Source organism: Didymosphaeria variabile, assembly GCF_027946475.1.
Source record: "Didymosphaeria variabile strain IMI 356815 chromosome Unknown scaffold_3, whole genome shotgun sequence".
Lineage (NCBI taxonomy): Eukaryota > Fungi > Ascomycota > Dothideomycetes > Pleosporales > Didymosphaeriaceae > Didymosphaeria > Didymosphaeria variabile.
In genome coordinates this window covers 4,277,566-4,767,059 of record NW_026611622.1, presented here as the reverse complement: position 1 = coordinate 4,767,059, position 489,494 = coordinate 4,277,566, and the positions used below count along the sequence as shown (strand labels likewise).

Sequence of the window (489,494 nt, the reverse complement as noted above, 5' to 3'; positions counted from 1 at the left end):
CTAACCTACCCTAACGTCTGCTGCACTCTCAAACGGGTTCCCTAACCTACCCTTAACTGGTTTCTTACGGGTTCCCGCCTACCTGTGCTGTCCTAGCGTTTCCCCCTCTTCTACCTTGGTGTTTCTCTTGACCCTCTCACTTTCCTAGACCCTCTTACTTTCCTAGACCCTCTTACTTTCCTAGACCCTTTTTAGTTGCTCTCGCTCTAGTAACACCTAAAGGGCCTACTACCTACCCTTTTCTTCTTCTTCTTGTCTTGTTTCTTTTGTTTCTTCTGTTTTTTTTTTAACACCTAAAGGGCCTACCGCCCACCCCTTTTTCTACTTCTTAGGGTTAGGGATACTGGCGTAACCCTAAGGGTTAGGGGTATAGAGTTACTATAGGTATAGAGTAGGGGCAATAAGACCCTAAGACTTAAATAGATGTATATTACTTATCTATGTTTTAACTATTTAACTAAGCTTATAGGGTACTGTTATTCACTTCTACCTTTTCTATGTGTATATATGGGTATAAGTGGATCCTACAAACGCTAGTATATATTACAAAATAGAAATATTTCTTCTTTTCTATTTCCTTACTTTTACTACACTAATCTCTACCTACTTATTCTAACTTCTATCCCAACTCTAATTAACATGGCATTCGCATACACTGACTTTAATAACATTGGCTGGTACTAGGTTAATAATAAGGATACAGAGCATAATTCACTACTAGGCGAACTTTCTACATAGGAATAAGAAGCCCTAGACACTATTACTAATTATAATAACTATATCTTCTCTAAATTTATTAGGCCTCCTCTATCTCTAAGGATCTGGGGATTCTATAATGTCTATAGTACTGTAGATATGCTCTATCTTAATTATAAGCTTAATAACCTTATTGGTTACGACGACGACAACCTAGACCTACCTATGTATTAGTAGGGGGGTAAAACAAATACTAGTATATCTACTAAATATGTGTCTTTGCATACTCTGCTAACATATAGAGACTAACTATATTATAGTTATTCTAGAGTAGATATTATATATATATGGTTTAAGGGATAATGCTTAAGGCATAAGGATATGGTAGCAAAGCCTTATACTAAGGGGAGTAGGTAAAGACCTACTAGGAAGTTAATAGTGCTTTAGTTAAAGTAATGCACTATATACCTTAATAAAACCTAATTAAAAGAGTGCAAAGGAGTAATAATAAATAAAGGGGTCTTATTCCCCTAACTAACATTTATTCAGCGCTAGTGTTTTTGTATTTAAGTAAATTAATTACTAGAACACAGGACACAGGTTAAGCAAGAAGTAAGAGGGTAAGAAAGTAATGGCCTAGTAATAAGGTGGGGGCAATAAGACCCCGGCCATATTAAGGGTTACTAAGGGTCTTGCTACCCCTTTACTAGCCTATAATGTAACTAGTATTATTACACAATTTACATGGTTATAATGAATAGTTATTGGACGCAAGCAAATATTATTTATGTATAGAGTTAACTAGGAAGCTACCTATTAATACTATTAGGAAATAGGCTATAGAGATACACTACTATAGTAAGAAAATTAGATTAAGTCTCTACAAGAGCTCTTTAAGAAGCGGCTTAGAGCATATTATTAGAACTTTTAGGATGAAAAAGGTAAAGAAAATAATTAGTACTAGAATAAATAGAGAACTCGATCTTATAGAGCAAAAATATATAAAAGTAATCCTAATTTAATATAGGTATGGAAATAGCACCTAAGGGCAACCTCTAATAGGTTAGATAATAACTATAGAACCATTACTCTTCCATAGGAGGGCAGGGAATATTAGTGTAATAATGGCAACGGTTAGCTTACTCCTACTTAACTTTCCCACTAGTTATCTAGTAGAAGTAAGCCTTAAGTAAGCTAATAGTAGTCTTCTTTACCTTAGTCTACTAGCCCTTCTTAGAAGGCATCTTCTTTATTTTATTAAAGCCTAGGGGCAGATATTGCCAAATCTCCTACTTAGTAGGATAAAGATAGGTCTTCTCTTTATTAGCAGCAGCGCTCTCTAATCTAGATTCGGCTAGGGCCTTACAAGTGCGGGTCTTGGTTAGTATAGTTAATATATTATTTATAGCCTGAGTCGCAGTAGGATTAAATAAGGTAGTAGGAGTTTCTATTAATAACTTCTTTAGGGTGGGGGCAACTATATCACTCCTACTATAAAGCGATTTTCTAATATAGGTGGTAGTGCCTCCTTCTATAGTCTTATTAATATATATGTTAATTAGATCGGTGCCACTAAATATATAAAGAAGCGCTTTGTTAGCAGTTAGCGGGGTCTTCTTATAATATTCTTCTAGTAGATTAGGGTTATTAATGCTCTAGAGGGTGCCTTAATAATAGATATAGGAATAATCTAGTTTACTTAGCAGCATACTAAGTCTATTAATTAGGTATTTGTTAGAGATTTACGCGGTAAATGTACTAAGGTAGTTCCGCATTAAGTACTTTACTATTTAAGTGTTAAAAGTGCCATCCATATAGATTTGGATAATAAGGTAGGGTTTAGTCTAACTAAAACGAATAATACGCCTAATGGCCTAGAACTAGACACTCTGTAATATTAGCAGAGAGAAAGTGATAAGGGTGCTATAGTGCTTTTAGAGATTTAAACCTAAGTTTATATTATAAGATAAGACAAGGATATTAACTTCTCTAATAGCGGTGGGATCTTAAGTAGCCTTATAGGGACGGTCTATATACTAATATAAAGGTGGAGAGTTAAAGGCATTAATAATGGCCTTATAATAATTACTCTTATTAGTGGACATTAGGGCGACATAGTGTAGGCTAAGAATATATAAGGTAATAGTAACTATTATCTACTTAAATGGTAAGAGATAGAAAATAACAACCTTCTCGCCCTAAGTAATAACTTTGTTAGTAATTAGGCTAAATAGGGCATAGAAACGCGGCGACTCTATAGTAAGAAAGTAAAGATAGCTACTAGCCTCTATATAAGTCATAAGGTCTTTAGGGTTATTGGATATTACCTTTAGTAGACGCTTACGCCTACCATTATTAAAATAGGCCTTTATTATAGTAGCCTACTCCTCCACATCCTTATAGGCCTAGAACTTATAAGCGATGCTATCCTTAATATCTATAAAAAACTTTTAGAGGAATAAGTGGTCCTAACGCTTTAAGAACTAATTGGCATACTAGCGAAGATTAGGATTCGTAAACTTGGCCTTATTCTTTTAATGGGTTTCTGTGTAACTTATTAGTAAGGAATAGAGGTAAAGGTAGGGGTAGTAAGACCCTAATAATATCTAGGGTCTTACTACCCCTTATTAGTACTATAAGAATAGTACTTATGTTTATGCTACTACTCTTACTCTAAGAGCTTCTTCTTCCTCTCTTTACTAAACTTAGTAGGATAGGTAGATGGGCGTAGCTTTGGCTCTGGCTTTATAGGCTTAGTCTTCCTGGCTGGCTTTTTCTTCTACTATAAGGCAGCTGGTTTTACTTACTTCCTAGGTTATTAGCTTTCTAGTGGCGGATCTGTGGCTTTATACTTAAGAGCTAGAGTATTAGTAAGCACCTTATCTTTACTAGAACTAACGTTATCTATATCTTTATTAATATTATTATTCTTATCTAACTCTATTTCATCTTTGCTACTATTATTATTATTAACTATGCCTTCTAGCTAATCTTATGTAAGGTTAATATTGTGAATATTTTTAGTGTAGAAGATAAGATAGAGGGTTGTTAGTAACTATATAATATAGAGAATACGGCTGTTAAGTAGGACCTCTTTATTACTATTAGAGCAATTAATAGTGGTTAGTTTAGGGGTATATTTCTCTAATGCGATATTATACAACTATTAATAAATAGAGTTATAAGAGGTCATAATGCGGACCTAGTGGGCTAAAGGTATTATAGATAAGAGCGTGTAAGCCCTTAAGCCATTAATAGGATAATAGAGCACCTTATAGGAGGAGTAGTAGTTGCAGCGAATAGTAACTATATAGTAGATCTAGCGTTGGGTAAGGCCTATAGTAGCCTTATCCGTAAATAATAGAGGGAATGTAGTTATGTATGTCTTAGTAGTAAGATAATACTTCTTATAATCTTTGGGATAGGAATCTAGGTATAAGGCTTAATATTATTCTAGAGTAAAGGCACCGGCTTTATAGTTATGGGTCTGGTTTTAGATAATATTAAGCTAACCAGCTAGATTAGTGTGAGCCTAAGGCGTAGGTGTTATAGTTATAAGTACTATAAACTAGGCACTAGTAGCTATAAAGTAAAAGGTATTATAAATCGTATTGCTAATGGTCTTAATAACGTGTGACTCGTTACTAATAAGAAAATTAATATAGCTAAATAGGTTCTTAGGATATTGCGGAATTGGCTTCTCTAGGTCCTATAAAGTAATATAAGATAGTATACTACGTTTAATCTCCTTATTTAACCATAGTTACTAACCTTTCGCACTATGGCAAACGGCGGCTAACTAATATAACATAACTATAAGGGTGTAAGCAGTTAATTTATTATTAGGGTTAAGGAACTAGTGCTCTATTATTAAATCTTTAATTAGAATTATATGCTTTGCACTAAGGGTACTATAGCTATAGTTTACTTCCTTTTTATAGGACTAACATTTAATAACGTAGAGGAGTCTACTAGCAGCTTCTTAGGTAGTATAGGCGGTTTAGTGCATAAGGTGTGGTAGGGAAAGAATAACGTTAATATAGGGCTTAGGAAAAGCGCATATAGTAGTAATATCTTTTTTATTAATAATTTCCTATATTTTTATCTTGCGCTTATTTAGGTCCTAAAGGATGTTAGACGTGGTTATAGGTATAAAGAGGGAGTAAGGGCAGTAAGACCCTAATAATAAGGAGAATAAAGGCTTAGTAAGGGGTAGTAAGACCCTAGGGTCTTAATGCCCCTACTCTAGAGCTAAGATATAGACTATATGTATTTACTTATAATAATCTTCTAGAGAATAATAAGAAATATCTTACTAGTACTAGTGCTATTAAGTACTAGGTAACTATTATTAGTAGAAAGTAAGGGCTTATCTCTAATACATCTATTCTTCTTCTATTATGCTCTAGCCTTCTTAAGGAGGAGCTTAACCTAGTTAATACAGTTAACATCCTTAGATAGCTTAATAGCGCTAGTTACCTATAGCTAGATAGGTGGCTTCTCTAGGTTCTAGCTAGGCGGCGCTGGGATAGTGTAAGAGTAAGCCTTAAGATATGCTAGACTATCTTAATATCTACTAGGGTGTAGATTTATATATTAATTATTTATTAGGGTATCTATCTTTGCACGCTCTAACTCTATATAGGTAAGTTTTTCAGGGTCCTAGGACTCCTATAGGCAGTATTATATAGGTACACTATTATCTTTATCTTTAGGTACATTAAAGCGTGTAATTAGGTCCTCCTTATTAGTAACATCTTAAGTAACTATAGAGGAAATGTTAAGCAGTCCTATATCTGGATTATCCTAAAAAACGCGTGGTAAGGTAGTAATAAACTTCCTAGTCTTGTCTTTAATAGTAGCGTTTCTAAGTATTAAGAGGTTCTACTATTAAATATTTATTCTATTAATACATTCTTCTAATGCCTTACCTTCTAAATAAGGGGCATTATTGTGGGTTTAGAGGGGGTTAATCTTATTACTAGTAGCACTACTAGGGTTTATAATTAGGTCTGGCTTTAGAACGCCATAAGCATCTCTATCTACCTAGGCCTTAGGTAAATAAGGGAGATCTTTATCTATTAGAGTCTAGTCTATTACCCTATTAAGATGCTTACTACTAATAGGTCGCTCTCGTCCTTTATTATTAATATAAGTCTAGGTCTAATAAGGATTCTATTCTTAGTCCTTAGTAGGTTTGTTAAGTATAGTCTTTTTAGGAAATCGAACTCACAGGTTAAAGACTATAGGGGTAAATACATAAGATTTCTTTAGCTTACCCTTCTTAAACTCCTCCTGGTAGGCTAGCAGCTCATTCTTACTAATTTTGTCCTTATTAATTTCTTTAACTAGATCCTTAGGTGGCGGATTAGCAGTAGGACTAGATGTATTACCTAATAGGGCTTTTAATAAGGTCTTCTTAGTAATATTCTTCTTCTTCTTTACTTACTTCTAGGCGAAAATGCGCTCTTTGGCCTTACTATTAGTGTAGGCATCCTTATGCTCTAGATTAGTCTTCTCTATTTCTACTATAAAATTCTTAAAGAAAGTATCTAAGGCAGTATTATCCTCTAGGTTAATAGTATCTAATAGTTTGGCCTAACGCTCTATATACTATATTATGTGTTCTTTAACTAGCTTAGTGGCCTCTTCTGGCTAAGCCTTAATACCTACTATAGATACTAGTGCCTACCACTATTTATGTTCTTTTACTTTAAGGGTAGTATTAATCTATTAATAACGAATCTTACGTAAGACTAAATAGTTATAATTAGAGTCCTTTATAGTGAGCGTTAGGTTATTAATAATCTGGTTATTATGTGGGTAATCTTCTAGATAATAATAGATAGCTATATAAGCCTCTCTTATATATATGGGTAGCTGTTTATTGGCCTTTAGGCTCAAAATGGTTTGGACACGCTTAGCTTACTTCCTAAAATAGTGATTAAGATGCTTGTATAGAAGGATAGCACAATTAGAGAAGAATTGCAGATAGAGATCCTTATTATAAGTAATAGATCCTAGATTAGCAATGAAAACCTTATAGATGCGAAAGATGGTGTAAAGGGCTAATTTATCCTTAGATAGATTCCGCTAATTACGATTATAAAGGTATTTAGGCTTATTAGATAGTGCTACTCGCTCAAACGTAGAGAGTAATTTATTAATAGGTAGTAAATAAGTTTTATTGCTGGCCTAGGTACCACCTAGGAGAGATTACTTATATACAAATTAAAATAGTTCTTATAACTTAGCATCAGCCTTAAGCTTTAAAATAGTAATAGACAAGATACCTATAAGAGTCTAGATATTACCATCTATAAGCTTACTATTCTTATGAGCTTTTACTATCTTCTTATAGTACTTAGTCTAAAGAAACGGTTGCTCTATAATAGTAATAGGAGTATTAATAGGAGGATTAATAAAAGTGGTATCTTTATAGCGTGGCTTAAGGGCCATGTCTAGGAATTTATTAGTTAGGGCATTATTAATTATTACAGGCTTAGGCTTACCTTTTAGTTTTAGAGGAGATGCGTCTTTAGGGGGAGGTAGAACTTTCTCCTTAATATACTTTATAAGATTATTAATAGAGACTAGGGATGAATTACCACTAGAATTAAATTAGTAATAGATAAAAGGCTCTTAGGGGCAATAAGACCCTAATAGGGTAAAGAGGTTAGGGAAGGGGTAGTAAGACCCTAGGGTCTTAGTGCCCCTCCCTTAGGCTACTATAGAGAACTTACCTATTAGCTTTAGCGCCTATGGCACGTTATCCTACCATCTTAATGCTTATGTGAAAGTTAAAGGAAAAACAAAGGAAATAAAGAAAAACCTATAAGTTATAAGTAGAGTTCTATGCACATAGTTTCTCCTAGGCCTAATATATTAAAAATGCTTCTATCTTTTTTATACTTAAGAAATAAGATTATTAATAGACAGGCTTAAGCTTCTAAAGTAAAGGATTACTAGGGGTAGTAAGACCCTACAGCTAAAAAAGGAATGTAAAAGTGTAAAGTCGAATATAAGTAGGAGTGGTAGGGTAGTAGAAGGAGTATTAGAGTAGGGGTAGTAAGACCCTAACCCTTTAAATCTACTAAAGTTAGCGCTGTTAGTTTAGTGAGAGGCAGCAGCTATAGTAGGCGGCGTTATAGAGGGCGCATAGTGGCCTATATAAATAATTTTACCTATAAATTATAGCTATAGGCTTCCTAATTAATATACTATTAACTGCGATTAGAGGCGCGTTGTAGTTATAGAGATATAAAAGCTAAATAAATTATCTCTAGAGAAAGTTATTATTTAACTTTAAGTTACCTATTACTAGGCGGGGCAGCCTTAGGCGCTAGCTTCGGCACTAGCGCCACTAGTGCTATGGGGTCTTGTTGCCCCTAACGCGCCTATAGGCCTTATGTATACTGTAGTGTACGTAAACCTGGTTCTACTATAATATTTATCTTTATCTATTATTTAGAGTCTTTAGGCTAAATAAGAGGGTCTTACTACCCTAATATAAACTACGTCTACCTAGCTTAGCGTAGTTATATATATTTATATTAACCCTACTATGTAGTTATCTACCTCTTCTAGTTACTCTAACTCTTCCTCTCTCTTCCTCTTATACTATATTTTATTACATTCTTATCTCTTTATTCTTATTAGCGGCCTTCCTATTTCCTATATTTAGCCTTGCAGAGTTTTGTCTTTTCGTTTTCTAATATAGCTAGTAGCCAAGTTTGCGGGATAGGTATTATTATAAGTCTAGTATAATTAGTTTATATTAGTGCGCTATAGTAGAAAGCTTACTTATATATATATTTAACCTTAGTCCGCATTCTATCCTTAATATTAATATTTAAACGGCTATTTACTAGGAGCTTCCCACTCTACAGTGCATTAGCCTGCCAGATCTTCGCATAGGGTTGTTTTTTAGACCTATATATTATATATAGTATTAGGAGTTCCTATACCTCTTCTTTTATCTATAGAACTCTTACTTTTCCCTTTTATTTACTTAGCTTCTCCTGCTCCTTTATTACATATTTAAATATATATTACTCCCTTACTCTATTATCCTTACGCACTACTATATACTCTTTAAGCCATACTATAGTAGTATTAAGGTCTATAGGTAATATAATAATAGAAGGGCGATTTGCCTAGCTATAACTTATTATTATAGGTATTGGTATATGTCCCTCTACTACAGCTAGTAGTTATCACCTAAGGTTAGCTTCTTATTCTATTCTCTCTTACTATAACTTAAGACCTAGTAAGTTCTCGCTTATGTCTGCGATATGGCGGTTACTATTAATACTATATTTATTACTTAATAAATAATAGTGCCTTCTTTACAGCTTTAAATCCCTTCTTCGTCGTATTATATCTGGTTGGTATACATTAGATGAGATATACGGTTTATTATTATCTAGTTACTATAGTTTAGAACGCTAGGATGGTTATTTTGTAGGATAGGTTAGACTAGGCGCTACGCTAGATTTATAGCTATTATTATATCTATTACGCCTGTTTGGGAGGCTCGCATTAAATAATATATTACGTTATAACCCTTACTTTGGGATGCCACTAGTACTATTTAGTTTTACAATATTATGGACATGTTATGGGTATATACTTACTTATTAATACTATCTTCTTCGTATTCTAGGTCCTTATTCCATTGTATCTATTATGCATTTGGATGCTGTTTAAATATACCTAATTTTTCTTATAGTTCTGTGTGGCTTCTTATTAACTATCTATTTGGTAAGAATAATGGTTCTCCCCTATTATTTATTAGCGTTATTAGTAACTAGGGGTTACTTTATAGTTTCTTACTAGTGCCTTTTAGTCTCCCTCGCGTGCGTCTAATAATGCCGTGGTCTAATTCTATTATTATGTTATGCAATATCGTGATATTATGTGTATTGGAAGCTGGTAGTAGTGGGTTTATTATTTTAAATTACCTACTTCTCCTAAGTTAGTCTATGCGCTATGTGGCTATTTATAGATTAGCGCGGTTTATAACCACTATCTAATATAACATATTAGCACTATAATATATATATATTATATAGTTTACTCTTTTTATAGGGAAGAGTTAGGAATACACTTTATAGATATGGTATCTATGTGTAAAGAACTTAGTTCTAAGATAGAATATAATTTTTTAATCTATTTAATGCTTTATATTTATTTGGATAATATATAATCTCATAATAGTTATAAACTCTAGGTACATACATGCAACCTAGACCTATATTTATGCTAATCTACACTAATATCTACTAGACTATTATCTTAGGATATATTACTTACCTCTTTACTTTCTAATACTATAAATTAATTACCATGTCCTTATCTTAGTGGGTCTGGCTAGTTACTATCTTCTTCTTTATTATTACTAAGGTTCTCCTACTATTATTCTAACTCGGTTTAGAACTGCCTAATTAAATTCTTTAGTGTAGGTAATAATCTAAGTTCTTTAGAATCTATTAGAAGAAACGGGTATATAAGAATAGACCCTTTATCTTTATAACTAAATGTGCAATAGCGTTAGAGTAATTTACGTAGTTTAGAAGTAGATAGTTCCTTCTCTTTTTTTATAACCTACTAGAAGGTCTTTTAGTCTAATGTAGTAATTTGTGGAAATATCTACTTAGTTTATTATAAGTTGCTCTACCCTTTTCTATACTCTTAAGTGCTTTGTGAGTTTATATTCTTATTAATAGAAATAAGTTCTAATGCTCTAGATCTAGAATAGTGTAGGATTCCCTAGATGTAGACACTAGTAAAATAACTAAGGAAAACCTAATACTCCTTTAACACTACTAAGAGTATGTCCCCCTTAAGTATAGTCTAAATAGCTTTAAAATGTAATAGAACCTCTTACATCTATAGAGTATTCTTTAACTAGTTTAGGTTGTCCTCCTATAGTGTAAATAGTGGTGCGACTTACCCTTCCTATGTGTAGTGTGCAAATATTTTAAAGAAAGGGGCCTTTTTACTCTTCTATTACTTTAAAACCTCTAACTATTGTATATTTAGATAACCTCTTATTATATCTAATACACTAAAGAATGTGAGCATATTTAGACTACGATTTAATAGATCTTTTATTTAAATTTTACTATAGAAGGGTTCAAGGTTCCTATAATTTATAGCCTAGATATGGGCAAGCTATCTTTGGCCAATAATCTCCCATATATGAAGATTATATGCATGGATTACTTATATAGTAAGGATAAAGAAGAGTTTTTACTAGATTACTTATCTACCCTTATCCTTATACTGTGTTAGGGTGCATTTAACCAAGTAATAGATAAACTTAAACTTATATACTTTATTAGTTCGAATAGTATGTAGGAAGAGGCGTTACTTTGAGTTTTATAGTATATGGTAGTATACATCTAGATGTGGGTATTTATTTAGTTAAAACTTTAGGATAATCTCATTCCATATACTAAGGTGGAAGGGGAGCCATATAATACTAAACTATTTAATTAAGTTTGCAAATTTAAGACCTTAATATTATTATGGTTTAGGAGTGCCTTTCTATATAGGAATAGTAGTGGCCCCTATACCCTTTAGTTTAAATCTATAAGGTATGCGGTATTGTTTACCTACACTAAGTAATAGAAGAGAAGTGAGGTCTTTATAGTTAAGTATAAAGTATAAAGTACGAGTAAAGGTAGTAGAAGTAATATAATTTATTTCTTATTCTTTTATAGTTAGGTTAGAATAATATACAATACTTATAATAGACTCTAAAGCCGTAAGCCACTAATTATATTTAGCTGCACGGAATTAATTTAGATCTTAAGTTAGTAGAATCTAAAATGGATAATATATAGTATCCAGGTCTAAGTAAGGAATATAACTTTTATTATTAATACTAAAAGGTGCTGATGCCTTACATAATTAGCTAAGCCGGATATAAAGCTCTTAGCGATTAAAATATAATCCCTTATAGGCTTCTTTAGATATTATAATGTAAATACGTTCTTTATATAGCTTAATTTAATTAAGAAGTTATTTAATTTAAATAGTGGTACTCTCCTAGCAGCCTAAATTACTAAACTTAAGTATGTTTAGGAGCTTCTAGGTGGCACTAATAACTTTATAAAGTATATTAGTAAAGAGACCATATCTATAAATTAGCGTATAGATAAGCTCTTTTATTATATTATATACCTTTACATGCATAATACCGCTTTAGTAGAAGAGATTAGATAAAGTAATTTTAAGCTTAGTAGAGCTAGCATTAGTACTAGTAAAGGTATAAAATCAGGGCTTATTACGGCGACTAGTATAACTATAATTAAAGAAGGATATCTAGTCCTTAAGGTAATATATCTTACGTAATATTATACTACTAGGAATATTAGATCTAGTTTAAATACTAATGTCCTAGTAGAAGTGCAAAGGATCTAGAAAGTTATTAACCTAGTGTACACTAATAAAGTCCTCTAGTACCTATTAGCATTGCTTAAAGGTTGAAAATCCACTAAGTTTAGAGAGTTTTAGGTTATAGTAAGAGATAATAAGGACAGGGTTACTAAATATATTTAAAGGGATATTAGTACTAGGAATATTAACGTCCTAGGCATATGTGGTAATAGCCTCCTAGAATACACTAAGGGTATAAGGTGTAATATTATAGCGCGTTATAACTCTACTATCTATAGTATAGGACCTAGCAGTTTCTCTTTTTACATAAGAGTGGGCCTTAATTTAAGTAAAGCTAATAGGGTAGTAACTAGAACTTATAGGGTTACAAATACTATGTAATATAGGTAGAATAATAGAATTAATCTAGGCTAAGAGGGTAATATTAGGTAAGTGCTAGGACTTTGTAGTAATTATAGAGCTGGCTGATGTGTTATATTATAAGGGGAAGTTAGGCCAGAATATATAGTAATAGAAGCTATGGTAAGTCCTAAGGAAAATGTTCTAGTGATAAGATAGCTAGACAGAAGGGAATGCTATATAGTAATTACTAGTGAAGCCTTTAGTATATATAGGTAAAAACAATAGAGAGAAGCTGTGCTTAAACATAGTAAGGTTTAAGGGAGAGAACACAATACTATTATAGTTAAATTATTATATAAGTTTATGTCCCCTAGGAGTAAGAGTAAGGAAGCTAGCTTTAGTATAGTTAAGGCTAAGGGATAGAACCACATATAACTTAGAATTACTTATACCTATAAGAGGTTTAGCCTATACATAGAAATTACGCATTTTAGTTTAGGGATACTAAGCCAGCGCTTTTAGTAGTATTAGGGGTTATAGGTGGGCAGTAACGCTAGGAATAAACGTAGGCATCTGCCTATTTAACTATTATATTACCGCGCTTAAATAAGAACCTATTACATATAGTTAAGATGTATAAGTACAGCTTACGTTAATGTAGTAGTAAAGTGCATAGGAAATAGACTGTTACTCTATAGAAGTTATATCTAGAGTTAGGGCTATTATACTATTATTAGTAGGATAGTTAAAACATAAGGGTAGGGTAATAAGACCTAGAGATAAATAGGGTTATAAGGCGTAAGGGTCTTATAGCCCCTAGCTTATATTATAGTAAAGTGTAGATTTGCTTATATTATAAATATATCTTATCAGGCATGGCTTTATTAGAATAGATATAATTATGTGTTATCTATTTATTAGCTTAAGAACCTAGACTATTAATAAGGCTATGCTTATTACTTCCTATAGGTGTACCTACAACCTCTAGGAATTTAGTTAGATCTAAAAATATCTATGGTGTAAAGTTAAAGGATGCTATTCTAGACCGTATTAGAGAATCCTCTAATGCAGCTATAATAGTAGGCGATTTTAGGGAAGACCCTCTAGATATAGCTTTATTAGCAGAATCTATATGTAATACTAGTGTATTATCGCTAATCTATAGGCTATCTAATGTAATTTTATTAGTCCATCCTTCGGTTTGCTGTGGTAATAACGATATAGTGCAATAGTTTAGTAATAACCTTATTAGTAGGGGTTTAATATATATATATGGGTATAGTTATAGGGTGTTTAGTAGTGTAGGTGTATGTGGTTACTTCTTAGTAGTAGATAAAGGGGTTATAGGCTATAGATAATACGCTTTACGTTATAGTAACTATTATATATAGTAGCTTTATTGGCTTTAGTCTAGTGTCTGCGTATAAGGAGCAGTTAATGTTACTAATAATAGGGGAATAGTTAGTATAGGTGGAATAACGGTTAAAGGTAGGAGTATAATTTAGGGTTATAGTTAGATCTCTGGTAAATCGCCTCTATATGCGCTGCTGCGCTGTAAGCTTTCACTATAAAGATAATTAGCTTAGAATACTAAAGATTAAGTAGATAATAGAAACAATTTAGGTTTTACCTTTAAGTTAATAGAGTTAGATTCTTTATAAACCTCCTTCTTTTAAGTGTAGCCTTCTAGTTTACCTCCTTCTTATGGGTAGCCTTCTCCTTAATGCTCTAGTTAAGCTTTAGAGGCATATTCGGTATATAATGTATTAAATGTTATAGTAGAGGCTATAGTAGAGAAAGTTTTGTTAATATATAATAGGGAGCAGAGGCTAAGTTTAAACCTTGCTTAGTAGGCATATAGCTCTATTAGCCTATAGCTTCTATTAGCGCACCTACGCATGGCTCTATTAGCCTATAGCTTCTATTAGCGCACCTACGTATGGCTCTATTAGCCTATAGCTCTAATTGGCGCACCTATATATGGCTCTATTAGCCTATAGCTTCTATTAGCGCACCTACGCACGGCTCTATTAGCCTATAGCTCTAATTAGCGCACCTGCGCACAGCCCCGTTAGCCTATAGCTTCTATTAGTTATTGCTTGGCCTAGTGGGGGTAGTAAGACCCCCATTTTCTCTATATTAAATAGAAGTTTGTACCTAGACCTAGAGTAAAGGTGGTATTAGTTTGCCTAAGGTTTAACTCTAGGAGCTGCGCAGCCACTAGCAGTAATATATTAATTATTTTTTAACACGTAATAGCTTAAATCCGTACCTGGCTTTAAGAGTTGCCTCTAACAAATAGAATATCTATTGTGGTTATGGCGTGCTAGTTGACAAAAGTTCTGGCCAAAGTTTAAACGTTAGTGTTTTGGCTAAGGTCTCTAGCTAGGCAGGCAGTTGCACTTAAAGCTAGTAAGCGCTAAGGCACTAAGGAAATAGGGATCTACCCTCTCTTCTAGGGTATAAGTGTTTATATATAGGTATTATTTTATTGCTTTAGATTAGGGTAGTAGTTATATATTTACTTATCTAACTATATAGAGATATAGGGATTCTCCCCCTCCTTATAGGATTATATCTTCTCTAGTGTTATGCTCTACCTCTTATACTCTATATTTATCCTTTTTTATATATACTTATCTATATCTCCTATTTTAAGACTATCTTTAGTTAATCTCTTTCCTTCCTATTTCTTATAGCCTACCTCTCATAATTCTACCTTTATTTTTAGACCTAGTATTTATGTAAAGAATAGGTCTAGTAGAGCTATTACTATCCTATAACTATTAGTATTAAATCTTATTTAACTATTACTATATTATACCTATATATATATCTAATAACATTTCGCATCTTATCTTTTAGATTTATAGGGGAATATATCCTATTCTACTATAGATATTAGTCCTTTATATCTACTTATATTATCCTATGCCACTATAGACTATATACTAAGTAGTATACTATAAGTTATAACTTTTTATTACTTATCCACGCTTATTTTTTTATAGGTATATCCCTATATTTGTATTAGTGTCTCTCTTTACCATATTCTCGTGTTACGCTGTATTAAGCTATATTATTATAGATTACGCCTAGGTTAATTAGATTAATAAGTATCCTCTCTCTTAATATATACTAAGAATATTAGAGAGTCTAGATTTCTATATTAGTAGCTTAAAGTTAGTCTCTTATTTACTTTAGTAACTAATGGGCTGTTTGCCCTAGGGTAGGTAGGCTTAACCTTAGTTTACTAGTTTCCTATTAATCTTATTTAGGCCTTAGAGGAAGCTTATAATTACTATTATTAATTAGACTTAGAGTTTAATAAGGTAATATACTTATAACACTTAGTATTTAGGTATATTAGATCTATAGTTAACTCTATATAATATTATTATATAGGACTATATGTGTATTACCTACCTTATATAGGTGTTTAGTTATTTCTTCTAAGCTTAACTACTTATTACTAGATAATAATTTATCTAGATACTTTAGTACTAATATAGTAGTATATATCTTTTATTTTTTTATATTATATTTTACCTTATATCTTCTCTTTAGGTATCTTATATGCGTTGCGTTTATAGCATTAAATGTAGGTATAGTAGGGCTATTAGAAGGTCTATAGGCTAGCTCTAGCCTTAGTAGGCTAGTACTATTAGTTATAAACCCTAGACCTAGATTTATATACACTTACCTTAGTAAATTACTTAGTAGACTACTTAATCTATTATTCTAATATACTTTTATAGCTCTAGGTTAACGTGCAAAGAAGCTATAGGGTTAATAGTTTAGTATTAAAGATATAAGGGCCTCCTCTTTACTATTAATAGGTGTCCGTAGTATACTAGCTAGGTGCCTCTAGTTATATAATTATACGTTATTTAATAAAGATATATTACATAGGTATAGATAGATATAGGGTGATATACTTCTTTAGTAGTAGTATATATTTTATAATAGTATTTACTATGTGTCTTACATCTAAGCGCGCCTTATAGGATTAGATTTTATATTTTCTAGGTTATGTAACTGCTTACTTCTACCTATAATAATATAGTTTAGTCCTTATCCGGGCAGCTATTAAGCTAGTATATATATTAGTTAATGTCTTTAGTTTAGTGTATATATTAGTAAAGTTATAAGTTAATTCTTATATATTTAGAATAGAAATAATTTTTTAAATATGTTTATATAAAGATAGCTGTAAGAAAAATAGTAAGTTAATAGAAAGTAGAGATAAGATAAGGTTACTATAAACTATATATACTATCTTCTTCTATTATATTACTTACCTCTTTACTCTCCTTATTACTAGTATGCTCTCTTAGCTTTGCCTAAGGGCTAGTACTCTTATATTTATTATTAACCTAAAGGTCTTTCTAGTGTTTAAACCCCTTATAGAATCTATTAATAGCTTTTAGAGTTAATAGTATTTTACCTATTTCTAATATATCTATTATAAGAAGAGGGTATTCCTCTACTAGTCTAGTATTATTTATAGTAAATACCTTATATCTTCTAAGAATCTATAATATCTCTTTTACTATAAGCCTATTATTACTATCCTTCTCTTTTATAGCTATATGGCATTAGTAAAAGTCCTTCTAGCTAATTCTTAGGAATATCCATTTAGTTCGTTCTAGCTCACTCTAGTGTACTCTACTTATTCTTATTATTTAAGAGTTCTCTTTAGTATTTACACTAGTAAGCTTAGATGCTTATATTTTTAAATAGTATAAGATTTCTTAGATATATTAAGCTATATAGTAGTAGAGTATTTCCTAGTACTATTAGTAGACTTCTAATAGTACCTTACCTAATAGTATAGTCTTAAATATATTAAACTATCTAGCTATATATTTTATATGTAGAAGTTTCTAAAGCTATAGTAGATTATCCTTATCTAGAGTAAAAAGAGGGGTAACTTACCCTTTCTATATTCTATCTACCTATTGCCTAAAGTATACTTCTTATTTACTATTATATTACTTAGCATAGTATATTATCTTAACACTAAGATTAATAAGGAGGTACTTTTTAATAGTAGAGAAGTATATAACCTCTAATCTATTAGAGTATACTTTTATTATACCTATATATTTATAGAATATATCTATATTACTATATATAATATTAGTATACTTTAGCTATTAGTTTCTAATAGTTTGCTATATCTACTAGTTATGTGCCTATATTGCTAGGAGGGCTAGATAGAAGTAGAGGTTTTACTAGGGTTTAGAATTAGTAGATAGGTTTTACTTAAGTGTATCTATAATAATCTATTATATATATTTCTCTAGGTATTGCTAAGTTGTGCGTTAGTGCGCTAGAAACTATTATCTTGTAGTATTATAAAGGATATAGTAGTGGATATTAAGGTATAGATATTTATAGACCTAGAATAATAGAATTACTTTATTCTATATACTAAGTTTATGTGGAATCTAGATAATCCTATAATCTTAGATTAATTAAATATACTCTAGACCCTATTATTTCTCTTGTTTATATTTATGCTAGTGGTTATTAGCTATATACTTAAAGATATAAGCTTAATATATCTCTCTACCTCTACCTAAAGAGGGTAGCTTACTAATATTATAATATTCTAGAATAAGATTTAGTATTTAAACTAGGGCTATAGTTATAATATAGTTTATCTCTTAAGTAAGTTTATTAGAGGAACCTTTATATACGTTAACTATAATAGCCTCTAGGGTAGTAAGCTAGCAGTTACTTTCTACTATATAGAACTAGTTAATATTAGCTATAGGTAGGATCTAAAAGCTCTAATAGGTGGAATTACTAGTCTCTTAGATAGAATAAGTATTACTATTAACTAATATTAAGATTATAACCTTTCTTACGTAGTGTAGTAATATTCTAAGCTCTTGTCTATTAGTAAATGTTATTAAGCAGGTAGCTAGGGATAGTAGAACTTAGAGCTATTCTTTATGGTATTTAATCTAGCAAAAGAGGTGTTATTATAAGATAGTAGTGTTTTTATAATAGCTAGTCTGGCTAAATTTCTACTTATTAAGTGTTTTTTTATGTAAAGCTAAGTAGTTTAAGGTATAGGTTTATAAAGATGCCTTTACCTTAAATAAGAGGGTATAGTAATTCTTTATTAGTGTTATATACCTTAGTATATATTAAGCCACTCTCGTAAAAGCAGTTCTTATTGCTAAGCTTAATAGCGGCTAAACTAGTATTAGTACTAGTAAATAAGAAGAATATTAGTATAGTATACTAACTACTACCATAGTAAAAGAAATTACTCTAGTTATTATTACACTATGCTTTACGTAGGGTAGTTATACTAGTAGTTATTAACCCTATTTAGATGCCTAGGTCCTAGTAGAACTAACGCTTATTAATAAAGTCTATATTCTAGTAGTAGGAGATATAGCTTTTAAGCTATAAGAAATATATATTATATATTAGATGTCCCCTAAGCTAACTAGTTTTAAGATTATAGTATAATACAATAAGATAGGGGTCCTAGAATATATTATCTAGTATATTAGTCCCTAGAATATGCATAGAAGATGCTAGTAAGGTGATTTTATCCTATAGTAGGCTAAGTATTAACTAACTAATAGAACGGCGCATATTAACCTAATTAGAGTTTATGCTTAATATTTTAGACCTACTCTATTTAATATAAGAGTTGGATTTCACGTGTTAGAAGCTAGTGGGATAATAGCCTTAAGTTATAATATTACTAACTAAATATAGTGTAGAAATAATTACGTAGTTAATCTAAGATCCTAGGGCTATATTATTAATGTGTTAGGACTATATAGTTATGGTAAGGCCTTATGCGTTTACGTATTAGTTAGGGAAATTTAGCTAGAAGATATGGCATTAATAAGGTCTAGTAAGATAGAATAGAATATTCTAGTAATATAAGAGGTTAATAGGGGGAGAATAATATATACTAGTTACTATTAAATCCTTCTATAAACCTAGGTAGAAAGAAGAGCGAAATGTCTTCTCTAAAAACTATAAGGCTTATAGGTGCAAAGATAATGCTATTATAATTAAAATATTATAATAGAGTCTAGGGTCTAGTTTCCTAAAGGTAGGCCTATTCTAATAGATCTAAGCTAAGACATAGATAATTAAGGTTAGAGTTATTAGAAACCCTAGTAAGAGTAGGTGCCTATAATTATAATAGAGAGTAATTAGTAGCTTTATAGTATATAAGAGCTTTAGGAAGTATAAGGGGTTAAGAATTAAGATTAACTAAAGGGATTAAAGGTGGAATAGTATAGTTTAGCTATATTATTATCTCCTTAAGTATATAGCCATATTCCTATAGGGATGCACTATAGCAGCATAAAACTAAGATATAGTTAGATATGGCACTTAAAAGTGTTTAGTTATATAGTGGATTATCTTCTCTTAGAGGAATATTAGGTGATATAGTTAATATATAAAATTTAGGATAGTGTAGTATATATATTTTAGTATTATATAGTTTATTATTCGGTGGAGTAGCTAGTAGGCAGGACTAGGTACTAAGTAGTAGTAAATATATATATATAGATATAATATTATTAGTAGGGCCTATAGCCTATAAGTATATATCTATAATATAGATAGCCACTATAAGGGAAGGGGGAAAGTCCCTAGTATTACTAGTAATAAGTAGTAAGTAGAGCTTACACTCTACTAAAAATAGAGACTAGCCCCTTCCCTATACTATATCTACTAAGATAGATAGTATAGGGAAAAGTACTTACTAAAGTTAGGTAAACTATTTAGGGTAAACCTTAGTAATACTTATAGTATATCTATATTTAACTAATCTTCTAGATATATTTTAGGGCTAACTAGTAATGGCACTAGGTCGTCTCTATTATTAGTAATAGATAGGTTAAGCATCCTAAATAACTTAGAGTAATCTAGGGAGTTATTATTTAGTATATTATTAGGAGAATTTATAAGGGTTTTAGTAGTACTAGCTACTATAGGCTTAGCTACTATAGGTGCTGTTTTAATCCCTTAAGTAAGCCATATGTAATTAAGGGGTATAGGTTATTATTATAAGGAAGCTAGTGCAGATGGTTATAGTATATTTAGATATAGTTATTATATATTTAATTAGATAATGCGTTGGTATGTAGGTAGTAGTATCTAATATGTTGGTTAGATTAGTATAGGCCGTTATAACGTATATAGCTGTGTAGATATATATATAGAGGGGATGTATAGAGTAAGTAGTTAAAAGGTATTTACCTATATTATTAAAGGGGTAGTATTCTATATTATAGTAATTAGTTTAATAGGTAGTGCATACTATAGTAAGGGTATTAGCTTAGGAACTAGTTCCTGTAAAGCGTTATTAACTAGTTAAGTATAAATATTAAAGAATAGGTATTTTTACGTATTTAGGGTGTATATAGTATAAGATAGTATAAGCTTTAGATCTATAGTCCTCTATAGGTTTTATATATTAGGCTATTATAGAGAGGCTATATATTATAGAGAGGCTATATAGAACTAGCGTCTTTAGGCCTATACCTTTTAATTAAACTCCTACTTTACCTACTTTCTCTCTTCTTCGCTTTATTCTATGGCAGGTAATAGGTTTTAATAGAGTCTAGAGTGTTATATATATAGCTTTTTAATATAGCTACTTAGGAATAGAAGCTGTTAGCTATATATTCTATATTATAAAGCTACTTAGTATAGCTTAGTTAGCCGTTATAGGCCCTATTAGATAGAGAGGGTATAGTTTAGTTAGCTAATAGGCCCTATTAGATAGAGAGGGCATAGTTTAGTTAGCTAATAGGCCCTATTAGATAGAGAGGGTATGGTTTAGTTAGCTAATAGGCCCTATTAGATAGAGAGGGCACGGTTTAGTTAGCTAATAGGCCCTATTAGATAGACTTTTTATTAGTCTTAGCACTAGTCCTTTCTAGTAGTAGGGCATAAGGGCGAGTCCCTATTTAAAGAGAATTTTAACTATATTAGATACCTAGAGCTAGATAATAGGCTCTACTACTATACTCTTTAGCTATTACTACGTCTCTTATAGTAGTATTTATAGCCTAGCTATACTCCTCTTAACTAGCTTCTCTACTAGGTTACTAGTATGCTTTAGCTTTAGCTTATCTAGGCTAGTAAGCCTTACTATATAGGCTAGATACTTTAGGTTTTACCTACCTAGATACTCTAGCTATCTAGTTTAATTAAACTAACCTATTTTATTAGTCTTTACTACCTCTACTTCTAGAACCTATACTTTCTCTTTATATAGCTATAGGTCTCCTTTTTATTTATTAAGTAGTGCCTTAATCTTATTTCTATAGTTTATAGTAGCTAGGCTACTTAGTTAGCTACTATAATTTATAATAAAGTAGCGCTATAGTCTAGGCGTCTTAAAGAAGGTCTACACTTTAATTTTTATATATAGTTAAGTAGTATTACCCTTCTATAACTTCTTATATTTCTTCTTATAGTACTTTCTTAGTCTATCTATATTAATAGTAATAAAGTTATATTCTTTTATATTATAGTAGAATATATTTATTAGCTCTCTAAGCACCTTAATTAGCCTTTCTAGTAGCTATAGGAGACTAACTATCTTTAGATCCTTAATATAAAAGTATTATATTATAAACTAGATAATAGTAGGGAAGTTTAGGTACTTATAAAGGTAGAAGATATAATAACTAGGATTATAATAAGATAAGGACGCGCTAAGTTACTTAGATAGTAGTTATATAACTTACTTAGCTACTTAGGGTTTCTAAATAACTAAGTAGCTAAGAGTTATTATATAACCTACTTAGTTATTTAGGGCTCCTAAGTAACTAAGTAAGATCTCTATATAGGAATATAAGAATAAACCTTTATACTTATATTTAATCTAAGTTTTAATCTATTATTTAGATTTACTTAGGCCTCCCTTATTAACTTATTACACTTTATAAAATACTTCTATATTAATAAGAATCCCTTCTTTCTTTTCTTAGTAAGTCTTACCTAAGAACTAACCTTAACCTAATTAGGACTAGCTACCCTTTTTAGATTTAATATTTTAAACACCCTTAATATAACTATAAGGACTCCTACTTCTTTTATGGCTTTAGATAATAATACTATTACTCTAATACGTAACTCTAAAAGTAAAGTATATAAACCTAATTTATATTATAGTAATAGAAAGTATACTAATATCTAGCTTCTTTAGTTAGACCTCTACTTCTTTAAACTTAATAAATAACCTAAAGATAAATAAAAGGTTATTTTTATAGCTACGTATATATAAGGTAATACTAGAGAATAGATTTAACCCTATATAACTAAGTATCTAGAAATAGACTATAATAATAAAGATAAGAAATATATAGATAACTATATAGACGTGGTTAATATTATTAAAGACTATACTAACTTTAAGAAATATCTTAAGTAGATATTTAGAATTACTAATAAGGTACCTATTATAGTATAAAATATTTAAACTATAATGTAATAATAATTAGTAGCTAAGTATATAGTAGAATTCTATAAAAACGCTATATAACTTAACTAGAATAATAAGTTACTAATAATAATATATAAATAAGGTCTTAAGAAACCTCTATAAAAAGAACTTCTACGTAGTAGAGGAATTATTAAAACCCTTAATAAATTATATAATAAATTAATTAGGATTAATAGAGAATAGTTTATACTATAATAGGAATTTTAATATAACCTAAGAAATATTAGTTTTAGATAACTAGTACTTATAGTCTATAGGGTACTACTAAAAGGACCTTAATGTATATTATAAGACTCCTATAGATACTAGCTAATAGAAGATATCTAGTTTAACTACTTAGGTAAAGGAAAAGAAAAAGGACTAGACTTTTATAAGCCTAATACGTATATCTTAGATAGAATCTAATATTAGGGGACTAAGACTTATATATATTTTATATATAGTAAACTAGGCCATATTACTAGGAACTATAGATCTAAGAATAAGGTTATTAGGTAGTTAAATATACTTACCGTCCTAACTAAGAAAATTAAAGACGAAGAATAGACTATTATAAATACTATTAATAACCTTATACTTAATAATAAATCTAAATTAGAGTTATTAACTAATTTACAACTCTATAAGGATATAGAAGAGAAATAATCTAAAATAGTAGATAAGAAAGTTAAGTAAATACTAATACCTTATCTATAGTTTAAAGATAAAGAAGTAATCTTTACTAATAGAGTAAATATATAGGAATACTTAGATAAACTACTAATCTAACTATAAGATAGAGATATATTATTATTACCTATAATAATCTTACTATTATTCTCTATACTACTAGAAGCTTATAATAAACGCCAACTAGAAATTATTATAAAGAAAGATAGATAATAGGTAGATTATAGATATATATAATAAGACTTTAGTAAACACTTCTATAATAAGAACCTAGACTATTTATAAAAGTACTACCTAGACTACTAAAACCTATGGCACTTAAATATCTAATAGATTAAATATAAATATAACTAGTGCCTAACCTACTATAGAGCTAAGGAGCTATATAGAGGTAATTAACCACTAAATAAATAATAATACTATTAGGAATAGTATAATTACCTAATTAATAAATATAATAAATATTTATAGAATAAGTAAGAAAGATTATACTTTCTAAGTATAAATAATATATAAAATATAGTAACTAGTATACTCTATAATAGAATATATACTTAAGATAGATAGTAAACTTACTTAAATATTAATTATAGTAGATACTAGGATAATAAGTATATCTATAGATTTAGTAAGAACCCTAACTAACTAAGAATAGTTATTAATATTTATATAGAAATAAGTATAGTGTAGAAAGGTAAAGCTTCTAAAGAGAAACTATAGTAGAAGAATAACTATAGTAGAAGAAGAGGAGGGTAGAAGTAAAAGAAATAATAAAAAGGGAATATAGACTACCTAGCTTCTAAGAATAGTTTTTTTTTAGACTAGAACCTAGCCCCTAAGGCCTAAGAAACCCTTAAAGACTTATAGATAGGTAAGGAGACACTATTAGAGAGTTAAATACTATTAATAGTAAGGTATTAATTAAGCTACTAGCTTAGCTTAATAAAATATAGATTAAGGTATTATTAGATTTAGGTATATTAGAAAACTTTATATTCTAAGAAGTAGTACTATAAGTAGAACTCTAGCTAATACTTAAGAATAAAGCTTATCCCATCTATATTATAAATAGAAGTTAAATGCCAAATATACTATATATTACTTATAAAGTTACTACTATACTTTAGATCTATAGATATAGGGAGATAATTATACTTAATATACTAGATAGATCTAGGCATAATATTATATTAGAATTACCCTAGTTAGGGAAGTATAACCTATATATTAATTAGGGTTTAAGAATACTATCCTTAGAACGCTATAAATATATATTATAAGCTAAGCCTACGTAATAATAGAAATTAATAGTAGATAAGAGTGTTATTAATAATATAGACTTATAATAGAAAGTTAAAAAATAGAAATTACTCTTAGTAGACGCTAGTAGGAACTACTAGGTTATAAAGTATAAAAAGAAGAAAGAAAGTATACCCTTAGAAGTACTAAGAGAGTATAAAGTATAGATATATATATTTATAGAAAAGGAAGGAAAAGTAAACCTACTAGAATATTAACCCTAGAATTATATAATTAACCTAGAAGAAGGGAAGACGCCACCCTTTAGACTACTATATAGTAAAATAGGAGAAGAACTCTAAAAAGAATATAAATTTATTAAGATAAACCTAGTAAAAGGATATATTAGACTATTAAAGTTACTAGTAGTAAGCCCTTTTATATTTATTAAAAAGAAGGATAGATTAGATAGACTATATATTAACTACTAAGTAATTAATAATATAATAATTAAGAATAGATATCTATTACCTAATATCTTAGAGCTTAGAGATAGACTCTTATAAGTAAAAGTCTTTATAATAATAGACTTAAGAGATAGATACTACCTAATTAAAATAAAAAAAGGTAAAAAATAGAAGATAGTATTTTAATTATACTATAGACTCTTTAAGTACCTAGTAATGCCTTTTAGACTTACTAATGTACTAGTAACCTTTTAGGCACTTATTAATAATATACTCTATAAATATTTAGATATATTTATTATTATATATATAGATAATATTCTTATCTTCTCTAAGAATAAATCTAACTATACTAAGTATATATAGATAGTACTAAAAGTACTAGATAAGGTATACTTAAGGATTAAACTTAAGAAATACTAATTTAATATTAAATAACTTAAATTTCTTAGATACGTTATTACTACTAAAGGAATTAAGATGGCACTAAGTAAGATAGAGAGTATTAGAAATTAGCCTATACTAAAAACTATAAAAATATCTAAGAATTCTTAGAATTCTATAGATTTAATTAATAGTTTATTAAAGATTACGTAAAAGTTATAATACTATTAATAAACCTTACTAGAAAGGACATGCCTTTTAAATAGATAAATAAGTGTGGAATATTATTCTAACTCCTTAAAATAGTATATATTATAGAACTAGTTCTTGTTTATTTTAGGAGCGACGAACCACTATAATTTAAAACTAATGTAAGCAATCTTATACTAGGAGTATACGCGAAATAAGAATAAAATAGTAAATAGCACCTAATAGCCTACTACTTATGCAAATTTAATAACGTAGAAACACGATATAATGTATATAATAAAGAACTCTACACTATTATTAAAGCCTTAAAATACTAGAGAATATATACTCTTAGCTATTTAACGCTAGAAATCTACACTAATTATAAGAACCTACTAAGGTTCATAATAATAAAAGAACTAATACTATAATAATAAAGATAGTTATAGACTACTAAATAATATAAATTTAAGATTATCTATATAGTAGGAAAAGAAAACAGATAAGTAGACGTACTTAGTAAATAAAGTAATCTAGTAGGAGAAAAGGTTAAGACCTACTTAGTAATTCTTTATAAAAATAAAAACGGATCTTTTAAACTAATAGTAGAACTTAATTAACTTCTAGTTATAAACTAAGAAGTACCGAAATAACTATAAACTAAAATTATTAAATAATACTATAATAACCCTATATACGTACATCTAGGCATTATAAAAATAATAGAACTTATATAATAAAATTATATATTTAAAGGGATAAAAGAAGCTATAACTAGTTATATCTAAAAATATATAGAATACTAGAGGAATAAATATAGTATATACCTTAAGTATAGAGAAATATAACTAATTAGGATACTAATAGTACTTTTTAAAGACATTACTATAGACTTTATTATAGGAATACTAGACTTAATTAACCTAGCTATAAAAACCTCGTATAATAGCATTTTAGTAATTATATATTAATTTATAAGCTACGTCGAATTAATTCTATATCTAAAGAATATAATAGCTAAAGAGCTGGCTTACCTTTTTAAGATAAGTAGGTTAGATACTATAGTATTCTAAAAATAATTATTAGCGATAGAGATAAGCTCTTTATATTAAACTTTTAAATAATATTTATAGTACTTATTAGAATAAAATAGAAACTATCTATAGTATATTATCTATAGATAGATAGAAAAATAGAGAGAATAAACTAAACTATAGAAATATATCTATAAATATACTATAATAAATAGAAAAATAATTAGGTTTTACTATTACCTATAGCATAATTAGTATATAATAATAAGGTATTAATAGTAATAAGGTAAACACCTTACTATACTATGTATAGAAAATATCTAAATCTCTTTAACTAATAACTACTAACGAATATTAACGCAAAGGAAGCCATAGATATAGTAGATAATATAAAAAAATATATAATAAACTCTAAGAAAACCTTAAGAAAGCTTAATAGTAAAGTATTTTATATATAAACTAGAAACGAAAAATGGTACCTTAGCTAAAGAAGGGGATAAAGTATATCTACTTATAAAAATCTTTAAACTTAGAAGGAAAAACATAAAAAACTAGACTATATTAAAGTTAGACTATTTTATGTTTCTAAATAAATATTACTAGTAAACTATAGATTAGAATTACCACTAGATATAAAAATACACCTAGTATTCTATATATTACTATTAGAACTAGTAGACCCTAAGACACTAGTTAAAACTACCTTCTATTATAGAGCTAAAAAAGAAACTAAATTTAAAGTTAAAAGTATTATATATATAAGAACCTATAAAGGAATCTAATAGTACCTTATTAAGTAGAAAGGATACCCTAATAGTAAAAATACTTAGAAACTAAGAAGTAATCTAGATAACTATTAATAAAAGGTTAAAGAATATAAGTAAAACCTTTAGAACTCTATTATATAATAAAAGGGTAAGGACGTACCTAGCTACTAGATATAGAAGGAATATTTTCCTAGAAATTAGAAGGAAGATTATCTATTACTAACTAGATAGAGGGACAAAGCTCTATAGGACTAATAGGCTAAATAGGCTAAATAGGATCTTTATCTAACTTTACTAATACTATACTTTCTACTATAATAACTTTACTAGTATATTTCTTATTCTATAATAACTACTTCTTTAACTAATCCTCTTTTGCTTAAGCTATATATATAGCTTTAAAAGTAGTATTCTACTCCTTTTATACTTTATCTAATTACGCTTCTAACTTCTTCTTCTTAGTAACTAACTATAAGAACTTATTCTAAGTAATAGTAATATTATATTTTAAACCTTACTTCTAATACTTACTACACTTTCCTAAACTAATATAGACCTTATAAACATAGGTATATAACTAATAGAACGAATATTTTAATACTATAATAATGCTATAGTTTTTAATAGTAAAAATAAGGTTGTAATAACGCTTTATAGAATAATAGTTAGTAGGTATAATTCTTTAGGGCAAAGAATAAGAAGGGAAGGGATAATATTATAAACTAGATAATAGTAGGGAAGTTTAGGCGCTTATAAAGGTAGAAGATATAATAACTAGAATTATAATAAGATAAGGATACGCTAAGTTACTTAGATAGTAGTTATATAACTTACTTAGCTACTTAAGGTTTCTAAATAACTAAGTAGCTAAGAGTTATTATATAACCTACTTAGTTATTTAGGGCTCCTAAGTAACTAAGCGAGATCTCTATATAGAAATATAAGGATAAACCTTTATACTTATATTTAACCTAAGTTTTAATCTATTATTTAGATTTACTTAGGCCTCCCTTATTAACTTATTACACTTTGCAAGATACTTCTATATTAATAAGAACCCCTTCTTCCTTCCCTTAGTAAGTCTTGCCCGAGAACTAACCTTAACCTAATTAGGACTAGCTACCCTTTTCGGATTTAATAGTAACTAACTATAAAAACTTATTCTAAGTAATAGTAATATTATATTTTAAACCTTACTTCTAATACTTACTATACTTTCCTAAACTAATATAGACCTTATAAATATAGGCATATAACTAATAGAATAAATATTTTAATACTATAATAATACTATAGTTTTTAATAGTAAAAATAAGGTTATAATAACGCTTTATAGAATAATAGTTAGTAGGTATAATTCTTTAGGGTAAAGAATAAGAAGGAAAGGGATAATATTATAAACTAGATAATAGTAGGGAAGTTTAGGCGCTTATAAAGGTAGAAGATATAATAACTAGGGTTATAATAAGATAAAGACATACTAAGTTACTTAGATAGTAGTTATATAACTTACTTAGCTACTTAGGGTTCCTAAATAACTAAGTAGCTAAGAGTTATTACGTAACCTACTTAGTTATTTAGGGCTCCTAAATAACTAAGTAAGATCCCTATATAGAAATATAAGAATAAACCTTTATACTTATATTTAACCTAAGTTTTAATCTATTATTTAGATTTACTTAGGCCTCCTTATTAACTTATTATACTTTATAAGATACTTCTATATTAATAAGAACCCCTTCTTCCTCCCCTTAGTAAGACTTACCTAAGAACTAACCCTAACCTATTTAGGACTAGCTACCCTCTCTAGATTTAATATATCCCTAATTTTATATACTAAGGTATTATTATAGAGCCTATTATTATCTCTAGAGCCCTTATTAAGGCTACTATTACTCTATTACTTATTTATTAGTTACGTTATAGTAGTAATAGGTAGTAAACTTAGCTATAGGTTATCTATATTATAGAGTAGACTTTAGTTAAAAAGTTCCTTATTAAATATATTAAGGTCTATTATAGAATTAGTAGAGATAACTAATATTATAAGAAGAGAGTATAAAGTAGTTACCTATAGGATTTAATAGTAGAATCTTATAGTATCTACTTACCCCTAGGGGTAAGGTATAGTAGAAATTAACTATAGATATACTACTATATTATATAATACCTATTCTATATATACGCTAGCGCTAACTATAATAATTTTTAGCTAGGTACTAGCCTTTAGCGTTATAGCTTCTATAGTAGGTTTTAACTTTATTTATAGTTATTATCTCCTATGTTTTACTAATACTAGTTACCTCTAATATCCTAAACTAGTAAAAGCTTATAAAGAAAGAGATTTTAATAAATCTATAGGCTAATAAGAGTCTATAGCTAGAGAAGTATAGTATACTAAAGCTCTCTACTATCTAGCTATACTCTTATAGTAATACTATTTATAAATATTATTTAGCCTATTCCTAATAATATTAATTAGTTCTTAGCTTAGCTCCTCTATCTATATTAATATTCCTACGCCTAATAGCACTTTTAACCTATACTTTAGTAATTAGATAATAGCTAGCTCCTTAATAGATCTATATATATTTAATCCTTCTAAAACCTAGGGGAGAAGGGTACACTTCTATATTACTACTAATACCTACCCTTAAATTAAGGTATCGCCACTTAATACCTAAAATAATAGCTATTTATTTTTACTATAATAATCTAGTATATTATTATATTACTTAGAGATCTACTAAGTAATTACTAGCTATATTATAGAGAGTAGCTATTTACCTACGCTTTTTAACTAAAGCGCTAGATTATTTATAACTTCTAGGATTTAATAGATAAGATTAAGCATAGTCTAGGTAATTATAGGTAGACTAATCTTATAATTTACCTCTAGAATAAGGCTAGCTATATACTTATACTATAGAGTTAGCCCTATAAAGTTAGTAATAATAGATAGTAACTTTCTCTATATTTTATACTTAAATTATATACTATAAGTATTATAGTTTCTACTTAAAAACTTATAGAGATAGTGCTCTAGTATAATACTAGTAAACTCTTTTATATTTTTATATATATAGTTAAGAACTCTCTACTAGAGGACTTAAAACTTATCTTTAGCCTTATTACTATACTTTACCTATAGCGTAGGTACTAGGTTCTAATATAGTGTAGGCTTATTATTATTATAATCTAAGACCTTTTTAGGTTCTTTATTTAGCTACTATCCTATATAAGATATTATAGTACTTATTAGCTTTCCTTTCTACTTTATAGTCTTTAAAAGTACCTAAATATTAATAAAGCGGCGTCCTAGCTTATAAAGTATAGATTAGTATAGGTTAAAGTATATATTATTACCTATATTAGAGAAGAAGTCTTATTAGTAAGTATCTAATAGATAAGATTCTACGCTAGGTTTAATACTAGAATAAAATAAGCTCTATACTTTATCTATACTTTATACTTATAGTAAACTAGCTAGCTAGTTCTAGTTAGCTAGTTAAATATCTAGTCTATATAGGTTTTAGATCTCTAAGGTAACTTTTATAACCTTATTAAATATAGAGAACTAGTACTAAGGCGTTAGTTAGCTTAGATAAGTAGTATATATATAGATATAGATTATACTTATATTATTTATTCTATAGCTTACTATCTACTTAAATATAAAGATATTAAAAGTTACCTATCTAATTAAGGTATAGTACTACTAGGTAATTATTAGCCTCTAGCTAAGATTTCTCTATAGCGTAGCTAACTATTATACTAGAAATTTTACTTAATTACTAAGTCTAAGCTTCTCTAGCATCTTCTACTTAACTAACTAATTTAAACCTTAAAATAGCTAGCTATTATTAGATACTAAGGTTACTAGCTTAATCTATATCTAGCTATAGTTATCTAGAAGGATAATATCTTCTTAATTAGTATAAAGCTAGATCTATAAGTATAGTAGAAGTATATCTATTTTCTAGGTTAGTTTATTACCTTAGCTAGTATATATAGGGGCTAAAACCTTTATTATAGATACTATATACCTACTACTATTCTTTCTCTAGTAACTAATAAAGCTATAGATACTCTTTAAAGGCTTCTACCTAATAGTAGTTTATAATTAGCTCTACCTTCTCCCTAATAACACCCTTCTAACCTTTAAATAATAGCTACTTTAAATTACCCCCCTTAGTACTCTTAGCTATAGTAATTTAGTTACCCTTTTTTAGATAGTTTAGTATCTACTATACTTACGCCTTAGAGTAAGTAATCTATAGCTAGTAACTTATATTTTACTAAAGAATACCTACCTTATTAAAAATCTAGTAGAGGTAATACTTATAGACTTAGTTAATAGGTCTATTTATACTAATACTCTATTCTATAGTAAGTATATTAATTAGGAATCTAGCTATTACTAGTAGGTATAGCGTAACTTAGTTATAAATAGAGTCTATATCCCTAATTTCTTTAAGGGCTATATATTACCTTTTCTCTATTTAAGTAGAGATATTTATGCCTTTATACTTTATTATAGTTTTACTTTTATTAGGGTTAGAGTATTTAGGTTAAATAGTATCTTTAAAAATAAGAGGTTATTTATATATAGGTTAAGACTTTATATATTAGTATTTCTAGTATAGACCCTTTACCTCTAGGGGTAAGTAATACCTAAGCTTATTAGCCCCTACTAGGTATTCCTAGTAGGCCTTCTATTCTTTACCCCTAGGGGTAGCTTTCTACCTTCTTTACCCCTAGGGGTAGCTACTATTTTTGCCCCTAGGGGTAACCTAACCCTACCTTAGTAGTATGGTTTAGGGATATAGTATAGGAGTATAAGTATAAAGACCTTATACTTATATTTAACCTAAGTTTTAATCTATTATTTAGATTTACTTAGGCCTCCCTTATTAACTTATTATACTTTATAAGATACTTCTATATTAATAAGAACCCCTTCTCCTCCCCTCTATAAGTCTTACCTAAGAACTAACCTTAACCTATTTAGGATTAGCTACCCTTCTTAGACTTAATAATAACGCGTTATGTAATTAAGACATTATATATTAATAGTGGGTCTCATAGTTATGGTATAAGTGGTCGCCCTAATGGTGCTTTAGCTTATCCAATTATATATGTATATTTAGGAGCCGCGAACTACATATGGAAGTATAATCTTTCCACCTAGCCTAATCCTATTCGTGCCGCGAAATAGCTCCTGGGATCTATCAGGCCCATTATGCCTCATGGGAGGAATGATCTCCTCCTCGTCGGTCGCCTGTAACGCGACCGCAAACCTGCATCCTTTAGGAACGAGGATAGAGGTACATGGCATTGGTATTTTCACGTTGTACCATTCGTCTTCCTCAACTGGCGCGGGCTTTAGCTGTTCCAGCATGGGTCTATCCAGCCTTGAATCCTTCGAGAGCGTCCGATGGGATAGTCGTAGCCAGCCGCGAAGGAGAGAGACAGCCGGCTCGTCGTGGTTGCCCCGGACCTCAACCTTCGTACCGCTCGGGTCGATGATGTAGAAATATACAAAGATATCCATATCTCTGGCGTCGGTAGAAACGGTCAGGTCAAGGTGGGGATACCCCAATATCTCAAAGTCTGCATTCAAGACGTCCGTTTGGAAGAGGTCGCTCCCGCCCGTAAGGCCAGCGTACTCAATCGCCTTGTCCTGGGTTGAAGAAGTGTACGGCTCGAAAGACAGACAGCCCATAGGTGCCAGGTAGAGCGGGGTAAAAACAGCATCTTGCGGCGGCCATGACTTCTCAGACCGATAGAAGTTCTCAGCCCCGCGACGAATGAGTAATTCAACCCGCGGGGAAGATTCGAGGCCGTTATCAAGTTTTCCTTTCAGAAAATAGTCCAAGAATTGAATCTGCCTCGCGATCTGAGCCGCGTCGTAGTATGCGGCAAGGTGGTTGCCTGTGTGCATTTCTAAAAACTTCCATGTTGACGAAGCTTGCTCGAACGACCTTGCATTACCAGGAAGGTGAACTTCGGAGTCCATCCAATTGCCTGCGGTCAGGATCGGGACTTTGATCTTTGCCAACTGCCTCTCCCGATCGAGTACAGGCCAAGGCCCCTCACTGCGCCACAGCCACTTCGTTTGCAGAGCTTCATAGTCAAAGCGCTGCTTCATAAGCTGAGCGTCATTGAGACCTTCATTTCTGCCGTACTGTTGTGGAACGATAGTGTTGTTAAACCAGTGTTTTTGAAATCCAGTGTGCCACACTCCGCCTTGACGGACTGTGTCACCGTACATGTCGGTCAAGGCCTCGTACGGGACTATGGCCGTAAGATGAGGGGGCTGCTGCATGGCTGCCCAGTAGCAAGCCATGCCAAAGTAGCTTATGCCGCACATGGCGACCTTGCCGGATGACCAATCTTGGGTACCAGCCCATTCCACGACATCGTAGGCGTCTGTAGATGCTCAGTCAGCCAAATATGAGGATCGGGTAACAGATGATTGACCCTGCCCTTCTGAGTCTTCGTTAATAAGCGCGGTACGACCCAGACCAAACACGTCAAGAACGCCTGGACTAGCGCCAGACCCGCGCACGTCGCATCTCACATGAGCATAGCCATGTTTTCTGACCTGAAATCCGTCAATGAAACGACCCCCCAGCGGGGACCACGATGTTCACCCAGACGATTGGATCGGGGCATTCGAAGCAGGCATCGGGTCCGAGGGGATCGATGGCCTGTGCCATGTTCGAATACATATCTGTGTGCGGTTTTCCAAAGTCTCCAAAGAAGATGTCCTTGCCATACGGGCCTAAGGTGAGGAGAACAGGAAACTTTTCAGCCTTTGCGCGAATAGGAAGGTACACATTAGCACAGATCTCGCTTCCATCGCGAAGCGGAATATAAACGTCTTTGATACGCTTGTATCCGTCACGAATGGTTTCCTCTGTTACTCGATGAGGGACAGTTTGAAATATCTCTGGGTGCGGAAAAGACATTACACGTGATAGAAATGTCAAACAAGACAATACGGAATTAGTGAAAGCAGATGAACGTCCGGCCCCGTCGACTTTTATGTGCTCCAGTCTAGTGTCCTACAATAGATAAGGCCAGGGCATGTGCTTGGTGCCGAGGCACTTTTACAATTCCACAAGATAGTCTCTCATTCGTTTTCATGTAGGTGCAGTATCAAGCCGGAACGACCCGTAATCCCAGTCACGGTAAGTAGTATCGGCAAATTCATCACGCGATTCTACAAGATTTGGACTACGTTCCCCGCAATATAGCTTTGGTTAGCTTCCGTCGCTTCCTAGTTGCCATCTCGGACCTTCAAACCACCCGTGGCCCGATTAAAGATGCAGTTTACCACGAGTAAGTAATTAGCAAACCCCACTACCTTAGTTAGCTTCCACAGCGCTCATGTTTGTTTCAATTCCATTCTTCTCTGCTTTATAAAGATTCTCTAAATGTGAACACACACTCTCTCTGAACTCTTTATTACTTTCTTAATAAGAGAGAAATTACTTGTGTAATCACTGCCAACTTGAAGTAATGTAAACTTGTGGTGTTGCTGAGGTAGATCGCTGTTAAGGCGCGAAAAGTTAGTGGGGTGCGAAGTTCGTTGACCGGGTACGTTAATCGGTCGAATTTCTTAGCTGAGCAATGACTGTTCGTTCTCATATACGTGTTGTGAATGGACAGCGTGGCTAATAACCATTTTTTGAAAAGCCTCGCAGCAGGGATCTCCCCGATCTGAATTTGAAAACGCGCGGCCCCACACATATACGCGTTTCGGAATTTTCGAGGGTCGGTTGCTCCGTTCCAATTGACATCTGATCGCTCCCACCATTTCCTGTCAGGCAATCGAGACAACATTTCCGCGTACAAAGCAGCGAAAGCAGCGCTTGGAGCGTCATAACACCTTATCTTCCCTCGTCTTCAGAAGAAGTCAAAGTGCGTTTCAGCATCCAATCGACATGGCCTCGAACAACAAATGCATCTGGGTAGACGCGAATGGTAAGCTGTCCATCCGGCCCGTTATCGAAGAGTACGAACCCTCTGGCGGCCAGGCACTGGTTAAAGTCGCGTATTCTGCGATCAACCCAGCCGACCTTGCACACGCACGAGCCTTGGGCTTCAACAACAGCGTATGTGGCTACGAATTCTGTGGCACTGTCGTTGCAACCGGTCAGACGTCCCGGTACGCCGTAGGAGACGTCGTGTTTGGGTCCAATGAGCCTGGCCCCAGGAGACCACCCTTCTATGGCGCCCACCAAGACTTTCTGATCACCGAATCGAATTCACTGTCCATGCGGCTGGACAACAAGGATGTGTCTCACCCCGACGCGGCGGCAATGTCCATTATGGTCCGCACAGCAGCGGACGCTCTGCTCAATCATTTCGGCCTTCGCCTTCCCGCTGGCGAGCAGAATCCGAACCTCGGACATCCGGGCGCTCTGGTCATCTGGGGCGGCGCCAGTGCAGTCGGAACCGCCGCGATTCAACTGGCTCGGGCATTGAATATCGACTCGATATTTGTTACCGCGTCGCCTCGGAATTTCGAAGCACTACAGAGGATCGGCGCGTCTCTGTGCTTCGACTACCGTGACGAGCACGTGGTTGCTAATATCCAGACCGCTCTTGAACAATCCGCCGTTCCATTGACCATGGTCTTCGACACAGTGTGCAAGGGGGGTCGAATCAACACCATCAAGCAATGCGAATCTCTCTCTACTTCAGCGAACATCCAATTCGCGTGTACACTTCCTCAACCCGGGAATCCGAGATGGAATATGGTCTTGGCATCGCGGGCAAACGACTTCCCCTTTCCGCCGCCGCTGCCGCCGAGGAAAGCATCCCCCAAATGTGAAGCGCGCCTCGAGGAGGCAGTGAGCTGGGCTGTTCACAATTATGGAGCCGGGTTTGTCGTCCCGAAAGTGACTGTTGTGGAAGGCGGGCATGCAGGCCTTGCTGCGATCCATGATGTATTCGAGGGCCGGAACAGTTTTCAGAAAGTAGTCATCAAAACTCCAATCTAGCATGAGCTTGCCGTCATTAATGGAAGCTTTTGATATGGATTTGCATGCGTTATCTCACTTGGAACAGCCTCGACTGGGGGCGCCTCTCGCGTTATACAACGATTTCGACTACGATAGCTAATACAAGAATCTACAAAACTGGCGCATCTAGCCTTGGACTAACTCATGCCATATGAACTGTACCCTTTAATAGGTTCTTGGGGTGATGCGAGTATGACAGTCTTTTCGTTAACCCTTACACATGGACAACAGTTGACTTCCCCATAAAACCTGTTTTGCGACGTGGAGCGGTTTTGAATCCTTGGGGTGGGAAAAGACATGATAGTTGATCTCTAGGACATACGGGTACGATATAGGATTGTTGAAAAGTACAACAATGTCTTGTCCATGCGTGAGTGACATGCCGATATAACTACCCGTCTCCTCAGCTGCGGGTTAGACCACCTCATTTCGCGCAGATCGTTTTCGCCGGTAACCGCTTTCAGAACACTGTTTGGCTCCGAGAGCGACCGATTGGCCACACCCCTTCAATCTAGTCTAGCTTCATTGTCAGTACATCCGACTAGACGCAAGTCTGAAGCTCAGAACAACGGGCAACTTCGTATGCCCCGATATATGTGCCGATCGTTGATCGGAATCAGGCTGCCCGAATGCGCATAAAATAAACAAAGTTCTCCGCAATAAAAATCTGAAGTATCATTATAGTGCGCACTTCATAGACATTACGCCATGTCCTCTCACAAAACTTCTCACCTAAAGCAAATTGCATGCTTGCGCCGCAAGGCTAATCTTACGCGCAAAGAGTTCTTCGATCACCACTTCCAAATACACGGTGCTATATCGGACAAGCCGAATTCGCCTAACGAGAAACCTCAGTGGGTTGTCCTTTTCTTTTCTCTTTTTCTTTGTTATACTCTTCCTCTTCTAGTTCACACAGCACAAACACAACGTATGTCTAGCCTACAAAATCACACGTAATTAATAGGTGCGTAGCAAATACATCCAAGTGCACTTTTTCGACACCGCTTTCGGCGAACGACCTGGTGGCGTCCTAGGCACCAGCAACCACCCTTGGACTGGCCGCGATGACATGACAGAACTATACTTCCGAAATTGGGACCACATAAAGGCTTGTTTCGGCTCTGATCACGTCCACCATGTCGTCGGACCAGATGGCCTGAACTTTAATGATCTCGAAACGGCGATTCCATTGATGGCGGAGGAGAAGCCTTTGAAATTCAACGGTAGCCTATCCGGTGCTTCTGTGAAAGCGGAGGGAAGCAGGACCGTTGCGGTGCTCTACCTTGCAGTGCCAGTCTCCGCCCAAGACAGGGAGGAGCGGCTCGAGAGGATTTTCTCGCCAGCCTTGACCAAGGCGCTCCTGACCCATGCCTCTAACGAAGTTTACGGCCTCCTGGCTAACATCAGCATCCCTTCCGAGCAATTCGACATTCGAGCTTACTTTGGTGGAAAGAACATGCCCGAGTACCCGGTAACATACAAGATCTTCATCAAGGATGCTGGATCTGTGAGCGCGGTGCGGAAGGCGCAAAAAGCGTTTATAGAGAGCGTAGGAGAAAAGGTCGACGACAGTAATACGTTCATTGCTTTTGGGGTGGAGGGAATGGTTTTGGATGTTGGGAATGGCGTGAAGGTGAGTAGCCGATGGAGAGTAAAGACTGGAAGATGATTAACGTAGTGGTAGTTTGATAAGAACCGACAGCCCCAACTGCCTACACTATAACCAATGGTCGATTTCACCCTTCTGAAGATAGCCACCGGGTCCTAAGGAATTGGGATATTAGCGAGGAGAACATCAAATGAATAAACCGGCCCCTGAGGCGGACGAGGGTCTCGCTTAGCACAGTGACGTACTCGATAGTTGCACCACATTCGCGATGATGGTTGTAGGATCGTTGCTTGTAATGAGAAGCGTCACAAGTCGCAAGTGAACAATGTCAAACTTGCGAAAGGTGTGAGTTCGAGCTGTTTCGCGAATTTAGGCAAGAATAGGACATGACTAAAGGCATATTTGAGCGCGATCCTCAAAAGAGATGTATTGGGGTTAGATACGTAGCAGCCCCAAGTAGATACGCTCTGTTAGACGGAATCGATATAAATTCTTCCGTAAACTAGTTATACTAATATAGAGTCTTTGCGGGGCACGCGGGGTAGCTACAGCGCTAGCAAATCGTAGGATCCTTCCGATGAAAAGGACGGAGAAACATCGTCTGTTAGCTGGAAAAGCATTAGCTAATTATGCGAGTCAGAAAAACTCGGCGATCGTATATATCGAGGTGCGCACCCGTTTTCCCAACAAGTACAATCTGCCTAACAATGGCGCGATGTATAGCAGCAATTGCAATTGCAGCACAAGCTGTCTCAGCTGCTCTGAACACTGCAAGCCTCGCGACTCAATACTTCGGCAACGACGCAGCCTGGTACAAGAACCGAATTCCTTTCTTTGAGATTTCTGACGCTCAAATTCAATCTGTATACTACTACAGGTGGAAGATCTTCCGAGCTCATCAGCGAGACCTTGGTTCAAGGGGATATGTGTCCACAGGCAAGCAAACTCAAATGCACTAGCTGGCAGGCTGACTTTACTAATGAATCTCTGCAGAATTCCTAGATGATGTTGGCTGGCAACTTGAGCCTTGGGCCACTCTCAACGATGCGACTGGGTTTCATATTGGTGAAGGTCGTTGGCTGCGCGATCGCCGCTTTACGGAAGACTATATTCGCCACATGTATGAGGGTGGTGCGAATGATCGGCACTTTACTGATTATATGGCCGACTCCGTATATGGGCGGTATCTTGTCGACGGCGATCAATCCTTCTTGACTGCCCAGCTGAACTATATGACGAACCTCTATGGCCAGTGGGACGACTCTTACAACACGACCAGAGGTCTTTACTGGCGGGAGCCGCTGACGGATGCGACTGAATACACTATATCATCGATCGACGCCAGCGGGGGTCAAGATGGATTTACCGGAGGCTTCGCGTATCGCCCATCAATCAACTCGTACATGTGGGCCAACGCTATCGCAATTGCCAATGTTGCCGATCTGGCTGGCCAATCTAGCGTTGCCACGACCTACAGACAGAAAGCTGCGACCTTAAAAAGTACGTTCCAGGCACAAATATGGAACACCACGCTTCAGCACTTTATCGATCGTCAGCAGCGAAGTACTAGTTATGTCACGTAAGTCTAACTAAACGCAATTGCTAGTACTTGTATGCTGAGACAATTGCTGATTTCTATCTTTCTCCTAGTGAATGGCAGCCAATCCGAGGCCGGGAGCTGGTAGGCCTCGTCCCTTGGATGTTCGGGATGCCCGACAATGTAGACAAGTACAATCAAGCTTGGAAGCACCTGATTGACACCTCGAAACTACGTGGATCTAACGGTATGCGCACAAATGAGCCTAGCTACCAATACTATATGCGGCAGTATCGCTACGAAGGGTCGAACCGCGAGTGTCAGTGGAATGGCCCAGTGTGGCCATACCAGACTACTCAAGTATTGCTTGGCATGGCGAATCTACTAAACTCGTATACGCAGAGCATAATTAGCAAGACGGACTACTTGTACGAAATCAGGAGCTACACTCGACTGCATTACAATGGCGTTGTATTGAATCTTCAGGAGGACTATGAACCCGATAAGACGGGCGCTATTGTTGGTCTAGCCCGCTCACCCCACTATTTCCACTCTGGATACAACGATCTTATAATTTCTGGTCTGGTCGGTATTCGCCCTCGCGCAGATAACACCTTAGAGGTCAATCCACTAGTCCCCACCGGCTCCGACATCTCCTATTTCCGTCTGCAAGATATCAGCTACCACGGACATTCCATCGCCGTGGAGTGGGACAGCACCGGTTCCCGTTATAGCCGTGGTGTGGGACTTAAAGTAGAAGTTGACGGTGTAGTCGTTGCTTCCGCCGCGACGATCCAGCGCCTCACGGCCACCATCAGTAAGGGGACCCCACCTGCGATCATCCGCACCAACATTACGAAGTCCACTCAATTATATCGTGACCAATACCCAAAGGGCTCTGCCTCTTCCGGAACGGCTGCCGAGAACCTCCACGATGCCATCGATGGCCGTGTCTGGTTCTTTCCTGAGTTGCCCAACGGCTGGAACTCTGATGCCCAGAGCGCAGACAGCACGCAATGGTACACTATTGATTTCGGAACATCCACCTCTCTCAGCGGCTGCACACTTGCATTCTACGACGACGGAGCTACCTTCATTGCTCCTCCGACCTACGACATCCTTCAACTCGTCAACGGAGCGTGGGTCAAGATCAACGGGTATGGAGAAACATTGCTGGCCAATGGTATAACAAATGTTCAATGGAGTGCTGTAAGTACGAATCAACTAAGAGTATCGTTTCCTCAGAAAGCCGGAAAGAGGGTGAGATTGGTAGAGTTTAAGGCCTTTTAATTGGGCGCGAAATGCGTAAGGGATCTCACGATGCTTAAGTAACCCTCGCTAAGAAAAAACCAATTTCTCTACTTGGCTCTGGCTTATGCACATGTTTAAATCTTAGTAAGGTTAATCTATATTATGGAGCGTTCGCTCGAAGGCGGGTACAAGCATTCACTGTCGAAATGATGAACAACTTGATTGGCCAAACCGAGGGATATCTGCATGTTTGCGGCACAGGATGTACAGCGTGTATGTAACTCGCCCAACGCGCATATCACAAATCGAGCGCGATAAGCATACTCGAGGCTCGGAGAAATGAGCCGCCAGCCACTATCGCATCTATAGAGCGGCAGATTGGCGGATTATGGTGTGATACCCATCCACGGCTGCATAATCACCGGCAGGTGGCACAATGTCTACCAAGATCGACTATCATAGCGAAGAGCAGACAGATACGCAACGTCTATTCTGCAGCCTGCTCCAATAGCACACATGGTGGACTGCGTCGCCTGATCAGCTCTTGGTTTACGACCTGCACCCTCCGCACCCCTCTTAACTGTGTGCACAAATATCAAATGACCCTTCCTACTACTCGGCCTTGTGTCCTTTGCACATGATTCTCTACTAATTATTCTCCCCCAAGGATCATCATCGTTGTTGCTTTTGCGAACACGACGACTAGCGATGGCTCAAGCCGAGGATCACGCAGGATCGCGTATCAGCGGCGGGTCAACGCGATGCGACTTCTGAAGTCATTATACACCTGATGGCTGTCTCAGTTTGACCAAAGCCTTTATCAGCGACGAGGAGGTCCCTCCGTATGCAATCCTCTCGCATACGTGGCGGGATGGGCATGAGGTGACCTTTGACGACCTATCGACTGGCAACGGAAAGGAAAAGGCTGGCTACAGCAAGATTCTGTTCTGCGCACGATTAGCTCAGCGCGACGGTCTGCACAGGTCAGTTTAAGAAGCATCGATTCTGTCATTAAGGCATCTTCAAGGCTACTGTGACGAATTTACCATCCCAGCATACAAAAACCCCACAACCGGTTTCCTCACCTCTCCATCGCTAAAAGAGCAATGGCCCGCCTCATTTCGCGAGTCCTCCTTTGTTACCCCCCATTTTAGCGGCCTAGCTACGATCTCCTCTCTCGCATCATCCTCCTTCTGCGCACCATCAGCATCCCACACATGGCAAGCCGCACTAATAAGAGCACTATTTGTGCCACCAAGCGGCATCCCTCCGGCAGGATATCTCGCAATAGCCGCGACAAGAAAGCACACGATCACGACCGCCGATCCCACAGCAATGCTAGTAAGAATTGCAGGTGCAGAATATACCAGCGCAGTATGTAAGTCATCCGCTGTATATACCTCACCAGCTATAACATGCTTATAAAGCTGCTCAATGCTGTGCAAAGTCCCATTGTTGTCCAGATTCCACTGGTGAACCGGGAGACCATCGATGCGAGCGAGGAAGACGGATTGAGAGACTAGCCAGTGCAGCGTGGCGAAAGCGAGCTGCAGCGGTATGCTGAAAGTGTAGGGTAGTGAAAGGAAGTAAGTTGAGCGCTGGCTCGGGGTTGGATTGGTGACGCGGAGTGGGGCCCGCTTGACAGAGTACTGTGTCCATTCGCGATTAGCTAGCATGACTGTAAATATGCCATTGTAGGTGAGGTATAGGAAGGCTATTATGGCTTGGGGTAAATTAGCGAGGAGAACAGTGGTGGTGATGGAGTTGTTATTGAGGATGTCGAGGTTTATGGTGAAGTCTGCAGTTGAGGTTTAGTTCAATGTGTATGTGGTAGGGAATGTAGCAGGAAACAGACTCACTCATGTCAAAGTGACCGAACCCATTAGTACTACAGTGGCCGTCCCTGTCACAGTATGGTTTCGTCCGTGTGTATAGTCCTATCGCTATACTTATTGTTGTGATGTACCTACGCCTCGACCATTAGCCGCTGTACTCAGTGGCATGTTGCGTTGCTACAACGTTAAGCGGTCCGCATCTTACAGAAGGAGTGCGATAAACCAGCGTCTGCAGCTCACCGTTGTGAACCAAGGAACTCTCTTTGGCTTCTGAAATGCGACGCCATGTAGATTCTCTCGTGGGGTATTCCATCTCTTAGCTATGTCCTGTTTTGGCAGTAGACAGCAGCCTTTGGTGGTAGTGTCTGGTGCTCGAACGAAAGATTGCACAGCGTCGCCAACGGTGACGATGGTGTTGTGGTCCAATTTCTTGAGCATCGCAATCATGGCTGCGACTTTACCGATATTGCATGCGATAACGAGGTAAAGAATCGTTTGACTGAACTGGAGTCTGCAGGGTTGTTTGGGCATTTTCTGACTCAAACAATCTGCAAATCGTTAGAACCATAGGATATAGCTTTGTCGGCCGTGAGAGTACTCACACTCGTAAGTGATAGTGTCACCGTCAGAATCGGTTTTAAGACCATTCGTTTTCCAGTAATTGTAGAGTTGCCAAGATGAAGAAGGGGTAGCATTCAGGCCATGAGTACCGTAGCGCGGGAGGGGGGAAATTGAACATGCTGAGGATAGCGAGAGTGAATTGAGCAGCTTTCTAAAAGCTGTTACAAAGGTAATAGTTGCCTAATAGGTCGCAACTTTACTATAGTGTTATTATATAATAGTTGCTCTTTAAGGGGTAGATGTTACCTCTATTAGCAGATATTACCTTTATTAGTATAATATTATGCTAAGGGCTTGTTAACATACTAAAATCTATTATAGAGACCTTTATTAGGTGTTCTTAGGTCTTAGCAGTCTTTAGATAACGCCTTATAGGGTGAATGTTCCCTAAAGAGCGCTATACGCCTTACTATAAGGTACGCCACTTTAAGTTATACTAGAAGGCATGTCTCTGTAGTACTTAGGAAAGGATAGTAGGTTTCTAATAGCCTATAGATATAGTATAGTGTAGGTATCCTGTAAGGTAGGAGGCACTTATAGGCTCCTTCCTAATATATATATATACTAATATGCTAGAATAAGTGTCTGATAGATGTTAAGTAGATAACACCTGTTAGATTTTCTCTACTTAAGATAAACCTATGAGCATAACAATGTTACTTTCTACTTACAGGTTGTGCCTATAAAACAGGGTGACGGCGCTCTGTATACAACGTGCTCAAAAACCCTAATCACACGCTACGGTATTCCGATACTCCAGCGTCGGGACGCCGAACCCATCTCCGGCATCCAAAATAGTGGGTGCACTGTAACGCGAGATACACTCGTCGCTGGTAAGATTCTCCCATAGCGAAGTATTCAGGTATTGATCGTTGAGGACATGTCTTTGCCACACCGAGATCACGAAACCGTCCGATGAGGCTTTCTGGGTGAAGAAAGTGGGATCTACAAGAGCGAAATCCACTATGAATTCTCCTTGAGTTTCGAAGAGCACAGAGTTGAAACTGGGTTAAGCAGCAGTATATCCTCTAAGAAAGGAGTAAAATCGGGTTCCAAATTACACGAAATGCAAAGGCACGCTGCTAATGCCAAGAAGGAACCATAACCCCAACCGCAGCGCGCTAATAGACGCCAGATTTCGCAATCCGGGTATCCCAATATCTAGCCACTTCTTCCGCGCATGCGCAGCATCGATTTCCTGTCGCGTACGCGCAATTAGGCGTTGCATACAGTAGTTTGAGGCGCCCAAGAGGAGCGTGCTTGGAAGATTAACAACAAAATGTAACCCTTGGTTCAAGCGCGATACGAATTTGCAGTCACCAGTATATGCGGTCGCAATTTCCTCATCTGGTTTCCAAGACACACCCGCAACGATGGCAATGGTAATGTTGAGTAGGAGGACGAGCATCGCACCGGCAGTCCACCGTGCAAGGCCTCCCCGCCAGCCAGAAAATGGGCTGCGCCACCAAGACCTTGCTCGCTTTCGCCATGCTGACTTTGCTTGTTGGGACTCGGTCTCGCCTGCTTCGCGTGAGGTGGAGGTGTCGCGTAGAGCTGAGGTAAGCGGGCTATATTCCATGTCGGTACGCTCGAACGTCTCAACCGGTTTGGCACCTAAGGCAACGTGTTAGCAAAAGTACCTCTTTCTTCACTTTGAGAAGCGCGCATACTCATGGCGAAAGCTCATCCTCTATCATCTGCACATCCAGGGTCGTCTGTCATATTTGTATGAGCATTCGTATTCATCAATGCGCATTGACGTCACGCTGGGGGCTGGGCCACCCGACTATATCAAGACAGCTTAGGGATCAGAAGCTTCACAGCCCTGTTGAGATTGGGCAGATGATCGCTTCTGCCACGCATTGTGCGAGGCTTGTCAATAATTGTTGGCTGTGCCCCTGTCGGCCGTTTGAGCCTGGAGGAATGATTGCCTCATACTCTCATCCCGAATGTGTTACCTCTGCTCATTGATACCAAAACCTACGTAAGGCTTGTATGTATACATACGCAGGCCGGAAGTGGAACAACACTTCGCTGAATGAAACTCAAGTAATATCAAGCACATCTCGCTTGTATTAGGGAGACGTAGTTGGGAAATCTCCGACGGCATGATCAAGGTAGTTACCTCACTCCGCGTCTTACATCTGTTCCTTGCTTCAGTGGTCGGGCTGCGATATGCGATGCTTTTGGGGTCCAATATTTGGCGCGTTGATCCGTCAAGCAACAGGAAACATGGCACCCGGAGGTTTTGAGCAGGACCTCCACAGCCTGAAACTTGTACCACTTGCCTTTATCAGTTGTTGCGAACCATTGGATGGAGGCTTGGACTCCGCAGAAGGTGGGGTGGTCCTTTTAGCCGTTCTTACCACATTGGTCCACCGAAAGATGGGGAGGCACAGTTCGAATGTTGTGGAACGTAAGCGCCTACTGCACCACACATGTAGTTGAGCAGCCGCGAAGCTTGGTGAAAATGTTCGGATTCCGAGAAGCTAATGGTATTTTGCATGTATATGCAGGCAATCTATTGAATTAGCGCTCTATGCTCGCGCATTATTGCGACCCGTCGGTCGGTGCGCATATGTGCGGCAATTTTAAGGGCCTTTCCATGAAAGCCATCGGCCGTCTCACCGAATCTATCACGTACTCCACAGCCCGAAAAACAGAACTGTTTCTTCCTATAGCGCATTACGCAACGATCATATTCTACACCACCAAGCCGTTTCACCAGCTCACCCCTCCACCGCTGCAGATAAACAACACGTATAGGTATGATTCGGAGGCTATTGCCATCATTGTCGTCGGCATCGTGGCGTCTCTTACCGTTTTCGCTCGGCCAGGTTAAAGGTTCCCTTCGAGAAGTGCGGCAGCCGATGACTATTCCATCATCCCGGCTGTGCTAAGGTGTTACCCCTCAACACGTGGACTTTGTCCTAAAATGCTCTAGCTACTCTACATCGGTTGGACGGCGATGGCGGCATACTTCAACTTCTACTCCGGGATCGGTAAACCCATTGGTGACATAACACACGGCGAGTTCATCGTCTTCTTCAAGGGAGTGTTCGTCGCTTCATCGATTTATCCGGCGATGTTGGCATCGATCAGAGTATCTGTTCTGTTGTTCTACCGTCGACTCTTCGCAAAGGCTGACAACAAGTACAGGCCGACCATCTGGGCACTCGTGATAATCCAGGGCGTCAACGTTTTCATCTTCGAGATTCTTCCCAGCTTTTCATCTCGTCCGATTCAGGATAGATGGGGCCCGCTGAAGCGATATACCTCTTGTACAATGCTTAACATCAACGCCACGGAGGCTCTGTACAGTGTTAGGGTGGCTTTCGACGTCATATTGCTTGAGATTCCAATGGTCATCGTATGAGTCTTCGTCTTCCTGTGGAAGGGACGTATCCCCGCAAGCGTTATCGTCATACTGGGAGCTTGGTTGGTACCCTGGACGCGAACCGGTTTCGTTGACGAGTGTCACTAGCGCACCAATTGCCGCAACCTAAGAACTCTCTGTCCTTTATCAACAGTCCAAGAATAGGTTAAGTACCTGGGTATAACGAGGCTCCTGCGTCGCGTCCCTCAACCAACACGCCTCAGGGTTTGACTATCAAGCCTCGTGATACAACCCGCCGCAGTACTGCAGCAACGCGTTCAATGAACCGGTGGACATTCATTTGCACTACCTCAGGACAATCCATCTCGCTGGTACCGCTCCAGGTTCAATCGGCTTCTGATTCGATCCGCCGCATGGCGTGAACCGTAAGCGAATTTATTGGGCTCGAGCAGCTACGCCCCCAAGGCACAGCGGGGGGTAGCAGGCAGCAGCTTCTTGCGTGCATCTGCCATGTTTCAGTCGTAGTGACACTACCTTTGGAGCACGGCTCCCGAGGTCACTTTTCAGTCCCATGACCCAGCTCAAGTGCTGCAGTCAATGATTAGTCCCCTTCGGTGACGCAGGTTCACGTGGCAAAAAGGCGATTCGTGCCCTAGAAGGTATCCCACAGCTTATAGGTAGCAAACCGCCGATCCTCTGGCACCCAGCATCGACCTCGCAACTTTCCTTCGCCTGCCCTGTACGCCTGTTCGACTGCAGTCATGGTCGAACTCTCCGAAATCCGCAGGAGCAATGCACGCTACGCGGCGCAAGACCATTCCGGCCTTGTGTGCGTGTTTGCTGGGGCTACTGCTGGTATCGGTGCTGCAACCCTGAGAGAGATGGTCAGCCTGTTGCGCGCATCGACATTCTACGTCATAGGACGCGATCCCCATCGTTACCAAGAAGAGCTCGAAGAGCTGAAGAGAGTCGGCCCTACAAACAACACATTGTCTTTGTTGAGGCACAGATTTCCCTAATCTCGGGAGTCGACAACGCCTGCACATTCATTCGCGGAGCCGCTGAGAAAGTGGACATGATTTGCGTGAGCCCTGGTGGAATGCCATTCCAAGGCGCCGTCTGTAAGTGTCATCAACTGCCCTTATCTCTACTGCACGGCTCATAGAGGGAATAGACACGGAAGAGGGCCTCGAGTCTTGCTTCGCCGTCTCACATTACTCTCGTCTGCGGCTCGTCTCGAATTTGTTGCCTCTCCTTCATAGATCTTCTCAGCCGCGTGTTCTGTCTATCCTTAATGGTACCAAAGAAAAGAAGATAGACGAAGAAGACATTGGGCTTGAGACGCATTGGGGCATTGCTGCAGTCGTCAATCATACTACTATATGCACGAGCCTGGCCTTTGATCATCTCGCCTCCAGCGACAGTCAGAAGCACATCACCTTCCTGCATGTTACCCCGGGATTCGTATCCACGGATACCCCTCGCACTGCTTACCCCTCGAAATCCGATGGATTGGCCTGGTGGGCTTTCATCTCCTTCTTTCAGGTTGTGTCAGGGTGGATCATAAAGTATTTTGGTATGGCAGCAAAGGAATCTGGCGAGAGGCATGCATACGAGCTGACGAGCGAAATATTCATCCCTGGATCTTGGCGCGTCAACCACCTCAACGGGGTTGTGGCCGACAATCGGGTGCTTGTTCAATACCAAGAAGGTGGATGGGGTGACAAGATCTGGGAGTTCACAATCGGTGTATGGGAGAAGGCCCTAGCTAAGGGTGTTGGATCATGAATGGCTCCGCGATGCGACATGAGCTTTGTCTTTGGCTCGACTACTGTTCTAGAAGATCTCCATGAGATTAAATGGATCCCGAATTGAGTTGTTGAATATAACTTCTTTATACTCTGCTCGAGGCAATCGATGCCCTTATTTTGTTTAATGGTGCAAGCTATACTAAGGCGGTAAATGTAACACTTAGTGATTACGTTGCAGTCTGATTAGCATGGTACTTCAGACGGGTGGGTGCACAGACTGGCTAAATTCTTATCTGCAAATCTCTACGCTATTTAAGGCACCCTCACTGGCCAAATCTGAAGCACAGGACACACAAAAAGCCTTCTATTCACGATGGGCAGCCAGCCTTCCGCTGCTAAGCCTGGCACCGAATTCCAAATTATTGGCGCCGGACTTTCGCGCACCGGCACGGCATCATTCAGCGAGGCGCTTCGTATTCTCCTCGATGGTGGACCTGTATATCATGGAGGCACCCAAACAACACTAGGAAAGAGTGTGGAGATGCGATCGTGGATAAAACTGCTGTCACACTGGCCTCCAGCCAAGGAAGCCGACAAGAAGATCGGTTCGTCTCTATGACGGAAAACCTTATAAGCGCTGACGAAGGCACAGTGTTTGATATCTTTAAAGAACGTTTTGATGGCTATGCCGCAGCTACAGATGCACCCACCTCAGGTCTGGTAGAAGAGCTGATCGAGCTCTATCCTAATGCCAAAGTCATTTGCACAGTCCGCGACCCAGACGGCTGGGTGAAGAGCATGTCGGGTGTATCTAGGGCTTCGACTATGTGGTTCCTACGGGGCGTCCTCTTCCCTCTTCCAGGAATGCGCCACTTCGTGGACTACATAGGAGTGCTGCGCAAACAGTGGGTGTATCTGTACGGAGAGCGTGATCCCCCGACAAGACAGACGTACGATCGGCATGTGGCGTGGCTGAAGGACATTGTGCCAGAGGAGCGACTTCTGTTTTTCGACGTCAAAGAAGGATGGGGCCCACTATGTAAAGCACTTGATAAGCCCGAACCCGAGGGTATTCCGTTTCCCAGGATCAATGACGGCGAGGCCATAGACAAGTTCGCTAAGAAGATAGTCAAGCGCGGACTGTGGCGGTGGCTGTTGGTGTTTGTGACGCTCGGCCTCGCCCTTATCTCGTTTGTCTACGTGTAGATATTGGAATCTAGCTGCGATGTTGCTTATACGTTTGTAGATGATCATGGAATTGGTTGTGAGGCGTTCCTTAATACCCCATAATCTTCCACGAAGATGCGAGTTCATACCTTCACAATGCCATTTGCGTAGGCGGCAATGAGGGTCACACTTGATTGAGGGCTATGGGCATGATACGTCGGAGCATACTGATTTACAAATGTTTTGGCACTGCTGAAGGCTCCCTGGCGGATATCCACTTGTGTGCTGACACAGTATCACGTATTCTGCTACGTCAAAGTCAAAGCCTAGAATGACCTCAGAAGATATCGAAGTGTGTGAAGTGCGGAGGACGCTGTCGCGAGGCGGGAGAGGGTCGAGAGCGGGCTTGCGGGCGGAGCTGACCTCCTCACATACACGAAGTATTGAGCACTAAGCTAGCGCTGTTGGATGAATGCATGCAGGCACAAGGTCTAATGCAGGACTTGCGGCAGAGATATTTGTGTAAGAGGGGACATCACTCAAAAGGTTTTCCAAACGATTAATCCGCCGAAAAAGTCTGCTTCCTAATACTCTCTACCAGACCAGACCCTTGGTATCGCCTCCTATGTCACATAAGCTCGCACAGAAGACATCCTCCTCCTGGGTCTTGTTATTCGCCGGCATTCTGCGCGCTGGAGCAATATCTACACCACTCTTCCTCTCGAGGGCCCGATGATCTGTTAAAATATCCTTAACCAACGACTGGAAGTGCAGCACGCCCTTCTCGTTATGTGGGTGAAGTGGACCAGAAACATATCCTCCAGCGATCAGGTTCTTCTGCGCGTTCGTGCACAAGAACTTATCTTCGCCCTCTATTTGCTTGAAAAAATTGTCAATGTCATTGAAGGCTTCGTCGGTAGCATTCTTGTGGCGGTAGACTTCGTATTGCATTGACACGCTGACGGAGGTTGTAGGCACGACTCGCATGAGGTAGAAGTAATCATCACTGTATATGGCGTCAGGTCCATATCCCCATGTTACCGTGCAACCGACTTACGTCATAGTAACAGAGGCATTTGGAAAGAAGAAAGTCGGTGCGACGTTGCCAGAATTGTCGTCCTCATTTATCTTGCTTTCGGCGTAGTGCTCAATATAACCGGTGCTGTTTGGAGTTTTCTCATGATATGTGTTCAAGTTTGTTGTTTTGGCGATACCTGGATGCGCAACGCCACAATGGTAACACTGTTTCGCAATATTAACCGCGAGTCTTCTACAGGGTCTCATACATTATGTACCTCGTTGTAGTTATCGACCAGGGTCTTCCAGTTGTACTGACCATCCATATTCCACGCGTGGTCAAATTTATAGTCGTCCATGTTGAAGGCCTGAAGGCGGGCTTGCTTATCCACACTTTCGAAGTACTTCTCCCAGGTACTTCGGGCTCCTCTGCGGCGTCGAAGTTGACCCACACGAATCGTCTGTTGTCAATCTTGAGGTGTAGTTTGTAGAGCGAGTAGGCCGCGTTGTCAAATCCAGGCACGGAGTCAAATTTAGGTGCTTTGGCAAGCTTTCCATTAAGCCCATATGACCATCCTAGGTGCTTATTAGCCTAATCGTCCTTCCATAGTCGATGGCTTGGTTCGAGAGAGGTCCATCGATCATGATGGAATAGAAGAGCGCGGTACTACTGACCGTGGTATTTGCATGAGAGTATTCTAGACGTTCCTTCGTTCAGCTGAACTACCGGGAAGGCGTGATGCCGGCAAACGTTCAAGAAGGCATTCAGGGAACCCTCCTTGTCCTTAATGATAAAAAAAGGATAGCCAGCAACAGTGAAGCTAGCATAGCTTCCAGTCGACACGAAGCGACATTCGTGAATAATGAGTAACCAGTGCTTAGCAAAGATGGCTCTTCGTTCGAGCTCATACAAATCCTGGCTGGTGTACCAAGAGGCTGGAAGAGTAAGAGTCTCCGGGGTTGCCTTCACCATGGTGTCAACCTTTCGCTGGGGATACAGCACGACCCTAGGTTCTCGGTGACTGGTGACGTGCAATAAAAGGTCAGGAAAACGAAAAGCCCTGTTGCATTTCTGTTCGAGCACTTGTGTTCGAGTACTTGAATGCTGGTCAACATTCGCATCACCACCTACACAGGCGACCCGGAGCCCGAGGACTACATGCTTCCCCCTCGTTATCAGAATATCAATGCGTGTATTGTCCTCTATCATCTGCATATGGTTAATCTGTGAGTGGAGGGCAAATTTGCCATTGCAAAAGCTGGCGCAATCTGCGGTTCCGGTCTCCATCGGCATACATCCGATTGGTGCGGCATACACTATCCTTACGCAACCACATCCACGGATGACATACTCCGTAAGTATCGGTTTACAGCTAGAGAAATAGAGGATATGAAGAGAAGTGGGTGGCGAACCGAGGCCCTCAGATTGGGCGTGAGGTGCAAACAATTGATCAAAGCCGTTTTTGGTGTACAAGTGCGATTGGTGCTTGGTCAGAAGGAGTCACATAACCCTTATTGAGTACGAACCCCTCTGTGCGGGGCACAGCGAGCAGCGGAACAGATGTCCACGGGGCACCGTGATACACGGATCGCGTTCAAAGGACCTGTTCACACCTATCTTTGCAGTCGTTGATCATCTGAAATGCAAGGACCAAGTAAGGAAAGCACGAGGTGACGACCGCTTCTGGATGAACGGGAATTATGCGATAGACGTGCAATTTCGAAAGCAAACAGATTGACGTATGTCAACTTAAAATCATTGCGACCGTAGTGAATGTATGGTGCTAAGAGGTGCAGTAAACAAGATACCGGAAGGCGCTGTTGCCGAGTTGCGAAGTAACGGAAGCGCATTGGTTTTAAGCAAAAGGTGAAGTCGTTCACAAAGATTGCTATTTGATGGAGAAATGCACTGCTTGCTTCTTGTCCCTTGTATAAACAAACACACGCTGCTTACACTCCAGATACGCCAGTGACTGTTCTTCCGAGAATGACATCAGTATCAAAGATAGGCCCTGAATAATGCTTTCGACCCTTGATGAGCCAAAAGGCGAGGCTGAAGATCAGAACCGCGCCAAGAATGACGCATGCATAATTCTTGTTTAGTGCCGTGACAGGATAGTATGGAGGGGAACAACAGAACTAGGCAAGTAAAAACGGTGTATGAGATGCTGACCACATTGGCGATAGTTCCAAAAGCTCCAAGTCGAAATGGGCCGAACTGCATCTGTTGTGGTGCCGTCATCCGCCGATACAAGATTGCCAGAACTGCAAGTAGGTATGATGAGTACAGCCCGACCACAGATAGGGAAACAATGGCGTTGAATGCGGTCGTCGACGCAATGTTGAGGAGACCAAGGAGGGCGAGGAAAAAGGTCGTCGCAAACACCGCCCGCGTCGGAATCCCCCCTCTTTTCGTCAATATGTGAGAGAACCAAAGTGAATGGGAAAGCCTGATCTCGAGACAAAGCCCATAACGTGCGTGCAGCAGACAAGACGAGTGGGATCGTGGCCAGCGAGGCCATCAGAATAATGGCTGCGGTCATTGCGGAGGTCGCGCGCATATTGCCGCTCGTGGCGTGATAGAACACCTGGATGATGGGGAAACCTGTTTGTGAAGTCAAGTCTTCTTCAAGATTGCCCATGCTGAAGAGAATGGCAATCAGGAACGCAAAGCCCATCACTCCATTGATCACGACTGAACCGATCATGGCGCGAGGAACACCGGTAGCGGGATTATCCATCTCTTCACTTAAATGCGTTGCACCGTCGTACCCTTTGAAAAAGTCAGCTTTTGTTGGATCTTCCGGGAGTAAGGGGATGCGGAGCCTACCGACTAAAACGTAGGCGGAACTGAGCATCCCAATGCACCATGCAAGGCCACTGCTCTCCCAGCCCGTCTCGTTGACGAACTCTGCGAACACGAACGACGCAGAGTTCTTTTCGGGTGATGCAACGACGATACCAATGAGGAGAACAAAGAAGATAACAACATGAAGACCCATGGTTGCCTGTTCGATGATGGGGAGACTTCGGCTCAGTAGCGTGTTCGCGATCAGCGCAATCACAAGAATTGCCCAGTAAATCATGGTGCCGTGCCAGCGTTGTGGGTTGTAATCGGGATAGTTGAAACTGATGAGGCTCTCAATCATGGTCCCTGCTAGAAATGGCGCACTGGCTGCTACGGCTTGCCATCCGAACATTGTGATCCAGCCAGCGGCCCAGCTGGCACCGCGGGCGAAGCGCTCAGGCGCAAGAGCTGCAACAAAGTGGTATTGCCCACCAGCGGTTGGGTACCTAATGATCATGCGTCAGCCTTCATGCGCTCAATCAACAAAGCCCTGTTCAGCCATATTGTACCCACATTGAAGCTGCCTCAGCCAAAGAAAGAGCAGTGGCCAATGTTCCTGCCAACGCAACTACTGGTGTCAAAAAAAGCTGCCTATGCATAGCACAAGAAGTGCACTCACTGATGTACCCATAGATGAGTGAAACCGGCCCGCCACTGACAAGGCCAGTTATCATGGTGCTACAAAAGGCTTCCCACGTCGACATCAAGGACACGCAGGTTGCCAACATGGAGGACCAAGTGAACGATTTCCGTGGGTAGGCATTTTGCATTGGGGAGTGAGTTTCTAAATCATTGTTCATCGGGTTGTAGTATGCGTGCCTACTTGCGCCGTCCTTGGCGGCATTCTTCTCTTCCATCATAGGTACATTCCCTTCCTGCGTTTGAGACATTAGGGGACTTGAAAACAGATTATCAGAGGATTATGGAAGGAGTAGTTGACACAGAAGGACTACACGTAGCAGATTACATTTATGTCTGGTGAACTTCTCAAGATAGTGGGGGAAAGCAAGTGGTTTCTGAAAGGAGTTGATCACAAATCTGTGACCAATCGCACCTTCTGCCCATTTCAAAGCACTTATCGCAAACTAGCACGACCCGCGAACGCGCCACGCGACTCTTGGGTTTACCACCGCACCGATGCAAGCCATAGCATAAGTCGCTAGAGCAAGCTAATCGGGATATGAGTTTAAGGGCGCAAGATAAGCTTGCAACGGCGGCCAGTCCTCAGGAAGCAAAACAATTCGGTTCCCGTCAAGAGAAGACGGTGTAAGATGACATCAACGACAGGTGTTGGATAATTGAGGAGATTCGCTAATGATGAGGAACTAACGAAGAAATACGCCTCGAGCCATTAGAAACTAAAAGTTCGAAATAAGTACTACAGTCAAACCCGCATGTGGGGTGCATTTCTACAGTTTCGCAGTCGACGTGTTCTCTAGCGATCGCACAATCTCTGTGGCCGCCAACATTCCCCTTTCAATCGCACCATCTACGAAGCCCCTCCACCCATCGGCCCAATCCGCATTCGCGAATTGAATCCTCCTCTCCGGCTTCTGCAGCTCAGCCAAATATTTAGTCATAGACTTAGGGCCCCAGCAATGCCACACGCCCTTCGCATACTCGTCGTTCATCCAGTCATGTGTTGCATACAGCTTAACGTCAGCGTAGGGATTGAGAGTCCGTTTGAATTCCGAAATGATGCGTTGGCTGGCAGTCTTATCGTTAAGCTGTCCGTTGTAGCCGAACCCAATGCACCAGGTTCCGTCAGGACCTGTGGCTTGTGTGCCATTATGGTCTGAAAAGCCGAAAACAAAGGGAGACGTGCGAGGGGTGCTGCAGGTTGTAAACCAGCCTTGCTGCGTTGCAGCAAGCTTGAAGTGGATCTTAGCCCCTGTGTTGATGTGACCTACACGAATAGCCTCTTGACGCAAAGGGCTTAATGGTGGGTCAAAGGAGACGTCACCGAGGCAATTACTGTGCCAATCTCTGTTAGCAGTTGCTTTCCAGTGGGTCGACATGCGGAACCTACAGTGGAATCGTCGAGATCAGGTATTTGGCCTTGATTTGCTTTCCAGCTCTTGTGGTGATGGCGACAACGTTGGGATCCTGGCTAATTTGGCTAATCGGTGTTTTCAATGATAGATCGCCTTTGTAGTCCCTTAGGATAGATAAGGCAAAATTGGTCATGCCTCCTGTCCCAATCTTGTAGGTACCAGCTAATTCGAAAGTCTGGGCCATTGTATGGCCTCCCAAGGCGTACCAGCGAAGTACTTCCACGAGCCCAGTATCTTCTGGTGGAGCACTTCCGAATGAATTCACTAAACTTGCGAAGACTGCTTTCTCGTGCTTCGATACATCTTTCATCTGATCGAGTCGGTCCTGCACGCTAAGGTGATCATACTTCTTCCAAGGCGCTGGGTCGCGTAGTGGATCGTGTGGAAAAGGCATAAGCTCGCGGCTGCTTAGTCCATCAATCTGGAAAAGCTTCGCACAAACTCTCTCGGATATCTCGCCAAACTCTTCAGGCGATACTTCTTCTATCACAGCGTCACCTCCTTTGTAGTATTGGTTCACGGCTTCGGATGTGCCGGCAGATGCCTTGAGGTTGCGGTGTAGGCCATAGCGTACGAGCTCGGCGTAAAGGTGCGGTTGATTCCAGTGGACCCAGGTGCCGCCCATTTCGATTTCTTCGCCAGCGACGATGGCGGTCCAAGTTCGCCCTCCGATTCTGTCTCTGGCATCCAGTAAGAGCACACGAGCGCGTGTTTGTTGCGTGATGTTTCGTGCAGCGACCAGACCAGCAAATCCAGCGCCAATAACCACGACATCGTAGCAATCGCTACGAATCGAAGGAGTAGCTATCGATGCCTTAGTCTCGAGACCATCGGTCGGACCTTTCGGGGTCCAGAGGTACCCCTCGGAAGATCTCGACGCAGACGAGACCATATTCAGTTGTAGTGATTGATATAGAGAGAATTAGACGTGAACGACACCACGAATCTACAATAGAAGTAGAGGTAGCGATGAGTGAGGTCAGAGAGCTTGAATCAATAGAAAGTGCTACGAAGTAGGACACAGTGAGGCCGCGTTATCTGAAATAACGTTTGGCTGTTGGCTGTGGTAACCTGGGTAGAACGCACTACTTCTCCCCATCGGGATGGGCGGGAGGATTCCGCGCCCACAGCCCCGACAAGTGCCACAGCGCAACACTTGGAATAAATCTTCAAGGGTAACTTAAGGTCGAGACCTCGCCGTTCCCCAGCATTTGCTCAATCTTCGTTCTCCTAAACAATCATGGTATTCCAAATTCGAAGCAAAACCGAGAAGTTCAAAATCGAGAACTTGGGAGATGCAGGATCTCATGTCTTTTTTAGTGCGTCGCCTTTCCTACGGTGATCCAGATTCTGTGCTAGACTTCCTCTGACATGCGTCTAGCCGACCTCCTTGGGAGTACGACCACTTCCCAGCCCATATCAGGATCATGGTTCCGCATAGAAAGAGGCCCGGCAGCCACGCCTCCTGAATACACTTACGACGAGGTGGGCATAGTTATCGAGGGTGAGCTCTCTGCAATGTCAATGCTTAGTTTGGTTGGATTAGTGGCTGACGTTGCGAGGTCAATCTGTTAGATGCAGAATTCGGAGAAAGCTTGGCGCGCATCGCGAAAATTTCCCCCAACATTCAACAAACCTCTCTATTTTGGCAGCCACATAGTCAAAAAGCCTATAAATTCCTAAGAAGGTAGCTTTTTATATAGCAAATCTAGATTCTATTAAATTTTAATATAATAATTCTATGCTGTTAAGAAATTAATAGGAATGTAAATATTTTAAAAATGCTAAGCTTTCTTTGAATTCTGCATATGAGGTGGCCTAAGCTTTTAGCTTCTTTTTAATAATAAGCGATATTTCATCAACCCATATCTTTACAACGCTAAGAGATAGCATAAAAATTCAAAAAAGATCTAGATTTACTATATAAAATGCTATCTTTCTAGGAATTTATAAGCGTTTTAATTGCGTGGCTGTGAAACAGAGGAGTGTTTTAGCAGAAGATGGGGGGGAAAACACGCGTTGTGTGCCAAGCTTTCTCCGAATTCTGCATCTAACAGATGGACCTGGAGGATGAGTCCGGGCAAAAAGCGCACCTCGAGCCCGGCGACACATTTTTTGTCCAACGCGGCACCACTGCTTCATTCAGTTCCATCGACTACGGAATTGCTTGGAAGTGCGGTGGCCGATTGCCAGCGAAGTTGTGAGCGCGTGCGGTGGCTGCGGGGAAAGGTGTGGAGGGAATCAGGGGGGCGGACCAATCGCACTCGCGGGCTCAATCGGGTTAGTATGGTGGGCCAAGTCTCGGGACACCTATGCAATGGCTGAATCCATCCACTTTGAATTGTTGTCGTTATCATGTAGCAAAACGCGGGACGCGCGAATGGCATTAGCGTGGCGCGCGCCGGTCTCCTTCGGAACATGAAGGTTTGCGTTAGCCGTATCTAATGATGATTAGATTCGAGGAATCCAAAATCCTCTCCGCAGCGCAAGCCTCCTCAGCTCATATCACCATGGACACCATCAAGGCTCGGACTCCGCAGGAAAGACGCGTCAAATCTCGTTCTGGATGTAAAGCGTGCAAGGCCCGACGCGTAAGTGATACGCTGCCGCCGCCAACTGGTAGGAATTCACATGACGTAGATAAAATGCGATGAGACCAATCCAAGCTGTCTTCAGTGCACGCGCCGGAAGGTACAATGCCCAGGGTATTCGAAAAGCTTTACATGGTCATACAAGCATCAGGTTTTTGACCTGAGCAAGGACCCTCCAGTATCCCGATCTGAGAAGAGTGCCATCGCTCCAGCTGTGACCACCGATGTAATACACGCTGATAGTGCCTCTACTACCGAATCTAGGGTGCCCCAAATCCAGTCCCCGCATCTTTCGACAAACCCTGCTGTAGTTGAATTCCCTGCGACTAGTGGCAATCAGCGAGGCCTGCGAACGGATGTCCTCACATACGAGTTCGATGAGCCGTTTTTCTCCTTCAACGACCAAGACTGGTTCTGCGATAAAGGTGCGGGTGCTTTTACACCGAAATTATGGCCTCCGATGCTATCCGACAGCGACAACGCTCTGAGAAATAACACATCCACGGACATGGCTTGGGATGATTGGTCCGTTGTCGACGACTCTTCCCCATCGCCAACATGCGACCTCTTATTGTGTAGTCCTGCACTCGCACTCAACTACTTCGCAGAAACGATATGCGAGCGTCTTTATGCTTGCGAATCCCTACATAATCCAATACGCAGCATCAGCATTTTTAGGGCGCGCCACTCTCCGTTGTTCAACTCGTTGCTCAGATATTTGACCGCAACGTACCTGAGCAAAAGCACGATCCTCGACCAAACACGGTGTCTACTTTCAACAGTTCAAAAAGAAACGTTGCATCACATAGGCAATGAGGTCGATCTGGCGAAAAGAGGAGACCAGTTCGGGCTGCATATCGGAATAAAAGCCAGGAAGGCGGCAGAGGAGGCGCTGCTTGCTCTCATTATGTTCGGCCTAGCCAGCTCCTGGGATGGCTCGAACAACACAGGGATCGCGCACTACCGCACTGCTGTTTCTCTATATACCGAGACATGCGCCAGCATGGCGTTTGTCAGCCGGAGATTTTACGCTGAAACACTGATATACTGGTGGGCGGGGCTGTCATTCGTGACAAATGTCGAGATCGAACCGTTGCCTGATCCTCCCCCTTGCCAAGATATTGAAGACGGGCCAAATACATACACAGACGAATACCGACTGTTTTATCCTCATCCTCTGACAGGCATCTCGCCTCGAGCCCATCTTCTCCTAGGCAAGGTTGCCAGTCTTGTTTATTCGCAACGGATTCGCGCCATGAGACCATCGTTTCTATCCAGTGAGAGATTAAAGCAAGACGAGAGTATTCTCCAAACGTCCTATCAACTGGAGGAAGACCTCCTTTCTCTTCACATCCCACAGCCAACGGATCTGCCTGAGGTGAATGACACGAACACATCTATCAATGATCTACGGAACATGGCTGAAGCATATCGACTCTCAGGCCTTCTAATGCTGTACCGCTGTTTCCCTGATCTGTTGCGCAATCGGAGAGGAGATCTGAGAAACCAAGATGCGTCAGAACAATGGCTATGTGCACTTGCTCTTCACACCCTCGGTATCCTCGAGCGCAACAGCCCGAATTCGAGAACGAGAAGTATCGAGCAGATTGTTCTTGTCATCATCGCCGGTGAAATTTGTCATCCTCTTCATCACGGTATCGCGTCCTCTGTCGAACGTAACACGTATTCCCAATTCTTACAGTCCTTGTGCGACTCATGGTCAGCTGCAGGTTCATTGTGCTCAGCTGAGGACGTGCCACGGCCTTTTCTTGAGGGTGCTGGCTTGCTGTCAGATGAGGGGTTCTTGGACTTGCCTCCAATCTTGCCAGTGGCTGAAGGAGAAAATGAGATGGGTGCCGAGGATGTTGCAAATATCATACAGCGAGCTAGACACAAGGTCAGCCATCGATTGACTACAGTGAGGGAGATACTGCCTTACCGCAGTGTTGAGCAAGGGGAAGAGCTGATCCACGATATCTGGGAAAGAGATCGTACTCACCAGGGAGCCTTCTGGATGGATGTTATGATCAAAAATGGGTGGACATTCATACTCGTCTAACGAGACAACTCAAAATCCTGAACAGTAATAGGAGTTAATATTGTACACTTTCTCTATTAAATCTTGAATATCTAGCTTGAGCGGCAAGTGAATGGGCTATGTGCGGTTCCCGTGCTCGTAAGATTGATGATATCCGCAATGGTCGCATAACTTCCCGCGCCGAGCGTGACAATACCAATCACAAACGCCAACAGGCATGCTGCACTCGTGGCCAGATTCTCCTTGGCGTACCAGCTGCCCTGCTTCAGTAGGCAGAACCACATGACAGCCGGGATCCAGAACGAGAATCCTGACACAAAGAGCGCAGACGCAAGGGACAGTAGATCAGAAAAAATGGGAATGGCTTCGGCAATAACCCATGCGATGATGGTGAAGATGATAACAAGAACGATCCAGGAGGTCCATCCAGCGAAAGTGTTGATATAGCGCAGGACGGAGTTCTTGAACATGCGACTGTGGATGTACCGAAGTGCGACAGTGGTATTAATAGATCCCGAGATGAAGATGACGGGCAAAGCAAAGCCAAAGGCGATTTTGGAGATAAGCGGGCCAGCAGAAAGCAGAGCAGGAGACTGCACATCTTTTCCGATGAAGGCGTAGCACAGGGCACCGGTCAAGGTGTAGATGGTGATCTGGATCGTACCAGATGCCCAGATACTTTTCATGTATTCCTCCGGAGTGTGCATCTCATCCATGAAGGAGAATTGACCAATCGCGAAGCTGAATGCGAAGATGATATTGCTGACAGCAACAAATGCTTCTGAAAATGACAAATCCTCCTTGGGCCAGGCCGACCAGTCAACAGAGGACATGCCGCCAGCAGAATCGCTAGCTTGAATACCCGTTGCTATGATCGTGATGCCGATAGCGATGACAATGGATGCGAAATCGATATAACCCAGGATTGCCACTTCCGAGAAAGATGGTGGAATGGCGAGGATCAGTAGTATGATGGCGGAGATCGCGGAGAAGACGATTGAGCAGACGTGTCCACCGTTGAGATCGATCAATGCGATGCTTCCGGTCAGTGCGTGCGAACCGACGACCATGACCAATTCTAGGACAAGCGCAGCACCAAAGATTTCATAGCCAACACGACCGAGTAAAAGCCGTCCTGCGTCCGCGTATGACGCCACTTCAGGGTACTTCAGCTTGACCTGGCCGACGAGGTAACTGGTAAAAATTGAAACGCAGCCGAGAGTGATTGTGAGGAAGACTCCGGGAAACATGCCGAGCGTTGCATATGCTTGAGGCAAGCTGAGCGCACCGAGAGCGATCGCTTCGACGATAGTGACGACCGCGAGACGTTTCCATCCAAGGCGGTGAAAATGAGCATCTCCAGCAGCTGCGATCTGCTTGATGCGCTGCGAATCGGTCACTTCGCCAAAGATGGTGTTATCGGCCATTTCATCCGAATTCGCGTAGTTGCCTTTGCGGTCCTTGTGTTGCTGGGCGCCGGTATTGATTTCTTCTGCCATCGTGACGAATGGCTCGGGGAATGATCGAATTGAGTGTGTGTCGACTGTGATCGAGGGCCGGTAGCGGGAACAGATCCACCCAACGAGTTTTGAAGGAAACCGAACGGTAAGATTCTGTCAACCTTCCGGCAGATCCTTTGAGGTGCCCCGTGGGTACATACTATGATGCAGGAACATTTTCCCGCAAGCTGCCCGGAGTAATGGAATTGACACAAATCATCTTCCTATCTCTGCATGTGGAGGAGATTGCCTAGACCGAGTCTGAGCGTCTTTGCAGTCGGTCTCACTTCGTGGTCACGATGCATGCGATGCTGTAACAAGAAGGCTTCGAGAAGCTTTGGTGCCGACTAAGCATGCAAACCCCTGGAATATATCGCGGCAGCCTTTCCGTATGGAGGTTTGTGCTAGCTGGACGCGGTTGGCGCGACCCGCTTAACGGTGACGCTATCAGTTAGCGTGTGTAGACGAAAACTCTTAGCAAACTCATCTCTGCCATGTGGATATCGTGTGTCGTTGGAATCCTTATTTAATTATTGCCTTAACCTCAAGAAGCATAGTCATGGCCGCTCTTGTCCGCAGAGTTGCACTTTAAAGTTGTCGTTACGTACCTTTCTCCGAATTGCAACCTTAGATCATGCTCGACTATCCGAACGGCTGGATGGTGTGGTCGAGGCGGCTCATCTTTCGGTTGAACCTGCGTAAACTGACGAATAAGGCCTCGGCAATGGCGGCTTACTGCGGTCGTTAACTTCACAGGGCGAAACTTGCGCGCCCTATGGTCAAACTCTGACTTCAGCCAGAGAACAGCAGGTTGCGAAACTACCGTAGGCAATTGAGAGCCAGATAGTCAGATTGCGAACAACGGAAGACTGGAAGCAGAGCATGGCGTAGTGCATGACTTGAAGAGGCATGTCTAACTTCACCGCGTCGATACATGTAGAAGAAGCTTGCGAGATTCGCGAGGATGGAATTGGCAGTTTAAGGATTCTCCGAAGCTTCAACATCATGTTCATTTCAAGAGAGACTCGTCGAGTTCGTCGGCAGTACTTTCATCACTGTGTTTGGTTATGGGCGCCAGCAGCCGTGGACATGAATGTACTCGGTAACATCTCTTCGAATGTTACTCGCTAACGCTTATACATAGCTAGCTCGCGGAAGGCGCTGCTTACACAGTACCAAATGCTCCTTCCATGTCAACAATTGCCCTCGAAGCGCAATGTCTAGCTACAGGCTATTGGTGGTGGATTTTAGAATCCTGTGAAATGTGCCTAAGCACACTGCGCAAAAGGAAAGGAAGTATCGCATTTCAGCAATAAGCGCGACAAGAAGGACAATCAGGAAATGAATATGTCACGTGTCCCCTGTCTTCAAAAGCTAGCTGTAATAAGTAAGTGCCTTGGGATTTCTGCGAATCGCACCGCTCGTTTTGTCGCGGTTCGGTTCCTGTTCGGACTTCCTTGCCCCTGCTACCATGCTTCTCCCTACGTACAGAAGGATTACACATGCTTGCGATTTTTCGTCGTCGACATGCACTAAAGTGCAACAACGACCCGTTCTACCAGCTGCATCGCATACGGTCATCAATGTACTCGAAGCCGACGACCAAAGAAGCAATGGAACAATGCTCGTTCTTCGAGTCAGCAAGCTTATTCGGTTCTCAACACTAGCAATGAAAGGTAAAGTGTGGTTTCTCACCGGTCGAACAATCGACGCACCGTCAGTGCATCACTCGATGTCTACCATAGGTATCTAGATAGATCCACCAAATGTATATAATTACCACGTCCCCATGACCTCTGACCAACATAGCGCAGCTTTCCACGAGCCTGTGAGAAGGAGCTCTTGGTCGGCTACAGAGATCGCACCTTTTTGAACGATGGTTCCGTTTACACAACCTTATGTGCGTGTGAGCTTACAACGTTCAACACGTCCGGAAGCGCGCCCTGTTCACGGACGACACGGCGATCCCTGGAAGCGAGAATAACCAAAGCGAGTATCTTGATGAAGCCGTTGAGCGTGGTACCTTCCAACTTGCGAAGACCTTGACTTGAACGTTATTCACAGACCAGCAACAATGCTATACTACACCAAATTTCGCTGTATATTACGGTGCGAGTACGCGATTTAACTTTCATGATTAGTCATAGTAGCCAAAAGGACTTTCTAGATAGGAAAGAGAGCGGCGTAGCCTATGCTGGGCTATGTACCGCCTCGAGGTCCACACCGCATGCGTTCTGCGGATGGTGCGCATGCCCAGGCGCAGACTTGTCTCGGATACTCAGAAAATATTCACCATCTACCTTCGATTGCGCAAAGAGACGGTGAGTTCAAGGATTGGTGCCCCGGCTATGACACCACGACCGACCTTTACAGGATCATCCAGCACCTTCTTTCGGACTTTCTCCGCACTCATAGACGTCGTCAGTCGACCCTGGGAGTCCAAAGGGGTGCATTTAGAAGACATAATGCGAAGACTTGCCCGACTCTAGTCGCACATATTACCTCAGTTTTGCAACTGTATCGTAAAGGTCCGGCGCTAGTGGCAGAAATCGAGGCGGCTTTCGAGGTTTCAGTATGCGCTGTACTAATTATCTAGTGCGACTGCACAGCTGCATCTCTGAGGGGATCGGAATCCTGCACTGCACTTGGAATGGTCGAAATTATGCACGGTGTGCCATGTACACGTCACTAATTCACTACTTGTGCAATAGCTTGCTGTGGTAAGCCACATGTTCCTGACTACGAGGAGTAAGCAGTAGCAGACTCGAGCAGATTGCCTTCCCATAGTGACGCAGTGCAAGCGGTGTCTGCCTTGCTTGACTCGTTCACCCAACACGGGAAGGTCGGCGGTTCAAATCGGCAGCGACTGCCAATGCGACTCGTGAAAATGATACAATCTATCGGGATATTCAACTTCGAAGTTGACTACAATTACTTGAACGAGACTTTGCAATCCACTATTCTGAATATTGGACAAGAACCCTGGTCACACGTGTTTCCTACATAGTTCCTTACGAACTTCACATGGGACAGTTCCGTACCATGGTTAGCCTGAAACGTCTATTTGCTCAGCGTGTTGGCTTCCTTCTATTTATTCGTTCGCTATTAGTGATACTCTCCTGTGACACTACCAGCGATGCTCATCCAAACATTGGGAGAGTATACATAGATCCGGAGATTACCGGATATATCGATGAGATTTTCTCCGCTCACGCATGTTGGGATAGGCTATAACAGCTTGTATCGATCGAGCCCGCAGAAATAAGGGGCCCAGTACCTCTCGCCTTCGGCGTTCCTTCACAATACGGTGCAGCATGGATACCAATCTGCAATGGTTACCACTAGCGTCACAGGTATGGGTTTATCCAATCGCCATCGTTTCCCGGCACCTCTAACTCACCTTCGGGGCCTTGCATGACTATTACAAAGCATTCACCGTGGGTGTGAGCACCATTCCCATTCGCCAACTGTATATCTTCCAGGTAGTGCAGCATCCGCATGCTAGCTTCCAATTCCCGTACGCAGTCATCGAAAGCGTCCTCCAGCATATCAAGTGCTCGCGCGCGAAGATCTGGGCCAGGCGGCGCGATAACTAGAGAAACCTGACGTGTTGCGAAGACAAGCTTTCTGCGACTCCGGGAAGCCCATGTAGCTAGATGCTTACTGATGCCTGGTTCTGTCGACTACGTGTGGATCATCTGCAACGCTGTAGGTCCAATTAATTGCTGCGCGCAGCTCTGGTATGTGACTGTCAGCGCTACATACAAATTAATCGGAGATGGCTGCATCAACCCCCCTCACATCGCATAGCCTTGCATGCTCTCTTTGCTCATGTATTACGAAACCGCCCCCAACGTATGTGATCCAGATTAAAACAACAAGCTGCATGGCTACTATAATATGCGACCCTTGCTGACGTTCCTAAAGGGGAAGAAGCTGTCATTCAAGCTCAGTGGATGGATACTAGGGTTAGGCGTCCAAGGTATAATATATCGGATCGTCATTGGTGCTACTAGTGGCGCTACTCCACATCTGTGTGAGAGTTGTCATCCTTGAACAACAATCCGTTTTCGGCAAGCTTGCATATATGAGATGACACAGCGCAGCCTCACCATACACTTCGAAAATTAAGGTCGGCGAGGAAGGTTTCGTGTTCAGCCATGCTCCTCACACCTGCTTCGGGAAATCGTCATCAAGATCTCACAGAGGCTCTAATTAGGGTTCTGACAGCGAATCGGGAGGGAATGGATGCTGCTCGCCTGATGGGCAACCTCGCGACTTCGTGAATGTATGAAAGAACACCTAAATGATGATGGTAGCCTGAAACTCTTACGCCGAATCAAGAGTGTGCAGTGACCATTGATCTGATTCAGAGCCTCGTAGTCTCCAAAAGTGCATGTAGCGGAGTTGAGGAGAAGGGGGGCCAAGACTCGAATATAAAAGGATATTCAAATCGCACTCAATGCCTCCCTATCCAACAGCAAGCTCATATCATTCTCATAACCATTCACACCAGAAAAAAAGCAGCTCTCAACAATCAATATGCTCGCCACATACATCATCTCCACCTTCTTCGCCGCCTTGGCTTTTGCCAACCCGACCGCCGAGAACAACCTTCCTCATGTGAAGATGTCTATGCGCGATCTTGGCATCGATCTCATGCCCCGTGAGGTCCAAGGCTGCGGCAACAACCCGAACATTCAGTGCGGGCACGGCTACCATGCTGTAAGTTTTGGTTGAGAATGGTACATAATGAGACTCATATCTAACCATCATTGGAATTACAGGTCTGCATCGCATGCTAAATGCTCAAAAAGGTAGTAGGAGCCATCAGGTAGGATTGCTTGATCCTGCATACATACTCCATTTCACTGACTAGTTCAACAAGATATTTCCAAGCTACACGAGGTAGTTTAGTACGGTGGTGGTTGGGAGGAATATGTACGGGCCGTCCTTTCTCGTCAAGTTCCTTGATCGGCCAATTGTCACTCATTTACACTATCTACAATAGTCCTTAGGGCTGAACCAAAATGACATCCTGTGGTGTTCAAAGAAGTTCACGGATGATACCATTGTCAGTGACTAATCCGTTCTGGCGACAGCTGCATCTCTCACAAGGGCATTTGGCCCTGGCGGAGGAGAATACATGCGGAATATTCTAATCACTCAGTCTTACTCCCTTAGGCGGGCCTACACCCGGACCTAGTGACATCCTTCGACATTCGATCTACTAGATTACAGTTCACCGCCCCTCGCTCAGCATCAGCGTACCTCAAGCGCCGCCTTCCGGAGCGGGATTTTCTTCCATACACCCTCGGACTCCTCTATGTTGAAATAATACTGCAATATCAAGCCCAATACGCAACTTCGAGAAAGCAGAGAACGACTTTAACTAAGCAACCAATTGTTTCCGGTCTGGGCGGCGGCACAAACGCGCATGTGTATACGTCCTTATTATCTGATCTGTTGTCGCAATGCTATGCCGTCATGAACCGATATTGAGAGTCGAGCTCCATAAATGCCTCCAAGACTTTGCTCAGTGTCGTGTGATTGGTCTGTTTAGCCATCTCGCCTAAGACACTCACAGCCTCGATTTTCAGACGCCGATCTTGGTCTTCCATGCTGTCTCTGTTATCAAAGTTGATGATCGAGTTGGCCGAGAGGCACACAAGTCCTGATGCGTAGGGGCATATGTTCATCCTAGACGGCTCAGCGTTATCCATACGAGAAGAGTGAAGGAAGGAAGTCTAACCAGATAAATGCAGGGCCTTTGTCTTGGATGCTCATGAACAACGGCATGAACTCTCGAAATTCGTTTACCAGAGCATTCCACCCTTGTGGCTGAGGCGGTGGGAGGCAAGACCCGCCTAGGCCAATAGTTATACTGCGTCCATAAAGACGAAGCTGATCTAACCAACGAAAATCCATCGAGTTGACCTGACAGAGTTGTCCAAGGCATGTAACAACCGTACCGTACAGCGTACAGAGGAACCTCGGGATACATGTAAGATAACTCTGTGTCTGGATCAGAGCCTCTGCACGGAGAGTCGCCGGTATGCGACCTTTCCAGTCTTTCAACAACAGGCGAATTGCATGGCAACTGGCTGCCCTTTCGCCGGGACTCAGCTGCAGTGAGCGCACTGAGAGAAGAGCGTCGTAAACATAGCCTTGGATCTGAGAAAGCTCGACATGCGCACGAAACAAATTGAAGCCATGTTGGTACATTACAGGCGTACTGACGAATCCTACACCGTCTTCATCTGGCTTCTTCGGCGGGAGTTCGATATTGATATCTGTATCTTGTTGGATAGGCGCTTGCCGGATACGCATAGCAATATTTCGGTCAAGGCTATATGCTATCCAAAAGACTCGCCTCACTTGTAGAGCTTGGCGAGGGGTGGTATTGCGGTAGAAGTCGCTGTCGCTGCGATGGATGCCCAGTACCTGACAGAGCCTCAGCGCGGTAGAGACCAGAAAAACGGCGGGCCTGATATCCGATGTACCCTGAAAGACGATGACTAGTCCCAATATTACCTGCAGATTAGCAAGTTCCACATCTCCCATAAGGATTTCTGTCAGGGCAGACTGTGCTTTGGCGAGACAGTCTGGGACACTGCCAACGGAAAATTCGGCATGGCCAGAACCAAAAGTGCAGTATTGCGCGATGGCCATCACCACGTTGATCACCGCCCAAGATATACGAGACCGTTGTGTTCGACTGTTGTACCACAGGTCGACCGTTTGGGTCAACTGCTGAGGATCGAACAGTGGTAAGATACAATTAATGTTCACTAGGTACGTGTCAATCAGTTGTCGCACAAGATCTTCCGCAGGCAATTCCATCTGCTTTGGCGTTGCGGAGTCGTGGTTTCTATGGTCAGTGTCCCAGGAAACACCAGAGCTACTCGAGAAAAGTGCATCTGAGCTCGAATTGTTATTGGATGCTGAGTGTTGCATGAAATCTTCGAAGGGCAATTCCAGCTCCTTATTTAGAGTAAGCGTTGGGGGGTCGTGGCGTAAATCGTCCTTGTCCCCAAGATGACTATTAAATCCACTTGGGTAAAGTGCGTCGTCTGAGTTCGTGCTATTAATGGATGTCGTTGGCTTCGATGACCGGACCAGATGAACTTTGGGGGGTTTCTTTCGCCGGCTAGTAGCCCTATGGGTGCACGGGCAATCATATATCTGGCAGTGTGAACAACGGGGCGTCTGGCCATCACACCTAATGCGTTTGCGATAACACAAGTCGCAAGCCTGCAGCCTTTGTATCAGCTAGTGTCATCGCCACCGAGTAATACGCCGAGTCTCAGCAAACCTTTCGTATCTTGGGCCTGTAAGGCTCCGTCATGGTGTTTCGTACTATACGACTCTAATGCTGGTGATATATGGAAAGGACCCTTGGTGTTGTTCGAGCAATGCACATAGGGAAACCATCCGAGCTTAGGGTTGCGTAGATTGGTTCCGCGGAACCAAAGTCTTGGCAAAGCTTACCAATGTCTTGCGCAATAGCATACTTCAAAATCACAGAAATACTGGGATGAGAAATTTCGGAACAGATCCGCTTCATAATCCTATGAATTAGAATTGTTCCCATGCCAAGGGCCCTAGAGGCATTCTCGGACCTTCCGTTCGACACTCCGCTTCATGCTGTTTTCACCAGCCAAATTATTGCGTGCAGGCCCTTCGGTACACGTTTGACAAAGCAACGATTAGAAATAATTTTGTTAGTCTCAGGCCTATCCGTTACTCATGGGGGGTATGAGTGCTAATTCCATGAGTATGACAGCCGCTGTGGTTTACCGCATCACGGAACCACATATATGTATACTCCGCTCCTCCTGGGATAATATAGTTCCGCGGAATTATGCCTAACCGTTGTGAGCAGAACGAGAGACAATGAGATATACATTAAGTTGTGCGACCAAAATTACTATATATGGTCGTGAGTTTCCATCATGTTTGCAATTAAAGAAACAGATCAGATATATAATACATTCGTACTGAAACATCGCATACAGCATTCCAGATTCCAGATTCCAGATTCAGATTCCACCACTAAAAGTAACGAATTCACCGGGACAGAAGACAGCAGCTCATCATGGGTATCAAGACCGACATCACGCTTTACACCGAGGGCACACCCAACGGCCTCAAGGCCTCCATCGTCTTGGAAGAGCTTGGTCTCGAGTACAAGGTATGGGGAAAACGATTAAACGGCTTATTCCCATTACTAACAACATCCCATTGAGGTCGTAACGCTTGACTTCAGTGCGCACGAACAGAAAGAACCCTGGTTCCTCGAAATCAATCCTAATGGTCGCATCCCTGCCCTCACTGATAAGGACACGAGCGGCCGCGAGATCAAGATCTTCGAAAGTGGTGCTATTCTCTTGTATCTCATCGCCACTTACGATAAGGATAACAAGATCTCTTTTCCTTACGGTACGAAGGAGCACTGGGAGGTTATAAGCTGGGTACGTCTTGCCATTCTGTCTTGCACTGCGTCAGCCTAAAGCGCTCTCGTATTTTTGGAGATCCTATACTTACTCAACGGCAGCTTATGTGGCAGATGGGAGGCATTGGTCCCATCCAGGGTCAGGCCAACCACTTCACTCGTAAGTTCAAATCTCTAAGAGCATCTTTTATAAAACGTAATCAGTTAATTGGTTTTCCCAACTAGGCTATGCCCCTGAGAAGCTCAAGTATCCAATTGACCGTTACGTCAATGAGAGCCATCGTCTCTATCGTACCCTGGATCGCCAGCTGGCCAAGAACGGAACCGGCTATATCGTGGGTGACCGCGTTACTGCCGCGGATATCGCAATCTGGCCATGGGTTGCGGGGCATAGTAAGTCAACAATGACTTGAAGCACGATCAGTCTAACATGGATCCGCAGACTTCTCTGGCATTACCTCTATCGCTCGTTACACTGAAATCGTGAAATGGTTCGAAAATCTGCTCCAGAGGCCTGGCTTCGAGGCCGGCCGTAATGTCCCACGTCCTCATCTCCACATCACGCTTAACAATCTGCCCGAGGAAGATCTCGACAGATACGCCGAACCAGGCAAGAAGTGGCAGGCAGAGGCCCGAGAGAGAGAAGCTGCTTTGTAAAGGAACAATTGCGCACGATAAAGTCGAATTGTATCCGCTTCACGTCACGTTTCTGAAGCCCGTTTTCAGGAACATCCTCTCGCTACATACGTATATAGTACCTAAATAAGTTTGCTTAGCTTCATCTAGTCACTTCTTTTCACAAGAAGTGAAATACAGTCGTCAAGTATCTTACATGTCACAGCCGTATCGTCTTCTTTCTCCAGTCAGTCAATACCATTAATCTTACAGCACCACAAACTCATATTGCATATATTAAGCAAAAAAAGAAAGTACCTTATTAGCAAATTTGACATAACTTGACTGCGGGTCCTTTGGTGGAAATACACTGCATCATACCTGGACCGAAGAAACATGGTGATTCTCGTTCCTCCCTTAGAGAAAGGCGCTGTGGTAGTAAGACCTCGGTGATCGTACTTTGCTTCGGATAATGCTAATGCCGCGAGTATGAGCGAGGATCTTCGACTTCTGGAATTCGTAGCCTACACCATCAAATAATTGAAAGTCTGCTACTTAAGCACATACACTAAAGGATACTTAATGGTGGTCTTTCTATGTTTTTTAGGTTACTCACGTCATTTTTGAGGTCCCCTATAATAAGAACGCACACATACCTTGACTTCTGAATCACGTTGAGTACTCATATGATCAAGATAGGAAGGTAATTGGTATGGCGGAACTACAGGGACGTCCCTCTAACGGCTCATGTCTTTCTCTTCCAACCATTTGTAAATGACTTTTGGGTCTTTGTCTGCGAATTGTTCCTTACTTACGACCTGTCCGTAGACCTCCAACACGGCGAGACCCAGTACCATCTTGGCTGCCCACATTATCCGCATACTTCACAGCCAATTCTAGCACACTGGGACCTAGCTCCAACAAGGAACCTCCATTACCTAAACGAACTTTGCATACTGTACCTCTTTATAAAGCCTAGAGTAGTAGCGACCAGGTCTTACCCACCGTTAGAGTAAGTTAAAAGAATTTCACTACAGAAACATATTACAAACATTAGAATGAATGAAAGACACCTCGAAAGCCGCATAGTTCACATTCTCATTGTATTCTGTGCATTGAACAACCGCTTAATCGATGATAGAAATTATTATCTTGTCGACTCAGAACCATTCAACACTTTTCAACAGCACCATCCGACTACCTACAGCTCTAATCCAACGGTCCATATCGCAACGGAGGCACAAATTCCGAATGCGTCAAATGCTTGATATAATCCGGCGCAGGAGGCATGGTGTCACCGCCCTCGACAAGCACGATCTGTTGACCACCCTGACGAGAATATCAGCAGGTAGCTCTTAGATTCTCCATTTTTAAGAGTCACTTACCGCAAAATGCGCAATACGATGGCAGTGCAGCATGCTCATGGCTGGGAACGTGATAGTATACCGAATCACGGTCCACGATCCGGGACCAGCAGATAACCGCGCTCCATCACGTAGAGGTGGATCAATCATGTTGAAGTTCTCCGGCGCCTTCTTTAACGCGGTGGCAACATCTGGCCATATGAAGTAGCCTTCGCCGCGCCCGATGATGAACGCCTTGTGGTTGTGCTGCGTGCATGAGAATTGCTCACTCATAGATAGAAGGAGAGCTTACCTTATGGAATGGATGCATAGCGTAAGCCCCATTCTCATATATGATGTCCACAACAGACCCATTTTTCAGCCCAGAGAACGTCGTTGGGCCCCTCGACTCTTCATTCCAGAGAATCGGCGGCATCTGCTGCCGGAACCCCTGATGCGGCTCGGACGCTAGCACCCACGTACTTGGGCTCGTCTGGTTTGCCATGAATCGTAGCGTCGTGTCTGACGTGGCTGGCGGCTGGCGGGCCGGAAACGGCGACAGGTCGGTCAGCTCGTCCATTGCGATACTGTTCGAAATCATGTCGCCAACGAGATTGATGTGAGATGTGCTGGTGGGTGCGAGCATGACGCCATGTTTATCTCGAGCATCAGGTTGGTTGGGATAGCGTAAGATGCTGAGACCTTGGATGACTTGTTCTGTGGACAAGGACGCCAGACGAATGGCATAGTCCCCTACCTTCTTGTCGAGCGGGACGAGCACGCTGATGCGGTCGCCCATATTGAGATTGAAGGCTTGGACTTTCTTCGGCTTGACGAAATCGCCGTCTGCGGCCACGAGCCACATGTCGTGCTCATCGATGGAGATACGCAGCTCGTGGTGAGCGCCTGGGTGGATGAAGTTTAGGAAGAGGTATTCCTGGCCGTCTTTGGCTTGGACGACCTCGAAGTCTGTGTTGGATTCTTTGCAAGTCCTCTTATTCGTAAATTCAGCACCATGCCTGGGAACGAGGCAGCCCATATCGTTGCGCGGACCGTGTTTGCTATACTGCTTGATGACCTCTGGATCTAGGCACGTTATGCGTCCTTTGCCGTTAGTGACAAGCGAAGCTGCACAGTCCGGTGTGACTCCCGCGTCGCGGAACATGACTGTGAGGATTTCCATTCCGTCGTAATTCCAGTCACTCACCATTAGGTGGTGGGGCTGGGATTCAGCGTCAAGCATTGCTTTGATATCTGAGTCTTTTGATGATATCAAGCTGTACGGTCGTGGTCGTGAAGCCTTGGGACGAATCCAAAGTGGACCTCGCTGGCCCTATTATGAAGCCTGATTCAGTTACTGGTTCTTATTTCCGAAGATGATATACTCACGTCAGCGAAAGCAGGTCCGAAATGGCCGTGATAGAAGTAAATTCCAGTCTGGTTGGTGAGTGTGAATTCGTACGTGTAACTGTTCCTCGGCTCGATTGGCCATTGTGTGACACCAGGAACCTGATTGTATCAACATACGCTCACTATGTGGACTGATAGCGCTTCTCACGCCGTCGTTCCAGTACTTGTCGACCTGGAAAACTCCATGACTGGAAATGGTCAGGAACTTAGATGTCAGGTTTAGAGAATGAATTAACTCACTAATGCATTGTTGCCTCGATGAACATCTTGTTTGTTACTGTGATTCGTAGAGTATCGCCCTCTTCTCCTTCGATAACTGGTCCTGGAGTTTGACCATTCACAGTGAGTACTGGGCGGGCATTCCCATCTATAGCATCACATGATTACTCCAAACTCTGCCCGACTCAAAGATCAGGCTCTTACCTAGAGAAAGCCATTTGGGTTCCAAGGTCAGGTTGTATTCTCTAATCTCGCCTACAGCCACTGACTGAAGCAACGGGATGAGCAGGAAAGCGTACTTGAACACCATGATGCGACGACGAGGAATCAGAGTCTTGCCGAGGAATTCGTGAGTCTACCTACCTGCTCTTCGGATTCTTGAATTGATCTGGAAGAGCACCGAATGATATCACAGCAGAAGTGCCGAATAGATAGAGCGGGAAGAAGTCATGAAACTGGGTGGTGATCCTCAATAGGAGTGAGTATTTCGGGCCGATTGGCCTCGTAGTTCTTGCTCTTAATATTGAAACTCGACCTTGGCGGGTCGACATGACTTTCACGATCTCTAGGCCTGTAAACATGTGCGTATAACCCCTGGGCAGCGTCTAGGCGATCGGGCCAAAGAAACAACACCGGGACGATTCCCGCCAAACTTCAAATGGCGCTACTACAAGCAATCCCTTTATTTGTAGGCCTCCGTGCCAAATTGGGAGATTCAATTTCTTGTTTCATAGGAAATGATCTGTATTTGTCATGTGTCTGTTGTGGGTCAACTTGATCTACAGGATGCACGGACGGTCTAAACGGCTGGTCTAACGGCTGATCCTCGGACCGTTTGATCAGCGCGCATACCACAGTGCGAGCCGCCCCCTGAAATTGTCACCGTGCATTCTGAGGTCCTGGATGGTGGTTCCGCTACGCACCATTGGCTGCTTTGTGGTGCCGTCGTAAAGCTTCAGAATCATGCGGTCGGTTAGCCAGATCAAATGATTACTATTAGGAAGTATCGCATTGAGTCCTTGCAGATGGGATACAGTAACTTCTGATACCACCCTGTTCTCTCATCTGACTACGGCAAGACTTCCCGCACATAGTGAGGTGAACTCAATCCGCAGCTTTGCTTCGCGTTGCCAGACATCGAAAGATCCTAAATGAAGTCTTTACCTCCAACCATGGGCCAAAAACCAGAGTCTGTCAGCTTCGACAGTGATACGATGGGATGCAGATACAAATGGTCATACCCAAAGTCAATAGTTCTAGTACCTATTGGGCTCTTACTTTGGATTTCTGCACACTTCGCTCGAGCGTGGTTTGGAAAGCTTCCATCCCCAATCTACGACATCACTGACTACACCAACTTCACAAAGGAGTCGGGAAGGAGGGTTCCCACAACAGTGGAGTACAATCTGACCGTCAGCCAGGCTTGGCGCAACCCAGGTAAGGAATACTAGATGCGCGATGACTTCGAAACTTGACCTGACTTTAGCACAGATGGAGGTCACTGGCGCCCTATATTTGTTGGAAATTCCGAAACGCCATTTCCGACAATTGACGTCAATGAGGGCGACATGCTTCGTATTCATATTCATAATGACCTGGGTCTTCCGCTGTCTTTGCACTGGTATATGCCTTCTATCTATTCCTAGCGACAACACGCTCATACTCATAGGGTTGGAATGCACCACAGTAACAGCATGGTGTGGAATGATGGAAGTTCGGGAGTCACTAGTATCCCCATTCTTGCGCGTGCAAACTTCACAGCAGTCCTCAATACTACAGATCAATGGGGCTTGAAGTGGTATCTCGATCACACATCTACGCCTTCCGTCGATGGGAATTACGGGACGATTTGGATTCGCCCCAGTGCTGAAAGGAAGCGACCTTATCATCTTGTGTCAAATGACGAATACGATATCCAACAGATGACCGATGCTGAAGAAGCACCCGAGCATGTTGTAATGTACAACTACCAGCACCGAGAAATGCCGGGGTTGCTCTATCAGCTGCAGGCTGAGGGTTACGATCCTTATTGCTTCCAGTCTGTTCTTATCAATGGTGAGGCCAAAAAGAGACGGAAGTATGCCTAGAGTATCTGCTAAGCTTATGTACAGGAAAGGGCCGGGTTCACTGTAAGCCTGAAGACTTAGTGGAGATCAAGGGAAGTAAGGTCAATTCCCATGGATGCGTCGAACAACCTTCAGGCGCTGTTGGTTATGGCGAGTGCATACCCTCAGATGCGGACTACGAAGTAAGCGGCAGTGCCCTGCTTATGCAGACTTTTGACTAAATCCAGCAGATAATCACGACCAACAACCGAAGATGGATCATGATGAATTTTGTTAACCCCGGATTAGAGCATTTCTGGAGAGTCTCCATTGACAATCACGACATGTGGATTGTAGCCAATGATGGAGGCTTCATCAAGCCTCAAAAGGTCAATGTAAGCTGTCTCATTGGTTCTTGTAACACACAAAACTTATTGGTACGGTAGGTCCTCACAGTCATGAATGCGGAGCGTGTTACCGTTATGGTAAAACTGAACCAGAATCCCAAAGACTATGCCATTCGTTTCCATGCTCTGAGCGATCTCCAATCTCTTCAAGGGTATGCTATCTTGCGCTATCCTCATCGAAGAACTGGCCAAACTTTGGGCGCTCCAATGCCGCGACCCGATCAGGATCTCTCTTCCATGCTGCTAGACGGCACTCCTAAGGCTGACGCGATTCTTGAGGATAAGATGGTCGCGCACCCATATCCAGAGCAACCGCCCCATCGCAAGGCAGACATCACACTACGATTCAAAGCTACGGGTGCACCAGATCCTTACAACCCTCACATCACCAATTGTTCTCTGAATGGAGTTTCCTGGCAGATCTTTCGAGCCCTTCAGGATCCACTCATTCTTGATCCGAATGAACAATTCGACCGGCCCAATCCAACCGTCAACAATCTTCCCCTGGGAAGTGTCGTTGATATCATTGTCGAAAATGACCTCCCGGTCCCATTACCGATGTACAAGCACAATGACCCCACCTTTTTCCTGGGGAAAGGAGACACCAAGTTCAAGTGGAAAGACGTTGCCGAAGCAAAAGAGCAGAATCCAAAGGCTATTAATTTGGAGAATCCCCCTCTTGGATACCTCCATGAACTGCCGGCAAGTGGATGGATGGCAGTACGATGGAAAATAACGCAGCCAGCCATGACTATGTTCCACGTTTTTCGCGTGCGTTACTTCGTTCTCGGCATGCAAGTGCCTCTTTACGAAGGCGACGATGCTTGGCCTGAAATTCCCGACTGGGTTGGGAAGCGCCCGCACGTTGACTTTGAGACTCCCGAACATGGTGGGATTTTTGATTGAGCATCTTGGAGCAGTGGAGGGAGCATGCATTATTGAGGTCTTATTATGCACTGATTGAGGCTTTTTGATAGAGACATTGAAATTGTTACAGGTGCCATGCACTAGAGGTGTTGGATGGGTTGATGACTCTCTTGTCCTGGCGCCTCGCCTATCATGTACGTTATAAGAAGTTGGACTGTTGGTTGCAACTATGTCCCACAACAGTTCTGTGTGCTACGTACATCAAAGAAACTTGATCTAATCACTGTACAACGTGACGCACGAACTGGGAACCATCAATCGGCCGCATGAATCGCCTGCATTCTTCCCAGACCCCTTGTGGGTCACTATGCGTTTCGGGTCAGCGGCTACAGTCCGTCCCCGGTTCGAAGGCTCGGTGCGGGTCTTTGGCAGTGGCCAACAGTCATATAGATCTCATCCTTGCAGACCCTTCAATCCTTCCGCCTTGGTCCGAAGCTAGTCGTTAGAGCTCGTACGGGGAACTGTAAAGGCTCCCAAGAAAACCTGCTTTGGTGCCATCGGCCCACCACCGGCGACCTCCACGAACACGGACTAGGGTGCGGAGGAAGGCGTTAAGGGACGTAGGCAGATTCATTCGTAGAGAAGGGCCGATGTTGGGCTACAAGCGGCTCGATCGTGTTCCCCATTAGAGATAATTGAGATGCGCGTTTCCGGGAAGCTCGTGCGCCACCACCGAGTATGACCGAGTCCAGGAAAGTCGAGTCAAGTTATGGTGTTTTTCGGGAACTCCGATTATCTTCTTGTCAGCGAGCGTGAGAACACGGGCCATAGGATACTTGGATAACATCTATCACAAGTGTCGCTATATACTTTACAGAACAATAAGCCGAAGCATACGGCGGGCTGTCATGTACAACATGCGGTATGAACGAAATTCAGCAGTCAAAGAAGCAGCAGCTATTGCAGCTCGGTATCCCGTCTTACAATCCACGGGATGTACGGCACAATTCTGCGAGGGGGGTCGTATGATCCGCTCGACGGAGCCTCGCGTAGGGCGGAATAGATCGATTTTCGATGTGCGAGAAGAAGCCATTGATTTCTTGAGCCAATTACGTCGAGATAGAGTCATACCATCTGATGGAGCGCTGCAGAGAAGAATGGTAGAGGTGTTGAGAGAGATAGACATGAACTCGACTGAAGCCTCCGTTAAGCTTCCAGGACAAAGTCGGAAGACCTGCCGTGTTGGAGGACCATGGACACAAACTCGAGACGAACTTGAACATGGGCTTCGATTAGCTTGGAAACATTCTCGACGCTGTATCATGCGGTCTCAGTATGAAGATCTCAGGTACGTTTACAGGCCAGTTTGGTCTACCTATTCTGACCTGAAGAGACTCTGCGACTTGCGCCATGTTTCCACAAGCACTGGAATGGGTAGCGCAATCCTTGAAGCGCTGCAAAAGTCATTCAACAAAGGAGACATCCTACCTACTGGTTAGTTATCAGCCAGAATGTGGTCATTCCTTTTGCTGATTCAGGTAGTCTTCGTTTTTCCACCCAGAGATATTGGGAGATCTGGGCCTATGATATGGAATTCCCAGTTGCTTTCCTTTGCAGGTGTAAGACATCCATCTTCAAGTCCTATCCGATCTAACGTAAACAGTATGAGCAGAAAAACGGCACAGTTTTAGGTGATCCCATGAATGTTGAACTCACAAAAGCCATTATACAACTAGGGTGGACACCGCCCTCATTGAGGACCAAGTGGGACCTCCTTCCGCTTGTAACCATGGCCGAAGGAGAATATCCTATCATTACTGAAATACCCAAAGATCTTTTCCCACTCGTTGATATCACCCATCCGAATCACGGGCTTGCTTTCGACAAATTGGCCCTTCGATGGGTTCCTGCTCCAGCTCTCAGCCGGGTAGGTTTTGATATTGGAGGTGTCCAATATACAGCAAGTCCATTTATAGGGTGGTTTATGGACGCTGAAATCGGTGTTCGTGATCTTGCAGACCGAGAACGATACAATATTCTGCCCCAAGTCGTTGAATCTCTGGGCTGGATAGATTCAATCGAAAAGATTGAGGAACTTCACGAAGCAGAAAAGCTTCGTCTCTTAGTAAGAACAGCCCGGCAAGAAACATTTGTTTCCCATGACTGACCCAAGGTCTAGTCGAACGCGCAGTCGGAGCTAAACTACGCTGTATATCATTCTTTCCAGCAGGCAAATATTAGAATGTCAGATACCCTAACTGCATCCGCCATGTATTGCAATTTCGACGATGAGCACTTGCGTAAGTATGGATTCCGGCTACCAGCGGACCCATACTGGCTTGCTCCTCCGCAAGGCTCGATCATTCCAATATGGCATCGAGGCGGGTCACCAAACTACCAACCAAAACCTGTAATTGCTCGCCACGTACAGGATCCAATCAGATCCTGGAAACGGAGAGTCTTCTCCGAAGAAGATTTGAAACAGACATTATGTCCACACTCTACACTCGATCCTATTCCTCCACAAGAAAACGTCCGAGAAATACGCATCCATTACTGCAGTGCTGGGACGACAGCGAGAAAGCTTGCACGTAGGACTGAAAGCCGTCTCGGACGTTTACTAGAGGGATCTCGGCGGTATATCGTCGCACCAGCAGAACCACTCAACTCTCTGTCCATACGGAGTCTTGAGAGCGCCAACATAATTCTAGTCATTGCTAGCTCCTCTGGACATGGGGAGGTACCTGCGAATGGTCAGGAATTTGCTCTCACAATCGGAAGCCAAGCGCACTTTGGAACTGAATGGGCTATTTTTGGAAACGGGAATTCTACATACTCAAACTCCTATAATGGGGCTGCAAAAAGGATACAAACGCTACTCACACAAGGAAAAGCAAAGTTCCTCCTACCAAACTACTTCCACGGAGACACTGCGATAGAAGATCCTCCTTGGGCCCAGCTAGAGCAATGGCTACAGGATGTTTCTATTCAGCTTGGCGGATCTTCTACTCAAGAGCCCACCGGGCACTACCAATCACCTTCAGGTAGAATTGCCAGCTACCCTTTCAACACGTCTACGCCAGCGACCATTACATCATGTACACTGCTGTCATCGAATATCCGTCGCCTTGTTTTGAATGTTGAAAAGGCCAAGCGCGGAGACTTCGTTCATGCTGAAATGCTCGTCCCAAATCGGTGTACAGACGTTAAGAAAGTTCTTAAAGCCTTTGGGCTGTCAGGAAGAGAGGTTGTAGGCCCAGGGTCATCTCCACTAACTACGCAGGAAGTAATGACCCATTTCGTCGATCTAAAAAGGCCGTTCACACATACTCGTTGGTCTAAGGCAGACAAGCTTAACTATCAAGATGAAAAGGCATTGTTGAGCTGGCCGATACTCAAGACAAGCGAGCTCTTCCACGGACGCTGGCAATGCAAAATCGATCCTACGGCATTGTGCGGAGCTTTACCACTCAGTAGACCCCGCCACTTCTCGATTGCGTCCTCGAAATTCGACAAGACGGGTGAATTTCTTGAGTTCCTTGTCAAATGCCAGAGAAACGGTAGATTCAGCTCTGAATTCTTGTCCACGGCAACTACGGGAACATCTCTGCGAATTCGATTCGCCGGAACCTCATCGCTCTCTATGATCGAAGACTATTCGAAGCCAATAATTGCTTTCGCAACTGGATCTGGAATATCTTCTGTCAAGTATATACTACAGCAACGGTTCCGTCAGTCACTCAACCATGCTACATCACAGGAAGAGCCCATTCTGAAGCCATCTACGACTAGCCTTTTCGTAGGATTCCGATCCGAGGACGCCCACATGGTCTCGGACGCTCTCCATAATGCGATCCGCTCCAACATGGTCGACATCTTATCATTGACGCCCAGCAATCCAGAAAAATCGCGTGCCCAAGACAAGGTATTCGACATTAAGTTTCGAAACATCATCTCGGCTAAGATCAGGGATGAATCATGCTATGTCTTTGTGTGTGCGTCGCCGCAAGCTGCCAAAGGGTTTTCGTCAAACTTGAGCGCTCTAATCGGTAGGAATGTTCGCGATGCTCTGGGAGAAAGATACATCGAAGAAGTGTTCGAAGCGGCATAGCATGCGCTAAACTATGTAGATGCTTATGTGTTTCAATTCGCTATTCTGCTTTGCCGTATCACCGGTACCCATGGCAACTTGGGGAGTGACGTCACCTACCCGGTGACAGGCCAATAGAGAGGCGGACCCTACAGCCCTTGTCCCGTTTTCCTACTGTTTAGTCTTTTTCTGGGGGCGGAACCTCAACTTTTCCTCACGCACCTTTGATGACGTTTTACATATGAACCGATACGCTTGTAAAACCCCGATCTCATAGGCCATGTTACACCTAATACATTTATTCTACAGATCGAACTACATCCGCCTTGGTATCTGTCATTTTCTCTTGGGCGCACGTAGGATATCGTCGGTAGGCGTGGCTACCTACGGGCCGAGCTCTCGATAAGGAAGGAGGGTTACCGGACCCACATCTCCCAAAGTATTATGCATGCAATGACAATCCGGACCCCAGACTGTGTCATGACATTTATTGCAGGCTAGCATGTCGGGCAGCAAAGCAACGTGGGTTAAGCATTTGATTTGAAGGGTGGAATATTAGGATCGCGTAAGAAAGGACATCATATTTTGGCCAATCGAGTCTCACCGGAGGGGTCCGCCGATATCAAAAGGCCGGCATCTGTCCGTCGGGAATTGTGCCCTGAAATGGCAACGACTTCTGGTCTCAAAGTGGGAAAGATGGGCCATCCCCCCTGTCAACAACTGCCGTGCGGCGAAGATTCAGGGTCCCTCTAAGATCTGCAACGGCTGAACGGGATGATCCGATTCACTCCTGCTGAACGCGCTCAGGGGTCTTGCCGTTGGTGACAAAGCAAGCGCACTGACTCATCTGCCGTCGCCAAGCTTTGCACCTGCAATGTATGAAAGCTCATGCAATTGAGTGTGAGCTTCCGGATTCCGTGAAGATCTTGAGGAAAAGCAAGCCTTCGAAGATTTGCCTCTCCCAAGCTCTACTACTTGTACCTGATAGCGCTGTGTGGTGGCTACTCCCATATCCACCTTTTCTTCTATCACGATCCAACTCGGCACGACAAACTTTATCCATGTCAGACAAAATCGAAGTAAATAGTCTAAATCACTCTCATCGTCCAGATGCTATTGAGAAGAACGAACAGCCGCCTAACGTCCCTCCACGTAACGTTCACGGGTTGAAATGGATCCTGGTGGTACTGAGTTTGATCTCCGTCACATTCCTTTGGGGCTTGGATGGAACCATCGTCGCCGATATGCAAGCCACTTTTGTTCGCGAGTTTCAGTCCATTGAGAAGCTATCATACAACTCGGTGGCATTCTTCTTGGGGGCTGCAGCTACTGTATTATCATGGTTCGCCAGTACACCCATATCACTTCACAGAGTTGGCGTACTAAAATTTTGAAACTAGGGGCCAAGTCTACAGCCAATTCGATGCCAAATGGGTTTTCATCACCTGCATTATCATTTTCCAAGCCGGATCAGCGCTCTGTGGAGCCGCACCCAACATTGCATCACTCATCGCTGGACGCACAATCTGTGGCATTGGTGGTAGTGGCATGTATACTGGTGTGCTCACACTGCTTTCGCTACTCACAACCGAGCAAGAACGGGCTCTTTATATGAGCATTCCCGGCATCACTTGGGGTGTAGGTACTGTGCTCGGTCCAGTCATTGGCGGCGCCTTCGTCCAGTCTCGCGCAACATGGAGATTCGGCTTCTACATCAATCTTTTCATCGGCGCCTTGTTTGCGCCTATCTACTTGGTCCTCATTCCATCCAAGAATCCTCGACCCGGTGCTACTGCCTCCGCTCGGTTGCAAAATATCGATTTTACTGGCTTCGCTCTGCTTGCCGGCACCACAACTGCGCTCATCCTGGGCATGAACTTCGGTGGGCTCACATACACATGGAATTCCCCCCAAATCATCGCACTTTTTGTAGTCTTTGGAGTGTTGCTCCTTGCTTTCGTGGCACAGCAGGTCACGAAGTTTTCGACACGACAGCAAATGTTTCCGCTAGCGATGATGAGAAATTGGAACGTTTTGATTATCTTCTTCAACGAAACTTGCTCGGCCACGGCTTGCTTCCTTCCATGCTACTTCATCCCTTTGTAGTAAGCCAGTCCAAATCCAGCGATATCTGAACATTAGACTGACAGCTTCATAGCTTCCAGTACGTCCGTGATGAGTCTGCTCTCATGGCCGGTGTCCACCTCCTCCCGTTCATTGTCTTCATGGTTTCCACCGTCATGGTCTGCGGGACTATTGTCAGCTCTAATGGTCACTGGATGCCATGGTTCTTCTATGGTGGTGCCCTTGTCTTAGCTGGAGGAGCGCTCATGTTTACGGTCGATGAGCATACGTCTACCGCAAAGATATATGGATACAGCATCCTGATTGGAACCGGCACCGGCGCTTACATCCAGATGCCTTTCAATGCTGCACAAGAATTTGTGAGCTCAGCAGAGATACCTGCTGCAGTTGGCCTTATCACATGGGCACAGCTTGCGGCCCCAGCAATCACTTTGAGCATCGCGAATGCTGTTTTCCTCAACCGAGCAAAGGTCGCATTGGCTTCTATCCTGCCTCCTGACGCACCTCTTCTGAGCATTGTCTCGGGTGTTGGAAAGGACTATATCCTCGATCTGGACCAGCGAACAAAAGAACAAGTCGTGCATACCATTTTGCATAGCATGGCTAAGATTTATATTCTCATCGTTGCGGCTGGTGGTTTGACCCTCATCGTGACAGCAATCTTGTTGGTTACAGGTAGGAGAACGACGGTGTGAAGTAATTGGTCTACTTATGCATTCGAAAACAGCAGTTCGATCTGACGATGTAAGATCTTGGATACATCAGGACTTAACGGTAGGCCTTAGTAATTTTGGGTTTCCTCCTCGGTTCTATAGCTTTGCGGCTAGATGTAATGTTCGCGAGGGATCCGTTACAAACGATTCGCCAGAATACCACGTAATGATTTCCGATTCGATCTTCCGCCTCATTCATCTGTGTCTGTGTATAGTAATGCTCTGTCGCTCTCGCCCATTATGCATTGCCTTTAAGTCCGGTCAAAATGTCAACATCCTCCAACTATTTCTCACTTCCACCCACATCAATATGCCTTGCAAGATGCTAGGGGCCCTTTTGGTATTATTTCCGTCATAGGGCGGCCCACCCACGAAGTCTACGCCTCGTCGGACTGCAGCAAATTTGCTTCGATAACGCTGAACGTCAAACCTTGGAACCCATGAAGTCACATGCGTTAGCTTGAATAACCACGTCTCTCACGATGTTGCGCTGTGGGATCAGATGATAACTAGTTCAAGTGCATCTTCAATCATCGATACATATCAGGGCTGGAATCGTCATTAAGATTTGGGCCAGTGGTTCATTTATACAAATATGGCTTGTTCTAACGCTTCATGGTAGGTGAAGGTGTCTTGGCCACTACAGAACCATTTGTGAGGGTCTTCTCGGGTACTTTAAGCAAAACAAAGCTTATGATACCACTGTGTACCCCGGCTCGTTTCATCTACATTCGCTTGATGAAGCGACATCGATTTAAGGTTAGCAATTCAGGATCACCACAGCGTTCAAGCTCTTGCATGTTGAGCAAGTGGTTTATTAGTTTGTAACGAGCGGTTCGTGCACGATCCTTACGGAGGAGCGAGAGCATGGATTCAACGGAAACCACAAACTCGAAGGGTGCTTAGAGCGTGGAAACACTGCTAAGCGACTAGCACAGTCGTCAGTGACATCGCTACCTTCGCTGGGTAAATTTAGATTATGCTGCGATGCATAGCATTGACGGTTGGGGCGCTTCCATGGAGCGCTGGGGGCCAAATTTCGGTATGCGAGTTAGCGAAGCCAATCGTAAAGCAGTAGACTTTAGATTAACCGACGATGTACTCTAGTATCCTAAAATACTTTGCGGCACAGAACGCGTTGCCGCACAGCACCGACGATAGAAAAAGTCCGAACCCATTCCTTAAAATCAAGGCTATACGTCTCTTTACGACCTGTTGCCCACTTTACTCGCCCTCTTGACTGTCACTCGTGCTATCGTATGTTATTTACCTACCCAATGGCTGATACTACGCTAGGTCGATTACCAGTCGAGCTACTACGCAAGATTTTCGCACATCTGCCCTCCAGTGCAGCATTCGCATTCATACGTACCAGCCGTTACATTTACGCTACATGTGATGACTGGACTGCATGGCGGGATCTAGCAGCGACACAACATGTACTGGGAGATCTCCATGTCGCTATCTCCTGGAATGTTCCAAAGCAGGACATATGGAAACGATACGTGTTAGCCGACGCTTTGGCTGGTCACGAAAAAACCCTGGACTACAAGGATGTAGAGGAATGGCTACCGCAAATGGTGGCAGTGCATTGTAAGCTATACACATACCTACGCAAAAACCTATCGCCTGCTAAGACATTTCCTCCTGCCGACAGCACCCGGAGCATTTAGTAGAGGTGCTTCCCTCCTAAGTTAACTTTGCGATCGCATTTGCAAGGTCCCGATAGAATCGGATAACAATGCTGGTACACCGGAGCAGATCGAGTCTCCCTTATCTACTAGCGAAAATCTTCCATGGGACCTTCGCACTTGGCATCTTGTACAAGCTACTGGCTTTTGTCTCTCCGCCCGGTCGCTGGCCAACACCATCACTTCCGAGACTGATAGACCTCCTCGGCAATTGCGGTCTGTCCAGTGGCTCCGCCTCACCAATCATCTCGGCCACATCATCCAGGCTAGGAACACCGCGCAGCACATAGCAATGCTCCATGCTTTGGCTAACCGGGCGATCGGATTTTTCTATCAGGAACTATGCTGGGCGCTCGCGAACAATTCCACGTGTAGCCGAAGCATTATCGGGCTCATGCAACCACCGGAAATCAATTACCTTCCTGTTCGTACCCTACAGCCACCTGTGCCTTTCACTGTGCAGGGACTTGAATCTTTCAGCACGTATCACCTCTCTTCGATGACAGAACCTACATTCTATGTTGGTGGTGATTGGACAGGTTACGGCTGCGTGAGTTCTGAAAACATGTGCTTTGATGGAATAGGGGGCGACAATGTCGACGTCGAAATGAATCGCCTAGACGAACTGCCGAACAGCGAGTTTCCCTTCCGCGTAGAACGAACAATACGATTTCAACTCTTGCCGCAAAGCGCAACTAGTGACCAGTTCGTATTGCAATCGAACTGCTTCCAGTACCAGAGTACTCTCGATATGCTCAGGATCACAGTAAACAGAACAAGTGGACATCTTATAATCGCCCACAAACATCCACTTCTCACGCACAAGCCTTGGTTGGCGGTGGATGCCGTCATAACTCCATTTGGTATAGTTGAGGGGGTTCATGTTCATGTATGTTGGAGGTGGTATTGGAAGTGTGAGTGGTCCAAAGGAAGGATGTAAGACCATTGCAGTGCTCACTTCCATTGTATTCATGCTATCTGCGCCACTTCATCCCTATCAGAATTTCCGTGCAAAAGAAAAGCTGAGCTCATAACTTCCATGTTGTGCTCCTCTCGCGTCAATTCCATACATGTCTTGCCAAAGACAAGTCAGTGATAATTACCTGTGACTTGAGCGATCCAGGAAGTTTCAGCCCAAACTTTAGTCTCCAATTTGACCGAATCAATGCCCGTAACACGTGTTGAACATTCAGCGGAACACGGCATAAGCGCGTTGAGCATTATGAGAAACGTTGTTGTCGTCGTGCAGCGAATCGCAGCGACAAGGTTGTCTTCATCCCAATCTCGGACCCTGCTCCGGTCCGACCAGATTTTGGAGCGAACGTGATTGACTCAACAGCAATGTGGTATCGGAATGTCTTGATAGTGACTTTGAGAGAAAATTCTTGTACCTTTTCTTATAATCACGTGTATGCTTGGGAATTTGGCGTTCTACACACTCGTTACTACGCTCTTTAAAGATTCATATATATAGCAACATATCTGCTATATGAACTTCATTTGGTTTCTCTATATTGTTGATGTAGCTACCCAGGGTGAGACTGCTACTGGTTGACGAGGCTCTGCCTCGGATGAACCATCAACCTACAATGATCTCTTGTTGTCTTAGTTTTCGCTGCGTGCATGAAATTCTTGGCAAACAGTGTAGGCGCACGGATAGCCTTCACCTATCTTTCAGTGAAGACCCCCTGCTTCGCAAAAGCTCGACCCGTTGTATGAAGCTTCCTAGTCTCGACCATGTTCATTCTGGCATTACGATTGCTTTAGTTCTCGTGAAGATCGTGGCTCTACGTCTTTTTCGTCATAAGTTAACGCTCATCTGCTCCTTGCATTGACCCTCATATCTAGTTATCTATGCATCGGAGGTGCATGGAGCTATGCCACATATGTTGGTAGTGATGATCGAACACTTGTTCATTCGAGTTCATCAGGAGCCAAAATCAGTGCCCTGATTCACTTTGCAAGAACGTTAAACTTACTCTCGAGGATTCCTCGAGGTCATTTAGATCAATTTGTATGTAGTCCCAGACAGTGTCGCGTCCATGAGCTCCCCTTGCATCGCTCCACAAATGTGTGCTGGCCCAATTATTCTGTACGCATCTGGGGTGGTCTTCCGTATTACCAGGGGTGCCTTGACCCCGTGAAAGATAACCACCTCATCTTGTGCTCTGGTGTCTTCGGGGACGTAGCCCAAGCGTCTACTGTTCAAGGAAGCGGGTCGCATTCCCCAAGCAGAGCGAAACAGCGACTCGGCAAATTGTATGGCCATACTTTCTTCGATGCCACTGCGCTCTGACTCTATGCCGAGGAGTATCACCCAACGCTGATAATCGATTAGAGCCAGGATACCTGTCTTGGTTCCGAAATGCATCATGTTCTCCGTGCGGTTTAGCACTCCAGGATCTTCACGAAAGAGCAACTCCGCAACGTTGATGCCTGGTAGCCTCTTGTCAGGTTGCTGGGCCTCCGTGTCGTTCATCAAGTTGACCAGGGATGCGATCCAATGTACCCACCAACACCAGAACGACGCGAATGGCAGCGTGCGATAGCTGAGAAGCGTTTCGATATCTGCATCTGCAACAATAATACCAAGTTGCCGGTATGCACTGGTTATGTTGCGCACCAGGGTATCCTTCTTTTCCGGTGAAAGTTCTTCGGACACAGCACGAATGCTGCCTTCACCGACAGTTCCTTTGTGTAACCCTGCAGCGAGCACAGTAGCAGAGAACATCTTGTTCGCAACTTGGACGGTTCCAATGTTAATGCCGGTCATGGTAAGCACGTGCTTGAATCTGGCGTCGCGATAGGACGCAATGGAAACCTTTTGAGACGTGTCCCGGGACGCAGTGTATTTGTCGAAGGAATTGAAAGCTTTCTTGGACCAATCGTATGCCCACGACGGAAAGCTCTCATCAATTATTCCTCTCTGAAATCTATACGGTCTGAACGTGACCAGAATCTCCAGGAAGCCCTCGGAAAGTAGGAAACGAGAGGCAGCGGTGTACACTTCGGCAACGCTCAGCCCGTATTCGACAGTGATTCCGTGTGGATTCTCGGCCAGGCCTAGACGCGCATAGATGAGATCTTTCGGATCAGATGCTTCCTGGAGTGGAGGTGGACTAAAATATGCTGAGGCCAGTACATCTCGGAGAGACCGTTTCTGCATGCATGTGGTGCGAGCTGATAAGCAGCCCAAGAAACGAGTATCAAAGCGAGAAGATTTATTTCCAGTTTCAGGGGAGCCTTTGGGCTCTCGCAGAGAGTTCGCTAGACTCAGAGCCAGCAGAACAGGTCGATGGGGCATGTCTTTCAGACCGAAATGGAAGGTTAATCTCCGTGCCCGGCCAGTCTCTTGCAAGATCCACATTCTGGCGAAGTAAGTGTTCTGCGAGAGTGTTCTGACGCACGCTAGCTCATTCTGTATCGAGTGGTCGGACGTTGCGGCGCGACGTAGAGCTATCGCGAAATCGGCCCATTTGCGGTGCGTTTGATCATATGATTGATGCGCATCGGCCACTGTGAAGCAAGCTTCAAGCCAGTCTTCCTCCGATAGAAGACTTATTGAATCTATGATTTGCGCTGCTAAAGTCCAAACTGCGTTCGCCAATTCAATAGCAGCTTTCATGTTACGAATGGCGGCTACATCCTCATTGTGCAGAGGACCCAGCCATGCGTGCACCTCTTGAGCCTGGGAATAGATAGCCTTCATGAGGGGGACCTGCCAGTCTTTCTCTTTACCGTCGCCTTGGTTGATGCAGAGAGCATCTGTCCAGATGGTAAGTCTCCCATACTTCTGTCGCAGGTGTCTGAGGGCCCTGGCCAGGTTGCTGCCAATGCTATGAACGTACGTTGGTGCAGCCGACTTGCCGCGTAACTTGGAAGCGAGGTACTCGCGAGCGCTTCTTTCGTACCTAATCGCGATGTTGGATCGATCATTGACTGTATCTCCCCAGACGTACGAGAGAGCGGAGAAGTGCGCGTCCTGTAGTTCAGCATGGCGGAGTATTGCGCGGAGAGGGTCATCAAGTTGGTTTGCTGGTTCCACATCCAACAACCTGATCTCCTCACGCTTTTGCTTCAAGGGTCGATACACGATACCCATTGCCGCGAGAATTTTCGTGTCATTCGGGGGAGGCGTGCATCAACCTTTTATCCTGGCTGTATGATGGTTCGCGGCCGTGCACAGGCTTCACGCTCTGTCAATGAGCCCTGGCTGGGGCCATGTTTGAACCTTCAGCAACAGCGCATTCCTATTCAGATCTTAGGCAAAACGCGGACCCCTGTCGTTGATTTGTTTATAGTGGTCTGGACGGCGCTGGGTGCCCAGCAAGTAGTCTCGCTTATAATCTTATGCTAAGGCAGCCTTGTGTGGCTGAGCGCACGAACAATGGTCTGGGGGCCAAAATTGGATCTCGACCAATCAGCGTCAATAGCAACCAATTTCGTTAGACTCAGGCCGCCGAACATTGCACACAGCCCGTGAGGCGGAACGACACAACCTATCATCGATGGCGTGGCCAATCTATATAACCTTCTTGCCAGGACTACCGCAAAACTTCTTTGTCACTTCTCGCTCTTCAACATGATTTTCCCATTCTCCTGGTCCTTGCAGATGCTTTTATGCACTCTTGTACTGTACGTAGCACTTGCGAACGCGATCGGAATTTTTCCCATCCCAAAGCCGGTTCCAATTGTGCCAAAGCCCGTCCCAGTCATTCCCAAGCCAGTGCCCGTCTTTCCGAAGCCCATCGCACCTAAGGCAGTAGTCCCACCCGCGCGACCTAAGCCACCACCAAGCAAACCTCCAAATCACAACAGTGGGAACAAAGGCGGGAATGGAATTAACAAAGTCGGTGGATCTAAAAATGGGGAACAAACACTGCCTAAACTAGTCGAGCTGCCGCGGCCACAAGATGAAATGATATTCGAAGATGATGAATCGGTATTTTCTCTGGGCTCCTATAAAGAGGACGACCGGGAGCAGGCACTATTCGAAAGTACGTTATCAATGCGCCGCACGAGTACGATGCACTAATCCAGATGTAGACTTCGACGGACCCGAGCTTCCCTTCTACTCCAAGATGTACGGCTTTTTCGCAGCAGAGGAGAGTTATCTACCGACTGATAACCCATATGCTGGGGCCACCGGCAAGGAAAATCCATTCCCTAGCGGCTATCGCGATCGTCCGCAAGGCAAAAGCATGACCGTCACGGCGAAAGCGACGTCGCCTTCCGATCACACGGTCACCCAAACATTCACACCCACTGAAGCGAAAGATGCCTGCAGCGTTTGGTCAAGTCTGAGGTCTTACTGTGGAAATGCGGGCCAAGATTGCGCTTGTAAATCAGGCTCATATTGGGTACCGGATCAATGGAACTCTCTAGCCAAAGGGTGTGCAAGTGTTACAACCAGGTGTTCGGGTGGGAACTTGGACGACGACGTCTGGTGTCAGTTGGGACAGACGGCAGGAGACTACAGCACGTACTGTGCAGATGAGCCGACCATGGGGGCTGCGGTGACTGCGAAGTTTGCGGAGGTTGCCGCAGATGCCACGCCTACATCAGATTCAGATCCTGAACCCACATCCGATGATCCGAATCCTACATCTGATGACCTGGAGACAACTTCTGAAGAGGCAGGCGCGACACCGACAATATTCTCCAGTAACACGCCGATCTTTGCACATACTACATCGGAACCAACAACAAGCTTTTACATTGCATCTACCCAAACAACAACATTTGCCCCTGCTGGATCCTGGTCTTCACGTTCCCTGAATCCTGTTATCGCCAGTACGTTCGCTTGGGTAAGCCTACTCATTGCTATGATACTTCTTTGAGGTATTCTTCAACCCCGCTCCCGAAGCATCTACGAGGACTTAGAAGGATAAGCATGCCGATAGCGATGCAGCTCCTCCACACAAATACCCACCACACCAGAGGGTACATTCTTGACGGATCTCTCACCGCAGGAATGTGCTGGTGAACATCCCTCACATGAAATGTGGAAAATTTGAAGGGACAAACAGGAGAGTTAGGCCCTAGCAAGAGAGAATGAAGGCGGATTGAAGAAGAGCACAACTTCGGACGAGGAGTCGTAATTGTAAGACAAGAGTTTTAGAAGCATAGAATAGATAGACTAGCGCTTATAATACCCATTCGTACTTTTTCATGCTGGTAACTGACTGTAAGCCAGTAATGCTTCTGTAACAGGTGACGGGAATCTGGGGATGTGTGAGTTACCTGCTTGCCTACCAATGACTACCATGACATCCTATTGATGTCCGTACTCGTGCTTGTAACTGTCAAAGATCAGGTTCCACGATGCATGCTTTCCCCGGGCCCACGTGATTATCACCCATACTGCCGTCCTTCACACCTTCTAATGCCACAACAATATTGGGATTCTTCCAGCAATTCCGTCACATCGCCTAGCTTATTAGTACTCATAGCAATCCAGATAAGCTCTAGCCCTTCGTACCCTTGGCTTACTCTCAGAGATGCCTTCCTTAAACGACGTTTCCATCAATGCCTTATTAGCCTCATTCAAGACTGACTGCAGATTACGCGAATCTTTATTGACAGAATATAGAGAATACGGGAAAATATTCTGACCCAGCCGCTCAACTCTTCAATGTCCATAGCCGACAGCATGGAAGGGTGTTGATGGGAAGGTGCACGGCCGCAAACGTCCGCTCCATCATTGCTGGCGTGTGATAGCAGGAGTTGCGTATTGTGAACTCAAACTCAGGGACTCTGAACAAGGGTATTTTTCTCCTTGCGATACTGCCCAAACCAGCACAGAGACGTTTTTCCGAGAACGAGGGTCCTAATCATCGCTGCTACATCATACATGATCAATATCTAGGCAAGTCCAGGAAGAGCTGGTTGGATACCAGAGATAGTCACCCAGGAATGCTCCTGAAGGAAGCTGAAGACGGACCGCGTCAGTACGAAGACCAATTCTTACCAATCGTTGCGCTGCGCTGAGGTGCTTTAGGCTACAGCCCCGTCCGCTTACAACGGTTTTGTGCCTAGCGTCTCAGACCGGTCAATGACTGTGAACAATTCTCCGGCTCTCACTAGCCTCCAACTCTCCTGTTATCTAGTGAATCTCAGAATGAACAATAACAGGTATGTTGGTGCCTAAGCTAACTCGTTGGACCCCCGCACTGTGCAACCAGTCTCCAGGCTGCAACACGTGACTTTGTGGTCCGTGTGCTGGCTTCGAACTCCAGATATAAAAAAAACCAACTTCAAGGTCTTTGCAAGTACAACTGCTGCTATAATCTGCAACATGAAAATATTGCCATATTCAGTGGTAGCAGAGATGGCTCCAACCAACCGTAGTTTCCACGATTCGATATCTGAAGAGCTGGGCGCCTTCATCGCGAGCAAGTCCTCCACCTTTGCCTGTGGCGGTTTTGTGCCCATTGTATGACGTCCCTTATATTGAATCACTTGTTACGCACTACTGATGTATAGTGTAGTCAAATGCTGGAGCAAAAGAGACGACCAATGCCTCTTCGACGTCCCCATTTGCTCTCCGCTGGGATTCTCCGGGAGCTTCGTCGGGTATTTCGAAGCTCATCTTTCCGATCGATGGGTCCAACGAGGATCAGAATGCGTCTCTTCTCAAACTGGTCGAGGACTGTCAACCAGCGAGCTTTGGCTACAAAGGCGAGGATGTCATTGACGAATCGTACCGCAAGGCGACAAAGCTTGATCGTACGGGTTTCTCGACCGACTTCTGTCCATACGAGCTTGGTATTGTAGATACCATTGCTCAAGTGTTGCTTCCGAACGCTGTATCTGACCTGGGTACGAACGGCGTCAAGGCGGAGCTATACAAGCTGAATGTAGGTTTCTCTTTATCAATTGCAAGGGCACGCCTTGCATAGAACGTCTTTTGTTGATCCCTTTGCTAGATATACGGCGCACCCTCCGGGTTTTTCAAGACCCACGTGGACACCCCTCGTTCTGATACCCAGTTTGGCTCGCTTGTTGTCTGTCTCCCATGTGACCATGAGGGCGGCCAACTCATTGTGCGTCATGGTGATCACTCCACAACCTTCGATTGGGGTGCTTCTGGCTCCAAGGGAAACATCAAGACAGCTATTCAGTGGGCTGCTTTCTACAGTGACTGCGAACATGAAGTCTTGGAGGTCACCGAGGGCCATCGTATCACCTTGACCTACAATCTCTACTGTACTCCAGGCGTTGGCGACTTGGCTGGCAACAGCCCTGCCATGGATATTGCGCAACACCCGCTGTTCAACAAAATCAAGGCTGCGCTTGACGATCCAGACTTCATGGCTACAGGTGAGCATCTTCGTAAGAATATGTGTCAGTGACTAACATTGTAGGGGGCAATCTCGGCATCTTCTGTCAACATGCCTATGCGCATTCGACGGAGGAGGGTGCCAAAGCTCTCCCAGGTATTCTTAAAGGTGCGGACATGGCCGTCTACTCTGTTTTCCAAGCACTTGGCCTAGACATCTCCGTGCGTCCCATCTACGATCTCAAGCACAATCACATGTTCGACGACTACGATCCGGATAAACCTGATAGCTGGAGTGACGATGGCGAGGTTGAGACGGAGGACGAGGACGAGGATAACGTCGAGAAGAGCTTTGTGGGCAACTCCTGTGGGGAAATCATATTCACACCGGTCGGCTACGACGCATTGCGTCAAGAGATCCTCGATGAGGCTGACGCGCATTGGCTTAAGATTAAGTGGCTGACGAAGCCAGCGTCCAGGGATATCAGTTTCGTGCATGTAACCGTAAGTACGAGCTGCCCTCCAAGCGGTCTACTGGTAGCTAACGCCCGATTCAGTATGGAAATGACGCTGGCATTAATGCGTTGTACACGCATGCCGCTCTAGTCGTCACAGTGCCTGAGGCTTCTGCGCGCTAGGGTCTTAGTCACATCGAAGCTACCGGATGAGCTGGCATTCTTTAGCTTGACACGTTATGGAGGAACGCAGCTGCACTACACGTAGACGGACTACTAGACGGACGTTATCCACGCAACTCTGTAAGTGTCAACGTGTGCAAGTTGTAGGGGAGTAAAGTACGTAAGGATAGCTTCGGAGAATAAATTGAAATAGAAGGGAATACATTGCACAATATTGAGGCTATTACAAATATAACTAGATAGAGTAGCGCTTTTGATACATGTCTATGCTTTTTCTATGCTAATAATTGACTATTGGTGCCATCAGATAATTTGGTTCCAGCACCTGCTCAACGGCTTTGCGTCGCCCGCATTTATTGGTATCGCGTAATGGTTGATGCTTTCCCCCTGCCGTGGCTGCGCCGCCGTGCCGCGGCTCGTATCTGCAAGTATGTAGCCGATGGCGTGGCTCCAGCCCTATTGATGTCTGTCAGGTGCTCGAAGCAACGAAAACCCAATTTAGAATCCCGGGCCAGGTAGTTATATTTGCGGCACAGGCTGGATTCCTCTTTGTCTTTGTCTAAGACAAACCCACTATTAACTAGCAACTTGACCCTCAACTGTATTCAGTCGACAAACTTGTCATTCCGAAGACCTCAGCGATTTTTAAATCCAGATTCATACGCCGTACTCACGACGATGCCTCCGATGAGATGGCTTATCACAGGGTCCTCTTCCGGAATCGGCGAGGCCTTGGTGCGTAGCATCATTGCGCGAGGTGACAAAGTTGTTGCAACCGCACGGGGGGATTTGTCTCGTCTGTCTCCACTCAAAAAAGCGGGTGCAGAGATATTCAGCCTTGACGTTACTGCCTCGCTATCCGACATCAGGATTGTGGTAGCGAAGATACTTGAAAGTGGGCCAATCGACGTTCTCGTAAACAATGCCGGCTACATTGAGGCCGGGCTTGCTGAGGAAGCTACGTATGTATTTATCAGACACAATTTTGAGAGCAACTTGCTTACCCGCTCGTTGTTATGATCACTATTTGGCCCAGTTCGAGACCAACTTCTTTGGTGTCATCAAAACCACGCAGGCAATCCTTCCGCACCTGCGCGAAAAGAAATCAGGATTTGTTGTGTTCATAGGGTCATCTGGCGGGATTGCTGGCGAACCTGGTGCTGGTCCGGTCAGTAGAATGGCGGAGCTACATGCGTAGTGTCAAACTGACATTCACATAGTACTGTGGTACCAAATTCGCCCTAGAAGGCTGGTACGAATGTCTGAAGCAAGAAACTGATCATCTGGGTATCAAGAGCGTGATATTTGAACTCGGGTTCTTTCGCACCAAGATCATGGACCCAGCGAACGTTAAACTTCGCTCGGAACCTATTGATGATTATAAACCTATCCGCGACGGCGTCGCACAATTTGTCCAGAGCATCAATGGTCATCAGCCCGGAGATCCGGAGAAGGCTGTGAGAATCATTATTGACGTTGTGAAGGAGGAAGGCGTGGCACAAGGCAAACCTCTGCCGGAAAGGCTGCCCCTGGGCCCAGACTGTCTGACGACTTTGAGGAAGAAAGCTGTCAGTAATTTGACTATCTGTAACGAGTGGGAGGACGTGATACGGAGCACGAACTTTGATTAGAGGTTGACTTCTGTGACCTTCTTGGGTCGTCTTGAGTGCAAACATATACTAGCCTTGCCATAACGGTCATCATGTCGCTATATGCGAGATTTTTTCTTGGGCAATTTGCTCGTCCAACGCTGAAAGCGGCATACGCAGAGTACGCGAGATGAACCTCTTCGGCACTAGCTCCGCCCTTATGTTGTGATACGCTGAGCCATCGGGTCGGACGGAAGACAAAAGGATCATGGAAGTATTCTTTGTGTTGAATCGCATAGTTTGCCACTCCGAAATCATGCCAGTTCTTGGAGGCTGCGATTCACGATCCACATCTCAGCAAAGGTTGGGGACACACCCCTGAACAGGTGCATGGCATTCAAATAGTGGTCGGGTGACATGCGTTCGGGTGCGGCGCAGTTCTTTCCGGGTTAGAGGTAACCAATATATTGGGTGCGGCGCAGTTGATTCCGGTCTAGAGGTAATCAATAGGCAATGTATGCGGATGCGAGGCAAACAAGGCTGTGGAAGTGGCATACATCTGGACACTTGGCATATTATATTTTGCAAGGGAGTGACGAAGAAGGCGGAGGTGATGCTGTTGGAGCTTGGTAGTTAGAAGCTTCCGAACGCCTTCCGGGTCGCGAAAGTAACGGTTAATATATACCTATAGTCATGCATAAGGGACTCCTCCATATCTAACACACCTGTCCGCGAGTAGCTTTTAGTACACGTAACTGAAATTCGGGACTTTGGCATACTATCGCTTTAACTTGCCAGGTTCAATATGGGGTACTGCCTGTATTTTCCTAGCTCTCAGGACCTATCTTTCATCGCGCGAAGCGTCTTCATAACCTCGACCGGCTCCTTCTGGCCGACAAGCTGCTGGATATTCGGATCATTGACACGCATGAAGACGTTGTGTTGCTATGATCAGTCAGCATTTCCCTGGCGCAATTCTTGTACAATTACACGACTAGACTGACCTTCTCGTCGCCAATGGTGAACTTCCCCTGGGTCTCCTTGTTCGCTTGAGAGAACTCGTCGAGCTTCTGAATGGCCTCATTGTCCAAGACCTTTTTAGCGAAGCGTACGTTGCCCTTTGTGTATTCATGGCCTGGGTAGACTTTGGTATCATCCGGAAGAGAAGCAAGAATCTCGTTGAGTGCTTTGTGCATTTCGGTAGCATTGCCCTCGAAGAAGCGACCGCAACCACCAATGAAGAGGGTATCTCCCGTGAAGACAGCACGGTCCGAGCCATCTTCGAAGTAATAGCAGATGCTGTCCTGCGTGTGGCATGGCGTGTGAAGTGCGGTCATTTTGATGCTCTCACCGATCTTGAACTGCGACTTGTGTGCTGGGGTATCAGTGACCTGTGTGCAATCTTTTCCGCCCACGATGGGGAGCTTGTAGTGCTTGAGCTGTTTTGGTCAGACACATTCGCCCCATACTTAAAGTTTGGAGTGGGCTCACAATCTCGGTGTTGCCGCCAGCGTGGTCATGGTGGCTATTGATGTTTAGTGCACGCAGCACCAAAACTGCGTCTTTACATACTGGTGGGTGTTTATTATCTTTGAGAGCTTGATTGCGCTACTTTCGGTCTTCTCTTTCAATACAGGTAGAACCCTGTGGGAAATGGTCAATATATGAGCCGTTCAATACGAGGAGGTAGAGCTACTCGGGCGGGTTCGCAGGGTCAATGATGACCGATTCCTTGGACTTGTCATCCGTTACGAGGTAGGCATAATTGTTGCCCGTACCCTCCCCTGTTGCATGCGTTAGTAAATGGCACCATGTTCCATCATGGTGCTCATACACATGGGAATTGATTGGATGTGCATGGCGCGGGATGCGGCAGGCTTGATGACGTTAGTTCATTCACAACTTAGGTAACGGTGCAGCTTACTCTGGCAATTGATCGGACAGAAAATCTGGTAGTAGATTGCCGGATGGTGTAGGCTAGCAAACTCATAAGGAAGCAGCGGAAAAGTAGTTGCGTTGGTGTTAAAGACATGTCATTTGTAACCAACCAGAAGAATGACGTTTGTGTACTATCGATAAGGTCACGTGCTGACTGTACCTCGGCATTTACGCTAACTCCGCCATTCCACATCTTTTCCGAAGTATCCTCCCACCCAACATCTTACTTGTAATTCCTCATCTCAGTTGACTGCCGTGAACCTTGGTATTTCTGTCTATTCTTCACAGACAATCGCGTCGGTCCCAAATAATAGCATCCAAAAAGGCGCACCTCTTCGAGGTACTGGTGTCGTACTAGCAGTAGCTGATTGCCCAGGGGTACAACACCATTGAACATCAGTTCAAGATGTTCCGGACGAAATCTAAAGTGAGAACGAGAGATAAAAAACGGTACTTCTGAAAAGAGGGTTTACGGTCTCGCAGGAGCCTTCCCGCGAACCAGAAGCGACCTTCGTAGTCACATGACTCACATTCGTCGAATCTTACTCATACTGTCTCGCAAACTATTGCAGCTTCTGCGCGGCTTGCCATAGAGCGTCTGTGACTGTCTGCTACCAAAATTTCTCTGATGAGCTCATTAGTATAAGGTCTGGCATGCAAGTGCACACAGTCGAGAATTCGTCCTTGTTCACGGAAAATGTGGACTTTGCGCAGCTTTCGACGTCCATATTGTATTCATAAGCCCACACTCTCGAGAGGGAGTAACGAGGACTAAGCCTAAAGCATGGTAAGTTACATGTGTATACGAGGTGCCCACAAGCGATTATTTAACCCCGCTTGACGCGTGCCTAAACTTCCAACAGCAACATTCGGCCATAACAATTTGCAGGCTAGTAAACAATATCGCAACAGCAGCTAACTACAACAGTCATGGCATCTTTTCGATTTCTTGACCTCCCTCGGGAAATTCGCGACAAGATATACGGGATTCTGTTATGCACATTCCCGCCTCCTACTAGCATGGGGAACGTTCTGTTGGTCCCGAAGCGAAGCCTCAATCCTGGGATCTTGCGCGTTAACAAACAGATATATGCGGAAAGCTACGAAGTCATGGTCAAAACCAACCGCTTTGTTCACGTGTGTTGCACGGGCGGTGTTCATTTCGTCTACATGTGCGTGGAGCACCGCGTGCCGATGATAGTGTTTGAATCAGATGCCGACGAGAAAAGAGAAGAAACCAACAGTAGTCAGGAGGCTGGAGGGGTCACACAGCGGTTCCGAGGCTATGCTCTACGCGTGACGATTGGGAACAGTCGCCAAGACTGGAGGGAGCTGCTGCCACGCTCAGTCTTCCTGGAACCGGCCAATATCATCATGCTCTTCGAAGACGTCGATAAGTTGTGCCGAGCAATTTTGCGGGGCGACCATCGTCTAGACGACTACAGGATGCCGCTGTCGTTAGACATTGAGGTCGGCCCGGTTGTAACACGTCCGCCGTTCCAGTTGCAGCCGCTGACCGAGTACTTCTCCTCGACCAAGACACAGGAATATCTTCTCGCGCCCTTCCGAGCGAGGATTCGCGGTATGCCGCAGACCACCATCAGCGGAAGTGTAGATCGCATGATTGCTGAAGCGGTCGAAGAAGAAGCCTCACGGGAGAGATACGTTGATTCGGTCGCGCTTCTCGAGTCGTGGGCCGCAGGGCAGAAATACGGTTGGCAACGTTTAGTAGCTGGAGACACAGAAGGGGCCCTGGCATACTGGTGCGATGTCACCTATCAGATTGAGGAAGCACATAGGGGATCGTCCTGGGAAAGGCTCATTCAGAAAGGAGGCCCTTCGTTCGTGGCACGCGTAGCTGAGCTCTACTTCGCTTTGAACCTTGACGTTACCGATGTGGGTTTAGCGTGGATGGAGAAAGGCAAATTCGATGTCCTTCCTGGCACCAAGGCGGCTGTGACGTCGTTGAAGTCTAGCATGGAAGAAGGATTCTGGGGAATGGAACTTGACTGGGAACCCTCACAAGCTCAGAAAGTCAAGTGGTGGTCTAATTTTGCGAAGCTCATGAGATTGGAGGGCCTTGGAGCCACGATTCCGTTCGCGGTTGCTGCGATTAATGCGGCGTTGAGTCTAAGTCCAGAGGACGCTGCCGTGTTGAGTGAGAAGCAGAACATAGAAGATTGGGTAACGAACTTCGGTTTATGAAATGGCCATTATCCTACGTATTTCAACGATACTTATACATCATCAGTACAGTCATCCAGATATATGTTGTCTCATCAACATTCCACCTATTGGGCACGAGAAAACTATACCAATTCGCTACTGTCACGATGTAGCGTTGCCTCTGTGATCTTTTTGATGAAGAACAACTCTCAAAGCTGCTACATTTTGAAATTTTCAAAACCACATGGCTGAACAGTCTCAGAAAATCACGGCTGCTAGTCGCTGTAAAGAGTCTGCAGATATACGAACCTTAGTTGAAAAATCCAACGCAGTGGCGGACTAAGGTCAAATAGAGTTGAGACCAATGGATGTTCGAAGAAAGAGCCTCCACCCCATCCACAAAGCTCGCAAATCCGGTCACAACATGCACTTCTCAACACAATCTAACCTCACCACGTGGTACATAAGTTCCTAACGAATCATTGTGTTGAATGGCGACTCCAGTACCCCGACCGAAGTCCGTGGCAGCGCCAGTAATCATCGTCCACCCAGAATGAGTACCGAGCAACATCGTACGCGTATACTCAGTGTAACTGTCTTGCGCTAAGCATGCGAAGCCGGTCGTCACTTCCCTGACAGCTAACGTGAACGTAACCACTTACACTGTAATCTTAGCCTCGACCAAGAGTCCTTCTGCACGACCACTTCGCCATTACTGGACACACATCCTCACAAGGCGTGGATTGAAACACACTGCGACAGTCAGCTCTGACGAGAAGTCTTCGTGCGTGACCATTTGTGTATCATTGCTGCCTATTGTACATGGTATCACGTACCGAAATGCTGGTCCTGCGCCGCTTTGCACTGCCATGTTAGACCCAATGGAGAGGCTTATTGAGTAGAAAATCCTCTGTGGTGTGAGTCTTTTCGTCCACAGTGTGACGGCGAAGCTATATCAAACATAAGTGCGCTGCAATCCTTAGCCTCGACGAGGAGGCAGGAGGTAAGGTCGTCTGAAGACCTACCACGCATAGAGCCCACATTTTCCTAGCGACATGAAGTACATGTAGAAAGGCGGAGTTGTTATCTCATAGTCAGCAGAGTCTGATTCCTATTTCCTGCTCGGATGCTCTCTTCGTGACAGTATGCGTTGTCAGGCATGAGAACGCAATATAGCAGATTCAGTTATCACTACGGTTTTGGCTTTATTTGCAAATTAAGAAGCAGAGCAGTGGGCTCGGAGAAACGTACCACTTTGCATACACTTTGATATCTCTCCTAACGAGGACTCTGCTGGACCACTTAGCTGTACCTGCCAGAGATCAGACGAAAACACTGCAATCTTAGCCTCGACGAGCAGAGAGTCTGATGTGGCGACCAAATCAACTGACTCTTGCCGCACCGTGTAGGACTCGACTAGACCAAGAGATGAGATGAAAACACTGCAATCTTAGCCTCAATGACCCGTCTGAAGTGGCGAACAAATCAACTGAACCCCACTGGACTCCAATTAGCTGCCGCTTCAGAGATCAGACGAAAACACTGCAATCTTAGCCTCAACGACCCGTCTGATGTGGCGAATGCACCACCCGATGCTGAACACAGTATCACCCTCAGCTAAACCAACCAGCTACCGCTTCAGACATGAGATGAAAGCACTGCAATCTCTAGCCTCGACGAGGAGGCCTTTCGCGCAGTGGAACGTGGCAGTGATAAGGTAGTGTAGCACTCAGCCGAATACCATGCACAGTAACCCGGTGTACTCTCACCCACGATACACAGTGCACTGCAATCTCTAGCCCAGACGAGGAGGTGTCTTGCATACCGGTACACATGGACACGGGGACGTCGTGAACAGTCCACCGCATATGTGGCCAGGACACTGCGTCGACACTGCAATGTTTAGCCCGGACGAGGGGTACCTGCGACACATTGTTCTAGCCTGGTAGAACAAGTGTAGCGTACGATCAATCTAGCAGGATCGAAGGTCACGCATAGCACGAGTTCACAAAGTTGGCAACGACATCTTCATTTCACTTATCTTCTCTCTTCTACTAATACACCCTCCAGCTCAATGCAGCAAGCACAGCACAGCACACACTACCCAATAAAGCCAATAAAGCTAACCATCCCTCCTTTTCGCACCAGCCACGCCAAACGCCCGGTCGAGGAAGATGCAAAGCAACAATGTAATGTATAAAAGTAAAGGTAAGGAAAAAGGAAGCAGTTCCCGCTGCCTTTTGAAAGAAGAGAACGTTTTTCTCTTGAAAGAAATGACACAGCCGGCCGCCCAGTCTTTAAAAGAATTACAGAGAAGGAAGGCAGCAAGAGAAGGAGAATGAATGAGGCAGCGCACGATCGAGAGAGCAGACACGCGCTTGGCCGTGAATTCGTACGAGTTCGTCGATAAAGATCGTCGTTCGGATATCGTGTTCGACATCGTGTTCGTATCGTATCCAGATGGGAGACAAGACAAGACAAAGAACATCATCCAGGAGGTGGAGCGTCAGACGTGACAAGATCGTTACGAAGTGGGTCGGAGATACGAAGAGGATGTGCGTGTTCGTCACCAGGTCCAGTATCTTCGAGGTCCGGGGTACTTCCAGATGGGGTACGATTCTCCTAGAACGCGTCGCCATCGTCGGTCCATCCGCACTCGCTGCCCGATATCGCGCGGACCAACTGCCCGCCTTGTTCCACCATGTAGTCGCCCTCTACCGGACGAATGGCTCGTATCTTCTTGCCATTCACACCACGGGGCGACGAAGCGTGTCCACCATCGGGAGTGAAGCGCTTGTTGCGGGCCATCTGCTGGCGGTGGTAGTAGAGGTCAACGTCGCGCTCAGGCGGGTCGTCCGATTGTTCACTGAATGTCTCCCAATTTTCGGAGCCAGACTGCATGGTAGCACCGGTCCCTGTTGACGAAGTCTGGGATATTTGCCTGCCTTGCGGAGGGATGTACTGCGGCGTGTAGTTGGAGCGAATCGTTTGCGATAGGTAGCTACGGTCATCGTAGGGATCCTCAGGTGGAACATGGCGTACGACGCTCTCGCTCCGCTCACCGCGGTTGAAGTCGAAACGGTTCATGGGTGTTGCTACTGGATCCGGAGGCACGAACAAGTCCTTCATGCGTGGCGGGGGTGCCATCGGTGGCGGCATCTTTCGCATCGTTGACTCCCTGAGGTCTTCGCGGGACGGCGGGGCCATCCTTCGTTCCGGTGAATTACCACCATGTTGCATTGTCTTCAACGGAGCACGAGCGGGGATCTTGGAAGGGCTCTTCTGTGCTGAGGCTGTCGACATAGTCGAGCTTGCGAACGGGTTGCGTCCCATGGTGCTTGAACTGAAACTCGATGCAGGTGTCTTCGATCTGCTAGGAGGCGGACCACGGACAGTCGCCGGCCGACTAACCGAGCTAACCGACTGGGACTTTGCGTGCCCTTTCACAGGCATGGGAGCTGCAGAGGGAGTCTTTGATCGTGGTGGCGGAGCTTTCTGAGCGCAGGCGTACAGCTCGTCGAGATAGCGCTCGCCCAGGACCAAGAAGGGCCGGCCATACTCGTCCTCCCATTGCTCAAGCGTCTGCTTCAGCTCGGCTTCAATCTTGGGCAGCTCCTTTGAGATTCGCTTGCGCATCTTCTCTTCTCGAAGCAATTTACCTGGATCGCGCCTCTCTCCCTTCTGTCCCTTGGCCATCAGGCGAGACGCATCCTGACTTGATTGCGCAAGGTCTTCGCGCTCTTTGATAAGCTCGCGATGCCTGTCAATCTTCCGGAGAATCGGCAGTCGCTGTTCCTTAAGTACTTCTAGGCGGGAAATTTCGGCTTCATGCGATGAGAGAAGGGCGTCGGTGCAGACATCGGAGAACGCAGGCGTAAAGTCAAGCATCTCTTCCTCAGAGAAGTATAACGCGTCCCAGAGCTCTTGCAACTTCACTCGCGCTTCCTCGACAAAGATGTGCAGGTTCTGGCGCTTCAGCTCATTCAATCGCGCAAGCTCGTCCTCGAACTCATTGATCGCTCGCAGGCCACAGCCGCGGTTACCAGCCAAGAACTGCTTGCGCTCCGCCTGGTCGACGTTCAGCCGATCCCACAGGTCTTCAATCGTGGAGCGCAATTGTCCCAATCGTCGCTCGCGCCCGCGCTTCTCCTCGACCAAGCGCTCCTTCTTCGCCTTGAGCTCAGCGATGTCCTCGCTGTGCAGGCCAAGCTGCTCCGGAGCCTCGCGGTGGTACTTGACGACCGAAGTGTCTGTCTGTGCCTGCGGCGTGCCTAGCTCCGCCCATAGTTGGATCATCTCCTGGCATAGCACCTGGACGGTGTTCAAGCGGCGGTTGTACTCTTCGTATACGCGAGAGAACTCGTGGTCGAGAGAAGCGACGTAAGATGGCGAAATGTCGAAAGCTGGTGAGATGGCAGCGTTCGGCGCGGTGGGAGGGAGCTTGATCTGCACGAAGTCTCTATCTAGATGTGATGCGTAGGATTCGAGGGCTTCGGCAAGTTCTGCGGCGCGTTAGTACAAAAAAAAACATACGAAGCAGAGGAGGTGACATACTGCGCACTTGCTCAAAGCGCTCGCGGTGCAGTTTGCTGACGGTGCTGTACTTCTCCTTCAGCTCCTTGAGGCAGCGCGTCAATGGGTAGGTGACGTCGAGGCCATCATCAATCTCGTAGTTGGGGTTGGGCTTGTTGTCGTCAAGCGAGGCCTCCATCTGGCGGATTGTCCGAATAAGGCGTTCCGCCTCCTCAGTCATTTCATGCTTCTCGTTTGTCGTCTGCTTAAGCTGACTGTGGAGGGTTTCTGAGAGCGCCGAGAAGAGCTGCAGCGCGTTAGTACTCAATTTGTATCTATCGTTGAGTGTGCGCTCACCTCGGCCTCGCGCGAGTCGCGCTCATGGCTGGCGACACCGATCTCGTCGAAAAGACCGTGCAGCTGGCCGATGATGGTGGTGACTTGCTGGGCCAGGTAGCTCGTGTCCATTGCGACTGGTGAGCCTCCCGGCTAGTATCGTCGACTGTCAAGGCGCATGCACGAATGATCTGCGTGCAGGTGGGGGGAGCTGCAGAACCGAGGAATGTGTATGCGTGTTGTCGTGGCAGGCGCGATCCTTCGACCTAAGCAAGTGAGCGGGGCCGCGCAACAAGAGTCGCGTGAAATGAAGAAGTTCAGATTGAGTGTTTGTGCGGAAGCGGAGTGTGATGCAATGTTGGAGATGGCTTGGGGTGGTGATAGCGAGCGGCCCAGTATCAGCCGTTTATTTTGGGAAGTCGCGTTGCCACGGTGACAGCCGCACAACACCAACGCCGGATCACGAGTACGCTTGTTTCACACATTATCGACCGATCCCCCAACAGCCTATCAAATCGCTCAGAACGCACATAGAGCAAGGGAAACCGTTGCGCAACCCGCGTAAAGGCGGCAGTCTGCTCGCGGCTCCCCATACGTGCATATGCAAGGCATCAATTGCGTCTGAAGCGTCTCAACAACACCAGAACGCACTCAAAGCACAAATTTCCAGGTCGGCAGAGCCGGACGCGACGCGCGTAGCGCATTATGAACGCGAATCAATCTGAGTATGAAAACCCTGATCGACTTCACCGCGATCTCGTAGTCTGGAAATGCATGCCCGCAGTGGAGTAAATTTTCTACTACTGCCTGCTCCACTTTGGAGAACCTGTTTGGAGAACGCCATCGCCTCCACTGTTTGGACCGGAGGCTGCACGGTCCGAGTAGCTGCCTTAGCTCTTGCGTAAATGCGAACGTCAGCGACCCGTGTGCAGTGAGATTTTTGAACACTTATAGTAGCCCGTGCTACTATAGGATCACTAATGAGGTCCGACCTCAATCGCGCCTGAAGCTACATCCGGACATACCGCCCGTTCCTCACGACACTATTTGCCTGATTGTATGTGGAGTACTCAAGATCTGACATCGAAATGAAAACAATCAATGAGCATGCCTCTCGATGATATTTATTTCATGGTCTTGGAAGCACCTCTCTTGTGCATACTGTATGCGACAGTATGATCATACATCTCCAGTCGGCATCACTCACGCACGGCATAACCACATCAAAGCTTCTATAGCTCTACAGGTACGATGCCCCTCTATGTGCCTACCCGACCAGGATGCATCAATCTCCACAGGTGCCTACTTCCTCCTCCCACACTTAGCAATCAAACTCCTACTCTCCCCACACAGCCAAACATGCGGCCCAGCCTCCCCATCTTTCAGTCCCACGTCATTTATGAACCTCTCAATCTGCTTCGCCCTTGCGCGATTGCTGCTCAGCGTCGTCAGTCCCTCCGCCCACCCGTAGAAGAAGATCGCCGTGTTCAACGGCCCCAGCTCAGACGCCATTTTCTTCGCAGCCGCAGGAAGCGTGTCAACGCGGGAAGGTATGGCGGCAGGGGCGACGATAATAGGGAGCTGGAAGTTTGGTGGGGAGGCGTGGTCTGATAATTCCTGCCACTCTTTCAAAAGGTCGGCGGAGGAGAAGCCGACGCGATCTCGTTGCGCTAGCAGAAGATTTGCGCGGCGTTTCTCGGCGTCAGTGGCGAGCGTGTCGACGATGAGGTTCATTTGGTCGGCGGCTTCTTGGGTGGTTACCATGGGGTGGGAGGCGATGGCTGGGTAGAGGTGCGTTGGGAGGAGCTTCTCTTTTCGCTCTTCGAGGATTTGAGCGCGCACTTCGCCGGGATACCAGTCTAGTATCTCGCATTCACCGTGTGAGATGTCTGATATCAGTGCCAGGAGGATAGTGCAGTCGATGTTGAGTGTGTTTGAAAGCGTCCTTGATCTATCAACCAGCAGGTTTGGAAGTGCTTCTTCGACCGATGGTGTCTCTGGTATATCGTTCGCGCATTGGACTGTCATGCCGACCGCTCTCATTTTATCCAAGATCATGTCCACCTCTTTCAGCTTTCCAGATGCTAGTCGCGTCAGTACATACCGCACTTTTGGTGCGTGGCCACGCATCGGATTTGCTCGGGCCGCGCGAGCAAGTTCGCGAGCGCTCTTGACAATCTCGACTTGGTCTTCATCGTCTTCGTCTTCCCAGTTGGTCGGAGCGTCGTCCTCCATCTCGGAATCGGAGTCGTTCTGCCAACCTAGCTTGGCAAGATCGAATAATAGTCGCTTCTCCGAAGTGGTAGACACTCGTATCCATTCCATGCCATCAGCAGCCACAATATCGACCAGCGCAGAAGTTTTCCCCTTGACCCCGCTGCCTTTGGAGAAGCTTATTCCATTCTTTGCTTGTCCTCTTTGTCGATTCCAGTAAAAGTATTTCCGGAATGCAAGTAAACCTGATGATCGTTTTGCCGCTGCCCAGAGCGCCTCATAGTACAGCAAATTGGAGGATACGGCGTAATGCCGAGCCTTTTCTGGGGGATGATTTGCGCTCTTCAGTTTTTGTAAAAAGCCAAGTTCGTTTTTGAAGTCGCTCCGCAGGGTGCGGTACTCCACTTGGTAGGGTATTTTGGCTTGTTTTTGGCTGACATCAACCGCTGTGACGTACTGTTCTACTTCTTCATGCAGGGTCTTGCATCGTTCGATAAGCGTGTCGACATCAGGCACATCCAGATCCATGGCTTGGACACTGGAAGCTAGCGAGTCAGCCATGTTGCTCAGAGCGTTCTGTACAACCTCAGGATTGTAATAGAAATGACGCAGTAATCGAGAAGGTTTCTCAAGTGCTCCGCTGTCGAGAAGCCGCCCATATAAAATGGGTAGTACTTTTGAATCTTGATTGTTACGATATTCGGGACCCTGAGTCAGAACAAGGGACGTTCGAGGGGCGCTCGCGTGTCGATTTCTGTACCCGGGTTGTTGGAAAAATGTGCTTCAGGTGGTACCAACTAGCCACACAAACCGTTACAGTGATCAGAAAATCTTAGGGCCAAACAATACTCCTATAGTAGCAAATTGCTATTCTGGTCGAATATTCGATTGTTCGAGATGACTGGGAAAGGGCTGCTGTAGGGCGGGATGCTTTACCTGACGGTCCAATGTTTCTCCGAGCGCCGAACCCCGCCAAAAGTTACTCCACATCGTTCCAACAACCACCGCAAGCAACATTGAGTGAGGTACCCCAGCTTCAGGTCCAAGATGCCATACCTCGAGACAAGCTCGGAATGGTACGAGCAGTCATCCTTACTGCTCAAAGCCCGGCCCACCACAGTACGGTTCAATTCCAACATTGTTCCTATCCCTCCGCTAAACCGTCGCAGACACACATAACCTCCAAATACACCGTCCTGAAACCGAACGCGCGGAAGATCAAAAAGCACCAGAAGTACCTCGAGAAGCGCGCCGCGCGACCTGCCGACCCTTCACGACCCGCATCAGACGCGCCCGCCGCGGACAGCGCATTGGAACCGAAAGCAACATTCGTACTCAAGACCTACGATCCCGCCTCGGGGACTTGCTTGCAGTACCAGACAACGAAGGCGGCGGAGGTCGGTAGACTGATTGGTAGCCTCGGACGGTTAGGGAGACACCAGGCTGCGCTTCCGGAGACGATGGAAGATTTGAGTGCGCCAACCGATGGGGCGGGCATTTCCACGCCGAAGGTGGAAGAGGATGTGAAGATGGGTGGGGTGCCGGTGGAACCGAAAGCGGGAGCTGGCGGTAAGAAGAAAAAGAAGGGGAAGAAATGAACGATGTGAGACAACAGGGGTACAGGAACATAAGCAAGGGCGGTCACGTTGGAGACTTAGCCGTGACGTGGAGTAGGTCTTGGGAACCACAGAAGCGGATAACTCTGCCATGTGGCACCGTTATAGGACTCTGTGCGAGTGCAGCAGCAGCTCTCACGGTTTCTACAAGGACAGAAGATGTGGATCTACGACAACGTCATAGGATCAATGGGTGATATTGATAGAAGACCACACGCCCATATGTCAATCAGACATTTGTGGAGACAGACATGTCTAAAGATGAACAACCACCAGACCTATTCAATGCCATAAACCATCTCCCCCACCCGCAACCCGCTGACTTACCTGCTAGACAACCTCAATCACCTCACCCTCATCTTCAGACTCGCTGTCCCAATGCCTAACACGCCTCCGACGCCGAGAAACGCCTGGCTCAGGATCTAACCTCCGTCAGCGTGCGCATACATTAGCAGAGAATCGCCACTTACCATGACCCTTATCCTTGTGCTCATCCTCGCCTCCAGTCCCTAGCAGCACGTTGTGCTCCCGCTGCCACCTCAACCTCAATTGATCCTTCCGCATGTCGTCCCTCACATGATCCCCATCCACCTCCTCCCACTCGTCAATATTCTCCTCGCACTCTTCCTTCGCTTCCTCCGTAGTCTGACTCGTTGCTGGCTTCTCTACCTTCTTGCGCCGCCCAACGACTGCCTTAGCAGCATGTTTGAGCCCTTCAAAGAGTGTCGATAGGAGCGCTTTGGGAGCGGCGGCAACGGATTGTGCGGGGACAGTGAAGATTGTGGTTGCTGAGCGGGGAAGGAGGGTTGGTATTGGGTTGATAAAGATGGCTGTTGCGGACTTGGGGAGCGTAGGTGTGGTATCATCGTCCGAATTGTCAGGGACCGTTATGTCGGAGGGCATGTCGTTGGAACTGGTGGTCGCGCTCTTGCTTCCAGTGTGGTGGGCTGGAATGGCGGGAATGAGCGCAGATGCAAAGGGAGAGAGTTGTGTCGAGTCGATTGGTGAAGTGATCCGTGGAAACAGATCTGCGTGGTGATAATTCAAAAGTTGATCGCGCGGTCTTCCAAGAGGCGAAATTCATTGAGACTCGAGCTTGTTTCGGAGAGGTAGCCTGTCAGTGAAACATGGGATATGCTTTCAATTAAAATCTTGGAGGACATGATGAATGGTCCCGCGACCACGGTAAGTGTGAAAATTAAAACCTTTCATTAAGACGTTTATTGAGCTTAGTCGCTAACGTATGTAAGTAGACGTTCGAGACGAAAGTACGAGGTGATATAGCTACGAACACGCCCGAGCTGTTGGGCAAACATGCCACTCAAGTACCTTTCAGAGCGAACGTTCAAGTTACGCTCGGAAAGGGCCAAGGACGAAGTCAATCTATGAGACTCTTGAGAATCCCTCACAGAGGCTCAATGGGACCAAATCCTTTCATGCAAAAGACTTCCAAATTTGAACATGTGGTTCCTAGGAGTTTGCTGCGGCTCGTAGAAGGGGGGCAATCACCCCTTGCGAATTTCGCCTGCGCTTCCTCAGCCGCCTCATTCGCGCCTTCCTCTCCCCCAGGAATAAGACCTCCTCACTCCCCGCTCATTTTTTGAGCCCTTTCGCACCTCCTTCGCCCAATCACAACCCGCCTACGACCATCCTTGGCAAACTCAGCCTTACGTCAACGCACCGACTTTTTGCCCTCGTCTAGCTGCCTGCAGTTGCCCTCTCGAAGCCTGCAAGATGGACCAATCACGTTCTCTCACAGCTCAGCTCGGATACGACGAGAACGAATGGATCGACCAGTCCTGCCAGCTGTACCCGATTGGAGCCAAGGCATCAGAAACAGACGCCGATCAGGTCGCACGCGACGACCGGTGAGTAAAAAAAAAGACAGGGGCTAACGAAGGGCAAATATCAGATATGATAGTGAAGCGCAGAAATTCTGCGCTCCGGGGCGCAGAACTTGTGGCTACCGAAGACTCCGTCACAGCACACTGGACGATTCACGTACTCCGTGTCTGAATCATGCACCGGCACCGGAGGTTGATCCGCTCCCCGGAGCTAGTATCGACGCCGAACTTGGTGTCCCTACCATGTCTGTCATTATCGATGCAACACCACCACCCATAGTGGCAGATTACTCGCCACACTCAAACCTCAATTCTTCTTCGTGCTTTGGGTTCAAAAGTGAAGCGGTGGTACTCGAGGACAATTCCATTGTCGCGAATAAGCGAAAGTACAGAATCCATTCTCAAGGCTCTAACGATATGCTGATCCCATCAGGACTTCGAAACCAGATACTGGCATCAAGTGTGACCACCCGAGTTGTACCTATCGTGGCAGTTTCAACCGGAAGTATGATCTCCAGCGTCACAAGGCTAAGCATCAGAACGTCCCAAAGGGAAATTGCCCTCTGGACTCCTGTGATCGCTTATTTCTCCGATACGATAAGCTACTACTTCATCTAAGGACTGCCCACATAGATAAAGAGCAAGCCATCTGTCCGGTCACGCAGTGCAGTATGCGTATACCTTTCATGCTTCTCGGACACCATGTGTTTCTGCACATCTTTACTGCGGAATGGGACGATATTGTTGTGAAAGCTTGTCGCAATATGAAAACCCACTTTCGAAGCTGTCCGATCTCTTCATGCCAACACAGCGAGGAAAAGCTCTCGGTATATGATATGCAGCGGCACCCGGAAAAACATGATCTGAATGAGCGCAACAGCAATCAGGATGCCATCATATTCGCGGGGTATCACCCCGTTAGCTTGAGCATTATCTGTCCGGTGTGCGATGCGTGGTTACAGAACCTTACGACCTTCGTCGATCATGTTCAAGACGAGCACATATTCTACGACCGAAATGGAATTCGAGAATTGACGAACCATACTCCCCGTCACGTGTGGAGAAGACAGCCGCTGGATCATGAGTACTCAAGAAATTACGGGGTAGAGCGTGATGCCCACATTTCGCTTCTGCGTCCCTATAGCGAGTACGCTTCACACAGGCTAGCTATCCTTAGCCTATGGCCAGGATTTCATTGGCACCCATTGTTCGACGATTATGAACCCAGGTCATAGTCTCGCATCTGCCAAAACTCTTCTCTAAGAATGACGGTAAGTGATCCTTGAAAGAACATTGCAATCATGCTTATACTTACTAGACGGCCCATCACATTCATTCATAGAACACACTCACCGAATACGAGTAGCCCCCACCGACACTCTAGTCAATCCTCCTGTCGCTGTACACTTCACAGGAGCTTCGACGATTCCACCTGGTATTGGGGTGTTACGATTTTAATCGCGGTCTTTACAGTATAAAAGGTCTCGCTCTGTTGACCAAATTGTTTTCCCTTTATTTTCTGGAGGTTGGATCTGCTTTGCTGTTATGTAATTCTGTCTTTACCGTGTGATCTTGTCATCTATATGCAACGCTCGTTTAGCAATAAAATTCTTTGACGTCTATGCACAACGATCCGCTTTCGGTGATGATTCGTGGACGCGATGATAATCATGACCAATGCATATAAAATGCTGCGCTAGTAGCTATCTATCTAAGGTAGGTAAAGCCGGGCAATGTCTTTCTAATGTCCCGTAATCGTCCCATCAGTGCCCAAATTTAAGCACCAAAGTACCGACGCTGTGCATGGCAAAATCTCATATTTGGACAACAAGCCCGAATTCCGCACATCGACCCTCATTTAGTACAGCGACGCGGCTACACATGTACTAGATGCGGCCAAGTTCTGGTCCACCTTCATGCTTCGTCCGCTTTTCGACCTGTACAGTCCATGACCATGAAGGGGAGAGTCGATATGTTCAATGACCAGTCAAGGTATGTTAACCTATTGCGCTAGCAGTCACCGCATTATCTTTCGGCACTTTCATTGCGTGCTGTGGTAGTCACTGCGTTTGTTGCTGAAGTGTCTTGGAATCTGATTGCATCACGATATTTGAGACTTTTTCTTTCAGTAGGTGCTCGCATATAGACGAGCGCGGCGACATCTGCGTCTGGGTGTAATATGGTTATCATAGCGCTCGCCTTCGAAATTCGTTTCCCTCCCATTATTGTGAGTTGTCCTTGCCCAAGACTAACGCCAAGAGTTACTCTACTTATTGTCTTCTTTTAGCATTTTAATTACATGCTGTTGGGTAAAAGTTATAGAGATAGCTGTAGTATAGTTTGTTAGTATTTTGTGGGGTAGTAATACTTAGATTAGAACTATAGCATATAATATAGCTATTCAATAATACTAAAGTATAATTGAACTTTATCTTACTTACTTTACATTAATTATCTCTCCTAAGCATACAAATCCAGTACTGTCTTTAATGGTAGCTCATTCTCTATCACACGCATCATCTGATCCTTCGTTCGTAACTCAATCGTAAAGGGCCATTGTTGTCGCTGGAAAAGAAGATCTTCCGGCATCCACGTTAGGTACACGGTGAATCTAGGCACATCGATTGTCCCGAACAGTTCAAAGAGATCGTTGTGCCTCTGCTCGACCATCTGATTCCCCTTGTCCTCTCTCCAAGGCCGTCGCTCTAACTCGGGCTCTTGAACATGGCGGTGTCCTAAGTACAATACCAGCTCTTGCAAGCACCTCATGGACTTCAGTCCATGGAGCGCATTTATCCATTCGTCTAGCGAGCCGTTGGGGTGTTTTGCATCGGAATAAAAGAATGGGCCACTGCCGGGCCAGTCGATCTGTCCTAGTGCAATAACCAAGCTCCTTACACTCGAAAGGCCTTCTGGAGAGACACACAACTGGAAATCGTAGAGATCGAGCGGGAATTCGAATACGAAAGTTGTTGAGTAGAGTAGCGATAGTCCTTCGGAATACCTCGAACGAGCATTAGCATCAGCTCAAGGATCTCGGCGTGTAGCTTGCAGGTCCACATACAACTGACGACAGCATAGCAGCAGGCTCAGTGGCTTCTCTGTTTTCTCTGCGCCGGCCGTGGTTATCCGGTACGGAAAGCAGTCCGTGTCCAAGACTTCCAATTCACGAAATATCGAATAGGAAAGGGGTCGCCAGCGCTCTATTCTTGTCTGGGAAGGCCGGAGGACGTGTTCCCATATGAGAAGCCGACAGTCTAACGGTAGAACTTTCAGCAACGAGCTTTGCTGCCGGGTGAAAGGGACAGCGTAAGGTAACGCGCGGCTGTTGGGATGATGTGCAGCTTGCCGTGGCTGCTCTTTAGCGGCAACAGCTTTAGCTGTCGTCATTGATTCCGCAACGCAAACAAACATTGAGCACGACATTTGGATGTAGGTCTAAGGATGTCCTCAGGATGACTCTGCAGGTATGGGAAGTTAGTCGCCACGTGTTGCTTAGTGCTTACCTTTTCCCTATTGAAACAAGACTAGCTCGATCAGGCAGTTTGGCCCCAGAGCAGAGTATCACTTGGCATAAACCACTAATTATGGCAGATAGAATGAGTTTTTGAGGTCCAATACGAGGCTCTGAGGCTTAGTGGGGCGAAGCTAGTACATAATACAAACGGTAGAAAGTAATAGCCAGACTATTATGGGTACCAACGAAAAGAAAGAGAAATTATAGATAAACAGATTCATGAATAATCTATAGATACTTTTTAGTACATAGCACAACCAGTCAAATCTACCAGACGTCGAACCCAACCTTGGAAGTTGAATCACCGCCTAGATACCTCGGCACCTCGGCACCTTTCCTCACTTCTCCTCCCGCAGTCAGTGTCACCATGATTTCTTGGAGATTCTGTACAACTGTGATATCAGCCCAATTCCATACCATGAGCGCCCCTACGCGTCACGATGTGAGTCAACGATGACGGGCAAGCGACACTTCGCGAATAACTGCGTCATTCAGAGAACTATGCCGCGCTGCAATACCTTCAACGATTCGGGTCTATCAAGGAGCCTTGTCTAGATGAATGCCCAACGCGCGAGGAAACATACCGGGTCGCCGTGTCTCACTAATGAAAAAGGGAAGAGGCAAGAGGCGTTCGTAAGTTGCGGCTAGGGACCGTAGTCACTCCCACAACCACTGTAAATCATCAGTGGCAAGCCATGGTCGATACCTCTCATTGAACCCACAGTTTTTGATCGACATTCGCGTTTATACATGTATGCACATTCTTGCGAGTATCACTCCAGGTGGTTTCGACAACGCTGTCAATCATGTGCGCTCACAAACATGGGATCTACGCAGCAACACTGACTGTAGCGGTATCGCTAAAGCGTAGATATTTACTAACATGCTCTCTTAAAGGTTACTTGTGACTACAACATCTCGTCAAGATTTGACTCATGCGCAGCAAAGACCGCTTCGCGAGATGACTGACTCCTTGGGCATGATACAAAGGAGGGTCGTCAACATTGCGACTCATTGTCGCGCATGTATAAATGTGTCCCTGCTATTGAGTTTCCGCTCCATATTCCTACACAGCTACAAACCTTTCTACAAATCTGACATTGGCAACAGATTCAAAAACAGAATACGAATCTCTACCAGGTATGTCTACGCCGGTAACGTTTACAGAGGCCATTTAGATTGACCGATCAAGCCTTCAGACTTGCGATCATTTCAGAGTCGATTCACTGTACATCCAACTGCATAGTTCACACTTGCGCCTCGACAACCGTCCACCGTTATGGCTAGCTCAGCCCCACCGGAACGAAGCATAAAAGAAGAGTTGGGACTTTTGGGCCAAGCGACACTTGCGCAGGGAATAAAGGATTGTCTCGAGCAGATGACAACGAGGTCACCACATCCCATTCAGAATCTCCCGAGCGATTGGGAGGATGAATTTGGCCCGAGACGGTGGGCGCCTTTTACCACTCGAATTATGCCAGGCTTAGGTTCTCTTCTCTTGTCGATGAGATGGTCCGAGTACTATCATGTATGTCCGACTTCGTTCACCTTGAGTGACTTACTCGACGACTCAGACAGCCAAGCTCGGACCTTCCTGGACTCAGTCAAAAATTAAGCCGGTCTAACCTTAACGGAAACTGGCAGTTGGAGGAACGAGCAGATACTTGTGGTTTCTGGGTTGAAGATGGATTTCAAAATTGAATTTATTATGGCTCCTCGGCTCGAGCCTGAAAACAAGTAGTAGTCGAGATAGGCGTAAGCTACCCTTCCTTCTTACGTCTGTCATCGGATGACCCGGAGTACTTCTTGGTTGCCTTTACCTGAATAGGCGTGCTAGGAACCACCTTGAAATCGGGCTGTACGAGTAGATTGGAAATGGTAATGAGGTTTTCTTACTTTGTCCATCATCATGTGTTTTGGTGTGTTTCGGCTTACTCTCATGATGATTGCTTTGTTTGTGTTAGTATCTGTTTCTCATGACTATTAGACTTAGTTACTCTTCTCGTTATATACACATGTGGGCCTGTTCAGTCACGTATCGACACGATGCGTGTGAGTAATATATTCCTAAACAGTCAGCTGCCGGATCGCTGCTAGATCGCTGCCGAAAGACTGTCCTTGAGTAATGGGTGCTCAACATTCCACCCCGTCGGGTACCTTTCTATGTATATTAGTACTACCTCAAGTCGAACAGTAAAGGTTATGAGTGGCTGGTAAGCGACTAAGACTCCGAGCACGAGGACCTATGGGAACTCGAGAGCGCAGCCCGGGTCTATGGGAACGAGGCTGATCACAACCTGGACAAGTGAACGAGGTCACGTGACAAAAATCGTGGATTCGCGAATTCGTGCTTCACGAATCCGCGAATCCAACGAACCCGCCAAGAAACCTCGAGAGTATAGTCAGGCCGAACTCCATAGATTGGTACTCATCGTTAATCCACGGTACAGTTCTCTGCATCTAGTTTCCTCACGAAAGATTGCCTTATCCTTAGAGTCTTTGGCAACACATTATCATCGTAGTGATTGATTGACATTCACACCAACGCGACTATACAACAACTGTAGCTATCATCTCCCCACATACCCCCCTTCGAGGTTAGCTCAGCTCACTCCAAGCCTACCCCGTTACAACTCCTCCCTATGATGTAAAAAGCAAGGACCCGCTCAAACTGACGTTAGATGCCTATGCTGATGGCGATATGGGCTATCCACAAGCACGAGATTTCCTCGCGACTCTGTTAGAGCTCCAGCGATGTTCTCACGAACATACCATTTGCTACGTACGATCAGTACCACAACCATGGGAAGTGCGTCAAATACGTAGATTGGCCACTCGTTCTCCAAGAGATATCCATCCTCTAATATATCATTAGTACTGGTAAAAGAGTGGCTAAGGGAGGGTATTCATACTGCCCATTGCGTACTCAATAACGCGGAAGATGTTCCGGAATGTGATTGTAATACTGACCACATATAGCTGGTTCAAATATACCTCCCAATTAAAAGTCGTTGCTATCGTCTTCATACCAGGTCGTTTGTTCATTCTTAGATGGAATACGGCTCCCACGACCATAAACACACCAAGTATGATAAGCTGTACAGATAATCCCACAAGGATGATAGCTTTGCCAAGATTGGACCTGTCCTTTGTATCTGCACTGGCTAGGATGACCACACCAACAGCTTGTATAAGGAAGCAAAAAACGTCGCCCCCAACAAAGATCTTGGTAAGCCAATTCGGGCGTATCATAGAGAGTGTATGATGGCCTGTCGCGTGGGTGATACGACCTAGGAACATGTATGCGGACGCGACAAAGAGGATAGGAGCGAGGAGTATAAGCACTGCTTGAAGGATGTAGGCGATTTGGCTGTCTGGATTTTTGCTACCATACGCCCGACATCCGTAGCCGACCACCTCGACTGGAACATATAGTAAGCGATATGAAAAGGGCAGACTAGAGTAAAAGGCTTACAGATTGCGCCAATAACAAAGGGCATGCAGAACCATGTTCGTGTTTTAAAAAAGCCGAAAGACGTGGTATGCAAATAAAATCCCGAAAATAACTACACTAGCGAAAGCTGCGGGCTTTGACGGGGTGTACGCGTAGTATGACATTGAGGGTGAATTGCGTGGATGATCGTGCCGTAGTGAGGGTACAGGCGTAAGCTTTTATTGGTCGTGTGATCGATAATCTCGATTGTCAAGTTGTAAAAACGTGCTGATCGTTCCCAAAAAGAAGTTGGCAATGAACCCTACTTAAATACGTATTCGAGTAGATTGTAGACGTGTGCCTCGCAATCGTAGGGTGCGTAACTATATGGCAGTGTTTGCTGAATTGCCAGATTTAGTATAGTGTGGGGCTCCAAACCTCTCCAGCGCTTATTTCAGTGCAATCGGCCCATCCCTTGCCAAGTTAATCTCGTACTCGCGTTCGTCGTCGCTATTTAAACCTTGCATCCGCCGAACTCCCCGCCAGCAACATACGTAGAGAAGATGCCCCCGAGACGCTTGGGGTTCAAAAAATCCCGCAAAGGCTGCGTCCAATGCAAAGCTCGTCGGGTAACGGTATGTTATTCACACGAAGCATCCCCGCCCTGATAAGCTTATTCCGATTGCAGTGTGATGAACGCCGGCCATGTACCAACTGTAATCGACATGAAGTAATTTGCAGTCTGATGACAGTCTCCGCGACGTCCACGGATGAACTAAGCCACGACAACAGCACCCCCATAGTTGAACGAACACATTTCGGTACGTTGCGGCAGCGGAGCTTAAATTTGTGGCTGAGAAAAGAATTAACTCTCAGACCTGCGTCCAGAGACCTGCAAACCTAGACAAAGTACTGCCATTGGAATTTTGCAGGGCTTCGACATTGGGGCTGAGCACGCACCAGCGCTAGCACCAGCTATCACAGACAGCTGTTCCGTCCTAGCGGCTTGTCGGGCCAAAGATCAAACCGACTGGATGCAGGATCTAAGTCTACTACATCATTACTCATCCTCCGCGTAAATGACGCTTGCTTGGGGTCCCGAAACGCTTGAGATCTGGAAAGATATTGTGATGCGGCTGGCTCTTTCTCACGTGAGAAACTACGAGTTCTATTCTGCTCCTTTGTCTCTCCGCTCATGCATTCGATACAGGAATACCTCATGCATGCATTGCTTGCATTATCTGGCCTTCATTACGGACACACACATTTAGATCAAAAAAAGTCCTCAACCCTTGCATCTATTCATCATCAAAACGTGGCTTTGAGACGGTTTGCCTATGGGATACCAAAAATTAACTCAGAAAATTGCCACGCCTCTGTTCTTTTTGCTTCATTTACTTTCATCACGAGTATGTTCTCAATTGCGACTTACGACGGCGATGACATTCTGCCTGGCATTGCGCATTGTTTTCTCCTTGGGCAAGGCGAGCAAGATGCACCCATGTAATAGCAAACATGTTGATCCGAGCCCAGGAGTCTACAGGAACTTCGTCACCCCATCTATATGGCCCATAATTAAAGCCGGACCCATTGGACCCCTTCTCTCTGAGCCGGGCCGAAGCGGACCCGCGGCAGGAATGTTCACACGACACCTGGACGAGCTTATTGCGTTTGTTAGGACGATGAGAGTCCCAGCGGGTACGAGCCCTGTAGATGAACTAAGACTTCGCTCTTCATGGTTCCTCGCGCTAGGTGAACTTCGAGTTACATACGCGGGGATGTTGGCAGAGACGGGGAAAGCATGCCGTATCTGGGGATGGCCTCTTAATCTGTCGAGAGACTTTCTAGGCCTGATAAGGATAGGAGACCCCATGGCATTGATAGTGTTGGTTTATTACGCGGTGCTGGTATCCTGCTACGAACCCGACTACTGGTACTTGCAAGGATGGAGTGGCAATGTTTGCAATACTGTCGAAGCAGTACTGGTGGAGAGAGAGTGGAGGAGATGGATAGCTTGGCCAGTGAAGTGTGTGAGGGATAGAGTGGATGTTAGGATCTTCGGGGGTGGTCAGGTAGAAACTATAGCGACGCGCGATAAAAGCCGAGGCCAAACATTCTAAATAATAGCTAAATGCATCGGTGTCAGTCGGATATACAGCATAGAGGCGATCAGACGAGAGGCGCCAAATAAAATACAATAATTTAGTCATTAAGAAGCCTTCTATTTACAATATTGAAGGAGAGCTTATATCGTTACAGCGATACCTACCGCCGTGGCGGCCAAAATAACGAGTAATCCGACGACGAATCCGACGACGAGTCCGACGACGAATGCCAAGTCAACAGACCGTTCTAAGGCTTTCACACCCAACAGCTCAACCATGAAGCGACTATGTACTACATGCAATAGTCTCCGACGGTGCAGGCCAGTGCACTCAGATCATTTATGCGCACCTTTTCGCTGCTCGCTCTGCTAGCTTTTCTTACCTGTTTAGCTATATTATGCAAGAACTATAGTTAGATAGGTAATAAAAATAACGTCCTTTGCCATGCATAAATGATCTCAGCGCACTGACATGCACTGACCTGCACCGTCGGAGACTATTGGGTGTAGTATTGTCCACAATCATTTTTCATAGATCGACGGTATAACGTCAAATCTCGGGTCTCGGGCTCTTGGTCTAGGAGGCAGTGTCCGGAGCGCCAGAGGAAAAGGAACTTGAGAATAGGAGAAGAGGAAGTATAAAGCAGGCCGGGACATGGGCAACAGAAAGCACCAACCAAAATTGAATCTCAAATCGATACACACTTCTAATCACCACCTTCGTTCAGCAATGAATATGTGCAGTCTCAACGCGGTCGTTCGGTACGCTGCCGCATGCCTCATGGTGATACATGTGGTAAGAGAATCCATCTATTTCTCGATTCCTCCTGCTTATTCTTCAGGCTTCGAAGCCCTCGTCGCAAGCGGCTTCATCCCAATCCCAGAACGACAGAATTCCAGACTCTCAGAATGTCTCCGCTCCTTCTTTCGTTGGAAACCCTTATACAGGCAGCAGTCTACCAGAGCGTCCAATCTTCGTTCCTGATGCCCATGGTGCTCATATTGATGGAGGCAACACTCGCACCGACGATTGGGTCGGTCCGCTTGGAAATAATCCCCAAGTCTTTGGATCTAGCACTCTTTCTGCCTATATGTTCTGGGAGGAGGCCACTAAAGACTCTCATGTCTTGGTTTCCTTGGCCTGCAGCAGTGATCCTGTTTACTTCTGCCTTGCTGCTCTTGATTCAGAGACGCTCAAACCCATTGCACAGTGGTCCGCTCCCAACCACCATGCCGTCTCTATCTACTGGCAGGTCGTCGACGGCCGTGTCACGATCCCCACGCAGGAGGGCTTTATCGTTGACCTCGAATTCGTCAAGGGTACCGACGGAACCGGTTCTTTCAATCTGGTCCGCGAGATCGACCTCTCTAACATCATGACTCAGAATTCAATCATCGCCATCGTCGGCTACACTGGCGACGGAAACCTGTGGTTCTCTACCACCCCCGTACCGCTCCTTGGCCTCGATGGTCCTAATACCACGACTGTCGGCTACGTCCAGACGGACAACACAGTGCACACTATCCTCCTCCAAGATGAAATCGTCGAGAACGGTATGGCTATCAACAATAACGCCGTATACCTTGTCACTGGTCCTGCTGGCAAGAAGAATCATGCTGATGCGTCCGGTGGATTTTATGCCTTCCTCGCCGGTACCGACGGCATCACCACCGCCTACAACGAGACTTACTCCGCCGGCAGCGGCATGAAAGCCGGCGGTCTATCCCGCGGCTCGGGCTCCACCGTCTCCCTGATTGGCCAAAAGTACGTCGCCATCACCGATAACGCCGACACTCAGATCAACCTCGTCGTATATCATCAGGTGGAAGAGCTTCCCGAGGGAAAACCCGCTCAGGTCTGCTCACACCCTCTCTTCGAGCCGAATGCCAGCGCAAACGAGGCGTGCCTGACCACCTACTCTGACGACAACAAGTACACCGCTGTGATCCCGAACGGCTACAACTCGCCCTGGAGTTTCGGCGGCGAGAGCGAGATCAACGGTCCGCAGAACAACCTAAGCGTTATGGCCCCGGGTGCTACCCGCATTGATATATCTGACGACGGCACCTGCAGCTTCGTCTGGGATCTCCCAGTGCGTGTGACCATGTCGACGCTGTCTACCGGCTCTGGGTTATTCTACATATATACGCAGGACTATGAGCTTGCTAATCAAGGTGAATATGTGTGGTATGTTGTGGCGTACGAGTTCCAGAGTGGGGAAGAGGTATGGCGCGCGAAAATGGGTTCTGGTGGCGTTTACAACACTGGTATCTCGGCTATTCAGTTGGGTCCGAATGGTAGAATCTACGAGGGTATCGACGGGGGTGTTGCTTGGATGCAGGATTCTGCATAGATTTATGAACAATTTGCAGATTTGAGGAAAAGCTAGGTGTCTACCCTTTTTCTAGGGATGCTGGCACAAGTTGGCAAGCTCAGTAGTAGATCTATCAGATCAGATGCTTGTAAGCGATAAAAAATGTTGATGGGTGATGATTCTGTAATCATTGATTATGAAATCTGTCTTGTGTCTGTCATACCATGCTAAAATCGAGGAGAAACGCCGTCGCTATGCACCCTCAAACAAGGTTCTATACACGAGTCTCACATTTCAAAAGCAGCAGTCATCATAACAACAAATGCCGCCGCGGCCACGCTCCCATCCTCCCGCACTGTCTTCGCCAATCTCCGCATCGAGTCACTCCAAACGCACACAGTAGTATTTCCATCTCCACAAATGATCGTAAAAAGATGCATAAAATCGCTATGCTAGTAGCTATGCTATCTATGACAAGGGGCGGAAAAATTGCCATGCCACACATTCAATCGTCCCATCCCATATTCCCATGCAAAATGCCAAACGCCATCGCTATGCAAACGCTAAAAACAATCTCACCCCTCCTTTTTTTTCTCACATGCCAAAAGCAACAGCAACCACAACCGCCACCACCACCGCCAACAAACTCGCGTCTCTCCGCCCCGCCGCACCCGTATCCCCACTCGCATCCTCGTCCGGCTGCGCAGTAGAAACGCTTTTTCTTCCTGTAGCACCAGACACGCCGTTCGCTTCATCCACACTACTTATCGCCGGCCCCACATTGAAGAAATCAACGAGGACAAAAGTTGGCGCCTGACTATACACGCTCGTGCAATTATCCAGCCTCGTACCCAGAGAGCCGAGACCGGTTTCCGCGTTTGTGGTGTTAACGTATGTATCGTTAGGCTGCTGTATGCCAAAAAGCTGCGTGGAGTACAGGAAGTGATTCATGAGGAACATCCTTCCGCCGGTGGTAGATGTAGTGAGACCAGTGGGCCGGTCAGGCGTGCATGTAATTCGTAGGCGATTCATTCTCGAAGTCGTTTTCGAAGACGTAGGTAAATTCGTCCATCAAATACGGATACTGGGTGCTCGTCTCTTTTAAGCTTGCTACGAACGTCATCAACCGCGTGCCGTTGCTGATGAGGGATTCCAAGGTAGGCCAGGTTTTGGGCACGGAGGTCGAGGCGGGGGTGTAGGCGTAGTCGTCTATGCCTGAGGAGGCGAATTGGGCGCCGAGATCTGAGGCTGTGGCGTCGTCTGAGTTTACGATGAGGACGGTTACGACTTCGTTTTTGTTGGCGTCCGCGTCCATCCAGGTTTTTATTTCTTTGAGCCACGACGTGAGGGATCCCATGTCGAGGAGGTCGCAAGTGCTGTGGCAGAGGTGCCATTCGTCTTCCCCGGTGGCGGAGCTGTTCTTGTGGACTTGGGCGGAGAGGAGGCGGACGCCGGCGTCGAGCTGGACGGTTGAGTTGTAGTATTGGTTGCCGGAGGTGGAGAAGGATGTGGATTTGTCGCGGACGAAGGGCGAGTCGTGGGCGCCGAGGTGGGTGATGTTGTTGTAGGCGCGGCTACATAATGAGGGCGAGTTGTTGCATGCTGTTGTGGTTTGTGCTGATGTGGAGATGAAGGGGAGGAGGGCTGATGCCTGGAGGAGACTTCTGATGAACATGATGAGGAGGTGTGTAGTCTATTCGATCCAACCCAATCCAGTTCAGATGCAACGAGGTTGATGTAGCGAGGGTATCGTCGTCTCAAACAACGTAGCACTAGAGCGACAGTTACACGACTCGGAGGCGTTATCACAGAACAAACAAAGCTCGAAAATGGCCCAAACCAAACAGCAGCACGGCACAGTCTTAAAGCTTACCCATCCGTCAGCGGCAAACACCATGTGGCTGGCCTCTTTTCTGCTGTGGAGCCGCAGGCTGGCAGGTGCATGCGAGACACCTCTGCACCGCCCCCCAGACACTTAGCCAGTCTCAGGCGTCGTCAGCTCTGGCAGCCGGCCGCACCCAGCCACCGCTGAAACTCGAAGCGGTCGCGCATCGATGCTCTAAGAATAGGCGGCCGTGACGTTGCCTCGCCATTGGGGCAATGTTTCGCTGGAAACTGTGGAGCGAGACGCGTTGTGTGCGGGATTGTGTGATGTCAGGCGCTGCGATGAGGGACCCTTGCCAAGACCGCGCTCGGCGCTGCGGGCTGCCGGGCGATCCCTCAGCCTTATGCACCTTTCGTGTGGCCGGTTGCCAACCTCCGCGACGTGTTGTTATTGTCGCCATCTCAAAGCAGAAAGGATAAACTATTGTTGATCTCCTTGAAAATTTTATCGCCATGATGTTTTTATAACCTCAATCCGCTCACCAGCAGCTCGCTCAGCCATCCCAGCCACCGCCCACATCGCGCACTCAGCTCCGGTCACTGCATACACGTACGCGACCGCGCTACACCACATACACTACCTCTACGCCCCACAGCAAACATGGTCACCCTGCGCGTGCCCTCCAGTCTCCCCACGACCGAGCCCTCCCCCTCCATCGCGCCGCCATCCCTGCAATGGCTCTCCGGCCCGTGGAACGTAACGCACTCCACGCTGCCCATGTGGAAGAAGAACAAGAACGTCGTGATAACATACACACCCATCACGTCGAGTTCTCCCCCACGAATCGATGACCTAGTCACCTACCAGCCCATCTCCTCCTCCTCCACGAAGACCGTGCACGGCGTGGACAAGCCCTTCTCAGTGCCGAATACCGCAGACAGCGGGGAAGAAGGGAAAGCGAGTCTGGCATACAATTGGCGCGGCAAGGGCTGGCTCATGATTGCGAGCTCCAAGTGGGAGATACTGGCGCACGGGGACGAAGAAGGCACCGGGAATGCTTACGTTGTAACCTTCTTTGCGAAGACGTTGTTTACGCCTGCGGGCGTGGATGTATACTCACGCAAGGGCATATTGAAACCGGAGACGGTGGAGGCCATCAAGGCAGGCTTGGCGGGTTTGGGCGGCCAGGTCGCGAACATGACAAAGGAACTTTTTGAGATTGCTATGGACGAGGAGAGAAAGTGAGGGTGAGGGTGTGGGGGGAAGATTGTGCTTTCCGTGGTTTGAATGATACCCCTTCGTTGCCGCATATATGTTGGACGTAATGCTCCCCAAGTACACATGGGTATAATTATAATGTAATCTGGAAATATGTATGAAAGCATTTTGATCTGGTCGATCTCACCTGTATATAAGTTGGACGGGATACCTCCCAAGTACACCTGGGTATTAATATAATGTAATTCAGGTATCCGTATGGAAATGTTCTAATACAGTCTATCTCCCCTTTAGTCCAATCCAACCCCTAGTGCTTACGTTCTGTGTGCATGCCCCCAAGTATCATGATCCATCGTACAAGGCATCGATCGTACTACCAAAAACATTGTCTCCGATAAAGAAATCCATCGATCCCCGTATTTTGAGCCTGGACAGCAATCGACACTTTTTCCCAATCTTACATGTACAGAGCCATCGGGACAGGCTACCCAGCATCTGTGGGTCAGCATTCCAATGGAAATCCTAAGAGTGTCGTTATATCATAGGCTTCGCCATAGCCACTTTCAACGCCCCTAAATTCGGTGGAATGGCAAAGGTCTCCACCGTATCCACGAGGTAATGACGCATACATATCTTGTACATGGCCCCCACCATCCAACCCCAGCACCACGTCGTCCACACCATTCTATTATCATCTCGCAGCAACCCACAACCTCGCAACATCCCGTCCCACACTGTACAAACTCCCCATCACGCTAAATCGTCCCAACCCACCACCGTGCCACCTTCTCACAACCTCTCCCTCCCATGCCCCGGATAGCTCCTCCCCTACCCCCGCTCACCCTCCTCATCACCCCCTCTCAACCGGCCTCTTAAGCACCCACCTCCCCTCGGCCTCCCCCACCAACCCCGCCTCCAACCCCTCCCAATTATGATACATACTCCTATCCGCCTCGACATGCGGCCTTAGACTCTTTGGACACGTGTCCCCGTCGCCGGCTAGCTGGTGCACCCAGTATCTTAGGTTAGCCACGTCGTCGACGGCAAGGTCAGACACGTCGGCCCAGTCGTCGGGTTGCGTGGAGGAAAGGTGCTCGGAGAGAGGCGTGAGGTCGAAGGCGTGGCCTCGCCAGCGGCCGTCGTGGAAGGCGAAGGGGAGTTCGTGGTGGGAGGGGAGGTCAGAGTGGGCTGTTAGGACGAGCAATATTTGCGCGAATGACAATGGACTTGTGTCGAAGACTTCGTCTGGGTGGGGGCCGAGTGTTGCGGCGGGCTTCTCTTTCGCGCTCTTTTTCTCCGAGGTGAATGGTTTGAGCATCTTTGTGAACGTGGAGGGCCGGGAGGGAAGTTTCGGCCGGGTGTTGTCTGAGGATTTGCGCGGCGAGGGCTGGAGTTTGTCTGAGCGGATGAATTCTGAGGTTGTGAGGTTGCGGAGGAGCCAGGTGTGGGATTGGGGGTAGTGGTGGAAGAAGAGGTCGTGCGAGATGTTTTTCCAGTCTGCGGAGCTCAGGTGCCTCCAGCCGTCTTCCTTGGTTTGGGAAAAGGATCTAGCAGTGTCGACAACTTCCATCCAGCGCTGGGCAGCCGTGGTGGTGACATCGGATAAACGGCGTTCATCGACGTTGTATGTTTCCAGAAAGTCCGGGGCGCCTGTCACTGCTGGTCGGCGGTCCCATACTGATCGGCATTGGAAGACGTCGTCGTCTGATGTAGGGATGTAGCCGTAGAAACCCACCTCTTTCCCAGTGAACATACCCACAAACGGCTCATTTTGGGTATGAATAAGACGTAGTACATACGACCATATTACGTTTGAAGAAAGACCCCAGGCTAGTACATCCCTCTCGTTATCCTGGACGTAGTTCAGGATTTGATCAAGCAATTCATTCGGAAGCCGTTCAATAGGTGCCAGAGTCTTGCTCCGTCTCGGAAGATAAGACTGTTCGAACTCCGTATCTTCCACTGGTCGCGCAAACGATGTCCAAAGCCATGGCGCAGAACCTATCCAGCTAGGCGGAGTTTCCTTTGGAAACATCTGAAGTAGGCCCGCATTGCTCGGAGTGGGGCACTGGAATTCGTCGGCTTCATGACTAAGGAGGAAGAAGCTCCCCGGAAAATTCAATCCACGCGTTGGAGGAGTATGCGACACCATCTTGGCGTTACCGAACGTTGGACGTTGCTCAAAGTATAATAAAGTTCTGGCGAGATAATAAGGGCCGGAAAAGGTTCACCGCCTCGGAAGAAGTTGGAGGAGTAGCGCATGTGCGCGGTGGCCTCTCGTCCAATAGATCTTAGCGTCTTGGCGAAACTACATTGCGACTACAATGTATTGACAGTGAAGGCAGTGCTCAGGGATTAGCCACTACGCAGTGCATAGAACGCAGTGCGGTGTAAAAATTCAATTTTTACTCTGAATGTGTGTTCATGAATGTTCTTCAATCATATTTCAACGCTCCCATGCCCAAACGCCACGCTGAAAAACATAGGGTATACCAGCAGATGCGCGCTATGCTAAAACGCCTACCCATATCCATCGCACTGCGAACTTCTGTAGTCGTTGCAACTGTGTTCCGGTAAACAGCATACTCCGCTTACTCGTCGTCATCATAGCCTTCTTGCGTAACAGCCCAGCCACACTGCCACCTTTTGCCCTCCGCCTCTCCGTTCAGCCTCAGCTCCCTAGCCCTAGAGCCTTCCTTCCACCTTCTTATGCGGAAGTCATCTCCGACGCTGATCAGCGAGCCGCTATTCGTCCAAGACACGCTCGTCACCTCTGCATCGTGGCCTCGGATCAAGGGAGTGCCATGTTCGTAAATGGGTATCGTGTCCGCAAGCATGCTGGGGAATTTGCTCCCGGTAGGCACATTGCGAAAAAATGAAGGGCGGGTCGATCTTCGTAATTGGGGCAACTCGGGGAACTCTTCCGTCCGGTTGTTCTCGCGCTTGAGGAAGTTCTCATCGGTAGGAAACAGCACCGGGCAGCCGTCAGTGCTCCCAACTGCCAGCAGTTCTGGTCTATCGCCTGCAGCTTTTCGAAGCGATGCCTTGACGTAGAACGAACCGGCGTGGAAGTTGCGGTGTCGGAAACCATAGATCGGACCTAGACCATCTTGCTGGACCCGCTGATGCTTCGATGAGGTTGAGGAGAGTTCTGGTGCAACGCCTAGGATCAGATGATTTGTCGAGTACGCATATACTGTGTTGTCCTTGCTCAGGGCGTACAGGCGAGCGGCATCGCCGCTCAGCGTGAGCGAGTTGATCGCAAAGTGACGGTGGCGAGTGTGCGATTCGGGGTGCCTAGTTGTGGAGATGGGCACGGCAGGGCCGCGCAAAGAGTATCGACCTCTTATATCCCATAGCTTGACACTGGTCGATGCGTCAGAAGCCGTCAGTAACAGGTGTTCACGGCCTGTAGGCAGGAACGAGAGGGCAGTGACGGATGTTTCGTTACGTCGACTGAATGCTTCGCTCTTTCGACTACCTGTAGCCTTGGTGTTGGCCATGGCATTGTTGATTGGTCCGATATCTGCGTGTGCAGAAGAAAGTGATTTGATGGTGCTAGCGTATGGTGCGTCTTCGCCCCAACCAGGGTGAATGTGAACCTCACCACCTTTACACCTCAGATCCCAAATCTGCACAGCGCCGTCACGACTCGATGTAGCCACTATGTTATCGTCCCCTGGCTGGAATCGTATCTGCTTTACAGATGACTTGTGTTTGGCCAGAACATGGACGGTTTGTTGAGTTCGAGCATCGATGATTTGGCCTGTCTGATCTCCTGATCCGGTAGCGATCCACGCATCATCGGAAGAGAATTGCACGTCCATGATAGCATTGCCATGGGCTCTCCAAGACACGTGAGCTTTTGAGAAACTAGAAGGTGCATCGTCTTCTGCATCGAGCAGGTGTACCCAACCATCCTCATCGCCAACGGCGACCAGTGAGTTGGCATTGCACGCAGCTGTGCAGAACGGTGGCGCACCCGGAGGAAGCTCATAGTGATCCTCTGCTGAACTGTAGAAATCGGCAGTGTAGTCCTGCCATGATGCACAGTGATCCTGTCGTAGACCGCGGCCAACACCCAGTAGCCCACCGAATGATCGAGTCAGCTTCCGCGAAGTTCCTCCTAAGCTCTTGAGTCGACAAATTGGCTCCTGGAAGACGGGTACAGGTGGTTCATCGAATATGGGTGCATCCTCGAGAATGGTGAATGGCGGCGGGGTCGCGTACTTGTGGCGTTTTGTGGGCGATGACTGAGCAGGAGAGCTCTCTGGCGACAGATACGGCGTCTTACGCTTGCGCGAGTTGAGCTGAGGGGTCTGCACGCCCTTTTCAATCTCGATATCGGCAAAGTTCACGGTCTTGCGGGGCGTGGTCCTGTGGGTGGCATTGCCGCGATTAATGGCAGCCCGCGTGATATCCTGCAATTGGCGACCGGAGCTGGAGACCCTCGAAGAACCATGTGTCGATGTGCGCGGCGTGAAAAACTTCTGGAAGCGTTTCGGGGTGATGGGCGGCGGTTTCTTGAGCTTGCGGCTGCCCGCGTTCGCGACGTGTGGTGGTGGCGAGCTGGGCAGCTCCGACATGCGGGAAGCACATGGCGAAGAGGACATAATTTCTAACTATATCAGCACATGTGAGATATAGAAGCAATTGACGCGAAGACGAGCTGGACTGCGAAGTAGAGACTGACAGTCCAGCAGTGGAGGATGAGACGAATATAACGGTGCTGAGGGGAGAGGCTGGATCCGGCGCACGGCCTTGCCCACACGCGTAGGGTCGCGACTGCCCAGGTTTGGCGCGTTAAGTGGCCGCTCCTGCCGTGTCGGCACCCGGAAAATCTTAGCTCGCCGCCCCGCTCTTTTTTCAGAGACGAAAGTTCGACCCGGCAAAAAGTTCGAGGTGCCTCTATACACACGCGACCACCCGCAATGGGCGCGATAAAACGAAAAGCAGACCAGGGGAGCACCCCCGCGAAGAAGGAGAGGAGCGCCCCGCAAGACCGATCTGTGAAGCGCCAGCGCAAATCCGACGCCGCAGAGAACCCGCCGCCCGCCAAAGCGAAGCCTGAAATCTCAACGCAGAAAAGCATTTTCAAGGACGAAGAAAAGTCGTTCCCGCGAGGAGGAGCTAGCGTTCTGACGCCTCTGGAGCACAAGCAAATTCAGATCAGGGCGAACCAGGATGTTCTTTTCGAGCAAGCCGGAACTAAGAAGCGTGGCGGAGACGATGGTTTGAGTGACGAGGGCTCCGACATGGGCGGGGGTGAGGACGCGCCGACAAAATCCAAGAAGCGGAAATCGAAGAAGAACAAGACTGCGCTTGGCGAGGAGGAGCAAGTTCAGAAGATCAAGGCTGAGGGCTTGACCTTCAAGGTGCGCCCTAATGGAGCAGTCGCATGATGGTTGCTAATGAGTGCAGAATCTTGCAATTGGAACACTTGTGCTAGGACAGATCATTGATGTTACCGCACAAGACATCGCGCTCGCCCTTCCCAACGGCCTCGTGGGATACGTACCCATCACTGCAATATCCGACAAGCTCAATGAGAGAATAGAAAAGCTGCTCAAAGAGAACGAGGAACTAGAGGACGTGGAAGACGACGAGGATGACTTTGAAGATGTCGACCTGAGGACTATGTTCACTGTTGGACAGTACCTGCGAGCATGCGTGACTTCACTTTCCGAAGACGCGGCCCCTGGCGAGTTTACCGGGAAGCGCAAGCTAGAGCTGTCCATTCATCCCAAGGCTGTGAACCGAGGCCTTGTCAAGTCGAACGTGGTGGAGAACCTCATGCTTCAAGTCTCTGTCATCAGCAATGAAGACCATGGGCTGGTCATGGACTTGGGTCTAGACGAACAGAATCTGAAGGGTTTCTTGGGAAAGAAAGAGTTGGGTGCGTCTATCGATCATGCGAAGGTCCAGGAAGGTGCCGTGTTCCTGTGCCTGGTCTCTGGCGTCAACCCCGATGGCAGGATCGTAAAGCTCCTAGCAGATCAAAATCAAGCAGGAAACCTGAAGAAGGGGCATACGCTGACGGATGCGCCCACCATCGATGTTTTCCTTCCCGGAACCGCCGTCGAGCTACTCATCACTGAGCTATCGCCAAACACCATCATTGGCAAGGTGCTGGGGCTTGTTGAAGCAACCGCGGATACCATCCACTCTGGCGCCGCAGAGAAAGCGACGGATCTTACCGAGAAGTACAACGCTGGAATGAAGGTCAAAGCCAGGATCATCTCCGTGACGGAAGAGGATGACGTGAAGAAACTTGGAGTTTCGCTCGTAGATCATGTCTTGGCTCTGTCAACTCGTATGTCCGGAAAAGCAAAAGAAAGGAAGAGCCCTCTGGATGTCGTCCCGCTATCGTCCATTGTTGAGGAAGCAAAGGTCACGAAGGTTGTGCCGATGCTTGGAGTTTTCTTCAACATTGGTCCCCGTGATGTTGCTGGTTTCGCCCCTCTGAACAGACTTGCAGATGAAAGAGTCGAGATGCCAATGGAGGGCTCCGGTCCTTTTCAATTGGCATCTACGCACAAGGCTCGTGTCATCGGCTTCAGCGCTTTTGATGGTATGTACCGACTGTCTCTCGAAGAGAAAGTGATTTCACAGCCTTTCCTTCGCATTGACGAGATCAAGGTTGGGCAGGTGGTCAAGGGCAAGGTCCAGAAGCTGTTCGCGGACAGAGACGGATCCACTGCCCTCCTTGTGCACCTAGCAGAAGGTATTAATGCAGCCGTTTCGGAGATTCACTTGGCCGACACCCACCTTCAACATCCTGAGCGGAAGTTCCGCGAGAATGCGCCAATCACCGCGAGAGTGTTGTACGTGGATGTGCAGAAGCATCAGGTGCGGTTGACGCTGAAGAAGTCTCTTGTCAATTCCGATGTGAAGCCATGGTCAGACTACTCCCAGCTTTCTGTTGGTGCTACCGGTCCTGGAACATTAGTCAATGTCAAACCTGCCGGGGCGCTGGTCCATTTTTACGGTAGCCTGAGAGCCTGGCTTCCTGCGGCTGAGATGAGCGAGGCCTACATCCAAGATGCGACGCGACATTTCACCAGGGGACAGGTGGTCAACGTTCGCGTCATATCCATCAAGCCAGAAGAGAACCGAATATTAGTTTCATGCAAGGATCCTGCAGCTGTGAACGCGGACAAAGAAACGAAGTTCAACGAGCTGGCAATTGGCGACATTGTCAAGGGCACAGTGGAAGAGAAGGGAGCAGACTCCATTATCGTTGACCTTGAAGGCGGCGTCAAAGGCACGCTCAGGATCGGTCATCTCACGGATGGCTCTGAGAAGAAAGACCAAGCGACGATGGCACGCGTTCGTGTTGGAGGACCACTCGACGATCTGATTGTCCTCCAAAAGCACCGCAAGTCGAGGACTGTTATTCTGTCCAACAAGCCAAGCCTCCGCAAAGATGCGCAAGCACAGAAACTTATCACCAAGATTGAAGATATCAAAGCTGGCGCTACCGTGCATGGCTTTGTTCGTGCCATTGACCCTGATAAAGTGTTCGTGGAATTTGCCAATGGTGTCAGCGGTCCTATCTTTAAGTCATCACTTTTGGAAGACATGCTCTCGAAACCAATTTTCGGTCTGCGAAAGGACCAGTCCATCACAGCCCGTGTCAGTCACGTTGATATGGACAAGAAGCGGCTCTGGCTCTCTTTAAAGCCAGCAGAATCAGTTGAACCGAAGAAACAGCTGGCTTCGTCGGCTATAGTTGCGGTCAATCCTGTGGATGAGAACATCAAGTCGACTGCTGACATCGAGTTTGGCACCAAGCTTGCTGTACGTGTTCGCTCGCCGAAGCCGACTCAGATCAATGTCAGGATTGCCGATAATGTTGATGGCCGCATACATATTTCGGAGCTCTTCAGCAGCTGGGATGAAATTATTGACAAAAAACACCCTCATCTGCAATTCCAGACTGGACAAACCCTTCAAGTCACCACGGTCGGTATGCACGACGCAAAGAACTACCGCTTCCTTCCCATCAGTCATCGTCAAGGCAAGAACAGCATTTACGAGCTCACGACGAAGAACGACATCAAAGGCGAGGATGACTTGTTAACGCTCGAGAAGATCCAAAAGGGAGATTCCTTTGTCGCGTTTGTGAACAACCACAATGATCGATCCGTCTGGGTCAATGTTTCCGCTACTATCCGTGGACGCATTGATTTCTTTGAGCTCACAGAAGATCTCAATTTGCTGGGAGATGTCGAGGAGAACTTCCCCGTTGGTTCAGCGCTTCGAGTGCGGGTCAAGGATATTGACGTCGGCAAGAACCGCTTGGACTTCACCGCTGTGTCCAGTGACTCTGTTAAGTCACTTACATTAAAAGACTTGAAGGCTGGGTTGATACTACCTGCTCGTGTGACGAAGCTTCACGAATCACATATCGTCGTCCAGATCAACGAGAACGTCGCCGGACCAATCTTCCTGGAGCAACTAGCCGACGACTACGACCAGGCTAAGCCTTCCGAGTTCAAAGTAGGTGACGTTATTCGTGTCTGCGTCACCCATGTGGATCCTGCAAACAAGAAGATTAGCCTATCTGCGCGACCATCGAAGGTCCTCAGTTCCTCGTTGCCTGTCAAAGACCCGGAAATTAAGTCCAGGAATGATCTCAATGTCGGCCAAATCGTTCGAGGCTTCATTAAGAGAGTCGACGAGAAGGCCATCTACGTTCGCCTGGGTCCCAATGTTGACGCTATGGTCTCGGTAGGACATCTCAGTGACCAGTATGTCAAGAATTGGCGAGAAAAGTTCCAAGTGGATCAAATGGTCAGAGGAAAGATCACGGCAAACGACGACCAGCAAAGGAATCCGCTCATGAGCTTGAAGAAGTCGGTCATCGAGGGCGACTATGTTGCACCTCTCAACTTCCAGGACATCAAGAAAGGCCAAATCGTCACTGCAACCGTACGACATGTTGCAGACTACGGTGTTTTCCTCGTTATCGACAAGTCGCGGAACGTCAGTGGGCTGTGCCACGTCTCCAAGATGGCTGATAAGGGTATAGAGAAGGGCAAAGTCAAGGATCTTTACAAGGAGGGCGACGCCGTGAAAGCCAAGGTCTTGACGGTCAACCCTACACAGAGAAAGGTCACATTCAGTTTGAAATACTCTGATGTTGCGGGCAAGAGGGACAATGAGGACGAGGATATGGAAGATGCCTCCGATGTTTCTGCTGAGGAACTTGGGTCAGCGGATGAAGAGGATGATGATGACGAGGACGAGGATATGCGAAGTGTCAAGAGCGTTGAGGAGGATGAGGTGGATGATGTTGATATGGAAGCCGATTCCGATGACGATGATGAATATACCATAGCCAAGCCTGCTACAGGCTTGAGCACCACTGGCTTCGACTGGACCGGCGCCACGCTTGATCTCGACGACCAAAAGGCAGCTTCTGACGATGAGTCCGAAGACGGCGCATCAAAGAAGAAGAGGAGGCACAAGAAAGCAACCATCAAAGAGGACCGCACTGGCGACCTCGACGCTTTTGGGCCCCAATCCGTAGCCGACTACGAGCGTCTCCTCCTCGGACAGCCCAACAACGCGGAACTCTGGGTCCGTTACATGGTCTTCCAACGCGAGCTCAATGAGATCGAAAAGGCACGGCAGATCGCTCGTCGCGCCCTCGCCACCATGAACCAACGCGAAGAAAAAGAGAGACTGGACGTATGGACCGCACTTCTCCATCTCGAGAACGACTTCAGCAGCGACGACCTCATCGACGAGACGTTCAAGGAGGCTTGCCAGAACAACGACTCGCGCGAAGTCCACGAGCGCATGATCAAGATCTACATCTCATCCGGAAAACTCGACGTAAGTCTCATCCACTCCATCCATTCTTTTGGTAATTCCCATACTAACGAACGAACAGAAAGCAGACAACCTCTACCAGTCTATGATGAAGAACAAGTCCTTCACGCCCGACCCCGCCTTTTGGCTCTCCTACGCTACCTTCCTCTTCTCAACACTCAAACCCTCATCTCCGACCCGGGCACGCGCTCTCCTCTCTCGCGCCACCCAGAGCGTCCCCTCTTCCCAGCACCGCTACCTTACGCAGAAGTTCGCAGCGCTGGAATTCAAGCATGGTGACCCCGAGCGCGGTCGCACTATCTTCGAGGGCCTCGTCACCACGTGGCCGAAGAAGTGGGATATCTGGGATGTGTATGCCGCGCTAGAACTTAGCCACGGTGGCGAGGAGAATGTCAGGGATATTTTCGAGCGCATGAGCAAGGCGGATATGAAGAAGAGGCGCGCGGATACGGTTTTCAAGCGATGGAGGGAGTGGGAGGTCTCAAAGGGTGGGGATGCTAAGAGGGTAGATAAGGCGGAGAGGGAGTGGATTGAGAAGAAGGCGGAGAAGGATGAGAAGGATGAGGAGTAGATACCTAGTGCATGTGTGCATGCTGTGCAGTAGCATTTATGGGCGTTAGTGTAGGAAAATATCGATGAACATTTTTGACTCGCAATCGCATTGTCTGCTTGGTGATGCTATTCGTAATGAATGTCACGTTTAACCATCCAACAGATGATACGGCTTCGGGTTATTTGCTCTCGGCAGTGGTGCATTCGCACGTGCCTGGCCTTGCTCTTATGAAGCAGGTATAATTATGGGCGTGATGCAGGTTTCTACCTTGAGCTCTTCATGGGGGCTAAGATTGCAGTGCAATATGTAATGTAATTCTTTGTGCATGAATTGGCAAGGCTACGTACTTGGCTCGTTGATGTGATAGGCAAGTTGCTGATAGAGGCCTCACGCTTGCCTTCGTAGGCTAAGCTTGCGATGCATCGAGGCGGCACAGTTGAAGTCACCCATTTCGTGTGCACAAGGTAGCAATAAGTACGACACCTGGCTTTGATCGCAAGAGATGCGTAGTTACGATAATGACGTGATGACCTCAGCTTAGCATTCTTTCGAAGAAGAAGCTTTACATAGGATGGAAAGCCTTTGAACCCGTTTCCCGTCATGTGGATGTTTCGATCATGCATGTCGTGGGACAAAGAAAAGGCATATCCCGGACCCACTTAACACACCGTTGTGTAACACAACATCGGAGAACCCCTGCTCATGAAGAACAAAAGCAAACATATACATTCTCCTTATCTATGGCGCTTGGTCGACACTCTCCAGCCGTGAACAGCCTTGCTCATGCTCAAAATCTAATCCACCGATGGCCACCACGCACTCTCCTCGACCCATCGCCCTCATCACCGGCGCAAACCGCGGCATCGGCCTCGAGCTCGCCCGCACCCTCGCCCGCGACCACAACTTCCACGTCATCCTCGGCTCTCGCACGCTCTCCTCCGGCGCCTCAGCCGTCTCGCAGCTCCAATCCGAAGGTCTCTCCGTCGAAGGCATACCCATCGATCTATCCTCGGACAAATCCATCATCTCAGCCTCGCAAGCTCTATCTAGAACGCACGATAGGCTAGACGTCCTCGTCAACAATGCCGGTATTTACGAAGCGCTCTCTGGCTTTCCGGAGCTGGGAGATCTAAGGGAGAAGTATCATTCTACGTTCGAAACGAACGTGTTTGGAAGCGCAGTCGTGACGGAAGCTTTTCTCCCGCTTCTTGAGAAAGCGCCAGTGCCACGTATTGTCTTTGTCTCGTCCGTCCTGGGGTCTATATCCGACCGGTTGAATCCCGAAGCGAAATTTGCAGCATGGGAGGGCTATGTGTATTGCGCGAGTAAGGCTGCGCTGAACATGGTGGCTGCGACGTATGTCAAAAGGTTTGGAGCGAAGGGGTGGAAGATCAACGTTGCGTGTCCGGGGAGCGTGAGTACGGGGCTGAATGGGTATCAGGGGGCGAAGTCAACGGTGGAGGCGGTGCCTAATCTGGTGAGGCTATGTTTGCTGGGAGAGGAAGGGTGGACGGGGACGTTTACAGATGAGGAAGGGGGTATTGGGTGGTGAGCGGAGGGTTGAGATCAGTGGGATGCATGCAATAGATGCAGGATTTAATCGATTAGATCGTCTCAGCGCAATGTTATGAGTGTAAATTATCCGAACGCCCCAAAATTATTCTTTATCTAATATGTACGAAGGAGTTAGCGCCTACAGCGAAACAAAATGAGCATTGCGGACTGTCAAAAATATCGCAAAAAAGCCATTTCACCCGCAGGCCCCGGCTCAAAGTGTTTTGATTCGGCCTCGAACCGGTGCACTGTCAACGAGTACTGACGTAGTGGTTTCACCCAACTACGCCAGGCTCTCTATGTGTCGGTCGAAGGTGAAAATACCTCGACTTGACACGTATATATAGGTAATTAGATATAAAGGAAAGATACCTGCAGATTATATACTTATTGGAGAGTGGAGGTTTGGCCGCCAAAAACAGATGTGTGGTGAACGAGCGAACGAGTGAAGGCAGCTCGTTGCCTGACAACAGTGAAGGTGAGGCAGGAGCTACTTAGCAATTTTGAACCTATCGCCCTCACCACAGGCGCGAACCGCGGCATCGGCCTTGAGCTCGCCCGTACCCTCACCCGCGACCACGAATTCCATATCTAATTTCCGTTAAAGAAGGCTCATCCCGAGATCTGGATTATCGCAAACACGATGGACTATTGCTGCGAATATACAACGGTCAGGTCTCCACTTTACAACATTTATACTGATCTCATCAAATACTGGGCAATCTACTCCTCACGCGTGATTATAAGATTCAAATCCCTCGAGTGCATCAGTACTTAATGGTAGGAATCTAAAAGTGTGGCGATATTCCCCGCAAATGGCTTCAAGCTTTCTTCTTCAACCTGCGTCTTTGTACAAAGGGTCATGGCAACGTTAAGAACTATGCTCTGGTTCGCCGGTCTGACGTCAAATCAGAGCATTCTTGGGCGTCCTTGTTCTGCAGATGTCGCTATGCACATTCTAGATTCTTCGTTATAGGGTGTTCTTCTATGTTAAGGTTTATGGGTGACTGTTGCTTTGTTTTTTTTCTTTTCCAAACATATACTGAGGCTTCGAAAACGCATTTGTCGCTAAGCGAAGCTCGCTCAGGGTGGCTGTACATAGGGCTTTGAACCGGTCCAGGTCCAAGGGTCAGAAGACGCATGTCATATCCTACAAGGGCAGGATAGGTCTATCCATTTCGACTTCCATTCTGGCGACCAGAAACTGTCGGATCGTCACAAGCTGTCCTTGGGCACGGTATAACAGAGAGAAAGACATGTATTGAAGCTGAAGCATTGCAAGCCTAACTAGGTATTACCAGTAGCGCGGCTGGGCTTGCCGTAACACGATAAGCCTGTGATTGGCTACCAATGAAACGAAGTCAATGCCAGGGTGACCAAGTAATGTTGGAATGTGGGACAGCTGAGAACTTGTCTGGATCAGCCCCGACGGGTCTGGGTCCGGAGACAAAAAGTATAAGAATGTGGCGTAATGTGGGCCCGATGCGAGCAGCGCGCGCGAAAAATGTCCCATTCCAGACGATTGATGCTGATAATGATAAGGTGGACGGAGGTGGCCCCTATGTGAACTGCCAAACTCTCCCAGCCCGTTGCCTAATAATCACACAGCTGGCAGTTGGTAGAAGCAAGTTATTTCTTCCATGTGATGCCAGCAGATCTTGACTTGTAACGCAGAGGTCTGTCTGTAGGGTCGTGTCCCTGACACCATGTTCTCGCAAACGCCGTGAAGTGTCAGCCATGACCCGGGGGATCGAGTGACTAATAACGGATACCATAATGCCTAACAGCCTTGCTTGAGATGAATCGGGAAGAACTTTACTTGGCGACATTCATGTTGAGAAAAGCCCAGTTTCTAGTCAGCGCTTTGTCTTGTGCTCCCTCAACTGCAAGTATCCGATCGATATGGTACTAGGTACTAACGTGGCGCGTTAGTATGTCTATGTAGCCCTGCAGATGTCTGGAAGCTTTGTACAGGCTTCATATTATTGAAGCTGCTCGATATCATTCTAGTCTTTGTGAGTTTATCTGCCGGGAGGCCTTGACAGTAATAACATGCGCAACAGGACTTCAAGATCAAGAACACAATAAATTGTTAGTGGTTCGATTCATGGCTTCGAGGGTCTGTACACACATTCTCCTGCGAAGCTCCTAGGTTCGATCGAGGCGCAGTGAATGAAAAGGTTCAAGGCTGTTCAGTAATAGCAAAGGCACAAAGCAATTGTGAGTTCAGGTATCTCGTCGCCTGGTCTGCTGGGCTGCAAAAACATCCACACAGGTCCAGACGAAAGGTTATGACATTACTTCTACGTATAATTGGACGTTGTAAGTGGTCACTTCTGTCCGGCCAGGCTGACGAACTAGGGTACCGTTAGGGTAAAAACTGGAAAGATAATGAGAAACCCGGGGTAAAAGACAGATTGTCATGCGATAGACTAGGTGAAGATACACAAGGCAATCTGACGTTAAAGCGGAGCAGAACTGGATTATATCTCCGACCTGCTATCAGCAGGAAGACCCATCGACGGTACATGGTGGGAGAGGGGGATCAAGAGGTAGAGCGTTGGGCATATTGTCCACCGATGCAAAAACTATGCCAGATGGTGTCGAGGCGGGTGGTGTTGAGGCTTCTGGTGCTGAGGCGAGTAGTGTTGAGGTGAGTAGTGTTGAGGCGAGTGGTGTTGAGGAGAGTGGTGTTGAGGAGAGTGGTGTTGAGGCAATCGGTGCTGAGGCAATCGGTGCTGAGGCAATCGGTGCTGATGCGAGTGGTGTTGAGGAGAGTGGTGTTAAGGCAGGTGGTGTTGTGGCGAGTGGTAACCAGGCGAGGGGTGACCAGCCAAGTGGTGACCAACCAAGTGGTGACCAACCAAGTGGTGACCAACACCAAATAACAGGAAAACTGCCTTCACATTTGCTCGGTATAAATAAATCTCCTACATTGAAAGTGTTAGCAGTGATAAGTATGATAATTATCTATTCTTGTTCCAGAAAGCCCACACTTTGACATGCTGCGGCATCGATAGCAGTGGATGTTCAGTAGTTGTAGACCAAAAATATTACGTCCAGTGATGCTGGCGAGTATTTACCCGACACTGCATTGAAAGAAGTTTCAAAGGACTTCCTCTGCAATATCGTTCACATATCAACCTTGAAAGAAACGCGACTTGTCAAGTGAAGCTCTAACACATACCAGTCGATGCAGTAAAAGTAGATGGAGAGCCTGTAGTGATGTGCAGGAGGCTGAAGAACAGTGCTGGGGCAGAAAAGGTTGTGAAGAACATTTTCGGTTCAGGTGTGTGCAGATGGAATGATTGATTTAGTCAGAGCTGAGAGTCCGCCTACAGATAGATATATGCTTTTGTATGCCTTGATGCCGTGACGCCCTGGCACCTCATCTGAATCATGTGGACACTTGTAAAGCTAGACTGCTGACAGAATGTTACCTAGACACAAGTGGGGTGTCACAAGGCAAATAACCCCATTCTGGTCTTTTTATCGTTCCTTGGCATACAGGGTGGAATGAGATCCTACCGGTGAGCTATGATGTATATATATAACATAGCTGAAGTGAATCCGGAATGTTATTCTAACACGCTTCGGGAATTGCCGAACGCAAATTTATATATACTGATTTCTCTTGGCCCCGGGGAGGAATGAAATCAGCCACGAGCCGCAATAGAAGAACGTCCCACGATTTCACTATCCAGAAAGCACGAATGACGAGATCTGTAAAGGTCTTTCTCTTATCATCCGACTTTTTTCGATCTGATATTTACGCTCATCACTTAATCAAATTATTCGGGAAGCATGTCTGCTTTACGACCTCTCGTCTTTTCGCCTGCCGAGCGTTTTGATGGTAACGATGGAAACTGGAGCACATTCATCATACGCGTCGGCACTCCGGAACAATACTTTCGTGTCCTCCCATCTCCCAGAATTGGAGAAATGATGATTCCAAATTGGGAAGGATGTGAACAAAGAAAAGGTAATCGGGAGAATTGTGCTGACCTGCGTGGTGTTATCAATTCGAGTTATAGTTCCGGATTTCAATCCAACGCATCCAGAACGTGGAATCCAGTGGGAAGATACGGAACCTTCATAGGATCTAGGTGGGGTTATCATACTGGCGTAGGCTATGGCCGCGAAACTGTTGGTCTGATGGTCCAAAATTCGGGAGGTCCGACACTAGACGACCAGGTTGTCGGCCTCGTGGACAAGTATCCATACTTTACTGGTTTCTTTGGGCTGAGGCGAGAAGCGTTCAATTTTACGGACTACTCTACTCCGCATCCTTCTTACATCACAGCGCTCAAAACCAGTGGTCAAATACCGAGCCTCTCTTTTGGCTACACGGCTGGAGCATTCTACAGTGAGTCACTTGTTGATTACATGAGTCTTCTTATTAACCGCCCAAGAAAATGCATTTGCTAGCCTCACGTTGGGTGGCTATGACGAAAGTCGGTTTCAGCCCACTGACAAAATCACTTGTCCCTTCGGTGGTGATGAAGAGCAACCGATGAGCCTTTACTTGCAGAGTATCATGGTGAATAATGCATTGAATGGCACAACTAGCATTCTCCGAGACGAAATCTACGTAAGCCTTGATTTTACGCTACCATATCTCTGGCTTCCAATTGAGGCGTGCGATCGCATTGCAGCACTCTTCCAGCTTCGATACGACGACACAAGTCGCTTCTATCTAGCAGAGGAGGGTTTTGATAACGAGCTTATGGAGAAGAACGCTGAATTCACATTCGAACTTGGCTGTTCTTCAGACTCAGCAGAAGCCGTATCCATCGTTATCCCGTATATAGCTTTCAACCATGCTCTTTCATGGCCTCTTTATAACGGTACAACGAACAGCACGACGAACAGCACGACGAGATACTTTCCAATGAGACGAGCAAATGATACGCAATATACATTAGGAAGAGCTTTCATGCAAGAAGCCTACGTAATTGTTGATTACGAACGATACAACTTCTCTATACACCAAGCATCACATTCGAACCCGCACGAGCAGAAGCTGGTTGTAATCCGGGCCACGGACGACCAAAGAAAGGCCAAAAGCCATGGCATCGGTCGAGCCACAATTGTGACAGTCACTGTAGGAAGCATACTCGGCTTAGCCATCTTACTTGTGCTGGTTGTCCTTTTTTGTCGACGGAGACGCCGATCACATGAAAGAAGTTGCTTTAACACCGGAAAAACACACACAGCGATTGAGCTTTCGGGAAAAGCCGATGTTCACTCCCAGCTTATGAGCGCTGAGATTTCGGAGATTCGAGGATTACCTATACAAGAGTTGCTTCACATTAGTCGCGTAGAGGAGCTCTCGGATAATGCTTTCGAGCTTCCTGACATCAGACCTGTCTCGGATGGCCATAGAGCAAAGAATGGTGATGAGGAATTTGGAGAGAAGATGGTGGCAACCACCGAAAAATGATAGTGTGGTAGCAAGGACAGGGCTGCTTTCACCAGCGGTCAGATGACTACCATCCTGATAGGAAGGAGGAGCCCCGGGTGACCAAGAATTGTTCGAGGATGTTTCAACCCGAGCTCCGCCAGAGCTCCCTATGTGTCGCTCGAAGGTGCGAAAATTTAGACTTGACATGTATGTATGTATAGGTTAAAAAGTTCAGAAGGGAAAAGAGACACTGTTGTTTGTGTAATTTCTCGAGATTGGGGGTGCTCTTTGGCCAAGGTGACGCAGTGTGGCGTAGATCAAAATTGCGTAGCGAAAGAAGTGTGTGCGTGAGTTATTTGACGAGTGAAGGCAGCTCGTTCCATGGCAACAGTGAAGGTGAGGCAGGAGCTACTTAGCAAGTTGACAAACTTCTCACAAAGCCAGGATCCTCCCATAGCGAGATGTTTCGGTAGTTCACTCGGCGGGTGACACTAGGAACTGGTACAGCACCAGGAAACGTTTCAAGCCCGAGAGCTCGTCAGCAGCTTCGATCTTCACTAACAGCTTGACGCTCACAACAAGTATCCCCTTCCAGCACGCCACAATGCACGAATTGAAAAAGGCCAACAGCTCCAGGCGTACGGGTGGGTGAAAGTATACGTAGGCGTGCTCATTCGGAGCGAGAAGTTTGCATGCTATGCCTTTCCGAGCGAGCCAGAAAGCTGTGATGCTCCTTTCCTAACAGATCGAAGCCAGAAAAACAAGTTATGCACCGCAGCGAGAAAGGATCGCAGAACAGTGTATGCTCCACAAGACGTAGTTACACTATCTCTCCCGAACCACGGTAAGGAGTCCCAACACATTCAACACTCACATATAGGTTCGCAACCCTGAAAGAACATGTTCCCACTTCCTCTTCCTCATATGATACGCTCGCTACAATGTCTCTCTCTTTCGGGGATCACCTTTCCACCTACCTCTCCACCGCACTGCTCGCTATGGCCGCTGTCGTCTCGCGCTTCGAAGCCGAGACGCTACACATCCCACCTCCCCTGCGCTTCTTCACGGAAGGAGCCGAACCCAACGAACTACAGCTGCAGGCTTTTCTAATTGTTGCAGCGCTGTGGAACTCGTTTTTGGCTTCCCCCTTTCTTAATGGGATACTGGACCGCGATACGCCGTATGCGAGGCCGCAGACATGGCGCGGATTCTGGATGCGATATGGACGGCTGTTTCTGCAATCCTTGGTTGTTTTCTGGGCATGGGAAATCTTCGTAAGAGCCATGGGCGGCAAGAGAGAGGGGAAAAACTGACTTGATGGCAGAGCCGGAATTACCTTCGCCATTGCTATGCGTCACCCTTCCTCGCTCAAGCGATGTCGTCCGGCAGCGGTAGCAATAATAAAAACCGCTCGATGCCCGCCTCCTCTCTTCGCCTTCACCTTGATGAACAGGAAGCTTTCGACAACATGTTACTCAATCTCGTTTTCTATCTTTTCTTCCTGATGACGGTGCAGCTGTCCCCACAAGTTTCACGATTGGCTCACTTCCTTCTGGGGTACCCCCTAGTAGGGCGCAGGACATTGCACTACCGTCTGCGTTTTGTGGTCTCCTATTCGCTCATCTGGTATGTTATCGTCTCGCCCGCGATCTTTCTGCATGAGTTGTCCATTGGCCGAACCCTTCTTTCTTGAAGGTTCAGGGAGCATCCCCTGGCAGCAGCATACTTTTTGGAACACGCTTCACGCTTAGCTGAGAGGCTGAGGCACTCACGATGGCTCAGTGGCTGGGTACAGTTAGCTGATGTCTAACGGTTGACCGATCTTTAGCACTGGCTCAAATCGTATTGCATTACCTCGGGTTGAGCCGCTTTTTCTTCTTCATTGCTTCATCGCCCGAGTGGTGTTGGGCGAGGAAGAAGTCCGGAGCTGTTGGTGGTTCTTGGACAACGGAGCATCATCGACGGTACGGTCTCCAATGCCCAAGATCTCTCCATCCCTCTCTCTCCTGTCTTTCTCACTCGCCACTCTCTCACCCCTCACCCTCTTCCCTGTCACCTTCTCTCAGTTCACCAAACGCGCCATACGCTCAAGCATACCCATCCTCCCGAATACGCTTGCGCACTCGCGCCCGCGGAACGCCGCAAAAGGCGAGATGTTTACGGCGTAGGCGGAGTGGTAGCAGTCCAAGGTCAGGCTGAAAGAGGTGACATTCAAGGTATACAGCGGTGTATGCGAGGGCGGATATACCTAGATACACACTGCGTTTCCTCATAGAGTCCAAGGACCAGGTAATCCTTTACATAACGGCGATGTCGGCGTGTACGGTAGATGCTTGCAACCTCCTAATCTGTTGTCCTCGTGGTGGACTTGAAGTCCTGGGGAGACGATGTTGAATGGTGCTAACGTATATATTAAGTGGGTGGCTTGGGTAAGCGAGTGGTTTACAATGTATAATACTAACATTCGCTCTCAAGGACAGTATCACCGGCGATTACACGAGGTCAGCCCCTCTCAGAATCTCATCCGCCGCCCGCTCGCCAGAGCGTATCGCTCCGTTCATATAGCCAGGCCAATAATCCGAAGCCTCCGTTCCCGCCCAATGAATCCCTCCATCAGCCTTCTTCAGAGCCGTACCATAGCGCTGGAAGGTCCCCACTCCAGCCAGCGCAGTAGGGCCACCGCCCGAGTATTTCTCTTTATCCCATCGGAAGATGGCCCACTCCTCAACATCGGCAGCCTGCTGCCCGAAGTAATGCATGTAGTCTTTCCCGACCAGCTCTTGAATTTCGGCCTCGGTGGCGTTGTCTAGAGCTTTCATCCGATCAGCTTGTATGAAGCCTAATATTGCGCCGTATGAGGCTGCATCGTCAGAATCATCGTAAGTAGCCCGAACTGCGCCTACTGTGTCGATGACCTGGCCCGTGAATCCAGTCTCACGCCAGAATGGAGATGTGTAGATTGCGTTCGCCTTCCCGATAGAGCCCATGAACATGCGCCGCATGAGCTGGGCGCGTTTTGCAGACACAGGAGGCGAGTATGTGATGCGTCCAGCAAGTGGCGGTGACATGGCTACGATGACTTGGCTGGCTGTAACTGACTTTCTGGAACCCTTGATCAAGTATTTGCCTGAAGCCTGCCTTGAGATTGATTGGACTGTATTGTTGAAGAGGATCCCGTCCCTGCCAAGTTTGTCCGCAAGACCATTGGGAAGGAGGCCAGTACCACCCTCGATGCGGCTTTCTTGCCCACCTCCGTTGACTGATATGAGTCTTTCGAAAGTACCGAGGGTAGTCTCGTTGCCGGCTCCAGCAATGTAGGCCAATGCATACAAATAGGAGAGTTGGTCGGATTCTGCTGACCATATTGTCTCGACGGCTAAGTCGAACACGTCTCTTCCATCATTGGTTGTAACGATGCTGTGAGCCGCATCTCTGAGGGTCACCGAGTCCAAGCGAGTAGCGTTTGGGTGATTCCAGGGATGCTCAACATCGATCGTTGCAGCAAGCGAATCGAGCTCAAAGATAAGCGTACCAATCTCGGTAGTAGTCACCTCATCCAAAGGAGGAACAGTGCTTGCACTGGGAAATTCTACTCTTCGATCACCGAAGTACGCAAGGTTGGTTCCAGAATTGTATTCTTTGAATATTGCGAGGCCCAGTTCTGATGCCAGGGCAAGCACGTTATCTTGGGTAGGACCAACGAAAGCAGCGCCTAGCTCCGTCACGCCTCCATTCTTGAGCTTTCGGTTTAAGACACGGCCTCCGACGCGGTCTCTGGCTTCGAAAATGGTGACGGTCTTTCCGGCGTCAAGTAGTTTTCTTGCAGCGGAAAGGCCGGATAGACCCGCCCCTACCACTGCAACGTCGACTTCCAGTGGATTAGGGTTGCCGAGTGACAGCTGTAAGAAGAGGATGTGGACCAGGAACTGACTTACGTGTGGCATGCTGATGATTTGCAGATGGGTCTTTACTGGGAGGTTTTGGAAGAACCATCAGGGCGTAAAGAACGGCCGTGAACTTGTTATGCATCTCTCACAGATCGGAACAGTGCATCTTGCCTGCAGGGGTAGATGATTACTCAACAGTCTTCAGACTCTTAGCGTGTTGCTGTGGTGTAAGATTGGGCTTTCCAAATACCAATCAGATCTGGCTTAGTCATGATCGGTCGTGAATGGTCTGTTGGCGTATTGGTCCGTTGCTGAGCGAAAAAGACTTTAGTGGGCATTTTTTGTAGGAGCTGGACAAGAATTAATATATCGTGCAGCTCCAGAAGAAAAGAACGGCACCCAAAGGCCTGCAAGCTTGGCCAATCCCACGTCTGCGTGGCGGGAAGCGTAATCAGCCAAGGCCGAAAACGATGCTAGGCACATACATGGCGTTCACGATGTTCGTGTTTGTGTGGTCGCACACGGGTGCAGCCTGCGTTGAACATGAGGTGAATTCTCATATTCGTCTGATGCTCGTGCGTTCTTGTTTTTGCGCTCTGTTATCCATGCTGTATTACTTTGAGAATTTAATTCAGCCGTTCTTAGAAGTAGATTGATAAGATCGTTCGTTTTGACTAAGATACCGAGACCTTCTGTGTTGGCTACAAGTTTATGTATCATGTATACATCAGGCCGGCTTACCGGCAAACATTTCCAACGGCACGTCGAGTCAGTTGGAAGTCGGCATGGCAGAAACAAGCGGCATCTCGATGTGTATTCCTCATCAAGCTTGACACTAAAAATCCGATGTCAATGACGTAAGCCCGGTCCCTCGTCGAAAATAGCACTTGCAGTGTCAGAAAGCTTGCGCTACAAACCTAGAACATATCTATCCTACGTCGAGTGTGTCAATGATGGGCATTGTGCAACAGCGCTGCGGCTCAGCCTTTGACGACCTTCTCGCCCGCGCTAGGAAATGCAGTGTAGAACTGCTACTACTGGTCTACGCGTATGGGAAAAGATGGAAGATGTATGAAAATGCAAGTAAGGTCGGCGATGCAGGGGTTAACTGCGCTCCCAGTGCTATTGAGCAGCTACATTGCCTACCCCAGTTCTATCCTACCTAGATAGGCATCACCACTCAAGAGAACACCAACAAGTCTCATCAAAACAATTCCCATGACCTTTCCCTAACAGCAATTCATCAAAGTGCCGAAAGAGAAATACTGGCTTGCCATAGTAAACATTGAAGTTTTTCCAAGCACTTTGAGTATTGGCGAATCAGGTTGCAAGTCCTGCTTAGCGAATCACGGCTCGTCATCACGTCATCACACACCGCAAAGACGATAAGATGCACATATTCTAACATGACAGCGAATCCCAAGCAAGGTGTGTGCGAGCGTATGTGTCTTCTGGCGACGTATACACGTAGCTCATTCTTGTGAGAGACAGATCTGTACCCAAGCACGAGAAACGCAAACGCTGAGGCTCGTCAGATTCGGTCCGCTAGTCTCCTCAGGATGAGCATCATCGCCGGATAGAGATGATACTATACCAAGCAAAATTGCTGGTGGGGGCTGGATGAGTGGAACACTGACTTTTCACTGCAATCTTTAGCCCGAACGAGTAGGTGCCTTGCGCGAGCTTGTCAGCACTGGTATCAACAAACACCGTTACGCATCGCATCCACACTACTAAGAAAAGATATATGGACGAATTATGTCAGCTAGCAGCTCGGCATAGCAAGATTTCTTCGTGTTTACACGTAGCCTCCTAAAGCACACCAGACATATTCATCTCATCTCTACACAAGCATCCATATTAGGAAGGCTGACGGCAAGGCTGCCATATACCACCCCAGCTAGCCTCGACCTCCCCGTCCGCGCTAAAGATTGCAGTGAAATTTTCAAGAGATCAGATGCGCGGTTGAAGCACCATCGCAAACACCACCCACAGTTGAAATATTAATAACTTGACTCAGAAGTACCATGCAAACACCACCCACAGTTGAAATACCAAAACTTTTACCTCATGACCTCAAGATCTCAAAATCCAAGTACCCTCTACTCCTGTAACGTGACTAAGATGCATTAGCTATGGTCGATTGACCAAGAAGCGGATGCTTGGTACGGTATATATGACAGGACTATCAGCCACATGAACGTACAGGTGAGTTGAACATGAATCCAGTTTCTTGGAACATCGTATACTCCAGTCATTCCGTGGTATCGCCGTAGAAGTAGGCGTGGACACGGACGTAGTACACATTGTGAAAGCATCTCACATACATACGACATGGTAACCTGCAAAACGCTCGCTACAAAGTCTTGCGTCCTGGTTGTGCAGCCTCAAAGCACTACTGGCTATTCTTGTCTTACTATGAGTAGGCGTCTTGACAGGGCTGAGGGGGTAGGTAGGCTGTTGTGTAGTACCATGCTAGCCAACTACAACCAAGTGACGACCTCCTTGTCCGGGCTACAGATTGCAGTGTAGCAGAGACTCGCATAATGTACGTGATGATAGGGCCATGAATTAACCTCGCTTCATTGTGATGTGAAGTGGCTGAAAGCACGCTGGATGGCGGGAAGCCAAAGCCGCTCTCAAGCGACGCGACAGAGGCGGAAAAGAGAAGGTCGACGCGCCGCTATTTACGCTCTAAGCAGGTCCTTACGCTATGCTTCGGCAAACAATACACGAAATTGCTGAATGCGACCGCTCTCAGGTCACCACTGAAAGTTGCTAGCAAGCGTTGCCTGGAGATGAGATGAGGCTCTACTGTGATGGCAATTGTGACGTGCGAATTGTCGGTTGTACACAGCATCCTACATAATCTATGTATGTACACTAGTGAATACCGCCGCGGCAGAATACCCAAGATAGGTCGCCCAAGATAAAGGGGCGCTAGGCACCCTTCAAGCAGGTAATCTCATGTACATAGACTATACACTTTGCGAAGAATAGTCACCCCTCGAGCGGTGAGTCAAGACGGAAAATTTTCTCGCAAGCGAAATGAAATGTGTGGGAGAAAGTGCGTGGCTGCTGCTGTGCGATGTGCCAGTGTCGGTGTAGGCGTGCATATCTCTGGCGAAGAGTGTGCGGACACGTGGTGACGTCGTTCGGGTGGGACGGCCAGTGGGGAGCGCGTCCGAGGCCTCTCAGATGCGCGCTTTTGTGTACTTCCAGTAATGAAGTGGCTATGAGTGCATATTATTTTTTTTTCCACTTTTGTGCCCTCGGCTAGGGGCGGTTGCACGCACAGATGGGACAATTACACAATGGCATCCAGCAGCCCGAAGGGTGCAAGCGCACTGCGGGGTAATGCAGGACAGGCGCGAGATTGCGGTGGTGGTGGTGTGGAGCTGCACGAAAGCGGTGCATGCATCGAGTGCGATAAGCTTCTTCGATCTCGTAGGTGGGACTTTGACCCACGATGCAGCGACATGTGGTCATGATTAGAGCGTTCCGTGGCAGTCCGAGAAGTGTAGGCTATCGATTCTTGGGGTCGCTGTTGGCCGCCAAAAGAAAGCTCGCGAGGATTCGGTTACTAACGGACGATAGCGGATTAGTTGGCCGTGGGGGAGTGACTTGTTCAGCCCTGCACGCTGAATCGCGACGGCCGGCGGGTAGCCAATCGGCACAGACGCCAGATCGCGGCCGTTTGGGTCAGACGGGGGTTTCCGTGAATAGCAGGCGGCCAAGGGGGCAGCGCAACGTGGACGTTTCGCAGCCAGGAGGCCCCCGAAACTCGCGCTTCAGCTGGTGGCCGAGCCTCAGCTGCCGTGTCACGGCGCACACTCAGGTTGGTCGTGTGTCTTGGCCGGCCGGCCACGCGACTGTGCTTTTGCTCGCATCCTTTATCAGCGGAACACTCCCGAGCTGCCCTGAAGTCATCGCCCTTATCGCCGCCTCCCCCGGAACTCACCTACACCCCGACATCCCCAGCTTTGCCATCTCAGCCTCACCCATGCTTCCTCTTCACCTTCGCTGCTGAAATTTTCTGTATATTCAAGCAACATTGCTCAGGCACGGCGGGTCTCGGCAAGCGTGCACCTGCAGCTCCATGTTAACGCGACACTGTCCCTTAGGCTCGTCGTCCAATCCCGCCCTAGCAATAACGTAACAGGTTCGGCCTGGTAATCCACAAACGTCACGCCGCCCTCCTGGGCCCGACCCTGGCCAGCCCGATCGACTGTCCGTCAAAAAGGCATCCAACCTGCGCCATGATGGTGCCAAGGTCCTACCCTTTTCTCCTCCAGTCGCCGCCGACACCGCAACGACAAAGGGAGAAGATGGGAGCGCGATCACCGCCCACAAGATCCACATACTCTAGATCTATGCGCGTCAAAATGGTAGAAATGAAGGAGGAGCGCACACATAGTCCGGAACCACCTCGAGTGCCCTCTCAAGCACCCATGCATTCGAAGCCGGTCGTGATCCCGCCTCGCACGCCCGCAAGAACGGGCACTGCGACCGCGACCCAGTCCGTGAAAGTCAGAGGCCACAACGGAGGGAGGCCACAGCACGCGTCCAAGAGACACAACCCCGATGCTATTCCACCAGCCGTTGCAGCGCTGCTGGCTGTTACGGCAATCCCCAAGATGCCCCCGCGCCGCCGCAAAGGGTCCGCCATGGACAGGAGGATATCCATGGACCAGCTCATCCAGGAGTGGAAGCAAGACGAGTCGGAGCTTCCGGCTTCAATAGTGGGTTCACCGTTGGATCTGCTCCTGGGACGCGTCGATGAGTCGGAGGAGGAATATGGCAGCCTGGCGAGCGAGGAGCAAGAGAAGGACTTTGCACAGTCGGTAACAGATCGATCCATTTCAAGCGACTCTCTATACACAATACCACCGTCTCTGGATACCAACGCGCCGTCTTTTACTTCACATTGGGATGAGCTGAGCACCCCGGATTCATATCAGAGATCACTGCCGGACCGCCGCGGGAAGGTCGTGTCCTCACCACCAACCGAGGACTGCGTCCTGGATCATCCACTGCTACATTTCACATCTGAGGATTGTGAAGATATTGCGAACTACGACCTCCCAGATGTGGTCACCCCGTCGCCTCCCTCCTCGGAGAGGTTCAGGTCGTTCAAGTCCAATCTCACTGCGTCACTGCAAGCACTCAAGTCCGCGGCCAAGTCATTTTCCAACTTCACAGCACCAAGCGTTCCGCCAGACGATCTACTTACAAGATCATTACTATCACCAAAATTCACCAGCGAGATGCGCCCGAAACACATCCAAGGACTACCCTCTCCAGAACTACGTCGCTATCTCAACCCGCCATCTGCACCCGTCTCGCCCACCGAATTATCAATGCAGCTCTACGACGCCCTCGCCATGAACGTAGACGAAGACCCCTCCGCGCCCATGATCCAAATGCAAACGTACGAACGACGTAACCGCTCACGCGGCCGGCGAAAAACCTCCGACCCCTTCACCGAAGCCGGCCGCGCGCAGTCCGAACCCCCGGCCGTCCGCCAGCGCGAACCCAGAGAAAACAGCGACTTCCTCCGCGTCATCGTCCTCGAGATGAACATGCGGCGCGTCGGCAAGCTCGACGCAAAAGCCGTGGGCAAGGCGCGCATCTGGCTGCCGCCTAGGAAATCTGGCGCTAGACAAGCACCTTCCGTTCAGAGCGCCGCGAGCCGTGTGCCGGATAGATGGAACGCGGTTCTTGCGGAGGAGGTGTAGGCAGGGTGCGGTTGGGCACACATGCAGATGCAGGTTCGACGCGCCGAAGCGAGAGCAGGAATTCCGCGAAGATGTCACAGTGCATTCCCTGCACGTTGGAACGTGGGAAAGCGTCAACGTCACCTAGCGTGCTGTCCTGTCCCTGAGGGCGATCACGCGTCGCATGGGATTACCGGACAAGGTTTCTGGCACAGCTGGCACAGCTGGCACGGCGAATCACAGGCGCGCTGTTAAAATTCTCCCTATTTGGATTAGGTCATGTCGGCCGGGATGATGATCGGCCACGCACACTGCAGCTTCTGGAGATGCGAGGCCTTCGGCGGGCGAGCGGCGACATCGCAACGACGACCTTCGCGCACACCGGTGCCAGCCACCGCCGCAGCGATGATAGACCTCAGCCACGCGAGAGATGCGCATTCCGATCAGCCCAGCCACACCGTCGAAAAATATCGCATGCCGAACGCGCCTCGTTCCTGCATCGCGCAGGCCGGTGCGACGGGTAGCCCCGGCGGCGTTCTTCGTTCGCTTCGGCCGACCGACCGACCGCGTACCCACAAGGCGACACGCAATCGCATCGAGTAAACGCGCGCGCCGCGCCGGCGGGGATTAACTTCCTGACGCGACGTCCAATCGCTCGGGTGGGGTTCCGATCGGAAATTACGCAGTACGCAGGGTTCTAGAAGGTGGATCAGATGGGTAGGGAGGGGAGGTGAAAAGAAGGAAGGTGGATACGAGGGAATTTTGGGCTGAAAGAGAGGGAGTGTGGGCTGGCTTCGTGGGCGAGGCTGGACTGGACTGGACGGGAACCGGTCAAGAGGGACCCGGTCGGTGAAGAGGGGGTTTTCATCGGCGAGAGAGTGTCGGTCAAGCGCTGATCGGTGTTTTGCGTCGCGCACGATCGATGATTTTTTCTTTCTTTCGTTTGTTTGTTTGTTTTGCTTTGCTTTGCTTTGTCGATTTAGAGCGCGCTGCATGGGAGGAGTCATACATGCATACCCATACCGTACCATACACATTGGCGCATTCTACCCTTTTTAACGTTTTAGCGAGCAAGCGCCGCACAGCATGTTAGATTTTGGGATACGCATTTCTGGAGTCGGTCGGTGTCTGGACACTGGAGGCATATATGGTACGCGCATAGGAGTACCGCTTTTACTTGATTGAAGGAGATGGTAGGAGGTATGCGCTCAACGCGCGGGTATGTACACGGAATCGTGTAGCTGGTCTAATTACGTTGCTACTTGCTTGTGCGTGCCGTCTTCATTTTTCCATTAAGTTGAGCATACGCGTGAATATTCGGCCGCGCGTGGTGTGCAATGGTGAGTTGTTGGTTGGAACATTAGCTTTACGTTTGATGTCTTAGGGGGGTGACGGTGTGGGGTGGAGAGGGGAGACTTGTGCTGTGGTGGTGGTGGGTTGGTTATCCTAATGGAGTTTGCTCATTGGAGTCCTGACATAAGGTAAGTTAAGGACCTCCTCGTCCGGGCTAAAGAAAGCAGTGAAGGGTAGTTGCTGCAGTAGTTCCATCAGCACGACAACAGGTGGCTGTGGCCGTAGCCAATAAACAGCATGATCACGTTGCCCTGCGAAGTCGCACCAGTGCTGCCTGGCGGAGTGTATTTCCGTGCCCTACTGGCTTCTTTACCTGCCTCCTGTTCAGTGTATGCACCTTATTTTGTCGGCTCAGTCTCGTGGTTAGATGTCTCGTAGCAGATAGTGAGTCTCTACACGCGGCAGAAGTGCGATACCATGATTCTTACTTCGGACGAGGGACACGCTTCCTTGACATAGATGCTCACAGCTATAACACGCAGCTGGATGGTACAGCACGCGTCCCATATGTAACTTCAACAGGCCGACCGTATTCTTCACGTTACGAACTCACAATATACTAGAACACTGTCTCCACGCCCAAAGGGAGTATGCACATGGCAAGAGCAGTGGCATGGAGTTCGCACTCCACCAAGCCTTGCTGCGCTTCCCGGTGTAGCTAGCGCACCTGCACCATTGTTGTCCACAGCCTGAGGCTCATCCGCGCATACTTTGATACCGCACACTGAAAATCGAGCGTGAACACACCATGTCCCAGTAGCGGTCAATTTTTTTGAATAGTTTAGAGGGAAGGGCACATTAAGTGATGCTTAGATGTTGATGGATCTTTGAAGACGCGTGTGTACATAACCTATACAGATTCTATGATTTTGACACTGCTTTCTTTAGCGCGGACGAGGAGGTCATGCGTAAGCAATCAGTAGCCTGACACGTGCCTAGCTGCGCTTTCCCACTGTAGTCACCACACGGGTAAAATAACCCGCGCATAGGTACTTTGGCATCACGCACCAAAAACGTTGACCGTGAACACGCTATGTTCCTGTAGCGATTACATCTTTTTAATGTCTTAGAAGGAAGAGTACATTAAGTGATGCCTAGATGTTAATAGATCTTTGAAGACGCGTGTGGAAATAATAATCATAGATTTTGTGATTTTGACACTGCTTTCTTTAGCGCGGACGAGCAGGTCGGCTGCCTGGCCGTCAGCCTCGTGTAGGACTTGTGTCTGTGGAGGGATGGGATGAGATGACAACGGTAACTGTGCTTTACAAAGCTATACGTAGACCTGGCGATTGTAGCAAACGGTTCGATTTGTATAGACTATGACATTATCTGTCTACCATATGAGTTACTGCTGCGCTTGCTAATGTGATTGCCACCCTTGTGCTGCACCTCTCTAGATCTGTCTAGTCTGCATGTACTTCAACGACGATAGCGCGAAATGACTGCCATGCTCTACTCATACCTGTGCTTCTATTTAAATAATGTTCTAGGCGCGCCTTTGAACCAACGCTGATTATTAGTCGCATTGTTGGTAAAAGGTGCCAACACAGTAGTATACTCCACTCGGATCATGAATATGAGATGAAGAAGTTTCTGGATGGTGTTTGCGATAATGTTTCAAGCGAACATTTCACTGCAATCTTTGGCGCGGACGGGGAGGTCGGAGTCGTTGGTAGTGGCTTGGCTGGGATGGGAATGATTGGATATGGGTGATCCATCAATTTTCTTCACTGCAATCTTTAGCCCAGGCGAAGAGGTCTCGGACGAGGAGGTGGGGGTGGTGGCTTGGTTGTGATTGGATGCTTGAAAAAGTACGTACTGAGGGGGAGGCGCAGTCCTGCACTGTGGTTCTTACCCTGGACGTCGGGAAGAGGCTTGTCTGGCCTGGGATATATACGTGATGAGACTACAAGGCTGGATCATGCCCCGCAGAGCGACTGAAACGTGTGTTAAGAGTGAGATTCTGTGGTCTGCTTATTGAGGGCATATTGCGCGTCGTGCTGTTCTCGAACCTTAGGATATCGATGCTGTGTAAGATTTTCCTGCACACCTGCACGTAGTAGGAAAATCATCTAGTCTCGAATTTTGACCGAAAGTAAGTCGAAATTTCAAGCTTCAACAAAGGTCTGCTAGGTGCTGATGTATAGGATTTGTTTCCATACGTAGACTAAGGACGAGGTAGAAGGGTGATCAAGGTATCAATCTTCTCGCTGAGCCTCAATTGTACTCTCTAGTGCGGACGAGGAGATCAAAGTCTATGGCTTGGCTTGGCTGTGGTGGTATCACTTCCACAAGAACAGTTTCCCGCAACTAGAATAGTAGCAACCATACATAATTAATGTGGTATCATCGTCAACATCGTTGAGGGACAGATCAGTTTCCTGAGGAGAGACTCAAGTGATACTGACGAACTTTGAAACGAACTCATGATCAGTTGCGGGCAGAACGGCGATGAAGTTTTCTAATAAACAATTACTCCTGCCTTGTTAACAGAACGTCACGGGGCTAAGATTTGAAGAACACACGAGCTACACTTGGGCGCATGCCATATCTGGCGAGCATTCTGTGTGTTTCCCCCCCCCTTATTATGGTGTCACGCGAGCGACGCAGGACAAACAAGGCTTTGGTATATAGGAACGCATTGCACATCATCTTGCTCAGCCATTCAGTTGACAGAGGTCGAATCGTGCTTAGCGCGCCTTCCGTACTATGGCAGACAGGGTGCTGCAGAGGTGAAACCGGAAGGCTCCTGCAAAATTCGATTCACCTTCACCTTCACCTGTACATCTCGAAATCTATATAAATATGAATACCGACCAAGAAATTCCTGCCAACACACACACCACACCACCAAGGTACCACAACAAAGTCAACCTCGACGTGATGGCATCACCCAACGAGCCCCTGCGTGCGTACATCCACAGCATGCTCCTAGGTATTGACCACGAGCAACCCCACAAACAGAACCGCCAATTTCCCGTCCTCGCTGGTAAGATTCCCCACGCTCCCATGTACCACAGCTGTTCACCGTGCTATATGCATACTAACTCATTGCTCGCAGGAAACATCACCTCGCTCGTGCGTACCATTCACGGCCCAGACGCGGAGCCAAAGCACGTCACCATTCGCGTTGCCAACGTCCGTGCAAATAACGGCTACGGCCCCACCACCGCGCAGAAAGCCCAGATCGTTGTCCATAGCAATGTTCTGAATGGGGACAAGCTGCTCGCGGAGGTAGTGGCTCGCCCGGATACGAACATCGTGATGGCTCTGGCGGAAGAGGTGGAGCGGACCACGCTCAGGGCTATGGAGTCGCTCAAGGCGAGGGAAGAGATGGATGAGCCTGCTCTTTTAGCAGCGATTGAGGCGGAGCAATTCTGATCAAGGCGACCAGCTTTGAGCTTCATGAGATGGTGTCTGAAAGCAGGACGCTAAGGAGGCATGTCGGTGTCGTGTATTGATTTGTGATAGACATGCTTGAAGAGACTAGCAACTTATATAGACTGAGGTCGGTCTCGGGATATGGAGGATATAAATCAGTACAGATGCAGATGTAGATATGCAAACTTGAAGATGCTCAAACAAGAAGAACATAAACTCAACGATACTGATCCCTCACCCTCAGGTTGTATCATCCACCCTGTCCGCATCACAAGGTCCATCCACCGTATCCTCATCGCTAAGTGCAAAACTAACGCTCTTCTGCAGAACAAGCCTCTTGCAGCTACAATAGCAACGACCATACATAATCAACATAGTATCATCGTCATCTTCCCTCGTCAGAAACTCCCGGCGAAGACTCAGCAGCCTTTCAGCTGACATTTCATGATCCGCCCAACTCAGGGCCGCAGCATCGTAAATCTCGTTCTGCAGGTACGCCAATTCGAGTTCCTCCGCGCCGCCTCGCAAGTACGGGTTCGACGGACCGGGATCCGGTTCCCAGGAGTCTTCATACTAGGTCTTTTCGTCGCTAGTACGGCCTTCTGGTGATGTCTACCTCGAACCGTCAGCACATCTCCTCATCGTCGAATTCCCACTTCTCCCAGCTCACCTTTGCGAACGGGAGATTGCAGAATGCGCAGCGCTCACGGTTGGGATCGAGATTGGAGGAAGGTATCCAGGATTCGCAGCCGGAGTTTTTGTGGTGGCGCCACATGCACCAGCCTTCCTCCGCAGGAGACCTGCTTCCGAATGCTCTGTTCTCTCTTGTAGCCGTACTTTGTGTGTCTGTGTCAGGGTTTGTGAAAAGGCGCTCCAGCGATAGAGGATTACGCCGCAAGCCAATGCTATTGTCACAACCCTTCGCATAGTTAACATTTGCTGAGCACTCATCTTCGCCATTGCGCCCATGTTCTGCCTCTTTAGATGAAGTTTGGTCCAGCCGCCACGCTCTCACGCCAGTCGTACCTACCGGACGGGGGTCTAAGTGCTCTTTAGAAGCGAAGTCAGATCCAGTGGGAAACATGGGACCCAGTTTAGTAGGAGGTAAAGGAAGAGACAGAGCGTAGCCTCGCTTCTCACCCAGACTGTCCGCACGCTTCTTGGACGTCGGTACCTCCTTGCAAAGCTCCGCGAGCTTCTGTGCGGATCGCACTCTCGATAGCTCAGCCTCGTGCTCGATTGTGTCGACGAGGTCGCCAGCGTTGTAGTATTCGTCCTCGTCAGGACTTCCTGACGGAGAAACCTTGTTCACCAGGACCCCGGCGTTGAATATCTCCTCATAGACACAGACTTTTGGAGACAAGAGCGCTTGGTCATCCGTAGTCGGTGGCTTCAGACTCTCGATGCTATCCTTGAGCATATGCTCGTACTGGTACTCCACCGGGCCAAACGTTCGGTTCCAGTGCTTGTATCCCGCTTTTCCACTCGCCACACTAGCATCGTCCCTGATGTCGGGGGCGCTGATGAGGACCTGTCGGCCATTGGTTGTATCCGGGAGAATGATGTGTGCTTCACCTCTGGTGTCGAGGATCTCGCGGACCTGTCTGAGGTGCGGATCGGTCTCTCTGCCCTCGGTGTGAAGGGTTTGAAGCATTTGGTGGACTCGTGCGAGGGATGTGTGTTTGGGGAATTGGAAGTGGTGGAGGGGGTTGGTGAGGAGTACGACCATGGAGACGCTGGGGAACCAGTAGAAAGAACTTGCCTCTACTGCTTCTACTTTTGGCGTGTGTGCTTCTTTCTGCGCATCTGCAAGAGCATGCTCAGAAGATGAGCCACATAGCTCATGAGGCGATTCCTCTCCTCCACGCATTTCAGCGGCCTGTGGTGACTCGCACGCGAAGAGACCCGGATAGTGTTCAAGGATTCGCCGCTCACTCTCGTCAAGCTCGGCGCAAAATTGAGTGACCTGGTCATGGATCTGCTGTAGCTGTTTTTGCAATACTCTGGTCTCGGCTCTCGCAAAGTCTGTTCTCCGCCCTGCAGCGAACGTCTCTTCCTTCCTTTTCCGCACCTTCCGCTCTAGATCGCTGATGCGACGATGTGCACACGCGAGCTCCTCGTCCTGCCACTCGACCGTTGCTTCGACGTCTTCGATAATTTGCTGTAAGTGATCGATCATGCGGGTGTGAGAGGCGTTCTGCAACTGGAGGATCCATGCTCGGTCGATCCAAGCCTGCTCCTGCTCGAGAGCATAGTCTTCTTGTAATGGCCTAAACGGATTGCCCTCACCATACTCATCAAATCTATACCGACTACAGTCGCCACAGGATTCGTCGAATGGCAGACCGCTTGGTAGACCCGAGAACGTCGAAAAAGCGCCTCCCCTCAGTTGCGGTACATCCCTTTGATCTTCTCCCTCACGTCTCTCATCTTCGACTTTGAGGTCGTACTTCCTCCTAGACTCATCCTTCGAGACGTGCTGGGCAGGGTCATTTTCAGAAGCTGAGGCTTCGCCCGTTATTTCATACCCACAATGCCCACATCGCCCTCCTCCTTCGCCTTCATGACCAAGGGAGCGGGAATCCTGAAAATGCACATCCCTCTTACTAACAACATACGTATCGCCCCGTCCCTCACCCGGCCAGTCATCCCCCACAACATCTTTCCACTCCTCTTCCGAAGTGATCCTGCGAATAGCGTTTTTCAGCTCCCACTCCAGCTCGTGCGTCCTGATGTGTATGATGTTGATATCATCACTGGAGTTGAAACTCTCATCGTTGGTGGCGCTGTCATATACCCTGCGCAGAACGCGAAGCAGCTGGTCTCTTGTAGCGCCCTCGGGGAAGTGGAATACATCCGGTGGACTTGGGAAGGTTAGGGAAGGAAGCTGCAGGTTGCGCTGGGGGGATGGTGAAGTTAGCTGGAAGGGGGACGTAAATGTAGAATGGGTCAGAATGGATGGATCTGGATGATGGGGGCGCTTGAGCGATTGTGGGGGGCGGACCGGGTCTCTTCAAGAGGTATTCGCGGTCCTTACTTTCTTGGATCCAGAGTGTGTTTTCTACTTCTGAGAGCATGCTTGTTCGACGCTCATCGGCTTGGATGGCTTCTTCGTTTGGTGGGCCTAGTGGAGGGGGATAGGATGCTGCGGGATCGATAAGGGTATCGCCCATTTCGGTGATGGTGGAAGAGCTGCGCCATCTTTGTGGTTCTTTAGATCCTTGAGCGGTGTGACACTCTGCGTCGCCCCGTCTACTGCCAAAGGCTCGGACTACCTGGTCGTCTTTGCTGATGAATGATAGCGTTCCTGTGCGTTTCGGTGGTGGAGCGCTGGCGACCGATTCCTGGGCCCCCTGGCGTTGATCCAGTTGACCAACAAGCGGCTCCAGTCTCTCAAGCACCTTCGAAAGTTGCTGAGCCAGTTCATCCTCCTCTCTCAACCTGCGGATCTCCTGCCTCATCTCCTCGAGCTCCTCATTTTTGACCTTCCTCTCTTCGTAGTACTCAATCATCCGCCGCTGGTGGCTCTCTTCCTGTCTCATAACCACATACCACCCCCCTTGCACCAATGCCTTCTAAAGCAGCAAGCAAGTGCAGAAGTTCCGCAACATCTAGTCGTACATCCTCCGTGCAAGCTTGCCGCATACGCGCAAGGGAGGCGGCAACTGGTGTGATGCGGCTGGTTTCCCAGTTGGGGAGGTAATGGCCTGTGTCGTCGTTCATTTCAAGGAGTGCATTCCAGGTCGTGGGTGCGTCGGCATAGAAGTCGGTATCAATGAACAAGTGAGGATTCATAGGATCGTAAGGGACCTCGGGATGATAGGATGTCGTTGTTGTGCTAGTATTGATGTATTGATTGAACGAAGCAAATCAGTATGCGGTTCTTGCAATTACTTTCGTACTTTGTTAGGTGTCTTGCTGATGGAGGGTGTATCAGGATTTGAAGAGACTATAGAATCGAGCAACCTGCACCTTACTTGTACACTTGGTCGCGTGCTTTCGATTGCGCCAACTGTGAAGCTTTGCTCAAGGAAGAATTTGAAGTAAGGTATTTAAGGGGCGTGATATCAGCATTGATGACGGAGCGTGACACATGCCTCCCCTACCACCAGAGCAAGCTGTGGAGAGAACGAAATGTGAGACTTTGTGACGCTGCTGTGACGAGGACATGGAAGGCACAAACCGAAAGCGCGAACAACGCACATATGCACAACAATGGGAAGATGGAAGAACCATAGAATTGATGTCGCGCGATTAAAGCCTAATAATCTAACAGAGTGCGCTTGTCATACATGATGTTGACTGGGTATACCGTTTACTTTTGTGCTTGCCCCATGGTCGTGACGCCTGATAGTAGTAACAATGTCCGAGAGAAAAGAAATGCAAGGAAACGCCTGCCGATAGCCCGTCTACCAGATCGTGAAAAAGAAATGCTCGCTGTGCTGTGAATGATGTATAGTGACATATGTTAAGTGTGCCACGTGAGGAGCGCGTGATGTTCGCGGGTCGCGATTGCTCTGCCAACGTCGGTCACAGGTGTTGTCGCGTGCGTCATCCTCCAACACACAACACCAACGCCGCCGCCGCAGCACGGCTACCGCCTTTAAACCTTGGTCGTTTCGATGGAGCGATTTGAGCGCTCTTTGGCAGCCTGCGACATGGCCAGCTCCCTCAGCGCAGGGTTCGCCTCGTCGAGCAGGATACGGGGACTCCGCTGACCGCGTGTAAAGCTATTACGACGCGAGTTGACTCGGCTGCCGGCCTTTGAGTTGGGGTCCGATGGAGTGAAGTTCCTGATGCTGTTGGCGCGCGAGGACGGCACGCTAGGTCCATCGTAAGTGCTTCCGGGACCCGGACGATACTGCGTGCTACGCGAATCCTGGCTGTTGCGACGAGAGCTGGCTTCGTGCTCGAAGGAGTTGGCCCGGGAAGCCGTGCGAGAACTGGACTGCGAGCGCTGGTACTCCGGGTCATCGGCTCGCAGCATGTGGCGGAAGCGATCGTTGCGCTTGTCGAGGCACCATAGCTTGTATGGTCCTGGAATGAATTCGCCATCTTCGTCCCAGCAGTTGACCCACGAGACACCGTCATCAAGCTGGAAGAAGCCCGCCTGGACCATGCGACCTTTGTAGTTCTCGATTGTACCGTACTTCTTTCGAACCTCGTAATCTGGGTTCAAGAGATACTTCTTGAGAACTTTGGAGTAACGGACTGGAACGGGGGAAGAAACCGGGACGGTCTCCTTGGGCTTCTCTTCAACCGCCCCTCCTACCGGACCTCCCTCCTTGGACACGATCTCGGTAGTATCAGGTTCGCCATGCACTTTGTACGTTGCAACAAGATACCATCCACGACCGGGGACATACTCGTACACTCCAGGGACAGGCGACTCCCAATGCTCAGTTCTCCTCTGGGGCCTGTCGTTCTTCTTGAACCATTTTCGCGGCTGGAAGACTTTCTGAGTCGCGACGAACAAATTAGGCGTCATGCTCGCGATGCTTCGATGTTACACTCTCAATTAACTCTTTCTTGGGATCTAGGAGCTGGACAAGTTGCTCAGCTGCGGCAAAGTCTTCAATGAGGCGACGTTGAAATTTTCGTGGGCTGACAGCCGAATTTGTAAGGGTCCCCAACGGCTTTTCACCTTGGAAGAGAGGCGAAGCACGTGAAGTTGAGCACACGTATCCTGGATTCTTCGTACAGCACCGCCGCGCCAAGATTCGGTATTCCTAAGACAGATGCGCTGCGCGATGATGAATTGGATCACACGACGAGATTTGTTGACGATCCTCTATGCAAAGCGACAAGCGAACGCGTATCGCGCTCTCGTGCAAGACGCACGACACAGGGCCGAACGAGTCGACACCGAAAGAAAGTGTCCGAGATCAATGAACCGATGAGCTGTGAGGAGAAAATCTGTGCCAGGGGCGGATTGCGAGTCTTTTTACAGTAGCGGTGGGGACGGGAACTAAAGTAGCGACAAAAGCTCTCGCGACCACCAGGCGGGCTCGACCGTTGCGGTGAGAAAAAATAGCAAATTATCTGGCAAGATTACGGTGCGCGCCCGACACGGTACCTGCACCGTGAGCACATCGATTGGCGCAGGAGCACAGCATTGCGTCCATTGATAATGCGACCTGGGGAACGTGGGTTGCGCCGCTGAGGCAGAGGGAAAGAAGGGAAGGGGTGCCGTGGTGCTCTGGCAGGATACATGCCCCTGCGCAGCCCACAACAATAGATCCACCGACATGGGCGTCGGCAACGGGCCTGCAGCCTTCCATCCATCGCATCCTGGGGGCCATCTCCTTTCCAAGAACCAAGGCAAGAAAGACGCGCTGCTCCGTCGTCATCCTGTTATCGCCGCACCATGTCCCCAGCGACACTCGGTTCCCGGTTCTTCCCTCATCCCGGCTCCTCCCTCGACTCGTCCTCCACTCACCACAGCATCGACTACCTGTGTTGCGACACGCACACAGCGCTGCCTCGTTCCTGCCTCTTCTCTTTATCATCCAGATTACCCTCCCGGCCAATGAGTGCCTCAGCAGTCCCCGCGTGCTATCGGGAACTCGGTATGCAAGATAATGCGGCTGATGTGCAACAGCGGCGGGTTGTGCACTCCCACGGCACCGTTGCAATTGCCCTGGCGACGTGCAGACCAGGAAGCGATGTCGGTGTAGGCGTTTCTCTGACATGTGCTATGCTAGGGGATGCGGCTGCGCTAGAAACCGGGACGAGGCACCGCGTTCTCGCCCGTAAGCAGCCGCCAAAGCTGGCCTGTTTCACCCAGAGAGCGGTGTACACGGGCTGGTTTGTGGTGTTGAGCTCAATCTGCGGGCAGTTTGATATGTGTGCATGCGCCACAACCGAGTAAAACGAAAGTTTGGGCCGAAAAAGCTCCATCAGGACGGCCATTCATGCTGTCTCTGCTGCTCAGTCAGGCCGCCGTCAGGATCCACCAGGAGCTGCCAGGTGTGCTGAGAATGAGAGAAGCCAAGATGCTGATGTTTTGCCTACCGCCTGAAGCCGTACACACATGCACCGCGTCCCGCAACATCGCACACGTCCCATTAACCTGCAGCGCCTTTCATCACCGTACATCTACATTTACAACGCGTAAAGCGCTGCGAAAATAGCCATCGCGTGCGCCATGTTCACATGCAGACGATGAGCATATTCAATATCCTAATCAGATGCCGCCTACAGCCACACCCACACGGGGCCACACCCACCTCACCTTCGCCAATCTCATCTCCCTCGCCGACGGCTCCTGCACGCACCCCGGCCTGTCGTCACACGCATCCGCAGACGTCTTGCATCATACACGCTCAATTGCCGTTTGGCGAGGTGCAGCCGGCGGCGTGTATGCGGGTTGTTCTGCTTAAGGGACGGGGCGGGTGAATGCGCTCCGAGGCGCGGTCTTAGAAAAACATCCGTGTGAGACTTCTCCGCGTAGTTGGGGGGGTTGCAGAGTGGTGTGCTGCGGGATCCGCTGATGAGCGTATATGGGAGTGTGTAAGGAAGGTGTGGCGTCATGTTGCTTGTTTGAAGGCTACCTTTGCGGGCGATGCCGATTTGGCGCCTCTGCGGCTAGTTAGCGAGGGGCTTGGGCAGCCGCTGAGCAGAAACGTAGTGTGACCTCCGGAGGTATCAACTCTCGCCAAGATAAACTGTATCATTATGCCAATTACGCAAGCTTAATTGATGGGCTCCGTTGTGCTAACGCGGAAGCACGCAGGCCCGCACCCGCCGACTGACATGGTCTGGGCGACACAAACACCAAGACTTGGAAGGTGAAACGCGGAGACATGTGCTGAGCACGCTGCGGGGGCTGACTCATAGCGATGCTCAACCGTAGAACTTCCGTCGTTCAGAAATGCTTCGTTCACAAATCAGACACTTACTGTTAGTGAACCCTCAACACGATGACGTCTGGTAGCAACCCGGCTAAGAAATCATACCACAGAGAAGAGGACTTGATGGACACTTGAATGTACTGTCGCCGTACCTTCAGAATGTCCTTGAGGCACCCACGGAAATCAAGTGTCCTACTCGCGGCAACTGGCCGAACTGGCTGGACGGCACGTCCATGAGGTGAACAAAGCAAAACTACTGTACCTCTAGGCGTGCCGGTGAACACAAATTTGATGCAGTAGACCTTGAGCCCTCTGGGTCAATTAGTATAAGCGGCCGACAAGGAGGTTATCATACGGCATCGCAAGTTCTTGATACATAACTACCGTATATTGCCCCTTATATCAGATTCACAAAGCAGTCTTGATCAGAGCGTTGTACTTTCCCATCCATCAAGCCTCGAACATAACATTCTCCGCGAAGAATGTGCCCTCCGAGGCCTTGGTGTATAACAAAGGGGGTTGTGAGCCCATGTATCAAGTAAATGGAGTCTCCCGGCCCCATTTCAGCACTACCCAAACCTAATCGCCCAGCTTCTGTGATGAAAAAAAATCGATAAACGCAGAATTCCTGCGTAGTATAGATGTACCAGAACTCATGGGCTTCCATGGTTCCTATTAGGGCTTTGTCGAGCATCATCTCGACATTCGCATCGATCGAAAGGCTTTTCGCTAGGGCTAGCCATTCTTCGCGACGATTGTAGATAAGCTCATCAAGGCTTGGTGACCCGCATATTTTGATCTTGTCAATCTCACGAGCGCGCACCTGAAGCGTGTTATCCTTGCACTCGAACTCGTGCTTCAAATCCGTGGCGAAGATTCTAGATGCATCTTCGGAATCCGCTAAAAACGGCAATGGTCTTGACAGCACTCGCCAGTCAGGTATCCATGATGGAAGATCTTTTGCCGCTAGCTGGTCTGCGGTTTGGGGATTAGTGTGAGCAGCAGTATATCCATAACCAGCAAAGTGTAAGATACTCAAGCCCTTAGTCGTACGTATATGTTCCTTGGCAAATTCGCTGTACAGTTCGGAACTGGACATCCTGTAGCTAGGCGTAAACCACGCTTGTGTGTCTAGGAACGCCAATCCCAAGAGGGCGATCAGTCGATCGTGGTTTCTCCCACAGTTCCATGCGCTCAGTGTATGTGCTAGGTGAGGAAAAGAGTGCCTCTGTCTAGCAGAAACTTGTGCTCTTAGCTGCCCAAGTTTCAAAGTACTTCGATAAAAGGTTCGTAGGAAGGTTGAGTAGCCGCCGAAATGAGAACAAAATGATTGGACAGCATTGAAGAATACATCTCCTGGGATCGAGGAGGAACCACAACGAAGTTCAAGAATAGTAGCAAGAGTAATCTCTTGTACGATCCAGAGTCTGTTGAAGAAGGGTCTCTGGACCAAGCAAGCAGCCGCTTCGACTAGCTTCGCGTTTGGACTTATTAGGTCCTCGAAGCTACGCACATGCCCCGGTTCCATGAGGGAGTCGATAGCGCGTAGAAATTCCGGATCAATTTGTGGATCGTTCGTGATGTGTCCCTGCCCTAGCACCCTGAGCAGTTCGACCGCAAGGTGGCTATCTTTGTCGTGACGTCCCAGCCAGCCTATGACCCGCCGAGCATGTCGATATATCTTTGACATTAGCTGCACTTGTTGTTCCTTTTCAATTTCGTCGTCCTGATTGATGCAGATCTGATCTACCCACAATCTGATGCTATCGGTATGAGCCATCAACTCTTCCAAGGCTTGCCATAGGGACGCTCCTATGTGTAATGGTTGACCGTCTACGATAGAGTCGGATCATTGCAGGAGCGGTCTCCCCAAACGTATGACAGTGCAACATAGTCTTGTCCTTCAATTGGTCTTGTAGATGTCAAGCGTCCAACGAATGGGCTCCTCCCTTGGTCGACGCGGTTTAATTCTAGCAGGCGAATGCTATCGTGTGTTTCGAGCTGTGAATATATGCCCGGTGAGCTTGTTACGCTCATAGTACCGTATTCGCGAGATTTCTAGAACCGCTATACGTGCTCTAGAACCTTGGGAAACTAGTAGCGCGTTAGCATAAGAGCATCACAGGGAAACGAAGTAGTCCGGGACAGACCAGAACACTGCCAGGTTCGCAGCAAATGTGCACGGAGAAGATTCGAGCAGGTTTTAAGTCTGGTGGCGGCGGGGTAGAGATTCCAGGCAGCATCGACTTCAGCCTCGCGCACAGCGACTGCCCTGCAGAGCCCCCTTTTCCCTTCCGCAACGATCGCAAATCCGCCGCCGACGGCGCGACCCCAAATTTCAGAGTCTCAGCAGTGAAAACTTATAGGGCCCTCCTGTGGCACCATCGCCCACCCTACACAGCTGGCACACACAAGCTTATACATACTACATACTTGTACATATGCACCTCGCAGTAATCCCAGCTTAGAAGAGTGGTAAACAGTAAAGTAACGTATTCAACTCACTTCCGTGGCATATCCAACCCCAAACAAAGCCCGACGCTCTTTCCTTATAAACTATATAGCGTTGGCTTAGACGCCTCCATATATGGAGGACTTTCCATCCAAAAATAGAGGCCTCCAAGCCAGCGACACTAGCATAACGGGAAATGTTAGATTAGATTCGTAGCTAGTGCTGTAATGCTCTTTCCATGCTGTAATAAAGCATCAAAGTACCGTATAGTTTTGCAGATAGCGATTTATTTAGCCATGAGCGATCCAACCAGACAGTCCATCGGAGCGTAGAAGCGGGTCTGAAACACGATCTACGTTTGGTGATTGGTGTCAAAGTAAATCGCTATCTGCAAAACTCTACGGTAGCCATTTTTCTAGTTCACGGGACTTTATCGTCACGCGAGGTGACGAAGTGGATCCTGCTCCACAATAACGCTCTTCCTCTCGCTTCAATCGCCTCGCCTCCTGCCTCATGATTCATCTCGTACGCTCTTCCGTTTTTATGAGATTGGGATAGAAAAAGGAAGGCGGTCCTCCGCATCTGCATATAGCGCGCACTCCCTCCAAATCCTTCCAACGCTTCTAATGCACAACCTCTTCACAGTCGTGCCCGAAACCATCCACTTTTTATTGCAGATTGCCTTCTCGTTTATCGCCGTCCTCGTTATTCGTCTCTTCTCCACTTCCATCACTGCGCCTCCAGCCTCCACCCCTTTCTCATCGACCATGCACGTAAGGACCACTGTGGACCTCAGCTAGTGCCCAATATCCCCAGGTATGACTCTTCTTCCGTAACGAAAGAAAGAATCTAACCCAAGAGTCTAGGCAATATCATCACCGGTCTCGTTTGATCCATACTCCTTCCTTCTCAGAACGTCCCATCCACAAGGCAGATAGCGTCCCAAATACTCAAACCACGGCCTGTCCCCTTATCGGCGACCAAGGCTGTGGTTCGACTATCAGAGTTGCGGTATGCCTGGTATAAGGGATGTCCTGAGCAAGGTAGGTAGGGACCCCCGCTCAACCCCGGTGAAGAAGATAGTCATCCTTCCGACAGTAGTCCCTCACAAGAGGGATACCATTATGAAGATATATGTGCATAGAGGGGCACTGATGGGGGGTCGGGTCTTTTATAGTTCTTCTTCCGCACCCTGCTCAATCTTTGGATTGCTGGGACATAGCTTGGTGGGCAAAACTACTAGTACCACGGTTGGAAGCTGGGATGGGCCTCATACTCTTATAGACGTCATCTTGTATCGTGCACCCACCCCAACTTCCATACAGAACTTAACAATACCAAGACCCGTCCGAAATAAGAACGACGACTCTATGCGGTCTAACCAGTTGCGTATGTTTGTATGTGGTTCCTCGTCCATCTCATCCTCCTCCTTCTTGCCACCATCCTCATCCCATTCCTCCTACAGCTTAATACCCTCCCGTCCCCTTCCCATCTCACTACCACGCCCCACTCCTCTCCTCTTCCCCTCCCCCAACCTCGCAACCTTCCTCACCCATACACTCGCGACACAACTAAATCTAATAAAGCCCAAGGGCGCACGCATATCCCGCCCTTCTCTCGCCCCTCTCCATACCTTAATACAACACTAAGGTTCAGTTTGAAGACTATATCTACTCCGCAATGTAAACCCATCCCGTCCCATCTCATCGCATCTCATCTCGTCTCGTCCTCGTGCTCGTTTCGTCTGGCAGCTATGAATAGTAGACTCGATAAGGGTATGGCGCGTGACTAGGTCGAGCGTTAATGTGCTGCTCAGACGTGTTCACGTTCACGGTTCGAGTTTCAAACTTGTGTAGTAAAGTTCATTGGTCGAATCTTTGGACTCGGTGTTAGCAAAAGGTGCGTGAGCGGTGGGATTTTTCTACCGATAGCATGGCGAAGGGAGGAGGGGTGGTGTGGTCTGGAGAAGTCTGACGATGTGAAATGGAGGGGAAGCGAGAAAGGTATTAGGGTTATTTGGGCGGGGCAACCCAAGGAATAGTGTGTGAGGGTGTATATCTCCAGGACCGTCCGGGACCGTCATGATGAGATGGATGCACAGGCCTTCCCGCGAAATCGAGAAGGCACGGGACATCAATCCTTGGACAGCTAGCAAAAGCAGGAATCTTATTCCTCATTGCCTTGCCCATCACCCATTTTCACTCACGTACGAACCTCTTCCCCACCATCAGCACGCGCTCGTCGGAAAACGTGAATGATGAATTTTTGTTTCGATCATGTTTCATACATGCCCTGCCTTCATTGCGGGCTACGCCGACGGAAAAGCCGGTCCACAACCCCACACATGTCTGTCGTTTGCCGTGCCTGAAGTCAGAGAGACGCCGTGTATGCCCCCGCCCGTACTCAAAGAATCATCTCCGCATCCCCTCTACGACTCGGTCTTGACGCGAGCCTTGCTGTTCGTCACCTTCACGCCCAACTGCTTTGCCTTGGCGATGATGTCGATGCGCTTTCGTGCGGAGACGGAGTGCGAGATCCTGTGGTTTGTTAGTCGTTTGTGGTGAAAGAGAGGAGCGGGAGGCGTACTCTGCGGCGAAGGACTGGTTGTGCATGAGGAGGAGGTCGACGTCGCGGGCTGCGATAAATTAGTTACATATTTCGCATCAATTCAATCATTGGAGCGTACCGTTGTTGACGACGAAAGCCTTGTGGCCGCTAGGCATGAGGTGGCGGGTCTTCTTGTTGGATCCGTAACCGATCTGCATCGCATCCGTCAGCCCAGATTCCAGTAAAACAGCAACATCGCGCCAGAGGATGTTTTTCAATGCGATAAATTCGCTCCCGTGGCGCGCATTGCAGTGGGCAATCGTACCTTGGGCATGGCAGCCTGGCCCTTGAACCGCCTTCGGACGCGGTTGTCAATACCCTTGGGCTTCCTCCATGACGGGTCGACGCCTGTTCCTAGTCAGATCCCCATCCCTCTCGCTCTTCGACACGGTATCTCACATTTGAAGCGGTCGGACTGGTGGCGGTTGAAGCGCTTGGTGTCTACGGGTTGTCAGTCGCAAATTTCGAGGGCTGCGGCGGTGGGCAGGTAGGCGTACGCTTCTTGACGATCGGAACGTGCTTCTTAGCGGCAACCATCTTGAGGTATTGTTAGCAATTGCAGGCGTCGGGGTGCCTGGTTTGCACGTACTTTGTCGATGTGTCGTGGCGGTCGTCTTCGGGTTGTGAAGTTCTCACACAAGTCGAAAAGACCGATGTGTGGGCCAAGGCGCTAAGCGAAGCGAAAAAGGAAAGCGCGCACGGGTCGCTGCGACCTTCTCACAAGCACGACCATCATCATCATCAACAACGACTTGAGTTTACGGCATTGAGTTATTCCACGAGAACCTGTGCTATTAGCTCTCTGAAAGTTCATACTGTGCTTTCATCTTTATATACTTCGCCTACTAAGTGATGGCAAACTTACTTTGCACTGCAATCTTAGCGCAGCCGAGGATTTTTCCGCATCATGACTGGCTGGGATTTGTATGGCGGGTAGGCTCAATGAAGATTTGGGCTCGATGGGCGTGCAACAAGATGGCGACGAGAACAGCATTCGACATGCACATCAATCATACCATCCAAACACACGAAATAAATCATACAGCGACCTCTCGCCACAATTCCAATGCCGAGCTAAGCTATCTGCAGAAAATGCTCCTTGTACGAAAATGTTCCGTCCAACTGGATGGAGGGTATGTAATGCCGCCGTGAAAGTAATTTATGCGCCCTGAACCCATCGCTTGCAAAAGCCAGTCAGCCCAGCTCGATACCCGGATCAATGTCGTGAAGATGCCCATGAAGCCAAGCCCAAGCCCGTCGCGTGCTGTGAATCCATTATGCCGAAGCGTCAGCGTCACCAATCTACTCTTCCATCTCGTCGACGTTTTCCTGGCTCGGCCTTTTCTCCTTCTTGACCCACTCCACGAAGTCGTCGATGACCGACGGCCACGAGGAGGATTCGTCCCAAAAGCTAAGCGCCTCGTCCTCCAGTGTGAGCTTGGCAAACTTGAGCGTCTCGTTCCACATGTCCTTGTTGACGCTCTTCTTCCACTCAGCATTGAGGAACTCAGTCCACCACTCGAACCACGGAGAGTTCGGGCTGGTCCATCGCACTGCAGACAGCGGTGACGTGAAGAGCAGCTCCCAGAATGCGATGGCAGAGTCGAGAGGAACGGCCTTGGCGCCTGCGTTCTTACCAAGAAGGAATGTGTACTTGTAGACCTTCTCGAAAGCGGCCTTATCGGATGGTAACCGCTGCTTCAAAGACTTCAGGTGCTCCTTCTGCTTGTCGAGTGTGTCCGCGCTGCTCGAACGTAAGTTTGAGTACGCCTATAGCGAGATGGAAACTCACTTGAGTGATGACCAGCCTTCTACAAAACCTTCACGACCAATCTCTCCCATCGTAGGTGCTTGTATGACCTCCATAACAGCCAAAGCGTCCATGCCCTCGAGGTCCACACCCAGCTTCTCGAAATAACCCATCGAGCCGTCAGGTCCTATACTGTCCGGTGAGTTCGCAGCGTCGTCTCGGTAACTGTCGAAGAGCTTGTTGAGGTTGGTTTTGTTAGCGGAGGAAGCCCCTGAACCGCCGCCACCGCTGAAGTATCTGTATACAATTGTCAATAATCTTAGAACAGAAATATTACGCAGAAAATAAGACACTGTCAGTACGTTGTAAGAGCATTAGGTTCATAAGCGCCGTCTCCCGTCTTGCTCCAATTCGGCCCGTCGTATCGCCTCCCCATGTCAGGAGCGCTGCTTGACTTTGGTAGAGGACCACGAGTCTGGGAACCGTCGGCGTAATGGTATGTAGTGTAAGCGTCGTAGCGGGTTTCGATGGCCTCTAGGGCATGGTGGAGCATCATAGCCGGTACACCGTATGGTTTATAAAACTGAACCCGTGCGGTGGGACCAGCTTGCTCGATGGCAGCGGCTCTATACCGGATGATGTGAATGAAGTGCTCCTTTTGTTGCTCTGAAAGCTTTCGAAACCAGTTACGCCTGAGTGTGGCCGACAAGGAGTCACTGGAAAGCTTTTAGTCACTTCACAGCTTGCCTGTGGCTCTTGTCCTGGGCCAGCGCACCTCAGCGGACCCCACGGATCCCCTTTGAAATATTTCTCAAATTCCGTCATGACGTGGACAGGGACATTGTTGATGAAAGCAGCGAATCCTGGATTGTTGTGAGGTGTCATTGGCTCATGCCAAAGAGGACAGGTTTTGGTCCGAATTATCCAATCTTGCCATTGAAAGTATCCTTGTCCGGGTACTGTAAGGTCCCATACGAGCGGACGTGCAGGTACGGATGAAGCGGATGGATGCGGTGTAGCACTCGGCACAACTGGGGGTCTAATAGGTCGAGCCAACTGCACCGAAGGTAAGTTCAGCCATTATGCCAGGTATCCTACGTAACGTACAAGTACAAGGCGCGTGGTGGAGGGCGTTGTTGATGGGGGGTCCGATGACATCTCATTATCCGGATTCTGGGAGTGGGTGGACGCGTTGATTCCACTAACGTCAGGTGGACGAGAATCACCGAGCTTGTTGGGGAAATTCGATACCGATGCTAAGTGGCTCGATGCCCTCATTGGCGATGGCGAAGATACCATGCGACGCGGGGAAGGATACGAAACCGAAGAATGGCCATTGGCGAACCGATTCGGCGAATTCAATGCAAGGTTGGGTACCGAAGAGTTCCCGTAGAGAACGGTGCTCATGTGCTCAGACTGGTACCGCTCCTGTGCGAACAATACTCGTAGTCGAGCTGTGAACTGATCCGCTGATTCATGTAGGGCGGATGCGATTGGAAAATGCGTGGAAAGATCTTTGAACAGGCTGGACATGTCGTGCATCGTAGCATTTGCATTGAGAAGATTGCTGTTGTGTTGGAGATGCTCGGGGAGGCTGAGAAGGGGCTGCGTTGGTAGCGTATTAGGAGGCAGCGGGAAATTGTCTGTATCGGGCGAGGTAATTCGACTGACTAGTCGAGAGTGCTGACTGTTGTGACGCATAGCACGGGTCACAGGTGCGCATTCTCTAGACGAAAGTCTCAGTACACTCGGGACTCGCATGCGAATCCTGTGTCAATGAACGTACCCAAGTGTCTGCTCAAGTACAGGATACATCGGCTGAGGCTGAGTTGGTGATTGTGTCGACGAGTTGACTGAGCGGCTGCTCAGATACGAACTGCTTGAGGTTTTGCGGTCTCTGCGATGGCGTCCTGCAAGCTGTCTGGCTCTATCCTGGGATGACCCAAACATCTCTGGCAGTGGGTGTATCAAGGATGCAGTCGGAGAGCTGGAGGCCAATGTAGGAGGTGGCGTGATGATGTGCGACGTCGAGGGAAGAAGTCGAGCTGTTTGTTGCAACTGGGTACTCTTATGCCTGGCCTAGCAGGAGCTGCGAGTGTGTTCGCATTTGCCATGGAAGTAGCTGCGAGCAGGCATCTGCTATGGGCGTTCACTGCCGTTCACTGCCTTGGAGATTTCCAACTGCAAAGCAGCACCTGCCGTCTAGACTGGTAGCCATGTCCCGTTTTCACTTTTCCTTTATTGCCATGTGCCCAACACGCCATATGCCTCGTGCCTTCGTTCCCAATTCCGTACCAGTCCATCCAGATTTCCTTCGGTGATAGCGGGAGCCAGATCGATTTCGGGCCGGGTTGCGTTCCTCTTCGCAAGGGAAGCAAGACGGGAGACATGCGCATACGAATTTCCTAATTAATAACCAAACAAAAGCATCACTTACGCGTTCACAGCAGCGGAAGGATCCCATCCCGTGCTCTTGAGGTGCTGCGATGCATTAGTTCCTTAACTTCTTGAGCAAGCACCCAAGAACTCACCTTGACCGCCGTCTTCTGGTCCGTCGAGGCAAAGCTCATGAACTGGCTGATAGCAGCCTTCTGCTGCGAATTGTAACCTGGAGGCATGGTGAATTAGATGGCTTTCTCCCACAAATTATGGGCGTCGCAATGCGGGGAGCTCGAGGCGGGGTATTGAAATTGCAAGCGCAATAAAACTCGAAGGTGAAGGGGGAAGGCGCGACGAATGGGCTCCAGCTGAGGTCCAAGAAGTTGTGAGCCTTGGAAGCGGATTGCAGCAGTGGTGGTACTGACGCAGTGACCTTGGTTGGCGTAGGCTCCCGCGGTGGTCGAGTCGCGAATCAACCCCACCATCGGTGTGCCTGAGCTATCAGGCCGCGACCTCACCTCGGAGGCCCAAGCTCCCGCCACAGCATAAGCTACCGTGACACCTGCGGTCAAAAGATAAATGGGGAACTTACCATCGTCCTCGTTCTTCTTCGGCCGAGAGGGAATATTTGTCCTGTTAGCTTTGGTAGCCTTCGTCTTCTTCGGAGCAGGCGCGGTCGTCGTTTCCTCGTCATCAGGCAGAGCCCGCTTCTTCCTGGGAGGCATGGTCGCTGCGTTGAAAGTTGAGGTCAAGCAGCGCAAGGGTGAGGCGAGGATTCTCCTAAGCATACAGCATGTGGCCTCTGCCTTTTAAGTGTTGCTGCCTGGTATGTCTGCGGGTTGCGAAAAGCTGTGAAGGGGAGTTCTGCCAAGTTTGCTGCTGTGAAGTGAGTGATTTGCTGGCAGGTGTGGGTAGCTGCGTCGCGTGGGCAGGTGCGAGCGCGCACTGTCTAAGCAAGGCTCCGGGTGGGAAAGTGGCCGAAGCTTCACGTCGATGTCTCAGAGGTTGAATCTGTTGTGCTCTGTGCTGAGAGGCTCGTGTTGCAGCACATCGAGCACACTGAATCAACGTGTACTATGGTTTAGCGTGGGTGAATGTCTAGCCATATCATGAAAGTATGCAATCTCATCATTATTGTAGCTGCATTGATACACGTATTTCGTTCAGGCTTGGTAACTTCCAGTAGTTCTAAGGTACGAATTGGAAAAGTCAAATGCGTGAATCTATCGTTGGACATTTAGGTATCTGGGGCCCACGTACTCACCGCTTGTAGTCACCTTTCTCAGCCACACAATAATAGGATCTATCTCTAGCTGACTAAAACATAACTTGAAGTTGACGGCCTGGGCTTTCTCATGATTTCAAATAGCAGGCCAACTAATTAAGACCATGATGATTTTTCCATCGATTTCAAGTTGAGGATATAGCGCAAAATATTTGTCACGTACTTTTGTAATACCTGACAGATGTTGAACGATGACAAACCCCCATAATCGCACACAGCATTCAATAGCCATACGTGTATTATTCCAAAGAGAAAACCCGATGTTCCCCTCCTAGCTTGCCCGTGTCCTAATCATCTAGACGTGACCCAGTCGGATGCTCCCCCCCCATCACCCCAGACAAATTCAACCCAATGCGCAAAAGCAAACATTCATTGCGTAAAACAGAGCTCAGCTCGCTCAAATTATATACCGCTCACCTAGGGATATCCCAACCAATGTACAAGTTTCACCTGATCATGCGAAATAAGACAACATTACGTCCTGCTCCATGCATATGCGCGTATGCTGCGTTGTCGTCGTGTCAACACGCCTACTACACTCACTCGCCCTCTTACGAGACTACTCGCCGGTAGGCATACCCTCGACCTCCTCGCTCAATGTCCTCCAATTCTCGGCCTGAAGCTCAGCGTACTTTACACGCTCCTGACTCCAATCCTGATGCAGCCGGCTGATGTGGTACTGGCTCTGCTGGAAGTACAAAAGCTCGTCGCGGACGCACTCTTTGATGAAAACACCGCGCGCGTGTTGTTGGACGATGCTTTCCTTATCCTGAACATCGAAGTCAGCATGGAAACATATGTTTGAGAGATAGAACCAACGTACCCTGAAGATCGCATCCTCCACCTTCTCCGCCTCGCCCGGCTTGATCAGCTCCGGGGCTTTACTCCTGATACCCTGCAGCTTCTGCTCGTTGTTCGATATCCGCTTCTCCAGGTACGGGATGTTGTCTTTTGCGTACTTGTCTCTTCGGTCGAAGAGGTCGCGCATGCTTACTAGCGTGTCGCGCTGGCGCTTCAGGTCCTCTAGCACGCCTTCTTCCCAGCCCTTGGCCTCGTCTTCTAATAGACTCCGCGACTGTTCCAGATGCCTTGCGGTGGAATATAAGCCTTCATTCAGCATGGGAATCTCGTTAGTGTCGACGGCATATGTGTCTGTGGAAGCTTCGGTGACTTGTTGCAGAGCGGTTGCAAAGCGGAGGTGTTCTGCGGCCATGCCTTCATTACGCTTGGCCAGACGCTCCATCATGTTGCACAGGTTGATATAGCTTTCTGCTGATCTACGAACGCCGGCTCGGACAGTGTCGAAGAGATCAGGGAGCGATTTTGGAAGAGAATCCTCGAGATCCGGTGGTAGGGTCTTTCCGGTAAATTCTTCCTGGACAGATAAATTCGCCTGTTTGCGCCATACGGCGAGCTCCTGTAGTAGTGGTCAGCAAGGGTATTATACTGCGATGATCGGGCTATCTCACCGTCGGCACAGTCAAAAACATAATGACAAGCTGCTCCTGCCCCAACACAGGATGCCGAACGAGCGCATTCGTGAATCTCGCTAAACCTCTTCTCCTCTTCTCAATGAAGCTCGAGTCCGTAGCTATATAATTGCCATTGACTGTAAATCCTCAATTAACGTCACACAAAACTTCACGGGACGGATACTCACTCGCAACTCTCTTCGGAGGTAGTAACGGCAGCTGCCGGAACGGATACCGCTTATGCAGACAGTCCAATAACCAAACAAAGTCGCTGTATCGGCGAACAACCTTGCTGTTCCGACGCGCACTGGTGACTTCGTAGTTGCGATGCTGGAACATGAAGACACCCTCTTTCTCGGCGAGCGTGGTGACGGTTATGACTTCCTCGGGCCCGCTGCCTGCAATGCGCCCTCCGCCGAGGGATCTTCCAAGGTTGGCTGGCGCATTGGCTCCGCCCTCTCCACTTGAAGGCTGCCCGAAGACCCCAGCTTCAGCCCCAAGAGATGGGTTGGAGAAGTTCTGGTCTGCGTTTGGATTGAAGCCTCCCCAGCCGCCTTCGCTGCCGTACGAGCTTGGACGCTGTGGTGTCGGCTCGACGATCGGAGTCGTGGTCGAAGACGCCGTATTGGTGGTGAACTGGCTTGTCGTTCGCGTCACAGCCGGCACGTTCATGCCGTTGGTCTGTGTAGGCACTGCAGTATAGCTCGAATGGTTGTGTCCTCTGTGCAGGTCAGGCGACCCCCAAGGATCCGCTTCAGGATCGCTAAAGGACTGCTTGCGCATTGGGGCACGCGACCGGTTGGGTGTCGTTTCCGGCTGTGGCGCAGATTGCTGTTGGGGCGGGGTAGGCGGTCGTTGTGTTTGAGCTGGGGCTGGAGGTTCGCTCGCTTTCGGTTCTGGTTGCGGCGGCTGCGGGAGCGAGACAGAGGGCACCGGGAGGTCTGACAAACACATGCCGTCAGTACAATCTTCAGATGGAAAGAGGCAGCAACTTACTCCTCTTCCTCTCATCCACGCTGTCCAGCGACAGCTCCGATGCGTCATAACCCTCCTGCGCGAGCCCAATGAGCGCATACAGCACGTTGAACTCGTTCCTTCCCACGCCCGTGCTTTCCTGCTCTGGCTGCGACACAATCCCCAGGATCTTGGCGTCCTTATCGCTCGGCAACCCACTGCTTCCCAGAAGTTTCTTGATCTCCGCTACACTGATGCCACTGCCCTCGCGCTCGCCAGACTCAAGCACCCTGTCGAACGCATCGATGTACGAGTCGGGCACGTCCGAGGCGGGCAGCAGCGACTTCAGCAGAGAGCCTTTCTGTTTCTTTGGCGTGGGATTGAAGCCCCACGGCGAGTCGTCGCCTTGAAAGTCGTCTGCGAACAAGCTGTTGCCTGCGGGTTTCGGATCGTCGTCAAAGAGCGATGACGACGATTGCTGCGCCTTTGGTCGCGAGGGCAGGTCGTCGTCGTCGCCGAAGAGAGACATGTCTACTGAAATTCAATAATTACCAATGTCTGTTCTACTCTTCCCACGCATACAAGCTATGCGGGTATGTCTTGCAGCTCCGGAAGAGGCGTTGAGATGTCGATAACACGACGAGGCGTCACCTCGCGGCGCGAGCTTGGTTGGCCCAAGCTTCGAGTTTATGTGGGCCCTGCCGCCCTGCCTTGGCTATCCCGCTTTGCACCCTTGGGTGCAGATCATACCGCGGCAAACGGAGCAGTACCGTTCGAGTTGACAAGCGACCAATATATGTGGGACAGAGTCTGATTATAACATACCAGGTGAACACGCTTGCACAAGAACCGTGAATAAAGTTTAGATCTCTTCGTTCAACAATGGGAATCTAGCTAAGCCGCACATAAAAGCGTGTACCGCTCCCTTCATAGATACATGGTCCTGCATGCGCCTTTTTGTCCAGCCCAAAACAACCTCAAATCATCCCAAACGTAGCTGAACGTCATAAATCAGCGGGTATCCATGATTGCAGTGCAACCCTATCGAAACAGATTCCTTCCCAAGATGCTTCATTCGCCATGCCATGCAGATAAACAGTGCCAAAGCACCTGTACTTCAAAAGCTCCGTTGCTACTCCGATGCACCGTATCGAGCCCGTCGAATGAATAAGTAATAAATTGAGAAAGGGAAACGGTAGGAACTCATCGTCATCTGTCGTGGTTTGTCGGTTGTGAGGGGGTGGGCGTGTGGTTACTCTGCGATCGTTGCTCCTGCTCTTGTGACAGAGTCGTCTCTCCACTGTTTTCGGAGACCTCGGTGCCCAGAGCGACAGACGGCGATGAGGATTGGGTGCGTTCCCTTTGCGCCTGTGGCCGAGCGGTAAATGGTAAGAATGTTTCCGGTGTAAATCGTATGGTGGATGCGCGTCCTGGGCTGCCAGGACCGTCGGTACCAGTTGGAAGTGGTGATGGGGTGCTAGTGATATGTGTTGCTGATGGTGTGGTATGCGAAGCTTCAGTCGAATTCTGAACGCCACTTCCTTCCGAGGCTTGCAACTGCTGCAGCAATATCTCTGGTGACCACGTTCGTCCACGCGGCTGGGCAGGGATGATGGTCACTGGTAGGCTTGCGTTGTCTTGTGGAGCAGAGCCTTTCCTGCTTCGGAACCGTTCGCCCTGCTGGGCGGCAAATGTTCCTAACCGATCCTTCAACGCCAGTCCAGTATAGTTCCTCTGGGGAATATTTAAAGGAACGTCTTCGACGACTAGAGGTTCAATGACGCGGCCCCTTTGAATCTCCGGCGGTGGTGATCGACCTCTTCTTCGGAAAGGGTTCATGCTAGCAATAGTTTGCCAGTTCCATTGACTCCGACCGCGGGCGTCACCCGCGTCTTCGGTCAGTACACCCTTTTCTAGGTCTTCGACTGATGTTTGAGAGCTATGCTGCGGTGCGGTTTGCGCAGCACCCGCAGTGCCGCCTTCCTCAATTGCGGTTTCAAGGCGTGGCGCAGGTGGTGTATCACTGATGGGATGATACCGCACCGTATACACCGTACTGTCCGCACTTGCAGTATCGGTTCTGCTTACGGGTGACGCGATGTTTGGCGGCGGAGCTGTTGGGCTCTGCAACGGGACGTAAGTGTTCCGCTTGCTACGTTGGCCTCCACCTGATCGCCTAGCAGCAGGTGGTGGTGCGGGTATGTGAATGGTCCGCTTCTTGTTATGTTCTGGTTTTGGTGATGGTTTCCTGACGCGGTTCAGCCGATGAGCGAGGTTGGTCAGACGGTCACGGTGGCCAGACGTAAAAGCCGCACCGTTCCCGCCGTCACCTGACTTTTTCGAGTCATCAGATGCAGAGCTCTGACGCTTGGATCCGTGCCAGTTCATTTCGTGCGATGGCGTGGTATTCAGCATTTCGTCCCCGTCGTAGATCTCTCTTCCTAGGATTCCATCTTTTCTCTCTTCTCTTTCCAATGCTTCAATGCGTTCTACCCACTCCCAAACAATAACACTGGCGGCAGCAGCACCCACCCATCTGAAATAGTCTCCCCATCCAGCAATGGTGTAGTTAGAAATGTCGGTAATGAAAAAGACGACAGGTGTAAGAATGGCGACAATAGATAGTAGAGCGACGAGCGACATATTCCACATCATCGGGTGGTAGAAAGCGTATCGTCGTTTGGTAATGGCGTAGTATATGACCCAAGCAGCATAAAGCATGCTAAGGGAAAGTTGGAAGAGGTAGCTCAATGCAGGTATGGCGGTTTCGAAGTGTCGTGGGCTGTGACCCTTGTTGTACGGACCGAAGCTGTTAATAGAGTTGAAGACGATATCCAGCAGGATCAAAGCAAATCCGATCCATTTGATCATGACTTTCTCTTTGTGGCGCGGAAACAGGCGTATGAGGGTCTGGACCTGGGCAAGCCAGAGGAAGATGTCGGAGATGATACGCGACACCTTGATCTCTGTGCCGGCCACGACCTCATTCCGCAACTTCATCGCGTCCATGAAGCCTTCGTTGTACTGTCGCTCCGCGATCTCGAACGTGTCGGCCGTGGCGAGGGTTAATGAGACGGCGACGGTCAGAGCAGCGACCTTCTGCAGCCAGGGACGCGTTCCTACTCCTATGACTGACCCTCCTCCTCCCGCTCCACTGATCATACCGCGTCGTCCCATCAGCCCTGAGCGACCCGACGCGCCGCCGACGAAAAAGGTTCGCGGCGTGATGATCAACATGATGACGAGCATCCAGGCGAGGACGGTCGCGGCGCCTGTCGCGTAGGCTTGGGGCGTGATGGAGGCATGGAAAGGGTCGCGCAGGTCGGTAACGCTCATCACGTCGCTGTCATTCCCAGTCCCACTCCCTTCGTTCACCTGGGACTGCTCGGTCGGGGGGCATTGCGGCGTGAAGACGGCGTCGGCTTCGAGTGTGATGGTGTGGTCGGGCGAGATCTGGATGGTGCCCAGCGAGGGCAGCTTGAAGGGCGCACAGTGCTGTCGCGGGCCGTTAGCATGCAGTCAGGCGGGTGCGGTCGCGATACGTACGCGAAAGGCTTCGTTGTTGGTCGGCTGCGCCCTTTTCCACCACGCCCCGAGGTCGTGCATCCTCGGCGACTATACTGGTCCAGCAGCAGTTGTGCAAGCGTCGAGTGCTCCCATAGCATGTCAGACTGGCGTCATGGCGCGCGCGTGGGGTATGGAGGGCGGCGATAGGGTCGAGGTATGGTGTTCACTGAGACGGCAAGACACAGGCGGGAAGGCTTGAGTGAACTTGGCGTCTCTTGGGGGGGCCTGCGGTGAGGGGCGCGCTTGGAACACCATCTGCGTCGGCTGGCTGGATCGTGCTGATCCGGGGGCTCGATGCAGGCTAGCATCGCGACTCTCCCGTTGGATTGGCCACTCGCTCCGCAGGCCTGAACCACCGCCAGCAACCATGTCGCAGGTCGCGAGGACCCTGACAGCGTCGACCACGAGGCCTGCCGTTGTCTGCCCAGTCCAGAGGAGGAGAGACGTTGGCTGTGCGCAGTCAGCGTCGGAAGCGGCACCGCGAGAGCTGGACAGATGCCCTGGCGATACCCGACACAGCGCCTGCGCATGAGGCATGGGTCCGAGACCGACGGCTCCAGCTCCAGCTGTGGCGCGCGCTGTCCCCATCCGAAACTGGACTTGATGCATTGTCCCATCCGTTCGCCGGCACTTGACAAACGCAATGATGATGCTACCCTGAGGTAGGCCATCGCGCTCAGTCTGCGGTCGCCGAGCCATCACTGCCATTCCTCCACAAATTACCCCCGAACAAAAGGCTTTCATCCAAGTCACGCCAGTGCACGACGATGAGGCCATCGAAGCCAGACGCAGAGTGCGACAAAACAGGTTGCCGGTTGTTTCGAGGCGTCTGGACCACCAGTAAAGTTTCTGCCCATCACGCCAGTCCAGCCCCCGGGTGGCTCCCCGGATTGGCTGCCTTGGGCTCTTGGTCCAAAGCTTGAGCTGACTCACCCGAGCCCCCGGACCGGCACCACACGTGAGTCCGCAAGGCTGTATTATCGAGACTCGAATTATTCTTGAGCGCTTATTATCGTTCTCAGATGAATTTGTAGACTTTCCTAATCCAAGGAAAAGAAAAATGGAAAAGTAGGCCTCTGTATGATTTGGAAACGAGGTAGTAAGCTCCTGAATGTTAGTAAATAGGCTCGTATTACTACTGATGATGGAAATCCACTCACATATATGCTGTTGCCTTTGGGCGATTTTATCAAGTGCTGTAAGGCAAAATTCACTAAACATAACATAACCCCGGTTTCCCACTTTATGTTCCTTCCCCAAGCGCTGTGTACAGTTTCTTCTGGGAGAGACTGATGTCGGTTCTCTTTCAGACCCCATATGTGCTGTTAGGCAACGTTTGTGGGAATAGGTCTAAATTTTTGGTGTTGTCAAGTAGTAACAATTAGCATAGAACTGTAGTACGCGAAGTAGCTGCATATAGTACTGAGAGCGCAATCAATCTCTGCATCGCCCACCTCACTTCCACCCTTATATGCTACACTCTTGCTCGCATACAAACTGATCATGCTTCTGCACTGATATTGGTGCTTTCTACAGGCATGCGGCTGCTATCTCATAGAAAGATACGTGAAGAAGCAATGATAACTTCTTGTTAGAGTAAGATGACTTGGTTACTGGACTTAAAAGGAATCGTGGTGGAAGGAACCCATTAGCTTTCAATTAATCAATCACATACAGGCTAATAGCTTTCATCTTTCTACGAACGCTGCTTTTCTACATGTTCTTCTGTGGGCCGGAGGCCGCAATACTTGTGGAAACGATAGTAATAACACCGATTGCAGAGATTTTCCAGCGTATCTAACAGTGGAAGGCTTGAGATTTGATGGACATTTAGACTGCTTCGTAGCGGTGAACGCAAGGCACAGACGTGATCCGAGGCTATCTCAATTGAATGATACATACTTGGCAAGATTCTGTTTTCTGTCTTGACTGATATACATGTATAGCGAAATCGATGACGAACCGAAAGAGAGAATCAATATCCCCTATCAACTCCGTTGTTGCCTGCAGCTGGCACATGCCATGAGATTTGCGGGTATGTATGCAGCTCCGAAATCGTTGTGTAGTAACGTTTAACCTGGCGGTCAGTGCGGCTAATTATATCAACGATTGAACCAAAGCAGATGTTGATGCAGTATAACCAAAGCGTGGTCTATGGATTGGACGTACCTGTTGTGGAATTCCCTAAGTCCGTACTTGCAAGTCAAGCAAGACTGGAAATATTTGGGCCTTGCCAGTTTCGGCTCCCCATGTCGCTCCAAAGTCTCTAGATCCATCGACTCGACGATAGCATCGATCGACTCGCAATCTTCCAACCCATACCTCTCTTGCTTCCACTGTTGAACCGCCTTGGCCAATACCCGATGACCATGCACCCAGGCTCGATAGACGGTCTTCCTGTAGTTCATGTTCATTCGGCCTTGAACCTCTGCCCCAGCTTCCAACAGGAAGTGAACCGTCTCTAACCGACCATATTCTGCGGCTCCCTCAAGTGCAGAACGTCCTTCCCAGGAACATGGTGGTGCATCAATTGCTGCACCGGCCCTGATCAGTATGTTTAGTAGTTCAAAGTTGCCTAGGATAGCAGCAAATTGGAGAGCTGTAGCACCTCGTATTTCAACTGGCGTGTCATTGGTATGAGCGCCCTTCGCTATCAGCAGCCTGACTAGGCTGACGTTACCGTCTTTGACAGCACATTGCAAAGGCGAGTGGAATGCCCGTGGGCTATACTGAGGTTCTCTGGGGATATTTGGATCCGCGTCTCGGGCAAGGAGCCAGTTTACTGCATCGTACTGTTTGAACGCAACCGCAAGCTGAATCGACGAATGGAATTCGAACAGTTTAGTGTTTCCTAAAGCAGGAACAGGGCCGACGTACTCGATTTCGCTAATATTGTCCTCACTTGTCAGCAATTCAGCAGTCTCCGTATCGCCATATCGGATCGCTTCTCCGTAAGCGCGTGAAAAGTGGTGTGAGCAGTCAGATGTGCGTAGTCCAAATGTTATGTTCCTATAGTGATTGCGGAAGATGTTTGTCATCATGCAGTCTTCCATGCTCAATGCATGACCCAGGGGACTGCGGTAGAATGGTATACCTTCATTAGCTGAGAACACCTTCCCGATGAGTAGCTCAACCTTGCTGTCAGGACAGCATCCGGACGCGAGGAAGGACTCTACTAGCTTGGTGTGACCAAGTTCCGCCGCGCGAAGAAATCCGCGTTGCAGGGTAGCATGTGGCAGGTTCCCACTCTTGATCAAAAGGTCCACCAAACGCTCGTCAGCCTTTCCAATGGCCTTCATCAGGAAGGCTTCGTGATGAATGACGCATGTAGGGAAATTGTTACTATTGATGTGTCGAGTAACGAATTCCCATTCGAATAATGTCAGAGCATACTGAAAGCATTTGCTTGTCATCCACCGCGCTTTTTGATCCGGTGACAGTATTGCAAGCACCATGGAGAAATGGTCTTCGCCTCCTTCGTATAGTATCTGATATAGAGGATTCCACCACGTCTCATCACTGTAGGGACACTGTTCGTTGCCCGGATCGTGATTTACTGTATCCGAACTGATAGCTCTAGTCCCAGATGGATCTTGGCTAAAATCGAACATCTGATCTCGGTCAAGCCAGCTCGAGTCAGAATCGCCGTCCAAAACCCCTTGGTGGGAATTGTAGCGCGTGAAAGCACTGCGTTTGCGATGGAAAGCACGCTCAGATTCGCCCACCGATGAAGTTACTACCAAGGAATTGGCCTCACAAGTGCAGTATTCCATGGCGTATGATGAATGAGGAAGTTGGGCACCCGCTCTATGCAAGGTGTCGAAGACCTCTACCCCTGCATTTATCAAAGCCATATGCAGTGCATTCGGAACGGCGATGCGTAGGTTCCAGTCTATGTCTGAAACAGTATTCGACCACCAGATATCGACCTTTCTTGTGGCTGCGAGGTTCGGCTCCGCTCCGCTTTTGAGAAGTGTTGTAATAAGCCGGGCATCTTCCCCACTCGCAAAAGAAGCTATCTGTATAGGCAAGACAGCACCAGATCGGTTCGGATTTGCGCCATGACGTAGCATAAGCTGAGTCACTTCTACTTTGGTCTCGTTGGAACACATAGCCGCGGCATGTATGGGTGCTAGTTCCGCAGCATGATTGTATGCCAAGCTTGCCAGCCCCCCTTCATCGTCCCAGAATGCAAGGTCATTGTTCATTCGCGGGATTCGGGAACTCACCGAGCTACGGAAACGTAACGAGATATCCACTTGTGCTTTAGGATCAGCCTCAATCACCAGTTGTACCCAGTCTCCGTTCGCGAAACTCTCTAACTTAGCTCCATTTTCAAGCAGATATTGTGACAATTTGATACGTCCGCACAAGGCCGCGTAGAAAAGTGGACTGCCTCTTCCAGAATCATCCACACTACCGATGTCGAAGCTGTTGAGACGAAGATAATCCATGATGGCGATCGCGTTGGATTCTAATAATTCATTTTCGCTGGCGTCCGGAATTTCGACGTCGATGAAATTCGAGTCTTGCGCGTCGCTAGTGTCTGAATCTCGGACATCACTGACTATTGAGCCCTCGACGTCATTGTCGATCGTATTGCCAATGTCAGTGGCATATGTATCTCCGATGTCGCCGTCGTTGGAATCTTCCACATCGCTGACATCTGAGTTTTCCGAGTCGCTAGTATCTGGAACCTCGTGGTCGTCAGTATCTGGGTCTTCACCGGCGCTTTCGCTTGATCCTGCATCCGAGACGTCATTTGCATGATGTATTTGGCGGGCGTCCGTCCCAAAGGCGGCTGCCTCAAATAGTAGCCATGAATTCAGTCTCAACTCCTTCAATGGTTCCGGCAGTAAAGTGGCGAGATATGTCAAAGTCTCCAATTTGCCCTTCCAAGCTGCGTTAACGAAGGCACTGGTCGCAACATTTGGCGAGTACCCTGGCGACATTAGGGCAGATTGAATCAGTCGTTCTGCTATGTCGTACCCGTGGTCTTCAATCAATGTTACGAATGATGGTACTTTCGTTCCGAAATGAGCTCCGTGATCCAACAGTTTCGAGATAACTGCGCCGCTACACCGGGATGTTGCATGGTATAGAGGGGTTCCCTGAGCTTCATGGTGGAGATCAACGTCAGCTCCGTGGTCAAGAAACAATATGACCAGAGCACCATTCCCGGCTTGACACGCATGCCATAGTGGAGATCGACCATGCTGATCTTGGAAGTTGATATCCGCTCCCGCGTCCAGAAGCAGTCTCCAGATTGCTTTGTCCCTAAAATAATGGGACAATATCAGATCCATATAGCTGTTATCAGGCACGTATCTCAGAAGTAGCTCGACTAGAGCATAGTTTCTTGTGACACATGCTGTCAAAAGGGAGGATCCACCAAGCGCATTCCGATGATTTACATCTGCTCCGGCATCAAGGAGCATCTTGCAGACTGCGTAATTTGTGTCGCGGTGTGAAACAACTGATGCATAATTCAGCAAAGATGATCCAAAAGAATCGACGTAATTGGCGTCAGCGCCAGCGTCCAGAAGAACTTTTACTAGAGCTGGGTTCCCACCGCTTCGGCTTCGAATCGACCAGCTTAGTAGTTTCTCAGCAACAGCATTGGTAGAAGCCAAGTTCAGGGCGAGTACACGCTTGAGAAATTCAAGATTTTGTGGGTTGTCAAGGAAACCCATGATCATCCACGTAAGATCCCCAACATTGCAGTTATTGGAAACCAATCCTATAACGAGTTTGAACATTTCCAACTGAGTTGTCTTGATAGTAACATCTGACTTGGTTTCGTTGGCGGTAGGTCCGCGCCCTATCCGTAATAACTGTAGGTGCTCTTTCAATTTTGCCAATGCGGTAGCCGAATTCTCTCTGCTCACGTCATTGGAAGGATTAGAGAAGTTGTCCCCGACAGTGATCCGGGTTTGTGAGAAGAGACTGAAGAGAATTTTGGTCCTTTTCGCGTTGCGTGGTGCTGAACGCGGCGAGCTGACCGGTGGCACTGTCGGGTGGGTTCCACGGTAAATGTGAAGCATGTCATCAATTCTGTCAGCAACATGCCACCATGGAAGCTGTTGCATGCAGCGGAAGAGGTTCAAAACTCTCCGTCGAGTCAATTCGGGAGCAGGTGACCGTTCACGAGGTGTGTGAACTTCGACCTCGGCCATAGCCTTGACCTGAAGATCTATTCACTTGTTGGCCGATGTGCACGTAAGGTTGCGATACGACCACTTACCAGGTGCGAAACGTTCTAGCGCAGTTTGGTAAGCGTGCATCTTGCCTTGCTTGGCAAGCCGTGTCTGTGGTACCTGGAAGCCGCGCACTACCACCACCGATGCTTTACCCTCGGACTTGCGGTGTTGCAACTGCTGCACGATAAATTTCCACTCAGCCTTGGTTACGTTCTTCCGGGCGCCGCTCTGCCAACCATTTAAGCGCCGTTCGTATTGAGCCTTACTATGTGCGTGTCAGAATCGAGTTATAGCCGTCACAAACAGGTCTTGGAGTAATTACGTTCTCTTAAATCCTTTGGTGTCCATGATACGCATCACCTTTAGGAGCGGGTGTTGAGCGTAAAGCTCAAGGATCTCATCCTTGAACAGCTCCCATTCGTCATCTTCAGCCTTACGCTTCCCCATGCTCCCGTCTCGATTCGTTTTAGAAAAGGCTGAGTACAAGAAGGCTCTCTGTCGCAACGCTTGCGTAATAAAGTTTGTTGGGTCTATCGATGCACGTATGAGTAAAATCAGAGAGTAGCAAAAGCGAACGAAGCGGGCGAGGGAGGTCGGCTGGCTCATGCATCTCTGTGGTAAGGCCAAGCTGAGCCTCTAAACGGTGATTGGTTATGGCCAAAATCGGTGTTTCACGGAACACGTGTATTGCCGCGTTGGGAGGTTGAGCCCCATGCCGGTGATGCACATTACAACGTACGTGATTGGTCGATGCCAGAACCTGCATCAGAACCAGTCACGCTGCCATTGGCCTGATCTGAAGTCTGCATGTGTAGGGTTTACATGATTGATTGATGCCAAAGTCCGTATCTACATTCGAATATGTCGCTAGAGCGTGCGTCGACATAGGTTATACTGCCATATATTCGATTTGACGTCTGCCATTGCGACATGTACTTGATAGGCCAATGCTAGAATCTGCGTCCACATGAGGATGTCATACCATGGCCTTTTAATCCCATTCGCCTCTGCCGAAACATGAATTCGGTGGTGTCACAGAGTGAGGCAGTTGTCGCTGAGGTACTTCCACAAGTCAATACTTCTACGAATGCTTAAAAGTGAGGTCTTGAGCATATTCAAACCACATTTATCTTCAGCACATCCACGACATTCCTCACTGTCTCTACGCGCCGCTGTACACATCAACCGACACCCGAATACCCTTCTCAAGCTCCAATCATTACGTCCTAATTCGTCTCGCCAAGATGTCGCTCCCTCCCGCAGTTATTGTCGGAGTCGTAGCTCTTGTTGTCGGACTCCCACCGACGGTATGGGCGCTGTACCAACTTCATCAACGTCGCCGCGAATGCCGTCCACGAAGTATGTTGACCTTGCGAAGGACTTGAGCAATGCTGACGTCGCTACCAGGCATCTTGCCTATTTGCACTCCCGATGGATACTACCTAGGTACCCTAAGTCTCGAGCATGACGCCGCTAGATTCGATCGTGGTCGACGCGCATGACCTTCCAGCGTACATCTATCAGCCCTAGCAACCCTATATCTGCAGTCAAATGGATGGTATACAAGTTTGGTCGGGAGCCACTACAATGCTATGCTGTCCCCAGCGAGACTAGGCATTGTTCGAGGACGAATGCACGGTTGAGCATTGTGTCGCTGGCAAGTACAGAGGTATGCAAAGAGACTAGTACTGGTTATAGATTCGTCTGTCGTATCTAGCATAGCTGTACTTTATCGCGTGAACCTTCATGTCGCTGAAATGCGCGCATCTTCCGTCCGATATGCTCAAACAATCCTCAGGCCGTGTCACATGACCTGTCTCCTTGCTTTGACCCAATTATCCCAAGGCCGCCATGACACACACTGACGTCGAAGGAAGTACTTGCAACATAACCCTCTACCTCCACACGCACCAGAATCATAATGGTGGAAGAGTTCTTCGGCTCCAACAACGTCAGCATAGATGGCCGATTCCTCCGCCATGCAGGATGGAGCACTGAACTGTAGACAACAACGTCGTGGTTCCATGCACCGAAAGTGTATTTAGCTTCCTCGGACTGCTCAGCAATCTCATCTTGTGACTCTTTTTCGACTTTTAGGAAAGCGAACGTGGTTCAAAGCATGATGTATAGGTCACATGTATCCTTCAATGAGGGCCAGATGGTCGGTGCCCAGCGACCAAGGAACGCACTGCAGTCCACGAATTTAAGACCATCGTATGCTCCCGCGTCAAGACCGCAGATATCCTTGATTGCCTCTTCATCTGAGAAAGCATACAATGCCGCATGCGCGACAGGTACATCAATATCGTTAAGGTCGCTGAATACGACTTCAGTACGGCGGAGTGGTGCTGGCTGCGTGGTTTCCTCCCTCACGACCTAATAGACGTCAAAACAGGGCATCAAGCTGTTAAAAAGATAAGTAGGCTAGTGTTCAGCCTCCTGTAATATATATGTAAGCTAAAATTTGTACCCAGAGCTATGATAATGTGGGGAAGGAACTTAGTGAGCGACAGTCTGTAGAATCTTGGCTCCAGCTGACCCCGCGCCTCCTTTGTACTACTCTGAATATGTTAGGTCCTACGTCTAGAGCCGGTCAGCCTGCTATGAGCTCTGCCATGAGCTAGGCTCGAAGCAGAAATTCCTGATTTACGTGATAGGTCGGTTCAGTCTGAACCCTGGCTTCAACCCAATTCTGAGGCCAAGGAAGAATAAAGGATCCGAGCTGTGAGGTTGCCTCGTTCTCTTTTCTTCCTCAGCCATAGCTGTTTCACCATGCATATTCTGCTGCCCGGTAGTATGCCCGATGCGCGACAGCTGATATTGTGTGTCTTCCATCATTTGAACTCCTGCTGTCTTTTAAATACAAAGTCTCGGGATCAGGACGAATACACAATCGCTTTCGTTACTGTCATCACCTTCCTTAGTACATTCGCCTATCCGACAGATCTTCTAAGTGCCTTACCGCTTATCAATTGCACGTCTAATCTTCTTGCTGCTAGCATGTCCCTGAATCCAGAAAGCATTATCGGCCTTATCGCCCTTTTCATTGCAATCCCACCAACGGCATGGGCGCTGTACCGGATTCATCAACATCACCGAGAGCAACGCCAACCAAGTACGTTTATCGGTTAATATCAGAGATAGCTTTGAAACATGCTGAAACATCTGCAAGATATCTTGCCCCTCTGTACACCAGACGGATACTACTTGGGCACTCTGAGCCTGCAACCGAACATCACCAGGTTCGAGCGTGGCCGACGCGCATGATCACCAAGGGGAAACGTCCACGAGTAATCCGTTCCACTGAGCTCATGTTGTACCTGAGCACTCGTTACACAAGGCGGATCGGATGGCGTTTCTCACTCCATGCCGTACTGCGCGAGTCTGACGCTATGTTCGGGGGACAAATAACATTGGCTTAGCACTTAGTATGGGGACAAGCATAACGATGTATTTATATTGAGGAAGGCTGAAGAGGGTATGATGGAGTGGGAGATGGAGCGATCTGAGCAAAGTAGTTGGTCCTAGCATAGTTCGCGACTTGCGCTATTCCCGATGAATAGGTCTTTGACTACTGCTTGAAGATCTGCGTGCCGTCTATCTCTACACTCGAATTCATCTACATCAGCAGGCTCGATTACGCCTGCTGCTGTTCGGATACAGACTTCCAACCTATTCTATCAATCCTGTCACTGTACGTCGGTACTTACGGCATATTCACCACGCGTATAGCGCTCTGTGCGCTTGATATTGAGGAAACCAGGAATTACGAATCTTCGGATGAAGGGTTCTGATGGTGTTTACGATAGCAAGAAAATGAGCGCCATCTTTGGTAGGCTCATTCCAGATGTCGTCCGTCTGTGGCGTAGGCTCCCTTCAAATCAAGCTTGTCTTGAACGGTCTTGTGCACGGGCTTACACTTGCTGTTGATTTTGGCTCTAAGTTGTCATCTTCTGCGAGAGTGATTTGCACTTTGGAGAGTGGAGCTTCTAGCAGTTTGGCTTGTTAGTGCTGTCGTTTTCGGGGTAAATTGCAGCATCGGCCCTTCAGCCTTGCTGACCCATTACGACATCTTGCAGCCCACGACAAGGCTCTATCGCTACATGTGTGAGGCAAAGAGGGACCGTGGTCTTTCAAGCGCATACATGATCGTGTGAAGTTATGTCATGCCCTTTGCATGTAGCACCGACTGGCAAACGGCAAACACTTATCCAATTATATAAGTACCTGCCGTGTTAACCTCTCTAATCTAATCTAATCGACGAAACATTATTGTTTTATACGCCCGGGGGCAATGATGTTATGACGTGGTGTACAAGCTTCTTTCCCATTCACCTCGGCTTTCGCATCTTACACTGACCAGCCTTCACGGCGAATCTCTTTTATGGGTATCTATATAAAGGAGCCGCACTCCCGCCATTGAATGACAGACAGAGCCTTACAGCACTAAACGTTCACGATATTCTTTTTTCTACATACCAATACCCACCGATTCCACAAACATATTCAGCCGCCGAACATGGACGATGACCTCTTCGCCAATGAGATCAACTTCGATGACCCCAAGCCCAAGATCAACATCCCGGATAATGACTTGACCATTCCTGCCGCTTCTGCTGGCACCATCTTTTACCTGACAATCTCGACCCCGCACACTGATGCCTTCGAGTGGCATGGTCCCTTTCCTCAATTCTCCAACATCTTGTCGACCGTACGCGCACATTCGCCATCCGCAGACAAGAAGCTCGAGAAGGCTGGCAAACACGGGTTCACCAAGCTCGTAGTGGTAGAAGACGAGGAGCAAGGGGAATTCACCGTGTTCGAGGTGGTCACCGAAGTCAACCAGGATGTCCGCTCTATGCTCCCAAAATCTGTCTTCACCGTCACTTCAGCCGGGCCCATACTACACGACGTATGTTCCTTCACTGGCAAGTTGGAAGCTGAGGGCGCGAAAGGATGGGTAAGTTGAACCCGTCCCTACTTCTACCTCGGAATTTTTATCAAGTCCAACTAGTCTTCGACCAGCAAGATCGTCGGCACGTACACCGACCGCAAGGAAGCGCGCGATGCTGCTGAGCAGACCATGCGTGACTTGCTTGCTAACGAAGATGACCCTCCTAAGCCAACGTCTTCGTTCCCCGCTATGAGCGCTGGCGGAGGCCTTAGCATGGTAAGTCTATTCTGCAAGATGAGATGAATTACAAGCTAACCTACTATTAAAGGCCATCAGCCCTCGTGCGAAGTGGGAAGTCCGGGTATTCTTCGAGACTGATGGTCTTCAAGGCGCGTTGACGCGTTTCGATGAGGACGAGAAGAACGCCGACAGGGGTCTCAAGTCGTCGTGGAGGCTCAAGCATACCTGAGCGTGACGTTGAGCGCGGGCTTCGACGTATCAGTTGAGGACTACAACTCGAAAGAGTAGGACTAAATGTGACATTTGTGGAGTGTAGCTCTACGCACATCAATCCTGCCTCGGGTGCGTACAGATTATCTTTGGACTACGTCAGCACTGTATTAGTGATGGAGCCCGGACACCGTTAAGGATGCAGAAGATATAATGGATAATTGCTAAATGTTCTCATCGATACTGAAGCGTGATTGCACTTGGGTACCTACGCCAGTAGCACGTTGTTCAATGATCGTTGAGCATGCGTGTACTTGGACAATAGCTAGCTGGGGAGGCACGCTTGTTAATATCTGGCCATATTGACAAAGGGACTGATCTGGAAATCTTTTGAAATGGTGATGACAGATGTTGCTGAATGGTATCCTTCCCACTATGCTGATGAATCGGCACAACGTACCTCACTTTTGCCCTTCATCATCCTACATAAACGCCCAAGCGCCGATACATGCTATAATAACTGCGTGGATCCTCTCCTCTCTACCTGCTCTTCATCCTTCGACCCTTACCCGGCCTCTTCGCTGCACCGCCCGCCTTGCCCTTCATCTTCTTATGTGAGAAGCCCCGGCCGTCTGCGCTCGACTGTGCGTCGTTGCTCTTTGCGTGCCGCTTCTTACCGCCGAAACCGAACTTCTCGTTCTTCTTCTGGCGCTTGAAGTTGCCGCCTCCTTCGCGGTCGCGACGGTCGGGCTTATCAGACTTGTCAAGCTCGACGTCGAAGAGGTCTTCTTCATTGGTGTTGGTAACTTCGGCACCAGATCGTTCTGCAGTACTATTAACACATCACTTTTCGATAAGCCTACGGTATACGTACTTCGCTTGAGCTGGTTGATCTTGTCCATGGTGTCGCGCTTCTCCTTTGCCCTCTCCTGCAACTTCGCAACCTGCACCTGCTTTCCAAACTTCTTCAGATCGCGCTGTTTCCTGGCTTCGGCCGATGCCTTCTTGCCGGCGGCTTCGTCCATCAGCTTCTGCTTGATCTTGCCCATGTGCTCGTCGTCCTTCACCATCTCGGCGAAGTAGTCTGCTGGTCGCGAGAACGGCGCGCCCTCCTTCTTTAGCAGATTGCGTGCGTCCTTAACTGCGGACAGGGATTGCTTGTAGAATGCCAATTCGCGGTTGAGATCGTCGTCCACGTCTTCAATCTCGACATCCTCATCAGTCGTCAGCGACATGTATTCCGAGAAGGCGAGCTTCGAGTAGGGCAGCTTGATGCGGTTCAGAGCTGCGGTGAGGGCAGCGGTGTTGTTGATGGTGAGGCGCTGATGCGGTATGATATCGGCTTTGTCTTCATCGGCGAGCGATTCGATATCCGAGAGCGCAATACCATCTTCGTCGTCTTCCGCCTCTTCGTCCTCATCCTCATCGTCATCTCCCGCACCCAATGTCTCCGCCACCTCCTCATCCTCTTCGTCGTCCCCACTCACGTCGCTTTCGCTGTCTTCAAGGCGTGAGAGATCGAATGGAACCTCCTCATCATCGTCGCTGGCTTCCTCGTCTTCGCTGTCCGTCTCCCATTCAGCCTCTTCTGTCGGCGCCGCAGCCTTCACACCGTTGGCCTTTCCCTTCTTCGCCTTTCCATCACTCTTCGAGGAGACCTTCACTTCCTGCTCTAGAGCTACACCTCCCTCCGCTTCCGAGTCATCGTCCTCTGCCGGCTTGTTTTGCTCCTTGCGCTTGCGCGCATCTTTTTCCTGCTTGCGCTGCTTCTCGAGCTTGATATTGCGGCCCTTCTCGTTGTCGAGTGCTGATTTAAGTTTGCTGCGCGCCATGTCGCAATCGTAGAATTATATCGGAGCTGGGAGATGTGAGACGGTAAAGTATGGAAAAAGTGTTGCTAGACGGTGGTGGTGGGAAATTCAAGCTCGAACTCTTGGCGCAAAGAAAGTTCTGCCAGCGCTAGCGGAAGGCGGTGTGTAGCGTAGGAAGCTGCGCGGGCCGGGGCGTATCACGTGGCTGGTGCGGACCTCGAGCATTCACCTTCCGTTGTCGTGAGATTGTACGCCCTGCCGTTGCTGCATATCGACCGACCGACTGCTGCATACACAATCAGAATAGACCGAAGACTTCAAAAGATCGTTACTCGCAGAATTATCCTTCACACACCAAACCCACCATGTCAACACGTCCATCAACAGACCGCACCACAAGCGATGCCTCAGTGCGCCTACCCTCAAACCCCTCAACCTCTCTCATACTAATAACAATCTACCAGGCCCTAAACTCCAGCACGGACAGCTCAGCCGAGCTTCAACAGGTCGTCGACGATCTCCTTACCCAGCTTCAGCACAAGTTTTCCAACGTTAGTAGCGAGTTGCTTGCAAAGAGTAAGTTGATTATCTAGAGGCGTGGGGGAAAGGCTAATCATGTTGTAGTGGAGGACATGTCGCAACGGCTGGACAATCTTGAGGCTACGATCCAGACTGGGGACGGGAGCAAGGCGAGTGGTCCGAGCAAGTAGCGCACCAAGGGGTACGAGTCGAGTGTGATTCTCGATGCGGGTCGTCGTGCGGTTGTTTTCGAGCTACTGCCGAGCGACGGCTTGCGGCTGTCTTTACATTGTCTAGGCGTCGGAGGAAAGGGTTGGGTATGGGGGAACATGATCACGAATTAGAGCACGCATCAACGGTAACACGGGCATTGAATGATTCGATACGTTATACATTCCTTCGTAACACTTCGCAATCTATCAAGTAAGAAGGCATTTTGGAGTCCCGGACCAAGACCCGCATTCTATCAACATGCCTAGTCCGAGCAACCGCTATAGCTCAGGGTGTACTCCAATTGTTGAGTATGGCAAACCACGCCGGTTGCTTGCGCTTTGCACCCCAGTGACCGTGACGTCTCCTCCGTTGTCCCATGTATCTCTCTTCAGAGTCAGCGAAACGTGGGGACACATCATTTTTGTGTTAAACTACAACTCGCTCTTCTCGTCCTCGTCACCAGTAGGAAGGAACCTCTTCAAGATGTTGCTCCTGCTGATCAAGTCGTCAAGCTTCTCAGCGGCGAGATTACCCTTTCCAATAAGACCTTGCAGACGCTTGTACTCCTTGTCGGCGTAACCCTCGTTCTTGCTGCTCTTCTCAAAGACCTTGACGTAGTACTGCGCGTACTTGTCCTTAAGACCCTCCGCAGCCTTCTTGGCCTCTTCAAGGCCGTCGGCATAGACGCCCTTGGACTTTGTGACGATGGCGTCGAGGGCCTCGATGGTGCCACCAAGAGCGTTGAGACCACCGCCAACAGCACGGTGGGTGCCAGCATTGGTGTTGAGGAAGTCAACAAAGTCGGTTTCGGCTCGGGCGCCCTCATAGGGGAGAGGCTCGGTGGTGCCCTTCTTGAAGTATTTGATAGTGGGGTATGACGAGACGCCCTGCTCTTTGGCGAGGGCCTTGCTATTCTCGGCTTCGGCGTCGACCTGAGCAATGGTGACACCCTGCTCGTTGGCGAAGGTGTTGGCGAGCTGTTCCCAGACCGGCTTGAGGCTCTTGCAATCTGCGTCCATTGTTAGCATCCTCCGCCCCCGTATGCTTGATCATCCAACTTACGTCCGCACCACGGTGCCGTGAAAGCAATGAGCACATCCTGATCCTTTCCAACCTTCTCTTTAAAGCTCTTGTCGTCGAGAATAACGACCTGGCTAGGAAGCTTCGCCTTGACCTTCGACCTTACACCGCTCTTCTCCTGCACGAACTTCGCCAGACTGTCAAGATCCCGTCCGCTGTCATACTCCTTAGGCGTATCGCTTTTGCCATCGAACCACTTCAATGTAGGGAAGCCCTGTACGCCGAACCTCTTCCCAAGATCCTTGTGTGCATCCGCATCGACCTTCGCAATAGTGACCTTGTCCTTCGCGTGGAGCAGATTTGTGGCGAGTTCTTCGTATACGGGAGCGAGGTTCTTGCAGTGTCCGCACCACGGGGCGAAGAACTCTACGAGGGCGGGCTTGCCGGACTTCAGCACGACATCGTCGAAGTTCTTAGGTGTAAGATCGAGGACGTTCTCCGCAGAGATGAGGGCCGGCAGCAGCGCGATGGCCGCGGGCAGTAAGCGGTTGAGAAGCATTGTGCAGTGTTGCGAAGCTCCAAGAATGGTTGGGGCCTCAGATGGGTGTGGATTTATGCAGTGGGAGCTTGAGCTGGAGCTTTGTGGCAGGTCGTGCGGGCAAGTGGCGGAGGTCTTGGCGTGGACACCTTGCTGCAAGCGTAGGATTGATAATCGGCAATCGATACGAAATGTGAGACAAACACGCTTTGAATGGGATTCGATGCGTCTCTGAACGATGGCAGGCCAGTCAACAGACAATTACACATAAGCTGGTGGCGATTGGGTAGGTATGTGCGGCGCTTGTTCAGTGCCAGAGCAGTTGCACAAGGCGTACTTGCAGGCGTCGCAGCGAATAGATTCATATTGCAGAGATTCCCTTCATGTCTTCGAACGGTTTGAATTAATCATTGTCTTTGAAAGACATCGTATGTTCATTCTTCCCGTGGGTATCAACGATTTCCTCAAGGTCCTTGATCGAGCACTTGCAGTGCCACATCCATTCTAGCTCGACGACACCTTCCACCCATTCCACCCATCATGCTATAACTCCACTAAGAGTCGTCCTCAAAGTCAAGCTGCTCCTCCTCCATTTTCTCATCCGCTTTTTCCTGCGACCCCTCACTCTTCACATCGACCGCAATCTTCTCCACGTTTCTCTTCAGCGCCGGCGCATTCGCACTCCTGACCTCCTCGATCTGCTTACCATCCTTAAAGATCAAGAAAGTCGGTATTGCCGAGATCTGGAACTGCGCTGCAAGTTTGGGCTGATCATCGACGTTGATTTTGACGAAGGCAACCTTGCTGGGTACCGAATGGGCTTTGGAGAGCTGCTCGTAGAGGGGGGCGATGGCTTTGCAGGGCGGACACCAGGTCGCGAAGAAGTCGGCGATGAGGTAGGTGTGCTCGTTGAGAAGAGCCTGGAAGTCTGAGGACGCGCTGATCTCAGTCACCATGGTTGAGCAGGTTTGCTGTGAGCGACTCTGGTTGAAGAGTAACTGTCTGTTTGTTTGCAAGAAGATGGAGAGCTCAGATTGCTCTAAATACTGCCTGGTTCTTTTTCGTCTGTGATGTTGATTTGATGCAACATCATGAAAGCCGCCTCGTCTATTTTACACGCGTGGTCCGATGGCGTCATCGCGTAGAAGCTTCTGTCGTACTGTGCTTTTGCTGGGGAACGAGGAAGTTGGTGGTGAGTGTTCAAATCTGGGCTAAGTCCCATTTGTCATCCCGCTATTGTTATGTACTATGTAGAATTCAGCTGCGGTACTCGACTGATTCGTACGCATTGCTTAGAATCAAACATGTCGAGAAGCTCCTTGTGATGAATCTACATGTATGCAGATAGGTCAGAACGTGACATGGTGGTACTGTGTACGCTTTAGATCTCTTTGAACTATGATAGATAAGAAACACACATATGAAGTAGAAGTTGTTCCTAGTTGAGTGTCAGCGTAACTCCCGAAAGCAACACGCCACCCCATTCGGCCCAATCTAGCTAGCCGCTAGCGTCTATGCGCATTCTCGGGACAATTCCGCACTGCAGCGCACGCTCAAACTTGGCACCCTCTTAGACATTACACATCATTGTCACTTGCCACCTTGTCTTATACCTGCATGCCAGCGTTCCAGAGTAACGATCAAGCAACGTGTTGGTGCTCTGCACAAGGAAGCGTGGCCGAGAAACACTATTGGTGACACAACCCTGATCGAACATCATGCCTTACGGACCAGGCGACATAACCTGCATCTCTGATGCGAGCGATATCACATCGCATCTTACAAATCGAACCGATATGTTGTTTAGCTTTCCTCATCGGACGCATGTGTTACCCAAGTTTGGCTTCCGCGACAATCTCCCCGAACGCACTGCCTTATACAGACCACTAGTATCAGCGTCCCCCACATTCCGGTGGGATGATCTTCTGCCGAGCCCCACTGCGGATAGAAGTCTGAGCTTCGGGGCTCCAGCCTTGATACATACGACAACCGTGAAGGTGGCCCCGGACCAGCATTGAGAGTGAGCAGCACAACGCGGCAATTATACAAACTCTTCTTGGTTCCACCCCCTCACGAACGATCTCAATCGGAGAATTATCTATCTAGCATATTGGACATCGGAATGTGTCGAAGCCCAATCGTTTTCTAGAAAAGTAAACCAGGCCAGGCTTGCTTCCATGAAACGCGTGCCGTGTTGAGATCCATATAAAGTCTTGGCATCCCGGCAACTCCCAAGCATGTACAGCATGTCACGGTAGTTGAGCCCTGTCAATCTGTCAAAGCGCGCACTGAAACCTTGTTGCTTCTCGTTGATCACCAGCTCCCGGCGTAGCGCGTTCTCATTGATGTTTCGAGCCAGTGGGACGCGCATCACTGCCTGGATGCCATATTTGATATGACCCTCCAGAGGTCGCAACAACACCAAGAGCTGGCCTCGATTTCTGTTTACGAGTCTCTCCTTTGCCATACACTTCTTCACTCCTTCATTCGTTATTTTTCGATTAGTCCGGCTGCTGGCAGTCCTTTCTTGGTTTTATTTTACTTTCTCGTGCGTTGTAGATAATTCATCATGGGTCTAGGCGTGTTAAATGATCCCCATATGGCTTCGCCGCCAGGGACTTACACCATCGGCGCGAAAGAGGGTATGAACCAACACTTCAAAATAATGCCCATTACTAACATTCGCACGCAGACAATCAAGCGAACGATAGCACACTGAAGCGCCATGGCGACATTATCCTTCAGCCACAGCCGTCTGATGACCCGAATGATCCCCTCAACTGGTAAGACCTTATGCTCACGTATCTGCATCTCAACTGACATAAAGCAGGTCTCGCGCTTGGAAAGGTACCACATACCCACAAGAAGACGAAAGCCAGCTGCTAATGTACTTCTAGAGTCTATCATAGTCCTACTCGCCTTTGCTTCTGGCGTGACTACTGCGTAAGTGATTCAAACAGTCACATTATCAGCTTGAATACTGATTTTGACAGGCTTGGCCCTATGGGTACGTCAAACCTTGAGTCACGTCCTCTGCGCTTCCGTTAGAGATTGTGATCACGGAAAAGATCACGCAATTCGTCTGATAAGGAAACTTATCGCTGTTGGAATTGGAAGATGACGAAACCTCTCATGCTCATGTTCATTATACTGACACGTCCTGCATGCAGTGACACCTGGTCTTCAAGTCATCGTAGCAACATACGGCGTTTCTATTGACCTGGCGTCGAGTTTGATTATTGGTTTCTTTGCTTTCTGGATTGGCGCTACTACATTCTGTATGTTGGGATCTCCGCCCCTTAATCTTGCCTTGAAGAAACGTTAATGAGCGCAGTCACTGCATCCGGAGCCAACATCTGGGGCAAACGGCCTTTCCTGTTCATCTCATCTGTTATCCTTTTCCTGACATGTATATGGGGTCAAATGATTGGCTCAGTCCATGTAAGCTCCCTTGCAAAATCGCCGACTCATTCTGACTAGATCAGTCTTTTCCGCAACTTGCTGCCATGAGGGTCATCCAAGGTATGGCATCCGCACCGCTCGAGACTCTTGTTACGTCGACTGTGTCCGATCTTTTCTTCGTCCACCAACGAGGCACTCGCCTGTCCATCTGGGGGATGATGCTTTCTTCCGGCGTCTTGCTCGGCCAAACGATCTCCGGGGCTATCATCCAGAACCTCAGCTTCGAGTCGACCTTCGGTATCTCGGCGATCATATATGTTCCTATCATGGTCGGTCTCTACTTCGTTGTTGTCGAGACCACCTACAATGGTCCTCGCACTGGAGGACCAAAGATTCAGATCGAAGAGAAGGGCTCGTTCTTCGAGATTGACACTTCCGAGAAAGAAACATATCGCGACAAATTGCGCCTATTCCACGGCCGCCTTTCACCCGAGTCGTTCTGGAGAGGCGTCTGGAAGCCCGTCCCACTCATCGCCTACCCTGCCGTCCTCTTCTCGACCGTCGTCTACGGAACATACTTCACCTTTCTCCTGACTATCTCGGTCCTCGCGGTCACTGCCCTGTCACTGCCCCCCTACAACCTCAACCCCGCTCAAATCGGTCTTACGAACGTTCCCCTCCTCCTTGTCGGCTTCATTGGCTCGCCGCTCTCAGGCTGGATGGCCGATTGGGCTGCTAAGTTTATGGCCCGCCGCAACAACGGTGTCTTCGAGCCCGAATTCCGCCTCGTCCTCATGCTCGTCGCCGTCCCCTTCGCCACCGTCGGCTTCATCGGCTTCGGCTACTCGCTCCATAACGCTGCCTCCATCTACCAGGTCATGGCCTTCTTCTCCATCTACTCGTTCTCCGTGCCCTTCGCTTCGCAGGCTTCGCTCACATATGTTATCGATTGCCATCCTACCGATGCGAACCAGGCCTTTGTCACTATCAACTTCACAAAGGCGATATTCACGTTCCTGGCGACTACGTATGCGAATGGGTGGATGATGCAGGTTGGGCCGAAGACGGTGTTTGTGGCGCTGGCATGCATCAACCTCGCAGTGTGCTCCTTGACCATCCCAGCCTATGTTTTCGGAAAGAGGTTCAGAAGCATAATCGCGCGGAGTAAGTTTGGGCAGAAGATGGCTGCGTAAGCATGATCAGTCTTCAAGCCATTGAACTTGTAGAATAGACCGATGCAGCCTTCGTTGGGTTTCATAGCGTTCGGCAATATACGACAAGTAATGGATATGACAATTGAACGACCCTCTCACCCTATATAGTTTCTAGAATGCGAAATTCACAATAATGCTTAATGTGTAATGTACGATTCGTACCCTGCGGAAAATCTCGAAGCGTAGGAACAGTTGTGGATAATAAGATTATATAGACTAACCACGTTCAGCTAGAGCGCTGTAACACCTCTGCTCGATTTAGACTGAGAGGATGACTTATTTCTTTGTTGAACATCTGGCCATGCTTCGGGCAAAAGCTATTTGTTTGTGACAGTAGTCCGTATTAAACTATATATGGTAGTTCAAACACCAAATTCAGCGATCTCAGCTCCAGCCACGGTCCGCATCTCAGCCAGCCGTTTCCTGCCGTCCTCGACCCGTTTCTTGAGCTCCCTTTCTGTCCTCAGCACTTCACGTTTAGCGCGCTCTTCTTTCGCTATCTCTGCGCGATCTGCAGCGCTCGTGGTTTTGTACCATTGCCGCCTACACCCCGTTAGATCGGTTCCTCGTACAGGGTAATGACCAAGCCACCGCATTGCGTGATCTGGTATGGGCACTCACATTTGTTCCCTGCAAGTCGTAAGGTACAATGTAAGTGCGCCGTCTTACCTAGCTCCTCTCTTTGCAAGCTTGTCTGCTGCCTCGTTGCCCACATCACCGACATGGCCCCGAATCCACACATATGTCGTCGTAGCCCCAGCTGCTCTCCGTCGCCCAACAACATCGTTTATATTCTTGACGACGTCTTCATTCTCTATGACATAGCCTTTAGGCTGCTTGAAAGAACGCAGCCTCCACTGCTTATACCGACCCTCGAGACATTTCTTGGAAGTTTCCGAGTCGGTACGAATTACGACATCTCGGTGGACGGGCGTTCGTTTGAGCGCCTCATACATGGCCATGAGCTCCGCGCGGTTGTTAGTTTTAGGCCCTTTGCCCAGGGGGAGGCCGAAGTTTCTATCGAGCTGTTAGTGTCGCGAATGCGTGGCCGATGCTCATCTTTTCTGAGCAGTGGAGAGGTACAGGAATGCGGCTTCACAGACAACTTGTTTCTTGGGCCGAAATAACCGCCGTACCCGGCAACCGCATTTCGCTTGCCGTTGCGGAGGGTGCTACCATCCGTACTAATCACTACAGGGTCATTTTGCGGTGGCATGGACACGAGGAGATGATGTTATGCACTCAATGATAGCGTTCTGGCAATGGGAACGCGGCGCATGGGTAGCGGCTGTGGGAGTATTAGGGGTGAAACACGAAGGGGCCTGAGCGTTTCCGCGCATCTATGGCCGAGGTTCGGTACCAGGGGACCGAGATTGTACTGTCCGTGCGGTTCATGATTGCTAGGGATTAAGCAACAACATTACAACATGATTATACTCGTACATCCTTTATTGATGAATGTGACGATTCACCCGTGTATGTGTTGATAAAGCCATGAGCCACAGATCTCAGGAATGGCGGCCGTACCGTAAATAGATAATCATTCATGAGGGAACAGATCGAAATCAAACTCCATATCTGCATTCGTTGCACAACCGCGCATTTGTGTTATAATGGTAAATGTGTTTTTATGGTATGTCGTGAAGATAGTCTGTACCTAAGATGACTGAGATGATTTCGCCGATACCCCCATTGTGAGGATATCACATACAGAGGTCTTGAACCCCGTTTACCAGTCGAAAATGGCTATAAGCCGGATCGTGAGTTAGTGCGCCTACTATGAAGCCATACGAATACGTACATATGGGATGAAGTTCGTGCCAAGAAGCCAATGGAGCTTCGGTATCGAACTTTTGCTCCAAGTGTGCCAACTCGTTCTGCGCCCATTCATGACCGGTCCAACTTAGGCGCCCACTTACTAAGCATTCGGGGTCAAATGCTGCACCCAGGTCAAAGTTACAGTCGATAAAGGAAGCGTAGTCCCCATTCTGCAAACTCGTTATCGCTTGGTGAAGGCCTTCCCATTGATAACCCAGCCGGCCGCGGCGATGGAACCAATCCGGACAGGACCGTATATTTCGCGCATAGCATAAGTCGCGTGCAGCTTGACGGGCCGCATCATGCTTTACTGCTTCGAAAACCTGAGATGCTTTCTCCGGGAGTGGACTCCCATCGAGAATGAGTCTGAAAGAATCATCTGGCATCCCACGCTTCCGCAACTCTAGGGCCTCGAAAATCCAGGAACCAAATGATCTGGTGATTATGGATAACCGTAATGGAAGCTCAGCGAAATCGTCAGGAGATATACCAGCCCTCCAGAGGTCCACCACACGCTCGATCTGTATTTTCGTATTCTGGCGGCAAAACCGAATCGGTCAACAGTCATTCGTACACACTGTCCAGATACCTCAAGAGTTTCTTGGAGAGTGATGAAAAGCGGGTATCCCTGCTTAATCGCAAGGTCCCTAAAGATAGGCGCGACCCCGCCGTGCCACCTGGAGTTATTATCACATGGCAGATGTCGTTCGATCTGATACGCGAGACTGACCCGAAAGCTGCAGACTTGCTTTCGTTGATGGCAATGTTTGATAATCAAGAGATTCCGGGTCTGCTAGTGCATGAGGGGCAAAGCTATGACGAGTTTTGGGTGGTGGCATCGCCCTTGACCAACTTCTCACTCATCAAGGTTCAAGACACTGATCAACCAAACCCGGAGGTTGATGAAATGCTCTTTGACATGCACGGCCTGGTGCAGCTAGCTACAAGAGACTGGTTGAGGATTGAGGGGAAGCTGAAAGAATGGGAGGGCAAATCGATACATACCATGTTCACTAGGTTTCCTTACGCTAAGGTCAACGATCGCAAAAGCTGGAAAACCTGTGAGATTCTACTTCCGCACGCGCAGAAAACGCTTGCATACATTCCAGAGGATAAGAGCGTGACTTTCGAGCGAATGAAAGTTGCTTGGGAGGTTGGATTGTACCTCCGGGTTATTGGCGATTACTCGGAGGCTGAACAGATCAGCAGCGAAGTCTATTTGGAGGCGTACAACTTGCTTGGGCCCAAAAGCCTGGATACGATTTCAAGCAGTGAGTTATTGGCGGATGTGTATATTTACCAGGGCAAGTACAACAAAGCGCAAGCCTTGCAAGAAAAAGCGCTCGAAGTACTTCAAGAAGAGTTTCCCCAGGGCCATATCCACACTTTTAACGTGTACGCGAGACTTGGAACTATCTATATCTACCAAAGCAAATATGCAAAGGCAGAGACGCATCTACGAAAAGCCTTGGAAGGATATTCGCTGTTGGCAGATCCAGACATAGTGCAGACATATTGGACGCAGGGCGAGCTCGCCGTGTCATTAGACAAGCAAGGAAAGCTCCAGGAGGCTGAGGACATGCATCTTCAAGTCATCGAGCGCATGAAACAGAGTGCAGGGCCTGAGGCTACGGACACCATCACCTGCATGTTTAATCTTGCTCAGCTTTTCAGCCAGCAAAAACAATTCACGAAGGCCATACAATGGCATCGACAGTGTGCCAAGGCTTACAAGGCAATATTGGGAGCGGAACACCCTCTCACACTTCTTGCCGATGGTCAGGTCGGCTTGAATCTGTGGTACGACGGCCAGACCCCCGAGGCTGCAGAGATTCTGCGGCACAATCTTGAGATGACGGAACAAAGGTTGGGTGCAGAACACAAGAGCACTTTCACAAGAGCAAACAACCTCGCACTTGTCCTTGCCGATCAGATGAACTACACGGAGGCAGAGACACTGTTCATACGCGCAATTAAAGGGATGGCGGGGATACACAGGATGGACCATCCTCACCTCAATACTTCCATGCTCAACTATTCTGACTTTTTGGTAAAGCAGGGTCTACACCAGGAAGCTGCGAAACTGAAAAGCGCGCTCAAAGATCCGAACATGCTTAGCAACGTGGATGAATTCTGCTCGCTCCTCGATCGGTTGCATTTAGACGGAGATTCGAGAGATAGCGATGGAACCAGATAAGCGCATATCTAGAGCTGAGCATTCGTATAAATACGACACGCGTGGATCGACTAAACATGCTGGCGGAGAGAGATCTTTTCTACTTTTCTACACATTCGCCCTTAGACCGTGGGCCATGTCTTCGTGGAGCGTACCGATACTGTAGGAAATACAGTCGGCGCGGCAGAGTTCACGCCACACAATCTGAATCATCGAGTTGGGCCTATGGGTGCGCAAGTCAAGTCCTCAGTGGCTACAATCGTTGCTGCAAGAATATCTGTTGCTTGGGTCAACCACTGTCTCGTATCCGCCCGCACCTTGACGCAGCCTAGATCAGTTCCTTATTGGCTATTCAAGGACCCGCTATACAACAAGGGACTGTGTGGAGAATACTACCAAGTACATAATCTGTCATGTGCTTGGAGATCTTTTCATGGTGCCATCATGGGCATCAGTACAAAAACTGTAGCTGCTCTGAAACCCATCGGATTTAGGGTACGAGCATGTCCTGAGCCTCCGCGGTGGCACACGGGTTTGCCGACAGCTAAATCCCACCACCGTCACAACAACATTGTTGCAAGGCACTTCGAAAACGTCCGAGAGGTCGTCAAACTGCAAGCTGCAGCGGAGGATAAATGGCAGGGGAATGTTATACCTTCTTATGCAGATGCACCCTGTGTTTCTTTCCCAAGGTATTTCGGATAACACAAAGCATGCTTCTACCGATTATTGTCCGGAGATAATGTTTTCAGCCTCATGTGCTTAAATCCCTAACCTCATTACACTAGTCCAGACCGAGAAGGATCTCGCTTCCGAATGTAGCCTAGAAGGATCACAAATGATCGCATGCATGTAAGATCCTGTGTCGCAACAAACGCTCAGAACCAGAACCATTGGAGGGGCTGACTCGGCGTGCAAGCGTGAGGAGGTCGCCAGCGCTTAAATCCCCTTCTCAAACGACAAGTGGAGTCATCCAGGCACATACAGGGGGCTGCAAGGCTGAGTGGGGGCTATGTCCTATGCGTGCATGAGTAATGAGAAGGAGGCTGTGCACAATAAACTCACTGAGCCTCCGCCGTCCGTCTTCTCGGGATTGCCCTTGAACATACACTGATATTTCAGCGGGGTCAAGAACATCATCGCTAGGTATCGTACGATTATCCACTGTCATATAGAGGTGCAGGTAGCTTTCTTGAGGCCTGCGACAGACTCACAATTACGATGGCCACCGGAAGTTCGAAGTATCCTGGCTATAATGTAACCTTTAACGTGGAATACGACGACTCTTCCAGTCTCTACGATACCGATGATGAGTATACCTCCACAGAATCAGAACTAGATAGCGAAGACTACACGAGCTCGGAGGAGGATAGCTACTACACGAGCTCGGACGACGATGACTACTCTACGGACTCAGAGGAAGATTACTACAGCGACAACGGCACAGATAAAGCAACCTATGGAGGCTTCAGCACTGGGGAACACAAGCACCAATTGAGGTTACCCAGCGACGGCGGCATCCGGTATATCAACTCCCCTAGACCCAGCAAAAAAACTGTCAGCTTCAAACCCGTCGAAGTCCAACCCTTCAGGCACACGAGGCTGAAACGCCCAGAAAAGGAATTGCGACTCATCAAAGTCGAGAGCTGGAAAGGCACCGGCCCTATACGATGTTCGATGAAAGCTTTCAACCGTAAGGTCGCGAGTAAACGAACTTTTCGCGCACTGTCGTACCACTGGGGCTCACCCTCGCCATCATTCACCATCCATATCAACGATCGCTCGTTCTCCATCGGCAAGAACTTGTATGAATTCCTGGAGCACGCCGCAAAGATGAAGGCAGCCCGTGTTTCAGGATGGGCGACAGGGACATACTGGATAGACGCATTATGCATCGATCAACAGCACGAAGTAGAGAAAGCCACGCAGCTTGCATACATGCGGCATGTATACAGACGAGCTTCCGAGACGATCATATGGTTGGGTCCCGGGGGCGCTGGCGTAGCACAAGCCATGCAGTACATCAAGTCACAATCGCACGCTGTGAAGAAGGCACTCTCCCAGGACAACATGAGTGTACTTCTTACCGGTAGCCGCGACGATTTGCTGGATGACAGGAACCTCGTAAAAGCTATAGGAGTGCTTCTGAGCAGTCCTTATTGGGATCGGGTATGGATCTTACAGGAGATTGCAGTATCCGACAAGGTGCGGCAGACGACAGGTTCGACGCGGGAACGAGTTCGTATGGTTTGTGGCGAGGGCGAAGTTGCCTGGTCGAAGTTTCTTCAATACGCGATTTGCATACCGCTGCTGGACTTCCGCCATGACGAAGAGTACAAGGTTGCTGCGGTGCAGAGACGGTTGAAGAAGAAACAAGCTGTGTGGCTGATATCCTACCTCCACGGGGCTCACAATAACACAGTCCCTGGATTGGAGGTGATCGACAAAGCGCAAGTGACTTTGGGTCTTCTGATCTATCTTTCGGAGCGTTCGCAGTCATCACGAAGTCAAGATTATATATACTCATTGTTGGGTCTGGTCAAGCACGGTCCCGGCAAAGACTTGACACCCTCAAGCAATCGATCCGGGTGCCAGGTCATCTGTCAAGCGATAAGACGGCTGATGGATCAAGGAAGAATCTTCGACGGGGAACAAAGTCACTATGGTAGGGCTGAGTATTACCAGGCTCGACTGAGGAAGCTGGCGGCGAAGGCAAAACACCAACCCCTAGTAATAGGCTCCAAGATCGATGCAAAACGAAAACGTTGCTCGGGTCCCTACTACCATGGTTGCGAAGATTCTTGCGATGCACTGGACGTGTGTCGCCAAATGGCCGGAGCACTGTATGCAGGTAGGACATTACTGATTGTCCGATTTGCGGGACAGTCACTTGAGATCGGGCGCGATAAGACCGATCGCAGACCTTTGAGCAAAAATCAGCTATACAAAAATCAGCTATGAGCGTGGTCTAACGTTGGTCACGCAAAATGAGATGCGACCCAGATCAGGGTACCCGAAGATACGAGTGCGATATGGTGTGCGAGCACTCATACTGGTCTTGAATTAGTGTGAGGAGCGATGCACCGAAAGTCTTACTCGTCCCATAACACTTTGCCCTTGGTATCGATAGAACGAAGTAGCTGCGACGTGAATAAGCCAGGTACTATTCTCGACAGCAAAGTACCATGATAGCCATTCTTAACACGTGATCTTTCTTAAGGATACTCCCCAGAAGCATCTCATAAAGCACCCAACCTTGCCATCAGAAATGCGTGCAGAACTTGATAACCCAGCGAAGCAGAGTGCACTCCATCAAAACTCTATCCTACCACACCCTCTAGTACACTCAAACTTCATCCCGTCCATCCCCCATTCACCTCTCCACAATCGACAAATCATCATTCGACAGCTCCTCCTCCCTCTTTGTCTTCCCCTTCTCCTTCTTCCCCCAAATCAACAACACTCCCTCTCCCCACCCTCAAAAAGACATCTTAGCCCACTATCCTTTTCCTTCCTTCACACGTCAGCTTGCGCATCCATCAATCAATTTATCCACTCTTTGCTCTTCGCATCTCTCACAACAGTCTTGCACCCTTTTAATCACAAATTTCCCCCTTATACAGCCTTCTACCTCCCTTCTCTCCCCAGCACCTTCTCTTGGTAGGAGGAGGTTGGGAGCTAGCGCTCCACACGCCCCATACCCAACCACCATCCCCTCGTCCACCCCTTCTCACTAACGAAAGCGTAGCTTACCGCTCGCGCGAGGATCTTAGCGCCGGATTTGCCGCCGCTGTGCCAGGGCTTATCGCGGGTGTATTCGCCGCGGGAATTCTGGCGCATAGGCATGGGCGGGATGGCGGGGTGGTTTGGTCGGCGGGGAGATAGAGGATTTGGGGAGCGGTGGAAGAGGCGGGTGAAGAGGCGAGGGAGGCAGGGCATTTTGTTTCTATAGCCTTACTTTGGCGCCAAGAGTGTTCGATTTACACCGAAGAGAATCGGAAGGATGGATGGGAACAGCGAGGGCCGGAATCTGGTTTAGTTGAATAAAATATGGAGCAGGACGGCGGGGCACGCGTCGAAACGAAGAGTGGGGAATGTTACTCTTGTATAGGACGAGGTGGTTCCACAACACCAGGAATGTGGCGATGTGTCACAGCCGATGCTCCATCTTTCCTCATCGGGGAAGCGCCGGACGATGTCACATCGATGCAACCCTTGACCGCGTCTCCAGATCCCACGGCCCGTCTCGTACGCCTTCGACGTGTTGTAGACGTCCAACGTTCACGCAGTAGCGTCGTTCCCCTCTTCATCCACAGCGGCGGTAAAGGTGCAGTTGGTACCGCATGTTCTCCAGCTCGATCGGGTAGCGGAGCGTATCAGGAAGGCGGAACCACTTGCTTTCTTCTTCTTTGATCTTCTCCCATTTTGGGGAGTCTTGCGCTTTGGATCCTGTGTCGAGCAATGTGTGGTCTAGGAGCCACTGCATAGGATATTTCTTTTCTGTGCCATTCAAGCTCACAGTCGAGTAGCTCCCCGGACTGTCTACGACAAGTAGTAGTGCTCCTGCTGACAAACTTGTTGTTAGGCTGAGTAAGAATTTCTGCGTGAGGGAGAGCGAGGTGGTGTACAGTTCGTTAAGCGTGAACAAGAGCGTGACTAGATCTGCTTTCCCCACCAATTTCGAAAGGATATCCAGCGGCGTGTTTAGGATATCGTGTTGGTGAAAGGCGACGCTGAAGCAGGCGGGATCTGTCAATGCCTTGTTCGCTTCTTGTGCGGCCGCAGATGCATATTTCGATAGCAGAGGCTTATTCACAACGCCGTCTCTTAATCTCGTTACTACGTTCGACCAGTCTGCGATATCGATTGCAGTGATATTCGCCTCAGCGCCGTGCTCTTCATTCACCGGTTCGAGAAGTTTCATCAGTCCGCCCAGAGTCACGATTTCGGCGCCCGCACCTCCTCCCAGGCATACAACGTCCCACTCCGCATCCTCTGTCTCTTCAGATACGCTGTGGAAAGGATTCAATTCGTCTTTCAGATCTTCGAAGATCTGCAGATAGCATAGCGCGCGACTAGGTGACCAACGCAGTGCGTACGCCTCCAGGTACTCTTCCTTGCCGAATGCGGTTGCAAAGTCGCGGTTATAAAGATGACCCTTCACTTCTTGGAGGAGCGGCTTAATATCTGAAGATAATCTGTCTGGAAAAGAGTTCTTGAAGACATTGAGCAGAAGTTGCAGCAGGTCGATTGGTAGAGTTGAAGATGGTGCAATTTCGGCCGCAGCCACGGGCGCTTTTGCTTTGGGTGGTTTGGAAGGTCCCTTTGACGGTGCCTTTTTGGTGGTTCTGTGCAAATTCCTGGATATTGGTGGCCCCATCGTGGTTGCACTGAAGGCTGTGAAGGTGCTGTTGCGTGGAAAGGTGGGGAGCAGGTGAGTTTTGATATTGATACGGAGCATTTGCAGGTTCTGATTAAGCGAGGCTGACGGAAATGTTTCCGAGAACTCCGACTTGAGAGGCCAGTCGCCTTTCTAAATGTCGAACAATGATTCGAACAATGATTAACTCACATGAATCAGGGGTAAATATTTACGATCATCGACCGATATATTACAAAGACTAAAACTGCAAAACAAATGCTATCGTGCTCATAATTCCTGTGTACCATCTTCCCATCCCTAATATACAAACCACGCTGTTTTCCTATTTATACAACACGAACAGGTAGCGTGCCCCTTTTCCATTTCCTATCTTTTTCCTTTCCGCTGACTCTTACCCCTACTCCACGACCTTGTTACACTTCGTACAAACCGCCACCTTCTCCTCATGCCCCACCGTCCCCTTCCACCTCATCCTAAACTCCGTGCCCCCACAACTCGCACACTTCTCCTCCTCAGCACTAATCTCGCTACTCAACTGGCTGACTACACTATTCCTGCCCCTGAGCTCCGGTCGCTCGTTGCCTTGCGGCGCAAGAAACCCGTTGCGCTCCGCTTGTGCGACCTTGCTCTTAGTGTTCCAAAACGCCCAGCTCTGCCCGTTGTACACCGAGAGCGGGTTCGAGAGGGTCGGCATGAGCTGCTTGTCGTGGGACTTGATCGGGTCAAAGTTGGAAATTTGACGGGTTTGTTGGGGTGGGCTTTTGACCTCAGGAGAGCGTGCTGGCTTTGATGGTGTCGAAGAGTCGGAGGCGGGGTTGCTGTGGTTCGTGGAAGAGCGGTCGATGGAGAAGGATGTTTTGGGTGTGCCGCTGGGGCCGGAGAGCGTGGTGCTGAGGGTGGGCATGGGGCCAAGAGCTGGCGAGTCGGAAGGCCGTGTGGAGGTTATGCTCGTGCGGCTCTTGTTTTTTCGGGGGGAGATGCTGCGGCCGATGCTGCGGCGGGAGGACTCGAAGCCGCCGTGGGCGAGGTCTTGCCGCCAGGTCATGATGCGTTCGTCTGCAGGTTGCGTAGATGTGCTGTCGCGTCTATTGCGACCAGTCCGAGTCGAAATGATACTGCTTGGTCGTCCGAGTCGCATGGAGCCTGTGCGGCGCGATATCCGGGAGGCAGCGTCCCAGTTGTCGGTCGCGCGGAGGCGCTTGTGATATGCGCAGTCTTGACGATAGACTTTGATTGCGCCAGTGTAGTCTGCTGTTACTATGATGTGGCCGTCCGTGTGCTAGGAAACGTCAGTGATGCTCCAAGAAATACACGGCATATAAGCTGATCAAACTACATACCGCTGATCGCGCGAGATACGCCGGGCTCTCCGCAACCTTTCTGAAGTTCGCCTCCGTCGGCGTAGGCTGCGCAGATCCCGCTTCTGTAGGCGGTTTCGAACCACCCAATGAGTCCTCGCGCGAAATCAGAGTAACCGGCGGCGGATTGCAAAGATCAAATATCGGATCTTCCGAAGCACTGAGGAGCTGCCTCGTCTTAAGCGGCGCAATCGTAGCACATGTCGTGATCGAGCCATGAGCTTCGAACATTTCCATAGGCCTTTGGTTTCTCTTCTCGCCCTCAAAGCCATTCGTAGACCAAATGTACGCTTTTCGGTCCTCGCTTCCGCATATGATGTGTTCTGTGTCCTCGGCAAATGTAGCTCTTATCTGGCTGCAATTGTTTTCATGTCCGCGAAACTTCATTTCCAAGTTCTTCTCCCGGAAGCCGTAGATTCTAACTCTGGAGTCGTTGCTCGTTATGAGTAATTTCACTTCGCCAGTACCGCTTCCTGGCGGCCAGCAGACGGCTTGTATGCCTGTGATCTTGCTACCTTTGGCATTTTGTCCTCTTGTAGACTTCACATGAATTTGACTCTGCCACTTGAGCCCTTCCGTATCGTAAAACATGCAGAGACCACCCAGAGTACCAGCTATGCAGGTCTTTCCATCTGGAGTAAAAGCAACCGAGGTGATCATGTCTGGTAATGAAACCGTATACGCTACTGACTTGTCTGGTATGCTCCAAAGACGCAATTTGGTGTCCAAGGAGCCAGCGAGGAAAAATCGGTCATCTCGAGGATGAAACTGAATCGACGGAACAAAGTCGTTGTGCTTGAAGGTGCACAAGGTTTCATTTCGGCTAATATGCCATAGCTTCACCGTTTTGTCCATCGATGAAGAAAGGAGGAAGTTGTTCTTGCTCCAACTCAGGTCGAGGATCGTCGATGTATGCCCCTGGTACTCCCTGATCGGCTTCTGGTGGAACACTGGCGCACTGAGTCTTGTCGAATGCCCCGACGCATTCGGATTGTGTTCCTCACTTTCGTGTGCTCTTCGATCGTCTGCCGTTCCGAGGACGGCCCAGACCCGCACGACCTTATCTTGCCCGCCTGCGGCCAAATACCTCCCATCCTTACTGAATTCTGTCGCCCAGATCGGATTCTGTACCCCCGCCGCTCCAGATGGTGTCGTGGAACTTGTCGTACCAATGCTCAACCTCTTCTTCCCCGCCCTCGTTCTTAACTCCTGCGCCAGGAATACGCGATCAAACTCCTTCTCCTTCTTGTACTTGCTTCGCATCTTAATGTACGCTGGCGGTGGAGGGTGCTTGGGGCTGAACCCCAAGTTGTCAACGGTATGGCTGAAGAGCTGTGCATCCATTCCCTCCGGTCGCGGGTCCCAGTCTCCCGCCTGTGAGCCATTATCGTCGGCATCGTCGAGGGTACCTTTTTTCTTGGTGCCTATGAAACGAGACAAGAAGGAGACGCCTTTCCTATTACTGACGTTAGCGAGTTAGCCTCGGTGTTGTGCTGCGTATGCTCCGCCCCATTACGAATACGCTCAGCATATACGAACGACGACCGATTGGGCGATGCTTGCGACTCTACACACTACCGCTTTTGGGAATGCAGTGCGGAACTACTCGCGGAGCCGCGTCTAAGGAGCGTACTCGTATAGGAATGTCTGCTCACTTCTTGTCTGCCTTGGCTCCTGCGCTGGCGTTCTCCCGCGTTGGCGTTTCGCTCGCTAACTTCGTATCCGCCCTTCCATCCTGTGGGCTCGTAGGCGACTGCCCACCGCCCGTTTCAGCATTTTGCGCGCGGAGCTTTTGAATCGTGAGTGAGGTATTTGTTCGTTGTAAGATTTGCTGAAACCTCAATTAGCCTCAAATGCCTCGCAGCCGGCCTAAACAGTACATACTTGCGAGAGCGGATCTATAGACTGCTGCGCTCTGTCCTCGGTATTCGCATCTTTTCCCGGTTTCGACTCGCCGTTCGATTGCGCGCTCGCCGTGGACGCCGGGTTTCGCAGTTTGGCAGCGAGCTTGCCTCCGTTCGTGAGGGAGCCTTTGGTGGGCAAGATTAGCATTATGGTACATAAGGTCGCGACTGGGATGGGACGCAACGTACCGTCACCCTTCACCGAGAACTTTCCCGTGTCCTGGCGCTCTAGGGGACTCGCATCTTTTGTTTGTGGGTCTGAAGCCCTAATCTTGGGCAGTACGTCGGCCATTGGCGTTGGCGATGCGTTTCAAGCTTCATCCCAGGAAGACCATGTGCGTTTCCTTCGTTGCCATGCACTGTCCCTGCAGCAAAGGTCGCTGGTCACCCAATAAACTCAGACTCTCTCGTCCAGAGCCGCCAATTGTGTCTTGTTGATCGCGCATACAGCGCAGCAAGCGTATCGTACGGTCTTGAGTCGTAGACGGTGTTATTGGAGCTGTTGTCGAGCTCTCACAGTGTTGTGATGCCCGCGGAAGTGAGCGGAGCAGTCACAGGCTTACCGATAGTCTTTGTAATTTGTACCGCGGCACCGTCGTGTTTTGATCGTTTTGACTTGCGGATCTAAGTGTCTAGTGGAGTTTACGGTAGCCCTGGCGGAAGTGACGGTTGAGATTCCCGGTGCCTCGCTCTCGGTAATGTGAACTGTTGTTCGCCCGACAGGTTCGGCCATGATGTCATGCATCCGTCTCCGAGGCGACCACGGTGCCAAACCACAGTACATGCGGAAACGTATATTAGTGGCGAACTTCAACATCGTGGTGTCGCTCCCTCAACCTCACGTGAAGCGTGATTAAAGATGCTGAGGTTGAGCTTGGGTTGACTTGGGCCATGCTTGTCAAGGCTTGGACCCCCGGTCACGGTTTTCGGGCTTGCAGCCCTGTTCCACCGTACACAGGCCGCCTCGCCAAGTCAGTGCCACGACCATCACTCATTGAAGCATGCAATTGTTTTTGAAAGTTCAGAAGATCGTTATTCAAATCGCGAGTGTCTTATCCTATCCTACTCAGCCCCGGCTGCCATGATAGTCATTCGCGTCCTCGCGTGCCCGTCCCAATCCAAATACCCGCTGTGAACGCCGTATAATCAAAGCGCATGAAACCAGGTATCAAAAGCAGCCGCTATGGCGGCGATATACTCGCTGTACCGTGTCTGACTCCGGCAATGCAGAGAGGTGAAGGTATGCAAAAGGGTAACCCAGCACCCATGCCCCAAGTCTGAAGGGGAATACATCTAGGAAAGGGTAGAAATAAGAGTAAAAGTGGAAGAGACATGTCTAGAAGTCCTCGTCGAAAGCGAAGTCGCCAGTCAAGTTCTTGCTTTCCTCTCCGGGTGATGATGCACCGTTCTGCTCGTGCTTCTTGGTGCTGGCCATGACACCGGCTTTCTGGTAGTCACCGACACGCTTCTCAAAGAAGTTGGTCTTGCCAGCAAGCGAGATGTTCTCCATGAAGTCGAAGGGGTTGGTGGCATTGTAGACCTTGGAGTTGCCGAGAGACAACAGCAGGCGGTCAGCGACGAACTCGATGTACTGGCACATGAGGGTGGCGTTCATGCCGAGCAGAGCGCAAGGAAGAGCGTCAGTGAGGAACTCCTTCTCGATGACGACAGCCTGGGTAATGATGTCCTCGACAAGAGACTTGTTGGGGCGGGACTTGAGGAGGGAGAAGAGCAGGCACGCGAAATCAGTGTGCATGCCCTCGTCGCGCGAGATGAGCTCGTTGGAGAAGGTGAGTCCAGGCATCAGGCCACGCTTCTTGAGCCAGAAGATTGACGCGAAGGAACCGCTGAAGAAGATACCCTCAACAGCAGCAAAAGCGACGAGACGCGTCGCAAAGGTAGAGTTCTTGTCTGAGATCCATCGCAAAGCCCAATCGGCCTTCTTGCGGATGCAGGGAACTGTGGCACGCGTTAGGTACGCATCGTGCAGTGTGAGTGCGGGGCAACTTACTGTTGTCGATGGCGTTGAAAAGGTATGAGCGCTGCTTGGGCTCGCTAATGTATGTGTCGATCAACAGAGAGTAGGTCTCGGAGTGGACGTTCTCCATCATGATCTGGAAGCCGTAGAAGCATCGTGCCTCAGGTATTTGTACTTCGCCGCTGAATCGCTCGACCAGGTTCTCATTGACGATGCCGTCCGATGCGGCGAAGAAAGCGAGGACGTGTGAGATGAAGAAGCGCTCGTCGTCGTTGAGGCGCTTGTTCCAGTCGTGGAGATCCTTGGAGAGATCGATCTCCTCAGCGGTCCAGAAAGAAGCTTCGGCCTTCTTATACATGTGCCAGACCTGGGAGAGAAGATGTTAACTACCATGTACCTAAGACGCGATATGACGCGTGTGGAAGAGCATTGACGCGTCGACTTACATCGTGGTACTTAATTGGGAACAGCACAAAGCGGTTGGGGTTCTCTTGTAGCAAAGGCTCGTGTGCCTCTTCCTCCTTGATCGTGGGTGCGGTGGTGAGCTTCGTGGGCGCGTCATCCTCTTCGGAGAGATCTGGTATGCCGACAATGGGCTTGTACACATTCTCCTTGTCCGCCGAAGACTCGAAGTTGAGCTTCTTTGCGGGTGAGTCGGACATCTTCAATGAATCCACTGCTTGAGCAGCCTGTACAAGAGTGAGCAAGACGCGTCTACATGTTGAGGAATGGGTGGCTAACCTGCTTCGACGGGGTTAAAGTGACGGCAGACATTGTGGATGAAAGATTTGTGTGTAGTCGTAGCTAGTCCTTCAGTGGAGCGGACGTAGAAGTAAAGAAGTATCAATCGAGGCAAGAGTAGTGAGATGCGTTGTGGTGGAAGTGGAAGAAGACAAAGGCGCGTCTTAAAGCTTGAAGAACGGATCACGTGAAGACGTGCTAGCGTGGAAACTTTGAAGGCTGGTACGCCAAGATCATCGAGTCCGAGCTATGACCTCACGTCTTCGATCGCATTTGCCATTGAATTGTGCTGCAGCCTAACCGCCGGATCCCAATCATGATTCGATTAAAACAGGTAACAGCGATGCGCTTTCGAATGATACCAATGTCTGCGTTCCTTTCCATTGACTGCTACAGAAAATCGACTCTTCAAGTTCCTCTGTCGCGTCGCGTAGCCACAAAAACAGTCCAAGCTTCGACGCGTTCTCGCGCGCTGATTCGGGGCCCGCACGCACAGAAACAGGCCAGCATCCCGCGCCCTGTCCGAGGCGGCTGAATTGGAGCCCCGCTATGCTTGTTGTCCGAGACGCGCCCATCGCATACGCGCATGTGGCTGCAGAGCTCACATTGTGCTGCTTGACCAATTGATGTTCTATTCCGGGATGTACACCCTTCAGGACTCCTCCGTATAAACCAATCTTACATTTGTACGCCTTTGAGAGATGAGGATTGCACTTCCGAAATCCAATTGAGGGCCCAAGTTGCGACAATTACGCACGCGCATGCAGCTCGGATCAGATAAGGCCCCCTCTGAATCAGACCTCCACCAGATCCGCGACGCGTTACGAGTTGCTTACCAGATCCTTACGAGAGGCCTCCACAGCAATGGCTATGCTTGTCAAGGTTCCTAGCAAGATGCAGCGCCAACGTGTTGACTCAATTCACATCTTGTAACAGTACTTCCATACTATCCGCGATCTTCAAGACGCACCAAAGCAACGACCAGACATTAAACCCAGGCACACGCACGCGCGCCTGAGAAGTTATGCATGCAGCATGCACGCGTCTGCTCGGCCCAGCTCGGAACACAGATCATCAGATTAGATTTTCATCTGATAATGGTGCTACGCCCAGCGCCCCACGAGGCTGGGGATCTGCATCCGGTCCTCCTTGGGCTCGTGCTCGTTGCCCCGATGAACGCGACGCGAAACGCGTTGTGCTACTCAATGGATTTCTCAGCCTGATCACCATGGGCGACCATAGAAATTGGATGATCCTTACCAGCCTCTGCATAATTCCAGGTTGTGCAAAGTAGACATCGGTTTGCTATGTATTGGACTTTGCTGGGAGTTTAGCGGAGCAGTTCCGCGACGCGTCTCGCTTTTCTTTCGTTACCTGTGGTTAGATGCTACTGATCTCACGACTGCTCCCGCTTTTCATACTCGAAATCAGCCGTACACTTGTTTACTTGCCAACTCTGTTGCGCAAAAGTAAGCGCTCGCTTGTAGTCACACTCATCTCCCAACATAGCCATCACGCTTCAATCGGGTACTTTCATCAACAAAGCCACTCCCCTCATGCAATCTGGGTCTGCTCATTAGATCCAACCTCATTCTTATCCCATGCACTCCGTTCCTGTTCATCTTCGTTCCACTCATTCGCCAAGCTTCTCTACTATGAAGATACAACCGCACCCGGGTACGCGTCAAGCGGGCGTATAATATCAAATGCAAAGATTAGACACGCTTCATAAACCGATACACCCCAGGACACGATCCAGGATCCGACATCTGAAGGTTTCGAAAATGGTATGATGTCAAGCAAGCTTTCCAGTGCCCGTCATGTATATTGACACAGGTCATACCCAAAGCGCACCTTGATGCTAAACGCCCTTAATGCTCGTCTCGGAACCACCATCCCTACGCCATGTCTACCCCCGTCCTCCCCTACCCAAGCAACGCCCCCAATCCGGCGTACACACAAACTTCTCCTTAATCCTTCCATAACTATACACCTCCCCGCATCCTCCGGCACCACCCGCCTCCCCTCCTCAACCACTTCCAAACTAACCACCTCCTGCAGAAAAGACGAGGGATTCCCCGGCCCAATCAAGTAGCTCGTGCCCCCAGTCGAGCGTCGTGCGCCCGGACGCGTGCACGCGCATCTTGCCCACGCGGCCGGAGGCGAAGCGTGCGCCGGTGGAGGTGTCTGCGCGGGGTCGGAGAAGTCGTCTGTTGGTTCTTTTTGACGGTGGGCTGGCCGGGTGGGGAGGTGCTGCTGCGGGTGCGGGTTGCGCGTCGGAGGGCTCTTGTTTGATTTTCAGATGTTGTTGGCCGGGGAGGAGGAGTTCTGGCATGATAGGGGGGAGTTGGAAGAGGTAGGTGTGGTCGTCGCGGACGGAGGGCTTGCTTGCGTTTGCGACGGCGTCGAGCATGGGGACGTCGCCGGATGGATCGGGCTGTTGTTCGTCCTCTGGGGGGCCGAGTTCCTTGCGCATGCCGATGAGGTTGTACTGGATGCGCTCCCATTCCTGGCGCTCTTCGTCGGTCTGGAAAGAGGGGATTGCGGTGCTGTGGACTTTTGGTTTGCGTTCGCGCTCGGGCGAGTGTTCGGTTTTGATCGGGGCGGCGATGCCTACTTGTTCTCTGGAAGCGCCTTCGTCGTCGCTGGATATGGGCTCAGGTTTCACTTTGGCCTCGCCGTCTGTTCCGTCTGAATCTTGCCATACGCCCTTGTATGATTTGCTCTCGCCTGTGATTTCCACCTCTTTCGCTTTCCCCTTCCCTTTGTGAGAACCCTCCGTGGCTGGCCCACTCGATGCCTGCGCTTGTTGCGGCGCGTTGGCTTCTGTGCTAGCATCTGTATTGATGCCAAAGGTCTTCTCTTTGTGTGGTTTTCTCCCAATGCGAATCGGCAAATGCCCATGTGATCTCGGCGCTGGTTCTTCTTCGTTCTCGTCTGACGATAACTCGATGAAGTCAATGTTCTTCCTCGGGAACTCTGCGTTCTGTTCGTCATCGTCGTCTGATGACATGTAGCCTCCACCTCCTCCTCCCTCCGGCGCCGCCGCCACCTCCACCACCACCACCTCCCCCTCCACTCCTGCCTCCCGGTCCTGCATCGTCGTCCTCGTTCTTAACGCGTGTTTCCCGTGAGCCTGAACCACCACCGCCATATCCGCTCGCGCTGGCTCGATTCTTGTCTGTGAACTCTTAGAACGATTCCAATATATACCGTTCTGCGCAGACTTACCTGGTTTGTGGCCTCCAAAAAACGACGAAACACCAGTGTGACCACCTCTCCCTCTCCCCTCATTCCTCATCTTCTCGCGCCTCTCCGCAGCCTCAACCGCCTTCTGCTTCTTTTCCGCCAACTTATCACGCTCTTTATTCCGCTCTCTTTCCCGCTGTAAATCTGCGGCATTTCGCGCCTCGCGTTCCTCCTTGCTTCTCCGACCAGCGTTCGTAGGTAGGAGCATGGATTTTTTGCCTCGGACCGATGCGCCGCGCCGCACGGCGGGTGATGCGGAGCGTGATGCTGGTCCGGCACTCTTTACACTAGCTAGCCGTGTACTTGGAGCCGCGGAAGATTCTGGCGCTGGTGTAGACGTGGAAGATACTGATCTGGCACAGAGTCAGCGATATGGTCAAAGGCTTTGCTTCGAGTGGACGTACAATGGATCGGTCGAAGAACCCTCCACCGTCGCAGCAACAGCTGCATCCGCATTCGCGCCATCCTCAATCTTGGGCAGCGCTGCTGGGTCTGGTACAACTGCTGGCTCTGTCGGTGCGGCGGGGGCAGCTTGAGGATCGGCTTGCGGGGCGGGAGTTTCAGTCGCGGCTCGAGCTGATGCGCCTCCTCGGGTCGTTCCTCCTCGACCGCGCGGTCTCCCTCTCCCTCTCCCTCTTGGTGGTGCAGCCTTCGGAGGCATTGTGTGTGCGTTTGGAGGCTGCGCGATTGGAATGATTCGAGGTTTGTCTGTCTCTAGAAAATGTGAGCTCTTATCGATATCGGCTCGCTTAAAGTTACCTCGAGGGCAACGTCACTCGAGGGGTAGTGCATGAGCTCCTAAACTTCTCTCATGTGCTGGGTGACCAGAACCTTTTGTTAATCAATCTGGACTATCCATATCGAATTGGTTTTTTGTCTTCAACGTACGGTTTGAGGTGCCGAGCATGCTAAGATGTAGCAACACCATTTTAGATCGAACATTCACACAGTAAATAAAACGCCAAGTCCGACCTGTCGTCCAAAGCCTCAAAGGCTGCATAAATCATTCATATTCTACCTTGCCCAGCAGCCGACCAACAGGTGCGGAGCGCTTCTAAGGCGTCATCCCGACTAACAATTACAATCTTCGCATGACAAAAATGTCCCCTACCGGACAGAATACAATGAGACCTTGGTATGCCGAAAACAATAAAGAGACTAAGCTCCGCCCATGCTCGCTACGATTGTTGATAATTCGCTCCGAAAACGCCGCGAATCCAAGCACCATGCGTGAGCACGGAGACAACAGAGAGAAACCGCATTAGCAAAACGTTAAATGAGAGTCAGAAATGGGGATATCGATATGGGTATAATAAGCGATTCAAGGTTTAGCCCTCCATGAGGGTTTTCGGTGTCTTGCCCAGGATTTCGAGACAACGGCGTGCGAGGCTGACAACCTCGCCTTCGCCGTCTTCGTTGTCCTCCTCGTCTGACTCGATGTTGCGCTCGGAGATGTCTGTAACCATGCGGACAATCTCGGTCGACTTGGCGATGAGTTCAAGTAACCGGTCGTCCTCGGATTCAAGTAGTTGGAGAAGAGTCCAGATAGCGATGTGCTGGAACGTCGGGTCCCCACTTGCAAGGAAGCGGCGGAGGTACCCGTGAATACCGCCTTCAGGTTGCGTCCAGTTCTGGATGAATATGGTATAATCGCCCACTGTTCGTATTAGCACAAGGCTTAAGGAATACTATCCGGAATCTTACCTTTAGACGATAGATTTCCCAACGCTGCAGCACTGTTTCCCTGGACCTCGATACTATCGGATTCCGTAAGGGGTATCAGTACATCAAAAACACCAAGACTCAATAGATGAGGCTTCAGTTCTTCGCTTAGCGCGAGGACGGCAATAGCTGCCGTCATTTCCGACTGAACCGAGAGGCGGACGTTCAGTACCAATTGTTTGCATTTTTGGACAGCCCCGGCTTCAAGGACCAGTTGCTTGTTCTTGTCCGAACTAGCGGCAAGATTGCGAAGCGTGGAGATGGCGTGACACTGGATCTCGTCGTTGTCCGTTGAACCGAGCAGGTCAACAAGCGGTCGAAGGAAGCCAGCATCGATGATGGGAGATTCGTTTGCGGGATGGATGGAAATGTTTCGTATGCATGCAACGGCGGAGAGAATAAGAGGGAGATAGGATGATTGCAATAGTCGTAAAAGAGACGGCAGGCCCCGAGCGCGCACAATATCGAGCTGGTAGCGTTCGTCTGATGCAAGATTTCGCAGTGCCAATGCAGCCTGGCACTGAACTTTCGGAGATGAAGATTCCATAAGATGGACCAGAGATTGGACAAGGCGTCCTTCAGTCTGGGCGAGTTTTGCGCGGTTGCTGCCGTCGACGGCAATGTTACTAAGAGCTGTTGTACAGTAGTATTGAACATCGACATCGGTGGAGTTGAGGAGCTGGACCAGTACCGGAATGGCACCTGCGTTGACAAGCTGCTGTCTGTTGTCGTCTGCACTATTATCAGCATATGTCGTATCGCAATGTCTCGGGAATCGTACCTGAGTGCGTCATGTTGAGCAATGCACCCGTTGCATTCCGTTGCACCCGCATATCCTTGGATTTTGCAAGTCTGGTCAAGGGCTGCAGAGCGCCAGATCGTGCTATCTTAGATTTGTTGTCCTCGTGCGTTGCTAGGTTCGTAATGCATCCGACAGCATTGCACTGCACCTCTACGTTGGGCGAGTTCATCTGCTTGATCAAAGGCGCCAGCCCTCCCAGCGCCACAATGGCGACCTTGTTCTCCGCTGGGTTCTGTCAGCAGGTGGTGGAGGAGCCTTGTCCTGTAACGTACTGTTGACGGCGAGGTTGCCCAGCGCAGCGCTTGCGGCACGCTGTACCTCAATGTCTGGGTTCTGGAGCAAGAATAGGATGGGCTCGAGGGTATCGCGGTCGACTTCCCTGACATCTGCCATGCAGCTGTTAGCGCCATTCGTGGGGCAGCGAACGCGGAGAGGTACCTCTTTCTGTTATTTCGGCAAAGGTCAAACTTGCCGATCTTTGCAAATCGATGTTGTCTGAGTATACAAGAGTACTTAATGCGCGGAGGGGTTCTCCGGAGAAAAAATCGGTTTCGGCTCGCTGCAGCGGGTCAGTACAGGCTCGAGGGTGCAGCAGCTCGCAGACTGACGTTTTCCAAGAAGCCCAGCAGGTCGGCGACAGCTTCCCGCTCGCTGTCTGCTAGCACTGGATCATATATGCTGTCTTTCGAGCGTCCTTGAGTGACCTATTAGCGATGATGGACGACGCGAGGGTGCTGGTAGGCGGGGAGCGTACCACCGCAGCAGGTCGCGAAGAGCTTCGAAGCAAAGTTGGACAGCCCCATGGCGGGCAACGTCGCAGCCGGGCGGTCCGTCCTCTTGGGGCGGGCGATGGAACGGCGACGGAGAGCTCGAGGCGGGTGCAGTGACGCCGAGGTCTACTGCGAGCTCTGGCTGTGGATGATGAGATGAGGGTCTGGTTGCTGCGATACGGTCGTTCAGCGAGACAACAGACCAGGTGGGTCTATGCCGCTTCGGGCATCTAGCGGGTAGCAGGCGCGCCCGTGCCGTGCACATGGGCAGCCTCGCCGCCTCGCCTGGTCTCAACAGCGCCTTGGTGATGCTCCAGCGACGCCTCGAGGAGCTGCCTGCGCTGCGAAACTGGCCCTCTGCTGCGCTTCAACGTCCCTGACGCTAGAGAACCGTCGACCAAGCAGTTCCAAGCCCGTCCGCATGACGAGAAGGCTGCGGCTGCAACAACGGGCGACGTCATGTCAACCCGCTTACTCGGGCGCTCTTCGCCCGCCGGGCTTCTTCCAAGGTGCTTCTTCATTTGCTGGCGGCGCAGACATCGTGTTTCGTCGCTACTCGCTCCACTGCCTAGCGGGTGGGCAGGCGAGATCCGTTTACCCTGCATATCGTCGCAGCCAACTCGACGCTCCCCACTGTCACATGCATGAGCATCCCGCGGGCAGTCTCTGCGTCACAATCGAATGTGTTGAGTGGCGTGGCACCGAATCCACTGCGCCGAGTTACTTACTGCCTATCTCTGCGCCATCTGCTCTCGGTCTATGATCTGCTCGCGCCCCAGAATATCATGTACCACGATATCGCCGCCGCCCGCACTCCTCTCTCGTACTCGAGCTTACCAATGGCTGCCTACGATAGGCACTGTGCTAACTGTGAAGAAACGAATCATGGCGGTCCATGGCTCACGTGTCTCATTAGAGTTTCCTTCACGCCCTCCCCGGCGCAAGCCGGCGTGGGGTCGCTTGGCCGTCGCTTGCAGGTAGCAAAAACGTCCTGCGCCCGGGCCCCAGACAAAGAACCTTAACCTTCTGCCTCCAACGCTCGCGAGCTACATCTAATTGCTATTCTCTTTGCTTCACCGCATCCACGCTTCACCTGTCACTTGAAGCCCGTGTCGCCGAGCGCATCGCCGCTCGTCGCGGCGACACTTGTACCGCTTGCAGCTCCGCTAGTCGCACAGGTCGACACATTCTATTACCCTCGCACATTACCTCCCACCCACCAACCTCACCCCACGGGTGCCGCATATTAATACACGGCGCACACCTGAGGTCTGCACCCACAGTGACTCTGTCTGCCGGTTACATGGCCCCAATGACGGGATCCTCACATAGTTTCCAGAAGCTCAGAATCGATACCTCGACCCCCAAGCCCGCTCCCTCTACCTTCGCGTCCATCAGGCGTGACACTCCCCAGAATGGCGCTGCTGAATCGCAACTGTCGGCGGAATTTGCAGAGGCCGACGGCCACGAACACGCTCATGCCATTCCCATAGACCGCGATGGTCACGGCACGAACGGCCACAGACCCTACGCACACCAAGACGCAGCCGTTGCTGTGACTAGCAGCAGCAGCAGCGAAGAAGACATCGAACAGCAATTTCGACGACGAGCCAAGTCCATCACCTTCAACAAAGAAGTTACTCTCGACAGCGGTAACCGTCATGCGATCGAAGTACCCTTGCCCAAGTCGAAAACGGTGCCACGCAGTTTCGAGAGTGATGGGTCGAACGAGCAGGACTACTTCGAGATGCAGATGCGTCAGCAAAGGCTTCCCCAGCAGCCGAAGAACGCGTCAAGGTATCCTCTCCTCCAGACCACTGTCGATGAACTTGCTGCAGGTCAAGAGTACAATGACAACGTTGCATCTTTGACTTCAGAGACGACGGCATCGCCGTTGGAAGAAGTGCACACGCCTCGAGATGAGCCGTCCGAGTATATGCTCTCTCCTTTGCACACCAGTTCCCCAATTGGGTTTCCGCAGATGGACGAGAAGAAAAGGCGCAATCCGCCAGGGCGCTCGAAGAGCTATCAGGTGGGTGAAGGCGACAGTATTCTGCGACGAGGAAGCCGCCGCGCTTCAGCCCGTACTGGCCGCTCATTGTCATCCATGTCACCAGCTGCATCGTTCTTGGCCAGCTACAAGACCCACGGCCCACTTAAGCCTCCGCAGCCCGACGACGAAGGCCAAGGGATCGGCTACGACGGCGAGTACATCATAGGAAAGCAAATTGGTTGGGGTGGATTCAGCGTCGTCAAGGAGGTCATGAGCTTTGAAAATGGCAAAAGAGTTACCAATGCGGTCAAGATTGTTCGAAAGCAGGTTGACGACAAAGACGAGCTAGAGAACGACCAAATCCAAACCCAGTTCGATCATGAGGTGGAAATTTGGCGGTTCTTACGGCACGCTTATATTCTTCCTCTCATGCGAGTATACACGACCGACTTTGCGACCTTCTGTATCACCAAGTTGAACAAGGGCGGTACGCTCTACGACCTGGTACGCGAAATGCACAAGAACAAGAAGAACGGTCTCGCAGCCAAGCTGGCGAAGCGCTATGTCTATCAATTGGCATCGGCAGTACGGTACCTGCACAACGACGTACAAGTTGTGCACCGAGACATCAAGTTGGAGAACTGCCTGCTAGACATGACCGGGCCCCGGGCTGATGTCGAAGGTGGCGATGTCCTGCTGTGTGACTTTGGCATGGCGGATTTCATCGTCAGCGACCAACGTGACAGCCCCGAACCGCAGTCTGTCGGTCAAAACCACAATATCGGCCCTTCTGGCACCAGCACCTGCATTGTCGGCAGCCTGCCGTACGCGGCGCCTGAGCTGTTCACTAGCAATGTTCCCATTTTCTCTCCGGCTGCGGACGTGTGGGCCTTCGGGGTGGTCGTGTACGCGCTGCTGACGGGCTACCTGCCTTTCAACGAAGGCTTGAATGCCAGAACAGCCATCAAGATTCAGAACGCCGAGTATGATCTTGACCTTCTTCGAAACTCGGAAGCTCTTCAAGAGCGTGACGCCGCAGAGGCACTTGCCCTGGTGACGGGGTGTCTGACCATCGACCCCGAAAAGCGCTGGAATATCCACGATATCCTCGAGTGCCCCTGGTTGGCTGGCTGTTCGCAACTGTATGAAGAAGTGGACCGGCCATGGCTTGCAGGCTCCTGAACCTTGCGGAAACGTTCGAATCCTCATGGTGGATTGTGCCACCCAGATACACTACGCTTCGGCGAACTTTTCAGTAGGAAGGTACGCACATGACGACATGGCGGTCGTTTAATCAGTATCAGATACCCATTTCGCTGCGGGCTGGATGTCTTTTCCTTTATTTCGTTTTGTTTTGCATTGCTCTGCTCAGTCTTTCTGTCATTTTCTGGTTTATGGATACCCCGCTCCCGTCTCTCTCTGCAGCTGGTCTATACGATACTTGTCTCCAAGCATGGCGCATCTTCCGTTGCTCGTACGATGTTTGTTCATGGCGTTGAGTATCGGCATCGGTTTGTGCACAGGCTGGTCTATGGGCTTATTATCTTGCAATTAATTCCGGTTCGTCGCTCGTGCATGGCGGTTTGTTGCGTTATTCGCTGTATCATTGTCTCAAGCAAGCTTCGTGCGATGTATATGCAAGTAATATGATCACGATTATGGATGCTGGCGTTGCTTTTTGTCCTGTGGTCGGTGCGAAGTGCAGTACAACTAGAACTGTGCGACGCCATGCACGTGGCGGTGCTGTCCATTGGATGTTTCTCAGTCCAGTGCGTCCTTCGCTCGCGTGCTCGTTTATCGTTCGATGAGATTTGTCCTCGGAACACTGCCTCTTCCTAGATCTCACCAGCCCAGGTCGGTCGATGCGTGCCGAGCACAGCCCGCCGAAATGCGGACCGTGGTATGTCACTGCCCATACCTCATGACACACTCTCAGGCGTCAAAAGCTTGGATGTGGAAGAAGATTTTTGAAAAGGAAGGCGCGTTCAGAGCGATGTTACTCCAGAAATCAATATATCACTAGTCTACCTTATATGCAGCTCACGAGATGCGTGCATATGCAGGTTGACGTCTCTATCGGGCGTAGGATCTGCTGCAGGGGTAGGGCCATGCAGGCGTCTGACCTCGGTGTGAATGCACTGTAGTTGAACTTCCCCGGACGCCCCCATCTGCGCTCTACCCCGCGCTTCCGCAATGCAACATGGACCGGTTGCGTCTTCACTTGCAGGCGTTTCCACCACTAGAAACGGGTGGACGAAGTCGTCGCGCTTTGTACAGCTCCTTCTCTTTGCAGTTGGTCTCTAAGATGCTATGAGAGCGGCGGTAGACGAACCTGCATAACGAACGGCAAAGGGAGGAACCCAGCTTCATCTCATAGCTAACCAGCTGAGCTCAAATTCTAAGGCTACACGACCCAATGCTCAACACCCAGCGTCGCACAGCTCTCACACCCAGCTTGCTCGTTCGTGTCCAGCAGCACAACCCACACACCTGGTGAGCTAGCCAAATAAACCGTCATGTGCACTACCACTCTCCTCACCGTAACTTCTCAACACCATCACGGGGATCGTGAAGCTCAGCGCCGAGCATTGTGAAGAGATCGGCATCCGCCAACCGTAGCTGCAGCTTCGGCCCCCGCACATCACCTGCTGATCCTTCGCCACTAGCAGGAGGATATGCTGCGGTTTCTGGGAATACAGCAGTCGCCTCGCGCTGCTCCGAAGTTGATTACGAGAGCAGCCCGAAGCGCAGTACTTTCCGAGCATACTTTCCGAGCAGCGAGAGCATACGAGGCTGTGTCAAAGGAGGTCCTGAATTTTGATCTGCCTGGGACCTTGCACTAGCCTTGCTAGACTAGGCGCTGCAGATCGAGCGGCTATGTACCGCCGTTTGGCCCCCAGCAGGAGTTTCCGAGATTTGCTTGTTTCAAAGCATGACTCTTGTACGGTATCCTGACGTCTTCTGCTAATTATGGGACTGCGTGTTGCGAGTATCTACGCGATTTTGGAGGTTAAGGTGAGGTCGACGTGCTGCTCATGTGGCGCTCACGATCCCGAAGTGCTGCATACTGCATGCACGAATAAGGCATGTCATCGAACTTTGCACCCCGGTTTCGTGCTTAAAAGCCGTTGGCGTGCAGCATACCTGTTTCCTAATGCCGGTAGCGCTTATACCAGGACCCTCGATGTTAGGTTAAAGGTTCACGCCATGCCGCCACCATAGGCAGGTACTGCTATACCGCTCTACGCCATAGTGCTACAGCCTTGGTGAAAGGCTGCATTGCTCTTGGAGGCAGTCGATCCGACGGTTAAGAATCGTTCACACTGTTGTACCCTGGGTCGCAAGCGTCTCTACGCGTTCTGAATGCCACTGCAGCTTGCGACTAGTCCAATTTCACCGTCACGTCCATAATCGTCACTCTTTCCAAGAATAAGTCAGGTGGGTCCACCTACTACCTTCCTTCCGCAAACCCTAGTCAGTTAGGCAAGCAGTCTCCACGCGCTATACTGCCCTCTATATAATTAATCTCTCCCGGTCTGTGGAGGAGACGTCCATCCGCTTTTCAACACCTGCTCCGGGGTTGTAGTCCATCTTTAGGGAGTATGCATTTCGCATTGTTCAGCATCTTCGGCGCGCTCGCCAGCCTCGCCGCCGGCCAGTCAACCTTTACCCCGGCGCGCCCTCCGTCTCTTCCTTTGGCTGTCAAGAGTCCCTACCTCAGCACTTGGTTTCCTGCCGGAAAGAACGGTGGTAACGGGGGGTTATCTTCCCGGTCAATGGCCAACTTTCTACACGTACGTTGATCGCGCCTCCTGCTGTTGAGCGTCAATCTAATACCTGTGTAGTGGTCAGGTTGTAGCATGGACTGGAATGATCCGCGTTGATGGCAAAACATTCACCTGGCTTGGAGCGCCAGACCTTAATACTACCGAGCTTGCAAACCAGACCGCCTACGAGTACACCAGCTCCAAGAGCATCTTCACCATCGACGTCGACGCCAAGGTGACAATCAAGGCAAGCTTCGTCTCGCCACTCACTCCGAAGGATTTCCAGCGCCAGTCTTTGATCGCCTCGTATTTGAACGTCGAAGTCGCGACCAAGGACGGCTCTGATCATGATGTGCAGCTGTACACTGACATCTCAGCTGGTATGTGGTCACCGCAAAGTAATCCGACTACCAGGTTTCGTACAGTAGGCTACTATAGGACGCGCCACGCGCCGCCGACTGTCCGGGACTTGGTGGTCGGTGTAGGACTGTGTTCAAAACATGTACTAATTAGGAGTAGAGTGGATCTCGGGGTGACCTCAACGCTGTAGCACAGTGGGACTACAACACGACGGACGATCTCTCATACCACAAACTCTGGAAGCAGGATCAGCAGCCTTTCAACGAGGTCAATGATCGGGCTGAATGGGGCAACACAGTAAGTAGATTAAGCCAGAGCCGGGTATTCGCGAGCTAAAAGTCCGCAGTACTACACCACTGATACCAAGGATGGCTTGACCTACCAGTCCGGCTCGGACAAGACCGTGCGAGGTGCTTTCGCTTCGAACGGAAAGCTCGCCAACACCAAGGACACCAACTACCGCGCGATTAACTCAGACTGGCCCGTATTCGGGTACGCCAGCGACCTTGGTACGGTAGGTGGCGCGCAAGCAACCTCTACCCTGTTCTCGATCGGTCTTTACCAGGAGGAAGCGATCCAGTTCCTCGGCAAGGACGGCGACGAGATCCTACCGTCCCTCTGGAAGAGCTACTTCAGCGATGATGTCGCTGCCATGTCGTTCTTCCACACGGACTTCGACCAATCGAATGAGCTCACCTCTTCATTCGACGACCAGGTTGACAAGGACTCCAAGGCCGCTGCGGGTGACGACTACGCCATTCTCACAACGCTTGCTGCGCGTCAAACTCTGGGAGCTACTCAACTGGTCGGTACCGAGGAGAGGCATTTCCTGTTTCTCAAGGAGATCTCCTCCAACGGCAACACTCAGACGATCGATGTGATCTACCCGGCTACGCCCTTCCTGTACTACGCCAACCCCGACCTTGTCAAGCTGTTGCTCGACCCGCATTTCGAGAACCAGGAGAGCGGCCATTACCCGAACAAGTGGGCTATCCACGACCTTGGCACCCACTACCCCAATGCGACAGGCCACGCGGATGGTGGCGACGAGCATATGCCCGTTGAAGAGTGCGGTAACAACATCATCATGGGTGAGCACTCATACCCAGTAATCAGTGATTTGACTAGTATGCTAACCATCGAAACAGTGTTGAAATACGCTCAAACCGCTTCCGACAACGACTACCTAAAGCAACACTACCCCATCCTCAAGCAATGGGTTGAATACCTCGTCGAAGACAGCCTCTACCCCTCGGAGCAACTCTCCACCGACGACTTCGCCGGCCACCTCGCCAACCAAACCAACCTCGGCCTCAAAGGCATCATCGGCATCGCTGCCTTTGCCGAAATCGCAAACCTCACCGGCGAGTCCGCCGACGCCGAAAACTACACCTCCATCGCAAAAGACTACATCGCGAAATGGGAAACCCTCGGCGTAAACAGCAACGCCACCCTGCCTCACTCTATCCTCACCTACAACAATGTCTCTACCCACGGCCTCCTGTATAATCTGTACAACGACAAGTTGGTCGGTACGAACCTCGTCCCGCAGCACATCTACGACGATCAATCAGCCTTCTACCTCACCATCGCAAATACCTACGGCGTGGATCTCGACACGCGCAACGAGGGCTGGACGAAAGGCGACTGGGAGATTTTCTGCGCGGCGATCGCGTCGGACGAGACGAGGGACATGTTCATTTCTAAGTATGCGCGGTGGGTCAACGAGACGCCTAGTCCGAACCCGTTTAGCGATTTGTATATGACGGGTAGTGGGGAGCAGGTTCCTGGGATTAACTTTAGGGCGAGGCCCGTTGTGGGCGGGGGTTTTTGCGCTGTTGGTTTTGTAGGGTTGAGAAGGGGATGAAATAAATAAGGGGGTGTAAGAGAGAGAGAGAGAAAGTGATGACTTACGGCCCTATTAAATAATGATACCAGTTATTTTTTCTCTCTGCATAAGTGTCTTTGATGGGGGTTGGTGGTGGTGACGTGTGCTCTGAGAGGGTTCGCTGCGTGGATGCATGTGGCTTATGGAGCAGGTGTAGACCTATGCCGCGGCTAACGATGAGCCTGGTACCTTTGCAAAGGGACGCGCAGCTTAGACTCTCACAAATGTGCTATCGGTGCTCTCCGCAAAACAAAGACATGTCCCACGGCCTTAGACCATAGTGGTATTCTAATATCCTCATTATCAGCACCATATAACCTCCATACACCGGACCCCATTTCCAAACATTCCCTACATATATTAAACGCACCTCTTCCCCCTGCCCCCTAGTAACACCTCCGCCTCCGCCTCCAAATCCAACCTCCAAATCCAACCTCCGCCCCCCAAATTCAAATCCTCCCACTGCACGTACCGGACTAAAAACCTAACCATCATCATCGCCATATCATTCCTTCCATAACGCTACATAACCTTCCATGTAAAACCGAAAACGAAGTTCAAAAACACTAAAACGCACCCACTACCTACAAACAAACCCGTCGTCCAACCACCGGCATACCCCACGATAGCAAGCACATCTCTATCCCAGAGAACCCCAAAGACACCTCTTGTTCTTGGAGTTAAGTTGCGTTGCCCCTGGACATGGGCCTGGACCAACTCTACATCACACTTACAAAGTAAGGGGGAAATATTCAGACAGACAGACAGACTGACCGACCGACGCAGATCGTCAGATTCAAAGGAGGGTTGTATATCACGTCCTCGTTACCGTCCTCGTTCCCGTTCCCGTCCTCGTTGCCTCCCTCGCCGTCCTCATACCCACCACATACTCACCAAACAGCCCCAGCCCCAGCCCTCAGACAGCCCTCCTTCCCAGCAAATGTCCAACACGACAACCCCATCGCCACCTCCTCACCACTCCTCAGCTTCGCCCCTAGACATTATCACCCTTTGCGCAAACAATGCGCGTGCCACCTCCCACGCCGCTGCAATAAGAGATTAATATTCAACTACGTTCCAACCCACATATGTACTATACGCAGTAGGGTAGGGTATTAGTTAGATATTATATTATTAAATTCGTCTTTTAGGGCAGGGTAGAGCCTACAATAGGGTATGTAGTAAACTGTTGAAATGGGTGTACTAGATTAGATAGACTGACTGTTGCTTCACTCCCTATGGTAACTACATTAGTTGGGTGTTCTTATTCTCTTGTTCCAGCGCGGTGGGAGGTGGCGTGTTCTTTGCGCAAAGCACCGATGAGGCGCCTGGAAGCACTCACGAAGAGTGGCGCGTCGAGTCGAAGGGGGGTATTTTCTAGATATTGCTATTGCGGGCGAAGTGGTATGAAAGCCTAGCCCTTGCAGTTGCCATTGCGTGCAGAACGAGTATCTGCGTAGGTCTCGTGCTATGGTGGCGGAGGGTGGTATTGAATAGACTACGACGAGTGCGTCAGTCAGAAACTTAACAGACAGATCATGAGTACGTCAAAGTGTAGCCTTTATGAGTGAAGCATGACATTCACAATGGATTCGCATGTCAAGCGGCTATCGTTTGGTCATCATAATCTGGGTATTCGATTCGCGTGGACACCGGGTGTCAAGCGACTATATTCATATATTCATATCTGCATATCCATGATATCTCCATTCGATATGCATGCTCAGTAGAAAATTAAATCACGCTAGCCATGCCTTTCACCAGCCTTTACAAAGTGTGACTCGACGCTTCACTCAGACTAATCGGCCCGTCGAAGCTCTTGCTCGCGGCGCTCTCCTCCGTCTGATACCCACCGCCGGTCGAGTTGGCGTTGGCACCGAGAACCGTAACACTCTTGATTACAAGATCGGTCTTGTACCCAAATGTGCCCTCAACGCTCAACTTCCCGTTGTCATAGCTGAAATTAATCATGCTAGTTTCCGGCTGCTCAACCGCATCACCCTCATCCAGGTAGAGCGCGCCGCTTGCCTGGTTCGTGGCGTTCACCGCGACAAGCAGAACGAAGTCCTTCTTCCTCACCTCAGTCGTCGTATTCGCCGACTCCGCGCGCAGAGGAATAATCGACCCACCGCGGATGTGCAGCGGCATCGTCGTAAACGCGACACCCGTCAAGTTGACAAACGACCCCGCACCCTCAACCTTCTCGTGCGTGAAGAAGTCGTAGAAGGTATCTTTAGGGAGATAGATGGACACGTCTGTGCTGTTTTCCTCGGTGACGGGGCTGACGAGGAGGTCGTCGCCGAAGAAGAATTGCAGGTCGATGGGGGCGGTATTGAGGTCCTCTGGGTAATGGAAGAAGAGGGGGTTGAGGAGCGGAAGGCCGGTCTCGGATTGCTTGTGGAGAGCTGTGTAGATGTAGTCGATGAGGCGGTAGCGAGTGTCGATTGCGTTCTTGCTTGCCTCGATCACTTCCGGCCATAGGTAGAACTCTTGGGCGATGGAGTCAAAGCCATTGTGGTTTCTGTTGTGATTGATAAGCGTTGGACAAGACCCAAAAGCCTAGTCTTTTAGGGAGACGATAACAGGTACATACCGGAAGAAGGGGTAGAAAGCACCCAGCCAGGCCCAGCGGGAGCACAGGGTCGCGGTGGTGTTGTCACCGAAGCCACAGACGTCAGCACCGACCATGGGAACCTGGAAGATGGACGCAAATTGGAGAATACCACTGATGGAGTTCTTGTAGTGGTGCCATGTGGAGAGGTTGTCTCCGAGCCACTTGCCCACGTGTGAGCCAGCGCCAGCGTACTGCGAAAAGTTAGATAGATGTTGCAACTTAGATAGATCTATGACTTACTGTGGAGCGGGTGATGACAAGCGGGCGTCGTTCGGGCCTACGAGCAAGCAGAGCTTGACGCGACGCGATTGACATCATGCTGCCGTAGAGATTGTGGGTGTCGTATTGGTGAGTGCCGTCGTAGTTCAAGATATCTGCCGGCGCTGTCAAGTTACTGATGGAGCCTGCAGCGTTCTGAATCTTGTACTCGGGGTTGATGAGATCGCGTCCGGGAAGACCAAGCCAGTTGTCGGTTCCGTTCTCCTGGCGTACCAGCAAACGCTGTGAAGTTGGCGGGGGTTGGAAGTCCCCAGGAAAGCCTGGGATCGGGCGACCAGAGTTGTTCCGCACTGGTGGTGGTTTAGGAGGGTTTCCTGATTTGTTTGCAAATGCTGTATCAACAATTAGTGCGCGGCGTATGAGACGATGGTACACGTAGCTTACCATCAGGGTCGGCGCAAGGGTACGGGCAGAAGTTCGCTGCCTCGTTCATATCAATCCAGAGCGCATCGATGTCGACACCAGTATCAGCGTCAAAGAACTTCAGGAACTGGTCGTCCCAGTATCCTTGAGTTGAGGGATGGAACCAGTCAGGGAAAACCGTAGGTCCAGGCCATACCTGTCAGTCATGTCAGTGCATTCCAGCCAATTGGAACGATTGTACATACCGCGCCAACGTAGATTGTGCCATTGGGTAGCTTAGAGAATATATCACGGCTGACGCCCTCGTTGTACGCCTCATAATCACCTCGCCAAGTCGCAGGATCCACCATGACGACATAATGCTGCTGGTGTTCGTGCAAGTAGTTGACGAGTTCCCGGACCTTTTCGAGAGGGAATCTTTCCGGGTCCAGGGTAAAGACGCGACGAAGCTCCATGTAGTCGATATCAGTCCACATAGTCTGCAATAGTCAGCTCCATATTTTCATACACTCCAGGAAAAGCATACCTCAAGTGGAATGCCTGCTGCCGAGTAGTTTGCAACAACCTCAGCCACAGCATACACATCCTGGTACCCATACCTGCACTGATGGAAGCCGAAACCCCAGTACGGCTGCATGGCGGGCTTTCCGACGATCTCAGAGTACTGTACGGCCACGTCCTTGGGTGTCGGGCCAGCGATGAAGTAGAAGTCCAGAACACCACCAAGGGTATTGTATTCGAGGAACTGGCCGTCAGTGTTGTCGATCTTGATATCCATGCCGTTCGAGCTCAGAAGGAAGACGCCGTGGGTGCCAGAAGAGCCACGGTGGTCGAAGTAGATCGGATGGTGTCCATATAGGTTGGTACCTCCGGGAACGCCGTATGCGTCACGGTTCCACATCTGCGCGGGTTAGATATTGGAGCAGGCAGCCCAGCGTAGGACTCACGGTTCTAGTGTAGTTGGTAGTGTTCAGCTGGAAAGGATCCGTATGTTCCCCCAAGCCATACAGGTGAGGCGCGTCTGGTAGACTCGTCCTAAGCCGCAGATACTGACTCTCGAAAACCAGGCTGGCTGCCGAAGTATCGAAAAGCGTTTCATTGGTGCTCTTTCTCACCACCCTGAACGAGAACGGCTTCTCCATCCACTGGAAAGCCAACGCCGACTCTTCAGCCTCGCAATCGTCGCTGCCAGGTCGCGGGAACACGCTCTCAGGCACCTGGTACACCTGCTCATCTGCATCGTAGATCTTGACGTGCAAGCGGTTCTCTATACATCTGTTAGCGACATCAATTGGGAGCGCAAAGTGCCTCACCAGTCTGGTACTCGACCTCCAACTTCAGGCTCGTCAGATCCTCGCCGTACGCATTGCAGGCTTCTCCAGCAAGGCTCAGATCCGCCGTAAGCTTCGCTCCTTCATCCTTCACATTGCTCGCCTCATACCCGGGGCAGCTCTGCAAAGAGCCCGCCTGCCGTCTCGCAAGGGCACTCGCGCAGGCGGGACCAGCTAGTCCCAAAAGGACCGGCACTGTAGAGAACCTCATGTTGGCGTCTCGATTGTCGGAGGAGGCGTACAGCTGTACATGAAATGTTGTACCTTTAGCCGCTCTTTATACTATTACCCTGCGCCGAGGGCGACTGCTGTAAGTGGTTGGTGCATGATGCAATTGCTCGTCTAGCATGCAGCAGGCGCGAGCGCCATTTGCGGTAGGGAATTGCACCTGCCGGAGAGGTACGTTTTCCCCGCAAATTGGCAAGGAAACAACGACCAGAGCCCTGTCGATCGCTTGCGAGGCTACTGTTGACGCGGAGAAACGGTGCGGGTTCTACATCCTTCGTAGACGGGAGTGGTGCGATGTCGGGCCGAGCAACTGTAGGATGAGATGCCAAGACGCGAACATCCACTCTCCGGGGTGACATCCGCGGGAGCATCGTGAACTTTTCGGAGAGCCGCGCTTTGTAGCTAGAAAACATGTTCATGTGTGTCATATCCTCGTCCTTCGTATAGTTCAATCCTAGCAGCTCAGCCCCATGTGATGCGAATTGGTTCGCGTGTTTCTCGGAACTATCTATGATACGCTCTTGAAAGAAGACGTCAACATTCTCAATCGAAGGCGTGAGAGAGCAGCTTGACAGATAAATGTCAACAAAACTAGTAGGCTACTGCCCTGTAAGTAGGCCAGGTTTTGGTCCCATACCCGGGTTCCTGGGAGGTCTTTTTTACCTAGGTAGCATGATATAGCAGTGGTGTGGTACTGATACATGTGTACATGGATCAACAATTGATTCATTGGTGTAAATTAATGTCTGGTATATTCCGTCCTCCCGTGCCTATACGATGAACACACCAATTTTCGCAAGTGTCCATGTTTCTGTCGGCCCGAGATACACTACACACTTGTGGCGTGGATGTATTGTTCACGTGTGATATATCTCGCCTACCGGTTGCTTTATTCAATCCGGCTTCTAGACTTTCGGCGATGTAATAAGAATAGCGCTCCGTGCAGTGTTGCGGCACGCCTGCATATCTCGTTGACTCCCAGCTTCCTGGAATGACTGCTTGCTCCGCGCCTCCCAACACCCCGCCATCGCGTTTCTGCGTCTTTCTCACAGCCTGCAAGCATATCCTCCGCTCTCCTTCCATCTGAGCACTTCCCTTTTCGCCTACTGCTTCTTCTTCCCCGCATCCGCCCTCATAATCCTCCTCCTCTGCTTCAGCATATACGTGAAGAGCGTATAGAAGCCAGGAATATACGTCGCCAAAACAGCCCACAAACCCCATCCGAACTTCTCATCGATTTTGCTCGCCGGCGGAATAGCCTTATAGACCAACCAAGTTTCGCTTGCGACACCGATCGGGTACAGGACGAGGAAAGTATTATACCTATATCATCTATCAGCATTTTTCTGATGTGTGAGGGAAAGAGCAAACTTACCGAAGCCAAGTCCATAATTTGGGTACGGAATCAGTGAGCGCGAAGACAAAGTACGAGTACCTTATCACCTCCGTAACACTCCACGCAACTAGCATAGAGCTATATGCGGGGCTGTACTTCGTCGTTTGCGGGAACTGGTGCCCAATTCCCCAAACCAGCAGCAGGCGACTTGCAACCTGCATCGCCGTCGTGAAGAGCGGTGCCCTTACTATACCTATACCCCAATTCATTAGCCCTTTTTCCAATGAAACAAACGGAGAGTGCAGATCAACCCAGACTGTTCGAGCAGCATCTACTACTGAACAGCCCGATTTCCATGCCCCCCCACCTCCTACAAGCTCAATCGACGTACCAAGAAGCGAATGCGCAACCTCCAAACACGCCCCAGTCTGCACCAATCTCGTATACCTCTCCAACTCCTCATACACCTTCCCATTCTCCACGCCCTCAGCTGCCGCATGCATAACCACCCGCGCTAGCACGCCGAACCACAGCGTCGCGCTGATAGCATTGTAACTGATCAAATATTGTCTCTTCATTTGGGCCCCCGCGGACGGCTCGGTGTTCGATTTCGGCGGCATTTTGCTTCCTGCTCAAGCGATTGGAGAAAGGAATGGAGGGAGGGAAGGTGTGCAAAGCTGCCGTGTTGACACTGAGATGCCTCGGCGTGAGATTTTCGGAGCAGGGGTTGGCCTTGGCGTGGCGTTAGTCCTCAGTCTAAGATTAAGTCCGGGAGGTGAGGTCATGGTGCTTGCGTCAAAGAAAGGCTGGAACGGCATTTCTGCTGGTTGCCTCAGTTTTAGGGCTTTGAGATGGAAAAGTGATGAGACGAGGACGCAAGGTGGAAGCGAAGAAGGCACAACCGTTGGGGTATGACAAGAGTGAAACAGAGGTCGGGTATATGTATAGATAGATATGTATATGATCATGCGTCCTGTCTACCTTCAATTAGTCGTGAAACCCGAGTATTACTTCCGTCATGCTTCGTGCTTGTGCCGTTGCCGTGCCTGAGAGTGAAGCGCCCTGAACGGGAAGGCAGCTAAGCTGTCCTCGTGGTGTCAACACCACACACGTCCCATAACATAGATCTGAAAGTACGCCTGGAACAAAGAAAGAACCACCCCAAAATGTGATGCATGCATAATTTGGGTATCGCTGAGAAATGCAACCCAACCAAAACAGCGCCCGCCCGGAGGATATAGAGAGGTACCAAAATGTCGGATATAAAAGTCGTGCGAGTCATGGCTGGCAGAACCAGAACCTCACAGGAAAACCTGGATCACAGCATTCTTGGGCGACACCTTCTTCTGACAGCCCTCCACCACACATTCCTTAAACGGCTTCGTGCGGGCTGGTGCTTGCTTCTCCTTGCCTTTTGCGCTCTTCTTGATGTGGCGATTCATCATGCACTCGCCGCAGTAGACCTGTGACCGTCAGTATGCTCTGTTAATTCAAGGCATATTACTCTACTTACGTGACCGCAGCCCTTGACAAGCCAAACCTGGCGTTTCTGATCCGAGTCCCCAGCGCACAACTCATCCTCACAGTTCGGGCACAACAGGACGTCCTCCTCTTGCGGACTCCGTGTGAAACCTTCTGGAGCCAACGCGGGCGCATTGTATGTAGGGGGAGGCGGTGGCGGCGCCTGAGCAGGTCCGCCTTCAAATCCCATGTCGAATCCAACCGCCCCAAAGTTCAAGGCCGGCGCAATGAATCCAACATGAATGTGTCTGGCAGGCGTGTTCCTCTGTCCAGCTTCCAACCGCACTTGCGCCGGGTGCACACGGACACCCCTAAGTGGATGGGGAGTCCTCTGACGTCGAGCCGCGGCGAACATCCGTTCCACCCTGGCTATCTGCACATCCCGGGCCCTCCTGCGATCGCCTGCCATCTGCTGCACTCGTTCTCGTAAGTGTTCGACCCGGGGCCGATAAGCCGGGTCATCAAGCAGGTATGCAACCTCGTCGGTCATGCTCCTTCGCATATCTGAATCTGGTAACGGGTTCTCGCTCACAAATTCCACCTCGTCTTCGTCGTCATCGTCTAGTTCGAAGGGTGTGCGCTGTTGTGCAGGCTCGATTCGGCGTGCTAAGACAAATTGTATTTCCGGGGAGTCTGGGCCATCCGCAGCCCCGCTTGAGGCCTCCTCTTCTACGTCGATAATCTCCCGTCCAAAGCGTGGTGGGCGTGCTGTCCGAAAGCTCGGCTGCTGCGATTGACTTGGCGTCGTTGACGGCCCCACATCCTCATCTGTGAGGTCAATGACATTGTTAGAGGAGACCACCGGCCTGCGATAGTCAAAGCCGTCGCCTTGAAACCGCCTAGGCGCTTCGGCAGGCATGTTGTCTGTACGAGGGAGGTGGAGGATGGTGCGTGGCGCGCTGGCGTCTCGAGGAGCGGATAAACGGTCGATTTGGCTCCAGGTAGGGGAGGCGGAACCGTCCAGGTCCATTTGGGCCGACCAACGCTGTGGCACTCCGTCAGCTACCTCCCGCAAGTGCAAAGAGTCCTTGCGCTTCTTTCGGGCGTCTACAGACCTTGTCTCGACGAGCGTAACCGAACGGCAGCTCGTTGTCCATGCCTTGTTTTGGCGCAATACGAGTGTCGTGGAGTGGCAAGAGGTGAGGTGGAGAGGAAAAGAATGGAGGAGAAGGGACGTTGGTGTCTGGGAGCGAGGTTCCGCCGCCCTGCTCGGCGGCGCTTGAGTTGCAGTGGCCAGGATCAGAACCGCAAACCGATTCTCGGAACTAGCAACGTCTAGGTCCGGCGCGCACAACTGACGTGCTTCCTAGACGTGTGTACTCCACCTGCTGCTGCGTGCACCGCGTACTGACCTCTTCTACTTCCTTTGGCTCAAACAGCTTTCTCCAAATGCGTGACAGGAAGTAATGCCAAGACTCGCTTTCACTGCACGCAAAAGCAACGTGATGGCGCCGGAGAAAATCTTGGTTACACAGTACATGGAAAGGGTGATCTATATTACATTTTGCATCCCGCATGGCCGCCCCATTGAGTAATAGGCAGCTGGCCTTCAAAATCCGCCAATTCCATATCCAGGTCACTCTGATCTTCGCGTGACCGTGATCTTCAGATACACAAGTGGCGTTGTTAGCCTGCCATTCCGCGAACCTGAATATCGCCCCTCGACCTTCCCCGCACACTCACTCCGTTCTGGTAGAAGTTCTGGCTCTTTTCTTAGGCTGGCCTTCTCATGATGCGCTCAAAACACTCAAACCGCCCTCCGGAGTAAGAGCAATAAGCGAGGTGGCGCTTGCTCCCCATGCAATGTCCCTCGCCTGCACCGCTTTCCGCACTGGCTCTGACCAACTCTTCGAAGATTTTGTGTATTGTTGCACAGACACGCTTCCTGATCCAGCTGTCGCCAAGAACTGACCCGTGTAGTCGAAGCGGACACTGTCGATCGGGCTTCCGACGTCAATCATCTTGATGGGCGACTGCTTCCGGATGTCCCAAACGGAAGCACTGTTCGAGCCCTTGACCGCCACGGCGAACCAAGTTCCGTTCTCTGAGAACGAAAGCGCACTGACTGGGCCACCCGCCTCCATTACGGCCATAGGTGATCCATTCTTAACATCGTAAATGCGAATGTTGCCGTCCGCGCCGCCGGTGAAGAAGAGAAGACCGTCCACGTGGAAGTCGCTAACAGTAATTTCGGCCTCGGTGTATACTTCCGAAACAGGCTTGAAAGTCGACAGATCGTGGAAAATGAAGCGCTTGTCGACACCGGCGGTAGCCAAGATCGCGCCACTGGGGTGGAGAGACACTGAACTGACTGCTCCGGCATGAGAACCAAGCTGGGCGATCTCATTTCCATTTTCGAATATCTTGATTGTGCCAGCGGAAGTACCAACCACGGCTTTCGCACCCCACCATGTGGTGGTCGTGACTGGCGATCCGGCCTTCAATGTTTGTACCAACTTTTGCTGCGATAACGAGTATACACCAGCAACACCATCTGCTCCTCCAAATAGCGCTAGGTCGCCGGACTCGTCGATGGATACGGCTGAGCTGCCTGGGTATAGAGGTTCGCTCGAAGTCGTGACATCGAAGGCAGACACATCGTCTCCGGTTGCCCAGCCGTCGGGAACAGGTCGCTTGCGGCGAGTCTTGAACAGTCTACGCATTGTTAGTTGAAAATGCGCACAGATCCATGAGGTGCACATACTCTTGTTGGGTCTCATCCACCTTGGTTACCAGGTCCGCCGGCAAAGCCTGGTTGTCTACCTGCATCGCATCCCCATTGGCAGCGCCTCCACCACTAATAGTGACATTCGACAGCGCCTCCCTCGCCTCGTCTCTTTCGCGCGTCAACCGCGCAATCACACGCGTCGCAGCATCGTTCTGGTACAGCGCGGTACTGAGCTCCTGCCTCGTTTGCGCAAGCTGTTGCTTCAACGTAAACGTCTCAAGCACAATCGCATCCCACTCATTTTGAAACGCGCTCAGCAAAGAGGGTATCGAGGTGAGGTTTGGCGGTCGGGGGGTCACTATGCGCGGCGACTTGAGCTCGATGAGGTCTTCGACGGAGAGGTCCTCGCCTGTGACGGGATCGGTGTGGTGTTCGGCGATGTGTGCTTCGATGAGGCGGCGTTCGAAGACGTTTCCGCTCTTGCGCGAGGCGACGGGCGATTGAGGCGCTTCGCCAGAGATTGCGCACAGCATTGTGGTGGTTGGGGTGTTGAGGTGAGTGTCGCGATACCTAGAGCTTGTGCTGGTTGGAATTTCTGGAGAAACAGCGCTAGTTCTACATAAAGTCTAGGCTGCAGCCATCTCACGTGCATCTTGATCCACCCTATGGGTCGTGCCGCATGCATCTGTGCGATCAATAAAACGTGAGATATCGGTCTTAAATGTTGTTGGGAATGCATTCAAGGCATGTCGAGAAACTGAAAAAGCTGCTTTGAGGTTATATGAACCAGGCGTAAGAGCGTATCCCAAGGTTGAGTGGGCAGGCACAAAAGGCATGGGCATCGATATTCCATTTATATAACAAGGGTTCGTAGGAACGAGATGAGTAGACATTATTCTACACCTTCGATGCATCCAAAGAGATTCGTAATCTAAAGCAGCGTACTTCATTCTGTCTCGAACAATTTTTGAAACCGACATCATGAACCTTAGCCGTCAACACTTCATCTCCATAATCAAGATAGATTCACGGAATATCCAGAGAACGGCAAGAAATTTGCACCGCTTCCAGAAGAGCTCTCAGGATCTAAGATTGCATACGGTTGAGACCTACATTCGACGCCAAGACACCAAATAGTCGGTTAGGATGGTTTTCCACCTCAAGGCGGGCAAAAGGGATGGGAAACAAATTTCGATGGCCTGAAAGAAGCTGTCTGAAGTGGGACAGTAGTTTACGAGGCTGGTGCGGAGTGGGAGAACCATCTAAAAATAAGACATGAGACGCCTTCACCTTGCGCAGGCATGAGGAATGATCTCACACATGGAAAGGCGCAGTAAAGGTTGGGCTAGATCCTTGTCATATCAGCCATCAGAAAAGCGCAAGACTGGTCGGTATTTTGGCTTCTCGTTGTTCGTCAAAGGGCCCGCTGCAGATATTCCACTCTTTCACCAAGTTTAGAGTTACCAAGCTTGTACAGTAGCAAAAGTGATATACAGGAACACACGAACTGTTCATAAACTGTCCTACATAATCTTGAACTCTCACTCAAATTACTGAATGAGCCATCGGACAATGCTGTTGTAGGAAACTGTTACGAGACGCCCACGGCTGAACGGTCAATCCAGAGACCTCTGGTTCGCCATCGCCCTGTCCAATCGTAATACACACTACCAATACATTCCAAGCCACAAGGCGACCTGTTCCATCCAGCCATCTAGCCAGCGAAGACTGCGTCAGTCAGTACAGATTCCATGGGGTCGGAGTAACTCACGAAGACCGTGACTTACAACACACCCTCCAACTCCATCTCAACATCGCCTTCAGCATCCATCAAGGCAGCCTGCTCGATGTCGCCTTCCACCATACCCTTGGTAGACTGGCCTCCCACCCACCACGCACCAGAGTCAGCTGACCCTTTGAGCCGGGGCCGAGGCCTCGAAGACGATGGCTCCGGGTTGTCCTCCTCCCGCTGCCGCTTCATTCGCTCCATATAATCGTCGTTGATATCCTCCGAGGAAGCAACCCTCTCCTCAATTGCTGTCACTTTGCGACGCCACTCGTATGTGAGTTGGCCGCTTGGTTGTACGCATTTGGGTGTCTTACAGATGAGTTCGACAAGGGCTTGACGCTTCTCGCGAAGCATTCGAATTGCCTTCGAGTGATCTTGTTCGGTAACGGATGGATGTAAAGCTGCGAGAGTGCCGCTTTCGGGGGCTTTGAGAGGCGTGAGGGGTGTAGCAGGCGGCTGCTTCACGGGAATGGGCTGGGTAGACCTGCCTTGAGCCTGTACATTGGCCGAAATTTGCACCGAGTCGAACCACAAGTCAGAGTAATCTGACTCAGAAATATCTGACGCAGACATGCTGGGCAGAGGTTGAGGCAGGGGTCGGTTGAGGGACAGAATTGAAAAGTAAGTATATGGATAGGGAGTAGAATGAAGAGTTGTATATATAACAGGGGATTGGGCATCTCATGCAGGCGTGGTCAATGCTTTGGTGAATGTATTGTTCGTGATCAATGCGTATCTGCTGACTAGAACCGCAGACGTTACTTTAATGAAAACAGAATGAGTGTGGCTGGAACATTGTTTAGCTACCTGAGCGTAGGCGACGTGCGCACCCCTCGAAGCCACCCAATGGTCATAGTGGAGCCCGCTGAGCGTCATTTTAGACGTACTTGATAGAGGGCGAAGGACTGTGTTAAAGAAAATGGTTAAGAGAATAGTTCGTGAGACATTCGTAAATCCGAACTCTGGACATGCGAAATCGGCTCCTTCTTCCACCCTGATCATGCTAGTGAGTGCGGCCTTCTCAGCTCCCACCTAACCTTCTCTTCCATCTTGTTCTTCGTAAAATTGTGTTCGTAAATCGTGATGTCTTCATCCGGCTGTCCATCCAATCTAAGCGCCAGTGCAAGCACGCTGAAGAAGCTTGGAAGCACATCCCGCACGTCCTGGTCAATTTGGCTGCTGAACACGTCGCCTCGTCCTTGTTCGCAAATTTTACTTCGGACAGCTGCAACGAAGACTTCGCGCTCGTTAATGTCGTCGACGACTGCTCGTCGATCCTTCTTGTCTCGTTCAGCCCAACACCGTGCGACGCTGATGTGAAGATTGAGATGAGTGGATGCCGGAGGCTTGCCAGTGGCCGTGGGCTCTGGAAGACCGGTCTCGGAGTTTTCAAAGCGACCACGGAGGCCAAAGACGTTGATTAGATGCTTAGCGCGGGCCTGGCGTACTCTGTCAATATCGCGCGGGCTGAAGGTTTGCATGTCCCGATCGCAGAAGGTTGCGCGGCACGCTTCAACTCCACAACGTACGACAGAGGCACCAAAAGGATTGCTGAAGGGCACTACGGTCCGATGTAGAGCTGCTGCAGAATCATCAATGGCCTCTGAAGCCTCCTTGGCGAAAATAGATAGTAGGATGCTGCGAAGTTCATTCTCCGGTACAGCAAGCGATGCGTCTAGAACAGCGGTTGCAAGATGCTCTCGTTGGCTGATGTTGTAGAAGAATGTCTGGGCTGTGCAGTGTGCCTTTTGCTGGTATACAAGCCAGAACAGAATAAGTTGCATTTTCTGCATAATAGTAGATCCATCCTTGTCGTCTGCCAAATTCCGCCATTGTCGCCTATATCCGCCGAGGCATGCAGCGAGGCGATCTCCGAAAGTCTTCACATCGCAGACGGCCGAATCCAGCCCAAGATCTTTGGGAATCATGGTGGCATTGAACTTTTGGTAGATCACCTCCAGATACTTCTGTTTCCATTGCTGAGAATGATCTCTATTCTGGATAGCATTTTGCATATCCGCGAGATACTTTGCAGCGATTGAGTAGACGGCTTTCGCAATTCTCATGCGGCGCACGATATCCGACGTGAAAGCGGAGGTTCTCATTCCAAATGAGAGGAGCTTTGAAAATCCAGCAGAAGGATATGTGACAGCAAAACTTGCCAAGCCATTCGATTGGAAGTCTTTTGCAACCCAATCCAAGGCCTGCGGAAATTTGACCCAATCCCCAAGCTCATTGAAGGTTTCGCGCGTTCTCGTATGTCGCACAAGCTGGCCAAGCATCCAGTCAAAGGTGCGCTTCCTCTGGATCGCTTCAGTCTGTTCGTCTGCGGACATTGCAGATTCGTTCAGACCAGCGCCTGCCCAAGACTTCGTCTGAAGGACCTCGTTGAGGATAGCCATAAAAAGCTGGGCAACGCCTGCAGCGCCGGTCACCAGGCCCGAGGTGAGAGCAAAATAGAGCTGTTCATTGATGTACTTCTTGTTGTGCCCGCCATAGTGCACAGCTGGGATGATTGCCTTGAGCTGTTCCTTGAAGATCGACATTCCCGACGGCGCAAGAAGTGCGCACTGAAAGCACACATTCTGACTTGAGATCATGTTGACGTTCTTGGTAGAGCTTCCAGCAGCAAGAGGGAAATTGAGCGCAAAGTCGGTCGTATTGTCATCAATATGCTCTGCGTCGAACGCTTTCAGACAAATGGACATGACTTCGTCCTCTCCACAACATACTAGACAATACCCCCTGTAAGCCGGTCCTTCCAGATCCAAATGTGCGATGGCAACACTGCTGTCCGTTGTGACCACCTCAGCACGTCGAGCTCGATTGCTCCGACGCGAAAGGATCTCAGCATTGAAGCTCGCGGCTTCGATGGATGTGAGGGTTCGCAAAGCAGCATCGACTAGCTGATTACGATTTCGAATAGCTTGAGCCTCCAAGGAACCAGCGAAGTTGTTGATGGCGTTCTGGTAGTGTTCACGATTCTTCGCATGGGCCTCTCGAAGCTGCTCTTGCACAAGCTTCCGTTCCTCGCTAGTCATTTCCGGTAGCCCTAGTTTCGCGATGATGGATGCTGCGCCTGCAACATCCTCTAATTTAGGTGCTAGCTGCTCAATCTTCTGCGCCTGAATAAATGCCCGTATCTCTTGAATACGTCCTCTAATCTTGTAGGCAACAGCGAGATTATTGAACGCTTCTTCTGACAGCAGCTCAAATACGTCCTTGTCTGGGAGGCGACCGGCTTGGACAAGAAGGTCCAGATCAACCCATGCTGGGCCTTTATTGGCCTCTTCCCAGTCCGGGCCGAGGTTTATGCCCCTCGGGAGGCCACTTCGGGACTCAGCTTTTGGAATTTTGATTTCGAGGGACTGAAAATGTTTCATGAGCTCAACCTCGCTCGTAAATTTGGGTAGACTGGTCCAGCTAGCCAGGTCCTGCACGCCTGTCGCCTCGCCCAAGGAGGCAAAACATCCTTTCGTTGCTATGACATAGATGTTTCCCGTCTGGCAATCTTTGAACAATATCAGAGTATCTTGCGCTCCAGCGAAAAAGGAAATGCCAACTGATATATTGGTCATCTCAGGTGTAAGTCCACAATTCCCGACGATGAGGAAGACGATCGGCACGTTGAGAATGTTGTACTGTTGCGCCAGATTCGCAAGCTCGTGGACACCGCTATCGAGGATCTGTCCATCAGTAACGAGAAACCAAACTTCCGACTTCTGGATCTTTGTCAAAGCTTCCGAATGCTTCAGAACTTGGGCCGGGCTGGTACCTCCGTGGCGACCTCTCCACTCAATTTTTCCAAAGTTCGTAGTCGGTTTGTCGCACTGGGATCCCCACAGGGATATGGCGTCTTTGTTATTGAAAAATTGATGATTCCGTATATGTTCAACGAACTCGCGTTCCTTCTTGATGCGCACTCCAGATGTTGATCCTGAATCATCGACAGCAAAAAACTTCCGGCTCTTACCGAATGGAACGTGTTCGACTTCTTTCTGAGAAAGGTCAGGGAAGACCTTCCAGTTGCTTGACGCCATTTTGTTTGTCTTCGCGCGTATTTAAGTAGCTTGATTTGATTCGAGAAAGAGCTGCGTGCAGTAAGTCCACCAGTAAGCCTTAAGACTAGTCAAGACCGAATAGGTACTGCGCTGAGGTGACAATGCGGATGAGGGTTTATCATAGGCTGGGCAAGCTTAGATATACCTGACCTGACTGTATGATTGTACGACAATCAGCAGTGGCTGTTTGAGTTGTGGCAGATTGCTCTGATCACGCTGTAGAACAGTCAGCCTCAGGACTTCTTGGTAAAGGATTGATGGTGGGATGAAGGACCCTAGCATAAGTTTCTGAGTTTCCGGAAGACAAACCTCTAGAGCTCGGAGACGAAGCATTATATGTGCTTCCAGCATCGTTGTGACTCATTTGGACAGCCTTGTCTCCAGTCTTGACAGCGCAACTGGGAGGCACAGGTGAGATCCTTCTGCATTAGTGACGCACTTAGCCCATCACGACTTAGGTTAGGGCTGCTTTGCCGGCTGCTTGACTGCCCACGGCAGTGTATCACCTTTAGCAGCCTATTCTTGAGGGGTCTGTTTTTCATCTTCATTGATGCGGTGATCTCACAATCGATGTGAAGAGGCGAACGCAGAAGGGCGCTTGGATACGAGACAAGAGCAGCCGGCGCCTTTCCTCATTGGTCTTAGCGTATCTCGTATCCGACGCCCTTTCGAAGTAGCAGCATACAGTCATGGCGACTGATGTCGGAATAGTCACAGAGAAAGACTCTCATTACGAACGGCATGCCTGCGAGGCCTTCCATAGCCGAGAGGATTTCCTGCGATATTTTAGCTGGCGATGCTGCCTGATGCTCCTGGTTTGACTCATTGTTCCAGCACATGAAGGACGACAATTCCTCAAGATGGTGCCGCGATTCTATTTTGGTTTTCCAAAGATGGTCTACACACTTCGAGACATGCGAAGTGCGTTGTCTTTGTTCTCTTCCACTTGTTAGAACTCAGGAACAGGGAAACCTTTCGGCAAGGTATAGAACGTTGGATTGGAAAATTGATGGCTGGTTTACATTCACAAAGCATCACACAATTTCCAGGTACCTGAGATAGTGATGAAACGGATTCGACCCCTTCAAGACGCGCAACGTATAGGACGAGGCTTCTTTGTATCGAGACATCTGCCAGAAGTCGTAGGATCCGACAATCTGGGAAACGCGGATGACGTCCCTGCTCGATTCATGCATAAGAGCGACCATTACTGCTTCATCGCTGTTCAAGTCTGTCTAGACTTAGCCTACAAGTATTATAGATGTTTGGACGCATACTATCGTACATTCTTGACGCCTAGAATACGGGTCAGCCAGGACGTTGACGCCATGGTGCACCATCTAATCTACTACGTCCAACAAATTCGATTTTTCTAATTGGAATTTAATGAACGCCATGCATAAAGTCAAGACTTTGGCATCACTCAGGTGGCACGCCGAAGTGCAAGTACACAATGCCACAGTCTTGACGGCATGTCTCTTGGCGCGACATGATTATCTACCCACGGAAGCCTCTTCTCTCAGATTCTCAGCGTTCTAGAGCTACGTAGCTCGCGAGTCGGAATAGAGAACGACTCGTCTGCTTTGCTTAGCTGGTTCGTGGCTGGTACCTTTGGGTAAGGACACTGGGGTAATGAAGGTTTGACACTCAAGATGTTGAAAGAGTGTGGAAACGCCATGCTCCGGCGGGAATTTTATCATTCCTGACAAACCGGTGTAGTTCAACAAACAGTCACACCATCTAGGGAAGACACAATGATGAGGAGCCTGTTGCCAACCCTGCGGATGTAGAAGTCAAGCAATGGAACATGTTTGGTTACTGCACTACTGCGGATAAATCTACAAGTCGAAGTAAACGTCTGACGGACAAAGCATTAGCGAGCCTGGCGTAACTTGGACGCGGCATGGCGCACGCACTTATCAAGCATGGTGCCAGTGTGTCGGATCAATTGCGGGGGAAATCTCGTGGGGCGGCTATGGGTCTAGCCTAGTTTCTGGGATGCGTTACGGTCTCAGCCGTGTTGGACTACACAGTAAAAGACCCACTCTTTGCTTCTTATCTGACCAGAAAGACATCAGACATTGAGATAGGTGCATTACCCGCGCCTACTGACCTCGAGCAAGCCATTTTATCTAGCATAAAAGCGTTGCCGCGATAAATGCATTGGATTATTCTCCGTTATCTTATCTCTCGCGGTAGCTCGAAAATGCCGTGCGCCACTTCGGATAAACTGGGCCTATCTCGACAGACTAGGGCCGTAGTAGCATTCTCGCCGTGCCATCATTAGCCATGATGTTTCGCACATCGAAATGCATGCCGGCTATGTTCATTTAGTGTCGGGTAAGGGCGACGAATCAGTATAAGCAGTCTGCATTTCTCAAAATCGACCATTAGTGGACAGCCCCGCGGATCGATTCCTACACCTTTCACATCGCTTCATAGCTTTCGACACATTTGAGGCTTCAGGTCTCATCAGCATGGCAAAACCAGCGCCAGGTGTCAATGAGGACAACATTGAAAGAGCCGATACTGGCAATGAAGTCGGGCTTGAAAGTGAGAAGATGAACGTGCGAGAGGCCCATGAGGTCTTTAAGAAGTCAGCCGAAGGCGTGGATTTCAGAACCGTCAGCTGGTAGGTATACGGCAATTCCTTCGAACAAGGCGTTGCCACGCGGCGTCTCGACAAATAGCCTGGTCCGATCGCTCGACTTTGTGCTTACAATCTACTTCTTCTTTAGGCCTCGAGCAACCATCATCTTCCTAAAAATTCAATTCGCCATGTCCATCTTGGCTGTGCCTGGCGCGCTTGCCACGCTTGGTGCTGTTGGAGGAGCGCTCTCGATCGTCGGTTGGCAGATCTTGAACACGTACACGGCCGTAATTCTCGGAGATTTCCGCAACCGCCATCCAGAATGTAAGAAAACATGTAATATTGAGTGGATGTATCTTCATGGCAGAGACATAATGTCTCTTACGCTCGGCTGAGACATGTACAAGGTATTCGCCCTTCTTGTCTTCACTTATACTGACTTTATACCCGCCCGTTAGGCCATACGCTGGCCGATATGTGCGGCCTCATATTCGGTCGGATCGGCAGAGAGCTCGTCGGAATCCAGATCATGATAGCTCAAGTGCTAATTACAGCTGCTGGTATCGTATCATGCTCGACTGCACTCAATGCGCTTTCCAACCATGGTGCTTGCACTGTATGGTTCAGCTTTGTTTCCGCCGTATTGATCACGGGCTTCTCTTCGGTCCGTACGTTCTCGCGCTTGGGATGGCTTACATGGGTCGGCTTCTTCACATTCTTCATTGCAGTCTTTATCTTCGTTGTAGCTGTCACGCAACAAAGCCGCCCGGCTATCGCGCCACCAACAGGCGATTTTGAGCTCGGCTGGACCGCAATTGCTTATCCGTCCTTTGCAGCTGGCATCACTGCGAGTGCGAACATTTTTATCAGTGGAAGCGGCTCCATGATGTACATGCCTGTGGTATCGGAAATGAAGAACCCTACGGATTACAGGAAGGCTTGTTTGGTTGCAGGATTCTTCGTCGGAGTGCTGTATCTAACTTTCTCGCTTGTCATTTTCCGATGGTGCGGAGTTTGGATTGCAACTCCGGCGTTCGGAAGCGCCGGTGAACTTTTCAAAAAGATCAGTTATGGAATCGCTTTGCCTGGATTAGTGATTGGCGTTGGTGAGTCGTGCCCTATATGGCAGCTACTGCAAGACGGAACCGATCAATATCTGGTTATGGTTTCGACGAGACACAAGCTAACTTGTTCAGGTATATACCAGCATGTCGCCGCTAAGCTCATTTTCGTGCGAATATTGCGGAACACACACCAGTAAGCTAGACTACCTATTGATATGGGGTTCCCAACTGAGGCTTCCTGCCATAGTCTACAAGAGAACACGACGATTCACTGGACCACTTGGCTTGGCTCCAACCTGATTTTAGGCATCCTTGGCTTCATCATCGCGAGCGCCGTTCCGATCCTCAACTACCTGTTGGGTCTTGCCGGATCGCTGTGCTTCGCCCCCTTCTCGCTTGTATTCCCAGCATTGCTCTGGATGCACGACTCCAAAGGGTACAGAACCGGTGGCCCATCACAGAAGCTGATATATGGTCTTCATATTCTTGTGTTACTCATCGGCTTGTTTATGGTCGTTGGTGGAACGTAAGTACGGTCACTCAAATAAGTGATTTGGAAGCTGACTATAACACTAGATATGGTGTTGCGCTGTCGATCAAGATGGCATATGATACTGGAATCATTGGAAAAGCGTTTGACTGTGCGGACAATTCCGGGTCTGTTTCTTGAGCTTACTGCATTTACTGTAATACAAGAGCCTGGATCCTGATGTGATCATAGTCCCATCTGAAGTTCTATCGCCATTATGGCTCTCTAATTTGATCGTATAGCCTGTTGCGGATCTCACGGATATTCTCAACTTGATGAGCTGGCCTAACCAGAATTTTACCCCATGGACTTCCCCCACGCACTGTCGAGAACGAAGACGAATCCCCGCTTCCAAGTTATTGAGCTTTCCTAAGTGTAAAAATCACGAGCATGCGACTTGATGTTTGCCATGTCTCTTTCCGCCGTTGTCCCCACCAGAGTCTACTTGTTTGCGCTCGCCACAAATGCATCTCATGAGATACGCATCAGGCGAAGGTAAAGCAAAGCATTTATGTTGCACATGTCATCATATTGCTTGCGCAAACTTTTCGCAGATCAAGTGCGTCACTTATAAACGCCTCGACCGCGACCTACACTGCAATCCGCTACCCTCAACCTCGTCCACAGTCACCTCACTTGCTGAATACCCAGAGCCTACATTGAGAATCATGTCCACGATTCCATTGCATCCGCTTGCGGAGCACGTATACAACATGTTGCTTCTGAACGAAGATGCCAGCAAGCAGATGATCGAAAGCAGAATCCAGGGTCTCAAAATCATGTCCAACAACATTCATTTCCTAGCCCGCACCCACGGCGGTATCGACGCTCGCCCTGACCAGATTTCGATCACAAACACTATCATTCGCACCGGGGAGGTTCAAATGCATCGCATTGTCGTTGTCTTCCACTGGGAAGATGGGACATTCAAGAGGCTTGTTGACGCAGCCGGTAATGTCGACGGAGTGGAGTCCGCTAACGATGTCCTTGCAAGACTCCTGTCTGATGCGGTGAATAAGGGCCTGTGATTTAGTACTGCAAGTCTACTGGGTTGAAAATTTCTGCGGAAGGGCTAGGTAGCTTGTAATGCAGAGGCTCCTTTCAAGCGGCCGTGAGACTCTAGAAGAGCACTGATAGAGTGACTGAAAATTGTATCCACAAATGTGGGAGATACGGGCAGAACTTTAACAAAGCACCGATCTCCTTTCTTGAACGGTGTACTCTAGAGACAGCGTTTTTCACCGCCACCGCTAACGTGATCTCCATACAGCAGATAGGCCGCTTATGCAAGAGATTCATGTAACCCATACCTCGACTAAACATACTTTTTCGCCCCCAAACGGGCTTAACCACCACCTCACAACATAGCCATCCCCTCTCTCCTCGGCGCCAGACCACACGTGCATCCTCCCGACGCCGCCGTCCCCACCCGAAAACCCTCTAACAAAGTCACCGGCTGCTCCGAATGCGAAGCGCACAGGAACCTCTCCATGGGCGTCATCTCGCTTGTCGTGGAATGTCGGGAATCGAGATCTACGATGGGCATGTGGTATGGACACGCAGGTTTCCTTCGCGTTTGCAATACTTGGACTGGAAGGCGGTGTTAGGTTGTTAATTGTTTGGAGAGAAAGTGTTGCACTGCTCACTGGCGTAAGGGAGTTCCTTCTGCGTAGAGGCTGGCGTTGCGGAGGTTTTCTGTTGGAGGACTGTCCTGCTGGTTCGGTTGGTTTTGCTTTGTGGCGATCTGAGCTGATGTCAGTTCGGGCATATGCAGTGAGTACAAAGCGCTGTGGTGGCGCGTGCTTGCTGGATGGGAAACGTACTGAGCGCCGTCGGCGCCGAGAGGATGTGATGCAAGATTTTGTGAAGCCATCGCGGTTGTACAGAGGGCAGCTACAGTATTCTTGTGGGTGTAGGGAGCAAGGAAATGTGGTGTACTGTCTCACGAGGCGGCCCGCTAGCCATATATACCTCAACTGTTCGGCCTTCAACGGGCTGAAGGACTATGACAAAGGCACACTCGTGCTCGAAAACGAAGAGCTACTGCGGCCATTGATTCATCCGATCGGGCTGAGCCGGGATAAGGGAACGAAAGAGGCAGGTATGGGCTATGGCAAAACGTCTCAGAGCATCCAGGATCCGCTCGGTGGGGTCAGGTGCAAGAATTCCGGTAAGATGAAAGTCGAACCAAGATCTGCACGGCATACATTGCTCATTGTCCCAAGCGTTGACAACACATCGGCACCATTGCTTGTTGCAGGTAATGCTGGGTGTCCGAAATGCACGTGGATTGGTTAACCAGCTGGACGGGGATGACGGGACAGCGGAAGATTGCTGGGGAAAGCTTAGTTGGCGACCCGTGGACCTGAGCCACTGCCGCACCGCTGTAGCGGGTGGGGGTATAACCCGAAGGCCCATGCGAGGGTCGTATCCATGGCTTCGCATGGTGTGTCTCCGTGTGGAGGGTTGCATATTTGATGCAGGTGTTAACGGGGGCGCATACTGTGATAGGCTGAACCTTCCAGTTGGCGCCAACGCCGACAGACTGGGTCGATGCCCCACTCAAGTCGTCTCCCTTGCTTTGGGGCCGAGCTAGTCAAAGAAAGGGAGGACGTGCGTTTGACGGGAGAGTGCGCGGGCCCAGGTTTTGTATCAAAAGTGTAGCCGCAGAGGCGGAGCTTTTCACGTCGATGTAGTCACAATAATGTTCGACCTGGTTGGAGGTTGGCGCGCAACTCAAGAGCATGTGGCCATCGCCTCAGCACAACGACCTTCTAATTCACGACACATCGCGAATTGCCCACGAATGGACAGGCCCTATGGCATGTCTCGAAGAGTCGACACAGCCCGATTTCCCGCCGGAGGATGTGACAGACCTATGCATGGCGTCCGGATGACCACCGGAAGAATAGGCTAAGTATGCACAGCACGCAACTGCCCCTTGATGCCAAGTGTTGATGCCTGAGGGCTAGCAGCGGGCTGCGATGGGCGTGGCCGTTGCGATCCTGCATGTGCATTCAGCACATCACGCCGACGCCACCAAGGATCTGTTAGGCGGGAAAACAAATGCGGACCATCGCACTAGTCGTAATATGAAAGAAGGCAACGAGGCGGTCGCCGTTTGGACAATTTCGGATTCGCCGCCAGACGAGCAGATGACCGTCCAGCACGCGCGACAACGGCCTGTCAAGAAAACGTTGAGCTCTGCCAAGTGTAGCACGAAATCCTATGGCGTCAATTCGAAGGGGGTTGCAATCGTGGGGTTGTCATGATTCTCTATCAGTACCTCGTAATGACTCGCCGTCGGCCTACACCTCAGGGCATGTGCACCGTTCGCAAGCAGCTGAGCGCGGGGCCATCATTGCCATTGCGGTCTGACAGAGCCACATCTCCTTGCCGTCTCACCCAGCGGCCCGCAAGCGGGGAATCATCCAAGTGGCGCTTGAAAAAACAAATATAACTTCGACTTCTTCGCAAGACGTTTGCAGAGTCGTCGGCCAGAGTTTTGGTCGGTGCCCAGGTGAGCACGCAGACGCCAGATCAGCGGTAGCCTGCATCATCGCGTGGGATTCAGGCGAGGACGGTGGGCCAAAGTTGGGTACACAACATGGAGTGGCGCCAGGTACAGTGCGTTCTCGGATCAGCCGCGGGAATGGAAGATGAGATGGGTGTGCCGCCGGCGCATTCCTCAGCCTAACCCTTGCAATCGTGACGAGTCGAACCTGGCGGAAGGTTCAGCAGGTTATCCCAAAATCAACCCGCGGCATGAGCTGTCAGTGCCGCCGGTGTGCTGTGCTGACATGGAGGGTGGCAGCAGGCCGAAGTGAGATTACGAGTGTGCAAATGGGGACTAGCGTGAGGCTAAATTAGCATTCACGTGTGCACGTGCACATCCCGAGCCCTCGGCTGCTACGTCACGGTCAGCAAACTCCAGCACTCTGGCTGTTGCGTCGTCGTAGGTTGGATTTCAGCCTGATGTACATTCCTCACCCGGTTCAGAGCTCAGTCGGCGCACGAAGAAGTGTCAGGGCTGGCTACACGACAAGTCTACATCAACAAGGGATGTTATGACCTGAAACTATTCGCGAACTAAGCGAGCGTACCCTCGACGTTCATATCATGTACCTCTCTGGTTGAGATCCGTACTGATAGTCCCTTCTAATAAGTTGCGATGGACTTGACCGCGCACATGCTCAATGCTCGCTCACTTAGTTAAGCAAACGTAGCTCAGCACTCACCAAGCGCGTCATCTTCAATACTCTTCAGATACCTCTCAACCCCAGCCCGGCCATTGCTTCAGGCTCTGATTGGGGAAGACTTTAGGCAGATGCACCCCCTCTTTTGCTACACCGTCTTTTGCTACGCCGCATGGTGATATAACTTCTAGTTTGAGCCTTGGTTCTCATTATCTTCACCCGCGAAAAGCAGTTTCCAATATGGACAAGAACCTGAAATCAGACAATTTGCTACACGTTGCTGGTGAATACTGGATATCAGCCTTGTTCCTTGCTTTTGCAACTATAAATTTTATCGGCGTTTGGCTTGGAGATGGCGCACCTGTCTACGGGCAATACCCGTTCATTGGTCAAGGTCTTTTGAAGCCATGGCTACACTGGTCTATTGCAGACCGCTGGAGGCTTCACGAACTCGAACCACCAGCTTACGAGAAGGTAGGCACATTCGCGTGTGAACACGTGATTCACAAAGCTGACTTTGAGCCCAGTATAGCAAGAAAGGCCAGCCATGGTCAGTCACATTCTGGGGACTTCGTTTCCTCGTCATGCCACCTGAGTACCTCCGCGACTTGGAGACACAAGATCGGCATGCGTTGAACCTAGCAAAATGCCTCAGCGATGCTTTGAACATGGAGGCTTCTGTCGGGGATATACCTATTGCGAACACTATGGAGATAGATGTTGTATCGAAATACCTCAATTCGCAGGTTGGCACGTTAGTCTGTCTACTATCCAGAGGCCAGGGGCTTATCTAATCTAGACAACACCATACCCCTCCTAAACGACGAGGCAAACTTCGTTTTCAACAAGGACATTGGGGTGCTCGACGACTGGAAAACATTCAAAGCCATGGAACTGTCTTCGAAACTCGTGCATTACATATCGAACAGGATCCTCGTAGGACCTGACCTATGTCGACGAGCGGACTACCGCGCTACAACAGAAGCTCTGAATATGTCCCACGTGATCTTTGGCGCCTTGTGGAATTTCATACCCTTAGGAATCTTCCGCAAGTCCTTCTACTGGGTTTTCAGCATTCCATACCGCATGCAAATCCGAAAAGCTATGTACAAGTATATCGTGCCCGTTGTGGAAGAACGTATAGGTAGCACAGAAGGACCGACCAGACATCAAGAAGAACCTCGATACTATACAATTGATGGTTGACATGCCACCTGCATCTCCGAAGGAAGTCGATTCATTCCGCCATGCTATCCGCGTACTGCATCTACACTTCGCAAGTACGGGATCTAGCATAGCCTTGGTGCATGCGGCAATTTGGCAACTGCTACAAATGCCGGAATGCATAGAGCTTATCCGTGCAGAGATCGAGGATGTACTGAAGAAGTACGGATCGTGGGACAGCAAGCATACCTTGAACCATTTACACCTTTTGGACAGCTTCGTCAGAGAGATCCTTCGCGTTCATGTACCCTCTGCTCGTAAGTATTTCTCACTCAATCAATCATCTCGAATACTGATTTCTGAAAGTGGTTTCTCTTCGCCTTGCTCAACAGCCCGTGACCTTGCACGATGGTTTCCAGCTAAAGCAAGGAACTAGAATCGTGTTTTCAGCGCAATCAATCCACTCTGACCCAGCCAACTACGATAGCCCTCGTGAGTTCCAACCATTTCGTTTCGCAGGTTCAGGTCCATGTAATTGCGAAGCCGACGGAACGCCGAAGGACGCCGGAAGGGTCAAGGCAGAGACCCCGAGCCAGAGTTTCCTGGCGTTCGGTTATGGCAAGCAGTCGTGTCCAGGGAGGTTCTTCGCTACCCGGGTTGTGAAGCTGATTCTTGGGCGACTCATACACGAGTATGAGATCGAGGCTGCGGGTACTATCCCGCCTAGCCCGGTCAGTGGAAGCATGGAAGGCTTTTTCCTACCGACCAAGAAGCTTGAGATTAGTCTGAGAAGCCGGAGAATCAAGTAGGTAGGCTTGGAGAGTTCGATGAACGATTTATCTCGACCATGTATCGTAATTCAGCAAGGACCAAAAACTCTGATCAAGATGCTGTTTTGGTACCTAGCCGTCATTACCCTGACAATATCGACGTCAGCAGACATCGCGCTCGTGTATGCGGTATATCACTTCGTAAATGATGGGCTATATTGGCGATGTGATCGGCCCGATTAGGCTCTTGTAACAGTCAACTTATAATCTGGCAGCATAGTGATCGGTGAGGGGGGCTCTATGATATCGATAACGCACTATTGGCTCGACGTCTCCGATCCTATCGCTATTTGTTACGTTGCCAAATACCGGTGTAATATGGGTCGTCCCGGGGCGTGGGGGTCCATTGGTGACGACAAAAGCCAGGTGCCGATCATATAGGTACAGTGCGCCACCATATAAGCCACAAAGTTATTTCTGTCGTGATACGCGACCGTTGGCTAGGGCCATTCCCCACCTTTTACGTATGCTTACGCAAAAGGTAAAGATTGAAGACGAGAGTCCGAATTTCTTGTGCAAGGATCCTTCCATTTTGGTGGTAATAATGGAAACTGCTAGATGGCGTGCAAAGATAAGGAGTATGGCTGAAGAGCGGTCCAGTTCCGCCAAAACGGAAAGAATCCGTACCATAGGTATGAATGAAGTCACGACCAATGTCTAGATTGGCAATGTGCACAACAAGACCGAAAGCGATGAGGATGGAAAACCTAAAGACGCTGGAAAAATCAAGGTAGATTTCTCTAATGCCACATACTTGCCCTTTAGGTACGGCAAATATTTATCAGGAAGGTTCTTCGCTATTAAAAATATGAAACTAATTCCTATCTAAAATCTAATAGTAAGCTAGATGGTAATTTACTAATAAGTCTTATTAATGGGAGCATAGAAGGGTTCTTCATGCCCACTAAAGAGTTCGATATTAGCCTAAGGAGCAAGAGGACCACATCAGACGTCTAGCAAAAGTCGGGATATCAGACTAACTCGGTTGTACTAGCTTGCTTTCCCATTCTCAGCGACATAGGCCTCACTTGAACATCCTCAGCTCCCGCAGACTTCAGCCAGTGTCCCAATTGCGGACCCGAGGAAGGATCCATGTCTCCTCACGTTGCTACCCTCGTTTAAAGCCCATCAGATCTGCATCAGTAAACTGGATGTAGCCTCCCGGCTTGACGAAACTGAACAGACCATTCACCGTGGCACCGTCCAAGAGTGATATTCGTGAACCTATCTCGCTGATGGACGAGATGATAAGATCCCTTATCAACCTAAGGCTAAGGCTCCAGGATTGATTGTTGACCAAATCATCCCGTCATGCGCGATACGGTGTTCATCAAACCAGATAGGGTCAATGTCCGTCTCCACGAACATAGCACTAGGATATCTTTCGGAATCCTCGATCATTTATATCCCCTCTCCAGTCGCAGAATCCAAGACGCGAACAGGTTTGTCCTTCGCGATCGGCACAGTAACCCTAACCCTAACGTTTCATGAAAATTTATCCATCATGTGGTGGTGCCAGCCCAGCAAATAAATATTGGGAGTAGCCTCATTTATTCAAGAGAGGAGAGAAGCCAGGGAGAAGAGCAGTCACTATCATGGAGGGTGGATAGACGGTTGCGATATACAAGCATGTCGCACAAATGGCCCCATCTGGAGTATAAAATGACGTGATATTGGCCAAACTGAGGTTCAGCCCTTGCTCTCGTACGACGCCACCTACCATGGTGGCGACGTAAGTAGCCAATTGGGAATATTCCAGGGCCGTTCGGGGCGCAGGCAAAATGATACTCGCGCACCATGCTGTGTTTCCTCCGGTCAGGAAGCTAATAAATATATTACGTACCAATCGAGTAGGTGACACGCGTGCATTCATTGGAGAGCCGAAAGTTGTCGGACTTCATCTGCGCTCTAGAATTTTTGCCTGTTTCTGTACGCTCTCCAGGCTGCCTACGGTGCATGCGACGAATATAAGTGGCTGCCATAGTCTTTGAGTGCTTGTCTACCCTTCCTTTTCGCAAAACATACCTGAGCTCAGCCTTCCCCTACTGACAAGAAAACAAGATGGTCCATCAATTTGCAGTGAACACATCGCAGTCGCGAACACTTGTCATAGTCCCTGCGGTTTTTCTGGTCTTGGCGACTCTCTCCGTTATCCTTCGCTTCCGGTTGCGTCGGCGCAGACAGCAAAAGTTACTTTGGGACGACTGGCTGTGTGCTACCGGCTTGTTTCTTTCCTTCGGGTGCTATGTAAGTATCGTGATCAGCGTCGTTTACGGGGGACTTGGCAGAACAATACTTCCCGATGGTCTGCTTGAGCCTGAGAACGTCCCAACTGTGTTCAAGGTATGACGCACATTCGCGCCTGCAAGACGTCAACTCTGCAACTTTGCTAACTATATGATAGGCTCTCACTAGTGTCAGCATACTCTGGGCGACCACTTCGTCGACGCTCCAGCTTGCCATCTTGTCCCTATATGTTCGTATCTTCAAAGCCGTTTCATGGCATCGATATGCTTGCTACACAGCGATGGTCGTTGTGCTCTGCTGGTGGTCAAGCACCGTTGTGACGTCAGTAACCATCCTCATGGTTCAGAGATTGTCTTACTCATAGTCTTCAGGATGCTGACAACCTGCATTCCCCTTGAGCGCTTTAGAGACCCCATGGTTCCTGGTAAATGTATCAAGCTGAAAGAATTCTGCATCGCGTCCGGCCTGATACATGTCTTTTTGGACGTGTTCATCCTCAGTTTCCCTCTACCTATCATATGGAGACTCAATACCAAGGCAAGCAATAAAATAACCGTCAGCATTGCTTTTCTATTAGGGCTCTTGTATGTTGCACAGTTTGTGAAGAACATCAAGCCATTTCAACTGACGTTTTCAGTGCCACACTTAGTGGTCTTCCCCGTCTGAACTGTCTGATGCCGACTACGCATTACGGCGCGTCAGATCTTACTCAATCGGCTTGGATTGGTGTTCTTTTCCAGATCCTCGAGAACTCATGCGGCGTCATCTGCTCTTGCGCACCCATGCTCGCTGCCTCTGTTGCCGAGCTTGGTAATACGCCCTTTGCAAAGAGCATTCGACGATTCATTACGACCAAGTTATCGCGTATCTCGCAAGATACAGGGGGTTTAAGACAAGCGGGGAATTCGCGGCAACCAGGAAGATCGGGTCGGTCGGGTGAGGGCTGGAACAATATGGAGAATCCGACTATAGGCAGTTGGAGGGTGAACAAGATTAAAAAGGAGAGTAGCCTCGGAGTCACGAGTTACGTTGCAGACGGAAGAAGTCTTGAACATCTTACTGAGGCGGCAGGAAGCCATGAGTCAGGGGTGGAAAGCATGAGGATCGAAATGGTCCATCTGTCAAAACACACTTAGCAAGAATACTAAGTCTGAGAGAGCATCTTAAAACATGCCGTAGCCCGCATGCGCTCACATTTAATCATTTGTTCCTGCCGTAGTGTGGAAAAAAAATTAGATGATAGTATTTCATTTGACATGCGTACATGTTTCCGTGTATCCTCGATCGGACGCGAAAGCCGTATAATCAAAAAAGAGGGCACGCATCCTCAGTAGTATCACGTATCTAGACCTTGGCATAGTGCTCGGTGCATATTTTGTGCATTACAACCCAGATGCTTTATCCTCGAATCCGAAGAAGAAGGCCAGTCGCCGATTTGAACTTCCGCCGGCTTCTTGCAACTCCCGGTGGCCATTTTTTTAGTTCCCCTGCACAAATTGATACATGTTTTGGAGCACCCAGACACAAACTCTTGAGAAGAACTTATTGCTTATACGTCGTCGACTGTAAAGACGGCATGCATCTATATCATGTATCGCTGCTGACCAGACGGAGGAACTCCCACATCGGGTGCTACGATAATGTCGTCAAAGTCCTCGCATTTACCGAAGTTCTCAATATACCTCACTTGATCACAGATGTCCTCTCACCTAAAAATGACACCTGGTTTCATAAGATTTTACCCAACAGGATGCCCCCTGCGCTTGAGGGGCCCGAAATGCACGAAGGAAAGAATGAAACGTCTTCGAGAGCAGCACAAACAAGGCAACAAGGCAAACGCGGTCATGCATACGGTGCAACCCTCCTCACAGTTGCGCGGAATCCGTTACACCAATCAAGTTGACTGATAACCATTACCTTCATATCGAGATTCCTGGATAAGCCTGCGCCGCACTCGTGCAACTACAAAAGATTCAAATTCGCCTTGAAGAAGATGAGTCCAGGTCGGCTCTCTCCTATCTAGTTCTTTACCGAGGTATCAGCCTAATTCGGATAGGCGCAGAACGTAACGTGGGGACCCGGTTCCGAGTAGCAAGGGTCCTCCCCGATTATTCCGCGTCATAAAGCCTTCGCTATCCGAACAAAAAAGTATAACAGTCTTTGTACGCTGCAATTAAGACAGTTAAACATGGAGGCGAACGGCGACCAGGCAAATGGCACGAATGGGACGAACCTTTCTAATGGCCACCACAAAGCTGCGAAGCTGCTATGGCGACACCCATACCCGCAATCCACACCAATGTTCCGATTCCTGCACAGTGTGAACCAGAAGTATGGACTGCAATTGTCAAGCTACGAAGAACTACACAAATGGAGCATTGATCACATTGATAAATTCTGGGGCTGTGTATGGCAGTTTGTCGAGGTCAGAGCAAAGACTGGGGCGTCGCGGGTCAGTGTTGGGAGAATATTCAGTATGACGGCGGCTAATGTACTTAGGTGGTGGATCCACGAGCACCGATGTATCCTCGCCCGGCGTTCTTCAAAGATGCGACTCTGAATTTCGCAGAGAATCTACTCTTCCCTACGTTAGAGGTAGACCCAGATAGCCCTGCGATCATCGCCGCTACCGAGACAACGCGCCAGACCGTGTCGTGGAAAGAGCTCAGGGAGCTCGTGAGGCAATGTCAATCCGGACTGTTGGAAGTAGGTCTCCAAGAAGGGGACAGAGTGGCAGGATATGTCGCAAACCACACAAACGCATTGGTCGCCATGCTCGCGACCACCTCGTTAGGAGGGATATGGACGGCTGTTAGTCCAGATACTGGCGTACATGCCGTACTGGAGCGGCTACGACAGATCGAGCCCACGGTGCTGTTTGCGGACAATGCAGCATTCTATAACGGTCGGAGTCATCCGGTGCTACCTAAAGTAAGTCAAATAGCATCGGAGCTCCCATCCTTGAAAGCCACCGTCATCTTCCCGACCGTCTCCAGTGTGCAATTCTCTGTAGAGTCTCTTGAGGTCGCATCCGGAAAGGCATATGACTACAAGACCTTCGCATCTTTGAGGAGAAGCAACGAGCTTACTTTCAAATACCTGTCTCCTGACCATCCAGTCTACATTCTTTACTCCTCCGGAACCACTGGTGCGCCCAAGTGCATTGTCCATGGCGCTATCGGTACATTACTTCAACATAAGAAAGAGCACATCCTTCACTGCTCAATAGAACCCCAGTCGCGCCTTTTCTACTTTACAACGTGCACATGGATGATGTGGCATTGGCTAGTTTCAGGTCTAGCTTCAAGCGCCACAATCGTCCTGTACGATGGCTCACCATTCCGCTACGTTGACTTGAAGAACCCCGAAACATCTGCACCGGACGACTTCGCCATGCATCGCCTCATCGACGAGGTGGGGATCACGCATTTCGGTACGTCGGCCAAATACCTCTCCATCCTGGAACAGAAGTCTCTGGACCCTAAGGCTGCCGGTCTTTCGCTCAACACCCTCGAGGCCATCTACTCCACGGGCTCACCTTTAGCGCCCTCGACTTTCGACTATGTATACCTTTCCTTCCCCTCGTCCATAAATTTGGGGTCCATCACCGGCGGAACAGACATCATATCCCTCTTCGGCGCTCCAAATCCTCTCATACCAGTCTACCAGGGCGAGATCCAGGCTGCAGGACTCGGCATGGCCATCGCAGCTTATGACTATACCGGCAAAGACATTTCGGATACGGGCGAGCCTGGCGAACTCGTCTGCACGAAGCCATTCATTTGCCAGCCGGTCAGTTTTTGGGGCGCAGACGGCGAAAAGAAATACTACAACAGCTACTTCGACCAATTTAAGAACAGCCAAGGGCAACCGATCTGGAGCCACGGTGATTTCGTGCGATTCAATCCTGAGACTGGAGGTGTATGGATGTTGGGTCGCAGCGATGGGATTTTAAAGCCGTCTGGTGTTCGATTCGGGTCCGCGGAGATCTACAATGTTGTACTTGAGCACTTTGCTGAGGACGTTGCGGATGCGCTCTGCATTGGGAGGAGGAGAGAACAGGATGATGATGAGACTGTTTGCTTGTTTCTGAAAATGGCGGATGGCAAGAAGTTTGCTGAGGAGCTCGCGACAAATATCAAGGTGGCGGTGAAGCAAGCTCTGAGCGCGAGACACGTTCCTGGCATTATTGACGAGTGTCCCGAGATCCCGGTGACGACCAACGGGAAGAAGTAAGTTTACTTTTTTGAGGCAATGTTTGAAGCAAGCTAACGAAAAACAGGGTCGAAGGTGCAGTGAAGCAAATTCTTTGCGGTTTAAACGTGAAGACCTCCGCAAGCGTTGCGAATGCTGAATGTCTCGACTGGTACAGAGAGTGGACGAAGACGCACTAAATTACTGATGTTATACTCTCTCCACTATCTAGAATGGGTCGCATCACCTATTCGCACGATACGGTACGGAAAAGCGTTGTTTGTGCTCCATGGCTATAACTAGACTTCACAGCTTCGCCGACTCGCGTGTGACTAAACAGCCAGATAGAAATCAAACATGGTCCTTTTTGTTTGTACAGGATTGGAGATTGTTCTATGGCAAATGCAAATGACCAGTAGCGAAGAGTCGACAACAATTACCGTTGATAACTCTATCTAATGCCGGTCGACCCGGGAGTAACACACCACAGTATCACCACACAATACCTCAAAGCATCTTCCAGCAACCAAATATCATGAGCTCCACCCATCAAATCAGAGAGCGCCTACACTATCTAGTCAAGAATAGCCCCTCAACTCTATCGGCACGTCAGGACTTCTCACTCGCATGTAAGTATTTGTGCAGATTGTAGTAGTTGTCATTTCTAATCCTTGAGACCCAGGCAACTTGACGTACATTCTCCAGAAATTTTGCAAACCTGTCGACGTCGATGATATCAATCTCGTTCTAATTCAAGCGTCCTCTACTTCCGGCGCCTACGCATACGCATATGAACTTACGATCGGAGAACAGTTTGTGTTTGGTGATACTCTCGTATCGACCAAGGAAAAGGCCATGGTTGCGCTGAAAGAAGCTAGTGAGATCAGGATTTTTAACCATTTGGATCTTATGAAGAGGGAAGAAACGTCTAGTGAGACAGGACGGAGTCCTGCGGGATCTATCGAATTATAAGGGCAGGCTGCAGGGATCCTTACATCGCTAATATACTGAGAGGTATCTGATCATGCTATTTCAAGGTCTGATTTTATAAAGGGCTGGACTTGTACCAGTAAAACAAAATCGAAATGGCTAAAAGATGGATATCCTAGAATCAACATTCTGAGGGCTTGTTGTGCTTTAGCCTAACTCATAGAATAAATAACGAGTGTTCGATGTCAATCCAATTGTATCTTTTCTAAGATTAGTTTAAGTCATTTCTCGGAATGCTATCGTCAGCGTTTTGAGTAATACTTTACAGCCAGAAAGAACGGGAAACCCATGTTCAACATCATGAATTATGTCACAATTGCGACATCTCACAAAGAGTCAACGCCGTTCACGGCATCCTCAAAGTTTCCGAGCGGCGCCAGGTTGGTCTGGCTCTGACATCATTTACCCATCATGATGAAAATCAAAATCTATATATAATACTCCTCTAAACTCCCCAAAAGAGCTTTGAACTGACCAATCTAACTGCAACTCCAATCTTTTCTCACAAGCGTCGTGGTACTATATTCTCTATGGAAAAATCCGGGAAGAGCATCGCGTCGCCAGCATACAAGCCCCCGTTCCCACGGACTTCTTCCTTGATTGCTCGGGAGGACCTAGTCCTCCCTGCGGCCTTCAACGATCTATCTCCCCTAGCGAGGGAACTGCAGCCACTGAGACTTGAGGATGGAAGCGAGGTGCACAGATTTCTCCGTGCCTTTTTCGACCTTTCTCGATTCCATGCCATACGCAAGATGCTGTGGCTAATCGCCGTCCATGGAGCTCCCCGCTCCTTGTACTACCAAAAGTTCCTGCGCCGCGAAATTGTGATCGCAGAAGAACTGGATCTTCACCTCGTTTGGGCGAAATCGAGAATATTTCTCAAACCACTCCCGGACTTTCTGCTCAATTACGATTTCTGGGAGGCCTATATATCCTGCGAACCTCAATTGCACCGGGCAGCGTGCGGGCTTCTGTACTCTTATTGTGGCCTCATTCGCTTTGGTCATGATTTACAGGTGGCACAAGAATCTCGTCTGGTCAATGTGGACTTGGACTACCGAGCTTGGGTAGAATTTGCGCGTACGATACTAGCAAATCTCGACCCTAAGGACTCTAATACCATGGACCCACGATTCCAATACGGCGAGTTGCGTTTGAATCGGCTCGACACCATCTACCGATATTCGCCTTACAAGATTTCCGTGTCCAGCATCCTTCAAGGCTTCCCCCATGCCTTGACCGAAAGCTATGTACCTTACATGGACCAGTACAATAATGCAGTGTCAGCGTTTGGTGTCATTGTTATTGTTCTGTCGGCTTTCAATCTATCATTGTCAGCACACTCTAAAAGTCCAGCTCCTGATCTTCAACAAGCAGCATATGGATTCGCGGTCTTCGCTATGATTCTATGCGCCGCGCTCATTGCGCTGTTCATCGTGTTACCCTTGATTTCCTTACTTGCGACAATCTATGGCTCCATTCGCACACGAAAACAAATTGCCAAAATACAGGAGGACGAGGTGCTACCACGCTCAGCTTAGTAGATGATCTACGGCACGAAGACTAAGTCGTCAATTCACTTTCGGACGAGGATTCCAATCGCAGCTTCCTTGGGGGTGGGGGGAGCAGAAAAATATTCAGCAGATTTGGAATGATGATAACTGATCGGCGCAATCATCTACAGTGTACGAAGTAATACGTCACAGGTATTACAGTGCCTGTATTCATGGGACAATGCTGGTATCGTCAGCATGAGGCAAAGGCCGGTCGAATGAGGAAAGAGGTCGTATTTCATAGCAAGGTCTCTCCATCAGACTTTCCATTGATCCGTTCCATGCGTTTTCTGACGGAATCGTCCTCATGGGAGTTGTGGTTATTGCCGTGATACACATTGATCACTCGTTCCGACGGATTTGGACTGGAGATCCCTGAATTCGTGGCGTTGGAATGGATCGGCGATCCGTTCCATCCGTTGGCCACACTGATGTAGACAGTATAACTCGTAACGGGATGAAGCGCTGCTACAACGAACAAGGAGCGTTTGCGGCGTTGACAGTACATGAAAGGTCGGTGCGGTAATTTCTTCTTGGGATGTGACTTGTCGGAATAAAGCGCTGATTGGTAGAAGCTCAACCGTGGAGGGTGATTGGCTACGGCCTCCTAATCCGACGTGATTAGGCTGGTTAAGGCCTACTTGACATTGGCTTTCATAGCACCCGAGGTTTTGATAAGAGCAAATGGATACTGCCGCAGACAATAGGGGATATGCACACTGGTGTACAAGCGCAGATGGCTAACATGAGGGGACCTGGTTCGGCCTCAGCATCTTTTCTGCGTTTTGGGCAATGATCTGTAACGGCAGCTTAGGGCGAGGCACCGCTATCGTTGTTGATGCTCGGCAGAACGCTTGTCGAGTGACTCTGACGTGGAGTTAAATAATTCTTCGATCATATGCTAAAGCCATAGCTCAAAGGTGTGTGCGCCCCTACATAATATAGTTTCGAGAACGACACCGTAGCGGGTCCGAAGTGCGGGGTCTGTCTCAGCACTTAGGTCAGACGCAATCATACTACGGTACTCCAGCGAGCGTGGCCACCTGTGGGAAACAATAGGGTGACAGTAATGGCGGCAGAGAGTGAGAGGATGACCATGTCCATCTCGGCGAGCGCCTAGTCTCGAAGGTAGGACGAACCGCTTGACCTGGCGAAACGCGAATGCCAATGTCAATGTCGTCGGCAACACGGTTCATCATGGTTCGTGGCAACGTACATCCGTCTCCACTAGCTCTGGGGGCTGACAAACAGACCAAGGTTTGACCAAAGCCTCTTATGCAGCTGCTTAATAGGCATTAAGATAGCTTTGTGTGCTTCCCTACTAAACCGGCAGGGACGCCACATTTTCTAATACACGTAATTGGGCACGGTTTAAGCCGTAGTAATCTCTAGATTATAATGTACTAAAAGGTTTTTTATCACGGTATTTCGCGACTCAATGTGGAAAAGGTCTGGACTAGTACTAATAGATTAAGTGAACAGATGAAAGATGGGTACCCCAGAACCAACATTCTGCGAGCTCTTCGTGTTTAGCCTTAATAATAGAACAAATGACGAGTGTTTGACACGAGTAAGTCTGCGAAGACTTCTAAAAGCTCAAGAAAAGGGCCCTGAATTCTCTATGCTGAAGACTGTACTATACGAAATCGTTTCAAAAGAATGTCATTGCCAATAATGGCAAAGCAACCGCCCACACCTACTTCCTGATCCGCACCATATGCTAGACATCCACCCATGACCTTTTTAGTTCCCGTCGTTGCGGCACTGTGAAATTTCATTAATCGATATCCCATGATGGAGCGCTTTCAAAAGGACTTACGCAAACGGAGATGACATCGCTACCACATTTGCCAGAGCGAGAGTCTGTGCGGCACTTGTACCTATTTCACATCATCAGCATCACCCAAGCTCAGCCTCTTCTTTGTTCGCAACTCACTTAAGGCCAGTGAATGTGCTCTTGTAGGAGTTGAACTTGATCGGCGAGCCAGAGCAGCCGAAGATACCCTGCGTGCACGGGTTCTTCGTAGTTGTGAGGCCATCCACGGCCTTGCAGCTATCGTCGTAGACGGTCCACCTGCTAATGCCATTGCCGAGCTTCTGCTGGTTGCCAATGCCGTAGTTGAAGCCTGGGCAGATGGCGAGGGCCGAGCCAGCTAGGGAGGAGGCAGCAAGGAAAACGGTGATGAACTGCATTTTGATAGTGTTTTTCGGTATGTGTAGATGAAGGACAAAAAGATCTTTGTGCTAGATTGGAGCTGCTAGGTAGAAGCTGTTGTGTAGTTGCTGGATGATGCTGCTTTTGAGGTAGATTTCTATGGTCCTTTATACTTCAAACTCGTCGAAGTGCTCTGTCCATGCCTTGCGTACTATTTCGAGACAGTGTTGCTGTGCCTTCACGGTGACGTACAACAGCGTACCTGGTGCTCGCACATAGTGTTGTTGATTGGAGCTTCTGCGAGGCCTCTCAACTTGCCCCAGTTTTCCCCAGGGCAGCGAGGTTTGCCTAAGCTGAAGATTGGTGTTTTGTGCAACATAAAGACTGGCTATGCGGCTATTGCTCCCATCGATGCAAGACAGCACGCTGAAGTGTAATCAGATTGAACGAGGAGAACGAGAAGCCGCTCTTACTAAAGCCCCCGGAATTTGGACTAAACCGTCAGTGTAACAATACTCTTCCATTCGCTGACCGTGAGGCCCACTCTTGCTGTAGCACAGACACAGAACCGCCTCTCGGATCTTTGGCTATGTTTTTGACAAGATGTTTTCGAATGCGACTCGCATCAGCTTCCTGAAACGTCCGTTTACTGACGTAATAAACCGACCCAGCTGAACATTTGAATGTTCGTGTAAAGTTTTTGGTACCCATGGTAGTTGAAAGGCTACGAAGGGATTAAGATGAGCCTAAATTGTGGACTATTGCCAATGAATCAAATGATAGCTAAAGGTTCAACAAATCGAATACCATGATATGGCTCCGAAAGAAGAGTAGGTGGGACCAACAGGGTTGTGGTTGTCTGGACTGGATCGCTTATATAATCCACATTGGCCCAAACAAACCTCTCAGCGTCTTATTCCGGCACTTTGATCACGTGCTGTCAGGCAACCCGTGGATGTTCCAGGGAATAGCGCTTACGCGGGCTTACTACCAACTCACCGCCACCGACACAAAATGAGAATCCTATAGCTTCGGGTGGCGCCTGACCCGCAAGGTTCTCCGCGATTGAAAAGATCTGTCTAGGAACCAGGATACTTCGGGCCGTTTCAGGGTAGCCCGCCTCACTTGGCCAACCCGAAACTGGTAATCTGCACTCTTGGTTCGTACATCACTGGGCTATCGAACTTCCTGTGTGACCAGCACTCTTCACTAACATCGTGAGAGCTCGTTCAATATTACCGAAGATCACACTTTGACGAAGAAGACCGCAAGCTCAGACAGTAACTGCAAAGTTCGATTTACTGCACCCTAAGAACCGGTGAAAGATGGACAGATCGTCCAAGGCAGACCCACAAAGTGCTCAGACACAGGATATACTAGAGCTATCGCCCCAAGAAAGTTACCACACACACAAAGAAGCGTTACGTGACATTGTCGCCAACGATCACTTCGGCGGCGGCGAAGAGCAGGTGCCCGAGGAAATCGTCGATCAATGGGTCGCCGTGATGGAGCCTGGAAGTAAGATCCCACTACCCAACAACATCAGGGGGTTCTATGGCGGGAGTCTCAAGGCTAGCATTCCAATTGAGGTGGCCCGCGGCTCGTATAAGCACATCATATACGAAAGCGTCGACAAGGAGAAGGTGAACAAGTACGCTCGACGGATGCTCATCGCGCTTTCCGTGCTCAACGTCGATGTTCTGGTGGAAGAGGAACCAGTACTCGGTGCCACTGCATTGTGGCACAAAGCATTGGCTCAGGTCCGCTTGCGTGACTGCAATGGCTCCTTAGGCGTGACATTGCAGCAGTATGGGGCGGTGCGTCCCAAGGTCAATCTGAAAGACTTCAAGATGCCGCAACCGACGCGTTTGAAGACACGCCTCATGTCAGTGGCACAAGAGCTTGATGAATACGCTACATTGGACACACTCAATGCGTGGCTACCGAATTCTTAAACTCTTAAGTTTAAACTTCTCAAGGTGCCAACGCAGGTACTTCACAAGCAAACGCATGTACACATCAGAAATAAATGAATGACGGAATGACATTAGCAAGCAGACTCTGAGAATGACGCGCTCCATCGGTCCTCCACCCAATTTGCGAGACAGGTCTCCTGATTCTGCTCACACATCACAAGGCTCGACCCTAAACATACTCTCCACAACGGAAACGTCCGTTCCATACCGCTCAATCGCGTCCCTGACCGCCTCCTCCACATTCATTTCCTCGACGCCCAACAGTTCATTCTCCGTCAGCCCTTCCAAATTATTCCCACAATCCTCCTCATAAAATTGATTGCTGATAGTAAACCCGCGCATTGCCTTCCCCACCTCCCCTCTCCCCAGCGCAATCTTAGCATTCTTATTGATCGTTGCAACATCAACGTGCGTAACAGAGAACTGCAACTCGAGAACAGTCTCCAATGCAGCGAGAAGACTATTCTGTGTGAGGGTGCCTGGAGCGAAGGGACAGATGAAGACCCCGCGGTTGGCAGTGGCGGAGGGATTGCGTATAATCGCAGCTGCGGCGACGGCAATGGTGGGTAGGGGTGTCCAGTAGAGGGGGTTGTTGCCCGAACCGTAGATGCGCGCCTGTTTGTTCTTGATGTCGAAACCCGCGGGACCTTTCATAAGCCCTACAATACTTTCTGTCAGTGCGACACCCTTATTACAGTAAGGCACTCCCGAAAAGGAAATACGTACACATGTCGAAGAACGGTCCGCCGTTCAACGCAGTCCAGGTAATCCTCTCCTCCTTCGCGAGCTTCTCGAGGTACTCTCTCACTCTGACCTTGGCGCCTGCGGCCGACTCTGGAAGCCGCTTGAACTGCTCGCTTCCCACGTTGCCTACGTACTCGTTCGCGAAGAAGAACTTCACCCCAGCGGCGACAGCAGCGTCGATGATAAGCTTTGACGGCTCATACTGCGTCGCTCCGCCAGTGACACAGTTTACGACTGCATCTTGGCCGGTGAAAGCTTCCTTCAGGGAGTTCAAGGAGCTATAGTCGACGGCCTTGCGGGTGATGTTGGCATCGGGACCGGTTGGTGGCGTGCTAGTCGAAGATGAACGCGAGACAGCGGTTATCGTAAACGTGTCTGGCGTTTTGAGGAGTTCGGCGATGAGTGCGGTGCCCACATTACCACGAGCCTTTCTTGTTAGTCATTGTCTTACCCAATTTCCAAAGCTCTTTTAAAGCAACGTACTCCCAATATGATGATGTTCTTGAGCTCCATCTCTTAAGTTGCTTTCAAATTTTCTTCCAAGTTTGTCGAGAACAAAGTGTATTGCAGATGGGATTGTGGATGGATGCGCTTCAAGCTTTATAAGTCTATAGGGACAGGAGTTTCGACGATGGGTCTATGGGCGCCTTCGCTGCCTTGTGGATGCCTAATCGTTGCCTAGTTGCCTCAGGTAGGGCATTTGTCCGAACGATCCTTCCACCACCATAAGGACTCAATCAGCTCCGTATCCCTGATAGTGCTTTCCTGCCAGTCTGTCGGTTAGCATGCATCACGACGATTCCCTTGATCATTGCTCTAGACTGCTCGTAGGGTGATTGGCACTGTCTGCGAATTGCGCACGACGCAGTAGCCGAGTCCAACGCCAAAGAGTGGAGCAAGCCCACCCCTGCTAGCGTTCCGAAATCTTGGCAAAACTTTCTATCGTGGGAATTTTGGTGGGACGAACGTCAACTTCAACAACAACAAAACAAGTGCCCTTCTCTACGTCCCTACCTTCAAACCCCCTCATATCAAGCAAACAACATCGTCATTTGGACCCTGCGCTCCCCAAATCCACAGAACCAACCAAAACACCCACCCATCTCCACCAAAATGGCCAAAACAGCCAAACCCAAAACCGCCGTACGTCTTTCCCTCCCTCCTGCCCCTTCCTCCTCTAATCCACCCCTCAGAAATATCAACCCACTCCCGCGCCGCCCGCCGCGCCGCCTCCCCCTCCTCGACGCCCCCACCGCCGCAAAACCCACCCCCACACCCGCACATCCACCTCCCCAGACCCCACAACCGCAAAACCCACGTCCTCGCCGCCCAGCACTCCAGCGGCATCTCCAAACGCGCGCAGAAATCGAAGCCCTTGAAGCGCGCGCAGAGACTACGGCAGCTCAAGGGCGCAGAGAGGGCGGAGGAGAATCTGGATAAGCTGCAGCATAAGGTTGCGAAGAGTGTGGGGCGGGAGAGGAAGGTCAGGAGAGGGCGAAGGGGTGGGAGGATATTAATGAAGCTAAAGCGAAGTCAAAGAAGAAGAAGAATGCGTTTGATGCGTTAGAGGGGAGGAGGAGGAGGAGAAGAAGGCGAGGGAGTGGGGTGGTGATGAGGCGATGGATGGGGCGGCGGAGGATGGGGTGAATGCCGAGGCGGAGGTAAAGGTGGCAGATACGCAGAACGGAGTGCCGGAACCGTTGCCGATGTGTGAGCTTGGAGTGGAGGTACCCAATAAGCAGGCGTTACCGTTGCCGGATGAGTTCGATCCGGATTTGTGAGTGTGGGTAGGGAGGATGTCATGAGTTACGAAAGCGTGGGAGGGATAGACAAAAGTTGGGACTAAATGGATTTGCGTTATTGAACGCACGATCAGAAAATGCCGGTCGTATATGCTATGATTGATAGATGATACCCAGTCGTCCAAATTGTAGACGAAAATGCTCCTATGTCCATCTCCTAGTATCCCAGATGCAATGCTGACCCCCAAACACCCACAAATGCACATATACAAACCTGCGCTTTATTCTTCCTGAGTACCCGGTGCGCTCTCGGTCCTGGATGCCGTCTCCGCCTCTTCACACCCGAATCCCATGCCAGTCCAACTCTTTCCCGCCGTATCCATCACAAGGGTGCGGTTCAAGTCCTCACCGAACCACCTCTCCCTCCTCTTCGTATCTCTCGACCCACCCTCTAGCGCCGTGCGCGCCGCCCTTGTGGTTCGCTGCCGCTTGTTGCTTCGGCTCCCTCCTTCGGAGAGCAGGTTGCCCAAGCGAATGCGTTGATTCTCGAGCACCAGCTCGCTGGCGACAATACTCCGTACATAGGGAGCCAAGTCCTCGACAACGATCTGGAAAGTTCGATCGAAGGAGGATGCTGTGAGGTTATAGGATGTGTTCAGGGCGGGGAGATTGTCAGGCAGGTATGCTAGGACATCCAACGCGTGGGAGAAATCCTGCCGTGAGAGCTGGATCTCGCGGGCCTGGCGAACTTTATGTTCGAGTATGGCGGACGTGAAGCCATGCTCAGTTGTTGGTATGGACATAGCTTGCTCGGTAGCAGATTCTGGTCGTCCACCGTACGCACGTTGGATTTGGAGATGAGCCTGGGTGAGCATATTGCTGTCAAAGTGGCTGAAGTCGGTGGTATGATCGACCTGCAGGACCGGAGCGGCGAGTGTGTAGCTGAGCCGAGCTTTTTCGGATAGACGTGGCAAAGACGGATCTGTAGGTTGTTCGAAGTACTGCTGGTAAGACGGCAAGTCCATGCGGCAGAATACGTCAGCAGCGCTAGTTGACTCTATGATGGTCTCAAGGCGCTTGAGCTCATCGAGCTTGCCACTGCTCTGCCCCTCGGATACGTATCCAATATCGTAGTGCCCGCTCCATTCGTTGGGATTGATTTTCCATTCGTCCCATGTTTCTTTCAGCAGTTCTTCTGTGCGATCGAAGCCTATGTGATCTTGAGACTTGAACACGTTGTGAGAAAGGCACCCCATGCCCGCCACGTATGTTCCTTCGCTAGCTACGCGAAGCGGTCGACCGTCCTGATCTACATCTTTGCCGGGTGGCCATCGTTGGTAGATCCATTCTAGTCCACCTTTCCTGTCGCCGACAGACATTTGACACCAAAGATTAAGCTCAGTGATGCTGGCTCGGAGGTCACAGTTCTTCGATCGATAGAGAGTTGAGACAGCGTCCCGTTCCAAGACGTGGCCTTCGTGGCCTGCCAGTATAACCAAATAGTCGGTCGCTAGGGATACAGGGGGCGACGAGACTCGCAAAATTGCGGCCAGCGGCAGTTCATGCATTGGGATGAGAGCTTCATTCGTGCATGTGATGATGATTGGCCGTTTTGATTGAGAGGCAAGCCTGGTAACTTGCGCCCAAAACCCTTGGTCTTCATCGTACAGAACGTCAGCTTCCTCAAACAAGATCAATGACTGCTTTTGTGATTTGCGTTGCGGTTGTGCAATTGGTAGAGTAGCCTGTCCGGACGAGGCCACATTCCGGTTGGGTTCTGTTGTCTTGGGCTTTGGCTCCGACTTCTCCACGGCCGATACTTTTGATTTGAAGAACGACATCATGGTGCCTTGTCGCCCGCTATCGAGGTCTTTCCGCAGAGCATCGCTGTGGCGTTCAGTATCAGTGTCGTCTGCTAGTACCGCTTCTAATTGGATCGATTTCTCGTTCCGCTTGTGGCTGACGAGATGGTTTGCGGTCATATCACCGACCTTGTCTTGAATATCTTTGCCCGACCGCCGGCTGCCTGAGTTGATCTCGAATATCTCGAAGCCTAGATCTTTTGCTACTGCGTGGACCATGGCACTCTTTCCACAGCCGTGCGGCCCACTGATCAGCACTACGTTCTTATTTCTGGTCCAACGAGCTCGTCGTAGAGAGGTCGGCGAGAAGACTGAATCGTGCATGTCAGAATCCAGTGGAGGTAGCTCAATCATCTCTTCTTCTTCCTCCTCGTCACTATCAACAATAAAGTCATCTTGAATAGTCTTCCTCTTTTTCTTGGGAGGCTTTCCAACAGCCTTCTCGCCGGAATGCTTCCCACTTACAGCGAGGACTGTAAGGTTTTGCAGCCAATCCTTCAGGGCTGCAGGCTCTTTCCCTGGTTGTAGAACGTGCGAGGCGTACTTCGGGGCATATTTTTGAACCCAGGATAGAGATTCGCATTTGCCTAGGTCAAAAGCTGTAAGATCTTCTTGAATACCGGCAAAAAGTGCTGCAATCGCCGGGTGTACACCAGTCGTTTTGCCATAAGAACTCGACAACGATGCGACTTTAGCGCGTAGTCTTTCTTGTATGTCAGTTCCTGTAGTCAGCAAGCGGGTAGGCAGGCGCACATCCTCGAGTGGTGCAAAGTCGGAGTGGGTGACATTGTTTTTTTTGTGAATCGACGGTCGAAGCTGTGTGGCAAACCTCGCTATGAGATCTTCATCTGATGACACTGCGAGGACTCTACTTTTCCATTTGCGAGCTCTAAGCGAAGGCTTTTCTAACAGTGGTGTAGGCTCTAACGGCATGTTGATGTCCAGTTGGCGAACGTGTACCATGTCCTTTGCAGGCCATGGAGCTTCAATCAAACCTCCTTGTTTCGGAGGGCGGTTGCCTCTTTCCCCGAAGGCCGGCGGATCGACGGCACAGCGGAAGCCCTGGCTTTCAAGCTTCAACTTTCCGGGAGTCACAGCACTCTTCTTCTGAGCTCTTGGAGATGGTAAAAGCTGGTTATCAGTAGCACCTTTACTACCGATTACTTCATCGTCCTTGGGCGCGGCTTTTCCAAGGAAGAAGGGATGGGTGGGTTTAGGTGGACCGGAAGGCTTTAGAGGTACTTTCTTCGGAGTCGCCGGACGAGGCACAGGTTTGTCGCCCCTGAGAATGGCCTCAATTCTCTCGCCAATAGCACGCCTGCTCACATCGTTCTGTCCGTACTTGATGATTGTGACAGTTGGCATAGGTTTTAGCTTCGGCTTGCGTCCTCGCCGCTTTCTGGGAGGTGTGACTTCCGGTTCTGCATCTGGAGGACTTGACACGAGTCTGCCGCTCTTGCTAACCTTCATCTTCTTTTTCGGCGTAGCCCTGCTTGTCGTGGATGCAGAGACTGAGCCCTGGGCAGCACTGGTGCCAGGTTCGGTAGCAGCGTCATTTCGTGGTGTCATAGGTCGATGGTGCCCGTTCATTGCTGTGTGTGCAGTATTGTCGTTTGACTGCGGTTTAGAATCGGTCGGCATGGTTTGCGATGGCACCGACGTTCTTGCTTCTCGCTCCAACTGTTGGTGCCAATCCAGCGACCCATTCGCCGGGATCCCAGCCACAGCAGTACCACCCTGGGCTGCTGGAGAGTTTGTCTTCCTTCGCTTCCGTCGGTCTTGGTTCGGATCTTCGTCTAGAGCTGGCTCTTCTGCTATCTGCGCTGCGCCGATGTGCGCGTCTTCCGCTGCAGCCTGAGCGCGAGCTGGCTGGGTGAATCTCTCCATCAACGACTGGTTGTTTCCTGCAGGGCTCTCTTTCTTCTTGTTCGTGCTGCCAGGCTTCCTTCCGCGCTTCTTCTGTCCCTTCCCCACCTTCTCATGTTGTTCGTAGTCGGGGTCATCTTGGGTAGTATCCACCGGGACTTCGATTGCAGGCGGCTGCTGTTCGGGCGCAGCGTGTTCTACAGATGTTAGAAGCCTCAAAGGACCATGGACATTTTAACTGTATCGTACGCACTGTGAGGTTTCGAAAAGAATGGATGTACGTTTGGCTTGTCCTCCAGATTCATTGCAGTCTGCACCGCAGCGAGGGCCATTTATTTGCGATAGCTACCGGAGCATAGTTTGAAAAATATCACACTCGATTGTAGGTTTGGAGCGAGGACGGAAGGAGATTACAATTGTTCGTGGAGGGTGTGGGAGTGAGAGAATTGGTGAAAGAGGAAAGTGAGGGCTGGCTGCACGCGTACGGCTTCCGCAGACGCGACGTCAGGAAGTCGCGCTCGCGTACCTCCCATTAGCGGCAGTTCAAGTGAGCGACCAATCACAGCGTCAGGGCTGCATTCGACGACAGTACGTACTCGTAAAGCTTACCAGTTTGACTCATATATGATCGCTTTGAGTTCTAATCGTAGTTCGGCTTGGAAGAAAATTTTATACTCGACGTCGCATTGTTTAATGTTGAGTTCAAGTCAAGCAGCCCTGCGCGGCAAGCAACCGGCGCCAAGATTTCGGGTCCACTTCCACCGCCTCTTTTTCTGCCAGCCCGCGGGCTGAACTGGAACTTTTTTTGCGACAGCTTGCGAACCGATTGACCAGCCGAACAACGACCCACGCGGACTTCGAGCGAGCTTCAAGGCTCAGTCTGGCAAAATATGTCGTCCGACCAGGAAATTGGAGCGCCCTTCACGTTGGCTTCGCTGCCGCACTCGATAAGTTCCCACGACGGGCGCACACATGCCGCCAGCGTCTGCAGCATCAGCGGCACGAAGAAGAGGAAGCGCACCGAGATTGCTGTGGGATTAGATGGAGAAGGAATTTCTATTTACAGTGTAGGTACATACGGGCGTTTACTGCCATCAGGACTAACGGACAAAAGTTGCAAAATCCTCAGTTGGTAGCGTCCTACGCTTTGCCGCCACAGACATCGTTTGCATCGGCCCCATTTTCTGTATACCATAAGGGGTCTTCCAAGAGGGCATCTCGTCGCTATACGTATGCGTTCGTCTCCCAGAACACGCCGGGCGCAAAACCTCACCTCGTCTGTTTCGCCGAAGAAATTCGCAAAGACTCCATTACGGATACCGTCAAGACGACTTATACGCCCTCGGACGCATCGCAAAGAGTTGTGTCCATAGACGTTGTTCCTGTACCTGCTGGAACATCTCAACAGAATGCGTCGCACGAAGTGTTGGTCTCCTTTGGAAACGGGGATGTGATCTGCCTCTCAGCAGATCTCGAGGTAGTGAGATGGGTGGCAAGCGTCTCTAACCTGGTCCAGTCCTCAAAAATGGCTTTCGAAATCGAACATGTTTCCATCAACCCGGCGAGAGCTCTCACCAACGGCCTGTTGAGGAACCGCGAAGACATAGTGGCCCTGCTAAACCCAACGTTGGATGAGAAGTCTGACCTATTGGATCTCACTCAAGTCACGTCTGCTATCGGTAGACGAGCAGACGGTCGCAGGATGCTTGCTTTGTTCCAAATTCAGCCGCGTTCGCCTGACCTCTTGTCGAGCCGCCTCCCGCCGCTAAAGCACCTTTCCGCCTGGGACTTACCGGCATCGAACCTCGAATCCGTATCGTCTGAGCCCAGCAACGACCATTTCATCATACACGCAGGTAGTGGGGCTGTTCACCACCTACGCAGCAGTGGGCTCGTGACTTATGACTTTTCTGGGACTGTTCCTAAAATTTCCTCGGAATTGAGCAAAGATACCATTGCAGTTGATTCGTTTCTGCGCATCTCGCAGGATCTACTCCTTACGACGTCGCAATCATCCTGCCAAATCATAAACGTTAAGTACAACTCTGTTCACGCGGAGCGTTCCGTCGAATCTAGCACTCAAAGTCCTACGAAAGATGGCCGAAAAAGAAAGCATACCGCCACTGAGTCCGGAGAAACCACTTCGAAAGCTCCTGCATTGATCGCCTACTATGCTGATCAGGGATTAGCGGTAGGTTCGTGGAACAATGAGCTCGTTGGGCTCCAACTTGGAGAATCTACCAGGCGCAAGCGAGTCAAGTCACAGGGTGCCCGACTTGCCGACTCACTGGGGAAGGGCATTGCATCAAAGTCAGAAAATAAGCAAGAAGATATGGCCAAATGGCGGGAGAGAGTTCCTAAGCTTGATAGATACGCCCGTAAGGGCGAAGTTGCTAAGTTCGAGGAGATGTTCGCCGCCGAATTAGGTGTAAAGCTCGAGACTGGACCTGGAGCGGAGGAGAAGCCTGTCAATGGAGTTCACGATGAAGTTGTCGCAAACGGAACGAAAGCTACAGAATCGACGAAGTCTGGGGCTCTAGAGGAAAGCTCTGACCTGCCACGCAAATGGATACTTTCCAAGATCCTGTCCAAGACGCTCTCGGCAGCCAAACGATCTCGACACCAGCAGTACGCCGCGTACGCATTGAGTAGAATTTTCCAATGGGTAGAATCACCCTCATCGCATGGCCCCAGCGGATATCTGAAAATCGAATTCTTTCCGCCCAACGTTTTCGAGTGGCTTATGCACTCTGGAAACCTCACCAAGGAATCGATCCGCCGCGCTCTTCTAGATGACCCGTCTAGCAACCTCGGTATCACCACGCCCATCCGCGATGGCGACATTGTTCGCGCTGTTGTAAATTTCGATCCAGAGCTACACATTCTCTCGGCAATCTTGAATCACAGCCACTTTCTTCCTGCCGGCGAGGTGGTCCAGGCGGTGAGATTGCTGATGCAGAGTCTTGACGACCAACCTAAAGCATCAGACAATCCCAAGCTACTCACCAACGGAACCGACCAAAATGCGACTTCTATGGATGTGGACATTACATCAGAGTTGGAAGCGGCATCGCATGAGATTGACCGCGCTTTGGCAATACTCGATAACGGTCTGGCGATCATCAGTGGCACACTTCGACCCGCCCTGATGCGCCTCCACACGTTCCCTCCGAACGTCATCAGCTCCACACTTCGTTCCATGCTATCACGACACGACCTCGAGTCGCTGATTAAGGTACTGCACTACGAGCTGAAGAACGGTGGCTGGACTGCTCCGTACGACTTCGGCGATTCTGAAGAAGTCGAGAGCGAAACATCATCCGAGGAAATCGACGATAGCGCAGTTGCCATCATCGCTTCACTTCTCAGCTGCACCCTAGATGCAATCGGTCCAGCTCTCTGGCTCACCTCAATTGGCGACACATCCACCGACCAGCTCATCCAAGAGCTCCGTGAAGACGCCGAAGAAGCACTCACAGGATTCTGGGAAGCTCGCTACATTCGCGGCATACTAAGCGAGCTCCTCCGCTACAGCTCGCAGCTACCCAAATCTCAGAAGCCGAGCAGCAAGACTTTGGAGAAGCAGGGCAAGCCGTTTGCGTTGAACACCAAACCTGACGAGCTGCCTATGCTACCGCTGGGTTCAAAACCAGATCTGGGCATCAAGAAGACGAAGGCGGGCAAGGGCGGGCAGAAGAAGGAGAGGAGCGCGAGAGAAATGGGTATGCTGATCAGCAAGCGGGTGCCCAAGTATAGCTTTGAGAGGATCGCGATATAGATAGTAAAGTTGCGAAGTGCATACAAGATGAGCGAAAGATACCATGTTTATACCTCTGCCACATTTCCCTACATGTGGTCTTTTCACAATTGTGTATACGAAGGCGCTCGCTTGGGTGCCTGTGTCTGGCTATATACGAAGCTTTGGCCTGCCCAATCTGGCGCAAGTCGCAGGTGTTTTAGGTGTCTTTGTCAGCCACCACTTGATCCGCGCTAAACAAAGCTTATCCACTCGGACGGCCTATGACGACGGTGGTGGATGCGTCCGGCGAAGCTAATTTAGCACAGCTGGGACATCGCTGCGGAGGGTCGGGGAAAACATCTTTGAGGATGATCTTTCCTCGGCACTCAATAACCTCCGTTTCTTCCGTTCTTTTCTTTTTGTGTACATTTTGATACCCCTTACTATTCGTTCGAAGTGCAATTGAGATGCGCAATGGAAGCTGGAGCGTCTAGCAGCTCCGAGAGGAATGGGGAAGAGATGGACGAGGTCACAGCCAACGGGGAAAAGACGGTACGGGAGCGGATGAACGCTAATGGGCGCGCGGGTACGAATGGCAAGAGCAAGGAGGCCACCGCTCAGGAACCCGAAGCGGAGAAAGAGAAGAAGCCATCGATTTTCGCCAAAGCATTGAAGAAGACCCAGCTGGATGTACCGACAGTTCTCATGATGCTAAAGGGTGGTTTGCCGCCTGTCATCGCTCTATCGATGTACCAGGCCGACGACATCGCGGAGACGTACACCACCTTGGGTTACCTCATGGCCATTATCGCGATCCTGGGTTTCTGCATCATGCCGCGCGCAAAATTCATTCAGACTATGACAATAAATGTAATCGCTGTCTGCATCGGAGCCGCCATGGCCGTGCTGCAGCTCTGGTCTGCTGTGCAAGCACGCGTGCATACCGAACCTCCCGGTGTCCCTCCCGCGCGCTATCGGTACAACTCGTCGCAGTCAGCTGTGTGCGCCATATGGCTGTTCTTCCAGATCTGGTTCGTCAATGCTATAAAAGCCAAGTTCCCACAGTTCGCGTTCCCGTGCGTGCTGTACCAGATCTTCACGAACGTTGCGAGTACGAGCGGCCCGACGTTCCAGACGACGGCTCAGGTGGAGGCGTTTGTCCAGAGACTGCTGGAGGCGTTTCTGACGGGCTTCGCGATTGCAACGGCGGTATCGCTCGTCATTCTTCCGATATCTTGTCGGAAAGTCGTGACGAAAGAATTCACGGGCTACATAGGGGCTTTGAGAGGCGCTTTGAAGGCGCACAAAGGGTACTTCCAGAGCCTAGAGACCAAGGATATGTTTCGGCAGACGATGACCAACCTAGACGAGCCGGAAGATGGCGGGCACAAGAAGAAAGACAAAATAAGACCTGAAATTACGGCCGTTAAGACTGCGACTGCAGCTCTTACCCAGCTGCATGGAAAGCTCAATGCGGATCTTCCCTTTGCGAAACGCGAGGTTGCATATGGAAAGCTAACTCCGGACGACTACGAGAGCATATTCAAGAGTCTCCGTGGTATTATGATGCCATTGAGTGGCGTAGCATCTATCATCGATATCTTCGAGCGTCTTGCTGAGCTCAACGGGTGGGAAAAGGAACTAGAAGAGGACATCAAGAAGGACGTGATGGATGACTGGCATCATTTGATGACCTTTGCCCATGACCCGGTGCAGAATATTCTAGATGCTATGGACCAAGGCTTGGAGCACATCGCGCTTCGTCTCGCATGGGCGAAATCGCCGAAAAAGAATGGCGCGAGCAACACTGACGCTGAAGCAAAAGGCGACATGGTCCGACCTGGCGACAAAGAGTTCGCGGCCTACTTTGAAAAGCAGAGCGACGAGTTCTACGCCGGCAGAGAAGGGATCCTCAGTTACTGGCTCGAATGGAAAGGCATCAAGGCAGACGACAACTTTTTCGAGGACTCCAAAGTTGATCTGGAAGTGCGAGGACTTAAGCTACACCAGGTGACTACCAGGCACCGTCAACAACGGCAACTGTTCCTCGTCCTCTATATCAACTTCCTGCTGCATGCTGTCAGCGTAGCCATTCTCGACTTTGTCAAATGGGCGGACGAACACGACCAGGCTACCGCAAAGAAGCAGCTCATGACACCCGGCAAGAAGCGCTTCAGGAAATGGATCGCCAGCATGTTCTCACCGCAAGATGCAAACGAAGACGACGAAACCACAAATGTGGGCTTGAATCGCAACGGCGTAGTCGTACACATGGGCGAGGCCTACAAGGGGCGCAAAGACCCGGAACACTTGGAGCCAGCAAACGCTTGGGAAAGGTTCGGCGACTTCATCCGCAAGATCACGACCTTTCTGCGCTCTCCCGAGTCGGCCTTCGGTTTCAGAGTCGCTTGCGCAACCATGTCCATCGCTATCATCGCATACTTGGCTGATACGCAGCTCTGGTTCACGCGCCAACGTGTAGTCTGGGCTATGCTTATGGTGGCTCTGGGAATGACGCCCACATCTGGACTGTCCATGTTCAATTTCTTCTGGCGCATCCTGGGCACGCTCGTAGCCATGCTTGCTGCATGGCTCGTATGGTACATCCCCGATCAAAAGACGCCGGGCATCCTCGTCATCGCGTACGTTTTCATCAGTATAGGACATTGGGTGCCGCTGAAGAGGCCTGACCTCATCATCCCGGGTCTCATCTCTATGGTCACTTGCGTTATGATCATAGGGTACGAGCTACAGGTGCGCAAGCTGGGTGTCGCACAAGCCACATCTAATGGCCAGCCCTACTACAAGATCATAGTGCTAGGGCCGTACCGACTGGCGTGCGTGGTAGCCGGTATCGCCGTCGCCTTCTTCTGGACGTTTGTCCCATACCCAATCACTGAGCATTCCACTCTCCGGACGAAACTAGGAGGCTCGCTCTACCTGTCTGCGAACCTGTACTCGATCATGCACGAGACAGTAATGGGACGTATCCGCGGCGACGGCGGCGACCCAAGCGAAAAGACAAACCCCTCCTACAAGCTAGAAAAAGCTCGAAACAAGGTCTTCGCAAAGCAGATGCTCACTCTGCAGGCGCTGCGCCAGCACTCCGCAATGGTAAACTACGAGTTCCCTTTGGGCGGCAAGTTTCCAAAGGAAGAATACGACGCCATCATCGGCTACGTAAGCAAGTACGTATATCCCCAAGCCCCTCTTCACCTTGAAGATCGCACTGCGAGGGGAAACAAGTTCTAACAGCCCCAGCATAACGCAGTACACCGCCCTCCTCGGCCTCGCCTCCCGCACCTTCGCCCACCCCTCCCTGTCGCAGCACGAATCCGACCCCACCCGCCTCCACTGGTACCACTCCTTCCGCCGCATCATCCTCGCCTCCAATATCACCTCCCACGAGATAACCAGCCTCCTCTCCCTCCTCTCCTCCAGCATCTCAAACGGCGTGCCCTCCCGCCGTACCTCTCTGCTCCAACCGCCTACGCGCTCTCCTCCAAGCTCGAAGAAGTAGATCGCGATATACTCAGTATAAAACATATTGGAGAGCCGGGGTATGCGGCGTTTGCAGTCATACAGATTAGTACGCGGTGCATACAGATGGATGTGGAGAGGTTGATGAAGGCGGTTAAGAGGTTGGTTGGGGTGCAGGATTTTAGCTTTCATGTTGTGAGGACGAGGGAGGGAGTGTGGGGTCGGGTGAGACGGTGGTGGGGAGGGGGAAGGGATAAGCAGGATTAGGGTTGTGTGGGGGGATGGTTTGCATAGCTTGAAGCTCAGACCGAAGCGCGGTTCGGGGGAAAAGGAGACGAATCATGATTAGAAGAAGAAGCAAGGCTTCTTGCGAGTACATAACGAATTCACACGAGGTTCGAGATAATGCCGATATCGTCCCTCTATTGCGTCTTCTTCATTGAGAGCTGGCTCTTCTTTCGGATCGGAGCGACCTAATTCGGACGCGAGCCCTGATAAGATGAGATTGGGTGGTGCGGTGAAGTACTGCGGCTGCAATATCTGCCATTCAGGAGTCGCAAACATAAAATTGAACCCGATTCCATGAGTATCGCAAAGAAGCGCATGGGTCGAACGAAACCGCAAAAAAGCAAGCTGCGAATTAAACGCAGTACGCAAGACAATCGAGATCGAGTGACTCAGCCGAGGTTTGAACTCGGGACCTTCAGTGGCCTAACGGAATGTTAGACTGACGTGATAACCAACTACACCACCGAGCCTGTGATTGATGCTGAAATTGGAATGCTACTAAAATATATCGCAGAGTAAGAGCGTACCCTCACAGCAAGAAGCAGCAAGTAAATCCGGAAGACCCACGATCCCGTGAAATTCCTATGAGGGGCGAAATCGCCCGGGACTAATCCCAAGCCATCTCATTGGTAGTGCCTGCGGCTAGGCTTGCGGCTAGCGATTCGCGTGGGACCACCATCATTACCCCGACCAGAGATACACGTCAAAGCGTTCACACATTTTGCCTGCTGCAACTTGGATTTCTTCGATCAGAATAGGTATATAGCGTTGTCCTCCATGCAGGCTGGATTGCAATCCTGTGGCGCTTTGAATCTAAGATCTGAGCAAGCGAAGCTCTTTGGCGAGGATTCCATGAGAGGCAAGGTCTACGCATCGAGGAATCCTAGCATCAGCTATGCTTCTACAGTGCCTGGCCTGGCCTGGCCTTCCCTTACAACCGCAGTACGGCCTAGGTGTGACTGTATTGCGAGTACGAACACGCAACTTGCTCTACTGATTTAAGGTCGAGCTTCGACATACGACCTTTGTATACATGACCTTTGATGTTTGAATAAAGATCTGGATTGGTGAATTAAAAACGTGTAACAAGTATAATACAGTCATGTTATTACAGTCTATGATCCTTCGTCTAGTCCATGTCTATGTGCCTCTAGTGAAAAGGCTGTCTTACACCATCTTTTTCAGGCTCCTATCAACCCGAAGTCTAACGATGGCCGAAAGGATAGTAGCAACGACCGCCATCCCACCAGCGTAGAATATGGCTGGCCGATACGGCCCGATACCTTTGTTCTCGCCGCCAGAAGCATCTAGGATGTAGCCAGCAATCGGCGCACCCTACCAGGAGAAACAGTCAGCGCATGATAATGTAGGATTGGCATGTAGATAAAAACTTACCATGAGATATCCACCAATCCATCCGCTAACAATCATGCCCATCGCAACACCCACGCGTGCGGAGCCGAACACGTTGCCCACTACAGTGGGCATGGTGGAGAAGAACCCGCCGTTAGCCATACCGTTGATGATCACGAAGGCTATAAGCGGGCCGAGAGAGCTTGATAGAGGCCACATGACCATCAAGCTAATTGCGCTGAGAAGGAGCGTGATGAACAGAGTAGTCAGAGAGCCCAGCTTGTCACACGCAAAGCCCGATCCCAACCGCCCAATGGCGGAGCAGAAGTTAAAAGCCGCAAGGAGACCGGCGCCCGCAGCCGAAGGAAGGCCGAGCGAGTTGCTGTACAGCGGCAAAAAGAAAGGCGGGACGAAGAGCGGGAACGTGCCGATGACGCCGACGGCAAAGACGAGTCCGAACTTGACGTCTTTGAAAAGCGTCCACTCTACGAACTGGGCTTTTCGGATGGGCACGCGTTCCTTCATTAGCCATGCGGCGGGCAGTCCAGTGCTCAGGATCATGAAGCCGAAAATTCGGAACGCCCAGGGGATGCCGACGTTTTCGATGAGGGCGTTAAGCATGAAACTCATGGCTGTGCCACCGAGGCCGCCTCCAGCGTAGACGATGCCATTTGCGACTCCGCGTTTGGTCTTGAAGTACTGTGCTGGTGTGATCGAAGCAGTCTTTCGATATATTAGCTACGTATCCGACGAAGCGATTGCCATACTTACCATGAAGCAAAGACTTGTGCCTATCCCACAGACCAATCCCCATGTCATAAAGAGACCCGGGATGCTGTCTACCGCAAACCCGGCTAGAATACTGCCCAGACCGAGCAAGAATATGCCAGCAAGCCCTGTAGCTCTTGCACCAACTTTTCTGATGAGCGTGGCATTTGGAATGGCAAGGATCGCGATCATCGCAGGGACGAGGGATCCCACGAATGCGAGCGTGGCGGGGGAATATTTCTTCTGCTCGACGAGGGCGGCCTGCATCACGCCCCAAGTGTATGAAGCTCCAACGAACCACCAGGTGATGGCTGCACCGGAGAAAACAACGACCCATCCGTAACCACCGTCCGGTACTTCGGAGTCGGCAAGTAGAGAAGCGTGCATGATGGCATCTGCGTTAGGGTCGGTTTCCAGAGCTCGAAGTTGGTCATCTTGGTGTTCATTGCTTTCTTGGTCGCGATTTTCAAGCTCGATGGCTGATGGCGACTCCAGCGTCTGCGTTGTCGTCGTGGCCATGATGAATTCGCTTGTGGTCGAATACTCCGAACAGGAACCACTATTCGATAAGAGACAGTCTTGTTCTTCTACTCAAGTACGATGAAGGGTTTGCTTTGATGACTGGTTCTCGGAGCCCTCCGACCAATCACATGACCTCGCTTACTGACGGGAAGGAAGACAAGTGCGCCCTTCAAGATCACTAGTCCCATCTCCACATATCTACGTGGGTTCAATGATCAGACCGATTTCCTCACGTACTCCACAGGACCCTCGTAATGATGTCTCGCACTGCCAGCATAGTACACTCCAGCTATGCCGAGCACACCTGCATACACCGCAATTGCCCAATTCATACCCACAGTAGAAGGATCCGGGATAGGTGGGAAGAAAGCAAACACAAAGACAAGGATGCAGAACGCGAGTGCCAGAACATTTACAGTGAGACCAAGGTTGCGTCCGAGGTTGAACGAAGACGGCAAAAGCGGCAGCTTCCTCATGCGACGCCATGCTATGCATCCTATTGAGATCATGTAGGACGTTACCATTGCCACGGTACCAACCGACATGATGATGTTCCAAGCGATTGTGGAGCCGATGTTGATGCAGTGGAAAACGCAGGCTACCAGAGTGGAGGCGAGGAGGGCATTGACAGGGACACCGAACCGAGGCGAAACGTGAGAAATCCAGCTAGAACAGGGAAGACCGCGATCGCGAGCAAAGGCAAAGAGTTGACGAGATGCACCTGCCATGTTACTTAGGTTGTTGGCGAAGTTGAGAATGATGAGCAGCGAGGCGAAGCCGGACGTGCTCGCGGCGGAACCGGTGGCGGAGTAGTACACTTGGATGATAGGGTACCCGGTTGGTGTCGTTAAGGCTGCTTCAATGTCCCCAACAGTATAGCAGAAGGTGCTGTAGGTATCGTTAGCGAGTTCGAAAAATCGAGCTACGAATGCTTGAGGTAGGTTTACATGAGTGCAAAGAAGCCCATCGCGCCGTTCACCATCATTGTGCTAAACATAACTCGAGGAAGGAGTCTGGAAGAATCCTTTAGCTCCTCTGCCATGTGAGCTGGAGCATCTGATCCAATGAAAGCGCCGACGTTGGTTAACAACCCAATGAGACAGGCCACGCCAGCTACGAGAATGGAGGGTCAGCCTGTACATCGTATGTACTAACGGAAGGGTAGCTCACTGTTTCCCCAACCGGAGTCAATGAAGGAGTTCCAGACTTCAGCATTAGAAGCCTTCGGTGCGAGGACCCATAGCGGCACTAGCATCGCAAACCAGGCCGCAAAATGCAGGAACAAGATGATGCATTCGACGAATGGTAGCCAATGGACAAAGAACATGTTGAAGCCGGCTGTAATGAAGGTGATCAGAATCGCCATAAGGGTACCATGCCATCGCTGCGGGCTGTAGGATGGGTAGCTAAGGATCAGCAAGCCTTGAAGAATTGTCCCGGATAGAAACGCTCCGATCGTGACGCCAATCTGCCAGCCTAGGATACCCAGCCAACCAACAACGTACGAGAGTTGCTTCTGGAAGTTGCGAGGCCCAAATTCAGAGCACCAATGGTACTGGCCTCCTGCTGTTCTACGGACATTTAGCTCTTTTCGAAAGATGCGACGTCAGCAGTATTCGATCTAGCACGTACGGAGCCATAGATGCCATCTCGGCCATCGATACCGCAACGAGAGTGAAGCCGATCCACACGCCAATGTACGTGTACAGTAAACCGGAAGGACCACCATTGCCCAGTCCGAAAGCGACAGTGGCAAGGACAGCTTCCCACGTTGCCATCAGAATGAGCGCAAACCCAAAGATGCTCGCAAAACCGAAGTTGCGCTATAGTTACATTGGTCTTGAGAACGGCTCAGGAGGGAAGACATACCTTGAAAAGCTGTTGCTTTCCTAATCGTCGCATCGCTTCCTGGTCTGATACCGTTCCAGCTTCAGGAACAGAGGAGCCATTATCTATATTAGAGGGGATTGCTTTCTCGGCCGACAGGATCGTAGCTTTCTCCATTCCGAGTTAGTTCTTCGATCAACTGATAGATCAAGGTAGGTGAGATGTGAAATGATATTCATCGGCGGGGTAAGTGAACATATACCCGACTTAACCTGGGGTGGTACAAGCCGTTCTGTATGACGGCGCATTCGACTGATAAGGGGATGCATGGCGAAAACCATCGAATATTGCACCATGGGAAGCTACACCGATTGGCGTCCATATGCTGCCCTGTCGTAAGGCCATCCACGTGCCGTGCGATGCAGGGCGAGTCCTGGTGCAATATCTCAGTCTGCATGGATGGTCAATACGTCCAGACTCTTTCGTCTAAGCGTGCGTCTAGCCAATTGGACGAATGTCCACAAGGTGGGTAGTACAGATTGTGCAGCTATGCAGACTCAGGCGCTGTATGCAAGGGTTTGATTGGTCCCTACTTGCACTCGCCGATCGCAAGGCTCAAGTAGCTTCCACCGTGAGCTGCGTTGTCCTTGTAGATTAAGAACCGAGATCTTTTACGACGCTCCGTCATTACCTTTGTCGGTAGCGAAAAACCCGAAGCTTCCATGCTCTTCTCGATCCAATTCATAGTCCACCCAGCCCATTTCTGTCAACCTCTCAAACCCACCTTTATGCGGAAAGAGATCGCTGATGCTGTTTAGGACCACATACTCCCAATTGATAGGCTGCCCAATCTCTTTGAACAGCATGTCGCAGTAGATTAGCATCTTCCACGTCCCCTTCAATGCTTCTTTCAGCATGGGTAAATCGGTAAAGACATCTCGCTCTCTTCTCATACTTTCGTCTTTATGCCTCCTTTGATAAGGTTCAAGATATTTAGACCGTCTCCCGCTATCGTAAGGAGCAAGAAGAGGATTAAAGAAAACGTGTTCGACTACATGACCGTGCTCCTCCAGCACCACCTTTAGCATGTTATTGAAGCTTTGCGTATTCATATATGCCGGTCGCGGTAATAGATTTGCAAATGTAGAGTTGCGATAATGACTGTACTCGTACTCTTGCAGGCGCTCGCGTGGCTGCAGCAACGGAGAGGACGGTTTGCCATCGATATAGGTCCAGAGAAGATTCAGATATACGAAAGGTACGATGACCATCTCGATTAGTGAGGTTAAGCCAACACTTATGTTGCAGCAGGCCATGCCGTCGCTGACGAATGCTTTGAGGCCCACTTGCGGGTGATGCGCAAGAAGGAGTATCGTTTCGACCATGTACATCTTCCTCGCCAAGTCCGATGTTATGGCAGCGTCAATGACCAATAGCCGTAAGATATCTGAGCAGGACTTTCGGTCAAGCCAAATTCGATTGTGTTCGGCCTCGTTGCCACCAGCGTAGCGAGCATCGCGGGCGACGAAGTCTATCCACGCTTCTACGTGAGCGAAATCTTCAACCAACCCTTCACGACCGTAGTGAGCACCGGATTTGGTAGGTACATAGGACATATACTTTGTGGCAAAGTCTGGTGGATTAACGGAACGTCGCTCTGGAGAGGATGTCGGCCAAGACTCGGTTGATTGTGAACGAAGTTCGGCATTACGCTTTTCCCTCAAAGTCTGCTGGGACTCTCCATGGTTTGGAGTTCCTTCAGAAGGATTATGTTCCACTACAGTCGTATCTTTCTGCTCGGATACAGTCCATTGCTTTGCTCGCTCCGCGTAATTTTGGCCGGGCCGATAAGTTTTGCGTTCGGCTAGAGAGTGCTCACGGACAGTCGACTGGAACGTGCCAGCGAAATATTCAAGCTGTTTGCGATGACTTGGCGCGCTCTTTGCGAATAAATCTGGGTGTTGAGGTCCCGGTTTGGAGCCATCGCTGTACTCGAACATGGAAGAGAGACTGTGCCAGGGGATAGCGTGAGAGAGGAACGCCATATCAATGCGCCAGACAGTCGAAGTGATGAATCTGGGTTTCCTCGATTGGAGTTTTTTTCTAGGAGCATGTGGAGGCGGCGTTGGGAAGGAGTTGGGTATCGTCTGGCAGTCGCTGCCTATGTAGCCACAAGCTTGACCGTATTCGGTTAAAGCTTCACACACCCACTACCTCTGGCTCGGTCAACCCGTTCATCTACACTGATGTCGTTGCCGAGCGTCTTCCTCTAATCGTAGCTATGAGAAAAGACCAGGAGAGGGGTCGCTCCCTTTTTACCAGTAGACGCCATATGAACCATTGACATAACTATTTCTAACAACCAGTGAGCAAGGCGATTACATGTCTTCAATTCCTTCTTCAGTCATAGATAATTTCAGTCTGAAATCTACCCCCCTCAAAGTATTTCCGCCCAGGATCCCAAAGCCTTACTTCCGCAACCTGCACATGTATGCTGACGAACATCAACCACTTTGGCGCTCACACAACCACACCACTTAGGATAGCGTCACCATCACTATACACAATGCGCAGAAAGGTGACCGTGCGGAAGATTACCATAATTCATTACCAACATTACATGCTCTCCTCAGCATACCTAAACCCAGCAAAAGTAAAAGCGCCACCCAATGCCGAATGCCCAATGCCCCGTTCCATCCCCAATCCAATCCAATCCAATCCAATCCCATGCCCATACACCCCCCAAATCAATGGTATCTCAAACAAACGCCTTCCCACAAAAAAAAAAAAAAAAAAGGAAAAAGAAAACCTTCCCATCCCCCTCCCTCGCTGCAGCCTACTTCTGCCCCCCACATAAACCGGCACCCCAGGATGCATATTCATCAAATACTGCGGCCCAGGCATCGTCCCCTCCCCATGCCCATCCCCGGCGCATAGCTCCTGCACTGTCGCTCCTCTCATGCCCCTGCTGCGTATACCCACCTCCAGCCTGCCAAGAGCCGTTGCTCCCAACCGTACTCCCAGAAAGCTTCTTCCTAACGCCCCACTTCGCGAGCCCAAAGTCCTGCTCGTCGTCTTCACCCAGTCTGCGCCGCGTGGTGGCGCGCGCATACGCTGAGCCGCGCCGCCGGACGCAGAGTAGTATGGTAGTTACGAAAGCGGAGACGAGCAGCGCGATGGCGATGTAGGCCATGATAAGGGTGTGGGCGTCATGGCGAGGTGCAGGCCCAGACCGCCTGTTAGAACGAGTAGGAGAAAGGTGAGTGTTGTAAGCGGGGAGTGGAGTTTTGGAATCCAGGCGCGGAGATTGGCGAAGAAGCGCGTGGGGAGGAGGGCCATGAGGAGGGTGGGGAGTAGGGAGATGAAGGCGAGGAGTTGGTGGGGAGGTGTAGGTTTTGGACTGTACACAGCACAGCACATATTAGTATTAAGTTTGATAGGGGGAAAGGAAGGGGGACGTACGCGGTTGTACTGCGGACTCGTGGCGATGCCCAGAGCGTACGAAATCACGAGGAAGATGAGTATAGTGATGGAAGTCCCGACGTGGATTTTTATATTGCGGAAGAAGCCTGCGAAGACGACGTTGAGGGGCCAGAGGACGAAGAGGGCGATGCAGCCGAGGATGGCGTGCGCGAGGTCTTTGCTGTCGCGGTCTTTCACCATCCCCTGTATGACGGCGCCTTTCAGCTGGGCGGTGGGTTGAGGGACCGTGGCGTTGGAGCTGGTTGCGGCGACCATGTCCATGGTGAATTGGCCGTAGCGGACATGGCGGCGGAGCGGTGCGTTGAGGTCGTCGGACTGCTTTGACGTGCCAGGGCCGAAGGCAAAGATCATGGGTTGGGCGGTAGATGAGATGTCGATGAAGCCGCCGGGCCAGACGCGGCATGAGCGGCAGACGGCTTGGAGGACGTACATTTCATCCTGGATGCCCGTTCCATTTAGGATCTCTAGCTCGAAGGGGGAGTTTTGGTTGTATTCCGGTTCGGAGTGGCCGGTCGCGAAGCGTGGGCTTATGGTAATGTCTAGTGGATGTTAGCACAGCCACTACATTTCTCCTGTGAAGGAAGGCAGCAGACTTACTATCGCCCTTAGCATTCGCATACATAATCATCATCAAACTATTCTGCATGCTTTCTCCAAACCCCACGCCGACCCACGAGTACGCCGGGCTCGTGAAGTAGATATACACATCGCTCGAGTTCTTCGCCAACGCCAGCGAGAACTGCGTCTCCGTCTGATCGAGGTAGAATGTCGAAGCCGCAGACCCGTTCTGCTGTGCGCACACACTTGTTGTGAAGACTGGGTATTGTCAGCGATGCCCTTCCACACGAGCATCCTACTACTTACGCGCCACCAGCAGCGCCCTGATGCAGAATGCGAACCTCCACATCTTAACCATCCTTCCAGAAGACACAACTAGGACAAATCGAACAGAGCAAAACAGTCCTTGGAAGCAAGAGAATGCAAAAGAGAAGAGCAAGAGCGCAGTCAGCAGCCCTCTCAAGCAGCCACCCTTCACTTCCTCCCTCGCACCAGCCGCCGACCCAGTATATACATCAACGCCACTCCGCTCCAACGCACTACGCCAGCCCTCGCGCCCACCCTCACCTCTCCCCCTCCAGCGCCTAACCACTCCCACCCACAGGTCTGCCCTGCGTGTCTGCGCTCTCACCTTGCATCAGCAGGCGAGCGCCCCCACCCAATCACTTCGCGCGCCGCCCAGAGGCGCGTACAGACGCCAGGGATGTCGCCAGCACAGACCTAAAAATACCCGCCCACACCACACAAAACGTTGAGTGCACGTCGGCGAAGCCCACCCTGCCGCACACACGCAGCTCGTCATCATTCCTCCGATTCGACGCGAGCTGTGTGCGCGCGGCGGTGGGCACGCGGCCAAGCAGCGCGGGTGCATATCGTCCGGTTCAACGACGGCGATGCGGCGCGAGGCGCCTTCCTGTTTGCCTGGGGCGCTACACCGCTTGTGGCGCTCTGCTCGCCGACGCCTGTATGCACGTCCGTTGTATAGTCACTCTGATTACTGCCAAAGTTGATTTGACGGAGATTATGACGAGGTAAGATGAGAATTGACTGACGCGCTATCGACATCCGCTCATGTTCGCCTGCATACATGTACGATACTGATCAGAAGGAAAAGAGAAGACAAAAACAATCATTACTACGCTCAAACACCACTCAGGCAAGGAAACACATACAGAATAGAACGGGTGCGAAGTCCCTTACACACTAAGAGAGCAAATGCCCTCCGTTGCTCCAATGCTAGTCGTGACAGTCGTAAGTATGCAAAGTCCAACGTTCGCTTCGTGCTCTTGAGCATCCATGCCCACTGATGGCATGCCATTAAACCCGTGGGTATCGTCCTCCTATTGCGGCGAGTAGTCGAAGTCCATTGTCCAAAAAGGGAATGTTGCGCAGCTAGGGCAGGTCGTACAACTCCCAATATTTCGGCCAGAGCGAGGAATGCAGATGTCTCTTGCCATAATGGGATGCCCAGGCCTAGCCAAAGACCTGTCCGATCGATTGCTTGTAAAACACACTTCCCTTCACTTACTCCACGCAAGGATGCGAAGCGCTGTATGCGGCGAGCTTGATGCACATGCAACTCATCTAGCGGTATCTGGTTCGATGGCGATCGAGAACAAATTCGTGCTCCGAGTAGTTGTCGTCCCAATCGCGAGGTCTACCTCCACGGATCTCTTCACGCTCATACTCAATCTGGCGTATGCGAGATTTGCGTCGACGGCGAATGTCGTCGGAAATCTCAACGAGCTGGAGAACGTCCTCCTACAGGCTGTTAGTTGCTATCGCATAGCAGGCAAGAGATCCACTCACGTAGCGCAGATATTCCATGACATAAAAGAAGTCATCCGTCTCGTCATAACTGTAGCCCATAGAATCAATAGCTTCCTTGAGCACGAGATCTTTGGTAATCTCGGTCCACATGTCCTTGGGCTTTCCTTTTGCAGGAGCAGGGGCACCAAAGTCCGTCCCAATCTCTTCATCTCCACTGATGAACTTGGAGCGGCGTACGCCATTGTAGCGTTGCCAGGTGATCTCTTGCGCTCCACCACCGATACCATCCATGCGGACGCGGTTAGTGCCAGGTGGCACATCTACAATGGCCCAGTCTTTGGTAGCCCCATTGTACGCTTCCCCTGGGTATGTCCGCTCCAAGGCCTTTCGGTTGTAGTATTCAGCCTCTTGGTCGAAGTCTGAGTCGATCGGCGCGGTGCGGGCGCGCCTTGGTCGGCTAAGAGATCGCGTTTCTCTCAGAGAGATATCTGTCTCACGCCCTGGTCGCTCGATGGTCTCACGCTCGTAAATGATATCTTCTTCAAAATCCCGACCGCGGCCGCGACTCCTGGATCCATGTGAGTCTTATGTTGATCGACACAAGTGATTTACTTACTGGTTCCGTTTTATCGATATCTCCAGACTTTCGTCTCGAGGGGGGGACGGAGGAGGCGGTGGCGGGGTAGGTGAACGAGCACGCTCAACTCCTGAAATTTTGTCAGAAATTGCTCTTCACATTGCATCGATTGAACTCACCATGGTCGATGTGCCTGTGGTGTGTGATGATCTCCTGGATGATGGGCGGACGAATCTCCGGCTCTGGCTGCGGTGGTGGAGGTGGAGGAGGCGGGGTAGGTGAACGCTCTTCCCTGCGTCGAATGATGATCTCGTCTTTGATCACTTCGCGTTCGCGAGGTGGTGGAGAGGGCTCTCGGCGACGGACAACAAACTCCTCGCGTTCTCTTGCGACCATCTCCCCACGCACGCGAGGGGGTGGCAGACTCCTCTCGCGATTCCTAATGACCAGAGTGTCTTTATGCTCGTCACGGCCAGTGCGGCTGTCCTCGCGGTGCTCGTGCTTGAAAACGAAATCTTCCCTCTCGACATCGCGGCGCCGTACTGGAGATCGTTCTCGAAACCTCACTTCCTCGCGCTCGATATCGACTTCACGGGGCCTTGGGCGGTCACCACCACCGCGGCGGAAGACAATATCCTCGCGCTCGACCTCGCGAGGCGGAGGCGGAGGAGGTGGAGGAGGCGCTCTCGGCCTTGACTGATCCCGATGGCGGATAGTGATGTCGGTCTCTTCGCGCTCGACCTCGCGTGGACGGCGAGAAGGAGCCTCGCTGTGTCGGATGCTGATATCGTCTCGTTCGGTCCCCCTCACACTAGAAGGTGGCCCAGGACGGCCGCTACGGACCATGACGGTGTCTTCTTCGACCTCACGACCTCTACGCGAGCGCGTATCGAAGTCCTCCTCTCGGCGCTCCCGCACTACCATCTGGCCGGCATTGGAGCGTCGGTCGTAGTCCTGGTGGAGGAAGTCGGGAACGCTACGACGAGGGTCTCCACCGCGGCGGAGCTCTATATCGAGTTCATCGTAGCTGCGGTCACTGCGGCCGCCGTTGCGATAGAAGTCGCGCTGGCGCTCCTCGTAGAGCTCGGCTGTGGGGTAGCGCCGCGACATGGCGGGACGGGACAGTCAGCGAGGGGACGGTGCTCAAGACGGCGGGCGGGCGGGCTTGAAGCACCCGGATGGCGGACTGGTGGATGTAAGAAGAGAAGAGAGGAGAGTGGGCGTCGAAGGCTAGATACTGCGGCAGGCTACTCTGGCCTAGTGATCAGGCAAGGCGCGGGCCTTGGAGGGGTCGACTGGGCTGGGAAGCGGCATCCGTTACGTCATTGCCGCAAGTTGCAATAGAAGCTGAGCCCAACCAGGACGCCGCCCGCGAGACAAATGCAAAAGCAATGCAGCAAGTCCTCCGGTGAGCGAATATACGCCTTACCAAGATGCGTTCTGTCGCTCCTAGCGGGCGGCGCAGCTTCCACAATGGACTACAACGAGGTTCTGTAACTCGCGGGGAGGCACAGCTCCGCACCGAAGCCGCAGACTCTCTCCTGAGTCTCACGAGGCATTTGGGTTTCAGGACCAGGCACGATCACGAAAGCCCGGAAGCCTAATCTAGCCCTCCCGCAAGGAGGGACCCAAACAATGGTGACAGATCTGCCGATGCGTAGCTCTCCCGCCATCAGTTGCGCGCCCAACCAACGCTATCGTCCGAGCGTTCCACCGATCCTTCCGTGAGAGATCACCAAAGACTCGGTTGCTGGAAGCGATAATCATTCCATATGTCTCCACCGCAGCACAAGCTCGAGCTCGCGATGCTTGACGTATGCCGTGATCGGGTTTGCATGTGCTTCGGGAGTTACTTGAATCACCCCTGCTGCGTAGGTGCATGATGACGTCCGCCTGTGATAAAACCATGTGGAGCCATGGTTCCCTTCAATGTACCCCAGCCTTCGATTTTCCACGACAGGTTTCTAAGAGCGTGCCGAGACATGGAGTGAGAAAGAATAAAGCGCTGTACGGCCGAATACCTCGGGTCTCGCTACCTGGTAGGGAAGTGTTCTGACTGTGCCCGCCCGCACTGTCGACTTACTGATTGAACCCACACGTGGACAGCTGAAAATTGCTGCCACATCTTCTTTCTGTTCTTGGGCCTAATGCTAAGGATTGTGGCCCGAGGTCATCTGACCACACAGCTGCAGGAATCTCATCGCTGACCTTGGGACTTGTCGCGATCCTCGAAACCGGAATAAGCGGTTGAAGGATGGTGGAAGCAGACGATATTGACTAACTCCTGTGCAATTTTGGCTCCACAGCGATTGCCGAATGCTCGGTTCCTCGATGACCGCGAAAGGAAACCGTCGCCTTGGGTTCTCTGGTACCCATATGGCGAATCACTTCACAATTAGCCAAGGGAAAATGTTCACGCAAAAGCACATGGGCGAGAGTCGGGGCATGGGACACATCGAGCTTGACAAAGGTGGATCACAGTGGGCAATGCATTCAATATAATCACGAGCATGATGGATAGCTGGGGTATCTGAAGATGTGTATTGACTGTGGCTAGTCACAGCTGCACGCATGTCGCGTAGCAGAGCCAACTCATACTTATTCATGAGTTCATGTCCATATTAAACGCCGAAAACCGATAAACAGGAACCCATCCCATTCCCAAAAGCGTGTCACGATATCCAACGCGCTCTGACCGACAGCCTGCAGCCATCGACAAACGGTCGAACAGATAGTCGAGACGGAAGAAGGTAAGACGCTTAACCACCGAAACCGTAGAGGGTACGGCCCTGGCGCTTCAAAGCGTAGACGACGTCGAGGGAGGTGACGGTCTTGCGCTTGGCGTGCTCAGTGTAGGTGACAGCATCACGGATGACGCTCTCGAGGAAGGTCTTGAGAACACCACGGGTCTCCTCGTAGATCACTACACATGGTTAACGACGTGATGACATGATGGTAAGGTAAGAGGAACATACTGGCTGAGATACGCTTGACACCGCCACGACGTGCGAGACGACGGATGGCGGGCTTGGTGATACCCTGGATGTTGTCGCGGAGAATCTTGCGATGACGCTTGGCACCGCCCTTGCCGAGTCCCTTGCCACCTTTGCCGCCTGTGAAGACATGTTAGTAAATGTAGGAAGGTAATGTGAACGCAGCGACGACTGTGTGGTTGCGTCGCGTTGATACGCGTTGATGCGCGCTGGGTGGCGGTAGCGTGGGGTGCCGACGGATGCGGCTCTGGAGTGCAACACCAAAGCCAAAGTGGCGGTGGGACCACGAACACCCAGAACAGACGCAGGCGACGGCAGCGATGCGCGACGCGACAATAAAGTGCAAAGAATGGTTACTTACGTCCAGTCATATTGAAAGTGTAATGGGGTTGATGAAGTTGTGATGGGTTGTGGTGATTGTGGAGCTTTAACGCGTGCAGTCGAACTGGCGCGTTGGGCGATGAAATGCGGGTGAGAAGAGGAGATCAAAATGCGACGGGGCGGGCGGATACTTAAATATGAGCAGGGCGGGCGTGCGAGCGCTGAATCAACACAGTAGGCGGCAGTGGTGGCTAGCCGTTTCGGGTTGCGCGGCGGCGACAGAGCAACAGTATTAGGCGGGAAAGCGCGAGATTTCAACGTGCTGCTTTCCAGCACTGTTTGCAAGTGCCAGTTTGTTAGGTGCGACCCCGAATAGCAGGCGCGACCCAGGGGGCCCGTGCGCTCCTCACCGTCCTCACACCCCACGAGCTGCAACGCGACATCAGCAATAATCCGAAATAAGTACTGCAACTTATCGAATAATGTTTAGAATGGCATTTAGAATGCATTCGCAAATTCTGAGCCCCCGAAATTGCCCGTTCGTGGAATAAATGCCCATCGTACTATTTCCCACGCGCATCGCATCAACTTCAAGTATACGCTCTTTCAAGACTAGTTTTTTCATTGGCAATAAGAGGTACACTACTAGAACGGCCCCTTGAATCTAAATATGCCACTTTACTCAGATTGTTAAAATATACTGCATCCTAAATCACTATAGAGGACATTGCCATGAGGAAGTAAGAGATATTTCATCGCAGGAACAGTCACAAGTAACGAGTTCTGGTTCATATATCCGTCCTCGCTGCGTGGCCATCAAGTGTCTTATGCAAGTGAGCAATATTGTACCTTTGCGAAACACCTACTCTCGGAGTTTCACGACGATCAAGATGAGTACCAGTGTGATGGCACATCTGCCACCTGTGTGTGACTCAGAGAGCGTCTATGACTCACTCCACGAGTTACCATATCTGACTGCAGATGATCTGACAGCATCGGGCACCAAGCTGTGCCGAAGGCGTGCTGTTCTCTAACAGTGACCGAGTCCCCCAATTACTGCCTACGTGACGCTCCTTCAACATACCCCGCTTCTGAACCTAGGACCTGCGCGCAGATGGCCCAGTTATGAGTCATACTTGAGTTACCCTTACCGTACACCTATAATCCAACTCGTCAAGTGCGGTCTCGAGGAATTTCACAGTGGCGGGGCAGGTGCACTAAGCACCGCATCAGACTGGCATTTCCGTAGCAAGCAGAAGCTCCATGTGTAGGGATATTGAGCAAGAGGCACGATGAAGAGATCGAAGTCTTGAAGGCAAAAGAACTGAGGTATTAACACATGTATAAAGATCATGGCAATCTACCAGGTAACACCAAGCACATAAAGCCGGTCCACAAGAACGCCTCCAGACCGCGCGTCTCCTATGCACAGGTGTAATGCTGCCACGCAGAGTGCAATGCTGTCGGCTACCGACGTAGCCCTCCAAAGTCCAGATCCGCATCCACCAGTCTTAACCGCGCCTTTTATCACCCCGCTCCGATCTACACCTAGTACCCAGTAGCGCCGGGAGCCTTCTCGTCTTTCCTCAAGCTCAGAAGAATTTCCCGGAACCGCTGCTTCTCGCTTCCCGACGCACCGCCCTTCACACCCTTGCCGCTCAGGTCCACCAGCTTCGCGATGCGCTCCCAGCTGGTTCCGCCAGCAGTTGTGTCGTCGCGGCTGGCAAGGAACTCCTCGGCCTCTTTTCGTGTCTTCGCTACCTCTTTGTCCTTTTTGTTGTTGTAATTCTCGTAGAAGTCGTCAATGTTCTGCCGTGCTTCGTCGATGGTCTTGTTCTTGCGCTCGGCTGAGACTTCGTCCCGGTGCTGGATCTGCAGGTCGCGGCGTTCGCGCCATTCACGGATGACGTCGGGCTCGGGTGAATCTGATCGCGCTGGGGTGAAGGAGGGTTGCGGTTGGCCGGGGAGGAAGGGGAGAGTTGAGCCTGTGATGGTGCCACCGGGTGCCATATGCTGCATCCGTTAGTATCACTACAAAAGAAGCAATCGAATCCAAAGCTCAAGATGCCATGTTGTCCTTGGGGGCTGTTCGCGAACTGGTAGGAATCATGCATGCCGTACCTCGTTTGTTGTGTCAATTGCCGGGAAAGAGCTCTCAAAGCCCATCATCTCCTCGTTGCCGGTGTTTGCCTGGAAAGACGAGTCTCCGCCGAGCAGGTCGTCGTCACCATCCTCAACTGTGGCCAGCTTGTCATTTCCGGTCGCGAACTCGTCTGCGGCATCGCCGAGTACTGCACGCTCTCTAGCCTCGAAGTCGAGATCGCCACCGTCTTCACCAACGAGATCGATATTGCTGTCGCCACGCGCCTCGAATTGGCCTGAGATCACTTAGCAAGTGCCAACTGAAGGCAGCCTTGAATAGTTGTCTTACCAGCATCGAACTCATCTAAACTCGGGAATCGGTCCGCCATTTTGTATGTGGGAATATGCGGTAGAGATTGGACGGCACTGTCGAACGAAGGTAGAAATGTGGTCTTTTGCGGAGTGCGGATCGTTTGTTGCGGAGGAAGTAGCGGTCGTTGCGTCGTGGTTGCTCCTTGGACGTAAACGGCAAGGAGCGGTTGACCGACGCCAAGAAGCTCGAGCTTGCGCTCACTTCAATTGACGCGCAACTTACCTCACACGTAACCACCACACTTGCAGCAGCAACTCGGTGTACATTCCATTCGGTCACTGGCGCATTCTGCGAGCACTTGAGCCTTGGTCTACATAGTACGCGCTTCGGGTTACATAGTTGTTTCGCAAGGGCAGAAGCTCGCGTGAGACTTTGATTTCTACGCCTGGTCGCGCTTTCAACTATTGGCAACTCAACACGTGTGACTCGACAGGATGGCTTTTACGGAAGACAGCTTGAAGGCGAAGCTTTCGTCTTTGAACGAGACGCAAGATTCAATCTCGTCTGTTGGCCAGTGGATCTTGTTCCATAGGTACTGATTTCCTTGACTTCACATCATGTCACTATGCCCGCAAACGTGCTCCATCACAACGACCGGCATATTGCACTTGCATACTTCCTTTGCCTACCTTGACGATATACATCGTGCCCATTCACAAGTCGAGCTAACCGCAATTCCGCAGACGACATGCCGACAAAATCGCTCTACTATGGTCTCAACGAGTCAAAGAGATGACACCGAACAAGAAGTTGACACTCATCTACCTCGCAAATGGTAAACTTTCAACCCGCCTCTTCACCTATTCAAACTAATAATCTACCAGAAATTGTTCAACAGTCCAAGATCCGCAAGAAGGAGGAATTCCTCCGGGCCTTTGACCCCGTCGTCGTGGGAGGCAGCACCCAAGCCTACAAGGGCTCCCCACCAGATATTCAGTCGAAGATGAGGCGGGTGTTCGAAGTTTGGAGGTCGCGCCAGGTCTTCCGACCACAGATTATAGAGGAGCTCGAGCGTGGTCTTGACGGTACATTCTAATCCTTTGCTCACTTTTATGCGACTATTTCTAATTAGACCAGATGCCGACCGTTCACGATCAAGCAAGAAGCCTCTCGGTCAACTAGGCGGCTCCCTCTTCTCCGGCTCCTCCATTCCACCCGACCTCAAGCCCGTAGAGCCTCTCGCAACCACTCTCCAGAAAGCAGACCTCGCCGCGAAGCCCCTCGTCACAACCGCAAACCAAGAGTACGACAAACTCACGAACCCAAGCACACCCATTCCTACGCCGCCCATGCACGCAGCCGCGCTCGGCCAACTAGTCAAGAAACTCGCCTCGGCAGAGAACGCGGTGGCAGACAGCATCAAAGCACGACAGGCGCTCGTCTCGGGGCTGGAAAAGCTCCTGGAGACAACTCGCAACAAGCTAGGCGACGACGAGGCGCAGATGGCAGATCTCAAGACCCGCAAGGCAGCCATCGAGAACCGCACGCGCGAGGTCGAAGCCGCCATCATGAGCGGTCTTGCAGAGACGAGCAACGGCGGAGGAGCACACTCTGCACAGCCCACCCACGAACGTCCCGAAGTAGAGGGCCTCACACCCCCACCAGTCGAGTCCTTCACGCCCGTTGGCTCTCCCTCTCTGCAGGCACAACCAAACGTCCCCGACGACGTCTTCCCCGAGATGCCTGCCCACCCTGTCGAGCCTCCCATGGCCCCCGCACCCAGTGGTACAGACGTCGCCAACACAGAGCCTGCCACCGCGATCGGCGCGCCCAACACGCTTCCTGGCGCGGACTTGCTGCATAGCTTGGCGCATGCAAGACCAGCTGATGAAAACGGCGTGTACGGGCAGGCTACGTTCAAGAAGAGGAAGATGAGCCGGAGTGCGGCGGAGGATGAGTTTGCGGCATTTGAGGGCGATACTGCGATGAATGGGATTGATTCGACGCTGGGAGACTTGATTTAGTAAATTGGTCGAAGCCTGCGGGGCGAGTGAAGAACGTTCGGTCTGTAATGAGATTGGTAGTGAATTTTAGGAGGCCTTATAAGTCGTTTGAGGTTTCAAGGCTGTGGGAATTTCCAGCTTTCAAGAAGCTTCTTGGGTGCAATTCAGCTCTCCAATCTATGCTTGAGCGAGTGGGTGGGATCTTCATGGGGGCTTGCTGTCCATCATTGGGCATATTGCAGAGTTGCCATATACGGTGGACTACAACACTACGGCTGCTCGGAACTTCTTTTCTGTTGGAGAATGTATCATGAAGGGTATCTCATTGCTCGGCTATTGCTCGACTTGCGATGACTCGTAGGTACCATTATCAGCTATAGTACACATGCAACCATAATCCTACTCCGCTTGAATGCATCATTGGACTAGCTCACATCGCATCTGCCCACCTCATCCTCAATCGACCTCGTCCACCGCATTTACCGCCTGACCTTGTTCAGGCATCTTATGACTCCGCTCAATTTCCTCCATAACCTTCTTCCCCTCGTCTGTCGTCGCATCCACCACGCCCTGCTCAAGACTCAACATCCCGCCATCCCCTAACTTCCCTACCACCTCTTCCGCCTCGTCCACGCTCATCTTTGCCAATACCTTATTCACCTCGTCCAGGCTCCCGCTCTCCAGCGCGCGCTGCAAGCCCGGAGGGAAAGCCTCGAAGATCTCTCTGCTTGCAATTTCCACCGCGCGGCCTTCTTCGTCTGTGGACGTGGGTTCTTTCGGCGGGACCTGGATGTTGATGGTAGTGTTGGGATCGACAGCGTGCAGTTGAATCTGCTCGACACCTTCCTGGCCCGCGTTTTCTTCGCGCTCTTTCTTGATTTCTGCGGCGCGGTCGTGGATGCGGCGGTAAGTGGAGTCGACGTCGTCGTTGAAGAGCTTATTTGCTTGATGGTCTTTCGTCTGCACGCGCTTGAAGAAGAGGGCTACACCGTCTCTTCCGCCAAGTTGCCGGCAGTATTGAAGAAGGAGGCCTTGGTGCACGCACTGCGCGGCGTGCTTGGGCTTGCCTTCGAGTTCGCTGTTGAAGGCTTCCACGAGGAGCCCGTCTGTTTCTTTCTCTTTGAGGATTTCGGGGTGGGCGGAGATGAAGGAGAGGCAGGTGGACCAGTCGCCGCGTTTGATTTTTGCAAATTCTTTAGCCAACGGTGAGGCTTCGACATCGTCTTCGTTGTCAGCGAGTGCTACACCCTCTTCTATGTCGCCGTCTGCGCCAGAGTCTTGACCTGTGTCGGTGCGCTGGGCGGCGGGGCGTGAGGGGTTATTGAGCAACTCGACGGACGACTCCTGCTTCTTCGGCGCTGACGAGGAAGCCTCCGTCTTGACGTTGGAGTAGTTGAACCCGTCCTTAATATCGTCGCTGGTGATGTGCTTCTTCTCCTCAGCCTCGAGCTCCGCCAGCTTCGCCAGTAACTGCTTCTGCAGCCCCTCGACCCTCTCCTTGTGCTCGCCCAGCCCTGCGATAAACGCGTCTAACCGATTATCGACCACCTTCTTCTCATCCATCTCCTTCTTCACGGTATCCACCAAGCTCGCCATCATCTGCGGGTATGTAGGCTTCTCTTTGACATGCTCATGCACACCTTCTGGCGGTGGTGGCGGCCTGTCCTCGGACCCACTTGCCATCATGCCCTCCATCAGCGACTGGAAGACCAGCTGGTCTGTGTTGTCCTCTGCATCTTTATCTTTATGCGATTTGAGGGCTGTGAGGAGCTTCTCGATACGCTCAGTCAGGCCGTCGTTGATGATGCGTTCGTATTTGAGGGTCTTGATCTGGTGTCTGCGGTGGTCGCGCTCCTGATGGATTTGGGCTTGCTTGGCGCGAATGAAGGACTTTTTGTCGACGTTGGGGTGTACTTCGATGTCGCTGTCGTCGGAGAGCTCGAGGGCATCCTGCACTTCCGCATTAGTGTATATGTCGTAGGACAGGAGAGCGAAGGAGAGAGCTCACCCACTTGCTGTAGTTGATCACCATGGTTCGGGTGCTGCAGCGTTTACTTGGGGGTATCGTGTCGTGTTTTGGAGCAGTTCAATGTTTGCGGCGTTCACGCGCGGGGCTGCTCGTACTCGAATGTGGTGGGGTTGGTGAGCTTGGACCTCACAATTGAGGAATGAGCGACCGAACCTTCGAGACGTCACTGGGAACAACTGAACCATCTGCGCAAATTCCAAGAATGTGTTTACATTGCGCAAGTTGTTCTCGCGACCACAAAGCGCACTCAATGATGTCTAGCCTGACCCTGCCGGGGATTTGGTCATGTAGCCTGCGACGGCTCCTCGCAGGAGACGGAGACCCTGAATGGCCGTCTTCATCATCAAAACCGATCCCAAGGCACTACCAGAGGACCGGCAGATGAAATTCGATCTGCAGGCAGCCGGATTCTATAACGGTGGCACACCCCGCTCGTGGGGATGCGGGGCCTTTGAGCCTCATAAATAAGAGGATGCCCAACTTGAAGGGGACTGCGCCGTCATACTCAGATTCCGAGCAATCCACAAGGGAAACGCAAAATGAACGGTCGATGTGCTTGCGGCTCCGTCAAGTTCGTTACGCCCACAGACAAACCTTTAAACCTTTACCACTGCCATTGCATCGACTGCAGGCGGCAAGCTGCCTCAGCCTTCGGAACCTCCGCCATCTTCCCCTTCTTTCGTGTCGACGACAACCCCAACGTTTCCCACTTCTCGCGCATCTGTGATAGCGGGAGGAAGCAAAAATGCTACTTTTGCAACAAGTGTGGGAGCCGCATCTTGCACGCTCATGTCGTTGAAGGCGGAGACCCACCAGTTGTTGCTGTTAAAGGAGGTTTGCTAGAAGGACTGGAGTGGAAGAAGGCGAAACACATCTTCACTAGGAGTGCGGTAGTGGCGATTCCTGATGGGGTGGTATTTTGGACTGCGGAGCCGGATTTTGGGAAGCCCAAGTAGGGTGTGACTCACGGATATCGATGTGAGATTTCCAGGCCAAAGATGCGGACATAGCACTTCGCCATGCTTACATTGGTAGGACTGCTGCGAGTTGTGGAACAGTTGACTTAGTCTCGAGTCTTGACATGCGCCTGGGATAATGCGAATCACCAAGCAACACCCATCCGGAACCCCCTTCCGTCTTCTCCACTGCCATTGCCGCCAGGATTCCCATGAAACCATAGATGACGAATCTATCGCTCCTTTCAAAGCGAAGCGCGGCTACTTTGCATCCACAGCAATTTGTTCTACCCCACGACATCCGAAGCGAACGGCCAAGTCCACGTCAACCCGGAAAGTCGTACCGCAGTATATGAAACACACGTGCCGCTCGTCGTCCCGCAACGCCCAAACACCATATCTCCACCAATGAAAAAATCGTCAAGACTTCTTGGACTATCAATGCACCCCAGATCCAAGAACCAACAAACCATTGCCGCCGGCAGTGCACCTACAAGTCGCAAGCAAGGCTGCCCATGGGGATGCACGATCCCACCACCATCTATATGATCACTTGCAGCTACCACCCGTCCCGCAAATCCGCCAACCACCGACCTGCCCTCTCCCATCGCAAGTTCTCGAATCGCCAAGTCGTCATGTTTCCGCCGGAGGAAGGTCTTGGTGGTCACGGACCGCACCCTTTCGCTGTAGCGTGTTTCGTTTAATCTACACATCGTCCTTCATGATCGACACCAGATTGGACATCTCAAACAGTTCGCTATGCGACCCACATGGCGTTGTATGCTGCTCCCCTTGTATTAATGTTAACATGCATGGCTCTTAATATAAAAGACGGCGGTCGTTTTTCCAGCACAACGCACTCCAGGTCCAGCACCGTTTCCATTCTTTTATTACTACCCTCGTTCATTCACATTCGTTTCTTTCCAAAACAACGCAGGATCGTCTTTCGCTTTTGAATAAGTTACCATGAAGTACCTTCTCCCAACTCTCGGCTTCGCCGCCGCCGTCGCTGCCCACGGCTACGTCGACAACGCGACCATCGCAAACAAGGTCTACACCTTCTATCAGCCTTACACCGATCCTTACACCTCGCCCGCGCCGCAGCGAATTTCACGCCCCATCCAGGGCAACGGTCCCATTCAGGATGTAACAATCGCTGACCTCCAGTGCGGCGGCTACACCGTGGGTGGCATCGTGGGATCATCCCCTGCTGCTCTCCACGCCGAAGTCGCTGCGGGATCCGAGATCTCGCTCCGCTGGACGCTCTGGCCTGAGAGCCACGTCGGGCCCACTGTGACTTACATGGCAAGATGCCCGGATGCTGGGTGCAACAGCTACATGCCCAACTCCACGTACGCTTCCTCTCCCCTTCCCCCTCTCCTCATGACCATTGCTAACAATACTCCAGCGCCGTCTGGTTCAAAGTCAAAGAAGAAGGCCGCGAAGGCACCTCCAACACCTGGGGCGACACCAAGCTGATGTCCGCCGGCGGCGTCGCCACCTACACCGTCCCCTCCTGCCTCAAGCCCGGCTACTACCTTGTCCGCCACGAGATCATCGCACTGCACGCCTCCTACACCTACCCTGGTGCGCAGTTCTACCCGGGATGCCATCAGCTTAAGGTTACTGGATCTGGATCGACTACGCCTTCTGGCCTCGTTGCGTTCCCGGGTGCTTACAAGGGAACGGACGCTGGTATCACGTATGATGCGTATAAGGCGCAGACGTACACTGTTCCCGGACCTAGTGTGTTTACGTGCTAGAGCGTCGTGTGGAGGGCGTGTGCGTGAGGGGGGTCACGCATACTTGGCTTATTCTGTATATATTCATTTCGAAATCAAGGATTCGTAAGGATCATTACTGAAAATTATCACCTCTTGCTGTGCATACCGTGTTCTCGTTTCGTCTGTCGGTTTTAGCTACTTATAAGCCAAAAACAATAGATTCAATAGAATGTGGTCATAATTAGCCTCCTACAGTGTACAGATTGACTAAAATTATGTGAAAAGGTACCAGAGCCATGATAAGGTGGGGGAGGAAGCTCTGTAAAGCAACGATAGCGTACATGTGCAGCCTGGAGAACTTAGGCTTGAACCTTCTGGTGGAACTATGACGGGTTAGAATTACGACTGGAATTATCTATGACGGAAGAAGGAGTTGAAGATATTCAATCACCGTGCGTACTGGTTATTAGAAATAGCATAGGCAGTTATCTAGAATTTCATATTGGGGGAAGGGGGCTTAGTGACGATAAAAGACCCGATCTCTAGTCTTTTCTCGTAGGTACGTTCAGAGGAAGATGCTCGGCGACGATACTAGTCTATATGAACGGGCTGGAAGAACACGGAGTCGAGCTAAATTGATACCTCACAAAATCTTGTCCGGTAGTGAAGGAGGACAAACCTCTTATTCAAGCTCACTGGTTATCAGGGCCAAGGAAACAGGTTTACAACTTCGAAGATATCTCGTCGAACTTCCGCCGTGTACTCGAAACGCTTCACAAAATGCAATAACATGTGGACCGGCTGGCCGGCGTCGTCACGTCCGAGATCTTCATCGAGGAATCCATATGAGCACTCAAGGAAGCCTACAACATGGCGCGATTGACGTAGCTTGCGTCCATCTTCATCCTGATGACTTTCGTGACCGGGTTGTTCAGCATGACAGCAAGTAGTGCGGCTCTGAAGCAGACTCTTTGGATCTACTTTGCCATTACAGTACCATTCACAGGGAGCGTCATACGTATGGGTATGCTCAGAAGGCGGAAGTTTAGGAAGCAGTATCTAGGTATGAATCGGCAAGAGGCGGCGACGGCAAGAATCGAAACTGACTACTTTTAGATGAGTTATTAGATATATTTTGACAATCTTCTTGCCGCGCGTGAATGCACACACACCCTTTCTTAACACCGCCATACTGAGACTTGATGAAAGCGGGTACGACAAGACGCGTCATGAGTTGTGGATTCTGAGCCTGTACTACTGCTAGCCCTTGTGGCGTACACAGGGATTGTCGTCATAGCTGTGGCTGACCGTCTAGTGTATTGACGATCAAAAACAAACTGCCTTCCTTGTTCTGCGTGCACTTAATCACGATAATACGAACGCATTCCATAATCAGAACACTACCGCGATGGGTTGTGGCTCGAGTAAGAATAAGGGAGATGAGACGGAGATGTCGAGGCCGGCGCAGACCGGAGGAAGCGCGCCGCCGGGTCCTACGCATGCCGTCAGAAATGAGCCCGGAGCTCAAGGTGCTGCGCAGTCGGGGTCAACAGAGAAGAAACCGACAAATCCGGATAATCCTATCGTGTTCTTTGATATCACAATTGGAGGTTAGTTGAGAATGTAGCTGCGCTTTGCGTATCGATGTGCTGCATGACGCACGTACTGGTTGAGACGTACCATTACCACGCCACCATATCTATGAGAAAGCCTTTCTTCATTCTATCGCTAATCAATTCGTTTAGGACGCAATGTTGGCCGCGTGCAGATGGAGCTGTACCTAGACGTTGTTCCCGCAACTGCGGAGAACTTCCGCCGATTCTGTACCAATGAGGCAGATGTTGGAGGCTACAAAGGCAGCACGTTCCATCGTGTGGTAAGCACACCCAGATCCATTCGATCCAACTATATCTCATGCCTTTTCAGATCCCTTCCTTCATGATCCAAGGCGGCGACTTTCTGAACGGCGATGGAACCGGTAGCGCCACCATCTTCGGCAGCGAATCTTTCGACGACGAGAACTTCAACCTTAAGCATACCCGTCCTGGACTTCTGAGCATGGCTAATTCCGGTCCGAACACTAATGGTTGCCAATTCTTCATCCTGACTGATATGACTCCTCATCTGGATGGAAAGCATGTTGTGTTCGGAGATGTGATTGATGGGATGAAAGTCATTAGAGAGATCGAGAATACTCCGACGGGACCTGGGGATAGGCCGGTTAACGATGTTGTCATCAGCAACTGTGGGCAGATATCTGGGACAAAAGTGAACTGAGGTGCTGCCGGCGTATACATGTGGGGCATTAATTGGCAAGGGAGGGAAGTGTTCTCGTGAAGGAACAAGACACCAGATTGGATGCGCAGGGTATTGCCAGCAATATTAGTATACAGTAATTTAAGGGAATCTAGGTTCTCAGTACTACTTTAATTCATATATATTGTACGTCCAACGCATGCCTCGTGAAATGTTCCATCCTAACAAACTTCACAAAACATTAGGGGTGGATGCACTCGAAGTCAGCCTAATATCGAGGGTGATGAAGATGTGCCATTCTGTTGCACATTAGGTTGCGAAATGAAGAGGGTTTGGCGTTGTGCTTTTTAGAGCAGCTTAGTAAGGTGCTTCAGAAGAACAAAGAACCCAGAAGTCAAAGTGCCGGGGGAATGCTCAGTACTAGGGGAATCCGGGAATGGGGAGCCGCATTCTAATGTTGTCGGAGCCGATATCTTGAAGATTTTTATTTGGTAAACATCATGTTATAAAGCAGGGGAGAACCACCGTTCGAAGCGGAACCTCAAGCACACCATGGCCAAAAATCCACCTGACGAAAGGCTTGTTTACCTAGCTCTCAAAAGAGTCTTTCAGGGGACCAAAGCTCAGTTTCGTCAAAAAAAGCTAGTTCTCAAACAAATTCAAAAACATCGAAACGAAGTCGACGTGCGAAACCTTATCCAGGAGCACACCATTACTGGCTTGTGCGATGTAGCTAAGTGCCTTCTAGAAGATCAGATATTCGAGTCGACCTTGAAAGCCAAAATGCGCTTCCCTGAGGTCTTTGACGTTTCTCCTACTCAGACCGCTGAAAGAGCTATATCTGAATCAGAAGCAGCAAAGAATGAGGATGCGGCCATACAAGACGTGATGAAGGGACGGGAAGACGAACCTGGAGGCCATGACAATGAATTTGCTGAGACTGGTATGTGTTTCTGGTGAGCATGGTCGTTAACAACTGCTGAATACTGGCAACAGCTTCTCGGGTCACAGTTGCACAACCCGCGCAACCAACATCTGCTGCCATGTCGCTATACCCTGTTTACTTGCCCTTTGATGTTCAACATCGGCTGCTTGTTAGTGTTCAACAGAAACTTGAACAAGCTTGTTATGCCTTTGCCCAGGAAAACCTAGGCGGAGTCCTACTAGAAGAGGGATGGGACTGTGCCGAAGCAGTTGAACTCAATCGGTGGCCCAGAATCCTCCATGGACATCAAGCCGAATTTCACCCTTACGATGCAAAGGAGATGACGAAACCATTGACTGCCCTCTTGAACTCGATTACTCAACTCCGACATGCTGCTGTTCACCGCCTTCGCCTTACGGCAAACAGAGCCTTGCAGTTCGTTATCGATGCTGAGTTGCTTGTCACCCTACTTGATAATGATGACTTCCTTAATACCATCTCAACTACACGGCGGCAAATCCAAAGCACAATCGAAGAGTTGGAGAGAAACAAGGACATGCTTGAACTCAGACAAGTTGAAATCAAGAAACGATTCGCAGCAAAGAGAGCCGAGTTGGATTTGGAGGAACATGAGGCCATCCAGAGTACGATGAAAGAGGACGAAAATTATACTTTCTTTGCAGGAATGACTCTGGAACAAGCATTACAGAGACCTGCTACGGTCATCCATGGGCGATTCTCCACGGAGGGTGGATCCTCTTCTGAAACGGACTTCGACGAATTCAGCACAGATGAAGCTGGAGCCAATTTGGAATGTGTGGACTAGCACTATTGTCATGTATTGAGGAACCCCCGGACTGTTTGATAGCCGATTTTGGATGCGAGATAGAGGACTTAGTTGAATGGACCAACTGTTTGTTTCCCTTATTTTTACTTTAGAATATCAAACCGGTCTCGCCATAGAGCTCCACAATGATTATGTCGATACGGCTCTATCTCCTTCCAGGTTTCTCTCCCAGGCATAACGGCACTCACACTCGAACCAAATTTAGAGATGCCTTTATATCTCGAGTTCGAGCATACTTTTTCCGCAACGAAAGCCGTCGCGCGCATAGCCGAACACACGGGGAATGCATAAAAGGCAACGAGAACGGATAAGAAGGAGACATATTTCCTACCCATGAGTGCCGTACATACGAACAATCGCCGTCGACAATCGGCTTAAGTAGGACCAGCATAGTTCTAAGGCGACCTTTGGCGAGCCGGAGGGTATCTGCCAACACACCGCGAGAAATATCTGACGATCAATCCTCCAACTCCTCATCGTACCATTGGTGGTTTCCCCCGGATGCGCTGGATTATGGAAACGGATGTTCCCGTTTAATCGACAAAAATGGGCTATCTGGATGACAACGCTCGGAGATAACGGTTACCAACCTATGCGCGAGCTCCTTCTAGGAGCTTGTTCCGTTTCCAACAGCGTTGGCATGATATGATCGGCCGATTCGACATTTTGGCAAGCTCTCGAGCTCTGGGATGTGACATATATTAAAACTACCTCAAACACGGCTATTAACTATGCTGTACCGAATTTTCGTAGGTGTATCTGAGAGACTCCTACAGAAGGCGCCAATTGAGTGCTTAGAGCGAATCCTCACCTGCAAAGTCACTTCTACGAGCTAGACTTATAAACGCGTTTGTGCGACTACTACACCCAATAGTCTCCGACGGTGTAGGTCAGGCATGTAAGTGCGCTGAGATCGTTTATACGTAGCAAAGGACGTTATTTTTATTATCTATCTAGCTATAGTTCTCGCATACTATAACTAAATAGGCGAGAGAAACGAGTTATTTTGTATTATCTATTAATTAGGCAAGAAAAGATAGTAGAAAGAGCAGCAAAAAAGGTGCGTATAAATGATCTGAGTGCACTGGCCTGCACCATCGGAGACTATTGCATGTCGTATGCGCGGAGGATCAGGTCTAAGCTGCATTTGGTAGAATCTGCAGGGCTAGGCAAGGGAGAATGTATTGCCACGTCGCTACTAGCCTGCCCTGATCGTAATCAATCTTCGCTACGCTGGAACTAAGGTTGTTGAGTGAGGTTTGTGTGCGCGCTGGTATGGCGGTGAACGATTTCCCTACCCCACCTGATGCAAGATGCGGTGTAACCTACACCCCAGCCATATAAGCGAAATTGCAATTGAAGTCCCCGCATACGGGGCGTTTTCTTCGATCAAACATCTCAATTGTGAATGTTCTCATTGCAACTCAAGAACTGCTTCTTTCGTTTTCAAGAGCCAGCCTCTGCATACTATATAATACTCTACAAGTTCTGACTGTCAGTATGCCTAAAACCTTCCTCAAGCTCCCCAGCGAAGTTCGCAACGACATATATGAGCGAGTCTTGGTGCTCGAAAATCCTATTTCATTTGCGGGGAACGTCGGGGATGGAAGTGTCAATGCCGGCATGCTCACTCCAGGGCTTCTTCTTGCGAGTAAAGAGGTCTCTTCCGAAGCCGCCTCGATCCTCTACGCCCAGAATTACTTCAACTTCGAGGATTGTGACTCCGAGGAGTTAGACGCATTTCTAACAGGAATTGGGCAAGACAACGCGAGTTTTGTACGACACCTCATCATCGACTTTCCCGATATTGGCTGTCCCGACAAGAAAACTGTCGCTTTAGGACTTGAAAGCGCCGCCCTTCTTAGGATGATCCGAGAACGCTGTCGTAATTTGATCACGATAACCACAACGCTATACAGCACAAATATGATGGCGCTTAGGACCGATGCACTCGACTGTCCCAATTTCGTTACCAAAGCCATAGCACTAGCCGACTCCGAATTCAGAACTATTCCCTCCTCTCTTCAAAAGATCGTCGTCAAAGTACACGAACATGAACCAATGAATTGGGTCAAGAAGGAAATGGAAGATCTCGGTTGGACGCTCTGTCAAACGGAGCTTTTGGAAGATTCCGAGTCCGAACTGGAAGATATGTGTTATGATTATGATGTCTACGATGACGAATACGACTCTGATCACAGTGAACTCTAGAGAAGAGCAGGGGATTGAACTTAGCTACGCAGATGAAGCTTACTATGAATGTAGCCTGTTGTGGTCAGTTCAGATCCTCTTCTTAACAGATCCCTGCGTGTTACTAATCTAGCCCTGGAAAGTTCTCATCATCCTCCATAAGACTTCGAGGCGCCTGGCTACAATTTGATAGGTGGCCACAAGGCCGGCCCCCAAACACTTAGCGCCATGACGTCAAAACTGACTGATGCCTGCCTTAACCACTTACAAAAACTTGTGTTGACCCCAACAACGCGTCGATGTTCAACACGTTCGTTATGTCCGGCGACGAGGATATTCCAACGACGCCAAGCACTGACGGAGAGGCTCTCGCAACGCCTGGCAGCCCCGAAGTAACTCCTACCTCCACAAACAAAGAGGCAACCATCCGAAAGCCGCGAACACTTCCACAATCCGATTGGCGCTTCGCTTTCGGACCGGAGAAATGGTATTGGGTGCGCATCGGCGACGCTTGGAGATTCGTATGGTCGAACAACAGTGACTGGAACGACATAGGCATACGAGAACCTTCATGGGTAGCGTACAAGCACACCACTGGCTTTTTGATCGGCGGCGATGACGAAGATGGAGAACCTAAGATCGTTCATAACTGAAATAATGGGTACAGTAAGTCAATCATGGGGATGTGAGGGCTTCACTAAGAATTTGAAGTGGTCCGAGCTGAAGAGGTTGATGATTGTAAGTGTGCATGGGTCCGCGACAGAATCGATGCATCTCTAAGAATGTAGTTATGAAATCGCGGGAAGCTTACAATTATCTTCACGAATGGCTGGATAAACAGCAGCTGGAAGACACGTCTCTGAGTATTGGGCCGAAGGGCAGCTACTTCGCTCGTTGTGGCTCGACGTGGATCTCTCATGGACTTCCGAAAGACCTGATGACCAAACTGGAGCGCAACAAGGACGAGTTCACGCCAGTTCATGTTGCCCTCGGGCTGCACGGCTCCTGGGTTGTGCTCTGGTCTGATGGTGATTTATCCTGGAAGCTGAAGAACTCGTATCCTGGACTTGCCCAGAGCGATGCACTTACTGGTGGAGTTGGCCAGGTACTTTTTGTAGCACTGAGTCCATTCGAGGAAGATGGTTATTTCATCGCAGGTGAAAACGGATGTTCCTTCAACGCGAACTTGTCGTCGAGGAAAGATTGCGAAAAGCTTCAGACGCTGATGGATGATTACTTGCGGGTGCGAGCAAAGCGCGACAATGTAACGTTCAACTACCCTACTAAGATCAACGGGATGGTGCAAAACGTAAGTGTCACACCGACTACATACGAGAAACGAGCGGGCGACTCGATTTTGGAAATCTGGAGACAGAGGCGACATATGCTTTTAAGGAAGGAGAATGTGCCCCTAATTGGGGCTGGAGCTGTATTATAGCTGGACCACTTGCCGTGCTTGTACTCCCTTACGCGAACAGGCTGATACTCGATCCCCGAACCGCCGTGGCATTTACTGTCACATAGACCAGATCCTGGGTAGCCGTTCAAAGCTTGAGGCCCAAGGTAGCGATATTCAGCTTCGCCAATGATCTCGTACAATTCTTCCCAACTCCTCGTCTCATAGGCCGCAGACAGCTTCTCGTTGTGATATGTACCGGTTAGGGCTGCATAAGCTAATCTCGTACTTGTGGTTGTACGCGTTATTGTTGTGCGGTAGTGGCGGATTGTGACGGGCTGCTCAGTCTTGGTGACAGTACATTGTCTCCGATTCGCATCTGTAACGACGGTCGAGACCCAGAGGTACTGGCCATAAGTAGAGGCATACGGGATATAGGAGGGGATCGGCTGATACTGCGCAGTCACCGTGACAGGAGCATGCGAACCGTTAGGTGTAATCGTCGTGTAACCGACGCGGGGACTTGACTGTCTGTGTTCGTGGCTGGTGACGGCACCGACAAGAAATGCAAGGAAGGAATACCGCATGATGAAGTTCACAATATAAATCCAGGTGGTAGATGAATTGCTGAAAGAATCACTTGGGTAAGTGCTGAACCGACTCGTTACCCGAAAGATAGAAAGCGAGAGACGAGCGAAGAGTGCGCCGAATGAAAGACTGGCCAAGATATTGTATAAAATCCCGACTCGCGAAACAAATCGCCTGGAATACTTGAGCTACACCTGGATAATAGAGGAGCTTCCCCATATTTTGCATTTAAGGTAAAGTGGCGTTCGCCAGAGCGCCGCCCAAGTGGACCCGATAGTAATCAACCATACCCTGGAGACCTGTATGTTACTCGTGCGCAACCTATCCATATAGTCAAGCCTCTACATAGAGCTGACCATAGATCGGCCATGTGGGTATGTTCTATTGTCACTGAACGGTGGAGTCCGCCTGCAAGTATAATGGTGGGTTGCTGTCGCGTGCTTCATACCCCTTTTGGGTAATTATGCCATATATAGATATGTAGCTGAGAAGACCCAGGTCTAGAATACTGATCGAGCAACAGGTAGGTCTGGCGCAAAAAGCAGAACGGTTTGGTCTCCGTATCATGTGAGATTACGTCCTGAACGGCGAATTTTCTAGGCGGCGTCGCCTGCTCGCCGACCGAACTCGCCAAAATTTGCTTCCCTGAGAAAAAGGTCAAACTTAACCAATGGGAGCGGCATCTCCTCCGGTCGTCCCGCCTCGCCTCTTTTTCCATCGGGTCTGTGGACAACTGCGAACGGGCTGTAATGCACAACAGTATGGCGGGCATTTGACTGAAGATCCCGACATATGTGCCTTGCACAGAAGAAGCCGTAAGCTTTCATGGTTTAGGTACAATGCGCGCGCCACATCACCTGACCTGGTCGAAGGTGCTTCTACTTGTGATGGAGAAAGCTGAAATGTTAGAGTATCAAGAAGACTATATTACATATCATACAACACCTGAACCTCCGATACATTGATAAACAGACATGCGGCCATCACTTCTCGAAGCTCGATGGCTTGGGCAACAATCCCTCTAGCAATCCACTCATTACCTTCCTGAGCTCTTCGAGCTCCACTTCATCCTGTGTTACGACGTCATCGTTGAGACATATTTGACCCGCCTTCTTGTTATGCTTGATGTACGGCTTGAGGAGCGTGTGGCGAGCTTGCTCGGCGTCAGTGACCATATAGAAATAAGCGTCTGGACTGACGACTGTATAATGAAACTTCATTAGAGCCTTCAAAACAGTTGCACGCTGCTGAGGTTTCTTGACCGGATGAGGTAGTGTGGTGCCCAAGCCGGAACGCCTTCTGTTCAAAATAAGCTTCAGAAGACAATCACCGCATCGTGGTGATTCGCGGGCCACCCTATCAAATATTGCAGCCGAAGAGAAGACAGGATTGCGAGCCACAGCGTCGCTTGTTTCCATCGAAAACCCTGGACCTAGGCAGTCCTCAGTGTCGAAGGCATCGCAATTGAGTCCCTTGATCATGATTGGCCCGTCGAGCGACGTCCAGAGGACATCCGTGTTGACTTTGGGCGGTTCAAGTCCAGCTTCCTCGTGATGCTCAGCAACGCGGTAATATGTCCGGCGACGATACTGCTCAGGATTCTCGTTGCCCATCCCCTCAGCAAGTTCGTCCAGGATCTTTCTTCGTTCTTTCCAGTCAAGATACCCATCATCATTTTGATCGCTTCTCAGCATGACATAACTCCAGAGAAGCGCTTCTCTATGACGCTCCATTGTGTAGTGGAACATGACGTACCAAGAATAGAGCTGGAAACCAGTCTCACCTCGGAAACGTTGAACGGCGCTGCGAAGTGCCGGTCGAGGGAATGTGGTGATCGCTTCCTGGGCAACACTTCGCGACAAGGAGTGGCCAAAGTGTACCTGGCCTTTACGCTTTCGTGCGCCAAAGCGCCGGTTAAGAAGCCAGGAGGTATATATGAGGAATGGCTTTTCACCGAATCGCTCTGCGTCTGCGTCGGTAGGAGGCTTCAACGTGTTATATGCGTTATCCTTGAAGCCTAATGTTGGTCCGAACAGGGGTGAATATAGATCTGCAGCCGCATGAGGTTTGCCCAGAATCATGTCGTCTGAAAGAGCAAATAGCTTAAGATTGTCAGTGTTCGTAGCATGCTTCTTGTAGAGGAAGAAACTCACCCTGTCGGTTTCTGATTTGGTATTGTAGAGTTGGTTCTCGATAGTGAGGGAGTCGAAAGAAGGTAAGCACTTCCTCTCTTCTGGCCCAAAGAACTCCTCCTGGGAAACGACCTGTACCTTGGCCGAGCCTTCCTTAAGCCAACGAGGCCGTTGTTTACCCATCAGACCAGATTGATTGTTTTCAGAGTATATCTGGAATGCATTGACCAGAATCTGGATGCGATTGGTGAAATACCCAGCATATCTCTCGACACTTCGAATCGAATACCGGAGCTCGTCCCACTCGCGATAGCGGTTAGTCCCATGAGATGCCATCCAAACGCCATCTGGATCGTTTAGGGAGGAATTGAGTTCGTAAGGCCGCATCGTCGATCGAAGTTCTGATTGTGATCCATTGACCCCTGTCTGCCTTAGCAAGCCTGTTAGTAAATGGAAGGTCATGTACGCACAGTTGTAGACAAAATCTATTTTTGGCTCCTGAAGCTTGGGACCTGTGTATCGAGCCTTTGCAATCCACTCATCCTCCCAGCCATCAAGAGTGACATTCTGCACGGATTGCTCAAAGGTAACGTGAAGCAGATCGGGAAGATTATCTGCCTTTTCCTTGACGGTAACACACTCGTCCCAGTCAGGAAAAGTGTATCGCTCGGACCATGGATACATTTTCTCAAGTGATTCGATCGGAACTTGTTTGTCTACCGCCAGTAGATCTACCACAGTACTGACTGGCGCTGGCGGACTTTGTATGACGGTTTTCTCGGTCAGCTGCTCTGTAGCCGTGTCTTTGGGGCTTGCGTTCACTTCTGTCCGATCGACATCATCAGGAGCGGGAAATCCGTCTTCGTTCAGGCTATCAGGCTGATCGTCCGTTTGACCAAGCTTTGCAGCGTATTCTACACTATCTGCAGTGTGCCCACGGATAGTAGTCACACCATCAGTGTTGTGTCCCTCAATACTATCGTCCTCTTCTGCAAAACTCAACAACTGTCTGTCTCTTCTAATAGGTGGGTTAGGAGACTCCGCGATCTCGAATCGGAGGGGAGCGGCGGAACGCAACGCGCTGTTGGTAGGCGGAGTGAAGGTACCGTGTGACAAATCAGGGCTCTCCGTCCGATCATTTACGATTAATTGTAGTGCAGCATGCGGCGCTTTTGTTGTGCTCTTGTCATCCGGGCCTCGTAACACATCATCTCGGACGAATCGCTCAAACGCAGTTGAACGTGATCGTAACGAAAGAAAATGAAATGATGAAATGATGAAAACAGCAACGACCAGGGTAAGGTAGTATTGCGGTCTGAAAAGGCTCCGGTTGCGAAAAGACGAGCGGGTGTATCGGAGCATCTCAACAGACTGACTAGTTCATACTAGGAAGGGATAACGAACGAATATGATAGAGAAGATGCAACAAGGATATGAGTGGTGGGCATTACGCATCTGTGCCTTCTATCTCTAGATTTCCAGGAAGCCTTAAAAACGTGTAGAAATGGGGACAGCTGGACGATTGGGGAGAGGAGTCGGCCCCTCGACAGCAGTATCCCTGGGCGCCATGTTCCGAAGATGAAGCAAGTGCCTTCTTCCCTGTTAACAAAAAGAGGCTTACGGTCGGTCATCGAGACGCGCAGAGTTGTCTGGTTTGATCTGGCTGCGAATGACGCGTTTTGTGTTGGCGTTAGCGCGACCAGTTACGGTTTAGTGCGAAGAAGGCTTCTGGAGTGTGCTTGATCGGAAACCTCCTGTCTCACGCAGTTCACATCTCGTCTGTATTTGCTTCATACAGGCAACGATTTATCCCATAAAGAAGCTGCAATGCATCATAGCGCTAAGCTCCGGTGGACTTGATTACAGTCATGTGGCTGAACGGGCCAGACAGCACCAGACGTACATGATAGGATGGGACCATGGGTAGATGAGGGTGAACAAATTCATGTTCATGCCAAGAGCTTCTGCTTTTTCTTCGATCGTTTGGTTAAGACGACTTCAGCTTCTGACAAGCCATGTGCAAGCCACCAAGGGTAGGTATGCACATGCACATCTGGGTCACCCATCAACGGACTCATTCGGCTTTGTTGCTGGTTCCACACTCGATTAATTCCCTGAACATCTCAAGAAAGCTTTGTCGACACTTCCACCTACTGCATCAAGACTGCTTGATTAAATTTCAGTTGGGAGCCACAATATGGATCCGATCTTGCCGACCAAACAACCCTACGCGAGTCGAGGCAGACAAAATCGCCGCGGCACTGCACTGATCTTGAGGTACTGCATTCTTGCACTCCTTGGATTGCTGGTATACGGCATCTGCGATCAGCGGAACGTCCTCTCTGCTGTATCAGAACACATACCAAGTGCACTCAGCCATTTCAGCGAAGTCCAGGGTCCCAACAACTTCAACAGCCCCAATGACAACATCAGTACGACTCCCAACGACAATGGTAGTCAATGGGCTCCAAAAGATCTCTACACTTCTCCCACGACCCACTATCCAAAGTTTGGGAAGTGCACCGCATCGTTCGGCGACCCAGACCCTCCATATGAAGCCGCCATCGCCTCACACGCGTTACACAACGAGATCCACGGTTATCCGCATTGCATTCTCCGCGAACACATGATCCGAGGCCTCTGGTCTAAACACGGCTGGATTATGACCATTATCGGACAAGAGCTCGCAAAGCCCGAGGAGCAGCGCCTGCAATGGCTTCTGTGGCACGATCGCGACACTGTGCTCATGAACCCTCAGATACCGCTCGACATTTTTGTGCCACCGGACCCTGAGTTCTCCCATATCCATCTCCTTGTCACGAACGATCGAAATGGTTTGAACAATGGCGTGTTCATGGTTAGGGTCAACCAGTGGGCGTTCAAGCTGTTCGCGAGCGCGCTGAGTATTCGAGAGTATCAACCGGAGATCGTCCTAAAGTACACTGAACAAAGTGGTATGGAAGAAGCCATCAAGCGGGTGAGGCTATTCTTTTGCTCTCGATCTCTGAACGTGCTGACCGTGCAATAGCCGTGGTGGGCTTCGAACGTGGCCTATGTTCCGCAACGCTGGTTCAACGGGTTTCCGCCCGATACCGAAAAGAACGAAGATAATAATCGCGCACATTCACGCGAAGGCTCGCTTCTCATACACTTTGCATCGAACCGTGATGGTCTGCGGCCTCAGCGAATGGCACATTGGGGGGAGATAGCTAGAAATCGCACCTCCGCTTGGGACACGCCAGTTGAACTAATGTTGTACCAAGAGGAGATTGCAGAGTTCTGGCAGAGAGTAGGGAAGGGCGAATCGTACGAAAAGATCAACAAGGACATCGGAGGGAGGATGTGGTCATTTCTCGAGTAGATAGTAAGGGCGCCGAAACGTAGACTTGCGCTTCGCGCACTGCTAATCCCACCTGAAGAGCCGACATGTCTCACTCTTTAGTAGTAGAGCTTTTATCTCGTATAGTCGTCATCATAAGAGACATTGTTTCGTTTCGCGTTCGATGTTACGAATCGATGCATGTAATAGTTCTACCTGAGAGATGCACCTATGCGTAGACTCTATGTCCACGCTCAACTGATCGTCTCTACCTTCTCCTTTTGCCACTCCGCCACAGTCCTCTGATACTCCACATACTCCTCTGGGTTCACTATAACCTCTTTACCCTTCGGAAACCGGAACGTCCTCAAGTCTATCTCCTTCACCAAATCCGACTCAGGATCCACTGCTGGAAGCATCCACTCATTGCGCATCAGACGCCCGATATTCAAGCTCACCGGAAACACAGTGAACTCGCTTTCCGGCTCAAGCCTATCCGCGCTATCTTGATAGCCACCCGATCCGCTCTGCACCTCATTCGACATCGTCCTCCGATCCGAGTCTTTATCTTGAGCACCAATAGCACGATACCGACCAAAGATCATAGGGTATGAACCAAAGCAGAACGGTGAACCATAAGGATCTTTGCGGCAGAGAGCAAGCATAGCCATATCAATGGCATTCGCATTCGGAAGAAGTGCTTGATCGTACAGCAACCGTGCCGCACCTCGCAAACTCACACCATACGCGGTCGTCGCAGTGAACTTGCTCATCTCCATGACGATGCGCGTGTGCTCGCCTGCAAGCTTCTCGATACTGAGGTCCGGTTTGCGACCCCAGGTTCTGCGGCTCTCGGATATGACTGTGGGATCGTTCTCCGTGACCCAGTAATTCTGGACCTTGTTCGGCTTGTTGTTTGCGCCGGTGTGTCCTAGAGCGAGCAAGTCCCAGTTGGCGCCGTAGGGAGAGTGGAAAGGGGGTGTTGCGTTCTGGAGAGCGCGGACACCGCGAGCGAAGTCGAGCATTTGGGCACGCAGGAGAACGTCCCAGTCGACGTCGTCTTCCAGAACTAGTGCCGACTGGATGTTGTGCTGAAGCATGTGTTGGTAGACGTTCATATGTGCGCGCCAGCATCCGTAGTCACCAGCAGCTTTCTCGCCCTTCCAGTACTGTGTTCCATGAGCATGTGCAAGTATCTGATTGTGATGGCGGACCTACTGCAGGAAGGGCCTTCGTATGGATTGCACTGCCATTTACACCATCCACAACGTCGATGGTCAAGTCTGAAATTAACCCCATTAACGCCAGATAATCTCTCTTGTCCGTTCTGTGGGGCATCGATATAGCGTATATCTTCTGGAACCCGAGGGTCGCATTTTGAATGTGCCAAATGGGATCGCTCTTCGGCTCGTCGAAGTCTAAGATGACTTTCACATTTGTGATCGACCCTAAGGATGGTCGACCATCTTCATCAAAGCTTCGATCGATGTGCACTGGTCTACCGGAGCTTCTACGGAAGCCAAGGTGCACGGTGAAGCACGAGAGAAGGGTTATGCAGACTACCGCAATCTGAAGAAATGATCTCGGAAGCATCTTGAAAGAGCACGACGTTTGCAACTCCGCGCTTCATTCACGGTGGCGACAATATGCATTGTAAGGCCAGGGGAGGGAGATACCATGCTACAAGGCAGCATGCACCAATGCGTGTTTTCGCCTAAGACTGCTGCATACCACGCGCAATCGATCTGTCGGCCTAGCATTGGTCTCAGAGCACTTCCTTAAACCCAAGTTCGTGGCGCTTAAAGCTTGTGCTTTGCTGAGTCGTGAACAAATTGTGACCACGGAGATGACCGAAACCTACAGCATGGCGAGTACTCTTCTGCCAAAAAAGAAAAGTTTAGAGTGTATCACTTAAGAGGCGGTATCTTGAGACAAGCCCATCTGGGCCCATATCGACCTCTTCCAGCCGAGCGGTGTGCTAAAGTGATACCTAGCGAGCTTCCAAGATGGTTGACAGCTCGCGATGAACAGTGATGGTGGCTGCAGCTGAAGGCAGCAAAGTGGGGTTGTTAGAACATCATTCAGGGGCAGTTTGCACGCTGTTTTGGAAAAAGGATCATTGGAAATAGTATTGCTGTCTCAAATTAATGCAAGCTATGCAGTACTGACCGCTGTGGCGCTCCAAGAATAAGCATTACTCGTTGCCATGATCGCAAGGATCATCGAAGAGAGATGTGATCAAATTTGATGGAGGTATCACCGATGGTAGGAAATCGAAGTGCCCTAAACACATAGTGATGGACGAGAAAGGAACGAAGGACGACGCGAGCGCTACCGGTATAGCCCCGGCCTGGAGAGAATCACGTGAGCCCATTTTGCGTAGGTCACGTGGGAGCGTCTAATGATGTTCAGCATTTTCGACCCTTTTCCATACTCAAGTAAGGTGCACTAGCTCGCCTGTCACTTTTATGGCGCAATGTACAACGATGTAATCGCGCGGGGAGATGCAGCGGATGTTCCCGTTTGTACACCCTCGATTGATAAGTGTTGTTCACCAAACCCTCATGGCAGATCACAGCCGCACCAAGTGACATCTGCCCACGTATATCTCCCCTCGATGCCTTATCTTCAAAGATAATTTTTGGATATTGTGCGGTGATTTCGTGAATTTCTGTTCAACGTGACATACCCACACCACTGGCGTACATGTGAGTCTACTCCGTACGCTGCTCTCCCTAATTACAGCACTTAAGCGGCTCACACAAAGTCCCACACGTAAGCTTACACTTTCCTACTTCCTCAGTTTCCTGTATCTCTCCTTCTGCTCCGACCTCACTCCCATCAGCTAATTCCGGCTGCAGCGTGGCACTATGGATTCCATAGGCGTGCAGACACTCGCTGATTATCTTCGCCCGCCCTATAAACTCTCGCACCTCAGTGTCCCGCACTACAATATGAGCACTCGCCAAGCTCTTCGTCTGGTTCAATCGCCACACATGCAGCTCATGCACACCCAGCACGCCCGGGATGCTCTCGAGATCCTTTTTCACGTGCTCTAGTACGACGCCGTCGGGTGCAGATTCGAGTAGGATGGTGCCAGATCGGCGGGTAAGCGGGATGGCGGTTCCCAATATCATAAGGGCGATGTAGAGACTTATAGCAGGGTCGATATAGAAGCGCTTGGACGAATGCGTGAGCCAGATGACGAGGGCGGAGATGATCACGCCGATGTTGTTGAAGGCGTCGCCGAGGACGTGAATTAGAGCGCCGAGCATGCCGAGGTCACGATGCGGTTTGGAGGTGAGGATGTTATGGTGGTTGTGCTCTGAATGATTGAGACCGGACAGCTCATCGACACGGATAGCTTCCTCATCGTGGGCGTGGCTGGACTCATGTCCATGGCCGTCTCCATGTCCGTGACCGTCCCCATGGTCGTGTTCGTGTAGGAATATTCCACTGATTAGGTTCAGTGCAAGGCCGATACATCCGACGATCAAGACAATCTCAGGGTTCTCGACCTGCTTGATATCGACGAAGCGTTCGATAGACTGGAGGAAGATGGAGAGGCCAAGCGCAAGTAGGAAGACACCGTTGAAGAAGGCGCCAAGGAGTGAGGCGCGGGCCCAACCGAAAGAGAGTGCGACTGGTGCATCCTTACGTTCCTGCATGTGGACTGCAACGAGGGCGACTATGAAGCCGATCAGGTCGGTCAGGTAGTGGAACGCATCAGCTACCAGGGCAAGAGATTTGGTATAGAAGCCGGCTGTTCAAGGTCAGTAGTAGTCGCGCAATAGGAAGGGAGACTTACTTGATATTTCGGCGACGAAGAAGGTGACTGATATCGCAATGACGGCCCGTAGACGCGTCTTTCGCGATATGTGGAAGTGGGCCATCGTGAATGGAGACATCGCTCTGTGTCAATGGTATACGCTGAAGTCGTTGATGGCTCTCGCCTCTGCGCAAGGACTTTGAACGGTCTGTCGAGCGGATCGAGCTTTCTGGCCCTTGTAGCAGTGACAACAGGGTGGAGAATGATCAAAGGGAAATGTCGTCTGTTATGGCACTTATATCAGCAGCCTCAAAGTTGTGCGCAATGAAGAAAGTTGAAGAAACCAGGGCTAAACGTGATAGTGCTCGGGAAGTTGTGCGAAACAATCAAAGAGCGAGAGATTTGACCGTGATTGCTGGCGAATTGAGGATATAGCGAGAAATTAGACAGAATGAAAACAGAAAAGAGTAAAGACCAGAAGACGGAGGTGGCTAATTGCATTTGGGAGGCAATCAGTCGATAACATATCGCTGGTTACACGTCGACCTTGCTGAAACAAGGTGGGAATGGTTCGCGTCGCGTGGTCAAGCGACCGCGAATGATGTTAAGCATTGAGCTCTCTAGACACATGTTTATCACGGCTTTGCGTGTCATTTTGTGTGCTGTGAAAGCTGTTCTGGACGGGTAATGCCAAAGCTTCGTGATTGACACGCGTTAGCCGTGGTTTGACGTAGCAAATGGCTCGATTTAGGTAACATGCGAGTAGTAAGGGTGGCACAGAGAGTTATAGCACCCATTGATTGAAAGAACCCGAGAACACAGAGCCAGGTGATGAAAAGATGTTGTCTTTCGCGGGCAGACCTCTCAGAAGGTTGGCGTGGCCCATGTGATCGCGCGCGGTCGGCCTTCCCGAAGCGGGCAAGCGCCACCGAGCGATTAACGGTGACCGCCCCTCCGTCTAGATCTTTTCTCCATAAAAATCTCACTGCCGTTCACATCCCTCAAGCGCTGTAGCCCCCGCAGGACACATCCAACCTTTTCATTCCCCGACTAACCAGGCAGCGAAGAGCAACTGACGAACGAAATGGGCAACGGAGCCAAGTACGAAACAACCACGCGCAGTCGCTATAGCGGGGTTACTGACCGCTTTGCAGAGCACAGCAGAAGCGCGATCGCGCCGCCGATAAGGGCCCCAAGGAAGCAAAGAGCCAGCTGAAGTCGGTGCGTATACTCTCCTGAAGTCGTGTTCGCCTACTGATTCGTGTATAGAACGCCAGCGCACAATCGGTCAAGTGCAAGACATGCTTCCAGACCTTCCAGAGCACCACCGCGCGCAAACTGCTCACCGAGCACGCCTCCAACAAGCACACCAAGAATTTTGAAGACTGCTTCAACGCTGAGGATGGCGTTGTCAAGAAGTAGCGTGACGACCAGTGCTCAAGACGTATACATTCGAACGATCGGCGGGGACGACTTTTTATTGCATGAGATACCAAGTGAGCGTGGAGTACGGTGGTAGGGTGTGGAGTTGTCGTGGGCGTAGGGCGATTTATGATAGAAATGCATGATGATCATTCGAACACCTACGACTTGCGCTTTTCTCATAGAACATCTTTTGGCAATCAGCCACTCGCTATACTGATGACCGACTAGGGCCTTTATTTCTTTCGCTAAATGAACTTGAGGTTCGATATTGGTCGGTTCGCGTCATCCTAATGATCGATGGCGCCCGAATGCGTCGATCAAACACAACGATCGAAATCGCTCCTTCGTTGGCCTCAATCATCCTGATTGAATTCCAGAATCTTATATCCCCCTGTTCCCAAGACGCGCTTCATCCGACCCTCCTTCAGATCACGAGGGGTACGCAACGTCATTGCCACTTTGATTCTACAGTCATTGTGTGCTATCATCTCCAAAAGTGGATCAATGAACACCTCGAGGTTATCGGCGACTTCGTCCAATCGATCAACAACAATGATAAGCTGCTCAATTCTGAAAGTCTCCAACAAACCCCGTAATATGCCAAACAGTTGGCTTGTAATCTCGGAGGCTCTTTCCTCGTCGATCTTGTTGACCGACTCCAACCCGCGCTTCGTCTTTGCAAACGCTTGGTCATTGCGGAAGAAGGACTCGCTACGTGGATCTCTCAGGACCTGAAGGATGAAGCTCCTAACAATGACTTGAGCTACGATTTTTCGGTCTCGGTTGTGCCAGTCATCGATGAGCCTGCAGAAATGGCGTAGAAGAAGTGTTGCGCTATCCCCGAAGATCTCGTCGGCATCTTTGATAAGCTGCACAGCACTAGGAGAAAGCCAACTGAGATCGGTGTTGGGTGGCTGCGAGGTCGATCCACGCAAAATGAGCAGTTTGAGGTCATCGGTCTTTCGCCACGCTCGAAAGTCCGGGTTGCTGTAGAGAGTTCCGCTTACGTCGAACGGGGGCCATTTCCGCATGTCGAACCTTTGCCGCAAGATATCAGCGTAAACCTGAAGGGCAGGATCCACATCGTTCTGTGCAACTCCTAATAATTGTTGCAGTTGTTCTAGCCGTTCGTCATCCACTTGCGTTCGCAAAGCTGTTTCTGTTAGATACGCTTCAGTATGGCGCGTCGTAAGAGGTACCTTGTACATGTTTTGCCGTCCTATCAAGCTGTGCAGCCGTTTCTTCAAGTTTCGTCTCGATGTTTCCCAGTCTGATACCATCGAGAACCTCCATTTCTTTCCTCATCTCCTCAACAGCGGCTTGAATCTCCGAGATTTTGTTCGTCAGTTGCATGCTCGGTGGCTGTGCCACGACATGCCACCATCTACGGAAGGTACTTTTCGAGTAGTACCGAACGGCGGTATAGAGAAATTCAATTCCTAGTCGGTACACTACTGCTACGTGTTGCTTCATGCGGTCGGTATTGTAGACGTCCTTCACCATTTTGATCCTGCAATACTGTTGATGAAGGGTCTGCATCATTTGGTCAATGAGCTCTTCGGTTTTCACTTTGTTCACTGCGACCTAATATGCTGCCGATCAGTTACTGCTATAGATATCTTTAAAGCGATGCACATACCACTAAGAAGAGCGACAGCGCACCGTATGCGGCATCACCGTATCCTCCGCCTGGGGCGGCATTCATAATCTGGATGACTCCGGAATAAGCTTCAGCGTAGTTGTGGAAATTATCCAAGAACTCAAAGGTCCTACGCTCCGCTCGATGGGCCTTTCTTTGACTTGTCTTAAGTGCCGTTTGCCGTTCGGTCGCACGATGGAAGTACGTCTGTAGGACCGTTTCGAGTTCATCGGCTGACGATCCGTTCAGGTAATCCTTCTCCTTCCTCGACAGCTTTCGTAGAACTTCGTCCGTCAAGAAGTCGCTTTTTTGAACGTCGGCGGCACTTCCGACGATTCTGTTTGATCAGCGGGTATCCACCGTTGGGGGGCGAGGTAGAATACCTCTTCACCTCGTCGCTCGTTCCATCCCAGAAATTCTCTAATTGGGACGATGCATACACCGAATGGAAGGAGATCTTGTCTGGCTTTGTCCCTGGGTCATCACGAAGTTCTTGCTTCTCCATTGCAGGCAAGCCAGCCGCATGAGATTGGCCTTGCTGCCAGGCGCACGTCAAGCAAAACCTCCGATTTAATAGGTATGCACACTCTTTCACACGAAGGCTAGCAGTGCGTCTGACACGAAGCGCGTATGCACGACCCCTCAGCTCTTATCGATTCGTATTGTGGTCGCTTTACAGCCTTGTTCCTTCTTATCTGCCAAGAAAGCTCTTCAATCAAGCTGAGAAATTGTCGTGAAGCCGGACATCAGTCGGTACTTGGGTAGCTGTTCACTTGATAACCTGATGATACGGACTTTGATCAGTCATTCTGATACGATGCAACGGCAACACGACTGACGCGAGCTTAGAGGTCTCAGTTGCCTTCTCACTGCATGTAAGCGAGGTTGCTGCCAGTCCAGCCTTGTGCATGATTATCGCACCACACTCTTCCGGGATTGGTCCCTCGTCTGACAGGCATAGGATTTGGTCACGATTGTGGCACGAATCGGAAAGGTTATTCTACGGCACGAATGGGAGAGGTCGTCTTGTTTGCACTTGAGCGACGCAATGACACCACTATGCTCTATCCGGCGGCCTTTCCCCTCATTACACATGTGCATATTCCGGTCAGGCTGTTGCCACAACAATGCCGGGTTGGCATTTCTATTGAACTCGAGCAACAGTGTGTCGCATGCGATTCAATCACCATTGTTTTGTGCCTCGCGCAGAGCGTCACAATACTCACCGTAACGATACACAGTGCCCATGTCAGGACACACGAATTACGACCGATCGCAGTCAAGCGGGTTACACTCGTGAACGCAACGCAACAAGGCTGTGTATGGATCCTTATCAGAGCCCAATAGCTTAAATCGCCCGATACATGCAGCTTCCGCTGACGAGGATATGTAGGGTATTTCTCAGCTCAGCAAGAAATATCCTGTGGTTCCCGGTACCAGAGCTTGCCCAGGCAGTCTCATCATTCAACTCAGCCTTGCGCCTTTTATAACCAGGATAAGCCTTCCCGTTCGCGCACAACCAGAAGCTTTGTATATTGAGAAGTCAGTTCTTCACTTGGGGTCGTATGAGGGTAAGATCATAATGGAAAACGGCGGAGATGTCAACACCGATTCGGTTTCGAGAGTTCGTCTACTTGAAGCAAGATACATCGAGCTTCTCGAGAAGCGTGTAGCAGATTTAGAAAGCCTGGTTGCCAAAACGTCGGATGGAGTATGTTGTTGGGATCCTGAGTACTAAGATGATATTGCTCACGGATACAGCGTACCAAAATTACAGTCGGCTCGCGTGGGAAGGATACGAAGCTCAGTGCGAAGGACTTGACATCTAATGATCGGATTGAGCAGGTCGGTTCCTTTGGCTTGAATTGCATGCTGTAGCTAATTGCCACACTAGTTCCGCCCCAATGGCGAACACGTAACGGGTGATAAACGGACTAGTATTAATTCAAATCCAGATTCTCAGCCGCTCGCCACTAGAATACGCTTTCGCAATGTCAGATACAACGATGATGGAGTTGAAGAGACCAAAGACGTATCTGAGGATGAAATCCTCAAAGTCGGCCACGCTGAGAAACGCAAGGAAGAAGATGACATAGTGTGGACAAGTCGCTTCGGTGAGAACAGAAAATACAAATGGGCGGAGGTTCAAATTCTCAGTGTGGAATTGCGCGACATCTTCCGAGTACTTTTCGCTCATGATCCAAGGATGCACGTTGTGGCGGTAGGTGTCTGTTGCTAAGCTCCCAGCACAACTGAGCACTAACATTGGCATAGGACAGTGACAACGAGATTACTTTGATCAGCCCCTTTGAGCCGCTCCTACAGAGATGGACCAAACTAGAGGAACTTGCCCGAGAATCTTTTGAATCTGATTCTTGGCGAAGTGTTACGAAGAAGATCGGAGAAGCGAAGCGGAACAGTCAAACAGCCACAGTGGAGCAAAAGCCAGAAAAGTTTTTGGGGAAAGCTCAGAAGGACCTGGTTGCTCTCATGGAGCGTGTCCGCTCTTCACCCGAAGTTGAAGCTTATCTCTCCGCCATAGAGGCAGCAGTAAAGAACAGTACGATCCAGTTCGACAACCTCTGGACGATCTTCCCACCAGGAGAAATAGTTTACTCCACATCCTTCATGAAAGAAGATCAGATCTTCGTAGTCAAAGAGTGTAGCAGCTACTACCCTACGGAAAGCGATTCTGGGCTGCCTAAAGACAATCGACAAGTCTGCAACTTACACTGTTGGAGCTATGACTGGAATGGGAAACATTTCACCCGCGTTCCAGTTCTTTTCAAATTCGAAGAGTTCCCAGGGGTGAAGCTGATCAATACGCTTCACTGTCATCCGTTGCGGAACCACTTTACGGATGACGATCAGGAACGTAAGATAGGAGAGCTCAAAAATAAACTCATCGCTCGCGGGAAGCTATTCCGAGAGTACTGTGTGCGGACGATTGAGGATCGTCTCGGAGAGCAAACGTTTGAGTACGATGGTACTGCGATATCCCATGGAAGTGGTTTCCAGCGGCTCAAAAACAAACAATCAGGAGTAAGAGTCACATAAAATCTTCAAACATAAGATCTGTTAATCTGATACTCGGCGATGTAGGGTTCTGGCGACGAAACTCTATTGCGAGTCATGTTCGGTCGCCGGCGCAGAACAGAGTCTCTATTCAAGACATCCGAAGCGCGACAGGTCAGTCGAACATCTCATGAGATTATTAGGAACCCGTGAGCTCAATTGCTGACAAGCAGTGGCTAGATCAATGGTAACATTATGGTTGATTTCAATTCATACCTGCAGCACGCTCCTCACACTGATGTATATCCTAACACTGGCCGATATCCTCCTATGGGCAACATCGTGTACTCTAACAGAGACGACGAATGTAGTTGCGGGTCTTGCGCAGTTAACGAACCTCTATGGCGCAACCAACGCCGAGCTTTCGACAGGTGCCCAGCAAAGAAGGATTTCGAAAGTGACGAGCAATATATGCTGTGCCCCCCACGTGTACTGGGATATCACCTCACCACGAGAACATGGCTGGAGCTACACGTCGACCAAATCAAGATCAAGAAAGAAGAAACAAATGACGTAGCTTTCGATAAGCTCCAACTCGATGACGAACATAAAACCCTGATCAGAAAGCTCGTCCAAAGCCACTCGAGCAGCACCCTGAAAGAGCCTATGATGAAGGACATTGTCAAGGGCAAAGGCGAGGGTCTTGTCATGTTGTTGCACGGTCCTCCGGGAGTAGGGAAGACCCTCACTGCCGAAAGCGTGGCTTCCCTGACGGGAAAGCCACTTTTTGCAGTTAGCATTTCAGACATTGGCCTGGATCCGGCAGTCGTCGAACACAACCTTGAGTCACTCTTCGAACTCGCTGCTCGCTGGCGCGCCGTCTTGCTGTTTGACGAGGCGGATGTCTTTCTTGAGTCGCGGAGCGCCAACACGTCCGATCTCACACGTAACGCTTTAGTATCCGTACTCCTGCGTGTGTTGGAGTACTACAAAGGAATCCTCATTCTCACCACCAACCGCATAAAGCAATTTGATGTTGCTGTCCTATCGCGAGTCAATCTTGGTATCATGTACAGCAATCTGGAATACCCCGATAAGATCGCCATCTTCGAAGAATTCCTGAAGCCCCTCAACAGAAAGCAAGTAGAGGACCGAGAGGGCATCATCGACTGGTTCGGAAAGCACAGGGGTGAGGCGAGCAAATTGTTCAAGCCACTCAATGGACGCCAAATCCGCAATGTGCTCTTCTCGGCGGCGTCCCTGGGCTCCATGGATGGTGGTAAACTGCGGTTGGACCACATCAAGACTATGGCTCAGATCACGTTCGACTTCCAGGAAAGTCTTCAACTTGTGATGGAGTCGTGGCAAGCCCAGAATGAGGCTGGTCGCCATGAACGTCACTAAGGCGTCTCGGAAGGTGTAGTCTGGATCCCTATCATGGCTTAAAGGAGTTTCTCTGGCGGTTACCTTGTGTCACATATGTAGAAGCTGTCTTTACTGTTACAGACCAAACGCTTCAGACGCCGGAATTACGGTCACATGTTGGTAGGAATACCAGAGAGAGAAAAGAGAACCTGTAAGATCTCTTGGTTATATATCAACATTGTGTTCGCTAAGCATCATACCTACAGCATTTCTCCAATCCTTGGCCTGTTGTGCAAAAGCCCGCAAGGGAAGATCAATTTCCAATTCTCACTCAAGTTTGGTAAAGGCCCACTCATTTTCTAGGAATGCAATCTATATTCAAATAGCAGCAACAGAGAGTACGCGAGTGCAGAAGCGCTGGGAATATAATCTGGGCGCCAAGTACGCCCCAAATCCTTCTCGGAAAATCCCGCTGTGGTATCACCCCTCGTAGACACAACGGATCGTACGCGAGGTTTCGCCCAAGAGAAGGCGCGCAGCAATTGTGGCGGAGCTTATGGGCATGCGCGAGACACGGGAACTGTAGTAGAATCTCAGAGCACCATAGGTAGGAGAAGAAGCGGGCGTGGTTTGTTCGCAGTGGTGGGGGCGAAGCACGGAGGACGCCTAGTCCAGTACCGATTAAAGTAGCTACCCGAAGCGATGATTAGTCTACATTTCTACATTACCTAGGTACCCAGGTAGTCTATAGGGGCGACCAGAAGGATGCTCATAACAAAGTGTAGTGTATTTAAGTCATCCTTGGTCTCGCTGTCTCTCACTGCGCCTAAATGCAGTAAACTCTTCCTATTTACCTCGAGTGTCTCCACCAACGCCGTTCAGGCTCTGCCAGCATGACCAGCCTAGCAGCCGCCGATCCAGTCTTCACCAAGCTAGGACCACGCATATCGCTCTTCATCCCTCAAGACGCCGCGCCTGGTGAACTTGTCATTCTCTGCACGTGGCTCGGGGCGGGCAAAAAGCACATAGCCAAGTACGTAGCCGGGTATCGCGAGATTGCACCGCGCGCAAAGATACTTCTTCTCGAATCCAGCGTGTTCAACATCGCCAGCCCATACGTACGACAGTGGGTAGCCATCAGACCGGCGGCAGAAGTGGTGCTCAGTGTACTCGACGATTGCGCCAACGCGAACCGATCCGGAGCGAAACCCAACATCATAATTCACACCTTTTCGAACGGTGGCACCAATTCTGCAACGCAGCTACTTATCGTGCTCGAACGCCAGCTAGGTCATGCCATCCCTCTCAACGGTATCATATGCGATAGCGGCCCTGCACGCGGCACCTATCGCAAGTCGTTCCACTCGATGCTTCTTTCGCTGCCTAAAGGCCTCTTCTGGCGCATTGTGGGACCCATCATTATAACCTTCGTCATTAATGTGCTCTTTGGCTCCCAGCTCATTGGGTGGGAGAAGCCTGAGAGGATATATCGACGTACGCTGCTTGATGCACGGTTTGTCGACTGCAGGAGGATCTGCTACGCGTTTTCCAAGGCCGATGAGCATGTTGACTGGGAGGATATTACGAGCCACGCTGACGAGGCAAGGGCTAAGAGCTGGGATGTCAGAGAGCTGGAGTTCCAGGGCACGCCGCACTGCAATCACATGTCACAGTATAGATCGGAGTACCTAAACGCCCTGGAGCGGGTTTGGAAGGGGTCTTCCCTGGCGCCTGGATCGCGTGCGTTGCTTGAGCCAACAGGTTCTCGAGAGCTAGACAGGCTGTAGTTGCGCGAATGAGCAAGACTTCGTGTACTGTAGTTCAACCATGACTGACTGTTTCATGCGCTTTGTAAGCTTAGCAACTCTGGCATATCAAAGCTGCAGAGAATTTCACTCTTGAAGTGTCATCCTCTCATAGAAATCCTACAAAACCATCAGTTGTGACCTTTTCCATCAATACAGTCATGGTTATAACTCACGCTATCCTGACGAGCTGGATCAGCATGCCATGCAGCCTCTCTTGCTCTGTCTATTCGAAGATTCTTAAAAGCATTAGGCCATCCCTAAATCGTTGTCAACAACGGCCAGCCCGGTCATACTACTGCACAGCCTTACATGGGGCCGCGTTTCAACGGACATCCCTCCAACTACGCCACCCCCAACCCTAAATCACACCTCGCGCACCTAACAAAAGACCTCTCAACCCTCCTCCATCCAGCAACATTCAAACACCCACCACAGTCGACCCACCACGCAACAATGCCCCTCCACCCACCCTACCGCCCCTCATAGATTCCCTCCGCATCTTCCTTCTCAACCTCGCCTCCTTCTCCCTCATGTGCCTCCTCGCAGACGGCGAACTATCCCGGCATGTCCTCGCCTGGAAAAAGAAGTGGGACGCCGTAGGCGGCACATACTGCGAGGAGGAAATCTGGCTCCCACGGGTGCTTGAGGGATTCATACAAGGGCGTGCAAAGTCCGCACGTAGCGTACCGTCTCACCTCTCGCAGTACATAGACATGGGCTAATCTAGGTGGGATGATCGGCAGGACTGCTTACAGCGCGCCTGGATACTCATGCTTGATCCGCCGACGTCACTTGTTTTCGCCGCGCTCTGCACGTTCGCAGTGGTGCAGTGGAAATTGTATGATGTGCAGAGACAGCGGTGGCGGTTTTTTACGCCGTATGTTCTGGGGTTCTTGGTGCCGGCGGGATTTTTTACCGCAGTGCTGTTCGGATGGCGGGGCTGGGAGACGGCGGTCCTGTTTCAGGTGCCGTATGCGGTTTATGAGGGGCTTGCGCTGAGTGCAGGGACGAGGGCTGTGTGGGTTGCGGTGGTGTTGATCAGGAGGGGTAGGAGGGAGCAGGGGAAGGATGATGTAGAGAAGGTGGAGGTAGGAGGTAGGGAGGAGCATGTGGGAGTAGAGAAGATGATGTAGAGTTCGTATAACCTGGGGTCAGGCGCAGGGAAAGATACTGAGACGCGTCTTCCTATAGCTTCTCCTTTAACACCGTCGGATGGCTTACTTCGCCCACCCTCACCTTTCCCCAATCCTCTTCGTAGCCCTCCTCGACCTCCGGAAACGGTCCCAACGGCGTGATACCCAAGGGATTCACATCCCCGTGGCTCTTCGTATAATTCTCCTTGATGTGCTTGAAATCCGTACTTTCCTTGAACCCTTCAACATGCCAGTAAAGATTCTTATGCCAGTTATTCAGGGTGGGATAATCGTGCCGTATGGTCCCAAGGTTGGTCTTGAAGTGCTGCACATACACGGTGTCGAAGCGGATGATTGTTGCGTAAAGTCGCAAGTCGAGTTCGGTCAATTGCTTCCCGAGCACATACGGACCGCCGTTCTCAGCAAGGAGTTTCTCGATTTTGTTGAGAGCGGCGAAGAGCGGAACGACGCCTGCTTCGTATGCTTCCTGTGTGTGGGCGAAGCCAGCTTTGTACACGCCGGTATTAATATGGGACTGTATCCACGGTGTTGCTTCTTCGATCTTGCGCCGAAGCGCCTCAGGGTAGAGATCAATCTTCTTAGCATCCTCGTCTAGCAGGCTGTTGAACGCGGTTGGTAGCCACCGCAGCATCTCCGCTGATTCGTTATTCACGATTCGCCCAGCTTTCTTGTCCCAGAGCAAGGGCACGCTGTATTTCCCCTTGTAGTCCTTGTCGTCCCGAAAATACACGTCGCTCAGAAAGTTGCTGCCAAAGAGACTGTCCACGGTAGCGCCGGGGTATTCATCGTTGGAGGCTGGAAAGCGCCATCCACCACCGTCCTTGGGGTAAGGCCGCACGACATCGAGGGTTATGAAGGGCGTGAGGTGTTTGATGTAGCGAACGAGGTTTACGCGGTGCGCAAAGGGGCAGAAGAGACCTACATTGAAGAATGTAAGCTGGGTCTTTGTGAGATAAAGTGGACCGGTCTATGAACGGACTAGAGGAAAGTTCGGTGAAAAGGTATGAAGTGGTCAAACGAAGCAACAAATGAAGCACGAAGGGAAGAGAGCGTAATATACCGATGTAGAGGTGATATCTATCTTTCTCAGGTGGGAATTCTCCGCCTTCTTCGATCTTTCCGTGCCATCCGTCATCCGTGCCGTACTTGTGGATCTCGGGTGCGCCCATCATATATCCTTCCAAGCAAAACCTAGATTCTGGAACTGAGGATAAAAGACCAACAGTGTCTAAGCTTTTGAGAGTTGTATGTAGTGATCTAGCTTCGGATGGCGCGATGCTGTAGGTGGGGGTGTAAGTGGGGTTCGAGCGTCGGAGCAGCTCGTCCTCTCATTGGCCCATTGACCGCTTCGCCGCTCAAGAACAAGGCAATGACATTTGTACGCTCACAGCTCAACGTACATTCACATCGGTGATTGGGATTATCAAGGCTCGCAAAGATACATCAAATGTCACAACGAGTGGAATTGTAGTGATACATACAACTAGTCCACAGTAGCAGTTTCTGTATGCAACGGTATATCCAACGCTGTGTTGAAGTTCTTTCGCAATATTGTAAACCGTACGGTCTCATTCGACTGTCCCTGGGTAAGAGGCTAATCCAGGATGGTAACTAGATCGTCCAATGAGGGTTCGAATGGGTTGTTGATATGGAGTGGGGTGGTAGTTCCATGCCGAAGGCAGGAAAAGGGGATGAGCAAGCAAATCGCTCACCTGCACGCTCGCTAGACCGAGGTAATGGACTAGGAAGGTAGAATATGGGGCTCCGGGCAATGCTGGGGATGATGTATGGGATGCTGAGACGCTGGAAAAAGTGGGATGATGATGCTGGAAGGGGGCACCGGTCGAGGCGGTCGGGGTATGTGTGGCGAGTATCCATTCGGGGCGACAGGCTGGGCAGCCTTTCGTAAACTCTTCCGTAGAACGGAGACTTGGCTAGGGTGAATAGCAACCCTCTGCAAGAGACATCCCAATAAAGTAGAGGATCGACTCGAAGAGTAGCTGCTCAACCCAGACATAAATGCGTCCAACCTCGACCAGGGTAGAATGACAAAGGCAAAGTACAAAAATGAACAACAAAAGAACAATGGCGGCCCACCCCGCATTGTCCGGAAGCTAGGCCCTACTGGGCTCTCTGCCGCGTGTATCGCCGGGAGGCATGACTGGCGCATGATGGTGGTGATGATGACAGCCAGGGTGATCGCAGCGACGAGGCTGCACAGCAGTGTTGGCTGGGCTGTCGTCATACTCCTCGTCGTAGTAGTCCTCATCCTGGCCGTCTAATGGCTCGTTCTCCGGACGCCGGTCGTAGTCACCAGGTGGAGGATTTTGATGATTCTGGGCGTTGTTGGCGTTATTCTGCGCCTTCTTGTTGACCTTCTTGCCCTTACGACCCTTCATCCTAGCCTTTTCCAGCAATCTGCGCTTCTCGGCCAAACGTTGCCGTTCCTTCCGGTCCTTTATCTCGTACTGCCTGATGAGAGCCACTGGAGGTCTGCCAAAGATATCCTCGTATTCGCAGAATTCACAGATCCACGCAGGATCAGGTGGGTTGTGAAAGTTTTGGTATTCTTGTTCGATTCGACGTTTTCGAGCAGCGTAGGCGTATAGCTTCGCGGCGCTTCGGCGAGGCTTTCGCGGTGCCGGTGCTTGCTGGTTTGGAGCTCCACCAGTAGTGGGAGCGTTCCTGGACTGGCGGCCCGTGCCGTTCATGCTAGGACTTGTCTGCGTGCCTTGGTTGCTGACGGCGGGATTATCAGGGCGAACCGGGGGTCGTGCCCGAGGCCCGCTTCCGGGTGGGGGTGCTCCTGCCGATGTAGGATACGCGCCGGGAGGTTGAGGATATCCGTTCTCCTGACCTGGCCAGACCATATTTTTGGCCGAATCAGAGCCGCAAGTGAAGGTAAACTGTGTCTTATTCGCGCTAGGCTTGGCCGCCTCCTGGTGTAGCAAGCTCACGTTCTCATTGCCGGCGTGCGGTGGCGTCGCTTGTGCGTTGGCGATGGCGGTTGAGATGATACCTTGTTGATCTGAAGGTCCTAGAAAATAAATAGTCAGCGCACGGACGCCTTGTAATAGTCGCAATTTCCCAGGTGAAAACCATACGTTTGCTGCTCGCTTTGGCGTTGGCGATGTTTGTCGAGTTATGCAAAACACGCCGCTCTGACCGTCCAGATGATGTACGTCCAAACCGCCCTCTGCCTGCGCCCGAGATGCCTGCGCCTGCATTGTTATGCTGCGGTGTTGACGGTGCCGATGTGTAGTAATTTGCAGACCCATCCCTGCCATCTAGACCAGCGAGCTCATCGGGATGCGATATGCCCATGCTAGCCATCTCTGCTGATAGGCTCGTGGGGTGCGTGCTGACACCGCCCATATTTGGGATTTTCCGCTTCTTCTTGTTGTTCGTATTCTCAAAAGACTCGTAGCCGTCCACCGAAGACGATGTTGACCCGGGCTTGTGATATGCGCCCACCGCGCCCGCCAGTGGTCTGCCAGGCAGATTCCGGCTGTAGTGGTAGCTCGGAGATGAGGGTAGAGGCAGACCGTGCTCGTCTGTGAAGCCCTCGTCCTCCTCGTCGCTCTCCACCTCGGAATGATTATGCCCGCAGTGACAGGTATGGTGGTCGCTCGCGCCCTCCCTGTTCAACGTCCTGCTCCTCTCGCCGGTTGAGTAGGGAAAGTTGAAAAGCGGACCTGTCGAGGGTGGGTTCGGCGGGTATATGATGGTGTCGGCCTGTTCAGGCGACATGCGATCGCGCAGGCGCCGCTTGGGGAGAGGGCGGATGGGCCGTTCGGGGTACATGGGGGACGCTGTGTCCGGGGACGAGCGCAGCGGCGAGGAGCGATTCCACTCGTAGCCTACGAAGCGGAAAGGCAATGTCAGATAGGCCGTTATCGACGATAGAATGCCCGCCGAGCTCATGTTGTGTGTGAAGGTGTCAAGGAGGGAAAAACAAAAAAATCTGGGGACCTTTCACGGAACCCCAATACTTACCAGCCGTCGCCGCTGCCATATTGGCAATCACCTCCGCTCCTGTCCAACTGTGTTGCGCAGGCCGCCGCCACTTCCAAGCAGACCAATGATGATTCTATCCAAACCAAGCTCTACGCACCGAATCAGCACAATTCAGCCACCCACAATATTCACCTTAGGATCCCGGATTCGCTAGGTCACTGCTCGCGTGCTATGATGTTCGGGGGTCGCTGAGGATGTTGACGCACCTTTTTTGGGGAGGACGGTGTAGGCCACAAACGGTCGGTACTGGTGGCAGGTTAGCGGAGTGTGGTCGGAAAGCCCCTCGCTTCGATAGCAGCTGGCTGACAGTGTATGTGTCGTGCCACGGAGTCCGGGATGTCAACCTACTGCAGACTATCCAACAATATATCCCAGAATATCAGTCGCAGCGCGTAGGGACTGGTGGTAGAGGTGTCGAATGTCCACCCGTGCGATTACAGATCCACCCAATGCCAAGAGCACACGCTGGCAGAATGAGGTGGCTCCGCTGCGGCCAAACCACCAACACTTCAGCAAATGGATAGCTCGACTCGGAGGACTCGGTTCGTGGACGTGAATGGTGTGCGACGATGATGACAGAGGTACGTGAGAGCAGTTGAGAGGGACTGGGTTATCTACGTTGACCTGCATGCATGGTCGGCCTTCCTGTAGACCGTGCAAGGGGCGCTAATATCAAAAGAGGATTGGTAATAACTCCTGGCTTCACGTCCTCGACACGACTCGCCACATTTGACATTACCTTTCCCCTTTTCGAGGCCTCAAGGCCTGTCGAGGAAACCCAACGAACGCCATAGAGCTGCTAGCATGCTTCCGCTTACTTCCACATTTCGCACATTTCGTGTTTGCCTGATAAGAAGCTCATCTTGCAAGAAGCTGTGACCAAACCCATTGCGTCTCGAATAGTTCCGCCCCATTGAGTTGAGGCGACATTGAAGCATTTCACTAATTTGCGGGCCGCCGGATCTGAAGTCGGCGGCTCTGACCGCGCATGCACATCGATGCAGGTGAGGTCGCATTAACCTCATTGTGGGAGCTGTTTACGGCCTTGGCTTCGATGTCTTCCGCAGGTACAGCGTATCTTTATACGACATCTCAATACTTGTAAGGCAAGCTTCCGGATTGCCTACCGGTATCTGGTTCAATGTTGAACGCATTGTTGGAAGCAAAAGCATTCACAGTCCAGTCATGCAATGCACTGCACATTAGGCACCAATATGTCCGTGGATCGCTTGAGCACCTTGGTAGTTCTACAGACCTCTTTCATCGTAAAGGCCAGCAATCCATGTCCCACGGAGACTCAGATCCCCTTTCATAATCAGTTCTACTTGAAGCACAAGTTCTTGCTCTTTAGCCAGCTAGACAATCACTTGCAGGTCCTTCTGCAAATGAAAGGCCACGTGCACCAAGCTTTCAAGGGTCGCGCTTACCCCGCGACGCCCGCGTGTAACATGCAGCTGCGTTCCTGGCACCTCCAGCTCTAAGCTCTCCACACATTGTCACCAATGTCATCTCATCATGGACCACTCTCGTGATCCTTGCCCGTGGGTTGCCCTCAACGATTTTGGTGGTGCATTCTGCATGGGAGTATGTTGGCCTGACAGCTACGCTGGCCGATTACGTCATTGCGATGCTAACGATTCATAGGCAGTGGGTGGAGCGATCTGGCATGGAGTGAAGGGCTTCCGGTACGTACTACTCATGAGGCACTACGAGGTAGTCCAGATGTCTTTACGCATACTGACCGAGATGTGTAAAGTAACTCACCCTACGGCGAACGGCGCATCGGCGCGATCACGGCCATCAAAGCACGCGCACCCGTCCTAGGCGGGAACTTCGGCGTCTGGGGCGGGCTGTTCTCCACATTTGACTGCGCTGTAAAAGGCATCAGGTGCGCGACACACCTCATAATTGTCGGTGCAATTTCAGTTCGCGAAGGCTGACGAGGTGCAGGAAGAAAGAAGATCCGTGGAACGGAATCCTCGGAGGTTTCTGCACCGGTGCCGCGCTCGCTGTGCGAGGCGGTGCTAAAGCTATGAGAAACAACGCCATTGCTTGCGGTGTGCTCATTGGCGTCATCGAGGGCGTTGGAATCATGTTCGGACGGATGATGGCGGAGAATACACGGTTGGAGGCGCCTCCACCTCCACCGCAGCAGCAGCAGGCAGCGATTGCTTGATTAATGGAGCACGATGAGGATACGAAGAAATGGAATTGTTACAATAATAACGCGCATTTGAATGGTGTTTCGAGTATGCGATCCTTAGTTTGAACACGCTTCTTTCCATTGGAAATCATCTCACCTTACGCAAGACTGATCATGTGTACGTTTCGTCATCTTGTATTGTCCACACTCTTCTTGCTTGCCTCATACTTACCCTTATCAGCGATGAAATGTTTCACCCCCTCTCGCACTCTGGTCGTAGGAATATTTTCGTGGGCCGAACTTGGGGACGCTGGAGTGACAGATGTAAATTCTGGTCTGGAATACGGACATAAACTTTATACCATTAAGCCTTGCAATCTCCTATGAGCAGGATCGTAGGATAAGGGGCTAGTAGGAAAAGAAGAGAGAACATGATGCTAATGGAAGTGTTGTGGATGCTGTATATGTGAAGTTGTCATAGCGGCCGGAAGAAAGCCTTGGAAGGAAAGAAGTGCGGAAGAAAAGTTTGTGGCTGTGTTTTCGATGCACCCAGCACTGCTCGGCTGTTACTGTCATAGATTCTGGATTCGCGTCGAGCTACACTACTAATCATGCTTGCCGTTTGTTGCAGGTATCTCATAGCTCGTGATGTACGGGATACAATCATGTAGAACCATACTGCAGCCGAAATTCTTCAGTCGAAGACTATGTTGTGTGATATTCTGCGTACGTCTTTAGATTCGCAAAGCAAGTCTATTGGTGGCATTATGGTCTTAGAGATGGGGAATGTTGGTGTTGAGGCTTACAATTAGCTTTTAGAACGGCAGAATCGCAAAATGCTGGTAAGAGACTGAGAACTCCGCATGCCCTTTGGTGCAGTCTTCTGATGTGGCAAACGCCGATAACGTGTTATTAGCGTGCTAGTGTACCGTCAGTAGCCTCAATACACTTTACGTCGGCCGAACAGGGAGTATGAAATGCCAGCCCGCAGTATCTCCGCTGTTTGCTACCTTTACTTGAGCAAGTGAGTGAAGCAAGTGCGGGCTGAGGTATGACAGGCTGCTTCTACCGTCTATTTAGACTCCCGGCACACCGAGCACTCTTCTCTTCTACACTATACTACTACGCCAGTACGCTGTGTACTCCCTCGTCCATTCTTGGCTCTTGTTGCTCCTCATATATATCCTCAGTGTACGTACTCTGACCCCGCCTCTTTGCATTAGTCCACACAATTCTCGCCTGTCTTGCCTTGAGCACAGTTACGAGGTTGAATTGTTGTGCCTTCACTGGTCAAGTTCAGTTTAGCTCGACTTTGCCCTAGCAACGAGCAGAATTTCGCTCCTGCCAGTCGACCCACGGTACCCGAAGAGACATAAAAGCGATGACGCCGCATCGAATCTCCAGTCTCAACTCACGACACTTTTAGTACACCACCACCGTAACCATGAACCAACCGCACGACGTCCAGATCGTCCTTAGTCATGACCGCAAATACCCTTTCCATGCAAGCACCCTAGCACGCAGCAGCGTCTTGTTCGCGGACATGCTCACGGAGCCTAGTGCCGCCAGGCTTAGCACCAAAGCCAAGTACGTGGGCATCAGCAGGCGCTGGGTCGTTGAGCTGGTAGAGATGCCGACCGCCCAGTATCCCGCAGGCCAGCTCGAACTTATCGTAAGTTGCGCTCGATGCACTGTGTTGCCCCCCGGATGGCTTATAAACGTTGCCGCTTGCCGACTCTTCTTCGCCTTCGCTAACGGCATCTTCGATAGGAACTCAATCACAACGGCGAGCGCGTGGATGGTTTCGCTGGCCGCGTCATGAATGAGAACGGACGTATACCAACGAAGATCTTTAAGAATTGGGAGCGCGTTCTCTATGCGTTCTACGGCAAGGATATCCGCATCGCTGACGATGATATGGGCGCTGCACTCGTGGACTGCATCGGTCTGATCGAGGTTTCGGAGTACCTTGGCTGCGTCGCCCTGATCGGTAGGTTCTTCCTTTCCTTATATTCCTGGGTCAGCACAATCAACAGTATCTGACTAACGCGCGATCATCGTAGGCAAAGCTGTGGAAGTCGCGCTTCTGAAGCACGGCCAGGCGCTCTTCCGTTCTATCCAGGCCAACCCACAAGGATGGGCTAATATGAGTTTCCGCATCCGCTCCGACTTGATCTTCCGCGAGTCCATCATTCATCTGGCCGGCCACTGGAATTACTGGAAGAAGAATCGTACCGCGATGTCAGGGTTGGCCAAGACCCCGGGTGCAAAGCAGCTGGCCGAGAAGTATCATCGCCGTCTTGTTGAGAGGACTAGGGCACTGGAGAATAAGCTGGCCTCTCACTATCCCGGTGATATCGCGGTTCCGAAGCCCAACGACATCCCTATCAAGGTATTTCTGCTTAGTCCAAGGTACATGCTATATCAGCTAACTTACCACAGCGCGAAGAGTATGCAAAGGACATCCTTATCTGGATGGCTCTGGCCTGGTTCCGCCACTGGTTCACGCAGCGCATGATCGCCGACAAAGGCCACACCGCCGACGATGGCGGCTACGCACTGTACAAGGCCATCGGCGCCGGCGGCGACGCCTACATGGACAAAGCCGTCATCTCGCAATTCCACGGAATGTTCCCCATCACGAAGAAGGCTATCAACGTAATCGAAAACCACGTTTGCGAGCTCAAGGAGTGCATGGCCGAGTGGGTACAGAAGTCGAACCTCATGAAGAGCAATTGCCAACTTAATGTTGAGAAGTACCCAGTCGGCTACATGACCTGCGTTGAGTTCGAGAATGGCGACTTTTTCTGGCTGAAGGATGACCGCGACGACGCCATGGCGAGCAAGAAGGGCAAGCGTCCGGGAGGAAACGACATCGCGCAGCGCAATCTGGAAGCTGCCAAGCGGCACCAGGAGCAGCGCGAGATTAGCACGGGCTCGGAGGATCTGGCAGTCGAGGACGATGAGGATGATGAGGAGCCGGTGCGCGCTCCTAAGCGTGGTCGATTCGGATAGCTTCTTCTGGTAGGCATTTCTCTAGCGTTCCTTCTTGACATGATTTGAACTGCTAATTTATACCTCTTTGGGGGTTCACCTGTTGGACTTTTCCTTAAAAGAGCGCTCTTCGGCGTTGGGAACGATTTGGCGTTGAAGGAAATTTGACTTTGTACAGTACAGCCTGATAGTACTCTGGCCTCTTACCCAGGCCCTAATCTACCTCCACCCAGTTCCAGTGTGATATCCTCCTGCTCTTCGAAACCCATACGCCCTCCACTACTTGCATTCCTGCTCTACTCGTCCTCAAACCCGCTCGGTCTCGGCCTTGGTCCCTTCGGTACTACGCCCAGTTAGCATAATATTCCACGCAACTTCCATCTATCCCCGCGCGCACATACTCGGATATGTCTGCGGCACCTTTGCGATCCTCTCATAGCCCAAGTACCTCCTCGTCGGTACGACTACAGCGATGGTTCCTGGGCCCGCGAGGCCAACGCAGATGGAGTAGAAGTAGGCGGGCTTGTTGACGGAGGCCCAGCGGAGGTAGCGGATGGGCTCCTTGAAGAAGAAGGGGGCGGCGGTGGACATTGTGGCCTGTTCTCGCATTAGCATTTTCCCTCGCTATCCAAGTATGTAGAAAAGCTTACAGTATGTGTCCCGCGCAAATCGTGCTGTCGCAATGGCTTGAGCTTCACACTGACACTGGAGTGATGTTCGCGGTCGAAGCTTAGCTTCCCTCGGGTAGCACGTTTCTCCGCGCGCCGTGTGGGCCAGTCTTGGCAAACGCATACGTCTCCAATTGAGCTCCCGCCGCGTAACACGGTTGACAAGCTTCCACTTCACCACAACGCAGACATGAGGTGGTTATTTTCTTTCCTGCTGCTTGCCCTGCTGGGCGCGGTGCAGGCGCTGAGCTCCTCGGGGCAGAGATTGCTGGTTATCCTCGACGAGGAGGCTGAGAAGGAGAAGTACAGTGTATTGTTAGAGGACTTGTCGAGTATGTTTGATTTCTCTCTTCTGTTCAAGTGTTTGAGCAGTGAGAGGGCATTTATGATGTCCTTGAAGGTTTAACGTGGCGATCGAATTGGACCTCCATCCAGATTGGATCTCTTGAACGACCATCTTGCTCGGACTCAAGACACATTCGAAGCTCGCAATGCTTCGTTACCTCCAACAGATTACTGACTGTTGTACTAGGTCGAGGTTTCCACACAACAGTACAGTCGCCTAAAGCAGACAAACTATCACTCTTCAGACATGGCGAACGCGCCTATGACCACGTAATCCTCCTCCCGGCGAAATCGAAAGGCCTCGGTCCCGCCCTCACAGCGAACCAATTCCTCGACTTCATGAACAAGGAAGGAAACGTAATTGTTGCTCTTTCCAGCGAACACGCCACGCCATCCTCCGTCCAGTCGCTGCTTCTCGAGCTCGACATCAATGTCCCGTCGGACAAGGGCGCTTTGGTGGTTGACCACTTCAACTTCGATTCTACCTCTGCTGCGGACAAGCATGATGTTCTCCTGCTTCCGTTCCCGAAGGCGATCCGGCCAGATGTCAAGAACTACTTTGCTGGTGAGGGCCTAATTGCGGTCCCGCGCGCTGTGGGCCAGACACTCGGAAACGACTCGCCACTTATTCAGCCGATTCTCCGAGCTCCTAGCACCGCATACAGCTACAACCCTAAGGACGAGGCTGATGTCGTCGAGGATCCTTTCGCGACCGGCGAGCAGCTGAACATCATCTCCTCGGTCCAGGCCCACAACTCGGCGCGCTTGACTGTCGTTGGTTCTTCGGAGCTGCTTCAGAACAAGTGGTTTGCGGAGAAAGCTACGCTCAATGGCCAGGCTGTCAAGACCGCCAACCGCGACTTCGTCCAGAAGGTCACTGCCTGGACGTTCAAGGAGACGGGTGTCCTGAAGATCGGCAAATTCCTGCATTACCACGACGAGGGCGTGAGCAAGAAGCTAAATACTAGCGTTGCCGTCCCAGAGCATAACCCTAAGATCTACCGCGTTAAGGAGGACGTCGTAAGTCATCCCACCAACACCTATACACCTCTTAACCAGCACTGACCACCTACCCAGGCCTTCCAAGTCGAAGTCTCCGAATACGAAAACGACCACCTCGCGCCCTTTTTCCCCGCCCAAAACGACGACCTCCAGCTCGAATTCAGCATGCTCTCCCCCTTCCACCGTCTCAACCTCACCCCCATCTCCCAAACCGCAAATTCCACCATCTTCGGCGTCTCGTTCCGCACCCCTGACCAACATGGCATCTTCAACTTCCGCATCAACTACCGCCGCCCGTTCCTGTCCAACGTGGATGAGAAGAGGCAGGTCACGGTACGTCACTTCGCGCACGACGAGTGGCCGAGGAGTTGGCAGATTAGCGGTGCATGGGTCTGGATCGGCGGTATCTGGGTGACGGTTGTGGGCTGGGTGGCTTTCGTGGCGTTGTGGTTGTACAGTGCGCCGACGGAGAGAAGTGTGAAGAAGACGCAGTAGATGATATACACATGGATGGGTTATGATGTGAGAGTAACAGGCATGGCCGTAGATGGAAAAGGAAGGACTCGCGGAGGATAGCAAGTGATCCCCAAGCGGGTTTTCACAAAGATTAGGTGTATATTACATGGAGTTTAGGCATGTGCGGGAATATCAAAAGCGCAAGCGCATGTTAGAGCAATCGGAGTTCCTAGCATACTATCTGCGGTACGTGCTTTATGTCGTGCTGTGCAAGCTAGAGTAGCCGATACTCCCTCCTTGATGTTTTACAGGATATTGTCACGATAGTCTCACAGCTTCTACCTCTACTTATGAGATAGTGATAAACACGAGTAATGCCAGCCTCACTGTGTCGGATCAAAATAACAAGATATATTTTGCCAAGTCTCCAGGACGTTTCTCGTAATTTGCATTGGTTCGCTGGCTGAACACCGAGTGTAACAATCAGTCAGCGCATGTGGTGGTGGCGTTTCCAGCCCCCACGCATGTCCGCCACTCTGTTGCCTGTCTTCTTCTCTACTCGAGGCTGCTCACCCCAAGATGTCGCAAATCCCCACGTATGGGCCTCTCAGCATAGAAAAGAAGGAGATCCGTGTCCTATACATTCAGGACTTCGTTTCTGGACAGCCTTATGGCTACGAAGAGCAGTGCATCTCTGGACGACTGGTGCACATCAGCCTTGCGGATGAACATCTACCATATTATGCTCTGTCCTATGTGTGGGGTGATCCAGCACCAGTTTCGGCGGTTATCCTACCTCATGGAGCATGTATTCCGTTAGGACGGAATCTTTTATTCGCGCTTAGTGAGATACAGAGGAATAACTTCCTGCCTGTAGGTCATGTACCCATTGCTAGGCACTCTCTTACCTATAAGTTATAGGTCGACTTGTCCATTTGGATCGACGCAGTATGCATAAATCAAAAGGACTTAGCAGAGAAGAGTTGGCAAGTTGCGCAAATGGACGCCATATATTCGGCAGCAGCCAAAACTCTCATCTCCCTTGGGGCTCCTGGAGTCAACTCTCGCCAGACGATGCAATTTTTAAATGATGTTGGCGAGCGGGTGCTCGAGATCTGGAAAGATTCCGTGCATCAAGCCTGGCTTTCCATACCAATGTTGGATGAGATGGAGAATAACGCCAAAAATTATGATCGTATCCCAGGAGGGCTTGGAATCAGGAGAACGTTATGGAACTTATGGGGTCGGCACCGTAACCAGTCAGCTCTCAGTCAGGTCAACATGGTCATTGGCTCCCCACCAAGCTTATCCGGAAAGGATATTGTGGACTTTATACGCCTACCCTGGTGGGAACGTGTTTGGGTCCTCCAGGAGCTGATCCTATCCAGATCACCATGGTTTGTACATGGCGACAAAGCGGTTGCCGCCGAGCGTGTCGTCGCCTCTCTCCTTTTCATGGGAGAAATTCACCACCATCTGTTACAGTTCATTGTGAGGCAGTTTCCAGCCCCCAAAATCACTCTGTTGGGTGGCTTCGTGGACGAGTGGAGAACTTGTGGACCGGAATCTGAGATGAACCTTCGGAGTGTGATCGCTGTTCCGGCAGTCAGGCTCTACTGTGATCAACGTATCCGCAAATCCGTACCTTGGTATTCGCCTCCTGGCGCTGTCGTTACTGGACTTGAATCCTGGACATTAGGATTTGTACTGATAAATGTAAGGAAACGCCTCGTTACCGCCAAAGCATTGCGAGCAACCAACCCAATAGACCAAATTTACGCACTACTAGGATTGGTAAAGTCTTGGCCTAATCAAGCACCTCTATCACCAGATTATACACTCAGTCCTAATGAGGTATTTTCTAAAGCCACGGTCCTGATGTTAGAACTTACAATATCTACCACACGTACGTTCCTTCGACCAGCAACTTTTCCAAAGACGCTTCCGAATGTCGCATCATGGGTTCCTGATTGGTCCGTCGATTGGCCCGATATCGAGCTTGCGCGCTTCGACTCTTTTGACAAAGTCCAGCAAAAGGTGCTGTACAACGGTCGACATCTACTTACGATCTCTGGTACCGTTTTTGGACGGATAGAGACGCGCGAAACCCCATTCGACGCTTTCCGATCCCCAAATGAGGATCTCTTCGACAGTGCAGAAGCAATATACGGATGGCTGCGTTCGCTACATATCTTTTCTCCTGACGTCCCGGCATTGCTCAATACAGAAAAACACCTCAATCAGGACAAACTTGTAGTTATGGCCTTCTCGCTTGTTGAGCGGGTTCGCAGAGAGTTTTATTTAGCACATTTGTTACCAAATCCTAACGTCAGCATTATCGACGATGAGATCAACATATTTGGTACTCGCTGGGTCCGAGACATTGAAGAACTTATTGAAGCGTTATCTATGGCGTTAGGGACATGCTCAAACATGAAGCTATACGGAAAAGAGCCAAAGGTTTTTCCCCGCCTCCATCGTCACGTCGAACGAGCCATCGAAGAACATCACCTAGAGAACACCATCATCCAAACAGACAAGGGGTATGTCGGTCTCACGAGGGACACGGTTCGCAAAGGGGATCTTCTAGTGCAATTCGACATTGACCTAGGCATACATTTCATCGTAAGACCTCGAGAGGATCTATACGAATTGGTGTCAATGGCGTATGTACCACAACTTTTCAGGGATCCGTCGATACAAGGTAACAGGATGGAGTTCACGCTATGCTAAAAACGTTTTGGGAAGTACAATCAATATTCTGGCATGTTTCCTGGTCTTTACGAGCTACAAGAGAGTGGGTAGCTTCAGCTGTTTTGTTGATCGAATTTCATGCTCCGATACCCCGAACTCTCTGCAACGTGAGGAGGCGAATCGACGGGCAAGCCTCATGGAATACCTGTAAGACAGAATACCTTAGCTCGCCCTCTGGGAGCGGTCAAATGAAGTCTCACGGGTTTAAGAAGGCCGATGGCGGAGCCTCGAATTTCAGAAACATGGGAAAGTTTTTTCTGAACAGGAAGAAACAGTAGTGAGAGATGTGTATGAGGCGTAAGATATCGAAGTATAGACGCCATAGTGAACCTCTGAGAGATGTCGCTTCAAGAGTTCGAAGCCCAGGCTACCGCTTGACTGCCATTTGGCAACTGGGGAGTGACGTTTGTATGACGTGAAGGGTACCTATGGTAGATCCCTCTCGTATGGATTGACACAGCAATGTTCGTACCGTTTACAATCGAGGAAGACATAAAAAAAAAAAGAAAACACGCATTCCCTTTGGTTCGCTGTATCGTTTGTTGGCTTGCGCCAAATTGGCACATAGATTGATTTTCAGATGGTTGCATACGGCATGCACATAGTCAGACATGCTCAGGTTGTACATGTGCAACATTGAAGCCTTGGAGAATCTTTGTGGCCATCCCAAGTTATGTCGTGAAGAAAGTTTCGTTTTCGTGATGAGAAAGCCTTACCGCCTGTGTATATTCAAAGCATTCGTTGAGTTGTAGGGAGGCCGGCAATACGAGGCTGAGGATACCTGCATACCATCTCTTAAGCGAGGCGATCGAGGCGGCTCTTACAGCCTTGCCCTACCAGCCTCGGGCAGCATATAAGACATTCAGCCTGCCCCAGGCAAGAAACTCAGCCGAATAGCCTACAGTGCGACTCTTTGAAACCCGGTCAGACGTCACGCTGCCGCGCCATGTCACCACCCACATTTTCACCGTCAGGTGTGCCACCCCCGGAGCGCAGACACACTGGGGCGACAGGCGCCTCAAAGATGTTTTCAGCCCCAAAACGTGCAGAAAGCTTTGGAATTCAGAAACTGTTTTCCAGAACCCAAAACAAGAAGAAGCTGAGGCAGGAAAGAGTGTCGAGCTACGGATTGGATACGGTCGATAAAAGGGACGAGTTGAAGGCATGGTTAGTGGGAAGATTTGGCGTCAGCGAGGCGGAACTGGATCTTGTCCTTGTATGCGGAAAACCTGCTCTTAAGGCAATATCTATGGGCTAACGTTGTCAGCGACACGATTTTTATAGGTTCATGATTCCTGAACAGGATAAGGTCACTGAAGTAAGTGCGTTCACAGGCTGTCCAGCTCTCGCATTGATATCGCAACAGGAAGACCAGCGAGAAATCGGAAAAAAACGATCGAAGGAGGTTGACAGCGAGGGGGGCGGATAAAGCGGGGCGTAGCCTTACTTCATTGTGTGGTGTCAACTGCCACGGGTAAACCCGTAGCAATAGACATTACGCCCTAGCATCCAAATCTGCCCCGGCCAGTGTCGCAGCTTGGAATTGCCATCATTGTACTGCTGCCTAGTTTGCTTGGAAGGCTGCGAAATATGTCAATGTTCCCTCCTGCGCCCATGTGTTGAAGTCGCCTGCATGTGGCTTTGAGGCGTGGCTCAGCCGCGCCGCAGCTCGCATTCCGTGTCATGCAGCTTGCCAAACCATGTCACCGGACTACGCCTGAAGGCTTTGACTAAAGCCTCGGCGGCAACAATTCATCAACACTGCATTGTCTAGCGCCAGCGAGGGGATGGCAAGAACAGCAACATCTTAAGCTATGCTCACCCTTTGGTGAAGGATCCAGCTTTCACGTCTATCTCGAAATGGCGCAACAAGCACAATCAATCCCTTTCGTTCAATCATATGAAAGATTTTATACTTACCCGCAGAATCTGATCTACAAGCCTACATACAGAGGGGTCTTGAAAGCCTACGACATGCGTTTGGAGACAGCGGAACCGCCTTTCCTAACACACGATGAGAGAGAGGTCAAAGTGCATTTCCGAGACTGGAACCATGATGAGAGACGTAAGTCGCAGTTTCCATCGGAAAGCGTAATCCTGTGCTAATTGACACGAAAGGGTTCTTGAACCACCAGGCTATCAATGAGGACGAGCTGCGAAAACAGCTTGGTGAACATTCGCACGTCGAACCATCCACAGGTGCGGTTTCTTGGAATCTGAATTCAAAAGTCCCTAAATATCGTTTTATGTCAGTCTGACCAATAAATTTTGCGTGTGGTTGTAGCTGACGTAGAGAGATTCCTATACGGCGAGAGCTCAACGGAGCCATTGAAGATAACGCCAAGGATGCTGAAACGATTGTTCACATATTACCAAGTCATGCCAGCCATGGTAGACTTCTTGAGCGTCTTTGCACAACGACTTCCGGAGAAGCGCGAATTAGGGTTCAGTGGCTTCTTTGACCAGGTTACGCTGTCACGTAGCACGGCAGCGCATGTAACTGGACCGTCCCAGCAGGTGACAGCGAATAGTAGACAACACCTAGCAGCACGACCAGGCGGTCCTTATGGACCTGCCGTGAGTGCGTTAGGCTGCAGTGAACGACAATACCAAATGTGCTACAACCTGAAAAGAGTCGCGAGAACCAGAGGAGACGCAAAGAGTGAAGTTGATGATCAGACTTGGTCGATACAGCAAAACGAATTCCACCATCAATTTGATGTCTCGGAAGGTACTGCACTGTGGATCAGTGCTAAAGGAAGAGTCAAGGATTATCGTCAAGAAGTACTGGAGTTGACTGGAGGCACTGCCGGTGTGCCTGAGGATCTTTCTTTCGATAGTCGCGAGCATCGCTTCGCTTCCAGCCTCACAGTTCATCTCATGAATTGCCACTGGGCTTCTCAGGATTGGCGAGATTATGTCAAGTACCTCGAAGATGCTATCGAGCAGAAGGTCCGCTAATTCTTTCCTCCGTACGACATTGTATCACTAACAACTTTAAAGAGCGGTCACATCTTGGTAAATAAGTGGATCAGTAATGATTCTAGCCCTGAAAGTCTCCAAGATGTTCAGTTTTTCGAAGAGAAGGCCACCAATGCCGCCATGGTACTTGACGCAAACATCGAAGTCATGACCTCACTGCGAAATTTTTACGTCAAGCTTCTTGAAAACAATGACTTTGACATGAGAGATCAATGCGCAGACACGGTCGACTTGTTCAAACAGCAGATAACCGACATGATGCATACCTTCACGGGGTATAAGCGGCGATTGCAATTGTTGACAGACGTGACAGAGAACAGAAAGAATTTGGTATGTGACGCATATAATCATGCATAAAGATGAAAGCTTATCGAGTGAAGTTACTCCAAAAACTCCAAAGTCATGCGACGAAGAAGATGGAAGATCTGACGACCATGTCATACCGAGAGACGATCGTGATGAAGGTCATCACCGTTGGGACTTTTGTATACCTACCAGCTACATTTGTATCAGTGAGTATTGCACAGTATTCGTACGAGGCGCTGCTAATTGAAGCCCGAAAGACATTCTTCAGTACTGATATCGTGAAGTACCAGAGCTCACCAGATGGAAAAGCAATGTACTCCGGATTGGCCCTCGAAAGATGGTTGGAAATAACTGTGCCATTAACAGTGATCACGGTAATCATGGGACTCATCGCATTCATCATCGCTGATAGGAGACGCATACGGCGCCTGGCTCCGTCGTACGACGAGAAGAAGGGCGCTTGACAGGGGGGAAGCAACGCTCGGAGATCGCACATGAATTCCTATTGTATTGTGTAACATAGAGAGAGGTACAATATACTGCTTCATACATCTTCTTAAAGTTTGTCTTGTGCAAATTCGTCGTCGTCTCGCGGTGATTCTGGAGATGCGAAGGTAGGATGATACGAGAGCAGTGTGGGTGTGGCTACGGCGCGAACGCGAAGGAGTCACGGCGGCTCGTGCCTGGTCGTCGAGTCAGGGGGCCCACCAAACTACTCGGAACGGCTCCGCCCGCTGGGTGCCGCAGTCTTGTTTGATGACATCGTTGCTTTCGCATCTTCCACAGCAGTTGCCTGGCGATGCGCAGCCACAGTTGAAGATCGCGAAATGTCCCAGCACTTCCACAGTTATGATGATGTGCGATCACTTCGCCACACTGAGGCGCTCGCAGCAAGCCCTAAACGGGACTGGGGGCGCTTCGGAAGAGGAGCTGACAGCCGAATGCTACGAGCTCACATGAACGGGTGCCTGTCGCTCAGCCTAAGGAAATTTTGGGAGGAAAGCGGTCTGTAGAAAACCTGTACTTTCCTCCCAACCGTGCAGCTGAACTGCTCCTACAATCACTCGCATCTCGTCCGAATCGCACCGCAACCCCGACGCGACTTATCTGCTCTCCGCCTACCCTACCCATTCAACGTATGCCCGCCTCGTCGTAGCAGATCTCGTAGTATCTGTTGTCGATGATACTCGACCCGCGCTCAATGCGCCGCTACAATGTCGCACGACGAAGCTGCGCGGACGACAGCGCAATTTTGCGAACAGTTGCGCCGACATACCATCACACCTGCTGAGGGCGAGGGACAACCTTACGTCCGCACAGATGATCTGGTCAGATGGATGACCAACACAACGGGCGCGCAAGACCCAATTGCGAAACGACTGTTGGATGAGGCCTACAAACCCCCCCAGCAGTCAATATGGCTCGGAGTTTTATATCACTTACAAGAAGATCTGCGGCGAACCATACCCACGAGATCGCTGCATCATTGCTTTCAGCATCCTACTGGAAATTGGACTAGGACATTGGATACATAGTGTTCAGCAGGAGGACATAGTCGATCAATTATTGCCCATGCAACTTGGACAGCTCGAGGACAAGTTTAGACATATTGTCGAACAAGGTGCCGATACCACGAGAGGGAAAGGTGCCGACTTTGCGAAACAATTCGATGAAGCGCAATGGAAATATTTCCCGGTCATGTTCACACTCGACATGGACAAGAACTTCTCCGAGAAGCGAGTATTTCCTATCTGCAAGAAAAAGGAAATTGGACGGGGTGGACAGGCTCGAGTATTCCAAATCCTCGTGCAAGCCGATTACATCTCTTCAGAGCTCGATTCTAGATTGTCGAAAGACGAGCACACACGCTTCAAAGATGAGGAGTTCGGCATGGTAAGCTTGCGCCACTCAAGACAACTGCCGTTCTAACGTTTTCACACAGTGCTTTCAGCTTGCGCTCAAGACCTTCGACAGTGCCCAGATCTCGTACTGGGCGAATGAGAAACAGGCCTTCACAGCTCTGCAACAACAACGGAACAAAGGCATGATACAGTGCTTAGGTTACTTTGCGATACTACGTGGTACCACAACAGACGCAAATCCTAGCTCGTTTCGGGAGATGAACATTCTACTAGAGTACGGCCGATTTGATCTGATGGGTATCTTCGGGTTGCGCAACCCGCCAGTTACTCCCCCCCAGAGATCGAAGAATTTTGGCGATCGCTCATCGAAGTTGTGGATGCGCTCAAGGGCATCCATGATCTCAAGACCCAGAATGACCGATATCATGGGTTAGTTCAACTAGCCTTTTTCATTACTCTATGTTCAACGTGTTAACGTCTCCACAGATGGCACAACGACATCAAACCTGAGAACGTTATCGTGGTGAACGATAAATACAAACTTGCCGATCCTGGCTTCGCCAAATTCAAGAAGACGCTTGAGGAGAAAGATGGCGAATCATTTCCTAAGATCATAGCTGAAGGTGGGACCACTACGTATGGTACGTTTTCGATATAATCCGAAATGGGCTGCAAACGCTGATCGCTCAAGCTGCTCCTGAACGCTCCGCACGGAAGAGTGGTTCGAAGGTGGCAGTGTCGCAAAGTGTAGACTTATGGTCTATCGGCTGCATCTTTTCCATGGCTGCTACGTGGATCGTCTTGGGCTATCAAGGCATCAGGCAGTTCGACTACATACGGCGACGCGCCATCGGCGATATCGTTCGGCGTACACGCGAACAGGGCAGCGAGCCGACAATCATGGAGGGCGATTTCTTTCATGACGGAACCGACATCCTTCCCGTCGTGAAAGAGTGGCACAAATATCTCCGTGCTTCGGTTCGCCATACCGATCACGTGACCAGGAAGATGCTCGATCTTACGGAGAATGACTTGTTGGTTCGAAACCGGACCATGTCTGCCAAAAAGCTATATCTTGGGCTCCAAGGGCTACTTGAAGGCTGTAAGAAGGAAAAGATCCCGGAGGGTTGTGAAGATCTACTCGCTGCGCTTCTTGCTCTCGACGAAAACGCAGACAGCGTGCCCGATTCCATATCTAGTCAAGCCAACATACCCGAGGCCGGCTCTGCACCTCGCGAGCAGATACGCAAATTCATGGGTCGGTTAGAGGTCCCTGGCCAACTCCTAAAAACAGCGTCAAGATTCGAGTCATTATCAAAGCTTTCTATGACCAGACCGGTCGAATCCATAACCGACCCAAAGCACTCCCACACGTACAAGAACGGATCCATTGTCGTTCCAAGAGACCTCACCCAACAATCCCCTGAGTATAGTGGCAGGGATCGACCTTTTTCTATGCCGCCACGTCCCATACAACATCGAACCTCAACCTATATGTCGGTCAGAACGGATGATGGAAAGACTCCAGATCCGATCAATGTCATTCAGGCGCATGAAAGATTGTCCAATCGCTCGTTTAAGGATTTTTTGAGCTCAAAGGAAGACCAGTTCGTGAAGACCTACTTTGGCAAGAGAGACATCGTATGTCGTTCCTACCGCATCACGCGAGACACCACTGACCCTGGGTAGAAATTTCTTGTCGACAACTCCTCGAGCATGAGACCATACTGGGCCGAGGCAGTCTATCTCTTGGAGACCCTCGTGTTGATGGCTAAGAAATCAGACAAGGACGGGATGGACCTCTACTTCACAGTACCTAACCCAGGCAAGACGAACGAGAAATCGTTCAAGGCCAGTCTCGAAGGCGAGAAAGATGAAGCCAAATACAGAAAGATCATGACGGACAAAGGTCCCAAGAACGGCATATGGACCGAGACAAATATCATTGCGCCGATTCGAAACATATTTAATGAATTTCTGAGTCCGGACCAGGGGCAGTCCAAAAGCAAACCCAGCTGGCGGAGAAAGACATCAGATGAACGAAAAGCGCTGACTCTGCTCATCCTCACCAACGGTGCTTGGCATGCTATGAAAGACCCGGATGCGATCAACAGCTACATCGAAGAGCTCCTGAAACACCTAACCGCCCAAGGTATAATCAAGAATGACACAGACAGCTCCGAACGATTTGTCAGTATTGAATTTATACAATTCGGGGACGATCCTACAGTTACCGAACGTCTCCGGGCCCTTGACGATGGCATGGAGTTCAAAGGTTACCAGTAAGTTGAAATGCCAAGATGATGCCTCAGAAACTAGCTAACAACATGTGTTCAGGGACATCATCGACCACGAAATGTTCTCTGTCAACGGCGACGTGAGGAAAATGTTACTAGGAAGCTTCAACCCATATATGGACGAGTCCAAGAAGATCCGCCTTGCCTACGAGGACTCTCAAGACGCCCAGACGCCCACGACACAGCCATCGCGTTATTCACTGCCCTCTGGACCGCTGGGCAACGCTCATTTGCAGGGAAACGTGCAGACTGCGAATGGCTCACCGCTTGCACGTTTTCGTTCATCAACGAACAGCACAGGATCGACGGGTTATTACACGCCGCCATAGACTCGACAAAACCTCGCGTTAGATTCCATGCCATTCTTGACAATGCTGGCGTATCGCAACACCGTTGCTAGCTTTCGTGCGTCGCAGCAAAAGAGGTAAGCTTTCTGGTTGGGCCACACCATTACCCAATACGAACTCATAATTAACGTGCAAGCCCAGATGATCCATAAAAACACCAGCGCCGCGCTTCCCTCGCTGAAAAACAAGCTCAGCGCGTGGCACACACCTTCTAAGACCCTAGAACGCCTTTGATCATCGCCGTGAGTAGCATTGCAGCAAGAATAGCAGCGAAAGCAGCGACTTGAGAGAAGAAGAGATTCGTGTCAATGAGGAACCGTGAAGCAGGAAGGAAGAACGAGAAGAAGGAAGGGAGTGCGACTCTTGTCGCAATGCCGCTACCAATCATATTGATGATGAGGAAGGCCAGGAGAGCGCGACGGATGGCTGCCACACTTGAAAAGAGAGTGCCGAAGGTGTGGCCCAATTCCGCGATGACGGGAACAAAGATGTTCGTTTAGCCGATGGCGAGGGAGGATTGGCAGTGAGGAAGAAAGATATTGAGGCGTCGTCTCCGTCAGTGGGAGGCAGACGTGGTGGAAGGTGTAGCGTACCACCAGAAGCATTGTCATAGCTCGGGTACTCCTCAATCTTCGCACCATCCTTGTTCCCGCCCATTCCGCCTGCAATGTGTGCAGCGTTACATCGTTTTCAACTTTAACGTCCAATGGTTTGCTGATGGTGTTGCTTTGCTCTTCGCCATCACTAAGATTTTGCGGCTATCGTAGTGGCGCTGGGATAAATCGACTAGGAATGAGACCAAAAGTGTCGCACCTGACCGTACACCATGGAAGAAGCAACGATCGATCGTGACAGGATATGGCAGAGTTCCGGAAGTTTTTGGTGTACTAGGTGTTACAGTACAGCAAAAACAGACGCTCGGAGACCGGTCTCCGTCTCTGTAGCGCACGCTACCCGAACATCGCTGTAAAACCATTGCGACTCTGCAAACCCTGACTATGCCACCCGAATCCTCCCGTAACACATAACGTTAATAATATCTTACGGTCAGCCGAGCACTTTCCTGATCGGCATACGAGTAAGCAGGCGGAACTCCACAGGCGGAGTCCCACCACCGATTTGCAACGGCCTTATATAAAGCCACTCAACACGTTGACCTTCGCATACCGTACTAAAACGAGCTTAATCCTTAGCATCTTCAGGCAGCGTCAACCCTAAAGTACAATTGTGACAGCACGTCATTACCATCATGCCCATCTCCGAGCTCGTAATCGGCACGCTCCGCCGCGAAGTCGCCCAAGCAGGCTTGTCGCACATCCGAAAGAGCACGCCGCAGATCTTCAGCGCCGTGCCGGGGAGTCTGTCGAATAGTGTTGGACACGTGGTGAAGCATAATGGGAAAGATGTATCTGAGGAGTATAAGCCTGTGCTGGGTCTCGGTGAGCGACGTCTTTCTCCTCCGCTTCTGCACTTCCCCTACTGTTTACCACTTTGAGATCTTCACCGTGTCAAGAGGCGTTATGTGGGGAGGCCGAGCAAAAGAACTATACTGGGCTGACAGAGCGAAGAATGGGATCGCTCCGAGTCCTTCCACACTTTCTACCCCTCCTCCCCAGCGTTCCAATCCTTCATGGGCGCATTCGTGCCCTACGCTGCGGCGAAAGCCCAGCCGCAACTCTTCGAACCCACCCCCAATTCTTCCAGCTTCCAGGATCTGCTAGCCCAAGGTGCGGCGCGGATATTCATCGCTCCTGCTGCGGCGAGCAAGAAGAGTGAGATATCAGCGGCTTGGAGTAAGATTTTGGAGACGGTGGGTAAGGACGGGATGGCTGGACAGTGGAGTGGGTGGGGTGTTGAGGGAGATGAGGGGACGTGGGCGGGGATTCTGAGCTGGAAGGGTGGGGAGGTGAGTGTGATGTGCGGTCCGAGTGTTTGATGTGGATGTTAACTGATACAGGAACTTGAGCGGTCGTCTACGAATGCGAGTGTTGTTGAGGCGGTGCAGGAGCTGAAGGGGCTTGCTGAGCTTGACGAGTATGAGGTTTCGTTTACGTCGACGCCGGATAGTGCGTAGTAGTGTGTCTATATTCGGACAGAGTTGTGATGACCTGATATTTATATATGGTAAGGCGCGGAACAACATTTCGAGAGATTGAGGTGTCTAGAGAAGTGTAAGAGAGATAGCGCAAAGGATGCTGTCAGATCATGTAGAAATATAACGCCACTCCATATGATATTGCACGCCTGTTTGCGAGATGAAGGACGCGGAGATCTATGCAACTTCTTCTGTCATCGAGTTGCGGTATCATACCAAGCGTAATCGTACTGGACCGCATATCCAAAAGAATCTCCCGTTTTGGGAAGGAAGCACAATGAGAGTAGACTCTTGGAAAATGGAGAAGGGCATCATGTGCCTACTTGTCGCGTGAGTCAGCCGGCTTCAACTTCGAGCAGGCCTCTTTCTACTCTTTGATGAACCAGCTTCGCCCAGAAGAAAACAAGCAGATGGGTTTCGCATTGCTCAAAAGTAGCTCCTATTATTCTTTCTTGGTATTCTTGCATGTCCTCCAATAGTATGTCGACTTCAGAGCGTGGCACACGCATATGTTTGGCAATCCTGAAGACGATGTAGATGGATCGGAGCCGCCGCATCAGACGAACAACGCCTAGGAATTCCTGCATAGGCTCAAGAAATGGTGTCACGAATGTGCGATTATCGCTCTGATAGGCCTTCGAGATTTCGGAGAAGTCCAAGCGAATAGAGCGGATGTGTTCAAAGTGCGTTCGGGGTATACTGTGAGAGAAGGCGACCAGATGCCTAGGGTCTTTGAAGACGAATCGCGTCTGGGCGTATAGCATAGGGAGTGTTTCTTTGTACACAAGACGGCAGGTTCGGAGCAACGCTGTGTCTACACGAGACTTGCGCATAAGATGGCTTGGGCTGACTTTGTAGAGATCACCGAGGCCAGGAGGCGTGCCGAGTTCCAGCTCGCAGGCGCGAACACGTAATTTGTGCAAGCTTCCTCGATGAGATGTGATGGGGACAGTGTCGATGAAGACAGCCCCTGTGTCGAACAAGGCTTGCTGGAAGATACGGGTACGAATCTCGTATGGCAGCTTGGCAAAGAGTGGCGAGAGATGTTGACTTGATGTTCTCTTATGGTGACTGAGTATCTCCTTTACTTTCCCACCGCCAGGCTTCTCGGTGGAAAGGGTATTACGCCGATTGAACTTGCGTCCTTGACGTGCAAAGTGCAGATCGGACATGCGCTCGTCTACGGATAAACCATTGTGTATCATATCGCTGGCAACTTGGTCCCTCGGCGTGGTCCAGCAATAGAAACATCCACAAGTGAAGGGGCATAGTATGTAGTTCAAGACCAAGAAAAGTGTATCATATCGATATGCGTAATACTGGAGTTTTGTGTCTTTTGGCTGCCAGGGCTCCTTCGGAAGGACCATGTCGACTTTGCGATGGTGTAAGGCCCGTCACAGTGTCATTAGCAGGTGCTCCCATGAACGAGGCCACAGAGAACGGGAGGGGCGATGGATGTCCTATCGGTCGAAAAGTTGCGGTGTACCTATGCGACCCCTGCGAAAAAGGCGCAGTGGGGCGAGCCCCGCGGGCCATTATCGTCCCCGAACAGCGAGAGGGAATGTCGATGCCTAAGAGTGCGCTCGATGGCCTATGGTGTATAGTTGCGTCGTATGTGAAAGCTGAGGAGCGGAAAGGTGAAGTAGGAAATGTAGGTGCGTCCAATCGGGCAGCTGCATGCAGGTGGGAAGCGGCAACGCAACCGGGTCGCGGCTTCCTCCTACCAACATCCGCCCGCGTAGATAGCTGGGCACGGGATCATAGCATTCGTTCTCGCTTGACGTGCGCCTCATCCTCTTCGCTGCCTGTTTCGTCTTCCAACGTCTGTGAACATGTCTGACTCGATAGGCGCCAAGGCTCGTATTCCGGCTCGTATTCCGCACGGCTGATGATCCTCAGATGTCGCCAGCCTCATCCGGCGCGCCGCTTCGCGCGGACGTGTCTTCAATCCATACACGAACCCTCTGAGCCTGCGTATCGACGTGCGTGATTGCATGCCATGTCTCAATTTCCGTCTGTACCTCCTCCAGGAGCCTATGTCCCGCCGAATCAGCAGCCACAGTCACAGGGCTTCACACAGCAGCAGCAACCCCACTATGGCTCCCAGCAGCCCCAAGCGCCTTCGCCGTACGCATCACCCGCTCCAGGGCATCCGTCGGCTTCTCAAAAGCCCAAGCTGTTCGGACAGGTGTCCAGTCAGTTCAATCAGGCGGTCACGCAAGGAAAGCCTATGTTAGATAAGTTGGGGAAGTCAATTAGCTCCAAGCTAGGCAACAAGCACTCAAAACCAGTCTACAACCCACATGCTACACCTCAGGGAAGCTACCAAAACTACCAACAGAACCAACAACATAGCCAACCCCACGTTCAACAATATCAGCAAGCTCAGCCGCAAAGTTACCCAAATCAAGGCCAACAATTCACTCCTGGGGCACAGAGCGTGTATCAAACACCACAGCAGTCACCATTCACGCAATCAGCATACGGGACTCCTGGTTCGGGCAATTCGGGACAGAATAACTACTTTTCTCAGCAAGCACCGCCAACACCACACCAACAGGTTCCTCAGCATCAGCAAGCTCCGCAACAAGCTCCCTATCAACAAAGTAGCAGTCCTAGCGTGAACACTAATTCAGGAGAACAAGGTCACAACCATAGCCAGCGGCCCGGGCAGCCCGGACAGGTACCCTTCTCCCAGGCGCAGCCTCATCAAGTATCCCAACAGACACTCTACGGACAGCCTCCGGGCCAGCAGACCGGAGTGATTGGTGGGGCGCAGTCACGTTTGCAGAACAATTTTCAGCAACCTCCGTCATCTGCACATGGTCCGCCTCCCCCAGAACAGCAGCAACAACATCAACAATGGGCACCTCCGTCTCCTTCACCGCATCAGCATACTTCTCCCGTACCTCAATCACCAGCTCAAACCCCAGGAGAGCAACAACAGCAGCAGCCGCAGTGGAATTATCAGACCCATGCGCCGCAGCAACCTGTCTCACCTGCGCCTCAGTCACCGGCCCACTTCAACCCAACTCCTCCACCACAACAGTACAACGCAGCACCGCCTGTTCCCATGCATCCTAATCAGCAACAGCCGCAGCGATCTCCGCATCTTCAACATCAGCAATGGACATCAATGCCACAGGTAAGCCCACAGGCACAGCAAGTGGAACCCTCGACCAGCGCGAGCCATCCACCACCACAATCGTCCGAACTTCAAAAGTCTGCCACTCCTGCCGCGGTTCCTCAGCAACAGCACTCTCAAATTGGGCAACAACGACAGCAGCCACCCCAATCGCCTACTTCAACGTCGCAAAGTGCTCCTTTGAAGTCTAACCCCACGGAATTCATTGCCGAACTGCCTGCTGATCTGGGTAGTCTGAGCCTGGCAGAAGGTTCCAAAACAGATCAAGTCCCTTCGAACCAGTCACAAGCTGCGTCGTACCGAGCTTATAGACCAGTTTCGGGACACAATGCTTCTCCGGGACCTGGTTATACTATCGCACGACGCGCTGTAAGCACAAGTAGCCTGCCTCTAGCGGACCCATGGAGGTTTGCGGATCCCATCACTGAGTTACCGACCCGAGAGTTCTACATTATTGCAGACCTTGTTTTCGACAGTATAGACAGAAGATTCGAACCTCAGACCACAGGACTACTGGAAGCAAGCAAAGTATTGGAAAGCTGGAAAGCGCAGCAACTGCCCGAAGAGGCTGCTAGTAGGTCCCCAACACATATAATATGAGCATATTATTAATAATTATAGAACTCTTTGCACACGATTCGTACAGCGCCTTTGGGAAGATCTGGAGTCTCGAAGGGGTCCCACACGTGTTGGTGCCATGCCAACCTTCGCTGATGCCTACGTGGAACTTTCAGCAACAGACACATTCGCAGGAGCTGAAGTTGCAAGAGGAATCGACATTAGTGACCGCTTCGTATCCAGTGTACATGCCGGCTCTCAATCGCGCAGGCTGGTACAAATATGCCTTCCTCAACTGGCTGCATCAGCCGGAGGATCTAGGGAAGATGCTGTCTGCTTTCTGTGCGGACACTTACAACCCCGGCATACTCAACCAGCCGGACATTCAGAAACGCGATCGAAACGAGTCGCCTGCCCTCGTGGCAAGGGCTACAGCGACCAGTAACACGGCTGTCAGTCGCGTGTGCCAAGAGGTGGTTGCGCAAATGCAAGGCACCTCACGAGACGGCAAGTAAGGTGGTCCTCAGCGACAGGCACCGCAAGGAGCGCGGCAAGCACGATGCAACGGCGATGTGCACTGAAAATGCACAGCTTGCAAAGCCAGCAACAATTCAACGCCATGATGAAGCACAAGACGACTCGACGAAGGAATTTCAAAGTGCCGGCAACACGTACCGTCCGCAATGTCGAATGTCTGACCAGGTGGACTTCGGTATGAAAATTCGACGAAGGGTGCGACATGTCTTACCATGGTACATTCTCCAAGCCTCAGAACGGGTGGTCTGGCCGCGTGTTGGATTGGCAGCCTTGCAAAGTCCGGCATCTCAACGGGCAGCGGGTGGGGCGTGTGGCGCGACGCCACGTTCATCTCAATTTGCGTTTATCTTCAATAACAACATCGGAACCATTGGCAATATTGGTGATGCCTGCCACGTCGTGCAAGGTTGATGAAGCGCAAATGTCTTTCACGTGCTTCATTTCGATCGAGTCCGATCTGGTGCATGACGCTGCATCTGGCTGGCAAATCCACTTGCTTCCAACAATGGCTTGTTGTTTGGCGCGCGCCCACAATATCAACGGCAAGACGATAGACGGCGGGCTCTAAAAGGTCGCTAATGCGTCATTCGTAATTTAGACTCAGGGGTGCAGCCTCCAAGCCTTGGAATCTGCAGGCTAGCCACGCACTTGCCCCATTGGGGCGGGGATGGGCAGGCACGCCCGCCAGTCGATCGTTGTTTCCTTGCTGGTTGCACCAACAATCAACTTGGACGCGTACCAGCCTCCTCGCCGGTTTTCATCCACTCCCACCCCCATATCTTCTCGCGCTGCACTTTTACCCGGCAACAGTGTTTTGGACACTTTTTATCGCTCTCATCCCATAATCTCCCCTTCCATTATTTGGTCGCGCCCTCGCCAAACTCTCGCCCCGCAACAAACATCCATATCCCTGCGCATAACGACCAACCTCCACGATGCGCACGGCCACAGTTCTCGCTGCGCTCTCTTGCGCGGCCACAACCTACGCACAAGCTGTTGAGGTTGGCATCGAGCCCAGCTCGTCTGCACCAGAAGGTTGCGACCGAAGCCCCAAGGGCAACTTCACAATTGGATACATTTCCGCGTCCGCAGTGGCAAAGCGCGAGACAGCTTTGGCGGTACGTTCGAACCATCACTGTACGCAGTGATACGAGCTGACACACAGCCTTTAGGATGCTAATGGCTCCCTCTACCTCACGCTCGTAGACGGCGTCCTCACAGACGGCTTCGGTCGCACAGGCTCCGTCGTCGCAAACCACCAATTCCAATTCGACGGCCCCCCACAAGCAGGTGCCCTCTACACAGGCGGTTTCTCCGTCTGCCAGAACGATTCCCTCGCCATCGGCGGCACAACGCGGTGGTGGAACTGCCTGAGCGGTAGCTTCAACAACCTCTACGACGAGTCGATAGGCGCGCAGTGCAACGAGATCCGCATTCAGGCTACGTTCGTCGACCAACCGTCCTCGTCCAGCTCGTCTTCCGTCGCTTCGAGCACAGCAGCGTCCTCTTCGAGCGCAGAGTCGTCGAGCGTGATGACGAGTGTGACGAGCGCCAACGGCACCAGCTCCACCATTACGAGCTCCCCCGCCAGCTCAGGCACCCTCTCTGCTATCCCGCTCACCTCCATCAACGGCACCAAGCCTAGTGGGTCGATTAGCCGCGTCTCGTCCGCTACTCCCACGGCGACGTCCTCTGAAAGCGGCTCGCCCCAAGCCCCTGACGCCCCGGGCGCTGCTGCCCCTATCGCTGTGTCGACGTTCGGAGCTGTCATCGGGCTCTTCGCTGCGGCGTTGATGCTGTGAGCGGATGGACACGCACACTTTTTCATCTTTCTTCAATAAGCATTTTTCGGTTTCGCCATCAACCAGACGGCGTCCAGCTGGAGTCGATGTATAATTTGGCACGGCATGGGGCGGTTGCGTATCGTATTGGTAGCATGACATGGCTGGCGTTTACGGACGGCTTTTTGGCTTTATCTGCATTGATAGACATTTTGGGGGGGGGCTATTCTTCGGTATATAGATGTTGGGTGGTTTGGATTGGATGATGGGAGGAGAGACTCACGACTTTGTTAAACGGAGGGGTGATGATTGGATTGGGTGGGATGGGGTGGGGTTGGTTGGTTGATTCATAGATAGATGAGACAGAGACTGACTGAGGTGGATTAATTGTAATGCATGAGGTTTAAGGATAAATGTATCGTAACGTAGGGCGTGCGATGATTTCGATAAGTGTTGAATGGTGAATGGAAGTGAGGTTAGCTTTTGGAGCTGGGGCTGGAGATCTCGTGAGTTGGTGTGCGCGTGATGCGTGATGATTATTCACTTGTTGGAATGTGCTGAGAGAGCTTGCGGGGAGGGTTGCGTGCTGGGTGGGGGAAGGTGTGGGCTGTGTATTTCTTACTAGAGACTTTGAGGGGTGGTCTTTGACTTTCCTCGCTGGATACTAAAGGTGAGGATCTAGGCGGTTCATGCGTGCGGAGAATGAACAGGTGGGAGGATGTGTGGGAGACGGAGGGATGTGTGGCTCCTGGGACTCCACTCCCTGTGTAGATCGGACCGTTGACTTTACTTTGATTTTTTCTCAGGTGTGGTGACGGTTTTATTAGGGAGGGTATGCGGGTGTATGTGGATGGGTGTGTATGGGTATGTATGTATGTGTTTGTATATGTATATATGTGTGTATGCATGTGTCTATGTGTGTGTGTGTGTGTGCAAGTGTGTGTTAGCGGGATAGAACTACGACTTGACCGGGTAGGCTACGAGGATGAGCAAGATAGGAGAAAGAGGTTTTTCTAGCGGATGTAACGAAGGATCTGGTTTCGAAAAGGGGGTTGTGGGAAAGGATACTTGAGGTCTGATTACTTGGTGGTGGATGGTCAGTGCTGATCGTTGTAACATGCGGTGATGCATCACGCAAGCAAGGGCGTCAATCTACATAAAGTTCTGTCTCTAACAGTTTGTATGTGCTCGAAGCAGCATGTTTCTCCATGAACGGTGTATGGATTCGGGACTTCAGGGGAAGGCTGAATGATCCTTTGTGGGTGTCATTGTATATGATGGCACAGATCTATATAGAGAAATTTGTGCAACATTGGATGCCTGTGTGCATGATCGGTAAGGTCTAGGTGGCGCAAATGTTGACAAGGGTGTGGAGGATGTGTATAGAAGTGGGAGAAGCGATGAAGGGTTTAAATGCGCAGCTCCCAGTGCTAGCAAGCCCTAATGTGTGCCTCGATTATATTGTAGGTATTGCCACTTATCAACAAGCTCAATTAACTGATGAATGTTCCCATGTACGTTGCCTAGTAGCACGTGATAGAAGTGCCGAAGGAAAACATGCTTATGGGTCGCGCGATTTATGGATTTGATCCCAAATTACCGCTCACAAAAACTACCAATACTGCGGCATACCTGTGCACCGTTAGTGTTGAAAAATGGACAGCCATTCATGGACTCATACGCTGCAGTCGCGGCGAAAACCTCTGACCTCTTCGCCGCTGTGAATACCCCAATACTTCCAGCGAACAGAAGCATGTAGACGCCTATCATGACAAGTTTCACAGTCGGCCGTGTGATAACGTAGAGGGTGATGATTGCCACGAAGAGAAGGACCACGGCCATGAGGATGCTGATGATGGTGACGAATCTGGCAATCCTTCGTTCTGGAACGTACACCATGTCCCCGTCCCTTTTTCCAGACTAATGAGGTGTCATCACATCAAGGTCTTACTAAGAGATACGACGAAAGACTTACAGCAAATAAAACTGGGAGATATCTTTGCACGAAAAGGGTTAATCTATCCTCGTACTCGGGCTGCTTGAGCAGGACAAGATCTTCGTTGGTACTGTACAGCTCTGTACTGTACCCCGAGAAGATAGGATCCCAGCGATTTACAGTCTTGTCAAAACGTCTCGAGGCATAGTGGATGGCGTCGAATGTGCGGGTGGGAGGTGGTTTGATCACTGCGAGCGTACTCTCGAAAAGAAGTGCCTCTCCTGCATCTGTTTTAGTGCGTATCTTTACCGTAATGTATCCGGAACTCACTGTACTCCTTCAACTTGGTCCGGATTTTCGACACAAGCTGAATGCGCCTTTTCTGCCTCTCATTCCCGGCTACGTCGGCTGCATCTCTAAACGACTCCCAACTCGTGGCCGCGTCCATGGTGATCTGATCTTCGAGCTCATTGCTGCCTAAGTTTTGATCTTCCTCGTCGAATTGATGCTACATTCAATTTGGTTAGATAAACATCATGCAATTATCACATTTTCAAAGTTCGACATGCCTGCTTAGCTTCCAGTTCCGCAAGCTCACTTTGAAGATAGAGCAGGTTTCGCGCAGCGAGCTTATCGAAGCGTTTGAAAACTAGAGACGTACGGTCGGGATCGCTCGAGATGAAATGTGCCAGTGAAGGGAACCCGTCTAACGGGCGTAAGTTATTGCCTCCTGATTCTACATCTCTGTCACCCGTTTCAGTAGGCATGAAGAAGCTTCAAACACCATAAGGCTGCGAAACATCAGGAGAATTTGAAGATTATCTCTTTCAACCGGTGAGCGAACGTGACGAGGTTGCCATGCGCACCCCGCCTTTGGTCCACCTATCACATCTCGATAAGGCTCGCCGTACAGCGAACCACGGCAGAGCACAGCCTACCTTGACCGGTCGTAAAATCCCATATGGAGTCCTTCCCTGCATCGCGGAACTTCACTCTGTTCTGCCTTTTTTTGAGATGCCTCACGGTCTCGGTGGAGTACCCTTTGATGTGCTCCACCATGTCGCGTCTTTCCTCAGTCCTGACTCGCTCCGAAATCTAAGCTTCACCAACCGCAACATACATGATGCACTGAGCCAGGTTCGTCGTTACAAGTTGGCCGGCAAAAGTCAGTACCATATCCACATCCACTGTTTGCGATTAGAACTCAACATAAAGATCAGTAAATCAAGAGATCATCTCAATTGCCAGTGTACTTTGGGATAGGACCGAAGACAATGCCTTGGCTCTAAAGTTGGCGCAGCTTGCTTTAGGGTCGACCCAAGAAAGTAATGTCCGTGGACAAATTACGCCTGTGCCGTTGACAGCGACCGCGCTCAGTGCTTTGGCTCAGTTTCAAGTATGTACGACCTCTTGAATTTTTTTTTTTTTTTGAAAAAGTTGAGTTAACCTTTCAGGCTCATCATGATCCTTGCTTGGCCGTTTTGGGCAATTCCAATCTTTCCACTTCGACTCGAACTCGATCAACGGATTCTTCTTCCGCAGAGTTGAACGCTTTTGAAGCAGAAAAGAAACATACGGAAGTTGAGGCAGCACAAAGTCAAGCGGAGTTGTTGGTATCGCTAGCCGCTTCGACCAAGGATCTGACTTCCCCAAGGGCTACGGAAAAGCTTGGTATGTGCGGTGCCGTCGGGGCCCCACAACCTGCAGCACATAAAGCTGGGAACGTTCAGGTCGATATTCACCAGCGATGGTTGGCGGCGTTGCAGTCCCAGGCGAGAGGCCGACATGCTCCTCGTCGTGCCAACGGATATGAGGATGTTCAAATCTATGATCCTGACCTGACCCCGGGGTACAAGCCCTCGGAATTGCCGAAATTCCGGAAAGGTCTGCCTCTGTGCTTCTCCACGACGGCCGGTAGTCATAATATCATGACGAAGTATGACACTGGAACGATGGCAAATCACATGTCACTCGACCTTGCAAGAGAATTGGGCTACGATATAGATTACAGTCCCAGTTCGCAAGGCCAATTCACCTTGGCTAACGGAAAGATAGTCACCGCGGTAGGATGCATCACTACCGACGTTACGTTCTTAGGAGATGGAAGAGAAGAGGAGATGACATGCTACTTCAACGTGTTCAAGTCCCTTGCCTTCCCCGCTCTCATTGGCATGGCATTTTTGCACGCGACAGAAACGCTTTCGAAATACACCTCGCGTCTAGTGGACCTGCCGATTGACTGCAGACGTTCGCTAAAACTGTGCTCTGTGGGTGAAGCCACGAATCGCGTGCTCTGCATTATCAACGGGAATGGCGTTACTGCACACGCAGATACTGGTGCCGAGATAGCGCTCGTCAGTGCTGAGTACGCATCAAGAAAGAACCTGGTTGTTAAGAAACGCTGTGAAGAGCTGATGCTCGCAGACTGCAGCATCGTCCACACACTTGGTTTCACGGATGTCAATTGCCAGCTTATGAATTTATGGCCACCCAAAACAGTACGGCTTCATGTGTTTGCTGGCCTCCAGTATGACATCCTCCTGGATGAAGATCTTGTCAACGACTTCGATCTTTTTAGAAAAAGGTCGTATTCACTTGTGAACGGCATGAGGGAGATAAGCCCCGGCATTGCTCCAGTCATACACTTGGGGAGTAAACTTGAGCGCGGGTTGGCAAATGCAGGGGACAAAATGAAAGGCTGGAGTAAAGGTCTCTTCAAATCAAACACGCAAAGTACATCCCCTTCAACGGGGACAAGCCAGGGTACGATAACCCCCACGTACACAAATCGCCTAACGCTAACAAAACACAGGTGCTCCTGAAGGCATCGAAGCAGCAATTAGAGAAAAGAAGAGAGCAGAACTCCGACAGCGCATCAATGATCTCGTCCAGGAACACAACAGACACCGGCAGTGGGCAAGCAAGCAATCGTTGACGGAGGCACAAGCACAGGAGGAGATGGACCGGCTCGCGGCGTACGAGCGGGAACGTGCATCGCTCGACAATGAACTGCGCGATTTGAGCTGACAGTTTCCTGTTCGAACCTCCTCGCTTCCATCTGTAGAGATCTACCAATGTAGCGATTAGTGAACAAGTTGATAGTGTAGCATCTTGCGATATGCACCATCCCTCATTATCTCTACTTGAAGCAACTTTCAGCGATCACGTGTTTTACATCGTAGACAGGCAAGAATCTGCGAACCAATAGCTTTACTTTTAACCACACATAGGATACTATAAAGGTGAGGCTGGGAACACCGAAAATCGCCAGATTCACATTCGCTGCATAGTATTGAGACTGGCTCGGATAATATCGAAAGCCTGCACTACCTTCGACACTATTCGCGCATAAAAAGGTATCCCAACGAATATTCCGCTTAATAAAACACCTGCTCACCAATCTTCAAGCTTCACCAATCCCTTGCTACTACCATCATGTCCCCAACCACAACCCAACTCGTAATCGCCTACCCCTCCTCCGATCCCACCACCGGCTCCCCCCTCACCTTCAACATGGCCTACTACACCGGGCACCACGTCGCCCTCGCCACAAAAATCTGGGGCCCCAGCGGCCTAAAGTCATGGTTTGTCGTGGAGTTCGCAAACCCGAATCCCTTCTCGGGCGAGACACCGCCGTATCTCTTCCAATCGACGCTGACCTGGGATGTTCCGCCGGAAGAGGTGCTCAAGGCGGTGATGAACAGTGGAGAAGAGCTTGGGCCGGATGTTGTGAATTTTACGAATGTGGAGCCGGTGCTTTGGGTTGCGAAGGCTGGGCCGAGTGGTGTGGTGGGGGAATAAGGTTGATCGTGGGGTGATGGAGAGTTTGGCGCTGCTGGAGGAAAGGTTTGCATATAAGCTCGTCCTGTGTATAGGTGCCTGCTATCAGAAGTAACTACGTTCAAGACATGCGGATTTGAGGGAGGTGTATTTCCACGCTGACCGGTATAAGGGAATGCCGCATCACTTGAATTGTTAAAAAATAATATGATGCTGTGACCACTGTTTCTTGATGCATACTAGTTCCTCGCGACCGCAATGTTAGCCACAAACTTCAACCTCAGCCTCCCACCCTCCAGCTCCTTAAACCCATCCGCCTTGCGCAGTTCAGCCTCCACAATCTCAATCGCCTCATCCCACTTCTCGCCATCAGACTCAAGCCATCCAGCCTTTGTGGTCCCGCCAATGAAGCTCCACAGCATAGTAGCATAGCGTTGAATCGTCGTCCCCGTAACGTAAACATCCCGCTTCCTCATCGTAATCTTCTCGCTCGCGAATCCACCCTTCTCGATCACCCCTCTGAGAAACTCAGCATCCTCCCACTTATCCATGCCACCCCGGATCTCCGGCGTTCCCTCAGGTCGCGTAGCTGCTGAAGCGACGCGCAGAGGATCCATATTAGGTACATGAGCCCACGAGTTGAACGCCGCCACGCCGCCAGATTGCAGTGTGCGATAAATTTCCTTGATCGCGGGGACGCCATCTTCTGGCAGAGCGAAGAGAAACGCAGTGCCGATTGCATGGGTAAACGTAGCGTCTGCGATGGTGTCGAGGTTGCTGGCATCCGCTTTGATAGCCTCGGCAGGCCATTTGTGCTCGGCAGCTTTCTTCTTGTAGATATCTAATGCACCTTCGTGGATGTCGACGCCCTTGATTGTGATGTGGGCTTTGTCGGTTTTGGAGTGGCTTACGGCGTCAAGCACGGCGGTAGTACCGGCGCCGGTGCCACATCCAATGTCCAGAACCACGGAAGCAGGATTGATGGGTAAGATTCCAGCGACGGTGCCCTTGGCTAGGTTTTCCATGCCGTCACCCACAAGCTCGTCGTAGAGCTTGGGAGTGGGCACGAGGGCATGTGGAGGCTTGAAGGTGTTGTTGCTGCCTGGGTTATTCATATTGAATGGGGTTTGTCTTGATATGTACTAGTGAAGTATACTCAGAGTAAACTGATTTAGTTGATGCTACACCAGCTTGAGTTGGACTATAGAAAAGTGACAGTGTCCAACGTGGGAGCGGAATGATGAGAGTGCCGCAAGCAGAGAAAGCTTTACGGAGTATAGGTGGTCCATTTAATTCAAATTGGGAACACAGGTTCACCGTGTCAGAGTGATATAAGTCAGGCAGCTACGCCGCAATGCATGAGACATCGTAAGCAGTGCACTCGGAGCCTTTTCGGCAACTTATCGATCAGCGCCCGTGTTGCAGACGACTCGAATAACATACAACCTTAAAATGCCAGGCTGTTGTCCTTTCTTCTTCGGGCATACTGTTTACCTGTTCTTACTCTTCGAGTATAGTTCCGCAGCATTACCCGTTTCTAGTAATACTTTCGCTTAATCTACGTGGGGTTACTTACAGCGGACGAAAGATTGTACAGTACTGAAAACGGGCAACTCTTATCTGAGTAAATTTCTCAGAGCCAAGGTTGACCATGGAAGGATTCTTTCATTCATGCTTGCCTTGCACCAGGTTGAGAGTAATGGCACTGCTGTAAGCTTCACTTCTTGATTGTAGTGCCCTGTCTCGGATGATGTGGGCCAATCAAAGCGTTGCAAACATCGATGTAGCCTAGCCAGATTACGCATAATTGAATTGTGGCAGAGTAGAAGAACGCACTCTCCCAAAGGTTGAACGTCCCGTTATTATTGAGTCACTGTACAGTAGGTATGAAAGAGGCCCATGTGGCGACATATACTCCTTGTGGTGCAGACCGAAAGCTTGCCAGAGCGATGACAATCAAAGCGATCCTGGAGACAAGATGCAGCGCCAACAACCCGTACTGCATGAAGTCGAAGAGCCGGACATGCATTTTGTAACCTGGGATACTTTCCATGAGAAGTTGTGAAAACCACTCGACTTTCTTGTATTGCTCTTGTGAGAGGGTGGAGTGCTCTACAGACAGCTTGAACGTTACCGGATGAAGAAGTACCGTAAAAGTGAGTACTAGTAGAGGAAGCGCCAACCCTGAAAGAGCTCCAGCTCTCCACATCCACTTTTCGATAACTGAAGGGAACGCGTAGTTCCATGCACCACAATGTATCAGACCGAAAATTATCGTCGAGCCTGTGAGCATAGACAATAGTAAAGTTTCAAACTCATTGCGATAATGATCGTTCATGATTCGTTTGGGCTCAGAGTGGAAATAGTCGGCAAGTTCTCGTGAGAGGAATTTTTTCGTGAAGCTTGTCCAGCCGCTCCACTCGCTCGAAAAACCCCTGGAATCATAGTCTGGTTTTTCGTCCTGGGGTCGTAAACAGATTGGCTTGCGCACATCCAACGGCTTCTTGGACTGGATGATGACTGCTATAAACGATAAAGCGGCGAAAGAAGCAGTGATGATCTCAAAAGGCGTTATCGGGTATTTCTGGTATGTCCTTGCGATCAGGTCCATGAGTAACCGTGCAATTTGTAGCACCCATAAAGCCCGCACGAAAGCATCTCCTTTACTCTTGTCATTTATGTCGTCTTCCGTGAAATGGTTTTTTCTCAGTATGTCTGTACGACCCGGGTTTCCCCACGCTAGGTGCCTTCCCGTGTACAAAACTTCAGAGCCGTTGTTCATCGGCGACGTCAAGCCACCCATGTTTGCGAAGATCGTGTGAGTCAGGGTCCATCTATAACAACGATGTTCGCTGCAGTTTTTGCCAGCGGAACTGAACTCTGCCTCGGTATATCTTGGTTTCTCTGCGGAGGTGACTTCGTCCCATGCGGGTTCTTCCTCAGCAAGACCGTCACACATCTCACGGTAGCAGTTTCGTTCGTAGGGAAAGTTGTATCTCGTAGCAAGGCTGCCGCTCGCGGTCGGAGCATCGGTGTTGTCGATCGTGACTGGAGCATGATACGATCGACCATCGTCTACGTTGTCGATCACGTCAGATTCTTGCACTATCGGTGAAGGCATCTGGACCCCTCCCAGAATTCGCTGGATCCAACGGACTGACGTGCTAGGATGCACACACCAACCTACGCGCTGTAGCTTTTCTGTCTGGCCAGCCATCTCGAAGTAATCATCGAGCGCCATCTTCAATTCGACCACGGCGCGCGCAAAGACGAGTTCCGGAAATATGACCATGATGAGCATCCATTTGACCTTGCGTAGGAGTTGTGTCGTAGAAGTATCGTCCCGTCCCGGCACATTGAGATGCAGTGTTGTCCAGGTACACGTAACGATGAGGGCCAAACAGGTCCATACTATGCTCAACCCACCGCGCGTTTTGGGGCCGCTCTGCCAAGGTACAAGTGTGTTCAGCTCTGTATGGTTGGTCATGGGGTGTACCGGTGTGAGTTGGGAAGTTCCTACCAACAAGAAGATTGTTAGTCATGCTGAACAAAGTGAGGATTATGAGTGATGGAAAGCTAGGGTGGCGGAAGCCGCCTATATAGAACAAGCTGAAGGTAGCGCCTGTCATATAATAGGGGGAGCTCCTTCCATTGAGTAGTCCTGCATTCGCAGTTTGCGATCATGGTTTTCTACTTACAGCTGGGTCACAGCGCTACGTTATTTGTCCACGAGGGCAAGGCCTTCGATCAGCTATCTGGAATAATTCTGACGAATAACAGCTACTGAAGCGCAATTCCGTTGTTGTTGGTAAAGCGGCATAGAACCTAAAGCGACTTCCAAGGCTGGGCAGAAGCTCCTATATTACATGGCCGTACGAGGCTTATGGCGGAAAAGTAAACGACATAACCGCCGTGGCTGTTGTGTACGGCTGCGCCTCTCCTCGCCACAGCCTCAGAGTATGAACTGCATGCGTGGCTCAATGCGGTTAGCTAGCTCTCGAGCTGTCGGGGCTTCACAACCAACCATCAGAAAATAGGCCTCTCGAGTCTGAAACGCTCTCAGCTGAATGTGAACACATATGAGCGCTGCAGCAATGAGATCTGTCTGTGGCGGTATATTGTGGCGCAGCAGTCAATTAGCCCCCCTCCCCCCGTCCCCCAATGCAGCATCTCGTATTCGCCAATGTGTGCGCATACAGACCTTCGCCCAACCCTTATTATCATTTTCAAAAAAAAAAAAAAACATGTGCCACCTCCCACGGCGCTGGAATTAGAAGTCTAACTAATATAGTAACTAAGGAGTAAAGCATTAGCTAGATCTTATTAAACTTATCTTTTAGGCATAGTAGAGCCTAAAATAGAGTACTTAACTGTCAAAATAAGCGTACTATAGTAGATTGTTACTGATTTACTCCTTATAGTAACTTTATTGGCTAAAAGCTCACGAAGTTCTTATTCCAGCGCCGTGAAAGGTGGCACATTCTTTGCGTAAAGCACCGATATTTTTGAAAATACTATAGCGGAAAGCACGGTGTGAACATGAACAGGGGAACTTTACAATGGTGAGAGTAGTAATACAGACTATGCGCATGTAGCCGCTACCCAGGTGATGTTCCGGTGCATGATATCCAAGGGGTGAAGGTCTATAGGGCCGCTGTTTGAGGCACGATGGTTGTACGCTCTAGGTGCAAGGGGTTTGTAAACACAAGCTTCTGTTCCGAAGAGACGACGGGAATGACGCCCAGAGGTCTGCTGTCCACGGATGCGATGTTCGCATCTCTGATGTCTGAGGAAACGACGTCCATAGGTTTGACGTGCAAAAGTTCGACATCCGAAGGTCTCTCCAAGCCGTCGACGAGTCGTTCAGTCTCCACCGCCGCGTACTTCCAAGGCCGATACACCCAGACACGACGACCCAAGGGTAAATACCCCCAAATGTGGAGGTTCCAGGGGCGAAAGCTCCATAGCTGGTGAGCCCGAGCACACACCCACAACAACGCATATCCCCACACCCGCCGGAAGACCTCGACGACAAGCCGCCACTCCGCCTCCTACTCGTAGCCGTACGCCTTGTTCGACGCACGCCTTGCGGCGATCTTGTAAAAGAGACTGCCATCGTATATCCCCCTGATATCCTCCTTCATCATGCGTCCATCCTCGGGCCACAGCATCAGGTACGTCGCGAGCCATTCGAAGAACGCGCCGCCCCACCCGATCGGATCAGCGATGCACTGCTGTCCTTTCATCATGTTGCTAACATCCCATAACGTCACGAAATCCCTCCCGTCAGCATACTTTTCGAAGATATCCTCGAATTTTTGGGGAACGAAGCGGCCTTCATGGTCGTACGTGCCGCTATCGGAGCCATGTTTGTCTTTGTGGATGTTCGCGACGTAGAGGCGGAAGAAGGGATCGGGTAGCCAGGTGGGAAGTGTGGGGTAGGAGAAGTTGGCGTGGATGACGAAGACCGCGATGAGGGAGAGTATGATGCCGAAGCCGAGCTTGTGGAAGCCCCAGAAGGTGTCTTGTGGCCAGATGATGCCATCGCGATCCGTGTCGAAGAAGTCGCAGTGTTGTTGCAGGACGGTCTGGTGCGAGTGGTTGCGCGCCCAGTCTCTATGCGTTGTGCCGTAGGGCTTCTCTTCTGTGGCGGCCATGTATGCGCGTGCAGTTCCTGGTAGTGTTAGCCGTGTGTGAGGGGAAGAAGCGAGGGATTTCGTTACCGGCATTGCGAAGCTTGCTGTCGGGTCCCGCGATGAAGGGTTTTCGCTTGATGGTGATGGGGACTGGTCGAATGGATCGTATGATGACGTCTTCTCTTGGCCGCGTTTCCGTTAACACGTCTTTTGGCTTGCTATCTATCAATATGTACTCTTTGACTTTGTCGCCCACGTGATGCCAATGTTGGCAATCGTGGTGCGAGTGATTGTCGACATTGGCAGGCGTATCGTTCGAAGGCTTGGTCTTTTCGCTCGTACCGTCGTTGACCGGAACGCCGTTGGAGAGGTTTGCATGATGCTGAGCAGAATGCCCGTCCGAAAGCTTGTTGAGCTGGTCCGTCTCTTGATGTTGGTCGATCTCGAGCTTTCCAGTCTGATCAGAGCGCTCGTGCCGCTGGTCCGTCTGCGCCCGATTCATCTGGCCTTCCTCCGGATGTCGATCGCCTGGGTCCTTTTGGTCTAAATCCTGCTGTGGATGGTTGCTAGGTATCACTGTGTCGGCGAACTGTGAGTTGGATGCTAGGAGATAGGCGGAGGACATCAACAAAGAAGAAGCTGGTGAGCCGGAGTGTATGTAGATTGAAGGTGACTGCTTGTAGGTCTGGATCTTACTGAGTCGTGCCTTCTCTTATTGTCTTTGCGAGCTACACAGTATTGCCGCTATCGATATGACGTCAGGTTTACGGCGGGACATGTTCATGTTGTCGCAGGCCTTGAGCGTATCGTATGTTTGCGAGCCTACATGTGTTAGGTCTCATTCACATGTCGGTATTGCCTCCGCGCGACTTCGTGGCCTGACGCACGACTTCGCGTGGTGAAGGTGATCGTCAGGGCGGCGTCGATCTTAGCTCATGGTGGAGAAGCACTACCTTCTACTCGACCTCGAGAATCCCATCGCTAATCGGGCAACGCCGCGTTGAGATGAATTCGAAGCATCATCGGTGCATATATTAGTATAAATCGCCCGCACTGGGTCGCTCATGTCGAAGGCACAGTGCTACCAACGAACCTTGGCATGCTTGTGTCCACGAGTGCCCCCAGTGCCAAGGCGCAAAGCGAATGCAGAGAGACGCTGGCCCTGAGCGCAAAGAAAATCGCCCTTTCCTCTATGCGATGCATGCGCGGTGTGGTGGTGATGCGACGGGCATTTGCGCTGTGCGCAAACCCCCAGCAGCCTGGTCCAATCGGGCAGGAGGAAGGGAGTGGCAACGCGCGTCGAAGGTTGGCGATGGCACGGCGCTGAGCTAGCGAGCATCTGCCCCTGGTCAGGTTACCTTGCCGATACCCCTGGGAGGCTGAAGTGGATGCGCAACAATGAGAAATGGTCGTAGGAATGTTGGGCCTCGGATCCAGTTAGTGGAGTGGGGTCCGAAGGAACGAAGGCAGCGGTCAGCCTCGCGCACATCGTCCAGCCTGATGCATTGCCTAGTCTGCATCTAAAACATATATCTAGGAGGCTGGCTCCGTGCCGCCTGCAGTGCTGCGCGATGTCCGCTGCACGGCAATACATCCATTACGCGGGTAGCATGTCATCAAGGGCAGAGTATAATATGTACCCACGCTTGTGGAACGGGCGCGCAGCCACTCCCGCCACAGCCACACCGGACGCATCAGCGTTTCCCGCTCGCGCCCCCACAACTGTCATCTTCACCTCTCCATTCACCCTCACGCGCCCCCTCATTCTCCGCCCCTCTCTCCTCTGCGCATCCTGCCGGAGGTTTTCGCATGCTCTGAGCATACCAATGCTAGCGCATCTCTAGCTTAGAGCGACCACGCTCGATGGTTTCCAGTGACGCGCTGCCGTCGCCCTCCACATGACATCTCATTCCTCGCGACTAGAGACCCAGCATCTGAGCAATGGCCGCGGTCGCAGGCTTTGTCGCCAGCATCGCGCAAATAGCCAGCGCTGGTATTCGGTTGAGCTCTGTTTTGTACGACGCTGCGAGCGGTGACGCTCACACACAGCAAGAGGTAGCTGATATCGCGGATGATGTCAAAACCACCGCCATCGCCCTCGATGGTGTCGGCAGAATTATTGGAGAAGACGTTGCTCATGATGTGTCGAGGACCGCACTCTCAGAAGCTGGCGACCTGGCCAAGCGATGCGAAGCCGTGTTTGGCGACGTTCAAGAATTCATCGAAAAAGGGAATAACCCAGGTCAAGACGAAAAGAAGACTTCGCGGGCGCATGATCAGTCAAAAGAGCAGAGGACCGAAGTATTGAGGCGCAGGCTAGACAGCCTAAAGCACAGCAACCTGCTTCTGCTGCATGTCCTCCAGCTAGCAAATGCGCAGGCTAAAGGGAACGTCGACAACAACTTGATTGCGCAAGAGCGGGAGTCGATTCGGGAACTTCATCAACGACAGCAGGATTCACTGAAGGCTCTACAAGCGCTTGAAACCAAGTTCGGCGACGTCTTATTTTCCGACGATGAAACGCTCAATGGCTCCGCCGCCCCATCACGTGTGCCGACCATCAACTTTCTGGTCCATTCATCCGCGCGCGGTGTTTCTTCGGATGGAAAAGCTTCTGGTCTCGCCAGAAGCACGGTACAAGCGCCTAGCGCGTTAAGCGACAAACCTGAAACATCTGACAGCGACAACAGCGATGAGACAGTGACCGACGACGACGAGGACCTAACAGTCAATGACCTCGCTCATTGCGCGACTCACGTCCAAAAGCTATTGAAGCGCATCACGGCATTACAGCGGTCTTGCGAGATTGGCAATGTGCAATCATCTAGGGGCCGTTTCCCTCGGAACAAAGTCCTCAAATTGTATCGAAGGTTTTGCCGCAAGTTCGAATCAGAAATGGCCAGCCATACAAGTGCTACCCCGACGGTAGCACCGTTACCAAATGTTTCGTTTCCCTATCAGTACCATCAGCGTGTCCAGCCACACGAAACGACACGCGACTCGCACCCACAAAATCAACACACACCTGGGGCACTACCAGGCCCTTCTGGCACGCCTGCAGACCGAACCTCCCTGCAGACTCACTCACAGAGTCAACAAAACAGCACACATACGGCCAGACCAGTTGTAGAGGCACAATATGCCCCAGCGCCCCCTGCTTGGATCATTTCTTCTGAACCTCTCGGACCAGGAAGTCGCCCAAAGCTACCTCCCCTAGCAAGTTCTATTCCGGCCGTTCCACACGCAAGCCACGCCAGTCCTACTAGTGAAATGATGTCACCTGCTGATGACCACGACGCCAAATACAGTGGAACCGATGGCGATGGTGAACATGGGTCGCACGAGAATGGCCCGGTCGTCTACACGAAGACAGGTCGAATCTCGAAAGCAAAGAAGGGGCTCAAAGTTCACGTGTGCGAAGAGTGTGGGAGGTCGTTCACACGAGCGGAGCATTTACGACGGCACCAAAAGAACCATGGGCCAAATCAAGTACGGTGCGAGCTTTGTGGCAAAGTCTTCTTCAGGGCGGACTTGCTGCAGCGGCATCTAGAACGACATAAAGATCTACCTCAGGGCTACCGATTCAGCAATGTTCCTGCGCCAGACACAGAGGGCGCGTCGCCCGTAGCCGACGACCAGCATCATCGACACATATTGCCTGCGCCCGGTAATGCTGTACCTGGCATTCCACATCACAGTCCTGGCGGCAGGTCCGTTAACTCGAGTGGTGCTAGTGGTGCGCCAACCCCCTCAGAAGTACCAGCAGCATCTCCAGCAGTGACATCACGCGCGCATGCTGCGTGGGATACTGCCAGAACTCAAACAGTAGCACCGCTCGTGCAGGAGGAAATGACTCCACAACGAACGCATGGTTGGCAAACAGTCAATGCCCAGGAAAGAAAGCACTCCGAAACAGCTCAAACTCACGCCTCTTCGGCTGCTTTGCAACAGTCACATCCTGGTCTACCAAAACTCCAGCCCAAACCTGATACGGCTAATGGTGCTTCAACCCATAGGCGTTACAGCAATATTCTTCCTGCTCCAGGAGCAGGAAATGCACCTCATCAGCCTGCCGCTTACCCACAAGAGCATACGCCTAACATGCTTCCGGCCCGTCACCAACTGCCTCCAATCGTCACCGGCTCGCGACCCTCTCCATTCCGCCAGGACGGACACCTCATCTCACATTCTCCGGCGGCTTCCACTATCCCAGCGCCTGGTCCAGCGGCACACTTAGATCATAGCAACACATCGCGAAGTGTTCCTCCGAATACTCTAGGTCGCCCTAACATCGAGTCTGGCAACATATCATCCGACAGAGAGGGCGTCAACTGGAGACTGGCCGAGACGGACGCACAATCATACAGAAAGAGAAAACACTACCGCACGGTAAGCCAAACAGATGGCGATTCCAGTGGGTTTGAGGATCGTGGGAATGGCCATGCAGCTCACCGGACCCCCGACATCCTCGGCCGTTCTCGCTCAGGAAGCCGCTCGCTCAGTCTTGTAATGCCACAGGACGACAGAGATCACGCACTTCTGGGCTCGAGTCGGCCGGAAAACCGGCAGCGACCTGAAATCATCTCGCCCCATGGTGGACCACCCTTAATAGCGCTATCTCCCTCCCTGGCAGAAAAGAGATCGCCCTCCCGCCCCTCTACCGCGGTGTCCGACTCCGCAAACATCCAAGCATCATCAGCCAAGCCCGCAAGCGGCCCCGAAAGCCCCGAACCAGAATCCCCCTACAGCCTCGCCACCATAAACCGCTACATCCAGAACCAAGGCCCGCAGCCCGGCGTGCAGGATCTCGCCTCAGACGTTTCTCCCAAGATAAGCATGAACCCGTGCGAGCGCTGCAGAGAGTACAGCATAAAATGCGATGGCAAGATTCCGTCGTGCACCGCGTGCGCGACTACGAAGTACGCGGGTGAATGCTCGTTTGCGGGTATGGCAGCCTATCCCGCGCATTTGGGCGGCGCTAATCCTGGGATTGCAGGACCGAAGTTTTATGAGGGTATCGGTGTCGAGGGGGATGGGTCGGGGGCAGAGTCAGGTGGGGAGCAGAGGCAACAACAGCATCTACAGGCGGGCGTTCCTGTTGCTCAGCAGGGAGGGAGTACGACGGTGAAGAAGAAGAGGAGCTGCCGAGCCCGTATTTGAAGCCTAGGGATAGGGGGTAGCGCATGTGCCGAGGAGGTCGCTTGATGGCGAGCCCGGGCATGAGGGGCAGGCGGGCAGGAAGAGGAAGGCGGAGGTCAGGACGGGGGAAGGCAGGGCGCATGAGAGGAAGAAGAGTAAGGGTGAGGGTGAGGGTTCTGCTAAGGGAGGGATATCGTGGACATGTTACTGAAGGAGTGGACTGTGCCTGTGTCGTAACAAGGTATCTTATGGTTCTTGTATCTTATCTTTTTTTTTTCTATTGGGTTTTTCTACGGGAGGGTAGGGGTTTTTCTTGGGTGTTTTAGTGGATTTTGAGGGTATGTCTCAAGCGTGGTATATTATATCTAGCGTGGGGCGCGGGTCTTTCTGGTAAGGATATATGGGGATGGATGGAGGGGGAGTGGGATAGATAGGAAGTGTGTGTTTTGGTATCAGATGTGTTAAGATAAATACAATACAGTAGGTGATTTTTCAGTGCAACGGTGAGGTGATGGGGTGAGATACCGGTACGAAACTGCTGATGTCGTGGGAAAGGAAGCGGGCTAAATGGATGCACGCGCTCTAGAGTGCATTGTCAGATTGGATGTGTAAGAAGGGTTCAAGAAGACTGGCTGCTTGTTTGGCTATCTAAGTGGCTATGGAGGCGGCCACGTCCCGAGTTGGTCGGTGGTATACCACGCGCTTGATTCGGCGTGAAGAAAGCAGAGAGTTTGTGACGTGTGACTGCGCTGCGATGTCTGAGTCTACATGTTCCGCGTAGGGCAGCGGAATGTGTGAAGTGAGCGGACGGAGGTTTTTGGAAGCTGATTGATGAAAGGCGAGATCTTCTTGGCTGACGGATCGTTCGAGGAGGATACTAGGAGCGATGGTGCGTGTTGGTGTGGGTGCTGATGTTACGTGAGCGGAAGCGGATGCGTGGGCGGGCCAGCCGATGATTATGCAAAGGGTTGGAGGCGGCGTTGTCGTGGTGGATATGCAGGATGCGTCGCGAAATGTGGTTGAGGCGTGTAGTGCGAGCTTTGATGATATGATGGCAGCACCGGAGAGGGATGGGTAGGAGGTAGATATGTTGGATTGTATGTGAGGGCTGTAGGTCGTGTTTTCCATCTCACGTCTAGGAAAGGGTCATTGTACTATCCATTGGCATTGACAAGCGCTCTCCGCCATGTTTGCTTGCGCCTTTTGATCGCTGTCGGCGTGTGAATCGTAGATCTTCGAAGTGTCGGCTGTACTGAGGAAGTACTTTGGCGCATCGCTCTTGCGCAAATCACCGCGATCCGACACGCTTTGCTGTTCGCAGTAGGCACGCGTGCCGTTCGGGCCATATATTTCGGACATTTGAACCACGTAGGGAAAAGGCGTTTGTGGCGTGGCGTTTGTGCTGTTGTCTTTTGCGCTATACGTGCTATTGTCCGGTGCAGCAGCATGTTGAGACACGTAGACGAAGATCTCCATAATGGTATTGTTGAAGTGGCACAGCCACGGTTTGTCATCTGGTGACGTCGTCGCTCGTATCGCTCGTCCGGCGTTCTGCTCAGATGGTCCGAGGAACGACAGTTGGGCAGCTGTCAGTAGCACGGTGCGATCGTACAGTGCTTCAAAGCGGTATATCGGCTCTTCCCCCGAGTGGGCCGTAGCATAGGTCTCATCGAATTGCAGTGCGATGATGGAAAGAGCCTGCTCTCCATATCTGTTTGGATCCGTGCTGTTCGTCGATCGAATGGACAGAGTCGGTTGGTTTAGGGGACTTTCGGAGGAAGAGGCTGCGATTTGCAGCACTGCGTCGGAGGTGCACGTCCATGCATCGGCGTCATCGCTGTCAGCAAGACAAGCAGAGCTCTGCTGGCGAGGCGTGTTAAGCTTGACGACGAAAGGCCCGTCGGGAATGGTAGGACCGAGAGGGAGGCCCGGTGAGGTCACTGAGCCGTCCGACGCTTCGCTTGGATCCCTTGCCAGTTGTTCAGTGAGTGTATCATCATGTGAAGAAGAAGGCTTACCGTTTAGTCAGGCGTGGCTTGATGGATAGGAGACTGAGGCATATGATCAACAACAGACCGAACTGCACCTGAGGTCAATGTAAGATCACGACCAAAACACGAATTGATTCTGGGATGACTAACGCATAACAGCACGAAGATACGCCGCTTCACTGACAAGCGGTACCACTTGCCCTTTGCCGAAACTTTCCAAGCAGCTTTCGGAAGCGGAGGTAGCGGTTTCGTTTGTGTATTCACATGTGTCAACGACGTGTACAGCACCTCTTTCTGTTCATGATCTGGCGAAACAGTCTTTCCGCAAGAGGTATTACACCGCTCGATCGGAACCACTTCCAGTCCGTATCCTATACCACTCTCCACCCGCTCGTTTGTTGGTGCCTTACCCAGCGGTTGCTTGTCATCGACGGGGAAGAAGGTGAGTATGCTCGGTAACGTTGGGATTGGTATGTTCTTTGGTGATCGGCGAGAGAATCGCATGGAAATAGAGGATCAGCACCCGGTGTGTTGTCACCGCAGAGCTGAGGCCGATGTCATTCTTAGGATGCACCGAGGGATTTCGAGTATGTATTTGAATGTCGTATGCATCGCTCAATGACAAAAAAACTGTCTTTGACCCGATTGCATGAGACACTCCAGACCGACTGTGCCCCTCCATGCGGGAAAGGGCAACTCGAACGAACGTATCATCTTGGTGTATTTCGGAGTACGGCCTCAACATCCGCTCTGCGGGCCGACGAGGCTACACTCCTGTGTTCCATGTGCCGTGTGACGAGATGTTAGCGAGCCTATATTCTTCCGAAGAGACTGGGGTCGAAATTTCGATTGGCTTCGACGTACACTTGATATGGAGGTGGACCGTGCGTGGCGCCAAAGATGTGGTGAAGTGTTCCCCCCATTGGTTCGTTTAATCGCTGCATACATATGATATCGATAGCATGTGCGTGTGAATGTGTGCTTCGAAGCCGTGTGGGTCGTCAGAAAAATACTTGCTGCCTGGCGACGACGCCGTTTCGGTAGCCAAAACACATTGCGAAGTGCGCGCTTGAGTGCACTGTAGCCAGCATCGTAAGATCGGGGCTACATGCCATGCCGTGCAGCCCCTATGGAATGGACGGTAGTGATGTTCTGGCCATGCGTGGTTTCAGGCGACGCATCCGAGCAGCAGCAGCAAGCTGACACTTTGAAGAAAAAAAAACCTAATCTTCAGCAAGATCATGTTAGCACGAGAAACGATTCAAATTCTAGACCCGGTCGCTGTGGTGCCAGATATACACTTGCTAGATCGAAAAAGATATGAATTGGATTGCAAAGGTCTCCTGGACCAGATGTGCTCATGGTGTGAACCGAACAGTCGCTACCATACCATAGGTGGCTCTCTTCACCACCATTCGTGGATGCCCCTTATCCCTTCAACAAATCTCGCTTCAATCTCAGCTTGGCCATCTTCAAATCTTATTGCAACTGCTGAATCTCGATATCGTCTGTTCAACGTCATCTGCCCTGGTTTTATTATCCTTGATATCTTCTCCCCCATCTTCGTCTTTATTGGGGTTGTTTGTCACGGTTCCGTCTCGCGATCTTGTTACCCCCAGCCTCGCACCCGACAGTTCTGTTTGCTAACGGTTAGTCCCTTTCAGTATCGTCACTCGCAGAGCTCTGTTAAGAACAAGATCTATAGCGCCTGTTCCTGCGAATCAACGCGGTGCATCCTTCTGGAATTGTAACGGTGTTCAGATTGATTAAGTCTTGCTATCCTTCTCAACGAAACGTGAGTCTCGAATCGGTGCCTCACCACCCCCTAATGTATGGGGTAAATTTGCAGCCCGGCTTATGCGCCGCGCGGAAGTGCTCGAGGGTAAGCTTAGGAGGCGTTCTCCCCTCTGATTGTGCGAGGACATGAGCGGTAGCGACCACGTTCCTGATATATCATCTAGTAATGCCAGTTGGATTACTCAAAAGCTCTTTGCCAAACAAATGGCAATCACTGTCCACATGGAGATGTTGTTTCAATGATTCACCACGGCGTGACAGCCGCTTGAGCTCTAACTCCCAAATTTTGCGATAATCATCCACTTTCAGTCTTGGGAAGTATACTGTCAAATTAATGTGCGACTTGAATGACTGGTCGACATGGTCAACGTTGTGTGTCGTAAGGATCAACGTGCCTTAAAGGTGGGCTAGAGCACTGCGGAAAGCTTGTTCAGATTTAGCAAATGCATTTTATATCAAAGAGGAACTGACCTGCAGCCATGATGTTGCCTTCACGGTCCACTCGGCGACGACCCTCCAACACGAGGTCTGCTCTACGCATAAACAAGATGCACCCGCAGCGCTTTGCCTGGGAGAATTGTGACGTGATGTTCCGCTCGGCCTCTTTTGGCGTACCTTCCAGATCCGCTATGTTGAGTGTCATCAAAGGCATATCCAAGCTCGCAGCTAAGGTTTCGGCAGTCACAGTTTTACCAGCTCCGTTGGGACCGCTGAATAGAAGAACCAAACCATTGCGTCCGGTGCTATAAGATGTCAGAACACCGCGCAACTGGCCATTGATAACAGAGGTCAGGATCGATTTCTGATGGTCCGGAAGCACAAGATCATCCAGACTTAGGTCGGACGCCTGCGTGTCCCTCAATTGGACTCGGTCGATGTGCAAAGGATGCCTGATAACTTGTCAGTTTATATGGACACATTGAGAGCATTCAGTTTTGAATGACCGCGGTGTGTAATTCCGAGGACTGAGAAGTTGCATGTAGAGCTGTTCTTGGATCTCATGCAAGCCTACTCTACGCTAAGCCTCCAAATGCGCATTTAGAACTCTACATACCATGTACGCTTCTGTAGCACAAGCCCGCAAAGTCGAAACGGTAGCAACTGTAGCTGAGTAGCGTCCAGCTGATCTCCCTTAAGATCTCGCAAGCTCTTGCAGGACCGAATGAACTGATCCCGTGCATTAAGATCGAGCAAAGAGTCGTCGAACACATCCGTGCAGCTTCTACAGCCGGCGATTTTACAGTCGACTGATTCAAATGTCTCCCTCCTGTCAGCGCATGTGGGGCTTGCTATCACGCCTCCGCCGAAGTCGATTCTCCAGGAGCATCCCATCTCTCTGCAATGGTCTAAAGCATCGGAATGGTTGACAATGATCTCGCTGTTTTGCTGTATCTAATGTTAGACACGCTTTGTAAATTGACCAATAATTTGTACCTCTTCCTTGGCGGTTCTACTACGAGAGCAATGCGCGCAATTGCCTCTGTCCCTATGTTGCGGATCCCAATCTTGACTGCATGTTATTTTCAGTTAGCGACGAACATTTGACAAGACTTGTAAGATGGTGACGCGTGGATATGGACTTGATCCATACGACACAATCGCTTCTTCAGCAAATAGAGTGATCAATGGCCAGTGTAATCACTTACAGAACTGGGCCGTGATACTGTAATCTAGGAATTCCTTCCAGGTACTGCACATATCTCCTGCCACGCTCATGGAGATCAACAAACTCCTCAGAGTCAAAAGAACACATTGCCAACGGAAACGCCTGCAGGGCCTCTATGTCGCGTTTACCAGAGTATTCAGAGATGATGATTCGATGGGGTCGCGGTCCGAAAGAGGTCCCGTTGTGATCGATGAAGAAGCAATCGATAGCAAAGTCAGAGTACTTCTGCAATGAGATGACTCCGTAACTCCCCTGGTCCTCGGGTTGGAATTCGTAGGAATATGTATCTTTCCGTTCAGTTTTCGATGAATTTTCCAGATCGATGATGGGGCGGCCACCCGTGACGTGGAGTACCTGATATCCTCTGCAACCTTCTGGCGTGAAGCTCACTATGACGACACCCGGTGTGAAGAGTAACCACAGGTGTTCAAATTCTATCTCTCGCAACAACCGTCTTTTATCGAGCTTTGGAGGTGAATCAATCCCGCCAGGTCACTTTCGATAAAGGCAATCAAGCAATCGATTTCCTGAAGTCTTCGGTCTGTAGTCTCCGCGTTCATAACAGCCGGAAGTTCTTTGCGGCGTTCACTCTTGTCTGAACGGTTTTGCTCACTCGGACCTACGCCTTGATCACTGCTTCGATCTTCGACGGCCTTCAATCTCTGCTCCATCAATGAAGAACATTGTTTGATTGCGTCGTAATACACGATGAGTGGCTTGAATGGATATACAAGAACGTTCCTTTTGTGTGAAAGTCGTAGATTGTTCGACGTCACCTTTTTAAGGGTACTGATCAGCGTGCGGGAATTGATAGCAACGCGGATTGGACACTCGTTGCCCGATGCCACCGCATCACCATCAAATGTATTCGTTCTTGACAGGGGATGAATACCATTTGAGATATCCGAAACGTCATTGGAGGTTCCCGTAGCCACAATGAGTGTTTTCAAGGCTGGGTATAGCTCGGCGCGTGGTTTTACTTTCCTCCAGTCCCGGTAGGCTACCCTGGTGATACCAATTTCTTGTAGCACTTCGTTCTCGTCGTCTTCGATTAGCGTGCCTACGGATGGAGCATAATGCTGGTTTGAAACCATAGAGGCGCTGTCATGGAATGCAACAGACCGTCCAGCAACTGATCGTTCTCGTACTCTGCTAAGCCGGCGACTAGCAGCGTGCGAAAGGAGGTCGTCGTTTTCATCGCACACGCTAGCTGCCTCAATGATCTCTAAACTAGGCTCGTCGTCGATCATCTCCATCTCATATTCGACGACTATGCGTTGCGAGCTGGCGATCCCCGTGTCTTCAGTAAGCTTGCTCAAGTCGTCAACAAGATCTCGTAGGTCCTGAACCAATCTTTCAAACTTTTCGCGGTCTTGTACGGCCCAGCGTATAGAGTCTGTGATCCTGACTTTCCGCTGAAGGCTGGTGTTACAGAATTTCTTGGTGCTTTGGAAAGCTTTCGAGAATGCACTCAATGGTGCGCCCACGATCAATCTTGAGCCAATAGGGGCTCGTTGTGCCTTGAGTCCATAAACCTCTTTCAGTTTTTCGGCGTTCACAAGAAGGGATCGGATCCTCTCCAGAGTGTCCTCTATGCGCCTGTTGCGATGCGCCGATGAGTGATCATCGAATCTGCAGCATGGTCAGCACTGATACCTTAGAAAGGACGTCGAATCGTCGCAACGCTATTGTAAGTGAATTTGTATTACTCAACGTTTCCGTCCAAGTATATTCCTCAAAGGAAACTCAAGGGGCTGGAAGGAAAGCTAAATGCAAAGCTTACATTGGGTTCACATGATCTTCTTCCATAAATCCACATGCTTTACCCCAAGCCATCAGCTGAAATTGTTGGTTATCGAGCATCGTCTGAAGCACCCCATAGTCAGCCGTGCGTGATCCGCAGATCTGGACCAACTTGAAGGCATCCACGCAGGTACTGAATAAGCCGGCAAGGCCTATGAAGCCGACAGCTAGCCCGACCACTTCCGTCATAAGTGTTGCCGATGAGATAGAAGTTGGATGAAAGGACACAATGTGGTGACCAGGCTGTGCCCCCCTTCACTCATGGCGGGGCATATGCATCGTCAGCTCATGCAGGCGCAAGGCTGTGGGCTGAGTTTCTGGGGCCATCTCGACCACGTGGCATACGGCGGGAAAGGGCAAGCCCGACCGAAAGGCGTTGCTCACTATGTGAGCTGACAATGATGATCATCAGTTGAAGAGACACGATGGAAGGTCGGGTATACCGAAGCCCTGGAGGTTATTGTGTCACGTGTGTGTATCCACCCATCTCCAAGAAGACGCTACCTAGTTAGTAAGCAGACATGGGTCGCATATAAGTCTGACTTCTGGCGGCCAATTTGCGAATGAACACCAATAATACAGTATCATGTTAGAACTCCAGACATTTATTGTAGACTGGGTTACGCTGAGGTATACTATCCTGATGGCACTTCCAGTAAGAAACTTCTATTGTTAACCTTGGAAAGAAAGAGTCCGAGTTCTTCCTTCGGTCGCTTTCATTTGTATTACCTTTCCTTCATCGTCACTCATACTTCCGCAGGTTCTCATTCAATTGCCGTCTCAAACTGAGTGGCCTTTTTAGAACGGCGCTTTCTTTTCGCTCTCTACTACGCCAACCGGCGGCAAAGACGTGATGTACCGATCCATCTGCAAAGCCCCCTGCATCACTGCTCCAGCATGAAATCAGCGGAAAAAAAGGCATCCATAACATGTCAACTTTGACGCCTCTCCTGCTGCAACTAGCTAGGGGTTCTACTCCCCAAGGCTTGCTTAGGTATGCATGGCCTCCGAGTGTACTCGAATCCCGTGAACATCCGTATCGCATGCTAAAATGCTAGAATTATCAATTCCATCGTATTCATCGTTCTGAGTCTGGTTACTCAATCCAACAGCAGTTCACCACCCATAATGCAGAACAAATCTAAACATCAATCCACGAACGAAGTGCATGCAGCGACCATTATCAAGCGATCCCCCATCGCACCTCATTCCCCCACTTAAGCTTTATGCAAAGCTTGCTGAATAGCTTACACACGTACCCATCCATTACACGGCCCTCGAGGCTCACCTACTAAATTAGGGTTCACCCCAAACCAGCATGCTGACGACCCTGAACAACTGAAAAGCAGCTGAACTCTCGAACTCGACTGAGACAGCGTCGAAATAAACGACCATCAGCCTGAGCAGCCAGCTCGACTTAACCACCATTATATCCACCCCTTTCACGCACGACCGCCAAATATCCCGCAGGCAGACAACACTTCCCCCCCGCCCCCCATCTCCATCCTTCCTCGTAAAAGCCCGTTTCTACATCGTCAGTATACAAGGCAAGGAACCCAGCTGCACACACACACGCAGCACACCTCCTTCTTCCACATCCACATCCACATCCATCTAGCTTCTATCTATCCGCTCGATTACGCTGGTGCTGATCAGTTCCATGGTGTGTTCCATCCCAGAAATCTATCACGCATAGCAATCTCATGCCGTTGGAAGCAGAGTGAGTGATGCCTTCATTTATATATACCATAGAGAGCATGTTGTCACGTACGAAGTGCCCTGACCAGGGACCTATTTACCGTAAGCGTATCACGTATCCGAAGAAGCTGGTTCCTTACTAAGGACACGAGGCACGGTGTAGCCAGCAGGGTATACATTCTTCCCCGTGTAGGCGCACTGGATGTGGCGTGGCAAAGGCGCGGGGCGGGGAGGGTATGTTGGTCCTGGTTACATCTTCCCAGCTTAACATAACATGTACAGCGTGCTTCGACGCTCGTCGCGGTGTTCGTTCTGCAATTTCTTTCTTGAAGGGGTCTAACGCTCGAGGCGGTGATTTTCGGCGCGTGCCCAGGTGAGGAACACACTAGACGGAGCGCCAGCATGTTTCTGAGTTTGGGGCAGGGGCGAATGGGTCCTTTGGAGGACGGGTGGACACGTGAAACTTGGGGCAAAGTGGTGTTGGGAATGCCTCTGGGTTTGGCGCAACGATGTCGCAGCATGAGGTCTGCCGTCACGCACATAGTGGCTTGGAAGTGGCTTCCCTTCTTCAAGCTCGATGTATCAACTTTCAGCATATCGACTTTCACGACGATCAGGCAGAGGAGACTTCCGAGGCAGAGAGTGAATGCCATGGAGAAGTGAAGAGGGAAGGACGAGGAGGCAGGATGCTCCGGACAGCCGAGCGCGTTCTTCACATTCACGGCACGCGAGCAAACAATCAGCGAGGGACTTTTATCTATTGCAGCTAGCAAAACTATCAAGCAGATGCATATCCCCACATATCATTCTTTACGTCGTACTCATTACGTCCAAATTGCAGGCGAGGCCACCTGCCATGCTCGGAATATCTAAGACGAGATACCAATGACACCGCAAGCAGGGCGCGCACCGGCGTTGCCCGTCTTCTTGGACTCGGGATGGTCGGACTTGCCGAGGTCGTCGGTGCCGGCGTGGACGACGATGGTGCGCTGTACGATTTCATCAGCATTTGAAGCAGGAAGCAGAGGGGGAGAAAACGTACGCCAATAACGCTGTCCTGGCCGATGAGCTTGATCAGCTTGTCGGTGACGGAGCCCGTTGCGTTGCCCTGGCCGTCGGTCTTGAAGTTGCCCAAGTCGCCGACGTGGCGGACCTCGTCTGAGGGGGCGCCGTGGTCCTTGCCGTGGGGGTTGACTGTCTGATTAGCACCTCTTCTCTACACAGGCTTCCAGTAGATGGTCTTACAGTGGGGGCCGGCAGACGTGCAGCCGTTGGTGTTGTCGCCGAAGGCGTGGACGTGCATGCCACGCTCAGCGTTGGCATCGTGCCCAGTGATGTTCCATGAGACGGTGGTTTGGGAGCTCTCGTCCGCCTGCTCGAAGGTAACGGTGCCCTTGACGTTGGAGTCACCACGGAGGACAGCGACTACACATATGCATTAGCCCCCATTCTTCTCTTATACAGGCCTCTGTTGTGCTCTGGGGGCCGCTGGCCGCTGCAGCGGGTCGTGCTGTCCATCAAGGTCTCCCGCGAGCGGCGCGGCGATTGGTGAGCTGCCCGGACGCCCGCATGGAAGATCAGGAACACCCGCTGCTCAGCATGGTCCTCACAGCTACTCTCTAGCCCAATTGAGCTGCTGCCCTCCCTCAGGGCGCCGTGTGAGTGGTGTAGCAGCGCACGAAATGTGCTCAATCTCGCGCGGAGTGCTCGGACGGGTGCCCCGCGTCACCAGCTTCACCCCAAACAGTAAGGACCAAGGGAGCTAGACGTACCGGCTTTGACCATTCTGGCGGTATATATAGATTAGATGATTCGGGATATGTTTTTTGGTTGTTGTTGACAGAAGTCGTGTAGTTAAGTTATGTAGAGTAGAAGGAAAGCGGTGCGTTGTAAGCTTCGGCTCCTCGTCGAGCGGGGCACGCCGTGACGCAACTGAGCTGCACAGTTCCGACCTTAGCTCCGAGTCCCGCCCCAGCAGATGATTAATGAAACCAACCCCCCCAGTCGTCTGTAACAGAAACAGCTAGTCAGTAGGCCCCAGTTTGCAAACATGGGTGTGTTGTCCCGGAAGCATTCGGCAAATATATAAAAAGGTGCAAGATTTTGCGTGTTGTTGGTCTGATAGTTCAGTGATATAGTATGCAACTGGGGTAGGTTTGCTTATGACACAAAAACACTATCAACATGAATCAATTGCTATTGTCATAACTAGCACGGTGCCAATTTCTTGATGTATTTCATTGCACAATCAAAGAAAACGACAGATATCATATTTTCCTCCTCTAAGCCTGGACCTTCTCCCGCAGGATGGCCTTGAGCGTCTCGGCATCAGCAGCGAACTTGGAGATACCCTCGCGCAGCTTCTCGACGGCCATCTGCTCCTCGTTGAAGTCGAAGCGGAAGTCGGCCTCGCTGTTGATGTACGTCTTCTTCTCGATGTCGAGCGAGTTGGCGTTGGAAGCATCGAGCTTCTTGGGCACCTCGTCCTTGGAGTTGTACAGCTGCTCGAGCAGGTTGGGCTATGATAATTAGCAATCAATTTGGACATGCACTTGTGAAGAATCTTACAGCAATGGTCAGGTAGTCGCAGCCAGCGAGCTCGGTGATCTCGCCAATGTTCCTGAAAGAGGCACCCATGACAATGGTGTTGTAGCCGTACTTCTTGTAGTAGTTGAAGATGGTGCCAACGGACTTGACACCGGGGTCCTCCTGAGCGGAGTACTCCTTCTTGGTCGCGGCCTTGTACCAGTCGAGGATGCGGCCGACGAAGGGAGAGATGAGGTAGGCGCCGGCCTCAGCGGCGGCAATGGCCTGGGTGAGCGAGAACATGAGGGTCAGGTTGGTGTTGATGCCGTACTTGGACTGAAGGATCTCGGCGGCCTTGATGCCCTCCCATGTTGAGGCTATCTTGATGAGAATACGGTCCTTGTCAATGCCAGCCTCCTTGTAGAGCTGCTCAAATTAGCATCCGCGCTATCCGACCGGTGGTGGAAGGTTGAAATCAACGTACGTCGATGATGCGCAGGGCCTTGTTCACCGACTGCTCGGTGGAGAAGGAGAAGCGCGCGTCCACCTCAGTCGAGACCTTGCCGGGGATGATCTTGAGGATCTCACTTCCGAACTGCACGAGCAGGTTGTCCAGAGTGATGTCGACCTGCTGGTCGAGGTCCTTGCCGTGCTTCTTGCCGTACTGGACGGCGGCATCGATCAGCTTGGCGTACTCGGGCTTCTTGGAGGCGGCGAGGATGAGCGAGGGGTTGGTGGTCGCATCCTGGGGCTTGTACTTGTCGATGGTCGCGAAGTCGCCGGAGTCGCAGACGACCGTGGTGCCGGTGGCCTTCAATTGATCGAGGCTGGAAGACATGGTGTGTGGTTTGAGCAGTCCAATTCAATGGGTTTAGTTATATGGCTCGAGCAGGTGAGGAGAGTACTGAGTAGGACAGTGTTGTTGGAGAGGATGAAGGAAAATGCGTTGTTTTGCTTTGGCAGCTGCTGCCCCGCTATGAAAAAGCGCCCCGCCGCAGCGTCACAGTGGCGACGCACCCACGCCGATAAACCGACACGGCCGGAAACCAACAATGCGAGTGGCCATGGACCCGCTCAACTGCGGCGTATCAATCAGCGCCTTACAGCGCCAGTACTAAGCAGAACCCTGGCCCAGTTTCCTTCACGGCGTGTTTCTGACACGCCCGATGCAGCAGCACCGCATCCCAGCCCGGTGATGCAATCCTGAGCTTCAGCATTACAGCTCAGACGGTAATCCAAGCCTCGACTGATCCATTGCCTCTCATCCCACCTTTCGTTGCCTCCCAAGCAGCGAGGAATAAATCTCTGAAGGTCAGGCCCACCAAGCCTCAGCCAATTTCAAACGCCGCCGGCCGGCAACTCAGCGAGGTTCACAGGCCGCCTTTCAGCCTCCTCATGCAGGCTATCCGCGCCTAGTTCAACAATTCTACACGAGTCTGTCGCTTTCTCATCCCTGCGGCTAATCTGATACACTTGCTTCTTCCGCCAATGGTAGCACATATCTCCGCGCACGCCATCTCCGGAGCAACATCTACCTTTTACCACCATGAAAGTTCTTACCGCGCTCTCGGACGCATGTCGCCCGAAGCACATCGTGAACTCTGGTTCGGTGCTCAGTCGCCCAGAAGGTTGATAGCCTATTGGCCATCCGCTGACATGCCAGAATCGCTCTAGAACCACGATTGATAGCAAATCTGCCTGAAAGCGGCCTTTGACAACTTTCGCGTGAAGCAAACTTCAAGTTACGGTCGCCACCTCCGCGACTTACCATAACAACTGAACTACTCCCAGAAATCGAGCGCAGAAATCGAGCGCAAAAATCGAACGCCCATGACAACAGAGATCTGGAATAATAGGTGCTGCAACTCGTCCTCAACCATACAGAAATACGGATTCTCTACTCAGCTCGGAAACATTTTCCGGACGACTCGACTTTCTGAATTGCCTTGGACCTCCACTACACGTGCTCAGACACACCACTCGATGAAATCTGCCATTTGTCCACTCCCTTCCCTTCTAAACCATCCGACACCCTCGCCTCGACATGCCATCCACACCACGCTCTCCATCTCCCTCACAGCTTCGCCTCCGCCTTCTTCCTCCCCACCCCTCCTCCCCAACCACCCAAACACCTCCTCATAGCTCCTCTCAAGATTCGTAACCGTATGCCCCTCCCACTCGGCCCAGGATCATTAAACTGCTCCACCACTCTCGTCTGTCCCGCGCCTACCTCCAACACCGTTCCTCCCCCCAGCCCCTCCTCTTCCACACATCTCAGCATCGCTACCGCTACCTCCTCCGGCGTCGCCCACGCGTCTTGCTGCTCATCTAGGAAAGAAAGTTTCTCGGGGTGTTCGGTCCAAAGTGGCGTTTTGATAACGCCCGGCGCCACGCCGTTGACGCGTATGCCTAGTCTTGCATCTAGAGGACCGAGGCTGCGGATGAAGCCGTTCATGGCATGTTTGGCTGCGACGTAGAGGGGGGTGTTTAGGTTGGATGCTTGGCCTGCTATGCTGGAGATGATGACTACGCGCTTGGGGTTGCTGGGAGACACGTTATCGGCGAGGTATTGTGAGATTGCGAGTTGTGTTGTGCGGATGGGGTGGGTGATGTTGATGTCGAGGGTGGTGTAGCGGTTGGACGTTGGGCTGTCTTTGCTTTTGGGGCTGCCGGGGGGGTGCCAGAAGTTGGTCCAGTGGGGGTCGTCTCCGAGTCGCGTCAGCATTGTTTTTCTCTCTCCTGTCTTCCGAGAACAGTGAGGGGATGGAGGGGAATGGGGATGCGTACAGATTCCTGCACCGGGACAAATCACGTCTACACTTCCGAATTCGTGCCGAGCTACGTCGAACATGCGCTCTAGCTGCGTCCAGTCTGTGACATCTGTTTTTACAAAGACTGCTTTAGGCTTGCCCTTTCCATCATACTCCGAGAGGAGTTTCTGCGCTTCAGCCCGCAGAGAGAGGTCCGCAATGAGCACATTACACCCTTTCGCCAGAAGCAGTCCCGCGAAGGAGAAATTGATGCCTACCCAAGTGTAAACAATGCAGCAGATGATCTCTAAACGGATTGAACATACCAGAACCCGCGCCCGTGACTATCGCCGACTTGCCCTTCACAGAGAAAGGTGTAGAGTGCGAAGTCACGTCCGTGACGCCCGGTTTGCGCGCCGCCATTCTAAACAAGTGATACTAGGATCCAGAACAAGAAGTGATAGAAGGTATTTCGAGCTCGCAAGACGAGTCCGATATGTAGTAGAAATAGGTATGCTATGAGATTACACGCGTCTACATGGGATGTGTTGTACCGAGCTTGAGCGCCCCGCAGCCCCCGCGTGAGGGGCACTGTTTAAGGTAAACCGAAGCTTCACGCGTGTCAATTACTCAGTTCCTAGCAATCTTGCCATGCGTGTGGAGATGCTAATGCGATGCGATGCGAAGCCAGGGAAGTGAGGGCGCGGTTGCGCCGAGTCCTTTGAGTGCAAGCGAGGTTTGCTAGACGCTGAATCGTGTCTCGTGAATATACACTTTGGCACGCGGAAAACACAACGACCCTTGTGGATGGTATATATCGTGAGAATGCAGGTGTATCAATGCTAAATGCCTGCCCGCCCGCCGCGTGGATATATGCCTTAAACGCCCTGTACGCCAGATGCTACACATGCCGCCTCGCAGATGCACCTCTAGTTCCGCTTCCTAAGCTCGCTTTGCTCGTCCCTTCCTGATGTCCTGGGTAACGGCATACCGTTCCCCTCCCCGCTGACATGACTCAACCGTATCAACTCGTCCAACATCGCATCCCTCGTCTTCTTCATCAACGCATCTACATTCTCCGCCGTCATCCCTTTGGTGCTGATCGGCGGGAGCACACTAACGTCGATCACACCCGGGTGAAATTCGCGCTTCTTGACGTTGAGAACGTGGGCGTAGTTTGCAACGACGATGGGGATGATGGGGACCTGGGCTTGGATGGCGAGGTGGAAGGCGCCCTTTTTGAAGGGCAGGAGCTCGGGCTGCTCGGCGTAGGAGCGCGTGCCTTCCGGGAAGATGAAGACGTTCTGGCGTTCCGTGCGCATTGTGTTGGCGGCAGAGTCGAAGGCAGCGCGGGCGGTGGTGCGGTTTGCGCGGTCGATGAAGACGGTTTTGGAGAGTGTCACTGGGGATTTGTTAGGAGGGAGGTGGGATGGGAGAGGAGAGGAGAGGCGTACTGAACCAACCCAGGAAGGGTGCCCATTTGAGGGACTTCTTTGCTGTCACGGAGGTGTACTTGGGGAATGTGCAGCCGAGCATGAGGACGTCGAGTTCGCTGTGGCTTGTCAGTTTGTCTGTTCGCTTTTTGCCAGGCGTCTTTCTCCAAAGGCGCTCGTGTGGGCCTATGCACCGGCTCCCTACACTTCCACAAGAGACAGCACTTACCTCTGGTGATTGCCCAAGAGCACAGCGGGCCTTGTCAACAGCGCCTCCTCCCCGCCGCTATTCGTCACCTTAAAGGTAACTCCCGTAGTATACCACATGAGCCACTTGAACACCCTCGCAACCGTCCATTGGCTTAAGCCTCCGTATCCCACAGTTCTCAAGACTATGCTCGCGAAGACGCCGTACATGGCGGAGATGCTCATCATAATCATGCTTGTGATGAAGAAGGCCGCGAACGAGACAAGCTGCGCCATCTTCCCGGGAAGAATGAGCGAGAGGAAGCGCAGGAAGACGATGAGTATCGGCGGGGCGGCCATGGTGTAGAGGAGCCAGCTCATGGCGGGTGGTCGTGGTGCGTGCAGCCGCGGGGGATTCTATGCGGTCGCCGGTGGCATTCGAGGTGTCGTAAGGTAGATGCGATGTCGGATGGAGTTCAGGTGCGGTAGGCCGAACGAAGAACCGCACGTGAGAAGGCGGTGAAGAGTTGGGCGTGGGTGGCAGCTTTTGGCGGGGCGTCAACTTTTTCGATGTTGAAGTCCCGAGGCTTGTTGGTGCTGCCTCGCTTAGCGTCCGAAGTGGGATGCGACGACAGGGTACGGGAGCCTTATTGAGCTTGTCCTGAGCTTGAACACGATAGGCTGCGTACGAATATGAGATGTAGGAGTGACAGCTGCGCAGTGTATTTGACTAGGTGCCTATCCAAGGAATAGCATTCCAAAATTAAACGGACAAGGTGCGTCGTCCACTCCAGCAATCCAGGAACGCGATTAGGTGGCACGATGAGAGTGCAGTGATTTCCAAAGCCAAAAGGTCTAGGTCGGGCGGGTCGATCACTATTTGTCTGAGCAACTAATCAATCATAAGCAACCTTCCACCGTATGAACGAACAGCTCATGCGTTCGCAGCATGATCCACAACATGCACGCCGTGCACGCGTGACAGATGATCTGGAGTGCATGGGAGAATGGCATGTGAACGTCAACTTCGGCGAGATGCCGGCATGATCAAGCGAAGCACCTGATGCATAAGATGCCTGAGTATAGTGCTATGTGGAAAGCTGAAGTACTATAATCTGTCTTTCGAGTCGTCTGAAATCGAGAGAACGAAGCCATTCGCTGGAGTCGGATAGCGCAGCCCAAATATGAGCGACGGGGTATTGGACGCCACGCTACAACTATTTCAATCTGATTTGCCTTCAATTCCAGCATTTCAAGAATCTCGTTACAGACTACGAGTACGCCCGTGATGTGGGGTTTAGATGGGATCTAGTAGACACTGTAAAGGTCGCGTAGGACTAAGGCAGACGGTGAGAGAATACGAGGCTGAGAATTTGCCTACGTTGGTTGCAGGACCAAACCTATGCCTTTCCCAGCTTGATAACTATGTATTCAGCCATCTATTCGTTCAAGGTACTTATAGTTCATCTTGTTAGGCCAGAATCTTATAGTATGCATTAATCAAACTCACTCAATACAGTTCATATTTAACTTCTAATATGCTACTGTCTCAAGTGTTCATTCGCAGGAGGTGCTGCCGCTAGAAGTCCGACCATACTTCAGCCACCGTCAACTTACAGTACTTGTTCTGCATGTCGGAGATACGCAGCGAGCAGTTCCCAAGAAGGACAGGTCCTGGTGGGAGGAACATGTTTGATGTAGGTAGATACACGGGGCTGAGATGCCCCAACTTCCTTACTGCACAGACGCTCAGTGAGATGGTGGAGGATGTAAAGTTCGTGTTGATAACAGGTATGCCTGCTCTTTACGGCGTCGAGCGCGATGATGAAGACCACGGAGAACCATATACCGATTTACGTCTCGCAAGCTTCAACTCGCTCACCTTCAAGACATGTCCCTCAAACTCCGTAATTTTCAAAGCTCTAGCATTCGCCAACAGCCCGTGGTATACCTTCCAGCTCAGCCATTCATTATTCCCAGCTCGCAGTCACCCACACACACACATCTTCACATCACTTCACCCACACAAAATCATACCAATAACGATTCCTTCACTTCACTTCACCCACCCCTCTCTACCTCTCTATCGTACAACCACAACCACGCTCAGTATGCCCCATCATGAAAATCATCATCATCCGCCCATGACAGTACCATGACAGCATAATGAATGATGCAAAAAGCAAGCAACCTCGAAACATGCAACCCAAAGACGCCACGTAGTATGCTAATAATGCTCCCGCTCCAATGCTGCTTGCGTAGAGCTGGAAAGTCTTCCCAACTGAAAAGAAGTAAAGTGAATCGAAGGGTATAATAGGTGTCGAGCAGAAGAAGTCCAAGGGGTATGGATTGTTGCTCAAACCCTCATCGTCGCTTGGTTTTGGTTTTGGTTTGGTTTTGGTAGAAGTTGGGGGGGCGGAGGCGCACGTGGAGCCTTCCTCCAGGTCGAAAAGCGCCTAAGAATAGCATCCACTCGCTCTTGTCTCTCTTGCATCGCTCATGCATCTCGAGCATCTCACCCTCTCACCCCCTCTCATCATCACTGCTCCAGCTCCCAACCTCATCCTCATCCCACGTCTCCATCTCCTCCTTAACATACCGCTGCGCCACCGGGTCCAAATTCATACAAATCGTAAAATACCTGATCGCCTCACTCTTATTCCTCAGCCTCTTATAGGCCTGCCCAATATGGAGGTGGATATTCGCGTCGCCAGGCTGCGCATCTTTGACGATAAGGTATTCATGTAGAGCCTCCTCCGCGGAGCCGATCTTAAGCAGTATATGCGCTTTCTTCACGCGCGCCTGTAGAGCGTGGGGGTTGAGCCGGATGGCGGTTTCGTATTGCATGAGGGCTGCTTCTGTTTTCTTCATGCGGTCGAGGACCTAGCGCTGTTAGTGGGATTTAGGGGGCTCGAGATGTGGAATGGAACTCACCGAACCGATTTTCATGGCGAGCAAGTCGTTGTTCGGATTGATGGAGAAGGCGGCCCTGTAGTGCTTCTCGGCCACGTCGAACTTGTGCTGCATCTCGTACACCTTGCCCAGCCCGTACCAGCCGTTGTAGTGCCTGTTGTTAGCGGTAATCGCGCACCTGTACGCATAGCTGGCTTTGTCGAATTCTTCGTTGGAGATATGCTCGTGTCCCTGTAGAGTGAATGCATACGCGAACTTGGGATCGAGCTGCGTAGCTCGAGTGAAGCATTTGATCGCTTGATCGTGCTCGCGTTGCAGTGAAAACGCGTTTCCGAGGGCAACCCAAGTCTGTGGTGATAGTCGGTCTTGTTCGCTGAGAGTGTGTGCGAGATAAGCTAAATCAGTCTCTTTGTTCTGCTGCCATAACACGGTCGAAAAGACATCCATGTCTTCGATATGGGACGGTGATCGGTCTCGTATGCGCAGAAACACCTTCTCGGCCTCTGCCCACATTGACCGCTCGTAGTATGCCTTGCCAATCTGCGCAAGCACCCAAGGAGTCTCGCGTTGGTGCGTCGATACCGAGTTGAAGGCTTCCACAGCTTTCACGCACTCGAAGCGGCTCAGATATCTGTAACCTGATCCTATCTTCAGGAGGAGGTCTAGGAGCCAACTCAAAGCCTCTTGCTCCCGTGACGCATCCGTTGGAATAGCCATCTTCGGCGGTGGCGCCGTCGAAGCCACGCTGGATGCTCTTGTATCTAGTTTTGTCACTTCCGTCACGTCCACCACCATTTTTCGGTTGCCACTGACGACTCTGCCGACGTTTCCGACGGAGCTTGTCTTGCCCTTGGTCCCGGTCGCTCTGACCTTTCGAAGATTGCGGTCCTTCATCTCAGGGTCCCTGCTCGGTGCTACCGCATTTCTGCCGCCTAAGGAGCGGATGCCACTGAGCATGTTGTGTGCGCCACTCTGCACGGTTTGCAACCTTGTACTCCGTCGAGGGGGAGCTGCTGACGGATCTGCTGGTGCTACATTGGTAGGTGCAGGATGGTGCATGGAGTGTCCGGACACAGTCCGCTTGTGCCCATTGTGCCATTGGGGCTGGGGAATCTCTGTTCTTTCAGTCGTCTCAGACGCTGGTTTTAATCGACTCCTAGTGGTTATCGGCCGCATCCTAGGCGGGTCGTCAGGAGCATTCAGGTTCTGCATCCGGGTCTTCCGGGTTGGCGCGCGAGGTACATCTGGTGCATGCCGCTCGTTCATCATCAAATCCTCCATCACAGGTCCTCCAGGTTCACCCATCATTACATCTTCGTCCCGTACGTTCTGGCCGTTGGACGTGGGTGTATCCATATCATGGAACGATGAGTTAGCCGGCGGTATGCTGCCGTTTAGCTTAGAAAATAGACTTGGACCTCCAAGGTTGAGGCCATTGGAGTCACCGTTTGGTCGCACGGAGGTATTGAAAGGGTCGACATCTGGAGTGGATACGAACGGATTCTTTGCGTCAAAGCTATCGTTGGATGCCAACGAAGCAGGTCCATGTCCGTTCATAGCAGAGTGAGATATCGACGCCAGCATTTCCGGAGTGACTTTGAAAATGTTCTGTGGCCGCACAACAGCGCCAATGTCGCAGAGTCCGGTAAACGCATCCCACATGAAGGGGTTCAGCTTCAGCGACTCCACGTAGTATTCTATAGCTTTCTTTGTGTCGCCGTGCGCGCCGTACAACTTCCCCAGCAAGCAGTAACAGGCAGCCGCGTCTGGTATATGTCGCCTCGAGGTGTCGGAGTGCTTATCTGCAACATGTCAATATCAACCCGCCTAAGCGCCTGACCACCGTGTGCTTACTCCAGTGATTTCGGCCTGCCCACAGCCCACGCGATCTTTCCAAAGCTTGGGCTCCAACATCGTAGCGTTCTAAACCCAGGCATGCCTGCGCAAACACGTAGGCGCATCCCAGGTGATGCGGCTGGTGTCCCCTCGGTTTGGCATAGTCGAACGCGGCTTTGTATCGACCCAGACGGAGGTTGCAGAGAGCCAACAGATGTGTAGCGTCGCCGTTGCGCGGCTCTTGTGCATAGAGGCGGCTGGCGAAGAATAGGGCGTTCTCCAAGAAGCCATTGTCGAGGTGGTAGTGGACGAGATGCCTCAGCTGGGCATTCACGCCCGCGGGCGGCGACATGGCTCGTTCACGTCGCGGTGCTCGGCGCGTCGGGGCGCGTTGGCAAACAGTCGGTATTTTTCGTAAACAGACTATGGGGGCGGCGTCTTCATGTTATACAAGCGGAGTAACAACGGGATTCGGGAGGTGAAGGGTCGTTGTTGCGTGCGGTCAGGTAGCGTTGCTAGGTGAACGCTTCCGGCGAGGTCGACAAACTGAATTGGCAACTCGCGAACGCAGAGTACTGGTGAAGGCAGCTCAGCACATGGTGTGCGGTTATATGCGCGTAAGTGCGTTAGTAGGGACTTCGGCGGAAAAGGCTCGAGGAAGTGTTCTTGTTGGTAGGAAGAGCTCGAGCGTGCCTGTTGTTGTGAGTTCGAGGTCGCAGGGACCACCCGCCATTCGCTTGCTTGCCGCGCGAGCCAACCGCATCGAGATGCCCACTCCGCTGCCGTCCACCGTTTGCATTTCGTTGTGCGCCTGACCAACGTCCATCATTCAGCGAGCAACATGGCGCAAGTGAGTGACCCCCGATTGCGTCAATTGACAAGAACTAAACTGTCACAGAAAGCTGTCAAAACGCTGGCCGCAGCCAACACGCGCCGCCTGAACCAGACCCTCGTCGCAACCCTCGTCATCCACCTCTTCTTCTGGCTGTTCCGCGCCCTGCTCTTCCGCTCCAGCTTCACCCGCAAATCGCTTCTGCTGTATCTTGTGCTTGCATCCCCGCAGCTCCTCATCAACTTCCTGTTTGAAAAGCAGTCACGACCTGTCAATGCTGCGGATGGCTCCATCAAGCGTGCGGGGGAGGACCTCGAGGCCAAAGGTCTGACTGAGTACCTCTGGGACATTACGTACTGGACGTATGGTAATCTGTTGTTGGTCACTTTCCTTGGGGATTGGGCATGGATCTTCTGGGGTATGATTCCGCTGTACAGTGTCTGGCTGGCGTGGACGACCTATACCGGGATGAGGGGCGGCGGGTACCAGGATGCTGCAGGCGTGCCGCAGCCAGAAGCAGGAACGAGCAAGAGGCAAGCCAAGTTAGAGAAGAGGGGCGGTCAGAAGGTGCAATACCGGTAATGGGTACAGTTGGTAAATGAAGGAGTATCTGTTCGAAGAACTACGTTATTCTGCGCACCTGTGTTGGTACTCGAGTACGGTGCACCAAGGTGACAAACTCAAGCGTTTGTAAAGTTCCTGGTATGCCATCGCACACCGCTTAGGATCAAAAAGAAGATGCACAAAACAAGGGGTATAGCTACAAGCTCCTATCCGAGCGTCTACCCAATGCCAAAAATACCCGCTGCTATGCTACAAGTCGATATACACAGTGATACAATATATCGTACAACACTTCCACTATGCCTCCACCTTGGTTGGGATCTTGACTTGTCCCTTTTTTCTGTCCTCGTGGGGTAGACCGTACCTCCAACCGACGCCCTTGTGAGATCTTCCGTCTCTGCCCGCATCTTCTACGCTCACATCCTGGAAGACGAAGTCCCATCTCCGCTGCGGTACGGTCCTCCTAGTTTCCAGCTCTTCTTTTCGTTTGGCGTCTTCAGCTGCTTTCTTCTTCTCCGCTGCCTCTCTGTAGCGCTCCTGTGCAAGAGCTCTGCGCTCTTCGTTCGAGTACCCGGCGATTTCGTCGCGTACAACCTTCACAAGCTCAGGATGTGGGATGCGCTCATCGGCAGGCAGAAGGTTGTTGTCGAACGCCTTTCCGGCATCCTCACGCGTAAAGTGCCGTGATTCGGCGACGGGTACAAATAGTTGTTGACGGGTTGCGGGATGGACTATCAAGTCATTGATTGGTTCGTGCACGACAGGGCGCTTTCCAGCATTCTTAGGAAGCGATGTGTCGATGTATGGCGTAGTAGGAACCATCTCAAGCACAGCTTTAGAGTATGGCATCGCGAGGGTTTTGCCCTGTCAGATGTTCATTAGATGAGGAACAAAAATCATCCTGTAAAGCGATAAAGTTGTAGCCAATGTCAGATTAGACATAAAGCGTGAAGCAATAACCATGTAGGTGTCTTAAAGACTAATCGAATGTTGTATAAATCATCATGAAGGGGCAAGCGTAAGTGAAGAGAAAGGTGCGAACATACCTGAGCAATCCACTGCTTCTCCATCTGCTTTAAACGTACCACAGCGCCGACACGTTCATTGCTCACACCGAAAGTGATACTCGCAAGCGGCACCGTCTTGCCCTCCTTGACCACGAATTGGTATATCGCCTCCCGGAGTTCCTCGCTCAGTACAGGCTGACTTCGGAAGAACTTGTTCAGCGGAAATGGTCGCAGATCTTCAGCCGTCTCAGGTGGCAATTTATTTTCGTCATCTTTCTTCGTCGCTTGCTCTTCCTTTTCGTGCTGGCGAAGCGCGGCATCGAGCTCATCTGCGGACTCCTGGCCTTCTACAACCGGCGCACTCTCTCCCTCTGCTCCCTCTTTGGCTGCGGCTTCGCCCTCTTTGGGCTTCTCAGGCGCCTTCTCTGGCATTGTGCCCCCTCGAACTAGGTTGCCGAATTTGTCGTAAGCCCCCAGATAATTCGTAGATCCAGGCAGAGGCTGCTTCAATGCCCGGCCGGGACCATTAAGCCATTCGTAGAACTTCCGCCGCCGTTGTGTTACCTGCCGACATGATGATTGCGAGAAGTCGCGTGCGGCTCTGGCTGGCTGTGCGATGGACTGGGGGCGGACGGAGGGACAGGAGGAGACGGAGGAGAAATTAGGGGAGCGCAGTCGTGGAGGCATGTTGCAGTGATAGATCTGCTACCGCATTGCCTGAATTATCAACAAGGAAAAGACGAGAACGCGAAAGAGAGGGCGGTGATGGCGTGTGATGATGGTTGGAGCTCCCAATTGCAGCTTCGAAAATTGTCCTTGACTTGCGCTAAGCCGTTTCGGAAGGCGCGACATTATGAGCACGTGACAGCACCTTCATCCAATCAATAGTGGATCGGTCACAGCTTCGAGAACATCGTGCTTCTAGAATAAAGTGCCCAGGCGAGGATCTGCAAACCTTGTGCCTTAGCTCCATCAATGCTGAGACAGCTGCAGGTCGTCGTCACATCGCATCAGCAGTTCTTCTGTGGCTCACTGATGCCCAGTTGTGGACCTGGGTTCCCTGTATATGCTTTCGATGAAGTCGTGGTATTCATCTCGTCGTTTCGCATTGACCCCTTATTCATATACATGCATACTGCTTCAGTATCGTACTCTGAGTACACCCCCGACATCCTTTTATTAATATCTAGAAACTTCTAAGCACCACTCTCCAAAGAGTACAAATCGAAGTGAAGCATAAAACACAAATGAAACATTCCGAGTAAATGCTAGCAGAAGCCTAAAGTGCCGTAAGGACAGAATGTCGTCTGCTCTCTTTAACAAGATCGCGGAACAAAATCTCAAGCAAACCGCAAAGAAATCCCTAGGTTATACCAATTCCTCGCAATGAAAATTTGTGACTCAGGTATCCCAACAACAATAGCCACCATGCAAAAGAAAGAAACCCCGGCGCAAACAAGTGTCTGCTCGAACCGTTTGTAGTCCAGCCATGCTTCCGTGTGTAATAGCGCCGTACCATGTTTGTTCGCAAAAGCCGATGAATGATGCACTCCCTCGCAAAAACAGTCGAAGTAGCCATGCCTGGCTTTGGTGCCACAAGTGGGTGGCATGAAACAGTGCGCCAGCCTCGGTCCAAGCGAGGCGTCATCGTCCGGATCGATGCATCCAACCTGCCATCCCGAATTCCAGACCAGTCCAGCAGGAGTAGCGATGGATGCGTGGCGCATGTGCATCGACGAAGTGTACTCCTGAACGCCCGCTCCCAACTACCCTATATCAATTCAACGCGCAAGGGGGAATCATCGCTGTATGCCTGAAATGTAGCCCACACCCGACAGACGCTTCGGCCATGAAGGATTTCCACGCCGTTACCCATGCCCTTGCGAAAATAAGAAAAGAAACCAAAACCAACACAACACCGCGCAATGACAGAAGTGACAGGATATAACGCAGCAATAATGAATCAAAAGCCAGACGCATGCTGTAATCAATGCTCCCCTACAACACCTTCATCAATCATGGCAGCGTATCGATTCAAAATCTTAAACTTCAACGTCCCATCATGTAGGCGGAAACTATCGTCCCATCATGTAAGCGGAGTAGTTGCCGCCCATCCCGCCGAAGCCATTGCCGGGACCGTTGGCAGTCAGAGGCGCGGGCATGGGCTGGGAGCGAATAGGGCTAGTCATGTCGTTATGGCCCATACCGAACCCGCCGTTGGAATACATGCCGAATGCAGGCGAGCCATTCGAATGGCTCGGAGTAGACAGCCCTGGAGGAGCGGAAAGTCCAGGTGGAGGTCCCGTGGCAGTGGAGAATCCGGGAGGGGCGGCCACGCTTCCTCCAAAGCCGGGCAAGGGCGTAGTAGGCGTAACTGCGGAGGCTGGTCCCATCGTGGTCGCTTGGCCAGTGCGCACGCCTAGAGGATTCTTCGAGAAGCTCAAACGAATGCCGCCTTTCACACTATTATGCAACGGGTGGCCATAAAGCTCGTTCAACGCCTTGGTTGCAAAAGACACGTCTTCAAATTCGACGAAACACATGGGGCCATTCTGTTTAGTCCGGAAGCAGAGGCGCTTGTATCCTCGTTGCTTAGAAAACAAGGCCTTCAGTTCATCCTCGGATGTATCCACGGGCAAATTCCCCACGTACAAAGTGTTGCAAGGCGGGTTCTGATCTGCAGGGTTGACAGGAGGATATGTTGGTCGGTTGTAATGCTGCTGGAACTGCTGGTAGCTTGCATTTGGTCCGAGATTGCCGATAGCAGATGAGATCGAGGAGTGGGGTGACATTGCTGACAAGGCTGTGCCGGGTGACTGCATGGTGGCCGCGGAACGGGGCGAAGCGTAATTGGGCATAGGCGGTGGGCTCATACCGTTCACGCCATTGGTGTTCAAGGACAACGAGGCGAATCCTCTGGTAATGGGCATGCCCGAGCTGGAGTTGGTGCCCCTACGCGGGATGGCATTTTGCACAGGAGTCGCCCCGTATCCGATAGATTCCTTGAGAAGGCCTTCATCATCATCGGCCTCGTCGTTGATCGTGTTCTTTCCAACGTTAGCAATGCGATGCGGGAACGAGTTGTTGACTGGCGAGGTCGCGGAGAAGAGATTCTGGACCGGAAATTCTCCGTTGCCAAGGCCCGGAGTGCCGTTGGGTGGGGACATCTTCTCCAAGCTCTGGAAGGTCCCATTATATCGCGAAGATTGACGACCATTTGCCGTGGCTCCGGCGATCCCATTCGTGGTGGAGACAGATCCCTGTCGCATAGCTGTGCTGTCCACTGTGTTGCGCCGAGACCCGATGGTGCCTGGCAGATTGTCGTGCAACATCTCGACGATCATGGTCGCATCATTCGTCGCGTTGCGCTTCCCGTTCAAAAGGTCGCGCGCCTCCTTTGCGCTTTCCATGGTACGGAAATGTGCAACGGCTGAGACAAAGCCCATATCGTCGGGTGATCTGGACGGTGCGGAAACCAGTTCGCAGTCAATAAGGTCCTTTGCAAAGAGCAGCATGTTGCGCACAGCATCCCTGTCACTGTTGGTGGGGAGCTTGCGCAGAAAGATGGTGTGGGCACCCTTGGGTGGCTCTGGGCTGGTTTCTGCCTCGCTGAACGACAGCAGCCCATTTTTGTCCAGATCCCGTCTCTTCCCTATGGGCGCGGGCATGGCGTAGGCGTGCGATGGCGAAAAAACGTCGGCGGTCATGGTGTTTTGCGATGAGAACAGCTGCTTCGGCGGCGAGGACGAGGAGGAGCTGCTCAGCGAGCCGTGCAGGAACGGGCTGTTGGAGAGGTTCGAGGGACTTGTGCTGCTCGGACTCGGCCCACCGGCCATGCTTCTCTTTGTCTGGAGGGTGTCGCGCGGGCCGTGAGCGAGACAAAGCGGTGCGGGCGTGGCGGTCGAGGCGTGTCGCAAGCGAGCAAAGGCAATGTCGCAGCGGCGGAGGCTAGATGCAGAGGGTTCCGGCCCAGGCAGAGGTCAGTCGCGGACGCTGAGGGCGACTCTGGGGGTAAAACAGCTTCGAAACGTTGTAATGCCCGGTTCGCTTTTTGGCGGGCGCCAATGGCAGGCAGGCGCACGCGTAGTCTCGCGATTGGCGCGCACGGCAGCAGCAACGGAATGCGCACGTCGAAGAAAAGAAAGCCGGCCGCGTGAGGCGGTGCTGTCGGTGGATGCAGTGAGCCGCGAAGGGGGTGGGTGAGTGCGCCCGGCGTGCCTTGGGCTGCGGTGCGAGGCGCGAGCGAGCGGCGTTGGATCGTCGCAGAGTGTGTGGGCAGCGGGCACGGGGGCCAGCAGCACCGACACGGCGAGATATAAGGAGCCGAGGGGAAGCGGGCGCTAGCAGGTCGCGGGAGGTCTCGCAATGCGCATGCAGCGGTGCTGCAGAGGAGATTGGGGCAAAAGTGCGGCGAGTGCGTGGGAAAGGCTGCGTGTGAGGCCAATGATGCGAGAATCCGGGAGGGGGCTTTGGGGACTCGAAGGCGCGCTTGGATCACTGCGCTTGGGCCAATGGCACGGGCGCAGGCGGTAGGGCAGAGACAGGCGCCAGGCCGCGCAAGAACAGGTACGGGCGGGCTTGTTGGTGCAGTGCGGGAGCGTGTCGCGGGCGGCAGTGGGCATCAGCGAGGGTGTGGTCAGCGGTGTGGGTGAAGGTGTGCGGAGATGCAGCGCGGGCGGGCAGCACGGAGCGCGGAGGGGAGGAGGAGGGGGACGATTTGACGTTAGGCTGTGGTCGCGGTTCTCGACTTGATAACAAGCTGGAGGCTTGACCGGAGGGTCCCCGCTGGTCGCAGATGGGCCGCTTTGATTGTGGGAGTACCACCGAGCGTTGCACAGTCTCCGCCCACTGGGTTTGCGAGCGTCGGTGAAACGGCGACGCGTGACTGGCTGCCTCCACCTCGCGCTGCTGGGAAGAGGCCAGCGCGGATGCGCGACGCTGCTTTGCTGAGACAGACGACACTGGACTCGAGCCCGCCCATAGCACGCCGCCTATAGCCAGCCCACACACACGCCTCCGAGGACGTTGGGGCCTCCCGCTCTGGGCGACAACGAGACGCGGGCTCGCTGCAAACATCAGCCTCTGCTTCCCCTGGCGCGCCCTGCTGCGCGAAGCGGCGTGGGGGGACGCCGCGAAGCGACCTCCCTCCTGGAGCTGCGTGTCCGACCTCAGCGCGACACTCAGACTCACGACAGCACGCTGGGGGCGGATGCGGACGCGGTGGCCCCTGGCGCGATGCCCATCCGGCTATACCGCACAGATTGAACGAAGCATGCAGGCCGGAACAGGCCCGCCTGCAAATGCCTGGAGGCACAAGGCAGTGCTAGCGCACCCTTCACACCACGATGCCGGACTCGGGCGGCCGTCTTTGCGGCCTCGAGTGAACGCACGCAGAATCCCAGCAAGATGGCGCCCAAGCAGAACGCCGCGAATCAGACCGACAGCGTGTGCTGAGCGATCCCTCACCAGGCCGCGTTGTGGGTCGGAACCCCCCAGCTGATTGTCAAGCAAGCCATCGAACGCCCGTTCACCACTGTTTCAACGCGACGCTGCGACGCCGTTGCCGTCGGTGCCACCGCCATCTTCGCCCTTACGTGTCCTTGCGCGCAGTGTGCTTGGAGACGACTTGGGAAGCGTGCGCGGCTGCCATGTTCGGTACCACGCCTCCAAACATCTCTTTCACGCCTCCTAGTCAGCATTTAGACCACACTGCTACTGCGCGTTCCCTGCCGCCAATCACGGCGACAGGCACTGGAGTCTACTCGGCATGCCGAACGCTGCGCCCGCTCACTTCCGGTCACAGGGCAAAAGGAACTTCAACCACCTTGTTGCCTGCCCGATAGATACCCCTCCAGACAGCTCATCAGTGCGTGAGAGTCCAAGTGCCGTCCTCAGGAGCACGTGCATCCTGAGATCTGCGGCTGGGCTTGCTTTTTGCGCCTATCACGTCCTATCCATGCTGCCCGATCCTCTACCAACTCTTCCGCCTGAACTAGTCCAATCACATCTTGCTCCAGTCAGCTTGTACAACATGCTGTATTTGGATGCTCCAGCACCGAGGGCAGCTTCACCCCTCCAGCTTGGAGGACCTCTGGCACCGCAGCCACGTGGATCCGTCCAGCGTCATTGCTATTATCACATCTTCAAGTCTAGCCGAGACCGTGTGGCCGACGGTAGCCTGGTCTTTGGCGTTGTAGACTTTTCCGGGCCACACGTTGTGACCTCGTGCAAGCCCACTCGACTGTCTGATTTGTTGCGTGCTCGAAGGCGTTTCCAAGACGAAGACTAAGTTCGGCACTTGGCCAACTGCCTTGGAAAGGTACCAGAACCGTTCCATCACACTTGTACCAGCTATTGGGTCACTGTGATGGACTCATCACTGAGAGGCCCCGTGACAGATTCAGGAACAGCGTACGGGCAACCTTGGAAGTAGGCTTTCGTGCGCTGCCGTGGTCACTGCGTTCAAAGATACACCAACACCTACGTGTAAACCTTCGCGTACGCCACGCCGTAAGCCACAGGAATACAGCCGGTTATGTCCCGTCCCGTTCGACCCTGCAGGTCGTACACCGCTTACAAACGCACGTACTCGGACTTCACACGTTACGGTCACGTTTAGGGTCGACATCAATCCTACCAAACAGCCACTGCAATGTGCATCCCACTCCGAATTTTTCTAGGCGTCACAGAGTCACCTTTCCTCTCTTGAGAAGCCGCAGGCATCGATCAAATGTGATGTGTCAAAAGGTGGCGAAAAGCAATCAGGAGAGCATTGCGTCCCAGACTGCGCCGACTATTTTTATTCGCCGACTTTTTTTACTACACTAGCCCTTGCCTGCATCTAGTGCTTCTGCTGCACGACACGAGTAGGATCTCGCATCGCTACTGAGATGTGTGGTTGCATGGTTCCACGGCTCCACGACTATCCATATGAGGAAAATGGCTGCCATGTCAAGATCAGCGAACATGTCGACGAGGCCCACATTGTTCCATCGGACTATAACAGCATCAATGTGCATCGCTTTTCGATGCAGAAAGCTGTTTGTATGCTTCAACAGCACTCGGCACACCACTTCCCTAGCTCTTCGAATGGCTCATGACCGCCGAATGCTACTATCAAGCTGTTCCTTACATCAGTATCCAAAATTAAGCATGACATTTCAGTATTATCACTTCATTACGAAGGTCTTCATCAGCGTCTCCATATTCACGTCCCATTATGAATTGCATCATCATAGCATGCCCGCAGTCTCTACCGAGAAAGCCACCAATACGATACAAACACCGGGAGACCAGGAGAATCACGCCACTAACGTGGTAAGCCTAGTCAACGAGCCGCAATACTGGTGTCTGCAGACACGCCCAGGGCTCACGCGGTCTCTCGAGTGGCCCGGCAATCTTCCGATGACCCAGGACCGGTGTCTGACAGCTAACCAGCCAGGACCATACGTTCATGCAAATAATCACCTCCCCACAGTTTAGAACGACCTATAAAGATCGAGAAATGCCTTCTTGTCAGTCACATGTGGCTCAGAACCATGCTAACGCTAAGGTCTTACGTTGAGCGCTTACACACGGTACCTTGGCTTTTCATCTGGAGACGAGCAGCTGAACCCAAGAGGCAACAGCTCACGAGACAACGCGAGGTCTTCAAAGTTCCTTACTCTGTCGGTTTGTTCCGGTCATTCGCTGGACTAGCTGAGATGTGAGCATGCTAGTGAACGACGGCTCGCGCACTACGGTCTAGCCGATGCAGTGATCGGCGGGCTGCAGGGGATCTTGGAATACAGAGGGAACCCTAATTGTAGCTCAGAAGCGGTGCATAAGCTCCGGCAAATGATGGTCTAGGGGATGCGGTAGATACACGCGGACTGCAAACCAGCGCAGGTCATCTGAAGCTTTGAAGGTTGAGTCATGACTTTGGATCTAAGCTTGATCGATACAATGCTGGGTGTTCGCTGTGGTTCATGATGAGACCAGTAGAGGAGGAGAACGTAGATGCACTGGGTTGCGTTAGGGACTTAGCCCTACCTCTACTGACTTGTAGCTTGTGACTTGTAGTTGACACGAATGACTTGTGCAAAGCTCCCAACTCTTGTTTCACTACCTATTTGCATGCTGTCAGTCCGCGCCGTTCGGGTTGCCGCCTCCGGAATCCCGCTCTCTTCATCGCTGTACCTTTCTAAGACGAACTCGCAAAGGTGTTCGCTCCCAGATCAGGAACGCTCGCAGGCTCTCATGCCATTGCTTGGCAGCGTCGGCAAGCTCGAAATCAAAATGCCAGAGCATCTTCGCGAGCAGGATTCTCATCTCGGCATACGCCAGACTGCATTTCGATCAGCTCACGCAAGAGATTGCAAGGTAGCCATAGCATAACTCACCCTTTTCCGATGCATCCTCGCGGACCGACCATGAACGGCTGTACCACCTCCCGCTTGTCATTCTTGAACTCACTCGGGGCATTGACAAGCCAGCGCTCTGGGACGAAATCCTCCGGTCGAGCAAAATACTCGTCGTAGCGATAAGCCGCGTGGTGGAATATGCTGCAACGAGTCCCTTCAGGGACCCAACCTCCCGCAACGCTTTGCCCGCCCTTGCTCGAGATAAGACGTGGAAAGCCGAACCCCGACGGCGGAAAGATGCGTAGCGTTTCCGCCAACACTGCAATCATGTACTCCAGCTCATTCACGGACGCAGGCGTAATTTCCCCACCCTGCTCAAACGCACCGCGAACCTCCTTCTGCACCTTCTCCAGCACGTCCGCGTGCCTGCACAGATAGTACACCACACCCGTCAACAGCGTAGCAGTCGTCTCGCTCCCCGCCACCACCAGCGTCAACGCATTCTCATACAGCTCCGCTCTCTCAAGCTGATCCTCCTCCTTCTTGTTCTGAAGCAAATAATTCAGCACGTCTTTCCGTCCAACCTGATACCCCTCCTCGAGCCTCGCATCCACCACCTTCTGCGTATACCGCCCCATCATCTCCTGCTTCTTAATCGCCTCCCCCGCGAAAAGAGACAGCACCGGCTGCAAGATAGTAAGCAGCTTGTACCGCTCAAGCTGCCATATCTGGCACCCTACCACCACCCCAGCTAGCACCGTATCCAGGAAGAAGTGGCTCTTTCCCCCGCTGTCAAGACAGTGGAATGCGGACCCAAAGGAAAATTCTCCGGTCAGATCAAACGTCGTGTAATTGAACCACGCGGAGAGATCCTGCACGTCATCCTTCTCAATGGCGAGGCTCAACTGCTCAACCAAAAGATTAGCATACTTGACCAACATGTCGCCCAGCCCCTCGATCGCCTTTTGCGTAAACGCCTGCCCGTAGATCCGGCGCAGCCTCGCGTGCTGCACATCGTTCGCGTTGACTATGCCCTTCGTTTCTCGAGAATCGTTGTTCGCGCCGGGCGTGTACGCCTGTTCGTCTTTTGGGTTCTGCACACGATCGCTTTGCAGCCCGTAGATGTCGTTCCAGGCCTCGGGGGAGGTGAAAGCGAGCTCGTTGGGGGCGATGCGCACGACGGGGCCGTACGTGCGGTGCATATCCAGGACGCGGAAGGGGAGTTTGCCGCGGATATTGGTGATGACGTAGGGGAGGCGGTAGGCGGAGTAGAGGATTGGGCCCGGGTAGGGGGCAAGTGGATGGAGGTAGAGGTTGTAGAGGCCGTAGGTGAGGCTTAGTATGAGGCACTGGGGTTGCGTGTCAGTGGTTCCGTTGATACTCGGTCGCAAGAAAGTTAGGCGCATACCGTAGCTGTCACGAAGACAGCGGGCTCAAGAAGACTCATCTTCTGGAAGAGTGTGAAAGCTTCCATGGCTGGACGGTTGTATTAAGTAATGCGTCGATGCTTCCTTCCCTTCGACGACCAGACCTTATGGAACTGTAACGTTTTGGGTGCCGCACGAGGTTGTCATACTCGCGAATCTACCTAGGTACAGCATTGGGCGCACATGCAGTCTAAAAGCAAGCTACTGTCGTAGAACACCAGTGCGGATCTCAGAGTTTTGATAGGATGTGCATTGTCCAGATGCACGCAAGTGTACGGACGTACATGAGGTAGTGCTTACCTCGGCTGCCTCGAGATTGAACAGCGTGCAAGCGACACACGAAGGTCTTTCTTATTGACTTCAACTTACGACAATGCCAACTTCATACGCGTAAAACGTAGTCACGATATAATTTCTCAAGCGAGACTTTATGAAATAGCCCTTATCTATAAGATAAAGCTTCATTTTCATTTCTAGAAGTCATCGTTAGGCTCTTGCAGTGTGGAGGGAAAGGAATCGACTTCGTGTCCTAGCTAAAATATACCTGAAAGAAACGAGCTACACTCATTGTCATATCGACACAAGATAATCATAGTGAGATTCTCCCTTTGCAATACGATGTTCGTCTTGAAATGGCCGCCAAATAGTTCGATGCTCGAAGCCATATCCCCAGGATCACGACTACTAAGTAAGCACCGAAACCCACACTAACGGAAGCGTCGTAACAGATCCTCGTTGTATGCACAATAGCTTACAAGCGCATGACCTTATAAGCAGCGCAGGACATCGATGTTCACAAGGGTCGTTAGCACGCGGGGCTACGCGCGGGGTACTCCGAGCAACGAGTCAGGCGCTTGCTGTGTACAGGCAAAACACTTGTGAACCTCCATCGCATGTTCTGTTCTGAATTTGAATCCGAGCATTATACGCCTAACATGAGTGACTGTCATGATCCTCTCCTGAAGATATTCCCTAGCACTAGAGGACGGCACTACTTTACATCCAAACACTTTGATGGAATCCGGCCTTTCGAATCTACCGGTTTGAATTCGATACTGTTAATCTACTATCCAGAAAGGTAAAGTCAACTACAACTGTAATAGATGTTGCCAGCCTTGTTACATATGCTTTGTCTGCACTTGAGATTCCCACGCGTCCGCCAGTGTGGGTTTCTATGTAGTGGGTATGTTTGCTTATTCGAAGAGTCGAGATGTAAATCTATCTAGTAGCCAATCCATGACAGACGCCGTATTGCGAAGTAAGATTCTAAGTATGATCACCTGTGCGTGTCAAAAATATGAGAGTTGTCGCAGCTCTGAAACACCGCCTACTCCACCCAATCATATTCCGGCAAGTTGTACCCGTCTCCGCCAAAACTGGGTGCAAAATACTTCAATACCCATCCAAACGCCGCGTTACCCCATGTGACTGCTACCAGAAAGGCATCCCGTATTGCAATGCCCCACCACGTCTGTGGCGCGATTGCCGTTGGAATGCCTGGTGGGATCTTCTGCATGTCATCGATGATAGGCCGCATGCGCTCTTCGTAGGCTCGTAGGCCGGCATCGATATCTCCCGCGTGCCGCAGCAACTCACCAGCGAGCACGTAGCCGCCCGTCATGGCGAGCGTGGTGCCGCCGCCTGTTGGGCCTGCTGCGTACCCAGCGTCGCCGACGAGGGTGAAGCGACCGTGGGAGAGGGAGGGGAGCTTGACCTGCGCCCATTCCGAGGCGTAGAAGTCAGGTGAGGCAGTCATGGCCTCTATGACTTCCGCAGTTTTCCACCCCGTGCCCGCGAAGTGCTGGCGAACATGCTTCCGGAGGGCCTCGTCGCCTTCTTTCTGCGCTGTGCGAAAACCCAGCGTGGCATCAGCCTCGTTTTGCGGCAGGACGGCGAGCGCGCACACGCGGTTTCCACCCGCTGGATCAGGACCTAAGCCCATAGCCCTCCCACCAAGCGCGGTGTACATCGTGCCAGTTTTGCTACCAGCAAGATAGTCGGTCGGCACAGGTGCGTATGCGGCCCACATGTTCATCGGATGCATGTGCGTGCGGACAGTCGAATCAAGACCTAGGGCTCGCGTCCGCGATGTAGCGCCGTCACACGCGACCACGAGGTCATATTCCCCGCTGGGCAGCTTTCCCTCCTGAAACTCCACGCTCACTTTTCCCTTATCTTTCTGCTGAATTGCCGACACTTGCTCGCCAAAGACGTAGTGCACGTTTGGATTGTCCTTCGTGAGGTCGTACATTATTCCGCTCAAGTCGTCGCGGAAGATTTCGTACTCTGATAGGAGATTCTGTTGGCTGGGATCACCTGTGGGCTTCATAGTCGCATATGGCTTTCCTTTGGCGTTGACAAATTGAATCGCATCTTGAGTCGTTGTTTTGGCGCGTACCGATGGCTCCATGCCGGGGATCTTGCGCATTACCGTTACGCCTGAGGTTCTTACTGAGGCATGTTAGCGAAATAATTACAGACATCTGGGATGGTGGGTGCCGGAAAGTTTCGCGTTTTGCGCTTTTGTGTGAAGGGGATATTGCTCACTGTCGATGTTCTGGCCGCCTGGACGGAGGGTGGGAAAGCGCTCTATTATAGTAATTCGGAAACCGGCACGAGCGAGCCAGTACGCTGTCATCGGACCTGCGATAGAGGCGCCTACGACGAGTGCGTGTGGTTTCGACATTTCGTTCTACAGATTGGAGAATGGGCGTGATGGTGGGTTGAAGCAAGATCGCTCGGAGGTGCGCAGCTTGGGAGAAAAGGTAGTAGCGTGAGGTTAAGAGGTGTTGGAAACACAGATCTTGCTTGGCGGTCTTCTCAATGCGATGGCTTGGAGTGAGATAGATGGGCGACAGAGCATTTTATAGTGTATCGTCAAAATGGGACGCCATGGAGATGAAGCGGAGGAACGGATGATGGGATGAAAACATCTCCACAGAGGCATAGATATAGCATAGTTGGTTGAACTAAAGCGGACATTACTATTTCGGTATCTTTAAGACTGCGGAAAGGCGTTTCGAGCTATCCTGAGTTGTACAAGATGACGTGCAGTCGATCGTGGTCAACAAGATCCCGAGCGCCATGTGGGTGGAGATGGAAACCAGATCCGACCAACCTGATTAGGTTAGACTAGGTACGCGGGGCTACAGCTCCCGAGATGCGATGAAAGCTTGTCTACCCCTTCTAAATGCTTGTTCTATAGGGAGCTCGTTAAGGAAACACGGTATAACTCAGCATCGTTCGATCTCGTCTTGATCGTTACCGAAACTCGCTTTTGGCCCCGTTCGTCTGATCGATGATGACATCGCCATGATCTCGGACAATAGAAACGCCCGAGCAGTACCTCCCATTGCGCCCTTCAACAACAATTCCCCATTCAGACTTTCAGTAAACTCGGCCAAAAAACTGTCCGCCTGACATGTCATTGTCTTCTCAGAGCACCCCAGCGGCAGCTGCAAAGCCACAGCGGGTGCTTGCGTGCATTTTGTGCCAGAGCCGAAAGGTCAAGTGTGATAGGAACTTTCCATGCTCCAATTGCGTGAAATCTGGAGCAAATGTAAGGACGCTGACTCAAATTTACAAAAAACTATCCATCAAATGCTGACCCGTAATTCCACTCTTGCAGTGCGTACCTGCTGGCTCGATCGCGCGGCAGCGGCGTAGGAGGTTTCCTGAGCGTGAACTACTCGATCGGCTTCGCCATTACGAAGGCTTACTACGCCACAACGATATCGCCTTTGAACCCTTGCACCCGAACAGCAATGCGGAGCAGTCGAATCCAGTTGCCGAAGGTGTGTGTTATCACTGCCTCGTTTCCACCTTGACTTGGCATCTACTAACCATTCTCTGCTTGACAGGCAATAGTTTTGAACTTAGCTCTAGGGTTCAAGCAGTCGACATAGCTAGCAGCGTGGAGAGCCCGGAGTCCGAACAACATGTGGATGAGGCGCCCAGATCCACGCCAATGTGAGAGGCACAACAGCCTCCCAAGGGAACTTCAGAGTCTAACGTGTGCATCAGTAACATTTGGCAAGTAATGAATCAAAGGGTGAGTATTCGTTCACTGGATTGAGCATCCGATCATATAGCTTAGGTCAGCCCTTGTCTCGCGTAATTTGCTGATACTTGTATGTAGTCACAATCGCCCTCTGACGGAGAAGAAACCGACACAGAAGAGTATGATGTCGACCGCCAATTGCAATCCGACATTCGATCCAAAAATGTTAAAAAAGCACTGGCGCATCTGTATGAGGAGGACGACGATAGCAGATTCAATTTCGGCGCTCGCTCCGATATTGACCCCGCCACTCTGCATCCTACCCAGGTTGACATGATCAGGATCTGGCAGATCTACCTCGACAATGTCAACCCATTGCTCAAAGTCACACATACCCCGACCCTGCAAACACGCATCGTTGCGGCTGCAGCAAATTTAGCAACCGCTACTCCGACATTACAAGCTCTCATGTTTGGCATCTATTGTGTGTCCATGTTGACACTTTCGGACGAAGATTGTATTTCTTTGTTTGGTAGCAAATGCGGGGATCTGTTACGAAAATTCCAACTGGGCTGTCGCCAAGCGCTACTGCGGTGTGGAGTCTTGCGGACCGATGATCGCGATTGCCTGACGGCTTTCTATCTGTATTTGGTAAGTCTAAAGGAGCACTTCCATCACCGCCAACCAAACACAACGTCAACGTGATGTTTGAATCCGGGTAGACTTTCCTGACACCACGCAGCTCTCGACCAAACCCAGAGCTGAACCTCGATCGCTCTCTACAAATCTCGGCATTGCCATCCGTCTTGCGCAACAGTACGTATCCACCCCTTGCTGACTTCTTCTCCTCCATGCACCTAGCTAAACATCCACGCAGCATGGGCCTTCATAGCGAGAGTCTAAACCTCAAGCATACTGCGCTCGAAGCAGAGATGCGTCGCCGCCTCTGGTGGTCTCTTGTTCTTTTGGACGCCCGTGTGTCGGAAATGTCAGATTTTCAATGCGGTCTCCTGTTACCGGGTTGGGACTGCAAACCTCCCTCGAACATCCATGATTTTGACCTGGGTACGGAGACGAAGACACCACCTGCGCCACATGAAATGATCACGGAAGCCACTTTCACAGTCGTCAGATGCGAGCTAGCCAACTTCGTTCGCCATAGTGGCTATTGGCTCGATTTCAACAACACGTGCTTGAAGCCGCTGGCGCGTCGCCCACCGGCTGGATCTTCGCCCAATGGCGACGAGCTAGCTGTCATTGAGAAGATGGTGGAGGAGCGGTACCTCAAGTTATGTAACCCAGATAACCCGCTGCACTTCATGATCATGTGGATGGCGCGGGGATACCTTGCGAAGAACCGAATGCTCGCACACTATGCACGACATTCGCGAGCGCCTCCAAAGCAGACTGAAGCGCAACGGGACTTGGCTTTAGGCTATGCACTGACTCTGTTCGAATGCGACACGAGGCTGCTTACTTCGCCACTGACCAAGGTCTTCACTTGGTTCAGTATGACCGTACTACAATTCCCTTTCCAAGCATACATTCACGTTGTACAAGATCTCAATCGACGTCCGACGGGGAGATTAGCTGGAAGAGCCTGGGCAGTTATGAGTGCCAACTACACTGTACGATTCACGAATTGGATGGGCGATGACAATAATCCGCTCGCGAACATCATATCCAGAATTGTACTTCAAGCTTGGGCAGCACGTAAAGCTGCCGTTCCATCCGAGGCTGAGTGCGTTCGCCTGTTTTGAGATCCCAAATTACATCACTGACAACCCTGCAGGTCAGTACCCGCCATTGTCGAAGCCATGAACAGACGGAAACAGACAGGCATGACACCTGACTACTCGCACCTACCGAGCTGGATCCAGCAAGGAACCAACAACGACGACTCGTGGATGCCTATGCCTATGCCGGCGCCCATGCACATGATGAACTTTGATACGTTTGATCCGGCATTGAATTTCGCGTGGCCGGACCCGTTGTCAAGTGTACAGGATCCGTCCTCGGTGGACCTTACCATGGATCAAATGAATCTGGACAACATCGATTGGAATTCTCTGCGTGGCAATGGACAGGGCTGGTGAGATTGACCATGAGACAGGATTCATATTACATCAGAAGCATATAAAAAATGGGTATAGCTGGAGTTGTCTTCCAACTACATTTCATATTCACTGAAAACGGTAATCGGTGCATGGCAAATCATCTAGTACAGATTAGGAGTACAGTGAGTTATCTGCCGACACGCACGGAATCCCCATGGGGAAGTCAATGATGCCTCTTTATCAGGAGTTGAAATCGAGGCCAACGAGAGTTTCCAGTTACGAAGATCTGAACTCTATTCCTGTGTGGGTCACACAGTACTCTCAGCTCACCTCTTCCGGTGCTGGTGGCTGCCACATGACTCACCACTTTAGTACCAGGCTTTTATGGTTCCAATGATATACTTCCATTTTGTTGTGGTCATTTCCAGAAAAGTCTCGAGACGGATTTCTTCGGCCAACGGATTCGCAACGACGGTTGCGGAATATTGAAGTGGTGCACAGGTAGGGAAGATCAAACATAAACCCGATGTATAAGTCCGGACCACAACAGCTCGAGATCACAAAAACATCCCGCATGCATTCAATCGCACTTTCCTAAGCTGCCAATATGAAGGTTGCATTCGTTTTGCTTTCGAGCTTACGGCTTGGAGCAGGATTTCCCGGGATGATGGGCGTAGGCCGAAACTCATCACCAAAACCCATTAGCAAAAGGACCGAGCCCAGCGTCCGTCAGCCTCTCTTCTTATCCAAGCGTCCAAACACAGGGATCACAAATCCCCACCCTACTTTCAACGCCACAGCCCAATTCGTTGACGTCGGACCGCACAGTGGCCACGAGTTTCAAGCTCCTGGGCCAAACGACAGACGTGGCCCATGTCCTGGGTTGAACGCGGCTGCTAATCATGGCTTTATCCCGCATAATGGTATCCTGACTGCGGCAGATGGTGAGTGCTTGGAATCTACTACTGCCGGTGTCTACAGTCTCACAATCGTAGCTTTGAAGGGCCTTGATGAAGCTTTCAATGTTGGTCCTACCTTCTCCGTCGGAGCCTCAGCGGTAGGCGTTGTATACGCAGGTGATTTCCTCACAGGTACTTGGTCGATTGGAGGAAAGTATCCTGGATCGGTTCCTCTCCTCACTGACCCTCCTGGTCTTTTGGGCACGCACAGCAAGTATGAGGCAGATGGATCTCCTACTAGGGTTAGTGAAGTTCCCTGGTTTGTTTGCGTGGTCTAACATTGCGTCAAGGGTGATGCATACCTGAACGGTGGCAATGTTGATGTCTTGGACATGAACTACTTTGCCCAACTTTACAACCTCGGCACCGAGTACACGCACGATATTGTAGCTGCACATGCAGAGTATTGTCAAGCATACAGCAAGGCGAACAATCCTTATTTCTTTCTCGGGCCGATCGGCGCTTTTCTCTCCCCGGGGACGAATGGGTTGATAATCAATATGGTAAGTTGGCAGTCTCATACTCGAGAAATATGCGTTAATAAGTAGCAGATGAGCAATCACTCCGCGGACATACCAGGCGGAACCTTGACAAGAGATGTCCTCAAGTCTTTCTACTCTGTGACAGGGGAGCCAGGCAGCTTCGTGTATAAGCCGGGGTACGAACGTATACCCGACAACTGGTTAGACAAAATTCCCCCTCGCTTGCGCTTGAGATGTGTCTAAGTTGTGACAGGTACAAGCGACCCGACTCATTCGGCCTCGAGGACATCGGCTCCGACGCTCAGATGAACAACCTCATGTACCCCGGGCAAATCTCCTTAGGCGGCAACACAGGCAAGGTCAACACCTTCACTGGTGTCGACCCCGGCAACCTAGTAAGCCTCTCCTCCCCGGTACCCTCCCCTCAAAGGGTTGGCAAACTAACGACTCGTCCAGACAGGCGGTGTCTTCAACGCGGCGAATCTGTTCCAGGGCAACAATCTTGCCTGTTTCGTGCTCCAAGCAACGCAGCAAGCGGTTCCGGGGCAGTTTTCTGGTCTGCTCGGCAATATAGGTGATCTGGTGAAGTGGCTTGCAGATATACTAGGACCGATTACTAAGGAGCTGGGCTGTCCGCAACTGGACGTCTTTCGGAAGGAGATGTTTGCTCCTTTCCCGGGCGCAGAGAGCTATCTACATTGAAGACGTAACAATAGGGCCTCAATGCGGTCTTACCGGCGTGACGTATTCCCGATAAGTCGGTGCGGTCAGTGCTGGGTACTTGCTAGGATTTCCTGGTTTGGACATAGTTGTGCTAATAGGGCTCACGCATATTTTACTACCAATTTGACGGAAACTCGCGAGTGCATGCACAGAGTACAAAGTGTAAACAGCAGAGCGAGCCGTGCGAAGTGTTCAATCTTCCGATTGGAGGTGAAACTAAAACGGCCCGGTAGATTCAGGCGCCAAGGCGCGAGTTACATTAATAGCCTTGAGTGGCACGAAGTGGGTATAAGCCCAATCAATAGTCAGGAGTTTTGGCCGAACCTACACTACACCGAGTACAAAGAATCACTTAAGACATCGCGCATGATGTTTCTTCCCCAGCGATCCGGCCCTTCGTTTTTGCATCGACTCTACCCATCCTTCGTTTATTGGGTTTTGTCACGTGGTGCCCCATTTCCCCGTTTCGGTTCACCGCAGCATCCTAGGCAACTACAGTCATCAATACATACTTAATCATGGGGACATACATTCGCTACATGAACTTTGCGCTTTCCTTATTTCTAGTTTCTATACCTCAGGCCTCTACTTCACAAGATTTCTCTACCTACAAGCACACCGACATTTCACCAAAAGATCGAGATGCGCATACGCAGCCGGCAGCAATGCGGCCGCACTGGATTTCAGGCAGTAACAAATTCTGGTTCCGTGAGAGCAATGCGCCGGAAGATTCATCGTTCGTTTATGTCGATCCGAACCAGGGCTTGCGCCAGCCGGCTTTTGACCACGACGGGGTAGCGAGGGCACTGAGGCAGCAGGGTGTTGAGGCTTCAGCTTCAAACCTTCCTTTCGTGTCGATTGATGCCAGCGACGATCTATCGACTGTGAAGTTTCATGCCGGAGAGAAAAATTGGGAGTGGACGAAGGACGGCGTTTTAGCGTCAATCCAGGACGACATTCAAGAGGGAGACGCCACGGAGATGTTGGAGCCTTTGGCTGAGGAACGATGCTCGGGTGAGAGCTCGAAAGAGACGGTGATCAAATTCGTGAATCGCGCAAAGTGGCGAGTGTCGGTATATTGGATTGACGGTTTTGGCAGAAAGAAGCATTATCAAGACGTCGAACCCGGACGCGCGAAAAGTCAACATACTTATGAGGGCCATGTGTGGCGAGTTACAAGAGATGGTGATGGTGAGGTGGTTGCGAGCTTCGCCGCTGAGTCTGAGAAGAAGACAGCTGTCATTGAGGAGGGACTTCCTGCACCGAAACCTCTGGCCGAGGCTCCAAGCGATTTGTCCAAGCGGCAGAGCAACGGGACGAGCGATGGCTCGGGTGTCTTCTTCAAAGACAATAACGTATGGTTCAGGGATATGAACGGACAGGAAGTCCAAATGTCCACAACGGGAACCGAAGCTAGCCCCTTCAGCAATCTGACTTATCCTTCGCCAAACAACAAGTTCGTCGTTATTTTCCAGTCTACGCCAGCTCAAGAGCACACCGTCTACGAAGTCGAGTCGAGTCCTTACGATCAGCTTCAACCCCGCTTGCATCAGTTTCAGTACCTGAAACCTGGTGACAATGTGACTATAGATCGGCCGCGAATGTTCGATTTGACGAACCAACGCGAGATTCCTACGGAAAATGCATTGTTCGAGAATCCGTATGAGCTTTATGCACTGAATGGAGGGTGGAATACGGAAGGCACCGAATACCGCTTCCTGTACAATCAGAGGGGCCACCAGGTTTTGCGCATAGTCGGCATGAACACCCAAGGAGACGTGCGAGCCGTGATCGAGGAGAAGAGCAACACATTCATTGACTACGCGTACAAGCTCTATTACCGAGAGATCACCAGCTCTAATTCGAGCTCTAATTCAAGCTCTCATTCAAGCGAGTTGATTTGGGCCAGCGAACGTGACGGTTGGAACCATCTCTACCTCTACGACATGAAGACTGGGAAGGTGAAGAACCAGATCACAAAAGGGGACTGGCTAGTGCGGTCCGTCGACTACGTGGACGAAGCAAAACGGCAAATCTGGATCAAAGTATTCGGCGCAGTGCCAGGCCAGGACCCGTACTACGCCCACCTAGCGCGCGTAAACTTCGACGGCTCAGACTTCAAGATCCTAACAGAAGGTGACGGCGACCACTCATGGTATTTCAGCGACGACCGCACGACATTCACAGACACCTGGTCACGCATGGACATGGCCTACAAGACCGTCACGCGCGACGCCGAAACAGGAAACATGACGACCGACGTCTCGTCCGGCAACTTAGACTACCTCCTCTGGCCCCTCCCAGAGCGCTTCGCCGCCCCAGGCAGAGACAACACCACGCTAATCCACGGCCTCATCTTCCGCCCCTACCAAATGTCCAACACCACCAAATACCCCGTCATCGAGAAAATCTACGCCGGACCACAGGACTTCTACGTCCCCAAAGCGTACACCTCGCACGACGAAGCGCACCGGATCGCAAACGAAGGCTTCGTCGTCGTCCTCATCGACGGCATGGGCACAAACTGGCGCTCGAAAGCCTTCCACGACGTCGCATACAAAAACCTCAAAGACGCAGGTTTCCCCGACCGCATCGCCTGGATGAAAGCCGCAGCCTCGACACGCCCCTGGATGGACATCTCGCGCGTCGGTGTCTACGGCGGCTCAGCAGGCGGACAAAACGCCATGGGTGCTCTTCTCTTCCACAACGACTTTTACAGCGTCGCAGCCGCAGACTGTGGCTGCCACGACAACCGCATGGACAAGTTGTGGTGGAACGAGGCGTGGATGGGGTACCCTGTAGACGAGAGCTACGCGGATAGTTCCAACGTTGTGAATGCGGAGAAGTTGGAGGGGAAGCTGCTGCTTAGTGTTGGGGAGCTGGATACGAATGTTGATCCGGCGAGTACGATGCAGGTTGTCAATGCGCTGAATAAGGCGGATAAGGATTACGACTTGTTGTTTATTCCGGGGGGTGAGCATGGGGTGGCGACTTCGGACTCGTATGCTTTGAGAAGGACGAGGGATTTCTTGTATCGGAATTTGAAGGGGGTGGAACCACCGAAGTAGGTAAAAGTAATGAAATGGAGGGCAACATCAGTGGAGATAATCACGTAGTTGAGATACAGATCAGTTCAGGAAAGTATTTCGTGTACCCTTCAATGTTCACCTTGAATTATTTTAGATTATGTATGAAGTGTTATGAAAAATGACGCTTGGTCGAAAACTATCGAAGACATGATGGAGATGACCGAGTATGGGTAAAGCAAGGTCAAATACTGAGTAGTGTTCCCATTCCTATGTACAGTAGGTATCCGATTATCCAATCATCATTCATGCAACATACAACACATGTCCAACCAAGCCAAAGCCGACCATGCAAATCCACCCAGGGTATCGAAAACGCCTGCAATATGCCACCAGCTCGCCCATCTGTCCTGGGTGTGTTGCCTAAACACCGCCCGCGACCATCTCCAATTGCCCACTCATCCCTTCCTTAACCTTAATGACTCTACTCCTCAGTACCGGTAAATTCTCCTTGTCGCTCTCCCCACTCGTACCAAGTAGTGGTATCCGACTTCTCCTCGGTGGCGGCGGGGGAGGCGGTACGCATCCATCGATAATCCCTAGTCCCTCCACTGCAACTTCCAGTTCCTCTACGCGGCTGTCTGCTTTGAGTGCATGCTTCTGGGTACGAGCGAGATGTCTAGCTTCCTCCGCGGAGCCAGGAAGGTAAATATGTTTAGCGTGTAGAGTACGCTTAATGTCCTCAAGGAGGACTTCCATGGGGCAGATGTATGCGATGTGGTTGCGCTCGCACCAGGCGAGCACATGGCCAACGACCTTGTGCGTGCCGTTTTGTACGACCCAAGCGCCAGAGTCGCCGCCAACGCCGAATCCACCTGCAACGTGCCAGCTGCGCGAGAACGTTTTGCGGCGGTATATTCTGACTGAGCTCATGGCGTGTCCAACCATGCCGCCTTGTAGGCCGGTCGTTCGACCAAAGCAATGCACACTGAGTCCACCTAGGCTAGTGGCGCTAGCGACGCCGTTTGGGTATTCGTCTTCAGATGCTGTGTAGTGCCGGCGGGTTACCGGCTGCTCCAGCTTTGCTGAGATCTCGTACTGGGAAGGATCGATTGCGGAAGTGGCACAGAAACGGCGGCCTCCTTGGACCAGATTGTACGGCTGCAGCCGGTGGTCATTCAGTTTCAACAATGCCCAGTCGATCTCGTGGACGATTCCATCTTTTTTCAGTCGCCTGATACCAGAAGAGGCATGTACATGTCCGAGCTCGTGTGAATCTAAATGGTCTTCGTCTCGGTCTTCCTCGCTTGGAAAGAAGTCATCGTCAACATCGTCAATAGCTGGTTGGGTGATCTTGATTTCCTCGCCGTCCCCTACTTCGATTCCATCAATGTCACCTATTGTTCCCCTTGAAGTGATAGAATCGACATCTGCATCCTCAGACTCGGACTCTTCGTCGGAGTCAAACTCAGAACCGGAAAGCTCAAATGAATCATAGTCTTCGTCGTCAGTCTTCATGGCTTCATCGTCAGAGATCTCGAGCTCCCACATAGGCATGGGCGAGCTGGGTGCGATTTGAACACCCGGCTGTGTGCCCATGCCCATGAGCCAGGGGTTAGCTGATCCATTCGCGCCGCTCGACAGAACGGGGTCGTCGCCAGCGTCGCTTTCGTCATCGGATGGCGCATCCAAGAGATGATGGACACCTAGAGACGTCAGTGACAGCCCATACATTGCTAATTCGATGGGTGGCAGGCGTCTGATTGTGTTGCGTGAGATAGTCCTTGCAGATGTTGGTTGAGCCATACCAGCACTCGACAATTGCACAATTGCACAGCTTTCTGCTCAATGCGCCTCCGCAGGTGAGTCGCAGAAGCAGTCATTGGGTAAGAGATAGGGTAACGTACTCATGCCCAATGGCTCATCGTCAACGAGAACAACACCGCCGTAAGTAACAGGCGGAAGGTGCTCGCCGCGAAAAGCGCCAATAGATGCCCCGCAAACCGGCCGCTCCTGGTGAAAGGGGTTCATAACGTGCATATCACCATCGTAATCATCCGTGTTCGCCATGGATCGGTGAGGGGGTACCCTCCTGCGGCTGGACCGGTTGAGCTTTGAACGTCGAACCTTACCACGTCGTACCTTCAGGTCATAGATACTAGGATCGTACTTGAACCTGCGCTGCAGCACAGCCTTGACTTTCGGCACGCTACTGCAAGTAACGAAGATAGTTGGGCGAGTCTTATCTGCTGTTTCACCCACAGCTACGAGATCAATGCTGACAGTCTCGTCCGAGTCTTTCAGTGTACGTTCGAGAACGCGTTCGAGACGAGGCAGCATCTTCTTGTGCCACTCATCCACGATCTCTTCTGAGAACTTCACGGGATGGAGGCGCAGCTTCTGACGAGGAGGGGCCTCGAAGTTCGTGTTTATTTCCAGAGTGGAGTCTCGCGGGCTAGTGCTTTGGTCAGGATGGCGTTGAATATGAACCGAATGCGTCATACCGCGATCCTGCGGTTTGTCTTCGGGTTCTGGAGTGGGGTATCCAATGGTAGCCTGAGGCCAGTGCCTGATCCCGTTCTCGATCAGTGCACCAATGGTATTTGCCCGATTCTGTTTCCTTTGCCGCCACAAGTTCTGAATGAGCGTGATCTTGTCTTTGTAGTCTTTCTGTGTCATAGCCCTTGGCGGGGTGTCGAATTCTGACTGGAAGCCTCGCGAGCGCTTGATTTCACCTGTGCTATGCGCCCGGTGATGCTCATTCACAGGTAACAGATCGCCATGCTCTTGGGAGTCCGGTGGCGTGTCCATGTGCGAATTCCTGCTAAGTTGCCAGTCCATTTCTTGCGAGGGCTCTTCTTTTGGACTCATCAAGTGCGACAAAGACTTGCGAATAGAATGTTGTGATCGCTGCGACCCGTGCCTCGATAGTGGTGGAAGATTCGGAGAACTCTTGGGGGTATGCGTTGTTTTGGAAAGTGAGCGTGATCGTTCAAGAACATGCGAGCCTTTCTCCAAAGCCCACCGCTTTGCACTGCGATATGACGGACTTGAGGGTACGTCAGCAACCTGGATGTGACCCTGGATGTGACTCGAAGTTTTGCGCTTTAGCGGGGAGGAGCCGGCGATATGCGTTGCGCCTGTGCTCAGCTCGCCCCATTCAAGGCTGGGGTCGACCTCGTCGAGAAGGCAACATCGCTGCAGCCTGATCAAGATACGGTTGTAAACTTGCGGAAAGTTCTGCGGACTTTCTGCGCCAGATGCGATTCGGTCGGCCGCCCAGAAGCAGTCGCGCACAACTTGCATATACGCGGTGCCGCACTTGGATGCTAGACGTCGAATGTAGACGTCTTCAACGCGCTGTTTGAAGTCGGTGAGTGTGTATTTAGGCTTCCACAAATCCGCCAAAGGCTGCCATAAGCCAACTTCGAGGAGGATCAAACCTAAGCTATAGAGATCGAACTGTGGGCCGTAGGTCTTGTCCTTCTCACCCGTGAACTTGGGATCCTCCGGATGGCGATAGATGTTTAGGGGTGGCATTGTGCTGGCAGGCTCAATGTCATACTCGGAAAAGAGATCAAAGGAACAGATGATGGGAGAGCGAAGGGCAAATTGCAGTGCTCGGCTGTTCGCAGATTGGCGCTTGTTTTTGCGGAACACCAAAATATTACTGCTGTTGACGTCTTTGTGCACGAACCCGTCGCCATGAATCTTGTTGAAGGTAAGGCCAAGAGTAAAAGCGAGGCGGAAACGGTCTTCGAGGGGTGGTGTGGCGCTGTTGGAGTTGTGTAGTGACTTAGATCCCGTCTGAAGGACGCTAAGCAGGGTCACAGGACGAAGCTCCTCCACGGGTTTGAGTAAATCAGATGCTCCCGAATACACAAATGACGGGAGTTCGAACACGAGTCCGAATCGGGGTTGTGACGGATCTTCGAAATATCCAAGACAAGTCAGTGTACCGTGAAATGACTGGTCAGTTGACAGCTTCCCTAAGATGGACAGAAGTGTTTCAAGTCGGTCGGTGGGTGTCGGAACTCCGGTAGAGCGATAAGTAGGATCGTATGTCGCGAACTCGACCATTACGGGTGTTTCTACACTCTTGGCCCCGTCGGCCTTCCAGGGGTTTGTGGAGGTATGTTTGGTTCGCAACCGTCCGATCACACGGATAGATGAAGCTCCAACGCTCTCATATGGCGGGGGCTCCTCCTCAGGCAGTACGAGATCCGCCGGGTTCAATTTTGATGGAAGATTGGTCTGCGCTGAGATATTGGCGTATTCATGAGCAATGATGGGGATGGTGTCAGGGTTGATGAGTGTGAGGTCGGAGGCGCTGTATTGAGATGTCGAGAATACACCTGAAGCTGAAGCTCTGCGAGGCGGCGGAGGAACAGCCTTCGAATGTGGGCTTGGTCCCCGGCTAGCTTCGCGCTGAGTGCGCCGCGTGCGTGACAGGTCATAGAGGATGTCTATGGATGTGGTCAGGTCCTTGGCGAGATCTTCGTACCGTGACCTGTCAGCAGCCGCCCATGCGGAAGTCACAGGCGGTCGACTTTTCTCTCCTGACAGCGTCTTGACACCTGCAATAACAGCAGGCGGGTGCATACGCTCAGCTTCGTCCAAGATGTCTTTGATGGTGCCTAGCACGCTCGTCACTGTCTCTGTGAGGCCTGCACGCTCCACGCTCTCGTCGATATCATCCTGACGGCCTTTTGTGTTGTCGCTCCATTCGAGTCCCCATGCTATAAGTCGGTCTTTTTGTATGCGATATTTGCGATGCAGTGCGTTGATCTCGGGTTGCGTGTCGGGGGTGTCTTGTTCCGTTACGGCTTCGCAAGAGACTTTTGTGTCTAAAGTCTCGTCAGTATAGTTGCTCGATCAGAATCGCGCGCCAGAATGACCGCACGACTGTATAGGAATATCCGCCTACCTGTGTATAGCTGAGTGAGCCTCCGAGGGAGTCTACTTATGGCCTCCATGTTCTATTATGTGAGTTTCGATATCGCAAATGCGCAACAACGTACGCTAGACGTCGGGGGCCTGATTTGACATGAGGAGACGTGGGGAAGGAAATGTCAGGCGTCGTAGGTTGCAGTAGTTATGAGGATGCGCTGAATCGCGACTGCCTTAAGCGTCGTCAGTCGCTTTCGCAGCTGCCTAAACGCCATGCACAGCCTTATCCGTGGCGCAGCTGTGGCTAGTGTAGGCGGGGCAAGGATTGGTGTGGGGTTCCTGCCTTGCGCCCGTACGCCCCAAGTGCGCCCCAACTAGAGAAACTACTCTGTGCACTACAAGGCACGAAAATACAGTGCTCGGCACTCTGCTATATATTGACTCATACCCGTAGGAGTACTGAGGAGAGCTATACGATAGTAGACACTACGATAAATTGCATCACGTGTTAATTTTCGATTCCCAGGTCTACGGCTTGTTCTCCTATATGCTACCATGAGTATATTATCGACTTGAGAAGAACAGCAGTTCTTCCAAGACGTCGAATCGATCTCTCCATACCCCTACAGCCCAGACAGCGTAAATCTCCCATCCTTCTTCATCCTCGGAACATCCGCTATAATCGGATTCGTCCCCTCTGCGAAGCAATCCACAGTACTTCCCCCCCAGCCCTTATGGTTACTCGATATCCAACGGCCACACTAGCCCCGGACAGTCATCCATCGTGATTCGAATCCGTACAGAGAGTAGACGCCCTTGCTGTCGTTGGCCATGTAGTTGTTGACGATAGCATTGGTAATAGGCATTTTGACTGCAGGGGAGTTACTCTTGGATAACGTTACAGTATAATTAACTCCTTGACATTCGCTAAGGGGAGTATGAGTCTGTCCACTCTATGTAAAACTAATCTCTGCATTTGTATACTTAGGTACTTGTGTATGACAAACCACTGTTGGGGGTAGCGCTACGATAGATGGTTCGGCATGCGGGGTTGAGTTTCGTCAGTGCAGGAAGGCTAATACGACAGGTACAGAGATCAAGATAAGATGTGTATACTTCGCGAACAAAAGTTTTAAAAAACATAGCGTAATATATTTCTATGCTGAGGCTGCTCGAACCTTGGAATGCGGATTCGCATATGAAAGACACGTTGGACCACCACGTACAATAGTCTTTGTGATTCGCCAGTATCTATGCATTCTGTAAAATAATCAGTTCCCGATGTGTCCAATATTGCACGTAGTGACTGTGTAAGGTGACGAGCTCAGAAGATACGACGTTCCGAGTCGCAGCCAATAAGATCGTGTTCCGCAGCAGGTGCGGCTCAGCCACGCGGACCAACCGTACCTAGGTACTCATCGCCAACGACTGCTGCTTCCACTCATCGAGTAAGGCACACTTGTCATGAGCCTCATATACTCACGGCGATGCCGGTGGGTGGAGGCACACGCTCCTGAAATACTCAGCACGCTCACCGCCTGAGGCTGTCACTAGGTATCGCTTTTGAGAAAGAGACTAATGGAAAGCGTTATGATCAGACATTGAAGTCACGCGTCACGCTGCCTGCTTTCGAAGGAATCGGTTCGTACTACTCATACAATATCTACCTGAACGTGTTGTCTAGACTTGCTAGTGCACGCTGCATCGTCAGGAAAGCGCCTTCGGAGCCGAACAGTGCTATCAACCATTGGAATCTTGAAATTTTCAGGCGAAATAGCAGAGTGCCACTCCCAGGTTAGCCAGATCCTGCACACAAGACATTCACAATAATACTTAAGTATGGAAAGTCCCAGCAGACGTGGCATAAACTCCTCTATTATGAGCAATACTGATCATGAATTCATTCAAGAACATGACGATCACCGTAATCGGAATCCTTTTCGGAGCAGCGACACTTTTGCAGACGGCGAAGCACACGCTCTTCCCGCGTTCAGGCTATCTTCGTGGACGCTGGGTCAAGGTGCAATACCGGTCGTCCTGAAAGTCACTCGCACTATGACGAAGTTACACGACTCCTGCGCCTTATCGCATGCCGGATTATGACGAGACCCGAAACATCAGTTTGTCCATCGTCCTCAACATGGACGATACTCATCACATCGACAACGATGGCTATATCAACAATATCCATACATTCTCCAATCGGATATCAAGAATACAACGTCATGACCAGCTATGTAAAGGGTACTCAAGCATCAATGCACGGGCTCTGGTCGCCGTCACATTTTACCAACTAGAATCTGCCAGCTCTCAACGTCCATCTACTGCATATGTTGTTGATTTGGAAGACGTGATCTATTTCAATGCGATGTACGTCAAAGGTTGGATGTCATATAGCGAGCGATATGCTCTCCGTGGCTACTGGGTATCATTACACGTTGTGCCAGCCTGTGCTTACACTCACACGTGGTATTGCAGGTAGCACTGACACGAAGGCACTCTTTCACGAACATAGCTTTACCGACGCCTGAAGTTTACCATATTCAATAGCAGTGAAATTCATCGCAAGGAACAATTTCACTCAGCAATGACCATGAGCTGTTCAACCACGAGTCGATGGAGAAGCCCAACTATATGAACGGTTAAAAATTACCCTGCTGCCTTCTCTATCCAACAACTCAAAGAAGCCAGTATCAACTTCTACAACGAAAGCACCATTCTCACAACTCAATTCAAACCAATCCAATAAACCAAGTATTCCAGCAGTCTGATCATAACAATGCCATCATCCAAGCAATCCACCCCTGGTTCTGGATACGACGCGTCTTCTGAGTCATCCTACAAGAACCCTAATCCCGGGAGGGTGTACAGTATGTATCCCAGGCCCTTTAAAATATGTAGTATACTAACGTCAAGAATAGCCCAGCACAAAGATAGGATGGACAAGAACCCAGGACCAACACCGCACAAGAATGCGGAACAAGCCAAAGGCATAGTAGGTCGATTGACGGCGGTGACAGTGGAGAAGGAGAAGCTCCGCAATTCCAGGTCTGGTGGAGGTTCCTAAGGTGCTTGGTCTCAGGCTTTATTGGTAGCGACTACAGGGACAGTCATATAGCGATATATCCCTTGTTGTAGATAGTTTGTAATGTGACGTGGGACAACTTTCCGTCATTCCTGCATGCTCTGACTAGTATTCATACCTATTCTCTATGATTGTGTTATATGGCATCATGCGCTGGTCTCGTCCCGTGACTTGATGTTGTTTCCTAAAGAGTCATAGCTCGTGACACCCCATTGCTACGCGGAAGGCCTGCAGTCACAGAGTTGACTCCTTATGCCCGGAAGCGAGTAACCGTGGATATATATCGGTCCTTGAAACGGTTAGTGGATAGTGAAATAGTATCCGGAATATAGCACATCACATCGAGGGTCGAAGAAGGCACGAAGTGATATTGGAACGTGCGAGAGGGTCACAGGCCAATTACAGCGGCACCTTTTACCAAATGTAGTGAAAGATGTCCAACTACTCTTTTGTTCCACAACTTCCCGCGCTGACTGAGAACTACAGCCGCTGTCTGGCTCATCAATGATAGCACTCACCACTTCCCAAATCCAACGTCAGATTTCACAATGACTATAAGGCTTCAGCTATGAGCCAAACTTGAGGCCCAAAAGTAACACCAAAGTGCGACTCATCGCCAGCTATATAAACCGTCTCTGTATGTCTTTCCCCCTTTCCTATCCAGTACCCAGCATACATCTTTGCAAGCAATTACAACGAGCAACTACATTCTACAATCCCCAAACCTTGAGAATACCAAGTCCAGCACTTATTCCACGACAAAAATGCCCCAGGGATATCCCAACGCCGTTGCCTCACCCGCGGACCCTAGCCCGTCGGGTCTCAATCCAGACAAGCTCCAGCCTCTTGGAGCGACGTCCCCAGGATCTTCCGGTGCCAGTTCCTCGTCCGAGGAATCTAGCTCTCAGGCACCTTTCCGCCCAAAAGAGGTATTTCCTGATGACGAAGAGTCAGAACCGTTACTTCCTTCCCAGCCTGACGACGAGTCTGGGAGCTCTTCCGGGGAACCTAGCTCTCAGGCACCTGCCGAATCAAGTGAATTATCTCCCCCTGAAGACGAAGAGTCAAAAGCAGCACTTCTTGAAGATCGTTACGTGAGATCTTCTGACGAAGATGTGGATCCCAATGACGATTCGTGGCCCTCGTCAGAGTCCGACGACAGTTTTTATACAGACAGGCCTGGGCGGGTATATTGTATGTAGTCCAACTTCTTGTTTCCTCTCTTGACGACACGCTGACTACGATGTAGCCCAAACACTAGAAAATATGGATCCAAACGATGGACCAACACTACCTAAGAATGTGGAAAGTGCCAGGGGCCTTCCCGAGCGATTGACCGGGACAACGGCAGCTATGGAAAAAATAGCCATTGCGCAGGGTTCATCGTACGCGGGGGGGCCGAGCTCGCGGCGGCAGCAGCAGCAACCTCCGGAGGGCTCTTCGGGCAAGGGTAAAGCTAAAGTTGAAGAGCCCCCCAGCAGTGATGGTGAGACTGACGACGAGGACGACAGTTGAGGTCTCGCACCTTGTTGCTATGCTGTTCCGATGGTAGGTCATGAGGGATGACTCAGGACAGCGAACTACGGACATTCATTTGGCGACATTTCCTTTTGTCATATGTACTGTTGTATACCCCGGGGTGAATTCCTTGATGTGCTTTATCCAACTTCAATACACTCTTTTATATCTCCGCACTCGACTCTTCTCTTCTGGTATATCCATCACTGCATGCCATATAACTCCCCGTGTATGACTCCACCATCTTCATCCCCGATAATCCCACACCGCTCCTTACCTCTCCTCCCTCCCATCCATCCAACTCGTACAGTTGACACACCGCTTCGCCTTCTCACTCTTCCACTTCCGACAGTACTTGCACTTGATTTGCTTCTTTACTATGTTGTCGCCGCTGCTTCTACTGTACAGACTCGCAATGATCCACAGACTAACTGCAATCAACACAAACCTTACGATTTTATCGAGAAAGTTGCCGTAAGCGAAGACGATCGCGCCGTCAGAGAGCGCCTGGCCCTTGGTGTTGTATCCGTTGGAGATGGTGGAGTTGTAGTTGGGGCCATGCTTGAGCGTTGCGAATTTCTCGTCGAGGTTGCGCGCGAGGAAGGGCAGGAGGGAGATGAGGGGGAGCAGGATGTCGGTCACGAGAGAGTTTGCGCAGGCGGTGAAGGAGGCGGCGAGGCTGTTACTCTTATTAGCGCCTGTCCTTGGTATGAAGATACGATTTTTGGGGACTATCTAGGGAAGAGAGCAGGAAGAGAGTGTTTACATTAACCCAACAGCGACCTCAAGCACGTTGTCGCGCAGCGCGAAGTTGGTGAAGCTATCCCACACGCGAGACGTGTGGGCGCGCACGCCCTGCTCGGCATCCTGGAGGTACTGCTGTGTGTTTTCGTCGAGGCGGGGCATCGTTCCCTCCTTTTTGGTGCTGTTGTCTGGAATGCTAGATGGCCGACGCGGTCTTTGAGCCCGGAAACGCGGTACGTCATCGGCGCTAAGCATTGCCCTGCATGCCAAGATCCGGGGTCGCAAACAAACCAAACAATTGCCCCTCCTCATGCAGTCGAACAAAAATCTTCTACTGTGTATATCCCCTTGAAACGTCTTACTCGAGACTTCATCTCCTTTCCAGGAGACAATCAAAGATGAGCGCACCATCCCTTGTCCCGACATACCTCTACAAAATCCTCCCCACCGCCCCCATCGCCCCTCCCCGACCGTCTTCCGCTCTCCGATCTCGATAAGAATGACGGCTACATTCATCTGTCCACCTCCGAACAAGTCTCCGGTACGGCAGACAAGTGGTTCAACGACTTCACAGAGTTGTGGCTGCTGAAGATCAACTATGAAACCCTAGCGAGTGGGACGGATGGCGACGGTGAGGTGAAGGCAGAGGGAAAGGCACGGGTCAAGTGGGAGGGGTGGGAAGGGAGTGTTCGCGCATTTCTATGGCGGGGATCTCGGACGGGGAATGTTGTTGAGGCATTTGGGGTGGAGAAAGGCGAGAGTTGGACAAACTTGAAGCTAGAGTGGTAGGGGATGGATTGCCGCACGTTCAACACGGAATTGGGCATGATGCTCGTACTGAGCCCGAATAACTCTCGCCCTATGACGGCGCTATTACTAGGTCATGGCGAGTAGGCGTATAAAGTGAAGAATGGACGTAGAGAACAGGTGTTACAAGATGTAGAGTCCCATGCAGAGCAGCCGGATGGTAAAAACGACTGACGCATTCGATGGTAACTCGCGCAGGTGGATTGCGGTAGGTGTATAGCTCACTATTGGCCGAAGCAAAAGTCAATAGCATACGTGAAATTGCATACTACCTACCTCGTACAGGGAGGGCATCACTTTCTACTCGTAAGAAAAACATCCAGGTCACATGTGACAAATATAGGTGGACTTCTGCATACAATGCAGCTGAAATGTTGAAAAAAGCAATCGGATGACCACAACAAACTTTCCAACCGGTATGCGGACAATCAAATGAAGGGAGCGGATCGGTTCGCTCAACCAGCGAGGAGTAATTGGCTCGCTTTGCAAGGTCAGCTCATGCAGGTGTACACAGCCACGCTCTCGTTGTAACGCAGCCTGGTCGTTCACATGATAACAGAGCTGAACGCGCCCCATCTACGTTCGTCATACAGCGATATCTCAAAAAGCCCTCTAGTAGCGTTTGTTGGCGGCAGGTATCTCCCTCGCCTGGTTCCATGGCACCTTTGGAAACATTCTCGTACAGTGCGCTGGACCACACATTCAATCAAATCCGACTACTCCGATTTTGCACGACGTCAAGCATCAATTTGATCAAATGCGAACTCACGCACCATGACTTCGATGATTGCGCTGCCTATGTTGTTCTTTCCTATACCTGGGAGCCATCGCATCCTCCGAGATGCATCTTAGTGAATGGAAAGAGGCTGTTTATCGGTGATAACCTTTGGCAGTACCTCCGCATCGTCCAACACGATCGCGCATCCCTCTTTTGGATAGATCAGATTTGTATCGATCAGAAGCATATCGAAGAGCGCAACCATCAAGTCGAAATAATGAGCAGTATTTTCCATCACGCACACGATATGACGATCTGGCTCGGTCCCGTCTACTCCGGGAGTGCGTCCGCATTGGACTTTATCCGAGAAGTGGACAACACATGCAATGATGCGGTGGGTGCGTATGATTGGGTAGCAGGAGTGCAGTTCTCCGCAGATGCTGGCGCGTGGACTGGGTACTTCTCTCAACCCAAGGAAGAGATTCAATTCGAGACGCTCATGGCTTTGAGGGAGCTCTTTCGACGGCGATACTGGTCTCGTCTCTGGATTATCCAAGAGATCCTTTTCGCTCGTCTAATTGTAGTCAGATGCGGGGACCGCTTGGTGGAGTGGGAGAAGCTATTGGACTTCCAAGTGTGGACACGATCCCAGCGATACTTAGTCGTCAAGCACTTCCAACAGGTTTCGGATATCTTACATGTACCTTCGAACGTGCGGAAGATCTTAGACACGAAAAGAGCGTGGGGGTTAGGTGACGCATGGAAACAGCCTACGCAAAGCCTAAGACGCGTTCTTTCGGACTATCGGATGTTCGAATGCGTAAATGAATTCGACAAGGTTTACGGACTACTTGGACTTGTGACCAAAGGTACGACTGTACCAGTGGACTACGCAAAAGAAACAACGGAAGTTTTTAAGGATGTTATAAAGGCAGTATTGACAGATGACAGCATTACAATGACAGGCTTCCTTGGCTTCAGCTTCACCTTGTGGGGCACCATCTGCGCTGTATATCCATTAAATGCTAAGTTATTTAGCGACACGATGGTCACAGCCGCCGAAGAGGCCGAGAATGATACATTCGATACTCGTAAAAAGTTCATTATATATGAGCATGAGGAGGCAGAGGTAGAAGCAGCATCGAATCAAGTTCGTTTCAGTCTTTCGGATATCGTTCTTGCAATGGACAGTCATGGCGTTGACCGATGGACAGACCCATATAACAACGTACCGCAGTAAGGTAGAATGGAAGAAAATAACAACCCGCAAGATTCTCCGAAGCAACGTTAGTAGACATCTAGATGAGAAAAGGGCGAAGGGCAAATGGAAGCACAGGGCGGAAAGCCATGACTACCGCCATATGACTTGAAGCACGAGAAAATTTGCAATGATAGATTAGAATGTTGACGGTAATACAGCCACATCATGAATTATGAAGCCTTTCCTTCTCTTATCGTTCATGGTTCTCCATGTACTCAGGCATCTGTGACATATAGAAGAAAACTCGAAGCGAGACTGATGATATTGAGAGTGAGCCAGATTGCAGTCTGGTCGATGCCCGGGGCAGGAAGATTAGCACGTGAATAGCAAATGCGATGAGTAGCTTATCGATAGTAAGCGCGCCATTGTGCGAATGGGGGCAGCAACCTCCCATCATCACTTCTTCTCTGATGCCTGAATCAAGGCCATCAATCCGCGCGGACGCTGCCCACTGTCTGTCCTACAAGCGCGATCGCGTCCGAGATTAAGACGAGACTCGACGTGCGTGCCGCACATGGGAGCGTCAACGACCTCCGATAAACGCGACGAGCTCACAGGCCTCAACTTGTGACGGTATGCATCACCTTAAGCCCTATTACGACCAAGTACATTATCGCAAGCCTCGAATCAAAACGTTGCGCAGATGGGCCAGTCCAATATCGATCGCGGCTTCCGCCTTGTGGGTTCAGCGGCTCCTCTAACGTGCACGCATTGAGACGCACCCCTTCAAGCGAGCGATCATAATTTCTACATCTCCACCCCCAGACATCGCATTCTTGTTCGTTGCCAACAAACCTCTCATCAATTTTCCTGAGGCCGCCGCCAAGGGCCTAATCCCCTGTTGAAACATCTCGCCTCCTCTCATAGATTAGTGTACCCCGGCACAGGACCCGCTTGAAACATGAGGCTCGGAACATCAGGGCATGCTCCGCTGTTCTCGTTTCGCTATTGCGGGGATGCACTCTAAAGGTAGGGAACATCCCCATCTCTAGCTGACCAGCGACCAATAAAGTCATCTGTTCGTTTAATTCCGCAGGTTCACAGAGCTAGAACAGACCCACCTGGGGAGATCATCTTAATAGAGCACTCGACTTTTGAAAGAGATGGTATAAAGGAACACCAGGCGCTGCATTACTTGGATCTTCACCAGCTTCAACCAACAGTCCGTTCGTTCTTTCGTGTGTGTCTTTTCTACTACTTGTGCTAGTCACGGTCACTCTCTTTCACCGTCGTCCTTTTGCTGTGCAAACATTTGACCACACTTCTCACCATGCACCTCTCACCTTCCACTATCATTGCGGTTACCGCCATCATGAGCGCTGCCGAGGCTCGCCCTCACGCCCGCCACGCGGGTACTGCTGCTGCTGAAGACAGCGGCAGCGACAACCCTTTCGCAGGCTTCCTCTCGTCTCTGCTGGGTGCCCTTCCCACGGGTGGCTCGGGCTCTGACTCTGGCTTCCCTGGCCTTGGTTCGGGTTCAGGATCCGGAATCTTCCCTACTGATGGCGCCGCCTTGCCTACTGGTGGTGCTGGAGCCGGTGAATCGGGTGGATTTGGCAGCTTCCCTACCGCTACCGCCGACTTCCCGTCTGGTATCTTCCCTACGGACCCTGCCGCGGTCCCTACTGGAGGCTTTGAACTGCCTACTGGTGGCGATGAAGAGCCTGGCTCCGGTGTACCTACTGCTACTGGAGGTTTTGGCAGTCTCCCAACGGGAGGTGCCGATCTCCCTGGCTTTGGAGGCGACTCCTCCGCCACAGATGCATTCGGCAGTCTCCCCACAGGAGGTGCAGACCTTCCTGGATTTGGATCCGATTCCGCCTCTGCCACAGAAGGTTTCGGCAGCTTGCCGACAGGCGGCGCTGACCTCCCCGGCTTTGGCTCTGCTTCCGAGGCTCCCACGCCTACTTCTGGCGCTGCCGGAGTCTTCCCTTCGGATGGCGCCGTCCCGACTGGCGGCATAACCACTCCGGCGACGACTGCACCTGCCGCTCTCCCTACCTCCGCTGAGGAGATCAACTGGAGCACATTCTCTTTCGAGTTCGCTTCTTCTAGCGCAGAGAGCCCCTTCGGCGGCTTCGGCAAGAAGAACTAAGCAGTGGTTTTGCGAAGAGCTATAAAAGAGGGTTGCGCCGCATCGAGTGGTCTTGTGCTCAGTAGGTGGAATCCTACTATCAGGGGCGCAACATACACAATTAGATGGAGGATAAGTCCAAACGAAACATGATTTTAGCGAGCATTGGGTGACGACCCGTGTTGTATATACCATATTCCATTCTCCAGCTGGTAGACCCAGCACCATTTCAACCACAAACCCATCATCATCCTGTTTACCGTGATGTTCCCAACACTCCACGCTCGCGAATCTTTCAAGGTACACCGCCCCACTTAATCTCCCCCTCAAGACCCTTCTCAGGCGCATCATAATCCAAGCTCCTCACCGGCCATCCACCCAGCGGAATCGCGACCTCTGCTAGCTCCGGCCAGTGTGCTTTGACGAAAAGCTGCATCATATCCAGCCCGTTCAGCAGCGCGCCGCTCGTCCACAACTTACCATCATGGTGCGCGCGTTTCTCCACCCATTTCGTGCGTGGGTCTTGCTGCTGGAGCATAGGCAGCATGAAGCGGGGTGCGGTGCAGGTGTGGTTTGCGAGGATGCCGGCCATTTGGGCGGGGAGCATGCCCGCGCAGATGGTTAGGAAGGCGGAGCCTGGTTGGGGGTTAGATTTACGTTAAGATCGGGGAAAGGAGGAGGTGGCGCACAGTCATTGTAAGCCTTGCGTATGAAAGCGAGATCAGCTTCGCTAGGCGTGTACGTTGGGAAGTACGCGCCGATAAGGACGATATCGAGCGGGGGGCAGGACTCGTATGAATCCTGCACCATTCAATCGTTAGACCTAGTCACCTTGATATTATAGGAATGCGTACCGTAGCGTTCAAGCTTATTCCAGCAGTCAACTTCCCGGCTTCGCCCTTCTCGGTGACCCAGTGAAAATCAATGTCAATTGCTTTGGCTTTCAGCTCGTCGGAAATGGGCATTACGTTGATGAACTTTGGGCTCAGGCTGTGGAGGAAGTCGATGGGGGCTACGTCGAGGATTTCGGTTTCGCCCATTAGGATGATGCCGGCGTGGATGGTGCGGTTGGGGTTGGAGAGGTCGAGGGACATGGTGGAGGCTTGACACTGGTAGGGCGAGAGTAGGGTAAGGAAGAAAGTTGTGATGCTGAATGTTAGCTTCATGATGTGGTTGTCATAGTGCGAAAGTTGTTGCTCTTTATATATGGCGACGGAGTCCATCTGCGCATACCATAGTCTCTTTCCGTCCCGGTACGCTAATTGCTTCGCATGCGTGTCGATGCATGCTGCTGAAAACATGCTCATGGTTTAATTTACCATCATTCAATCAAATGGGAGAGAATTGGGCTGCCTAAGGATCGTTGTCGGTGAACATGGAATGGGGTTTGTTTCGTGCGAGTGTAGGATCGGATCGGATGTAGGGCTGGCGCCGTGCCGCCGACAAACTCCGGTGGATGAGCCGTGAAGTTTGGATAAAGATGCATCACGTAGGAACTGTTTTTGAGTATGAATTTTATTGAATACACCAATCGTTCCTTGCGTATGAGTTTAATGTACGTGCTGTCTTTCTCCTGTTGCATTAGAAGCTGAGGAACTTGCAATCCTTATCCATCACCCAGACCATATTGGGCAGTAATTGTAGGAGGTTCACACGTTTCTTTGCAATGACGAAAAAGGGAAGAAAACCATGTTTGATGTCCACAACCCTGAACTAGCGCTCCAAACCCGTTTCATGCAGAAACTCGGGTAAACCTAACTTCCTAATTGTTCCAACGTTAGAGAGCTGCCCCTGTGATTCAAGAATAACCGCACCATGCCGTCAGGGTTGTGCTACAAGCTTCATACCTGTGTGGCCCATTTCGTGAGAAAACACTCGCAATCAAGTCGCATGTTGACCAAGCGCATGCTTTCGATCACGACGACCCTTGAAGTCTTTTGCCACCTCCGCGTCTATCCCCAGTAACTTCTGCATCAGATTGCGGTTCACCTATCTTTCATCAGCCACGACTTATGTAGAGTCTATGCCTCTTACCTTGGAATATATTGGCTTCGTGCTCTAGTCGCTGGCCATTCCATATCGCCGTCAGTGTCGAATACCATCCCTTCGTCCATACCCAGTCCGTATTCATAGCACTCCATAGCCCGAAGACGTGCCAGGTCATTGGTGAATCCGTGGCGTCTATAGTCTTCCTTCCACGTGATATGAGGCATCACACGCTCCTCTTTGAGAGACCACAGACTGCGGTCTACCTCGGGAGTGATTATGGGGAATCCCGGAAAGTAAAGCGAGAGCGAAATGATCGCATCTGAGCACACAGTCTTCAATGTTGCCGGCGTGATCTCGGTAAAGTTGTATGGTAGCGAGAAGATGATTTCGATTCGGTGGAGTGCTTGCAACGACTTTCCTTCCTTCTTCACCTTGCACAAGTCCTCGACGAACGGTGCGGTCGACTCCGTGCCCTCGCTGATTCGGAGTATCTCGAGATTCGGAGGGAGCAGCGGCACCGGCCAAGGTGATGGCAAGAGTGGACGTTGATCACGATAGTAGATGGCCCCCATAGATATGCTGAGCTTCTTCAATTTTGTGAAAGAAGAGAAGTTGAAAAGCGCAGAAGGGTGCCTCACGAAGTCCATGTGCGAGTCGTTCACCGGAACTTCGAACTCTTCTAACTTTTCTGCCAGCGTGTCTGTCGTGCCCTCGAGCCACTTGTGCTTCCACGAGTTAGGAACAACTGAGATTATCTCCGCGCTGAGTATAGTGCTCAGGATGGGAAAGTCCATGAGCCACACCGCGGCGCATCGGAGAGCCTTCAAATTCGGCAAACTGACTAGCAGCATGCCTAGAAGTGCCGGTACGATGTCGTGCTTCAATGCCACATTCCACTGACGCTCATGCTTGAATGTCTTCGAGAAGCGCTTGATGGTGTCTGCGCACCCAGCCTGATCAAGCTTGGCCCAGAGATCTGGCGGATAAGGCACAGCCGAGTATTTGACTTGATTCATGACACGATCTATCAAGCGTTGTGAGAGTCCAGCAAAGGAACCATTAGTACAGTCTTGAAAATTGTGGCGCTTCAGGTTCCGGCCTTCATCAGTACTGCACAGCTCCAAGGCTCGGATTCTCGGGACGACCCAGGAGTGACGACTCAACTCCAACATGAACAGATGAATATTCTCGAGCTTGAACCGCGGCTCCTGGAGAAGGCATTCTTGCGCGATCGGTCGAAGCTGTCGGGAGACGAGTGAGAGACTGGCTAAGTCAGAGTTGCGACACCTGCCTCGAACTTGACGGGCAATCTCGAGTAGCAGTTCAGGTGGAAGATCCTCGAATTTGACCATGTTGCGAGCGGTCTGGGTGGGTTGAGGGCCGTGTGGGTAGCTATAGTAGTAAGATATACGGCAGGTACCTTTAATTATGGCGTGCCTAGCCGATTTAGGTAATGTGGGGCGGTGCACCAAACGCCCGGGCCCAGGCGAGCGAGACGTTGATCACGTGCGGCTACCTTCACCATAACAACGTGCCTAATCTGGCTGCATATAGGCTGTAACTGTTAGTACAGGGACTTGATCCAATCTGCGGACATGGATATCGAGGCAGCGTTTCACAATATGCTTATTGCTGAAACAGCCCAGTCTTTGTCCAACGACGACGCCATGGCGATTGAGGTTCGCGCAAGAATCGGAAGTTTGTCCAAACAGCTCGCACCGAAGCATGCTTCTTGAGTTTTTGAGCGCCCAAGAGGATCCTCTCTAGAGACTTGTATATGGTAGGGTCATGACAGACCTTGCGCAGTGACCTTCGTCTCACGAAGAAATACTATCTCGTACCTTGGAAGTACAAGCCTGGTAGCTTTCGAGGTGGCACAAGCGTTTTACAGTCATCGTGAAAGTCGCTGCGGTTGTTGATGTCAAGACGCGAGTCATGCTGCGCTGCCTATAGATAGCCCACAGTAGCACGACCGGATTTTGTTCGACATGTGCTCGCTTATCACGAGGAAAGTAAGCGCTACCAACGGGTGTACAAGTTAATGCGCCTGCAACCTATGAACAGGAAGTAAGCAGGATTAGGGGCTCCACCAGTCGTTGAACAACATATAAAGCAAGACCCCACCCAAAGCGTACGGCGGCCGCGAATTCCACCATCACGGTTCACGATGTCTGTCTACTTGTTCTTCCTACCTTTCACGGTTTGGCTATTACATCGCGCATACAAGCTTTATGTCAATTATAAAACAGCATGTACTTTTGGTCTACCAATCATTCTTTTACCGGTCTCATTCGAGGAACCATGGTGGATGCCATTGCGTCCTCTCTTCGCATGGGTCGAAAGGCTTCCTTTCGGCCTCGGCAATTGGTACATTTACACGAACATGGGATGGCCAACGGAGGATGGTGCCCGCACGTCTAAACGCCTCGGCGAGAACTTTGTTTTGTGCTCCCCGGCCAGCAACATCATCGTGACATGTTATCCTCCAGCCATTCAAATGGTTTTCAGAGAACACAAGGACTGGCCGATGCCGTCTATTCAGTCCCAGCTGTTTGCGTTCTATGGGCAGAATGTGAGCTCAACACAAGGGGCAGAATGGCAAAGGCATCGCAAGATCACCTCCAGTGCGTTTAACGAGAGCACTTTCCGCGAAGCGTGGAACGAGACAATTGCAAGGGTCAAAGCTATTGACTTTGAGGGCGAGAGTGAAAGGTCGCTAGGCCGAATACGCTCAACTTTCGATCTTCTAGCCATGCAGGTCCTAGTCAATGTCGGGTTTGGCCAGGATATGGGGTTAACGACAGTGCCACCTGGCCATCGCGAGTCGTTGATGGACAGCTTGGGATTCATCCTGAAGCATATTATGCTTACAATCATCTTCAACAGTCTGAAAGCCCCGGACTATATGTTGCCTGACAAGCTTAGGAAGTTGAAGATTTCGGTAGCCGAATTGAGAATGTACATGGAAGAGGCGGTCTTGAGGCATATGCAAGCGAATAAAGAGACTGCAGAAAACCTACAGAAGAAGAGTCTCCTGGGAGCCATGGTAAAGGCGAATGAGGCAGAGAAGAAGCAGCTGCAGAAGAGTACCAAGCGACCTTCCTACCTCACCGAATCGGAACTGTATGGCAACATCTTCGTCTTCAATTTGGCTGGTTACGAAACAACTGCTTCCAGTATGACATTCGCGCTTTCCTATCTTGCTGCATACCCGGAGACCCAAGATTGGATTTTCGAAGAGCTACAGATGCACTACGCTGAGTCGGAAAATGTTAGCTACGACGCAGTGTATCCGAAGCTAGTGCGTTGTCTGTCGGTTATGTATGAGACATTACGTCTTGCTACTCCTGCACCAATGCTCATCCGGTCGCCGACTGAGCCTAGCGAGCTCCCTATCATAACAAAGGATGGTCCCAAATCGATCACTGTGACTCCTGGTATAGTTGTGGGCGGTCACTTCTACGGGGGCCATCTCTCGTCGCGCTGGGGTCCGAGCGCTGATTTGTTTGGCCCCAAGCGCTTTGTGTCGCAATCTGCGTCTGGAGATGAGGCCCTCGTCATCCCAGAAGGTCCCGTGTACTCTCCCTGGCTGTTGGGGACACGCAATTGTCCTGGGAAGAAGTTTAGTCAGGTTGAGTTTGTGGCTTTGATTGCGCAGATACTGTCAGAGTGGCGCATTGAGGTGGCGACCGCGGGACAGAGCACTCAGGCTGCAAGGGAAAAACTGTTGTACATGTTGCTGAATGACAAGTACTTCAACATCAGCACTCATTTGCTGAATCCTGAAGCAGTGGGGGTCAGGTTTGTAAGACGATAATCGGACCAAATGACGTTTGTGGCAAGGCGTTGGGAGAGATTTGCTAGAGGCCGAGCCTTGAATAGTACGAGGACCCGGTTATAATTGATGTGTTCAAGTGTACACGATGATAGCCCACGAGGCGGCGACTGCATACAATGTTGAATTATTCCGTTCAAAGTACGAGAACACCCTGTCAGGTTCAACCGGGTCAATCAACTATTGGGGGCAATCAGTCCATGTCGCTAAAGCCCTGAGAGCTCGATCTGCTTTGCCACGCACTTTGTCTCCTTGCTTGACAAGACGGCTTGTTCTGACAAATGCAAACCGCAACAGGTTTACTCACATAAGTAGAGGGCTTTTTTTTTTCTAATGAACCAGTCCAGAAAGTCCTTCTCGCAATGTCCTGCTTCGCCGCTGGCATACCTTTAGGAGATACTCAACCACAAGAAAGGCACTGTAAGCCTCGATGTATCGTCCTATGACTACCACATACTCGATATATCAAATCAGAACTCGTTTCGATGGCTTCTCTCAACTTTTGCTTTTTCCAACCGACTGTCAATACAGAATGGCAAGGGTAATCCACGGTCGGTTCGTCAAAAGTCAGTTTTCAACTTTTTTGCAGGACAGACTACATTCACCGGAGCAAGATCCGTGCACACTGCACTGATCAAGCGCTAGCCAGAGGTCGCTATATAAACACACAACGCTAATATATAACCCACTCCCTCCCTCCCTCCCTCCCTCCCTCCCTCCCCCCCTCCCTGATCGACTCCACCCAGCCGGCAGCCTTTCGAGACGACTGAATTCCCGCATCAAACGAAAGTTCCCATACTATGACACTCGACATCCCCAATGAAGTTTTGGTACGGATCGGATTAAACCTTTCATGTGCAGATAAAGCCTCACTCGCTCTGGTGAGTCGGGCTTTTCGAAAGGTTAGCGAGGACGTCCTTTATCGGGCCATCGATCTGAAGAATCGCGATCCGGTTGAGATTCCAGATCCCGAGTTTCCCAACGACACTCTCACGCTTTCCCCGCCTCCGGAAATTCTATGGTTGCTTCACCGGACACTATGCGAGCGTGCAGATCTCGCAGCCATGGTGTTGAGCTTCGGAGTCACGTTACAAGGAGCCAAGATACTCGTGGATGTGCCAACCACCCGACTTCTTGGACGTTCTCGCTCACTTCATCCTAGCGTCCAAGTGGAGGTGCAAGAATCGGTGATAGCCTCTTCGTTGATCTTTGATGTCATGCACAATCTGCAGCATTTGAGTGTTGGCGCAACTGAGCCGGATCAACACATGCTCAGAGACATGTTCGGGACGCTTGACTTGGACCGACCCGGGGCGATTCATACTCTGGGTCTGCACAAGTTGAAGAGCCTCGAGTACCTTGCCCCCAATTTTCATTGGGCTTTGGCTACGCTGCCATCACTGGTCCAACTCAGCCTTGGTAACCATGCTAGGTTACAATCTGCGAACCAGCCAGAGAGTATACCAACTGAAATTGAGTGTCTTTCGGTACAGGTGGGCAGTGCCACTCTCAACCAGCATGCCCCCAACTGGTCTGCACTTGTGACATTCCTGGCTACCTTTCAACGACTACGGAAAGGCAGCATCCAGATCTGTACCTGTTATGGCCATCCTGGCCAGGAAGGTATACCAGTTGGGTCACAATGGGACCCAGCCCCGGCCGTATACGGTGATTTCACAAATCTCGTTGCGGCCTTCGAGCCTGTCCGCGAACAGCTTGAGGAGATGGATTTCCGTTTATATGACTACCGGGATGAGTTGTTCCTCAACTACTGCTACGCTGCCCGAGGACTTCAAGACTTCTCTTGCCTGCGAAAGCTATTCATTCCTTACGAGGGGCTCCTGACAGGATCATCGGCACGGATCGCGAGTTGTGTGACGAACGCGGATCATCCACCAATCACAGACACTTTGCCAACATCACTGGAGTCGCTCACGGTATACTGTCCTAAGCTGAGTATATACGATTGGCTAAGTCCGCTTGTCAAGGACAAATCCCAGCTTCCGCGTCTGAAAGAGATCCATCTCCACTGCTCCCTTCATTTCAACGACACTTATCCCACCTTTGCATACATCAACCAGCCCCAACCAGTGGCGGATGGTCTGAAACACAGTAGGGATATCACTGTTGCGTACAGTTCCCGTGTATGGTTAGACGAATGGGATAGCTACGACCTCGCGGCAATGCCTATGGCAGCATGGCAAGCATCCCTAGGAGCGAGCAGTGATACAGACCGCATCGATTTTCCCATGAACGAAGTGTCTGCTCCTCAGATGATCACCTGGAACTGGATCGGTGCTCAAGAACGTTGGTATTCCCGGTATCGAACTTGCCTCCGTGATCGAAGTTGGAGGCACGCCATGCCCTCCCTGGATCCTACTCCGAAGTAACAAAGTGTTCGTCGGGTCTGGGTGCTCACAGCCGGACGCTGGGTCCGACGGAAGGTGGCTTTGCTTTGGAGATGGTTCAACGGGCGGACACGGCAGCACCTATTAACTAAGTGTAAGTTCCATCACCGTGCACGACTATGATATACTAATCCATTGCAGGCTTGAACCTTAAGTCCTAAAAGGTCTGTCTCGAACGGAAAAACACGGGATTCTTTTGCGGCACATGAGGCGATTGCTTTTTGCGTGTATGTCAAGTTTCTGAATGCTGAGGATGTTCTTTGTGTTTCTAATGGATTAAGATCGTGTTTTCAATGGAGCCACTAATTCTTTGCTGCAACTCATGCTATCTCGCAGTTGGAGAAACATTTCAGCTGCCTCATGTCTAGCGCAGTAATGAATATTTTGATTGCGTTGCAATTTTGTGTAAAGTGAGCTTCATGAAGTTCGTGACTTGTGACGTGGAAAGGCGGAAGTGGAGAGCCGCAGAACTCCGGCAAGTGACCCTTCCAGTATTGATCATTTGATGTGGAGATACTCCAACGCAGCCTAGTTATCTCCTTTCGCGCTCTCACAGTTGCCACCAGTCACAGTCACACACGTTCATTTCATGATCCAAGGACGCTTCCGAGCGTCTAGATGTCATGTATTGGTTACGAACTATCACGCAAGTATGCTATATATACTCCTCTCGTTGCGCTCGGGGGTTTGGGGACTGACAGTACTCATTCCCTCCGCGGATATGCCCCTCGTAGCTACATATGGATATCTTAAGAGATGATGAACTTTGTGGCATACATTCGATGGCTTCTCCGATAACCTGATCCGTCGTTGCCAACGTCCTTGTGACCGCTAGTAGCGGTTCATTGCAGGCTCCAAGCCTTCCATCTTCAGATCGTATAGCTCGTCGACAGGGCTGGTTGTGTTAGCAAAGCCGGGATAGACACAGTCCCAGATGGGATTCTCCCAGTGCTGCATCATCCGTCCGTGGGTGAGACAATTATCGAAATAGCGATGTAAGAGCAAGGTCACTTACCCGTTCTTCTCTTCGTACAACTCTTCACCATGCACAAGTAGTTCTTCTTCATCGTCCTGCGACACCCCTGCGAGAACCGCCTCCTTGCGAAACGCGAGTTGGATCACATCAGTCTTCAGAAAGAACTTCATCGGAGTGAAGCCCTTTCCATGCGGATTCTGGACGGGACAATGCGGCAAACAAGCAAGGTCCTCACTCTTGATACCGTACACCTTGGCGCTTTCCTTGACGTTGATCAAGTCTTCGTCGTAGTTACGATCGAACTGGTCGGTTGACTGGTTCTCTGGGGCGCTGATCCATTCTTTCCAGTCCTTCCTCCACTTGCGCGGACCCGCCTTAGGGGCTTTGGCGGCCTTCGTGACGGTGGCCCTCTCCTTCCCGTCATTCGCGTCAGTCTCGTCCCCGAAATCCTTCTTCTCCGTCTCCGCACCGGAGTCTGCATCGTGGGTTCCGTTCTTCGGCGTCGTCTGCTTCTTGCGCCTCTTCCCGGCTTCAGTTTGCTTGGCTGGGAAATCAGGAGACATCGGTGCTTGAAAAAAGTCTGGGACTGGAGACGAAGACGCGGAGCGCTTGCGCTTGACGGCTTTGCTTGCGACTCCTTTCTTGCCGCGGGTAATGGGGCTCGACACCAATGGGACAAGGCTAGAGTCCTCGTCCTCCGGTGCTGCACCGGCTCCAGTACCGCCTGGGAATATGGTTAGCTTCGTGCATTCAAGATTGCAGGCGTGACCTGGGGAAAGTGCATACCGGCCTGATTGCTATCCGTGAAGTCTGAGACTGGGCCACCTTTCACAGAGGCTGCGACATCACCTGCAATGAGATTTCTGTCAGCTTCTCATACCAGGCTTTGGAGGAATGGCATGTACCCTTCTTGGCACTCTTCGCCTTGCGCGCTCGCTTCTTCGCTGCAGATGTACGCGGCATGCTGGGCTGTTGGAATGAGTGACTGCTGAGTGAAAGCGTTATGTGGAGGAGGAAAGGCGTAAGATGCGAGGACGATGCGAAGGTTTGGTCTTGACGTATTTCGGTCGGAAAGAATGTTTATGTGGTTGCGTCACGCTCACAAACAGCAGGAGCACCCGGTGCACGGAAGGAGCCGTCTGAAGCCGCAAAACATCATTCTTGGCCAAAAACCAGACCCTAAAGACGATAGCTCGTTCATGATCCATTAAATTGAAGAATGCGATGCATCATGCTTATGTGAAGTCGTTGTGGCTCTCCTGTGATGAGATAGTCGATCCCACCCTGCAGGTATGGCATTGCCAATGCCCGGGCTGACCGAAAGAAACATGTTCATACAGTCTCAGAAGCCACGAACTGTCGAGAAATGGACCAATATCAATTTGGAGGGCGTCTAAAACGCTTTGATCCACTCTTGCGTTCAGCAAATACTTTCCATGGGATCCTTGGAGGCCAGTCCAGCAGCCTACAACTGCGAGACACTGCTTTCTCATTTTGATCGCAAGATCTTCAGCTCCAAAGATTCCTACTGTCAATGAGTTGTAGAAGAGAAGCGTCTTTAGATTCCAGGAAATTAATCGAGATTCAGCAAAGATCATTCGGGTGGCTTTCATCCCAAGGCATCGCTCTTTAAGGCGTTGTTTCAGGGTATCCTCAGGCGGAGGGTGCTCTACGAGAGGATACGCGTCGTGGAAGCGGAAGTTGTTCTTGGCATTACTATTTAACGGCACAAGCATGATCGGCTCGTATGTAGAGAAGGGCGTAGAATATATGGAGGAGGATGGAAGTGAGGTGGGCGATGCAGAGAGTAATTGCGCTCTCAGTGCTATCAAGCAGCTACATCGCGTACCACGGTTCCGCATCACTACTTAACAAAACTCCAACAAATCACATCAAAGTTATTCCCACAAATGTTGCCTATCGTAACAGCACGTGGTAAAAAGTACCTGAACGAGAAGCAAAGAGCACATGCTACACTTCCATCTATTAGTATAGGGAAGCAGAACGGAGTTGGATTTTCAAATCGTGTTTTCCCATCTCCGAATGCGAGTCATGAATCTCGCTAACCCCAGAAGTCCAGCTCTCAAATACAGGCGTGGCTTCAAGATCGCCCAATCTAGATCCACACAAGCGATGTTAGCGCCCAATCTTCATCTCTCATATCTGATTTTCTCTTAGTGTCGACGACCCCGCGGATCTGGCGCAACGAATGTGGAAATGCGCGAGGCTGTCATACCGAATGTGTTCAGGGATGCAATCTCTCCGGGCAATAGTACCACCACGACAAGGCTGTGGCTTGCACTATGGCTGCCGGATACGAGTTTGCCCTTGGGGCACCTGCTTCCTTTAAAGTGTGCCGTCGGTCCAATGCAACGAATACTGTTGTGAATCGGAGGGCTCGCGCTGTCGTGTGCTGTTTTGATCGCAAGCACTCGCTTCCTCGTCTTTAATCTCGACTTCCACACTCGTTCCTCTTCGTTAATCGCGACTTACATACTCATTGCTCTTGCCTACAGCGATATCTAATATAATACCTAATCATCAAGATGCGTTTCCTCACTTTCACGCTGGTTGCGCTTCCAGTGATCAATGCTCTTCAAGTCAGCCACAACAGCCGCTGCGGAGCGTCCCACGGACTTACATGCCGGGGCAGCAGATGGGGCAATTGCTGCTCGAAGAACAACTATTGCGGCTCGTCGTCCGACTATTGCAAGAGCGATAAGGGGTGCCAATCGGGTTTCGGTACATGCAGTGGCTCGCCAGGTTACACGACGCCTTCTCATCCACCGGCCTCGAAAGTGTCGAAGGACGGGACTTGCGCGGGCTCCAAAGGATATACTTGCCTGAAATCTCAGTTCGGAAACTGCTGCAGGTGAGCTCTTTGGTTTCTGTTTGCCCACCCCAGATTGGTCTTACTGACGCACTTCAAGCAAGGACGGTCGGTGTGGAAACACCCATTCCCATTGCGGCACCGGTTGTAATAAACTTTTCGGTTCCTGCTCGAATATCCCTGCCTCTTCCAGCACGCAACGGTCTACTCTGCAGACCTCAGCTCGGGCTTCGACTTCTAGTTGCTCATCGAAATCTGCTTCGGCTTCTGCTTCCCCAGCGAAATCAGCTTCGACTTCTAGTTCCCCAGCGATACCAGCTTCGACTTCCACTTACCCAGCGATATCATCTTCGTCTTCTACTTATCCAGCGACATCAGCTCAAGCCTCGCCTTCCACTTGCCCCCCGGCATCCGCGGGAGCGACCGTTACCGTTACCCAGGTTTCAGTCATCACTGCTTCCGGAAACAACGAGATCATTACCGTTACAATACCAGGAGAAGGGATCACAGTTCCAATTACTGATGTTATTACTGTAACGGTCCCAACGACTGTGACCCTGCCCGGAGAAGGGATCACGACTCCAATTACCGATGTCATCACTGTAACGATTCCAACGACTGTAACTCTGCCTGGAGAAGACATTACCACCCCAGTAACTGATGTTATTACCATTACAATCCCGACAACTATAACTCTGCCAGGAGAAGAGATCACAACTCCAGTAACTGACGTTATTACTGTAACAGTCCCAACGACCGTAACTCTGCCTGGCGAGGACATCACCACTGCAATTACCGATATCACCACCGTAAGCAGACCATAACGTACTAAGTGGATGTGTCATTCTAGCAGAAGAAAAATTTCTTTCTCGCTACGCTGAGACATACATGAGGTAGCCCTCCATCCTATCTTGACACACACTGACTTTGTACCCGCGCGTTAGGTAACGATTCCAACAACATTGACTCTCCCTGCTGAACAGATCACCACTACAACCACCGATATCACTACTATAACTTCAGAGGTAATCACCACTACTACCATCACCGACTCAGTCCCCACCACAATTACGGATGTCACTACCGTAACCTCGGAGGTAATCACTACCACTACCGTTACCGAATCTGTCCCCACTACAATCACTACGTGCGCCGCGCCAAATCCGTCCGTCACGCAAGCCGTTACCAACTCTGGCTTTGAGACCAATGACGCCTGGACCTTTACCAACGGCGCCTACGGTTCCTTCTCCTATGTCGACGGCGATCAAAACAGCGGCAGCCGCTCACTGTAAGCCCACACTTCATAAGTTGCCTTGGCAGCCTACTTACAATCTACTAGGCGATACACCGCGACCGTTGCCCAGAGTCTCTCTTTCTCCTTCTCACAAGCTATCACGCTTTTCCCCGGTGGCGTGTACCGTCTTGATGTCTACACCAAAGCAAACGTGGCGAGCAACTGCCTGGTGAGCCGCGCAACGATCGGCACCACTTCCCTCAGCTTTCCCAGCACGATTGCGCCTACTAGCTACGGGCTCAAGTCAGTGACATACTATCCCGTCGACGGGCAGACTTCTGCAACGCTCACGGTGTTTGCAAGCTGTGCGCAGGCGAACGTGAATCCCAGGACGGTCAGTTTTGATGATGTGACGCTGACGCTTGTGGGATTCTATACGGCGGCTTGAGGGCAAGAGGCCCAGATTGATAGCGGGAGTAGTCAGTTGGTAGTCATTGGATGCGTAGAGAATGAAGTTGCCAGTCACTCAGCTGGGTTGGAACGTGGAAGACGGAAGTTATGTGAAACTTACCGCATGATCTAGACTATCATTCTATAGAAATTTGTGAGAAACCAATGCACAAGCAACTAATATGTACGAGTAAGTCTTAAAAACAACAACCAACCACCTTTCCCATGGAACATTCCGAGGTTGGTACGTAGCGAGGGTAAGAACACGTGACGGTATGGTTTCCAAGGTTAGGATTAGCGTGCTGTGCCTCGTCTGAACTTCTCAGCCCTTCGTAGTTGCCTACGTTCTTCCCTTCCTTCCTTCCTTCCTTCCTTCCCTCCTTCATTCCTTCATCATTTAATTACTAGTGTCTTGATACCATCCCCTATGAAATGTATCTTTGAGTTGCATTTGAGCTTTTCATCTCTTGTTTCGTCTTTACAATTGTTGAGTGAGTTGGTTCCTAGGTTAGTTCGCCACTGAATCGTCGAGCCTTTGGTTGAATACCTCACATTTTAATCATATCTACCGAGCTGATGAGCAGCCGCAATATCGAATGGTGAAATTCTCAGCTTTGTATGCAGGTTCTTCATTTCAGACGTCGTATTTATTGATGTACTGACCAGATCAGGCTGATTTCTCATGGAACCATGCAACCGTTTTACAGATCCCCTCGTCAGTCGATACGAGTGGTGTGTATCCCAATCGCTCTCGGGCCTTACTATTGTTCCACCATGCTCCATATCTCATGTACTGCAGATGGTGGCGGCTCAGCCCCGGAGACCTGTGCCCGAATGTAAAGAGAAAGCACAACGCCTCGCACATGACTGCTAGAGCGACCAGAGGCCACCAAGGGATGACAGTAGGCTTGCCTAGGCGTATACAATGCTTGTCTCCTGCAGCAGACCAAAGTTTGCGTACGAAATCCCAGAACCTTACTGGCTCACCGTCGGTGATGAAGAAGGCCTCGCCGTCCACGCGTTTCTCATCGCTCCGTGCCGTGTTGAGTAGTGCTTTTGTGGCTAGGACATGCGCATGTGCAGCACTCTCCACGTAGATCCACTCATGCAAGGGTTTGTTGTCCCCCAGCTGGAACCTCGTGATGAAAGTGTTGGTTCCCTTGAGCAACCCCGGCGCGATGCTACTGTCGCGGGGGCCATAAATCCCAGGCATACGCAGTACGGACGTAAGTAGGGATCCATGCAGGTCTTTGCTAGAATCATCGTTCGTCCTATCCGTTCCACTAGTGTTCGACTGCAGAACGAGTTTCTCAGAGGCAGCTTTTGCTTTGCTGTATCCCGTGGGAGCAGATTCGAGGGAGTGCAGTATCGCATCTTCTTCCGTCAATGGTGTTCTGCATGATCCCGACGTGTTTGCGACTGCTTCGGCCGAGCTCGAATAGACGAATGCTTTCACTGTGTCAGTATTCCGCGCTAGGTTGAGCAGATTCTTAGTTGCCTCGAGATCCTTCCTTTGCGCCGACCACGGGCTCATAGGCCCTGCGGTGACAGTGTGAATGATGGCCATGGGCTTGACGTCGTTGATAAGGGTTACAATAGCTTGAGCGTTGGTCAAGTCGCAAACCACATAGTTCGCACCTGTATTGCGATACTTCGTTGGATTGCGGCTAGCGGCGACGACCACGAAGTGCTGGGCGACCAAGGCGTCGACGATGTGGGAGCCAAGAAAGCCGCACCCGCCGGTGACAAGGATGGGGCATCTGGCGGAGTCTTCGATGACCGACGAGTCCATGATCTTGCGAGAAAGGTCGCTTGTGCAAAGCCGATGGAAAGAATCCTCGATGCTTGATGGTTGCGTACTGTCGTTAAAATAACGTGAGGCAGGTGAGAGGCACAACCTCGGAATCTAACCGCATCGCGGACACAATGCGGTGGCGCTCCTCGAAGCTCAGTCCAACTTCAGGGTGAGTTAGCTAAGCTATGACTCAAGCGCAGCAGCGCAAGAGCTCCCGCTGCACGCCCGGGCCCTTCGAGTCAACGATGTGCTCAAACCTCACTCTTTCCATCTATTAGACCAGAGGGTATTTCAAGGTCATACTCTTGACGGCCAGACTTCCGTCCTGGAACCTTGGACTAGTATGAACTAGAAGTGGGAACAAAGAGTTGTATTGCCCCAGAAATCTGCACACCATTGCGATATGCATAATCTACCGACTATTCCTACTTGCGGTACAACGATCTCACTCTAAGGTCAAATTTCCCTATAAGGATGTCGTTTTCTGAGCATTGCCATCTGTCCGACGGATGGACCTCCTGTTGGAGTTTAGCCTCTGGGGTACAGGAACACTATCGGGATAATATGTAGCGAGAACCCTGCGCATCGATCTATCCCCACAAAGTAGCGAATACGCTATCGGCAACCGCATCCTACTTGGGACCAATTTATATGAGTGCGCAATGGTGCCATCCACGTGGTCAAACGAAATATCCTTCCGATTCACGGAAGTTCCTGGGAATTTGGAACGCTCGTCTATCTCGCGGTGTGGTACTCCGAATTGCAGTAGGTCTATCAAAATAGACTGCACGCAATGCGAAGCCAGATACGAATTCGTGAACGCATTTATAGGAGAAGATGGACGCGATTATGGGCACTATTGTGCCCGGAGAACCGCTATACTTCTTACTAAACCCTCCTCACTATGCGCGTTCTCGCTTCATCGTTGCTCCTTTCGACTGCGCTAGCATCGCCTCTTTTCGAGCGTGCAGCTAAGCCTATCTACTGGCTTCTTGCTGGTGACTCGACAACCGCACCCGATGGTGGCTGGGGAGATGGTTTCCTGAGCACGACTGTCGCTTCAGGCTCTTCCGGTCACAACTACGGACAGAGCGGAGCTACAACTGCTTCATTCCGTGTCGGTGGCAACTGGGCCAATATCATCAAGGACATCGGAATGTACAAGTCAAGCTCCGATGTATATACTACGATTCAGGTATTGTCCATCGAAAAACACGTTGAAATTTCACTAACGAAGATAGTTTGGTCACAACGATCAAAAGGAGACCTCCGGCGTCACTCTCGACCAATACAAAGCCAACCTCTTAAAGTTCGCCCAGGAAGTCACCAGCGCCGGGGGCCAGCCCATTCTCGTCACACCGTTGACACGCCGCAACTTCCAGTCCGACGGCAAGGTAGCTGAGAACCTCGCCACGCAGCGCAACATCACCATCCAGGTTGCTACTTCCAACAACATCAAGTACATTGACCTCAATATTGCTAGTGAGAACTACGTCAATGCCATCGGTAAGACGGCCGCGAGCAAGTACAACCTCGCGTCTGACGATTGGACCCATCTGAACACCTTTGGGGGTGTTGTGTTTGCGAGAATTGTGAGCGACCTGCTTGTTGACAAGTACCGGTCGAACTTCCAGGCCTACACGAAGGCGAACGCGACTTTGAGTGCGTTGATCAAGGCTGGGCAACCTGCGTAAGGAGTTAGATTTAGTAGTTCTACATGAAGTAATGTCACGCATCGTGCTTGTCAAACTGTTCTGTGATAATACTACCAAAGCCACAAGTGCATGAGTCGACATGTCTTTGGGAGGCATTGGTGACACGTTTCATAGTGAAGAACGAAGTCCATCCCGTATTCCATAGAACAGGGCAATACTCCCTCCCATCCCTGTTGCTGCTGCCACGCCCACCGCTCTCAGTGGGCTTGCTCCAGATAATCTAGAGACCACACCTGCAGCCACGACCTATACCTATGGTCCGCCCACACCAAAAGCAACAACCTACCAGAATCCTGGCATCTACACGATTCCTGCCTACGATGCCACTCTTTATCATACTACAACCGTTCCCATTGAGGCAACTTACACTGCTTCTGCCGGCTCGACGGTAACATATGGCGGTGTCACTACCTCGGTCAGTGAGCCGTGCACCATCACCGCACAATATGGCGCTTATGTCACGGAAGGCGCAGAACCAAAGATCATGATCAAGACAACTACCATCTATGCCAGCAGGTCTGGGCACTACACTATCGCTAGCCCGACCATAACCAAGTACGACCACCCGACGGAGTGCACATATCCTACCACTACGGTATATCAACCTGGTACCTACCACCACAGCAAAGAGACTGTCATCATCACCAGATCGAATCAAGCTTACAAATGTTCTTATGAGCGGATTCCCTCCTCTTCTACAACTAAGGGTGCTCCACAGTACTCCGCTACCAAGGACACGTACTCCACTCCTACAGTGTCCTCACGCATTTACTCTGGTCGCATGTCGAGTAAATTATCCTTTGGATCGGGCAACCACTATCCAATTCCAACAAGTTCTTATGATGCAAGTCGTGCAACTCAAACACCTTCTCCGACCGATGGGGATGAATACAACACGGCATCGCCCACTCAACCTCAGGTACCTGATCCATCATCGGACTACGAAGAGACAGAGGAGACTTATGGAACGGCTTTCGCAGGATATGTCAAACGAGGCGGTATGCTTGAGCGGCGCAAGGCCAAGCTTGGTAGTAAGAGATCCGGGGAAAAGCGCGTTATTTTGGTTTGATGGGTTGGCTGGTAGTGGGAATGTGTTTCATTGCCTTCTGTGCCATATCTAGCTCTACATTTAGACTTTTTGTAATGAATCGATATCTTCTTAAAGATTTTGATATGTTTCAGCGGGTGGGTCCATTCAAGGCATGCCTTTTGAGAGTGATTACATCAATGGTTACAGATAGTGCGCTTGAGAAACGCAAAACCTTTACCCATCTTTACCAATTTGTACGCTCGCTCGCAAGCTGAGCATTAAGCCGTCGCAACTCAAGCAGCTTCTCATACAGGTATATCAACGAACACTTGTCCTCGTTCACGATCAATTCATCGTGTATATCAGCGGAAGGCGTTTCAGACTCATGCTGCGGTGCGCGGCTCGCTTCAGAACTTTCAGACCAGGAATAGGATTCAGCGATACGAGCCTGGCAAGCCTTGACCTGTTGAGCTGCGTCGACTGGGCTCGATGGATGTGGAGTAGTGTCGCAAGATGTTTCGTGTTCCGCCCCGGGCGTGAGCAAAGCCTCAGAAGCTTGAACTGTGGCAGCTGCATAGTGTCATGAGGGTGATATCACAGACTTGAGGCCATATGCGCCTTACCCTCTACTTTTGAGACACCCAGAGTCTGCGCTGGGTCACAAATCTGCCTCACTGCTGCAACATATCCTGCTTTAATGATATCGTACTCCTTTCGCATGGTTCGTAGACGCTCTTGATGCAGAAGTTCTATTGACGCTTAGCTCCGGATTCCAAAGTAGTAAGACCAGGCATACCCTTCATTATCCTACGCCACGCCTCTTTGGTGCTGTCCTGCTGAGACATGCTCTGATAACTGCAGGTCCTGCTTAACAGATATACCCAAAAGCTTGTGATGCTTTCCACCATTTCTTGGGGGCCTATTGCATTTAAGTACAGATTGACTAGGGTTGTCACATTCCTATTTTCGATATGTTCAGGAACAAAAATATAATGGCAGGGCTCCGATCCTTCTTCGATCCAAGCCCCCAAACTCGTGATCCGGACAGAGCAATGAAGAGTGTGCCCGGATACAATAGTGGCACAGGATTTTCAGAGACTACAACAGTGACACAAAATGTAGTTTGAATGTGTGCATTCGCGCTGATACCCGAAACAAATCCAGCCACGACGAAGACACGGACAGGCTCCTGCATTGTGTAAGGACTGCAGTAATGGGACCAGCTTTGTGGTCTCTTCTCTCGCTGATAACAGTATACTCGCACGGCATACGTCAGCATGCGGTGTCGCTTCTCGCCAGGTTCTCGGTGATATTTAGTACATTTTAGATGCCTGATCTGCAATAGTTTCCCTTCCAGGCTGCATTGAGATGAGGACGGCTATTTCTAGGCCCGGTGCCTGATGCTGTGTTACGTTCCGCTGCACGTGAAGAAAAGCCGATTTTGCATAATACACACCGCTCACTGTTCGAAGTATGTCTAACATTGTAGTAGCCCTCTTACATATTCGTCTATCTAGCCCACGTAGATGCCTTTTCGCTTTACATGCTACGTAGGAAACACTACCAACCCCGCGGACTGACTACATGAACAAGGGTGTGGCCCGGTGCGACAGTTCTACCTCGCTAATGTTACGCGAATAATGTCACCGTCTACCAGGTTTCCCTTCAAAAGGCTGAGCTGTTTCCATGTCATTGGCCCGAGAAAATTTGCTTAACCCCAGATAAGCAGCTGTACAACCTGGCAATCAAACTTCGCCATTTCCTGCTGCAGAAGACTTCACTGTCTTCGATCGGACGGAGGAGTGCATGATCGGCGCACAGATGCCGCACTGCTCTAGCCCACCTGGGTGGCTGCACCATTATTGCTTGATCGGGAGGCTGCATTATCGTTCGGATAGACGTCCGCACTGACGCGCGGCGTAGCAAGTGAATCACCATTCTGCTTCAGTCACAAATCTTAGATTGTGCTGCTCGCCGTCAGATCCACTGTTCAAGTTTTAGGGATTTTCTGTTCAACAATGAGTATCAGAACGCATCGGACGCAGAACAGTAGACGACTGCACTTGTGAGACGAGATTGTGTGTCTTACCGCACTGTCCCTCCGATAAGAGGGTGAGCATCAGTCGCGTTTTCTTATTCTCTGGTAAAATCACTCATCACGATCGCCCTGCGGTGTATTTTGAGCTGAGCACGACAGATGGTGACCACGACGTTCGAGGCTTTCGGTGCATGTCTTGAAACGAAACGTGTGAGTGATATACGCCAAAAGGCAACTTGTGTCACGTAGATGCTCGCTGGGATTGATAAAAAGCCTACAGCTCATGTTAGTTGACAGATTCGGTTCCAAGGATCCAACGTAACACAACGGAGATGTCTGCTTCCCCACGCCAATCGCGGGTCCATTAATCTGGTTCACACAGGGGGGCCTGGTCTCCGCTCATGTCGCCAGCTTCCAGAAGGGTTAGGGATCTAGCTCTGGCGGTCGTGGCTTGCGCTGTCGTTCGGGAGTGCGACTGTTCCAATTAATTGATGCAGGTCTGGCTTGCAGAACACTCGCACTGTAATCGCGATGGCCTGAGTTTGCCCACACAGAGCCGAGTAGCGAACAGACAGGGCAGGCCGCAGTTGCTGTTGGCGTAGGAGGCTATCTCGGAGGCATCGATAATATTTGATGGGATACACATGAGCCTGTCTACATGTGAGACATGCAATACACTCCTTGGTGTTTTTTTCGGAATGTGTAACGGCGCCAGAAGCTATGCGGGGAGAAAAATTTCAATGCTTACCAGAAGTTTTGCGGCCACCACCTTGAGGTAAGAAGTGCTCGAAATAAGATCTTATCACTCCTAGTAGAGATTGCATCTGACTGAAGCTTTTCTTCTGCGACTGAGAGAATTCGCTGCGCTGCAGCAGCCTGTGAGCGCAATTTACCTCCAGCCGTTCTTCAGCGTAAGGTATCGCGTGACACTTCAAAGTGAGCTGCAGCGGCGTAGATGCTAAGAAGGTTTTGCTCTCTAGGGCTTGAATCGCCTTCAGTATTCTAGCTTCGTTTTCGTTTTCTTTCAGCTTTCTTTTACAGCCTATAGCAGATAGAGAGGGGAAGAGAGTGGGGAAGTCTCGGTTAGACGATGCAAATGCCCATACACTACGTTGCTTAACGGTTTTTGTAGCACTATAAAAAGACGAAGATATATGCTGATCTATAGATCTTCGTTGATACTTTAACGAGCAATTTAACTATGTGCTAAACGAGGTATTCCTAAGCAACTGCAAGGATGTGGACATCCTCATGTCTCGCGGTCTGGACAAGACGGAAAGCTACAGAAAACTAATCTTACCTGGTCGAATTGGATCGGCGTGAGAGTAGAGCCCAAGTTTTGATACCTGCATAATTTTCTCGGGGATACGACAATGTTATTAAGTTGCAGACGGCTTAGAGCCCCAAGCAAAGGCTATTGAAAGGAACTAGCAAATCACGTGTACGCTAGCCTCGGCATCTAAAAGTAGATTCTCCAAAGTCTCTACCTGGCCTCAACAGCACAATCAAGCTCTATACTCTACTTTATACGCTCAATTCAGCAAAAGCTACACGGCCACCCGTTTTACGCCCTCTTAGTTGCTGTCCAGAACTGCGTCACTGCCCGTTTGATCAACAACCGTCCTCAAAGCTCACAAGGAAATTTCAGAAACTTACCATAGGTGAACTTCAGCAACGTTTGTGGCTGCTCTGAATACACACTGTCAATGCTCTTCCTTGACGCATGGTTGACATCGAACTCAAGCAGATCTGCCAGCTGGAGCACTTCATTGACGGAGAGCTGGAGGGCGGTGTGGGTTCCCCATTTCAGCGCTGTATGCACGTCAGCGGGAGACCGACGCCAAGAAGACGATGAGAATGGCACAAGGGGCAGTTCTCGGGAATGAGAGGACAGTGACCTACGTCCAAGGTTAATCCACACTCCACCAGGCTTCAGCAGCCGATGTATGTTGCTCAGGAAGTCAATTACGTTATCGGAAATGTCGATAAAAAACAGCGTGACAATAGCATCGAACTCCGCGTCCTGGGGGAACACGTCCAAGAAGTCACCCTCGACGAGCTTGACAGTCTTGTTGGGCCAGTGATCCGGCACAGTTATGGCCGAGTACCGCGAGGAGGAGTCGGCTTGGTATGTCCATCTTGTCACGAAAGGCTGCAGAGTATGTTGGTCCAGCGAGCTCGTGTGGTTCGTTAGCATGTGGTAGGCCAGGACGGAGCTGTAGTCCAGCTCGTTGGCCGTGACGTCGTACCCTGCGCCGATGTGAGGCCGGGCCTTCAACTAAACGAATAAAAGATGGACGTACCGAGATCAGCGATGTCGCTTGCCAGTCTGCCCATACCGCTTCCGGGTACAAGTACCCTCTTCCCCCTTCCTCTCCCGCCAAAGTGTTGCTCGAGCCCATGCAGAACTGGTGGAAACACGGCCTGCCTCTCTTTTGCGCCCTGTATGCTCCAGTCCCGGGACAGATGTGTGAACGCCAGGCCCGCAACTTGAAGTTCGGCGTCTTGCTCGTCTCCCAGCGCTCGCGGGCCGGTTTGGTAATGCTCCCTCGCATTCTGCGCGATCTGATCCGAGAACCGGGCGTTCACCTCGATGCCCTTCCTGGCCTTGTCGAAGTGCGCAGGATAGCCAAGCTTGTTGCTTATCGCCTTCTGCGGGGGCATCTGCTTGTCATACCGCGCAAGCTTCCGCTGGAGCACTTGCTCGGCGAGGAACGGATACTGTTCGAAAGAGTTGATACAGTGGGCCAGTCCAGTGGGAAGAGTGGGGTATTTCTTCCTGCTCTCACCTTGGGAAATGGAGGCTTGGATGGCTTCATTGGAGATTAGCGCGGGAGAGGCGGCAAGTGGCGACGCGAAGGCGACATGGAGGGCTTGGGCGCGCTCGGAGAGGGAGGAGAGGGAGAGTGCAATGTCGGAAAACGACGCAGCGCCACGGAGGGCGATATAGAGGGGGAATACTAAGCAGAGGAGAAGAGCAAAGAAGCGAGAGAGGCAGATGTCGGTCCGCATGGTTGTGCTTGTTCTGTGTGCAGTATGTATCAGGAGGGAAGAAGGCACGACGGGACAAGACATAAAGGGACAAGGCACAACGGGCGGATGATATCCACAGTAGGAACGTCTCTCGGAGTACACGTCACCCCCAGTATGCTGACCAAGCGCCGTCTTCTTCCATCCATGGTCAATCCACAAGAAGCTGACTATTTAGGCCTTCGGTTCTACTGCGACTTCCGTGCTTCCTCTATGTTCCCTTGCTGATTGAAACATGGCCGTTCTCCCCTCCATTCTGTTCCTTTGCCTACTCGTCATCCTGCCCAGCGCCCACCTCTCGTATACGCACCCACGGAACGAGGTAGAAGCACCAAAGTGCAGCCAGCTGTTGACACGCAAAGAATGGCGGGAGTTGACGAATAGCGAGAAAGCTGAGTGGGTGAGGGCTGTCAAGGTACGCCCCCACTCCTAAGGTTCCGCGTACATTACCATACTAATACCGGGTAGTGCTTGGCAAGCATACGACACGAACGGCTATCCTTGACCAAGAACCAGAAGGTGCTTGAGGGGAAGAGGAGCCTGTACGACGACTTCTCTTACTCGCACGCAGCAGTAGAGCACAGCGCGCATAGGAATGCCTACTTTTTGCCATGGCGTGCGTTTCATCCATCCCGTTCCCCGAGCATAGGCTTACCGGAGCGCAGATCGCTGGTTCACCCATTTATTCGACACTTCCCTCCGCCAAAGCTGCGGGTACAGTGGGCCAACGCCATACTGGGACTGGTCGCGAGATCATGCAGACCTGTTTAATTCGCCAGTGTTTGAGCACTCTCCCGAGTACGGGCTCGGCGGAACAGGGGACTGTGATTCCTCCCCCGAGGCCGACTGTTTAGTCTCCACTGGCGCTTTTGCTTCGTCTACCGGCAGTTTGGAGCTTGCGTGGCCCGTTCCTCACCTCCTGCGGAGAAACCTGACGCTCATCACCGGCTGGTACCCCCACGAGCTGCCCCAGAACCGCACCCTGGGCCCGGAGTCTGTGCGTAATGCCACCGAGCAAACCACCGGTGACTTCTTCAGCTTCCAGTACGCAATGACTCTAATGCACAACCACGTACACAACTTCGTGGGCGGAGATCTGGCCGGAGACTGCCCGAAGGCCCTGCCGGAGGAGGATTGCGACGGCTTAGCAATAGCCTTCACGCCCAACGACCCGCTCTTTTGGCTGCATCATGCGCAGCTCGACCGATTGTGGAGTGAGGTGCGCCCCCGAACCCCATGCTTCTTTTGCGCAGTACTACCTCACTGACCCGAGTCTTACAGTGGCAACGTCGCCACCCATCCAACTTCGCCGCCTTCTCCGGCATGCCTTTGCACCCGCACAACATGAGCGACCCACGCTACGACCTCAACGCGCACGCAGATCTTCAGATGCCCTTCGACGTACAGAGTGTGCCGGTGGCGCCGAGTAGCGTGTTCGATACTGAAATTTGGCCACTGTGTTATCGTTACCAAGACTAGACTGACAATGTATCTAAATCTTGCTTGTACACACGATATGGCCGGTTCAGTCACATCAAGGTCACATTCACTCAAATCTATCCCTTTTGGTAAAAGAAAAGCGGGAAGAAAACTCGAGGGATATTTGTGGGGTTCCCATACGACGCATCACCCCACAGAGTATGCTATGTACTATAATAGTATAGAACACAGTCATCTAGCAATCTTGGCAAGTAGCTATAATAGCAGAATAGGCAGCCCGCTAAGGGATCCCATTGGCTGCGGAGAGGTCTCCGTGATTGGCTTGGCAAACTGAAGCTTAGGGATAGCGTGCCAACATCTACCTTGATAGGTTAATGTCAAGGCCAACGTCGTCAAGGTCAACGTTAAGGTCAACGTTGAGGACAGCACCAAGGCCAACACCAAGGCCAACTTCTCCCCCATGTAGATTTTGCCCAGAATGATCGCACCTGAAGTTACTAAGTAAGTGGTGCAGGTGCTTGTCGAGGTGAAGTATACCGCTGCGCAAATTATGTGCAACAACATGTTTTTTCTCCTTCACCATGACCTCTTATTCTGTGATAGATTCCTTCGTTATGACCTTGTTATGTAATAGAGACCTTTGCTGCGATCTTTTCATTTTTAATAGTATAAAAACATGTCATGCTATCTAAGACGGGCCAACTTCTTTACTGTTGGGGCAAGAGAACATTATTTCTATACTAAAATGAGTGACTTTGTCTATAGGGCACCTTCATATCCCTCTCTTCCGTGACTTGTATTTCATATCTCACCCATCCCATACCTACCATGTTAACTGGCCTCGTTGAGCCTCTCCTGCATTTCTGGCGTCCACTTCTCATGCTCACTCCCCAACCAATCATGAACCTGTCTCCAGTCCCGGCAGGTATGCACAGTTTTCGTCTCCGGGTGCGATATCTCCCCATTCTCCTTTTTCGAGCCCACGCCCCCAGGCTCCAGGGTTGTGTCGGCGGCGCAGAGAATGCCCTGCCGCAGGTAATGGAAACAGTGCGCTGTATGGGAGGATCCGTCGTCCCCGTTGATAAGCATCGTCCGTATGTGGTTGAGGCAGTGAATCTGGTGCCACATGGACACGTCAAATGCAAAGTACTCCTCCCCTAGAAAAGCGAAGCCCTTGCCGGGGGGGCGGATCGCGTTCCATTCTGCCCAGGCAGGTATACCTTCCATCGCGTAGTGGGAGGGGTCGTCTTGGAAGACAGCTTGGATAGTTCGGACCTTGATCGGGAGCTCACGAGGTCGGTCGCCCTCGAGGTAGGCTACTGTACGTCAGTCGTGAGTGTGAGGAGCAGCACGGATGGCACGCACTGTATTCCCGCGTTCCACGCGTCAAGATGCGAAGGGAGAAGACGAGGGCGCCCAAATTCAAGACGAGGCAGACGCTCAGCACTGCAAACAGGCACTGGGAGAGGTTGCATAGTCGGGGTGCGAGAGATTTAGGGAACATGTTGGTGTGCTGGTAGAGCGGTGAGTTAGAGGCAGCAGTGGGAGACGAGGAGATTTTTTAGCACCAGGAGCGGGTCAGAAGTGTGAACACATCTATTACCATAGTAATCGTTCTCACTTGGGTGGAAAAGGCACGCATTGTGCAGAAGAGCGGGCCTAGAGAAGTTGCACTGCCGACATGCCTCCATCCACCAGACGCTTTGGCCATGTCCGAATTCGAAGCATCTCGTCCGTGACGGGATATTAGAGAGCGTCAGTAAGCAGAGAAGCACATTCAAGGCAGTTTCGGGATCCACAAGAACCGCCCTACTGCTTAAGGAAATAGATAGGGTGTAGCGATCGAAAATTGCACTATTCTAACTTCTGGGATTCAAGAAGATAGACTAATGCACGTCGGCCTCCAAACGCATAGTGATGCTAGGTAGGGCCGTTAACGCCTATCTACCATGGTTCCGCGTGAGTATACAATGTAGGTCTCAGGTCAGGGCCCGTGCTCTGCGTTCCGGGTAGCCTGTAGCTTATAGGACATTTCTTGAAACAATTAGTGTCTCGGTTCGGTCCCGATCCATAGTGAGCGGGGGAGATACGAGCCAACGACTGTGCGGGCCTACTCTGGTCCTCCGATCCTCTTTGGCAGTCTTGAATCCTGCTTAATCTCCTTGTTCGGTGACACTAGCCTCGCCGACGCTAACCGCATTACTCTACATGCTAATGTTGCTACGACCCCAACGTCCTCTACCGACCGGATCTTGACGGAGTGCCGGTAGTTGTAAACTCAGGCCACTGAACGGCTTACTTGCTTCCATGAACGAAATGCCTATCATGGCGGAAACGCTCCGTTAGCCGACGCAAGGCCTTTGACTAAATCTAGGAAGCTCCGATGACTCGACCTTCTTTGTTTACTACTTGCTGAATAAAGTCATATCCCCAAGTGTGACATACTCATTCGAGTCCCTAGGCAAAGCCTACGCACAAGCTTACGTCTATATACATACAATACGCAGTCCTCATTAACATGTATCCGTTTTTACTTTAAGCGTGCAGGTACAGGAACTTGTTAGCATGTCATCGTGACTCAATGGAGATCCTTGCCTTTGCAGGTCTATGGGTGTATGCACACGGACTAGGAACTGCGTGTTACCCGAGGGAATCATCAGAACTCTAGATAACTTTTACGCAAACTTGATCGTTCGATGGAACAATGACTCGTCTCTTAGGCTTTCTAGTCAAGGATTAAACGGTAAATATAAACAGTGGAGATAAAAGCACATACCCGTCATTCTACCCCTGGGAAAACGTACATTGGATGTACATGAGGCCTGTCTGTCTCGGATTCACGTCGGTCTCCATATTAGTGAGATTTGGAATCAACATTGGAGTCCAGACGCAGGTCTCTACATTGACGCTATTCTGGGTGCAATCATCTCCAACGGAGCCGGGAGAAAGTGTTCTAACACGCGGGTGTAGAACACTTGATCGGTCCTACGGATATCCTTTCTGGATGGAGTAGCTTTCGTTCGGAACGTAAAATGCATATATACTCAAGAGGACAACGAGCACTCACAGCATCCCATCAACAAGATACCTCTTTCCCTGACCCAAATAACGGTTCTATTCACTACCACACTCCAAGATGCAGTTTTTCATCACTTTGATCACCTTCGCCAGCCTCGGTCTGAATATCCTACATGGTCAGGCCGCGTCGATTCCTGTGGTTGGCTTAGCTCGCCGCGACGAGTCCATCAGCCATGCCTATCGCTCTGTCACCAACGAGAAGCGTCAGCATGAGTATGGAATTAACACGGATGAGGTCGCCAACGAGAAGCGCCAGCATGAGTATGGCGTTGATGCAGACGAGCTCGCCAATGAGAAGCGCCAGCACGAGTATGGCATTAACACTGACGAGGCTGCCAACGAAAAGCGCCAGCATGAGTACGGCATCGATGCAGACGAGGTCCCCAACGAGAAGCGCCAGCACGAATATGGCATTAACACAGACGAGGCTGCCAACGAGAAGCGCCAGCATGAGTATGGTGTTGATGCGGACGAGGTTCCCAACGAGAAGCGCCAGCACGAATATGGAATTAACACAGACGAGGCTGCCAACGAGAAGCGCCAGCACGAGTATGGTGTTGATGCGGATGAGGTCTCCAATGAGAAGCGCCAGCACGAGTATGGTATTAATACGGACGAAGTCGCCAACGAGAAGCGCCAGCACGAGTATGGCGTTGATGCGGACGAGACCGCATGATCCAAGAGCGATAACACGAACCGGCACATCTATCTCTCAACTGCAGATATCTGCATTATCGCATGCACAAGCTTCACAAACGTCTATGACGTGTTCCACGGGCGAGCATCGTAACCAACCAACTTTGCGCCCTTCTAAGCGTTTGATTTTTTGATTTCACCACATTCGTTACATAGCGAAATACATATAAACGCAGAATATAGCAGAAATCTGCTGGAGTTCTCCTTTTTGCAAATAAATGCCTTGTTTCCTGTCCTTCCACACCATGTACTGCATGCTATCAAAACATAACTGCTCTCATTGACGCTCTTAACGAGCAACCCGCTGATTCCTCTGACGCTAGGTGACTAGATACTCCTGGGCTCTTTCTAAGAAATTTTGCTACGTTTAGGCCTTTCATTACGCTAATTTTGCGTTGAAGTTGGCTTGTTGACGGCTTCTTTAACCTGGGATTGTAATTGTGTCGGGAAGTACACACGTCCAAGGCGGATCTTTCGTCGAGGTACGATCTTTGAGCAGTAGCACTTCGAAGATTACTACGGGTTTGACAAGAGACTAATCGAGAACATCGCAACTGAACATCTGCACTGTTTGTAGCTATACTGCCTTTACTTTAAATCACAGTACTTGAACAAGAGTATGAAGACGAGGCGATCTATTGCACAAAAGTGTTCTCGGGTGTATTAGGAGTAGAAACCGATCACGTGATAATAGCGGCTTCCAGCTAGTAGCCGTGTTTGTCCATGAGCTCACCGCCATGTCCTCGGTTCCTTGTCCAGTCAAGCTCTCGTTTTTGGCTTGAGCGTACAAAAAATACATGTTTAAAAGCAAAACATACATGATCATTGCAGGAATCGACAGCGCTATAACCTGTGTCTACAGGTACTCATCGGGCATCGGAATCAGCGTCTCGTTATAAGCCGCACACATAGCCGGATGTTCCTCGGGCAGAGTATTCATTTCAGTCATCTTGACGTCCGTGCACTATCTCTGCGTCAGCATACGCGGTACAACTGGCAGACCAGAGGAACTGACATGATGCTCCACATTCCCCGTCTTCGGATCCGTCGCCTCGAAGTACATGACTCCCATCTCGTCGGCCTCAGTCTCAAATGGTATCGTAACGTTGACACATAGCTGCCCCGAAGGCTGAATGGGCACATTTTCTAAGATGATGTGGGGAAAGTCGTTTCTCTTCTTTGGCACTCTGTGTCGGGTGTAAAGAACGGTTACAAAGTCCCCAGGATGTCCGGAGAAGGAGAGGAAACTACGGGAGCGGCGAGAGTACCTTTGGGGATTGTGTATTATCTCCCCTTCTTTGCATCAGCTCACGCTGCTGCTGGACCGGAAACGGAAGAAAACATACCGCAGAAAGGGTTGTATTGATCTAACCCTGGCCGAGTCTTCAGGTTTGGACCGCGGGACATCCATGGATACTGGACGTGGAAGCCGGCGTGCGCCGCGGATGAGTAGTTGATGCTGAGGACAAGCAGGAAAGTGATTGCTGCGAAGAGTGAAGGCATGATTGATAGAGATCACGTGTAGTATGTTTCGGTGAGCGAGTATTAGATGAGATGTTCCCAGACTGTATAGGCCCTTTTCAGTGTTCTAGTTCCGGCGCCGGTGTAGGTGGAGGTCCGGGTGAGCGTTTCGGGGTAAGTTCAAGCACGGGAAGAGGTTGTCAGCTGGCCTGTATTCAGTGCGCGATTGCCAGCAGCAAAGTGTATGCATGATCCCTGTTTGAATCTAGTGCAGGCGCTAATAGAATACCACCTCTAACCGACCCTTTTGCCCGACGAAGAACAACGCTAAGACTCCTCTGAAAGAATGAGTATTTGTAACTATCTGAAACAGACCAAAACGGGCCGAATTACCTAGGCGCCCATGTCCTTTCGGACCTTTTCCCCGTGGACCTTGCACAGGTCGGTCCGTCCCGCCCTCTTCGCCGCGATTCGCAAACACTACTAGAAGGGTATGCATACTGCATCTACCTCAGTAGGGCAATGCTCGGGCCACCTGGCATAGGGACGTGCAGGGGTGTGGTTTGGCCGTGCAGAGTCGGCACCTGTGCAATCACCTCATTCCTCCAGCCCACAACTGTTGACAAAAGCCGAGTTTTCGATTGATCATACCCGTTTCTCTCTTCCGGACGTGGTAAGGAGCCAGCCGTTTAGGTATGACGCAGTCACGATTGCTACCTGCTGGTGGCCACTGCCTGGTTTAATCTTGCCTTCGCTCACGGCGTGCACCCTCTCTCCTCTCGTTCTACTCCTCAGCCCTCAGCCGTCCCTCGTAATGTTTTCCTCCAAAGCAAAGTCCAACTCATCCAAGTATGCCCCCTTTCCGTTACAAAATGATGGCGAGGACTCCATCGCAACTCATGAGATGCGTTCTTCCTCCGAGGACGACCAATCCGTTCCCTTACTGGAAGCCTCGGATAACCTCTCCGCCTTCCCACCATCCAAGTCCTCCCAGCTGCCCAAATTCATTCTCTACTTCTCCTTCGCACTGGCGCTATTATCAGCAGTGAACGTCGCCATTCTCCCCGCCACACTGTCAAAGTACCAGGCTTATCCCTTCTCCGACTCCGAGCTCGAGGCGCTCCCATATGGCGACGCTAGGCTGGGATTAGATAGGGCAGAGAAAATGATACCACCTCCGCAGTTCTATCACCATTCTTGGCCGGATAGGATTGCACGAGTGAGCCGGAAGTTGAAAAATGCCGTGTGGGGTCAAGGTGTGCAGGTCTATGTCACTGTCGAGGTCCGTATTTCACACTTGCTCTTTTATTGCTTTTAATAAGTCATCCGCCCATTCTCTATTTCTACCGGTATGTGTGCAGCTGTTGACGTTGCAGAAGGACTCGACAATTATGCGCTTTCCCATCCCTTCCTCTGGCGTCAATGCCTGCGCTCTCTCGTGGAGACTGCCTCCTGAGACATCTCCGCGTGTCAAGGACGTCACAACTAAGGGAGATATCACGGAAATCGAAGTATGGCAGCTTATTGCGCCCTCAGCAACCTCTGCTACCGTCTCTTCCAATATGGATGAGCTCGACTATGACACCTTATCATACTCGACCCTTCCCGTGAGGGGAGAGCTTCTCGGCGTAATAGATCTTACAGTCAGGCCCAATAGCACAACACTGGAGTTCGCTTGCCCCAGCGACGCGGAAAATTTAACAGTGGAGTTGAGGTGCCAGCGCGTGGGGTGTCACGTGAGCTTTATGCAGATTGATATGGCGCCGAGACTTGGATTCGAATTGGTGAGAAGGAAATTATGAGCGCTGAAAAGTGATGTATTGCTTTCAATCAGTATCGTAGTTCACATAGAATGGAATTCCTCTCTATGTTCGGTGACTTCGAATCATAAGTCACACAGCCCCAGTGCACTCACCTCGGCCGGCGGGATACTGAATTGATAGCTCTCCCGCACAATGAATTGGGCCTAAAACACATCTCCCTCTGCAAGTTTGGAGTATCTACAATGATTATTGTGATTCTAAGTTCTAAGTTTGCGCTATTACAAACAAGGGATGTAGATCCTTGTCAAACAAGGCAGCCAATAGGCTGAAACCGTCTATTTAAACATAATGACTCAATCCATCCCTCCATCACCACACAGCTACGTAAAATCACTGACTTCTTTTTCCCCGAACAACTATCGAGCACGACATGTCCACTCAACTCGACGCCACCTCTATTGCCCGTATCTCCCTACACGACCCCGCCCACTTCAGCATCCAACACTCCCAAACCAGCCACCGCCTGGGACTCGTGCAACACTGGAACATCCTCACGGGCTCGAAGGTGCTGGAAATCGGATGCGGGCAGGGGGATTGTACGACTGTCCTTGCCCATGCTGTGGGCGAGCAGGGTAGCGTGGTGGCTGTCGATCCAGCGGAATTAGATTATGGTGCGTCCTTTCGCTGTCCACCCTGCTACTTATTCTGGCGGTCCGACTGGAAATCAGCGGACTGATGCGCCTGCAGGTTCCCCATATACTCTTGGCCAGGCACAGGGCCACATCTCGCAAGGCCCCCTAGGAAGGCGGATTACGTGGGTTCGACAACCCCCCCTAGACTATCTCTCATCTCTCCCCTCCCCATCTTCCACCTCTTCGTCACCTGTCTGCGAAAGCAAGACCTTCGACGCCACAGCGCTTGTCCACAGTCTATGGTACTTCAGCTCTCCTTCGCTGATCTTGTCCACCTTCCGCGCCCTCAAACAGCACAGCAAGCGTCTCCTCCTTGCTGAGTGGTCGTTGGTAGCAACGCACCCCTCTGCCCAGCCTCACGTACTAGCTACGCTCGCCCAGGCAGCGCTGGAGTGCCGCAAACCCAAAAGCCATTCGAACGTTCGCACGGTGCTGGGGCCAAAGCGGCTTACTGAATTGGCCCTGGCTGCTGGGTGGCAGCTGGAGAGCGAGACCCGCGTGCAAAGCCGGGAGGGCTTGGATGACGGAAAATGGGAAGTATCTGCATGTCTTTCACCCTCGTTTGAAAGAGAGGTTGACGATCAGGTACGTGATGAGAGGGAACGGGAGGTAATTCTTGCATTGCGAGATGCGTGTAAGGCAAGCGTAGAGTGTGTACAAGGAGGTCGGGATGAAATTAAATCGATGGACGTGTGGGCTGGCAGTTTTATTTGACTAAACCTATGGATTACCGGAGTGACGCTCGACAAAGAGCTGCAGTCCTGCAGTTCAAGGCACAACTCGCAGGCAAGTGTAAGCAGTTATGGCATCAGTGTTGGGGTCTCATGTATTTTTGTATTGAGGTGTATTTGTCTATGTTACATCAGCTGACAATCTAAGCTGTAAAGTACTCGAACCATGTGAAGCTCACAGCAAGCAAGGCCAACAAGGTAGCACTGGCCCCGCGGCGACTCAACGGACTTCGCCGAAGACGATCAGGCAGATGGCTAGGAGCGCGACGCTGGCCAACTCTAAGCCGCTGATAAGTTCTTTGTACAAAGTTAGCTGGAGCTATTGCTATTGCGTCAGCATTTCCAAGAATTCATAATTGATTCAAGCTAGGCATGGATTTCTATTTGCTACAGTCTTCCCCTGGCTTGGAGGCCTAGTGTTGGGTTCGTGTACGAATACGAAGGATCGCCAGATCAGCAGTGCCTAGCTATCATACAGATTTCGTTGTTGCAAACCCTCTAATCCTCCCGCCTTGGTCCGAAGCTAGGCGTCCGAGCGTGCGGGAAAGACTGTAAGACTCCACAATCACGCCGTCGGAGTAGGGTGAAGCTCCTATTGGTCAACTAATTTCTATCCGACAAGCGTCATTCTTCGTTTAGTTAGGCCCGGCTCGGCCCGGTAAGCAAGCGAAAGTCTGCATTGGACAGATCATGCAATCATGTTCCATTCAAGTGATGAACGTTACCGACATGCCTCCGAGAATCACCCCATATCATACAGGCCCTGTGAGCGGGGTGAGCAGATCTAGACCTAGCTGGATTATCAATATGTACAGATCTATGCGTAGGTGACTATGCCATGGCTAGTTCCTAGCAATAGAGGTCTTTCCGTAGCTCTCGATGGAGGCATAAACCACATAAAACAAGGGTAGAAGGTGCTTCAAGTGGAATGTTCTTATCCAAGTCACATTTCCTCTGACTTTCCTTCAGGTCACACGTTTTTCCAAGCTATATTCCCGACATCTATTGTCAGCACAAACACAAAAGTCAACGAGAACGTACACCAGGTACTATTACCGTCCTTTAAACGTCTGAAGTATAAGACAACATCGGACGACGTGGTTATGTAAGTGAATCTTCGTAGCTATATGAGTTGATTTTGGCATGTTGATAAAGCATAGTCGCCGACACGGGTTTTAGGCATGTTTGGGATCATAAAGCGCCAAAAATATGATCAGATTGTCTCCGAGGAGCAGCCTGTCGGGGGGGAAAGGCGGTTTCTCGACAAATATTTCATTAGATGTGTTCTTGTGAGCGTTGCCTCAACGTTTTGTCTCATTGCTGGCCTTCTGGTTTTGATTTACCTCGGTCAGAGGCCAGGAAGTGAGGACGAAAGAACCACGGAATGCGGTGTTAGCTTGGCTGAGTTTGAGGCAAACGGATGTGTGTTTGATGTGTTAAGCTACACCTGGATGCCTGCCCGGTGCATAGACAATGCGACTTCTGGGGAATTTCGATCGTGGCTCTCGGATCCGCGGAGGATTTTAGGTCCATTCCCGTTCTTCAAAAAGGAGTCGGAGGGGTCATCGCTCGCGGAAAATCGACTTTCCAGCGAAGTGGATGTTGGTCAACGTTTGGATATGGAAATTTGGTCCTCTATGGAGGAGCACCTCGCGCACTGCCTGTTCATGTTCCTTCACGTTTCACGTGTTGCGCTTGGCGAAACGCCCCGTTGGACTTCGGATTCCCATCCCCATGCGGAACATTGCTTTCATGCAATATGGAAAGGGCTTGATGGCACTTGGAACTTCAATGAAGAGAGACGAGCGGATCAGAAGATAGAGCTTGGGGTGTCGAGTTGTTGAGTATCGCATCATAATTAAATACATGACTCAGCTTGAAGCATTTGTATTACATGATTGATTAGAGATACCAATGAAGTTAACCCTTCGTTGAACAACACTGGATCTTCTAAGCGAATTTCTGTTACGATCCACAACGACTGGTTCCGTCGTTAGGAATGTCTAACAATGCAGCCCAGCAATTACGTTCGCTAAGGGATGATTAGAAGTGAGCAAACACTCAGTTTTAGCACTGCTGGACGAGCTGCTGAACGAGCTGACTGTCGCTAGCGATTGCGCAGGCAGCCGCTGACCAGAGTAGAAACCGCCGGTCTATGTTGAAGTACCTGCAGCTACTTCGCAGCACGGTGCAGGACCTTGTCCGCGTTATAAGCAGAGAGTTCCGCGAGGACAAAGTCTCGGCAAAGGTAGTGGCAACGGCGTAGGTGGTATCCTTCAGCCGGATCTATAAGCACAATGCAGTGGCAGCGGACTTGCTAGGGTTCACGTTGTGTGTGGAGTGGAAGGCTATACCGAGATCGCTAATGCTAAGGGTACAGTCGAAGCTCGGACGGAGGAGGCTATTGGTACGCTCTATGGACACTCGTTCCTGGAAAGATGAGACAAAGACGGCCGGTAGGCGGAACAAGACAGTGACAGCACATTAAAGACAGACGACAAGGAGTGCTACGACATTTTTTACCTCATGTATCTAGCGACTTGGATCTGGATTGAGCAGTACGGTGACCTAGCAAAAGTAGTATATGAAGCCGTGCGGCATGTAGTAGAAGTCTTCTTATCTAACAATTACGTGATTTGCAAGTGTGGAGAGCACATCTGCCGCACGCGGTATGACTGCTAGAGGTCGAGCAAGACTACGAAACGGAAGCGAAGTTGAGGCTGTGTTTGTGACATGGTCGATGTTTGGACGACGATGGGACGATCCAAGAAGAAGTGACGTGGCTGGAGAGATGTCATAGAACTCAGGAGCTTTTTGGGCGAGGATGACCCGGGGCTGCTGTCCGCGCAATACGAACTCGCAATACGAACTCGCAATAACCTACCGCAAAGATGGGCAAGTAAAGAAGGCGGTAAAGCTGCTGGACGCGGTGAAAATAAGAAACGAGGTGTTCCTGCCAGATCACCCCTCGCGACTGGCGTCGCAGCACCAGCTCGAAATTGTATACCGATCAGACGGACAAGTGGAAAAGGCTGTAAAACTTCTCCAGTACATGGTCTCTGCCGAAGCTGATTCTCTTCGAGATGACCATCCTGCGCGACTGGTATCAGTAATATGCCGCCAAGCTAGCCATCGAGTGAGGCGAAACATCCTCGTATGCGTCTCTCGAGAGCCTTACGACGGCTGACTATGCTAATTCTTTCATGCAGCAGTGAGTTTAACTGCGGCATATATTGTTCTCCTCCACTCGTATGTAGCGAATGCAGGAGCCTGGCTGGATGAAAGCTAGAGGTCTTCTGACGAGAGTAAGAAAAACAAATTGTTTTTCTCTGAGCGAAGAGCTGTTCAGAACACCTAATATACAGATCACCCGTTTATTATCGTTTGCACAAAGAATGTGCCACCTTCCACAGCGCTAGAATCAGAAGTTATACTAATGTAGTGACTATAGGGATTAAAGCATTGGTTGAAACCTGTTAAACTTATATTTTGGGCCTAGTGGAGCCTAAACTAGGGTATTAACTTATTAAAATAAGCGTACTAGAGTAGATAAGCCAACAATTCGCACCCTATAGTTACTATATTAGTTGAGAATTCTCCAATTGCTGATTCCAGCGCCGTAGGATGTAGCACAATCTTTCTGCAAAGCACCGATAATACTGTAAGACAACAACGAAAGATTACGGCCCAACTAGAATCAGCGTTTTGCTTCCTAAATTTTAGCCCTACATGCCAGAACAAAGATCATTGGGATGGGCCACCATCCTTCCTGGGCCATGACGCTGTACTGAAACAAAGACATCGGTCCTGTCAGTCATCTAACAGCCACTCGCATTAGTCACGAAACCTACAGCGCACGCCTCAACTTTCGAGGGACTAAAAGATTGATAGGCCGCATTGTCTTAGTTTGTACTCACACTGTAAATCAAATCAAGGGGACATTTGCCCTTTTGCTCTGACCGCTGGGGATTTTTGTACTGCATGAGTCCCCCCGCCTAGGACAACTGCGTTAATGTTTACAGATGTGCCGCGCCAGCCAAACTCCCCACCTGACAATGTCTTCGACCTGAATCGGCCCACGAAGGACCTAATTATGACTCGGAACGTTCATGTTGCAAAGAGCCTCTCCACATGAATTTTCATAGCAAGATTTTCTCCAACTAGGTATTCCGGTGATGGTTCTTAGAATTGCTCCACAATAGTTCGTGCCAACATGTCGTAATCTGGCGCATTCTCTAGGTCGCAAGTATCTTTGAACAGGGTCTATGCGTGCCTTCCTTCTTCATTTCCTTCGCCACACGTGATTCGGCTTCTCTACTCACTTGCAGGTGCCAGACTTCTGAGTTGGATCTGTCCTTCATAGGCCCAACATCAACGCCAAAGTCGTTGTTCTTCCACATTGTTCCCTTCTTTCCTTCGGTGAGCGCGTCCAGTTTTTCGTATTTCCTTACCATATTTCTTAAGCAGATCCAACATAACAACCTTTTTCATGAGATGAATACGATATCTATTGGGAGGCCTATGGTTGCTATCCTTACTCTCGTCGCCCTAACCGTTCGCTTTTGGTCCGCAACTTGACTCAATGTTGAGGGCGCATTGGATGGAGTATTACGAGCTGGGTACTGGGAACACTGGTACGATTCGAGGCGCGTAAGTACAGTTCGCAGTGCGGACCCTTAGCAGCGCGGCACTGCTCGTTCCAACGCTTGCTCTTGACCTCTCAGCTCTGGCAACGCATGGAGCTCGATGTATAAGAACTCAATGTGTTCTTCACTCTCATATTCAAGCTCTCGAGCGAAACCGTTATCAGGCTCAAGGGATGGCGGTGCATGCGAGCTAACTGGGCACTTAGGCGTAGTCCCAGATTCTTCGATGGTAGTATAACACGGCTTGCCAGACGGAACTGTTGCCACTGAACTCGAGACGGGGAGAGATCGATGGTTCTCAGGTGGAGTTTGGAGGCTCGTCGTGGGAGTATGCGATTCTTTGCAAGCTCGAATCGTATTGACTGAGTATTATCAATGAATTAGTCTTACGAAATTGGGGAGGTCGTGGTATACGCTCTGCCTGTGCATGCCTGCCTGCATAGTCCCTGTCGCTCAGACGCATTTCATCCACAGCTGATTGTACAACCTCGTTGTCAATCCCCGCTTGCACTGCTTGCCGGCGCTCTTGATCCGGAAGCTCTGAACATTGTCAGTCTTCGATCGACGATGATACCAGTGGACCAAACATACCACCTGTCGTCATGACCCACACCTATCACAACACCTTTGACGCGTAGAGTGGCTGTGGGTCTGCGTGTCGCGAAACTGTGTGTGAGAGCGTCTAGACTTGACATGCTATCCTGTTATAAGACAGATCTCCTGAAAACGTAGGCTATCTGGTGGGGGAAACACGCCTTTTACAGCTACTCCTCGCCCAGCTGATGAAGCTCTAGAACCTACTATGGTGTCAAGCGAAAGAGGTGTGGGTGAAGTATGTGGCGTTGCCCTGGACATTTCAGCCAAGACTATGACTGAGAGCATGAGAGCCTACCAAACCTGCTGATCGATTATCTCAACCAATCCACACCCCTGTACGCGCGCACAGGTGCATGCTAACTCCTCCGTGTCCACTGACATTACTTTCGCCGGACCTCATGATACGCGTTATACTGGTCGTCAAGCAGCATTCGTGAGGAGTTTTCCGTCCTGTAACCGGCCTCCTTACGCTATCGCGTCCAATCGAAGTTGCGATATCAAGACTTCACAAGAACAACAAATATGCACGGGCCACCCATTCTGCTTTGTTGTCAGTGGCACAGGGAACGTGGCAGAAGATGCATACAGGAGGACGGTCCGTACCGCCCACCAGGCCCGGCAAAAGGCGAGCTCTTGAGACAAGACGGCGACATGCGCAGTGGTGAGCCAAAGAGAGATTCGTGAAGCAGTTCTCAGGGATGGCGTGAAGCGGATTGGGGGCATCTTCAACCAGCTATTAGCGGTAGGCTATACATGCATGCATGACAAAAGGCCTTTGGACCCTTTAATATGGCCATGCGAATAGTCGCAGTATGCAGCATGAAATGGCTGGCAAAATGTTGTTTGGGCAACCAACGCCCGCGTAGTATACAATATATCATACAATCTGCACCTCATCCCTACTCATGCCAGCGCTCGCTCTCAATTTGAGCATTTAGTCGTTTTAACTCGTTCAGTTTCTCAAACAGGTGTAGAAGCGGGCACACGTTCTCGTTCTCGATCGACTCTTGCTCTTCTGGAGTCGTGCGCGAGGCTTCAGGGTGCTTAGACGATATATCGGACTCGACAAGAGATGGTTTTTTTGGCTCGTCAGCTCGGACTGTATCGACTGCGCTCGATGCGCTCGATGCGGAGTGTTCAGTCGGCACTTGAGTTTTCGCTGAGGGCGTAGCCTCACACGCTTGAGAAGTGGTAACTACATGTATGTGTTAACTCGAGTCGACGAGCTTCAGGCTATCTCCAACATACACCCCCTTCTTGAAGTAATCCCAGTCTCCGACGGTCTGCTTCGACGTACAGAAGATTCTTCGCCGGCGGTACTTGGGTGGCTTCTCTGCGCTGCTTGCAGACGTTCTTTCTGCAGGAGTTCTATTCATGCTCAATACTGCGTAGGAATGCCCACAACAATGGAGACCTACTTTTCGCCATCTTGCGCCAAAGGTGTTGCGAATTTTCTTGCTGGGCCATACTGCAGACGACACCTCGGCTGAGAAAAAGACACTGACTTTCTAGGGGCTGAACTGACTCTTGATAAGGACTGTTTTGATATGAGTACAACGAAATTTTGATCAGTTTGATGTAGACCATGAGAAGTGAGGACTAAAAATACTGATGAAGCATCCCTTTTAACTGTGTATCTTAGGTGGACGATTTTGATGCCTCAGGCCAACATGACGAGCCTGCACGGATATCTTGTGGTTACACAAAAATCCTACGGATGCTGATCTAGCATGGTTTCGTACACGCACCTAGTTCTACGAAATTATACCCGCAGCCGCGCAGTGTGTACACCATGTGCCCTGTACAACGCTAAGTCAGTGGAATGGCACTTCCCATCATGCAAGCCTCATGACCTGTGCGTACGCAGGAACTTGATCGAGATACCGAAGTCTTACATGGTCGGATCTCCTCTGTTTCTGGACCCTCTAAGATGCACGGCGCTGTGATCATCGCAACGTGATTGAGCCAAATTGTTGGTCACGCCGGCCTTCCCCTAAATCTGCTTCTGGAAGCGTTGTCTGCTGAGCGACGTTATTAGTTCCTAGCTTTCGCTGCATCTATCTACGCTGTGGCCCATTGGTCAACTGCGTCCTTGCCATCTGCTGCATGATTGTCCAGGATAGAACGCCCAAAGAAGTTGCATGCTGCACGTGGACTATAGGACACCGTTCACACACAGGGTACACACCGCCAATTGCTTAATCCCTGTTCACGTCTCGCGCTGCGAGATACATTGATGATAATGTCTCAGATGTTTGAAGTCTGGTTGACTTCTTCATGATTTCGCTTCGCAGTAGTGCTTATTCGGGCCGTTTAGGCTCGGTAAAACCAGATGAGTGCGCTGTGATGTGCGGATCGTCAGAGCCGCCTCCAAGAGGCTGTGTTGATTCTTTGAAGCTGGGTAGAAGTCATGTATGCAGGTTACAATTCCACCTTTCCCAGGAGGTTATGGGTGGGCACTAACAGTCCTCCATCTAATGAGAACTGGCATTGGAGTTCTACCCGTACAAGTGATTTCAGTCTGCCGTACAGCCCAGCTCTTCTTATTCCACATAATACGCTCGATGTAATTCGAAACCCTGGCACACACCATGGTGGTGAGGGGGCTGTAGTCTCGTACTATCGAGCTATCTCGCCAGAAGACCCAATACCGCATCATACATTTAATACGTATGCCTCAATGCATGCCAATGACTCGGGGAATAAAAGGCTAAGCCATGGGTTATACCCGGCACCCAGGGTAGAGTTCGCTTCTGCAGCTTAGGTGCGGGTTACCTTTCCACCATACATTTCTCCAAGGTTATCGATCCTTCACATTGGACGCACAACAGCTATTTCGGAAGCAAAGCAGGAGCTCGACACACATCGATGGTGCGAAACGCCTCTTCAGGCGCAAGATCACCCTTTGACTGGGCGAGCCTAATCAATGAGGGGGACCCCTTAACACCGATGGTTCTTGTGAACCTGCGAATTGCATGAACCATGGTTTAGTAAGACGAAAGGACTCCCTCCGTAATAGTATTCTGTAGTCCAGCTCCCGCGTGTGAACCAACTGAGTAGAAGAGTCACATTCCAAGCCCCTCTCCAGCCGAACCCGAGAGATCATAGCTGGCAATTCTTCAAAGCGTCATTAGCTGCAACATCGGCGCAAGACGTGTGCCGCTGCTTTAGAATTTTGTCCTGTCTTAGAACATGGAAGCAATTCTCATTAAGAAGATCCCGTAAGATGATAGGCGCTAACACACCTGTTACCGTCGTGACAAGAGTCAGGGTCCTCTCATCTTGCAATTTTTATTCTAGAAGGTTTCCCGAACATTGCGTAGAGCTCGGTAAGGGAGGCTCGGGGCGGCTGATCCTGCACGGTCCGAGCAACGAAAGCCGAATCGGCTCGGTAATTGGACTGAAACATCGAATCGAATACGGTGCATATGCAGGCAATCAGGGGCCTGAAATTTGGAGGACTCTCGTTAGACGGACTGCTTGGTGTAGGCAAACATTGGCATGCGGCGTAGCTGGCAAGGTTCTGATCCTTCCCCCAAAAAAACGACAGCCGAGACCCAAGACCTTGTCACCCTGTGCTTCTCACGCCCATTGACGCTTTCGCCTCGGAAGTGGATATTGTTCCCCGGCGACAAACGTCTGACGCCGATCCCACGGGCTATCATGATCGACAAGGCGGTTACGGTGCCGCTCCGCGTACGTCTACGCGCGGGCGGTCCGCCATCGCTACGATCTCTTCCTTCTAGAAGGTTGTTTAGCCCTTGGCTTTGACGCATCCCGCTGGATACCCCGGCTCCCTTTCTTCCCTTCAGTTGTTTGGCCCCCAACCATCCTCCACCGCCATAGACCCCGGGAAACCGGCCATCGAAGAAGTAGCCAATCTCGGCAGGATCGGTCGTCTACAGATCGCGGTCGTCTGCCCGGCTCACCGCACTTCTCGATTTGGTAAAAATGGCGACGAGTCGCAAATCAATCGGCCGATGCTTTAGTTGCTTAATTGGGTGTTCGCTTGAATTGACTGAAACAAAACAGCAGGTCCTTCTTTGCGCAAAGGTCAGGCAATGCTTGATGTAGTTTAGCAGGTGTTGGAGGACGTCAGTCGTTGCGGAACGCCACAAAGCGAGCCTTGGTGCATAAGCGCTAGTGCACCGCTAGATTAGCATTCACCACGTGGAGGACCCACACACAAGGATCATGTCGAATCAATGTTGCGCGGCACAGCGGCGCACATCAGCAAGCATGTGCGTCCCACACTGGCGAAGCAGGTCATAGCACACTATATCGCATCAGGTCACGTCAAATTGCTTCCCGTTCCTTTACATTGTTTCCCGTTCCTTTACATTGCTTCCCGTTGTTTTACATTGCTTTACGTTGCTTTACGTTGCTTTACGTTGCTTTACGTTGCTTTACGTTGCTTTACGTTGCTTTACGTTGCTTTACGTTGCTTTACGTTGCCTCTTTCAAGAGCTGCAAACCAGCATGATGCATTGCTTTGACCATAGAGAGGGACCTAATGACCCATTTTGATTATAAGTACACAACCCGTTGCGCCACACAAGCACCTGCCGAGGAACTAATCGCAAGAGTGGGAGTCAGGGTACACCATAGACTGCGTCAAAAATCCAGAATGGAAATGAGATCAAAATGAGAATGGAAACCTTGCAGCATAAACGCTAGCGCGGGTGCTGAATTAGTGTTCACCGCGGGAGGGACCCACTTATGATCGATCACGTCGAATCAATGTTGCGCGGCACAGCCGCGCACATCAGTAAGCATGTGCGTCCTATACTGGGCGTTGGTGTTTCTCTAGGCGAAGCAGATCATAGCACATTAGATTACCTCACATTAGATCAGATCACAACACATCAGATCACTACACATCAGATCGCATCACGGAGAGCAGTCTTCGACGGTGGGCTGAGTTCAAGAGCGAAAAAGACATGTTGTCAGGGTGCATTGACTTGCAAGCAATATCTTAGGATCGCATAGCCTTCAAGGTCATTCGTCAGAAATATGTGACCGCAATATATTCTGTACCATACCTATGTATAAAGCATAGGTCATCCCTTTCTCTCCTCGTCGAAATGTACGCTCGCAAGTAGAGCATTCAATTTTCTCAATTCAAGCAACTTCTCATACATGTCTAGCACTGACATTGTGTCCTCACTTTCGGTTGTTTTGTCGTCCTCTTCGGTGCAACGTGTATCAGGCTCGTACAGTGTTGTATGCGATGCATCGCGGGATGTCGTGGGTTCGACATGTGGAGTGCGGCGTGCCTTGCCACATCGAACTATGTTCGCCGAATCTGTAACATGCGAAGACGTAGGATATTGAGGAGACATGTCGAGGTGTTTCGTAGGCGTATGTGCTTCGTTTTGAGCCCGACTTGGGTCAACTGAGAGTTGTCATTAGCTTGGCCTTCCTATGTCATGAGCGTGGGGCGGTCCAGAAACGTACCCTCTACCCGTGCAGGGATTCCAGTGTGTTCGCGGCTGCTCAGACACGTTTCTTTCACAGATTTGCTCGTACTGTTCTCGTTGTCGTGCATTCCTTGCGCTTCTTGCAGCCACTCTTCATTGGGAGGTTCTCCACAAACTTAGTACACATACGACAAGCGACGTAACTAACCATACTTATCAGCTGCCATCATGTCCCGTTTACTGGGCGTGGCACATATGAATATGCGTAATTTGAAGCATGCAACATCTTCTGCGAGAGTGGCCGGTCTTTAAATACCTGTTCTATGATGAGGCAAGCTGCCTCGCCCGGGCGAGGAAGACTCTCTCAAGGAGAACAAGCAGGCAGACTGCCTCGACAACAACCTCGAACGACGGACTTCACAGACGCGACTGCTCACCGCGACAGCTCTGAGATGTGCAAGTCATGTAAGATGTGGTCTTCAAGGTGGGTCGCATATGTCGTGTGACCTCTGTTCAGCAAAAGATCCAATCAACGGCGCGAATTCGAAATTTCACGATAACACAACACACTCAAAAGAAATATAGACTACCTTTTCGGGAACGGTGCAGTGGCACAGGCATGGTATACATATAGGTAAGGCCAGGGCAGGTCCAGTGAAGTGAGCGCGCAGCACGGATGGAAACGAGCGCAGCACGGATGGAAACGAGCGCAGCACGGATGGAAACGAGCGCAGCACGGATGGAAACGAGCGCAGCACGGATGGAAACGAGCGCAGCACGGATGGAAACGAGCGCAGCACGGATGGAAACGAGCGCAGCACGGATGTAAACGAGCGCAGAGCGTGGCAAACGAGCGCAGAGCGTGGGAAACGAGCGCGCAGCGTGGGAAGTGAGCGCACAGAGTGGGAAGTGAGCGCACAGATGTAGGGAAGCGGGCGAGCGGGCAGCAAGGTCGCGGAGGCAGACCCATCAGTACCACCTCTGTCTTTATGCTATTCCCAACTCATCCCCATCCCATTCCCCGTCCAGTCCCCGTCCTTTCTGTACCCTAGGCCGAGCGTAGCATGCGCTCTTTCTAGTAAGCTAACAAGTTCAGAAGCTCAACTTCACGAGACCCATCTCTAACACAGCTAAGGTGATACATTGATCAACAATCCTTAGCATTCTTCCATGGGACTATGGAAAACATGTCCAAGAAGTGCACGCCAAACAACGTGCTACCTCCAAAGATGGAAAAGCACTGTTTCCCTCGTTCAAACATCGCTTGTAGGTTGTGTAACAACCCAAGCACGCCTCCCATCTCAAACTCCATATCCTTATCTCTGCTCGTACCATCATTTTCTATCTGAACGCCGTCTGTCTTTCCTTCAGACTTCCAGATCATACTCCCTCTCCGACTCCCACATCCACCCCAATCCCCCGGTCTTCTCCTCTCCCTCCTCCTTCCACTGATAATTGTTCTTCCAATCCATACTCAGCTCCGGGGTGCCCATCCTCAACACCCTCTCCGCAACGTCAACGCCCACCTCGCCGGCTACCACCTCCGGAAAGGCACTAACCCACCGCCTATACGCGCTGCCCTCGACGCTGAAAGCGTTGTGCAGACTAGCGCCGTCGCCCACCCTACGTCGCGAACCGACTTCATCGAGGGAGTGAGATACCTAGACGCGCAGGTAAAGTCAGCCAAGTTATAAATGTGGAGATCGTAGGTACGAAGTGTTTTTGTCTAAGACAGATCGACTTTGTACCCGGGTATTGCGTACCCCGGTGAGCTGCGTGGCGATGTGCACGAGAAGCAGGTTTGAGAGGTCGATGTCGTGCTCTATGGCGGTGAGCATGTGGCGCAACTTGCTGCTGCTGAAGGACTCGTAGTTCATGTTGAGGAGCCTGTGGATGTCCACAAGCGCGGCTTGGATGGTGCGCCAGTTGGTGAAGAAGGCGTGGGTGGATCGAGGATGCACGGAGTCGAAGATGGCCTTCAAGGACTGGAGGATGGCTGGGTTGATTGGCGGAACGGGGCGGGTGGTGGGATGGATGTTGAGGTCGGACGGGGAGATGCCTTCCGCGCGGGTGTTGTAGGCGATGGCGGTGGGGTTGCGGAGGGCCAAGGGGGTCTCATGGCTGTGGGCGTGTTAGCAGTTACTTGATAGCGTGGGCTATCACAAAATGTTTGTTTGTTTGAGAGGGCTGGAAAGCTCACTAGTCGCGTCCAAGACGACGGTACTCCATCTCGTGCTTGTCGAGTTCTTTCTCGAGGCGCTGGACATTGCTCGCAGCCCAATTCAAGAGGTCTTTGTACATATCTGCAGTCATCTCTGGTGCAGTGTCCGAGTGCTCAAGCTGCGTGAGGTCCGACGGAAGACCAGACAGCCACTTGAACACACGGGGACTGACTTCGCAGCTGAAGTCGATGATATCGTCTACATAGATATCGTTAGCACGGATCGGGTCAAGTGCCTTGCGAGCTCGAATGGCCTTGACGGCTTCTTGGACTCTATCGAGCTCGCGTTGAACGGAAGGTGGGACAGGCATTGCTGCGGTAGAGAGGACGGATCAAGTGGATTCTGCTGGCGACGAGGGAGAGAGGGGCATAATAACCCAGGCGCGTTTGCGGCCATTGCGTTGGCCTAGGCAACAGTACCAAATCCTAAATTGGTTGTCGTGGTGAAAGAGGTTGCCGGTCGATATGGTGGCCTAGTGGGGAAATGAGTGAAAGCGCTCATCAACTCACAAAGTCCAGATCCCGCTATTTGTCCAGTCAGTAGAGCTTCATTGCTGATACGGGATATCAATACACAGAGACTGAAGGGAAAGCCCAGGCTCTTTTCGCCCTTCCTCTCTTGTCAAGATTAAGGTCGGCTACATAGTGAATGAGTGAAAGCGCGTGTTGACCCACAGAGTCTAGATCACCTGTATCTCCAGTCAGCAGAGCTCAAATACTGATACGGGATATCAATAAGCAGAGGCTGAAGGGGAAACCCAGACTCTTTGGTGCTCTCTCGTCGAGGTCGAGGTCGAGGTCGGTTATACAGCGAACAAGGTCGGCAAGCGACGTATACAATTATGTATCTTAGGGTACCTCACTTAATAATGGTATCTAAAGTTACGTCGTACTGTATAGTGGATGTTCTTACGCAAGAATTGCCGCCGCCGAGTCGTCCGAGGTATGCCTCCGCTGCCTGTAATGTTGTTCTAAATGCAGTGTTTTGGGTCAAGATAGACAATACGAAGACCAATTGTACTCGAGCTTCAACTTAAAAGTATACGTAACGTCGCTTCAGTGTTGTCTGCGCAGGCCACTTCGTAGTAAGATGTCATGTTTCATGTCTCACACACTGGACTCTAGGTAACCTGACTGAACATGCCATGGCTTCGGGAAATCAACAGCAAACCAAAAGACAAAGTGTTTACCAAGAACTCGACCTAGACCGATGCGCATCATGTGGACGTTCAGCCGACACTCTTCCAACAACGACACTCGAATCCCACTCGGTCGGCCCCAGCTCTTCGATCCATGGATCCAACAAATCCGCCAGTATATGCTTCCTTTTACGCCCGGCGCGGAGCTGCAACGCCGTCTCCGGCAGACACGAAGCCCACGCCCAAAAAGCCTCGTCATGTGCTACCCGCTGTTCCCTGGACGGTACAAAGCGTTCTTCCTGGTAAACGATCGAAACGC

The 489,494-nt window shown here is 50.0% G+C and overlaps 144 protein-coding genes and 1 non-coding gene across 145 annotated transcripts; 66 read left to right on the top strand and 79 right to left on the bottom strand.

Annotated features, from left to right (window-relative positions):
- Positions 1–32,849: 32,849 nt before the first annotated feature.
- N0V89_004899 (uncharacterized protein) lies at positions 32,850–34,135 on the bottom strand (the record flags this gene model as incomplete). The annotated part of the gene is made up of 1 exon (XM_056213680.1): positions 32,850–34,135. A coding segment is annotated over one exon (1,286 nt), but the record flags the coding sequence as incomplete, so codon positions are not given.
- A 1,520-nt stretch (positions 34,136–35,655) lies between these two features.
- Positions 35,656–36,717, top strand: N0V89_004898 (uncharacterized protein; the record flags this gene model as incomplete). The annotated part of the gene is made up of 1 exon (XM_056213679.1): positions 35,656–36,717. The coding sequence occupies one exon, from the start codon at positions 35,656–35,658 to the stop codon at positions 36,715–36,717; it is 1,062 nt and encodes a 353-aa protein (XP_056073987.1).
- Positions 36,718–37,446: 729 nt separating this feature from the next.
- On the top strand, positions 37,447–38,407 carry N0V89_004897 (uncharacterized protein; the record flags this gene model as incomplete). The annotated part of the gene is made up of 2 exons (XM_056213678.1): positions 37,447–37,592; positions 37,711–38,407. The coding sequence occupies 2 exons, from the start codon at positions 37,447–37,449 to the stop codon at positions 38,405–38,407; spliced, it is 843 nt and encodes a 280-aa protein (XP_056073986.1).
- A 1,512-nt stretch (positions 38,408–39,919) lies between these two features.
- Positions 39,920–41,174, top strand: N0V89_004896 (uncharacterized protein; the record flags this gene model as incomplete). Its single annotated transcript, XM_056213677.1, has 2 exons — positions 39,920–39,926; positions 40,033–41,174. 2 exons carry the CDS (start codon positions 39,920–39,922, stop codon positions 41,172–41,174), a joined length of 1,149 nt encoding a protein of 382 aa, XP_056073985.1.
- Positions 41,175–49,220: 8,046 nt separating this feature from the next.
- On the top strand, positions 49,221–49,885 carry N0V89_004895 (uncharacterized protein; the record flags this gene model as incomplete). The annotated part of the gene is made up of 2 exons (XM_056213676.1): positions 49,221–49,228; positions 49,261–49,885. 2 exons carry the CDS (start codon positions 49,221–49,223, stop codon positions 49,883–49,885), a joined length of 633 nt encoding a protein of 210 aa, XP_056073984.1.
- Positions 49,886–50,440: 555 nt separating this feature from the next.
- Positions 50,441–50,908, bottom strand: N0V89_004894 (uncharacterized protein; the record flags this gene model as incomplete). Its single annotated transcript, XM_056213675.1, has 2 exons — positions 50,441–50,852; positions 50,904–50,908. The coding sequence occupies 2 exons, from the start codon at positions 50,906–50,908 to the stop codon at positions 50,441–50,443; spliced, it is 417 nt and encodes a 138-aa protein (XP_056073983.1).
- A 4,828-nt stretch (positions 50,909–55,736) lies between these two features.
- N0V89_004893 (uncharacterized protein) lies at positions 55,737–56,657 on the bottom strand (the record flags this gene model as incomplete). Its single annotated transcript, XM_056213674.1, is given in 2 exon segments — positions 55,737–56,637; positions 56,650–56,657. 2 exon segments carry the CDS (start codon positions 56,655–56,657, stop codon positions 55,737–55,739), a joined length of 909 nt encoding a protein of 302 aa, XP_056073982.1.
- A 1,804-nt stretch (positions 56,658–58,461) lies between these two features.
- N0V89_004892 (uncharacterized protein) lies at positions 58,462–60,415 on the top strand (the record flags this gene model as incomplete). The annotated part of the gene is made up of 2 exons (XM_056213673.1): positions 58,462–58,470; positions 58,508–60,415. 2 exons carry the CDS (start codon positions 58,462–58,464, stop codon positions 60,413–60,415), a joined length of 1,917 nt encoding a protein of 638 aa, XP_056073981.1.
- A 71-nt stretch (positions 60,416–60,486) lies between these two features.
- Positions 60,487–61,893, bottom strand: N0V89_004891 (uncharacterized protein; the record flags this gene model as incomplete). The annotated part of the gene is made up of 1 exon (XM_056213672.1): positions 60,487–61,893. The coding sequence occupies one exon, from the start codon at positions 61,891–61,893 to the stop codon at positions 60,487–60,489; it is 1,407 nt and encodes a 468-aa protein (XP_056073980.1).
- Positions 61,894–72,172: 10,279 nt separating this feature from the next.
- On the bottom strand, positions 72,173–73,471 carry N0V89_004890 (uncharacterized protein; the record flags this gene model as incomplete). The annotated part of the gene is made up of 3 exons (XM_056213671.1): positions 72,173–72,292; positions 72,349–72,573; positions 72,620–73,471. 3 exons carry the CDS (start codon positions 73,469–73,471, stop codon positions 72,173–72,175), a joined length of 1,197 nt encoding a protein of 398 aa, XP_056073979.1.
- Positions 73,472–76,324: 2,853 nt separating this feature from the next.
- On the top strand, positions 76,325–77,293 carry N0V89_004889 (uncharacterized protein; the record flags this gene model as incomplete). The annotated part of the gene is made up of 2 exons (XM_056213670.1): positions 76,325–76,375; positions 76,427–77,293. 2 exons carry the CDS (start codon positions 76,325–76,327, stop codon positions 77,291–77,293), a joined length of 918 nt encoding a protein of 305 aa, XP_056073978.1.
- A 2,693-nt stretch (positions 77,294–79,986) lies between these two features.
- On the top strand, positions 79,987–81,365 carry N0V89_004888 (uncharacterized protein; the record flags this gene model as incomplete). Its single annotated transcript, XM_056213669.1, has 2 exons — positions 79,987–79,994; positions 80,036–81,365. 2 exons carry the CDS (start codon positions 79,987–79,989, stop codon positions 81,363–81,365), a joined length of 1,338 nt encoding a protein of 445 aa, XP_056073977.1.
- A 6,470-nt stretch (positions 81,366–87,835) lies between these two features.
- On the bottom strand, positions 87,836–89,935 carry N0V89_004887 (uncharacterized protein; the record flags this gene model as incomplete). The annotated part of the gene is given in 2 exon segments (XM_056213668.1): positions 87,836–89,908; positions 89,927–89,935. The coding sequence occupies 2 exon segments, from the start codon at positions 89,933–89,935 to the stop codon at positions 87,836–87,838; spliced, it is 2,082 nt and encodes a 693-aa protein (XP_056073976.1).
- Positions 89,936–94,175: 4,240 nt separating this feature from the next.
- Positions 94,176–94,720, top strand: N0V89_004886 (uncharacterized protein; the record flags this gene model as incomplete). Its single annotated transcript, XM_056213667.1, has 2 exons — positions 94,176–94,179; positions 94,200–94,720. The coding sequence occupies 2 exons, from the start codon at positions 94,176–94,178 to the stop codon at positions 94,718–94,720; spliced, it is 525 nt and encodes a 174-aa protein (XP_056073975.1).
- Positions 94,721–95,942: 1,222 nt separating this feature from the next.
- On the top strand, positions 95,943–96,383 carry N0V89_004885 (uncharacterized protein; the record flags this gene model as incomplete). Its single annotated transcript, XM_056213666.1, has 2 exons — positions 95,943–95,951; positions 95,973–96,383. 2 exons carry the CDS (start codon positions 95,943–95,945, stop codon positions 96,381–96,383), a joined length of 420 nt encoding a protein of 139 aa, XP_056073974.1.
- A 944-nt stretch (positions 96,384–97,327) lies between these two features.
- Positions 97,328–98,179, bottom strand: GLO2 (Cytoplasmic glyoxalase II; the record flags this gene model as incomplete). Its single annotated transcript, XM_056213665.1, has 2 exons — positions 97,328–97,716; positions 98,176–98,179. The coding sequence occupies 2 exons, from the start codon at positions 98,177–98,179 to the stop codon at positions 97,328–97,330; spliced, it is 393 nt and encodes a 130-aa protein (XP_056073973.1).
- Positions 98,180–99,299: 1,120 nt separating this feature from the next.
- Positions 99,300–100,484, top strand: N0V89_004883 (uncharacterized protein; the record flags this gene model as incomplete). The annotated part of the gene is made up of 1 exon (XM_056213664.1): positions 99,300–100,484. One exon carries the CDS (start codon positions 99,300–99,302, stop codon positions 100,482–100,484), a length of 1,185 nt encoding a protein of 394 aa, XP_056073972.1.
- A 2,583-nt stretch (positions 100,485–103,067) lies between these two features.
- On the bottom strand, positions 103,068–105,425 carry ASE1 (Microtubule bundling protein; the record flags this gene model as incomplete). The annotated part of the gene is made up of 3 exons (XM_056213663.1): positions 103,068–104,947; positions 105,000–105,264; positions 105,315–105,425. The coding sequence occupies 3 exons, from the start codon at positions 105,423–105,425 to the stop codon at positions 103,068–103,070; spliced, it is 2,256 nt and encodes a 751-aa protein (XP_056073971.1).
- Positions 105,426–106,595: 1,170 nt separating this feature from the next.
- N0V89_004881 (uncharacterized protein) lies at positions 106,596–108,068 on the bottom strand (the record flags this gene model as incomplete). Its single annotated transcript, XM_056213662.1, has 1 exon — positions 106,596–108,068. One exon carries the CDS (start codon positions 108,066–108,068, stop codon positions 106,596–106,598), a length of 1,473 nt encoding a protein of 490 aa, XP_056073970.1.
- A 486-nt stretch (positions 108,069–108,554) lies between these two features.
- On the top strand, positions 108,555–109,105 carry N0V89_004880 (uncharacterized protein; the record flags this gene model as incomplete). The annotated part of the gene is made up of 2 exons (XM_056213661.1): positions 108,555–108,626; positions 108,677–109,105. 2 exons carry the CDS (start codon positions 108,555–108,557, stop codon positions 109,103–109,105), a joined length of 501 nt encoding a protein of 166 aa, XP_056073969.1.
- A 348-nt stretch (positions 109,106–109,453) lies between these two features.
- On the bottom strand, positions 109,454–110,026 carry N0V89_004879 (uncharacterized protein; the record flags this gene model as incomplete). The annotated part of the gene is made up of 2 exons (XM_056213660.1): positions 109,454–109,545; positions 109,594–110,026. The coding sequence occupies 2 exons, from the start codon at positions 110,024–110,026 to the stop codon at positions 109,454–109,456; spliced, it is 525 nt and encodes a 174-aa protein (XP_056073968.1).
- A 10,786-nt stretch (positions 110,027–120,812) lies between these two features.
- Positions 120,813–122,375, top strand: N0V89_004878 (uncharacterized protein; the record flags this gene model as incomplete). Its single annotated transcript, XM_056213659.1, has 2 exons — positions 120,813–120,817; positions 120,977–122,375. 2 exons carry the CDS (start codon positions 120,813–120,815, stop codon positions 122,373–122,375), a joined length of 1,404 nt encoding a protein of 467 aa, XP_056073967.1.
- Positions 122,376–123,336: 961 nt separating this feature from the next.
- On the bottom strand, positions 123,337–124,011 carry N0V89_004877 (uncharacterized protein; the record flags this gene model as incomplete). The annotated part of the gene is made up of 1 exon (XM_056213658.1): positions 123,337–124,011. The coding sequence occupies one exon, from the start codon at positions 124,009–124,011 to the stop codon at positions 123,337–123,339; it is 675 nt and encodes a 224-aa protein (XP_056073966.1).
- An 810-nt stretch (positions 124,012–124,821) lies between these two features.
- Positions 124,822–125,406, top strand: N0V89_004876 (uncharacterized protein; the record flags this gene model as incomplete). The annotated part of the gene is made up of 1 exon (XM_056213657.1): positions 124,822–125,406. One exon carries the CDS (start codon positions 124,822–124,824, stop codon positions 125,404–125,406), a length of 585 nt encoding a protein of 194 aa, XP_056073965.1.
- Positions 125,407–126,229: 823 nt separating this feature from the next.
- On the bottom strand, positions 126,230–127,149 carry N0V89_004875 (uncharacterized protein; the record flags this gene model as incomplete). The annotated part of the gene is made up of 2 exons (XM_056213656.1): positions 126,230–127,116; positions 127,143–127,149. The coding sequence occupies 2 exons, from the start codon at positions 127,147–127,149 to the stop codon at positions 126,230–126,232; spliced, it is 894 nt and encodes a 297-aa protein (XP_056073964.1).
- Positions 127,150–127,970: 821 nt separating this feature from the next.
- Positions 127,971–129,965, bottom strand: N0V89_004874 (uncharacterized protein; the record flags this gene model as incomplete). Its single annotated transcript, XM_056213655.1, has 1 exon — positions 127,971–129,965. The coding sequence occupies one exon, from the start codon at positions 129,963–129,965 to the stop codon at positions 127,971–127,973; it is 1,995 nt and encodes a 664-aa protein (XP_056073963.1).
- A 345-nt stretch (positions 129,966–130,310) lies between these two features.
- RRP5 (rRNA biogenesis protein rrp5) lies at positions 130,311–135,790 on the top strand (the record flags this gene model as incomplete). Its single annotated transcript, XM_056213654.1, has 3 exons — positions 130,311–130,754; positions 130,801–135,222; positions 135,281–135,790. 3 exons carry the CDS (start codon positions 130,311–130,313, stop codon positions 135,788–135,790), a joined length of 5,376 nt encoding a protein of 1,791 aa, XP_056073962.1.
- A 787-nt stretch (positions 135,791–136,577) lies between these two features.
- N0V89_004872 (uncharacterized protein) lies at positions 136,578–137,324 on the top strand (the record flags this gene model as incomplete). Its single annotated transcript, XM_056213653.1, has 1 exon — positions 136,578–137,324. One exon carries the CDS (start codon positions 136,578–136,580, stop codon positions 137,322–137,324), a length of 747 nt encoding a protein of 248 aa, XP_056073961.1.
- A 7,898-nt stretch (positions 137,325–145,222) lies between these two features.
- Positions 145,223–146,674, bottom strand: N0V89_004871 (uncharacterized protein; the record flags this gene model as incomplete). The annotated part of the gene is made up of 2 exons (XM_056213652.1): positions 145,223–146,629; positions 146,666–146,674. The coding sequence occupies 2 exons, from the start codon at positions 146,672–146,674 to the stop codon at positions 145,223–145,225; spliced, it is 1,416 nt and encodes a 471-aa protein (XP_056073960.1).
- A 4,328-nt stretch (positions 146,675–151,002) lies between these two features.
- Positions 151,003–152,355, top strand: N0V89_004870 (uncharacterized protein; the record flags this gene model as incomplete). Its single annotated transcript, XM_056213651.1, has 1 exon — positions 151,003–152,355. One exon carries the CDS (start codon positions 151,003–151,005, stop codon positions 152,353–152,355), a length of 1,353 nt encoding a protein of 450 aa, XP_056073959.1.
- A 5,341-nt stretch (positions 152,356–157,696) lies between these two features.
- Positions 157,697–160,165, bottom strand: N0V89_004869 (uncharacterized protein; the record flags this gene model as incomplete). The annotated part of the gene is made up of 2 exons (XM_056213650.1): positions 157,697–159,970; positions 160,160–160,165. 2 exons carry the CDS (start codon positions 160,163–160,165, stop codon positions 157,697–157,699), a joined length of 2,280 nt encoding a protein of 759 aa, XP_056073958.1.
- A 1,509-nt stretch (positions 160,166–161,674) lies between these two features.
- On the bottom strand, positions 161,675–162,435 carry N0V89_004868 (uncharacterized protein; the record flags this gene model as incomplete). Its single annotated transcript, XM_056213649.1, has 2 exons — positions 161,675–162,367; positions 162,427–162,435. 2 exons carry the CDS (start codon positions 162,433–162,435, stop codon positions 161,675–161,677), a joined length of 702 nt encoding a protein of 233 aa, XP_056073957.1.
- An 8,850-nt stretch (positions 162,436–171,285) lies between these two features.
- Positions 171,286–171,849, bottom strand: DCN1 (Scaffold-type E3 ligase; the record flags this gene model as incomplete). The annotated part of the gene is made up of 2 exons (XM_056213648.1): positions 171,286–171,753; positions 171,844–171,849. 2 exons carry the CDS (start codon positions 171,847–171,849, stop codon positions 171,286–171,288), a joined length of 474 nt encoding a protein of 157 aa, XP_056073956.1.
- A 4,107-nt stretch (positions 171,850–175,956) lies between these two features.
- Positions 175,957–176,640, bottom strand: MVP1_2 (Sorting nexin mvp1; the record flags this gene model as incomplete). The annotated part of the gene is made up of 2 exons (XM_056213647.1): positions 175,957–176,612; positions 176,634–176,640. The coding sequence occupies 2 exons, from the start codon at positions 176,638–176,640 to the stop codon at positions 175,957–175,959; spliced, it is 663 nt and encodes a 220-aa protein (XP_056073955.1).
- Positions 176,641–177,016: 376 nt separating this feature from the next.
- On the bottom strand, positions 177,017–178,403 carry MVP1_1 (Sorting nexin mvp1; the record flags this gene model as incomplete). The annotated part of the gene is made up of 3 exons (XM_056213646.1): positions 177,017–177,810; positions 177,866–178,354; positions 178,400–178,403. 3 exons carry the CDS (start codon positions 178,401–178,403, stop codon positions 177,017–177,019), a joined length of 1,287 nt encoding a protein of 428 aa, XP_056073954.1.
- Positions 178,404–179,032: 629 nt separating this feature from the next.
- Positions 179,033–181,504, bottom strand: RIM21 (pH-response regulator protein palH/rim21; the record flags this gene model as incomplete). The annotated part of the gene is made up of 2 exons (XM_056213645.1): positions 179,033–181,318; positions 181,496–181,504. 2 exons carry the CDS (start codon positions 181,502–181,504, stop codon positions 179,033–179,035), a joined length of 2,295 nt encoding a protein of 764 aa, XP_056073953.1.
- Positions 181,505–183,103: 1,599 nt separating this feature from the next.
- Positions 183,104–188,196, bottom strand: N0V89_004863 (uncharacterized protein; the record flags this gene model as incomplete). The annotated part of the gene is made up of 4 exons (XM_056213644.1): positions 183,104–183,137; positions 183,560–187,583; positions 187,635–187,855; positions 187,913–188,196. The coding sequence occupies 4 exons, from the start codon at positions 188,194–188,196 to the stop codon at positions 183,104–183,106; spliced, it is 4,563 nt and encodes a 1,520-aa protein (XP_056073952.1).
- Positions 188,197–191,735: 3,539 nt separating this feature from the next.
- N0V89_004862 (uncharacterized protein) lies at positions 191,736–192,559 on the top strand (the record flags this gene model as incomplete). Its single annotated transcript, XM_056213643.1, has 2 exons — positions 191,736–191,741; positions 192,101–192,559. 2 exons carry the CDS (start codon positions 191,736–191,738, stop codon positions 192,557–192,559), a joined length of 465 nt encoding a protein of 154 aa, XP_056073951.1.
- A 915-nt stretch (positions 192,560–193,474) lies between these two features.
- Positions 193,475–194,766, bottom strand: ebp2 (rRNA-processing protein EBP2; the record flags this gene model as incomplete). Its single annotated transcript, XM_056213642.1, has 2 exons — positions 193,475–193,758; positions 193,809–194,766. The coding sequence occupies 2 exons, from the start codon at positions 194,764–194,766 to the stop codon at positions 193,475–193,477; spliced, it is 1,242 nt and encodes a 413-aa protein (XP_056073950.1).
- Positions 194,767–195,908: 1,142 nt separating this feature from the next.
- N0V89_004860 (uncharacterized protein) lies at positions 195,909–197,056 on the bottom strand (the record flags this gene model as incomplete). Its single annotated transcript, XM_056213641.1, has 2 exons — positions 195,909–196,486; positions 196,540–197,056. 2 exons carry the CDS (start codon positions 197,054–197,056, stop codon positions 195,909–195,911), a joined length of 1,095 nt encoding a protein of 364 aa, XP_056073949.1.
- A 533-nt stretch (positions 197,057–197,589) lies between these two features.
- Positions 197,590–197,991, bottom strand: N0V89_004859 (uncharacterized protein; the record flags this gene model as incomplete). The annotated part of the gene is made up of 1 exon (XM_056213640.1): positions 197,590–197,991. The coding sequence occupies one exon, from the start codon at positions 197,989–197,991 to the stop codon at positions 197,590–197,592; it is 402 nt and encodes a 133-aa protein (XP_056073948.1).
- Positions 197,992–200,541: 2,550 nt separating this feature from the next.
- On the top strand, positions 200,542–201,630 carry N0V89_004858 (uncharacterized protein; the record flags this gene model as incomplete). The annotated part of the gene is made up of 1 exon (XM_056213639.1): positions 200,542–201,630. One exon carries the CDS (start codon positions 200,542–200,544, stop codon positions 201,628–201,630), a length of 1,089 nt encoding a protein of 362 aa, XP_056073947.1.
- Positions 201,631–202,013: 383 nt separating this feature from the next.
- Positions 202,014–202,613, bottom strand: N0V89_004857 (uncharacterized protein; the record flags this gene model as incomplete). The annotated part of the gene is made up of 2 exons (XM_056213638.1): positions 202,014–202,194; positions 202,321–202,613. The coding sequence occupies 2 exons, from the start codon at positions 202,611–202,613 to the stop codon at positions 202,014–202,016; spliced, it is 474 nt and encodes a 157-aa protein (XP_056073946.1).
- A 1,313-nt stretch (positions 202,614–203,926) lies between these two features.
- On the top strand, positions 203,927–205,666 carry N0V89_004856 (uncharacterized protein; the record flags this gene model as incomplete). The annotated part of the gene is made up of 1 exon (XM_056213637.1): positions 203,927–205,666. The coding sequence occupies one exon, from the start codon at positions 203,927–203,929 to the stop codon at positions 205,664–205,666; it is 1,740 nt and encodes a 579-aa protein (XP_056073945.1).
- Positions 205,667–206,954: 1,288 nt separating this feature from the next.
- Positions 206,955–208,606, top strand: N0V89_004855 (uncharacterized protein; the record flags this gene model as incomplete). The annotated part of the gene is given in 2 exon segments (XM_056213636.1): positions 206,955–206,958; positions 206,973–208,606. The coding sequence occupies 2 exon segments, from the start codon at positions 206,955–206,957 to the stop codon at positions 208,604–208,606; spliced, it is 1,638 nt and encodes a 545-aa protein (XP_056073944.1).
- Positions 208,607–209,951: 1,345 nt separating this feature from the next.
- Positions 209,952–211,025, bottom strand: N0V89_004854 (uncharacterized protein; the record flags this gene model as incomplete). The annotated part of the gene is made up of 1 exon (XM_056213635.1): positions 209,952–211,025. The coding sequence occupies one exon, from the start codon at positions 211,023–211,025 to the stop codon at positions 209,952–209,954; it is 1,074 nt and encodes a 357-aa protein (XP_056073943.1).
- Positions 211,026–211,425: 400 nt separating this feature from the next.
- On the bottom strand, positions 211,426–212,346 carry N0V89_004853 (uncharacterized protein; the record flags this gene model as incomplete). The annotated part of the gene is made up of 2 exons (XM_056213634.1): positions 211,426–212,276; positions 212,340–212,346. The coding sequence occupies 2 exons, from the start codon at positions 212,344–212,346 to the stop codon at positions 211,426–211,428; spliced, it is 858 nt and encodes a 285-aa protein (XP_056073942.1).
- A 3,280-nt stretch (positions 212,347–215,626) lies between these two features.
- On the bottom strand, positions 215,627–217,042 carry RNR2 (Ribonucleotide-diphosphate reductase (RNR), small subunit; the record flags this gene model as incomplete). Its single annotated transcript, XM_056213633.1, has 4 exons — positions 215,627–216,249; positions 216,302–216,617; positions 216,715–216,957; positions 217,010–217,042. The coding sequence occupies 4 exons, from the start codon at positions 217,040–217,042 to the stop codon at positions 215,627–215,629; spliced, it is 1,215 nt and encodes a 404-aa protein (XP_056073941.1).
- A 2,011-nt stretch (positions 217,043–219,053) lies between these two features.
- On the bottom strand, positions 219,054–220,163 carry N0V89_004851 (uncharacterized protein; the record flags this gene model as incomplete). The annotated part of the gene is made up of 2 exons (XM_056213632.1): positions 219,054–220,103; positions 220,155–220,163. 2 exons carry the CDS (start codon positions 220,161–220,163, stop codon positions 219,054–219,056), a joined length of 1,059 nt encoding a protein of 352 aa, XP_056073940.1.
- Positions 220,164–221,586: 1,423 nt separating this feature from the next.
- Positions 221,587–223,585, bottom strand: VAC8 (Vacuolar protein 8; the record flags this gene model as incomplete). The annotated part of the gene is made up of 7 exons (XM_056213631.1): positions 221,587–221,915; positions 221,963–222,712; positions 222,762–223,007; positions 223,055–223,168; positions 223,221–223,341; positions 223,391–223,476; positions 223,537–223,585. 7 exons carry the CDS (start codon positions 223,583–223,585, stop codon positions 221,587–221,589), a joined length of 1,695 nt encoding a protein of 564 aa, XP_056073939.1.
- A 1,279-nt stretch (positions 223,586–224,864) lies between these two features.
- On the top strand, positions 224,865–226,727 carry N0V89_004849 (uncharacterized protein; the record flags this gene model as incomplete). Its single annotated transcript, XM_056213630.1, has 1 exon — positions 224,865–226,727. The coding sequence occupies one exon, from the start codon at positions 224,865–224,867 to the stop codon at positions 226,725–226,727; it is 1,863 nt and encodes a 620-aa protein (XP_056073938.1).
- Positions 226,728–229,659: 2,932 nt separating this feature from the next.
- N0V89_004848 (uncharacterized protein) lies at positions 229,660–231,539 on the top strand (the record flags this gene model as incomplete). Its single annotated transcript, XM_056213629.1, has 2 exons — positions 229,660–229,664; positions 230,012–231,539. 2 exons carry the CDS (start codon positions 229,660–229,662, stop codon positions 231,537–231,539), a joined length of 1,533 nt encoding a protein of 510 aa, XP_056073937.1.
- Positions 231,540–233,327: 1,788 nt separating this feature from the next.
- On the bottom strand, positions 233,328–236,358 carry N0V89_004847 (uncharacterized protein; the record flags this gene model as incomplete). Its single annotated transcript, XM_056213628.1, has 8 exons — positions 233,328–234,081; positions 234,154–234,365; positions 234,415–234,785; positions 234,838–235,012; positions 235,062–235,295; positions 235,343–235,717; positions 235,764–236,083; positions 236,130–236,358. 8 exons carry the CDS (start codon positions 236,356–236,358, stop codon positions 233,328–233,330), a joined length of 2,670 nt encoding a protein of 889 aa, XP_056073936.1.
- Positions 236,359–237,478: 1,120 nt separating this feature from the next.
- On the bottom strand, positions 237,479–238,331 carry N0V89_004846 (uncharacterized protein; the record flags this gene model as incomplete). Its single annotated transcript, XM_056213627.1, has 3 exons — positions 237,479–237,698; positions 237,751–237,838; positions 238,103–238,331. 3 exons carry the CDS (start codon positions 238,329–238,331, stop codon positions 237,479–237,481), a joined length of 537 nt encoding a protein of 178 aa, XP_056073935.1.
- Positions 238,332–239,012: 681 nt separating this feature from the next.
- N0V89_004845 (uncharacterized protein) lies at positions 239,013–240,091 on the bottom strand (the record flags this gene model as incomplete). The annotated part of the gene is made up of 2 exons (XM_056213626.1): positions 239,013–239,174; positions 239,225–240,091. 2 exons carry the CDS (start codon positions 240,089–240,091, stop codon positions 239,013–239,015), a joined length of 1,029 nt encoding a protein of 342 aa, XP_056073934.1.
- Positions 240,092–240,959: 868 nt separating this feature from the next.
- On the bottom strand, positions 240,960–242,433 carry N0V89_004844 (uncharacterized protein; the record flags this gene model as incomplete). The annotated part of the gene is made up of 2 exons (XM_056213625.1): positions 240,960–241,887; positions 241,937–242,433. The coding sequence occupies 2 exons, from the start codon at positions 242,431–242,433 to the stop codon at positions 240,960–240,962; spliced, it is 1,425 nt and encodes a 474-aa protein (XP_056073933.1).
- A 1,250-nt stretch (positions 242,434–243,683) lies between these two features.
- N0V89_004843 (uncharacterized protein) lies at positions 243,684–244,262 on the bottom strand (the record flags this gene model as incomplete). The annotated part of the gene is made up of 1 exon (XM_056213624.1): positions 243,684–244,262. The coding sequence occupies one exon, from the start codon at positions 244,260–244,262 to the stop codon at positions 243,684–243,686; it is 579 nt and encodes a 192-aa protein (XP_056073932.1).
- A 425-nt stretch (positions 244,263–244,687) lies between these two features.
- Positions 244,688–247,729, bottom strand: N0V89_004842 (uncharacterized protein; the record flags this gene model as incomplete). Its single annotated transcript, XM_056213623.1, has 1 exon — positions 244,688–247,729. One exon carries the CDS (start codon positions 247,727–247,729, stop codon positions 244,688–244,690), a length of 3,042 nt encoding a protein of 1,013 aa, XP_056073931.1.
- A 2,498-nt stretch (positions 247,730–250,227) lies between these two features.
- N0V89_004841 (uncharacterized protein) lies at positions 250,228–252,961 on the top strand (the record flags this gene model as incomplete). Its single annotated transcript, XM_056213622.1, has 3 exons — positions 250,228–250,382; positions 250,968–251,571; positions 252,488–252,961. The coding sequence occupies 3 exons, from the start codon at positions 250,228–250,230 to the stop codon at positions 252,959–252,961; spliced, it is 1,233 nt and encodes a 410-aa protein (XP_056073930.1).
- Positions 252,962–256,369: 3,408 nt separating this feature from the next.
- N0V89_004840 (uncharacterized protein) lies at positions 256,370–258,102 on the top strand (the record flags this gene model as incomplete). Its single annotated transcript, XM_056213621.1, has 4 exons — positions 256,370–256,603; positions 256,657–256,875; positions 257,274–257,610; positions 257,660–258,102. The coding sequence occupies 4 exons, from the start codon at positions 256,370–256,372 to the stop codon at positions 258,100–258,102; spliced, it is 1,233 nt and encodes a 410-aa protein (XP_056073929.1).
- Positions 258,103–262,558: 4,456 nt separating this feature from the next.
- N0V89_004839 (uncharacterized protein) lies at positions 262,559–264,764 on the top strand (the record flags this gene model as incomplete). The annotated part of the gene is made up of 3 exons (XM_056213620.1): positions 262,559–262,822; positions 262,870–264,602; positions 264,653–264,764. 3 exons carry the CDS (start codon positions 262,559–262,561, stop codon positions 264,762–264,764), a joined length of 2,109 nt encoding a protein of 702 aa, XP_056073928.1.
- A 335-nt stretch (positions 264,765–265,099) lies between these two features.
- Positions 265,100–265,536, top strand: N0V89_004838 (uncharacterized protein; the record flags this gene model as incomplete). The annotated part of the gene is made up of 2 exons (XM_056213619.1): positions 265,100–265,193; positions 265,247–265,536. The coding sequence occupies 2 exons, from the start codon at positions 265,100–265,102 to the stop codon at positions 265,534–265,536; spliced, it is 384 nt and encodes a 127-aa protein (XP_056073927.1).
- Positions 265,537–269,039: 3,503 nt separating this feature from the next.
- Positions 269,040–269,539, bottom strand: N0V89_004837 (uncharacterized protein; the record flags this gene model as incomplete). Its single annotated transcript, XM_056213618.1, has 2 exons — positions 269,040–269,294; positions 269,525–269,539. 2 exons carry the CDS (start codon positions 269,537–269,539, stop codon positions 269,040–269,042), a joined length of 270 nt encoding a protein of 89 aa, XP_056073926.1.
- A 1,048-nt stretch (positions 269,540–270,587) lies between these two features.
- On the top strand, positions 270,588–271,217 carry N0V89_004836 (uncharacterized protein; the record flags this gene model as incomplete). The annotated part of the gene is made up of 1 exon (XM_056213617.1): positions 270,588–271,217. One exon carries the CDS (start codon positions 270,588–270,590, stop codon positions 271,215–271,217), a length of 630 nt encoding a protein of 209 aa, XP_056073925.1.
- A 168-nt stretch (positions 271,218–271,385) lies between these two features.
- N0V89_004835 (uncharacterized protein) lies at positions 271,386–272,495 on the bottom strand (the record flags this gene model as incomplete). Its single annotated transcript, XM_056213616.1, has 3 exons — positions 271,386–271,897; positions 271,965–272,409; positions 272,466–272,495. The coding sequence occupies 3 exons, from the start codon at positions 272,493–272,495 to the stop codon at positions 271,386–271,388; spliced, it is 987 nt and encodes a 328-aa protein (XP_056073924.1).
- Positions 272,496–274,005: 1,510 nt separating this feature from the next.
- On the bottom strand, positions 274,006–277,784 carry N0V89_004834 (uncharacterized protein; the record flags this gene model as incomplete). Its single annotated transcript, XM_056213615.1, has 2 exons — positions 274,006–277,649; positions 277,706–277,784. 2 exons carry the CDS (start codon positions 277,782–277,784, stop codon positions 274,006–274,008), a joined length of 3,723 nt encoding a protein of 1,240 aa, XP_056073923.1.
- A 558-nt stretch (positions 277,785–278,342) lies between these two features.
- On the top strand, positions 278,343–281,230 carry N0V89_004833 (uncharacterized protein; the record flags this gene model as incomplete). Its single annotated transcript, XM_056213614.1, has 2 exons — positions 278,343–278,483; positions 278,651–281,230. The coding sequence occupies 2 exons, from the start codon at positions 278,343–278,345 to the stop codon at positions 281,228–281,230; spliced, it is 2,721 nt and encodes a 906-aa protein (XP_056073922.1).
- Positions 281,231–281,665: 435 nt separating this feature from the next.
- N0V89_004832 (uncharacterized protein) lies at positions 281,666–284,711 on the top strand (the record flags this gene model as incomplete). The annotated part of the gene is made up of 2 exons (XM_056213613.1): positions 281,666–284,379; positions 284,453–284,711. 2 exons carry the CDS (start codon positions 281,666–281,668, stop codon positions 284,709–284,711), a joined length of 2,973 nt encoding a protein of 990 aa, XP_056073921.1.
- A 633-nt stretch (positions 284,712–285,344) lies between these two features.
- N0V89_004831 lies at positions 285,345–285,429 on the bottom strand. The gene has a single exon. It is a non-coding gene; the product is annotated as a tRNA-Val (tRNA).
- Positions 285,430–286,126: 697 nt separating this feature from the next.
- On the bottom strand, positions 286,127–287,599 carry N0V89_004830 (uncharacterized protein; the record flags this gene model as incomplete). The annotated part of the gene is made up of 3 exons (XM_056213612.1): positions 286,127–286,294; positions 286,355–287,035; positions 287,084–287,599. The coding sequence occupies 3 exons, from the start codon at positions 287,597–287,599 to the stop codon at positions 286,127–286,129; spliced, it is 1,365 nt and encodes a 454-aa protein (XP_056073920.1).
- Positions 287,600–288,752: 1,153 nt separating this feature from the next.
- Positions 288,753–289,606, bottom strand: N0V89_004829 (uncharacterized protein; the record flags this gene model as incomplete). The annotated part of the gene is made up of 3 exons (XM_056213611.1): positions 288,753–289,173; positions 289,235–289,425; positions 289,472–289,606. 3 exons carry the CDS (start codon positions 289,604–289,606, stop codon positions 288,753–288,755), a joined length of 747 nt encoding a protein of 248 aa, XP_056073919.1.
- A 494-nt stretch (positions 289,607–290,100) lies between these two features.
- Positions 290,101–291,474, bottom strand: N0V89_004828 (uncharacterized protein; the record flags this gene model as incomplete). The annotated part of the gene is made up of 2 exons (XM_056213610.1): positions 290,101–291,439; positions 291,470–291,474. 2 exons carry the CDS (start codon positions 291,472–291,474, stop codon positions 290,101–290,103), a joined length of 1,344 nt encoding a protein of 447 aa, XP_056073918.1.
- Positions 291,475–292,579: 1,105 nt separating this feature from the next.
- Positions 292,580–293,540, bottom strand: N0V89_004827 (uncharacterized protein; the record flags this gene model as incomplete). Its single annotated transcript, XM_056213609.1, has 2 exons — positions 292,580–293,438; positions 293,533–293,540. 2 exons carry the CDS (start codon positions 293,538–293,540, stop codon positions 292,580–292,582), a joined length of 867 nt encoding a protein of 288 aa, XP_056073917.1.
- A 1,514-nt stretch (positions 293,541–295,054) lies between these two features.
- Positions 295,055–296,927, bottom strand: N0V89_004826 (uncharacterized protein; the record flags this gene model as incomplete). Its single annotated transcript, XM_056213608.1, has 4 exons — positions 295,055–295,231; positions 295,280–295,805; positions 295,857–295,947; positions 295,997–296,927. 4 exons carry the CDS (start codon positions 296,925–296,927, stop codon positions 295,055–295,057), a joined length of 1,725 nt encoding a protein of 574 aa, XP_056073916.1.
- Positions 296,928–298,576: 1,649 nt separating this feature from the next.
- On the bottom strand, positions 298,577–299,181 carry HHF1_1 (Histone H4; the record flags this gene model as incomplete). Its single annotated transcript, XM_056213607.1, has 3 exons — positions 298,577–298,740; positions 298,793–298,930; positions 299,172–299,181. The coding sequence occupies 3 exons, from the start codon at positions 299,179–299,181 to the stop codon at positions 298,577–298,579; spliced, it is 312 nt and encodes a 103-aa protein (XP_056073915.1).
- Positions 299,182–300,679: 1,498 nt separating this feature from the next.
- On the bottom strand, positions 300,680–301,602 carry clc1 (Clathrin light chain; the record flags this gene model as incomplete). Its single annotated transcript, XM_056213606.1, has 3 exons — positions 300,680–301,144; positions 301,253–301,509; positions 301,563–301,602. 3 exons carry the CDS (start codon positions 301,600–301,602, stop codon positions 300,680–300,682), a joined length of 762 nt encoding a protein of 253 aa, XP_056073914.1.
- Positions 301,603–302,358: 756 nt separating this feature from the next.
- On the top strand, positions 302,359–303,550 carry N0V89_004823 (uncharacterized protein; the record flags this gene model as incomplete). The annotated part of the gene is made up of 2 exons (XM_056213605.1): positions 302,359–302,611; positions 302,664–303,550. The coding sequence occupies 2 exons, from the start codon at positions 302,359–302,361 to the stop codon at positions 303,548–303,550; spliced, it is 1,140 nt and encodes a 379-aa protein (XP_056073913.1).
- A 435-nt stretch (positions 303,551–303,985) lies between these two features.
- Positions 303,986–305,561, bottom strand: CDC37 (hsp90 co-chaperone Cdc37; the record flags this gene model as incomplete). Its single annotated transcript, XM_056213604.1, has 2 exons — positions 303,986–305,479; positions 305,538–305,561. The coding sequence occupies 2 exons, from the start codon at positions 305,559–305,561 to the stop codon at positions 303,986–303,988; spliced, it is 1,518 nt and encodes a 505-aa protein (XP_056073912.1).
- A 1,919-nt stretch (positions 305,562–307,480) lies between these two features.
- On the top strand, positions 307,481–308,277 carry N0V89_004821 (uncharacterized protein; the record flags this gene model as incomplete). Its single annotated transcript, XM_056213603.1, has 2 exons — positions 307,481–307,866; positions 307,923–308,277. The coding sequence occupies 2 exons, from the start codon at positions 307,481–307,483 to the stop codon at positions 308,275–308,277; spliced, it is 741 nt and encodes a 246-aa protein (XP_056073911.1).
- Positions 308,278–309,646: 1,369 nt separating this feature from the next.
- Positions 309,647–310,515, top strand: cyp3 (Peptidyl-prolyl cis-trans isomerase-like 1; the record flags this gene model as incomplete). The annotated part of the gene is made up of 3 exons (XM_056213602.1): positions 309,647–309,848; positions 309,984–310,114; positions 310,165–310,515. The coding sequence occupies 3 exons, from the start codon at positions 309,647–309,649 to the stop codon at positions 310,513–310,515; spliced, it is 684 nt and encodes a 227-aa protein (XP_056073910.1).
- Positions 310,516–311,046: 531 nt separating this feature from the next.
- On the top strand, positions 311,047–312,245 carry N0V89_004819 (uncharacterized protein; the record flags this gene model as incomplete). The annotated part of the gene is made up of 2 exons (XM_056213601.1): positions 311,047–311,437; positions 311,491–312,245. The coding sequence occupies 2 exons, from the start codon at positions 311,047–311,049 to the stop codon at positions 312,243–312,245; spliced, it is 1,146 nt and encodes a 381-aa protein (XP_056073909.1).
- Positions 312,246–313,766: 1,521 nt separating this feature from the next.
- N0V89_004818 (uncharacterized protein) lies at positions 313,767–314,477 on the top strand (the record flags this gene model as incomplete). The annotated part of the gene is made up of 1 exon (XM_056213600.1): positions 313,767–314,477. The coding sequence occupies one exon, from the start codon at positions 313,767–313,769 to the stop codon at positions 314,475–314,477; it is 711 nt and encodes a 236-aa protein (XP_056073908.1).
- Positions 314,478–314,773: 296 nt separating this feature from the next.
- N0V89_004817 (uncharacterized protein) lies at positions 314,774–315,109 on the top strand (the record flags this gene model as incomplete). The annotated part of the gene is made up of 1 exon (XM_056213599.1): positions 314,774–315,109. One exon carries the CDS (start codon positions 314,774–314,776, stop codon positions 315,107–315,109), a length of 336 nt encoding a protein of 111 aa, XP_056073907.1.
- A 4-nt stretch (positions 315,110–315,113) lies between these two features.
- On the top strand, positions 315,114–315,894 carry N0V89_004816 (uncharacterized protein; the record flags this gene model as incomplete). The annotated part of the gene is made up of 2 exons (XM_056213598.1): positions 315,114–315,122; positions 315,220–315,894. The coding sequence occupies 2 exons, from the start codon at positions 315,114–315,116 to the stop codon at positions 315,892–315,894; spliced, it is 684 nt and encodes a 227-aa protein (XP_056073906.1).
- A 1,529-nt stretch (positions 315,895–317,423) lies between these two features.
- Positions 317,424–319,934, bottom strand: N0V89_004815 (uncharacterized protein; the record flags this gene model as incomplete). The annotated part of the gene is made up of 1 exon (XM_056213597.1): positions 317,424–319,934. The coding sequence occupies one exon, from the start codon at positions 319,932–319,934 to the stop codon at positions 317,424–317,426; it is 2,511 nt and encodes an 836-aa protein (XP_056073905.1).
- Positions 319,935–320,769: 835 nt separating this feature from the next.
- On the top strand, positions 320,770–321,933 carry N0V89_004814 (uncharacterized protein; the record flags this gene model as incomplete). Its single annotated transcript, XM_056213596.1, has 2 exons — positions 320,770–321,549; positions 321,601–321,933. 2 exons carry the CDS (start codon positions 320,770–320,772, stop codon positions 321,931–321,933), a joined length of 1,113 nt encoding a protein of 370 aa, XP_056073904.1.
- Positions 321,934–322,145: 212 nt separating this feature from the next.
- N0V89_004813 (uncharacterized protein) lies at positions 322,146–323,144 on the bottom strand (the record flags this gene model as incomplete). Its single annotated transcript, XM_056213595.1, has 2 exons — positions 322,146–323,060; positions 323,139–323,144. The coding sequence occupies 2 exons, from the start codon at positions 323,142–323,144 to the stop codon at positions 322,146–322,148; spliced, it is 921 nt and encodes a 306-aa protein (XP_056073903.1).
- Positions 323,145–324,626: 1,482 nt separating this feature from the next.
- N0V89_004812 (uncharacterized protein) lies at positions 324,627–325,784 on the bottom strand (the record flags this gene model as incomplete). Its single annotated transcript, XM_056213594.1, has 2 exons — positions 324,627–325,654; positions 325,700–325,784. The coding sequence occupies 2 exons, from the start codon at positions 325,782–325,784 to the stop codon at positions 324,627–324,629; spliced, it is 1,113 nt and encodes a 370-aa protein (XP_056073902.1).
- A 960-nt stretch (positions 325,785–326,744) lies between these two features.
- On the top strand, positions 326,745–327,082 carry N0V89_004811 (uncharacterized protein; the record flags this gene model as incomplete). Its single annotated transcript, XM_056213593.1, has 3 exons — positions 326,745–326,761; positions 326,815–326,881; positions 326,930–327,082. The coding sequence occupies 3 exons, from the start codon at positions 326,745–326,747 to the stop codon at positions 327,080–327,082; spliced, it is 237 nt and encodes a 78-aa protein (XP_056073901.1).
- Positions 327,083–327,438: 356 nt separating this feature from the next.
- Positions 327,439–329,229, bottom strand: N0V89_004810 (uncharacterized protein; the record flags this gene model as incomplete). The annotated part of the gene is made up of 4 exons (XM_056213592.1): positions 327,439–328,238; positions 328,285–328,669; positions 328,725–329,061; positions 329,108–329,229. The coding sequence occupies 4 exons, from the start codon at positions 329,227–329,229 to the stop codon at positions 327,439–327,441; spliced, it is 1,644 nt and encodes a 547-aa protein (XP_056073900.1).
- Positions 329,230–330,306: 1,077 nt separating this feature from the next.
- N0V89_004809 (uncharacterized protein) lies at positions 330,307–331,781 on the top strand (the record flags this gene model as incomplete). The annotated part of the gene is made up of 4 exons (XM_056213591.1): positions 330,307–330,435; positions 330,486–330,569; positions 330,619–330,945; positions 330,999–331,781. 4 exons carry the CDS (start codon positions 330,307–330,309, stop codon positions 331,779–331,781), a joined length of 1,323 nt encoding a protein of 440 aa, XP_056073899.1.
- A 75-nt stretch (positions 331,782–331,856) lies between these two features.
- N0V89_004808 (uncharacterized protein) lies at positions 331,857–333,143 on the top strand (the record flags this gene model as incomplete). Its single annotated transcript, XM_056213590.1, has 2 exons — positions 331,857–331,863; positions 332,179–333,143. The coding sequence occupies 2 exons, from the start codon at positions 331,857–331,859 to the stop codon at positions 333,141–333,143; spliced, it is 972 nt and encodes a 323-aa protein (XP_056073898.1).
- An 854-nt stretch (positions 333,144–333,997) lies between these two features.
- N0V89_004807 (uncharacterized protein) lies at positions 333,998–334,891 on the top strand (the record flags this gene model as incomplete). The annotated part of the gene is made up of 1 exon (XM_056213589.1): positions 333,998–334,891. The coding sequence occupies one exon, from the start codon at positions 333,998–334,000 to the stop codon at positions 334,889–334,891; it is 894 nt and encodes a 297-aa protein (XP_056073897.1).
- A 1,206-nt stretch (positions 334,892–336,097) lies between these two features.
- N0V89_004806 (uncharacterized protein) lies at positions 336,098–337,238 on the bottom strand (the record flags this gene model as incomplete). Its single annotated transcript, XM_056213588.1, has 2 exons — positions 336,098–336,984; positions 337,127–337,238. 2 exons carry the CDS (start codon positions 337,236–337,238, stop codon positions 336,098–336,100), a joined length of 999 nt encoding a protein of 332 aa, XP_056073896.1.
- A 942-nt stretch (positions 337,239–338,180) lies between these two features.
- Positions 338,181–339,990, bottom strand: N0V89_004805 (uncharacterized protein; the record flags this gene model as incomplete). Its single annotated transcript, XM_056213587.1, has 2 exons — positions 338,181–339,085; positions 339,132–339,990. 2 exons carry the CDS (start codon positions 339,988–339,990, stop codon positions 338,181–338,183), a joined length of 1,764 nt encoding a protein of 587 aa, XP_056073895.1.
- A 1,608-nt stretch (positions 339,991–341,598) lies between these two features.
- Positions 341,599–342,259, top strand: TIM17_1 (translocase of the inner membrane; the record flags this gene model as incomplete). The annotated part of the gene is made up of 4 exons (XM_056213586.1): positions 341,599–341,667; positions 341,728–341,768; positions 341,840–341,971; positions 342,034–342,259. The coding sequence occupies 4 exons, from the start codon at positions 341,599–341,601 to the stop codon at positions 342,257–342,259; spliced, it is 468 nt and encodes a 155-aa protein (XP_056073894.1).
- A 1,411-nt stretch (positions 342,260–343,670) lies between these two features.
- Positions 343,671–345,241, top strand: RSB1 (phospholipid-translocating ATPase rsb1; the record flags this gene model as incomplete). Its single annotated transcript, XM_056213585.1, has 4 exons — positions 343,671–343,898; positions 343,997–344,216; positions 344,290–344,618; positions 344,669–345,241. The coding sequence occupies 4 exons, from the start codon at positions 343,671–343,673 to the stop codon at positions 345,239–345,241; spliced, it is 1,350 nt and encodes a 449-aa protein (XP_056073893.1).
- Positions 345,242–345,516: 275 nt separating this feature from the next.
- Positions 345,517–345,811, bottom strand: N19M (n19m, NADH-ubiquinone oxidoreductase 9.5 kDa subunit; the record flags this gene model as incomplete). Its single annotated transcript, XM_056213584.1, has 2 exons — positions 345,517–345,563; positions 345,622–345,811. 2 exons carry the CDS (start codon positions 345,809–345,811, stop codon positions 345,517–345,519), a joined length of 237 nt encoding a protein of 78 aa, XP_056073892.1.
- A 267-nt stretch (positions 345,812–346,078) lies between these two features.
- Positions 346,079–347,730, top strand: WBP1 (oligosaccharyl transferase glycoprotein complex, beta subunit; the record flags this gene model as incomplete). The annotated part of the gene is made up of 3 exons (XM_056213583.1): positions 346,079–346,220; positions 346,421–347,253; positions 347,311–347,730. The coding sequence occupies 3 exons, from the start codon at positions 346,079–346,081 to the stop codon at positions 347,728–347,730; spliced, it is 1,395 nt and encodes a 464-aa protein (XP_056073891.1).
- Positions 347,731–348,270: 540 nt separating this feature from the next.
- Positions 348,271–350,424, top strand: N0V89_004800 (uncharacterized protein; the record flags this gene model as incomplete). Its single annotated transcript, XM_056213582.1, has 2 exons — positions 348,271–348,564; positions 348,613–350,424. 2 exons carry the CDS (start codon positions 348,271–348,273, stop codon positions 350,422–350,424), a joined length of 2,106 nt encoding a protein of 701 aa, XP_056073890.1.
- Positions 350,425–352,305: 1,881 nt separating this feature from the next.
- N0V89_004799 (uncharacterized protein) lies at positions 352,306–354,197 on the top strand (the record flags this gene model as incomplete). Its single annotated transcript, XM_056213581.1, has 5 exons — positions 352,306–352,510; positions 352,564–352,644; positions 352,730–353,397; positions 353,449–353,757; positions 353,808–354,197. The coding sequence occupies 5 exons, from the start codon at positions 352,306–352,308 to the stop codon at positions 354,195–354,197; spliced, it is 1,653 nt and encodes a 550-aa protein (XP_056073889.1).
- A 922-nt stretch (positions 354,198–355,119) lies between these two features.
- Positions 355,120–358,221, top strand: N0V89_004798 (uncharacterized protein; the record flags this gene model as incomplete). The annotated part of the gene is made up of 7 exons (XM_056213580.1): positions 355,120–355,626; positions 355,676–355,869; positions 355,920–356,024; positions 356,082–356,236; positions 356,287–357,236; positions 357,285–357,877; positions 357,933–358,221. 7 exons carry the CDS (start codon positions 355,120–355,122, stop codon positions 358,219–358,221), a joined length of 2,793 nt encoding a protein of 930 aa, XP_056073888.1.
- A 1,648-nt stretch (positions 358,222–359,869) lies between these two features.
- On the top strand, positions 359,870–360,313 carry N0V89_004797 (uncharacterized protein; the record flags this gene model as incomplete). Its single annotated transcript, XM_056213579.1, has 2 exons — positions 359,870–360,145; positions 360,197–360,313. 2 exons carry the CDS (start codon positions 359,870–359,872, stop codon positions 360,311–360,313), a joined length of 393 nt encoding a protein of 130 aa, XP_056073887.1.
- Positions 360,314–360,669: 356 nt separating this feature from the next.
- On the bottom strand, positions 360,670–361,539 carry N0V89_004796 (uncharacterized protein; the record flags this gene model as incomplete). The annotated part of the gene is made up of 1 exon (XM_056213578.1): positions 360,670–361,539. One exon carries the CDS (start codon positions 361,537–361,539, stop codon positions 360,670–360,672), a length of 870 nt encoding a protein of 289 aa, XP_056073886.1.
- A 794-nt stretch (positions 361,540–362,333) lies between these two features.
- On the top strand, positions 362,334–364,552 carry N0V89_004795 (uncharacterized protein; the record flags this gene model as incomplete). The annotated part of the gene is made up of 2 exons (XM_056213577.1): positions 362,334–364,053; positions 364,101–364,552. The coding sequence occupies 2 exons, from the start codon at positions 362,334–362,336 to the stop codon at positions 364,550–364,552; spliced, it is 2,172 nt and encodes a 723-aa protein (XP_056073885.1).
- Positions 364,553–365,509: 957 nt separating this feature from the next.
- On the top strand, positions 365,510–366,376 carry N0V89_004794 (uncharacterized protein; the record flags this gene model as incomplete). Its single annotated transcript, XM_056213576.1, has 2 exons — positions 365,510–365,692; positions 365,747–366,376. 2 exons carry the CDS (start codon positions 365,510–365,512, stop codon positions 366,374–366,376), a joined length of 813 nt encoding a protein of 270 aa, XP_056073884.1.
- Positions 366,377–370,219: 3,843 nt separating this feature from the next.
- N0V89_004793 (uncharacterized protein) lies at positions 370,220–371,318 on the top strand (the record flags this gene model as incomplete). The annotated part of the gene is made up of 3 exons (XM_056213575.1): positions 370,220–370,301; positions 370,347–371,054; positions 371,104–371,318. 3 exons carry the CDS (start codon positions 370,220–370,222, stop codon positions 371,316–371,318), a joined length of 1,005 nt encoding a protein of 334 aa, XP_056073883.1.
- Positions 371,319–371,726: 408 nt separating this feature from the next.
- On the top strand, positions 371,727–372,092 carry N0V89_004792 (uncharacterized protein; the record flags this gene model as incomplete). The annotated part of the gene is made up of 1 exon (XM_056213574.1): positions 371,727–372,092. The coding sequence occupies one exon, from the start codon at positions 371,727–371,729 to the stop codon at positions 372,090–372,092; it is 366 nt and encodes a 121-aa protein (XP_056073882.1).
- Positions 372,093–372,310: 218 nt separating this feature from the next.
- Positions 372,311–373,186, bottom strand: N0V89_004791 (uncharacterized protein; the record flags this gene model as incomplete). Its single annotated transcript, XM_056213573.1, has 1 exon — positions 372,311–373,186. The coding sequence occupies one exon, from the start codon at positions 373,184–373,186 to the stop codon at positions 372,311–372,313; it is 876 nt and encodes a 291-aa protein (XP_056073881.1).
- Positions 373,187–373,941: 755 nt separating this feature from the next.
- N0V89_004790 (uncharacterized protein) lies at positions 373,942–375,558 on the bottom strand (the record flags this gene model as incomplete). Its single annotated transcript, XM_056213572.1, has 1 exon — positions 373,942–375,558. One exon carries the CDS (start codon positions 375,556–375,558, stop codon positions 373,942–373,944), a length of 1,617 nt encoding a protein of 538 aa, XP_056073880.1.
- A 1,564-nt stretch (positions 375,559–377,122) lies between these two features.
- On the bottom strand, positions 377,123–378,332 carry N0V89_004789 (uncharacterized protein; the record flags this gene model as incomplete). The annotated part of the gene is made up of 2 exons (XM_056213571.1): positions 377,123–377,745; positions 377,795–378,332. The coding sequence occupies 2 exons, from the start codon at positions 378,330–378,332 to the stop codon at positions 377,123–377,125; spliced, it is 1,161 nt and encodes a 386-aa protein (XP_056073879.1).
- A 1,316-nt stretch (positions 378,333–379,648) lies between these two features.
- Positions 379,649–382,867, top strand: N0V89_004788 (uncharacterized protein; the record flags this gene model as incomplete). The annotated part of the gene is made up of 1 exon (XM_056213570.1): positions 379,649–382,867. The coding sequence occupies one exon, from the start codon at positions 379,649–379,651 to the stop codon at positions 382,865–382,867; it is 3,219 nt and encodes a 1,072-aa protein (XP_056073878.1).
- Positions 382,868–383,992: 1,125 nt separating this feature from the next.
- N0V89_004787 (uncharacterized protein) lies at positions 383,993–385,341 on the bottom strand (the record flags this gene model as incomplete). Its single annotated transcript, XM_056213569.1, has 3 exons — positions 383,993–384,815; positions 384,865–384,932; positions 384,988–385,341. 3 exons carry the CDS (start codon positions 385,339–385,341, stop codon positions 383,993–383,995), a joined length of 1,245 nt encoding a protein of 414 aa, XP_056073877.1.
- Positions 385,342–387,030: 1,689 nt separating this feature from the next.
- Positions 387,031–390,292, bottom strand: N0V89_004786 (uncharacterized protein; the record flags this gene model as incomplete). The annotated part of the gene is made up of 6 exons (XM_056213568.1): positions 387,031–387,059; positions 387,106–387,501; positions 387,696–387,856; positions 388,281–388,654; positions 389,077–389,932; positions 390,084–390,292. The coding sequence occupies 6 exons, from the start codon at positions 390,290–390,292 to the stop codon at positions 387,031–387,033; spliced, it is 2,025 nt and encodes a 674-aa protein (XP_056073876.1).
- A 2,378-nt stretch (positions 390,293–392,670) lies between these two features.
- SOD1 (Superoxide dismutase [Cu-Zn]) lies at positions 392,671–393,586 on the bottom strand (the record flags this gene model as incomplete). The annotated part of the gene is made up of 4 exons (XM_056213567.1): positions 392,671–392,790; positions 392,844–392,995; positions 393,047–393,226; positions 393,574–393,586. The coding sequence occupies 4 exons, from the start codon at positions 393,584–393,586 to the stop codon at positions 392,671–392,673; spliced, it is 465 nt and encodes a 154-aa protein (XP_056073875.1).
- A 497-nt stretch (positions 393,587–394,083) lies between these two features.
- On the bottom strand, positions 394,084–395,165 carry TAL1 (sedoheptulose-7-phosphate:D-glyceraldehyde-3- phosphate transaldolase; the record flags this gene model as incomplete). Its single annotated transcript, XM_056213566.1, has 3 exons — positions 394,084–394,320; positions 394,370–394,753; positions 394,812–395,165. 3 exons carry the CDS (start codon positions 395,163–395,165, stop codon positions 394,084–394,086), a joined length of 975 nt encoding a protein of 324 aa, XP_056073874.1.
- Positions 395,166–396,401: 1,236 nt separating this feature from the next.
- On the bottom strand, positions 396,402–397,500 carry N0V89_004783 (uncharacterized protein; the record flags this gene model as incomplete). The annotated part of the gene is made up of 3 exons (XM_056213565.1): positions 396,402–397,033; positions 397,115–397,351; positions 397,404–397,500. 3 exons carry the CDS (start codon positions 397,498–397,500, stop codon positions 396,402–396,404), a joined length of 966 nt encoding a protein of 321 aa, XP_056073873.1.
- Positions 397,501–398,006: 506 nt separating this feature from the next.
- SLC1 (1-acylglycerol-3-phosphate O-acyltransferase) lies at positions 398,007–399,077 on the bottom strand (the record flags this gene model as incomplete). Its single annotated transcript, XM_056213564.1, has 3 exons — positions 398,007–398,479; positions 398,532–398,629; positions 398,740–399,077. The coding sequence occupies 3 exons, from the start codon at positions 399,075–399,077 to the stop codon at positions 398,007–398,009; spliced, it is 909 nt and encodes a 302-aa protein (XP_056073872.1).
- A 2,142-nt stretch (positions 399,078–401,219) lies between these two features.
- Positions 401,220–403,797, bottom strand: CDC27 (anaphase-promoting complex subunit cdc27; the record flags this gene model as incomplete). Its single annotated transcript, XM_056213563.1, has 3 exons — positions 401,220–401,579; positions 401,631–403,411; positions 403,464–403,797. The coding sequence occupies 3 exons, from the start codon at positions 403,795–403,797 to the stop codon at positions 401,220–401,222; spliced, it is 2,475 nt and encodes an 824-aa protein (XP_056073871.1).
- A 489-nt stretch (positions 403,798–404,286) lies between these two features.
- On the top strand, positions 404,287–404,859 carry N0V89_004780 (uncharacterized protein; the record flags this gene model as incomplete). Its single annotated transcript, XM_056213562.1, has 2 exons — positions 404,287–404,295; positions 404,344–404,859. The coding sequence occupies 2 exons, from the start codon at positions 404,287–404,289 to the stop codon at positions 404,857–404,859; spliced, it is 525 nt and encodes a 174-aa protein (XP_056073870.1).
- A 279-nt stretch (positions 404,860–405,138) lies between these two features.
- N0V89_004779 (uncharacterized protein) lies at positions 405,139–406,535 on the bottom strand (the record flags this gene model as incomplete). The annotated part of the gene is made up of 2 exons (XM_056213561.1): positions 405,139–405,705; positions 405,888–406,535. 2 exons carry the CDS (start codon positions 406,533–406,535, stop codon positions 405,139–405,141), a joined length of 1,215 nt encoding a protein of 404 aa, XP_056073869.1.
- A 1,388-nt stretch (positions 406,536–407,923) lies between these two features.
- On the bottom strand, positions 407,924–409,684 carry WHI3 (cell cycle RNA binding protein whi3; the record flags this gene model as incomplete). Its single annotated transcript, XM_056213560.1, has 1 exon — positions 407,924–409,684. The coding sequence occupies one exon, from the start codon at positions 409,682–409,684 to the stop codon at positions 407,924–407,926; it is 1,761 nt and encodes a 586-aa protein (XP_056073868.1).
- A 4,330-nt stretch (positions 409,685–414,014) lies between these two features.
- On the bottom strand, positions 414,015–415,664 carry N0V89_004777 (uncharacterized protein; the record flags this gene model as incomplete). The annotated part of the gene is made up of 3 exons (XM_056213559.1): positions 414,015–414,174; positions 414,230–415,539; positions 415,599–415,664. The coding sequence occupies 3 exons, from the start codon at positions 415,662–415,664 to the stop codon at positions 414,015–414,017; spliced, it is 1,536 nt and encodes a 511-aa protein (XP_056073867.1).
- Positions 415,665–416,944: 1,280 nt separating this feature from the next.
- N0V89_004776 (uncharacterized protein) lies at positions 416,945–418,303 on the bottom strand (the record flags this gene model as incomplete). The annotated part of the gene is made up of 2 exons (XM_056213558.1): positions 416,945–418,068; positions 418,165–418,303. 2 exons carry the CDS (start codon positions 418,301–418,303, stop codon positions 416,945–416,947), a joined length of 1,263 nt encoding a protein of 420 aa, XP_056073866.1.
- Positions 418,304–419,656: 1,353 nt separating this feature from the next.
- N0V89_004775 (uncharacterized protein) lies at positions 419,657–421,713 on the top strand (the record flags this gene model as incomplete). Its single annotated transcript, XM_056213557.1, has 4 exons — positions 419,657–419,668; positions 419,756–420,111; positions 420,495–421,358; positions 421,410–421,713. 4 exons carry the CDS (start codon positions 419,657–419,659, stop codon positions 421,711–421,713), a joined length of 1,536 nt encoding a protein of 511 aa, XP_056073865.1.
- Positions 421,714–422,281: 568 nt separating this feature from the next.
- On the top strand, positions 422,282–423,817 carry N0V89_004774 (uncharacterized protein; the record flags this gene model as incomplete). The annotated part of the gene is made up of 5 exons (XM_056213556.1): positions 422,282–422,875; positions 422,924–423,136; positions 423,185–423,315; positions 423,369–423,510; positions 423,572–423,817. 5 exons carry the CDS (start codon positions 422,282–422,284, stop codon positions 423,815–423,817), a joined length of 1,326 nt encoding a protein of 441 aa, XP_056073864.1.
- Positions 423,818–424,503: 686 nt separating this feature from the next.
- On the top strand, positions 424,504–426,906 carry N0V89_004773 (uncharacterized protein; the record flags this gene model as incomplete). The annotated part of the gene is made up of 1 exon (XM_056213555.1): positions 424,504–426,906. The coding sequence occupies one exon, from the start codon at positions 424,504–424,506 to the stop codon at positions 426,904–426,906; it is 2,403 nt and encodes an 800-aa protein (XP_056073863.1).
- Positions 426,907–427,287: 381 nt separating this feature from the next.
- Positions 427,288–431,840, bottom strand: N0V89_004772 (uncharacterized protein; the record flags this gene model as incomplete). Its single annotated transcript, XM_056213554.1, has 3 exons — positions 427,288–428,570; positions 428,772–431,711; positions 431,792–431,840. The coding sequence occupies 3 exons, from the start codon at positions 431,838–431,840 to the stop codon at positions 427,288–427,290; spliced, it is 4,272 nt and encodes a 1,423-aa protein (XP_056073862.1).
- Positions 431,841–434,533: 2,693 nt separating this feature from the next.
- N0V89_004771 (uncharacterized protein) lies at positions 434,534–434,821 on the top strand (the record flags this gene model as incomplete). The annotated part of the gene is made up of 2 exons (XM_056213553.1): positions 434,534–434,624; positions 434,676–434,821. The coding sequence occupies 2 exons, from the start codon at positions 434,534–434,536 to the stop codon at positions 434,819–434,821; spliced, it is 237 nt and encodes a 78-aa protein (XP_056073861.1).
- A 782-nt stretch (positions 434,822–435,603) lies between these two features.
- N0V89_004770 (uncharacterized protein) lies at positions 435,604–436,354 on the top strand (the record flags this gene model as incomplete). The annotated part of the gene is made up of 2 exons (XM_056213552.1): positions 435,604–436,000; positions 436,089–436,354. 2 exons carry the CDS (start codon positions 435,604–435,606, stop codon positions 436,352–436,354), a joined length of 663 nt encoding a protein of 220 aa, XP_056073860.1.
- Positions 436,355–436,630: 276 nt separating this feature from the next.
- N0V89_004769 (uncharacterized protein) lies at positions 436,631–437,263 on the bottom strand (the record flags this gene model as incomplete). The annotated part of the gene is made up of 2 exons (XM_056213551.1): positions 436,631–437,036; positions 437,124–437,263. The coding sequence occupies 2 exons, from the start codon at positions 437,261–437,263 to the stop codon at positions 436,631–436,633; spliced, it is 546 nt and encodes a 181-aa protein (XP_056073859.1).
- A 1,670-nt stretch (positions 437,264–438,933) lies between these two features.
- N0V89_004768 (uncharacterized protein) lies at positions 438,934–439,866 on the top strand (the record flags this gene model as incomplete). The annotated part of the gene is made up of 1 exon (XM_056213550.1): positions 438,934–439,866. The coding sequence occupies one exon, from the start codon at positions 438,934–438,936 to the stop codon at positions 439,864–439,866; it is 933 nt and encodes a 310-aa protein (XP_056073858.1).
- A 1,291-nt stretch (positions 439,867–441,157) lies between these two features.
- N0V89_004767 (uncharacterized protein) lies at positions 441,158–441,982 on the top strand (the record flags this gene model as incomplete). The annotated part of the gene is made up of 1 exon (XM_056213549.1): positions 441,158–441,982. One exon carries the CDS (start codon positions 441,158–441,160, stop codon positions 441,980–441,982), a length of 825 nt encoding a protein of 274 aa, XP_056073857.1.
- A 274-nt stretch (positions 441,983–442,256) lies between these two features.
- On the bottom strand, positions 442,257–443,055 carry N0V89_004766 (uncharacterized protein; the record flags this gene model as incomplete). Its single annotated transcript, XM_056213548.1, has 3 exons — positions 442,257–442,597; positions 442,651–442,762; positions 442,816–443,055. The coding sequence occupies 3 exons, from the start codon at positions 443,053–443,055 to the stop codon at positions 442,257–442,259; spliced, it is 693 nt and encodes a 230-aa protein (XP_056073856.1).
- Positions 443,056–443,991: 936 nt separating this feature from the next.
- Positions 443,992–445,302, bottom strand: N0V89_004765 (uncharacterized protein; the record flags this gene model as incomplete). Its single annotated transcript, XM_056213547.1, has 1 exon — positions 443,992–445,302. The coding sequence occupies one exon, from the start codon at positions 445,300–445,302 to the stop codon at positions 443,992–443,994; it is 1,311 nt and encodes a 436-aa protein (XP_056073855.1).
- Positions 445,303–446,447: 1,145 nt separating this feature from the next.
- Positions 446,448–447,767, top strand: N0V89_004764 (uncharacterized protein; the record flags this gene model as incomplete). Its single annotated transcript, XM_056213546.1, has 1 exon — positions 446,448–447,767. The coding sequence occupies one exon, from the start codon at positions 446,448–446,450 to the stop codon at positions 447,765–447,767; it is 1,320 nt and encodes a 439-aa protein (XP_056073854.1).
- Positions 447,768–448,585: 818 nt separating this feature from the next.
- On the top strand, positions 448,586–450,175 carry N0V89_004763 (uncharacterized protein; the record flags this gene model as incomplete). The annotated part of the gene is made up of 1 exon (XM_056213545.1): positions 448,586–450,175. One exon carries the CDS (start codon positions 448,586–448,588, stop codon positions 450,173–450,175), a length of 1,590 nt encoding a protein of 529 aa, XP_056073853.1.
- An 849-nt stretch (positions 450,176–451,024) lies between these two features.
- N0V89_004762 (uncharacterized protein) lies at positions 451,025–452,132 on the bottom strand (the record flags this gene model as incomplete). Its single annotated transcript, XM_056213544.1, has 4 exons — positions 451,025–451,088; positions 451,209–451,893; positions 451,956–452,018; positions 452,075–452,132. The coding sequence occupies 4 exons, from the start codon at positions 452,130–452,132 to the stop codon at positions 451,025–451,027; spliced, it is 870 nt and encodes a 289-aa protein (XP_056073852.1).
- Positions 452,133–456,553: 4,421 nt separating this feature from the next.
- ERG26_1 (erg26, C-3 sterol dehydrogenase) lies at positions 456,554–457,475 on the bottom strand (the record flags this gene model as incomplete). The annotated part of the gene is made up of 2 exons (XM_056213543.1): positions 456,554–456,595; positions 456,645–457,475. 2 exons carry the CDS (start codon positions 457,473–457,475, stop codon positions 456,554–456,556), a joined length of 873 nt encoding a protein of 290 aa, XP_056073851.1.
- A 907-nt stretch (positions 457,476–458,382) lies between these two features.
- On the top strand, positions 458,383–460,262 carry N0V89_004760 (uncharacterized protein; the record flags this gene model as incomplete). The annotated part of the gene is made up of 3 exons (XM_056213542.1): positions 458,383–458,673; positions 458,720–459,168; positions 459,344–460,262. The coding sequence occupies 3 exons, from the start codon at positions 458,383–458,385 to the stop codon at positions 460,260–460,262; spliced, it is 1,659 nt and encodes a 552-aa protein (XP_056073850.1).
- Positions 460,263–463,885: 3,623 nt separating this feature from the next.
- Positions 463,886–465,273, bottom strand: N0V89_004759 (uncharacterized protein; the record flags this gene model as incomplete). The annotated part of the gene is made up of 2 exons (XM_056213541.1): positions 463,886–464,511; positions 464,565–465,273. The coding sequence occupies 2 exons, from the start codon at positions 465,271–465,273 to the stop codon at positions 463,886–463,888; spliced, it is 1,335 nt and encodes a 444-aa protein (XP_056073849.1).
- A 253-nt stretch (positions 465,274–465,526) lies between these two features.
- N0V89_004758 (uncharacterized protein) lies at positions 465,527–466,770 on the top strand (the record flags this gene model as incomplete). Its single annotated transcript, XM_056213540.1, has 4 exons — positions 465,527–465,706; positions 465,760–465,907; positions 465,957–466,510; positions 466,573–466,770. 4 exons carry the CDS (start codon positions 465,527–465,529, stop codon positions 466,768–466,770), a joined length of 1,080 nt encoding a protein of 359 aa, XP_056073848.1.
- Positions 466,771–467,562: 792 nt separating this feature from the next.
- On the bottom strand, positions 467,563–468,373 carry N0V89_004757 (uncharacterized protein; the record flags this gene model as incomplete). Its single annotated transcript, XM_056213539.1, has 2 exons — positions 467,563–468,047; positions 468,370–468,373. 2 exons carry the CDS (start codon positions 468,371–468,373, stop codon positions 467,563–467,565), a joined length of 489 nt encoding a protein of 162 aa, XP_056073847.1.
- Positions 468,374–469,867: 1,494 nt separating this feature from the next.
- On the top strand, positions 469,868–470,485 carry N0V89_004756 (uncharacterized protein; the record flags this gene model as incomplete). The annotated part of the gene is made up of 1 exon (XM_056213538.1): positions 469,868–470,485. One exon carries the CDS (start codon positions 469,868–469,870, stop codon positions 470,483–470,485), a length of 618 nt encoding a protein of 205 aa, XP_056073846.1.
- Positions 470,486–487,182: 16,697 nt separating this feature from the next.
- N0V89_004755 (uncharacterized protein) lies at positions 487,183–488,347 on the bottom strand (the record flags this gene model as incomplete). Its single annotated transcript, XM_056213537.1, has 3 exons — positions 487,183–487,476; positions 487,579–487,936; positions 488,040–488,347. 3 exons carry the CDS (start codon positions 488,345–488,347, stop codon positions 487,183–487,185), a joined length of 960 nt encoding a protein of 319 aa, XP_056073845.1.
- Positions 488,348–489,494: the final 1,147 nt, after the last annotated feature.